The sequence below is a fragment of the Pteronotus mesoamericanus genome, unplaced genomic scaffold (assembly GCF_021234165.1).
Source record: "Pteronotus mesoamericanus isolate MK-2021 breed Mesoamerican mustached bat unplaced genomic scaffold, CSHL_Meso_final contig_74, whole genome shotgun sequence".
NCBI lineage: Eukaryota > Metazoa > Chordata > Mammalia > Chiroptera > Mormoopidae > Pteronotus > Pteronotus mesoamericanus.
In genome coordinates, this window is record NW_026555247.1 from 27,183,215 (window position 1) to 27,751,407 (window position 568,193).

At 46.7% G+C, this 568,193-nt stretch overlaps 6 protein-coding genes, 1 long non-coding RNA gene, 2 other non-coding genes and 3 pseudogenes across 37 annotated transcripts; 7 read left to right on the forward strand and 5 right to left on the reverse strand.

Annotated features, from left to right (window-relative positions):
* Positions 1-55,732: 55,732 nt before the first annotated feature.
* Positions 55,733-76,647, reverse strand: ACAA2 (acetyl-CoA acyltransferase 2). Its single transcript, XM_054583629.1, has 10 exons — positions 76,543-76,647; positions 71,599-71,765; positions 69,312-69,440; positions 67,748-67,864; positions 66,322-66,469; positions 64,177-64,352; positions 63,507-63,636; positions 59,193-59,263; positions 58,232-58,386; positions 55,733-56,140 (listed from the first exon to the last, which is right to left on the reverse strand). The coding sequence occupies exons 1-10, from the start codon at positions 76,556-76,558 to the stop codon at positions 56,056-56,058; spliced, it is 1,194 nt and encodes a 397-aa protein (XP_054439604.1). The 5' UTR covers positions 76,559-76,647; the 3' UTR covers positions 55,733-56,055.
* On the forward strand, positions 56,387-57,253 carry LOC129078714 (60S ribosomal protein L5-like; annotated as a pseudogene).
* A 646-nt stretch (positions 76,648-77,293) lies between the features above and the next one.
* LOC129078716 (uncharacterized) lies at positions 77,294-95,648 on the forward strand. Its single transcript, XR_008529996.1, has 3 exons — positions 77,294-77,357; positions 94,139-94,350; positions 94,761-95,648. It is a non-coding gene; the product is annotated as an uncharacterized LOC129078716 (long non-coding RNA).
* LOC129078965 (small Cajal body-specific RNA 17) lies at positions 77,422-77,563 on the forward strand. The gene has a single exon (XR_008530031.1). It is a non-coding gene; the product is annotated as a small Cajal body-specific RNA 17 (non-coding RNA).
* LOC129078960 (small Cajal body-specific RNA 18) lies at positions 77,671-77,753 on the forward strand. The gene has a single exon (XR_008530028.1). It is a non-coding gene; the product is annotated as a small Cajal body-specific RNA 18 (non-coding RNA).
* On the reverse strand, positions 93,359-378,007 carry MYO5B (myosin VB). 2 transcript variants are annotated; one of them, XM_054583630.1, is made up of 40 exons: positions 377,747-378,007; positions 258,483-258,593; positions 249,706-249,877; positions 245,731-245,875; positions 211,417-211,573; positions 208,330-208,473; positions 206,732-206,813; positions 201,797-201,904; positions 200,570-200,679; positions 194,640-194,905; positions 185,922-186,003; positions 185,238-185,378; positions 177,427-177,549; positions 176,387-176,470; positions 166,943-167,098; positions 165,911-166,008; positions 162,496-162,582; positions 155,718-155,829; positions 153,010-153,221; positions 150,930-151,086; positions 148,839-149,078; positions 142,679-142,912; positions 131,091-131,175; positions 129,678-129,826; positions 128,655-128,774; positions 126,716-126,856; positions 123,321-123,386; positions 120,792-121,031; positions 118,974-119,074; positions 112,745-112,822; positions 109,486-109,684; positions 106,673-106,766; positions 105,712-105,855; positions 102,767-102,918; positions 100,894-100,983; positions 99,611-99,761; positions 97,958-98,243; positions 97,092-97,266; positions 95,686-95,766; positions 93,359-93,750 (listed from the first exon to the last, which is right to left on the reverse strand). In XM_054583630.1, the coding sequence occupies exons 1-40, from the start codon at positions 377,771-377,773 to the stop codon at positions 93,598-93,600; spliced, it is 5,553 nt and encodes a 1,850-aa protein (XP_054439605.1). In that variant the 5' UTR covers positions 377,774-378,007; the 3' UTR covers positions 93,359-93,597. The 2 variants fall into 2 exon arrangements, with proteins under 2 accessions (XP_054439605.1, XP_054439606.1); XM_054583631.1 differs by lacking the exon at positions 112,745-112,822.
* Positions 378,008-400,614: 22,607 nt separating this feature from the next.
* Positions 400,615-426,240, reverse strand: CFAP53 (cilia and flagella associated protein 53). The gene is made up of 5 exons (XM_054583821.1): positions 426,185-426,240; positions 412,418-412,636; positions 407,427-407,643; positions 403,353-403,455; positions 400,615-400,843 (listed from the first exon to the last, which is right to left on the reverse strand). The coding sequence occupies exons 2-5, from the start codon at positions 412,526-412,528 to the stop codon at positions 400,615-400,617; spliced, it is 660 nt and encodes a 219-aa protein (XP_054439796.1). The 5' UTR covers positions 412,529-412,636; positions 426,185-426,240.
* A 655-nt stretch (positions 426,241-426,895) lies between these two features.
* MBD1 (methyl-CpG binding domain protein 1) lies at positions 426,896-447,219 on the reverse strand. 27 transcript variants are annotated; one of them, XM_054583634.1, is made up of 17 exons: positions 447,062-447,169; positions 445,554-445,688; positions 442,426-442,540; positions 442,161-442,327; positions 441,991-442,073; positions 441,796-441,836; positions 441,271-441,417; positions 441,049-441,177; positions 440,795-440,869; positions 440,537-440,656; positions 440,385-440,453; positions 439,618-439,782; positions 438,965-439,264; positions 438,737-438,871; positions 438,295-438,423; positions 438,148-438,209; positions 426,896-427,234 (listed from the first exon to the last, which is right to left on the reverse strand). In XM_054583634.1, the coding sequence occupies exons 2-17, from the start codon at positions 445,661-445,663 to the stop codon at positions 427,117-427,119; spliced, it is 1,965 nt and encodes a 654-aa protein (XP_054439609.1). In that variant the 5' UTR covers positions 445,664-445,688; positions 447,062-447,169; the 3' UTR covers positions 426,896-427,116. The 27 variants fall into 27 exon arrangements, with proteins under 27 accessions (XP_054439609.1, XP_054439610.1, XP_054439608.1 ...); XM_054583635.1 differs by having other exon boundaries at positions 438,965-439,261; positions 439,618-439,785; XM_054583633.1 differs by having other exon boundaries at positions 439,618-439,785.
* Positions 447,220-448,271: 1,052 nt separating this feature from the next.
* Positions 448,272-455,004, reverse strand: CXXC1 (CXXC finger protein 1). Of its 2 annotated transcripts, none has more exons than XM_054583662.1 (15): positions 454,804-455,004; positions 453,872-453,990; positions 453,671-453,771; positions 452,118-452,353; positions 451,850-452,026; positions 451,436-451,462; positions 451,114-451,359; positions 450,839-450,946; positions 450,506-450,687; positions 450,012-450,219; positions 449,822-449,932; positions 449,632-449,681; positions 449,387-449,483; positions 448,716-448,868; positions 448,272-448,633 (listed from the first exon to the last, which is right to left on the reverse strand). In XM_054583662.1, the coding sequence occupies exons 1-15, from the start codon at positions 454,804-454,806 to the stop codon at positions 448,487-448,489; spliced, it is 1,965 nt and encodes a 654-aa protein (XP_054439637.1). In that variant the 5' UTR covers positions 454,807-455,004; the 3' UTR covers positions 448,272-448,486. The 2 variants fall into 2 exon arrangements, with proteins under 2 accessions (XP_054439637.1, XP_054439636.1); XM_054583661.1 differs by having other exon boundaries at positions 450,506-450,690.
* A 12,444-nt stretch (positions 455,005-467,448) lies between these two features.
* On the forward strand, positions 467,449-467,593 carry LOC129078930 (uncharacterized; annotated as a pseudogene).
* A 3,260-nt stretch (positions 467,594-470,853) lies between these two features.
* LOC129078839 (protein FAM118B-like) lies at positions 470,854-473,161 on the forward strand (annotated as a pseudogene).
* Positions 473,162-486,993: 13,832 nt separating this feature from the next.
* On the forward strand, positions 486,994-501,254 carry SKA1 (spindle and kinetochore associated complex subunit 1). Its single transcript, XM_054583865.1, has 6 exons — positions 486,994-487,081; positions 490,341-490,465; positions 492,092-492,189; positions 495,450-495,626; positions 499,852-500,024; positions 501,067-501,254. The coding sequence occupies exons 1-6, from the start codon at positions 486,994-486,996 to the stop codon at positions 501,213-501,215; spliced, it is 810 nt and encodes a 269-aa protein (XP_054439840.1). The 3' UTR covers positions 501,216-501,254.
* Positions 501,255-568,193: the final 66,939 nt, after the last annotated feature.

Genomic DNA, 568,193 nt, shown 5'->3' on the forward strand with positions numbered 1-568,193 from the left:
TTGCTGCTATAGTCAATCCCCAAGGACCTGATGGCTTAAAACAACACACATTTATCGCTTTACAGTTCTGTAGGTTAGAAATCAGACACAGCATTCACTGAGCTAAGATAAGGCTGTCGGCGGGGTTGCGGTCCTTCTTGGAGGCTCTCGGGGACAACGCAACCTGGTTACTTGCCTTCTTCATCTTCTCAAGGCACACCTTTCCTTGGCTCATGACCCGTTCCTCCAGCCAACAACTTGAGCCAAGTTCTCCTGCTTCCATCTTTCAGGTTCTTTGCCTCTGACTCTCCTGCTTCCCTCTTCCACTTGAAAGCATCCTGTGATTATATTGGGCCACCAGGATAATCCAGGGGAATCTCTCCATTTCTAGGTCTATAACTTTAATCACATCAGCAAAGCATATTATTTTATGTGACCCTTTATGTGATTAGGGCATGGGCATCTTTGGAAGCCATTAGCTGCCTACCAAATTAGGTAAGACATTAATAAAAACAAAAACAAACAAAAAGCTCTTCATGTCTGTTGACTCTCTTTCCCTCAGCTTATGTTCGCCCATCAATAAAATAAAATAAAATAAAATAAAATATCATTCTAGTCTATTCCTCCCTTTTAGTTATTTCTGTAAGACAGCCTGTTTCCATTTCACAGCCAGATTTCTACAAATCAATGCCTGCGTGCTGTTGTCTCTGCTTCCTCAACATGCTGCAACCCAGTTTTTTTAAAAAAAGATTTTATTTATTTATTTTTAGAGAGAAGGGAAGGGAGGGAGAAAGAAAGGGAGAGAGACATCAACATGAGAGAGAAACATCGATTGATTGCCTCTTGTACATGCCGACTGGGGGCTGAACCCACAACCCAGATGTGTGTCCTGACTGGGAAATGAACCCCCGACATTTTGCTTTGCAGAACGATGCCCAATCCACTAAGCCATACCAGCCACGGTGCGACCCAGCTTTTACTTCCACTGCTGTGCAGAGACACCTGTGTTTCCGAATGCAGTGGACAGCCTTAGATCCTCATTTTTACTTTGCTCTTTGTAGCATTTGACATTGTGGGCCATGTCTTTCAAAAATGAGGTTTAGACCTAAAACTACTCGAAAAATAAAGTATATTAATTTTAAAAAGACCCAATAAGACAGACAAAAATAATTATTTTTGACTATATATTTACATGTTTCAAAAATCAAAACAATACTGGCTTTTACCTTACCACCCCATTTCCTCTTCCCTCCTATAGGTGACCAGTTTTTATCAGTTTCTTGTCTACCCTTTAATCAAATACAAGCAAATATGACTATAAAATCATATTCCATTCTATCTTAAAAAAAGGTAGTATGTGATTTACTATTTTGCCTTTAACGATATATCCTGGAAATTTTTTCATACTTATGCGTATCATGCTTTCTCATTCTTATTATAGCTACATGCGTGTAATTAATTTAACTAGTTCCCTGACAGTAGAAATCTGGATTATTTCTAGCCTCTTAAAATATTTAGTTATGCATTGATTCAACCACTAAGCTCTAGTTCTGGGAATATATCTTTTGTTATCATGCAACTTATAGTATAGTGGTGGGGTGTATTTGCGACCCATTGCTGTGTAACAAATTACCTGAAAATGCAGTGGCTTGAAAAAACAGTATGTGCTATTTCACAGTGTCCTTAGGTCGGGAATCAGGCATGGCTCCGCTGGGTCCCCTGGCTCTGCGTCTCTCACATCCTGGCCTGTAGTCACCCGAAGACTCAGCCGGCAAGGATCTGCTTCCAAGCTCACTTCCACCGTTATTGCCAGGGTTCAGTTGCTCACAGGTTGTTCAAGTGAGGCTGTCTGTTGGCTGGATACCTGCTTCAGTTCCTTGTCACATTGGCCTTTCCTGGCTTCATCGGAGCAAGCGAGCAGGTGGGCAAGGGAAAGCATGCCAGCAACAGAGAGAATGCTAGCAGAATGAAAGTCTTTTGTAACCTAATTGTGAAAGTGACTCTCCATCACTTTTGCTGTGTTCTCTTTGTTAAAGTGAGTCACTAGGTCTAGCCTATATCCAAGAGGAGACGCTTACAAAGGGGCATTGGTACCAGGAGGGGGATCCGGTGGCCCATCTTCTAAGTGTGCCTACCACAGGGACACTGAGATGCAAACAGTTAACCTGAGCAGGGACATGAGACATGATGGCAAGGCATCGTGCAGCGTGGGGACTTGGGGGACAAGCAAGGGAACATGGAAGTCTCCTTGGATGAAGAACCATCTACTCAGAGTCCTAAACAGTGAGATGACAATTGGGCGACAAGGTGGAGAAGGTTATGTTAAGGAAGGGATAGCCTATGCAAAGGCCTGGAGCCAAGAGAGCCCGGGTTGTGTGTGGCTGGGCGCGAAGGTCCGAGAGGGGAGTGCCCTGAGGGGCCTGAAGGGAAGCAGGTGTCAAAACAGAACAGGCTCTTTACACCAGAGGATGAAGTGCAGAGTTTTCCTAAGGAAATGAGAGGCCAGTGGAATTATGAATAGCAGAGTGACACCATCAGTCTTGTGTGTCACCTGAAAGATCCTTCTGGCTGCAGAGTGGAGCCTGGCTGATGCAATGATGGGCGGAGTGGAGTTTGGTGACAGAGCCCAGTTAGCTTATAGCCCAGCCAAGAGATGACTGGGGCCTAAACAAGGGGGTGGGAGGGGTGAGGTGGGGGAGGCCTGAGATTTAATTAAGGGGATAGAACTTACGTATATGGAGGGTGAGTGGGCTCAGAGAGTAGTGGAAAATAATTGATTCCTGACCTGGGTGTCCCACTGAGGATGGCATTCATCGCAAAGGGGGACACAAGAGAAGAAAGTCCATCTGGTATCAAAGGCCAAGACTTAGCTGTCCAGATTCATTCATATTGGACTAGGTGACATGGATGCACAGAGGGGTGTCCAGACTGGACCACAGGGTTCTGTTAGCCCCACTGGATGGGGGTTTGCATCAGTTTATTAGTGAGGAGGAAAGAACCTTCTTCATAAATAACTGTGATCATTCACTGAGACTAGTTCTCATTGCAGAACGTGGGTTAGGTCATTCTCCACAAACCAGCAGAGACTAGTACTTGTTATTGTTGCCAGTGGTCAGAGCGCTGTCCCAAACACTGCAGGCCAGATTTTGGCACACAGACAAGGCAACATCAGGTGAGAGCACCACTTACGGAATTCTGTCTTAAGGAGGCAGGCTGATGGGGAGAGCTGAGATGATTTTATCACTCACTGCAATCTCTATTTCTTATAGGCCCGTCACCCTGCTAGTCTGTGGCCTCGTGGAGCTGCACCTGTACTTTGTCAGCCTGGGCCCCACTTCACCTGCGCTCCAACAAGGTTTGCTGAGTAGACTTGGTGTGGAAAAACCCCTGGAGTGAGAACCTCAGCAAGGGAGAATAGCTTGCCTTTAAGATTCTGGTGTGAGTCATAATCATCCAGTAAGACCTCATATCTGATCTGGGCTTCTGCCATGAATTGTAAATGATGTCAAAATTAAACATATCTATGGAAATAAAAATATTTTACCCACAGTGACAGGATCCAATGCCTATAAAAGGTATAAAATCTTAATTCATATAATATAAAGAATGGAGTTGATTCTAAGGTAAAATATGGTCCTAATACATAAGTTTGGTAACTACTTGCCTTGCTATAGCCCTGCCTGACCAATTCTCCACCATGTGATGCTCCTTTTCTACCTTAGCAATTCTGCCAGCTTCAGGAAGAGGTCAAAGCAGGGCAGTTATGCCAGAAGCAAAAAGTGTGAGGTGTTGGTGAGAAAGAAGGAGAATGTAAGGAGGGTGTATTTTCTGCAGGAGATTTTCACCTTCAGGAGTTACTACATGGGCCACTCCTCTTCCTCCACTGAAGGGATGGAAGGGCAGATGCTGGGCCAGGCTCCATGGAGTCTGAGAGATGGCACCTTGGCCCCTGAGAGATCTGCATTAAAGACAAGGAGCGGGGGTGGGGTGGGGGGAAGCCCCTTGGTGTGTGGCCTCATGGTGCCCAGGTGCACAGGCACTCTCATTTGGAGACTCATTAGCTTAGGTGGGGTTGGGGAAGAATGCAGACAAGGCTCCCTTCCTTCCTGAGGAATGTGTTTGCTCTGGTCTGATAGGCCTCCCCAAGAATGAAAGGCAAAGAGTCAATTACATAGCACTTGTTAAGAACGTAAACAATTCCCCTTTTAAACAAGCACTCAAGCAAACCAAAGCTGGGGCTTCTAATTGTTCCCCTGGCCCAGACCCAAGGCTGCAGTTAGATTTACTTCCTCCTAGGATTAATCCGGAATAACTCCCCCTCTCTCCCCCTCTATCCCCCTCTCTCTCCCCTCGCTTCCCAGCATACTCTAGAATGGAGAGCCTCAGCACTACTGACAGGAAGGCTTGGATAGTTCCCTGTTGTGGCGGGGGGGGGGGGGCCACCTGTGCATTGTGGGATGTTGAACAGCATCCCTGGCCACTACCCATTAGATGCCAGTGGCACCTCCTGAGCTGTGAGAACTACAAATGTCTCCAGATATTGCCAGGTGTCCTCTGGGGGAACAAAACTGGCCCCAGCTGAGAACCCTTAATTCATGGTAGAGATACTTAAAGCCTTGAACGTCAAATTTTCAAAGTTGAAACCAGTGGCCTGGTTTTGATTAAAGATCAAAATCAGAATGAGGAAATGGAAACGGGCGAGCAAACGGTGTGTTGCCTGGAGCACAGTGAGAGAAGCCCTGCAGTGGACCGTGTGCTAGTCCGGCTTCCTCCCCACGAGGGGCAGGTCAGCAGCGAGACAGCCGTGCCGAGGAACCCCTGGCCACGGACTGTGCATGGGCAAGAGGTACAACCGTGTGTTCTCCAAAGGCCTGGAGCAGGCTCCGCTCCTTGTAGACATTCCGTTCAGGGCAGATATTCTTGTATTTAATGAATCATGAGTCAGGAACTTGGGATTCTGGTGCCGATGTTGCCTTTTCTCCTCTCCGCACCCAGCTTTTCTTATGTATATGTGAGAAAGCTGGACTCGATGACTCCTAAGTTTATTTCAGCTTTGACATTCTCTAGTTCCTGAAGACGTCCACTGTTTTTTTTTTTTTTTTAAATTGAGGTATAATGAGGTTATATTAGTTTTAGATGTATGACATAATGATTTGATATCTGTATACAAATTGCAAAATCATCACCTCATTAAGTCTAGTTAACTTTTGTCACCATATGTAGTTACAGAAATGTTTTTCTTGTGATGAGAACTTTTAAGACCTACTCTCAGCAACTGTCAAATATGCAGTACAGTATTATTAACTATAGTCATGCAGCAGATTATATACCCACAACATTTAATTCACACCTTCTGTCTTCCCTTGCCCCTTTTGCTCCCTACCCTCCCACACCCCTGCCTCTGACAACCACCAATCTCTCCTCTGTATCTATGAGCCTGTTTTTTCTTTCCTTTTTCAGCTCTACGTACAAGTGAGATCATATGGTACTTGTCTTTTGCTGTCTGACTTATTTCACTTAGCACAATGCCCTCAAAGTCCATCCATGCTATTGCAAATGGCAAGATTTTACTTTCCTTTTTTTTTTTTTTTTTTTTTTTTTTTGCTGAGAAACATTCAGCTGGGACAGGAGGAGTGACTGCAGGTGTTGTGGTTCCTGCGTCTATACTCATGATCATTATATTCTTCTGCTCTTTGGGTGACGTGCTCCGGACTGCCCTGGTTCTGGCATTTAAAGTCCCACATCCTGATCCTGAGGAGCCCCTCCGTCCCAGGCAAACTCAGATGGTTGGTCACGCTCACTGCTCACCATCCTCTCCTCCAGCCTGTCTTATCACCGTTCAAAGCCTCCTTCTGGTCTTGCTCCTTCTCTGAAGGTCTTCCTCCCCGCCTCCCCCCACCCCGCCGGGCTTCCTTCGCGAGCTCCTGTGGCTCTTGCAGTTCTCTTCCTGAGTGCTCGGTGGTTCGTGTGTTCTTCACACGCGGGTGCCTTCACTGCTCACTGGCTGCCATTTGACGCTGAGTATTTTCCGTAGCGCCTAAGGCAACACTGGGCACACAGTTCATATCAAAGGAAAAAATCCTAGTGGAATAATGAGTGAATGAATTATTAACATTACCTAGAGCAAATACTTGAATATTTATATGAATCAGGCACTGTTAGGTGCTGTGGGAAATGAGTTTTCACTAAGTAAATGAGTAATAAGAATAAGTGAATTGCATTCTGGGTAGAGGTCTGCGATGTCAGGGGATATCAACCAAAATTATTTGACAGATGCTATATCCGAGGTTTAATAGCTGGAATAACGTCTGCAGTATCCACAGGAGCAATGCTGTTCTGCTTCAGCAGGTTCTATAATTTATAAACCTTCTCTCACATGATCTCCTTCCTCTGCCTCCCAGAAGGCATCTGAGGTAGGCAGAGAAGGCATGCAAAGCCCCATTTTATAGGAGAAGAAAGGGAGTCAGAGAGGCCCCGCAAGCTTTTGAGCTAAACCCCTGGTTGTATAGTAGGGGTCCTAGGCCACATCCGGCTCTCTATTGTATTTTGTGGTCTGCATAACTTTCTAAAAAATTGAATTATATAACAACATGTAAAGACTGGGAGATTTCACATAAAAATCTGGATTTCTGGTTCCTTTTGACAGAATGGGAGATGGGATATCTCTGAGTTCTCAGTATAGTCCTCACTTCACATGAGGCATTGGCTCTCTAGTTCCTACCTTTCCAGGCCCTTCCTGGCCTATGTTTCCTGAGGCATCGAAAGGAAGAGGCCACACAGTAAAGGAACTGTCTCCAGGGCAAGACTGCAAGTGTTGTCTTACGTTCCAGAGGATCCAGATCCCAAGAGGAATGGCCACGTCCGTCAAGGCTTCCGGCACGCCCTTTTCTCCTTCAGGAATCTAGGTCTTGTTCTTGACTTCCTCTTCTCTTTCCATAAATGGCAACGCCATTCTTACAGCCTTTTTAGGCCAAAAACATTGGAGTCATTTTTTTTCCTTTTAAATTTGTTATTCTTTTTAAAAACATTCATTTTCCAACCACAGTTTACTTTCAATACCATTCTGCACCAGTTCCAGATGTACAGCAAAGTGGCCAGAAAACTACCTATAGAGTGCCCCCGGCCCCAGGTACCCACCTGGCCCCCGGCCCCAGTTATCTAAGCATTCTTGACTCTTTCCTACCCCGCCTGAAGAAACCTTGGTTCAGCCTTAGGGATATATCCTGAAGCTGCCTGATTCTACTGCCTAGAGCAGACCACACTCAGCTCTTGCTTGAAATGCTATAGTTAGCTGCCTCCTAGTTGTTCTTCCTGCTTCCAACATTGCCCTGCTGCCAGCTACTCCCAAGTGCTGTCACAGAGGGATCCTGTTAAATACAAGGGAGACCATGTTCCTCTGCTCACAGCTCTCTGCAGTTTGCATGATTAGCGCAAGTGCCAACATGTCTGGCCCCTGGGGATCCTTCCTTCAAGGCTTGTGTGGGGGGCAGGTCTGCCCTCTGCATCAATGGGCAGTGCTACATGCACGTGGATTTTCATGTTCTTTTCAATATACCTTCCCCTTACTCCACAGCAGCATGGCGACTTTGCAGGGGTTAGGGAGTATCTGTCCCACGCAAGGAACCCTGACATCCTGGGTCAGGTGTCAAGAAAGCTGGGACTTCAGAGAGCAAAGGGCTCGGTGAAGAGGAGGATGGCAGTGCTGTTGGACTATGGTGGCCTTCACAGCACCAGTTCTACACTGGGCTAATAGAGCCCTAAGTAGTTTCAGTGAACCATACGCCCAGGGAAAGGAAGACCAGGGCTCCAGATGCAGGCGTTTTGCCACATGTGTTGTTTATTCCATCCTACCACAAAACCAGCCAGAATCTACCAAGAACCTCTTTTTTAAAGCTCAGCCTTGCACACGTGGAAACACATTCTAGCACCTCCAGCCCTAACCACTTGCCTCCAAAGTCTGCATCAAAGACCTAAATACCGTCCCCTCTTCCTGGGTATTACTATGACCTGGCTGAAGAGAAGGTGAGCTCTGCAGGTGAACGCCCAAGTGTGAGCCTTAAAACAGAGGCGTGTCATCTAGTTCTGATAAGTCCTTTCCAGCACGGGATGCAGCTGAGGACCTGCAGATCTGCAGACACAGGTCTCTGCCCTCAGGCTTTCTTCACGGGAGAATTTCCTCAACTCTGTAATTTGCTTAGGCTGGAAAAGGCCTGTTTTGTCCTGCTTCTCAGAGGTCATAGGGAGCTTCAGAGGGTCTTTGGGGTGAGCTTTTCCCTATGATGGCATTTGTATTAGAGTCAGAGAGTGACATTAACAGAGGAGAAGGGACATGTCTGAGGTGACAGCAAGTCATGGGCTGGACTTCAGGGCTTGTTCCTGTGTTCGGACATACCGCAGGGTGCTGGCTGACAGTGCAACTGCTGATTGGATTGTAGAACCATAAAACATCTGGGCCAGAAGGAGATTCCAGGTTATCGACCCCAGTTTTATGACTTCATTGCTGAGGGCACTGAAGCCCAGAGAGAGGAAGGACTTTCCCCTCTCAGTAGGCAGGCTGTGGTTCTCTGAATCACATTAACTTGCTGTGAGACGGGAAATGGACTCCCTCCCTAGCCCTGAAGCAGCAGGCTCAGTGGATACAAGGCCAGGGGCAGGATCTGAGCACTCCGTCCCAGGCTGAGCGTCACAGTTACCCACGGAGTTGGAAAAGCTGCACATCATGAAGTCCCGCTTCAGACCCACTGTCTCCAGGCACCTTCATTTTTGAAAGGCATCCCAGAAGATTGTAACACAAATGATTCATGATCTACACCTTGAGAAATACTGCGTGTGGGCTTTCATCCTCCAAATACTCACTGCTAATGTAAGGGATGATTTATGGACATTGAAAATAATCACCCATACATATTCACTCACCCGTTCCTTCATTGGTCCATCTGTCAGTCCATTGTCAATATACCTATCCATCTATCTGCCATCCAGAGAATCTTTGTTAAGCACCCACCATGGTGGCAGCAGCCAAGGGCAAGTTCGAAATTGGCTGTTCCCGAGTGACCGAGGGGCATGCCTAGGTACCCGTTAACCAGCAGGTGCTGGACTCTGGTTCCTATAAATGTGATAACCTCCTAGGCTGACTCTGGGTAAAATTTAGAAACTAGAGAGGCTCAGAATATTTAGATTCCAGCCATCAGTTCAACTCCAGGAAGAGATGCGTGCTTTCTAAAAAGATACACCCCCTCTCAAAAGAGTAAAGCTCTTTTATAAGGTTCCCTAAATTCTGCTTTGACTGTTCTACTCAACATCCTAGTGACCAGTATTCCACATTTTCCTTCAGCACCAAAGGAGATCACACCATTTCCGTGGGCACTGATTCCTTAATGTACGGGCCAGAAATGAAGCCTTTGGACACTTTGGGGATGAGGGTCAAAAGGGAGAGAGGAACTAGGAATAAGGAATCAAGTTTAATGGTAAGAGTTCAGTGAAACTGCCAGATGTGCGCTGTTTTCAATCTTGAAATAAATGTGTTTTCCTTCAAAGTGACAGCTTTTGCTAATAGCAACAACATGCTGCAGACAGATTCTTGGTGCAAATTAACTTATTTATTTCTGGGAATGCCCAGGGTCCCAGGCAGGAGGCAGAAGGTTTTGGAAGGGAAGGTAAGAGGGTGGAGAACAGCAGACTTGTGAAAAGTCTCTGTTAGGGCTGGACTGTGTAATAGTCTTTAAAAAGATTTAGGCTTCCAGACATTACAAGCTTTTTCTAAATTTAGACCTGGAGTCTTTGATTGACAAAGGCGAATTATTCCAGCCCTATGATAGGCATCAGGGACTTATAATAACAAATAACCAGTCTTTACAATTTTTTACAAAGCCAATGACATATAAGATACATGCCCCAGACCTTGGTCCTACATTGGACCCTTATAAAAGCCGATCACACAGCTAGATGTTAAGTAGGATGCCAAAAGGTTTAAGACTCCACTTTCCCCCTCAAGGGACATGAAAGCGAGCTAGGAAAAGTGATGTGTGTGCATAAAAAGATAGCATGCGCGTATGTAATTGAGATTAGATTCAGCTGTAACTAAAACCTCCAGGCAAGACAGGAAGTCCACAGGCATGCGCCCTAGGGTTGCGGGGCAGCCCTGGTCCATAGAGCTCTTTGCCCTCCGCCATCTCTAGGGGATGGCCTTCACTGTCCTGACTCAAGACACAGCTACGTTCTAAACAGCAAGAAAGAGGAAGAAACTAGGAAGGGAGGTTATCAGAAAGACAAGAAATAGCAAGTGTTGGTGAGGATGTGGCGAAACGAGAACACTTGTGCAACTGTGGGTGGGAATGTAAATTAGTGCAGTCACTGCAGAAAACAGTAAGGAGGTTCCTCAGAAAAACGGAAAATAGGACTTCCATATGTTCCAGCAATTTCACTTCAGAAGAAAATAAAATGCTGACTCGAAAAGATATCTGCGCCCCTCTGTTCACTGCAGCACTATTTTTAATAGCTAAGACATGGAAACAACCTACGTGTCCATTGCTGGCTGAATGGATAAAGAGGAATACATACATATATATATGTATGTATATATATGTATTTATTTATGTGTGTGTATATATATATGAATATATGCGTATTATTCAGCTTTGAAAATAAAGGAAATCCTGCCATTTGCAGCCACACGGACAGACCAGGAGGGATTACCCTAAGTGAAATAAGTGAGAGAGAAAGACAAATACCATAAGCTCTCACTTATATGTGGAATTTAAACAACAGACAACTCATAGACACAGAGGACAGATTGGTGGCTGCTCCTGGCGGAAGGGTTTGCGGGGTGGGGGTGGGAGTCGGGGATAAGCTAAGTGATTGCAGGTGGCCTGAAGGTACAAACTTTCAGTTATAAGGGACATGAGTCCTGGGGATGCAATGTGCAGCACGGTGACTACTGCTAACAATAATATATTGTATACTTGAAAGTTGCTAAGAGGCTGGATCTTAAGGTTCTCATCACCAGAAAAAAATTGTAACTGTGTGGTGATGGTGCTAATAGACTTGTTGTGGTGACCATTTTGCAGCGTATGCATATATTGAATCACTGTGTCAATTATATCCCAATAAAAAAGTAATATTGCCTTTAAAAAGTCCTGAAACTAATATATTATATATCAATTATATCTCAATAAAAATCATGTTGTGCCATAATATTTAATTGCATTGAAATTTGCCTATAACATAATGTTTGTGAAAAATATCATACTTTGCAGTGTACAGTGTGCTCCCATGTATGATGAGCACCCATGTTTTTGGCCCAAACTTTTAGGGAAAAAAAAATCTTTCATTTTAATTGTTTAATTCAATTATTTATTTATATTTAGAAACAAAACCAATGATCGTATTTCAGGGTATTATTTTGCATATGGATACAATCATTGCTTTTCAGAATTACACTTCTAATGCATAAGCATAAATAAAAGAATTAAGAACATTTATATAGATACAGAATTAGTACTCTCCATGTATAATGTGCACCCTTATTTTTCTCTAAAAAGTATGGGCAAAACTGTGCATTATACATGGCAAAATAGGTAAAACAGAGTATATGACCTCCCAAAAAAGAGTCTGAAATAATTTCCATTGAATATTTTTTTAAAAACTTGTATTTAGTCTATAAATTATTTCATACCATTTATAGTCTTCTTTGTTGGTCCTCAATCATAATATTATGAGATGTGTTGTATAAGTTACTTATAACTGAAAGTAAGAAACTAATCAATTTTAATGCTTTCCTTTACAAAGTTAGAGGAGTTCAGGTTATTCTTTTATTAATGTCACTCCTGCTCACTTTGTTCAACGTCCTCTTTTCAGGGGACGATGAAAGTGAAAGGCGCGCACACAGCTTGCACGCCGGTAATTATGCATTATGGGCTGCCTACCTTTTTCTGTGACAGAGCTTTCTGGGTACATTATAACAACAATTACAAGTTAGTTTATTTCTTCATTTTCTGTCATTGCTATGGTTATATGTTGAATTTGCAAACAGTATTCATTTCTACATTCAAGAAATATTTATCAAGCTTCTACTATGCCAGGTGATGATGGTTTAATGATGAACAAAATAGACACAAATGTGGCCTCACAAAATTTAAATTCCAGCAAGGATGATGGACATTTATAAAAAGTTAGTATCTGTGAGACATAAATTGCACCTGCTTCTGCAGCGTCATCACAGAACTGGACAGTTTTCTGGGCCAGTGCTCTGTGAGCAACAGAAGAATGATCTCTAACTTAAATGTGACACAGATTCCCTTTTCCAGAAGCCAGCTATACAATATTTAATTGACAAGTAGCTATTGCTGGTGTGTTCTTTGCTTTGAACATGAAGCAGAGAATTTCCCAGAATGAGAAAAATTCTGATTAGAAGAGCCTTTCTTGCAGGCATAACTTTTTTCAGAGTGACCATAATACCATAACTCTCCTAATTTGGTGAATGTCCTGGTTCAGCTCAGATGTTCAACAAGGCTTTGTAGAATAGAAGAATGCATGAATATTCACACTAGACCTTTTCTTTTTCTGCCTTCACCTCCTTCTCTTTCTTCCCCTATTCCTCTTCTCAATCTTTTACTTCCTTCCCCATTCATGCCCTGTTGCCTCTCCCAGACACAGGGGCATTTTATGATCCTGCTGGGCTTGAAGGATTGATTACTCAACCTCCAAAGTCCAATGAGTTGGTATCAGACAATCTAAGTTTTCTCCTTTTCTTTATCTTTTAAGTGTGTTGTAATTTTCCCTGCAGAAGTGAAAGTGATCAGGAGGCCCCATATTTGTACAGGCACAAGAATGAGAGGAAGGGCAGCAAGAGAAAAGGAAAAAGGGAAGTTTTGAAGGACTGAGAGCAAACTCTCACTTAAGTTCTGACCCATCCATTGCAAGGAAATGAAACCTTGCATTCAGGGGCACTTTTGTCATCGATTTTAATTCTCTGTCATCGAGCAGTGTGCCAGGAAAAGAATTTTCATACATTTATTTTAACAACTGGGGCTTCCTCATTTGCCTGAGGAAGAGCTAACCAAAGATATACAATTTGTAATTAATCAAATAAACTATTAACGATGAATAAAATATTAACATACCTTTTGTTTTCCTAAGACAAAATAACTAAGTTAGCACAGTGCCCTGATTACCATCCTGGACATGCATTTAGATTGTAAACGAGCTAAATTTTAAGCATATTGGTAACAGTTGAGCAAGTAAGAGATGGATTATGTGGCCATATTGATATTAATAATGGTGACTTCCAGAACTTAGACCACTCCTGCCTGCACGAGAGGCTGGGCGATAGTCTATTTTGTGTGGCCCCATGTCTTGCTAAAAATATTAATTACTATGGAAAAAGTAGCATGCTTCTTCTTTATAATGAAAGGACATCTTTTTTATGACTATTGCTGTAAATTCCATTCTGTTTTGATAATAACTAACTGTCTTTTGCTCAGCATTTTCATGGTATACTTTTTCCATTCCTTTCTTTTCAGTTCTTCTGAATGGATTTGTTTTAGCCAAGTGGCTTGGATATAGCATGTAGCTGGATTTTGTTTTCTTTTATATTCAATCTAATAATTTTGTCTTTAAATAGGTAACTTGAATTCATTACATTTCTTATGAACCATTATTATTTTTGTTTTCTGATTACTATACATTTTTCCCCTCCCCTCCCCCACATCTATGCTTTATGTTGAGTTGAATAGAGTTTAGAGGTCTTTGCATTCATTCCCTTTTATCACTTTACTATTGGGAAGCTGTAAGTTCTGCTTTTCCTCTAGGCCTATCTTCATCTTCACCAATTCTATCCTCAGTTGTGTCAAGTCTACTAATGAGCCCATCGAAAACATTCTTTACTTCTGTTTCTGTTTTCATTTCTGGCATTTCCATTGGATTCTTATGGTTTCCATATTTCAGCTGACAGGATCTTGTGTATTGTCCATCTTTTCCAGCACTGCCTTTAATATATTAATTGTAGTTGCTTTAAATTCCCTGCGAGATAATTCCAACATCTCTGTTGTACCTGAGTCTGGTTCATTTGATTGCTATGGCCTGGCTTCAGCATGTCGTCCCGGACCTGGGATGTATTCCTGCCTCTCCCCAAAGAGTAGGGGGTTCTTTCTCTCATCCCAGGTCCAGAGGGTTATTTAATCAGTGCTCTAATGGCTATGATGTTGTTGCACTTTCCCCCTGCAGATGAAGGCTTTTGTCCCCTGGGGAGACAGGGAATAAACATCTGGGAGATGGGGGGTTTTGTGCCCTTCATGGAGGACGATGCTCACTACCTCGCTGCCTGTATCATGGGGAAAGCATGCAGCTGAGTGGCCCTTAGTCTCCTGCTCCCTGCAGACGTGACTCCAAGTACAGACCTGCATGTGAGAAGTTAAAGAGGCTCAGTTTTCTGGAATCCCCACAGAGAAGTAATGCCCTGGTACCAGGTTCTTGCCATTTTTATTGATATGTGCAATGAGATGAATGAATCTCAAAATAATGATGCTAAAGTGAAAAAAGCCAGGCAAAAAAAAATGGTATATCCTACACAACTCCATTTACATGAAACTCTAGAAAATGCAAGCTAATCTATAGTGATAAAACGCAGACCAATGGTTGCTTGAGGACGGGGGTGTGGAGGGAGGGAAGGGTTCCAAAGGGCATTAGGGGAGCTTTAGGTGATGGAAATGTTCCTTATCTTGATTAAGTAATGGTTTATAGGTATATATGTATACCAATACATCACAGTGTCCATCTTAAATATGAGCAGTTTATTGTATGTTAATTATGCCTCAATAAAGTTGTAAAAGAAAAAAATAAGGCCATTAGATTGCTCTATCTTGGAGAGCTAGATTAGACAGCACAAATATTCTCACCAAAGCTGGTCCCAGGATCCTGTTCTCTCCAGAGCCCTGTGACCAATGCGGAGCCCAACCCCTGTGCTGCTAGTGTTCGAAGAGCTATCTGGTAAGAGGCTTGAGAAGTTCCCAGGAGGGTACATAACAAATCCTCTTTGCTCTTCTACTGGTAAATAACATCAGAATCTGCACTTTTCTATTTTAGAGAGAATGCAAGCGAGAATCCCATAGTCTGACTTGCTGCGTCCTTACCCACAGGCCTGGTCGCACTCCTATTAAAGAGCCTTTGAAAAAAACCACAACCCCTACCTCAGCCATATCAAGTTTTATTTTTGATTAATCTTTAAATTGTCTTCTTGGAGGGTGTGTTCCCATCTGGGACTCGCTGAGGACAAGAATCAACATTGTAAGGACCTGTCCCATGGAGCTGCTTTTCCAGGGAGAGGGTCACCACGCGGTCAGTAGACGGAGCTGGGTGCTGGTTTGCAGATTTTCCAACCATTGAAATAAAATGGAAAAAAAAGGAAAAGCCAACCACACTTATGCTACCAGGTATACAACACAGAAGCAAGACAGGCACTTATTGACTCTCTTCTCTACCAAGAGCCTCTACTTGCCTGGCAGGACTCAGAAATTCACCAGAGAAGTACTAATCAAGTGGCAAGTTTTTTTATTAGATTGTTTTATTTATTTATTTTTTTGCTTTTGAATTCTTTCCAGGTCCTTGTTAGTGCCCAGTGCTGGGCTGAGTGCTGGGAAATGCACAGGAAGCTCATAACTGGGCATCGATGATGCCATCAGAGGTAAACATGAGGTGAAATGGAGGGGAGAGGCAGGTCATGTGCTACTCCCTGCCATCCCTAGGAGTTTCTAAGTTCTGTTATAACTCTAAACTGTTAGGAATTAAAGACAGGAGATTTTGGGCCCATAATCATCAGGTAAGGAGGAAAATGCAGCTTAAGTCAAGTCTTAGAAAGCCAGAGGGAGAGGAAGAAATGACAGGAAAGTCCAATGATAAAGCCAGAAATAAATGTAGTAAGAAATAGAGTGACCTTTAATTTGATCGGACACAACACTGAAAATGACAATAGTTTTTTATTTAAAGAAGTGAATAAAAACAGAACAATGCTAATTCTATATGTATGTGTATATACGCGCAGCTCTGCAAGTGCCCGGGCCTGTCTGCAGGGCCCGCCTCGCACTGAGAACAACGCAGTGCCTAACGAGAGCAGGGAGTGATCACGTGAGGATTTCGCTTTTATCTGCATTGTTTAAATATCTTATGATTAACTATTCCCCAAGGGTCTATGAATTTTCTTTTATTATTTGTCAACTTTTCTTATTGTAACAAAATATTCACAACATAAAGCTCACTATCTTAACCATTTATAGGTGTACAGTTCAGTGGCAATACATCCACATGGTGGTGCAACCATCACCACCATCTGTCTCCAAAAATTTCTCATCACCCCAGACAGAAAGTCTATTCCCATTAAACAGTAACATCTCCAGCCCCTGGTAACCACCATTCCATTTTTAGCTTCTATGAATTTGACTACCCTAGGTACCTCATATAAGTGGAACCATACAACATTTGTCCTTTTATGTCTGGCTTACTTCACTTAGCATAATGTCTTCAAGGTTCATCCATGGTGTAGCATGTGTCAGAATTTCATTCCTTTTTAAGATGGAATAATAGTCCATTTTGCATATATGCTACATTTTGCTTATCCATTCATCCATCCATGGGCATTTGAGTTGTTTCTACCTTTTGGCTATTGTGAATAATGTTGCTATGAACATGGGTATGTGAGTACCTCTTCAAGATCCTGCTCTCAATCCCTTTGGGCATATACACAGAAGTGCAATCGCTGGATCATGTGTAACGCATGTGTGACTTCGGAGGCCTGCCATACCATTTTCCACAGCTGCAAACAGGTGGCTGCCGCATTTTACTTCCTGGCCGGCAGTGTTTCATTATGGTTTCAATTGATATTTTTTCAGTGATCAGGGATGGTGAGCATCGTTTCATGTGGGTCTGAGAATTTTTAAGTAACAAAATATTTAAAAGATTTCACCAATAAAAAAGTAAACACATAATGGGATCCGTGGAAAACTTGATATGTGTGTCTTATCTCTTTCAATGCTTCCAATTTTTAACAAATATGATACTTGCATTTTTACCTTTCACCACGTGGAGTGGTTCTGGATGGTGGCAAAATCAACACTGCCTCATTCATTTCTGAGATGTGACCTTTCTGCACAGGCTATGGCCCCTGGAGCACCTTTGAGATTACACTGCTTTCCTGGACAGGTGGCTAGATAGGTTTCCTAGACGGCTAGATAGGAGGTGTAGGGATCAGGGACTCGAGAAGGTAGAGGAGAAATGCGAGAGAAGGCAAGTCATATCAATTAGCATATTAGGTAGGGGGGTTACAAGCCCTCAAACAGTTCACAGCTATTTTGCTTCTAGTTAGGCTGTGAACTGACCTGTGGGTAGTTTGCAGGTGGGGACCTGCTTGTTTCCAAGTGGTGGTAAAGACACCGTTCTGTCTGGGTTCAGACTTGCTTGACCTTGGAAAGTCTCTGGAGACACCCTAAAGGGCTATTGCTAAGTTTAAAGGGTATGGCAGTCTGGTAGTCTTCACTTTATTGAGCTTCCCATTTGCGGAATGAGCTCAGTAGTTTTTTTTCCTTCTGCCTCCCCATCCCCATCTCCAGCCCACTCAGGTAAGGAAGTTTCTGATCCAGGGAAGAGCTGTATGTAGGATGTAGCCAAATTCAAGGTCAGCATTGAAACTTCTTGGCTCAGATTTGCTACTTTAGAGATCAAAAGTTCAGGCCACTTCAGTAACATGACTTGCTCGTGATATAACATACTCTAACAAACATTGCTCAACCTGGAAGTCCAAATGGATATCTTTTACCTGCACCCTTTCCTGTCTGACTGTTTTCAAGCCTAATTCAGCCTGGTAGGGTAATGCAGTGTTTATTAGTTTAAAAATAAAATAAATCCCTTTTAAGTTCCCCGAAAGAGCATGTCATGGTACTAGGAGATTTCCAGTTGGGGAAGTGACCTCAGAAAGCGACTTACTCAAAATCTTGATATCATTGCAATTCCATTAAAGAAGCCGGGAAAGCCCACATTTGAGGGCCTTTGTCTTCCTGTGATAGGCAGTTAGATTGACAGGAGCAGAACGAGCACGATGGGTGAGGTATGGAAGGTCAGCAGGGCAGAAAGCCCCAGGGGCCAACCAACAGGCAAAACCTCACCCCCAGGGTGACCTTTCCTCCCTGACCGCGTCGCTGGTCATGTGGTTTGGACCCCCTGACTTTTTCTCCCTAAAGATAACATCTAGGTCTCAGTTGTATTTCAGCTTCAGGCCCAGAAAAGCAGCAAAACCAGACCAGGGTTGCCATGGCTGCCTCAGAACCAGCTGCATTGACTAATGACTCCTGTGCTGTAACCAACCAATCAGTGGAGACCATAAGCCCGAAAGGACATGCCTGGAAAGCTGATGAAAATTCTATTGAGACCCTCCCCTGAGACTTCCCCTAAGACTCCTGCCTACAAGAGAGAAATAAAACCCTCTGGGGAACACTCCCTTCCCCCTCATCCCCTACAGGCACAGATCGCCAAATTCTAAGGAACCCTAGAAGACTTGCAACCAGAGGAACAGCAGGCAGTGGCAGCTTGTCCTGGGCTAACCCCCTGAACCTGTCTCCATGATTCCCTTTTCTCTGACTTCCCAGTGAACCAAAGCAGCCCAGCCTAGGTCTGTTCTGTTGTTTCTTCTGTGCCAAGCCCTTCCTTGTTTCATCATCCCGAGTGTGCCTTTGTTGCAGCTAATAAATTCTTGCTTTACTGTACTTGTCTCTTTGACCGAAATCTTTCCTTCAAGGAGACGAGAACCGAGGTCTCGACATTTCTCCAGTAAGTCTACCATTCCTTCTGTGGGGACTGTCATCTTTTCTACCTGGCAAACCTGCCCTTCAAGACAGGGTCAGCCATCATCTCCTCTGTAAAAGAGAGCAGTTTAGAACCTGCCCCCTGGGCTTGCTCCGCACCTTGAGGCACTGAGGGCATCCAAGTGGGGCCAGTGTAAACATTTCCTCTCTCCCATTAGCTTAGAATCTTGCAAAGTGCCTGGCACATCATAGGCCCTCAGGAAACTATGAGGTGTTTTTACTTCATACTGTGGATTGTGGACCAGGCTGGACCAGGTGCCACCGTTTTTCATCTTCATCTCTTTTGAGCACAGGGGGCTGGAAAAGGGTAGCACCACAGAAGAGATCTGAGCCATTTCTGTCCCTGGGCCTGATGAGGATGCTGCTCCTCAGCTCTTTTGCTTTCCGTGGTCAGAGGGGAAGTGTGGCTTTTATGCTGAGAAAAGCCACAGGCCTGAAATTCTAGGCACTTTCCCAGAAACTTGAACCTGCCTGCAGGATAGCATCCTGCCAAGTCAGCCTTTGCACTTTTGGGGGGCTTCCCGACTCTGGGAAAACATGCACTCCCTGGTGCCAGGGCCGGGCATGGGCTGCAGATGGCTAAGGGGCTGACAAAGAGCTGAAGGCCAGACCTCGTCTCTGTTTAGGGTATGAGAGTGGAGGTGAGGGGAGTCAACAACCATATGAACGCCTGCTGGGTGCCTGCCGTCCCCCCAGCCTCCCCCATCTTCCCAGTCACTATGCCTTTGAATACCAGGATGCAGCAGCTTTGGGCCTGTTTGGTTGTGTTCTAATGAGTTTGCTTGAGTTTAAAGACTAAATTTCTCTCTCCCATTCTCTTTTTCTCCCTGCATTTGGATCAGAGATTCAGCAAAAACTTAACAAAATCCAGTAGTAGCTTTAAGTAGTTTGGATTCAACAATGGCTATTCTTTAGATCTTTCGTCTAACTTCTTCGTATGTCTTTTAAAAAAATTATCAAAACAGTGAAGCCATATGGCAAAAAGTTGGAGAGCAGAGAAAAGAGGAAAAAATTGTTCACTCATAATCCCATCATTGTAACACAACTATTTGGATGTATCCTCTCCTTGGTTAGTGTCTCTTTTTAGCTAAAGTCAGAGAGAACGTAAAATCCTGTGTGACCCATTGTGGGTTTTTTTTTTCTCCTTTAACATTGTGCCATAAGCAGTTTTCCTTTGGAATTGTTTGGTCACCATAAAACATTTTAGCATCTGAAGAATATTAAAGAATGGAATTTCATTAAAACTGCCCCTTAGCCCCTACTTGCTTTGTTTTAAATTTTTTACTTCTAGCATGGCTATTCTTAAAAAAAAAAAAGAAAAAAAGCATCGGCTTTCCCCATGCCCAGCTGTGAATGTCCTGTTTCACTGTCTTCATCCTGGATTTTGGCAACTGGGTCCCTGGAGAGCCTCTGCCACTGCAGGACTCTTCCTTGGCACAGACTCATTCCTCTGTGCACGTAACTTAGGGGAGCACAAGCCTGACTTCCAGGCATTGCTCCCCTTGTATCTCCATGGCAGAGCGACAGAGGCAGGGAAGCCTGGGACAGGGCCGGCAAGCCTGTGGAATCCACATGGGTCATGTGAAGTGGTTCCTGAGCAGTGGCAGAGAAAGAGAGTGGCAGAGAAAGAGTGTAGCACATCTGTAAGAGTCCTGGCATGTGGGTGATGGTTTTGCAAGGTCCTTGAAGAAAAAAAAAAAGAATAGTTAAGGGTCCTAGAAAAATCTTGCCTAACAATGATGGGAACTGATAAAGGGCTTGTGTACACATAACCATAGGGGGTATAAGTTCTGGGAAATTTAAGGGATTTTCAAAGGTAATTTTCATTTAGTTTTCTACTTTCACTCTGACTTTAGGACAAGAGGTGGCTTCATGATTGTGGGGAAAGCTAATATGACTGGTCTTCTAGCATGTGTCATGCTCTCTCAGTAATCTCTAGGAACAGGAAGTAGAGGCAGTTGGTTCCCTTCCCCCAATTTCTTCTGGGATGGCATGTTGCAACAAAAGCAAGTCATAGGCCAGATTCTGCCAAGAGTAAACGTGAAGAAAAGCAATCATGTGATCTGTTCTCGTAAAGTCAGGGATGTCCCCACACACATGTGTGTATCTTGCACCTTGTATGAGATGCTCACTAAGATGTGGGTGAACGGTAGGATCGGCCAAAGTGCAGTGAGTCAGGCGACAGAGCCCTTCATGAAGTGGGCGAACCCAGAACCAAGTGGAACTCAGAACTTAGGCTATATGTGATCGAGAGGGGTTAGGCCTGCTCTTTTTTTTTTTTTTTTTTTTAAAGATTTTATTTATTTTTTAGAGAGAGGGAAAGGGAGGGAGAAAGAGAGGGAGAGAAGCATTGATATGAGAGAGAAACATTAACCGGTTGCCTTTCCTATGCACCCTGACCTGGACTGAACTCGCAATCCAGGCAGGCCCTGCCCAACCCTGGGGATTGAACTGGAGACCTTTTGCTTCACAAAACAACCCCCAACCAACTGAGCCATACCAGTAAAGGCACTCACAAGGGTGGTGGGCACTGTAAAATCTTTCTAGTTAACCACATTACATAACATCCATTTCCCCAATAAAAAATAAAAATTATTTCCAACATTTCATATGGTAATTACGAAATCCTTTAGATTGCCAAAAATTATTTGAACTTGGCTTTCACCACCTGTGGAATGTGGATTACTAATTAAACTGCTTTAAATGCTAACTCGCCATGCCTAGGATGTGGATCGACATTAGCTTCACTGGAAACAACCAAAATGTCCACCAAATAAAATCAACTATGTGTTTCTTAAATAAAATTCAGTACAATTGTAGAAGACACTATGTTGATCAAATGAAAGAATAAGGAAGCCCTCTGGGAACTGGTGAGAAAAGTCCTCCAGGACTTAGGATTCAGGGAAAACATCAAGGTACAGATGTGTCAGTGAATAATACACTACCTTTTGTTTACATGGCGGTGGAGGGAATGAGAGTTTATATTTGATTATAATTGCAAGAGTCTCTGGAAGGATACGCAAGACACTAATAAGTTACCCCTGGGGGTAGGGGTGGGAAAGGGGATTGGAAATAGGGCTAACTGGAGTGAGAGGCGGATGCAAGACTTTCCCCTATAATACAGTTTATACTGTTTGGAGTTTTTAACTGTGTGACTGTATTACCTATTATAAGCAAATAAATATATGTTGATTTTCACATACATACACCATCCTATTTTTACCAAAGTACTTGAGAAGAGGGTCTAACACAGGCAACATGACCGTGGCCCTCAGTCCTGGCACCTGCTTTGAAGAGGTGCTGCTTGAACCAGAGGCCAGACACACAAAACCATGGGACAAGCATCGTGGTGGAAGACCTGGAAGGAGAACAGACACTGACATATTCTGAAGTAGAGTGACATTTGACTGAGAGCCCTTCTGGCCTTCAGTTCTGGGGGGCGGGGCTTGGAATGAGCACTAATTAGGGAGCTCTCTGTGCCCAATAGGACAGTAAGGTGGGGTCCTTGCGAATTTCATCAGTATGGGGTTTGGGGACTTTCTAAGAAAGCAAATGTCATTTGATCTCCACAATACCTCTGAGAGGTAGTACAGATTAGCCTGTTTTGACACGAGAAGACACTAGAGCTCAAAGGCCACATGATTGAAGTGATTTGACTAGATCAGTGGTTTTATCCTGACACACAGTGGCTATGTTCTGTTAGGAATTTATGCATTTGTGCAGTTAGTTATTCAAGACAAGAGCAATCATTGTCTTGCTCTTGACCTTTGTCTTTTGTTGTAATTTATGTAGTGAATTTTCCTGAGGGTTTCAAGGAAAGGTCACATACACAGAAGAAATTTTGCATACACAAAATGAAAGGAGGAAGATAAATTGAAGCCAAGATGCCTCAGTCCCTGCAACCTGGGAGCCAAAACGTGATTCTACCTGTTCTCACTGCCATCGCTGAAAGGGAGTGCAGGTAAGCTGGGCCTGCTCTGTGGCCCACACCAGATACCAGAGCCTGCTGGTACAATAGCAGGCTGGGCAGAACTGTGGCAGCTGACAGTGCCTCCATCTCTATTTACAGGGTGGGGCAAACGTAGGGTTCGTATGTTTGTATAGAAAAGAATAGAATAAGTAATAAACAATAATGCAAGAATAAACTCTGTGTTTTATGCAACCTACTCTTGCCCCACCCTGTTTAAGTAGAGAGTGCGGAAAAAAGTCCGCAAGTTGAGAGGCTCTTACTTTCTCGTTGTGCCTTGCGAAGGAGAAACTGGACCCTTTCCAACAATGAGGCGTGGCTGATGTGTTGATCCATTGGTCCCACGGATCATTGCCCCTTACAAGCATTTCCGCCTCTGACTCACCCACCTCCACACTCTCAGTCCAGGTAGTTGTCACCCTGTAAAGAGTGGGGGTGAGCGCACAGGAGCCAACTCCCTATGCCATTTCACTTCCATCTCATTGGCTCCTTTTTGTATCACCTGATTCTCATTAAATCATGACAAATCATTTACTCATTTGATTCTTGCATTAACAGAGCAGAAGGTAAGACAGGTGAAAGATGTTACTTACTGATTTTAGAGGAAGAGGGAGAGAGACATTGATGTGAGGGAGAAACATCAATCGGTTGCCTCCCATACATGCTCTGACTAGAACCCACAACCTAGGTATGTGCCCTGACCGGGAATCGAACCCACAACCTTTTGGTGTATGCAGGATGATGCTCCAATCAACTGAGCCACCTGGCCAGGGTGATACTACTTTCATTGGAGGAAAAACAAGATCTAGAGCAAGACTTGGAATCAGGCCTAGAATCCAAGTCAGGAAGCCCCTGTCAGGACCTCTTCCCATCACTGCAAATGTCCGGGTGAAGGCTCGGGGCCCTGGGGCTGCCCGCCCCCCGCCCCGGCCAGCAGAGCACGGGTCTCAGCTGCTGCGTCTTCGGTGCTGGCACAGGCATGTTTGCTCCTGGGCGTTTGACTCCATGCTCAGAAAGGCCCATGTTTGGTTTAATACTCTGCTGTCACCACCTTCAAATCCCTAATTTTCAACTTTTACCTGAAAAACAATTATTATGGTAAAATATACATAGCATAAAGTTTACCATTTTAGCCATTTTTTATGTACGAAGTTCAGTAGCATTAAGCACATTCAAAATGGTGTACCATCTTCACTGTTATTCTTTGCCAGGACGCTTTCATTCCCCAAAGAGAAACTCCGCACCCCGTCACTCCCCATTCTCCCCTGCCCTGAGCGCCTGGTAATTTCCATTTCACCTCCTGTCTGTGGGTTTGACTCTGCTGGGAATGTCCTGTAAGTAGGATTATACAGCATCTGTCCATTTGTGTCTGGCTTATTTTGCGTAGCATGATGTCCTCAAGGTTCACCCACGTTGTAGCATGTGTCAGTTTCCTTCCTCTCGGAGGCTGAGTAACCTTCCATTGCATGGCCGCACGTTTCATTTATCCATTCATTCATCAGGGGACATTCCGGTTGCTTCTACCTTTTGACTATCGTGAAAAACGCTGCTGTAAATATTGGCATACAGTTGCTCTTTGTTTTTAATTATTTAAAAAAATTGAGGAGCAGCCTTGGCTGGTGTGGCTCAGTGGATTGAACGCTGGATTGCGAAGCAAAGGGTCGCCAGTTTGATTCCATCAGGGCACATGCTTGGGTTGCCGGCCAGGTCCCCAACAGGGGGCACGTGAGAGGCAACCACACGTTGATGTTTCTCTCCCTCTTTGTCCCCTCCCCTTCCCCTCTCTCTAAAAAAAAAAGTAAATAAAATATTTTTTAAAGATTGAGTAACATTAAGAATAATGGAATTTGGTAGATAAAAACTTTAAAAACTCAAGGCTAAGGAGGATAAAAAAGCAAAAAGGATCTTGGGTGATAAAAATGAGACCTCTGCTCAAGGACGAGACTGTTTCCTGGTTAACTTTCTTCCTTGTTGTTCATTTGCATCATCCTGCTTGTCCTTAACTCATTGTCAGACACCTCACGGGTTTGGTGGGGGAAAGAAAGACTACATTAAATGCATCCACTGACTATGAATGTATCCCAGTGTCAGACATACTCAAGGTGGATAATTATCAAAGCTGGGTGATAGGTATGTGGAGAGATTCACCATACTATTTTCTCTTCTTTTAATGTTTGAAATTTTAATTAGAAAATTAAAAATAATTTGAAAAATGTAACAAGTGTACCTTGCAGTGGAGGAAAGCAGGTACATTCTACCTCCTGATGTAACCCACCTTTCCTGGCTCAGTCTCCATCCCAGTGGGTGGAAGTGTGAGACGTGGTTCACACCCCCGGGTCCTGCCACGATGTTCCCTGCGGGCCTCTCTACCCCTGGCCACATACGCTGGGCTGAAGTGGGTTCTAGTAAAATTAACATCTAGGTGGAGAAGCAGGGAGAAGAGATGGGGGGACCCCCAGACTGGCTCCTGGGAAGTGCTTGTGTCCCCTGCCACCCTTGGAGGGCCAGCAAGAGCTGATGCTGCCAGAGAGAGGGGGCTGAGCTGTAAACAGATGCTCCCTTCAATCCCCGCCCCCACTTCCTTATATTAGGAATTTTAACAAAAGAAGGAACAGTAAACCAGATAGTAATACTCTGCCAGCCTTTCATAGTCTGGGAACATCTGCTTGAGAAACCACACACTGTGGGGTGAGTCACCGGGGTCCTGCCTCGCATTGGCTGGGAGGATCTCCTGATGTGGTGGGAAACTGGTTTTTCTCCTATTGGAAGGCAGCAGACCGAGGGCCTCAGCAATCGCTTGGCTCGGGTGATGCTGGAGCACACGGCTGACACCGTGGTCTCCCTACATCTCCTCCGCCCCTGGCAGTGTGTATGGCTTCTGGAAACTGCAAAGTTTGGAAGAAGTTAGGAAAATGAGAGACAGTCATAGGATAGCCAACAAAATCTGCACGTGAGCGCCTGCCCCTTGAAGAGGTGGCCACGAGGCCTGCGCCTGGTTTAAATGAGCTCACGAGTCCATTCCTGGAACGTCAGCCCGGATGTGATTGAAACTGTGTGATGGCTTTCTAATCCTGCAGTAAAAATCTCACTTTCCATAGGAGCAGCTCATTCCTGGCTCGGATCTTAAGCCATGAGCCTAGCAGGCAGGTCCCAAAGATGTTTAAAGAGGGCAGGGTCCTGTGTGAAAACTGTGGAGTCAACCCCTGTGACCTCAGTGTCTGAAAACCTAGTAGGTTGGATTTGCTGGTTCTCCATGACAACCGTCTAGAAAGGGGCCAGATGCAGGCTCACATCTTCTGGACCAGCCCTGAGCCAACTCTTCTCCCCTCCATCTCTGCTGGTCACCGCCCTCTGGTTACCATGGACACGCCTTTTCCATTTTCTGGAAACAAATTTGAGAAAAAGTAAAGAAGCCATCTCTAATATCTTTGCACACAGTGTATTGTTTGGGGCAATATAGAACTTCCATAGGCTCAGTGAAAGGACAGGGAGGAACCACACAAAGTCTTACAATGTTAGAGCCAAAACGATAATAGACGGTGGTTCCTTCCTACCTTCCTTTCTTCCTTCCTTCCTTTCCTTCTTTCCTTCCTTCCTTCTTTCCTTTCTTTCTCTTAATATAGACCAGTCTTCCTGCTGAACTTACATGGACTACATGTCATTTACTCCTTACCACAAATGACCTGAAGTAGTGTTCTGCTTTGACAGGTGCAGGCAGGTCAAGTAGCTTGTCCAAGGTCAAATGTATTGTAAATGACAGAGTTGACATTCCCACTCATCTCTTTCTGAGCCCAGGGCCCGTGATGTGACACTAAGCCAGAACCTTGAAAGGACTGGAGAACACCTCAGTCCTCTCATGCCTCAGCGAGGCTGAGGCTCTGGGTTCTCGAGGGCTTGCTCAAGGTCATGCAGTTAGTTAATGAAAGAGTTGGGATGAGAAGCCAGGTGTCCTGTCTCCCTGGCCAGGGTGGTATGGGTGAATGAGCTTGTGCTGGCCGGGGAAGCTTAGGCAAGCTGACTAACATCCCTGCACTGTCTAATCCCCCTCTGGAGAATCAGTGTGAACCCTACTTCATAGTTTGTAGTGAAGAGCAGATACAACAGGGTATGCAAAGCGCCCAGTGTTGAATTTGGCATTCCTGAGGGGCTTTATAATGCTGTCCACTACTATTATTATTTTCTCTGGCAATAGTACCATCCTATTTTACTAACAGAGTTTTTCCCTTTTGTAAAATAATAAGTAACCCTGCTTCCTTGGCTGGAGAGGGACAGAGCTGGGCACAGGGCAGAACCTGGTGGATCCTTATTCTTACCTGTTCCATTGTTAGAACCCAAGGTTAGGTTCTGAGAAGTGGGCTGAGACCTGACCCAGAGCCGACCACTGTGAGCGAGGGGCCAGCAGTAACGTGGCCAGTGTACCAACGTGCTCAGGTAGGGTGTTTCCTGGGATGTGGAACTTAATCCCACGAGGCCCAGAAACGGTTGCCCACCCGAGATGGCAGCAATTCTGAGCCAGGTTGGACATCCTCAGGGAGTTCCGGGCATTTTGGGGGGAACTTGACCTGTTGAAACTCCCCAGGGTGCCCAGAGTGGAAGTGGTTGGAAATTTGCCCAGCCTGCTTGGCAAAAGTCTTCCCATCTTGCGCAAGAGTGAAGCAAAATTCTCCTTACCCTTTTGAATGAGGCTTCAAACAGGTGACTTAACTAGGAACAATGGCGGGGCTGCTGGGAGGCTCGGAGGGCGGGGCTGCTGGCGTGCCCCAGGTGGCTCTGCCCAGCCAGCCACACCGGAACCAGGCAGCCGCGGGGGAGCCCCCACCTGCCGCGCCAGGGGTGCAAGCTCCTCAGGGTTAGGGCCCCTCCTAGAGGCTTGGGAAGGCCGTTTTTTTGTGTAACTCTGTATTAATTTTCTTTAAAAAGGTCCCTCAAACTGCATACGCTGCAGGATCCCTCAAAACCTGGATCCACCTCTGGCTGAAGACTGTGGCTTTCCAAGCCGACCTTGGGCCTCCGAGGAGAAGGGAGTGACCCTGAAGAGAATTTCGGTTATCTCCAGCCTCAGAGCCTGGGGACACCCTTGCGGAGTTACTTCCTGGTGGAGGTGAATGAGCCTGGACCAATGAAGACATTTTTGAGGAAAGTAGCTGTGACCCCAAAGTCCTGTGGGGCAGGGGAGTCAGGCCCCTTGTAGGCCGTGAGGGCACCATGTTTGGAGTTCTGTGGGCCAGGATGGAGGTGACACAGAGAGCTGGGAGAACAATGTCTTGAAACGAGGAAGGCAGACTGACCTCTTAGTGCCAATGGACTTTTGGTGGATAATATCCTCCTTGAGACTGTTCTCTGCACTAAATCCTGGGGAATGGGAGCTCGCTGGTGCCCCCTGGGGCTCAAAGGTCAAAGTGCGGCCCGTTGTGGAAAAGGCATTGCTGGGCCCTGAGCTGAGTAGCCTTGGGCAAGACGTTTCTTTTTCTTGGTCCGGAGTTCCTCCATCTGTGAAATGCCTAACTGACTCTTAGGAACTCGTTCAGCCAAAAAATGTAATGAGACAAAACAAAGACCGAGTTACTACCTTCTCTGCAACCTCTACAAGAATTGCCCCATTCCATTAAAAAAAAAAAAAGAAAGAAAAGAAAGCAAAGATCGAAATGCTCCAAGGTCCTGAGTGAATCTTTGTCAGTCCATGCCAGGCAGGAGCCCCAGGCAGAAAGGAACAGACTCTTAAGTTCCCCTCTTTCATGCTCAAGGAACAGGACTTCCGACCACTCCCCTAGCAGTCTGTCAAAATAGAAAGGCCGGAGTTTAGAAGACCTGATCTCAGTGCTGGTTGTTACTGTCCTCGGTCCCCAAGTCTGTCTGAGCCTGTACCCTCACTTGCTAACTGTTGGGGTTGGGGTGGCTAGTGGTAGAGGGGAGCGTTCCTATTCTAGTTCTTCCCAAGGATGTTTAAGAATCAAATATGAAAGGCCTTTAAAATGGATAAAGTTTCACTCATACTGAAGGGATTTTTATTTACTTAATTCCTTGAAAGAAAATCACAGTGAGAACTTCCTCGTTCCCGGAGTTTCCTGGGGATAATTCCAACACCATGCAGCGGGACTATTACACGTGGCCTGGCTGGCTGGCAAACACTTGTCCCGGAAACATTTTCAGCTGGATCACTCTGTTATGTAAATAATCCAAATATGGCCTTGTGTACTGGCCTACAAGTTAGCATGTTGTATATTTATTAGCATCAGGCTAGGACTGTTAGCCCAAAGCCTGCCAGTGCCAAACTCAAATTGCTACACATCAATGGCTTTAAATATAATCTACATAAACTTAAAAACATATTTAGAGCTCACCTACCATGCAAGCCCCATATGACTGCACCCAATATTTGCTAACCATCAATAAGACAAACCCAGCAGCTAGGAACGACCCCACCTCTCCGCTGCCTTTTGGAGCTGTCTGACCCAGAGACTCCCCACCTCACAGTTGAGTAGTGTTGCCCGGATGTGGAAGCGACCTCTTGGCCCTCAAGGGTCCTCCTGCCCTCTTCCCCTTCAAGGCAGTGGCTTCATGCCTCTGTCCCTGGGCTGGCCTTCCCCTCTCACTCGGCACTGCCTAAGTGCCACCCAGCGAATATGGCTGTGTGTTACTGCCTCTTGTGGCCTGTCTCTTCCTGGTTCAACTCCCAAATCCTCAAGCTTACCGCACTCACTCTGCCTGCTCCTGAGGCAGAGGACCTCATACAGTTTTCCAGGGGCTCAGCTGAGGTGCTCAGACAAACATCAGCAAACCTCCTTAGCCTGGATGTTCTCCACTGGAAATTTGTCCCCCCTCTCCCCCGCCCCAATGCTCAGGGCCTTCGGGACTTGCAGAAGCTCCTGGGATACCAGAGGGGCAAAAATCCAAACCCAACCCTCATGCTTCAGGTTCATAACGACACCTGTGTCAGCCCCATGAACCTAGAGGTGGGAACGGCCCGAACGCCTCCCGGGGCTGTGGCTGGGGTGGGCATCGGGGCATGCAGGTCTCCAGGGCACTGGCGCCATCGAGTTGGAACTTGGCAGGTAATTTACACAAAAGAGATCATTGAAGAGTGAGTTTTGGAGCTGGAGGGGCCCATGGAAATCAAGTGCAGCTTCATTTTACAGGGAAGGAAATTTAAGTTTGTGAAGTTGTACAAAGTGACTTGCCTCGTCTACATACAAATTACTGGCAGAGCAGGGGTGCCTGATGCATTCCTTTTCAATCACAATACTCGGTTTAAACTTGCACAGGGCCGGTTTGTACCGGAAAGCTAGTTACTTGATTTGCCCTGAGAATAGGACCTGCCATCCTCTCTCTTACACCTGTAAAATCGGAACATTGCCTTTCCGCAGCCACAGTGACTGTTCAGGCTGAGAACCATGTCGGCAGAGCTGGTGGCATTCAACACCGCTTTTGCTGGAATAGTTGGAAGAGAGGTGTGTGTTCCTTCTAACTATACACAAACCCGGACTGTGTGGGCCTCGGCCTGCCATGGATCCCTTGGCTCTCATAGAGACTGAGAATGAGGACAGCCCAGCAAACAAAGCCAGGAGATAGAGGTTGAATACTATATTATATTTGAGCTCCTGGATCAAACCTCGCCTGAAGTTCGACTGGGGCTTTTCAGTCCCCAAAGAACCGGATTCTTTTGTGCATAAATCTGAGTCAGTTTTCCATCATTTGCAGCATACACTGGGGTGCCCGATCTGCCATCTCCCTATTGTCACTTTCTGCCGTTATTCCTCGGCGTTGTTTTTTTGATCATCGGGTTCCTGTTGATGCACGCCCTGCTGGTGACCTCCTGTGAGGCTCCCAAATGTTGGGAAACGCCCTGTCTGGTTTCAGGAACTGTAACCCCACTGACAGGCGGGAGGGCCCAAAGGATGGAAATAATCAGGGAGGTCTTGGAGAAACAGGCCCCTGAGAAGACATAACCTGTCCCCCCTGGCAGGGGCATAGCCCCTGCCTCTCTGCTTTGCCCTGTGATGGTTGGTAATCCATGATGGGTAAGCGATCTCATGCAGAGATAACAACCTAAGACAGATATCAATCGGGTATGGGCAGCAGACAAGAAATTGGGGGACGTGGAGAAAGGGAAAGAAGGCCCATACCTCTGGCTCGGCTTGGACATGGCCGGAGTCCTCATTCTATCTGAAAGCAAGTCTCCTTGTCTCTTGGCGGCTCTCTCCCCTTGCCTGGCTCAGGTTCAAAACAATGCCGGAGTCAGTCCTAAACCAGATATGACAGTTCCCAGGGAAATTAGGCCTAAAAGTAAATTCTTTCAAGTGCACTTTGTTCTTCCCTCAGAAGCTATAGCCAGCTCATGCTGGGAAGGAAATGTACATTATTCACAGACCCTAACCCTATACCCTTAGGTACTTTTGTGTTTACCACGCTTTCATGTTTCATCGTCTCTCTTGCTTACTAGTCTCCTCTGGGACCCATGTAAATCGGTGTGTTCCTGCTGTTTGTTTTCTTCAAAACATCACCTGTTTTCTGTGAACATTAACACACTAATGTAATGAGATAACCTGTGCATTCCTGTTACCTGACCCCACTGATAACCTTTTCAATAAAAGCCTTTGAACAAAGGGACTTGGGGCCTTCCCCACTAGAGAGATGTGCCACGTCCTCTCTCCTGGCAAACAGAGAAGTGTTTGTGACGACTCGTGTTTATTCCCCCATCCGTGACACCCTTGGGACGGGCTCTGCGGGGTCCAGAGTCTCCGCTCCCATCTCAGCTGGCCCCAGACGGTAACCCTCAGATCCCGGAGCGCCGTGCTCCCCGCAACACGCTCTGTCTCCCCACGGCAGTTGTTGCCTGGGCTGGGGATGAGCAGCAACCCTCGGCAGCGCTTCCCGATGCATCACGCCACCATGTTACATCCAAAGTTCAACTTAGTATGACAAATACTTATGGGACTTCCACTGTATTCCAGGGCTTGTGTTGTGTTTTGGGAGAGAAATAGAGATTATTAGGACACAGTTGCTGCTTTCAAGGAATTTATAGACTCAGAACCTGTTATTAAATAAACCAGCATGCACAGTGATAGATGCACTTAACTCAAGCCCCTGCAAGGCTCAGAAATGGCATCTAGGAAGAAGGCGTTCAGTGTGGGGAGGAGAGGGGAGCTCCCAAGAGCAGATGACGCTATGACAGGATTCTGAATGCTAAAATGAGAATGAGGTTGGAGGCAAGGTCCTCTTGGGTGACGACAGGTTTTCCCCAGTCTTAGCTGGCCTTGCTTTAAGTGATTGCGGGCTGTCAGCCTCCTGCATAGGTAGTTCTTCCCAATGCTTGATGCCTCCTGTAGGGTGGTTTGGATCTCATTCCAAGGGGCTGAGCTAAAGGCCATTTGGCCGTATGGACCACACTGGGTTTTTCAGGTTGGAGAAGAGATGATTATTTTTAAATGTATAGTTTGGGGGCTTTGCTATGCATGTCCATATACTTGAGAATTCATATAGAGAAAATAGGAAAGCATTGCATTTATTTCGGGAGGTCTCAGAAAACTGAGGTAGGACCAAATATGGGTAGACTTTGCCACATTTTTTATAAGCCTCTGGCTGAGCAGCCTTGACCCTGGTTGAACTACTTCTTGTCTCCAGGATACAATGGCCCTCTTACCTCCACGTCTCTCTGTTCCAGGAATGCCTCCTCCTTGTTCACCCACGTGGTGACTTCTCATCCCTTCTGCCTCACCAAGAGCCCTCCCACCTCTTCCTGGGAGACCTGAGTATTCCTCCTTTTCTGCTCCCACAATCCTTTATGCACACTCTGTAGTGGGAGGAGAGGAGGGGGTGAGACCTAAAGACAGGAAAGTGTCAAATTGAAAAAATGGTAGGGTCTGTAGGGCCGAGGCCAGCGAAACCGTCAGACAGAATTGTCCTTTTCTCCGCCACCATTGAGGGTCGCCGGCAACGACAGTCAGCTCTATTGCCCACTGAGGATTTTTTTTAGAATGAGATCATCCATGCCCTGAGGTGCCATCAGGGCTCTTCTGGAAGGACCTGGCCCAGCTGTACAAGCCCTGCCTAACTACTGAAACCGCCTGCTACCCTGACATGGTGGTTGTCATTAGATCGTGTTGTTATTGGCGGTAGGGTGTCTCCCCTCTGGATTGTTAGTTCCTTGGAACAGGATGTATTTTCTCTTCCTGTCCTTGAAGTCTAGCACAGTACTTACCTTATAGTAGGCATTCGATGAATGTACGTGGTGTAAGTCAGTGAGGTGGTAGATGCATGGATGGACACTAGAGATGAAAAAAAGAGCACTGGGTTCTAATCAGTCTAACTACAGGCTTATAGGACTTACCTTTCTCATCTGAAATAACAGTACAGTGGGCACCCATGTCCGGGCTTGAAAATGTGGGTTTTAAGAGCACTGAGCTTTCTGGCAATGACAAGTTTCCCCAAGTGGAACCTGCTCCTTCTTGAAATGCTCTTTCAGTCTGGTGATTCCCATGGGAATCTGCACAGGCTGGAGGACCAGGTGTTCCCCTTCCCCAGCCCCCTTCTTAAGAATCTGTGTGATCTGTGTGATGACTCCCCCAGGGTCCCATGCTAGTTAGGGCAGAGCTGGACCCCCGTCACTTGTCTTTCTACAAGGCCACATTTCCCATCCCCCAGTCAATACCTGGAGGGCAGCAGGCACTGAATACATGCTAAGTGTACTCCCCAGAAGTTGGCGCAGGTGCTCGCCAAAATGCGGGGCCGTAACTGGAGGGGATTAAGGGAAGCTGATCCTGCTGGCCCTCTACAACCGAAAAAGAGACTGGTGAAACCTTCTGGCTTCCATTTTGGTTTGGAAAAGGTGAGAGAAACTGGAAAGTGGAAACGAAGGAAAGGAGACTTTCGAAAAGAGGTGATTGTAAGAAACAGGCCAGCTGAACTTGGGGCCGGTTTCCTGCTCAGTCTCTTTGCGTCATTCCTAGCCCCCGGGTATGGCTCTTGACTGTAACACGAGAGGAAGAGAGAGTGGGCTTGTACGGTTTGGGGGTCATTGTGTTTCAAAGGTAAGAGGGCAGACGCTATCCTTCTTAGGATGTAAACTCCTAATTTCGCCTGTTCCTATTGAAGAACTTGTGGGAAAGGAGGTTGGCTGCCTTGGAAAGAAAAGATTTTAAAATACAATAATGGGTAGCTGATGCATGATATGCTTCAGCATCCAGGAAGCCTGCTCTTTATCCCATGGTTGAGACCAGGAGCTATTCTCAGGAATGGGGAGAACCAGAGAAGACTATAGTGTCAGATATCTATGCCAATGATTAGATGTTTTTGCTCGTTCTGCTACCCCAGCACATTTTGATTACAGCAGTTTTGTTTTTTTTTAGCAGCAGTATTTTTGAAGGTGTGTTTCTGTGGTTAGATGTTAGAACTCCAAGTGGAAAAGTTAAGCACATTTCTTTAAGGCTACATGTGGCAGACAATGTTAATTGGACACCCCCAAAGATTCTCCTAATCCCCTTCTATCTTGCCATTTTTCATTATTGATGATAGACTTGTTAAACATTCACTTCCACAGTCTTTCTCACAGCTAGAGGTGAGCACATGACCCTGCTCTAACCCATGAGACGTAGAGGGAAACCTAAGAGGGTAGAAGTTGGGGAGCTCTGAGAAAGTTCATGCCTTTGTGACAAATGAAACAGAGGGCCAGCCGGGGATCCCCTTCTATCTGCTGTGACTATAAATGTGATGGCGCGAACTGCAGCAACCGTAATGTGAGCGTGAAAGAAGACCAAGGACATTGCAGTGACATCTGCTGCGGCATGATTAAGCCATTGAGCCAAGGACATGACCGCCTCTCCCTGGGTTTCTTATCCTAAATAAAAAAATAAAAAAATAAAAAAAGCCCTATAGTTGAGTGTTCTGCTTTTTCAGCTGAGTGTAATTGTAAGTGATACCCAGGGCTTCTCAGTCCACTTAATATATTTATATATATTTTGAATCTCCATGAGGAGAGGAGACTATATAGCAATTCCAAACTTGTATAAATTTGTATAATGGAGTAAATAAACTTGTAATTTAAAAAATGGTTTATTTTTAAAACCGCTTTTGTGAGACTAGTGTTTCGGGCATACTTTTTGGCATTATCTGGGCTAGGGCTTAGTGTCTGCTATGACAGACACTTACGTGGCTCCCACATTCGCGCCCCGTTTAACCCTCTCCCTTCAAGTATAGGCAGGACCTGTGACTTGCTTCTAACCAGTACACTGTGGCAGGGGTGATGGGGTGTCACTCCCAGATTATAATATGATTAGATAGATTACATAGATAGACAGATAGACGGACTCTCCGGCTGCCCTTGAAGAAGTGAGCTTCCATGTGGTAAACCCCCTATGGAGACAGTCACATGGTAAGAACTATGTTTGGCCACTAGGAGCTAAGGGCCTCAGTTCTACAACCACAAGGAACTGAATTCTGCCAACAACCACAGGGGCCTGGAAGAAGACCCCCGGGCTCAGGGGAGAGTGCAGCAGCCCCACCCGACCACTTTAAGCAGCCGTGTGAGACCTTGAGTGGAAGAGCTAAGCTGCACTGACTTCTGGCTCAGGGGAACTGTGAGAAAATAACTGTGTCACATTATGTTTACGGTGATGGTTACACAGCAATAGAAAACTAATGCCCCGTAGGGGGTCTGGTGTATGGGATCTGTGACGAATGGGGTTAAGGCTTTCCTGTGTGGTGCACCTACTTTTCTTCTAGGACATTTTATTCAGTGAAGATGTCCTAACCTAGTAAGGTCTTTCACAGGGAGCTGCTCCAAGTACATGCTGTTCTGGCCATGAGTCATCACCTCTTGCTGGTCTTTGAGGCTTTAGAAATACTAGATTATTTCATGTGGAGAATTCATTCCATGTTCCATCTACTGGGAGAGAAATTGGCTGTCCTCACTACGGGGTACAGACCCTATTTTTAGGGACTATATTGCCCTCCAGAGTGGAGAAGCTGGTTTCCTGGTATTTGGGTAATTCTTTATCCTTCATTATTCTCATCTAGACATTCAAAACATATGTCTTCCTATGAAATTTCCAGAAGAATAAATAGACAAGAGGAGCAAATTAGACTTTGTTGGGCCATTTATCCCAGTGGTATTCCCAACTTTTTTTTTTTTTTAATAAAATGAGCTATTTATAATTTTTGTCTTTACTCCACATTAGCAAGCAATTCTCTGACAGCAGCTGGGTGTTCTACAATTTAGCCCAATTCTGACACTGTCTCCCTGGAGACAGCATCAGGTCCCACCAGCTAAGGGCTCCGTCCTGCACGGCCCCGCCACCTCACGTCAGAGGCCAGGCACAAGTCCAGGTTGTCACCTGTGTCCTGATCGACTGGCTCCACATCGGAGGCTCCACAGACCCCTTCCTTGGGCTCGATTAATTTGCTAGAGCAGCTCACAGAGCTCAGAAAAACCTCTTACTAACTAGATCACCGGTTTATTATAAAAGGCAATATTTAACTCTGGAATGGCCAGCTGGAAGAGATGCGTAGGGCAAGGTGTGAGGAAGGGGCACGGAGCTCCCAGGCTCTCTAAGGCACGTGATGTTACTATAAATCCCATCATGGTGCCCCGTTCAAAAAATTGATGGAGGACAGGACTGTGTAGTTCATGGGAGGAGAGATACAACTGACCAATAACCATGAAAGGATTAATTGTAGTTATCTATGAACGTTAATCAGAGAAAAGCAAGTCTTATTTTAATTTTAAAATCTATTTTGTCAACTTTAGATTGGCAAAGAATAAACCGAACAATAAAACCTAATGCAGTGAAGGGCTAGAAAAGCCAGGCAGTTTCACCCTATTAGGATTGTCCATCAATACGACTAATTAGGAAGCCAATGATTTAAATCGCGCCTGTGCTCAGTGACACCATTTACACAGATCTTTATTTCTTTATACTGAGACATCTTCAGTGTGTATTGCTGAGTGGCAAACAGCATGATCTCACCCTATATACTGTATACACGAGATTGCGCAGTGGACAGGTGTGTGCAACGTAAGAACCGAGAGGGCGGTTTAGGAAGGTGGTCACAGTCGTTCTTTCTGGATCCTGCTCTCACTTATCAAGTCTGAGAGGCCATGCTGTCCCGGTCCTCCTCTCCCCTTCTGCACCCGGCTGAACGGGATTCTCCGGGCACGGCCACAGTGGGACAGGGGGCCAAAGTAGCTAAGTCATTTAAAGGGATGCAAAGGAAATTTTGGCTTATTGGGAGAAGAAAAGAAAAGTCATTTCTTTTACTACTGAAGAGCAACCAGCTTAGAAACTAGGAGAAGCTTCCTGGAATAGGCTGCCTGAAGAAGACTAAAGATAGTCATTTACGTGGATTTTCAAAATCTTTTTTAAAAAAAGTCTTTCTGGATATTTATCAATACTTCCCTCCTGCTCCCTTACATTGAGAAACAATTTCTTTTTTAGAATGGAAGTTTTATGTATGCAACTCAGCCAAACCACACACAGTAAGCACCCGGCCAGATGGTGCTTTCCAGCGCAGGCCCCCCGAGCAGCTGGGGACCTGGGCCGGTGAGGAGATGGTTGGTGCCTCTACCGAGCCCTTGTGGGACTGGAGGCAGGGGGTTTCCTCCAGCTTTTTATCCTGTTTTCTTGGAAACAGCTGGGCTTACGTCAACAGTGTCTAGATAGAAATTTTTATGAAGAACAAAAATGAGATGCTATTTTAGAAAATCAAATTTGGGTTCTATTCTCCCTGATTCCAATATTCACTATAAGGAGAAGACTTAAAAAATGAAAAAATGTGAGTCTTGGGTTTTCCCTGGAGAGAGTGACAACTGATATGCTACAGCCCTTTCTTCTGCTCAGGTGCTGGAAACCCCAGAGGCATGGGGCCAGGCAGGCAATGGTGAGGCTGGAGGATGGGGACTCTGGTAACTGGAGGGTGTACCCCCTTCTAAGCGGTGGCCATGACACAGTTTTGGGAATGTCACCTAATCCTCTGGTTTTTAAAAGAAAGCAGAAATTGGATTTTCATGTCAAATCTCCCAATATGTAAATATGGGTAACTGATTGGAACATTTAAAAGATGTTGTATGAACCAGATGAAGCAGAGCGACAGAGGCCCTGGAGATCATCTCGATGGATGTATCACATTGGAGACAGAAGTCTGAGGTCCAGAGGAAGGAATGACTTGCTAGGGTGGTACCAAACGTGGGCCCAGAGTCTGGGAACCTGCTGACTCATGGCATGGTTTTACTAACCGGCATCCAATCGATGGCTCTTTCAAATATCCAGCACATACTTAGTTAGGGTAATTCTTCTTCCCTCCCCACCTCTCAGTTTCTCCCTCCTCCATCCTTCCTTTTAATTATTTATCCATTCACGCATATCTTCTTTTCATTGTTTTCTAGAAATTTTTGAATTTGAATTTCTCTGATGTAGAAAGTATTTAGGGGAGTGCTTCTTAATTTGAAGTCCTTAAGAATTTTTGCAGTATGCTCTTATCATGTATTTTAAACTTTGTTTCCTTATGCTCAGGAAATTTGACTTACAAGCCTCCACATTTCATTTTTTAATGAAGTTTTCTCCTGAGCCAAATGTATGATAATAATTTTTATTAAATTATTTTATATAATTTTATAAAGATTCCAAAGGCAAAATAAAATAATGTTTATTTTCCATTAACAAGACACTGAATTCTATGTATGTACTAAATCAAGCTCGTTGGTTGTCATATTCAGATTTCTATGTCATTTATTTTTGTTTTACTAGATTTGTCAAATTTAGAAGTAGGTATATTTAAGTATTTCATTATATTGTGTGTGTGTTCATGCTTTAAATTAAGTCCTTTTTGTACTTTTAGTTATTTTTGTATTATGTATTTATAATTATATTGTTTTTGGAATACCAAAATTTATAGCTGTTGTATTTTCTTTAAACTGTAACATTTACCATACTATTATGTCTCTCATGACTCTCATTAATACCTTTTACTTTAAATTCCACTTCATCACTTTGTCCGGTGTTAGTATCTCTATCTATCTGCCTTTAAAAATTTTTCTTTTAGTGTATCTATTTGGTATCTTTTTGTCTATCCCTTTATTTTCTTTAGTCATTATACTAATATAAACTACACACATTTATTATAATAAATTTAGGAAATACAGACAAGTATAAAAAAGAAAGCAACAAATTACCAAAAATTCTACTACCTAAAAATAACATTTGGTTGATACCCTTGAAAGAATACAATGCATCAGAATGGTTAATATGATGAGAATAGCCAAGGATTGAAAAATCTCCATGCACGTATAGAAAGAAGGCAGAGACAGAAAGGCAGAGAGACAAAGCTTGAGATGCTGAAACAAGTGCAAACAATTATATAAGGATAGTATCATTCTATATGTGACATTTAAAAAAAAATACTACATTAAATTTTAAGTCAATTTAACAGAAATAAATACTTAGATCAAACTATTTCAGGTAATGGTTTCTTCTCTAAAAGGGAAATGTGTTCCTAGAAGATGCCAGTAAATTTAAAGGAATTTAAGATGTTGGAATCCTTGTGGGTTTTTTAAAAATGTGAGTTTCCTTGTAGACAGAATTGATTGATGGCCTGCTAGGAAAGATGAGGGATTGGCACTTAGATATATCCTCCATCCTGCCCTCTCCTTCCTCCCAATTTTGACACTTGTATTATTCAACTTTATCAGAGTTTTCACTTGTGTTCTCCAACCATAATTCTCTAGGATGGTTCATAACATTTGTATATCGAAGTGGATTTTGTGCTCTCCACCAAGCCTATTTCTATGGCTTTAGCACAACAAGGCTCTTTATTTTGATTCATCCTTTACTGAGTGAGATTTCAGCATCAAGCAGATGTTTCAAAAGGACTTGCAAACGCTGTGTTTTCTGAGTCCTTTCATGTCTGAAAATGTGAGCTCTTGCTTTTATACTTAAGGTCCAAATTAGCTGGGTAGAATCCACTTGGATCGTACACTATTTTCCTTATAAACGTTTCTCCTTTGTCCTGGCACTTTACAGATTGCTGCTGGAAAGACATCTGAAAGCTGCTTACTTTCCTCTTTGTCAGTGAATTTCTTTTTGTCCTGAAAGTGAAAAATAAATAAATATATATGTTTTATTTTCTGAGTTTAATAGTTTAGCCAAAATGTGTCTGAAGGTTTACTGTTATAGATTATACCTACTAAATGGTATGTATTTTCAATCTTGCATATTCAGCCTTTATTCAGATACTTCCATGACTTCACTCCTTAAATACAGACCTTTCATCCATTTGGAATTTATTCTGGTGTTTAGTATGAGGGATGGGTCCAGTATTATCTTCCTCCTGATGACTACCCAGGTATTGTCTGGGGCATTTTGAATTTGAAGGGCTTACGGAGCGCGCAGGTGGAGCTGTCTGCAGAGCGGCTGTGAATTTAGGGCTGGAGAGGGGTCAGGGACAGAGGTACCGACTGAGGGTCATCGTGGGAATGCCCACGTAAGGAGACGACGGGGATTAATGTGTTAAAAATCCAGAAATAGCTCAATTAAACCCACCAAATCAATAAAGAGTACTTAGTAAGAACTAATTGTGTATATAAGAACAGTTCACTAACAAAGAGATTTTAAATTCAAAGATTGATATGGAGCTCGAGGGCATGGCATCTTAGGATGGCTAATAAACTGAAAGTGAGGAAGTTGCTTAACCTTCACGTGCTCGCTTATTATGAGGGTGTCCAATGGCAGGATATTGGTTAAAAGTGGTCATCCCATACCATTTTGGGGAAGATGCCTTAATTTTTTCTTGTAATTATTAGGCAAGTACAGGAAGTAGTCCAAGTTAAGTTTCACTTATCTTGCAAAATAAGCTAATTTAAGTTTCACTTAGATGTATTTAGTGGTTTTGTCTGCTCAGGGCATTATGAAGTCTGGTCTCCATTTTCTACTTAATTTTACTACTTCCCCCTTTTGGTCATTCTCTCCATAGGCTGAGATTATGACCAACTAGCATAGCATCACTCTTGGTTACCACTGTTGGTGTAGTCGGGCCAAACAATCACATATTCTCTGTTTCTGGTAGCTGAGTGGTCAGGAGCGGGGTGGCCGCGTAGCAGCTGTTACCAACAGTTGCATTGCCATCGTAGACATGGGAGGTCAGATCACTGAGTTCCTCAAGTTGTCTAATCCTGATGGATTTCTTTTGATGTGTGAGTGCCTGCTGAAAGGCATTTAAACCCTTGAGAGAATACAATGCATCGGAATGGTTAATATGATGAGAATAGCCAAGGACCGAAAAATTCCCCAGAGCAGAGATTCCCAGAAGCCAAGATTTAATCAACTAAATAAATCAAATGAGCCATAATCAGATGCAGACTTTACTTTTCTGAGTCAGTCTACATTTCTTTGGGTAATGTGTAATTAATTGGTTTTCATTTTTTTATGAGTTGTTTACATAGGCACAACATGATGTAATAGCAAGCACACAGCCTCATGATTACTTAGGCAGGATGAACATGAGGATGTTTTATTTCAGGAGGCGTGGTTGCAGGTGAGCTCCCACCTAATTTAGGTCTCTGTATGGTGTGAACAATCAGGTAATTAAATAAGAGGCATTTCTATGGAAACAAAAGAAAAACAAATGTTAATTATCGGAGCAAATCAAAAATACAGTTTCTGAATTTGGAGTGCAGCCAGTTGGGAAAATTTCTAGATTTGAATCAAAAGCATATTTAAATGGTGAAATGAAGGTGGTAGTTTCAGTCTAATGGGCTTTCCTGGCTTGCAGTTTGACTGTGTCTGATGACATCATTAGGTATTCTGATGAGCTCTCTTGAGTGGCCCATACAGTAATAGGCATGAAGAGTCTTCATCCACAGTCCATTGTGGTGGTTTCTCTGAAGTGTCTGAGCAGGTCACAAAAGCTCAGAGACAGTGAACAGGACTACACTCTGATAAAGTTTTCCACTGAAACACAAGTTTTTATAGTCATTCCTAATTGGTTTGTAATATGATCTAATCTTACTCAGTTTGGCTTGATTATTTATACAGTTGTAGCAAGGATAGTCATTCTATGCATAATCTCAAATATGATATTCCAGTCAAAGTTTTGGTAATATCCATGTAGCTTCATTAGTTCTATAAAATCAGCCTTAGTTCTTTAAAATTGTCTGGTAACAAGGAATCTAAGGTTAGACTTTTAAAAGTCTCTTTAGGCTACAAAGCCAAGCTAAGGACTTGTCCAATTGTGTCCTGTCACAAGGAGAAGAGATTCTTATTGAACTTATGTAAATACAGATATTGTCATAAAAAATAAGAATATTTAAAGAATTTTCTGAAATCTGGAGAAAAATTAATGTATTGACTTTTGTTTAGGGGAAAACATACTTGGGTTAGTAAATTCTGGGAGGCTTGTTTCAAAATTTAACATGATAATTTATTCTGAGATTTGTGAAAATATAATTACATAGTAATAGCCAAGTCAGTTTAAAGAAAGAACAGTGAGCTACAAACACATGGAAATATATAAGAAACAAATTATTTTATTGGTATAGGAATAGACGGTTGGTTCAATGGAACAGAATAGAGAGCCCAGAAACAATGTTGTGTACATATGGGAATTTAATATTTGATTTAAAAATATCATTTCAGGAAATCTGATTTGATGTTGGCATAGTACGTTGTTCATTAGGGAAAAAAGTTGTAACCCTGCCTCATAGCAAGCACAAAAATAAATGAGAGATGGACAAGAATGCAATCATTTGAGTGCTATAAATACATCAGAAAAAATATAAACTATATTGATGATCTTGGGGCAGGGAAATCTTTCTACAAAAAGTCACACACATATGGACACACAAATAAAAATACAAAAAGCGTGAAGTCTCCTAATTTGATTACATTATAGTCAAACACTTCTAAGTCACAAGTGCATGCATGTGCACATGTGTGAATATGAGAGAAAGCAAATAAATTAAACAACACGTTACTGCGAAGAGAACAGGACAATGACGGGGTCCAGGAAAACGGACGATAAGAAGGAAGCTAACATTATCTGGCTGTGCCCAGCCCTGCTAAATAATTGCCCACCAGCGATGGCAACACTGAGTTTCAGCCCCAAGCCGTCAGGTTCTGATGGGTGGATCCCTCTGGTGTAATTCCAAGAGGTCCTCGCAGAGGCTCCTCTTCACTTGGCTCCCAAAGAACTCTCCTGCCTAATAGCAGATGCCCAAATCCTTCTTCAAAAGCTACATTCTTAAGTCAGGTTTTGATTCTTGGAAACGCTCTCCCATTGCCGAAGGGCACTGTGCACTTCGGAAGGTGCTTTTCCTCCCACTGGCACGTTAATCCCCTGGTCACTCTCTGGTGCAGAGAGATACAGCTGGAGGGAGAGATTAAGTGACCTACCCCGGGCCAGTCAAAGGGGCTCTGGGGGAGCTGGGTGTCTCACTGGATGCCTGGCCTCTGTACAACTGGCCCCCCTCAGGGAGCCAAACTACAGGGAGAGAAGCTGGAGACTCCAAAGCTCACGTCGCTGACATTGGACCGTTTCCCGTCATCAGCTGCCTTAGAAGAACCAATGTCAGTTGGTCTGGAGTGCTGGCCTGCTCAGAGATGTTCAGTGCGGTTGGGTGTGCAGGGAGGAACAGCCGTTCAGAGCCCAGAGACAGGCCACCCCGCCCCCTGCCCCCGTGCCTGAGAACGGCGCGGACAGCTCAGCCAGAGAGGACTCTCTCGTCTCCAATCCAAGAGACTACCGCCTGCACCAGCCCCGGGCCATCGGACGGTTTGCCCGGCGAAGTGCCTGCCCTCATTATTTGCCTGGAGAAGTCCTTTCTCCTGTAAATACAGGAAGGTATTCTTCTATATTTTATTTTAAAGTTTCTGTTTGACATTCAGGTCTCCAGTCCACCTGGGGTTGGTTTTGTGACTGGTATGAGGTGGCAACATCATTTCTCCCCCCATCATGATAAATGACTTTGCTAAATGACGTAGCCGCATCCCCTCCCTCCTGATCTGCAAAGCCACATGTCACACATGTCAGGCTTCCTTACTGTGCTGTTCATTTCCTAATGACTGACACAAAGTTAATGCCACACTGTCCCAGTCTCCATAGCTTGTCTGTCTTGGGCTACAACGGTGCAAGTCTCTCCTATTTTGTTATTCAAAATTGTCTTGACTTATCTTGGCTCTTTGCTTTATATATAAATGTTAATGGTGGTGCATGAAGTCAGGATGTTGATTAGCATTATAATAAATTCATAAATTAATTTAGGCAAAATTGATGACTTTTTAATATTGGATCATCCTATCCGTGAGCTTGGCATATCTTTTTAAATTCTTCCATCTCTCTTAATATTGGTTTATACTTTTCTCCATTAAAATGTCACACATGTTCAGTTACATTCAGCCTTTATATTTTTGTTGCTATTGTAAAAAGTATCCTTTGTTTCAATACTCTTCTTTTATTGAGGTACGATTACATATAATAACAAACAAATTTTAAGTGTACAGTTTGATGAGTTTTGACAATTGTACGTATCTGTTGTAATAACCGCCACTCCCAACAAAATGTAAAACACACCCATTCACTCCAGTTGGTTCCCTCCTGTTCCCTTCTAGTCAGCTTCCCCCTGACAACCGCTATTCTGATTTCTAACAAAAGTTATCTTTTTAAATTAGTTTCAACTGTGGTTGTTCAATACTATTTTTATAGAGCCCTTCATTCTGCTCTTTCCTTTCTGAGAAAGTACACGGTTGCCCCAGTGCACCTGTTGGTATATACTAGAGGTATTTCATCCGAGAGCCAGGGCCTTTCCTGAGAGCACCCTCCAAAGGTGTGTGGGCAGGCAAGGCTTCACAGGTCCTGGATCTCTGGGGGAGAACTGAACTCCCTATCTTGGCAAGGGCCCTTGGAGGCTTTCTCTACCTTTCTGATACTTAGAGAATCAGTGACTTGTATCTATTGGTAAACTCAGTCCACTGCCTCTCCATCAAATTATCTAAGAAGAAGATAATAGAAGTCTGGTATTTTCATCCCAATGTCAGGCTTGTTTAACTTAGCCACTGACTCAGACGTTTGGATCAAGGGTGTTGAAGGGCAAATGAACCTTCTTGTGGGTAGATATATCCAGTCACAAAATACATTTGATTTAGTAGCCCCATGCCTATTCTTTGGGTTGCAGGAAAGGGGAGCAACCTGTGGACACTTGAACACAAGCCTCATTTTTATTGTCTGTAAAATGGAGATAATTTCAATTTCGATTTGGTTAGTGTTTACCTATGCCTTTCTTTCCCATTTTATCTAAGTCCGTCCTTCAAAGCACTTCTGCAGGAGTAGGTATTCTCCCATTTTACAGATGATGAAACTGAAGCAACTAGCGAGGAGTGGATCCTGCTGATACCCTGCTCACTTAGCTCATAGCGTTGCTCTGAAGAGCAGGTGAGATCAGGCATGGGAAAGTGCCCTGAGCACAAAGCTGAGTGTGCACTGCAATTGAAAAGTGCTATCCTGGTAAGTTGAATCATATCTGCCAACCCTGCCACCTGCCAGCAAACTGTGCAACTAAGAAGAGAGCAAAACATTTACTGAACAGATGTGCTCATCGTCATCATTGTCATCATCGCCATCCTTGCCACCTCTCTGATTGTTTTTTGTGTGCCAGCCTTGTGCAAGGCCTTAGTCATGGGTTCGTTTAGCCGGCAGCCTGCAGCCCTTTGACCATGGCCTGCAATCTGACCGCTGGTCACATCCCCGTGGGAAGTTTTGGAATCTGCATACTACCTCGTCCCCTTACGCAATAGATGACCAGTGAGCATTTAGACTTTTAAGGAAAAACCCCACAGTTAAGATATCTATCACTTTAACTCTCAAACTGAGTTTGCCAGGAAACCCCAGCCCTTGTTTCAGCCCATGAGCTGCTGCAGGGATGGGGGGAGCATCTGCAGAGACTGTGTGGGCCACCCATTTGCACAGGATTTAGCACCAGCCCAGCTTCTTTGGGATCAGGCTTGTCTGGGAAAGCCAGACCTTCAGGTCTCATTGAGCACGGGATGGCCTCTAGATGTCAGGAATTTACAATCTGACCAGAGATAGAACTGACCTTTCTGTCAACTGTGTGGCGCCGTGTCTCAGGGCGGGGAGGCTCCTGGGGGTGGAGGGTTTGGAGCGCTACAGAAGACAGGCTGTCTGGGACGGAGGCCGGGGCTGAATGGTGAGGGCAGGTCACGGTGCTGGGTGCAAGATCTGGTGGCAATGGTAGCTTGGTGGCCAGTCTGGCTGCATGTTCAAATCCTGCCTCTACCACCAATGAGCTCTGTGATGTCTGGCAAGTCCCCGCCACTCTCTGTATCTCTTGTTCCTTATCTGTAAAATGGAGATAATTTTGATTTAGATTGGGTTAGTGTTTACCTGACCTGACAGGATGATAATAGTAATGCTTGTCCCACATTGTCCCACATGGTGAAAACTTTGAAAGTCTGCTAGAGCAAGGCTTCAATAAATGTCAGCTATTGTTTTTATGCAAGTACTATTTTTTCCTTTTTCTCTCACCTTTCAAGCTGTTTCCTCTCCAGGTGCCTCACTGGGATGTTGGAGTCAACCCATTAGGGGCCGCTGGGGGAGGCTCCACTTCAGAAATCAGGGCGTGATGCGCTCAGGAAGCAGGCTGGGGGGCTCTCTTCAGCCTGCCCCAGCTGCCTCCTCATGAGGGCTCCAGTTGGTCTGTGTTGCTGCCTAAGAAAGTGCTTTGTTGCTGAAAGAACTTCTTACAGGCTTTATGGTCCAAGGTGGGGGTGGGGCAAGTAGAGCAGCCTTCCATGAACAGGAGAGCAGAGCTCTTAGCCATGGCCAGATGGGCTCCCTAAACACGCGTGCACACGCGCGAGCGCGCGCGCACACACACACACACATGCTCATACCATGGGGTCCTGCACTATCTTTTTGACCAGTGGCCCAAGTCCAGGAAAGAGATCAGAGGCTCCTCCTGTGGCGTCAGGCTGTGGGGCAGCCCTGAGCTCAGGCAGGAGAATCTGAAGGAGCCCAGATGTTCTGTTGACGAAAATGCTTTCATGTGAGCGCCCAGAATTCTACTGTTAGAAAGAATCTTTGGACTAAGGCCACTGGGCCTCAAGCAGGTCCTTGATGTGCAAATATACACCTGGGGCAGAGTAGCAGTGGCAGCCCATTGTCATCACAGCTTCTGGGACCCTGACCAGTAGGACACTGGATGCAGAAGTGCTGACAGAGGGCACACAAAGTCAGAGCTGGTGGAGGCCCAAGAGGACAGAGCTGGGTGGGACAGCCCTAGCAGGGGACAGGTGGTGCCCAGCGGCCAGGGAAGGGGCCAGGAGGCCAGCATTCCAGTTCCAGCTGAGCCATTATTTTGAGGGTGAAAACTTGACCCTATGGGTCCAAGATGGGTAAACAGAGGCAGCAGTTCAGATCATTGCCGAGGTTCACTGGTGATGTTAGGCCTGAGGGAGGACTCACTTGGTTAACTCCCAGATTTTCTGGGTCTTTGCTGGCGGAAGCACCCAGACACTGAAGTACCAGTGTGCCAGGTGGGGACTGAGGGTGCGGTGGGAAGAGCCTGCCACTGGAGGTGATGGAGGGGACCGTAGCAGTGAGTGCAACGCAAATGCTGGCCAAGCAGCCCAGGCCGCGGGGAGGCAGGTGCTGGTTGCGCACCCTGCACATTCCCCTGCGCACCTGCTGCTGGCGGTCGTGGGGCTCAGGTTTCCCTCCGTTGGGCTCTGGGGCCCTTCTGCCCCGCTGGCCTGGACCCTCCTTCCCTTTCTCTGCTCCCTGCCCTGTCCGGCCCCCTCTTCATCCCCTTCTCCTTCCTCCCACCCCCAGCAAGGAAACCTAAGGCCCAACGTTCCCTTTCCTCATTCCGTCTTCGCCGAGGACAGATTTTCCACGTCCCTCCGGAACTCTGCCCAAGCCCTCAAAGGGATGGCCTTGCGATAATGGTGAATACCCTCTTCTGTCCAGAGCCCTGGAGCAGGCCAGGGTGGGGCTGCTTCCAAGTGGCTCTTAACACGGCTGTTCAGGACACCCCCCCTTCAGACTGGAACACCCCGGGAGTTAGTGGCCACGAAGAGAAACCCACAGAGCTGAGGTCTTCCTAGGCGTGATGGAAATCAGGTTGCCTTTCCTGGGACGAGCAGGATCAGGCTCCGGTGGAAGTAGGCCTTGCTGAATGTCATGCCAGAAGTCTGGGGCCGTGCTGGGGGAGGCGGGCCCTCGGCTGGAATTGTTTGGGAGGAGAGTCTTGGGAAGTTTTAAGGCTGAGGTCTCCGTGGATTCCTTTTAGGAACCTCTGGAGCTGTATTTCAGCACACTCTGCTCAGTTGTAAAAGGCATCCAGGGAGGTCAGGGATGAGCTATGAGAACTTGCAAGACAACGAGAGTGAAAAATAAAGCACCACTCCGCCTGAGGCTTGATGTCGGTCACAGCATTCAGCGCTGTGGGGGCCTCCCGGCCTCCAGCTGGCAAGTCAGGTACCTGCTCTCCCGCCACCTCAGCCGCTGTGTGCGTAGGGCCTTCGGTTAAGGAGGAGGGGCAAGGGGGTGGTTAGGCCTTCCTGGCTTCAACTGCTGGGATTGCTTGTGGACAGCAAAGGCGTCTCTAGCACGCTCCTCCCGGCCAGGCGCAGACTCTGCGTCTCTGTGCAGTTATTTCCTTTCTTTAGGAGTAACTAAACTCTTAGGAACGTTACTGATAATTACCCTCATCCCTGTTTTTATTGTTACTTGAAGACACTCACTAAGTTTGGGGAGTAAGGCCTGACAGATGTTCAGGAGGCCAGATTCAGTGTTGGAGGAAGAGCCCTGGGCTGAGCAGAGAGCTGGCCCCTGGCGGGGCCTGGGTGCCGCGGTGGGCCCTGGGCCTTCCCTCGCTGGGCCTGGGGGTTTGGGAGTGTTCCTTCCCCTCCCGGGGCCTTCCTAGGGCCGGCAGTCAAGGCATGGGCGTTTCCCCAGCCCGGAGCTGGGAGGGAATGGCTGCTGAGGCCTGCGCCCGCCCTCTGGAGATGGGGCAGCTGGGGGGCGCCAGCCTGAGGCTGCGCGGGGCAGTGGGGGGTGGGCAGAGGCGGGCTGAGGAGCCTGCAGGCGCAGCATAGGGCACCATGTCGCCAGCAGGAGATAATTTAGTTACCACGGGCACCGGCAACGCTCTAATCCTGCAAGGCCCATCTCAGAGCCCACCTTTTCCATGAAAACTTCTTCGAAGGCAAAATAAAGCAAGACAAGCAAACAAACAAACCAACCTTTCCTCAGGTGTCAGCTTGACCGGACTTCTCTTTTCCTGGACTCCACGTAGTCCAGACCAGACAGCGTGTGGCTGTCCACCGTCTTGCATTTAAATCATTTCAGGCCTTTTTCCGTGGGTTTCCAGATAGGATGTGATCCCTCTAGGGAACTGCGTGTCGCCCACCTGTCGGAGAAGCACAGGAGCGCCTTTCGGAAGCACTGGCAGGTGTGCGCACTCCCCACAGCCCTGCGCCGGGCCCTCAGCCACGGGCGGGCAGCGGCGTCTGTGTCCCTTCCTGTTCCGTAGTTCTCTGCTCTCGTCTTTCCTTGCTCTGTGTGCTCAACCTTTTCTCAACTCCGCTGGTCTCTTGATGGAAATGAAACATACAGAGAACTTTCTTGCATTTATTCAAGGAATAAACTACTCTCTCGGCCTCCTGCCCGCACGGCTGTCCCCTACTTGTCATAAGGACACTGATGGCCCTGGAAGACCTGAGGGGCTTCTCAGGGGTCGGTCATATTCAGAGACACTCAAGCAATTTAAATGTTCAGTACTTTTTTTTTTTTCTTTTCACTTTCTGATGCTGTATAAAATGAGCCACCAGAGTTCACTGATTCTCTGAGAGACTCATTCTGTTAGCATCTCTGAAGGTGGATTGTGCTTCACCTTCCAAAGGGAACTGCAGTCACTTCTGTTGGGCCCTTGGGAACCACTTGCAGTTCTTGGCTTGAGTGCTTTTAGGGGTTTCTTGGGGACCGCATTAGTAATGTGAATTCAGGTTGCAAACTTGTGTGAGGAGGACCTTATTATTCCAACATGCACTGTGGAGTCTCCACGCTGTCCCTCGCTGCTTCATTTCTTGTCACCAGCACACTTGGCCCTTTGGTGTCCTGGTGTTATGTACAAGTCTCTGAAAAGACCCTCCAATGGGGGCTTATTTTCTTTCTCAGGGATACACAAAATTGTACCTTAGAGCTCCTGATGGCTTGTGGTTCTCTGCTGACCAGAACCCCTGTACGCTGGCCGTTCCCGGGAGCACAGAACCGTTACTCTAGTAGTAACTCCTGTGTGGCTGTGGCCACCGAGCACTCTTCTGTGGACCCAGGACACAAGTCCACCAACTCCAGAGGGCAGTGCCAGGGCACCCAGCTGTTCTGGTCTTCCCAGCACACGTGGCCGGGTTGTTAAGAGAGAGCCCACCAGACGAGACAACTGGGGATGGCTGCAGAGCGAGGCTGGGGACGTGAGCCCGGGAATCCATGTAGCCTCAGCTCCACCAGGTGGTGGCTCAGGATGAGGTGAACATGCTGGCGGGATGGGGAAGCTCCCGGGTGCTGGCCGCGTTCTTTCCGCGTCCCGGCAACAGAGATGTGTGGCGCGCCTCGGGTGATGGGGATTAACCAGGGTGGTGACATAGCTCCGGCAGTGGCTTCCGTAGCAGTTCAGTCAGTGTCCCTGCGGTGACCCGGCTCCCCCGCTTTCACTTCTCCCTCTTAGCTTCTACAGCCATGACCTGCTGCTAGGGACGGACGGCTCACAGCCCAGCTCCCCAGGAGCAGGGGGCTACCTTTCATGTCACTTAGCGACTATAAGGCAGGCTGTCCCCACTGGGTAGGGTTCTCATGCCCTGCCACCCCAAGGGTCACTGGCTAGCCTGTAAGTGGCTGATGTAGCTTTGGCACCAATTTCTGGTCAATGGGATGTGGCCTAGGTCACATGACACAGCGCAGAACCCCCTGCGACCACATGTTCGCAGGAAGGGGCAGTATTGCTGCTCAGGCAATGTATACGCCCGAAGGTATAAATAAGAGTCCCCAGGCTCCATGGTCACCCTCCCTAGGCACTGTGAATTTCGACGAGGGGTTTACCCTCTGACTATTCCTTTTTTTTCTTTTTCTTTTTCTTTTTCTTTTTCTTTCTTTTTTTCTGAGATATAAGCGACATGTAATAGTACGTTAATTTCAGGTATGCAACGTAACAATTCGGCATTTGTATATATGTTTTGCAAACCTGCTAACAGTTCTTGTTTGCCTTTCCTTTTCTTAGATTTCCTAAGGCCCCCAGGTGTGACCAGACACTGCTGGGACGTCCATGGTGCCCACTTCCAGGGGTATTCTCTCCCTCATTATGAAGAATGGCCTAAAGGGCACTGTCCTGGATCTACTGCGTCAGGCCCACGACCCGCCCAGCAGCAGTTCTACTCCCACGCGGGGCCCTGACGTGCGTGCCGTGGGAAGGCCTGGTGAGCCGTGGGGGTTAAGTGCCGCAGTCTCATCAAGAATTATTTCACACACCCTAACTTTACATTGAGAGCCCATCGTGATCCTGTCAGCTGTACTTATGTGTGTGTGTGTGTGTGTGTGTATGCATTTCTTGAACATAGTTCTTTTAAAAATTATGAAAAAACTTTAATAATATATGTTATAAACATTTGGAAAATAGGAGAAAGACAGAAAAATCTCCTACCTTACCACTTTAATATAACCATTGACAGTATTTTTTTTAAATGCAGGTATGACAAGTACAATGTACACGAACGGTGAGTGCTGAGCTCTGAGGATTTTTATGTCCTGCACATCTACAATGTTGCCACCACCCAGATAAAAATGTAGGAACATTCCCAGCACCCCGGTGCGCTCCCTGGTGTCCCTCTCAGGAGACCCTCCCTCCAAAGGCAACTACGATTCTGACCTCCCTCATCATGGGTTAATTTTGCTTATTTTTGAACTTCCTATAAATGGAACCACATAACATGCACAGTTTGATGTCTTTTCTCAAAAACATGATACATCTATGTGTCTCCCAGCAGTTTGTTTTCATGGATGCATAGGAGGACCCCATCTTCTTCCTTCCCTTCACTCTGATGGGGTGGAACGTGGTGGAATAGTGGGGACAATGGATGCTGCAGAGCCTGGCAGAAGGGGCCTCACTGTCACACCCTGGCTCGGCTCCTGAAATGCTTTCCACCCGTCTGTGCTATTTCTTTACTGAGGCTCATACCCGAGGCAATGGGTGGGGGGGGCAGCGGGTGGAGTCCACACAGGGCTCCTTCCCAGGCAGTGAGGCTAGGGCACAGGACATAGGACCCCCTCTTGTCTTTGTTCCACCCGTGTGTGCTAGCTGCTCCCCACAGCCCTGCACCCCACTGGTGATAGACCCAGGCAGCAAATGCCCATGAGAAGGAGGGGGGGTACACGTAGCTCCTCCTACAGCCCTCGCTCTGTTGGCAGGGGGACAATTCGGGCAGCTGGGGACACTGCGGAGGGAAGGCGAGGAGCCCTCGGGCTCCAAGTGTCCACAAGGGTGAAGTGTGGGGAGGACCATGATTGTTGTCCCATCTGCTCTGTTGCTCCAGACTGTGTCCCCGCCGTCTCTCCCTGTGTCCTCCGCTGACAGGGGCCGGGAGATGGGGGGCTGCTGGCTATGGTCTGTTGCTAGCAGCTCAGAGGCTCCCTTGCTCTGGGGCTTTGCATCTGGTGAGTTTTCACTGAGGAGACGCAAAGGGGACCTTCCTTGGCCGGAGGGACTGGAGCACAGGCCAGCGGTAGGACAGATTTTTGCCCTGTCCTGTGCCCTAGGTTTCTCTACTGTGGACTCCTTCTCTCTCTTCCTCAGTTCCTCAGGGAAGAGGGAAGGACCAAGCGTTTGGCTACCTCGGCTAAAGAGAAGCGTCTTCGGGGGCTGCTGAGAAAGGGACCGAGACAGCACAGGCCTGTGGTGCTACTTAGCGGAGAAAGTGTCCCAGGGCTCGCTGCTGGGGCAACGGGGCTCCTAACGGCAAGTCAATCCAGTTTATGAAAATCCAGGATTCACTTTCAACATAAAAAAATGTGACAGAGAGAAAGGGAGAGTCACAGGTTACTTCATAACATTGATTTCAATTTATTTCATTAACGAAGGCATTTCTTTTACGGGCCTTTAAACACGTGTGCTCTCAGCCTACATTTTAAGTCATCTGATTTAGTTAGGGATTTACAAACATCCCTCCCCCCCCGCCACCCATGAAGGTGAAAAAGATGGAACTTATTATAAGGAAACCTATAAAAGAACTGGATCACTTTCCAAAAGAGCAATACAGATATACTTGGTTTTATATATTATTCTTATTGTCATTTAATTTTTTAAGGCAATGATATTGTGTTTATATGACTAGAACTGGATACAGGGGTTCAGCAAGCTGGCTAGATACATAATATCCAAAAGCTATTCATTAGAAATAACTAAATAGAAAATAAAGTAGAAAAAAGATCTCATTGAAGAAAAACCTCATAAGACCTTTATGGGGAAAAGCGAAAAACTTTTACCAAGGACTGTGCCAGGAGATCCCCTGGGAGGGGACTCTTCTGAGCTAGGGGCTCAGAGGCAATCCCTGCCGTGTGACCAAGGGGGCGGGCATTGGTACAGAATGACGAACAAGTCACTGTTGTTTTGGCATGCAACTGAGAGGTCCCTGACCAATGGGACACTCAAATTTCTGAGAATTAAGACATGATCTAATGATTAAAAAAGAAAAAGGTGCTGGAGAAGGCGGTGATAGAGTCACCCGGGGACAGGACCCAGACTGGACACCAGTAGGTGGACAGCAGATGGAAATACAGATAGCGTCAGGCTGACGTCACTGGTTAGCAGGACCTCAGAATAGCCCAGGGCTCTGCCAAACGGCAGGGACAGCTGGCTTGGAAGCAGCACTGCGGGGCAGCACAGCCAATGACCCACCCGGACCTGAGGTCATGGGACAAGACGGGGACAAGGCTTATCCGTGAGACATACTGATGACATCCTCGTGTATAAGGAGCTTATACCCTAAAGAATTTGTAATGGTTTCCCTTGTATCACTTGTTCCCATTCGCCTCGCCTTCCAGACCTGCCCCCACGAGCCTCCTTATTGGTTTGTGTGAATTCACAGAATTTGGGAAGCTGGGTATTTTTATAATAAAGTGTGTGTGTGTGTGTGTGTGTGTGTGTACACATACACCTATGTAGGTGTATGAACGAACACACACAGAGCGGGGAGGCGGCAGGACGAGGGCTGGGTGGGTGCAGGGTTGAAGCGGTGTTTGTCAGCAGCAGCGCTCTCAGCTCTTGGGGCCAGATGAGCCTTCGCCACGTGCACTGTCCTGTGCGCTGGAGGGTGCTAGAAGCATCTTTACCTTTGCCCACTAGACGCCGGTGGCACCCCCTCCCCGGCCATGACAACTAATCAGGTCTCCAGATATTGCCAATGTCCCCTGGGGATGAAACTGTCCCCTGTTGAGAACCAATAGGTTAGGGGTGTGTGAGTGGGAAAAGACGGAGAACAGGGCGTCATTCAGAGAAACTGGCACAACTTTGGTCTCTCAGGCTGTCTCCGATGGCATTCCCTTAGGCTCCTCTGAACTTTCGCACACGCTCAGCGGTTTGTAATAGCTACTTTCCACTGGCTCATTTCCCCGAGCCGGCCACGGAGGGGACGTTAATGGCAACGCTGCTCTTTGACTGGGGAGGGGCTGGTGGTGGGAGAGGAGAGGAGTCGCCTGCCCCCTTCTGAGACTGGACTGCTCGCTCTTCCTCAGCCCCATATTCTCCACTTAAACACACGGTCCTTCAAAGGAGCATGAACCTTCCTGAGGGTTCCACTCCAGTGTATCCGAAGGTTTAAAATACATCATCAGCACTCTCTTTATTCAAGGGAAGGACTATCTGGTATATCATTTATTAATATCAAGACTAAGTTCAGCAGTTTTGCTCCTTGGACATTTATCTCAGGGTGAGTTATGAACATCACTCATCACACAAATTAAACTGGTTTTCAAAATATTAAAAAAAATACAAGACAACAAAAAATAACTCAACTTAAAAAATGGGAAAAGGACTTACACATACATATGTATATACATACATATGTACATACGTACATATTTGTCAAAAAAAAAAAGATATACAAGTGGCCAATAAGCACAGAAAGAGATGCTCAAATCACTGTGATTAGGGAACAACAACTCAAAACTGCAATGACATCAGCACACAGCCGTTAGGATGGCTGCTATAAAAATAGAAAGTAGCAAGAACTGGCGAGGATGTGGAAAAACTGAAACCCTTGTGCACTGCTGATGGGAGTGTAACACGGTACAGCTACTGTGGAAAACAGTATGGCAATTCCTAGAAATATTAAAAATAGAATCACTGTATTTATCCAGCCATTCCACTTGTGGAAATAAACCTCAAAGAGCTGAAAGCAAGCCATGGACAGGTACCTGCACACCACGTTTGCAGCAGCATTATTCACAGTAGCCAAGGTGGCAGCGACCTAGATGTCCACTGACAATGAATAAATAAAATGTGGCAGACACATATAACGGAATATTATTCAGCCTCAAAAAAAGGAAATTCTGATACCTGCTACAACATAGATGAACCTTGAGGACATTACGCTAAGTGAAATAAGCCGGTCACAAGAAGACAAATACTGTTGATTCCACACATGAGGAGTCTGGAGTACTCAGACTGACGGAGAGAAAGTAGGCTGGTGGTTGCCATGGGCCGCAGGGAAGGGGGAATGGGGAGTTACTGTTTTGTAGCTGCACAATTTCAGTTTTGTGATGATGGTCGCACAACAACGTGAGAGCACTTAATGCCACTAAACTGTACACCTAAAAATGGTGAAGATAATAAATTTTATGTGTATTTTACCACAATGAAATTTTTTAAAAATACAAGAAATGACAGGAAAGGATCAGCTGAGTTTAAGGCAATATTTATTCAATTTCCCTGTGATCACGTCTCCTAAGGCGTAAGGGGTGCTTCTTTGGAAAGGATACAGTTCCTCTGAAGGCCTTCTGTAGTTGGATTTTCGTTCAGAAATGCATCACAGTTGATGTGAATCTGTGGGCACTTATTCTGACACAAGCTCTTAATCACGAGGCGAACTCCTCTGCCTTACTGTCCTTGGTGAAACTCACGTCACTTCCAGTGGCAGCCTCTCCTGCAGCTGCTCTCAAGGTCCCTGGGTCACCCTGGCCTGGCCAAGCACAGTCAGAGTGGCCGTGGCGGGCTCCGCGCTCTCAGGCTGTCCTCTCAATGATGACTGCGATGCCTTGGCCTCCTCCAATGCAAGCCGATCCAACGGCGTATTTCCCGCCCCGGCGCCTAGGGAAGAACGCAGTGGCTGAAATCTACTCAATCTACTGAATTAAACAGATAATTAATTAAGTAGAATTACGAATGGTTACACTTGTATTATTTGTTTGCATTCAGCTCCTGGTCTCAGTATTTTCCTCAATCCTCATTATTAGTTTACAGTCATAACAGGGGAAAGAATTAGGAAAGCTGAATATTTCTATTAAAAAAAAAGTAGTGATGGAGAGCTGAGGACATGGGTGTCCCATCCACAGGATGGGGCTGGTTACAATTGTGAAATATAAGGCCTACTTCACGGGATACCAAGTGAAATTTAGAAGTTGGAGAGAGAGTAAAACCGGTCACTAAGCTCATAGACACTGGTAATCCAGGTTAAAAATAAGCACAACACGCCCAAATACAGGATGACAGCGGTGTCACCTGCCTGACTGCTTCTGTCCGCACAGGAGGAGATAACGATAGTCCGGGGCCTCCCGCAGTGCGGTGTGAAGGCCGGCCTGGCAAATCAGGCTGCGGCGTGCCGTGCTGGCCCGCAGCTGGCCCGCAGGCTCCTTGGCTGGTCGGGCCTGGACAAGGTCTAAGAAGACCAAGAGGAGGGGACTGGAGGGGAGTACAACGCAGAAAGCATTGATGGTCAGCCTGGTGCCTTCGCAGCCCTGCTGCGACTTGGATGCAGGGCCTGGCTGAACTACTCCTGGGAATAAACTTTTTGGGCCCTGTTTGAAGGGCGCTGTGGATGGAGGCTTGTCTAACCCTCACCATTCCAAGTGATTCCTGGGGCATGATTCGGAAAGCCAGGAATTCAATGCAGAAGTGCATCAGAAGCACGTCATGGGTCAGAACACTGCGGATTATATGCATTACCCAACGAAGATGAAGAGGCTTACAAGAAACAATTCTCTTAATACACAAAGAACAACATAACTCCAGACATGATGGAGGAGACATACAGGAACGCTCATGCTGCATTATGAGAGACTCTATTCTAGAGGACAGGCCGAAGGAAGGAGTTAAGAGGAAGAGGCGGAACGTCCTAAAATGTCTCTTGCCCAGAAGAAAAATCAGGTCACTTAGAAGAAGGAAAGCATCCTCAGAGCTCAGGAATGGGCTGCTGAGAGCTAGTAAACCAAACCATAGTTTTCTGTGGGGAGTTTTCAGATAAAGATAATAGTAAACTCACTGACCAAGCCAAACAAACAAACAAACAAACAAAGCAAAGCCTCGCTATGCTGTACAAAAGGAGTAGGGATAGGTGGTAACTGAGATAAACGGGAAGTTGAGAAGGGGGAGTAAACTTTCAGCCCTTTTGATTTATGCGTTTTATATTTTTATGGCACCTCAGAAGTTTTTCCTCAGGAAAGGCAGATAATTTAGAAACATTTCATGTCCCTTTCATAAAAGTTAGACTCCTTTAAAGTGCCATCTGTTTCCATTCCTCAGTCTCGACAGAATGACCTTGAGAGAACCGTCAGGAATTATTTTTGTGCACGTCACTCACTCATTTCAACTCCGTGAATCACCAAGTGAAATAAGAGTCCTATTTACCTTAACCTAACAGGGAGCCAGCGTGAGTCTCCAGCCTGACATATTTGGTTTCATTTGCAATTTTTCTACTAACAGGGCAAAATGGTCCAAAAGATGCAGGAGCAGAGGGAGAAGCTCTACTATCAAAATGGAAAAGTATCAGACACCCAGAAGGCTCCTCCTGGGACCCTGGAAACAGGGAAGGGAAAACTCAGCTCAGATACAAATCATCAGTTTGCTTAGGTTTCTTAGAAGACAGCATCCAGGTAAGAAGCCTCTCAGTATTTTCTCTGTTTTCTTAAATAATCTTATCTTAGGCACGCTGGTCCCCCAGGGAACACACAGCCAACACAGGACCAGCGCGCACCCCCAGGGCAGGGCCGCGAACAGGCCGGCGGACTCATCCACAGGAAGTCAGCTGCCAAGGGGAGCCCCAGGGGCTGGTTCCTGGTGAGAAGCAGCGCAAGGGTGATCCGAGGAAGAAGGAAAAAAATGTTGCATTGTTCAGGAGAAACCTAAATCCATGCATGTCTACAAAAGAGGCAAATCTGAACTGCAACAATTTCTAGCAAGTACCTTAATTCATGAACCAGGTGTGCGGTGATTCTTGATCCAGATGCTCCCAGTGGGTGACCCAAAGCAATGGCTCCTCCATTCACATTGGTTTTACTTGGATCAAGATCCAAACCCTTCTGAACAGCCAAGTACTGGGGAGCAAAAGCTTCATTCACCTTCAAAACAATGGAAACACTGATAAAAATCTTTATTCACAAACTGATTTTTAACTGAGAATTGTTCGGTGTCATTGATAGCTAGTTTTGCTGCTTTTCCCCCCCTATTTAAATTACCTCACAAGGTTATTTTATCTTTAGTGGTTCTCTGTAAAAAAGGTCAGGTGTGAAAATGGCATGCTAGGTCAAAGGCATCCTTTAGAGAAAAGAAGTCCTCAGTACTACTGTGCACGAACACTAGATGCCGTGGGAGACTGCAGAGCCCACGGGTTCTGGGGCTGGATGGGCGGTTCAAATCTTGGCTGCACCCATCTTCTTTTGCCCTCTCGTCGACTTCTAAATTTCAGGGGCTGGGGGGAGGACAAGACAGTTCTAGATTTGGCACCAGATATTGTTTTTCTATTAGGCCAAGTCTTTATTTGTGTTTTTTCACTTTAATTCATAAAAGAGGGTTAAAGTTACTTATTTCTCCCCCACTTTATATAGAAATCATTTCAGTTCAGCAAGCACATTTATAGTCTAAAATGTAATAGAGTGTTATCAGGTCCTAAGATTTTTCTAGGAATTTATACTTTAGTAGGAGAAATCAGCCTGTTTTAATTATTCAAATATAAAGAAAACATTTTAATCAAGTACAGAAAAGTGCCAACGTAAGTCATGTAATGAAAGTAGTAATTTTTTAGATGTGCATCATTTGGAAAGGCTAACAGTATTAAAATGAAAAGAGCTATAGAATACCAGCCTGAAGCCACTTATGCTGTAGGAGCTGGGGGTTTACTCATGTTGTAAAAACGTAGAACACTTACCTCTACCAAATCCATGTCCTTAAGGCTCAGTCCTGTTTTCTTCAGTGCCCCATTGATAGCGGGGACAGGACCTATATTAGAACAAAAATCGGTGCCATCTCATATTTATATATGTATCAAACTTTTCCATCTTTACTAAACAGGTAAAAAATGGGACAGTTGTTAGTAGCTACAAATCTTTCTACCTTGACAGCACACTGTTAGATGATGTGACAATAAAGAAACAAAAAATGAGACTGTGGGGAACAGCCGTTTCTGCAGTCAAACTGTAGATGACAAACTCACATGAGAAGTTCTTCCATGAATGGCTTTAATTAAGAGCTCCAACAACCAAAGGAGTCATGTATGGGATTCTGCAGTCATTTTTAGATCATACTTAATATCTAAAGCAGACTGAGTGCTCTCCTGGGATACAGACCACATTCATTCTTAGTATAGAAGTGATCATGCTCACACTCTGAATTTTCAGGCCCATTTGGGCAATGAGAAGAAATAGCAGCAGCCTCTCCATACAGGCCTAGCAGGGGAGGAAGCTGCGAGGTGCTGCAGGAAACACGGGTCTGAAGCATGGAGACATTTACAACTCCAACAGGAGGCAGAGAGTTTAAATAAAACATAAGCACCACTGAAGAACTATAAATCCACACAATAAAACTTTAGCTCCCAGATTTCTGATGATTACCAATGACAGTTTAACTTCAAAATAAATTCATTTTCCCCCCAAAAGGCAAAGAATATGACCAGGGATGAGTATCTACTTCTCTATCTATTCCAAAAGAATAAAATTGCCATATATGTCTAAAAAGAAAAATATGTAGTATGTTCTGTGGGATTCCAGTGGTCAAATATTCTGCAACAAGCTTCACAAATACAGCCAAGGTAAAATGGGAAATTAGTCTTTTATAAGAAAAGCATAATGCAATCTAAATGTAATTGATTTTGTCACCTAATTAAAATGCTTTTTAGACAACAGTCTGCAAATTGGTAGGGCCATGCTTTTCAATGTAAAGCACCAGTTCTGCACTGGCTACTGATTTAATACGGAATCTAATTCCAGATTCTCTTTGTATCTCTAAGGGATGAAAATGGGATGGGTAGTCAACTGTAGAGCATCAGCTACCCAGCATGGTCAGGGGAGGAAGTATCCTACTGACCAGGGGAAAGATACATAGAACGAGAGGGAGTAAAATCATTGTACACACCTCCCCTTAACCATTGTATCCACTTTCTGAGAGAGGTGCATAACCACAGTAAGTATGACTTTGTGTGTTCATGTGAACTCAGAATTGTTCCGGGCAATTGTAACAATATATTAGGCCACACTTGATTTCTAAAGGACTGTTCTCATACCTCTCTGCTCTTTACTGGGACTCCAGAAGGTGTAACATTCTTGTGGTGAAGAGAAGGCTTTATCTCTAGTCTTGGCTTCAACCTGGAACAGCCGTGTGACCTTGGTCACCTTTTCAGGCTATAAGCTTCCCATTAGAAGTGCTTTGAATTGGTTTTTAACCTTTTTCTTTATAAGCATCCTAAATCCTTTCTACCAATAAAGTCCAATAACAGATAGTTACAGCCACTCTGGCTGAAGGGGCCCAGAGTTCTGCCCAGCAACTGCCACCACTGCCGTCCCAGGGGTGGGGTGAGGGGAGTTCCAGGGCACGCCCTTCGCTAACAGTGTCCTTCGTCGGAGCTGTTCCTGTCCCTTTGAGTGCTGGCTTTCCTCCTTTTTCTGGGTCTGCGGCTACACTGCAGGGCTAAGGGCCACTATGTGTTGAATAACCGTGTAACTGAGGAACAGCTATTCTTAGAAATTAGATTGACGAATCCATCCCATCAGCTACTCAGTTATCTATTCTCCCTGCTACTCATCCCGTGTTCTTCATGCTGGTACCTTGTCTATTCCTGCATAACTGAGAGATGTGCTGTCTAGACGAAGGACACATTTGACACTGTGACAGTTGGCATACACATACAGCTTTAGCCAAGCCCAGAGGCAAAAAACAATCCCTCCGCAATGCATGCATTGTACTAGGGGGAAGCATCCAGGCCCTGGAGTGGAAGAAAGGCAACCTACGTTTCCTTGCTTACTCACTATTTTAATCAGAACCTATTAAATGAGGTTAAATGAAAAAGAACTCTAGAATAACTCCTTACCAATATCAGATAAATTTGACTGATCATCATCAAAACCATCTAGGTACACTGAAAAAACCCCATCTTCCTAGGCTCCGCCTTGCAGCCACTAAAGCAAACCCATGTGGGGAGTGGGCCGCAGGTGAATTTGGATGATCATGTGGGGCTTGGGACCGCGGCTCTAGACACAGAAGTGGTGAATGCCGTACCCGTATACAGACACAGCCAAACATCGGTTCTTGGACATCTTAATTATCAACCAAGTTGTTCATGGAAAAAATGTCTCAGTTGTCTGACAAATCTTTGGGTCCCAAGGACCCTTCCATGCTGATACCTGTATAATCAGCCACGCATCTCTCAGGCAAAAAACAAAGGAGAGTGGGTTTTCAAACCAATTACTTTTTTGGAACAAATCACTTTTTGAACCATTTTCTGGAACAAATTAAGGTCAAGAACCAAGGTTCCACTGTATTTAATTTTTCAAGCTACTTTCCATCTCTATGACAAAAGCTATGTTTTGCTGATAGAGGGTAGCTGAAAGCTAGTAAGTTTTAAGACTATAACAGAAAAAAGTTGACTTTTAACAGATGTTTGCATATTTACATAGTGTGCAGTTTTTGGTGACGTAATTTCCAACACAGTGATAGATGACAAGGTACAGGCATGCCAGCTTTCTTTCTTAGAAATTCTGTGCAGGACATGGCAGCCAATGTGTTGGGTATTAACTGAGTGCCCCATCAGCAAAAGGTAGGACCTGGAGGCTTACAGGGAAGGATCTTTGAGAAGGCAGGTCAGGCACAAGTCATCCCCTTTCTATCTTGGGATCTATTTCAAAAACCAATTTAGGCTCTGGCTGGTGTGGCTCAGTGCTTGGCCGCTAGACTGTGAACCAAAAGGTGACCAGTTCCACTCCTGGCCAGGGCACATGCCTGGGTTGCGGGCCAGGTCTCCACTTGGGGGAGTGCGAGAGGCAGCTGGTCGATGTTTTACACATTGATGTCTCTCTCCCTCTCCCCCCTTCTAAAAAAATGAAATCGTAAAAAAATTGTGTTAAAGAAGAAAAAACAATTTAGTAAAAAATGGCCTCATCTCACAGAAAAATCTCTGGACCTACCAAGAATCTGAATCTCCACCCTAGGGAAGGCTCTTCCTTGGGGTGTGAGGGGATAGATCAGAAACTCTGGGCACCACTTTTATTTTTGTGAGGTACCTGATTGTTTCCCTGTTCCCCCAGAGAATGACGACGGGAACTATTAAAATGCAGCATCCCCTGAGCTTTATAGGAGTACATTCAGCAGGATGTTTTTGTTCTAATTCGTACTCGTCCAGCTAGGACTATACATGCTTGTAGGAAGTTACAAATTGCCTGCTAGTACTTTGCAGTGGGGATCCATTGTTTATAATTCATTTTCCTATTAAGCCTTGGCTGAGACAGGTGAGTATTACTCTCACTTTCTGAGACAACAGAGTGAAAAGAGCACTTGACTCGAAGAGACCTGGAGCCACATCCTGGCTCCGTCACTCACTGGTTTGGAACTGTGTAAGGCAACCTCCCTAAGCCTCAGTTTCCTCATTCACTATGAAGTCTCACTTACTAAAGCTGGAAAGGTTAAATGAGATACATTAATGACCACACATAAAATACCTGACAGGGTGTTAATCTGCTCTACACACAGCCTTCTCTATTCTGCCCCATGACTTCTCCCATATCATTTTCTTTTATCTTGTCAGTATCTTGTAATTCTTCTCTGTTATTTTCTGTTAATTTTATTTTTTAAAAATTTTATTTATTTTTAGAGAGAGAGGAATGGAGGGAGAAAGAGAGGGAGAGAAATATCGATTGGTTGCCTCTTGTTTGCATCCCGTCTGGGACCAGACCCACCACCCACGCATGTGCCCTGACCAGGAATTGAACTGGTGACCTTTCGCTTTGTGGACAACGACCAACCAACTGAGCCACACTGGTCAGGGCTCTGTCTGTTAACTTCAAATATCTCGTATGTACAACAAGACATAATTACTACCCAGAGCAGTTTACATGGTCTTGGTTTTCCTACTGAGACTAACAGTTTTCCTTCAAGACTGGTAACCTTGATTTGGCTACTGTTTCTGGATCAGAATGCCCAAGAAGACCTATCTCCAGAAATATAATAGAACCAGGTTGTTTCACTACAAACTTACCAATACCCATGATAGAGGGATCACATCCGGACACAAAATAGCCCACGATTCTTGCCAGTGGTGTGAAGTTATGCTTTTTAACAGCATCTTCGCTAGCAATGATAACAACTCCAGCACCATCAGACACACCCTTGGGAACAAAAGCAGAAGGTTGTCTAGGGGGTAAAGAATCCAGTGGATCCCAATCTGAACTAATGGAGCAGTGCGATCAGGATGACGGCAGTACCTGGGAAGGAAGGCCATGCCCTGTGCCACCCGTACTCTGGTGGGTTAAAGAGATTGCTAAATCTAGGCGCAGAACACCACCTCACTATGGGAAAACCGGAAGGAATGTCAAGGAAAAGTTTGTTTCCACATATGGGTAGACATAAGGAGAAATCTGATGAACTGTGTACATGAGGAAGAAGAAAAGTATGAGAACGGAGATAGTAAGCCAGGTAGATTTCCTTCTAACATTCTGAAAAGACTAAGAAATTGAAAGTATTATATAAGGGCCCTACCTAAAATATTCATATTTTGAACTACAAAAACTGAAATTAATAAAATATGAACTCTATTAGTTTAAGCTAAATGACTAAAGACTATCATGAAAGTATCTAAAAGATACTGCACGATTATTTTGCATTGAGCACATCAGTAAGAGCTCAAGACAGTTGGCAACGCTACCTACCGATGCGTTCCCGGCAGTAACGGTTCCTTCTTTCTTGAACACCGGAGGAAGCTTGGTTAACTGCTCCAGGGTCGTTTGGGGCCGAGCATGCTCATCTACCTGCATTGTCTGTTTTCCTTTCTTTGTCTTCACCTCAATTGGTGCCATCTCATTGTTAAAGTAGCCAGCATCATTAGCTGAAATAATTGAAAGGCTATCATAAGAATAGGGGGAAAAAAAGAAAACAGGGAAAAAAACTAAAACATATCTTTTAATTTAATTTCTGGTCTACCCTTTCCTCACAGTGTGCTTTAATATAGGCCTTTATTACTTACATAATGTACCTTGCCTGTTGGGGGATTTACTATATTGTCGTGCTTCTAGGCAGATGCAGTCTGCACCTTTTTATCTATTTATTACCTTTTTAAAAATTATTATTTTGATTTTATTTTCTTAACTATTCTTTTTTTTTTTTTTTTAAGAAGGCACTGCTGGAATCTTAGCAGTATTTGTCTATTATCTACACATGCAATGACATAAAGTGGATTTAACTGCCCTTTTTTAAACTTCTGTGGGTGCAATAAGAAGTAATCAAAAAGTTACCAAGTCGTACAACAATAATGTATTGCAACATACACTTAAAAGTTTAAGAGGGCAGCTCTCATGTTAAGTTTTCTTAGCACACTAAGAAAGTTACCAAGTTGCCCTTGTCACCAAGTGATCTATGCCTGAAATTTAGTGACAAGCAACATGAAGAAATCATATGAGTGATTACTGATATAGTTCTAAGTAAAACATCTTACCTACTTCCACCGCTAATGCCTACAGAGGACTACAGTAATCCAAAGCTTCAAAAATAGGATGTGTCAGGAGTAGTACCATCTTAACTTTGCTGGTGATTTACAGCAGGGTACACATTTCCCTTAGCTGGTTTTCACAGCAACTCTATTAGAAAAATTGGGATGGCAAATACTTTTTATCTCTAGCATATTTATCTCTATTTTACAGATGCTCAGTAAATAAATGACTTCACTGAGGTAAGATAACATGTATGTGGCAAAACTAGAAATAGAACTGATAACTTTTTACCTCTAGGCAACACTCTTCCGTTTTATGTAAATATGTAACTAAAAACACAGAAGATAAGATGGACGGCATCAGCTCCATTCCACTTATCCCTCCTATGTGCCAAGATGGACTTTATCCTCACTATTCTAAGTAAATAGTTAATACCCTAAATGAGAGTATCCATTTGTTTATGAGTTTAATTTTAAAAATCTTTTTCGGAAGACTAACAAATTTCAACCGACCATCCTGAGAGGAGAACTACTGTCCCGCTGCTCCTCTGAACCGGCGGGAGGGCAGTGCGCGGCCTCCGCCAGGGCGCGGGGCGGGCCTGGGCCTCGCGCTGGGCCTGCGCGTCCAGCGCAGTGATTCTCATTAGGATTGGGAGGGGGCGGCACAGAAGGACACCCAGTGGGCCTTCCAGACGCACCTTCCCCTCCTGTGAATACAGCAAGCCTTGTGGAGGAGGACACCCTTTCTGGCCCAGGAGCCATCGCCTCCAGCAGGGCGCGTCAGAGCCCTCAGAGCGCCTTACTGACAGCAGCGCCACGATGGGCAGGACCAACAAACAATGCCACTTTTTAAGGAGCACTGACATATTTATTTAAAAAGAAAAGTCCCCAGTTAATGTTGCAATCATTCATCGGATATCTAAAAAAGAAATGGCGCTTTCAAAAGGTTTAATTTTAAACTAATGTTATTATATGATCATTATCTGAAAAGAATCTTTCCTACAGTGTTTTAAATTGAGGTAAAATTGACACATAACATTACACTAGTTTCAGGTATAACAACATAAATCGATATTTGTCTCTACTGCAAAATGATCACAACAATAAGTCTAGTTAACATCCATCACCAGGAGAAAGTTACAAAAAACCGTTTTTTCTGTAATGAGAACTTTTAAGATCTATCTTAGCAACTGTCAAATATGCAGTACAGTATTAACTATAGTTACCATGAGGTACATTCTATACCCAGAACTGATTTATTTTATAACTAAACATTTGGACCTTTCGACTCTCTTCCCCCATTTCACTTATTCCCCCCACAACATAGTTCTTTTTGTTCCAAATATGTGTAATATCCACTTTCACTGACCAGCTTTCCACCTCTGCTGTGACTGCAGGGCGTATTTGTCACAGTCTTCTCTGCTTATGTTATGTTTTGAAGCAAGATTCTCTGCAGTAATTCCCATGGGGAGCTGGACATGCTGATCTGTTAATCCTGCCCACAAAGAATCTTCCAGCTATTAAAAGACATTAATAATAAAGTGATTTCTTAAAGCACATCCTTTGAGTGTAATATGCTATAATTTATTTAAATAATTAACAGTAAACAATAAACAAAAGTAAAATTAGGTTTTCTCATAGCATTATTACTACTACCATTAATATTTGGTTCTGGCACATTTAAAAAACATCCAGTGACATAATAAAATGACACATTCTCCTCTCTCTCTAAATGTGGGGTTCTAAAGAGTGCTGACAGTGTTGAATGTGCAGGGCGAGAACACAGGAAGTTATTCTACAATCAGAACCCCTCAAGGTTACATTTTGTAAGAGACCCCACACTGAGTCCTCACGCAACAGGTCCCTGCAGCCACCTCTGCAACCCACAGTCAGGAGCTCCGTAGGAAATGGCCCGTCTGCGCTCCTTTTTCATCCTGTGCCCTCAAGAGATAGGAACAGCGGATCCTATCCGTCCCTGCGCAGTGGGAAAGAACCTCGGACAGGCTTCCTGAGTAACAGAACGCTAAGGTCGTCATTTATTCTCCCGTTAGCCTCTGGTAAGTGTGCCTCATCCGTTTCTTCCACACTGCCTCACCTTTTGGGCCACTGACCTATCTTTCCAAAGGTTTCCTTAACTATATTGGGCATCTAAAACTATCTCATCTTTTCTAAGTCTTACTCCTTTCAACTTTCAAAAAGGCCAGGTGAGCAACTGGATGAACAGTGTAAATCAACAGAAAAATGCTAAGAATATAAAACACCATTAGCTCTTTAATATGGGAAGGAGAGCATACTATTTATCACTCTTTATCAGGACTATCATTCTTCTGTTGTAGCTTTCAAAGGTGAAAGGATCAGCTTTTATCTGACTGATATGGGACAATATACTCCATATTCAAAGAGAATGTTTTCTGTGATTAAGAAATCTATTCAATGGAGATTGCTCCAGAAATAAAACTTTCATAAATCATGGTAAAGATTTAATTACTTGGTTTACTAATTATTCAACCTTTGCCTATCTTTTGATCTGCTTTTCCCTTACTCCATTTCCCCAAAGTTTAATTCCACGACCAGAGGCGTGCTAAGATGCCTTAATTTTATGTGGCTTAAAATGTCAAAACTGACAACCAAAAGAGTTTTAAAATGCTTTACAAAATTCAAACCATTTATATCTTGCTAATCCTCTACTAACAGAATTGGTTTCAAAATTAGTTTTCTCTCCCTCAAAATGGTGATATTAAAATTATTAGTGTAATAGCTTGAGAAATAATTTTTAAAATTTTAATGGTTCCAACCTTGAGATCTGATCCAAACTTGGTTCCAAAACGCACATTCCGGACACAGTAGGGAGCCTGGCTCATGTTTTCAGTTCCTCCACACAATACAACTTCAGCATCTTTAACACAAATTTCCTATTTAAAAATAAATGAACAACAAAAAACCCTTTTATTGTGACAAAAGTTCATATTAAAAAGTATGTGTTAAGCAGTGAATTAACATTAAGTCTAATAACTATCCTTGCTTACAGTATTTTAAAAGGAAATACTTTAAAGTAATCTTAAAGCAAATGCTAAAGTATCCATCCTCAAAACACAAGGGGGAAAAAAAATTAACAGTCTTCAATCATTTGTGCACAGGTAACAAATCCTACCTGCTTTTGGCTAAGGAATGGTAATTCTTAACTCAATACAAATCTTAAAAATCTGCAGATATCGTCTGGCATAAATGTATAGACTGCCAGCAAATAATAAAGAACAAACCCTTTAAAAAGGCAAAAGGAAAATTTATTCTATTAATGGATGAATATGAAGGACACCACAGATTTAAAAGAACTGTTAAGCTAGGGGGCTCATAAAAAAAGAACCCATTTCATTCTTTCAACTCTTTCCAATATTTGGATTTCTCAGAAAAGAGGCAAATCACAAGCCTCCAAGAGCCTGATGTTTGAAATGATTGCTGGGAAAATCAGGATCACTATTCAAGATATATTGTTATAGAAGTAATTTATGCTTTATAAACTATCTGTATTTTTTAATTTTATAATGCTCAAAGGGACAAATCTATTTGCCCAATTATCCCTTAAAAAGGCCATAGTAGTTTGTACTTCTACTAACAGTATCACTTAGTTCCTTTTTATAAAATACATTTCTGGTCATCTAAATTCTCCAAGTCTCTTTCTGGTCTTACAGTCTTTACTCCGTGTTTCAAATTGCCTCACAGACATGGGTTTAAATTCTGCCTCTAAGACTGAGTATCTTTAATGCCTTTAATAATCAGTTTCCTTGCTTATAAAATGGGAGTAAAAACAGGCCTTGCCTCATAGAATAGTTGTGAAAATTAAGTGATATATAGAATGTAATGATTAGTCTCACATAAGCAATGTAATGAGTGTGAAGATTAGCTTCTTTAAAAATTGTGATTAAAAATACATACGATAATATTCACCACTTTAACCAATTTTAAGCACACAGTTCATTAAGTATATTCACATCACTGTGCAACTACCATCCCTCTCCAGAAGCCTTCACCTCCCCAAACTGAAACTCTGTCCCCATTAAACACTATCTCCCCCTCGTTGGCAACTACCACTCTACATTCTGCCTCTGTGGATTTGACTGCTCTTCATACAGTGTTTATCCTTTCGTGACTGGTTTGTTCCATTTAGCATAATATCTTCAATATTGGTTATTAGTTTTTAAGAAATGATTTCCTTTCTGTGAATATTTTCCCAAATATCAAATACTGACCTCTCTTAATAAACATAAATAAAAATGTACAGTGTTATATTAAGTGGGTCATTTTCTCTAATAGCTTTTAACACATTTCTGAGAATTAAATATAATTAATATTCGCCCATACCTGACATCCACTCACAACGGACTGGAAACCAGAGCCGCAGAGCCTATTAAGAGTGAGGGCCGGGATCTCTTTTGGGATACCCACACGCAGGCCGACATGCCTGGCCAGGTACGCAGCATCTGCAGAGCTCTGGGACAGAGGGAAAAGAGAAAGAACTTCCCCTAGAAATCCAGGAATTAAGGACAAAATATATGGAAATGTCAGCAATCTATCAAAAATTATAAACTATATGGCTGTAAGGTGGACCACAATGCATACAGGCACAGCATATTTCCTATAATAAATGTGTTTATGATTTAACTAAAAAACTATAATTTGGTCTATAGGTTTTTAAACCTACTAAGTAGGAGAATCCTTATATTATGTCATCAATAGAAGACAGAAATTTCTAACAGTACAACTGTGTAAAATGGAATCGGCCCCCTCAAAGTGGTACGTTCCGTAACAGACCAGCATCTGAGCCTGCACACGGGATGACCTGGAAAGCTTTGTTTACGAAACGATGCTCAAGCTCCTCACAAAACCAATTAAACCAGAAATGCTGAAGGCGGTGCACGGGCATCCGTGATTACAGTAGTCCCTGTTAATGGCAGTTTCGCTTTCTGCAGTTTCAGTTAACCATGATCAGCCGCAGCCTGAAAATATTAAATGAAAATTCCAGAAATAAACATAGTTTTAAATTGCACGCGACATCTCTCGCCTGTGACCTGAACTATGACTCTGTCCGGCGTCTCCACGCTGCGTTCGCTCCCCGCCCGTTGGTCACCCAGCGGCTGCCTGGACCGGCGGGCGGCGGGGTTGCAGGGCTTGCGTGCAAGCCCTGCTCAGGTGCTCAGTTTACTCATTAATGGCCTTCACGTGCGAGAGTAGTGATGCTGGCAACTCAGATATGCAAAGAAGCCATACAGTGCTTCCTTTAGGTAAAAAGGTAAAGTTTTTTACTCAATAAGGCAAGAAAAAATCGTATGCTGAAGTTACTGGGACCTACAGTAAGAACGAATCTTCATTCCATGAAACTGCGTAATTTATAACTTAAACTTGATCATAGGTATGTATGTATAGAAAAACACGTAGTATATGTAGGGTTCAGTACACTCTGCGGTTTCAGGCATCCACTGAGCATCTTGGAACATATCCCTTGAAAACAGCAGGGGACCCCTGTCCTTTAACAAAAAGATTTTATTGAATTTATTGGGGTAACATCGGTTAATAAAATTATATAGGTTGTAGGTGTACAAGTCTATAACACATGATCTGTACATTGTATTGTGCGCTCACCACTCCCCGTGAAGTCTCCTTCCATCACCATTTATCCCCCTTTACCCCCTCCTGCCTCCCCCCTTCCCTCTTGTAATCACATGCTGCTGTATCTGTGAGGTGTCTTTTCCCCCTTGCTCGCCTTTTTCATCCAGCCCCCAACCCTGGTCCCCTATGTCAGTCTGCTCTCTATCTTTTCAGTCTGTTTCTATTTTGTTTGTTAGTTTACTTTGTTCATTAGATTCCACGCATAAGCAAACCGAGGCTGAGGCCTGCTCACCTAGGGAGGGGACAGATGAACAACGAGTCAGGAGACTAAGAGGTGCCTCCTAAACTTAAAAATGCATACTGGAGCCTTCTGTTAAAACGGGGTTCTCCATCAATAGCTCTAGGACTGCATCAAATTCTGAATTTCTAGATATTTCCCTAATGAAGCAATGTTGCTGTTCCAAGGACCACACTTGGAATAAGAAGGAAAAGAAGTCACTTAAAAATAAAATAGCAACATTTAGTGTAGAGAGAGCTAAAGTAAATTTGATAAAATGTGAAGAATTGGCTCTCTAAGGTAAAAAGACCTTAGGGTGTTCACTGTCCTGTTATCTTTCTTTCTTTCTTTCTTTCTTTTTTTTTTTACTTTTTTGCTTGAGTTTGCTACACTCCTTAGGTGGGTAGAGAGAACTAATTACCTTCAAATAAGTCAAGGAAATTAATCTATTTAGAAGAAAAACATCGAATTATTTTGTTCGACTCCTAAAACCAATATAATGCTATATGTCAATTATACTTCAATACTTCTGGGAAAAAAAAAACAGCCAAAAATGAAATTTATCCCAAATTAGATAGATATATACTTTCCAGAATATATGCTCCTTTGAAGTATGCATGTCTTGCTTTTAGAATCAGAGGGTTACTCCAAGTATAAGTACCTTTAACTATTAACCGATCCACCATTAGGACAGATAAAGGAGTTCTTTTTTAAAAGTGGTAAAATAAAGCAACAGGAACGAACCCCACCCTCTGATCTACTAACCTGCATGACATTGCCTACAATGACGCTGTCGACAGTCTCAGGTGATACTTTGCCAGCAGACAAGGCCGCCCTGGCAGCGAATTCGGTCAAGTCGGTAGCTGTGAAGTCTTTCAGAAGACCCCCATACGCTCCAAACGGTGTCCGCTTAGCAGCGACGACAAATACACCTGTTGCAAGGAGGAGAGATTTGTAAGCAGTCATAGCTTAGTCGGTATCCCTTAACATGCTTTCAATAATCTCACTGTGAAACATTATTATAAAGTACAGTTTTCAATTAGATAATTGAAAATCTTTGCATATACCAGGTCTCCCCAAACTGAGCACTCACTTCCACATGGGTCTTATCAAGAAACCACGGAACTTTTAACAATGGATTTGTGCCCAGATATTGACCTGTAATTGAGACCATTCAAACTTATATCACTATTGGTATTTAAGTGTAATCCCCCTATTTATTTTGGTGATCTCTTTTTCATAGAACAAACTAACCCTACCCTAAAATTAAATCTCAGCTTCTCCTTTTCTTACGGTTGAGAAATTTACAGTCTAAAAGAATGTTAAGCACAACATACAGAAATATAATTTGGAAGAGATCTAGTTCTTTACAGCTACAATACTCAAATATTTATAAAAGACCATAAATATTAGTTTGGTGCATTATGGAGAGAGTAAAAAGATTAGTGGTTGCACGACGGTGGGAGGGGGGAGGAGGGATGAATAGGTGGAACACAAGGGAATTTCAGGGCAATAAAGCTACTTTTTATCCTACTGTAATGGTAGATACATGGCATTATATACATTTGTCAAAACCTATAAAATTGTACAACACACAAAGTGACCCTTAACATAAACTATTGACTTCAGTTAATAATAAAGTATCAGCATTAGCTCATCAATTGTAACAAATGTACCACACTAATTGTTAGGTGAAATGATTCTGGTACTTAAAGTGACTGAGGTGGGCTCCTATCACCTGAAGGCAATATTCTTGCATAGATAAGTGGGTCCATTAAGTTAATTACTGTTTTGGAGTGTACAGGTCTTACTAAGCCCATGCCATGAAACTCCAAGACACCTGTGTAAGCCCATGGCTTTGGCTACAAGCCACCTGTGTAAGCGCTCCTGCCACTTGGCTAAATATAACAAAGCCCCACCCCTTTCTTGGGTGTGGAGTTCCACCATCTCACTGCTAAGGTGCTGCTTCTGTCGGTAAGTTCCCTTAAACTCTCCACCTAATTTTGGAGTTGCTGCCTCCTTCCACAGTCTCTTAGCCTTGGATAACTTTCTCAAAACTAATGTAAAATGTTAATAATAGGAGATACTGGTGTGGGATAAGATATGACTATTGACTTAACAGAAACAATGAAGGTTAATTTCATGTGTTTCTCCATAAATGTCCTTTCATGAGTTTCTCCCTGTGCTTCAAATCTAAGAGGGCATTTTTGTGTGGGAAGGTACTAACGGTGAAATATGAGCTATCTACAAAAGAGCATGAGTGGGAAAATAACAATGAAAGTGAGATCTGCCCCTTATATCACTTCTGCTTACTTGTGCTTCCAGACTGTAAAGGTTAGCCTGAGTAAGACTAATATTGAAATATGATTATTTTGAATGGGAAAATGCTATCAAATATAGTTTTAAAATAATCTGGAATGTGTAGGTATAAAGACTAAACAATTTAAAGGATTGTTTTTCTTGTAATTTCATAATCTGGATATCATATCAATGATTATTTGATTTGATGCCAATTTTACGTGGTTGATAAAAGGTCTAAAATGTAACCACCTTTAACACCAAACTAAAATCTTCTTTATTTTAAAAGGCCTTTGCTCCGGCCTGGTGGCTCAGTTGGTTGGAGCTTAAGGGGACTGGAGGTTCGATTCCCTCTGGGCGTACATTTCTCTTTCACATCAATGTTTCTCTTTCACATCAATGTTTCTCTTTCTCTCTCCACCCCCCTCTAAAATCAATAAAACATCCTGGGATGAAGATTTTTTAAAAAAAGCTTGAAAATTCATAAAGATTTCCAAAAACTGAAAGACAGCACAAAGACATTAGAGTACAGTGGGTCTAAAACATCAGGAAAGGGCCTGACAAGGGGGCTAGTGTGGCCGCAGAGAAAAAAACAACACTAGAAGAGAAACAGAATTCTGCCTGCCTTTTTATAAAATTGTTAGATAAATATTGATTTGTAATTAGAGCAACTGCAGACAGCAACTAAGACAAATGAAGGAAAACCGCTACTTATTGCATCCATTTCAGTTTCAGGATTAAAGTACTGGGTTGGCCAAAGAGTTCTTTGGTTTTTTCCAAGAGGGTTCTAGTGGTGCTTAGTTGTCTTTAACTTCATTCCAAACGGTTTTGTTAGATTGTATTGTGACAGCTGTCATAACAGCGTGCATTTAAAAAGAGACCTTATCAAAGCTGGTGAATTTTTGTGTAGCCATTTTAATATTAAAGATGGAAGAAAATGTACATTTCAGTGTATTATGCTTTATTATTTCAAAGAAGGAAAAAATGCCGCTGAAAGGCAAAAAAAAAAAAAAAAAGATTTGCGCAGTGTATGGAGAAGATGTTGTGACTGACTGAACATGTCAAAAGGGGTTTGAGAAGTTTCTTGTTACTGCTGACATTTTGGCCAAATAATTCTTTGCTGTGGGGCTGTCTTACGCATTGGAAGGTGTTTAGCAGCACCCCTGGCCTCCACCCAGTAGAAGCCAACAGTGGGAGACAGCTGATATACTCAAAACACCCAAATCAATAAAGTTATTGGTAAAAATGAAGAGTGTGTCTTTTATTTTATGGAAAAAACTAAATGGACTTTTTGGCCAACCCAATAATTTGGCAGCCCTGCCTAACTGCCTGGAGGCGCCACGCAGGCATTCCTAACAAAGCTAATGAGCAGTAAGAGAACAAACAGTTGTTAGGTGCAACCCCCTACCAAACTCGGGGATGGGCATTAGTAAAAAACGGGGATTGGTCCTTGTGGAGCATAACCTGGTAAGTTCAGTCATGCTCCCATTCAGATGTGTCCTTTTCCCTACAATAATCAGTCACATGTTCTCTCTTACCCACTAGTACCGCAAGCAGCTGGCCTGCTACTAGAGAGAAGTGCGCATCTGTGATGGATTCTATCTAGCCAATAACAATTGCTAGTTAAAGCTTAAGGCTTGGGTTGTAGTCACAGCCACTAATTTCCTGCATCCTTATAGACAAGATATTTTAACTTTCTGGATATCAGCATCCTCATCTGTTAAACAGGAAAATGGGCAAAAATATGATCACTAGTTCTAACACCATAGTAAACTGTATCACAAATTTATATACTTATATTTCCTTAATACAGGTATTTCCCTTACTGGGCTTTTCAGAGGGGTCTGTATTATAAGAAAAGAGTAAGAAACTACTAATTGCTACACAGATAAGTCATAAAAAAGATTTTTGTTTTAAAGATGCTCATTACAATGCAGTTTTAAGTGAATTGGGTTTTTTTGAACACCTTGTCCAAAAAAAAAAGTTAATGTGCTGTTTTACCAATTAAATATAGTAAATTCAGAGTTGGAAAGACAGTCATTGGACAAGTTACACCCAATTGTAGGAAATAGGATACATTACATTGCATCTCAATACCAGTTTTTCACTTGAACTGTGCACATGCCATTTTGGCTCTTCTGCGCTAGAATCCCCTGTCCCACGGCCTACCTAACGTCTCCACCTGAGTGCCTAAATCTTCCCTTCCAAATCTATTCTTTCCCTAGCTTTACTCACTCTGTAAGAGGTACCATTATGAACATAATTCTTCAAACCACAACCTAAAGTCACTCTTGATACTCCCTTCTCTTCACCTGCCACCTATCCCTATCACCAAGTTGTATCAAATCCATCTCCAAATCTATCTCCTCACCCCTCCCTCTTTTCCCCTAACTCCTTTGCAACCTCCCCTTCCCCCAGTCGGATTGAAACTATCATCTGTTGTGGCTTGTTCCTCTGCAACGGATTCTTAAATGGTCTTAAATTCTTCTGGCAGTTTCCACTCTGCCCTGCTCAGGAAATCCGGGCAGAGTGGAAATCAGGTTCTGTTATTTCCCTACTTGGAAGTTTTCTTTTGCTTCCCCCTGAATTTAGAATAAAACCCACTTCCAGGCTTCACAGGTCCTACCGGGCTCTGACCGCCGCAATGCTGGTTCTCAGATCCTGTTTAGCGTTTCCCTGCCTCGGGGCCTTGGTCTATCAAGTGGGCTACATGAATGTTCTTTGAAGGACACAGAAAATAAGGATAACCTTTCATATCCTTAAAACTAAAATTCCGTTGAGTGCGACCATTTGTTATGTAAAGGTGGGTTTATATAATTTTTTTAAAAGTTAATAACCCTAGAATTTATGTACTTAAGTGACTGCACTTTCTGGGAGTCACTCAAAGAAATGGAAGGGAAAGGTAGTTAAGGCAGGTCTTGCAACAGAACGCCACCAAGCATTTTAGGGGAACAGGTCGCTCAGGCGACTGAAAGCGAATGCCCCGCAAACCCGACCCACGCCGGGACCGAGGCCGCGGCCACCTTACTCCTCTGCGACGCACCCCGCCCCGCCATCCCAGGCTGCCTCGGGTCCAGGGCCCCGCTCATTTTCCAAGGGATGACCTCGAACTGGGTGGGTCACAACCGCACCAAGCAGGGGAATGACCTCCAATCAGAAGCGAGCAAACCGTGGTCTCAAGTCCCAAATGCAAACTGCACTGAAGTCACTGTCGGTAGTGCCTTACAAGTATGTAAAAGTATGTTTTCACCTTAAACAATTTTGGGTTGGGTGTTTTTAAGTCCCCTTTATTGCTGATGAGACTTAACTGTAAACCCAGGACCCCCAACGCCCCGCTGAGACCGGACGCGAAATCGCGCTTCAGGAGGGCAAGACAGACAGGGGCGAGGAGAGGCGGGATGAGAGGCTCACCTCGGAGAAGAGCCATGACGGCGGTGAGAGCCGGCAGCACAGAGTATCGCCTCGGTGAAGCCGAATGGCGGTGGCCGTCTCCCGGACTTTAAGAGCAGGGGGCGGCGCCTGCGAGGTCACATCCCCTGCCCTTTCACCTACTTCCGCTCCGTGAGGCTCCAGCCTGCCTGGTCCCCCAGGGTGGGGAACCCTCCACCCCCACCCTCGCTCCCGCCATCTCAAGCGCGTTCCTGTCGAGTTGGTTTTTCTCCTCACATCATCGTTTTTGAAGACTTCATCAGTTTACAAATCGAGAGAATGATTTGACTCTACCCTATCCATCCTATCCCTGGCCTCTATAAAGAACCCCACCCCGGCCCCTCAACAGGTCATTAATGTTTCCTTTCGTTCCACCTGCGAATTTTTTTTTAAGCATTTATTTTTTTTATCTTTAGAGAGGGGAAGGGAGGGGAAAGGAGAGGGAGAGAAACATCCATATGTGGTTGCCTCTCCCGCGTCCCCTTCTGGGGACCTGGCCCGCAACCCAGGCACATGCTCTCACTGGGAATCGAACTGGGAGGGTTCGCAAGTGGGCACTCAATCCACCGACCCACACCAGCCAGGGCTGCCTGCCAATTTGCTTAAACGTTGGACTAGACAGACAGATGGACACTACCGTGGAAAATGTGGGTTTGAGGGAGATGGGGGCCCCCCCGGCGTGCGGGCCGGAAGTGCGTGGGCGGGGCCGGAGGACGGCAGTGGGGGTGGGGTTAGTTGAACAGTTGAACGCTCCGGGCTGGGGTGGTCCTGTGAGCAGACAACGGGTAGAGGCCCAGGTAGCTCGGGCAGGGCAGTCGGTGGGTCGCAGAGTGGGCGCGGGGAGGGTCGTAGAGCAGGGGTGCCCCTGGTCCCGGTTGCAGCCCCCGGATGAGCCCACAGTATTTTCCTTATATGATTGGGCCCTGCGGCTGGCAGCGCGCTAGCCCAGAGCCTAAAAGGATTATGAAACCGCGTCAGGCTAAGCGGGGCGCGGAACCGGGGCGGGGAGATGAGGTGAGGAGCAACGGGTTAGGCTAGAGATGGGGACAAGCGGGGGCGCGGGGTGGGGGGCGCGTTTAGGGAGGCCTCTTCCGCCGTAACTGTGAGCCCTGGTCGATGATGACGAGACCACTGCGCAATCTGAGTTCTGGAAACCAGGTGATGGAGTGTGTTCTGAAAGCAGACTGAGACCGGGCAAGCGGGAGGCGACTCGAGCAGAGATGCGGTAGATGCGCATCGCGGGGGCTGGAGTCTGAGGGAGGCCGCTCAGGCTCTGGTTCGCGGGGGGTGGGGGGCCTTGAGATTTTCTGTGGGCCTCAGAGAATGCCTGCCCCGGAACCCCGCTTTTCAAACGACTTGGTGGCCCGCTCGCATTGTGTTTGTTTTCTGATTCCATTATGTTTTACTATGAAAACTTTTGAAAGTATAGAAAGTGAAAAGACTTTTACGAAGAACACCCATATACCCAGCACCTATATTCTACAATTGTTAACATTTTGCCATATTTGCTGTATCACATCCCTCCATCTGTTCTATCAAACCATCTTATTTTTTTTATGCAGATCTTAGTACACTTCACCCACATTTTAGAGGTCAATATTTACTTAGAGCTCTTTTTTAAGGAAAAATTCTCATGCAATCAAATGTACAAATCTTTAATTGGGTGAGTTTCACAAATGTATACACTTTTAAAATACATTTTATTGATTATTTTAGAGTTGTTCTGATTTTTTCCCCCTTTAACCCCCTCCACCCAGCACCCCCCACTCCCTAAGGTAATCCCTCCACTATTGTTCATGTCCATGGGTCATGTGTATAAATTCTTTGGCTGCTCCATTTCGTATACTGTACTTTACATCCCCATGGCTATTCTGTAACTACCTATTTGTACTTAATCCCCACACACTGTTCCCACCTGGCAACCACTAGAACGGGCTCTCTCTCTCCATGATCCTGTCCTTTTTTGCTTAGTTTGTCTTTTTAGATTCAATTGTTTATAGATATCAATTTACCGCCATTTTACTGTTCATAGGTTTGAGCTTCTTTTTCTTAAGTCCTCTTAACATTTCACATAATAAAGGTTTGGTGATGATGAACTCCTTTAGCTTTTTTTTGGTCTGGGAAGCTCTTTCTCTGCCCTCCAGTTGTAAATGATAGCTTTGCTGGATAGAGAAATCTTGGCCGTAGGTCCCTGCTTTTCATGACTTTGAATGTTTCTTGCCATCCCTTCCAGCCTACGGAAGTTTCTTTTTGAGAACTCAGCTGACAGCCTATGGGAACTCCCCTGGAGGTAACGAACTGCTTTTCTCTTGCAGCTTTGAAGATTATTTTTAACCTTTGTCATTTTAATTATGATTTGTCTTGGAGGGGGCCTCTTTTTATCTCTCTTTCTTAGGACTCTGTGCTTCCTGGATTTGCATGTCTATTGCCTTTGCCAAATTAGGGAAGTTTTCTTTCATTATTTTTTCAAATGGATTTCCAATTTCTTGCTCTTTTCCTTCTGGCACCTCTATGATGTGAATGTTGGACCTTTTGAAGTTATCCCAGAGGCTGCTTATGCTATTGTCATTTTTTTTTTGGATTCTTTTTTTTCTTGTTCTGATTGGTTGTTTTTTGCTTCCTTATGTTCCAAGTCATTGATTTGATTCTCTCCTTCATCCACTCAACTGTTGTTTCCCTGTAAATTGTTCTTTATATCAATTAGTATATCCTTCATTTCTGGCTGGGTCTTTTTTTATGCTGCACAAGTCCTCATTAAGTTCCTCGAGTATACTTATAACCAGTGTTTTGAACCCTGCATCTGAGAGATTGCTTATCTCCATTTCATTTAATTCTTTTTCTGGAGTTCTGATCTGTTGTTTCATTTGGGCCATGTTTCTTTGTCTCCTCATTTTGACAGCCTCCCTGTGCCCCTGTGTTTGTTTCTATGTATTAGGGAGAGCTTCTTTGACTCTCTGTCTTGGTAGTGTGGTCTAATGTAGGTGTCCTGTAGGATCCAGTGGCACAGCCTCACCTATCACCCAAGCTGGGTACTTGAGGTGTACCCTTTGTGTGGGCTGAGTACACTTTCCTCTTGTAGTTGAGCCTGGGTTGCTGTTGGCAGGTCAATGGGAGGGATTTACCTAGCTAGTCAGCTGCAAAGACTGGCTGTGACCACTGACCACCAACCTCTACTGCTCGTGGAGGATCAGCTGTACAGGGGCAGGATGGTGGTGTTCCGATGAGGTCTGTAGCTGCCCACTGGGTGCACTGGCCCTGGGGTTTCCCAGGTGGTGCCGGCCAAAGTCAGCCCCCACCTGTGTCTTGCCCAGGGCCACCCTACCTGAGCTGTAAAGCAATCTGAGATGGCTGCTACTTGTGCTGGGCTTACAGATTCCCAGGTTGAAGCCAAGCTGTGAATCTACGCTGGCTGCTGCTAGTGCCGGGCCTGGGGCTCACTGAGGCCAGCTGTCGCTTACTTAAGAGGATTTAGGAAGTTATGCAGTATGAGCCAAGATCAGTCATTCATATGGAAAAACAGCTTGGGTGGACCCCTAAGTTGGGTGGGGCAGAGTGTCTGGGGATCTCCACGGCAGGTCAAACAGTGTTAGCCGGGTTGTGGAGTCTCACGTATGGCACAAGCTTGCTGGCTCTGTGGCTCTGTCGGGGGAGGCTTCAGAAAACGGACAATGGCCTCTGGTGGCATTGATGTCAGACACTTTAGTTTCTCCCAGTGTGCTGCTGGTGACTTTCAAGTTGCTATCCTGGTGCTGGAGAGCAAAGGAAGTGAGTTTGAGTAGGTGAGTCCATATGCGGGTTCTTTAGAAGAACTGCTTGGGACTCCAGAAGTTTCTTCCACTGACTAAATCCCCACTGGTTTTTGTAGCCAAAAGTTGTGGGGATTTATCTGTCACTGGAACCCTGGCTGGGGGGTCTGATGTGGGGCTGGGACCCCTCACTCCTCCTGAATTTTTTTCACCACACATGGGTGTGGCACCAGCCCCTTCTACATCTGCACCCCTCCTACCAGTATAGATGGATGTGGTTTCTTTAATTCTGCAGTTGTCAGACTTCTATTCCACTCTATTTCTGACAGTTCTGTGTGATGGTTGTTCTATGTTTTAGTTGTATTTTTGATGTTGTGCGAAGAGGCAAGCCATGTCTGCCTGCGCTGCCATCTTGACCAGAAGTCAAATGTCTATACTCTTGTAGCCAAAACCGCTATCGGTTATCAAAATACAATTAGAGCATTTCCATCATACAGAATATTCTTTCATATCCGTCCCACCTTCCACCTCCCAGTCAATCATTGTTTGTTTTTCTCATCATCTCTTATAATTTGACCCTCTGATTTACATTTTTTTCTCTTTCTGTTGCTTTGATTGAACCCTGAACTTTGGCAGTCAATTCAGTACATAAGTTCTGAGGGGTATTAAACTTTAAAAAATAGGTGTGCTCCCTTTTCCATAAGTGTATATAATCAACGCAATTTGGACTTTGAGTGGATCAAAGCTTACCACAAACTTGATGGTGATCTTTTTTCACCTGCATCTTCTGGATGATGAACAGGGAATAATAATAAAATAAAAGTTATCATTTTTGGACACTGTGTACTCAGCATTGTGTCACACACTTAACATGCACAGTGTATAATTTTTAAATCCAAATTGAAGAACATTCTGCAGCCCAATGAATAGGTTTTCCTTTTTCATTTTATAAGTGAGGAAGGTTAGGCCCAGAGAAACCAAAGAATTCCCAAGGCTTCAAGTCTAGAAAATGGTTCTATTAGAATTTGAGACTTTGATTCTCAGATTTTCAGAAGTTATGTGGGCCGGGCATGCAGTAAGTATTAGGGGTTAATGAATGGTTTTGTTTGTAACAGTAGCCCAGAACTACAGTTGGGTTTGTCAACGTAAAAAACATTCGAACGTATAGAGAATTTTTGGTGAGTTTATTTGAGCCAAACTGACAATTGCAGGGAAGAAAATCTCAACAAATTGAGAAATGCTCCCAAGAACGGCAGTTTAGCACCTTATTTTATACATTACAATCAAAAGTGGAGGTGGAAGGGGGTTACATGAAACCCATTGATAATAAATTAGGGAGGTGAGCGAAAGCAAGGGTGAGGGAACCTCCGTGACTGGATAAAGGGGAAAATGATAGACTCACACTTCACACAGGTGGGTATAGGGTAGTTAACAATGAGCATGAGAGCAATAACAGTGAGGGGGTTCGTGGTCTCCCCCTGGTACATGCAGTGCCTGTGCTTCGAGGGGTCTGGGAAAAAAATTTGACATCCCAAAGATATGTTACCATAGATGCAAAACGACAACAGACGGGCTAAGTTAGTAGCTGCTGACCTTTGTTAGGGGACAGTCCCAGACTAGGACATGATGAGCAACCATAAACTGCTTTTAGTTAATAAGTTTTAATTTCAGGCCGTCCTGCATGTTTACTATTAGTGTCTGAGTTTGTAAGGTCAGTTGTGTCTTGTGACACCCTGCTAACTCAACTTGCTCCCTTTGCTTGGGCCAAAATGGGCTGCAGACAGTTTGGCTGGGAAAACGCTGCTGCAATCTTGCTGGTAGGCCAGAGCCTCTGGATCCAGCCCACCCCCACCCCATTGAGGTAGAAGGTAAATAAGAGTGCTCGCGGGCACCTCCAGTCCTGGAGAGCGCTCAGGATTTCCCAGCCTTGTCCATTCAGTCTCCTTCCTTTGTCGCCCAGAGGCTGTTCAGTCAGCCTTTAGTGTCTCTCAGGAGGAAAGGCCCCCAGTATAGTTGTATATTTCAGTGTGCTCGCGAGGGGAGCAGGTTTAGCGTCCTCCTACACTGTCATCTGGAACCTCCTCATTACATCCCCCTTCATCAAGAAGGACAGTCTGTTCCGCCTGCTTCATTGGTCAGAATTGAGTTGCGTGCGCGTGCCACAGCTGCAGACGTGCCTGGGAGATCAGGCGTCTGGCTTTCCAGCGTCTGTCTTAAAAGTGGGCTCTGCTGGGAAGGGTAGAAGCTGGAAAAGACTATTTTTTAGGTGACCATCAATGCTGGCCGCAAAGGCCTTTATGAGTAATTACACGGCTGGGGTTCATACAACCTGCTTCCTGTCATAGTGCATATTGCCATCTCTAAATTGCTAGGATGTATTTGGGCTTCATATTTAGCTCATGATTGAGAATTTGGCGCTCTGGCCTTTTGGCAATACCTGTCAATCAAGTTCAGCTTTAGGAGTGTCTTTTTATTGGATACACAGTGCTCTTTGTACTTTTGCTTAGATTTGTTACTGAATTCAGTGTTAATATTTATTGACGTCAAACAGAGAAATTAAAAAGCTGCTAGGTGGGTGTAGTGCCCGGCCCACAGGAGGAGATCAGTAGGTATTTGTGGCATTGAAAAACAGCTACTTGTAATAGAATTGAAACCATGGTGGAAGTCATTAGGTGAGTCATAATGAACACATTTTTCCTCAAGGTGACACTCAGTGAACTTCAGCTAGTCAACTGTGTGTCTGTAATGAAGAAAATGAAAATTAGAGAACGTACAGTGGGGGGCAAAAGTAGGTTTACAGTTTTTTTTAAAATTTTAATTACAGCATACATGAAATGGTTTATTTTTTGTCTTAACTATTTATTAATTATTGTTTTCCATATGAACAACTATAAACCTACTTTTGCCCCATACCTGTATATGAAGTGAATTATGCCTAAATATGAGATACAATGATGGAGGGAATAACATCTTTTTTTCCCGCCCCCTACATTGGATATCACTCTTTAAAATTGCAGTTGTTTAAAATGTTAACAACTTGGGCAGCAGTTACAGTCAAGACAATGTGGTCTGTTCCTACTGCTATGAACAGTCCAAGCATAGTTACAAACAAAAATAGAATAAGCTGGAAATTTCTATAACTACATAAAGATGGGGCTACGATGGTAAGCTGTTATTGTTAATGTTTTTACTTTTTCTCAATTTTTTAAAGATTTTATTTATTTTTAGAGGGGAAGGGAGGGAGAAAGGAAGAGAAACATTGATGTGAGAAAGAAACATCCATCGGTTGCTTCTGGTATATGCCCTGTCCAGGGACCGAACCTGCAAACCAGGCATGTGCCCTGAACTGGAATGAACCAGTGGCCTTTTGCTTTGCAGAATGACGCTCAACTAACCGAGCCATACCAATCAGGGCTTATTTTACTTTTTTATTTGAAATTCTTATTTAAAAAAAAAATTTCAATTACAGTTTACATTCAGTATTATTTATTATTAGATTCAAGTATACAGCATACTGGTTAGACAACCATATATACTTTACAAAGTGGCCTTCCCCCATATTTCAAGTACCTACCTGGTATACCATACATAGTCATTACAATATCATTGACTATATTCTCTATATTCCTGTACATTATATCCCTATGAGTATTTTGTGGCTACCAATTTGTACTTCTAATAAACATCTTTAAAAGCTCTGGTCATTTCTTTAATAGAAAATTTCTATTAAAATTTTCTAATCAAATTCAGAAAAAATTCTTGTTCTATAGAACTATTGATATGCGGTATAGCTTCCTGTAATAAGAGAAGAAAGCATGTTCTATCCAATTTTTCATCTATATATTTATTAAGAAAAGTTACCATCATTAAGTATCACAATTTCCCACTCACTACTTTGCAAATTACCAGCAGCAGGTCCTTCCAAATTTACTGTTTTCTGTGACTAAAAATGTCGCAAAAATGGGTGCTTCCTAAAACCATTGGGTAAAAAGGGTTACATGTACAAAAACATGTAAGGATATTTATATATTCTCAACATATCATGGGGAGGAAAATGTCCCTTTACAATGAGAAATCTTATGGGTATTACCTTAACCAAATGATCAAGCTTAATGTCACCAATTATGGGACAAACTGACATGCACTGAGAGGGACACAACCTGACCTATTTAGGATTTCTCCCCACAATACCTGTCTTGAATCAAATCATAAGGAAACAATTAGCCATATACAAATTAAGGGACACTTTACAAAGCAACTGATCTGAATTTTTACAAAAATGTCAGTGTTGAGAAAAAAACAAAATGGGCTGGGAGTGGTACCAGATTAAAGGAGACTAGAGACAAGACAATTAAATGTAATGTAGGATCTTGAACTGGAACCTGGATTTAAAACAACTCTAAAGAACAGAATTGGGACAATTGGGAGAACTTTAATGTAAATTACGTGAGATAGTAGTATTGATGTTATCTTCCTGATTATGTTAATTACATTGTAGTTCTATGGGAGACTGTCCCTTGTCCTTAGGAGATACACACCGAAATGTTTAGAAGTGAAGAGTCATAACATCTGCAACTAATTCTCAAATGACTCAGGAAATAAATGCATGCAAATACACTGGCAGAGAAAGGGAGAAACAAATATGGCAAAATATGACCAATTAGGGAATCTAAATGAAGAGGATATGGTTGTTCATAGTTCTATGTTTACGACTTTTCTGTAGACGTTTAACTCTTAAAAGTCAGGAGGAAAAGTACGGTATCTTTCAAGGCGCCAACAAAATGACCTGAAATAAGTTATTTTCTAAAATATGTAGTCCTTTTCATGTTAAACCATATATAACCAGGTATATCCTGTACAACACTACATATATATCAAAATTTGTTATTTTATAATATTTTTAGTCCAGACATGGACCCTCTCATGAGATCTAAAGTTGATGTTCTCTACTCTTAGAAATTTAGCTTTCAGCATTTTTAGAAATGCCTTTTTATCATTTCCTTCTGTACTTACTTTTTGGGGAAAAAAAAGAGAGGGGTAGCATTAGCATAAGACTGGAAATCAATGACTCTAAGTCTGCAAATTATAGTGTTAAGATTTCATTTGGAGCCTCGGCCAGTGTGGCTCAGTTGGTTGGAGCGTCGTTCTGTAAACAAGAAGGTCACATGTTGAATCCCTGGTCAGGGCGCAAGCTTGGGCTGCAGGTTTGGTCCCTAGACGGGGTTTGTATAAGGGGCCCCAATCGGAGTTTTTCTCTCTCTGCTTCCCTCCCTTCCCCTCTCTCTAAAATTGATAAGCATGTCCTTGGGTGAGGATTAAAAAACAAAACAAAACAAAAACCAAAAACAAAAAACCTGCTAAAATAAAAAGCACTAAAGAAAATTTCATTAGAATTTCAGAAATGGCTCAGCCTTATCTCCCACTTTTTCTGGATAATTTTCCTGTGCTTAAACTTCCCATACCATTCAAAACTGACGGTAGCTTAACCAGCTATGTCTTTAAACATTTCAGTAATGGAAACGGGAAAGCTGGTGAAGTCGGTGGGAGCTGGGACAATTTTTTTAAATGAATATTTAAACCTCAAATACTTGAGTATTCAAGTCTTTGGTTGGGTACTTTAATATGATTCTATCCAGAGAGAGGGCCAATTAGAGCTACACTAAAGCTGCAACTGGTGAAGAATCTGCAGTCACTCATACATGCTGAGAGAGGGGTGTTTGGTACCATATGGTTTGTGCAGTGATCTTGTCTTTGTGCTTAGACAAAACTAGAAAGTGGTCTTGTGTTGTCTCACTTCATCAGAGCCACAGAGCGGCCTGGTGTGATGTTTTGTAAGACGGTGTCCAAAACGACACCACACCCCAGCTGGGCGCACCAAACCAGCTTCTGCCACCGCCCAGGCCTAACTGTGTGTCAGGTCCCAGGTGTCGGGCTGCCGTGTTCTTTCTCAGCTCTTACTGGTTAGTGTATTTGGTATGGAATTTGGCTTTTTGCAGATACAGTTTTACTGTTGAGGTCTTTTAAAAAATTTTTATTTTACTATTACAATTGATGTACAATATTATATTAGTTTTAGGTGTACAACTCAGTGATTAGACATTTGTATAACTTATGAAGTGATCACCCCAATAAATCTAGTAACGTTACATCTTACACCATATATTATTATTGACTATGTTCCCTGTGCTGTACTTTACATCCTCATGGCTATTCTGAAACTCCAATTTGTACTACTTTCTTTTTTAACGATTTTATTGATTTATTTCAGAGAGAGAGAGGAAGGGAGAGGGGAAAGGGAAACATCTGTCGGTTGCCTCTCTCATGCGCCTGTCTGGGGACCTGGCCTGCAGTCCTCTCAGCTCACTGAGCCACAACAGCCAGGGCCGATTTGTACTTCTTAATCTCTTCACCTTTTTTACCCATCCTCCCAACTCCCTTTTCTCATTTGGCAACTATCAAAATGTTGTCTGTATTTTTGACTCTGTTTCTGATCTGCTTGTTTGCTTATTTTGTTTTCTAGGTTCAACACGTAAGTGGAATCATGTTATTTGCCTTTGTGTGAATTATTTCATTCAGCACAATGCTCTCTCTAGGTCCATCCATGTTGTTGTAGATGACAATATTTTATTCTTTTTTTTATGGCTGACTCATATTCCATTGTGTATATGCATCAATTCCTATTTATCCATTCAATTGTTGATGGGTACTTAGGTTGCTTCCATATCTTGACTACTGTAAATAATGCTACAGTGAACATATGGATGTGTCTTTTTGATTTAGTGATTTCTATCTCCATTTTTATGTTTCCTGTCTCTTTGCTGAAATTCTTACTAAGTTTACCTACTCTTCCCCTAAGCTTACTGAGCATCCTTATAACCATTGCTTTGAGCTGTGCATCTGGAAGATTGCTTGTCTTCGTTTTATTTAGTTCTTTTTTTGGAGTTCTGTTCCATTCTTTTATTTGGGACATGTTTCTTTGTCTTTCATTTTGGTTACCTCCCTGTGTTGATTTCTATGTATTAGGTAGTGCTGTCTCCCAGTCTGGATAGAATGGCCTTATGTAGTAGGTGTCCTGTAGGGCCCAGTAGTGCAGCCTCCCCCGTCACCAGAACCCCTGGCTGTGTATACTCTCCTGTTGTAGTTGAGCCTTGATTGCTGTTAGCACCTAAGGCCGATGGGCTTCAGGGACGGGCGGTAACTACAGAGGAAGAGCAGTGGTGCAGGGGCTGAGCCCACAGAGGAGGATTTGCTTCAGTAGGGCTCTGGTGCCCAGTAAGTTCATCCCTTGAGGTGTTTGGGTGGTGCTTCAGCAGTGTCTGAGGCCGACCACCAGGTGCACTGGCTCTGGGGCTTCCTGAGAGGGACAGGTCAAGGTGAGCTGCTGCCTGTGCCCTGCCCAGGGCCACCAAGCCTGAGCTACAGAGTGATCTTCAGATGGCTGCTACTTGTGAACCGAGGCTGGCCGCTGCTTGTACTGGCCAAATGCTCCTTTTTTTTTTTTTTTTTGCACTGAGGCCAAATGCTGCTTGTTTGGGGTTTGTGAGCCCTTGAGAGATTTAGGAGAATCTGAAGCATGAGCTAAGACAGGCCATTTGTTTGGAAAAGGCACTGGAAATGGCTTGTGTGGGCCTGCAAGTTGGGTGGGACAGGGTCTCAGGGAATCACCAGAGCAGAGTGAATGGCGTTAGCTAGGTTGATGCAGACTCAGCTATGGCGCCTACCTGCCAGCTCTGTGGACGGCTCAGAAAAGGAACAATGGCCTCTGCCAGCACTTCCGTCTGGCATAAAGCTGCCCCTCTGGCTCTCTCCTTGAAACCAGACAATTCAGTTCCTCCCCATATGTCCCTGGCACCTTTCTGGAGCTCAGAGGGAGTGAGTCTGAAAAAATCCATGCTGGCTCTTTAAGAGGAATGCCCAGGACTCCAAAAGCCCTGTCTCACTCAGCCACAGTCCCTGCTGTTTTTCACAGCCAGTAGTTATGTGGACTTCTCTTCCCAACACTGAAACTCTGGGCTGGGGGCCCTGGTGTGGGGCTACAACCCCTTACTCTTGAGGGGGCACCTCCACAGACTAAATATCTCTACCAATGTTTAACCAACACATACAGATGTAGAATCAGCTTTTTCAGTGCCTCTGCCCCTCCAACCAGTTTCAAGGTGCCATCTTCTTTGTTTTTTAAATTCTCACCCAAGGAAACGTTTTTATTGTTTTGGGGGAGGGAGGGAGAAAGAGAGAGAGAGAGAGAGAGAGAGAAAGGAAAAACAAAGCATCAATGTGAGAGAGAAACATCAATCAATCGCCTCCCTTCCACGCCCCAACCAGGGACCAAATCTGCAACGTGGGTATGTGCCTTGACAAGGAATCCAACTTACCACCTTTTATCGTATGGGATGAAGCTCCACCCAAATGAGCCACCTGGAGAGAGCAGAGGTGGCTGCTGCTTAGCCCTAGTTACAGGACTTCTGTTCAGCTAGATGTCAGGTGGTTCTGAACAATGGTGGTTCTGTAGTTCTGTTGTGATTTTGATGCGGCCGTGAGAGGATGTGCATACCGCACTTACCTGCGCTGTCATCTCGACCAGGCACTTCTGTGCAGGTCTTGAAGATAAGCCTCGACTTCCCTTGGTATGAGGTAAAGGCTTTCCTGAAGAGAGGTGGTCTTCCATCAGCCACTCAGAAAAGAGATGAGTCCATCCTTAGGTTGGGAGTTAGAGTGCAGAGGAATCTTCTCACTGACCACCACATCGTGAACATTTTCTCTGCATCAGGAAATATTCCCCTACTGGCTCTTAATGATGGATTTTAAAGACACCATCTCTAGAGGTGTCTTATTCTTTACGTATGGCTGGCTATATAAATTTTGAATAAGATTTCCAGGTGATTTTGGTGCGTGCTCCTTTAGAGAATAAACAGTCTACACCCATGTTCCCATATTGGTGTTCAGATTCTAGGTGCTCTGTTCTGTTTTACTGGTCAATTTTTCTCTCTGTGCTAATTCCATCCATCTTAATTACTAAAGTTTTAGATACTTGTTAGGGAAGGTTTTCCCTCCTCTTCTAAAGGAGGCTCTTCCTTATCCTTGGGCTGTTGCTCTTTCATATAAATTTTAGAATGAGCTTATCAATTTTCACCAAAAAACTACGGTGAGATTTTTAACTTATAGGTTAACTTTGGGACAATGGACATTTTTGTGGCATGGAGTCGTCTTATCCATGAAATATTTTTCCAATATTTTTATGTCATCATTGTTTTTTATTTATATTTTATAAATTCTTCCATACAAATCTAATAAATATTTTACCACTGATTTTTAATGCCATCTTTACCATATGTGAAGTTATACATAATACTCTATGCCTACACCAAAACTGCCTTGTTTGAATTCTTCAAAGTAATTTCTCAGTAAGTCCTGTTATTTTATAGGAAACATGTCCTCCACCGCAACTTTTGCAGGCTGTTTGCCAACCTCTGGTTTAAGTGATCATGATGCATGTTTGAGTATAGATCCCAGAATATTTTTTAAAAAACCATTTTTTCATTTAAATGAAAAGATAACCATTTCAGCCAATGTGTAGCTACAGGGTTTTAAAATTCATTTAGATTTATCACAGCCCTTTACTTATTCAAAAGTATTTATTTCCACAAATTTTCACCTGTAGGCGAATATTACAGTGACCAGTACAAGCATTTTTCTATAAACAAATGGTGTAAATCACAGATTTGTTCAACATGGAAAACTATTGCTAGTGTTCCTTCTGCGATGTCAGCTTCAGCCCTGAATGCGCGAGCCCTGCAGAGAGGCAGCCCTTCCTGGACCGTCACTTGGAGGGACAGTACTGCCGCCCGGCCTGGGCCGCTGTGCTCTGGGATCGCTCCAGAAAGAGGCTCCGACGCACTTCTCATTGGTGCCCTTTACTAGGGTTAGAATTGTTTTAAGGAAAACATTCTTTAGTATCTAAAGACCTTTATAATAAGATTAAAAAAAAAAGTCTTACATTTTATTGTCCTTTGACATCAGCCTCTATTTTTCTAATTACCATCCTAATTCTCTAATCACGGCACCAATGTGCATAAAAGGTTAATTGATGGCTATTTGGCTCATGCAGCAAATTAGGGAAACTGACTGCAGAGAAATATTCTATGAGGAAAAACTACAGGGTCGTGCCCCGTGCTACCACGTTTTAATAACTGTTTAGTAGTCATACAGGCATCATACAAGGGTTTCAATTCAGGACACCCTTGCTGCCTTAGAATTAGGTTGATTGTATGAAAACAATTAAATTTTCCATATGCCAAAGAAATTGGTCGCTATCATGTTAATGCATTATTTGAGGCTCTAAGTAAATATTTGAGGAGAAACTCCTATTGACATGTTCCATGGAAAGGGGAAAAAAGTCTTCTGCGGGTGTAATAGGCTTGCCAGGTACCATCCCCGCACCCGCAGGCGCGCTGGCATGGACAGAATGTGTGTCGGGTCACCGACTTGGGTGCCTCTCCGCCTCAACAGCAATTATTAATACAACGCTTAAAACAAAATTGTTCAATCTGTAAATACGTAATCTTTAAAATACTTCTGATGTTTCAAAAGACAAAATTCCACCATGATATTATGTCAGCAACAGTTCAGAGAAATAAGTGATAAGTCAGTTATCTTAGTAACTGCTAAAGGCACATACTGAGAAAGTGTCAACTGAATAATAAGTGTTAAAAAATAAAAAATAAACATAGATCTTTAGGGCAGAGTTTAAGCCTTTATGTTGAATTAAGTTATTTAAATTAAAAATCATTGATTTCATGAAGTTGGAAAAAGTTTGAGTTGAACTGACTTAAAAATGCAAAAAATATAAATGCTAACAAAGGATTTTTAAAGTTTCCCTATAGATGCTTCTTAGTAGCCAATTAGTGGCCTATAAAAGACTTTTTAAGTGTATATAAATTAAGTAGCTTCAGTGAAATACCTTTATCTTTTGGAAGAGAACCAAATCGGCCGTCTCTTGGGCTAAGTAAAGGACTATTCATAAGTTTTCTCCCATTTGTTCTAGTTGCCAGGCTTTTATTCAGCAAGTCCTTGGGACCTAGTGATGAACCAGTGCCAGGAGAGGTAGTGACCCTAAGAGATGGAGGGGAGGGTGTAAGACAGTCTGTAGGACACTAAGCTGCTGCGCACTTGGAATCCCTGCTTTCAAACCCTTCAGCACCCCACCAGGCCATTTTTGGTTATCCTGAAGATAAAGGACGGTCCTTACATGAGAGACTGAGCTTTACAGTGTAGGAAAAAGTAAGTTATACTTTATAAACAACTTTAAAAAGAGGGAGCCACAGACCCCCCTTGGTCTTAGACTGGCCTTCCAAACACAGTGAGTGTGTGGGCCGAAGGAGCGTGTCCTGCATGTCAGATCATGTAGCTGTAACCGGGAGAGGAAGCACCGCTCTGCGCAGACCCCCAAGAGAAGTCCGGTGCTTAGTGCGGAGGTTGAGGGGGTAGTGCTGATGGCAGATGTGGCCATGCTGGGCTGCCGTCTTTGCTCAGGTGCTGTGCTTTTTTCCGCCCAGTGGGCAAGGAGAACGGCCAAGGAAGCTGCGCTGTAAGGGCAGAGTTCACACGATTGTTTAGTGCCGGGAGTGCGTTGTTTCCAGGAGACTTTTAAGGTGGGTGGCTGTGTCAGAGAAGGCGGTGTGCATCTGGCGGGGTGTTGTGTAATTCACGGAGAGATCTTATCTTAATATATAGGGGCTCTATGATTTACAAACACCATCTGTTCATGTCGTGGAAACAGCATGCTGTTATCTACCAGAATTACGGAATAGTAGTAAAAAAGTGTGTGTAAAGAATGTGTAGGGTTTTCTAATTGAATGTCTGCTTTTGAAGAGATGAAGAAAAATTTGTAAAAGCAGCAAACATATAGCCTGGTTGGGTGGCTCAGTTGGTTGGAGCATTGTCCCATACACCAAAAGGTTGCAGGTTCGATTCCTGGTCAGGGCATATGTCTAGGTTCTGGGTTTGATCCCTGGTTGGGGCATGTATGGGAGGCAACTGATCAATGTTTCTTTCTCCCCATTCCTTTCTCTCTAAATTCAATAAACATATCCTTGGGTGAGGATTAAAAAAAATAAAGTAGAAAACATAAAATCTGTTGTAATATTGTCACCAAATACTCTTAATTTTTATTTCAAAGCAGAGATATTTGATTTTTATGTGGTAAATCTGAAAATATTGAAAATAACAAGAAAAGGGAGAAAGTTGACATACGTCATTCTTTCTTTAAAAAGAACACACACACACACAACCACCAAAATCTTTTGGATAGTAACTTAATCCCTGAATTGTTATTTAGAAAGGTTTTTCAAATAATCCCATTCTCAAGATGGTTTGTTTTCCTGTATTATTTTGGTTTTCTGGACTTACCAGTGCATTATGTGATGTTCTTATTGGAGGTTTAATGGCATTAAAGGATTCAAGGCTTTTATGCTGACTTGTTTGGTTTTTAATCTGTATATAAAGCAAGTCATTACTCCTTTCTGACTTTTATAAAGATTTGTGTTGACTCAGTTAAATACGTGGACTAGCACTGGAAACATTTTCTTCCTGCTCACATTTTTAGTTTGGGACAGCCGCCTTTTCAGCATAACTTCAGTAAACTCAAGACTACACAGAAGGGTCTAGCACATTAGGAATTGTGTCATCTAGTTTAGCTTCAGAAACCAGTACTCAGAACGTCTGGGCTGGAGGTCAGCTGGAGCATTGTCTCTGCATCACCAGGCATTAAAAAATACCTCTGGGAAATTTCTCAAAAGGCCCAGGCCGGTATTCTTGCTCTGAAAACATTTCCCCACAAACCGCTCCACACCTGTAATTTGCACACACTGTGTGAAAGTGTCATGGTTTTTACTACCATTATTTGTTAAAGGTCCTTTGAAGGCAACTTACGTGACTTACAATATTTTTCATATTTCATTTTGTATACTCTTCAGATTGAAACTAGGCAGTTTCCGTTTTATAGACTGGCACCTTTGATATGGTCATGGAGGGAGCCTGGTGGTATAGGTTATAATGTGTGTTTGTTTATACCGAAATCACACTTTAAAAAAGTCACATTTCAAGTGTTTTTATTCTGAGCAGTAGGTACAAAAAATAATGACAGATGTCTTATTCTGCATAGTTCCGCGCTCTGCACATCCCCTCAGGCTGACTTAATCCACGCTTACAGATCGAACAGATCCTTAAATCACTTCACTGTGTACTTCCTTCTTGCTCTCGTTGGCAGTCGCGCCGGAGTTGGAAATGTGCATTGTCAGACTTCATTGAGAAACTCCAGGTTGAGACACGCCGGGATGTGGATTGAGTCCATAGTCAGTGAAGATGGATTAAATGGGAACAAAACGGGAAACATGTGCTTATAGTCTAACAGCAGCTGCTGAGCATCATTCCGCTCTTGCAGTTGTGCCTGTGGGGAAGGACAAGACAGTGTAAGAAACTTACTACCCCTACAGCTTGCCCGCTTAGGGGAACTCAGGAGGGTGACTTGGCGCGAATCATGGAAGCAGTGCCGGTAACCGGGTAGGACTGCAGGAGAAAGTGGTCTTCCCTCTCCCTGAGGTATTTAGCAGTGAGCGAAGCCCTGGTTTAGGCTTGTTGGAGGTCAGATGACTAACCTTGCTCCTAATTTTAGCATTCTTTAAAAAATTTTCCATCTAAGGGAGAAGAGAAGAATACATGTCAGGTGCAAAGCATGTGGCAAGTCAGCGTGCTAAGGTGGTTAGGGCCACGACACTGACACCCTGGGCGGGTCCTGAACCTTCCTGTGTCTCACTTTTCTTCTCTGTCAAATGCAGTGGGAAGAGTGAGGCCACATCAAGTGACAGGGCGGCAGAATGAAATAAAGAAAATGCGACCCATCTGTAAAGTGATCCATGAGAGACTCACTTTAGAGACAAAGAGATTGAAAGGGAAAGGGTGAAAAAGATCCTCAAGGTCGACACATTCTGCCCATACCACCCAAGCAAATGGTTTGCTCTGACGCCAACTTGTATTTACCCTCCATCAGGTATGCACAATCTAGAGGGACAGCATGGGTTGTCCCACCATGTCCAATGAAACAAACTATAGTTGGAAAAACAAACAAAAAAATTTGGCAGGATTGCAAGTGTGCAGTTGACTGCTGAGGAAGACTGAGGGGCTAACTGTGGAATATCTTCAGAGACTATCTGACCTGCTTCAGCTACCTTTCCCCTCTGCCGCTAATTCAAACTTGAACTCCGACTTGGCACGTATCCTTTCACCTTTGGTCAAAATTCCACTTCTGTAAACAGCACGCTTGCCAATTTATAAGCAGTCACATTAAAAACAACCCAGACTTTCTAAACTCGTACTTTGGTTTGTGTAAATCATAAAAATCAGTAGTGGGTCAGGTTCCATTGGCTTCTTTTCTGTCATCCAACTCTGCCTCCCTTTCAGCAGTTGACTGTGTGTCCTGATCCCTGGACCCTTCCCATCGGTGCCCCTGGCGGTTGAGGCGGCCACGTGGGTGAGTCTCTGCCTGCTTCTCCCCGTGGCCAGGATCGTGACTGCTCCACTGCACCTAAGAGAACAACCTTGGACCTGACTTGACATCTCTCCCTTGACCTTCAGCCTCTATTCTCTGCTTACACATGCTGCTAGAATTAATTTATTCTTTTCCTTTTTCATGCCCTGATCACTTTCCCCCATTTCTTTTTATCCTTGTTTTGTGCTGTCATCCATTCACTGGCTATAGAGGCTGTTTAAAAGCCTGAGAAAGCATTGTGTCTCAAGGGGTTTCCCATGTATAGTGGAGAAATGTTCATGGTTGAAGTAATCCCGGCATGACTGAGCATTCCGACGCTGTCAGCTGTAGGCACACTAAAGGTTAGGCACCAGCCAAAATCACCTCCGGCCCAGTGCGAGGAGGCTCATCTTTAAGTTAAAAATTCCCATCATCTTAGGACAGATTTAAATAATCATTTCCCCGATGTTTTCTTTTGAGCATATTCCTAACGGCAAATATAATTCTTACAGATAAGATATAAGAGCTCAAATGTTTTCTTAAAAGAATATTTCTAGTTCCATTCTTGAGTAGGGTTGATACTCTGCTTGCTTTGTTAATTTCACTTGGTGCTATATAGTTCAGTTATTTGCTAGTGGCAAATGAAATAGACTATGTCTAATATCTGAGAGGCAGAGATCATGAAAGTTCAGTCTTCTGTGTGTATATACGTTATCATGGGTGATATGATTCATTCTTACCTAAAATTGTAAGGCCTCTTGTCATGTAATTAACCAGTATTTTATTAATAAACACAAGGTTAAAAAACTAAACTTTCAATTTCCATTCTTAGTTTTAGACTAGGACTTTAAAACTCACCTGGATTGTTCGTATAAAGCCCACTGTTACGCGCTCTTCAAATTCATTCAAGGGAGTATAAAGGTTTAAAATTTTTACAATCTGTTGGAATAAAAGAGGTTGAGCACAGAGCTAAAATGAACATGGGAACACTTTTTGATTTTAAAGACTAAATGATACACAGGAGTCCAGCCCTCTTTAGGCAGGACCCCCGCCTCAGAGGTGGCCTGGCCTGCCGGAGGCCACGGCCGGTCCCCTGGAGTTTGCGCCTTGTCTGGGCGGCCTGGGCCACCTTCTTGCCACATGCCTATCTCTTGCCGCACCCCTCCCGCCCCCCACTCCATGGCTTAGAAAACAAGGATCTTAGGAAACCTGAGATCCTCAACCTCTTACCTACTACTGGTAACTTACAGGTTTCTTCAAAAAGAGTACTGGGGATCCCACCTTAGAAAACAAAGGTCTTGCTTAACTGCACCTTCCTACCTCCTACGACTCCCCCGAATCACTTATAAAGGAACAGATGTTTTTCTTATTTGGAGGATAATCTTACTCCTAATCTTATTTGGTGGAAGGAGCGGGCCGAATGCAAATCAATGCCATGTGCATTCTGGATAAACTTAATATATTTCGGGGGCGGGGGGGGGGCGGTTGGAAACTTTGAAAAATTTCGGCACATTTATAGAAGGGAAGTAGTTTTCTTATGAGCTGAGTTTGAATTTTTGTTCTTTAGGTGCTGGAGAGGAAGAAGCTGTGATTTAATTTAGGAAATTAAATCTGATTTCCTGTGCTGGTCTCATTTCGTGAGACCACCTCGTGGTAGCCCATTTCTAAACAGGCACAGCCCCCGGATGGAGGGCAAGGTCAGCCTGCACGTGGACAGGACTCATCTTTTCATATACAAGTAATATCTCTGCAGCCCAGTCCTATGAGAAATACAGTTTGGGGAGAAAGGAAAGGAGCACTTAAATGCCCCTGGGTGCTTAATGATTTTATTTAAAACGATATAAATAAATTATAGGTTAAAACTGAAATTATAAAGAAAGCAATTTATTTAATGCTAAATGCCTGATGCTGCCAATGTCTGAAAAAATTTAAATTTCTAGGTGAGAAACATTCCAGAGTTCATTGTAAGCGTTTAAAAAATATTTATACTTCAGGCTGATGTTTTGTGGGTTTATTACCTTCTCTAAGTGAGCAAGGGGAAGCAGAAAGTGGGAAACAGTGGCATCTCATTTCACCGACCAAAGTGGTCTTTGATTCACTTAGGAACATTCCCTTGGCTGCAACTTCAGAATTGTACCGTTAGGTGTACCAAAGCCTGGGAGTGCAACTCGAAAAAAAACCCAACCCACTGGCAAGAACAGACTTGGGATGAAGCTGGTCTTGCTCCGGGCCCCGCATGGTGGGGTGGGGACGCGGGGACCGACCTGCTGAGTGCTGAGGGAGGTGCAGAGGGAGCAGATGGCCTCGGCGTCCTCGGGGGTTTTCTTCTTCAACTGCAGGAGCTGGGCTGCTTGGATCAGAGGTTCCATGGTTTGAACTGCTCCACTCTGGTGAAGGTTTCTTCCCCGAAGCCACTCCTCAAGCTGACTTATATTGTACCTTAAACGGAGGTAAAAGCAGGCTGTGTCAGACCGGTCCTCCCGACTGCCTGCGATTGCACGCCTGTTGCGTATATTTTGTAGCCTACTACTGTTCGCCTTCTCGCCTTGCGCCCCACAGGGGCCAGCGTTTGAACACTGCCAGGCACTCAGTAACTTTCTACTGAATGAATGGGTGCCTGAAATCAAAAGATGAAGTACTGAAGGTGTCTGTGTAAGCTAATGGGAAGAAGAGCCATTAAATACGTTGAATTAAAACAACTAATATTTAATATTCACCAAATACAGCGTGAGGGCAAAAGCAGTTTACAGTTGTGAGTGTGTGAAACAGTTTATTGTTGTATTATTATTTCCTAATTAATGCATTTTCCATATGAACAACTGTGAACCTACTTTTGCCCCATCCTAGGTTTCTACTTCTACATGAGCCTTCCTGGCACTTAACACATCGATTTTTCTTTTTGAGCACTCTATCCACATTGTGTTTGCAATCTTTAAATTAGAACATGTCAATGTATTTAACCTTTGAACTACTTTGTTTACCAGGTCACCATCTCAGTCTTTGATGAATTCCACCAACACATTGAAAGGTGATGGGTTTGAGCTGCACACTGACTGGGACAAGGACTACCCAGTCAGACTTGCATTTCACTTTCAGAGGCCGTGTCTCATGTGCGCAGGCGCCCCCCTACCTGAGCTGCATGCCTGTGCTCCACGAGCAGACGTCCTTCCGCAGGAGCAGGTTGTTGAGCGTCACGGCAGTGATCATGTAGAAGAGCTGTTTGAACACCTGCAGGACGATCTCGGGGTCCAGGCCCTGGTCGCACATGATTGTGTGAAAGGAATTCATCTGGCGGACGATGGCCTCCAGGCAGTAGGAGTTGTCCCCGTCCACCATGCTGGAGGAGCGCTTCCGGTAGCCCGTCGGCTTCATGCCAGACAGGCCCTGGATGCTCTCATTTTCCAACATGGCTGAAACTGGAAGGGCGACATCATTACAGAAGCTCGTGTGCTCCCCAGAGGTCTGTTTCTGGACCGCTGAGGTCCTCTAGTGCTCAGGGCTCTGGCGATGATACCATCCGGAGGTGTACAGTGTCGACATGCTCACGACTTACAGCACTCAGCAGAGAATTTCTAATGTGCCGGCCTCCATATGGACTACAGAAGCTGTTGGCCAAACTTTCACTTCAATGTACCAACTCGATTCTGTGCTGGATTCTGTGCTAAGGCTCCAGTTTGAAAATTGAGAAACTGGGACGTCCTGGCCCTGCCGCTGGGTCCTGGACCCAGAGATCATCCTGCACCTGTCCAAAAAGCTCTTCTCCATGAGCCACTGACCATGCATCTGGTCAGTCACAATTACTGCACAGCACTTGCTATGTGCCAGGTGCTTTGTGGTCAGTGTTTCTTTTAATTTTCCAACAACCTACTTGCTGATGAGGCCATTGATGAGGCATATGGAGGTTAAATAACTTGTCCAAAGTCATAGTGCTAGGAACTGGCAGGGCCAGGATTTGAACCCAGGTCTGTCTGGCCCCAGAGCTGGTGCTGTTATTACCTGTCATATCATTCTGGTTCATAAAATATCCTAGTTCGCCCTGTGTCAGGTAAGAGTAATCTGGTGCCTCCCAAGAGTTTCAGACAGGAGGAAGGATTTAGAATGAACCTTATCCCAAGGATATATTTCTGCATGGCATGAATGGCTCTCTGTCCTACTTGGAATTCATTTCTAACCTACTTGTGTGGTCAGAAGCTGGGGAAAGCACCTCCGCCCCAGCCTGCCTGGGACAGTGAGTGTAATTTTTCTTTTACCTTGGGAAAGAACTGCTCTTATCCTTCAATTCTGGTTTCACGTTCAGTGCCCAAGCGCACTGCCCTGGACAGAGTGAGTGTGCAGCTGCGCTGGCCGTGCAGCAGCATTTACTGCGCGGGCGCTCACTGCTGCCTTCCTGCGCGTGAGCGCGCTCAGTGCTTTCCTTTTACCATGAATTAAGTATCTATGTGAGCAAGAGGATTATATATTTTTTAGTGTCTATTATTTATACTTTTTGAATTTATTACCTATGGAAATTCGTTTGTTTTGGGAAAAAAATATACTACAGAAAAAGAAAGGAAAATGATCTATATTCTCACCACCCAAGCACTATGTATTTTGATGGGATGGTGTTGAAAATTTCATAGCTGCTTTTGAGCACACAGCCCGCGCCGCCTCATTGGCTTTCCCTGAGGAGGCCCTGGCTTTCTGGAGGCTGCACCCGACATGCCCTGTTCCCTGAAAGTGAGCAGGGCTGCCCCTCACTTCAGACCCCTTAGTGAGTGCTGGAGAGCTCCTGCTGCCCGCTTACCTATCATAGGTTGCAACACACCCTCAGCGATTTTAATGAGCTGCTGGTAGATCTGAATGGAAAGGTCACTCAGCACCTGGCGGTATTCAGTGAGGTCAAAGTTCTTAAGACAGTGCTCGTTCTGCTTGGCGGTGTTCTGAGTCATGAAGCCCTGCGGAGGAGAGGCTGGCTTTACTGATGCTCTGTGGTCTGCCCAGCTAGGCAGGAGTTCGGGGTCTCCAGGCACTTTAGCAACATCCTACTTCTCTATGTATATGACATTCGGTAGGACCCTATCATGTCACATTCCAAAGAAGGTGAGACTCACTGGGATGGAATGTCCTTTTAGTATCCCAAGCAGAAGAGTCTGTCAAACTTGCTCTGGCGCAAGAGATGGAATAAAGAAAAGCTTTAAAACTTGTGGTACTATGTTGGTTTACACCTGGCCTTGACGTTCAGGCGGGTGGAGAGTGAGCTGTGTGAAAGGAGCGGGGGAAAGGCCAGTCGAGGAGGCACATGGGGGAGGAGGGGGCGGTGTCTGGCACCAGCGGGGCTCTTACAGGCGAAGCGAGAGTGGAAGCCAAGTGTTACTGGGTGGCTGGGCTGAACGCAGAGCGTGGGAGAAGGGCTTTCAGGGACTGGAGCTGGGAATGGTGAAGTCTAGGTAGAGCTGGGTCCAGAGCAGACCATGACATAACGGGGTTCGTTGGGCCTCAAGCCAAGGAGTCAGACTGGGTCAGAAGCATGACGCTGGGCCTCAAGGTCAGTGTGTGCAAGTGTAGCTGATTTATGTTGTACCTCTTTTCTTGTGGCCACCCCCTGTGCTTTAAAATGGACAAGCTAATTGGCTGGCTTTGGAGATGGTCCGACACACTGGACGAGTGGGCTCTCCCCCAGCAGGCACTGAAATGGGCCTCTTCTAGGGCTGCCTCCGACGCTCACAGGCACAAGGGCTTCCCCGGAGAGTCCCAGGTGCTCGCCGACTGTAGGCAGGTTGTGCCAGCTCCTTTCCTGACTCTACTTACTTGATTCAGGGTGCTTTCCGGGGCCCTCAGGATGCTCAGGGCCTGCCTCACTCCTGTTTCTGGGTATAAGACAGCACACCCGCGGCCTGAGGTCCCAGAGGGGCCCCACAGGCCTTGCTCCCCCCCCTCCTGAGGGGAGAAGCACGTGTGGACCGAGCAGGCTGTGGCAGGTCTGCGCTGGACACAGACCGCCATCCCCCAGGAAATGCTGCAGGGCCTGGGGCGCCTGACTCGTTTTAGGCTGACCTGAGGGGGCAGGGCTTCTTACTGAGCACTCACCTCATCCCCACTGTACTGCTTCAAACAATGAAGCAGGCGGCAGGTATTGGAGAGCCAGAATGAGGTCATCTCGAAGTCGTCATTGTGCTTCTGTGAACCGAAAAAGACATTCCTGCTTATGTGTAGCAGTTCCCATTTGGTTAAATGCTGACCTGGTACCTCTTCTCCATGTCTCCCACTCTTACCCAGCACACCCCAAGCAGGCTGATGCCAGGCAGGCACTTGCCAGTCACAGAGACGAGACCCACTGCCAAGAGGGTGTGTTACCACCCCTCCGCTACCGGGGCTGGCACACCAGCCCCTCCCCCAGGCCCCCTGACCTGTGGCAGGCGCACCAAGGACAGGCTGCTTCTGCAGCTTAAGGAAACAAGACTTGGCCCTTGTGGCTCCAGGCTAGAGGTCATGGCCGGTCTGAACCCTCAGTGAGCCAACATTAGAGATGAAAGAGCGTGCCGGTGGAATATTCTGGTATCCATTGATCCAGAGGTCAAATGTCCAGTGACTTAACTCTCTGAAAAATGGCTACAAACTGTAACTAAATGAGAAAGGCCATTGAACAACTCAAATAGCTACGATGCGGTTTCCGCATAAAACCAGTGACTTTGTGGAACTCATTCTGTCAGTAACCTTTACCACTGTTTAAATACCAGATGAAACAAGGCATTGAACAGAAAGTGACGGGTAGGACGGGGCGTGCTGACCAAGCCGGTGAGGAGGAGGGCTTCCCTGAGGGACGTCTGAAGTCAGTCATGGACTCACCTAGACTGGCCCAGGCCCCCAGCCGGAGCTCATGAAAGAGGCCAAGGCAGGAGGCACACATTTGAGCGCCGCCCACATGCAGATGTCTAAGTAGGGGTGTCCCACCTGTGGCCCACGGGCTGCATGTGGCTCAGGATGGCTTTGAATGCGGCCCAATACAAAACCGTGTATTTCCTTAAAACACTGACTTTTTTTGTGATTACATGATGCCATGTATTTAATGTGTTGCCCAAGACAACTCTTCTTCTTCCAGTGTAGCCCAGAGATGCCGAAAGGTCGGACACCCCAGGTTAGAGCCGGGAGCAGGTGAAAGCGCCGCCAGAGCCTACGACAGGAAGGAGGCGCAGCTACTGACACGCCACTGGCCTGAAGGCAGGGGTTACAGGCCAGCTGCGGCTTGCTCAGAGAGCCGGGCGAGGCGGCCCTGCCTGGCGGGCGGCGGGAGTGGGCTGGGCTCAGAGCCCTCACGGACGGTTTACACCCCAACGTGGCAGCACGTGTAAGAGCTGAAGACGAGAGCTGCTCAGGGCGATGCCATTTGGGGTCTGGGCCTGCTGGGAGGCATAAAAAAAATGCCACCTCCCACCCTGTGGCCCCTGTGGGCTGGGCCTCCCCTCCCCGCAGGCCAGCCTGGCCCTGCAGTTGGCTGCCAGTCCCTTTGCAAGGAGCCTTCTGCCTTCAGGTGGCATCCCTGAACCAAGTCAGTGTCCTGTGCGCGCCCGGCCTGTGCCGCTGCCCCTGGCAGCAGGCCCCCGACCCCCGTGGAAAGGGCTCGGAGAGGGTCTGTGTTCAGGTTGGTTCCCTGAGCATCACTTTAGTCGGCTGAGGACGGGCGCCTCCCTAACAGCTCTGCACTGGAGTCCCGGGGGCTCAGCAGGGAGCAGCTGGAGGGCTGCCCTGGGTTTCTGGGCGTCCTGCCGTTTCTGAGCCGAAGTGCCCTTCTCCGGGCTGGGAACCACCGAGTTACGCGGGTGAGCTGCCGTTGTGCTTGTCATTTACCATCAGAGACTTTGGAGAACTCGCTACTGCAAAGCCTAGACAGGGAGAAGCAGGCACGTGGTGCGGGCCCCACTTAGTCCCCTGCATACTGCCCCCTTTGGTGTGCGACACTCACCTTGAGGACTTTCTTGATGCCGTTGATGGTGGAGGTCAGCAAGGAGTGCACCTTGAGGTCGTCGTTGACGTAGTCTGCGTGCCTGATGCACATGTAGAGGATGTAAGCAGGAAGACAGGGCACCGTGCCCGCCAGCGCCTGGGGCTTCAGCTCTGGCGGCAGCAAACAGCGAGGGTTAGATCCACAGTGATGCTCGGGGCCAGGAGAGCCTGGCCTGAAGCGCAGCCCTTTTCAGTGTCTTCCTTGCTCGTCAGAGCGGCCACTCACGGAGGCTTGGCGGGGAGTAGGGAGAAGCTGTGTTCCCCCAGGGGGCCACATACTCCTCTGGCCCTGACTACAGTAGTTCCAGAAACTAGTTAAAAGCCCCCAACAAGCCAAAACGCATTCCTGGTTGCTTGGCCTACAACATTAAGCAGGCTCCCAATGCCCTGTCCTTACAACAGGGAGGGAAAGAGCCCCCGGGCAGCCCCTTGCCTGAACTGACACATCGAGGCCATGGTGTTCACTGCGGGGCCTGTGGCCAGGGGCGCGCTGAAGACAGGAGCTGGGCGAGAAGTCCCAATAGCACTTGCTGTTGGGGGCACAAGAGGCTCTTCAGCAGCAGAATGCAAGGGCGGTTCCCGGAGACCTTGGCAAATCGCACCTACCCAACAACCGGGCTACTGCGTGGGCAGTGGGGAGCCTGCAGCGACCCCCCGCCTGCTTGGCCGGCTGCCCAGGACCGGCGCCCCTGGCAGCACCAGCCCAGACGTTCTCAGAACTGATGGTTCAAGGGGCTGCTGCTCGGCCACTGTCTCCCCTGCCAGGGCCACCCCCTTACGCGGGCCTCACCAGCACCTCTCTCGGTCAGTGCTACCTTGGCTCCAGTCCGGGACAGCTACTGCTCCCACCCCGTCGGTCCCCCAGCTGCTCTCTTCCGCCTCCCACGCCCCCACCGGGTGTGCTTTGGAAGGGCCGGAGGAGGCTTGGACTCTCCCCAGCGGCAGGCTCCGACTCAGCCTCTGGGCCCTTTCCTGCCAAAACCCCTGGGGGGCCAGGGAGGAGCTGTCCAGATTGCTTTCCATTCCAAAGTAAACAGGGAGGCAACCAGCAGGTTTAGCCTGGGTGGAGGAGGAGGAGGAGGGTGAGGGCAAGGGGGCGGGGGAGAGGCCCAGCGCTGAGGAAACTGGCAAGGTGAGAACGGCGTCAGGCACAGGTGAGCTCTCTGTGGCCCGGCATGGTATGCCCAGCCCTCACTCTTCAACTCATGACCCGCACCCTCTCCTCCGCCCAGCTGAGGCCTCACGAGCTACCTCCAGGCAGGACACTGGGGAAGTCCCTTCCCCTCTACCTGCAGGCAGGCCAGAGGGAGGGGAAGGGGCAATTTCTCAAGTTTTCTGCCAGCGTGACCCTGGGACAGGGCTGGGGAGGTGCTTCCAGCATCTCCAGTTGGTACTTGGGTTTCACTGTCCCCTCAAATACAAGCCTTCAGGTTAAATGCTAAGTATAGGCCTTAACACGCTGGGTACGTGGTTAACGTGTGGGGAGCTTACAGGCTTAACAGATGGCCATGGCTTGGCCCTTGGCTCTCATGATAATGCCAGTGACATTTATTCAGAAAGATGTATTCGAGAGCCCATTCTGCAACCTATAACTTCTTGCATGAAGCCTGACCCATGTGGCGACTGCAAGCAGTGTGTCCTGTCTAGGACGTTCTATTTGAGAGAGTGGGTGTGAGTCCCATTTCCCGTAGTTTGCTGGGTCTGCATCTTGGGAGCAGGAACCGTGGCTGTACTGCTCTCGATCCTGCGCAGCAGCTGCCAGTGCTGGGGACCTAAGAGGCGGTCAGTACAGCCTTGACATTCACTTGGAGGGGGCTTTTGGAGGGAAGGTACTGCGTGCTGTGCCCGGGCGGCTCAGCAGGAGACGGCTTTGCCTTGGGCCCCCATCTACTGGCACAAGCAGTCTCCATTACGATGATTATTTTTTTACCCTCATGCTGTGAACTTTGAGTTTCATTCAAGAGAGATGAAAGGTTCATCACCAGCAGCATTTGATCAAGATGCAGTCTGTTTAAGGGAAGCCTGAGGTGAACTTGTGTCACACTGAATTTTTGGACAACTGCAGGGGAATTTATCCTTTATAAAAAGAGCAAACTATTCCACCACTAACAATACCCAAGGCAAAGAGCTGACACACACCTGCTCCAGGCCAAGGCCAAGCTCATCCTTCCTGTGGCCCCGGCCCTGAGCCCAGGGCTCAGCAGAGCGGGGCCTCCATAAACTGGTATTCTCTGACACAATGTGTATGTCTTATCCGAGCGTCAAATGCCCCTGCCGAAGCTACCACGTCATGTTCCCGCATTTGCGAAGGGTTCTGTTGCTTTGCCACAGCACTGCCCTGTTACATGTCGTGCGCTGGGGTGGGCGGGGCCAGTATCCCCCAGCGCCCCCAGCCCCCGCCACGCCTGCTTAGCTGGGGAACTAAGGCACCACAAAACGGCGCTAATGGCTGGGCCCAGAGGACCAGCCCACCCTGAGGCCTCCTACTTCCACCCGACTCTCCTCGCAGGCTCGCCCTCCGGCTCTGCAGGTGGCTGCTGCCCTGGGCTGGGCACCCAGTTCCCCGGGGGGAAGATGGGAGTGTTGGAGCCAGACAGGGAATGAGGCCCGGGGTGGGGGTGGGGGTGCGGAACCTGTACAAGAACAGACCGGGCCCAGGGCGGCAAGGAAAGCCGCTCCCCAAACCCCTGCACGTCGGCCCCCAGAGGGCAGCTGCCACACACACCCTAGTGTCGGCATCACCTGGGAGCGCGCAGGAAATGCAGCAGCTTGAGGTGGTGGGTGAGGGCAGCGCGGGAGCGGGTGGGGGCTGTGCAGGGGGTGGAGGGGAGTGGGGAGCGGAGGGCAGGGTGTCTAGTGGTGGGTGGGCAGAGGGTGGGGGTGGGGGCCACTAAGGGTCCTGACCTGTCACCAGGTTCCGAATGAGGAGCGCTTCGTCCTCCTTGTGGTACTCCAGCATGCCCTGGAAGTCCTTCTCCTTCCGCTGGACTGTGACCTGCCTGTTGAGCTCATGGCGCCTCTTCTCATTCTGGGCTAATGTCTGGATGGCTGAGCAGGAGGAGACAGCCAGTCACGGGGGGCCGGGGTGCTGCGGTTGGGGGGAGGCCGCGAGGGGTACACACAGGTGCATTCAAGGACAGGGAGTCACAGGTCTTCAAGACTGAGCAAGTTCGATATGGCATACATGGATTTATTTTTAAAAAAGCAGAAGCAGCAGCTGCCGCCACCACCTGAGTGACCAGGACAATGAAAACTCAGGACTAGAAAACAGAAATACAGAAATGAAGAGACAGGTTGAAAGGGAGAGGGGGCTTGAGGCTGAACAGGACAGAGAGCCCTGCCCTCTTGGAGCCTCCTCTGGGGCAGGGGGTGGTTAAACAAAGGGCACCGGGATGGGAGCTGCGCCCTGCGGGCACAGGGGGTCAGGACCTGCCAGTCCGGACTCAGCCCTGGGGACGCGGCTGCTGAGCTGAGGAAGGAAGGAGGGGGACGCATGCAGGTGGTATCCGAGTGGGGAGGTGGCAGAGAGGGTTCCAGGCACAAGTGCATGTGCAGAGAGGGGGTGGGGAGCCACACGACCAGTTTTGCAGTAGAGAGTCAGAGGATGAGAACATTCTGGATGTTTCTAAAAGAGCACTTTAAATCTCTGACCTCTGGGCCAGGCTCCGGTTTGGAACCTGCTGTATCCGTGAATCTTTAGTCCAGATTCTGGCAAACGGAGCGAGGCTGAGCTCGTGCAGTTGGAGGGGTCCGGCCCCGTGACTGCTGGCACAGGCGCCGGGGTGGGGAAGAGCCCACAGAGGGAGGCGGGCGTGGCTGAGCACGCCGGTGCCTCTCAGGACACATATGCTCACAGGTGCCTTACCTTCTAGGTCCTGGACTTTCTTCATGTGAATCTTCAGTTGTTTTTTGAGTTTCTTCTCATTCTTCTCCAGCTTTTCTACCAGTTCTTTAAGGTCCTAAAAGCAGGAGGGTGTGGTGTGAGAACATTCCTGACCGCGCCCTGGAGGGCAAAGTGTAGGATCCTGCAGTGCAGCGTCCAAGGCGGCCACCTGAGGAGGCGGAGGCCCTGTGTCTCCTGGCCAAGAGGCCCGCCCCGTGCAGCTCACTTCTCCCTGGTCTGCACCCAGGAAGCAGGGGGTGGGTCAGAGTTCATCCTCACAATCCAGATGGGCCAACTCCTGGCTCTGGCGGCCTGGTGCCCTGCTGAACCTCATGGACTCTTAGGCCAAGAGTCCTCAGGTTGCTATGCCAACCCCCAGAAATACTCAGCCTGGGGCATCCCAGATGTGTGGGCTGTGCCCTGGGAAGGAATGGACAGCATGACAGTTGAGTTGGGGTGGGGGTGGGGGTGGGGGTGGGGTGGGGAAGGCACTCGGCTGGAAGAGCCAGCAGGCCGCTGAGGTGTCGTGGAGCCCAGAAGCACAATGGGCCCCTGGCCCAGGCCCCGCCCTCTGTGGCTGCCCGTCCCTAGCAACCATGGTCACTGGAAGCGATGACCCACTGAGACCTGGAAACTACATGAATGCCACTCTATTCCACCTGGGCATGGATCTCCGGCGGGGACACAAAGCGCCCCATCACCATTACAGTCTCTGTGACAAACTGTGAAGGCTGACCTACAGACGAGAGTCAGCCAGCTTCTCAGCCCCGGTGCTGCGGCCTGGCGAGCGGCAAACCTAGCTACCAACCTAGCTATAGACGTCGTCGAGGACTTCAACCGCTTACCTTGATAAAAGAAGAAATTTAACTAAGCTTCTACTCAGCAAATTTAGGACAAATGAAAGGCAACACAGTGCTGTCCACAGTGGGTGTTGAACTTGGGGAGCTACTGAGGCCCAAAGTCCTAGAGGCTAAAATTACAGATGGCTTAAGAAAGAAAAGAATGAGTTCAACCCATGAGGAATTCTGGGAACAGATGAGCATGCCGGGGACATCTCTAAACTCTTCAAGCTGCTACCGGGAGACAGCCACCCCCTTCCTTCCACACAGCCCTGTGAGCGAGCCCTGGGCATCACTACGGCCGGAAGGCGTTCGCCTGAACTCCCGGAGCCTGGACTCCCAGGCGTCCGGCACCGTGCACAGGCCGCACCCTCCCTGCGGCGGCCCAGAGAAGCGCTGATGCTTGCTCAGTGGAGGAACCGAGATGCTAGGAACCCCTGCCCTGATGGCTCTGCTTAGGCCGCAGTCTCGCTTGGGCAAACAGTGTGGACTGCGCTGCAGAAGAAGTCTGCCGCCGGGCTGCCGGCCGAAGCTCTCCTCGCCGCCCTCCTCCTCGCCTGCCCGCGCCTCAGGCTGCTCCTGCTCAGGCCCCGGACCGCAGCCGGGCCCAGAGGGGCCCCTGGGGCTGACTCCTAAGCTGTCCCATGACCGAGCACGGTTCCTCCACAGAGCACAGCCCTCCTTGTAAGGGGCTGCCCACCACGCCACGTGGCCAGTCGCCCCTCCAGAAGCATGTGCCAGCGAAGGCCTCTCCCACACTGCCTCCTTCACCTGGCAGAAGCTAGTCCAACAATTTAACATGTATATTCTTTTCCATAAAGCCACCTACTTACACACCTGTGTACGAAACTGGGACATGCCGATGGAGAGAGGGACAAACAGAGGGGACGGGGAGAAGGAAGGTCATTTGTATACAAGGCTACTCAGGGGCCCCACTGTCCCCCTTAGGATGAGTGAACTGACTGCTCACACGGGGCGACCTGGCTCTGAAGGGGCAGGCTCCTGGGGCCGCCGCCCTGCGGTGGGTGAGCCTGCACGGCGGGGGGCGGGGGGGGGGCGGGCAACCCCTGCGGCTCCCCGCAGGCCCGCTCAGCTGCAGGAGGCTGTTGCCCCCCTGTGCCCCCCGCCGCCGTGCCAGTGTCCCCGCGCCTCCCTCTCCTCCCTGCCTGTCGTCACGCCTCCTGCCTCAGCGCCACCCTCCTCTCTGCACCATTGTCTTCTGCAACACCTGTCAGTCCCATGTAGAATCCTGTTTTCAGAAACATGATCTCCTTTCTCTTCTTTTTTACATGTCATTTCCCTTCTTCACCTGTAAGCTAAGGACAGACTGCCTTCCCTTTCTCTGGAGACTGGGAGCAATGAGGGCCACCCACAGCCCCTCCCATGACCCCCAGCACACACTGTATCTGGCCTTGCTGAGCGGTCTGTTTCGGTCAGTAGAAAGAGGCAAAAGAGGCAGAAGCGACCCTGAGCCAGTTCCGGGGCTGGGCCTGCAAGGCCTCCCTGCCGCTGCTCTCACTGTCCTGGGAGCCAGCGGCCCTGCAGAGTGGCTCCAGGTAGAGCAGCGGGTGAGGAAGAGCACCTGGAGACAGGCAGGCAGACACCACGGCGAGCAGCAGCCAGCGCCGAGGCCCCAGACATGGGACTGCGGCTGCCTCGGAGCCCCCGCCCCAGCCCCCGCCAGCGAGTGCCACGGTGACCAGCCACCCGCCGCCCGGCCAGAATCCCCGACCGCACCGTGTCCTTGCTGTTTTAAGCCACCAAGTTTTGGGGAGGCTGGTGTGTGGTACCACAATAGATGGCTGAGATATCTCCGCCTGCCCTTGCTGGCTGGCTGGTGTCTAGATTCTCTGTCCCTGCTACTGGGCCAAGGACATGGACTTTGTCCACTTGGCTAAAGGCCATCCTGGAATGTGACTTCCCGGAGATGGGGTCCGCCGGGCAATGGCCACTCACCAGGTTCTCGTTGGTCAGCCGGGACATCTCCTGCTGGACGGCGAACTCCACCTGGGCCTCTGGGGAGAGCAGCAGCGTCTGGGAGAAGGTCTGCTGCTGCCTGTCCAGCTCCTCCTTCAAGGCCTCCACCTGGGCCCTGAGACCCTCCGCCTCCTCCTCGTGCGCACGGCTCTGCGCCTGCAGCTGGGCCTCCAGCAGCCTGTACCAGGGAGGGGGACAGGTGACCGTGGGGCTGGAGTCAGGGCCCCGGAATGAGGGGCCCCCCGACGGACATGCAGCAGGGGGTGGCCAGGCAGGTAGCAGCGGCAGCAGCAAGTGCACAAACCCAAAGGGACGGATGCTGAGGGGCACAGATCTGACAGATCTGTGTCCCGCGTCCCCCCATCCCCCAGCAAGCAGGCCAGCCTGTCCCCTCAGAGGATGGGACACGGGGGTCACACACACAGCCTTGGTCGTGGGCCTTTTTCTCGATCCCCCTCATTCCCTTGTTCTTCATTCTGGAGCACAGTCTATTTCATCAGCAGGAGTAAATTTCTTGAAGCATCTTCTAAATAAAAGCTTCCACCTTTGCCCCAAAGCTCGCAAGAGTCTCCTTAAGACAAGACTCTGGCAGACTGAAATAATTACTTGTGTATTCTCGCTAGAGCAGATTCTCTGCAGGTTTTAGAAAGGCAAATTAGTAGCCCCTTTTTATTTTCACCACCCTTACCCCTGCTTTATCTCTAGCTTTATATAAACAACCCCCTACCCCCCTTCACAAGCAGCAGAGAGACCTAGGGAAGACTGAGTCTAAAAGGCCCAAGATCAGGGGGCGCAGGCTACCTGGGCAAAGGCAAGAACTTAATGAAGGTTCCTAAGCAGCCTCCCCCCTACCCCCCGGAAGTTACATACTAATATGACGACGGTGCTACCTTCATGGACGCGATCACCTGAACGGAAATCCTGATCTAGTAAACTTCACGTGCAAGAAAGGCAGGAGGCTCTGGATGGAAGGCACCACCAAAGCTTCCTGACACAATGGTCCACCCGGGGAACCTTGGCCCGTCTCTCCCTGGGACACAGATGAAGACAGGGACCAGAGCTGGGCACAGGGTGGGGACCCCGGAAGTGCCTTGGAGACAGCTCTTGGCTGCTCTGCGGGCAGGGAGGCAAAGAGGCACCACATTTTTGCAGTTGTGCTATTGTCCTGGGACGTGATAACTGCCACTAGAGAGAATGGAGCAAGGGACGGGAAAGCCTCCACCTTCCACCCTGGGTGGAAGCAGCCACGTTTTCCATCACACAGTCGGCTCCAAAGCAGCACCAGGAGCCACACCGGACCCCCAAGGGGCTTCTCCACAGAGCAATGCGGGTGAACAAAGAAAAGGTGGGGGGATGACTGGATCCCCATGGCCCCCCCCCGCCCCCCGCCCCCGCAGGCAGCATTGCCACAGGACAGGGATAATGCGGGGATCGTGGGGCAAAACTGGGGAATTACACCAGCACTTTGGAGGACAAACGATATTCGTCTAACACCCAGCCTTGGCTACCATCCACTAAGGTGCCCACAGGTAGGTTCAGTTTAACCAGCTGGTAGGTCCCAGCTGGTTAAACTGGTAGGTCCCAGTTTAACCAGGATAGAAACAGCTGGGGTCTAGGGACTCTGTCCCAAGGGTCAGTTCCTGATTTGTGAGTTTACGCTCACGTTTTTCTTCCTCTCCGCGTAAACTGTAGTTGGGTGACTTAGCTTGGAGCTCTGTGCAAGGTCAGAGGATCCCTGCCCAAGTGTCAGGCTTGACACCTCACCCTGCAGGTGAGAGCGAGGGGGGCCACCGCCAGGGACAGCTGGCCCTGGGAGCCGGCTCTGCTGCCGCAGGGCCTGTGCTTGTTCTGCTTTATTAACGCCTTGTTACCTGGGCGTCCAGCCGCTGCTAACCTGCTGACAGAGCGCCATGAGGAGTCACCCAGCTCCACCTGTGGGTCCCACCTTTTGAAAAAGCAAACTTCTGGATGGGACGGGATTCCAATCTTATTGAATTACAGGCATTGTAATAGAAACAGAAGCTAATATTTATTCTGTGCTTGTGACATGCCAGCCACATCAAAGAGCTTTACCTGTGCTTACCCTACAACTTGGAGTGACCCAGTGAGGCGGGTTCTATTCTGATCCACATTCTCCCATCAAGGAAATGGGGACAGATGCCACCTTGCTCATAGGTGGCTCCATTTGAACCCAGAGCCAGAAGACACACTCTCTCATGAACCAGCTGACCTGGGCTTTCTTTTCCCAAGAAGAGATGCTCTTGTTGCTCTAAGGGGACCCTCACTATGTCACCAGCAGGTGGTACACTGAAGAAGGTGCACGAGGGCACCCGGCTCCAGCTGTGGCTCTTCCTCACCTCCTGGAGCCTCAGTTTCCTCTTCTGGGAGATGGGCCTGAAGACCACTGCCCCATCTATTGTTGGGAGTCTCAAATGCACAAAGCTATGCCATGGCCCCAAAAAGCCACACACTGGCAACAAATGTGTGACGTGACCATTGCGTTGTATTACGTCTGTGCATGTCTAACCTCCCTTACTAAACTGCTCACCCACGGCTGAAGGCCCAAGGGCTCTAGATTCAGACTCTGTTGTCAAATGGAACCAGGTTCAAATTCTGGCTCTTCTGCGTATGCAGCGAGGTCCCTAAACACTGCAAGCTCCAGCGCTCTCGCCCCGTGCATGTGCCGTGAGGGGCAGATTTGGTACACACAGCACACCGAACATGGGGTTTGTCAGCGGTTGTCAGCGCGAGGCGGTCACAGGCGCAGGGAGCAGCAGGCAGGCTGCGCGGAGGGCAGGCCCCTGGGAGCCCTTACGTGGAACACAACCAACAGCAAGATCCAGCCGATGCTTTCAGCTGCTCCTGCAGAGTTAGGAGGGTCAGCATGTAGCATAGAAGCTGCACAGACTCAGGAGGCCCCAGAGTTAAATTTCCTTCTCAGCTTGGTTCTAAAAATAGCTGTGTGCCTGCTGTCATGTGAAATCCCCATATCTGTTCCTTCAGACATGGAGCCAGTGAGTTGGAGTAGGTGGTTTCTAGGGCACGTTCCACCGAGCCACCGAGTGCTAGCACCTTGACCCACACAAGCAGCCTCCCCACCGCACCCACACGGGAGGGCCACCCTGCACACGCCCCGTGGATTGCGCCCCATGCCCTTGCAGCCTCTCCAGCTGAAAAACACAGACACAGGCAGGTGGAACAGACAAAGCGGACACAGAAGAAAAGGCATGTATTTGACCTGGCAACTTGCTTTAGGCCTTGGTAGGCCAAGCCGAGTTCTCCGTCTTCATTCAAATAGCCCCAGTCCTCAGTCTTGCTAGAAATAAAGGACACACACACACAAACACAGGGCGTCCAGTGTAGAGGAAAGAGACAGGCAGGCAGAGAGCCCAGGAAAGCGAGGCGATTCCAGCCAAGGTTCGGAAACCAGAGCAGGGGTCGGGGTGCAGGGGCTCAAGAAATCTGGGCTCCCTCCTTCCTCTCTTGTCTCGGCATGTGGGTGACTGCAAACAAAACCCCTACCCCGTCTGCCAGGTGCCAGCCACTGCCCTGAGCCCTCCTGCGGGACTCACTCACCCCCACAGGACAGGAAAGCATGGCCGCAGCCAAGGGTGGCATCAGTGGGGGGAGCCTGAGCAGCCAGGGCTTGGCTGTGTGGGCCTTCACAAGTCCTCACTCCGTGTCCTCTCCTCTTAGTGGAGCGACTCTTTGGAATTAGGAGGGGAGACCCAGCAGAAACACAAGCAGGGCAGGGAGGAGCCCCATGGACACTGAGCAGGGCAGCGGGCAGCGCCGTGGGACGCTGGCTCAGGGAGGGTAAGGAAGGAGACTACATGTTGTATTCTGTCTGCTTTGCAATGGGCATCTCTTTTTCTGTCACCACCTAAGGGCAAAAAAATGCTGTCTCAACTCCAGCGCCCGCTGCGGCCTTGCACAGAGAAACAGTTACTAGAGAGTCTGTGCCCAGCAGGATGAGAACGGAGCTTTCGACCTCGATCTCAGGATGGCGGTGTGTTAGTCCTGTTTATTCCACCTGCAAATTCTGTCACCCTCCCCAGTTGCCCAGTGTTGGCCTGTCGCCAGCAAGGCAGCTCAGGAGATCAGGTGCACGTCACACGTACCTCCACCTGCCACCAGAACAGCCCTGGGCTCATGAGACATTCAGAGTCCAGTGGGTCTGAGTGGTGAGTGGCAGGCAAACCCCGTCAGGATCCTGCCCCTCCGCCCTGGGGAAGCGCCTGCCCGTGGGATCCCAGCTCTCTGGGCAGGAGCTGAAGCCCACAGCCTGCTCTAAAGACCAGTAGCCCCTTCCTAACTCCGGGGAAGACAACCACCCCCAGGAGAGTTTTGGCCGTGGTCAGCCACTGTACTGCCTGCCAGCCTGTGTGGGAGATCCAGGGCATGTGGCTACCGTGACAGCTTCCCCAGCTCAGCCTCACTGAGCAGGGCCTCACCCCTGCGGGCCACACCTGGGCTGCTCACATCAACCCCAGGTCCTACTCCGTCTGCCAGAAAGAAAGGGCAGGAGAGGTGGCGGTGAGCGCACTTCCAGGCGTTCCTCCTTGGCTTCTGTTCCCCGGATCTGCTTTCTGTCACAGTTTGTTCTCTCTCCGGCTGGGTGGGAGCGCGGAGGGAGGAATTACTGCCAGCAGGTCTATGCTGGGCACCCCTGCTCTGCAGGCTCAGGCCCTGCAGATGTCCGAGCCCTCCCCTAACCCTTTGCTTGTAGACTCGAGGCTGCCCCGTGCAGAGCTCAGCTGCCCTGTGTGTTCCCTTTACCCCGCCCCGCCCCCCTGCCAATGGCTGTGTTAATTAAGAGGGGCTGAGAGCTTAGAACCTTCCCCCTCTCAGGCATCACCACTTACATTCAGCTAGGTAGGGCCCTCAAGAAGCTAGTGCTTTAACCAAAGGGGTGGCCCACTGGGAGGGATCCAGGCTCAGCTGCAGTCCTTCTTGGGTGGAGCCCAGAAGGTGACTGTGTGGTTGCTGAAGGGCTCACAGGCAGCCCTCTCTTTAACCCTCCTGTTTTCTACACTGGGGCAGGGAGGGGGCGCAGTGGTGGGGGGCCGGGGAGACAGCAAGATGGCAACTACTTGCCTGACACTGACACCCAGACACTAGGACCCAGGTGAAAGGTGTCCTGACCCTGGTCTAGAGCTCTTCCCCTGCCTCCCACTGGCCTCCAGTCTCCAGACCCTGGGGCTCCTGGCCTCTCTTCCAGAGGCACCGCAACCCTGCGGTTCCCATGACAGCAGATGCTCCAGTCCTAACCCTCTCCAGGGAGGTGCACACATGTTGCTGGGCTCTCCGGAGATGGGGCTGGCATTCATCCCACCCCGCCAGCCTCGGGAGGAGACACACAGTTTTTAATTCTGTGACATGCCAGGTGTCACGCACAAAGATTAAAGTAGGGAACCGTGCAGCCCAGTCACCCCACCATGCTCAAGAAGTCAGGCACGCGAGTAAATTAAAAACTAGTCAACCAACTTCAGGTCCACTCTTTGTTCCCAGATGAAAGAGAACCCGATCTCGCCAGAAGCTTCTCCCCCCAAGTCCTCAAGCACCACTAGGGGCAGAGGATGGGGAGGGCGCGCCACCTGGTGGTTGGAGAAGGAAAACCCCAAAGAACTCAGCTCACAGGAATTTGTTAAATGGGATGTCACTCAATCAACAAATACTCACGGAGAGCCTCCTGTGCTTAGCCCCATTCCCAAAGAGGCCACAGACACACATGAAGCAGTACCAGGCCCAGTCTCTAAGGGCAGGAGGCAGCGCAAAACTGGCCAGCAAGCCCACTGTCTGGAGGGCAGCTCCTGGCTCTGCTGCCAACAAGCTTGTGGGGAGGCTGGGGAGGCTGGGGAGGCTGGGGAGGCTGGGGAGGCTGGGGAGGCTGGGGAGGCTGGTGGGGAGGCCGGCGGGGAGGCCAGGGCTAATTGTTCTCTTCACATCTCAAGTGGAAGTGCTCCACTGAATTATCGGAGAGGTTTCTTCTAGATCTTTAATTATATGACCAATTATACAAGCTTGATAATTGTAAGGGTCACGCACCAGATAAGGCCTGGGACAGCACGTGATTCCCTCTGTCAAAACTGAAAATTAGGGCCCAGCCCCCAACCCCCTGACTGGTTTAAGGACGTGCCTCCCTGTGGACAGAAATGAGCAAGGTCCCCGTCAGCTGGGAGCTGGTCAGTTTTCCATTTCTAAAATGGCCACTTTGTGCTCCACGGATGCTCTTATTTAAGTCACACCAATACTTTCTACCCAGCTGCCAGGGAGATTTCTTGGGCTCTCTAGGAAATGGCAAGTGGCCACCCCCACACCATGAACAAGAGAGAAACACGGCAAACAACAGGCCTGGCCACACGAAGGTGAACTGTCATGGATGGTGATGATCAGCCACTGAAGCACAGCAGCCAGAACTGTGCTGACGGCTTGGGAACAGCAGAACTTGGGGAGACAGAAGGGGATGTCCTGCCATTCCCAGCAAGACACCCTGCAGCACCTGGGCGTCTGCCCATCAACTCGACCTCCTCTAAGGCCGCTGCACACACCCCTTCCTGGTTAAGCAAGGTCTCCCCCGTCCTGGGCAGGTCCGTTACGGGGTGAGAGGTCGCCAAGGGTTCTCCTGCCCAAGCCCAGGTGGCAACAGCAAAGCCACTCTTTGGGCCGAGGGCCTCCTATTGTTTCATGGGACCTGTGGGGTGAAGAGGGCCTGGAGGGAGGTTTCTGGGGACCCAAGAGATGCACCCTAAATTTCGTTTTGGAGCTCTACAGGTGTGGAGAGGCTTGGATGGAAATGGCCTGGGGCCAATGGGACGCACTCCGTTCCTGGAGCCAGACCTGTGCCCTGGCCACACATCTGCTCCTCCCCAGCTCTGACCCGGAGTGCAGGCCTAGAGGTGAGGCCAGCCCAGAGCAGCAGGGACCCCTGCTCTGCTCGCCCCTCCCCCCGTCCCTCTCCCAGGTGCGCCCTGACAGACGGGCTCAAACAGCAGTGGGAAGGTGCTCCCCAAACACCCACCTCTGCCTGCAGCCGTCAATCGAGGGGGCGAAGCCCAGCCCTTGCCTCAGGTCTGCCCCATGTAAAATGGTAGCAATGCGCCGGTTTCTTTTAGTTCCCAAGACGTGAAATGAGGGAGTTTTCGGAACCAGAAATGCTATACATATCCCTGTGGCTATTTCCAGAGCAGGCCCTCAAGACTGGCTTCTCTCCCCCAATTTGGAGACAATAGGAAAGACACACATGTAAAAATCAAAACAGCTCTGTAACTATGGAAGTTACCAAGTGAAAAAAGTTTTGAACTTGGGGACCACAGATTCTTTATAGAGAGGCTGTGATGGGGTATGGGGGCATCTCAGATCCTTCTAGAAATCTAGCAAAATTCAGTGTATGTAAGTTCTTGCCACCTCTGCCCCCCATCACCGATGCACAAGACAATTTCCATTTAAGCCAGGACACTCTCCATTACAGGAACACGGGAAAGGGGAAGTAATGGAGCGTGTTCAAAGCTCCCCTGTGGCCAGGGCAGCTCTTCCTGTAACAAGACATCCTCGCCAGGCAGGCTCTGGGAATCACAGTCCAGATGCTCCTGCCCTGCCAGCCCGCCTGGCTGTCCTCCCTCCCTGCTGGAACTCAGCACAGAGGAGGAGAGGCCAACCCACAGATGTCACCTCCAGTGGGCGGGTACTGGTTGGGGAACCAGTTCTTCCGGGGCAGTGGCTTCCTTCTGGGCTTAACTTGGTCCATAGGCTATTAGTTCCCTTTTGTACCCTGGGCTTGCTGGAAACAGAATCATTTTAAGGTATCAGAAAAGCTGTTTTTATTTTATCACGAGCATTATTGCTTACAAAGGAAGACAAATCCAGGGTATTAAGCGGCTCCTGGGAAACCTATACTTGAGACTGGATCCCTGACAGCTATTTGAATGAAGAGAAAGGGAGCTGATAACAGTGCTGGTTCAGAAGATCAGAGAGATACGCAGGCTGGCTGGCCAGGACCAGGTGTGCCTGCTTCTTTCTTTCCTTGGAGTTTTAAATATCACCTGGGCTCTTTTTTCTTACTCGTCTCATTTCTTATCTTCACTCAAGATAATTTAAAATGACTAATCCTTGAGTAGTTTTAGTGCTGTGAGTTTCACCTTCATTTTCTTCTCTCCCTTCTTATGGAAAAAGAATTATATACATCTCTGTCGAAATAAATTTAGCTTCCTCCTGGGGGCCTTCTGATTACCAACACAGAGGGCCGGAGGCAGCTCAGCCTGGAAGTCAGGCCTCCTGGATTCTACCTTAACTCAGTTACAGACCAGGTCAACCCTTCTGGGCCTCAGTTTCCCCATGTGCAGAAAGCGGCTAGATGAAAAGATCCGGAAATCTTTCACTGAGACCACTAAGGAGTGCATGACTCCAGGACATTCCCACACACTTCATGCTGCACCCCCAGAGCCACCTACTGACGGTTTCTGGAAGTGCGTGCTGTTTTCAGCAGTTGGAACAAATGCACCGTGATTGCTCCACATTCAGTAAGTTGAGGTTAAGGAAGAAAGGCAGGCAGGGAAAAGGCCGGCTCCTTTCTTACCAGCGCCCCAAGGGGCACAAAGGGGCACAAGAGAAGCGACAGTGGAGACCACAGCGCTAACGCTGTGCAAACTGAACACGCACAGCACTGTCCTAAGCGCTTCACGCAGACTAACTCACCCCATCTTCTCAATCGCCATGTGAAGTGTGCGGCTGCGAGTGGCCCCCATTTGCAGGTGAGGACACTGAGCGGTTCTGAGGTAATTACTAAACAGGAAGCAACTGGACTCTGGAGTGCACGTTCCCAAGCCCTCTGCCACAGGACCCTGGGGTCTCGGCTCTGTCCCGCATCCCGGGCCCTCCTGCCTCCCTTCGACAGCCACTCTTTGCCTTAACCCTGGGTAGCTCATTCCCGAGGAGGGACCAGAGCGGGTGGGTTAACTAAAATCCAGGGCAACCTCGTTGCAGCCAAGGCGGCAGTGGTCACCTCCTCCCACCCAGCCTTCGTTGGACCGAGCTTGGGTTGTCTCTCTTGAGTGACAGGCGACGGGGCCTCCACTGTGGAACGCCCCGCAGCGAGGCTGAGTGAAGATGCTACGGCAGCACACGGCTGGGGCAGGCCCTGCCTCCTGCTCTGGCGGCCACTGGTGCCAACTCCCCGCTCGATGGGAAGAGCCATATTTTCCCTTTCTCGGCCCCTGTCTGCCCTCCCAGGGAAGCTCCCCACCAAGCGCTTTCATAGGGCCCAGCTGTCCCTGGAGTTGGCAGAGCTGACACCCGGCCCCCTGAGGTCACGGGGCTCGCTGCATCTGCTTCCCCCACTCATCTCCTAGGACCGGTGCGGCCCTGATGCCTACGTGGTCGGTGTCCCCGAGCAGCCCTCACTGGTGAGGCTGGGCAGGACCCTCTGCTGGCGCCTCCTCCACGTACAGCGACCGCGAGGTGGGGCTTACCTGTTTGTCTGGCAGACCCCGTGATAGGCCTCGATGGCGTCTTCCTGATCCACGTGCTTTTCGCTGTTGGGCCAGCTTGTTCTGGCATCGATGTTCGGCTCCTAGGGCCCCCGGTTAAACAAAAGAAAAACCCTGGTTTTACAAACAATTGTCACAAACGGACTTTACATCTCTGAAGAAATTCAAAACGCCGATTCAAAAAGATATGTGCGCCCCTACGTTCACTGCAGCATTATTTACAGTTGTCAAGCTATGGAAACAACCCAAGTGCCCATCAGGAGACGACTGGCTAAAAACGCTGTGGAACGCGTACACACTGGACTGTTACTCGGCCATAAAAAGAATGAAATCTTACCATTTGCAACAACATGGACGAACCTAGAGGGTATTATGCTAAAGGAAATAAGTCAGTCAGAGAAACACAAACACCGTATGATTTCACTTACATGTGGACTCTAAAGAACAAGATGAACAAACAAAACAGAAACAGACCCATGATGAGAGGAGTGTTGGGGGCCTGGGTGAAAAAGGTGAAGAGATTAAGACGCACAGTTTGGTGGTTACAAAACAGTCATGGGGATGTGAAGTACCGCTTGGGGAATGTAGTCCATGATATTATAGTAACTATATACAATGCCAGGTGGGCACTGGCAATAGAAGGGCAGGGGGAACATTTTATAAATTACATCAATGTCTAACCACTATGCTATATACCTGAAACTAAAATAATATTGAGTGTCAACTAAAATTGAGAAAAATTTTAAAAATGACTATATATCCAGACAGAAGTATAAAAATGAACCTTTGGAAAAAGACAAAGGCCCGGTACCATTTCAGATAATAGCAGTTAAACCCAGGAAGGGATGTGACTTTAAGATTACATTGGGCCCTGGCTGGTGTGGCTCAGTTGGTTGGAGCATTGTCCCACGGGCCAAAAGGTCGCAGGTTCAATTCCTGGTCAGAGCACATACATAGGTTCTAAGTTTAGTCCCTGGTGAGGGTGCGTACAAGAGGCAACTGGTTGATGTCTCTCTCTCACATTAATGTTTATATTCCACCCCCCTGCCCTCAAATCAATAAGCACGCCTTTGGGTGAGGATTAAAACAACAGGTCATGATGGAAGCAGCACAGAGCGACCAGGCCTGGCTGTGAAAGGCACAGAGTGTGAATGGCGGGGGTAAGACGGCAAGGACGGTGTTCCAGGAGGAGAGCGCCCCACATCCAGCGGGCGTCACCCCGATCTCTCAGCTTTGAATCCTTTACATTCATTACTGTCTGCCTACCCACGCCCATGCCGCCCCAGGGTCGGTGCTCAGAAGTGACCCAGCCTCTTAGAGTCCAGAGTGACCCAGGCCACCTCAGTCCCCGCCCTCCCACTCCACAGCCTGTCCCAGCAGGTGAAGACATTAGGAACAAATACGAAGCTGGGCCTGCCACCCTGGGAGGACTGAGAGAGAGGAAAAACTTCCTTCACCTCAAATACAAAGTAAATAGCGAGGGACAAGGCATGAGGTGAAAAACCAGGCCAGGAGGACTACTCAGGCTGTGGCCCCTGTCTCTAATTCTGTGTCTTGTTCCTTTTGAATGTGTTCATGTTAATAAATTTTAGAAGATTTTAGAAACTTCCAGCCAAGTCTCTCAAAGGGTCTCGCTGGGAGGGCAGCAAGTACCTGGCTCTGCCTTTAGAGGAGCCCCTTGCGCAAAGACTCTGCTCTTGTAGGTTTTAACACCCTCAAGGGTCAAGATAATGAGAAACACACCAAAACTGTCACCTAGTGTCACCCCAACAAGCCCACCTGCGGCCGCCATCTTGTTACCGTGTTCTTGCCGGCAAGTCGGCGCTGGTCAGCGCTGACGATCTGGGTCCTCAGGATGAGCACCTCTTCCTTGCGGACCTCGAGCTCCTCGTGGGCCAGCTTGAGCTGGTTCAGCAGGAGGCTGTAGCCGTCTGGGGAGCTGTGTGGGGAGTGGTTTTGGGTGTCCTGGTCGGCCACGGCTTTCCTCAGCTCGTTCAGGTCGTTCTTCAGCTTCTTATTTTCTGACTCCAGCTCCTGCCTCTGGAAGACAGTCCGAGAGACACGCCATCACCCTGTGAATCCAGGGCTCCCTCCCCACGTGGGGCTCCTCCTCCACCTTCTTCAACCAACCTAGCCTGCCCGTCCTCCTGAGACCAGGAACGCTCCTTTGTTGTTTTGGTCACACAGGAAGCCACCACCTATCCACGCCGGGTTGTGGGGGGGTGGGAAACTACCTGTATTCAGAGCCAGAAGTACCACTGAAACTCAACTTTGGAACGTATTTACATCTTTCTGGATAAAAGACCTTTGTGTCTGAGATGAATTCAGATCACTTAAAGCCTGATGATCACACAAACATTGCTGGTAGGGCCCTGGGATAGATGAGATTCAAAATTTCCCAAAGAAAACAAAAAAAGTGAGGACAAGTGGGCTTTGCTCGCACGCTCATTACAGAGCTGCAGGGCCCAGGGCCAGGAGACCACGGGGCATGGCCTCCGTGTTTTCTGAAGGAGCGTGGAGGCTGAGGGCGGGCGGCAAGGCTCGTGGTGAGCTCTGCAGAGGGTGAGCCACGGCTCGAGCCCAGGGCGTCCATCTGCCACCCCCGCCACGCCTCCGCAGGCCTCCTGGGACAGTGCTCTGTCACGTGTGCCTGGCCCGAGGACCCCTCTACCCGATCTCAACCCCACAGACAGCACGCCTGAGCCTTGAGCCTGGTCCCCACGTGGTGTGCGTCTGCCCCAGAGCTGGGTTCCTTTGCTCATTATAGAAGGATCAGGGGAATCCAGAGTTTAAGCCAAATCACCACTCGTCACAGGTCCTCCCAGTGTAGCCTCATCTCGCTCATGTCCTTGTGGGCAGGATTTTTCAAATCCAATTTGATCAGGACCAGGGTGTGATTCACAGCTATTCCCGGAGGCATGTGTGGTCCTATACATGGGACCAGACTGACCAACCCTGGCAGATTGGGTAAAGTCCCAATTCCCGAGTCTCAGGGAATGGGACCAGGGGCGTGGGGCTGCTGCGATGTCCCTTTTCTCACACTCCTCCCTCGGGGGCCCGCCCCCCATCACTGCAGGACCGCAGCAGGCCCGTGTCCCCTCGGGTCAGAGGCCGTCCACCCTCCGTCACCACCCTCCACAGGGCAGCCCCGGACACACGGCGGGATCCCTGCCTTGCATCTATCTCCGTGTGAGTCTTGGTTGCTTTTGCAAAATGGTCTTACTCCACTGGCCACATTTTATTTTAACTGAAACCGAATCAGGCAGGTAAGACGTACGTGACGTTGTAAAAAATCTGCATTTGGTCTCTGGCCCCAGTTCCAGGTATAGAGCTTCTAAAATTCTTTTGTAACATCTTGAGCAACAGGGTGGGGGGCGGCGGGGGGAGGCATCTCTGTTACTGATAGTAAGCTTCTTGCCACCGCACCTGAGTTTATGCCAGTGAGGCGACCCTTGGCGATGGGGACTGGCTGCCAGGGGAACCGATCTTGTGATTAGAGGGTTCGCCCACTGACCTCCAGAAAAGGGCAGGGGAGGGCCTGGGGACTGAGTTACATGCCAGCACATTAGTCTGTCATGCCTGCACAGCGGAACCACCATGGAACCTGAGGTGATGGGGCTCCGAGACCTTCAACCCGTCGAGGTGCTGGCAGCGACAGGCAGGCTCTCTGTCTTTTCCTTCATCCCTTGTCCTCCGTGTCCCTTCCACTTGGCCGTTCCTGAGTTGTAGCCTTCATAATTAGCCAGAAATAGGAAGTAAAGGGCTTTCTTGAGTTCTGTGAGCGGTCCTCACATTGTTGGTGTCTCCAGCAGTGTTTGTGTGATCATCAGGCTTTAAGTGATCTGAATTCATCACAGACACAAAGGTATTTAATCCAGAAAGATGTAAATCGTTTCAAAATTGAGTCCGAACCTGAGGAGGGTGTGGTGGGAACCCCTGACTTGCTGCCAAGCTAGACAGACGCGTGGATCACCTGGGGGCCCACGCATGTGACTGGCGTCTGAAGCGGCAGCAGTCTTGTGGCTCTGTGCTAACTCCAGGTAGACAGTGCCAGAAACAAGTTGTAGGACACCTGGCTGGTGTCTACAGAGAACCAGAGCATTGCTTAGTGTTGGAAAACCCCACATTGTGTGTGAGAAGTATGGCGAACGCAGGGAACAGTTTCCTATGAACATACATTGTAGTTCCCTGTAGTAAATATGAAACGTCCTTAACTTCCAAGTGCGGGAAGGTGAAGTGGTGTGCTTGTGGCGTTCCTCAAGAGCAGCCCGGAGCTGATGCCCAGCTTTGCCATCCGTGCCCCGTGGGGTGGGAGTCCGAGAGCCTTACCTTCAGTGTATTGTAGGCTAGATCTGCATCCTGGTCCAGGTCTACATCATTCTTCGGCTGTTCCACCTGCACGTATAGAGAGACAGAAAGGTGAGCACACACCACAAAGCAGATACTCCACAGCAGTGCTTCCAGGGATGGTCAAATGTGCCTGCGTTGCCCTCACCACGGGTCCTCCCTTCCCACCTTCAAAACACAGCTCACTGCTCAGGCCACCAGAAGCGCTCCATAAACAACACCCCCAACCCCCGCCCACCCCGCCCCCTCCTGAACTTTATGCATGTGATCCTTACAGGTACCTACAGGTTGAATATGTGTAACATTGTGTTAGGGGTTAGGCTGCCCCCAAAGAGATGATGAAGTCCTAACTCTTGGTACCTTGACGATAGCCTAGTTTGGACAGACACATGGGGAAGACGGCCACGTGACATTGGAGGCGGAGATGAAAGCGATGCAGCCAGGAACGCCAACGTGGCAGCAACACGAGAGCTCAGACCCGCATGGAACAGATTCTCCCTGAAAGCTTTTAGGGAACTAATGATAAAACCGTAATTCTTGACCTCTGGCCTCCGGGACTATGAGACAATAAGTTCCTGTTGTTTTAAGCCACCTGCTTGTAGTACTTGGTTTCAACAGCTTTAGGAAACATCACAGCTAAGACTCATGCACTTATTAAAGAGGTTAATTAATATATAATAATTCCATACTTATTAATGAGATTAAAGAGCTACTCTTAGGTTTTCTGGAATGTGTGTGCGCACAGTGTATTATTCTGTTTTCCCAATAAAATCACCGAGCACCATGTGGGAAGCCTGCTTCTTCATGTCACCCTACGACAGGCAGTGTATGACCGTCAACCTCTCTGATGCCCAGCTAATGCCACCTGGCATCAGAACTCGCACGCTAATAGATGGGGACAGCAGCCACTGGAACACTAACTAGTCCATTAAGATGCAGCTGGGCCAGTGATTCCTATAATTATTCGGAGCTACTCGTCTGTCCAGTGAGAAGGCTCTGAAACTCCTTCGTAAATGGTTAGCCGCTTGGGGTGACTTCAAGTGATGGGTGATCGTCTCTGAATAAGATGGGTTTTTGGGCTAAAGCCTGACAGTGTATAATTTGATTATCTACAGTGCTAGCAACCTTGAGTTCAAGGCAAGGCCACCCACCCGCTGCTGTGGCAGGACTGGGTGCACTGGGCTTGGAGCCGGGACTGGACCTGAACACCTTCTGCAGCTCCGCCCACAGCGAGGATGGTGGCAGTGACTGCACCCTGTCCAGCCAGCAACCTGGGAGCATGCGCTCCAAGGCAGCAGCCTCTGCTTCACCAGCATCAGCAGGGCTGTGTCTGATCAGGGTCAGGTGGGAGCCTGCCGCTGCAGCGGGAGAGGCCTGTGCTTGCGTCCTCTGCAGCACGGATTTGTTGGATGGCCGTGAACAATTGCTGAGTGTGTTAGGCTCTTGGAAAGGAGACCATTGACTCAAATTCAAATAGCTATGAACACTAGTATGTGCTGGTTGTCATGTATCCACACGGGCAGTCCATTGAAATCACCCTGGTGGCCAGGGTGGTGTCACCAGGCCTGGGGAAGCGAGATGGATAGATGGAAGGTCATGTACACAGACAGCCTGGCTGGCGGTCATGGAGGCCCCGTCCTCGCGGCCGGCTCGGTCACTCCCCCTCTGACGGTACCTCCTACAGAGTCCCCACCATTCCTTATGCAAAGGCTGGCTTCTCTCTGTAACTGAGGCCCCGGGCCTCAACTCCGGAATAAAGACCCGGGTGCCTCAGGGTTCTCCTCGGGACCTAGGGCAGGCCCAAGAACACCACCTCTGACAGCGGTTTCAGGGAGCTAGACAGGGACTTCCTCCCCCTCCCTGCCCCCACCCGCGCCCCCGTGGCCTTCGTACTAAGCCCTGCTGGGAACCAGGCCACTCTCCTTGGAGAGCGACCCTCGGCGCAGTGACAGGGCCATGCGCCCAGCCCACAGTGCCACCTCTTGCTCAGTGATTATTTTTTAAGCAAAGAAATACTCCCTTTTATTTGGTATCCAGACAAACAAAAGACCTAAAGCCAGGATTTCAAAGTGATTAGGCATCTCTGAGGTGAGGAACCAAGAGAGTGAATCTTCAGGGGCAGTGCGTGCGCCAGACACTGGGTGCATCAAGCACTGTCTGAAGTCATCTATGCAGTTTTGCAAATATTTGATTTTGCGCTCACCTGTCAGGACAGCTTACCTTCCAACTGAATGAAGTCACTTATAAAACTAATCTTCCCATTCTGAATCCAATCCTCCTGAGAGATTGAATTCCATCAGCAAGATTGACCTCCCCAACTTACTAATCAGGAGGGAAGAAAAAAAAACCCTCAAGAATTTATCAGCATCCGTAACACATCTGATTGGAAAGGGAAGTCAGGTGTTACACAAAGACACTGTGTGGAGGAGGCAGCAGGGTAGGCAGGGCTGAGGGTGCGGGGAGTGGGTTGAACCCCACAACGGGCAATTCAGGCCCGAGAACAGACCTAAGGCTTTTGGTGAACCCACTATGAGGTCAGCTTACGATATGACTCATGTCCCACTCGGCCCTGTAACCCATTAGAAGTGGTCCTTACCCCTCCTGAGAAATGTGGCTCTCCTCTCCTTGCCATTGCTGACAAGCACCAGTCTGTTTGCACCCAGCCCTACCTTTACTTCTGCGCTGCCAATGTTGTCTTCTATTTTTCCCCTGTTCTATCTGGCCCTCCCCAACTACTTTACAAATTCCTCGATGGCCGGGGACGTCTCTTACATTTTTATCTCCTCTCATTTAACGAACATTTTGAACACAAGCCTGGCACCAGCACAGCGCGGAGGGTCTTTGTGACGGAGAGTGGGAGACGTGTCTGGGGACACTAAGGCCTCCCACAGTATTTTTCAATGCTCAGGGCTGACGATGACCTGGACGGGGGCGAGGGCGCAGGCATGGGGATGAGGGTGGGGGCCTGTGACCTTGGGCTGCCCCTGGCCCCAGGGGGCTGACCTCGGGCCCACGCCAGATTCCAGCTAGAAGGCAACACATTCTCTGCTCTCATGTGACTCTGCTTGTGTTCATCTTTCATCACACGGCCCTGGTCCTCTTGGCCAGTGGGTGACGGTGCTGCTCGCTCCCCCACTGGCTTAAACAGTGGCCGCCCGTTGCCCTGCAGGCATGGGAAAGCCGACTCCCTTCCCACCGGGCGATCTGGGGCACGTGCGGAGAAGACTCCATCATGACTCAAGGCGCAAGACAAAGTTACTCTCGGAAACCCGACGGCAGAATAACCCCACAGGGAGACATCCTGCCATGTGGCCTGGGCCCCGCGCCGACGCCAGCACTGCAGGGAGCCGCTGCGGGCTCGCAGCCCCTTCCCGCACCTGGACGTTCTTGCTGTCCTGCTGCTCTCTCTTCTCCAGCTGCACCTGCAGCTTCTTCCTCTCCTGCTCAAGCTCCCGCACTCTCTTCTGCAGCTTCAGGAAGACTGTCATGTCCATGGCCGCCTTCTCCAGGCCAATTTCCTTCAGGGAAAGACAGGGAGCCGGGGAGAGGAGGCTTTAATAGAATAAATGCCTTAGGAGACATACAGCATCTCTCTGCCTACTGCGCTATCAGCTGTCTGTCTTCTCTCTCCTTCCAAACATCAATCCATGTCTCCAATACAAAGCCAATGCCAACCAACCATCATTTCTCACATTGAAGTTGGTGCTCCAGGCTCATTTTCTGTCTAGATAATATCTCAGTCTCAAACATTTATATTCCTCCTGGGTGGGCCGTGTAAGATGACCGATCATATATTCCAAGAACAAATGGATAAAGAGACAGCCGTTTTATTTGAAAGTTAAAAGAGCTTACTTCTGGAAAATAGTCTCATCTCAGAGAGACTGTAAAATTCAGGACATAACGCTTCCTGATGAAGAACCAGTGTGGTCACCAACCAATGTAAACGTGCTGCCAAGCGCCACCTGATTGCACCTTGAAGCAGACCCAACACATGCCCCATCGTGGAACCCATTACTCCGTCAGACCTCACAGCTTCCACTGCCCCATTTTCTCTTTAGTGTCATGCCTGGGTTTGCTCTCCTGAGTTCTGTCATATGTGGTCTGTGTCTGGATGAGCATACCCATGTGGATTGTTTAAGCACACATATAGACGTATGCAACAATACAGTTTGCTTTGACCAGCCTTTAAGGGGTGCTGTGTGCTTAACCAGGACTGCGCCTGGGTTTTGGCTTCCTTGTAAAATGCCCATCCACTGAGGGAAGTGTGTAGGTCCACCCGTTAATGGCCACAGACACAAACACCTGGTTGTGCCTCTGGGGTTCAAGCTGACTGAGGCCTCCAGGCTTGAGGGTGGGGCTGCAAAACCAAGGACCTCATGCCAGCGTGTATTAAATGTTTACTAAGTGCCCATGACACGCAGCAAACCACCTGGACTGCATCTCAGACAGACAGACAGACAGACCTTTTACCCCGGGCCCCACCTTGTCCCTCCTTCCATTCTTTACTCCATCACTCACAGACTCTTATTATCCTTTATTTTCCTTATAGCCCACAACAGTGCCCGCAATTACATTACAAACGTCTTCCATCAGCTCACTGTTGTCTAACCCCCCATCAGACGAGCCACACAAGGGCAGGGACCTTCTCTGGCTCGGTCACTGCTGTTTCTCCAGCCCCTCCCCAGCAGCGCCCAGCACAGATGGGCTCAAAACACACATGCTTTCCTAACAGTCTCTCCTCCACATCTATCTTCATGTGCATCATAAGGTTTTACATACTTGCGATTTTCTTCTTTTCAAATGCCAGAGGAATAATTGTGTATCTGTGTACCTTTGACAAAATTGGGCACAGAATACAAAGTATCCCGTGTAATACATTATGTGGGGCTTCTAAGAGGCTATTACCAACAAGAATACAGTCACTCAGTAAATATTTGTTGTCCTCTGAGTCTCATCCAGCTTCTAAGTCATGGAGGAAAATGTTCTTATGTATTTATTGATATTACTGTATGTACTGGGATACCGAATGGGGACGATACATTGTATCTCTTTTAATGCCTTAGCTGTTCCCTCTGAGGTCACCATTTCCCATCTCTGCAACTGGTTCTTAGCTTTGGAAGAGGCATCAGGGACCTGCCTGCCTCCTTATCTTTTGGAGACTGGGTAAGGTGAACAATACCGATTGCTCTGTGCGGTGAACGTAACGCCAGAGCCACCACAGTCCCAGTGGCCCTGGTGTCAGGACGGAGCCCTGGGCCCTGCGGGCCCCAGGCACCCCCAGGCCAAAGGGTGGCTCTCAGGGCCCGCCTCGCTCACCTCCACCTGCTGGAGGGTGTCCTCCGTGTCTCCGACCTCAGATGTGGAGATAGAGGGGTAGTTGGAGTCAGATTCGAGGCTGCTTTGGTTTGATGGGTTCCGCCTGTGGCCTGGGGTTTGCTGTTTAAGGAGAAAAACGTGAAGAGGCATAATGAACGAATGTAACAAGAACTACGGCTCTTCAAAGACCAGTAGGCCCTCGAGTTGGACTTCACCCTCGTTTTTAAGGATCGGGTTCCCTTGCCTCTTAGTGGAACACAAATCCCTGACACCGAGGCCACTGGCTTGGAAGGGTCCCCAGGAAACCACCTCTGTCTCTCAGTCTTGCCCTGGAAGCGCAGACAGTCCTGTTAAGGGGGCTCCCTCTTCAAAACCTGTCCCTAGAGGTCCCCACTTCACACCTGCGCCCCACCCATTGGTTAGGAAAACAGTAAGCCTATTGGAAATAGAGGTTACCATTTATAACTTCCATTTAAAAATACCTTCTTTCTTTCCTTGTATCTAATTTGGCTTCGATAATAAAAACTGATCTTGGTGGAAAATTTTCGATCTCTACGTTCCTATTCAGCTTCTCTTCCTGATTTCTATGCAATTCTATACAATTAACATATTCGATCTTGTTTGAATATGCATTTCTGGAGGGAATGTTTGCATGTGGTGAAAAGGCATGACAGACCCTGACATGTGACAGTGTTTCTATGTCTGTTGCATTTTGCCCAGATCAGAGGTCCCCAGGCCATTGCTGTGGCAACTGGGACGCACCCAGAACAGGACACAACACAGGGACACATCTGCGTGGGCGGGATTTTCCTTAAACTCCTCACTGAGATCTTCATAAGATCCCCGAGTTGGAAACGGAGCCATCCTTGGGCATGGCTACCGGGCCCAGGTGCTCCCCATGTGGTGACTCCCTGCAGGACAGGCAGGGACCCCCTGAAGGGGGCGGGGCGGGGCAGGGCGAGAGCCAGCGGGGAAAGCCCCGCGTGGGGCCAGTGCCGCAGGGCCGCGGGCCGCCCTCCTTGCCTTTAGGATGGTCATCTCGTCCCGAAGGTTGTCGTATCTCTGCTCCAACCGTGAATATTCCTTCACGAGGTTCTGGTACCGGGAACGCTCCTCCTCCAGCTCTTTCTCCATCAGGAGACTCTCCTTGACAGAGTTCTGGGCGAATTCATCTGGGAGGCAAGAAACCAAAGCCGCATTTTTTCCTTCTGAGAGGACTCCCCTCCCATGCCCTGACTCATGCTTTCTGATTAATCTCTTGTTAAAAGGCTGCCCCAACGGCTCCTAGCCCAGACACTGCTGAGTTTATCCAGCGTCCCCCTCACTGCCCAGCAAGGGAAGCTTGTTACTGCAACGCGAAGCTTCGCAGCAGAGAAAGCTGCCGCTGCCCTTGGGGAGAAGGGATAGAGACGCAGGCAGCGCATGTGACAGCTCCCTCCGTGAACGCACGGGCCTCTCTCCTGTGACAACTGTCACAGCAACTGCTGGTGGCATTCCTGAAAGAACCCAGGTTTTGTTCCAAGTTTCTTCCCTATTCCTGATCTTTCCAGTTCTTGGAGTTCAGGGAAAGTCAAGGAGATTTGAGGAAATAGTGCCAAAGGTTACGAGGAGGGTAGGCAGAAAGGTAACATGGGTGGGCTTTCCTCCCCCGAGAATATATTATTCATACCAGTGGAGAGAAACAATTTTTAAAGGGGAGTTAAAACGAGTTTGTGCCCTCAGGTGGTTCAGTTCTCTCGTGGTCCCAGGGAGGAACCTGAGGATGGGGCGAGGGGAGCCATCTGCTGAAGGCCACCCTGAGGGACGCTGGAGCTGGGGTGTGGGGACCCCGCTGCTCCTCTGTGGTCAAGCAGAACATGGGGGCTGACAACCCAGGGGTCGGGGGGTGCTGGACACAGGTGACTGGATGTGACCCATGACCCCCTCTTCAGCAAACATAAATACATGACCCACTGGGTAGAAGAAACCATGACAGGAATTACGGAGGCTAAAGCTACATTTACAAATAGCGATAACGCAGCTCCCGAGGGCTCACTGAGAGTCAAGCACCAGCGTGAGCCATTCCTGAGCAGCATCTAATCCTCGCATGAGTCCCCCGAGCGCTGCACCTCGATGTCTGTTTGCAGAGGAAGCGATGAAGGCCTGCTGTTGTTGTTAAGAGACTCGCTCAAGGCCGCACAGCAGCACGTGGCAGAGCCGTTCTTTGAGGGCACATCTCCCTGACTCCGAATCCCATGCCTTCGGTTGTCTGTTAACTGCATGTCTCACCCGGTTAAACCGAAGGTCGTCACAGCAGGAACGCCAAGATCCCTCTCCTTCCCTTTCATCATTTTCCCCATGGCAGCAGCTGACTAAAGGCGCACTTGCTGGGAATCTTTATGGGGTAATCACCGTGGCAAAGAAATGAAAACTCAGAATGAAAACTCAAATGCGTACCTTGCGACTGGCACAGGATTTGGCGGTTCAGCTCTTCTTTCTCATCTTTCAGGAGAGCGTTTTCTTGCTCCAGGTCTTCAACCCGCTGAAAGAGAATAACAGAGAAAATGTTCCCCCGGGACACTGGGTGCAGGGAAGGCTCCTTTCGTGCGGTCGCAATTTCAGCTGGTTACGTTTAAATGCTCTTTTTATTTAAGAAAATTGAATCAGTCAAAGCTGCTTTCATTTCAAGGGGAAAATGCACGCTGAGAGACAAACTCCATTAAAACTGTAAGACACACGAGCTCACCACTGGTTACGGCTTTTCAGTGCCCCCAAGAGCCTCATGCGAAGCCTCTCGAAGCTCCCATGCCTTGTTCAGGAACTTATAACAGGCTTTCTTGCATTTGGTTGCTTGCCTTGGTAAATTCTGGGCTTTCAAATCTCAAATCTCAGTCTCAGGAAAGCCTGGAGCTCACAGTGAAGAACCAGCCCTGGCTCCATCCCCCTGACCTCGCCTGTCTTACTGGCCCAGCTCAGTCCGGGGCTGGGAAAGGAAACGAGACTTGCTGCTGACATTCAAGTGTCCAATCTAGTGTCTGGCTTCCAACAACAGCACCAGAGGAAGCATGAGGTGACTATTACTGCAAAAATGGCAAAGAAGAGATTTAAATGAAAGAAATACTAATTAAAAAACATCCTGGTCTGTTCAGGGGAAAAGGAATTAAAACAGTATGAGGCAAGCTTTTAAAAAATAACAACTTTTTTTTTTGTTATTCAATATTGGAGCAAATATTTGTATGGGTTTAAAAATATGACAGTTCAGGCGTGCTCTAAGAGACTTAGAAACTATTCATTGTTATAAAGGAGGATGGTAAAAGGGTCTGTTTTTTCATAACATGGGGGCCGACGTGCCATGGGTCACCTTCGCACTTTCTCTCCGGAAGCCCCAGAGGCTCCTTTTACAGGAGGCCGCCAAGGGATCATCCCCCCCGCTGACGTCCCATCCCGCCTCCGTGACACAGGCGAGGAAGCCAGCGTGCGCTGTGGGACCCAGGCAGGGAAAGCATGAGGAACACGTGCCTAGGGCCCCTCGATTTGGAATTCCAGACTTGAGCCCTGCTTTCCTGGCAGTTGCCTGGACATCACGAGTCACCATAGAAAGGGCTCGTGTCGTGACCGAGCCCCACTGCTGATCCGGCTCCGCTCGGCCCCCCTCCCAAGGCTGTTTCTGGCGTTAAATGGGATGATGGGTGGGTGTGGGTGCCCAGATGCAGGTGCTGCACGGAGCAGCTGGTGAATGTAAGCACATGGGTCTGCGCGCCCCTCACCAGTCACCAAATGGGAACATACACTTTAAGGTTATTCCTCCATGTAGCAAAAACTGAAAGAAAATTAATTTCTCTTCTTCAAAAGTTCTTCCCAAAAACAGAAGAGGAGGGAACACGTCCCAGTTTCTTCTGTGAGGCCAGTAAAGTCCTGTTACCAAAGCCAGACAAAGATATCCCAGGAAAACTACAGACCATACTCTCATGGGTATAGATGAAAAAATCCTAAACAAAATGCTAGCAAATGTTGGTGATAAAAACACTCAGCAAACTAGGAATAGAAAAGACCTTCCTCATCCTGATAAAGGGCATGTACAAAACCCTACAGCTAAAATCATACTTTAGGATAAAAGACTAAAAGCCTTCCTCCCAAGATCAGGATGAAGCCAAGAATGTCTGCTCTCACCAAACTATTCAACATTGTACCAGGGATTCTAGTCAGGACAATTGGAGAAGAAAAAGAGAAAAAAGTATCCAGGCTGGTAAGAAAGAATTAAAACTATACCTACAGCTGACATGATCTGATATGTAGGAAATGCTAGGAAATCCACTTAAAAACTATTAGAAGTAATAAATGAGTTCAAGTTGCAGGGCACAAGATCAATACATAAAACAACCTGGAGAATTCACGCTTCTCATTTTAAAGCTTACTACAAACCTACAGTAATAAGACAGTGAGATACTAGATAAGGATAGACACGTGGATCAATAGCAAGAATTAGAATCTAGAAAAAGAGGTCACGTTATAATTCAGTAAGAAAAGAATAATCTTTTTGACAAATGTGGGTGGGACAACTGGATTTCCACATACAAAATAATGAAATGGGGCTCCTATCTCATATCATATACAAAAATGAACTTGAAATGTTTCTAAGACCTTAAGGTAAGAGTTAAAACTATAAAACTCTTGGGAGGAAACATAGAAGCAAATCTTTGTAACCTTGGATGAGGCAATGGTTTCTTAGCTACAACACTGAAACACAAGCAATCATAGAAAAAAATAGTTAAAAGGAACTTTTTCAAAATGAAAAACCCCTGTACTTCAAGGGACATTATGAAGAAAGTGAAAAAGTAACATACAAAGTAGGATTAATTATTTTCAAATCATATGTCTGCTACAGGACTTGTACCCCGAATATATAAAGAATACTTACAACTCATGATAAAAAAGGCAAATAACCCAAACAAAAAGTGGAAAGGATTTGAATAGACATTTCTCCCGAGGGCTAATAACCACATGCCAAGATGCTCAACACCATTAGACATTAGGAAAAAGCAAATCAAACCGGAGTGAGATACCACTTCACACACACCAGGATGGCGATACTAAAAAAGACAGACAGTAAATGTTGGTGGGGGTGTGGGGAAATCGGAACCCGCATTCACGGCTGGTAGGAATGTGAACTGGTGCGGCTGCTGTGGAAACCAGTCTGGCAGGTCTCCCAAAGGTTAAACATAGTTACCACATGACACGGCAAGGTCATTCCTAGGTCGATACCCAAGAGAAATGAAAATCTATGTCCACGACAATGTGGTGATTGCTGGGGGTAGGGGGTTTAAGGGGAATAATTGGTAATGGAAAAAATATACTAAAGATTATATATTTTTAAAAAATCTATGTCCACACAAAAACTTGTACATAAATGTTTGTATCATTGTTCAAAATGCCCCCAAAGTGGAAACAACTCAAATGTCCACCAACTAATGAACTGGGAAATAAAATATATCCATATAACACTGTTTAGCAATAAAGAAATGAAGTACTGATACATGCTCTAACATGGATGAATCTTGCCATGTGAAAGAGGTCAGCCACCAAAGATGCATATAATTACAATTTTATGAAGTATCTTAGGTAGAATTATAGGCAAAAGGTAGATTAGTGGTTGCCTAGGGCAGGGGTGGGGAACGGGGTATGACTGCCAATGGGTATAGAGTTCTTCTGGGGAGGGGTGATAAAAATATTCTAAAATTTGATTCTGGTGATGATTGCAAAACTCTGTGAAAATATGTGTACCTTAAAAACCTTTAATTGTACACTTTAAATGGGTGACTGGTAAGGTATGTGAATTACAGTCAGTGAAGCTGTTAAAAAAATCACTCCTTGAATAAACCAGGCTACAAAGCGCAGCTCTCCGTGCAGGGCATGGCAGAAGGTAGAAAGGTGAGCAGTGGACCAGCTCCCAGTGTCTGGTCTAGGCAACAAGCTTCCCCCCCGGACTGTGCTGAAGGACACAGTAAATGACATCTCTTTGGTTCAAGGTGTCCGGTCTGGCCATCGTTGGTACATTTTATGATCTATTCGGGGGAGGGGGAGGGGGAGGACTCTTTTCAGCCTGTGTCAAAAGACCCTCGGTACAATAACACAGCACATACTAATGAGCATGTGCATGGGGCTGAGCGCCGACGGTGACTAGTTGGGATGGCTGCCGAGACCGCTGCTGAAGAGGAGGAGAGGGGGCCACCCTGATCCCCGGGGACCCACCCACGTTGGAGAAACGCCTTCCAAACTCTGCTAGACCTTCTGGCAGTAAGAGCAGGAAGGGCAGAAGCCTTCGGGAGGTTGAATTTCCACAGGTTACGTTTAAACGCCATCTTCTTTCCTTCCTCCTGGCTTTCAAGTTCTCACCTTTATAGAGATTTTTGTCTCTATAATTGTGAGTTGAGAGACCAGTTCCCCTCCCCCTCAACACCATGTAGAAAGGGTTAGGAGAGAATTTCAACAGGCTGGAGTCCAGGAGCGGGGCCCCCTCCGCCCGGACTCAGAAGGCAGAGGCGCCCACTCGCAGAGCCCCCACTCTGGCGCCGTCTGCAGGGGGCCTGCTCTCCCGGCTCCAACGGATGGAGCGCAGCCACTCACTCACCGCGGAGGAGGCCGGCGGAGAGCCCCAGGCACTTGCCCACTGCTCCAGATTTCCAGGAGTCTTCAATCTCCAAAACATGGCGCAAAACTATCTCCCAGGAAACTGTCCCTTCTCTGCTACAAGGCACTGCAGCTCCTTTCGACCCTTCTCTGGTCAGATGGATGTGGTTTCTCCCCTAAGCCTACCTCTGGCTGGGATGCCAAGAGTTACAGAAATGGCGCTTGGATAGGTGTGTGTAATTCTGAGGCTACTCTAGGTTGGGACCCACTGGCTTTATGCCTCTCTATTCAGAGGACAGACCTCCTGCCAAGTAGATCATAAGCCCTTTCATGGTCAGAGACTCTTTATGGAGAGTCTGACAAGGGTGTACGATCTGCCCCCGCCCCAGGATATCAAATGAAATGAGGCGGGTAACAACTTATTGTCCATATTATAATTAGTGCAACAGACGTTTCATGTCTGGAGAGACTAAAACCTGGTTAGAGGTGAGGGGGAGGGATAGGAGAACACACCAGGCCTAGAATGATGCCATTTCATCATCGGAGCTGCCACTCACCAAGCCTCCTTCCGGCCCCAGGGATGACACGTGCACCCACCAGACACTTCCTGGCCTGCGTCTCTGGGCCAGGAACCTTGCCAGGGGCTGGGGGCAGCTACCCCTGGAGAGTGTCCAGTCGAGCAGGGCTCAGGGGCAGGTGCATTAACAAAAAGGACACCGGTGAGGGCCCCCCGCAGCAGATTTCTATAAAGCAAGGTTTCTCAACCAGTGACACTGCAGCCTGAACAATTCTTTGTTGGGGGAGGGGCTGTCTCATTTACTGTCGGAGGTTCAGCAACACCCCCGCCCCCTACCCACTAGATACCCGTAACCCTGTTCCAAAGCCCTTGATGTGGACCAGGGACCAGCCTGCCAGGCTGTCGTATCGTCAGGTCCAGTGAAGGAGGCTGTGCTCTCCCCAGACAAAAATAAGGGCTGCGTTACTGTTTATAGTCAACTAAAACATTGAGGCTACATGACCTTGTTCACTCAAATAATTCAGTTCGAGAGGCACACTCAATATAGGAGCATCGTTCTGTAAGTGCACGTAATTTGCTATCATTAGTGGCAGCTCGCCACCCAATGTCTTCATGAGAGCCTTCAAATTAGTTTGGCAAATCATCAAAAGAGCTTGCGTTTTTCTTTCCTAGATGTACAAGTCATGTCAGACTGGAATCCACGCTGCGTGTGCCTCTGCAAATAAAGATGAGAGTGGGGCCTGAGGTGACCCTAAAGGTCAGGGGGACAGGACTCCAGTCACCCTGGCCAGGGGCAAGGCGGTTGCCCCTGACTTCACTGACCACAGGAGTTAAGGGTGCAATTTCTTAGCAGGCTGGGAAGCACCATGCTACCATGGAACTAGGACTTTGCCACCCCTAACTGCCCTCTGAGCATGTGGACGGCTCACAAAGCAGGCGGTTCCCTGAGGAGGCTTCCAAGGTCCCTCACTGTCCTCGTCCCCTTCCTCTGAGCTCCGGTAGACAGTCATGTCCCTTGGAAATGAAACGTGTCCTCTGACCAATATGGAGCAAATGCCATGGGCTGGACCTGAAACCTCTACTCCTATAAACGTAGCCCGACGTTATCTGGTTCCATGGCAACCACTTGGGACCTCACATTTCAGCTGAGACCACCGTCTGGGAGAACCATGGCCAGCATCATGACCCCAGTTGGGTCTTCTATTGTGCTGGACCCCCTTTCTTCCCTCCACCTCCTTCCAAGGCTTTGATCCATGGAGGCTGGCCAAGAAGGAACTTAGCTTTGCTGTTCTAAGCCACATATTCAAGTGGCACCAGGAGCTTTCTTTGCCTTCCTTTCCTGAACAACTCTGGAGGGGGGCCCAGTTCCTGCTCCCCAGTGGACAGCGGGGCGGGCCCCACTCCATACCCCCCACCCTCAGCCCCCCACCCTGGGAAGGTAGAGACAGCTTCCCCATCCCCTCTCCCCGGACACTGCCACCTCCCAGCCTTCCAGCTAGCTAGCATGTGGCAGACATGGTGGGCGACAAACTTCTGCAGTCAAGTGGCCTCCTTTTTTCGAGTTCTCAGGGAAGCAGGTGGCAGGGAGGGACACTTGAGAAGAACCAGGCGTATTCCCCTCGGCATGAGAAGTTAACACCTTTGCTGGGCTTGGGGACTCTTTAACCATCACTCAGCAGCTGCACTATTTTTTTGGGGGGGGGGTGGTCTTTTCACTCCTGTAGGCAGTATTACTGGGAATATTTCCTCCTTCTAAAAGAGCATTTGGGACAGATCATCAGAGCCCACACTGGGGTAAATCCTGTCACCATCAGGTTGACATGGTCCCTGTAAGTTAAATGAAACAAATGTCCCAGCTCTGTGCTCAAGAACGGCTTCTGCCAGTTCATCTTTAGGGACACAAATGTATTCAATACCTCTGGGCTTTTGTTTTGTCTTGACTTATATATTTTTTCAAGTTCAGCATCTGCACTGTAAAGGGAGCCAGATGCAAGGTTTCTGGCAAACGCCATGGAACAAATGATTGGGTCATGACTATCAGAAAAGGCTCAGCGGCCCACTGTTGTGTCCGGTGTTCTTGGTCCTTGATGTTGCACACCTACCATTGGGTGGAAAGTTACAGACGTGGCCCTTGCCAGGGACAACACTTCTAATTCTGCACAGTCCTGTGATGGGTTGCTTGCCTGTTCTCTGAGAGTAAGGGAAATAAGTATGGATACTCTATACATGGGGAAGTTATTTAGTCCAGGAGGAATGGGCCTAAGAAGCAGAGAGGAAAGAGGAGACAGGAAGTGGGAAGGGGACGGTGCAGAAAGAAACCTGACCTCACCTGAGACCCAGGGCTGCGTTAGGTCTGCACACAGAGAAGCAAACCCAGGGCGGGGTGCTCTCCAGCTCTAAGGAAGCGTCTGTCCCACCAGGGAAGAGCCCTGGAGGGCAGGCTGGCCGAGCCTGGGCCCCAGCCCAGCACCATGGGCGCTGCTGCTGTTACTCAGCGTCCACAGAGCCGCTGGGGACAGGGACGGGGTCCCCGAAGGGCAAGGTACAGCCCCCGCCCTGCAAAGCTGCAGGCTAGTTGAGGGACAAGTAAGCCAGCATTTACCAAGCTCTCGATATGCCCCAGGCACTGCTACAAATTTATTTAATGCCTTTGAGGTAGGTGCTGTTATTATTTGCTTTTAGGGAAATTAAAGTACAAAAAAGTTAGAGAACTGGCCAAAGGTCACACAGCCGGGCAGGGGAAGAGCTGGGCTATTCCCAGACGGCTCTTAACCACTAAGTCGCCCTGTCTCCCGACCGTTCTGAAGGCCCGCCCTAGGGAGAACCTTGATGTCAATAGCCTACAGCCTCCAACAGCCGGTTCCAGCAGCAAGAGCCCCGGAAGGAGTCCAGGGCAGAGGGAGCCTGTGTGGGCCGCAGGGGCCCAAGACAGTTCATCTCTGCAGGTTCCATGGCCAATGCTGCCCTCAAGGTCGGAAGAGCCTTCCTGGTTGCCCCTCATCACCACCCCGCCCCCTCACTCCACCCTAACCCAATGGTCTCCCTGTTGGTTCTCCAACACCCTGCCCCCCTGCCCCGCCACCTCTGCCCACCTACTCCCGCCTCAGGGCCTTGCACCTGCTGCTACATTTGTCACCTGTTCCCTAGAAACCAACAAGGCCCACCCCTCACCTCACTCAGGTATCTTCTCAGAGAGACAGCCTCTGGCCACTGTAAATGAAACCACACCTTCCTCTGCCCCCAAACATCCTTCTCTATCCCCTTTGCTCAGCTTTGTTTTTCTTTATAGCACCTGATAGATGATTTGTTCTTAATTCCTTTCTGTACATTCTCTCATAGCGCCCAACTACTTAAGCTCCATACCAATGAGAACTTTCTGCAACAGTGTTCCTTGGCCCCGGTGTGCAGAACAGCGGCTAACAAACACAGACACCCATACGTATCTGAGGAACGGGTGAAGGGCTATGACCTTCCACGATTTCCGCAATGACACACTGTCCTTCCATAGAAATGCAGGGGGTGGGGTTCTCTTTCTAACAATCCTCGGCCTTCTCAGGCACCACGTTCCTGGAGCTGCTGAGAGCGCGGCTCAGAGTCTTCATTGGCCCAAGTCACCCTGCTCTGCGCCTCCTGGGGGAGACTCAGGCCTCTCCACTGTGAGGACCCCGCTCCCCCACAGCCAGACCTCTCTACTTGTGCTGGGAAAGCCCCAAACCTCTGCACTGCACCACCCAAGGCAACTGACAAGTGTGGCTGGTGGTTCGGTAACTGATGACACGATACACCGCACAATCCCAACGCCACCAGGTGGGCCACTCAGGGCCCCGGGGCAGCTCTTGGTCCCCCGACACGGTCAAGGAACCTCACTCAGAGCCAGACGCCTGGCTGCGGGCCACCCTTCCTCCCCCGCCTGCAACCCCGCCCCAGGCCAGGCCTCGCTGGCCCTGCTAAGCCACGTGGAGAACAGCTTCTGGATAATGAGCCGTTGCCTCTGTATCAAATGCAGCCCTGGGAGCCACGTCTCTTTCATTAGGGACACAAAACAGCTCAGCTGCACAAGTTGGTCGGCACAGGGATCACTGATGGCTTTAAAAGAGAACAAACGCCCACAGCACACACAGAGGCCAGGAGGGACAGAGGCTGAAGGCCTGGGTGCGGCCTGCTCTGGGGAGGGGCCACAACAATGGACCCCTTGAGCAGAAAGGGTGTCAGCTAAGGCTTCGCAAACGCGGGTGAGTTCCTGCCCCCTGGGGACACGGTCTCCCACAGCCCAAGGCAGTGCAGCCACGTGGCCTGACAATGAATGCCGTCCCGGGTGGGGAGCCCAGTTTCTAGGAGGCTCGTTCCAACACAGCGCGAGCTGACAGAAATATCAAACCCACTAACTGAACATCTACCAGCCGTCTGCTCCCTCTGTCGCTTCAATCTGGCTCGACGCAGAGCGGGCCCTGGACAAGCCTGAGAGGAAGCCGACTGACTATTCAGCATTTGTTAATAAGAATGGACATGGTGCCTTTGAGAAACGTTAAACCCTGACTAGGCACCAGAGATGAAAGGAGAAAAGAAAGCCAGCCTCCCCTGTTCCCCGCTCACCCCAGGCCACCAGGATCAGAAGGTTCTGGAGACCCTGGAAAAGGAATAAATTTTGCTTCCACTTTTTTCTCTTCTTGGAAAGAGGCAGACATTGCACTTAATGAGTCATTTTATGCCTGTTTGCTCTCAGGTTACCAGCTTGGGATTTGCTGATGTTTGGGGTCAGAGAAGATGCTTTTCTGGTTCTGCCTCTGCATCTATTGTTCTATTGTTCCCATTCTTGCAGTGTCCTTGAATTTCTTCTTCTTGCCAGTTCCAAACTCTCCCTGTATTTAAGACCTAGCTCAACACACTGCTAGGAAATACTAATGATTTTTTTAAAGGAGAAGAAGAGGGTGTCCATTTCTCTGTTTTGCTCTGCCAAGGAAGACTTTTATATAATAAACCTTAGGCCCGCTTTGAGGGAGGCTTGGCTATTTTAAAAGTGCTCTGAACCCTGGAAGAGCTCAGTTGGTTGGAGCATCGTCCTGATATACCAAAGTTGTAGGTTCAATCCCCAGTCAGGGCACATGCAAGAAGCAACCAGTAAATGCACAAATAAGTGGAGCAACAACTTGATGTTTCCCTCTCTCTCTCTCTCAAATCAATTTAAAAAAACTAAAAGTGCTCGAGGCCCCCAGTCCGAGTATCCCAGGAGTAGCAGGCGAGGAGGCTGGGGAGCTGGGGAGTCAAATGCTCTTTGTGGGGTAGGGACAAGAGACCCTGTTTTGGGGATCTGCTGGGTCAGCAGGCGGCCACATGTCTCACCTGACTGGCCCCACCTGTAGGGAACTCCCTCTTCTATTTCGCACGGGGCCACCAATGGCAAGTCTCTTCAGTTCTAACCTTGGCTGCTTCTCTCTGCCTTAGATTCCGCTTTCCTATTTTTATTCATCGGGAAGGGTCGCGGCCCATCTGTTCCCAAGGGTCAACAGACAGCGGAGAGCCGAGCTCTGTGGTTTGCAGGCTACAGGCTGTGGCTCCATTTTCCTAGCACAACAAGCTCCATCCCAAAGAATGAAATACTGCCGGCCTCATGGTGGCTGAACTGGTGGGTACATTTGGGCAACACCCTGGGGGTACAAGGACTTTTCTGTGCCAGGCTGCCTGCACCAGGAAGTCTCGTGTCTCACTTTTTTTGGTCACCTTACCCCCCTGTGGACCCTACCTCTGACTCCCGGGAAACCCCCAAGATCTGAGGAAGTGAGTGGCTGATGGAGCTGAAGTTCTGCCTGGGACAGAAACACACAGTACGAAGCCCGGCGTGAGCTGGCTCCACAGGCTCTCATCTCACACGGCAGCCTGCGTGTTTCCCGCCCATGTCGGAAGGCTCAGCGCCCGAGAAGGTAACGGGGAGGGGGGTGAGAGGTGCCGCAGAGCGCGCTGAGGCCCTCTGTCCTTCCAGGAGCCATCAAACACAAGCCCGTGGAGATGGCCAGCTGTAAGTCCAGAGGGGGCCTTAGAGAGGATCTAGACCAGCTTTAAAAAAAACAACCCAAAAAACAGATGAGGGAACTAAGGCCAGTGAGGTTTTCCACACACACTTGATGGTGGCAGAGCAGGAATGAGAACCTGAAAACGTTGCCACCTACCTTGGAGCCCTGGCTGAGGGAGCTTCAGCCTGCCCCGACTTTACAAAAGGAAAGCTGTTATTCTACATGAGGAACACTGAATTCCTTCCTCTTAGATTCCCAACCTATTGCGACCGGCTGGGTGCACAATAAGCAGGCAAGGTGCCATGTGGGTCATTGCAGCAGTGTCCCAAGTCCGTGGGACGCTCTCCAGTGGCCCACGGAACATCCCTGGTTTGAACAGCTATCTTGGGAGTGGAGAAGGGAATGTCTGTTTTCTAGCTTTCGAGATGGGGGCGTGGGGGCCGAACCCAGGAAGATCTCTTTCATGGGTAGAGAGTAAACCTACCGAGCACACAAACTGGAGTGGGAGAGGCAGGCTGAACCTATCAGCACTTCAGACAAATCCCCCAAGTTACGTGGGCTTATTATGAATAGGGGCATCTAGAGGCTGCCTGTAACCCTGCAGGTGATGTGGAGCAGAAAAGCCACTGCCCTGGACCACCTCTCTTGCCAACAAGGACTCAGGCCATAAAGTTGACATGGTAGAAAATTCTAGGCCGTAAGACACCCAATGCCTGCCACGTGTGCCCCGCCTCAGGCGATGCCAAGTGCTTAGCTCATGGCAAGAACTTGGTCAACACTTTTCCGGGAGCTTCACATCTATGTGTGGAGGGACGCCAGTCCCAGGGAAGCCCTGGCGAGGATGCTCTGCCGGCTGGTCCACGGCCCAGCTGCCCCCTCCGGCCCCGCCGTACCTTCCTCAGCTCATCCTTCTCCCTGCTGTGGGCATCCTCCAGGATCTTGCGCTCTGAGTGGGCCCTCTGGAGCTCGGTCCGCAGGCTCTCAACCTCCTCCTGCAGCCTCAGGCTGCTGTCCCCGCCTTGGCTCTGCTGGTAGTGGGCCAGCTCCTTCTTCAGCTTCTCCACCTCCATGGCGTGGGTGGAGGTGACCGCGGACAGCTGCTCCGACAGTGTCTTGAACTCTTTGTTCTGCGGAGAGCAAACGGGGGTGGGGTGGTTGGGGGGAGGGGAAAAGGTGGAGAGCAATGTTATCTGGCCAGGAAGAAACACGAAGGCAATTTTTTAAAAAGGAATGCTGAAGGTGGAATTAAATCCCACACTCACTGCATGCCGTGTGCTTTCCCAGCATCTCCCTAACAAAACTCTGTTGTGGGCCAGGAGAAACAGAGGAAAACAAAACCACCCATGCTGATGCTCACGGTGCGTCTATGAGGCGAGGCAGAGCCGGCCGCCGGCAGCTTTCTGTGACGGGCTGCACAGACCTCGCGCCTGGTTTTCCAGTGTGGGAACAGCGTAGCTGGCTTCCTGGGTCCACAGCCTTTGCTTCTGGAGTTCCCAGCTCTGTCACACTGAGCCCTCCTACCCTTGGCCTCGCTGGCACAAAGAGCTGCAACCTAATCTCTGGCTCTGAAACAAAGGACCCCTTCAGCATCCCTCTTCCAAGGAGGCCCTCACAGGGTCTTGGGATCCCTCTCACCACCTGTCAGCTTGCCCTGTAGGGCTCTGACTCCAGAAACGAGGCCCCGGCAGAACCGTCCATGCTGTGCCCTGCAGACGGGGCACCCACTCACGTGCCCGCTTAGGCAATCCCCCACGGGCCTAGTGCAGGTGCGGGGGGCACCTGGGAAGTGGACAGCAGATAGAGCTCATGTGGATGAAGCACTGAGGACCCAGGGCCAGTGTCGAGTGCCAGTGTACACATGGACGGGACTGGTCCTGCCATCGCTCAGAGCATCAGCTGCAACTGGTTAGCGGAGAAATGGCAGGGGACGAAGGGCTCTCCAAATAATCAAGCCACAACAGTCACTGATGGCTGTTCACTGCCGGTCTCTGCAGGAGCTCCGACAGGGACAGAGCTACTGGCTAAAATACCAATGAGCTGGGCACCAGGAATCAATCATGAATTTATAACAGAAACTAAGCTCCAGGGAAAGCAGTGAGGAGTGAAAGAACAGCTGTTGGACCCATAAAATGCCCCACAAGGCTGAGACCCCCGTCCTCAGGGCGGCACCGCACATGGGCTCCTCATTAGGTGATCAGCATGTGGGCTGGACGTCAGCCCCACCTGTCCCCACAGCCAGTCACCCTATGCAGAGCACAACCTGAAGAGCAGTACACAAGCGCCTCTGAGCGGTTCCCAAGGCCATGGTCTACAGACCCCTTGGGGGGAGGGCGCGGTGGGGAATCATCGCAAGACAGTCTGCAATGTGAAAAGCGACATGTCCCACACACAGTACCAGCACTTAATGGGTGTTTGCTATGGGGCAGGCACATGATCCCATATATTAATGCATTTGCTCCTCAGAAAAACCCTCTGTAGTAAGGCTGATTCACAGCCCCATTTCACAGTTGGGAAAACTGAGGTACAAAAGGCCAAAAGCTGTGACTTGTAACATATTTTTCAAATGTATATGGATACATTCGTGAATCATAAACATGAACTAATTTAACATATTTACTGAACGTCTGCTAAGTGCACTGAATCAAATTGATTTACAAGGTTACTGGCTGCCCTGGCCGGTGTGCCTCAGTTTGCTGGAGCGTCATCCCATAAATTGGGAGATTGAGGGTTTGATCCCTGCTCAGAGCATGTACCTAAGTTGTGGGTTCAGCACCCGGCCAGGGCATGTACAAAGCAATCGACTGATTTTTATCTCTTGCATTGATGTTTCCCTCCCTCTTCATCCCTCCCTTCTTCTCTCTCTAAAATCAAGAAGCACGTCCTTGGGTGAAGTTTAGAAAAAGGCTACTGACCGAATCCATATGTCTGTGTCAATATTTTTCAGGTAAAACATATTTAAATATAGCCTTATATTCATAAAGGTCTAAAAAACTTGACCTTCACTATAAAAAAAGTATAGGTGCAACTGAACTAATCATTCTACACATTGTGCTTAAACAAAGTCACAGTGGCAGAGCTGAGTTCCCAGGTTACAACATTTTGGCTGAAAAATGTCACACTATGGCCTCAACCAAGGACACTGTAAAACTTGGTCCCAGGAACTGTCACTGTACTTACTGCTGAAGGATGTTGTGAAGGATGGGCTTATGACATCACACGTTATAAAAACACACAGGAAAATGTCAGCACCAAGGACAGCTCCAATCCTTCTATTTCTCCTTCAACAACTCTCAAGTGACTCTATTTCCTCCTTTCTGTCATTTCCTTGGAACTAGGTGCCAATTTTGTGTTTTTCTAGTTGGGTGCACAAAACCTTAAGACATGAACTTTGGGTGCTAGCCTCATGCTGGTTTTATTTTTCAGTTCCCTCCCTTGCTGCCTTCTTGACGTTTTAAAAAACCCCCAACCCCGCCCCACCCTAGGAGTTGGGATCCTCTCCTTTTTAGCCCCATCATGGTCAGTGCATTGTAAGAGTTACCTTGGCGATCTCAGGCCAGCCCCCACTCCCCCCACCCCTGGAAGACCTCAGGGTTCAACGGGAGGTTGGGCCACGATCCCAAGCTGTCAGCTCTGGTTGCAAGTATCACTGAGACAGAATCAGGCCTCCATCCAGCTAGGGGCTTGTCCACTGCCCTGTACTGTCCCACAAATGCTTGGAGATGCCTTCATCCGTGTCCTCCCTGGCACGCGTGTCTCCTTTCCTTCTGTGAAGAACCTCGTGTGTCAGGGGGGCAGCCTGAGTTGTTCCAGGCATCACAAAAAGAATAGAAACCGGCTCACTTGCAAATGGCTGGCCCCACTGCTAAGAGGCTGCCATGGTCCAAGAATCCCTGAAGAGCTGGTGACACAGATTACACTGACACCTCCTATCACAGCAGAGTGCCAAGCGTGTTCCAGGACACCAGGCCACACACCCACTGTCAAAAGCCAGCCAGTCTGAGGACGACACTGTCTATATTGGTCGGAGGTGGCAGAACATGCTCTGGAACTAGATGGCCAAACTTGGCCCCAGCCGTGCTACTTCCCAGCTGTGCACCCTCGGGCAGGCTACTTAACCTCTCTGTGCCTCTGTTTAAAATGTGAGTACTATCAGTATTATTTCATGGGATTGTGGTGAGGATTAAATAAGGTCATATGTGAATATGAGAACAGTGACTGGCACACAGTCAGGCAACGTCGGGAGCGATGCAAGAAAGCAAGATCAAACACACCCCCGACTCTGCCTCTGACCCCCGCCCCCCTGCACACAGGCCCCGGCCCCGGGGGGGGGGCGGGGGAGGGTAATGCCTGATGCTACTCACAGCTGCTTGCCAAGCAGGAAGCTCAAGGCAAAAAAGCTCTTTTAAAAATAGTCTTTTAAGTCTGCTCCTCTTTGATGTTCAAGCACGTGAACTGCAAAATACCAGATCTATTTTTAACCTCTGAAGTCAACTTCGGAAATCAGCAAAGCCAATGCCAGGCCCGATGGGCTCAGGTGACCAGGAGGAGCCCAGGGCATTGGGCAGGGAGCAGTCGTGCCAACAAAGCCTTCTTGTCCTTCTGACTATACTTAGCTCAGAAGGTAACTGGCAGAATTTGACTACCCAAATAACTTTTCTGGTCAGACAGCAATAGCCACAATAGCAATAGTGAAAAATCTGGACATCTTTGTGCTGGTGTTTTTCAAATGTCCAGTCTCAGAGACCTGACCTCTTCGCTTCCACCCCTGTCCCTCCTAGTGGGTGGACCGTCTCCCCTGACTTGCATGTCGCTGCAGGCAGGCACCATGTGTCCTTACCCGCAGTTGGCTTTCTGCCTTACTTCCCCACTAAGGAGCCAAGCCCACCTGGACACTGTAACCCTCACGCAGAGAACAGAAGGCTCCAGGGTGATGGTCTCTTGTCAGGAACATTTTACTGCTGTCCCTGCACTGCTTCGGGGCTGTTGTTCTGGGCAGGTGGCTATGGTATGAAATGGCTCGTTTATTTTCTTGCTCTGTTGGGGTCATGAGAAACTTACAAAATGCTTAGCGTAGAATATGTGCAATAAAACCAAGTGCTCTCCCAGGCAATGCCTGGCAGCCCCAACTCTAACTCGCCCTCTCTCTCCACAAGCCCTTACCATGCCTGCTCGTTGGTTCTCTCCTGCCTGCTCCTCCTAAAACCCTCCAGGAGCTCAGGAGCCTGGTCCCGTGGTCATCCTGATGCCCTGCATAAGCAAAGCAGTGCTGAGCTTCCTTCCAGCTCCAGGAACCCAGCTAAGCCACGACATGGGAAAGGACTGAAACTTAGTAATGCTTGGGGTTAAAACATTAGCATCGCCCTTGTTGTGGCTGTGGGATCAGACAGACCTGGGCTGGAATGCTGGTTCTAGAACTTTCTAGTTCTGTGACCTTGGCAAGGTACTTGATGTCCCTGATCCACAGTTTCCTCATCTGTAAAATGACCTCGCAAAGTTGTGTAAAGGTCAAATGAGAGGGAACCGAGAACACCGATCACAGGGCCAGGCAATCAGAGAATCGTCAGGGTTGTAGGGGCCACTGGCCTCATCAGCGGAAGACCGCTCCCTCACACCGCAGCGTCCAGCGCACGCTGAAGTCATCCTCCGTTCACCGAGCCTAACAAAGCACCAGACGTGGTCAGGGAAGTTGTTCTGCTGAGAAGAAGACTCGCCACTGGGCCACCGGAAAGAGGGTGCACGGGGGTGCATGGGTGTGCATGTGCGCGCACACTCGCCTCGCCTTCCAACCTGACGGAGGCTGCCGGGTGTCCTAGGTCTGTCTCGGGTCCCTCCCAGGACACTGCGCAGCACCCGACACTCGCAGGGACTTGATCAATGACTTGTCACTTGTGTGATTCACTGGCATGGGAAGGGAGCCAGAGAAGAAAGACAAAGGAAAGTTCTTACACATAACAACAGTGACAACCCCTTCCCGAGTTTCCTGCTGCGTACTAAGCTCTTCATCCACGTCCGACCACTTATGCTCCTGACAACCCTGATTTCACAGATCAAGAAACTGAGGCTCAGAGTGGTTGGATCAGTCGCTCAACTTTTGAGCGCCACAGCTGAAATCGAACTGGACTCTCTTTAATTGCAAAGCACATGCTCTTCCCGCCACACCACACAACACAGAGTAAGAGAGAAGAGCAAAGTGGTGACCCAAATAGGCTCTCGAGCTAGACAGCTGGGTTCAAATGGTGGCCCTGCCACTGTCACCTGCATGACTTGAGGAAGTCACTGGCCCTCTCAGTTTTCTCACTGTTAAAAAGAAGGACAATTCTATTTATCTTAATGGTTGTGAGAATTAAAAGAGTTAGACAGACAGAGCCCTAGGACAGAGTGTGGCTCGCAGTGAACCTGCCATAAACACCCGCTACAGTTGTCACATCATGCTGCCTCTACAAGGGAAGGAAAACATGACTTTGGGCAAATGGATTAACTTCCTCTTGCTGCTGCAACAAATTACCGCCCAGGCAGTGGCTTGAAACAGTACAGATCTACTACCCTACACTTCTGGAGGTCAGACGTCTAAAAGGTGTCAGCAAGGCTATGTCCCTCCCAGGAGAACCCGTTATATTGCCTTTTCCAGTTTCTGGAGGCTGTGTGAGTTCCTTGCTCATAACCCCACATTGCTCCCAGGCCTGGTCCTGTCATTACATTTCCTCCTCGGAGTCTGGCCTTCCCGCCTCTGTTAGGAGCACACACTTGTGAATACACTGGGTCCAATTCAGCATAACCTCCCCTCAAGTCAATTACATCCACCAAGTCCCTTTTGCTCTGTAAGGCAGCACATTCAGAGGCTCTGGGGGTTAGGACGTGGACATCTTTGGGGCTGTTACTCTGCCTGCCATAGTCAGTTGCCCTTCCTGCTGAACAGGGGACACCCTGAGGACATGTGCTCTCTCTTGGGTTTCTGGCCTGTGAAGTTCCCGAAGGAAGCAGTGGGTCTCTCTCAAGCATACCCTCAGCAGCCCAGCTCCCCCGGGGGTGGGGGCGGTGGATCCCAACGCCCACCTGGTCGTCGATCTTCCGCTGCAGCTGGACCACCTTGTTCTCCATGCCCACGTTGAGGCGCTTCAGGTGCTCAGCGGAGCGAGCCTCGATCTTGAGGGCCTTCAGCTCCTGCTTGGCCTTGAGCCTCCGGAAAGCGCACTGGATGACGATGGCCGCACCCCGCAGCCGCAGGAAGCGCCGGCGTGCCATCCAGCCCCGTGCATGCTTCTGGATAATGGTGGCCTTGTGCTCCCGAAGGACCTGGTGGGGGACAAGCACATGCTAATGGGTTTGCACTGCAGGACAGGAGCGAGAGGGGCTCCCACACTGCCCAAGGGAGGTGAGAGCCGTGGCCAGCCTGAGTTTTAGGGGAGACAGAGAGAATTTGCCTCCCTGAGATATAAAGCTTTGACGGCCATTTGTTTTGTGAATAAGTCTTCACTAGGTTCTGCAGCCTGCATCCCTGCAGGGAATCAATCAGCTGCCAATCCCTTCTTCTAAGGTTGGTTTGTCTGTTTCACTTTTTCTTTTATTGGTTAGGAAACTACAGTCTAAAACCTCAAAGTTGAAGGGGCCTGAAGATTTCCCAGCCGACACCTCCCCATTCACGAGCTTTGGATTCCTCCGCACTGGGGACGGGGAGCTGGGGTGGGAGCCCTGAGTACAACTACAGGCTGAGCTTGTAGGTCACCAGTTCTTTTTCTCCTACCGTATTACAACCACTTGGAAAACTGAAGCATTATCAATGTTCCTGCCCTAACACCCTATGAAATAAGTGTTTGTGGAATAAAGGGATAAACAAGCCAGCACCCTGAGAGACTGACTCTCTCGTCCCAGTCACACAGCTCTGAGACGGAGCTGGTTTGAACCTAGTGCCTCCCAAATATGATCTGCTCCCACGGTGATGCCCCACAGCTGTCGCCAACCCCCCAGACAGTCACAGAACCTTCGTCCCGGGTCCGAGTGTCTCCCCTAGCACATCAGGGTGTGCTCCATCCTGGAGCCTGACTGACCATGTTTGTTTTTTCACAATCTATGTAATGCTTTAGTTTTGGTATTTGGGAGGGGAAGTGGAAATCACACCTTTCTGATCATAGATGAGAGAGGTGTTCATTTTAGAAAAATAAGAGACCACTTGAGATGTTTCCTTTCAACCCATCTTTTGCCTTAGCCTTGAGTGTCAGTTTTGTGGGGCGATTTGGTGGAAGGAAGTGTTCTGACTTGAGGCTGCCTAACTGGGCAGTTCAGCTTCACGGGGTAAAGGCCTGGCAGGGAGGAGGCCAGGGTCCCTCTCCTGACCTCACCTTGCTGAGCCTAAGGTTGCCAATCTGTTAAATAAAGGCTCCGGACCTGATGATGTCTAATATTATCCCTGCTCGCAAAGTCTGAGCGAGCCCAAGAAGGGCCACCGGGCTCTGCCACAGGCTGACGGAGTGTGCTTGGGAAGGTGACTCAGCTTCTCCAAGGATCTCAGCTGTCAAAGCGGGGACAAAGCTAGACACCCTTGCTAGCTGTGATGGTTGATCTTACATGTCAACTGGCCACGAGGTGTGCAAGTTAAGCATTGTTTCTGGGTGTGTCTGTGAGGGTGTTTCCTCTGCAGTGAGCATTTGACTCAGTGGACTCAGTGTGGATGGGCGTCATCCAATCCACTGGTGGCATGAATAGAACAAAAGGTGGGGGAAGGAGGAATTTGCCCCCTTTTCATGGTTGAGTTGGGATGTCTCATCTCTTCTTCTCCTGCTCTCAGGTAGAATTCACACCATAGCCTCCCTTGGTTCTGAGACCTTCAGACTTGAATACCCCCACTGGCTTTCCTGGGTCTCTGGCTGCAGACAAGGAGACTTGTCAGCCTCCAGAGTCACTGAGCCAATTCCTCCTAATAAATTTCCATGTGTTCAGGCACATATACAGGTACATATCTCCTATTGGCTTTATATCTCTGACTAATACATCTCATAGGACTTTGGATAGAATTCAGTGAGAACAGAGCTGCAAAATGACCTAGGAAAAATTTAGGAGCCGCCAACAAACATTCACGTTGGTGAGAACGCATTTGCTGCTACCGACGTCTGGGTTTTCAGCACGTGAGTCCTTGGCATGGCTACACACCTGGTGGTAGATCCTCCGCACAAACATGCCCCGCGCGAAGGCCTGGATGACGATGGCAGCCCCGCGGACCCTCCTGTAGGCCCGGCGGGCCCTCTGCATGCGGTACTGCCTCTGCAGCACCACGGCCGCCCGGGTCCTCCGCAGATGCTCGGCCAGCCTGGGGAGGGAGAGAGGGGCGGGCCATGCTGACGTGGCCCCGAGCTGGTCCAGAATGAAGCCCCTCCCCACTGGGCCCTGTCTGACACCCCAGGTCAAGCCAAGTCTCATCGCCCTGACTGACTGTAGCAATGCACTGGGCACTTGAAATGCAGGCTCAGAACAGAACTTGCTTTTTCCTTGTCATCCAAGTCTTTCCACAAAACTCAGTGTCAGTCTGACCAGCTCTGTAATCTTCATGGGCCCACTCCCCCACCTGCAAGCCCCTCACTGCAGCCTGGGCACACCGTGCGTTCACACTTGCATCTGGCCCCTGGACTCACTGGGCTTGGAGGTATCAGGGGACATGTCGCAATCATCCTTGCACCCCCTATATCTAGTACAGGGCCTGACCTAGTAGGTGCTAAGAAAACATTTGCTGAACGGACAGCACCTTCTCAGGCCTGCCTGGATCTCGCCATTATCTTGTCTCCCAGCCTTTCTGCCTGGGTCGGACTGCGTGTGGACAGTGACGTTCCCGTTTCACTTCCGCATTCCCCATCACAGCCCTCAAGACAGACAGAATGTCAGTCTCATGCTTCTAACCCTCCTTGAGGGCTCTGTTTGGTATCAGACTCATAGCAAGTGTTCAATTGCAGACTCGGAACACTAAAAGCTAGGAGGACTTAGAGCTCAGCGAGTGCAGCCCTGGAAGGGGAGGTAACCCACCCAGGCCCGCTGGCCTGCCGAAACGCGCCTCATTTCCAGCTCCCCCAGGACCTCTCCACTGGTGAGCCCTGCGTGTCCACTAGAACACAAACTCCCGCCGGGGGGACACAGGCCAGCTAGATTTTATGTCCTCACCATGGGGCCTAAGGCAGAGTCCCAGGAACAGGACAGTTGGTAATGACTTAGCTGGCACCGACTGTTGTTGATTACTTAGTGTTGATTTTCATTTCTACAGCTTTGCTCCGGAGGTCACCTCTCAGCCATTTGGAAGTAATTACAGGCGCTCATCACCTCCGGATGTGCTCGAATGGGCCGCTTACGTCCAGGATGGGAGCGAGCAGGGGCAAGCTTCTAAGCTCATGGTACAAAGGATTCCTGCTCTGGGCTTGTACCTCTGGGGCTGGCTTATTTTCTCATATTCAGGCAGAGGTGACTGAATTGCACTGGCTTCCAAATGCAAGACCTTATGGCAATTACTGTCACTTTTCCAACGACATCTCTTTTGGCAGAGGTCACTGATTTTGGACCAGGGCCGGATCTTACGGGAGGCCGTGTCCTCCGAGCCCATCTTGGGGGAGACGCCCAGACCACTTTCACGCTTCATCAACGCAACAGCCTCAGTCAGGGGCATGGCAGTTAAAATCAGGAGGTTCCTTTGGCTTGCTGTTAAGCTGGGCAGACAGCCTGACTTGCATCCGGGCTCGGGCCCTAGATGGCCGCTTGTGGTTGGGTAAGTCATACGCTACCTGTGCGGGCTCAGTGCAGCAATTCAAAAAGGGCCCCCCCAGGACCTTTCCAGACCTAGTTTTAAACTCTCAAGAGATTCTTAAATGGGTGTAAATCATGAACCTAAGTTCACATTGACAGAAGGCTGAATTTATCACTTTTTATAAAAGAAGATTGTTTTACTTTGGCGTTTAATTAAACAAAAGGAAAGTGGTGGTTTTGTGCCCAAACCAGCCAGTCTGAGGGTAGCACTGCTGTGGTGGGAACAAACTGAGGGAACCGGACACCTGGGAACCGGACCTATTCCCTCAGGTGAAGGGGCATGGGGGAGATGGGCCCAGCTGCTCGGTGGGAGTCGCGGTGCAGACAGTGCCCAACAAGAACCATTCTGGGTACAGAGGCTGAGAGAGACCAACCAGCTAGGACAGCCCGGCCCTGCCCCTGCCGCCCGCCCCCATCCGCAGCCTGGACGTGCCCCAGCTCGGCTCACCTGCGGGCCAGATGTCCCCGGCAGTACCTCTGCAGAGTTAAGGTAGCCCCCTTCAGCCTGCGGTACTTCACCTTCTGCAGCCAGCCCCGGACGGTCTTCTGGATCATGATGGTGGCTGCCCGGAACTTGTCAGCCCGGAGCTTCTCCAGGTAGGCCACCTGGCCTGCCCTGAAGAAGATCTTGGTTCGGCCAAACTGGAACTTGTCAGGGTCCTTTACAAGGCAGGGAGGACACCTGGCTCACCATCGGTGAGAAGTGAGGCGACAGGCCCCCCACGCAGCCCCTCCAGTGCAGAATTCCCCCGTCAGAGCTCAGGTGATCCTGAGCCTTAGATACACAATAACTCTCAGCATTCATGTGACAGTCACTGAGTCCACCTCTACCTATGGTCCAGGCACTAGGCTTGGTGCCCAGGACGCAGCAGTGAATGAGATGCCTGGTCCTTGAGCAACTGACATGGCAAAGACAGAAAGACACAAAAAAGTAAGGTTTTTCTTTCTTTCTTTTTTTTTTTAGTAAACCAAGACACAATCTGTTTTCAGGTGAGAACTGGAAAGACAAAACTGGGGGCTGGAGCGTGGGATGGGGCGATGGGGCTGCTTCAACAGGACCATCGAGGAAGCCGTCCCTGTCGAGGTAAGAGCTGAGCCGAGACCCCAATGAAATGAAGGCGGCGGCCAGGAGGAAGTCCTGGCGGGGAGAGCTTAGTAGAACTGAGCAGAGCAGATGCAAATATCCTGTGGTATTTTTGCAACAAGCTGTGCCTGTTTGAGGGACAGGAGAGCTGGGACAGCTGAGTGGGGACGTGAAGCTGGGGGTGGGAGGGACTAACCATCATAGGTCAAAAAATCAGAGGGGGGAGCCCCTGGGAGGCTCTGAGCAAGGGAGTGGCCTGATCTGGTTGACATCTTGAAAAGATTATCCTCAATTGGCCACACAGTCGATTGAATAATTTCAGATTGCAAATAACTCCCCAAGTAAATTTTATTTGGTTTCAAACTATGTTATGAGATTGGGGGGGGGCATATAATTACTGTCTTAATCACATCTATTTACATTGCAATTAGTTGACCTTCCCTACACTCGTCCAGGTGGACAAGGAAAGATGACCCAGCAGTGCACTTACGGACAAGCCTGGGCTGGAACACTTGGTAGTTAACCCACAATAGTTGAGCGCGCTTTGTAAGCAAACATCCATCTGGGTTTGCTCATGGGCAAGATGACCGCAAGGACTGGGCCAAGGTCTTCGGAAAACACGCACACACAAGAATGGTTCATGGCGACACGTGGGTGTGAGATGAGGCAGAATCACCACTCTTCGTGGCTAAAGCCCTACACAGCTAACGGGAACCCGCTTCCACACACAGAGGAGATGGTGCCGCCTTAGCTGTGCTGAGCTGGGATGGAGCGCCCAGCTAGACTGTCGCAGGGAGGGGCAGGGTGGGGGTCTGGTCCTTGACTTGCACGGGCAGGAAGCATGGGAAGGGGGTTCAGCCCTCACAGTGGAGGACCAAGCCCAGGTGCTCAGGCTTTAGAGGGGCCAGGACGGGGTGAGGGGTGGGGGGGGTGCCTGTTGCATCTCGGGGACACGTTTCATTTCCTAGTCTGGGGGAACAAAAACAAACCACCACACTCCCAGGGAATAAATAAAGAGAAAGACTCCTGATGCTCCATGTCAGTCAGAATCAGTTGACCCTGAACACAGACTTTTCTCATCCATGAAAACTGAGACGTTGAAATGCAAATGCAGTTAGATGCACCATGGCAAGACCCTCCATTAACCAGAGTCCAGTAACTAACCACAACCTTCAATTAATGTGACTGTCACTCTCTCTACTGACAATGCAGCATGAGATTCCGTACTGTCTACAGTTACGGACTTGAGCAGCTAAGACAAAGCTCGAAGAGCGACTGCACCACTTGTACACAATAACGACTTTAATCCTTCTGGCAATGAGCTACTCCAGATGGATAGATTTTTCTAGCAAAAGAAAATTACTTTTTTGATGTAATTCTATTACCTCCTTAAAGGGCAGATTTTTGATATGTTTAACTTTTTATTGAGACCATTAAGTAACATACTCTGCTGTAATCACGGAACACTCTGGAAATAATGAAATGTTTATCATAAAAGGCCCCCCATAGTTCTGTTCTTACAGTTCTCCAGTCTCAGGAGTCTAGAGTGAGTTCAGGTTATTTCCATTAAAATGAAATGTTGCCTAACTTAAGACAGCACCTGGCATTGGGCCTGAGGCAGGCTGGCTACACGAGGAGGAAGGTACGAGAAGCACTGCTATTTTCCCCTCTGCTGGAGCCAGGCTCCAGGGCAGGGCCCCCAGGCATGTGCACAGGTGCCAGGCACCAGCAGGTGGGTTGAGCCACGGAGCCCGAGCTTTGCAGAAGCCAGAGATCCAGGGCCAACAGTTCTTGGCCAGGAGTGGCCTCATCACAAACCCTTGCGGGCTGTACGAATAATTTCACTTTGTGTGTGTTGAGATGTGAAAAAAAAGCTAGGACGCACTCTAGGTAGGTGGTAGGGCTTTCCCTTTCTAGTCACTAATGTATAGAAATGGGATTAACAGCCTGGAAACAGTTGCAATTAGAAGGATAAAGACCCCCAAGGGCAGCTAACCCCTCCAGCCCCACAACTCTCACAGCCGTCCAGTCAAGCCCTTCCTGGGGCCCGGGGCCGGGGCGGACCCGCTCACCTTGATGAGGTTCTCCAGGACAGACCTGCAGATGGCCTTTTTGTCTGTGTTGGCGAGCTCTCTCTTCGCGATCAGCACCCGATACCGGTTGAAGAAATCATGGTAGGCCCACCTGGGGGGAAAACAGGTGTACCAGGTGACATGTCCTGCCTCTGGGTCACAGGAGGGCCACGGGCGGCCTCAGACAGTGTCCCAAGGGATTGCTATTCCTCACATAAAGCCCTTCTCAGAGGAGCAAAGACACTCTGGGGCAGGCCGTCCTCCCTCGAAGGCCTGAGAATTTCAGTGCTCAGTGAATTATAGAACCACGGCTGGAAGGCCGAGGGTAGAGGCGGGCTGGAGGCCCCTCTGGGAGTGCAGACCAGAGGCAGGCCCGCTCACAGGGCGCCCACCTACCCAAGCGCACGCAGCTCCAGGCGCTGCTGCCGAGTGGGGCCATGCCCCGAACGCAGTTTGGTCTGTAAATGTTGAGTTTCTTCTTATAAAACTAATACAGCTCACAGAAAACTTTATTTTAATGCAGAAAAGTATACGTCAGTACATTAAAGACGACATATCCTAGACCCTAGAGATAACAGTGCTCACACACTTTGGTACAGTTTAGAAGGAACCACTTTTCTCCCCCAAGAAGATTTGGACTTTGGCTGTCCCGCTCTGATCACTAGTGATGCAGATCCACCTAATCCCTTCCAGGTGACTGTGCTGTGCCCGGGTGACAACCCTGTGCCAGACTCGAGTCCAAGAACATGAGCACAGCTCTCAGGCAAAGGAGCCAGAACTAAAGGCTGAAAGATCCTGAGATAAAGAATTATTGAACTCCTCCGGCCTTGGCTGGGTAGCTCAGGCGTTAAAGCGTCGTCCAGATACTCCAGGGTTGTGGGTTCAATTCTCGGTCAGGGCACATACAAGAGTCAACCAATAAATGCATAAATAAGTGGGACAACAAATCGATGTTTCTCCCCCCCAATAAATAAAAAGAATCACTGCATCTCCCAAGTAAGTTTAAAATCATTCTTTCACTGGGGTTTTTAATAACAAAGCTAGGGACTGCGCGTGTGTTAGTTTAATTGTGATTCAATAGGAAAGTTAATAAGGCAATTTCTCAAGCCTCTGTCTAGCTCTACAGTCCTACACTATTTCTTCCACACGGCGCTGGCAGATGGAAGTTGGGGAAGGAGTGGAGCTCTTTTCAGAAAGCACGGCTGATTTTTCTGATGTAAACAAGATGAGATAAATGAAGTGAAGGAGAACTGAAGATTTAGGAAAAAGGTGCTTTTTTAAAAAATATAAACAATGCACATCCAAGGAGTCCCACGCAAACACTGTTTTTGTTTAAGTGGTATTTGCTTCACAATTCGTCCGGGACACAGAGTTGCTCCGAACCCCAGGGAGCAGACAGATGACTGCGCGGCAAGAGGCTCATGGGGCGCGGGAGCCAGTGACAGGCGGATGAGCGTCTCTTCCCGGACAGGGCATTTATCACAGTGCTTTATGTACATGATAATGAACATATTTCTTAGCCACTGCTGCACATTTCAAATTGAATGATTCATTCTCATTTTAAATTAGACTCCTGGAGAGCCGTATTTCCTAGGGAGGATAAAAATAGACAGGTATGCTGAGGGGCGAGGGTGGGGCGGGGGCACCAGAGGGGGACCGGCCCGCAGTGCTGGGCGCCGCTCGGGCTTGCTGGGTTCCTGGCGGCGCTGAGCAGGCGCCAGTTTTAGAGCAAGGCTGAGAGTTCTGTGCCCACGCATCAGCAGGCTGAGTGCAGGGACGCGGCCTGAAGTCACAGCTGGAAAGGGCTGCCCTCTGCTCAGGCTCCTGGGCAAGAGCCCGGGGTGCCACTTCATCGCCATCCTGTGATCCATGACTATGCATCTTTCTCCTTTGCCATTTTCCTCTCTGGAGAGTGGTATTTGCCCTTTGGCCACTTAAGTAGGAGAAATGTAGAAAAAGGGTGTAAGTTATAATTCCCTCAATCGAAGAAGCCATTGACGTTTCCTTTGGGAACAGCTGTGCAAAACTGTGTAGTTACTTGACAAGCCAATGCAAGTGAAGTCCCTCTGCTGTGTTAGGTCTCAGCCGCTACAGAGATGGGTTCTTTTTGCAATGACCCCATTCTATTCAGTCCCCTCCTGTCCCAAGAAGTTCCCTCCAAATCAGATCAACACAACCTCAGCGCAATACTCCAAGGCCAGCCCACGAGACATGCATGTTGCCTTCGATAGCTAACACGTTGATGGACACACAGTTTCTACAACACTTCATTGGCTTTATTGCCGTATATAGCAGACACACCCCAGCTTCCTGGATGGAGCAGTTAGGTAGCATTAAAAAACAAATGAACAAAAACCAGGGCGGTTCCCAGGGTGGGCAGGTGCAGAAAGCCAGGCAATGCGCGGAGCCAGGCAATTACGGGCACGGGCAGCTGCCCCAGCCTGTCCCCTCGCCTCTCATCTTCAAAAACAGATGCAACCCGAGGTGCGGTGGCTTGTCCGTGAGGAGGGGGTGAGAGGGAGTTAGGACATAAATGAAATAATAATGAATGATTCAACTCCGTCACAGAACAAACCAAAGTGCCACAAAACTACGGTGCCTCTTTCCAAAAGTTAACATTTCAAATGGCAGTCTGGGAAGGAAATCCTCTCTTTGACCTTTTCCTAAAACCTGCTGAGAAAGTGAAGGTGAGGAGGAGGTGCAAGCCAGTGTTCTGGATCCAAGCCGAACCAAACACTGCAACCACAGCATTAAGTAACGTTTTCTGTGCTATCAGAAATAGTCTTTCCTTCCTTCCCTCTAGTTTCCACACGGCCTGCAATTACAAAAACAAAAGGTAGAGAAGCCCTTGTAATTATCTGCCAGAAAGAAGGCAGAAACAATCGGGAAGGCAGGAAGAGACAGCCATCAGCATCCCTGCACGGGGCCTCCAAGTTTGTGGGCATCGCAACTTTGCTGGCAACTGTGACGGGAGCCAGACGGAACGAACAGTCGGAGAAGCCGTTATCTCCACGGGTCTAAAGACTTGGAGGAAACGCCCCCTCTTTGCTGCCGAGGAAGAGGCGGTCTGACGAGGCGAAAAGCACACCTGGCCTCTCCGGACGCTGCGGCTGGAGGGCCGGACAGCAGGCGTGGGGCCTGCACTGGCAGGGAAGGCCTCTTCCCGAATCACTGGATGGGAAAGACACGTTACCGCTCCTTCCACCCTGGGCCTCCCGCCGTCTCCCTGCCAATCCAAGTGCCCCTCACCCTTCAAGCCCAGCTCTAATCCCACCTCCTCCACGAAGCCTGGATCCTTCCAAACTTGCACCTGATTACGTGTTGTTTTCTAAGTGGCTTAGACTCGTATCACTTCTCCCAGACTGTGAACTCCTGGCAGGTGGGGCCGGCACTTACACCCTAAATTCCTCACAGCCCCCAGCACAGGGCTAACGCTGGATACAGGATGAGACCCGGAGTAGGACACACAGACACCATGAAGGCAAGAAAATCTTCTCATTCTACATAAAGCCCATGTGAGACCACGGGACTAAAACCCTCGCCCCCTTCCTCTTCCATCCCCCAAACAGATGATTCTGTACCACGGCAGAAAAGCCTGCAGGAGCGTGGCTGACACACTGTCCCTCGGCTTTCACAGTGAGGCTGTGAGCAAGCTCGATGACTCACAGGTGGCCTCTGCCTGCAGCATGGTCTGCTGTTGACCACACCACCCCAGGACAGTCAGCCTTTTACTGACGTTCACAAGAACAGAGCTCCATCCCCTCTGCAAGTCACTTGTCCCACTATGGAACAATCCATTCCATTACAAAGTGCTGGGTGAAACGGGTGGATTCTTCACATATTGACATGGGTCCCCAAGGTTCCACCGGCCTTAGAATGGCATGGGCCACGTGCTTCCCTTGCCTCTTCTCCCCTGGCTTGATACAGTGCCAATGTTCATGCCTCCCATGTGGCAAGCCCACTGTTAGCACCAAATATAGGTTTTGTACAAAAATTAGCTACGTTTCTCCGTTCGCCTCCAGGCCTCTGTACTGGGCAGCATAGGTGTGGCTGGAAGGACCTGTGATCCTGAAGTTTCTTACGGAAGGACCTCAACAGTTTAAGACACATCAGGATTTCACAAAAACAAAGTCAGACATTTCTGGTATAGACATGTTCTACCCACATAATTATACCTATAGGGATGTGGCTCCTTGCTTATATCTGAATGAATAATAAACACGTTATTAAAAGCTTGAACACATGGCACTGTGCTGAGAACTGTAAATGCATCATCTCATTCATCACAACCACCTGTGAAGTAAATATGATCATTCTATTTAATGATAAGAGAACCCAGGCTCAGACAGATTAATGTGCTCATCTGAGGTCACCCAGCGGAAAGGCATGAAGTTGACACTGGAACCCAGGCCTGACACCAAGGCCCTGGGGTTGAATCACCAGTGTCCTTTAGCTGGAGCCCAGACTATGGTCTACAGCCTGAACTGGGTTTTTTTTTTTGTTTATTTATTTTTCACAAGTTGGAGTGAGCAGGGAGAAGTTTTATGCAAGGCCTCAGGGCTGGGCCCTGCCCTGTGGGGCAGACCAGAGGACTCTGCCCTACGCCTCACTCCTCTGCTTAGATGTCAACACCTCACTGGCGTGGGCAGTAAGGTGCTTGGCAACCACCACCCAGCAGGCCGACGAAGGGCGGTTCTAGCCCTAACTCAACCACCAACCAGCTGGTGACCTTGAGCAGCTCACTTTCTTCTCTGGGTCTCATTTGTGAAAGTACACTTAAATCGTGACGTCCCCATACCTATATATAAAACTGATATAAGGTCATGTCACAGCATCCTCTCTACCACCCATTTCCATCTTATATTTTCATCCCAAGTCATGTCATTAAAAAACAAGACGTCGGTCACAACCCATTAAATCGATTTCCTGACTCACTAATGGGTTGTGATGAAGCTTTGAGAAAGCCTGGACTGAAGAAACCTTTCTGAGAGACCAGCAAACAGGACAGCCCAGGAGCAGGAGTGGAGTCCGACTGCCTGTAGCGCATAGTTTGAAAACCAGGGGCTCAGCAGCTCCCTAAGGTCCTTGTCTCATTCTTAGGCTGAATGAACTACGTAGGCCCCATCTGAACGCTGTGCTTGGAGCAGTCGCTGAAAGGTAGTCTAACTGGCCAGACTACAGTACTTTCACCTCAAAAGTCAACTGTTAGGCCCGTGGCCTGAGCCCCATTCCCTCAGTCAAAGGCTGATGCCAGGCACTGCAGGGCAGCCAGGGAAGGAAGGCAGAGCCTTCATCTAGGGACACGCTTGGCTCCCTCCATTAATCCTGCTGTTGTCAGTGACTTGTGTTCAGACCTGAAGTTCAAAAATGAGGTGAGGCCCCAGGACACTGCCTGTCTTTTCTCTAAGCAGCAAGGGATGTGGTTGAAGAGAAAAGAATAATAGTCTCCAACCCTGGCTAGAGCAGATCATTCTGAACAATGCCTGAACCTGCTGAGGTTTGAAAAGCTGCCTGGTTATGCAAATTAGTGACAATTCCGGGCTTTCCAGGTCAAATGCAAATTCCTAAGTCCATCAGCAGCTTCCTTCCCAGGCCTCACTATTGATGGTTAGGTTGTTTCTGGGTAATTAGCCACTGCTTAGGAAATGGTCCCTCCAGTGCTGTGGGAAAGCACCAGGTGGGGAGAGCAGGGAGGAGGGGGCTGGGCCCCGTCTCCCCCCCCCCCGTTTCTGACTCTCTCCCTGCCCCCCCCGTCCCCACCTCCCCACACGTAGGGGGTTCTTAGGACACAGGGAACACCACAGGCTCTGGCCTGCAACATGGCTCTGCTCAGCCAATTCTCAGCTGATGTTTGGCCCGTGACACTGGTGAACAGTATGATTTCACGAGAGCTAGGTGGTCGCCACCACCCCCGCCCCAGGCGCGCGTCCAGAGGGCACCCACAGTCTGGCGGCGCTTCAGCAGGCGCTGGTGGCTGACGGGCTCATCCCAGTGCATGGGGACCGCAATGGCGGCGCTTTAACTCAAACTGCGTTTTCCACCATAGATTTGATTCTATATTAAAAGGCAAAGGAGTCCACTGACAGATAGACAAAAAGTGGCATATACCTACAATGGACTATTATTCAGCCTTAAAAAGGAACATTCTGACACATGCTGCAACACAGGCTAACCTTGAGGAGACGTTATGCTGAGTGGAATAAGCCAGTCACAAGAAGACAAACAGTGTATGACTCCACTCACAGGAAATGGTCAGAATCATCAAAATCGCACAGATGCAGTGCCACGGGGGTTGTCAGGGCCGGGCGGGGGGAGGGATGGGGAGTTACTTTAGTGGGTGTGGAGGTTCAATTCTGCGAGATGAAAAGAGCTCTGCGAAGGGATGGCGGTGATGGCGGCGTGACAGCATGGATGTGCCTATGCCGCTGACCTGCACACTAAAAGTGGTTAAGATGGTAAATATTATGGTTGTGGGTTTTTTTTTTTTACCACAATAAAAAAGGGAGGGGGTGGTAAAAGGGACGACGAGGGCGCTGAGAACAGGAGAAACCCTCTTTGCAGCTCTGGCTAGCTCATCGCCCAGATCAATGCCGACCAGAAATCGGAAAAGCCGCCCCAGAGGATGCCACTGCACTCTTCAGACCAAACCGAAGTACTTATTCTGTCCGCATCCTGCCTGGGCCCTCCATGTTCGGGAACATTCTGAGGATCTCTTTCTGGCTAATAGCCCACGAGGGGGTCCTGGGCTGAGCCTAGGGCGTGGCCGGTGGGCACCTACCTGGACGGGTAGCCGGCCGCGCTGATCCGGATGGTCTCTAACACCCCACATGCTCGGAGCTGCTGCACTGCTCTCTTGGGGTCAAAGCTGCAAAACAACAAGATAAGCAATAAGAGGCCATCCTGCAAAGATGAACCAGAACAGGAGAGAAGGAAGACAACCTCCTCTCGCCCCGAGTTACCGGTCATCCTGCACCACTGAACACAAGGGCAGGTGAAAGCACAGAGTAAAGGACACCGATCGGCAGGGGCGTGAGCCGTTTCAGCACCTCAGCGCTGTGCACATTCTCAGCCTCAGCTGGGATACCCCTCCTCCTTGCTTACTTGAATTCTGTTGACCCTTCAAGGCTCCTGCTTGCCTCCTCTCCAGAGCCTTCTTGTATTATTTCCATCCACATGGGGACCTGTCTTAACTCAACGGCCAAAACACATACCCTTGGTACTACAAGCCTCATGTGGCTCAGGAGATACAAGAGTGAGCTCCAGGCATCTCTGGGCTTGAATGGTGACACGGCCCCTGCTCAGCTGCTCATGTAATTTGGGGCAAGTAACTTAACCCCTTGGACCCCAGTTTCCTCATCTATAAAATGGGGGTAATAACAGTACCCCTTTTATAGGGTTAGTGTAAAGATGAAATGTACTGGCCCAAGAAAGCAGTTAGAACAGCACCTGGCACCACATAAGGGCACACATTGTTCGTTATTACCATGGTAGCTGCTCAGTTCAGAATCCCACAGGTGAAGAACTTTATCTTCCTGTGTCTAGAGATAAAAGAAACGTCTTCAACAACTTGCATGCTCTGCAATGCTAAGCCTAGCTCTGAAAACCCAGTATTTACTCTAGCACATGTATTTAGGAAAGCGGAGAATAAAGTAAGATGTGGTCAGGCGTCCTAAGAGTATCCCCACGTGCAGAGGAGGTGGGGGTACAGAAGGCGTACCCCACAGGGCGGCAAGCAATAGGTATGGTTAAATTGCTACAAGAAACCAGAGGAAGACTGTTGGGGTTGGCTGGGATTGTGTCCTACAAGCAACATTTGGCCATGTCTTGAAGCGCCGTCAGCTGTCCCAATGGCGGGGAGGCTACCAGCACGTGTCGGGTAGCGGCCAGGGCGCTGAGCTTGCTGCCATGCCCAGGGCAGCGGCAAGACGGAGGGCCACCCGGCCCCCGGTGTGAATCGCGCCGAGGCTGAGGAAGCCCGGTTGCACGGAATCGGGGGAGGGACGCAGCGCTTGCCTTCTAGGATAATGTAGATCATGTTGTATATTTTAATCATATAAATTATCTTCTTGAATCCATTCATAGTTTTTTTTAACCACAATTAACAGATGGAGAAATGAGGCATAAAGGACTAGCTTGTGATTAGCCAAACCCCGGGTGGCGGAGCTTAGGCTAGAACTCAGTTTTTCTGAGTCAGTTCAGTTTTTGCTGCTCTTTCTTTACTGGGAGGAAGAGTTTCGGTCCTAAAGACAAAGGAAGGTCTTAGAAAAATGGGATATTAAGACCAGAAAGTCCCTTTCAAAGTCCCCCAGCATCTTCTCTCGCTTGGAAGGGGACGGCCAACATGAAAAAAAGCACACGGCCGGTCCCAGGGTCTGATGAATAAACTGCCCAAGGTCATAGCTGTCGGGGCCCGAGCCAGAACCCAGCCCTCCCCTCTTCTCTCCTGCTCTTGCCCTTCACACACAATCTATGTCTTTCACACATGCTGCTCCTCTAACCGCCTCTTTTCTTCCGCAGTCAGCCGGTAAACAGATGCCACCAGGGGCGGGAGGAATTCCTGAGCGTGTCTCAGAAATTCGGAGGAAGGGAAAAGAGTGAGCGATGTGCACGCTTCATGGAAGGCTGGTGCAATATTGTCTTCCTAACCTTTTCCGGCACAGGGCCCGTGTGAGTGCAAGTCAAGCTTTATCAAATGAAAGGAACGGCCGAGGCAGTTCAGTTATTCACTCTGACAGTCGGAGTGGCCAAAATAAATTATTTCACAGAAAGTTATTATGCTAGGACCGAAAAGGAAATCAGAAAGATGGGAAGCACTTTAACATTTTTTAAGTATAGTTCTTTCTGGCCGGAGGATATAGCCTGTGCAGAGACTCGGGGTGATAGAAAAACAGGCAGAGGGGAGGCCATTCCGAAGGCCCAGGGCAGCATCCCATTCAGGAAATGGGGACAGTCGGAAACAAGGTGACAATGGAGACAGGCAGAAGGGAGACCAACGTGAGAGGCTTTTGCCTCAATGGGGTTTTGACAATGCTCGGGCTCAGGGGAGGAAGGGAGGAGAAAGAATCGAGGGCTATGCTGTCCCCTATGGTAGCCATGAGCCGCCTGTGAGTATCTGAATGTAATTGAAATGAAACCAGGAATTCAGTTTCTCAATCCCACTAGCCACGTTCCAAGCACGCAATAGCCCCTTATGACTGGCAGGTACCATGTTGGACAACGCAGATTACAGGACAGTTCTGTCATCACAGAAAGTCCTACTGGAGGACAGTGACCCAGAGTGACTCAGGTTTCTAGTCTGGGAGTCATTTTTTGGGCCGGAGTGATGTCAGGAGACGGTTGTGCCATTTACTCCAACAGAGAGCAAATAAAGAGGAACCTGCCAGGGAAGGGATGAGTCTGATTTCCAACAGGCCAAAGGGCAGCTGGCGAATGAAGCTGCAGCAGGGCCTGCAGACACCAAGGCCTGGAACTGGGCAGGGACCAGAGATAGCAAAAATATTTAAGCATCATGGCTCTACAGATTTGGGTAGAATCAACTATGTAAGAATGGATAGACTTGGAAGAAAATTTTCAAGGCAGGGCTAGAGGCGGAATTTGGATCAGAGTTGGCTGAGGAGCGAGGGAAGGCAGGCAAAGGTGCACGGCTCTGGAAACTCCGTGGCAGAGAGGACGGGAGAAGCAGGGCCACCTGAGTGTGTTATCACCCGTCACGGCACTGGCGATCAAGTTGCTTCAAGGCAAGCAGCCTTTCCTGACCACGCCAGTGAGCCTCCCATGCCTGAATCCAGTATTTGCTGTGAGACACACACATCAGCGTTTAGCGGCACACGTTTACATGCTTCTCTATCAGATTCGAGTGTGCATTGTCCTCAACACCACCGCAAGTGACAGAGGATGGGGGGACCCTCAACACCACTGTAAGCGACATGAGAAGGGGGAGCTCTATCCTCTCGTCCCCTTGAAGCTTCCTGGGCAGCAGACAGGTGACCTTGGTAAATGTCTGTGGGCCTGTATTCAGCATGTAGACCATCTGGGGAGTGTAAGATCAGCCATTCATCCCGCTGAAGACTGCAAACCACTGTGAAGCTGGGCCTGCCTGTTCCCTGTCCCTCCTGAAACCCTGAGGAAGCACAAAGGGGCTGTGCTGGATGGGCTTGGCCGCAAGCAGCGGGCCAATGCCTGTGCACACTTACTGGAAGGGGAGTTTCTCATCGTTGGGCTTGATACAGCGGACATAGTGTGGCGTGGTGGCGTTCAGGGTCTCCATGAGCAGGTGCAGGGAGGTGCGGAACTGGGGAGGCAAAAGCCAGTGCCTGATTATTTATTCACCTTTAACATTTTGTGGATGCATAATAAACATAAAGGAATGCCTACAGACTGGTGGTAGTGGTTGTTAACTATTACTGTTTGATTATTATTGTTAATCCAGGCCAGGAAGAAATTCAGAGTCCTGGGGTCCGATTCTAGTGCTGACACTCCTACCTCCTGGACAACTAAAATCAAGTCCTCCCTGTACTCTGGCCTCAGGGCTCCTGAAACCAAATGGGGAGCGACCACCCCCTGATGTGCCTAACTCAGTGTTGTGCAGCAAAGGACATGAGAGGCGAGCAAGTGCCACGAGAGATGATCGCTGTGCCTGGGGCCTCGCACTCCTACAGCGGAGCCCTGGAGTCTGCATGTCCGCTGCCTGGGGGTTCCGGAAGTTACTGCATTTATATGAAATGTCCGGAATGGGCAAATCCAGTGACAGAGTGAGGTTAGTGTTGCCAGGGGCTTGGCAGGCGCTCTGCTTTCTTCTCCTGGGAGACACACAGGACAGACCATCCCATGAAGACCCCAAAGCAGTGGAGGCTGTTTCTCAGTTTTCTGAGTCCCAGGCTCTCTTAACTCTCCTGCATGCCTGACGGCTTCTAGACCCTCTCGCTTCTCCCGCTGGGCACCTGTGGTGCTGGAACATTCCAGCCAGAGGGATTAAATGCACTGAGACTGCAGCTGCCCCCTTTCCCTCTCGTGGTTGTTCCCTCTAGATGAGGTTTCGCAGTTTCCTTCCCCACACAGCAAAGAAGGACGGAGCCGGGGCGCCGGGGCTGGGGAAACAGGGGCTGGGGGCAGGGGGCCAAGGCCACTTGGCCTCCCTCTGGCTCCATAGCCACCCTTCGCTTACAGTGGCCAGCCCTGCGCATGCGCCACGGCCCAGGCTTCCTGCCACAAGCGCCAGGGCTGACCTGGTGGCCTACGGTTTTCTTGTGCTCCTTGTTGGAGGCTTTGAGCTGGGGTCTGGCGGAGCGAACGTTGATCTTTGAGGACGAGCCCTTGGCAGACGCGGTGGAGGAGGGAACAGAGTCCTTGTCATCATGGAACAAGTCGGCCACTAGTGGGAACTGGAAACAAACACAGGGAGGACATTGAAAACAAGATCTTTTGGACTTTCACTTGAACTTTGCTGAAATTCTTTCAAAGTAGCTTTCCAATATATACCCAAGAGGAGTGAAAACGTGTGTTAAAACTTGTACACCAATGTTCACAGCAGCCACAAAGCAGGAACAACTCAAACGCCCATCAACTGAGGATACACAGGATGTGGTACGTCCATATAATGGACTACCACTCAACAATATAAGGGAATGATGTTTTGATACATGCTGCACTATGGATGAACCTTGGAAACTGCCAAGTGAAAGAAACCAGTAATAAAAAATCATACCCTGGGATTCCATGTACATGAACCACCCAGGGAACGGGAAGCGGTGTTGTGGCTGCTGTGGTGGGGGGTGGGGCAGGGGGGCGGGGGAGAAAGCAGAGGGACGGGCTCGTGGGTACAGACTCTCCTTTTGGAGTGAAGACAACATTCTAGAACGCAGAGTGGTGACAGACAACTTGGTGAATACACTAAAAACTACTACCGAATTGTACACTTTAAAAGCGTAAAATTTTGGTCTAAGAATTCTACTTCAATTTAAAGAAGGGAAAAAGAAGAGTCACTTTCCCAGACAATCTTTTTAACCTTCAAAGACAGGCAAAAAAATCCTTCCGATGGGGTAGTAGCAGTTGGCTATACTTTAATAGAACTACGTTTTATTAACAGTTTCCACACTTATTATTAGTGGATCTCATAAAGTTACGTAACTTCCCTGAGCTTTTATTTAGTTGTCAGTGTGATGGAGGTAAGAATGACACATGGAATTGTTATGAGATTAACTAAATAAGATGGCCTTTGTGTTGCGCAGGGCCTTGGTTGAGGATTTTGGTCTTTATCCTAAGAGCAATGCAAAGGGCCTTTTTAAAAAAAAAAAAAAAAAATAACAGGCCCTAACATTTATTGAACACTTAGAGTGTGCCAGGCATATAGGAACTCACTCAGTTCTCCCAATAACCACGTGGTATAAGCACCACTACAGCCCACCTTACAGATGGCGAAATGGAGGCTGAGGGCCCAAGATCACAGGCTTAGTTAAGTGGCAAAGCCAGGATTTGCACGCAGACAGCCTGGCTCCAGAGCCCCTAGCAGCAGCACAGCACAGAGAGATGATCGGCGATCTTTCGGAGAAGACCACTCTAGCTCCAGCGCGTGGAGCAGCTGAGGTCCCCCGCACGACAGGCACTGTGTCCAGGGCCCGGAGGAATTAGGAGACTGGCTGAGATTATAACCGAGCAGATTTGTGGAAGGAAAAGTGAAATAGCAGGAAGGGCACAGAGCAAGGGTCCGAAGAGCTGACTTTTAAATGAGACTCTGCCCCTTAATTAAGCTGCCTGACCCATGGCCCACCTCTTCACCTGACGAGATTTTCCTTTTCTCATCTGCAAAGCAGAGAGGATGGAGTCAGCTAATCCCTTTAACTCACTTCCTGAACTCCTGCATTTTCTCCTACCTGTAATCTCTCCCTGGTCACTGGCTCCTTCCCCTAAACAAAGAATTATGCTCAAGAGACTTTTATGCTTAAAAAAAAAAAAATCTCCCCGTTCAGCTGCTGCTCCTGTCTCTCGTCTTACCCGGGGCAACCTGGAGCAAGGTGTCCAGCACCTTCCACGCCACCCCTTCTCACACCTGCCTCCATCAAACACCCCCTGGCCTCCGCCCCGCACTGCAGGAGCTGATCTTGGGAGCAACTCTGGGGGACCCTGCTGGCCAAATCCAGTGGTTGGGGTGCTGCAGTGTCATTCTTCGGCCTGCCTGATGTCTTTGAAGGCCTCCAGGCCGCGGACCCTGACTCCTCTCTGAAGGCCTCGTCCCTGGCATGCCTCCCCTCCCCACGCTCCAGCTCTCTGCCCACCTTCCTCGCTGGTCCGCTCCAGCACCTTTCCCTGACTGGACTTCTGGCTTGTCTTTCCTTCACAGTGCGGTTTCCCAGGACCACGTCCTCACCCTTCGTCTTTTCTAACACTCATTCCCTGGTCTCTGTTATGCCCGCCTCCCGTCTGGATCATCTTCCCTTCCGTGGCCCACAGTCCCCGCTATCTGCTCAGGGTCGCCTTCGCCCTGGGCGTTCCCTGGGCAACTCCAAATTCAGCCCGGCCCGGACTCCCTCACCTACTGTCTTCCTAAATTTAAGTTAGGGATCCTGCCATCACTGCGCTTCTTACCCGAATCAACCATCAAGTTCTGTCCATGGTTAAGTCTCCACAGACCTTCCTTAATCAACCAGAACAGTGCTACCCTAGTGCAGGGCTACCTGAGATCTCTCCGGGATCAATATTCTCAGTCACCTAAAACCTGAGTGCCTAGCTCCAGGTGCACCTTCATCCAAACATGTTCTACCCAACAGCCAGAGTTTTCTCCAAATACAGACCTTGTCCACTAATCTTTGTGTAAACATTCGCTGGGCTTCACTGTCCGAAAGCCCCCATTGCACAGGTGAACCGAGAACATGGGGAGCGACAGAAAGAGAAGAAAATGAGGGGCCCCGGGAGAGGACAGCCAGGCACAGGGGTTCTGTGGACTGGTCCCAGGCAGCCAGTGCCCCTGTGAGAAGGGGCCACATGCCCCATCAGAAATTTCCCTCTGGCGTCAGGAAAATTCCAGAGGGAAGTCGTGAGAGGCTGAAGGCAGGTTCTCTTTCTAAAGACATCCCTGGGATTCAGTCTGTCATGTCAAAACACAACACTGATTAAAGTATTCCAAGTCACAAACTTTCTGAAAGGGACTTCCAAATGTTTGCGTCACGGGCAGGCACTACCAACTTTGTGATTACACTGTTTGTGAGGTCTAATGTACAGAACTCATTAATAGTGGCTTTTTTTTTTTTTCTGTGAGAAATCTATTAAGTTCTAAGGTCAGGAGCACATACCAAAACCATAGGACACCCTTCGACTTTTGAGGATCGACAACTACAATCATGGTCCTCATAAACCACGTGCAGGGTGTTCCCTAGCAACAAAATAGTCCCCAAGAGCTGCAATCGAAACGAAGCCGTCAATAGGCGGCTTTGATACCAGCAAGGCGAAGCCACTTAACCTTCGCAATGTGATGAGACAAAAAGCAGAATTTAAGGACAATCGCTCATGTGATATTTAAATATATGCCATCCATATGTTTAACTTAATTAAATTGGTATTCTGATTTTCTTAACCATCTGATTAATTATATCAATAAAACCAAAATCTAGATGCCAAAAAGAGTGGGTAGGAGGAGAAAGAAGTTAACTTTGAGGTTCTTTTCCCCTCAGAGTACAGAAAGAGGGGCATCTGCAGTTGTGTGCATGAGATCGATGGACAGAATTTATCTGTGCTTAGGGTCATACAGCTTCTTAGAGAATCCAGTATTCCAAATCCTTTGGACACAGGTATTTTTAAAACAAATAATTAAAAATAAATAAATGCTGATCATTAAAAAAAAAATATGACAAACTTTGAAATCAGATTTAACAATGAGAGTATTTTACAATGTAAGCCCCTTTTTTCTTGCTTCAGAGAAGCTCTGCCATCTATTTATCTACCCATCTCCCACAGAAAGGATTCACAGCTTAAGAGCAGAAACTGAAAACTTCTCCAGGCACATTTTAACCTACGCTGGCACTGTGCTATTCTGGAGAATTTGTATTTTGGCCTAAAAGCTATGATTCGTTGCAGGCCTGCTACTGAGATGCATTTGGAAGTGGTAGGATCTCTGGGATAGGGATGGAGAGGAGTCTGTTGGGACATTAACGTTGGGCAGGAGGGGTAGGATCACACTCTGCTCAGAATTTGTTTTATCAGCTCAGCGATCCCACAAAGACATCTAGTTTGACCACAAGACTGAAAAACCATGTTTGCCCTTGGGCTGCGGGCAATAGTAAAAGACCAGGCACGAAGTTGTGATAACTGCACCACCCAGCCCACTCGCCCGCCTGGATGGGGGGCTGGGCCAGACAGACACCCGAGGGTCCCAGCTATAAAGAAACCCCCAGTCTCAATGAAAAGTAGTTACCAAGCTCTTGTTTGAGTAAGGATTCATGCAAAAGAATGCACTCCTGAGTGAGGGAGAGAAGTTGTTTTTCATTTAATTGACTAATGACATTTAGGCTTTTAGAGAGCGACTGCAAAGTCTGTTGATAAGCTAACCTGAACTATTATAACTCATCTTAGGCCATAAGAAAGAGCATCCACCTGGGCCTTTTAAAAAATTTCCTCCTTTCATTCTCAGAAGCACTCAGATAATACCTGCGAACAGACGCAGTGCTTCCCTTATACTGTGTGCCACTTATTGGAGTGTTCACAGGAACTGGCTTTGGTATTTTCTGCTATTCAAGTTTATATAGAGATTTTAAAAGCCTGAGGCAAATCTATTTGAAATGGATTAAAAGTATTAAAACACTTTCTAACGACCATTTGGCAGCTTAAGAAAATTGTCAATTACAGCTATATACATGGCTGTTACCTTGGAAGTCACGCCTGTTCACTTCTGTTTATAAGAACATAAAATACATTCCCTTTAAAACAGCCATATGAAACTAAAATAAGACATCATAATAGCCATTTGATTGGAATCTTATCTTTTTTTTTATTCCCCACCCAATGATATATTTATTGATTTTAGAGAGAGGAAGCGGAGAGGGGGGGCGAGAAACACCAATCTGTCGCCTCCCATACACACCCCCAACCAGGGATCAAACCCGTAGCCTAGGTATGTGCCCTGACTGGGAACTGAAACTGCAACATTTTTGGTGCACAGCACAACACTTCAACCAACTGAGCCATCAGCCAGGGCTAGAACCTTACCTTCAAAAAGTAAACGTAATAAAAAATAAATTTTCTTTTCATTCAATTCTTTTATATGGTTACTATTACCCCTTTGGGGGGAAAAAAGCTACAACTTTTAAGAAGGCACTATTTTTGCTTAGAAAGGTTTTAAATGACTTTGGAGAAAAAGTATTGGCATTTCATTTTCTTGCATTGGAAAGGGGATGACATTGTTTTATGTACTAAAAAGTTTTCTCTATACAGTGACCTATTCATTCTAAATATTGGTAGAAGCTTTTCAAAGACCAGCACCAACTGCTTTTAAATAGGATGCAATTAAATCAAATATCATTAAAAAGCAAGTGTTTTACAGTATATCAATTATATTTCAATAAAGCTGCTACATAAAATTAAAAACAGAAAATAAGGGAAAAGCATACATTTTTTTAAAAAGCAAACACAGTTGCTCAAAATGGAACGTGTGCATCACCTGCAAGGAACATCTCATATAGGAAGCGACATGTCCATGCACATCGTCACTCCTGGGTGAGCTGGAGTCAGGCTGAAGACGCACCAAGGGGGTGGAAGAGAGCACACCTGAGCCTTGGCTGCGCTACACCACTGTGACCCTCGGACCCCACAGGGGCTGCGCCGGCCGGCGCGGTTTATGTGGCCGCTGGACCATGCTGGTCCCGAGATCCCCTCTGCGGCGATGGAGCGGAGAGAGAGGGCCTCAGGCTGGCGTGCCCGGGGCCCCTGCCCAGGGCGGCCCTTGTGACCTGGCACGGGCCGGCACACACCTGGCCCCTGCTTGCCCCTCGGGCTACACTCCCTGCTGCCCTGGAGTCGGAAATCTTCAGGGGAAAAACAGTCTCCTCTTGAGATTGTATTTTTCAGGCTGATAAAACATTGCTTTTTAACAATGAACAAAACATGGAAGGGCAAAACCTCCATCCTACCATCTCTGAAATAAATCAGTCTCTTAATAACGAGTCATGTTTTAAAGAGCCACTTCTTAAGTCTCCATTTACAGCTCGCTGACAGCTGAGAAAGCAATGAGCTACATTTTAACGTCTTAGGCAGGGTAGCCAGGCTTTACTAATTACATTCTCATTAACACTGTTTTATTTCACTGTGGTAGTGGGAGTTCTTCCCACATCCCTTTGGCTGGTAGGGTACATGGGAGTCTTCCACCCCTACTGCTTAATTGTGGACAATGATGTGTTCATTTCGTATCAGGAGTGCCGCACAAAGAAAAATGCTACTAGGTCTGCCATAAAATAAATATAAGTAAAACTATGAATGCACATACAGGATTTGTGATTTACCACTCCTTAGTGAGATGAAAACCAGTAAAAAAAAATTGGGCATTTATCCCATGCTATGGGGCCTTGTATCTTTCTAGGTCTTCACTTTTTCTCTCCCTAACATGGAGTAGAAATATAAACCTCAGAGGACGACTGCAAAAACAAGAACTTTTAAAGAGAATTGAGGCTCAGTAATCAACGAAGCTTAAAAGCGCTACAATGACAGAAGCGGCCAGCCACGTCCATGTGCCCAAAGGATCAAAAACACACGTCACATCACATCACTCTCTGCTTGGCAGCCGCGGTCTGTGCAGAGGCCCGCGCTCGGGTCACAGTGACCCAGTGCGTGTCGGTCTTTGCCTCCTGTCTTCCGGGGTGTCTGCGATGGGCCGGGATGGTTCAGGGGTGTGGTAGCCCGCCCCTGCTAGGGTGTAGTGGGCCCCCAGGGCCGCCCTGGGCAGGGGCCCTGGGCACGCCAGCCTGAGGCCCTCTCTCCGCTCCATCGCCACGGTCAGTCCCTGAGTGCTGCTGGCCACCGTGACGGCACGTCCGAGGGATCCTGGCAGCGAGGTCACTGGTTCTGAGGAACACGAGCTGGCGACGGGGAAAGCCAGGGCTGCGGCCGGCGGGTGTGGGGAGGAGGGAGCCGGCTGCCTTTGAAGAGAGCGGGTCACAGACCTGGTTTTCACTTCCATGCAGTGATATCTATACACTTTGGAAGTTGCATACTCTTTCAAGTGTCAACTCCACTTTTAAAAGTTTACCTGACAGACATAACTACAAGGAAGCAAAAATACACGCAAAGGGCATTCATCGCAGCATTACTTGAAATTGCACAATACCAGAAGCTGTTTAAAGAACGAAGTAGATGGATATGTGCTCATGTGGGAAGACGGCCAAGATGACTGGTCAGTGAAAAACCAGAGAGGGCCATGGGTAATGTAACTCAGTTCACTCTTTAAAAGAGGTACCAATACTCTTGTCCGTGCAGAAAGGGAATTCGTGAAAAGGTAGGTCAAGGAGAAAAATACTTTCCATTTTATGTGTTTCTATACTGTTTTGAATTTTTATGAGCCTTTATTTCAGGTCTAATAAAAATCCAGTACCCTCAACCTAAAATGACACCCCCGTACATAGGTGTTGACAGAGCAGGCTGGAGGCCATCCTTAGAAAGGCCTGCTTATGGGCTGGACTTGGCTGGCATCTGGGAGTGTGGATTCCAGGGGGATTTCACCAACGTCCTGAGAGCGGCTCACTGGGCCTACACTGTTCATGCAAACCATGTCGTTTACGCTGAACACCTGCTCTCCTTGGGGAGTGTGGAATTTTGGCATGTGCCAGGCACATGGCGCCTATATAACCCTCTCCCTACACACGCCCTGAGTGCCTGGGTTCAGGGCTGCCCGGGCATACAGTTCACAGAGGTTGTCACAACTTGCTGTCGTGGGAATCACACACATTCTACGTGACTGCGGTGGGAGAGGACTCTCAGGAGCCCCACTGCGCTTTCCCCGGCTGCATCATGCGTGGTTCCCTTCACTGATTTGCTTTGTAGCCTCTCACTGTAATAAATCAAGACCATGAGTACAACCATCTGCTGAGTTCTGCGAGTCCTCCTCGCAAACAGCTGAACCTGGGGTGGACTTCGGGACTCCCAAGAAACCCCCATTATTCTTTTCCATAGCAACTTCTTCTTGACCTATGGCCCTCCCAAAATTAGTAAGTAAATTGTATATCTTTTTCACTAGACTATAAGCTCCACGAGGTTAACTACCTGTATTTGTTATCACCACACACCACACACATATAAAAGAAGGGGAAAATCTCTGTTACTAATAAAAGATGATCTGTTGATCCCTTTTTCGATTCCGGGATCCCTCAGACACACTCAAGACAAAAATCCTTACAATGGCAGGACGGACCCCTCCATACTTCACGGAAAGTACCCAACTCCCCCCACTACTCATTGTGTTCCTACCTGAAAGGAGACACTTGGAATGAGACAGCAAAGTTTGTCAGCCCCCTGAGGCCTCGGTCGGACTAATAGAAGGACACAGGCCTCAAAGCTTCTAAGAAACTCATGACAAGGAAAAGTACTGCTAGTACGTGAACAGACTACTTCCACGCTCTCCCTGTGGCTTGTGGCTCCTCTCCTCCCTGCCCCCGTCCCCCCACACACTACCACCACCTTGTGGAGAATGAAGTCACAATAACCACCATGGATTAGAGGGCTCAGCAGGCTGAGAGGTTAATCTTGTGTTGAACTCCAAAATGATATTCACATTTCCCCAAAGCAAATTTGTCTTGGTGACAACCAATCCCCTGATCTTCCAGATATCCAGAGATGACGCTGGGCAGGGGTCTGTCTTGGGCCACCCACACCCTGATGTTAACATAAATTCTGCCTAAACCCCTTGCCGCAGGGCCACATGGTTTAATGGGGTTTACGTGCCTTTCTGTTCTTGGGTCCATTTTGCTGGGTGCGTTTTCACTATCCCATTATCTCACCCAATTGCATTCATCTAAGGCTTATCACAGAGAGAAATTAATCTGATGCTTCTATGTTATCAGGCCCCTGCAGCGAGTTCAGTATCAGGCGGTCTGAGAGAAAGCCTCCTAAATCCTGGGGAGTCCTCTTCCGAGCGCCCTCTGAAGGGCTCAAGCCAGAATAGCACCTGCCTCAGGACCTTGGCCTGCAGGGACTGGGACGGGGCGCCCACCTCTTCCCCGGCAGTGGGGCCATCTCCCTCGCCTCCCCCCTTTCCACGGTTACTGTGCATGTGTTTATCTGCCCACTCCCGACACCCTGGAATGTCAGCAACTGGAGGGAAGAATCTGTCTTACTCATCTTTGTACTACACAGGGTGTTTTTAGGGCTGAGTCTCACAAGGGAGGTGCTTAATAAATATCTATTTACATGAATTGGTGCCTAGTTTCCTCAACCTGCAGAGAGGATACAATATTTGCTACCTTTTTGTTATAGTCATGAGAAGAAAAGAAATTCTGGAAATACTAGAAAGTAACATCCCAAGATAGTCTAGTAGACATAAGTATCCCTTAAATCCTACCTTCTATCCCATTTAAGTTTTTGCTTACAGGGAGGTTCAGCGAATGGAAATTAAATGCACTGGGAAGAAATGCACTAGAAATGGAACGCTCTGGCTGTGGACAACCTTGCGCTCATTCCCCGTTTCTCCTGCACTTTACCTTGCTGGCCTTCAGGATGTTGATCTGCTCCTCGTACACCGTGTCTCTGTTTTTCTCCAGGAAACCATCTGAAAGGTACTCCACCTGGGCCACCGCGGGAAACAGAAAGAGCAGTGAGTGCTTCGGCGTGGCCAGCTTCCTTCAATAGTTTTACCTCATCCGCACAGTGTTTTCTAAGAAGCTCTATAATGGGAACCCCACTGATGCTCCTATTAAAAATGCAAACCCAACCCTGCCCAGGTAGCTCAGTTGCTTGGTGGGTTGTCCTGATACGCCAAGGCTGCAGGTTCGATCCCCAGTCAGGGCGCACAAAGAATCAACCAATGAATGCATGAATAAGTGGGACAGCAAATCTCTGTTTCTCTTTCTCTCTTTAAAACCAATAAATAATTTGTTTAAAAAAGATAAAATGCAAACCCAAGATGTGGTTGGGATTTACACAGAGGGAATTGTGTATTCATTTTGTGGAAAAAAACATTTTGAAAAAACTGTTTTCAAAGAGTTCCCTTTCCTAGAAGACTTCTTTGGGGGATACAAACGCAGCTTGCTGGCCATACTCCAGACCTACTGAATTAGAACCTGCATTTTAACAAACTCGCAGGTGAATTAAGTGTACAGGAAATTTGAGAAGCACTGGGTTAGTGCATATAGAACAGAAATCCATGTAGAAAAAGTCTAAGTAGCCACCAGTTCCTGGGAGAGGAACCCCCAGAGAAGAGCACCCCTCTGTTTCACTCCTTCCTTTTGTCTCTCAGACTCCAGGGTAGACTCGCAACTCTGTCACAGCTGCTATGGTCCTAGGAAGGAGACCCTCACCAAGAATTGGTGAAGCACACAGCTGGGTGACTACGGCCACCCACTCAGGCTCTGCCAGGCAGTCACTGCTTGGCGCACCAGAGATGGCGTTGGGAGGGAACAAAGGGTGGGAGGGCTTCCTACCTAAGAGACTTTAGGCTGCGACAGCCCCCTCAGAGCCCAGTAGCCCCAAGTCTACCGAGAGCAGGGCTAACAGAGCCCAGAGCCCACGGGGAGAGACTAACCTTATCGGCGAAGTGCACCACAATGAAGGCCGTGTTGGACATGCGGGGTTTCTGGAAGTGCTGGCTGCCAGAGTGCCGGTCATACAGCTTCTGAGCCCAGTTCTGGTCAGTTCCTTTAGGGACCTGTGGAACCACAAAACCAGGTGCTTCGTGACGAGGAAAAAGGAAACCAGGAGCTGAAGCAGGGGGATGGAGTCTGCTACTGAGCTGACCTCATGACCCCGTGTGGACATGGAAAACAAGATTCAACAGTGGGCAGGTGGGACCCTGCCACACACAGTATGTTCTCAGCACGTCATGGGGCTGGCTGCCCAGCTCCCCGCAGGAGCATGCTGAGCCTGGAAGAACCTGCTGCCTGGCAGGTGCTGGAAGGGTCAGAAAAGGATGAAGGTGGAGGCCACGGTCACAGGAGCAGTCACAACTCACTGGACAAATCTGAAGAGGTTTCCTCCACTGGGTCAGGCCAGGAATCTCAGTGCCACAAACACGCCGCGACCACTGCCGGCACTCGCCCCGCTCGCTCCGGCCCGCTCCGGCCCACTCCGGCGGCGGGAAAGGCCTGTCTCCCTCTCCAGGCCCATCTCAGCACCGCCGTCTGGCTCGGCTCCGTCTGCCCTTTTCCCTGAAGGCTTCCTGGACCACCTGTCATCTCACCTCGGACTTCCTCCCTGCTCAGCTCTCACACATATGCTACCTAACGTTGCTCATCGTGGGTTTGTGGACCGTCTTGTCACTACAAACTGGAAGCTTGTTGGGTTCACGGACTAGGCCTATTTTTTTTTCCTACCCCTCAAAGAACCTAAATTGGGTGGCAGCCCCACATTGGCTGTCAAGTCCCTAGTGATGAGGCTATGTGGTACTCTGCCTCCCCCGACTTAAATTTAGATTTACAGGCTCCACTACATTAAGAATTCTGCCCCTTTCAATATCTTTACAGATGGCTTCGAAAGTGAAAAAGCATCTTGCTTTGTTGAAAATACAACAGAGTCACTGTAACTGCCACTCAAATTGTCAAGGATGATGGACACTCTTCCAATGGGAAGGTGCCCCTCCCCCGTCACCCTTGAACGCCCCCGCACACACCCGCCCCTCAGGTAAGGGTCACCTACTGACCTGCGGGTCAGTAGTTTAGACGGTACATTGGGATCGGGCAGAGCTGAAGGTGACCCTTGCACTAGCCATTTAAAAAGAGCTTTGTTCAGTAAATTAGTAAAATCTGTGCCATAAGGAAAATGCTTACATAGTTGAGAACAAATTTCTCAAATACTTTGTAAGCAAGCAGATTTTTCTCAATACTGAAGTTGGTATGACTAGCATTGACTACCCAGTGCTAAGTGCCGTAGGATATTCAAGAGGAGAAAACTTTTTCTTTAAGGAGGCTATTAATTGTGTTAGGCGGACAAAATAAAATATATCCAATTCAGCATTTTTTATACATACTATTTTAGATTTGTCTCCAAGGACCCTGTATTTAGAAACGCCAGGTTTAGGGCAAGAAATCCCAGGTATCGGCAGGGCTGTCGGGAGACAAGGACGGAGGGCAGCCACACAGGGACTCGGGGGCAGGCAGAGCCGGGGGGGGGGGGCAGCACTGCGGCAGGGAGCCCCACCCAGCCGAGCACTTACCTTTGCTGCGACCAAATCTCTCGTCTTGACAATGAAATTGGACTTCTGTCCAAAGACTCCATAAACCTACAGACTCACCAGTTCAGGCTGGCATGAATCAACGAGCAAGGTCATGTGTACACAGATTTCCTGCTGAGGGTCAGTCCCTCTTCTCACTCCCCTCCCTCAACTCAAAATTAGAGCCAGCAAGAATTCACAATTAGGATAGTCAGACAATACCAACAGGGAGTACGCACAGTGCCTATTATTTGCCAGGCAATGTCCTATGTATTTTAGATGTAGCAACTCATTTAGTCCTCACAGTGATCCTATGAGCCAGACACTAGGTTTACACACATTTCATAGACAAGGGGGCTGAGCCAGAGAGGGCAGGTAACTTGCCCAAGGACACAGCTGAGAAGTAGCAGAGTTGGGGTTCAAACCAGGATGGGCCGGCTCAGGAGTACGTTCTCTTTCCTCTTGTGCTCTCCTGTCCGACTACAGAGTTTTAAAGGCAGCCACGAGAGCGGGGAGTGGTGGGAGGCACTGATCTGCAAAAATCTCTCCATAGAGGGAGATTTAAAACAGGCAATGGAGAAGGAAAGCCAGTCTTGTATTCTGATGAAACCTAGATGGTGGCTATCAGTAGCTCTGAGATAAGCAGCGGATTGAATCCTTTAAAAAAGAACATAAAACCGACCATTTTCTTGCCACTGAAATTTAAATTGTAAGATAGGTTTTTAATGTTTAGAATGCAATGGATACACTTTTTTGAATTGTTAGGCATTTTTTTTGAAGTAGGGTTTTTTCATCTTTAATTTGTATTTGTAACCTCCAACCCCGCCACCGCCCCCGCCGCCCAATAATCCAAGTAGCAAAACTGTTGTGCTTTCTATTTATCTTTGATTCCAGTCTTGGCAAATTGTTTAAAGAAAATTAATTTCTAAAAGTCTAGGAAATAATGTCCAAGTGGCTCCATACGAGCGTCTGTACTCTCCTCCTGAGCCGTGCGAGGAGGGCACTGGGTCGGGAGCCTAGGCTCTGCTCTGCCCCATTCTAGACAGGAACTGCCCCTCAGGGGCCTCGTCCCTGTGACCTGCCAGTGGTCACATCAAAAAGCACAGGTCCCATCTACAGGAGACGTCCAGAATAAGCAAATCTATAGAGACAGAAAGTAGATTAAGAAGATTACTGGCTGCCTAGGGCTGTGGGGAAATGGGGAGTGACTGCTAATGGGTTTCTTATGGAGGATGAAATGTTCTCAAATTGATTATTGTGTTGTTGGCTACCCAACTCAATACACTAAAAACCACTAACTTGTCTATTTAAATGGCTGAACTATATGTTTATATGTCAGTAAATCTGTTAAAATACATTAAGCCTGATTTTACCCTTTGCTCTTGAACTAAAATAGTAAAGATAGAGGGGAAAAGTAAGGGCCCTCAGGCTTCCTAAGCGCCTCTTCCCGGACAGCCTGGGGCCGGGGACAGGTTTCACCAGGTGCTGCGTGTAACCCTGGGCGGAAGTGACATTCTCACGACAGGCCTCCCCGTCCCCGGCCTGGGACACCGCCTGGGGCCAAACCTGCCCCCTGCACAACAGATGACAAACATGACTGGCGTTCTACCTGTGCTTCTTGTCCCCGTCTTCCTGGGGCACTGCCACCAACAGCTGCCTCCCGGTCGCTCATTCACTGTCTCCCTCTGTCCCCTGCCCCTGCGGGCGCCCTAACCCCTCCTCTCACCACTGACCTCTCTGATGACCGCGCCACTGCCAGCACCCCGGGGCCCCTCCTGCCATCGCGGACTGGTGGCCGGGCCCCAGGACTCGGCTAGCCTAACAGCTCCCTGGGTGGCCAGGGCTCCCTCCTGCCCCCCGGCACATCCCCATCCCCAAGGACAGACCCAGGCCTTTACTTTTCCACCTTCACAAAACACCCCTTGCCCTCTACGTGCACAGCAAAACAAATCCAGGCCGATCCAAGAGCCCACCCTGCCCTTTCCCAGATGGGTGGCTGGTGAGGATCACGCATCAACTCCTCTTCTGGTAACGAGGAAATGCTAAATTATCAGTATTGCTGCCCCCCAAAATAATCAGATCCCACTGTGAAAATCGCTGCTATGGATTAGGTCACTGGGCCGAGATCTAAGCTGCAAGTTGGCCCCGACAATGTCAATATCTCAATTTATGGTCCTCGGCCTCGGCAAACCATCTGTGCACCCTGCTATTTCGCATCCCTGTTTATGGCACTGCCGTGCCCCTCTTCCTCCATCCTTAAGCTTCCAGCCCCACCTGCCACCTCCAAGCAGGTGCCTCATGTCCCCCCCCTCGCAGGGGGACAGAGTCAAGCAGAAAACCTCAAATTCCTGCTCTACGTCTAGAGATTCATCTGCATCTACAGCAGCTGCCCCTCTACCCTTCTCACAGAAAGAAGCATGTCTCCTCGTAGCTGACGGGCTACCCACCCACCCCCTGCTTCCCGGGGACCAGATCCCCCACCTCCCCTGTTTCCCTAACCCTCAGCTGCTCCCTCCCCTGCCTTTCCTCTGTCTCCCTCCCCCTTCTCCCCACGGCCCGGCAGATGGCCTTCCTGAACCCCTGCCCTCCTCTCTTCAAGTCTTCGCCTTCTCTCACCCCGTCTCTCTCCAACTTTGCTTTCACACAGTCGCCAGAGAGATCTGTTGGAAAATGAGTCCCATCTGATGGCATCTGTCCCCTGTGGCACACCCTTCGATCCCCAGAGCCTTCAGAATCAAGTCCAAGTGTCTTCTCCCCCTTGTATACGTCCATGACTAGAAAGCAGCTTTCCACCTGCAGGGATCTTGAGCAGTTTAATTCCAGTCCCTGTGCCTCACCTGCCGCTTCCAGCACCAATCACAGGCTCAATGAACAGCTACCCTGTGCCCCCCCCCCCCTTTAAACTCATGGCCACCCCATCTCCACGTTTCCAATCTAAATCCCAGCTCACCAGTCCCACTTGCACTAGGTGTCAACTCCAGGAAAAGTGGTTTTCCCAATGGCTGCTTTTATACCGCAAGTTTAATCCTTCATTTGGCTGTGTGTCCTGACACCTGGGGGACATAGAACTCAATTCTTCATAGTGCCATCTCATTATTCTTGTCACCCTGCAGGGGTATCTGAGTGGCAGAGGAAAGGAACGCACCTGAGGCAGCTCCACGGTCCCACAGGAGGCCGAGTCGCCTGGCTGTGACCAAGTCCACGCGGATTCCTACCTGCTCGGTTCAGAGCCATGGCATGGCCAGGAGGGGGCAGCCGGCTGCCCTAATTTTTTAAAGTCAGATTTACTGCTGTATGAAGTCCATACAGTCAAGCGCACCATTTCTAGGGGTGCAGTTCCATGAGTTTTGGCACATGTAATAAAACCTGTTGGTTTAAAATCCACCCGTTACTAAAAGGTGTATCAGCACATACTGAGTCACTCCGAATTCTCGGAGCAATGAAGTTCAGTATAAAAAGATTTCCACTTTGGGATTTTGTATTATTCCTGGCTTTGGCGTTCCTCTTGCCTCCCTCGTTCCACCCGTGACCTTGGCCACCAGTGAGTTTAAACGTGTCACATTTACAGCCCTACCCCACATCTCAACGCTCCGAGCCCCCACCAGCTTAATGAGAAGGAAATTCCGGCTTCCGCAGACAGGCCTCCAAAAGAGCCTTTGGGAAGGGGACACAGAAGAGCTAACAGGGACCTGCAGCAGCGGCATGCAACTCAACAACCTGGGAGTTGGCATCACCGGTCCCCCATTCTGTTTAGCTGTCACCCTGCTGTCCTTGGACCGTGGCCCATGCCTCGTCCAGCCTGCTGCTCTGGGACCCTGGGCCCTGCCTGCAGCCCTCCCCGGGCCCCGCCCTTGCTCACTCAGGCTGAGCAACTTGGGAGCACCATCCTGTCCTTTCTCCCTTACTGGCCAGCAGGGAGATCCCTTCCTCCTCTCCTGAGGGTTTTCCCTCCAGACCAGGCATACAGTAAGTGCATAATACATGCATTCCAGGTGTTTGATGAATTGCAGAGGCAGGAGTTTGAATTGGATACAGTCCTAAGTGGAAATCACTTAATTTTACAAATCTAACCCAAACAGAAGGCTCTACGGAGCATAAGGCAGAGATCATCCATACGGTGGTTGTTTTACTTTCCCTCAGCTTTTTGAAAGTAAAATAGATTCTGATGGGTGCACAGGTGGCGCGCATTCAGTAGGAAGACTGAGAACAGTAGGGTCTGGGGATTCCACCTGCACTGGGAATACCCAAGGCTGCAAAGTCAAGGGGCTGCAGAGGTTACTTTCATAATTGCTGGCTGTGGTTTGCATCTCGGGCCTCCCTGTGACCGCTGCCTGCTAAGAGCTCCCTGCCACTCCCGTGGCCACCTGGCTCCCAGGCCCCCACTGCTCTGGGCTTCCCCGTGGTGGCTGTGTCCCACCCTCTGAAGAACAGCCTGAGGTCTCTGCACTTGCGCGCTGGGACCACCGCTCCCACAGCTCTGACCTGACAATCCTGTGACGTGTTCCCCTGGGTAGGGGGGCCTCTCAGATCCTCAAACCACAGGCCAAAGCAACCACACAGTGGTCCTCCTTTGCTACTAAAGGCAAGATGACTCACTGAGTGTCAGTCAGGCAGGTGCTCGGCTTGCAGGATCAATTGGCCTGGAGCACTTCAGCGTCTTATGAGAGGTGTGTGTACACGGGAAAGGAGAGGCCGGGCCCCTGAGGGTCGTGGCTTACAGCAGAGTCAGCTCCTTGTCACAGAACCAGGTAGACCAGCGCAAGACAAACTGCCTGCCTCATTTGCTCCTCGGAACTGTGTAGACCTTGACCTTTTACCCCTGGGAAGGGGAGCGAAGAGCTGCAGTCCCCCTCCATCCGGGGCCTGGGGGCAGCTGCTATGCAGAGCACACAGGACGTGGTGCCCCCTTTGGGCTGGGGGTGTGGAGCCAGAGGACATGGTCACAGAGAGAATCACGAAAGGGACTCGGGGAAGGGAAGCGTGATCCCGGAAGCATGGGAAGGGAGCTGTTGGTCATGGCCACTGAACCAAGAAGGTGAGTGAGCAATGAATCCCAGGAGGGCACACAGGAGGGCCTGTGCTCTGCCCTCAGTCACTTAGTCAGTGCCCCTCGATGCAGGGACAGCTGTCCTGCCAGTTTTCTGCAGCCTCGCAGGTGGAGGACACCCAGGCATACTCCTTCCACACTGAAGAATTGCCTGGCCTGCATCTCAGGACAAAGCCCCTAGCTCTGCAGAAACTTCAAGAACTATTAGGATATAAAAATGTGCCATCTGCAGACTTTAGTATATTTTCACTTTGCCTCCTGTTCTACTAACCCTTCCTTTTCTTTTTCATAGGCAAAAAAACTAGAAGAGTCCCCTGGGAGGGGAGCACCTCCTCCTCCCAACCCATCCAGCCACACACTCCATTCCTTACAGGCAAGGCGTGGGGGCCAGGCAGCAAAAGCACCAGCGTTCTTCCCTTTCAATATAAGAATCGTGTGGTTTCTACATCTTTCAATTAGTGTTTCCATCACTGGGGGAACTGGTATATATTCACCTCCTTATCACCAACCACCAAACCAGGAGAGCTCATCAGATCCAACCCCCACCAAGTCACCGAGCAGGAAACGAAAGGCCAAAGAAGTCATGTGACTGACAGCAGGCAGCTGTCCTGCCCCATGTTCCCAAGGCTGCCGCGTCCTCTCCGGGCTGCTGATTCAGGGCCCGTCCTGTCCCACTGTGCAGAGTCCACAGAAAGCAAGAAGGCAGAAATCATGGGTCGCACCTGCCACCAACTACCACAAAGCTGTTGCTCACAAGCTGTCTGGCACGTCAAAGGCGATCCTGGGCTTTTGACCCTCTCTCTCTGGGATGCCTGCCTAGATGCTGAGGCCCTTTCCTCAGGACCTAGGACACCTTGGGTATCGAACCCATGCCACCATCGTATCATGCCAATCATAGTGCCCAGTCTTTGCCAGAAGAGGCAGCACAGTAACAACAATATTTGCCAGTCACATTACCTTCTAGTAGCTTCTGGCATGCAGGACAGACACCAAAGCTGCTCTCAGCCCACTAAAGGCCAGCCAATTACAGACGAAATTCTAGCTTTGAGGTCTCACAGGTTGCCCTGCCCCACACAGCTGTCCTCTGCCCCACCCCAAGCCTAGGACTGACCTAATTCCATGACAGCATTGTCACTTTTACCTTACATTCTTCATCCAACAGGTCTAGGATGCCCAGCTTAGCTTCTATGAGGTCGATACAAGGTTGGTTATCGTAAAAATCAATCAAGGTCCAAGGAATCTGCTCCTTCATGTATTCTTCTTGCTCCAGTTTGAAGACATGCTAGGGCAAAAAGTGAAAGGTCAAGGTTAGGGAGTTGCAGGCACACCTCAACATTCATCTCTGCTGAGCTGCAACCGCATGAGTCCTGGAGGCTGACGTGCACCCACGACAAAAGGTTTGGACACCAAGTCACAGCCAGGATTGTAGAAAACAAAAGCTCAGCAGGTGATCTTCACCCCCACGTGAGCCCTTCTCTAGGGCATTCTGACCATTGCCTGCGAGGCCGCACCCCAACCACCCACAGGAAGCCTCGTGTCTGCCTCCACTGCTTCAATGCCCCCAAAGCCCAGGCTTGGGGGGAGCGGGAGCCAAAGCCCAGAGGAGGACCCTGCACCCCCGTGACCCAGCCGCCCCATTCGGGACTCCTCTTGAGCAGCGGGGAGCGCCTTCCTAAAGCTGGGGCACCACCAGGAAGCCAACGGAAGGTTGGGACAGAGCCAGAGTCCACTGACCCAGGACGGAAGAGAAGTGGCCCAGGCGGTCACTCTCAGGAACACAGAGGTCCCCCCAGCCTGACTCCCCAGATCAAGAGGCAGAGCCTACCGAGTTGAACTGCTGCTGGAGCTTCTCATTCGCGTAGTTGATACAAAACTGCTCGAAGCTGTTGACCTCAAATGTCTCAAACCTGCAGGATGGAAGGAGGAGAGGACAAAGTCAGCGACACTTCCAGTTCCTGAAGGAATCTCAGGGGCTCCCACGAGGCCTCCCTCATCCCATCTTCACTCCCACCCAGCTCTGCCTCAACTCCAGCATGAAGCCCCATGTCCTGCTCTTGTGCCTCAAGAGACTGCCATTGCAGGCGTCAGCACGACAGAGTCCTGTGAAGTTAGGAGAATAAGAATGCATGTTTAGTTTCATAACCAGAAAAAGCACCAACAACAGGAATACTTAGAAAAATCATCTACAAAAGAGAGAAAGCCGCCCATGATTCCATCACTGGATTTGACTACCAGTTATGTTTTGGTAGGTTTCTTTTCATTGATTTTATGTTTTTGAACAAAATTAGCATTATATGTAAAATTAGACCATTTTTGTCATTTAACTCTCCATGACAAACATTTCTTCATGCCATTGTTCCCCAAAAGCATCTGTTTTAACATCAGTCTCATCAACCACTGTATGGACTGAGCCGAGGGTTGCACAAGGCGCCCAGGCGAGGGGACAAGTGGGGTTGAAATTTAGCTGGTCCCCTCCTCCCTGCAAGCCTGGGAGTGGCCGTTCCACCCAGAGGGGGTGCCTTTTTCCAGTTCACACCAAGGCTCATCATAGGCTGGCCGTGCCCCTCCACACACATGTTAAAATTTAACCAGCCACTACTGCAGAACATTTTGGGTTTTTTCCCAGTTTTCAGCTGCTGTTGATGCTATGACAAATACTGTATGCACACCTTTGACTGCACAACTCTTCCCATAGGATACTATCCCAGAAGGAGAAACATGACTCCCACCCCAGCCTTCCAATGTATGAAAGTGTCTTGTTCTCCTCCTATGGGTCAAGGATGTCCTTATTGTTTAAACTCATGTGCTTATTGTTTAAACTCAGCAAACTTAAGGATATACTTTAATGAGTTTTTGGTGAATGTTATACAGTATGTGACTACCACCACTACTCAGGTACAGAACACGTCATTGCTCTAAAGCGCCCCCTTGCGCGCCACTCCTGCCCCTCACTGGGAGTTCTCACACATCGCGGCTCTCTGGTCCCTACTGGAGGTTAACTTCTAAAAGGCTTTGATAACTCAGTGCACGAATAATGTTTTTGTCTGAATTTTAATCTATGATCATTAATGGAGTTCAACATTTTTCTGTATGTGGGTACCAGTCATCTGTACTTTGTGAATTGCCTGTGATCTTTGCTGAAGTCTTTGCTGGGTTTTAACTTTAAAAAATGCATGTGTTTGAATTATTTCTATTTTATCAACTCTGTCATTTGCTGATCAACTCAAATGTCTGCAAATGGCGGGGTCACTGTTGGGGCGGGGGGAGGCGGAAGCCACAGAGAGGAGGCTGGGTACAGAGGTGAGACATGGCCTTGTAGGGCCAGGCGGGGGTCCTGGCACAGGCCTTGTTTGCTACACCAAGGGATTTGGATTTTACCAGGGGCAATGGGAGAATGTAAAGGATTTTTTATTTATTTTTTATTTTTTGAAGAAGTTTTCAAGTTGAGAAATGACCATCACATTGGCATCTTAGAAACCAGCAGGAGGGTGGAAAAAACTGTGCTGTGGGGGAAGGTGTGCAAAGCTGAAGGCAGTTGCCACTGGAGCAATAATCCGGGCAAGGCCCAATCAGGGCTTAACTAAAGCAGGTGGTGGCCAAGTGACGGAAGGGTCCTATGGACACTGAGGAAGGTGGAAAGGAGAGGACTGCGAATGAGCAACGGGGCAGGCAGGCAAGAGTCTCTAAATAAATGAGTGTGGCACAGCCGGCCAAGCTGTGACCCATGCAACAGCGTCAGCAGCTTCAGCTACAGAGGAGTGGGGCGGTCTTACACGCTGAGCGATGTCGTCAGGCCGGGGCAGTGGAAAAGGGAAGGCACCTAGGAGGAAGAGGTGCCTCCTTCTCACGCACACCACAGCTGAGAGAACTGGCAGCGCCAGGCCCAAGTGCTTCTTCACGAGCCCTCACTCACTGAGCGCCCACAGCACCCGAGAGCCAGGGTGTGTTATCACGCCCGTCCCACAGTGGAAGGAGTGAGGTACAGGGAGACTGAATAACCTGTCCCAAATCAGGGAGCCAGCGGGCAGACGAGCCAGTATTTGAACCCAGAGAACCTGATTTCTGAGGCCTCGTTCTTCATGTAGAGCAGAGGGAAGGCTTCATTAAGAAAAGAAGGAAGCGACGACTCGGAAGGGTGGTGAGCAAGGGTCCTTCCCGAGGAGAGGGGGCGTTTGAGGACATGCGGAGTGGGGACACTGATGAGCGGCCTGGGCTGGGGCACAGGCTTCGCCTGCTTCACCTTAATCTTCACCCCTCTCAGTCTTTGGCATGGACACTGGCATTTTCTCAGTCTCACAGAAGGTGAAGTCAGCCCTTCCAAACAGACTGGACTAATGACCTCTCCCAAACAAAAATGCTGGTGCTGCCCGGGCAGGGGTGGGCATGGTGGAGAGAGAGCGCCCTGTGCCGAGGCACCGGCAGAAATCAGCGCCTCGGACGCCCAAGGGGCCAGTCAGTGCCCGAGCACATCAGGCCTCCCTTCCTCCCCTGCCAAAGAATAAACCATGGAGGTGAGGGAAGTCATTTGGGGATCGAAGGAGTCAACTGCTGGCTGAAAGTCACATTAATAAACAGCCCCCTTGGTCACGCCCACGAAGGAGAAGCAAATCTAAATTAGTACAACAAGATCAAAGACGCAAAGTTGGAGCTGGGGCTGTGCTCCAGAGCAAGCGGGAGGGAGGCGCTGGGTCTGCCAGGGGTCGCCCTACTGTGGGCCCTCTCAGCCCAGATGCTGGTCCCACAGAGCTAGCTATGTCACTTAGAATCCCGTTTCCTCCCCACCCCACCCCACCGCACCCCACCAGAAGTGGCTAATGCCAGCCGAGCCCCAGAGGAAATTTAATTAATAAAACCTAAAGGGGAGAGAAAAGAGCCACCTAGCAATTGGCCAGACAACAGCGACTGCGTGAGCTTGCCGGGTTTCTACTGAGCTCCGCAGATAAAGGATTTAAATATCTCCCACTTATCATTTTTTAAAGGTTTACATTGATAGCACTCCACAAAGAATGGTCTCATTAAATTGAGATGCCCTGAAATTAGCTCATAATTTCCTGATTTCTAAGGTATTATCTGGAAACAATTCCTCTGCCATCTAGGGTAATTACTGTAATGCTGAAGGGCTAGAGATGAATGAGGGGCTTGGGCAGCTTGGAGAATGTCTAAGACGACCGACCTCAGGAAACCGCAGTCGGGGAGACAGGGCGGCTGCTCCTCCGCCATGGAATTATATTTGTAGTTGTTCTTCCCATCAACAGCGATGACTTTTTAAAATAAACACAATGAATCAATTTATAATTCACATTAACCATCACAAAGAAATTTATCTACTAGGGACAATCAGGTTTCTCCTGTAAAATCAACGTTGGCGCTACCGTAGACCAAATCCTTGGGTAGGGGGAGGGTCAAAACACAGGCTAAGACCTGATGCGGGGCCCTGAGATTTGTGCTGTGGCGGCTCAGGTCTCACCCCCACTTAAGCTTCCTCCTGCCTTCAAAAAGCAGTAGGAAAAACAATTTCCTTCTCATTCCGGCCCAATTTCTGGGTATGCTACGGGTCACAAGGGCCTCTACAAATAAGGTAGAGTTTGTTGGAAAGTGAAACTGCAATAAAAAAAATAAGCAGACCAGCCCCTGTGAGCTAATTATTAACCTCAGAGAACATTCTCACTCCAGAGGGGAAACGAGATGCTTTGAAGGTTGGGAAACAGTCCTTCCCCTGGAGCACAGGTCAAAGGAACAGGAGTCTCTTAGCTCTGCCTCATCCTTCTATTTTACCAAGATCACCCTCCACGGTTCTGCCAAAGGTCGCGTGAGAAGACAAATACAGTAGGATTCCGTGCACGTGAGGTATTGAGTCTGTTTATATGAAGTATCTACAGTTGCACACTCAGAGAAACAGCAAGTGGAGTGGCAGTTTCCAGGGGTCGGCAGGAGGGAAACGGGGAGTGGTTCAAACCTCCTGGGATCTGGGCACAACAACGTGGGGATACTTGAAGACAGCTAAGATGGTACCTTTTATGTTATAGTTTTTTTAGCCAAATTTAAAAAAAATTCTCTTAAAAACACATCATTAGACAGCACTCAGGAGAGCTGGAGACTAATCTGAAAGTTAGAAAATACCCCAAGAGACGTAGACAGTAACCTGAGGGCTGAGAGGAATACAAACCCCCAGCAAATCCTATTTCCTGTTCCCTGGGGCCCAAACACCCCCACCCTCCCACCCCCTACCCCCGTTCCTCAGCATTAGGTCTGAATCTGTAGCCCTGCCTCGCTCTGTGTCTCCCGGGCCAACTGCCATCACCGAGAGCAGACTGTTTATAGCCAAAGTTCCCTGCCACCTTGGCATGTTGAAGGCTCAAGTCAAAGACAAGTAAATGTGTATTTCCCCCCCAAATTGAAGCCATTTATTTCTTGTTGCCTCAAGGAGCGGAGAGCAATAAAGGATTATGACTGCAATTAATCAAGCCTGTACAGGCAAGCGCCGGTTAATGCAACATGAAAAGGAAACCCCGGCCAAAGCTCCCTGGCTCCCTCCTATTGATTTTCATCCCCTGCCCAGTAAGAAATACCCTGTGGACAGCTTCACAGATCCTTAGTTAAGGAAGGGGCCTTGGACTGGGTTGGCTAACGTGCTCTGGGCGTTGCTTGCTTTGCACTTCTTTGGAGCTGGGGCAGTGGAGCAAGGTGTAGGGAAACTGCCCTTCTACTGGGGCGTTGGGTACCTGGAAATAAATGTTCAGAGAGCCGCAGGGACAGGCCTGTAGCAAAGGACTCATCAGGGGTGTGGTGGAGGCAGCTGTGGCCCATGCAATTTATTTAGGTGTTCAGAGCCTTTCTACTGTCTGAACTACCAGTTAGAACAGCATAAAGGGAGCTGTGTGAGTTACGATGCTGGCTTGTGCACTGTTTGCTTAGGTATATATAGAAGTGAGTGTTTATTCACTTTGGCTGCTGATTGTATAGTAACATTTTAAGCATTTATAGAAAAGTTTGGAGGGGTTCATCTACACTATAAAACTCTTTCGCTTGCCTCTAGAATTTGCTTCACTGGAGAGCCAATAATGCCATGGATGGGGCTGCAGTTTATCTAAACAGCTATCCCAGTGGAAACAATTAGTGCCTGCCGGTCGGGAAGGGGCAGCAATTCCACTCTTCCTTTGCTAGCTATGCACATCTGCAACTTAATGAGAGAGAGAGACAACTCCTTATTCCTTCCCTCTTAATGAGTGGGGTTTAATGTATTCAGAAACACATCCCCGCCATCCTTCCCCACCTCTCCAGCTTCCACATGCCATTCTTCTGCTCACAGGTGAGAGAGGGGAGTGAAGATCAAAGGTAGGAGGTCATCCCAAGGGCATGTCTATATGCACCGAGTATCCCCATTGTGGGGCTAAGAAACGAGTGAGACAATGGATAGATGGCCTTCTCCCCCTCCAGGTTTGGGGGGCAGTGATTTGGGTAGAAAAATAAAAAATAAAAACTAATGCTGGAGTTTTCTGATGCTATGGAGGATGACAGTCTCCTTAGATTCACCTCCCATCGTTATATCACAAATCAAACCTAAAAACAGGGATTAGTGTGAAATGGAAGAAGTTTGGTTAGAGAGGGCAAAAGGAGAGTGTCATGTGTGATGCCCACTTCCAGATAACTAATGGATGACCACATTTAAAAAAAAAGATTCTACGGGTTTCTGGAAGGTGTCTGAAGTCCAAAGGAAATGGGGGAGAGCGCCACCATGATTGGGAAAGGGGAACGACAAGAAATAGCTCAGCACCAGTCATCTCAGATACCCCCCATCTTCTCCCAGATTCAGAAATGATGTCCCTGCCCTGGTGGGTCAGAAATGGTACCTTCCTGATTCAAGTCACCTGCTAGTTCATTGCATACCCTCTGACCAGAAGAGAAAGCCTAGGCCAGTGCAAGCTGATACGATTTCTCGGCAGACAGAACCCTGGGGAGCGCGCGTACACACCTCCAGGGAGTGTCTGTGAGTGCTTTTCTGGCAACAGATGGCCCAGGGAGGCAGCCAGCCTGTTAATGCTGAACCCACCTTCACCGAACTTGCTGTCTCGAACTCTGCCCGTAGGGTGTGAACTTGGCACCGCACTGAGCATATCAGAGTGACCTTGCAGGCATTTCTCTCTCCAGGAGAGCAAATCACTTTTTAAATATGGCTTCTTTATGACACGGTTTGAAAAAGTAAGTTAGCATCTGAGAAAGAACAAGGATTTAAAGGAGAGCTTGTCATGCCTGGAAGGAGGCCCAAAGGGCAGGAGAGGTCCCAGGAGGACTTGTAGGTGGCCCGTGCTGCCTGGCCTGGCGCTGGGCCCCTGCTGTCACGGGAAGGCTGTCAGATGCTCTCAAAGGAGCCGAGGGCCACTCTGAGATGAGGGAGGTGCACCAGTCAGGAGCCGGCACCAGAAACAGCAGACGGGACCCTCAGGCTCCCCGCCCACGCGTGGGCAAGTCCGCCTGTCAATCCCCGGACAAGCAAGCCTTCCCTGCATCCGTTTCCCCGCTTTGGGCAGTCTCAGTCCTTGGAGACAATTAACTCAATTATAAAAGTTAAGTGGCAAATAAGCAGCACAGAATCCCAGCTTGCGTGAGATGAGCCAGACTCAGCAGCACTAGGAGCTGAGGCCTGTGAGCAAAGCCTTTTCCTGGGGAGCCCCAGGGAGGCAGGAAGCTGCCTCCTCAGACCCCAGGCCCTGCTGAGGCAGCATGTAACTAGACTAGAACTGACGTGTGAAATTTTACGTATCAGTAGCACCGGAGTCAAAATATTCTTTCATGCTATAAACAAGTCTGCATGTTAACCTCCCCAAATGGAAAGCTCAGTGGAATTAGGTTCTTGCCCAGGTAGATGAAGGTAATCGGGTCAGATGCTGAGCTCCTCTGGGTCTTCCTTCAGAAGGTAACACTAAAGGTCTGTTTTCTGGGAAACCCAGTGACCTGCAAATGCTCATGGCAGCGGGAACAATGCCAAATTAATCCCTGACAGTTGCCAGGTGCACAGGCTGTTCTCTGCTGTCCCAGAGTGGCTGGAAGCACTGAGCACCAACCAGGCACTCGGGTGACCAGAAGGATCAGGGTTGCCAAGGCCACTCAGCTAACAGCCTGAAGCTCCCGGGGAGGGCGCGCTCTCCTGCTTCCTGCGCTGGGCTGACTCCCCGCCCAGCGAGTTTTCTTTCACACGTTGCTTTTTCCTACTGTATTAACTGTGTTCCTACTGCTAAAGGCAACTGCCCCGTCCCCTATAGGGTACCCCCTGCTTTTAAAAGATCCAGTTCAAAGCTCACCTTCCACATAAAGCTTCCCCTGACTGTGCCAATAAACATGCTCTCTCCTGCCTTAAAAATCGTTCAGCACAAAGTGTTCGACCCCTCCTACTGCCCCTGCTACAATTTCTCCTTTTGCCTCATGTGACTTAACTCTTTAGCACATTCTGGAGGCCTCTGTGATGCCAGAAATCAAGTTCCCTTCTTCTGCCGTTACCTCCACAGCAGCCGGTGTGGTTCGGTTTGAAAGCCAATGATGAAAGAGAGCAGTGGGGATGTCACGAGAGCCAGCGGCATGGGGAAGCGCCACTTTCAGGGGCGAGTCTTCCCAACTGCAGCCTGAACCTAAGGCACGTCCCGGCTCCTTAGCCCCCTGAGCATCACTGTTCTTACCACTCTACCCTTCGAGGGGTCCAAATTGCTACTTTAAAACAGAAACCACGATTTCTACAATATAAAGGTCCAGGAGGACTTAATCTATGACTGGCTTAAAGGGGGCAGAGCACTGCTCATAAAAGAAGGGAGAGGGAGGTTGCAACCAGAAGATAACAATTCTACAAGGATCTGGAAAGAACCTCGGAGAAACTGTAGCTCAAAACTGCTATGAAACAGGAAACCCAGAAAGGGGCTGTGATCTGCAGAGAGATGCAGCGAGTGGTGACAGCAAGGACTCAAAACGCCCGTCTGCTGATGCCTAGTCAGTACGGTGCGCCTGCGCCATGTTGCCTCTCCTGCAGAACAGGCTGGGATGAGGAACAGCAGCCCTTTCCATCAGGTGGGAATTCCGAAAAGACGAGAAACCTCAAGAACGAAAACACAGCGCAGATCTGTACAGAGCTGGGCAAGACTGCAGTGTTAAAACAACGGCCTTGGTTGGTGACCCAGTGAAGGAAGTCAAGTGGCAGGTTTACAGAAAACATGACAGATACAAAACCCGAAATCAAGTTCACAGTAACTTCCAGGCCGATGCTGGGAAAGACAGTTCCCTCTCTGGGCCCGTGTCCCAGCTGTAAACACAGACGCCTACGGAATTTCTCAAGGGGGAGTTACTGGCGTCTGGACAGTGCCCGTTCTTCCTTGGAACTGGCCTCCATATTGTGGGACACCTAGCAGCCCGGGCCTCTGGCCACCAGGCGCCAATAGTGACCCGTCACTGTGACAACCAAAAATGCCACCCCACATCCTACACTCCCCTGAGAACTGCCCAGGAGGCCTCCCAGGCCCTCACTGGCTCTCGACTGCCAGAGGGAGGCAGGTCTACGCACCCGTAGATGTCCAGGACCCCAATGAAGGAGTGCTGCTTGAGGGAGGTGTGCAGGGCCTTGTTGACGTGCTCCACGATCCAGCTGAACAGCTGCGCGTAGATGTGCTTGGCCAGGGCGTTGCGAGCATTGACCACCTGCTGCAGGGACATGGTCTTGACGTAGGTCTCCGAGGTGGTAACCAGCTTGCGATGGCACAGCCAGTGTTCCATCTGGCTGTGCTCCACCCCCAGCAGTCGGCAGAAGTTGCTGAGGTGCTCATCCTGGGGCTGGAAGGGAAAGGGGGAGGCGGCTCAGGGGGCACGTGGGGGATGAGCCCACCAGCATGCCCCCTGCCCTCTGCCGGGGGACAGAGCAGGCCCCAGCGCCGCAGAGCCCCGCTTCACCACCCGCCGCTGCACCGGAAGTTTCATGGACACACACACCGCTAAGTGCAGGTGACTATCGGGGCCCCAAGAGTGTTGTTCAAGTGGATCACGGTGCCTGCTACTGACCAAACTATCTGGGCTTTTAACAAACAAAAACTTGTTCCACTTTTTCCGTCCCCTCCTCCATTGCCAGGTGGTGGCAGAGTCACTGGTAGGAGAGGGTACCCTGACTCGAGGGAGCAGCGTGAGAATTCATAGCTTAGGAACGGATAAACCATTAAGAGTAAGGAGCCAGAGGGAAGGCACAGAATCACAGCGAATGCAGTTCCCATCTGCAGAGTTTCACGTGCAGTGCTTAACCCTCAGCCCAGAAAGAAGTCCTCACCGTCCAACGCCTTTGATGAGCACCCGGCCTAACGGCCATAGGTGCACAGAGGTGCGCCCTGAGCTGCCCCGTCACAGACACGTCCCCTCCTGCATGCACACGCACGATCCAGGCTTCCAAGCAGACTTTCACCTTAGCCTCAGTGACACTACACAGCATGTCAGCTTTATATTCTAAAGCACTTGATGCTTAGGGGGAAAAGTGAATCCAGGCAGAAGGCTGGGACAAATGGCAAAAATACGGAACAGATTTTGACCTGAGGAGATCCCTTGGAACACTAACTGATAACACTGCAGGCGGAATACTGAAAAGTAAACCAAGCCAGGGACTCCTCCAGCGTGAGGCCCTTCTCTATCCGGGCGAGAAGCCCAGTCCTGGAGCAGGGCAGCGCCTCGCCCAGGCGCCCAGGGCCTGCCGCCCAGTGAGCCCAGCCGCCCTGCCAGCTGCTTTTCATCCTGTCCCTCCTTTGCCCTGAGTGCCAAGCACACTGCCTAGCCTGTGAGCCGCCGACAACCAGATCACCCACAGGGGCTTGTCTGATTTCACCCAAACGGGTACATCTCTTGGGCACCCAGCGGACTTCACGGAAAACCCGCTTTTCCTCTGAGGTTCCTCTCGCCCATTGTCCACCCCCTCATCTAAATCCACCCAGGAAAGCTGATAGCCAGCCGTGAGCCGCCGGCGAGCTTGTTAACTCTGAGCTGAAAGGGAGTCCTTTGGGATGGGACTGCTGCCTCCTAATAGCCCCCAATTGCTGGTGGGACTCATTGTCTGATGAGGCTGCCTAAGATTTAAAAAGGGCCTGTTCAATGAAAATGAGCAGATATCTGTACCACTTCCCTTTTAACACCATACCCCCAGGCCACCCCCCGCCCCACCGCCCCAAACACATTTCTCTTATAGATATTTGAAAGTTCCCCCAGGCAAACACAGTTACAAAATAACAGAATTTCTGAGAAGGAAAGAATCTCCAGAAATCATTAAGGCCAGTGTTTTTTTGAAGCATGGTTTGTGGAATATGGTTAAGTAAAGCCAGTTACTGTGGCTTTACTTAACCAAAGGGGCAGGGAGGGGGCCTCAAGTTAAACATGACAGCACCGGTTTGTAAAGGGACCCGGTCAGCATCAGGACGCAGACATTTTACCGAGCATTTCCTGAACTTAAAAGACCAAGGAACGCTTCTCCTGAGAACTGGCCTCGGGTTTAGGTTCCCAGGAAAGTACCTTGGGAGCTGTCATTCTAGCCCAGCCCCACTAACTGCCCAAAGGAGCAAAAGGTGGGAAGTGAGCCCCCCGACTGTGGCCCAGAGCCCCTCACCCAGCCCACGAGAATCAGCGTGGGCTGGGTGGGTGCGGAGATGTGGGGTGGCCTGGGCCACGTCTCTGGCCAGCAAGCCTTTCACTCTGCAGTGACCCCCACCCCCAGCTGCTTGCCCCTCCCCCAAACAGGGCCGCAGGTGGTAAAGTGAAATGCCTGGGGACTGCCTGTCAGGCAACAGGTTTAGAGGTGGCAAGTGTCTGACTTGTTCACCTGACCTATTTCCAAGAAATTCTCGATTGCTGGCGTAGCACTGCAGCTGGACTTCCTGACGCGTCAACGGCCTGCTCGCAGCAATCGCGACCGCCCGAGCCTGCCCACAGGCTCCCTGGCGCTGCCCGGGTGAACGCAGTGGAGACAGGGTCCGAGCGTCACCCTGGGAAGGGTGCCCCTCCACCGCCGGGGGCTGTGGCGTGCCCCTCTATTACCCCCTTCTGACTGTTGATTAAAGGCGCTAATTGAAACTGACTGAATATCATGCAATTTACATTTAGGCTTAATTAAATGATGCTAAATCCATTATAAATAGCCAGCATCAGAGGTAGCAGATTAGGTCTGCAGGCCCATGGGGCCAAATTCAAGAAACAAATTGCCTCTGGTGTCCAAGTAATTGCACGCTGTTGCATCTCCAAGGCAACTCGGGCAGTCACGGAACACATTTTCATGCCTTAATTAAAAATAAACGCGATCGAGCAGAAGGCACACTGCGTATGGATAGACAGCAGTTCCAGGACGGGGCCCAGCCTGTGCCCCGAGGCATAAACCAAAATGCAACCGAGAGAGGGAGGAGTTTCACTAGCAACCCTTTCACGAAGCATTCCTCGGGCGCACTGTGCGCCCCCCCCGCCGCAGTGGGCACCAATAGGGGGTGTGGCCCGAGGAGGACAGCCCCAGTCCAGGGCCTGGCAGGGCGGTGGGGGAAGCAAGGCTGGCCGCGGTGGCGGGGGGCGAACACTGGCTGGGTCTGGACTGGGCTTCGCCGTCAGCTGCCAGTGTGGCCTTGGAGAAGGCATCTCCTCTCTCTGGGCCTTCGTCGATCCGGCCTGTGAGGTGAGGAGGTGCTCATAAGGTCCACTCCGGCTCTAACCACAGTGTTAATAGTTACAAGCTGAATCACGGGAACCCTGTGCTAAGGAACCTCACCCCCTCCACAGATGAGGAAACAGGCCTAGAAATGTTAGGTAACAACTATCAGGAAGTGGCAGAACCAGGATTTGAACCCCGGCAGTCATGGACTCACAGCTCTATACACGGCCTCTAAGTGGAGAACCATCCAAGACTAGCCTAGCCACCGCCTGTGCTCAAAACCTTTGACTTGCTCTTCGCTCCCAGGGAAAGGGCCTGGTGTGCCATGTGGTACCCAAACCTGCCCTACCTCCTTCTGCCCTCACTTCACCGCCGCCTGTGTTCTCGGTCCACCCTTCCCCAAGCGTGCCCAGGTATTCCCGCCTTCGTACAGTCTCCACACAAATGCCGACCGGTGCCAATGTGTGTACCGGCTGGAACAGTGAGCTCAGCAGACAGGGTCCTAGAGGCGCTGATGCAATGACACCCATAGACACTTTCCTCCTCATTGGAAGGTCCCCTCAGAGGCTGGGCGAGGGAAGATCAGCTACAGGGTTGGACAGACACTTTACTTACAAGCCCAAGGCTGGCTTTTCCAAAGGACCCTGGCCCGGCCCCAAGCGACCTTGCAGGTGCCCAGGCACTCACTGGCCCTGCGTCTCAGGCCTCGCTGTCACGCCCCCACCCCACGCTCTCAGATATGCTCAGCCGCTCTGCTCTCACTAGCTCGCCCCTGGGCCTAGAGAGCCTCCATTGTACCTCCACTTACTGGGCTTCTACCAAGTGCTGGGTTCTGGTGACATGGTAATGAGCAAACCAGTCCCTGTCCTGACTCCGGAGGCTCATGAGGGAGAGACACATGCAGCAACAATGCACAACTACAACCACGTGAAGATAAAGGGCAAGGGAGCAGAGGTACAGGTGCCGTAAGACCTGTGATGGGGCATGTGACCAGAACGTGCTCCCTGAGGAGAGGGGGACTAAGGGCGGGGTGGGGTGGAGGCCACGAGAACGTTTGTCATTTTTCTGGCAACTTCCCAGGCTTCACCAGGCGCTGTCCAAGGCAAATGCTCCTCATCTCACCTGTGCCTGACACCAGGCAGACAGCATGGTCGCCCTAAGGAACCAGGCGACGTTCACCGGGGCGCGGTGGGAGGGCAGGGACCCTCTATGCCTTTCTCATGAGGGGAAGGCCATCCGAGGAAATACTAGGCTGGCCCTGAAGACTCGGCCTAGGGGACTGCTTGGTCTGCCCTGCAGGCCGCACACCCCACCCCACCAGCACACAGGCCTTTCTCCGGACGCTGGAGTCTCAAAGCACCGTCACCGCCAGCCTCACCACCCGCCACACGCGCGCGCGCACAGGCTCATCGATGTCCCGGGTGCCGAACCCACCCAGCTCCGACACACCCGCCTTTCACAGTGGCCCCCGTGGGCGACACTCAAAGCTCTCGTGAGGCTGCAGGCTCCGTGCCGAAGGTGGCGGCAGCCCTGAATGACCCGGGGGACCTCCCAAGCCCAACCTTTCAGGGAAAATGCTTGCAGTGGAGGAGAGAGGAGTGGGGTGAGCTCTCCCAGATCCCAGCTACGTACAGTTCGGGTCTTCCTCTCCCTAAAGTCAGGGCCAGTTTTAACTTCTGATAACCCTCACCCTAGTTAGACAAACAGTAGGAGGCTAATAAATGTTCACTCAATTGAAAAAGCATCAACTTGTGAATACCATGAATTCTGGCCCATGCCCATATTCCGAAGTATTGTTTTTTGTCTTTTCCCAGCATCTAGTTATTTAAATTCTAAGTCCTCTGGAGCAAGAATCATACTTTGCACCTCCCAGGACTTAGCGATAAGTGGGCGTAAAAGAAGTTTGTAATAATGAACTGTTGCAGATCCACTCATTCATTCACAGTCAGAATATCAGCTTTGCCTCGCACCACACAAGACGAACCAGCAAGCACCTACAGTTGTTGTCTATTCTGCCTTGGCATCTACTCTACCACCCACTCTCTCAGACATTTTATTATTACCATGTGTCCAGTACTACTCTGGGCACCAGGGAAAAAAACAGTCATCGTGAGCATTTATCAAGCACTTCACAGTTTGCAACACTTTCACATGGCTGTGTCAATAGTCTGCCTCATGCCGTCACAGCCTTGGCAAGTGTTGTCAGCTGTCTAATCTACCCAGCTGGACAGTAAGGTCCTTGGAGATGGTCACCAAGTACAGCGTCCAGCACTCCTTCATAGCCTTCCAGTATGGGCCTCAGTCGGGAGCTCAAAGTCATGGGTTAATGACACTTGGTACAATTCCATGGGCCTCAGGGTGCTCAGAAAATCAAACCATCAAAAATAGTTGATTGCCCTGGCCAGGTAGCTCAGCTGGTTAGAGCGTTGCCCTGATACACTGAAGTTATGGGTTCGATCTCCAATCAGGGCATATAGAAGAATCAATGAATAAATGCATAAGTAAGTGGAACCACAAATCTATGTCTCTGTCTCTCTGTCTGTCTCTCTCTCCCCCCTCTTCCCCTCTCTCTCTAAAATTAATAAGTAAAAATAAAAATAAATTTATTTAATAGTCACTAAATTCCCTGCCCTCCATGAAAGAAATTTGATGGCAGTTGATTTGAAAAGGATTTGGGCTTTTAAAAAATTATCAGCAAGAGAGCAGCGACCATTACAGAGGTGGTAAGAATAAACCACCTACGAGCGCCCTCTAAGTGTACGGACGCATCTCGGTTGTATAAAACCGGGATAACAGAAGACGTGTACATTTGTCCCCAGTGCTGGTGTGTGACTTACTGATACGCTACAGGAATCGCCATCACGCTCCGCCTGGATCTCCACGTTTCCAAGGTGCAGGATGGAAGCAATTATCTTAAAAATGCTTATCTGATGGGACTCTCTCACTCCTGGGGGAAAAAAATTGCGAACCAATGACACTCAATATCCACAGTGGGATAGAAAGGACTTAAAAATAAGGACTTAAAAAATAAGGTTTGCTTTTTCCTTTCTGGGCCAGTGGCTCCTAAAATGATCCCAGCTCCTCAGCAAGTGATTACCACTCACAGCGATAGCTCCGCGGGCAGAGGGGCTCCCAGGCTAACGGGGAAGTATCTTCACTCTGATTGTCCTGATCAAACCAGAAGGGTCACGGTACCACTTTAATTTCTCCAGGAGCAAAGGAGAGGCGACAATCATGCGGACTCATTTTGGACTTAGATTTCAACCAAATGCTTTATGGATGTTTTACCAGTTTGATGAGAATGGTCATTTATCTGCAGTGATTTTCCTCCCAATATAATTCCCTGCAAACACCTGCGACACACATCCAAAGTGTCAACGGGGGAAGAGGAGGGGAGCCTTCTGGCAGTGCTGTGATGGGGCCGGGTGCCCAGGGGGCTGCTGTGCACCGCACTGTACACTCCTTCAGAGTGACAGACAGGCCCACCTGCCTCAGACCCACTGCGACAGCAAACATCTACTGTCCAATTTACTTCCACAACTACGTTACCAAATACATGGGTGATCTCTTATCACTACTTCTCTTTAAGGCATTACCATTTCTTTTTCAATTGCAAAGTATTTCAGGCATAAAAACAGTTACAGAATAATATAATGAATACCAGTCAACCTACCACTCAGTGTAGGAAATAATGCAACTGTTCCCCCCATTCCTCCCCCCCACCCCATAGTTACTTAATTTTACAGCAATAATTTATCAGACTACAAAAATGTCAGCGACACCTATATTAATGGGCATAAAAGTATGTCATGCTAGCATTAAGAACTTTACTCAGGTGACTCATGAACTACAGCAATTCTCAAACCCTTGCTTGTAGGAAAGGTCCAAAAGCCCCAAGCCTTCCGCATGGGAGCCCGAGAGCTGGGATGGGGGAAGGGAGCAAGGAGTGATTCACCAGGGACGAGAGGGCCCCTGCAGCAGCCGGTGAAGACGGGCAAGCCCAGCAGCGCCTGCTCTGCCTTTCTCCTCTCCCGGCCCCCTACCCCCGGTCCCATGCTCCTTACCAAGGAGTGTGAAGGCTTGTCGCGTCTTCTCAAAGTCCTCAGCATCATCCACACCCTCAATGGACGTGTCTCCGCCCTGTGACGTATAGAAAAAGTCCTCTGTGCACGCTGTGGAAGGAAGGAGGTGAGGCATCAGGCATCGGACGGAAGCTTTGACCCCAGTTTACCTGCAGACGGCGACTCGTGAGGAGCTCCGCTCCCTCCGTAAGCCACCCCAGGACAGACTGTATTCCCAGCTGACATGGAACCCTTTCAAAAATGACCTTCGCTGGCAAATAGGAGAGAAAACTAAGTAACGAAAGCCAGAAAATGACACCCCACTGTCAGAGTGAATTTGCTGTACTTGTGTAAAACTGTTATGTGACAATCATGTGCACATAAAAGATAAGTAAGTCACGGACAGTTCATTGTGAAATAGGATTCAACACAGATGTGCTGTTAGAAAGGATGTAATACACACAAGGAAGACCCCTCCTGCCCTCTGCCCGGAATCAGAGACTTCTGTGACCTTCAGTCTGTTTCCTAGGCTCATCTGACAAATGAGGGCACTGATGAGCCCCAGGTCCCATGGCTCTGGGTTCACTGGTATGTTTCACTGAGCCGGGGCACTCCTGTGCTATTCAGGCACATGAACAAGGCTGAGACCCTCATGTTTGTTCTCACCTCCCCCCTGCCCCGGTCTCACTCCTCCTCCGCCAGGCCCCTGGGGACACCCTGCGGACAGCTGGCGAGCAGGGGCCGGGGCTCTGTGCTAGGATTCAGGGCCACTCTATTAGAGGGAGAAAACGCAACCACCCCGGGTAGTATTCGCACCGCACGCTTGGAAGTTAGCATTTAAGGCAACAAATGCACGTAATGAAAATTACCCGAGAAAAAAGTCACTTAAACTTTCCACAAAACATGTAGTAGCTTTTTGTGGTACAACCCTGCCCAGCATTGAGTGTCTCTAAGTGTATAATGTCTGATTTTGACAAGATCAGACACTGGCTGGTTTTCCTCCTCCTCAGAAAACACGGCATCTTCCCTAGACCTGAGCACGTCCGGCTGAACACACATCAGTCAAACGTGCGTAGATGCAGCTTCACAGCAAGTCCCAGGCCTCCTTCAACGCCTTGATTTTCCAAGTGGATCCCCGAGGAATTTCCTGAGTCTCTTTCCTTCCTTCCTTCCTTCTGACGGTCACTGTTCTGGGTCTCGCCTTCAGCATTTGGTGTCTGGGCCTCTTGCAAAAGGTGAAACCAGTCTTCCTGCTTCTACTCCCATCCCTTCCAACAGCCGGCACGTCCGATCACACGGCTCTCCTATTTATAGCCCTGAGTGACCCTCTCCTGCCCCATGGCCCTCAGGATAAAGGTCAAACGCCCTAAAAGAGCCTCCCGGACCTTTCTTCATAAAGAGGCTTCCTCCTGCAACTCCACACACATGGCTTGTCCTTCCCCATCTCTCTGCCCCAGATATACCAGCTTCCTTATTGTCATTCCTCAGCGCTACCCCTGTTCATGCCTTTAAGGGCTCTGCTCACCTGACTCCCTGGTCTCTCCCCATCTCTCACCTTGCATCCTACGCTCCCAGCCACGCTGAACTTCATCAGCTCCTTGGCTGGTCAAGTGCACATTGCCGGGCCCAGGTAGGAAGTGCACGACTCAGTCTCAAACCCCAGTCTCCCCCAACCTGAGCTTTAAACATTAGGCAACACCTCTGCCCACAGGAACTGAGAGCTGAATGCCAGCCGTAGTTTCCGAAGGAAGGAAGGCTTCCTGGAGGAGCCCCCCAGGCTGATGACTGGAGGCACTTGAGCTGTGACGGGAAGGACTTCAGCCCTGACCTCGCGCCAGGCACAGTAGCAGTGGGTTTGGGAGAAGGCAGCCACTTCAGGTCTTTGTGAAGCTGACATATTTAGCTCTTTCATCTCTATCACCCTGGGAGCTCTGGCATAGACTAACAGTCTCAAAGGCTTAATAAAAGCACCACTTCGCATTCCCCTTTATACTCACTTTTCACAACACCTCATTTGATGATTTTTTACAGGGCCTATGTGGGAAAAACTGAAGGTACTATTTACTCCCAGTTTCTGACTGGCAAACCAAGGAACCTATAGAGGGCTGTAAGAGGTTGCCCAGGCCTGGGAGCCTGTTACTTGGTCACCTTCTGCGGAAATGGTTCTTCACCTGTGACATCCCATGACTCAGCCACAAACATGACCTAACTCATTATCAAAAGTAGCACCTGAACCCACCAGGAAGATACTCCAGAGGAGGACATCGACTTCCACAATGCGGGGGAGGAGGCACTGACAGCATCTGTCGAAGTCCCTGTGTTGTCAACAGCCAGGGCCCTCCTGTTTGATGTTCCGGGTAAGACAGACCACCCCACCGTCTCTGCTTCCAGTCCCAAGCGCAGGCCCTGCGGGGCCACTTCCCCCGGCTGAGGCTCCTCGCCGCGGGGGCCGCGGGGTCAGTCGCAGCATTCTCTACCAAATGACCTGAGTCTCAGCACAACCATCCTTTCCATTCTGTCTGCTTTAAGGCCTGCAGTCCCTCTGGTTAGCATCGCCCTCCAGAACCTCCTCATAAGACAGACGTCCCCAGAGACAGTCCCCCGCCTGCCCAGCCTGCCTGGGATCTCCCCTCTCCTTTCAGGCCCAGGATGTTGTCACTGACCATCCCATCCCAGAACCACTTCTTGTGTCCTATGGTTTGGGCCTCTCCGTAGTTAGAATTTCCAAGGAGAAAAATACCGCAAAACTCCCTATGAACTGGCTCAACAGGCAGATTGAGCAGTGCACAGACCGCGCAGGCGGCGAGAACCCAGTGATTAGAGCAGTGGCCACGGCCAAGGGCTCGCACTTCATCTGGGGAGGCTACGCTCCGACCTGTGCAAGAGAGACTGTTCGTAAACTGCATCAATGTACCAATGGAATAAAAAAGAAGAAAGTATTTATTCCTTATTACCTAGAGGCTGTATCCAAGGGAATATGAGCCCGGTACACCTCTCTGGACCATTTATTCACACTGTAACAAATTATTCATTGGATTGCTTTCTAAAAAGAAAAAATAAAAACCCATCGTGTGGCCATTGTAATGCAGCAGACCACCGCCAACAGGGTGGAGGCGAGCCAGTCCGCTTCTCAGACAAAAGCACAGAACTCCTGCTGGGCCAGGAGTCCTGCGAGACTTTTCTCTCTGCATTTGAACAGCACGTTTTAGGTGAAGACAAGGGGCTGAAGCAGTCTAACCAGTTGCTAGGAGCCGCTGACTGGTCCTTCCTTTGTTTGACATTTCCAGCTACTCACCCAGTGTTATAAGTGAAACTAAATGTCAGGCTTCAGGGCTCACAGCCTAACCCCCACCCCAAATGACCAACACAAAGCTTAGCAAAGGTCTTCACCCCAAGATGCTCTTGGAGGGCACAGGCAGGTAAAAGAGTGCAAGAAACTGATGGAATCGGGTAGTTTCCAACCGATGCAGCCAGGAGCCCAAGGAGCCTGCATCTTGCAGAGATACGGAATAAGGGAGAGTCACTGCCACCTCAATACTCTCCTGTGAATGCAAAAAAATTAGGGGGATTTCTTCCCTATTATTTTAAAGTCATGTTTGGGACAAAAGGGTCCAAATACAGCCCAATGGATCTTGCCAATATTTGTTCATTTTTCTATAACAACTGACCTTACAAAAATTTTCTTCTCCCGCAGATTAGCCCTGAAAAGCCCCACTGGGTCTGTGTCCCCTCTCTGGGAAGGAGAGAGGAAGGAGGCAGTGGCCGCTAATGGGACCCGTTTCCCCAGTCACTTGTAACCATAAGCCAACACGAGAGTCTCAAGGTGCCTGTCCGGGGCTGTGCGCCCCAAACAAGTGACTAGTAACAGTGACTCCTGCACCCAAGGGGTTTAAGACTATACTTGCAAACACAGAAACACCAGCACACAACCAGCATAATATATGTCCTCCAGGGCTTCTTCCTTGGCTCCCAAGTTAAATATTACTTCCCCCCGAAACCCTGCCAGCATCAGCTAATGCCTCGCTCTGCATCTGCACACTGCTCTGCATGGGAACTGACTGTAAGCTAAGTGAGGACAGGACCCACTGCTGGCTCAGCGCTGCACCCCAGGGCCTCACACCGCCCACCCGCGTATGGGGCTGATGGATGGAGAAACCAGGGCTACATTGTAATAGTGCAGGCACCAGATGCCAGTGAGGCCAAGAGTGAAGAGGGCGGACCCAGGTTTGAATCAGTGAGCAGGCCCCACTGAAAGATTGTTTATCTGACGGCATCAGCAAGGTGCCAGCCACGGGTTCCAGCCTGGCCCCCGCCCCCATCCAGTGCCCCAGGGCGGGTGTGCAGTGAAAGCCAGAGGACAGCTGCCCACTAGCGCTCAGCAGCGGCCCCTCCCTTACCTTCCCGCAGGCGAGGCCCAGCTTCCTTAATAAGCCTCCCCAGACACCCTCCCTCACCCGGGCTTTACCCTCTCCCTCCCTTCCCTTCCTTTGTCTCAGTCCCTAATTATGACTTAAAATGGAAGTGATGGCATTAATTAAACCTTCTAGATCTCCATGGTTGGGACACATCTCTTTTGATGACAAAAGTGGAAACATTTTTTAAAAATGGTGATTAGCAAAAAATTAAATTAAATTTTAAAAAAGTGGAAACATTCTTCAAAAGAATAATACTTGGAAATTTTTCTTTGCTTGCAAACGCTGTTCCGCCCCTTGCTTCTTACCCTCTCCATTTTCTGTGGCAGGCAGCCTGGGTACCATTAATGCTCTTTTACTGACAAGGTAACAAAGCTCAAAGGGGTCTAGGGGATGCGCCCCCAGCACAGGCAGAACCCACAACAGTGGGCTTTGAGCAGAGCCCCCTCCCCATCCCAGAGCCCCAGGTGTACCCGCCACCAGCTGCGGCCGCGGGCTACCCAGAGGACGGGCACCCATTGCTTACTTAGTGCGAGCTCTTTAAATTCCGGAAGACTGGCTGCAGCGCAGAGCTGGTAGAAGATGTGGTAGTTCCTCTCATCATCTGCCTGCAGGAGAACAGAGTTAAGCAGTTTAGCGTAGTCACCCCCAGGATTGTCCCCTTATCCATTCTAATCCCAGGGTGCTCCGGGTGACAGAGGTCAAGACTTTCCTGCCACACCTACGCCCCTTTCAATTCCCACCTGTGGATCTTCCATTCGCTATTAGGGGGCCTCCTTCCAACCTGAGGATTTTTACTTCTCCAATGAACACATGTATTTTCTTTTCCCTCTTCTGAAGGACATCATTGCTATTTCACAGGTGGCGGGTCCCTCCGTCAGCACACGCCACCAGGTAGCCGTGCAGTCAGTCGGCTCCTGTTGCACAGACCACAATTCCCCTGCCGTGGGCTCCTGTCTCCTCTGGGAGGCTTGGAACCAAGGAAACGCTACGCCCTGGCCCACCATTGGGCTGGGCAGTCAGGAAAGGTCCACGACTGAAATAGGACTTAGAGTGGACGCTGGGCCAGACCTGGCAGTGGTGGGGAGAGGGGCTTCAGGAGTCCTGCCCAAGGGAGCCAGCAAGAGGAAGGCTCCAGGGATGTTCAGAGCCATGTCTGGCACCCCTACCCACACCCAGTACAACAGGCTGTTTATTTGCTGCAGTGAAATAAAGGATGTGGTGTTGTCAAGTCAAACCTGGGAGGTGGAGGAAAAGCCTAGGCAATAACAGGAAAATAAAAACAATAAAGCTGGTTAAGAAATGCATTAAATCCATTGTTAAGAATCAGCATGGAGTCAGGGATCACTGAGGAGCAAACAGCTGAGGCTGTTTTTTGATGTTCCTTCCGAATGCGGCTGAAGCGTCAGGGCCTGGGCACCATCTGACCCGGAGAAGAGCGTGCAGCTGGCTTACAACAGGGCACATGCCACGCCTCAGTTCAGTGATGGGGCGTCAGAAGGGAGCTGGAGAAGGACGGTTCTCCTGTGGTGAGTCGCACTGACCACCACGGAAGGCCCAGGTGGAGGAGGAAGAGGCCACCGAGAGGCCAAAGCGCAGTCGGGAGAAAGCGAATGGAAGGTGAATGCAGAGAAGTGAAGAACTGAGGCTGGTGAGCAGGAAATCCATTAATTTGGAAAGGAAACCAAGTAGGCTTTTCCCCCTTCGGTACAATATGCCAAGTAAGAAGGTCGCTGGGGTACACTGAAACCCATAGACACCGTAAGCCACTGCCCTGCTCGTGACTCTGAAAACCACAAGGAGCGGGGCTGACTTGTTCCTCACTGTATCTTCGGTGTCTGGCACAGGACAGCACACAATATATGCTTGTTGACTGAATCTATAAGCAATAGTCACTGAAAAATAACAGTGCTGGTAAAAGATTTTTCAGGCATGATGCTTATAACATTTGAATGAACACTTATTAATGTAAGAAGAGAAAGAAGACCAAAAGGACAATATACCCAATCCCAGGCTCAAAAGATGAGTTGCTCTTTGGACACAGGGAGTGGAATCAGGGGGCAAGTATCAGCATCCACGGTGAAAAAAGTACAAGAATGCCCAAGCCCAAGTCACAGCACTCACCTGAAAGACCACTCTGGACTTCTCCAACAGGTAGGTCCTCATGTTGGCACCAATGATGTGGTACCTTTTGTCAAAGCCAATCTGAATATACTTTCCAAAACGGCTGCTGTTGTCATTGCGAGTGGTTTTAGCATTTCCAATGGCCTGTTCAGAACAAACAAACAAAAGATGTGCAAAATAAGGAGGGCTTTCTGATTTTCAGAACTGTAGGTTTGTGGCAGCATCTCCAAGCTCTCCCTCTTCCTTCCTTACCAAACCTCCGTGCCATCGGGATGACAATGGCCCACACTAAAACAAACAGAACTTTGCTTTCCTGCCTCTTTTATCCTGAAGGATGGCCAACGACAGCAATAAGCTGACTGGTGGTCTCTATAAAGGAGCCTAACTAGCTGAAGGTGTACCCCATTGTTCTTCCTCTCTCCTCTCTTTTTCCTGCCTGGAGTGTGTGCGTGATCGCTACAGCTATTGCAGCCATCTTGAGACCACGAGGGAAAGGTCTATAGACTCAGAGAGCCCACTGCTCTGACACCCTTCAGCCACGAAACCAATATAAGGACCCAAAAGCTCTGAACTTCCTGTGAGAAGAATGAAACCTCCTGGGCTTAATCCACTCAGTTCAGGTCTCATGACTAAGCAATCAAATGTCATTTCTAACTGAAAAATGGTACTTCTTAGAAAGAGATCAAAGATCAACACCCATCCCTCCACACTCACTATGGGGACAAATCAGGAGGCCAGTGCCCTCTTGGTAGCATTTCAGCACACTTCATGGTAACTTTTAAAATGAGTGGCTAAAATGGTTGGTCTCCTTGGGCAAATACTCACTTTCTATAAGACTTCACATTGTTAATGGATTGGTAACAAATTTATTAATTTTTCATCCCTTTCACATGGTTTACTTTTTAGGTGGCTGAAACACTGAAAAAACAGCCATTATAAAAAGTTTTCAGTTGTCTAGGAAATCGTAGCTGGTCTTAATTTCTATCCATTTCCCTAACTGAAACCCTAGCCTCCTTTCTTTCTCCCAGGATTGGCGGCGGGGGGGGGGGGGGCTCTGTGGCTCCGACAGTTGTATGCCAGCAGGCTCCAGTCACCCCAAGAAGCCATGGAACCCCTTTGGCCTGAAGTTGGGCTCTGTCCCTACTCGGACAGTCTCTTGATTACCAATGTCCTTTTAATCAGTGAGCAAGCCACTCACGAGATGCCGACAAGCTCTTACACGGAATGGGGCCGGAGCGCGCTGGCACTGACAATAAATCAGCCCAATCCATCCTCAAGTCACCTTTAATTCGACCGCCTGCCACTTAGCGCAGCCCACTGGGAAGCCCGCCTCCCAGATCGTCCTCCACCCCTGGTCTCCCCAGGAGGCACCTGCAGCGACGGGGCTGCGAAAACCATGAGATGATGGTGCGCCCCTAACGGACGGCTTCCTCCGGAGGCACCATCCTACCCCGGGACAGGCGCAGGGCGACCCGCCGTCAGCCGTCTCCTGACGTAGGCCGGCCTGTGCTGGCTAGGACCCCCCGAGGGGCCGCAGGCTGACGGGGCTTCCTGGGCCCAGGGGCCCAGCGGGACTCTGAACGTGTGGGAAGGCGGGTGCTGGAGGTGTGTCAGGCTCTCTTGCTCCACGCGGCACCACTGTCGCCCGCCCCGGGCTCCTCCTGGCCGCTGTTCTCCCTGCCCACCCTCATGCCCAGGACTTCTCTCTGATGTAACACTTCCCAACAGCTCAAGGGGCAGCCTCGAGGATGACAAAATTCTCCCTCTGACAGAATGAGCCCTCAGGACTTACTCACAAAGTTGCCAAAGTACCAACTGTACAGGGCAGACGTTTAATGTTCTGAGCCCAAACTACTATAGCATATATTTGCACATCATGCAAGATTAGGCTGTTTCAAGTATACACGCCTTCTTTATTTTTTGTTTTTTCATTTTTATTTTTTAGAGAAAGGGGAAGGGAGGGAGATACTCAACTGTGTGAGTATTAACCATTTTCCAGTTCATACGGAGAACAGATATTTAAACTGGCCGCGGTCACATTCTTAATGAACGCACTGTGTCTTATTGCTCAGTTGAGAATCTGAAAGACCAACCACCTTAGTGACTTGCGAACCAATTAACGGGGGCTCAGGGCACTGCAGAGAAACCTGCTGTTACCTTGGCTGATTTTAGCCTCAACAGATTTTCTCCTTACTAAGAGAAAGGGGCTGCCCGGGGCTGGCAGGGGTGGGCTCCCACCAGACTGCAACCCAGACATTAGTGAAGCACCCCAGATGCAAAGGCAGGAAATCAAACTGGCCCAGGACCTGTGTGGCCATGTGGTGCTACGCCACCAGGATGAAGCTTTTACAGAGCAAGGGAAGGAAAAGGAGAGTTCTGACCCTAAATCACGCTTAGTTACACATAGCAGGGCCCAAGCTGTAGGAACTCCCTGGCTCTGCATCTGTGCCCAGTGCACCAGCCTGCGAGCCCAGGGGCTGATGGGGAGGGCGTGACGGCTCCGACCGACGTGCCCTGGCCAGTTCATTCCCTCCCAGGGGGCTGCTTTCCGAGGATCCTCCACAGACTCTGTTATTACATCGCTTTTGGCTCTACCTTCCCCTCAAAGGATAAAATGTCCAAATATTGTTTAGAAAAACGGAATCTTCTACCTAGACTTTCCCACGCCCCTGAGAATTGTCTTCCTGGTCCGATGGGCCTTTAAGCACTAAATGGGTTTGGTGGAAAACAGACTTGCTGACATGCAACAGCAGCAGAGGCGGCGGCGGCTGACCGGGAACGACGGTCCCTGCAGCATTCAGAGTCAAGGGACGAGGACGACATCAAGAGGACACTCCACCCAATACCAGGTACCTGAAGGATGCTTCCAGGTTGGACTGTCCCTGAACCTGTGGCCCCGGGGGGAATCTTCGTAATTTTTGCCCCAACAGTGGACAATGGGCTCTCAGGGAAAGATGTGAACGCTGACCACATGAGGCACTTACAAGGGATCTCGGGAGCAGCCACACAAGGCTGGACACCCCGCAGTCCTGCCGCCCACAGCAGGGACTCCACCCAGGACAGCCAAGGGCACTCGGAAGGCCTTACCTCCATGATGGGACTGGACGCCAGAACCTTCTCTTCAATGTTGGTGTCACTGGCAGAGCCACCAACTGTGGCGAAATAGCGCATGGCGTACTTGGCTGACACGGTCTTGCCGGCTCCGGACTCCCCGCTGACGATGATGGACTGGTTCTTCTCGTCTCTGGAAGGGAAAGAGCTCTGGTCAGTCGCTGGCTGTGGGAAGGCTCTGGTGTGTGCCACACACTCTGGGGACAAGGGCTTGCGCCCGATCAGCAGTACCTCTCTTTCTTTTAGGGATAAATGCAAGGGACAGGGTCTAAGTATTCCCTACTCCCTCACATTCCTGCACAAGACCTGAAAAATGGGAGAAAGAAAGGAGTTCGGAAAAGGGCTTACAACTGGCGCGTACCTTTTATGACCCCAGGATGGGGATGCGGCCAGGTGGTCCCTCTGCCAAGTTCCCTCTGGACGCAGCACTCCTTAGACCATTACCATGTGTGTGGGTGTGTGTGTGTATATATTTAAATCTCTCCTGAAAATTTACAGATAGATATTCTCACTGTTGGTCCTATAACATGCCCACCTTGTACCACTATGTAAGCTATAGTTTTTTCAAGAACAGGGATTTTTTTTCTTCTCCTCTTGTAGTTGAGCCTAGCATTCCAGCAGACAATTTTGAACATTTCTGTGCATTTTTATGTATCACAAAGGGCAGCCATGAATCACCAGGCTGATCTTGCTTCCAGTTTCCCAGAAACTAGATTAAAAAAACAGCTATCAATTACAGTAAGAGAGATTTCAGTCAGACTAAATGGAAGAGAGAAAGAAGATACTCTACATCAGATAAAAACGTGCCTATAGTTATCCCTTTAAAACAGATAGTAAGGAGACAGCCGAGTAATGGAAAGAGCAGCGTATGACGTCTCCAAGGAACATGGCTGTCCCAGCAGGGAGCTGAGAACAAATGTATGGGCCGCGGATCTGGGCGATGAATTGCTTATAAGGGCTATATGCACCCATCTACCTCCAGTTCACAAATGCCCTGCCAGGAAGCAGGCACTTTGTTTTTAATCACCAGTGCCTGGCACAAAATATATACTCAATATATATAGTGAGACTAGAAGCAACTTGGGGATGAACCCACCCCCTCCTTTCCAGATGAGGAAACAGAAGTGTGAAGGCAGGTTAGACGCAGGTGGGCTGGAGCCAGCCCAACGCGCTGCAACACCAGCTCCGGCGGCTTCCGGGGCAGAGCGGGTTACAGGAGGAGGAGCAGGGGAGCCGCCACGGCTGCCTGCCTGGCCGTGCTCATTATACACAGGGCTGTCGTTTGTTGGCTCAGGGAAAGGAATGTTCGCCCTGCTTCTGATGCGGGCCAATAGCCAAGAAGCTGAAAACGTGGTATGATCTTGATGTTAAAACTAGAGATGAACGAGAAAGAAAAGAACTGGGCCGGGGCTGGGAGCACCAGGGAGACACAGGGGTGGCAGCTGGGCTGAAGAAGCCAAGCCTTCAACCACTGTTCAAGGTCAGCAAGGAGCTGCACGGTCGTCACTCACACAAACCATCAGCACTTGGGGAGTGGCCCGAGGAACACAGGTGACTGCTAGGCACTGCCGGCCAGAGGAAAATGGAAAAAAAAAAAAAAAAAAAAGAAAAAAGACCTTTGAAATTAGCTATACAACCGATTACTTGAAAACATATATAGAACCTGAGACCTCTTAATTGGAGAATGGACTAAGAAGCAGTTTTCTGAGACCTCTAGGATATCATTGTTGTTATTAGGGTGTCTGTTTCGTCTCTTCCTGTGTCTGTGAAATCTCTACATTGAAAGGTGGCCACTACAGAAGGCTTGCGGATGCTTATATTTCCGTGCTCATTTATTCTGTTATTTTAATTTTATATGACATCTGCTGGGCCCTGGGGACCATGACAGGTGTCACCTCTTCTCTCAATACCTTCATGCTCAATTCCTTAGAGAAACGCACAGAAGCACAAGCATCCCAGAGACCAGGAGTCTAACAAGCTGAGCTCCAGGCCTCTGAAGGAGACCCCACTTTGACTTCAAGACTCCCCGTATCTGCAATAAGGAGAGCTGGACCGCAGGAGGCACACCCAAAAGTTTGGAGTTTTCCCTCCAGTCTGTACGTTCAGCCTGAAATAAATGGATGCGCCCAGGGTGGGTCTGAGCCTGAGTCCTCAGCAGAGAACCACGTGGAGGGAGAGGTAGACACTGCACAGAAACTTAGGAGGAATCCTCGGGAGCAGCATGCGATGCCAGGAGGTGGGGGTGAGTGCGGCCAGCCTCCCAGGGGAAGGAGCACACACAGGAAACTGGACTTTGTGGCGACCCAGAGAAAGCAGCAGGCAGAAAGAGTTTGAGGAGCACACAGGCTGCTCTAAGGCAAAGTAGCCAGGAACTCAAAAAGGGGGCTGGTTTGTGGACAACAAAGTGTCAGGAACTCAAAAGGAGAAGGAATCACAGCAGGGAAACACCAGACAAAAGACTGGCAGAATGCAGAGGCCAATTCTGTTGTCCTCATAAAAACACATGAACACGGTATTACCAGGACTTACAAAGATCCCCAAATTTTACCGATCTCTACATTTGAGGTTTCGGGCCTGAGGGAGTCTGGGCAAAGGCCATCAGTGCTAATTCCTGCCCAATGCCATGAGCATGTGCGCTGATGCTACAGGTAGGCTGGAGTCAGGTAAATTCACCTCTTCTTAGGCCAACAAGCACCTTTCCACAGCTTCTCTAACTCAGACCAATTCAGAGCATTTCCAAAAATTGGTGATTTCTATACTTAGTTCCATCGTACTTCTACACCTATTGCTCACTCCCATTGCTAGTCCAGCCCAGGGCTGGGGGCACATTAGGGATGTAGACACTACTTCCCAACAGCCCATAAACTGGCCTTCAGAGGGGATGTGCCACCGCACTGTTACTTTGTTCTGCACATACTAGCTTTGCCTTCATCTCAATTAGAAGACTGAACCCCAAAATACGGGCATTAAAAACAAACTTGAACTGGAACCTCGGTTGCACTGCTGATTAGCTGCGCACAAAGTCATTACCTTTTTTGACCCTCAGGTTCCCTCAGCCCCGTCTCTTATGCCTTTGATCCCCACCTGCGCTCATGTTCTCATAAGTGCTCTCTTGCCTCAGGTACCCGGGTCCCTAACTCACCCTAACACTCCTGCCAGGGTCAATGTCTGAGTGGCAGCCCTAGTTATGTTTTCCCTACTCAAAACAAGCTAAGGACTCACTACTTATCAAAACAAGTGCCAGCGCCTTAGGTGGGCATTTGAAACCCTCCACGATGCCTACCCCTGACACTAAAGCCCTCAGCAGGTGGGGGCAAACCGGTGCCAGGAGGAGAGCATTGGGTTTCAGTCTAAGGACCTGGCCTCCACCCTGGTTCGGTCAGCGCAGGCTCTTTGTCAGCCTTGACCACATGGCAGAGCACCCCTCCCACCTCAGAGATTTCGCTGCCAGATTATATGAGATGATCTCTACACTTCTTATTAGACAATGACATTGCAGTTCAGCCAAACTGGACTGCTGGTCAGCCCGTGAAACTGCATGCCTTCCCACCACGACCGTGCATGCTCTGCCTGAAATCACTGCCAGCGCACGCCTTTCTGCTGGCAGCCTGCCTGCGCCCCAAGTCCGCTCTGACCCAGGCACCCAGCAGGCAATTATTTCACCATCTTCTCAAGTCCCAGACCATTTTCTTTGTACCGCTTTTCAGACATCATCACATTTCTTCTTATACTGATGTCAGTTTCACAAAGTTTGGTTATTTAGGGCTCGTTGTGGGGAAGACATTTATAAGGAAGGAATTCTACCCAGCGTTCTTCAAAACTGTAACCCAGCCCTAGCCAGGAAGCGCGCTCTCTCAAAAATTAATTTAAAAATCAAGAAAAAACATAACCCATGTGTGGCTCCATCCATTTAGCCCAATTATAGACATGACTTAGTTGGCAACTTTGGTTAATGTGCTTTTCAATAAGTCCTTTTCTTCTGGTCCCAGTGAAATTCCCTTTATTCAGCAAAAGCGCCCCATGGCCCGGGGATTCCGCGCCCTGCCATTGCTCCAGTCCAGGTCGTTGTCAGGAAGGTACGCTCTACCCCAAACAGGGACAGGCCGCGGAAGGCCTGTGCCGCAGCCAAGAGGCAAAATTGTGAGCTCAGGGACCCAGCCATCCACCATCCTCCAGCCTCCAGCCAGAACACAGCCAGCCAACACCTGCACACACAGGTACGCCGCAGTTCATACAGCGCCCCATCTCTGACACCTGCGAGGCAGGATCTAATGGCTCTAAACAACCTACTCCCACCAAAATTTCCCACCAAACCACAGACGCCTTTTAAGCTCCCTGAACAAGGGCAACCCATCCCCGGCCCCCCCACTGCTGGGTGGGGCCACCTGGGGAAGGGATTGGAGCAGGTGGCTGGCCAGGCACCTGAGGTCACACGACCCAGGGAGAGCCCAGCTCAGCAGCCAGGGAGACGCTGCTGGAGCTTTGTTTTGAGAAATTCCGCTTAAGTGTTATCTTGTCTGGGTTTCCCGCGGAAAGTAACTTGTCACCCCCGGCCTCCCAATCAGCAATACGCACCCAGAAGCCGCAGGGAGGCACCGCTCCGGCCATCTGGGGCTGAGAGAGGCCTGGGAGGAGCTTCAGGACAACCACCTTGGCTGTGACATCGCTGGCACCTTTGTCCTCCCACCTGGCACCAAGTCCTAACAGCCACGGTCTGTCCACACACTGGTCCCTGAACTACAAGCTCACGGAGGGCAGGCACTCACTTTAGTGTTGACTCCCCAGGGCTCCTGACACCAAAGCCTCTCCACCCCTTCCCATTCTCCCACCCACCTTCTCCATGTAAGTGGCCCCAGCCTCCACTCACCGACTCCAGCCAGAAACCTCGGAGGGTCTGCGGATTCCTGCCCTTCCCTCCCCCTCAGCACGTGCTGCTGAGGTCGTCTCCCACGGCAGCGTGCCCTCCCCCTGTGCCTCTCAGCCCCGCCATCATCGCCTCCGACACACGTTACAACAGCAGCTTCCTGCCCCTGCCCTCACTCTCCTGTAGCACATCCTCCTTACGCGCCCTTGGGTCCGCGAGTACCGGAGCACAGCTCTCCTCGGCCCCCACCGCCCTCTAACATCCAAGCTCAACTGTGTTCGAGGCCCTATGGGAGCCAGCACCTCTCTTTCCAGTTTCATCTCGCGTCTGTCTTCTTCGCTCACGACGTTTGAGCCACACAAGGCTTCGTTATTTTGACCTTCCCACCTTCAGGTGCCTGAAACCAGTCCAGCTAACACTGGTTTCTCTAATCTCACAACTCTAAATTCCTGGCACTCAGTCACCTTCCACCTTATGGCGGCCCAGGTATTACTGCTTTTCAATGTAATTCATCACCTACTTACCTCACGCTCACGTGGTGTACAGAGTTCTCAGCCACGCATCCCTTGCTTAGGAGTCATGAGACCGTTCGGCGCTAGTCTTCCTATTTTAGAAAAGCTGAAACTGAAGGCTGGAGAGGCCAAGGGCCATGCCCAGCGACACGCTCAGCGAGTGTGGCACCGAGCCCAAACCCGAGCGCGGGCTTCCACCGGCCTGCACCGCTTCCCTCTGGGCGGGGCCGGAAAGTCTCCGTTGTCATTACGGCCTCTCTAGTACAATAAAGCCCCCTCACTGAATTCCCCAACCAACCTCGCCTCGGCATAAGAGAGGGAGATGAGTCGGGTGTCCTCGGCGCTGGCTGGCCACGCGTCGCCTCCAGGCTGAAACAGCACTTCAGAGGCCCTTACCTGACACCCACCTCCGGGCATTCGCCGTGTAACTCACTAACGCTGCGCTGGTCTCCTTCCCGGTGTGCCTTACGCCTTGTCTCCCCCACCAGGACCCAAGTCCCGTGACAGTCGATCTCAGGGGCAGGGGCTTGGGTGGGCAGGCCAGCACCTGAGGGTGTCAAGAGGACAGCCCCAGCGAGGGCTACCACATGCAGTGGCCCGTACAGGCTGAGCCCAGGACCCGGTGCCCCCTCGAGGTGTGCAATTCACTGTCCACAAAATCACCCTTGGTGGTCTCCGCCCTGTGCCAGCCTCCCACACCCACCCACGAGAAGGGGACTGAGCGCAGAGGTCCCACGTCTCAGGCGGGCACAACTCCGTTCCCCTCAACCGGGCACGCCTGAGAGAGGGCAGCGCGGGGAACAACACATGCGAAAGCCCCCGACACACAGCACAGTCTCCAAACGAGAGGGAGGGGAGGTCTGTCTAAGACACCACAGGAAGGACGTCCCAACTCGGAACACACCATTAAGTCCCTCCATTGCTTCCTAAAGTGACAAATCATCTGAAAAGTTGGGTGTGTCAGTAGAATACATTCTGTTCACTAATGGGATCATCAATCTACTCTTTCTTGCCTGTCTGTGTCTGTCTAGTCTGTAATTATATTTTCAACACCATCATCACAACACAGATCATCTACTACGGTTTTTTAAAAAAGAAAACTACGCTAGGGAATGAGGTACAAAGGATTTTTAATTAAGAATTTGTTCAACCGAAACATTTCTGGCAGTACCACGGACAGAGTTAATAACTGGGAGATAGGCCGGGCAAATATAATTAAAACGGAGTTTTGATGCGACGCTAAAAAGAAAAAAGAAAATACTCTGTGGTATGATCATCTTGAAAACCTCAAATAAGAAAAAAAGAAAGCAACAGGGTGCTGAGGGCTGCAAAGACAGAACTACATTAATGCCAAATGACATCAAAACTTGATGAGAGTTGGGGAAGTTAGGTGAAGTCAGGGGGTGGGCAGAGAAGAGTGGGGGCACCAAAGTTGGGTGCTGTGGGAAGAGGAAGGCCAGGGGTCAGAGGCAGGTGACGGTGGAGGGTGAGTTATGGAGCAGGGACCCAAAAAATCACAGCGCGGCACCCTGGGGCTGGACACGGAGCCCAGCCACCGTGAGTCTAAAGTTCGTGGTTTCCTCCCAGGGTGGGGGCGGGGTTGCTAAGAACATTCCTGCTGTGAGAAGGGCCTGGGCTACAAAGCTCCAAGCAGGAGAGTCTACGAACCCTGCCATCCAGAAAGCCAGGCCTCGGGGGCGGGGCGGGGGGGGGAAGAGGAAGGGAAACAGCCTGGGCACCTGGAAGGAGGGCGCCGGCGTGGGGGCCCTGTGGGCCTCGGTTCTGGGCCAGGGGGCAGGGGGCAGGCAAACCTGAGCACCTCTGCCGTCAGACTTGGATGTCCCGCACTGCCTGCCACCCCCCACTCCTGCCTCGGTCGGGAAGGGCTGTGTGCTCAGGCGCAGCCCAGATCTCAAGCCATCGGGAGGCCGTCCTAGCCATTGGGTGCAACTTAATTGATACTTGGCGGTCAGAGTCCTAAGGGTCTACTCAGAAAAAAGAAAATGAAGCAGCCCAGGAGCTAAGTGCTTAGGACATTTAATATCCAAGTGTCCTTTTCCCACTTCAGTTTCACGGCGGTCCTTGGAGTGCTAAGTTCTATTTATAAACCGCCGAGGTATATCGTGTGATACAGGTAGCCACAAAGTGGATTCAGCTCTCCCACTTAACCCGCGTTCCCAGGACAGGCTTCTCCTCTCAGACCTAATAGCGTCCCAGGAGAACCTCAGGGGACTGCAGCAAGCCCACCCTCACGGGCCGCGAAGTGCGGGTAAAGCGAGGCTGAAGACTGGTGAGGGGCTCTTCACCAGGACCGGGAATACACCAGCTGCTTCGCTCTGAAAACACGGGGCCAAACAGTGCTCCCTGAGGCCCCTGGTCCATTGGAATCCTGCGATTCCGGATCCAGGTTATCGCTGAGCTGTGTGGTAGCATCCACCTCCACTGCACTTCCCTGCTCGTATCAAAAATACATTCTGGAACCCAGAGACCTGTAAGTTTAGGCGAGGGGAAGCAAAAAATGGTTTCTGCAATTTTATGCTCTATAAGGGATGACCCCACAAAAACTGAAATTTATTTATACAATATTGTGTATTTATTCTTACCCATTTAAACCTCAGTCACCTTCAAAGCACTCTCCATCTGATGCAATACACCTTTGGAGATATTTTTTTTCCACTGCTCAAAACAGTTTTGGAACCAATTTTGATGACTTTTAATGCTTCTGCCATTTTTTTGTTTCATCTCTTCCACATCAGCAAAATGTTTCCCTTTGAGGACTTTTTTCATCCAGGGAAACAAAAAAAAGTCACTCCGGGTGAGATCGAGTGACTAGGAAAAGGGGGGTATGGGGGTCAAAAACTGCGGAACACTCAGCATGGTGTGGTCAGGGGCACTTGTAAATCATGAAATGGGCAAACACACTGAAAGTCTTCAAAAAAGAAATTCACTGAAGTCGAACTCAGCCTCTCACAACAACGCCAGCTGGTACACTGATACAGATGGGTTCCTAGAACACTCACCTAGTATGGGAAGCCTGGACTACAAGAAACCCACCCTCCAGAAGATGTCAGTGTTTTAGGGGTCTCCCTCATATAAATATGTTTTGATGTTAACAGCTGGGAGTAAACTATAACATACACCCATAATATTGGACACCCCTCTCCCAAATAAACATTGCTTTCAAACTCTGTTTCATTTGGTCCTGGAAACTATTTTTCAGTGAAGGAACACATGTGAGTAAAATCAGGAAAAGTGATTTTTCGGTGGTCAGTAGTCCAGCTGGTGTGTGAAGCCAGGTGAAGTTTCCAGTTGTCGAGCCGTGGTCTCTGGCAACACTGACTGCAAAGAACCGTCATTGGTTCACTAAGCCTGAATGTGCATTAGAAACGCGTGTGGAGCTTATGAAGCTTCTCCTGCAGGACTGCACACCAGCCCAGTCCGATCAGGGCCCAGATGCTTTTTAAAACTGCTACTCCAGGCTCAACGACTTAATTAAAAAGGTCACTATATAAACATGTTCCAATACTTAGAGCAATTCAGATACCTTGTAACTTATGCATGGTCCACATTAACCTAACACAATGTAACAGTGAACTTAAAAGGAAGATTAGCTTTAAGAGGCTAAACAGAATCTTGAATTTGTCCATTTATGAACTGTTCCTCCCGACTGCAGCAAATAACAGCCTTTACACTTAATTCCAAGCTCCTGCTAATGGCTTATGATAAATCACCTAGAAATCAAAGCAGAGTTTTCTCATGAACCAGATTTACCTTGTTGACACACGCTCAGCTGCAATAACAGAGCAGACGGGTCAGCGTTGGATGCTGGCAGCACACCGATGCACATGTTCTCATGCCCAGAGTTGGGGAAAATAAACCCTCGCCTATTATTTCCTACTTCAAAGGTTCTTCATTTGGGACCAAAAATTGCCCACATGTCTGTGGACGGACTTCAGAGGGGTCCGTAAACTCAGATGAAATAAACTGTGCACCTGTAGTTTTAACTACGGCAGTGGCCCCGCTATCTGTAGCTTTGCTTTCCACCGTCTGAAAATATTAAATGAAAAGTTCTAGCAATAAAAAAATTCGTAAGTTTTAAATTGCACGTCACTCGGAGGAGTGCGGTGCCATCTCACGTGACCCCGCGCCGCCCACCCAGGATGGGAATCATCCTCTGTCCAGGAATACATGCTACTGCCCGCCTGCCACTTAGCAGGCGTCTGTGTTAACAGATCCACGGCCGCGGTATGACTGGCTCTGTCAGCGGCTGGCGCTCACGTAGCCCTTATTTTACTTAATGTCACATCCACCTCACGTCATCTCCTCACACAGACATTGATCGTCTCACATCAGAAGGGTGAGCACAGCACCCTAAGGTACCGTATTTTGCTGTGTATAATGCACACCTTTTTGCCCAAATTTTTGAGGGAAAAATAAGGATGCATATTATACATGGGTAGTACTAATTCTGTATCTATATAAATGTTTTTAATTCTTTTATTTATGCTTTTGCGTTAAAAGTGTAATAACCCTAAAAAGTAATAATGATATCCGTATGCAAAATAATACCCTAGAATACGATAACTGGTTTTGTTTCTAAATATAATAAAAAATTGAATAAAAAATTGAATTAAAAAATTAAAACAAAAGGTTATTTTCCTGAAAGTTTGGGCCAAAAGCATGGGCGTGCATGATACATGGGAGCGCATTATACACAGCAAAATACGGTATTGTGGGAGCGAGCACATTCACATAACTTATTAGAGCATATTGTTATAAATGTCCTACTTTATTACTAGTTACTGTTGTTAATCTCTTACTGTGCCTAATTTATAAATTAAATTTTAGAGGTCTGTATATCTAGGAAAAAGCATAGTACATGTATGGTTCAGCACTACCCTCAGTGTCAGGCATCCTCTGGGGGTCTCGGAACATATCCCCCATGGAGAAGGGGGGACCGCTGTACTAACGTCTAACAACTTTCACATTCCTTCAGTTAAAAGTATCGCAAAAAAACCCAGCAGAATTAGTAGAGCTGTTACACTGACACCATGTATTGCAGTCGCTGCAAATATCAATGTTTACACTAGTCACTACTTCAAACCTGCCACCGATACGTTAATAAGTAATCTCTTCTATTTAATCCTTATATCATAAATTCTCAAAATATTTTGATAACTTTCAATATAATCAGTTTCTTTCGTAATTTTATTTTATTTGATACCTTTACATGTGTTAAATGCAACAGAAAAGGTTAAGAACACCTGATCCTCTTTTCAAAGATTTTTTTTCTTCGCCCAATTGCAAAATTATGCCTCTTAACACAGCATTAATAACAATTTTTATGGAAGCCAGGCTTACATTTCCTCTGTCCTGTGTTTTCCAAGGGCCAATCAGAAGATACCATTAACGATGTTGGTGGAGGCCGGGGGCAGACTGCAGAGGGGCCTACGGTACAGGGCAGGGTTCTCTCCTCTGGAAAATGTATCTCCAACCATAAAGATGGCATATAAACTTTCAGGCCTTGAGATTGAGGCCTATCAGAAATCTAAGTGATACTCTCATATGATTTGCATCCTATTGCTCATAGCAGTCCAATACTGTCCCTTGGGAAAGCAAAGACTTTGATTTCCTAGAGGAGTTCCCAGGTGATGTTGATGCTGTGGGTTCGGGCACTCTAAGAATCACCATCCCTTTGCCGGTTGGAGGTTTAATGATTCCCTTCCATGGCTGTGACCTCAGATACTACCTGGGCCTGGGGCAGAATCTGCCTCCGTCATTTTGGGGTGCCTAATCTGGAAGGTAAGGGGTTGGCTCAAGAAACAGTGTTCGCAGACCATCCCCTCTCCTCTCGTGGCCACAAGGCTCCCGCATGCCTTTCAGAGAGACTCTCAGCTTTCTCCGTACCCTGCTGGCCCTAAAAGCAAGCAGCCCCAACCTCCTGGTCGACAAACTGTCCCTTCCTTCAGGTCTGAGGCATTGAGGACGGATGCTCAGCTCTGGCTGAGGTGTATCTGGAAAGGCCTGGGGCAGACCATGGACAGACCACCAGGGTCTGGTCCCAGAGGGCACTCAACAAACAATTCGCGATGAATGAATAAACACTGTAGGTGAAAAAGAGAACTCCGAAGATAGTGTGGCTACGTAACATTTATGCCTAAATTATTATGTAGCATAATGATTATGAATATCATTAAACATGGTTGCCTAATTCTGCTGTAAGCTTTATTCTATTACAAAAATAAATGTTGAACCTTCATAGCATTTTGTCTACACAGCTTAAAAAAAAAAAAAACAAAAAACGAGACTACTATTTCCACACACAACTTCACAGACCTAAACTCAAGGAAGCTAACTGCCTTAGAAATCTCACTTATGACCAATATTCTAGCCAGTAAACTCAAGTCCCAGAGACAGGTAAGGCCGGGGAATGAGGCAGGTATGAATCTGACTACCGTGTGCAGGAGGAGCCCACGCAACAGTAAGAAGAGGTATAAAGCTCTCAAGAAAAAAACGTGATAAGGGGACCAGGGAAGCTGTCAAAGAAAGTATTTGCAACTTGTTTTCTCAATCCTCACATAAGAAGAGCAAAGCTGGCTGCCTCAGAGGCTTCCCCTGATGACAGAGCGGGAACTCACGTTCCACGAGAGGCTGAATGGGGGATTTGATGTGGGATATAGGGGGTGTGCCTTTCCTGAGGGCAAACGTCAGCAGCGGAGCCTGCGCACAACCGGGAAGCTACCAGGAGAGGTTCTGGCGTCAATATCCACATTGTGCTAACAGATCTGGAGGGTGAGAGCTTTTCCATTTTTCTCTCTTCAGTAGGGACTCTGGGTGGGGGAGGCGAGTCTGTTTAGGACCCTTAAAGAATACAAAACTGGGGTAAACAACAGCATTTGCTTTTCTATGCAGTTTTCTTTGACATCATGCAGCACGGAGTGTGGTCTCGTAGGACAAAGTGACCAAGATCTTAAGCAAGGAACACGTCAGTTACTTGTTTCCATATGAACTCTGGGTGTCAAAAGAGGTGAGTCTTCTTGAGTTTCCTGTCCATCTCGCCTCACCATCCTCTTTCAACATCCCCGCTACACACACATACACGCGCGCATGCGCACACACAACACACGCACACACACACGTCCAGCTTCGGGTCACTTGGCCAGCATCACTTAGAGAGAGGGTCCAGAAGAAGCTGAGAGGATGTCATAGGGCGGGCCTTGCTTGACCAGACCACAGGCCTGCCCCGCAGCCTCAGTCCAGGTGGCACAGCGATCTGCCGCTCAGCCCCGTGCAAGGTGGAATATCAAGCCTCGCCAGGGCATGCTGAGGAGCAGGAGATTAGAAAACCAGGGATCTCAATGTGAAGCTGCAAAGATCTATGACATGTGGGCGGGGGCGAGAGACATCAGCCTGACCCTGAGAGCTTCTCCGCCCACACCCCAGTAGAGCGGGCCCCGGTGCCAAGTCACAAAGAAGCTGCTGTCGGCAACAAAAACTTAGTAGTTCCAGGCAAATGGAACTGTTCATGCTCTCCCACATTCAGACACGCTTTCTTCCTGCACCTTCCTTCCGGTGCTTTTCCTCATGGGGACTTCTCTCTCCATCTCTTTTCCCCAGTTCCATGCCCTGAAAATTCAGCTGGAAGTAGGCGCTGCTCCTTTCTTCCCCATGGAGGAAGCTGCGTCCAGGTAGCTGAATGACTTTGGGGAGCCACGCTGGAAACGGCAGAGCCCCCCTGGACACCCAGTCCAGCCTCCTTCCCTTCTTCTACCAGGCGAGGGCCTGTCAAACACCTCATGCTCCCAACCACAGGGGAGGCTGCTGTGGAGAACAGTCGTTTCAGACTGAAGGGGTTCAAGCAAAGACGTAACTGACCCTCATAGCTTAGTGGGTAATTCACGCAACTGTTGGACTCAGAACAAATACAGTTGTTTTATCAACAGTCCTCTTATGCATGGTCTCCTCGGTACACTGCCCCTCATCTGCAGATCCTGAGATACAAATAAGTTATACCCACTGGGTCTCTAAACACATCTGAGTCCTCACAAGAAAGACTTGTTTTAATGGGCTGGAAAAGACCTAATAATAGAAAGCAAATCGATCATTCGTTAGGCTGTCAGGAAAGCTTGCCAACTCTCTGTAGCATCTTACACTGAGGAATGCCATTCCCTTCTCTCAGCCCACACGGGCTCCTTGGTAGTCACCGTGGGAAATGCATCACACGGGAAGCCCCACCCACAGGGCTACCTGCGTTGGCCCCGCTCCTTGCAACACTGCTCCTGCAGGCCGCTGAGGTCAGCGAGGGCATCCTCCCTACCTGCACCCATGCCCTGAAATTTTAGGATGGCCAATGAAACCATTTCGACAGAGGAAAAGACTACGCTTGCATGAAGCCCTCGACTCCTGCGAGAGCAGCCGTAGGCCAAAAACATCGACACACACAGCACCCTTCGATTGCTGGGGCTCAGCCAGACAGCGACCAAGCTCTCGGTTCTAACAGGCCGCTCCTATCGATCCCTCACCTCCCTGCTCTCTCCCAAGGGCCTTTTTATACGGTGCACACATAAGTCACCAAGAGCTGGCAATAAAATAGGACACCCAGGTAACACTGGGTAATCAAAATTCATAATAATCAATATCAATTCTATCCCACCGCGTGTTCACATCTAACAGTTTGGTTTACGCTTCTGCTGACAATGTGAGTCAGATCAGATGACAATTATTCGCCCAGTTCACAGGCGCAATACCCAGTGCAAAGCGTTAGGGGTTACCCGAAGCCAGCGTTTCCTTGCTCCTGCCCGCTCCAGCGCCAACCCCAGCAGAGGGCGTGGCACTGAGTACTTTCCACAGGTGACAGCCTCAGGTGCCCCTGGGCCTGGGTGGTGGATCAAGATGGGCGGGACCCAACCAGTGGAGTCACACCCTACTCCAAAACCCCCAGCATCGAGAAGGGGCTCAGATGACACAGGGTGCGGGCGCAGGGCGGGGGACCCAGCTACCTACAGTCACAACTGCTCTTCACTGCGCACCTACATGGGGTAACAACCGATCTTCCAAAGCACGTGAGCATTGCCCCCTCGAGGGGCTGACACTGAAGAAAGGGACACCTAGAGCAAAGAGCAGTGCGTGTGCTGAGGTGTGCACAAGAGACCAGGAACAGACTGCAGAGGAGAGGGAGATCTGGGATGGCTGAGACCCTGGAGAAAGGCCCCCAGCGGGTCTTGTTAGGTGTCAACCTTGCCAGCTCTACAGTTGATCTGGACCAAGAGCTAAGAGTTTCCAGGGACAGAGAGAAGGTCAGAGGCAGGAACTGGCTCTGTGGTGGGGTTAGAGGACAAGGGGCAGCGAGCGGAACCAAAGAACTAGAGAAGTTCTTCCTTGTCTTCCCTTGAAGGGCAATTGTGGAGGTACAAGCATATTTATGTAAGTAGCTTGCCCACTGGGGTAAAAGAACCCTTCGGTCATAATAAGCTCCTTTTTGCCAAGTATTCAACGATGGCTCCCTGTGAGCAGAGGGATGGTTTTAGTCAGATAATTGGCCACTTCTTTAGAAAGGTGTTGGATCTGAATAGTATCTGCACAGTTTGCTGGGGGCTGGGTAAAGTAATTAAAGAAACCCTCAAGTATTCCCAGTACCAGAATTTGTTGCTGTTTAATTTTTAACTATTCTGCATTTTCCTTTTATAATCTTAAATGCTGAAATCTGGACTATTTTTAGTACCAGTTGGGAGGAGTCCCTCATCCCAAGAGGGGTGTGCAAAATTCCAAACGGTTAAGTCTTTTTCTAGTGTTATTTTAGTGTCATTTATCAAAATCCACAGGAATTTTAAACTTTAAGAACTATTTGCCTGGAGCAGCAGACGTGCGCAGGGCGAGGGTTTACCCATTTTGTTCTTTGAGGCTGCACCCAGTCACAGCGGGCCACCCTGTCCACTAGAGCCCTGGACAGAGCTCACACACACCCCCTTTCTGGGCTGCTGCCGGGAGCCAGCGCCTGCTCTGGGGGCACCGCCCACACTGAACGCCACCGAAGGAAAAGGCTCCTGCTATGAAAGCAGCCTGTTTCCCTGCCGGGTGCTCTCTGGAACGTGCTCCATTTTAGGTTTGTCAAGTGCTGATCGGGAACAGAGTAGGATTCTTGCTCGTACCACCACCATCACCCCGGTCCTGGGAAGACAGGGAAGCCACCCTCCTCAGCCTGCCCGGCAACCGCATCTGAGCGGCGGGCTTTGCTGAGCTGCGTTCTGGCTTCCTGACTCGTGGACAACAGACACTGGGACAGAGACGATGATGACCGCAGTGTCAGGCAGTGGGCCAGGCCTTCAGAACCTAGGGGGGCAAGATCAGAGGGGCTGTGCCGCCTTGAACTTGAGATGGGCCCCCATACCCAGCCTCTCAAATGGTTCTTTAATCCTGCTCCCTTTTTCCTTCATTTCCCTGCTATGCCAGACTCTCAACCCCACCAGGATACATATTAGCCCCGGATCTAGCCCTCAATGAACCCAAGGCCAAAATGTTTTCTTTTTAAGTCCTCATTTTATATTTAATGAAGCTTGAATTTAGAAGACTGGCTTATGATTTAAAGAGACTTTCTCCTTTAAATAATAAGGTAGACTTATATGCCTAAGGGTTAGTGCACATGGTACTGAATTCTTCTCCAGGTCACGTGTAACCTACTGAAACACAAATGAGCCGTTTTTGGACAGACTGCTTTACAACATATTACCCACACCTGCCTCCCTGCCCTCATCCTACCTGTCTCAACATTATTTTATCAAGTCTAAGCTCAAATAATTCTAAGAAATGCAGTTCCTATCCACCTTTTCTGAAATATCTAAATCTGCTGCTCTCTATGTCTTTCATTATTTTCTTAGGGATAAAGCTTCCTTGAGATGTAATTCACGTGCCATACAATCCACCCATTCAAAGTGTACAATTCAATGGTCTTTACTGTGTTTACAGAGTGTGTAACGGTTGCCAAAATCAGTTTCAGGACCCTGGGCATTGTGGCTTGGTTGGGTGTCATCCCACAAAGCGAACGGTTGCTGGTTCGGTTCCCAGTGAGGGCACACACCTGATTTGCAGGTCTGTCCCCGATCGGGGTGCAAATGAGAGAAAATCAATGGATGTTTCTCTCCCCCCCTTTTCTTCCTCCCTTCCTCTCTAAAATTAAATAAAATCTTTTTAAAAATCATTTTTAGAATATTTTATCATCCCAAAAAGAAACCTCATGCCCCTTGTCAGCCACTTCTCATTGCCCGTCAGCCCCCCAACCCTAGGCTTTCACTCATCTGCTCTGTGTCTCTAGGTTTCCCTGTTCTAGACTTTTGTGTAATGAATGAATATGCTATATATGAGTATAATGATACTTGACTGGCTTCCTTCACTTAGCATCATGTTTTTAAAGTTTATCCACATTGTAGCATGTGTCAGTACTTCATTCTTTTTATGGCCAAATGATACATACAATATTCCATTGTGTGGATATACCACATTTTGTTTATCCATTCTTTTTTTAATAGGATTATAAAGATTTTTTTAAAAGATTTATTTTTAGAGAGGAAGGGAGGGAGAAAGAGGGAAACATCAATGTGTGGTTGCTTCTCACACGCCCCCTGCTGGAGACATGGCCCACAACCCACACATATGTCCTGACTGGGAACCGAACCAGCAACCCTTTGGTTCACAGGCTGGCACTTAATCCACTGAGCCACACCAGCCAGGACTGTTTATCCATTCTTTAGCTGATGAACATTTGCAATGTTTTCCACTTTTTAGCCATTATGAATAATACTGCTATAAATATTCATATACAGGGTTTGGTGTGGATGTTTTCATTTTTCTTAGGTTATAACAGTAGCTTTGTGAATTTTCTTGAGAATCCCTTTTACTTTGCGCCTATCAAATTCTAACCTGTGTCAAAGAAGAAGACATAGCATATTATTCAGGAACAATTCCAACCACTTTATTCCCCAATAAGCTATGTATGGTGATTTTTTTCCCCAGGAGCCAAGATGCAATAGAAATCCCTTAAGTCAGGCGTTTTGTCTGACAAATTGAACAGCACTCATTTTACTTCAGAAGTTTATCAAATAAAACATGTCAAAAGCTGTGCTACCTCTGGCTACTAGATGGATATGACTTTCCTGACTCCTAGAAATGCCAGTTAACATTAAATTTTAATTAACTGCCTATAGAAAATCTGGGAAATTCAAGCATCCCTTACCACTGGAATTGGTTTGGGGATTTCAGCATAACCATTCAGGCAGCTTTTTGTTTGCTTCTTGCGTGTGAGCTCACCTAGAAGTTCAAATGGGCTGCTTTAAGGGAGGGCTTTTTCTTAACCTCTCATACACTTACGCTTGGAGATACACACCCCCTCTGGAGTCTACCCTCCTCGCGCTGCAAAGAACTTTGCATTTACATGTGGTGTGTCTCTGCTTCATTTTAAAGCTATGTTGATTGAAAAGGTATGTCCACACAATCTGCACATGGGTGTTTATCAAGGGTTGGCCAAAAAGTCCGAGTGTTTTTTTTCCATAAAATAAAAAACACATTTTTCATTTTCACCAATAACTTTACTGATTTGGATATTTTGAGTATTTCCACTATCCCATGTGGTAAAATGTTGACTGTTCTCAATTAATGTCTCAATTTAATCAGTATCAACTTCAACTGGTCTACCCAACCATGGAGCAACGTCCAGCAAGAAATCTCCAGCATGAAACTTCACAAACCACTTTTGACATATTTGATCAGTCATAGCACCTTCGCCATATACTGCACAATCTTTTTTGTGTGTTTCAGTTGCATTTTTACCTTTCTTGAAATAATAAAGCATAATATGCCACAAATATTGCTTTTCTTCCACCTTCAACATTAAAATGGTTACACAAAAATTCACCAATTTGATAAGTTTTTTAAAAAATGCACACCGATAAGACAAGTGTCACAATACAGTCTAACAAAGTTGCTTTGAATGAAGTTAAAGACAACTAAGTGCTACTAGAAACCATCTTATGAGGAAAAAAACAAACTTACTTTTTGGCCAACCCAGTAGTAGCTTTATTCACAATTGCCAAAACTTGGAAGCAATCAAGACGATGTCCCTGAGCAGGTGAACGGACAAACTGTGGTCCATCCAGACAATGGACTATTATTCAGCACTAAAAAGAAGTAGCCTAGCAAGGTACGGAAAGACATGGAGGAAACGTAAATGTATTTTACTAAATGAAAGAAGCCAGTCTGAAAAGGTTACATACTGTATGATTCCAACTATATGGCATTCTGGAAATGGCAAAAGATCAGCAGCTGCCAGGGGTTGAAGAGGTGGGGAGGGATGAATAGATGGAGCACAGGGGGCTTTTAGGGTGGTGAAAATCCTTTGTATGACACCAGAATGATAGACACATGTCAGTGTGTGTTACACAAATGTATAATGACATGTATCCAAACCCACAGGATGTACTACACTAAGCATAAACCATAACATAAACGATGGACGTTAGGTGATTATGAAGTCCTAACACACATTCGTCAGTTGTAACAAATGTGAAAATATAACAAATGCTCTGGCAGGGGAACACGGGTAATGAGAGAGGCTATATATGTGGTAGGAATATGTGGGAACTCCGTACCTTTCCCTCAGTCTTGCTGTAAACCTAAAACTACTCAAAATATTGTCTTAATTTAAAAACAAAGATATGTCAAGAAAGATCTTAACTACTTATCTTGTTCATTCTTTATATACTACAAAACTTGTAAAAATCTATCTGAAGAAACATTTGAAATATTTAAAATATTACGTGAGGATACTGTTTGAACTGGAAGCAATCATGGAATGCTTTGCAAAAATTACAACAGCTAACGCATACAGCACCTTCCACGTGCCAGGCATTTTCCATGTATCCAACAACTGGCCTCCTAGGAATAAGGTTTTATTCTTATCATTCCCAAGTTAGAGAAGAGGAAACAGACACAGGGAGCTTATGTGACTCGTCCAAGGTCACACAGCCAGTCAGCAGCAGCATGAGACTCAGGCTGCAGTGCCCATGCTGTGGATCGGTGCCCCACACGGCTCCTTCCGAGATGAGGCAGCTGTCACTATAACACGGCGCCACTCCACAGTGGTGTTAGAGTGTAACCGCTTCGGCCACCACTCTCAGCTAATAAATGATGGATTTAGTGAGCAGTTTTAAAGAATTGCAAGGAAAGGAGGGAGGGAGGGAGGGAGGCAGGGAAGAAGATAGACAGGTAACCCAACCTAATGAAAGAGGGAGCACACTTTTCTCCAACCGGCTCAAATGAAGATCTATCCCCCAAGTCTCCGTGATCACCCAGCTGCACTGTTGCACTTTACTTGTCTAAAGGAAGAAGAATGTGAAACCATGTTACACTCCAGAGCCATTTAGTCTTTATTTAGGAGAGAAGGCAGTAAATCAAACCTAGCTGGTATTTAAAAAATGAAAAGTTCCTAAACACACTTTTACAATTTACTATTGTCACGTAGTTAGTGGAGGAACTCTAACCTACTAACACAAAATAAAGTGGTAGAAGCTGCAGTTTTTTCCTTAGTATTTTCCTTTGTAACAAAAGATAGGCTAAAGGGTTGTTACTAAACTACACCTGCCAGGGCACAAACTAGTCAGGACTCGAGCCTGCCTCCGCCGCCCTCCTGTTTGCTTTCGGAGCGTTACAGACCCCAAGCACGGCTGCCCTCCTCGGGTGGGCCACTCGGTGCTGCTCCAGGGGACACTATGCTCCCTTCTGGGCCTAGCGCCCTCTCTCCAACTCGTGTATTCCAAGGTCCAGTCTCTTAGAGGCCAGCGTCCAAGCTTGCCGTTTCTTTGAAAACCGGTCTCACAAACTAGCCGTACACCACTTAACAACGAGGATACGTTCTGAGAAACCTGTTGTTAGGCGATTTCGTCCCTGTGTGAGCATTATAGGGTGCGCTCACACAGACCTGGATGGCACGCCCACTGCACACCCAGGCTTCCTAGCGTAGCCCATGGCTCCTGGGACGCAAGCCTGTACAGCATGATGCGGCCCCAAACACCGAGAGACTAAATCAGCACAAGGAGAAAGGGCGCCGTCAAGAGACGCGGTAAACGCGGGATGTACGAGGCTGCCGTCACCATGACGTGGCAGGCTGTTGTATGAGAGACTTTTAAAAAATAATTAGAAAGCGTACATTCTAAAATAATGATAAAAAGTACACAGTAAATATGTAAACAAGTAACACAGTCGTCTGTTATCATTCTCGAGTATTATGTGCTGTAATAGTATGTGCTATTCGATTACATGCCAGGCCGCGCGGGAGGCTAGTCCACACCAGCCCCGCCACGAGCACGTGAGTAGTGTGCTGTGCCACCTCAGTAGGTGACAGGGACTGTCAGCTCCACTGCAATCCTGGGGGGCCACCGTTGCATATGTGGCCCCTCAGTGACCGACATGTGTACAATGTCTTGTGAAAAAGGCACTTCGATGATTTAGTAGCATGACAGTAAAGACATCCTCGACTAGTTCGAAGAAATTGGATCATCAGCCCAGTTCAGTGAGAGAGGAAACATACTGGAGACTAGGAAAACCTGGATGTTCAAATGGATGCTCACATTAGCTGAGTGACCTGGACAGGGTTCACGACCGCCCTCACAACCGTATTACACCAAACTGTGATCACCATCTATTACCACAGTTCAGACGAGAAGTGTTGGAGTATTTTGGTTGACACATTATCAATCATTACAGCAGGGAACTATTAGTAAATTTCTGTTAATGCAGGCCCCAAAGATTGAAAGCATCCCAGGAGAGCCAGAGAGGGCCCCAATCTCCTCCTCCTGGCAGTCTAGATCTAGACTCCTGGGTCGATTATGGATGCCACATTTTATAGGATGTTTTGAAAACCTGGAACATATTCAGAGGTAGTCAGCTGAATGGTGACCTGTCAGAGCAAGAATGCTCCCCAGACCTGGAAGCGTTTAGCTTGGAGAAGAAAAGACTAAATGAGCACCCCCAAAGCAGACTGTTCTGGCAGCTGCTCCAGAAGAGGCAGGAATATCTGCTCACCTCTGAGTTTCAAACATTAGAATGACTGCCTCCTGAGGGAACCAGAAGTTTCCACAAGGACTTGGCACCACAACATTGAAAATACGGAAAAAGGAATCCCTATTGAAAAGATTTGACCTCAAAAGCCTTCCAATTTCATGTAAGGAAATCTTAGTCATTCTATACATTTCATAAACACATACTCCGTGAAATAAAATAAGGGGTTCTACAAATATAAGTAAAGTGAAAAGAACTGTAAAAATAACATTCTCACACAAATGAAGAGAAAGCTCTGCTCTGGATCGCTGAGCTGGAGTGCATACACATGAGCTCTAATTATGATAGGCCAATAAGAACCACGACACACGGAATAAAACTTTAGGGACGCGATGAGCCAGTGGGGGAAGCAACAACAAACTGGAGCAAGAATACAGGGTGAGGCAAAAGGTGGCTTTCAGCTGTGGGTACATGAAACAGAATTTACGCTTGTACTATGGTTTATTAATTATTGGATTATTTTCCATATGAACAACTGTAAACCTACTTTTGCCCCACCCTGTGTATGGATCCTCAATATCCTAAGTGAAGATTGGTGCTACATATTTAAACTAAATTTAGTTAGACTTAAGTAGTTCATACACCCATATTCATTGTTCTCAATAACCTCTCAGCAAGCATGAAGTTAGGGGGGCAGCTATTCTTAGCTAGTAAGGGTGACTAACCAGAGAAGTTGCTGGGTGCTTGGAATTCCCCCTGCTCTTTCTCTCTCTGCTACTAGGTGTAAGGCATTTTCTAAAAAGACATCTCATAATTCTAAGTACTCTTGGTATTGCTTTTCTAAAGGTTAATCCCCTTTTTAACCAAAAAGGAGATCTTTTTTAAGCAGGTCATCGATCCTGACACATTTTGTTCACTAGTTCTGGGAATACGGAGAACTGAATTAATTTCTGGCATCTTTTGGCTGCAAGAGCCCCTCCTCTGTCTTCCAACATCATTGATCTCTAATGGGGACAGAAGCCAGGCAGACAAAAGGCATTTGCTTTTAAATGCGCCCACTATGAGCCCTGGCAGGGGAGCTCAGACGGTTAGAGCATTGTCCCCATACGCCAAGGTTGCAGGTTTGATGCCCAGTCAGGGCACATAAAAGAATCAACCAATGAATGCATAAATAAGTGGAACAACAAATCAATATTTTTTTCTCTCTCTCTCTCTCATTTCCCCCCCTCTAAAAAATCAATTAAAAAATTTTTAAAAATGTGTCCACTGTGGTTCTAAAGGACATAAACATGATGTTTCTCCAGAACAGGCTGCTTGACTGGCAGACTTTCTGGAACATTCCTCACTCACAGAAGAGTCCTCTCACTTCCCGACACCCTGCTATTGGCAAAGATCAGGGGGATCACCTGCGTTACACAGGTGGCTTCAGCAGAGTTCCTTCTGCCTCACAGAGAGAGAGCCTGTGGGTGTATAGTAAATGTCAATACCTGAGCCCCATGTGATCAACTCACCCTCCGGGGGTTGGGGCCTGAACCTGGGTGGTCTGAAACCTTCCCAAGGATTCTCCTGGGTGGCCAGGGTTGAGAGTCATGGCAGAAGAGGCCAGGCATCTATCTACTAACCCTGAAGGATCCTCCACCTTCTAAACACGCCTTCCAATTCTGTGACTTCTTGCATTGACCAAAACCACTCTGACTCTCAATGCGCGCTGAGATGCCGAAAGCAACCAAGCAGAGCTTAAAGACCGGAGAGACCACTGCAACTCGTGACTCGGACTCTTTAAGGGAGCACCAGTCCTGGATCCCAGATCACAGACACCCATCCATTCCAAAAGCTGCCCAAACGCTGGTCCAAGATGTCATCCTTTTTGAATCACTTACAGGGTTTTTAAAAATACCGATGATTTGGTCTTAGCCTTGAGATTCTGACTCAGTCAAGTCGGGGGGCGGGATTGGGTGGGACTGGGAGGCACCCCTGGGGGATTTCTGCGCAGAGCCGTTTGGGGGAGCCTCTGCTTACTCCAACCATGCGCGAGGCCAGGGCCAGTCATGTCCTGGATGCAATTCTAACTCTTTATCTCCACCATCGCCAGCCTTCACAAGGCTGTCTTCTTTTCCTTTAAGCCAGCATGCCGTCCACTGCTGTACACCTACGTCCTCATGTAATCAAAGAGCTACTTTAAAAAGGAGTGCTCTTTAACCCAGCCTAGAAAGATGACACTGACACAGGGACAACGGCCACGCACTCCTCGTTACGTCTCCTGTCGTGGGGACGGGCCACCCTGAGCCCGCGCCTTCGCTCCCCTTCTCCCCACTGCAGCACACCGACAAGGCCACAGCCCTTCCTCTGTGGAACAGAGACTAGTCCACAAAGACTACTTCCTCTGTGGCTTCACACCCTGCCCTGGACACTACGCTCACCGCCCCTTCTGAACGTGCACCCCTATCAACGAGGGAAACAGCACGCTCCTCCGCAATATATACTGAATATTTAAAATAATGTTCATGTATCTTTTATAATGTGCACAGTGCATTATTGGTAGAGTGGTAGACAAAGTGACTTATAAATATAGATTTCAGAGGAGCAATATTGAAAGGCGATGAAAAAATAAAGTTCTACTATTTTTTTCCCCACTCCAATGACTCATCTTCCAAAAACTGATGGGCTCCAACTCTGATTCGCTGCCGCACGTGCCAGCTGTCACCGAGTCTCGCTTCTGCCCGTTTGGGATAAGATGCTTCCTGGCCTCCAGCACACGCTCAGCTAGTGGTATCTGGCAGGCTGTCTTTGGAGCAACTGGCTATAAAACAAATGAGTAATTGCTTGGTCCCTGCACTGCACTGCACTGCCTCTCCTTCGCTCGAGCTCACAGGCAGCCCCACCCACAGGGCACTGGTGTCCGGTTCTAACACCATTCAGGGGGCCGAGGAGTCAGCAACAGCGCAATGTCACTTGCAGTGTGAAATGGAAAGTTGTTGGTTTTCTATGACAGTAAGTAATTTTAAATATAATACAGTTGATGCTATATTTCCCCTAGATATATTGGCAACCATCTATAAACTTCCATAATTCTAATTTTAAACACAGACCTATAGAAAAGTCCAAAGGAACTTTGCTGATCACATGGAATTGCCTCCCTTTTACAATTCACTTGGCCTGGAAGGTCCATCTGTTTTCAGAGGTCAACCTTATAAAGGGAATCCCATTCAGTTTTGGATTCTTCCAGCACAGTTTTCTTCTGGACACTATGAAGTCAGTGATAGATGTCACATATTATTTATTGTCAGTATTATCCCTACCACCATCCCTGTATCAGAACCTTAACAGAACAGTCACTCTGTGCCAGTTAAGCCCTTTTCACTTATCAACTCATTGACTTCCAACAATGACTCAGATGCAGCATTTATCCCCATTTTATAGATGCAGACACTGGGGCACAGTGAGGTTAACTTCAGTAACACGCCAAGATCGCACAGCTACGTTCTGAGAACCCCAGAGTCTTATCCCTGGACACCAAGCGGCATCTGCCTTTCGTACTAACCTTAGGCACAATGTCAGACCATTTACAGTCACCCTGTCTTCCAGGACCTAAATATAAAAATAGGCAGTTAAAGAAAGAGCGGTTAACATGGCGTGAAAGGTATTACTGCGATATAAATAGAAATGTCATTTCATCCTGCTAGGCTTCACATTTTATTAGTTTTTCCCACTGAAAATTATTTCAGACACTTTGAAAAACTAAATCTTACTCACATGTCACTGTCACTGTGAACTTCAAAAGAAACCCACGTGGGATGACAAGTTCGACTCTGACAGCATAATGAGGCTGTGTAACAAGAGTGGTGTGTGGTCACCACAAGAGCTCAAGTCCGCTGGGCACTGCGCAGCATGGGGCTCTCTGCTTGCACCTTGCGCACTTGAACCTGAAGTGCACACACGCATCTTGTTTCATTTGGGGGATGGAGGTGCCTTGGGCAACAGAAGTTGACCAGAGCAGAACATGGGGAAGAGGTGAGGCTGGAGATCTGTGTAGGTCACCCTCTCAGACATGAGCACCCCCAAAACCATGTCTGACCAACCAGTGTGAACAGGTTTTAACAAGGTTTAACAGTGTAGGCAAGTACCTAAATTTATAATTCTATCTGGTTAAATTACAAATTAGTACCTAGAGAAAGAACTGCTGCCCGCATGTTACCGAAATCCATCAGGACTAACACTGATAATTCAATGGATAAGAACAGAGGCAACAGATTGGTTAAATCTGGACATACTTCAAGCCGGGGAGACCTAATATACCGGGAGGAAAAAATAGGATTCAAGAAGATGCACTTGCTGAACTAATGGAATGCAGGGACAAAAGGTGAAATTTAATACCTATAACTGTTAATCCTGCTCAGCACATAAAAATCAATTGTGCAAGTGCAGAATGAGGGCAACATATCTTAAAGAAGCTTGAATTTATAGTGACAGAAAGTATATCGGTGGTTACCTGGCATGGAGGGATGGATTTCAAAGGAACACGTAGAAATGTTGGGGAGTTAATGAAACGTTCATTATCTGGATTTTGCTGGTGGTTTCACAGGTGCACACATATATCAAAATGTGTCAAACTGTATGTGCAATCTAATGTGTGTAAGTGCAGTTTAAACATGACAGTTTATTGCTGGTCAATTAAATCTCATTAAAGTTGTAATAAATAGTTCTTGTGCATATGTGGGTAGGAGGTAGGGGAATAGAAATTTAACAGCTTGCAAACTTATTAAAAGTCCACAATGTGAAATTCCTGCCAGAAATCAATGCAATTACAGGCTCCTCTAACAGAAGTTCTGCACAGGAAAGTAACTCTTCCCCTCACCTGGCAGACCTACATTCAGAGACCACTGAAATCACAGAGAAAGACCAGACGGTGTCCAAGGGTCAGCATAATGGGAAAGAGTCTGAAAACCACACTCAGAAGGAACGGCTGTGGCAGCCAGGATGTGCAGGCCAGAGTTGGGGAGAAAAGGACACATGACAGCGAGCGCTGCTGTGTGTAAGAAACGCCCGCGTCCTGGACAGCTGCACAGGATGGAGCTCAGACTCATGGGGAAAAGCAAACGGAGACCAAGTAGAGTGCCATGTAATAGAGAAATTCCCAACAACGGAAGCTTTAAAAAGGAAACACATTGGCAAGACAGAGGGACCTGTACTGGGGATGGCCAGGCAGCACCCAAAGGACCAGCTGCCGGGACACGGTTACCCTGCATTCTTACAGCACAGTCAATTTCCACCCGATGGCTGCAGGCTGTCTCCTTTCTAGCAGGCTATGACCCCCAAGTAAAAGAGGGTCAATGTGAATAAACTGAAGCATCTTTCATCTCTAGGATTTTTGATTTGGGACTTCGCAAAGCGTGTTGTGCACACTATGGATACACAGTTCGTAGTAACATTCATGGCCTCTGCGGGGTCACAGAACTTAGGCCAAGGAAGTGGCCCAGCCCCATTCCAGCCTGACTTCACGATTTTAAAAGATGACAATATATACTTATTTACTTTAATAGAGGAGTGCCATTAGCTACAACCACTGCACAGTAACTTTCCCCTACATTCAGAAACTTAAACAATAAAACTAGAACTTTAAACCTGAGACGTATAACTAAAGAGGACACGGTCTAAAAGAGTATCCAGGATGGAAACGATGCCACAGACCCCAGCTGTAGGGTGCCCCTCGGCGCGGGTGAGGGCGAGTGCCTGCACTGCTGGGCAGGAGCGCATGGAGGAGGAGACCGAGGCGAGCGGGACCAGCCGGTGCAGGGACCAGCAGACTGAGGCCAGCAGCCCTGCGGACAAGCGGGAACTACTCAGGACGTGCTCTAGAAATAAGAGATAACACCAGAGAGGAATTAAAAGCCATCTCTGTGTGCAGATGTCTCAAACATCTCTTATACTTTGTCCTGACTTGAAATCATGGTTTCTTAATTGACTGTAAAAATTCAACAAGTCATGGCTCCCTAATTACTGCCCTCCCTAGTGATTCTATCATTGACTATATTCAACAACGTCCAACGAGGCAATCAGCTTTAATTCTCACACCTCAAATTTTTACAGGGCTCAAGGGCTGAGTTATGTTGATGTAAAAATGCTGAGTCATTATTTAGATAAAGTCTAGTCATGGCACCATAAAAACATCGAATCTTCCATAAAAATGCTGAGTCATGGCTTGGAAAAACACTGAGTCATGGTGTTGCAAAGCACTGAGTTACGGTATCAAACAATGCCAAGTCATGGTTATGTAAAAGTACTGAGTTGTGGCTACGTTAAAATGTCACTGTCGTTATGCTGACAAGGCTTAAAGAAATGCTGGGTCATGTTTACATTTTAAAAGCCAGTCATGTTTGCATGGAAGTGCTGAGTCATGATTTGGAAAAATGCTGGGCCATGGCATAGTAAAATTCTGAGTCATGGTTACCAGAACATGCTGAATAATGGTTTGGAGACTTGCTGAGTGACACTTACTTAGAATTCTGAGTCATGGTTATGTAGAAAAGCTGGCTCATGCTTACACAAAAATGCCGAGTGTCAGCATCATAAAAACGCTGGGTCATCATCACATGGTTTTGAGAATTGCTGAGTCATGGTTACCTAAAGAGCTGAGTTACATTTGCATGAAAGTGCTGAGTAATGGTTTGGAGAAGGGCCAAATCATGGTTATTTAAATGTCAGGTCTTGATGTCATAAAAATACTTCATTGTGTTGTCATAAAATGCCAAGTCACGGTGTTGTGCAAATGCCATGTCATTGTATGTAAAATGCTGACTCATGGCTAGGTGAAATGCTGGTTTATGGGGTACCTGAAATCCTGAGCCATTGTTAACGTGAAACACTGAGTCATGGTGTTGTGAAAGCTGATTCATGGTGTCCTGAAGACCACAGTCCCCTCAGTTCTTGGGAAGATAATCTGGAACAGTCAGCAGGTGCCGTTGAGTGAAGTGCCATGTCTTCTCAGCCAGTGCAGTGGCTTCTCAGCAAACAGACAGGGTCTGAATTCCAGCTTCACCCATTTACTGCCTTCACAACCTTGGAAAATTGTTCTACATCCTTTAGCGTCTATCTTCGTCTGGATAGTGGGGATAACTAATCTCACTTGGTGGTTTTTGGTTTTTGTGTTTTTTTAAGCTATAAAAGAAAGTTAATTTTGAAAGTCATAGAGGTAGAAGAATGGAATGGTAGAAGAAATGGGCTCAGAAAACAAGTTACAGAGACAAAAAAGAAGGGGTCCTTGGAGCTTAGGAGAGAAAGGTAACACATCTGAGGGGAAGGGGCAGGAGAGGGGAAAGGTACAGGGGACAGGGAAGGTGCAGGCTTGCTCCCAGGAGGGAGAGAGCACCTCACTTGGAGGTTTTCAGAACTAAACGCATTAATGTGTTGAATCTTTCTATTCTTCCTTAAATGCCCATAATATGCCCTAGGGTATAGTGCTGATGACACAGGAAACAAAACAGCACACTGTGCCACATGGTCTCACACTTGATCATTCCCTTTCATTCATTACACAGAGCTTGTTTACAACAGACAAGGTATTTCCACAAGAATCTAAGCTTCTCTTGGGAAGATGTTCTCATCCTTATAAATGGTATAGGAATATGGAGAAAGAAATGTTCATTACGAAACAGGGCTCCTCAGAGAAAAACTGTTCTTCAAACATCCCTTGTGTGTCTATCTAACAAGCTCCAAAATGTTTCCATTTCTCTAGGCCCGCATTTCCCAGAGACTGTCGTACGGAACATTAGTCCCCTGAGATAATCCTTGAACACAGTTTTGTGTCTGAATATGATTTGCAAACCCAGCCTAATTCATCCCCATCTCGGAGGCTCAGAACACATGCCAACATAACTGCTCGGAGAGGCCCTGCCTTCACAGAAGGCATTTCGTTTATTTATCCAGGCCCCCCAGACTTGTCTGACCATCATACTTTTCTCCCAAAGTTCACACCAACCTGGACAGGCCTCCCCACTCTGGCCCATCCTGTCTCCGACTCTCCTGCAGACCCACACACACGTAGGTGAAACTTGCCTGGGTGCTGTTCTCTGACCTTGGTTTATAATAGCTTTTTGGAGATATAATTCACAGAACACACAATTCGCCCATTTTAAAGTATACAACTCAAAGAGTGTTAGTGCATTTGCAGGGTTGTGAAGCCATCACGATTAATTTTAGAACATTTTCCTCATCCCCTCCCGCCCCCCCAAAAAAACATACCCAGAAGCAGTCACTCCCCATTTCTCCCTCAAACCACCAGCCCCAGGCAACCACTAATCTGCTTCCCGTCTGTACAGATTTGCTTGTTCTGGACATTTCATGTCAATGGAATCATACAACACAGGGAGTGGGCAAACGTAGGTTTACAGTTGTAATACAAATAAATAATACAAGGATGAATAAATAATACAAGAAAATAAACTGTTTCGCTGCTCACAACTATAAACCTACGTTTGCCTACACCTGTATGTGGTCTTTGTGCCTGGCTTTTTCACTTAGCATGTTCTCAAGGTTCGTCTCTGTGGTAGCATGTATCTGCACTTTGTTCCTTTTTATAGCCAACTAATATTCCATTGTATGAATATATTACATGTTGTTTATCCATTCAACAATTAATGAATATGTAGATTGTTTTCACCTTCTGGCTGCTGTGAAAAATGCTGTTATGAACATTTGTGTGTAAGTTTTTGCCTGAACACATGTTTTCATTTCTCTTGGGTATATATTTAAGAGTGGGGTTGCTGGGTCATGTGGTAACCCTATGTTTAATTTTTTGAAGAACTGCCAGACTATTTTACAAAGCAGCTGCACCATTTTATATTTCCACTAGTGTATGAGGATTCTAATTGCTCCATATCCTTGCCAACAATTGTTTTTATCTCTTCTCAATTACGGATATCTTAGTGAACATAGAACAGTATGTCACTGTGGTTTTGTGACCATGCCTTTTGATCCCACTGCTAAGGTTATGACCACTCTATTCCACCCACCTAGATGCCTTCTTTTCACTCTATGCATCCTACCATTTCACCAAGATCCAGCTTAACTCCTGCAGTTTTCTTGAACTATCTATGACAGATACATCTCCAAACTCAAATCAAATGACCCCATGCCTGGCTTCTATTTACTTTCTGCAGTCACTGGCTTGTTGGCCTCTTTATGGTTTCTCTCTCCAACCAGACTGTGAGCTCCTTAAGAAGTGGAGAGAGGTCTTACATTTCTTGGTGTTCATTAAAGAGCCTATCAAATAACAGATACTTTACAAGTATTCACAGATAGGATTTAATGTAGGAGCTGAGGCTGGGGTTAGGCCAGGTAAAAATGAGGGAGAGGGCCCTGGCTGGGTGGCTCAGTTGGTTGGAGCGTTGTCCCATACACCGAAAGCCTGGGAGTTCAATTCCTGGTCAGGGCACATACCTAGGTTGTAGGTTCAATCCCTGATTGTCATGTGTATGGGAGGTAATGGATCAATGTCTCTCTCTCTGACGCTCTTCCCCCTCTCTTCTTCTTCCTCCCTCCCTTCTCTAAAATCAACACACATATCCTTGGGCAAGGATTTTTTTAAAAATCAAGGAGAGGGCATTTTGGATCTCAAACTGGGAGTGAGGAGCAGAAGTAAAGAAGTAAGCGGGGAAGTCGTCCCCTTTCTCAGGGGAAGCTACAGGTTTTTCACGCAAAGGACAGAATTCATGAATTTGATGTGTCATACTACTTTAGCATTCTTCTTCACTGTGACTCTCAATTTACTCTCGTCTAGATTTGGTGCGTTCAATAGGGATATGAAGAGTGAAAAAATCCTCTTGTATCTTTTCTTCCTGTCCTCCAGCACTGCAGGCCTCTGCGTGAACTCTCGGGATGGGGATGAAGGTCCGCATTTATCCCCTTGTGACTCCACAGAGTTGTCCCCCGCGCCCCCCAATGCAGTATTGGGAGATGGAGAGGCCCCCTGAGAGCCACATCAAAAGTGAAAATCTAGTCCCCAGTGAGCCAAGATAAAAAACTGCTGAGTCCAAGGCCAACTGAGTCCCAGCCTCCAAAGACTGGAAGTCACCAACCTGCGTTTCTCATACCCTTTATTTTGCCCCGCAGTTCCAGAGGCTCAGATTCAAGCACACTGTCCTAGGCCATGGCTACCTGAGGCACATAATTTCCACAACTACTGATGAGTCAGGAAGAGCACAAGCCACAGTCAGCAGGTGCTGTTCAATGAATGTGTTCGAGTCTTCGAAGTTGACAGAGAAGGCCCACGGAAATACAGCCAAAACTCTCCCTACCTCTAACCAGTGGGTGTCTTCTTTGCACAGCAGAGATCCTTCTAATGCGCCTCTCAGATCGATAACAGAAACCCTGAGCTGCTGACAATAGAACATTAAAAAATAGCTCTCTCCTGGGGCCTCACATGCTGGTCTTGTACTTCTAACGTGCATTCATGAGCGAAAACTGCTTAAGAATTTTAGCAAAATTATTTGGCTAACCCCTGGCACTCAGCAGGTAAAATTAGTATAAACTTTAAAACCTTAAAGAAAACCCATAAGGAACAAATCCTGGTGCAACTTTAACATTTAAACTCCTTAACCACCCAATGCGATGCCCTAAACAAGACCAGATCACTACTACCCTGCATGCCCACACCCCCTTCCTTCTGATGAGTGTGAACGGGGACCCCAACAAGTGAAACAACCCAAGTATAGAATAATCACGGGCACAGCCTCAGGCATGGAAGGGAAGAACGTAGCCATCTAGTCAAGAGGACCTATAATATGAATAAAACGGGAGGCTAGCAGATCCTCAAAGCTACAAGGGGAAGTCAGAAGTCCTGGATAACAAACAGCAACTACTGATACATCTAAGTACAACTGGCCAAGAAAGGAGAATGGGATGAAAAACAATCAAATGTCAAGGACATCCATGAAAGGACAAGCCTTACAGAGCTGCTGGGCGTTTAGCGCAGTAGGAAGTCAGTAGAACCAAGCCACACTCACCTTCTCGTTTAGAACTATAAAATTCCATCCCATAAAGAAGGAAAGATAGTTGTCTTCACAGGAGGCAAACAAAGACTCAGCCTAAGGGATTCTCCCAAGGCACAGAAGTCTGTCCCAACCCCAGGGCACCCCCCTCCTGCCCCCGCCATACACTTGACCTCCAACAGTAACACAGGAGCCGGGCCGTGGGCTACCACATGCTGAAACTAATTTTTCTCTCCACAGGATCTGACCTCAAGCCAGCCTTTCAGTTATGAGGTGTGCGTCGGCAGGTTACACCAAGCTAGGCAACTCTTGGCCCTATCAGGCCCTTGATAGCACATTAACATAGTGTGTGGACCTTCTTATGGTATTCAAGAGGTCAAAAGTTGCAACCATTCCAGCTCCACAGTCTCTTACCATATTCTGGAGACATAAAATGCTTATAGATGATTGTGTTTATTAAATTGCTTAGTTCTCTAATCACTGCTTACTTGGAATTTGGTCACTGCATAACTATAATGAAGCAGATTTTTTACATACTGATCTCTACAGCCAGCAATAAAACATAATCAGTAGAGAAGCCTATGAAACAATCTTCTCTCATGGGAACTTTCACTGGACTGAAAACTATACTTGAAAATACACTGAATAAACAGACCACCCCAAATGGGATTCTCCTGTAACAGAAATCAATCACTCCTCTCCCCAAATGAGCCTCAGCAGTCTCCCCGGTGCCCACCCAAGAGCTGTCCTGTGTATGCTGCTAGTTCCACACATGCTCTCTGGAGGGTGAAAGAAAGATTTGGCTGAAAGGATACAGCATTTTAGTGTTACCTAGAATACACATGTCCGTGGACACTTCAGTAAAACTGTCCTCCCTACATCATGCCTGAAGAGTCCCAAGACCAACACTGCAGTGGGAAATTTTATGTGTCAACCTGGCTAAGCCACACCACTCAGATGTTTAGGCAAACACTAGCATAGATACTGCCGTAAAGGTATTTTTTAGATGAGATTAACATTTACATCAGCAGACTTTGGGAAATGCAGATGACCCTCTATAGCACAGTGGGCCTCATCCAATCAGTTAAAGGTCATATGAGGGAAAAAAACCTGACCTCTCCCTAAGACAGAGTTCTGCCAGTAGACTGCCTTCAGACTCTACATGCAACATCAACTCTTTTCTGGGTCTCCCACCTACAAGCCTTGAGCCAATTCCTTAAAATAAAAATACCCCCCGGCAAACATTCGCGCACACACACACTTCATATTGGCTCTGTTTTCCTAGAGAACCTAACACAATCACCTAGCCCATCTTCTTAGGAAATAACCTGTACCTATCCTTCAAAGACGGAGTGAGGTAGGGGACAAACAGGAAAAAAATCTACTTCAGGGGCTAAACAGCACTCCACTTCCAGGTGAAAAACCCACAACCACTATGCATGACTATCTATTTGAAGTTTTTATTTTAGCCCCATATGCTTGGCATCTCAAGGCGCTGCCAAAGAATCCTGGTTCCTTCAAAAGTGAGCCTTCAGTGGAATCTGTAAAATGAATAGTGGTGCTATAAAATGGATTCATTACACCAGGAGGGGAGGAGAGGGGGCCCAAAGGAAGTCAAAGAGATGAAATACTGGGCATTTATTGAATCACTCAAATGATAAAATGCATCTAAGGAGCCACTGCTTTCCAAGCCTAGGTTCGGGTCCACAGGAATAAAATGAAGACATGAGGACAGGTGGTAAGAAATAGAACCTGGGCTGCTTTTGTCTTGAAGATGTTTCCGCCATTCTAGAACTGCCCTTCCCACCATTGAGCAAAAGCAGCAAAGTCTACCCCCTACCCAGACCACCCAGAAAGACTTCTGAAGGCCTGAGGTGGTTCTTACCTGGCCATCTGCTTGTAGGCTTCTTCTGCCACAGCAAAGATGTGGGGGTCCATATCCCCCATGTTTTGGCCACTGTAGGCATAGATGACATCTTGTCCATAGATTGGCAACTGCTCATAAGGATTAATGGCAACAAGCACAATACCTGCAAACAGACAATGCAGTCAGATTCTGGCAGCACAGTGGCCTCCAACATCAGCTAATAAAGACCCCGGTTCATATACACCAATCTAAAGAATGAGTGGGTGCCCTGGCTGGTGGGGCTCTGTGGACTGAGCACCGACCTGCAAACCAGAGGGGCGCCAGTTTGATTCCCAGTCTAGGGCACATGCCTGGGTTGCAGGCTAGGTCCCCAGCAGGGGGCACAGGAGAGGCAACCACACATTGATGTTTTTCTTCCTTCCCCTTTCTAAAAATAAATAAAATACTAAAAAATAAAAATAAAAAAGAATGAGCAGGTAACAGAATGAGTCTTAACCAACCATTCAACTAAATCAAGATGGACCTATGTATTTACCAGGCACTGGATGAGGCTCCGGTAAAGAATGACGGCAGGCTTCCAAACACTCTAGGGTATGAAACAAGCATGTACACACCTGCAGATGCAGACAGAACTGCTCAAGAAACTGAGTTCCCAAAACAGACACGTGCAAAGGACTGTGGGATCAGGGAGAGGAGGATGCTGAACTCTGCCAACAGGTGCTGGCCCTGAAGAGCCATCTCAGAATTAAAGTCCAGTAAAAGGACTATTAACTTTTCATTCGTGTATGGGTTATCTTGAGTAAAATACAAATAACTTGTGGGCACGGAGTATGACTGACATACTGAAGGTTAAGTCTTGGCTCAGCCAAGTACTATTACCTAACCTGAGTGCCTCAGTTTTAACTGGCCTGTAAAATGGGGATAAGGATCGCATTTACTTGGGTTATCCCGAAGATAAAATAATTACGAGAGAGAGAGAACACTTCAACCACCACCTTACACAGTAAGCACTGAGCATTGGCTAGTTTTGATGATCTCACATCACAGTATAACATGTATTATCTTTCATTTCACCATTTTTTCACCTTGTGTCCCTAAAAGGATGCACTGCAACAGTGGACTCAAGAAATACGGATTGATGGAAGAATCAGTAAATCCTCAGATCCTTTATGGAGGGTAAAGAAAATCGATATTTGAGAATATAAAAAGAGAAAAAAATACAAAGTCCATCTCCAAGACAAGGCAGAAATCCATGCCTTTTCCTTTCACATGAGAACACACGCTGGACGGCAGGAGAGCTGCTGTCAGGGCTTCAGGAAATGTGAGCTTTTCCAGTCGTGAGTGGAAGGGTCACTGCCACCAGGAAATCCCTTCCACTGTGTTACCTTACAGCGTTTGAAGAAAGACAGAGTCAGGAGAATGAGAAGACAAACCACAGACTGGAAGAAATGTTTGCACAAACACCACATCTGATCAAGGGCTATATTATCCAAGATATACAAAGAACTCAAAACTCAACACTAAAGATATGAATCATCCAATTAAAAAATGGGCAAAAGAGGGACATGTCACCAAAGATATATAGATGGAAAATACGTATCTGAAAAGATGTTCCACATCATGTCTAATCAGGGAAATGCAAATTAAAAACTAATAGATGTCATTACACTCCTGCTAGAATGGCCAAGATCCAGAAAACTGACAGCACTGAAAAGCTGATGAGGATGTGGAGCAACAGCAACTCTCATTCATTGCTGGTGTGAATGCAAAAAGGTACAGCCACTTTGACAGTTTCTTACAAAACTAAACATATTATGAGTCAGGCCGTATTGTACAGCATTCACAATCCTTGGTGTTTATCCAAAGGAGTTGAAAATGTATGTCCACACAAAAAACCTGCACATGGCTGTTTCCAGCAGCTTTATTCATGATTGCCAAAACTTGGGAGCATCCAAGATGTCCTTCAATAGATAAATAAAGTGCAATATATCCAGATAATGGAATATTATTCAGCACTAAAAAGAAATGAGCTATTGAGATACGAAAAAACATGGAGGAACCCAAGACTCACATTACTAGTGAAAGAAGCCAACCTGAAAAGGCTACCTACTGTGATTCCAACCACATGACATTCTGTAAGTCAAAATTAGGAAGACAGTGTAAAAGATCAGTGGTTGCCAAGAGTTAATGGAGAGAGAAGGATGAACAGGCGGAACACAAATAACTTTTAAGGCAGTGAAGCTGCTGTTATGATACCAAAATGGTAGGTGTATGTCATTACACATTTTCCAAACCCGTGGAATATACATCACCAAGAGTGAACCCGAATACAAACTGTGGACTCTGGGTGATAAGGATGTGTCATTGAGGGCTCATCGATCATAGCAAATGTAGCACTTATGAATGGAATGGAGCGGGGGAGGCTGTGCATTTTGGGGGGGGGAATATAGGAAACCTCTGTAATGTTGCTGTGAACCTAAAATTGCTTTAAAGGTAAAATTTATTAAAAAGAGGGGGGGAATGAGAGAGAAAGAAAGGAAGAAAGAGGGAGGAGAAATAAAGCAAACCAGATTACTCCAAGTAAAGGGCAAAGGGAGGAAAAAGGTACCCAGAGTAAGTCCTCTTCAAATAAAAGTTTTCCTGAAAAGACAACCTGGATTGAAAAAGAAGGCCCAGAACTCTGATAAACTCCATTTAATATGGTTAACGACTTGGAGAGTTCTCTTAAAAACAGCCTCACAACTCCAACAACTCTAATAACCAGTATTCTACTAGTTATTAGAGTTGTATAAAGCCCTAATTCATGTAGTATTCAACTCAAATTTTGATATTATACTGTGAGGTCACACATTTTCCTAGAATGTCTCAACTCCCACCCAGGTAGAAATGAGTGCTTCTTAATGAGTTAAATTCTATGTAACATCAACCACTTTGAATAGCTGAAGCATTTGGATAAATGTGTACAAGACACCAGGACCTCTCAGAAGGGATACTTTTAAAAAAGTGAAGCTAATCGTCATTTGTCCCGCTCTCCTAAAAGGGGAGATTTTTAAAAATCTTGTTGACATGAAAAAAAACTTGTTGAAGATTGTGGTATTTGATGGCTTCTTTCAAATAAAACTCCCACTACCAGTTGGAGCAAAGGAGCTTTTGCAAAACTACCTGCAAGTGCTGAAATCAACATGCTATTATTCACTCCTGGAATCTGGAAGGAAAGCTCACTCTGTCTTAGTGGGCAACTGGCCAATTTCAATGCAAAGTGGAACATCACAGGGAAAAGATCCCTCAGCCCGAGACCTCACTTGGGATCACAGGCAACGCTCGGGCTCTGAAGTACAACCAGCACCACCCCCAGAAGAAGCTCTGAGCCTGACTCCTCAGCCAGATCCTGAAACATCTCTCCCTCCAACAGTTTATAGGGTTCTGGTTTTTACCATACCACTTAACAATACTCTAAAAAGAGGAACCAAAATTTGGAATGTGGGAAATTGAGAAATTTCAAGAGAAAAATGTGTGAGAATTCCAGGACTTTTTGTTGAAAGCATTTGTTGTGGCTTCTCATGGACATGTCAAATACTCATCACGCACCATGTCTGAGCATGAACAAGTGAGGAAGTCAGAGAAAAAGGGCCCTTCAGCAAGCAGAGAACAAAAACCGAGACAGATATAGACAGAAGAGTGCGCTTGGTGGGGAGAGCAGAAAATGCCAGGGCAAGGACACCGGTGTCCCAAGACTCCAGGACCATGTCTCAGCCAGTCGAGTGACATAGTGTGGCCACTCTTCCCTGTTTGAGCTGTGATGAACACAGAGATGCAGGGCAGCCTAATAAAGCCACATTCACCACCAGCAGACCTTTCAAGGGCCTCAGATGAGAGGTACTCATATCAATGCCAGTGAAAGCAGGATTCTTAACCATTGGAGTTTAACACAGAAAATCTAAAGACTGGAAGCGCTTTCAAACACATGCAGCCAAGAGACACCCCCGCACTTACCACAGTAAGTGTAGATATGGTTGGATTCCAGGAAACGGACCTTCAAGTTATGCAAAACTGCAGGCTCGTGTAGATAGCTGAGGGCAGTTAGGTCATTTTCTCCCACCAAGATATCTGGATTCCGTAAGAAGGGCAGCTGGTTGCTTTGGACATCAATGGGGTATTCCCGAATCTAAATGCGAGTAACAGACACAAAGAGGCAGTTTTGAAGCATTTAGCCTGTATTCAATTCCTGTCTTGTTGGCTAGTACTGCTATCCTAACATGATCATAAGTGATGAAGATATAAGATGTTTTTTTAATAAAAAAGCAAACTGAACAAAACACCTGTGTTGTCATGAGATACCAGTGCAGCTAGAAAATTTGCTGTCAAATTTTCCAAGTCACAAAATAAGAATTACAAATGAAAAACATATGAAAAATTATTCAACTTGGTCATTAACCAAAATGATGTAAATAAAAGGATATTAGCACTAATATCATCCATCTGATAAACAAAGGTATAAAAACTGACAAGACCCTAACTAGGATGGGTATGACCAACGAGTCCACTGCTTGTGGGTTCAGACTGCTTTGCCCTTTCTGGAGGGCAACTGGTAGCACTGGTCAGAATTTTTCATGAATATTGCCATTCTTGGCCTCAGGAGACAAGCCTTACAAACTAGCAAAGATACCGACTCACCAAAGCTATAAATATGAAAGGAAAACAGGACAGAGACCTATGTTCATGGTCAGGCAGCTACACGCAGCATTGTGCTGAATCTAAGAAAAGGCATGTTACAGAATGAAACATATAATATGATTGCATTTATTTAGAACTGCATGTTAAAGTCTGCCTGGATTAACAGCCCTACAAAACATCAATGGTTTTCTATGTTAGTGAGGTTTTTATCTTTGCAGTTTCCTGATGTTAGAGTGTGTGGGGGGGAAGGGGCGATGTGTGTGTGTGTGGCGTGTGGGGGGGGTGTATAAAAGACACCCAATAAGTCTTCTTCCAGTAAAGGTTTTCCTGAAAAAACTAAAGGTATGTATGTATGTATGTATGTATGTGTGTGTGTGTGTGTGTGTGTGTATATATATATACACACACACACACACATATATAAATAAATGAAGGCTCTTTTCTTTCTGTGAAAAACTCATTTATACCAAACTTACTCCATACAGGAAACCAGGAAGCAACTATCATGAACATCATGCATACAAAATTTTCAAAGGGTGGGGAACAAGGGGAAATGGAGTGTTGAGAGTTGATTTTTATTTCATTAAAATCTAGAGTGGAAGGCCCCCTTCACGCCCAACTGAGTGAGGGGTATCACTGGGACTACTCTAACCCGACCTCCCTGCCGGCCCTCCTGAAGACTTCCCCATGGAGAAGTCCCTCCCCCTTCCAAGCACCTGCTCTGCATCTCCGGCGTGGCTCTCCGCCCCCTGGGTGAGGGGCACAGGGAACAGCCAATAGCAGAACTGTAGAGGTCACCTAGCCAACCCCAGTGTTCGGATTAGAAAGCCAGGACCTGGGCCCAGTGTCCTTAAACCCTGCAGAAAAAATGCTGGCGTTCTATCTTTTTGTCAGATGAATCGCCCCTCAAAATACTCTCCAGCAAGCATGCCGAGGGAAACGCATATGCAATTTTGCAAAAACACAGTCCACAAATAACCTAGTGGTATTGGTTACAGTAAAACTGATAAGGAACAGAAACGCCCAGAGCAGCAGCAAAGAGGCAGAACTGCCAGCTCAGCGTTCAGAGCTGCAGACTTTGTGGTGCACATATACGGCGTACAGCCAGAGGGAAGGAGGGAGCAAGGGACTTCAGGACAGGGTCCCCCCCAACCTTAACAGGAATTTGATCCTAATGCTGCTGCAAGTGCCTAACACAGCTAGTATGGTTTTATTTCAAATCTAAGTGTTTATGATGTGATCAGGGACCATGAACTTTCTGGCACAAAAGATTTCACTACATAATAACTGGAACTTTAGAGGTGAAAACCAGATTAAATGTTAACACATTACACACTTAACTCCCAGTCACCCACCTGGAATGGACCTCAGCCTCCCCCTTGAGACCAGGAGCAGATGGAGGTGTCCCACTGGTGCCATCTAGCATACAGGACCAGACAACACTTGAGACTACAGAGGGAGGAACAGGGTAGGGGATTGATGGGTCTATACTTCCACTCTCCAATAGGGTAGCAAACGTGGCTATTTAAATTAAATTCATTAAAGTTAAATACAATTAAAACTTCAGTTTCTCAATTACACTAGCCACATTTCAAGGGCCCAGTAGCTACATCTGACTAGTGGCTGCCATGCTGAACAATCCAGAAAGAGGACATTGCATTGTACCGTGACGCTCTGTTGGACAGCACTGGTCTAGATTGCTCTAAACTGTGAGTCTGTGAGTCTATGATATGTAGTAGGTGCTCAAAAAATATTCGTTGAGCCTGGCCAGGTGGCTCAGTTGCTTGAAGCATCGTCCCATGCACCAAAAGGTTGTGGGTTCCATTCCAAGTCAGGGCACATGCCTAGGTGGCGTCTTTGATCCTACGTTGGGCTACATACAGGAGGCAACCAATTGATGTTTCTCTCTCATACCGCTCTCTTGCCACCCCACTAAAATCAATAAATATATCCTAGGGTGAGGATTAAAAAATGTATTGAAAAATCAGTTGACAAGATGTCTAATTTATTCATGACCCTCCCTTACCCCAATCTGTGTCCCTGTTACATGGTGTTATAGCAAGAAAACACAGCAAGATCTTTGAATGACAACTCCCAACACAAAGACTTGAAGCTAGTAATAAGCATATATGGGAGATTAAAAAAAAAACAAAGCCAACTTCTCTCCCCTACTTTATCCACCTACAGAACCAGGAGATCTAGAGAAAAAGAAAGCTAGTAAAAAACACGGTTACCAGCTGGCAAGGGGGCCCCGAGGAACTATATATATTATGCGTGGATGGGAATGGCACCCAACTAGGAACTAAACCCACAGCAGCTCAAGCAGTGGCTCCCGCCTCCTCCTGTCATTGGACTCCCATGGGGAGCTTAGTAAATAGATACTCTGTGTCCTATCCCCAAATTCTGGTTAAGTAGTCTGGCTGCTACATAGGCTTTGTGATTTTTACAAAGCTTGCCCAAAGATTCTAATGTGCAGCCAAAGGTGAGAACCACAGACCTCAACTGTGTGCGGCCCTCAGCCCACCCCTTGACCTCCTCAGACCCCAATTTCCCTGACAGCAGGATGAGAGGACGGGGCCCAGCAGTCTTTAAGGGCCCTTCCAACTGTATTGGCCTAAAGTATTTAACTTAGGTCAGTGGATGTAGCGGTTCTCTTTTTTGTGTAGTTAGAAAAGGTGTCCTGTGGAGAAAGCAAAGTGAAGGAAACTATATTCCCAGATAATAGGGGACCTAAACTGGAAACCACGCATACTCACTGGCTCTAAGTGATACCAAGTGCATGGCTCTAGGTTCACTTACCACATATTAAAGGACTGTTTTATATTATGTCCTAAACAAGTACAAAATGCCTAAATCTTTATTGAATCAGTGTTCTGCTGTGTTATTCTAAGACAGTTCTGTGTTTAAGTCTTCTCACCATCTTCTCCAGTTCCCCAAAAGATTATGCTTCTTAAAGAGAACCTTCTTAGTAGTTCCCTCCTACTACTCAACACAGGCCGAAGCTCCCAAGCAGGTAGGCAATGACTTAAAAAATAAAATACTGTGACTCGTGTAAAGTTCGTTGTTAGGACGAGTCAGGTTATGAGGAAACAACACACAAACGCTGAAATCTCAGGGGCTCCATACCACGGAGGTTTCTCTCTCTCTCTCAGGCTGGGTGCCCACGGCCAGTTCGCGGCGCAGTTCTGACCCACAGGTCACTGACGTCGGCACGCTGCCTCCACGTCCGCCAGGCAGTCGGAGAGAAGGGGAACTCTATCGGTGCTCCTGCACCTTCTGCCTGGATGCGATCTCCATCGAGTCCATCTACAGCTCTCTGGACAACAGTCTCCATGGGGTCCCACCTAACTGCAAGGGGGCTGAGGACCACAGTGGAGTATTTTGATACCATATCTGCCATCCTAAGTGCTCCTGCTTTGTGAAGTCAATGAGGCACTCAGAGGGAGACCCTAGAAGGAGTTTCAAACAAACACGGGAGGGTGGGGAGTAAAGAGAAAAGGTGTAGTGGGCAAGAATCAAGTATCTCACCCTGTTTCTTAACAGACTTTGAAAGATTCTTGGCCTTGAATTTTCATATTCTAAACCCTGTGTTTGTAAATATCATACATCCATCGTAAATTAGACTGAAAGCTGCACAAAGGTTCAGATGTGCCATTTTCACTGCTGTATAACCAGACCCTGGCAAATAATAATTGCTCAATAATAGCTGTTTTAATGAATGAATGGTGATGTAAGTAATTAGAGGAAGAAAAAGGCCATGGAAACACAATTTAAAATTTCAAATTATGAACAACATTACAGCAGCATAAAAGAAATGTAGTCGAAGATAATCTTTTAATTTCCATTTCTTGCGGGGAGCACAGCTTCCACCTTCTGTTGGAATCTCAGAGTCGCAGCTTAGCTTTTAACTCGGTGGTTATCAGCAATAAACAGTCCAGACCATATCCTCTATGGCTTAAACCAGGGCTCTGCAACCCTGGCACCGTTTTTAGTACTGGATCACTCTTTCCCTGAGGAAGGGGGTGGGGCGGAGGCTGCCCTGTGCATCAGAGGGTGTTCACCAGCATCCCTGCCTTCTGCCCTCTCGATCCCAGCAGCAAACCTCTCTCCTCAGCCATGACAACCAGAAATGTATCCAGACGTTGCCCAATGTCCCCAAGGGGTGGGGTGGGGGTGGGGGGGATCACTACTCTGCCTGTCTGGAAACAGAAGTAGCCAGGGAGACATGCTAACTGACAAAGAGATGGTGAATGCCGCGGGGGAATAGGCTGATGGTAACGAGTCCACAGCCAGCCAGCCGTCTGGAGAGGGAGGGTGGCGGCGGCTGCACAACAGCAGCAATGTGCTTTGTGCCACTGACCTGCACACTAAAAAATGGTGACGAGGGTAAACATTAGAGCCCGTGGATATGCCAAGACATGGGCAGAGCACATTGCTCTTGCTACAGCTCAAGTGTTCCCGTCTTGATCACCCTGAGCCCCCATCCACAGGGGGCGCTTACCATCAGGGTGGCTGCGGGACACTGGGTACACAACTAAAATGCAAAACCATGGAAACGGGGGTGCAGGCGTGGGGGCGTTTCCCTGCCACTAGAGGGCAGGAGTCGAGTGGTTTGTAAGGGGTAAGGGTCAGGAGAGCAAAAGCCTGCCAGGCAGAGTTCCATGCCCGGCAAGGAAGGAGGAAGCCACATCTTTCACCATGGATGGTGCACACACACCGAGGCATTTGATCCAGTTTGAAAACACAGTCCTGCGCTAAGAGTCGGCTCACCTGGACACCCTGCACCCATCACAGCTGCGGGGAGAAAAAGAGAAGACATTATCTTTCTCCCCCAAGGAGAAATGTTTCTCCTTGTTTCTTCCCACTGGCTTAAATATAAGACATGTTACGTTGTGCTAAGTAAAACAAGGCAGGCACAAAAGGACAAATATTGTATGATTTGATTTCTATGAGGTGCCTAGAATTACCAAACTCCGAGACAGAAAGTGGGATAGAGATTACCAGGGAAAGGAGAACGGGGCGGGGGGGGGGGGTTGGGTTGCTGTTCGCTAGGTACAGAGTTTCAGTCTTGCAAGATGAAGAGTCCTGAAGACAGAGGGCGGCTGGTGATGGCCGCACAACGTGGAAGCACGGTCGTCACCCCTCAGACGCAGGAGATGTGTTCCAAGACCACCAGTGGACGCCTGAAACCCAGGACAGTACTGAACCCTATATATGCTATGTTTTTTTCCTATACACACATATCAAAGTTTAATTTATAAATCAGACACCATGAGATTAAAATAACTAATGAAACAGAACAGTTATTACAATATAGTGTGATAAAAGTTGTATGAATGCACCCTCTATGATAACCAATCTGATAACTGAGACGGCTGCTAAGTGACCACAGGGCAGGGAGAGTATGCCGTGTGGCTACATCGGACAAAGGGTGATTCACATCCCAGGCGGGATGGAATGGGATGGTGCAAGATTTCATCACGGCACTTAGGACGGCATGCAATTTAACACTTAGGAACTATTTATTTCTGGAATTTTCCATTTAATATTTTTGGATCATGGTTGACCACAGGTAGTTGAAACTGTGGAATATGAAACCATGGTTAAGGGGGGGCAACTATATTTTATGACAATGAACTGTGCCCTTAAAAATTGTTAACATAGTTAATTTTATGTTTTCTATGTTTTACCACCATAAAAATAAATACGCAAACAAGCAACCAGGAAAGAGAAACATCTTAGAGGGACCAAGAGCTTGACCCCCTTGAACAGAGCGCATAGGCTTGCGGGAAGGCGGAAGCCAAGGGTTAGGAATGTTACTGCTGTTCTAGAAGAGGACTAATTCATTTTTTCATCCTTTGCTGCTGCCGTTATGCCACACCCTGGACTGCAGAGGGGGAAGCAGGGGAGTGGGGAAAGGGACCCGGGGTAGATGGTTCCAGCCGGCCTGGGTCACCAAGGATCATTTCAGCTGGAGGAGTCTTCGAGCATTGAGCCCATCCTGCTTCTGGTGCACAGCTCAACTGAGCCGCTCCTAATGACAGCTCAGAGCCGGCAGTGGGCAAACTACAGACCGGGAGCAGCCTGGACAGAGCTGGAAGTTCAGAGAACACTATTTCTCCAGAGCTGCTAATATCCAGCCCCCAGCATCCCTTCTGATTACATGCTGACCATCCATGAAGCAGGGGAGGGAGGGAGAGAGGGAGAAATGGGTCCGGGGCAGCTGCCAGGATTAGTCATGCAGGACTGAAGCCACTTTCAGCTAGGGAGGCACGCATCTGCTCTGTTTTGGCAACACAGATCATTCTTCACAACCTCCATAAAACTCTTTAAAAAACACCCACCCACTTAAAAGATCAACTGAAGTGAAATCTGTTGGAGAAGATAAACCATTCCAGTGGGTGAACTAATTTTATTTTGTTTCAAGCGTAGGGTGGGAATCATTCAACACGGTAAACATGAATCCATCTGTTGGAAATTTTATTTCTCACTTTGAAACCAAGAGGAAGCTAGCAAAGCCAGCCTCTGCCAGAAGGGGAAGGTGAGGGTGCACACCTTGGGGTAAACATCTCCTAACAAATTCACTGTGCCAGTCTTACCAAGCGACATGCTCAAGTTGATAGAAAGCAGAAGTGAGTAGGGGAAGGATGGTCACTCTTCCTGCTAATCAATGAGTTAACCACCAACCACAGTACTGTGTCAGCAAAGCATACGACACGATCCATTCCCCAAGCCAGCCATTAACTATCCAGAAAGACAAGATCAAAATGCTTGAAAGAAGGAAAACCAAAGGGCAGTAAATGATCAAAGGCTAAAGATGTGGGACAAAGGTTCAGTGCTCCAGCAGTTCAGAGGTGACAGTCACTGCGGCCTGCCCCCTCGGCCATGCCTGCTCTGCAGCCCCTCAAACGCGACCCACCCCGAAGCCAATTCTTGATTTCTTGCTGCCACTTCCTCCAAAACCTGTTTTCTTCAGGGCTCCCCGATTATAGACCTTGCATGAATGGCCTCTCCCCGCATCCTGCCCACCTTCTGTCTGTCCCTGTCCCCAGTGGTTCGCACCAGGTGCACAGGCCTCCTTTCCTTCCCTTCTACTCACTGAAGGACACATGGAGGCCTCAGGGCCTGAGCGTGCACACGCCTGCCACGCCCACCCAGGCGCACCGCGCCCCGAATCTTCAGTGGCTGGCTCCTTTCTACCTGCCCCCCGTCCCTCAGCGCCTTCACCTCGGCAGATTCCCTCCCACCCCTGGTCCGCTGGCTTCTGTGGCTGCTGTCACTTTGCCACACTTCTGCGTTCGTGCTCATCGCTGCCTCCAGCACTGAGCTGCTCTCCCAAGGGGCAGGGCCACAGCCATTCACCCGTTCACCCCCGATCCCAGCACAGAGCAAGCACTCACATATCTGTGAAATACACAAGTTACAGAGAAGGCTGGTCACAAAGGCTCGTGAAAGGAGAATCTGAATCAGACCTAGGAAGCACAGGACTTCGGTTACTGCCTTGTCTTCCTTTCCAGCAAAATCACCTGTAAGGCAACTAATAAAGACCTCTCACTGCAGCACTAACACACGCTGAGTGCCAGTGTGCCAGGCTCTACTCTAAGTCACACAGCAACTCATTCTGTTCTCCAAAGTGCCCCAGGCAGACTATCACAGGCGAAGTAACAGGCACAGAGAGATTGCTATATTGCACAAGGGCACAAAGCTAGCACTGGCCGAGCCTGGGTCCCATGCCCGACAGGCGGGGTCTCAGGCCGGTGCCCTCGCCACGGTGCCATGTACCGTTTCCCATAGCAGCCACCCCATCACCTCCCACGGACTTCTCCACCGGGAAGACTCTGGTCTCAGCTACCGGTGATCTCCCGGCGGGCGACACCAATGGGCACTCAGGTGCCATCCAGGGAGCAGTCCATAGTTTAGCACTGTCACGTATTTTACCAGCAGCAACAAAAAAGGTGCTAGGTGTTCAGAAGCTCCCACCTGCAGGAGAAACTCAAGCCCACCGCGTGCCCCCCAGCCCTGTCCGGCAGACCCCGGCAGACCCCGGCAGACCCCGGCAGACCCCGGCAGACCCCGTCCCCACAACCCACACTTACAGTTTCATCTTCCAGCCGGAGCTGGAGGCTCTTGTCGCCCTCCTTGTAGTCCTTGGTTAATTCGGCCGAGCGCCACACTTCATCAGGGTCGGGGATCCAGACCCTTGTGTACTGAAAGATTAAAACAGAAGAAGAAACTTAGACACAAAGTGAAGCCTTCAGGTTCTCAATTATGTGTTGCTCTCTGTGGGGGCTGGCTCATTCCAAGACAAAGGATGATCCCAAACCATGAGAACAGGTCAGTAACTCACAGGTAACACAGGGCACCCTCTGGCTCCTAAGAGAATATCACAGGTCAATGAAATTACAATTCTGCCAGAGCGACTGCCAAGTCTGCATTTGGTTTTACCCAGAGTTTTCCATCACCTCCAAGAGTGGTACAAAACAGCAATGTGTGGGGAGCGCGGGGTGGGGGGCTCAGCATCCTCCAAACCAATCTACGCATGCAAAACCCAACAAGATGGCACAGCGAATCTTCCAAGCTTGGAAATCTCTGCTCTGATACTCTGCATTCAGGGACAAAACCATTTTCCTGCACAAGTCAAAGACAGTGGCCAGCAAATAGAATGTGTATTTATCTCTTCCTAAGTTGTCAGCAACCTCAGTTTACCGGTGCATTCTTTAAGTCACAGACATACCCCAAAATCCCGTTCAACTCCGCCAGCAGCTCTCCGGATTCAGCAGGTCATTAAGCTGGCCAAATCCTGGCAGGGAGAACCCAGCCCCGGGTATGATGCCCCTCAATTTACCTCGGGGATCCTCAGGCCTGAGAGCACATTAGGACCACCTGGGGGATTTGACAACCCAAGACTGGGTTCGGTCAGAACCTGACATACAAGATCCCCAGGTGACTGTCGGGTGCAGCCAGGGAGAACCACAGGTCCTCTGCGCTAGCCCACAGGTCAGCGGCTGGATCTGCTGGCATAGCACTGCTCGTGTCTGTCGAACAAACTTCTGACCTTCTGTTGCCTCGCTATGTGATGTCCGCAGGACCGGCTTGCGTTAGAAGCCGTCCATGTGCACATGCATCACGCACGGATGGTTTCATGGGCACAGACTATTCTTGGCAAACCTGAAACTAATGGCTCTTTTGACCAAAAGGCCAGCCAGAATGTGTGCTAGGGACAGCATAATCCACCTCTCTTGCAGGGTGACAGCTCTAGGCACAGACCCTGTGGCCCATCAGCAGCTGGGACAGGAGCAGCCTGCAGGCTTTATTTTGGTTCTTTGCTTTTTCTGTGTTTTCCTCCAGGTGGTCACTGGCCTTCCCAAAAGTGGGCCCATGGGCTCTGCTACGGTTGCCTCTGATGCAGTTTTGAGTAGTGAAAGTCGTGAGGCAAAAGGCGGAATGCTGATCCACGGGAAAGCAAACAGCCGCCAACTCCCTCCTGCAGCCTCTACTCAGGATGCAGAGCCCAAGTTGTTTGACATCACAAAGAATCTCCTTCACACGATCTTCTCTCTGCCTGCCTTCCTGCAAGGCATGACTGTATCTTTACAGGGAGATACTAGAGACCTTTACAGTATCTGTGAGCTTTAGGGTAAGACATTAAGAATGTTCTGAGGTATGTCCAGAGAAAGCCTGGAGTGCTTGCTGTCCCTAACCGTCCACATTTCTTCTCCGCTCAGGTGTTCGAACTTCCTTCCTCCACTGCCTTTCAGCCCACTGTCCATCCAGCTGCGATGCCTTGTAAGACCCTGTCCCCTAGTTTCGGGCAAGGGTCCGTCCCTCAGCCTTGCTACCATGTCCACCCCTCTGAGCTACGCTCCTGTGACTTCGCATGCAGCCGAGGGAGTACAGCATGCCCAAGAAATTTAACTCGAATCAACGCCTCCACTCGGTGTGGACTGTTTCAGGAGTGGCTCAAGATAACAGAGTGACAACGTAGAAAGAACGGGGGCGGGGGGGGTCCCAATAGAAACTGAGCGGAGGTGAGGATGTGTGGTCAAGCTGTGTGGCACCCTGGAACCACGGAGCCCAGTCCCTGCTCACGCAGGGACCCCTCTGGCCTTACCCCTGCCCCCCATGTGCCGCTCACTGGCCAGCTGATTGCACCCAGCACAGGGGAATCTCACGGCCTGGCACTACCTCTGGGAGAGTCCACTCACCCTCCTGGTTATAGAAATCCCTAATCGTCTCCCGTATTTTTCCATACCCACAGAACCCATCACAGCACTGGGGGCATAAGGGGACCCCAATGATACTTCAGCTCTTTGCTACATCAAGTAAGGACCTCGGCCTTGCCATTTCCAGGGCCTGTTGGAAATGTGGCAGCCCAGCCTCCACCCACAGCCGCTGAACGGGAAGGAGTGCACCTACGGACCTGCTGCCCTGCTCCTGCCACATGACCTTGCACTTCCCAGCCTTCGTACACAGGTCAGCAAACCACAGCCCTGGGCCAAGTGCAGTGAGTCACGGGCTTCTGTGGAGCCCATGGTTTCAGGAATCGCCTTTAGGTGTTTAAGTGGCAAAAAATTTTCAAACGAATGACATTCCCTTAACACATGAAAAGTATATGATATGAAAGTCCAGTTTCGGTGTCCATAAATACTTTTATTGGAACACAACTACACATTCCATTCCTACACTGTCTATGGCAGCCTCCAAACTTCAGTCACCAAGCTGTATAGCCATGACGTCAGTGCGGTGGCCCCAAATCCAAGAAAATTCTGGCCTTTTACAGAAAAGGTCTGCTGCCCACTACCTTTGCCCATGCTGCTTCCCCCGCCCAGGAGGCGCATCCCTCACCTGTCCTCATGGGCAGAGTCCAAGTTCCTGTGCCATACCCTCACCGAACCCTTCCCTCCCCATGCCCTGGAGGGAGCCTTTCCCAACCTAAGCTGCTTCAATCAGTTCTTCTGTGATTTGTCATTTTACAGTCATCTCTTTCACATTGGTTTCACCTCACTACTTCAAGATCTTTCAGGTACGCTGTTGGGCATCTTCGCATCCCTGGTGCATAGAAGATACGCCATAGATGTTCGCTGACACAGGAATCAGTAAAGAGGATGTACATTTGTAGGGCACTTGGTTTATACATAAAACATATTGTGATAAGCACCATGTAATCAAATACAAATATGAAGATCTATCCCTGACCTTCAGGGTAATGTAATCTAGTTGGGTGGATAATTCACATTAAAATATACTCTAAGGAGGGACAGGACTGTTTCCTAGAGAGAGCAGGAGCTATTAGCAGGGGAGGGCAACAATGGTTCATGCCAACTTGGAAAGGGAGGGACTAGGTGGCCAAATTCTCCTTAACCTATTAAAGGATGGTGTACATTACAGATCTGATCAAGCAAGCTTTAGACTCAAACCCTATAAATGCCTGAGCGTCTCACATGTGCCACCTCTGTGCCAGATGCTGCCATGTCTTCTCCATGACCACAACAAAGACACATGTGGCTACGTACTGAAATTACAGCCATTGGCTGTCACTCCAGAGTAAAGTAAACCCTGTGCTGTGACGGTACCAATGAAGGCCATCTGCAGACAGGTCCACTCAGCTGCCTGCCGCCCTGCCTTCATCCTGCTTCATGGATTCTCAGCTTGATGTGCCCATGAGTTACTGAGCAGAACTGTTTACCCAATGTCACGCATACCACGTTTGATGAGCGAGTTATAGTACTTCCAAGAGCAATTGTAACCATAATCAAATTTTGCTTTGCACGCTGCCTTTGCAAACAACCCCCACCATCCCCTTTCCTCCACAGACCCACCCCCCCAATCCTACCCCAACCCTCCATCCCACCCCACCTGCGAGGAAGACGCATTGCCTCTGTAACCCGGTACAAGGCAGAACATGATCAGTGTAAAGTAAACAGCCAAGAGAACAGATGAAGAGAAGGGAGAGGTAGCACAGCAGTAGCCAGCAGAGACTGGAGGGAGAAAGATACGATCTGAGTGGTAGAAATGGAAAGAATTCGCAGGGGAAGGGGTTCCTTCAGGGTAATGAAAACGTTTTTAACTAGATACAAGGGGTAGATGCACACCACCATTTTAAATGCCAATGAATTGTTCACTTTACATAGTTAATTTCATGTTACGGGAATTTCACTTCATTTTATAATTGTTTTGGTTGCAGATGAAGCACACGCATCCTGGACACTGTCTCCCAGCCTGGGCTCTCCCTGCTAGTGCCTGGGAAAGCAGTAAGATAAAGTGTATGCTTTTAACAGGAAGCCATCACTTCTGTGAGCCAAACAGATATGCTCTGTATCTCAGGTTCTTTGTTGCCTCTTCATTTTCTCACCTTCATGGAATTCCTGATACCTGTTGGCTCCCCTGGAGGTAGCAGATTGTAGGAAAGACAAGCTCGCTCACATAACTCAATTACAGTGCTACGCCATTTGGCACTATCCTGTTTTCCCAATGCCTCACGCCATCCCATCAAAGCAAACAATGCGAGTGCACTGGTGCAGAGTCTTTTCCCGCTCCCGGTTCCACTCCTGCGACTCTGCAGGGCCGGCCCAGGGGCAGTTCTTAGACCCTCTGCTGGACAGTGTGGCCGCCTCTGGCGACAGTGCTTGGCCCGGGCAGCACGTCGGAATCCGCTGGGGAGCTCTTGCAGCGTCCCCGGCCAGACAAGCTCTCAGGCCCAGCGCATCAGTTTCCGAGGGCAGGAACCAGGCAGTGTTTTTCCAAGCTCCCCAGATGCATTCAATGTGCCAGCACGTCTGAGAACCGCCAGTCCATGTGGTTTGATTTGGTGACTGTGAGTCCCAGGGCACCATGGACCCCTGTGTGCTTAGGGGCTTCTCCCCACCAGCCTATCATGGGCCATGAAATCCCAGCCAAGGTCTCTTTCTCCTGAGCTAAAGCTCTATCTCCAGAAAGCCCCTGCTGAAATACAAATACAGTGTCGAGAAGAGTAGAGCATTTACCCGTTTATACTAATTATCACTCCGTATAGTGCTGTGGTTCAGTGTGTGGACCCTAGAGCCAGGCAGCCCGGGTAAGGATTCCAGCCACTGGCAACTGCTGGGGTAGGTTGATGAATGGGTCTGAGCCTGTTTCCTCAGTTGTACAATGGGGTAAAGTTTAGACATTAAAGAGGCATTCCAAAAATGAAATGGGATCCCACTTACTGTAAGCATTAGCAATAGTGATAATGATGATACTGTATACTATTTAGTTTAGAAGGCAGGATCCTCACGGGATCTTGCATAGGATTAAGGGATGGGAATGGGAAAATAGCAAGCCTCAGGCCTTCCACACGATGGGGATCCTTCGGATGGCCTAAGAGTGGGAGAACACAGGGAACCATGCCGCGCCTCAACAGCTGCTCCTCAACGGGGCCTTCAGCTCCAAAACCCTGCGAGAGGTGATTCTCAGTGCTGACTGGCATTTGAGAATTATCTGCAGTTCTAAAAAAACAAACAGCCTTCATGTCCCACACTTAAGAAATTAAGATTAACTCTTTGGGAGTAGGGCCCAAGCACTGTGGTTTTTGCTTCGTTTTGTCTTATTTTAAGCTTGCCGAGTGATGAGTGTGCCACCCACGTTACAACCGCTGTTTCAGAGTGAGCCTCGGAACAAGGGCCGACCTCAGGGTGAAGGGACTAGGACACTGGGCACCGCCCCCTCCCCCATAGCCTTACACCAATATAAGTGATTTCAAGTACTTTAATCACTTCATATTAATTTTAACCCTAAGGTAAGATAACTAGGGTTGGGTTATTACTAATACGTCATGGAGGAAGAACTGCGGGTAAAAAGCATGGATCTGTCCAAGTTCAAAGTGATTAGTTGAGTTGGGAGCAGAAGCAAAGATCTGACTGACTCTGAAGTTTCTCACCGTCTCCCTCTCATGGGGAAATATTGACTTTCTCACAGCACCCCAGGCCCCACTGAGAATATATTTTAGCCAAGTGTCTTGGAATTACATATTTAAAAAAATACGTGCAAATGCCCATTTACAACAACACTCCAAGTTAAGCCGCCAGGTGCTTTCAGAGTTAATAACTGGGCAGACTGAAGTTTTGGCTGCCGGGTTCCTTGACGGAAGCAAGGCAGTCTGGGCCGACTCCGGGAATGGACACGAGGCGACCTCCCAGCCTCGTCTGGCGGCTGAGCGATCGACTGCCTGTCCATTCCTGCCTGCGTTAGGGGACGCAGAGCAGGATCACTGCCCTGCCATGGCTGTGTCCCTCCCGTGACCAAGAGGCCCTCCATCGCTGCTCTGCAGTGAAGGTCAGGGCTCCAGGTGGGGAAGGGAGGCAACTCTTTTCGATAAAACAGAGAAAACAGCCCACAGCATGTGCTCAGGATGTGAATTTTGTTCTCGAACTCACTGGGGAAGGCTCAAGGCTGAGCTGATCATCTTCCATCGCCCAAGGGGCACAGAAGCCAACCGTGTCTCCATTTGGGACCCGCCTGAGACCCATCACGGAGAGCAGCACCAGTGAACAAAAGTCACCAGCTCCGGACTGAGTAGACGGGCCAAGGAACTTGGGAAAACACAAGTTTCTCAGGGGAAAACACACTGTTAACAAGGCAGGGAGGTGAGATCCAGAGCTCAGATGCCGCCTGAGGCGGGAAGGATCACACTCCGCAAAACGACAGCAGGCGGCTCCCCACCTTTGCCCAGAGCCCCTGGTCCAGGGACAAAGTCATAGGAGGGTGACCTGAGACACAGTCTGAGAGATGGAAAAACAAAACAAAAACATGTAACACTTATTATAAATGGAGACACAGTTCCGTTCAGCAGTGAGGTTAGAAAACCACACAAACACTTCTCAAAAATGTCATAAACGATGTTCTCTGTTTGGTGTAAGTGTATCCATTTTGAAGCTTCTCTATGATAGCACAATTCTATGGAGGGGGGGAGACAAAGAGGGGAAAAAAGCACTTCCAAGCCAACAGTTTCTTTTTAGCAGCACTGCAACAGCAGTTGCCCGTGGTTCAGTGCCCATGGCCCGGCCCTGCCCTGCCCTGTGGCAGTGACCGGGAACACACCATGCCCCGCCCTTGCAGCAGGAAGTAGGTCACATTTCACCCTTTTGCAAATTAGGAGTCAGAGGAGACAGCCTGGGCTCTTTACCCCCTCTGAGCAGAACCTCCCACAATCCGCTCCACATCTAAGGTCTGAAGGTTGTGTTTCATGGGCCCAGACACCCAACTACATGCTGAACCCCATGGTGGTGATTAGTGCCCCAAACGTGGGGGGCCAACATCAAGAACATCCCCACCTGCATGTTGCTAGGCATGCGCCTTCTCATCTGCTGGGCTCCCACTCTGAGACAGGAGAGCAAGGAGGTCGGGCACCAGCCTCAACCCCCATCACCGGCTCAGCTTCCTCATCGGTAAAACAGGGAAACATCGCCTCTATTAGGGTTGCTGTTAGGATTCAGTGAAATGATGTACATAAAACACTTAGCCCAGCATCTGGCACAAAGTGAGTGCTCAGTTGTAACTGCCACCGTGGCAGGAACTCAGGTCCAGGAGAGCTCAGACACAAAAAACCCCAGTAGGGCCCTGTGCACGCTAAGCGTCGAGGGAACAGAAAAGCTCCTCCCCTCCGATCTCCGTCTGGAGTTAGTCAACGCCCCCTCCCCAGCAGCAAGTCCAGCTCCTGTTCCATGTTTACTCGTCCACTAAAGGCTTCTGGACCAAAGCCCCCTCTCTTTTCCCTAACACTGGGGAGTGGCCTGTAACTTAGAGCCAGAGGGAATTATGTGTTACCTTACGTTAAATATATCTAACTATACTGTTTACCCAGAACGAAGTTAATGAAAATCCACATGAAATTTCTGGGCCAATCAGGTGGGTTCCTGAGGCCCAACCCAGATTCCTTCATAACTTGCTCTTTTTCTTTTCCTGATGAGAAGAGAGATTAGGAGAGCAAAAAGCTATTCAGCATGATGGGGGAAAGGAAGATAACAACAACAACAGCAACAAAAAGCAGAGAAGCAAGCTTCATTCAGTAAAGTTATAATAAAACCCAACACTTCTCAACATTTCAATGAAACAAAAGTCAAACACGCCCAAGGCAGCTCCGCCTCCGTACTTCTGGCCCTGCCATCACATCGTACTGTTGACAGTTGCTATCTTACACGCCTATAGCTGTGTGTCATCTCTAGCCAGTTTTTTGAGAAAAGACTCAACTCTTTCCAATATCTGATGACATCATCAGTCACCATGAGGTCTTGATCCACGTCCTTCTACATCTGTGTTTGAAGCTCACGAAGGACCAAGTCTCCACGTGGCTCTTGAAGGCAAAATTTACCTGTTTCCTGCCTTGCCAATGTCGTTGGTAGAGTGAGCAGTATGTCCTCAAGTGACAGAGTGACCAGATGGGAAGTCCGCGGGGTTCGGGGCGCACTGCTGAGCCATTCTGCCCAGCCAGGGGGATACCTGCAGTCTGCTTGTCATGGCGGCAGCTGCAGTGATGTCCGAGGCTCAGAAACAGCTAAAAAGCAGTTTGTGGGTGTTGGAGTTTAGGAAAGGGCACTGAAAGTCTCCATTTAAAAAGGGGTATGTAAATGGCAAGTCAGTTTTGTACAGCTACAGTACAAAATCCGTTAACATGCTTGCCAAAGAAGCTAAAAGAGAAGATGTAAAGAGAAGATGTGCTCCAAGCTAGTCCACTTCATGCAGCTAAATATATGTCTGGATCCTATCGAGAAGCGAAAGCTGTGTTGCAATCCTACTTCCAGCAGCATGGCTACAGCTCCTGGACTATGAATTCTCTCTGTACAGAGCAGTGTAGTACATGAGTTAAGCAATCCACACGCACGTTACAAATCCTTAAATCATTTAATACAGTTTTCTAGAACATAAGATCTTCATGTCCACCTAAGTTTTTTGAAATAGCCTGACTTTTAAAATCCAAATACGATGGCATCACTGGGGGAGTTGTTTTCTCTCGTCCTCTTAGGTATACACTCCTGATCCCGACAATCAAAGGTTAGTATGTTGCTTTACCCCAAAGAAACAGTCTTCACAGTTCACAATCACCACAGCACTCATTAGAAAGTACCAAGCCCAAGAAATATTCACCAAGCCAGAGTTTGTTTGCTTCTGTTTTGAAATTTTAGAACCCGTTCCATTATGTGACCTCTCCAAGCAACCAAAGCCAGCACTGTCTGCAGTGAGTTCAGGCTCAGTCGCTTCTGCAAACAGTTCTTCCCTGATCAAAATTAAGTAATTAAGAGAATGCATAGGGACACCATTCTTAGGAAAAATTCTGGAGAAACTGCCCGTTGCATCTGGACACATGGGTACAGCTTGGTTTTCTCTTGCTTTAAGAGATCACCTATTTTACAACTTAAAACACCTGACACACTTGCATTTGAGACTCAAGCCAGCTCTCAACCTTCCTTTTTACAGGATAAAGGCCATCAGCCTCCCCCACTTCATTTTTGAGGCCAACTCAATAAACATTTTTTTAACTGTTGGACGTGCTGCATAGGTTCTAAGGGCCACTGATTGGAATATGGCCTCTAGTTTGTTCATTCATTCATTCGTTCATGGGTATTTGCTGCACACCTCCCATATGAGAGGCACTGTGCAAGGTGCTGTAACACAGTGGAACAAAAACATGTCCCAGTCTTCAAGAGTGTCAGGCCACATTATGTGATTAATCTACTGAGAAGGTCATAACTGCTGCACAGAACTCCACAGTCTGTGGCAAAGACCTAACCTAGCCCAGGTCATCAGGAATGGCTTTGCTAAACAAGCAAGATTCAAGCTGAACCCTAGGTAGACAAGAGGTTGGTGAGGCACGGTAGGGAGAGAAGAACATTCTAGGCTGAGAGGTTACCTGCGTGACAAGCCTGGGGCAGGAAGGCATAGGACTTGCTGAGGAGCTGGAAGGTGGCCAGTGTGAGTGGGACTGAGTGCAGAGGAAAGGGCTCAGAATGACACTGGGGAGACATGCTTCTCAGGAGCCACGGGACACATTCCTTCTATGATCCCACGGCCAGTGGGACCATATGCATGGGTTTTAAACATGGGAGGAGACGCGGTCAAAACTACATAACTAAAAGGTCGGTTCTTACAGATGAATGGATGAGGAAAGAGAGTCCTCATCCTGAGAGTTTAGTTAATCTTTCAAAGTGCATGCTGCCAGCCCTTAACCTCTGTCCTCATGCAAACACTCACCTTACCCTGAACAACCTGTCTTTCAAACTCTGTCCCTGCATATCCCTTGGACTTCGTTTACTAGGTACTTCCTCATCCCAGACAGCTCAGCTGCCGTTCGCACAATACTTTCTCTGGGCCCTGCTCACACAGCTTTTGAATCCTCCTTATTCATGCATTATTTTATTTTATCCTCAACCAGGTATCCCTATTTTTTTCCCCACTGTGTTTTGCCACATGGGGCTTATCTGGAGTTTCAGGGAATTGAGCAGAGACATTTAACAGGAAGAACAAAGACAGAATGTTCCGTCCCGGTACACTGGCAAACAGGCATGGGAACAGCATCTGAAACTCAGGGACCTCAGGGAAAAGGGAAAAAACGTTCCAGAACCAACACACACTCTGAGTAGCCGCCATGAAGCTGACTGTGACTTCTGAGCTAAGAAATTCAGTACCCACCTGCTGTGTAAACCATCAATTAACCAAAAGCCTTCCAGTGAGGCCTCTGATTTTTGTCCTGGTGCCAAGAACTACTGAGCAGCCATTATCAATAAAGCATCCTGCCCTTGGGGAACTGAATCGTCCTTTGGAGAGTCCTACCCAGTGTTAATATCAAACAAACCTGTTGTCAGAGAGCCATGGATTTTCTAGGCTGGTCATGGCTAACTCATCTCCTACCTGCCAAAGGAAGATGTTTGAGCGACGGATTCAGGTGTAGCTTTATACTGAAATGTCACTTCAGGGTCTGCTGAAAGTGGGTCTGCAGTTTGAAAGAATTGCTGACCCAGCCCTCTATGTTACCAACTTGAAAAGACTTCGGAGAGTTTTAGAAAAAGAGGGAAGGACCTGTGGCTGGTGTCACATGCACCCTTTATAGGCTCTTTTCTGAAGGATGGGGCGGGGAGGGGAAGGATTCAGCTCAATCAGAAAAGTTAAAATGAGAGAATGTAGGTTCATGTTCTCAGCCTCAAACTCCGCACCCTTCCCCCCAGCAGTTATCATGGAAAACCACAGGAAAAATGGGCATGAAAAGAGCGGGGGGGGGATCACTTCCTGTTGAACTTGTACATGGGTCATCCATTGCTGGAGCTCATTGGAGAGGTGGAAACGGAAGCCTATGTGTGCTTGCCACCTCTTCCACTCACCTGAGCAGCAGGTGCGCAGTGCTGCCCTGAAAGGCTGAGAGCTATCACTGTTGCTATCACCAGTGAGCCATGAATCAAGGTGACAAAGGAGCACTCAGTTGTGCTGGCGCTCTCTCCTTTACCAAGTTTATCACATGCACGTTCTCGGAAAGTTATATATACAACACTTTTAAACTGGACACATTTTAAATCCAGGTGCATTCGAAAACTCTGAGGCAACCTGAGTAAGACTCATTCTCCAACAAGATTCTCACTTTCACACAAATGCCTGATGTGCTAGATCACCAATACGCTTTTGGCAAATGCGCTAGTGGATTAAGAGTGGGTATGGAAACATTACTAGACGTGCATCCTGGGTCCTAAAACAGGCACACAGGCAAGGCGTTCAATCGTCCAGGTTTCTGGACAAAGCCTGAGGAACACTGTATCCTTTCCAGTACCACTTAGGTGTTACAATAGGGGCGCATCCAGGTCTACAGCTCTGTCCTTCCCCAGCAGCCCCTTGTGCCGAGACCCAGCACAGCACAGAGGACGGCCCAGGGAACCATCGCAAAGCAACACCCTAACACCCCCAGCAAAAGGTAAGCAGTGATCCAGGCAGCGCCCACCTTAAACTACAAGTGCACCGTAAGAGACAAAAGGAAAGAAAAGCGTCGCCCCACTTGTGAACCCAGGCTGAGCGACATTTCCCGCCTCCACAATGACTGAGAACCTGGAGCTAGAAAAGTCCAGCAAAAGGCAACTGCCTCCTGGCATGCCAGGGTTGCTGGTCTGGTAAGCAGGTTACTGGGGGGCATGGACCTCCCTGGGCATCGAAATCACAGAACTGCCATGTCAAATCATTTGAGTTCTCCGGGCCTTGGTTTTCCCCGCGAAAACCAAGAAGCTCTAAATCTAACTGCTATGCCTGCATTTATCATCCACTCACTTCCCTGCTTCCCAGGAAGAGGGCTACCTCTAGTCAAAATCTTTAAGGCTGACCCCCCCAATATGTCCGTGGAACAGTCATGGGCTACGGCTCAAGAGAAGGGCCTCTCTCCAATCACAGAGACCGTGGGAGACCATCCGTTCAAGTGCTTTGTTTTTAGGTGAGCAAGGGTCGGGTCTGCCCTTTTTTAGCAGGTGAGGGATACAGTGCCAGCCCAAGAACTCACTGCTCTCTAAGTGACAAAGTGCCCCAAGAACCAGCAGGCGACGGGTGAGAGGAGCAAAGTTGCCGAGTAATAAATCATCCTTAGATCCCGCTGTACCCACCATCTGCCTGTGTTTCACAAGCACCTGCATATTTTGGTTAACACTTAGCTCTCGAGCCTACTTTCACTGCCGAGAGCAGGACGAAGAACAGCATCACGTTCCGACGGTGCGGCCCCCACCCCGCCCCAGCTGAGACACTAATCCTCAAAATGCCAGCAAAGTTTCCCCTGCCGAGTCCCGACATCCGGTCCCCATATTCAAGGGCTTCGCGGGAGCTCAGCGCCGTCCGGCCTTGGCGCCCACTAGCCCACAGCTGGACAAGACACCCTGTCCATGCTCATCCGCGTCCCCACTCGCTCCTGTGCTGTACAGCTAGAAAAGCGCCGCTTGTTTAGAAAGCGTATTGCAGATTCCAAAGCACTTTCACCAACGTGCAGTCTTAGAATTCCATGAGGCAGGAAGCACGGGCGTTCTTGGAAGCATTTGACACATGAAGGACACAGAGATCCACAGAGGGGAAGGGACTCAGCCAACTCACACCCCACAGCCTTAAAAAGCAAAGACCCAGAAACAGAGCTGACTCCCCGGTGATGCTCCTTCCATCCCCCCAAGCACCAAACCCAAAAGTCAAAGTTGAATGAGGAATTCCAGTCAGCCACGAAGACCTGCTGATTCACCCACAATCCTTCAGGCACAAAGAACAGGCCAGACACTGCGAGCCCCTCCCTGGAATTCACCTTCTCCTCCCAGTCCTGCTCTGCTGCCTTAGGTCATGTTTCGCCTGAAATGCTACAGTCTGCATGGATTCTCAACTGGTCTTCCTGCCTCTGATCTCTCCCTACTGCAACGGATTTTCTAGACTGCCTGCTTCTGGAATAGCGCTTTTCAAACCGGAGGGAGGATAGGGGGACAAAAATGTCCCCAGGGGAGACGTTTTTGGTTGTCAAACTGGGGTGGGAGGGAAATGGGTGCTGATGGCTTCTAGCAGGCAGAGGCCAGGGATGCTGCTGAACACTGCAACACACAGGACCATCCCCACGACAAAAGTTATCCAGCCCCAAATACCAACAGTGTCAAGGTTGAGAAACATTGTTCCACGGTTATCGTCTGAAAACAACAAAATAACAAAAACAAAAAAGATCTCATCCATCACAGAGTCGTTCGCCAGCTTCTAAATGTCTGTGTTGTTTACAACATTGATACAAGGTGGTTCACAGTCAGGCCCAGGTGACCTTTCGCCCACATTCCTGACCCTCTCCGCCCCCACCCAGCACTGCTACGCTCCAGCCCCACAAAGCCTGTGTCTCCAAATACCTCCGAGCCTTTCCGCCTCTGCGCACGCTCTTTCCTCTGCCCCGATCGTCTCCCTCTCTTCCTCCTTCCACCTGCCCCATTATCCACCTTTAAGGTCCAGATTACATACTACTCCCTTCATTGAGCCTTTTTGTTCCTGTTGGCCGGAGGGGTCTCTGTCCTCTGTGTTTTCCCTGTAACAGCCTTTGGTTGTACTACAGCCACTTGGATAATGTTTCCCTTCCTTCTAGGGTCAGAATGAAAGCCCTTTTATCTGTGTGTCCTGAGCATACAGCACAGGACCTGGACAGTGTTTCAGAATGTGTTGGCTGAATGGATGAACTCGAGCCCTGGAGATTGCTGCTTCTCACAGCAAGAGACACTCTCTCTTGCCAGGAATGCTAAATAGAGCACTATCTAAGTACCCCAGCAGCGCAGCGCTGTCACCAGCCTGAGGCCACCTGGGCAGAGGCAGAGTGGCTTGGCCCCCGAACCGCAGCAGCACAGAGGTCTGATGCGGTGGCACTTCTCCCTGCAGAGATACCTTAGTCCGAGCTCCTGTAACTTCGTAGGTCTTCTCTGTTAGCATCCCTGGTTCTGTGGGGATTTCTGGTTCCTGCAGACTTCGAAACTTTTGGTGCAAATGGGTATGTTAAGTAAATGCAATGTTTTGTGCTAAACAGAAGAAAGCTGAGAGCAGGATTCTTAGCACGGATCTACCAGTTATAGGGGAGCGGCCAAGAGACATTCCACAAGGTCCCAGGCTCTGGCTCTGTCTGTTAACAAGGGACAAATCAACAGCTGACTTCCAGAATGCACTGTGTCCCACAGGCTGTCGTACTTCCATCATGGGGAACAAGCGACGCCCACAAAGCCTGGCCTAAAGGAAGGAGAAGGGAGTAGAAGCCATCAAGGGCTCCTCGGCACCACCAGGCCCTGTCAATTCTGCAGGGACTCCCCTCAAATCCTCCCCGTGGGCTCCAGAACACACTGACCTCAGCCCTGTGGAAACTGATGCTCTGAAGGCGAGCCACTCTGCTCGCCCAGCCAAAAGGTGGCTACCGTAGATCTGCAGCTTGTATAACAGAGACCATTAAAAAAAGAACAAAGGTTGAAGAGTACTGAGCTTTTGCCTCTGACCTGCGAGGGCCAAGGAAAGCGGCTACAGTCCAGCTGAGCGTCTAACAGGCTTCAGGGACCCAGTCCAAAGTCTGGGCGCGTCGTAAGCTGACGGAAAAGCAGCATGGTTTATGGAGGTGACAACAGCAAACGAGGAACGGTTTTGTGTTCAAGAAGTACAAGCTGAGCAAAAGTTAGAAATGGGAGTTGCTGGTCTGATTCCTGGTCCCAGTCCTGTCACTAGTTGCTATGTGACCTGGGACAAACCTTGGACTCACTGAGGAAGGCCCACTTCCTTCCTCAGTTTCCTCATTTGTAGGAACTACTTGTCGTTCCTCACAAGAGCATCAGAGGAAAAAAATGCCAATCAGATATTAAGCCCCTTATGGGGGCAGAGGATGCCACTGCCCGGCACTGAGGTAGGAGGAAGTCTTCCAAGGCGTGGTCTTGCCCTTGGGGAGCTGGCAACACAGTTAGGCAAAGCATAAAGAAGCAAACATGAACCATCAATTAAAGGGAAGGGGCAGACAGGACACAGAGCTACTGGAAATGAGCACAGAATTAAATCTAGTGAGGGGAACCAGCCCTCAGAGATGCCAAAATGGGAGCTCACTCTGGCGGGAAGTCCAGGAGGAGTCCGCAAAGAGAACTTGACCCGCGTGACCTGAAGCGCATGTAGGACAAGGGTTAGCATTCCAGGCAGGGAAGGGCAAGGTCATCAGCTGGCTTGAAGCCAAGGACTTGCAAGCAGGTGGGCCGGGACTAAGTTCAAAAGGCAGGTCAAAGTCACGTCGTGGCAGAGGACTTACTTCCCAGCTAAGGGATTCTCACCTGATCCTTTACCCAGAAGCAGCCAGAGAAAATGTATGAGCGGTCAGGTGATGAGTAGAAAAGTACGTTTACAGCTACCAAACGTTACACAAATGCTAACTGTCATCACTGCTATTCTTGGCACCTCCCCTGAAGCCCAGCGCCATGTAAAGGGTATCCAGATGGTAGAATAAAAACATTGAAAGACAAGATAGACCAGTGAATAATTTATATCAGCTTAATCACTTAACAATCCTCTCACCCAGATGGAGCAGGCAAGATAAGAAAAGCCAAGAACCTCTGGAAGCTAATCAACTGAAATCAAACCAACTTAGAGCTTAGAATGCAAGACTTTTTTTTTTTTTTTTTTTTTTTTTTTTTTACACAAATGTGCCCTTAGAAATCAGGTTTTCCAAAACAACTTAGCTTTTTCAACCATGCTCTTGGTCTTCCTCCTTCCCGGGCCACTTTTCACTGTTTAGATCACTGTTTCCTCTCCTCCGTCCACTTGTAAATGACGGAGGCCCCCGCCTCTTAACTCTCTTCTTTGCCCCCCTCACCCCCTCACACACATCACACACGGTGCCCACAGCACACACAGCACACATCTCACACAATCCCTGGCCTGATCTTGTGGCTGCTAATTCTCATCTATGTAATAGTCCTGGCCTTTCCACTGAGATCTAGACCCAAAAATCCAACTTATTTGGGTATCTAATACAGTATGTACAGTAAACGATTAAAGGCCAAACCAAACTCTTGCATCCTATTCCACTCCACACCTGTTTCTTTCCTAATGTTTCCCATCTCAGAAAATCGTATCTCAATCCCCTTGGTTGCTCCAGCCAAAAGCCTGGAAGTTGTCCTGTCTTCCTTTCACACCCACATCCGGTCCATGAGCAAGCCTGCTTGGCTCTGCCTCCAAAAGATGCCCTGGATCCAACCTGTCCCCAATCCATTCACTCTGCCTCTTCCCTTCTCTCCGGGGCTCTGCCTACGGCCTCGTACCAGGTCTCTGCTCTACTCTCAGCTTCCAAACAGCAGCCAGGATTTCTTTTCAAATACATCAGATCATATCACTGCACTGCATTAAGAACAAAATGTGAACTCCTCATGGAAGCTGGCAGACCTTGCATGCCCTCTCCCCCAACCCCAGCCCTTTCTGTACCCAGCACTCCAGCCACTGGTCTCCTCTTACTTCCTTGGGGCCTTTGAAATGGCAGCCTTCCTGCTCTCCAATGGCTCTGCTTTGTCATATGAATCTCAGCTTAAATATCAACAGTCTAAGGTTCCTGACCAACAAATCTAAAAACAGTCCCTGTTAGCCACTTTCTATCATACCCCCTATTGTAGTTTCTTCATGAAATGATATTACTCATCTCTTGCCTGTGTCAGGTACATAAATGTAAGCTCCAGGAGGTTAGAGAGCTACCAGTTTTGTTCACTGTTCCATCTCCAAGAATAGGGCCTTATATGTAACAGGTGCTCAAATATTTGCAGAGGATCCCAATCCGAGCTAAAATAAACCACCTGTATTACAGGGGCTTCATCTCTGGAGGAAACAGGTGCATTCCAGTTGCCCTTGCCCTGGGGCTAAGGTTCAGATGGGAGAGAGGTCTCTGGATTCCATGGGTCTGGGAGAGTTCACAGAAAAGACACAGACTAGAGAATGAAGGACTAAAAGGAGGGTATTTCAGGTGCAAGCCGTGACACGAAGGAAACCAAGTTTTAAGCATCTACTGGATAGTTGGGGGCGGGGGGCAGTGGGCAGGGCAGGTGTAAGGCTGACACCCAGGAGCAATATTACTAATCCCATAGTGTGAATTGGTTTATCATTTCCTTCCTTCACAACAAGTTAGAGACAGGGACTGACTTTTCTGAGCATCACCGTGAGTCTGTCATCACACCAGGTGTTTTCTGTTGCTCTCATTTAATCCTCAGGACTCTTCAGTGAAGCACTACCTCCCTCATTTCTGTAAATGCTGGGGCTGCCGCCCACAGCAGGCGCATCTCTCTGTTCGGGGCCATGTATCAATGGCAGAGCAAGCCTGGATTCCAGAGGGTTCGCGGTCCTTCCCTCTCTATTCATGCTACACTGCATTCCCCAAGAAAGACCAAGGGCTCTCAGCTTTTGGATTCAAGAAAGCAGGCACCAAAGCGGGGAAGGGGAACCCAGGACAGGAAGCCCAAGTCCCCCATAAATAGTTAGGATCGAGGAGAATAAGCTCTCTGTCCCTAACATGAGCATGGAGCCAGAAACCTAGGCCAACGACTTCTGGCCCCGGGACTCTCTCCTGCCACTATAGCTCATTTCAAAAGATAAGTATCAGTGGCAATTTGAAGCACTACCAGTAAATGTGCCTCGCACCAGGGCATGCTGGGCTGCGGAGCGATCAGAAGGCTGGACTTTGGTTCAGCAAGCCAAACTGCAAACTGCAATCCAAATCCAAGAATGCTGCAAGGATAACCCCTGTTAACCTCTCCTGACATCGCCTGGATGAGCTCATTGCTTGAAAAATAGTCTCAAATGAAGCCACAGCTGTGAGAGCAAGAAGGAAGGATTGGCAGGATGTTTTCTTAAATTGCAAAAGATGTGCCAAGAAGCAGTCTTTAGCCAGAGGCAGGGCTCATTCCCTGTGAAGGGAGAACGCTCGGGATGAAGGCAAGACCCATCCCCGGGCTGTGGGAACTGAGCGGAAAGTGTGCCCCGTTGGGATTGCGCCCTTGTGGCGGCAGCACCGGCCCTTCCTGCCGTGCTTCCCCCCCAGCACCCGAAGGGTGAGGGGCACTAGGTAATGGAGGGGAATGGCTGCCTCAGTAGGATGGAGGCAAGAAGAAGCAGGGGAAGAAGTCACAGGAGGGGACAAAAGGGAAGAAAAGGAATTTAAAAAGTTGGGGGAGGGAGCATATTAAATCCAAACCACAGTATACTAGCTAATGGTCTCCTCCTCCCTTCCACTCAGAATTGATAAATACGGGTCAAAGTTACAGTGAGCTAGTTCAGGGGTCCATTTCCTTGGCTGTTAACAGCCTTCTGCACTAAAGAAACAAGCACAAAGGAGATAAAGGAAAAACAAGGGTGCCAGTGACCTGCCTGAGCACAGACTGTGGTGCTCCGCGTGGCCAACTCTGTCCACATTCCAGAGGCCAAGGAAGGCGTCGGTGCACACGCCCCCACAGCAGCGCCGCCCAGGTTCTTCAGAACTCGGACCTGTCAGGACACACCGGACTCTCACCCCTGCCCTTCCTGTCCCCGTGGCCACACAACCACGGGCTCGTCACAGTCCCGGAAATGAGCACAGGGGTTCAGTGGCTGGTCCAGGTTAGACATTTCTAAAAGTTGGTCCTGAGCGGACTCTCACTGGGCCAGGGCATCCTCCTGATGCAAACTGGCCCCGAGCAGGGGGACTGCTTCGCTCTACTCACCCCTGCGACGGCCGGACGCCTGAGCCACTGCCCCACCGCCCTCCGGCTCCCTCAGGCCATGTCAGGCGAGCACTCCCACACGACTCCTGTTTGGTTCTCAAGGTTCTCCCAGAATATCCCCAACTGAGTGAAGGGCCATTAGGCAAGCCGTTGACAAGGACTGTGACCGAACCAATTGGGACATTCATGCTTCACTTTGTGTTGCACTGAGAAATAAAGGAGCCTAAACTAAGAATCTTGTATTAAAAAAAAAAAAAAAAAAAAAACCCTCAAGATAATGCAATAAAATAAAATTTTGGTCATTTTTGTTCATTAGTAGTTTTTCAATACATTCCCTTTTTATGTTTATAAGGATGCCAACTGTCCTTATATGTGAAGGGCTACTCTATGCTGAGATATGTCCTTGTTGACTTTGCAATATATAAACCATGTATCACAGAAATGTACACTTGAAACCTATATAATTTTATTAACCAATGTCACCCCAGTAAATTTAATTTTTTTTTTTAAATAGGCAATGGAAATAGTGTCTTCTAAGGAAAAAATGGGGAAATGGCAGTTGAGGTTATCTGTTTAGCCTTAATTTATCTCGGCCAATTTTAAGAACCTGACAACCCTACTTCAGTGACTAGGAGTCTTATTGTCATTCTGCTTTTTTTTGTTTGTTTGTTTTTGCTACTTCCTGAAATCCAAAGTCTGGGGATCACTGGTCTGTGTCCAGGTTTGGAGGACACACTTCAGCTTGGGGCACAGAGAAAGTTCTAGAAACCAGAGATCCTCCTGCTTTGCTTGGTGCTTGAATACACTAAAGAAACCCTTCTGTAAAAGAAATGAGCCTGTAAACCCATTCAATGGCCCTAGATCCAACCCCTTGCCCCGCCTACAACGAGGTGCTGATAGGTGGTCAAGGTAAGAAAATCAAGTAAAAGGGTCGGTGGTCAAACACACCCGGGGAGCACTGTGTGGCCCACTTGCTCCTTCAGATGCATGACCGTTATCTGTACATTACCTGTTCTGGAAAGTCCTGCAGTTAAAAATCTGTTCACTCTGAACATCTCAGTTATATCTGGTTAAGGAGCCTTATCTATTTTAAAGCCACACAAGTTATGGAGAGATTCCTGTCCCATGAGCTATACACTCTGGGAAACAAAGGCAGAGGGGGAAGAGCAGCTCAGCATGAACCCGGGAGCCCTCTCTGCTTCTCACGTGCTCTGTGACCCAGGAACAAGGCCTCACCTTTGCCCTAAGGTTCACTGTTCCCACGTATCAGTTTCTTCTTATAGCTACTTGCTGGTCGCTGCGTGCAACAATGACACACCTGCTGGTTTCCAGTCCGCATATCCTGTGGACCAGAAGGACGGCCACAACCCCGGAGTGGGGAAGGGCAGGCAGACGCATTTACATGCGCCCACAGGCAGCAGGACCTGGACTCACAGGGAGGGGGACAGTCGAGGAACCCGGAGTGGCTCAGGAAGCCCTTGGGAGCAGCCTGACCCCTACGGTGGTTTCGTATCAGTGACCAGGTTAACTAGGTTAACCAGCTGACCACCTACTATAGACTGAATGTTTGTAACTCCTACAAATTCATGTTAAGTCCTAACACTCAGTGTGACAGTATCTAGAGGTGGGGCCTTAGGAGGGTGCCTAGGTCCTGAGAGCAGCGCCCTCATGAATGGGATCAGTGCCCTTATTAAAGGGACACGGCCCTTCTACCATGTGAGGCCAGAGCAGAACCACCCACCGGAAAGCAGGCCCCCACTAGACGTCTCACCTGCCCACGCCTTGATCTTGGACTTCCCAGCCTCCAGAACTGCAAGAGATAAATGTTTGTGGTTGAAGCTACCCTGCCTAAGATATTCCATTCTAGAAGCCCCAAAGGCCTAAGACACATTTCCTCAAAGGCTCTGCATCTAGACTCAGGGAGGAAAATGTGTGATGGGGGTGAGGAGGTGACAGCGCCCTCACCTCCAAGGCAGCCCAGCAAGGCACCTACCGCCTTCACCCCAGCAGGCCTGCCCGAGAGCCTCTCCTAACTCCTACCCCGTGCTCCCCCGTCCTTTCAACCCTCTCGATGCACATGTTACTCCAAAGTGGATGTTTTATAAAATGTGGGGGGAAGCAAATGGTGTCTTATTTCCAGCTGCCCCCAGAGTCATGGTTTGGCAAGAGGCCAGCAGACTTTCACATGCCACTTACAGGTCATCTGCCCTCAGTGGGAATCTCCCGAAGCATTTTGTGTTAGAAGGCAATGGAAAGAGGGACAAACTGAAAAAATGCTACGTCATCAAAACCCTCCCTGGAATGGGGCTAAGCGATACCTCCTATGGACCATTTGCTATATACAAAGCACTGGGCCACACACTAGGATGAACCAGGTTCCCCTGTGCATGGCACTTCACAACAGGCAGGGGGCAAGAGGCGGGAGCCCCCCATCCAATGTCCTGCAGCGCCCCTGCAGCGGGGAGGAGGGCATCTGAGGGGTCTTCAGCCGTTTGAGTCTCTTGTCTGCCCATCCCGCTCTATCCAAGGGAAGGGCATTTCCAGTTGGCTGTTTCTTTAAAACACAGCATTTGATCATTAAACCTAAAAATGACCAGGAGGTGGGAGCTAAGAAAAATATTTTCATGCGATTAGCAGCAAGCTAAACCGGGAAGAAAGTTATGAGTCACCTGAGACTTGAACGTGCCTTCCAAGAAAGCATCCGCTCTGTGTTCCCAAGAGGCTTTGCCAGCATCCCTCCCCCTCTCCCGCCTCTCAAGAGGCCCACAAAGCCTGCATGTAGGTCAGCCTCTTCGGTGGCTCCCTCCGAGGAGGCCTCGAGGTAGATCACCCTAATCTAAACGCACCAGGGCGTTGGCTGGCGGCCCATTCCCAGAGCCTAAGGGACCCCACAGCCCACTGGCCCAAATAGGATGAGCCTCAACTCTCAGAAAAACACCTGCTATTTTTAAATAACTCGCCAACAGCCAACAAAAGCTAACCGGTGGCTCAGGACGCCGCCAGCTGATTCGCGTACCGCACACACAGGTGATCCATCCACCAGTCATTGTGAAGGTGACGGGAAAGGGGGGGGGACCACCAAAGAAAAACATCCTCATTGTGAAGGTGCACAATCGCAGCACTGTGATACCATGAAAACACTCTCTCCAAAGCCAAGAGTTGTCATACCCGGGCACTGGCTTAGGAGCTTTGTTTTTGATCCAATTACACAAATCAAGTATCCTGGGACATAAAGACTCACATGAGAAAAAAAAGTTATTTCTGGGCAAACTTTTCAGTGCAAGTAACCTTTATGTAATATGATTCATACATGCAACATTCTCTCTCTTCCCCTCTGCTGTGTGAGCTTTGTCGGAAAATAAAACCAGGAATCCAGAAACACACAGTTCATACAAGGAAGCACAGGGAAGGGAAGGGAAGGGAAGGGGCAGGCGTAAAGCTAGCCCAGAGGCCCTTACTGCCCCAGGAACTCTTAGCTCACTTTTCCCAAATTCTTGATTATACCAAAGAATTTTACCAAAAAGTGATTCATTTGGTTTAACAATACCCTTTTCTAAAAATGCAACTATACCTCTAAGTGGAAACATGATCCACTGGTGACTCACACCCTTCTAACAAGTCAGTTCAGTGCCACCTGCAGAAAGAGTTGGGAGCAGCGGCTCGGAGGACATGTCCTCTTACCACGGTCAAGGCAGCCTCCTCGTTGAGTGTGACAGGCTAGGGCCCATCACAATGTCAAGGGCTAGAGGAGGTCTGGAAGGGCGTTCTGACACGACAGGGCAGAGACAGAATGCCACCCACCACAGTCACCCCCAACCACGCACCGTGCCCCATACCCACCTTAGGGCACTGCAGGCTGCAGGTCCCGCTCAGCCCCACGCTGGGATTATTACAGCTCAAGTATATTATGGACCAAATAGGTTGACCTAGAAACCATTTCCAGCAAAAAAGACACATATTTCTAATGAGAAGCTGAATCCAAAACTCCAAATACATAATATCAAAGAAATTTTTGTAACAATCTATTGAAATTATTAGGGGCTACCTATATTTTAAAATGCATTCTTAAAAACAAATCAACTCAGGTCCAGAGTCTTACTCTTTACTATGCTTAAAGCAAGAACTGAGCCCTGGCTGGTGTGGCTCAGTGGACTGAGTGCCGGCCTACAAACCGAGTGGTCACCGGTTCAATTCCCAGTCAGTGCACGTGCCTGGGTTGCAGGCTGGGTCCCTGGTTGGGGTGCGTGCAAGAGGCAACCTGTTGCTGTATCTCTCACACACTGATGTTTCTCTACCTCTCTTCCTCCTTCCCTTCCCCTCTCTCTAGAAACTAAATAAATAAAATCTTTAAAAAAAAAAGAACTGAGAAGATAGGTGAAAAATGCTAGTATCACATGGAACTTATTCTGAGTCCTAATCTTTTCTACCTTCAGGGATATCCTGCCTAAAAGTAACTGTAAAATTAGGGCCTAAATTTCACTCACAGATATCCTCCCCAATTTCCGTGCCCCTAAGAGCTGAGACCCGCAGGCACTGAGGGTCATTTTACTTCAGCAAAGAACTTGAGGCTGTCGCCCCAATGCAACTGAGGAGGCAGCTGCTGGCGCGCAAAAACATGTTGCACGTGACCTGTGAGCATCTGAGCACTGGGAATGCAAAAACAAGGCAGAGAATTTCATCTTGGGGGCATTAACTTCATTTTAATCCATAGGCTCTGAGGGCTTCCCTATATCTGGCCGACCATTCTGCAAATACACAGGCTCAGTTACAAGGCTGGTCTGCAAGGCCGTACACCACCAGGATGGAGGGAGGCACATCTCCTACCAGAGTCAACATCCTGATCTCCAAGACCATCAGGGATCTGAGACCCATTCATCCTCAGGCACGCCACTGCAGTCCCTGCTGACGGGGATTTACGGTGAAAAGTGAATTGCGGAATACGACTTTGTCGTTTCCCTGAACGACGGCCATGGAGGTGTCACAGTGAAACTGACTCTGGAGCCAGGCTGCCTGCCACTTAGTGCTGTGTGACTTGGACCAATTATATAACCTCCCTGCGCCTCAGTTTGTCATCGGATCCCTCCTGCAGGGTAGATGGGAGGATTCCGTAACCTAAGATGTAGCGTTTTTAGAACCGTGCTTGGCACCTGTTAGCAAGCACTTAGCAACATCTATCACCCGCTTGAGTTCAATTTTCTCACCTGTAACATGGGGGGAGGGGAGGTGGCTAGAATCAGAATCCATGTGCTTTCAGCCCTTTATCCAGGACGAATCAAGAGTCAATTCCAACAGAGTGGGGGGTGGGGGGATTTGTCCCCTTAGTTTTCTCTTTCTGGGATATATTCATTTTTTTTAAACGGTGCTCTAACCATTTTGCATTATTCTCTCTGGATCATTATGTTTTCTGTTCCTCATGGTGAGCTGGTAGATAGAAAAACATGTTCACAGGGAACGTAAGCTACCTCACCTGAGAGTGAAGAGGACCCTGGAAAGGAACTGCCTACTGAACGTTCAAGTCCCTTCTCCCGCAGCTTCGGAACAAGGGTGGTTATCCAGCTGGGGCTTAAATCCCCTCAGAGCTGGGGAGTTCGTCACTCACACAGCAGTTCTTGGCCTCGCCGGAGACCCCCCTCAATCCCTTAGGCTCCTGCCTCCTCAGACCGTGTGACCAAACCTATGCTGCCACAAAATCTGGATGCCGCCCTGCTGGCAATGACAACAGATGGGTTTACAGTTTGAAGGACTTTAAAATGCTACCTAGTTTGAAGCTCCCAACTTCTCGGGGAAGCAAGCAGGGCAGGTATTATTCCATCTCTAGCAGGACAAAGGGGTGGGCGAGGGCTCAGCAAATCTGAGTGACTTTGCCCACTTTTCACATGAAACTACAGTCAGGACCGGAACCCATGTGTCCTATCTCCCAGTTGGTGCTTTCGGTCCATTTTTGCACACCTGGCTGTTCACGACCATGAAGGGCTCAGGTTACTCCTGCCCGTAATGAAGAACATCAACACTTCTCCAAGCCCTTCCTGCTCATTCTGTCTAGATGATTCCTTATAAGAGGTCAGTTGTTGTTGTTCCAACGTACGACAGCTTAGAATATTAATTAGGAAACCAAAAGCAAAACAAGAAAAATATTGACACGTCATATTCATAAGATTTTATGAACTTCATAAAATCTAATCTAAGCCTTTAATACATAGAGCAATGATTAGCTAATAACCAACCCCATCTTCACTCCCAGGCTAAACAAAGAATATTTTATCCAGTTACTTTCCCCCAAATGACACCAGCCATTCACCTAGAACCACCTTCTAGAAATTACACATAATATAAAATTGAGATAATTCAAGTGGTTAAAATGCTACATTATACAGAGATGTAACCTGCCACAAAAGCGCAAACATCATTAAGCACGTGTAGGCTGTTTATGACAATGCTCTCGCCCAGAGGGAAGGATAACCACTCCCAACAGAGTATAAATGTCTCGTTTGTCTTTCTGAGAAGCCGTATTTCCTATTTCGGCTTAGACCACTGTAACAGTTAACACAGCAGGCACGAGAGGGGTTAGAGAGAGGACGCAATTAACTTATCTACCAGCCCGCTGCCCCCCATAAACTGCAATGACTCCAGGATGGCTTTGGCCACGCCTTGCTGTGGGCATGCGGTCCTCTTTCCTGCTAGAAGACCCTGGGTGCTGCAGTCTGAGCTGACAGCGAAGTGCTCTACGTCACAGTCACAGCCGGGGGCCGGGGGGCGGGGGCGGGAGCCCTGAGTCGAGTCTGGTTGTCTAATGGTGCAAGGAAAGGCGCTGAGGCCCCTGCGCTGCAGAAGCTGAAGAAAGCAGCCAGGCACTTACTGCCAGCACCTGGGGCTCAGCCTGGAGCTCAAGATGTCCCGCAAAGGAGCCTCCCGCAGCTGCTCCCAGGAAGCCCTTTCAAGCGGAAGGGGTCTTCCCAGGCTCTTTGTTATTATTTTTCTAAACTTAACAGACCATATTTGATGCTCAGCACAAAGGAGGAGGGCATCATCCCCATCTTGAATAATGCCACGTTAATGAAACACACTTAGATTCGTTCATTCAAATAAATACTTAAGCTCCAGTATGGCAGGTGCCAGGACAGATGCATACACAGTCCAGCTGGGGCTCCCGGTCCTCACAGGCCCCTCTGAGTCTGCACCTGACGCCCGGCTACCTGTCCTCAGTCCATGGGATCACACATAACACCTTTGTCATGGGTCTCACTGAATGACCTTGTGAGGCCCTCTGGGTTCTAGGGGTGCGAGGGGAGATCCTCCTTAAAGAAATGTCAAAACACTGGCATGAGAAACCAGGCCTACATACTGTCTGGTCACAGCTTCACAAACACGTGTAATCGGCAGCCTATATTAATGTGGCTGGGAAAGGATGTTTACTTTACAAAACATTCTGGGTCTGAGTATGACAGGACGACGTGAAGCAGTGGGAAGCCGTGTCATCGCGGGTCTAATGTGACATGGAACTAACCCTCATCAAGTCTCCACTTTCCTTCTCGGTGAGGCTCACTAAATTTGTGCTGATCTATGGTATATCACTATCCTTTTTTTCAAAAAAAATTATAAAATACTGCAGACTGTGTTTTAAACACAGAGGCTTTAGAGGAAACACCCCTATTCCCAACGCACATTTTTAGATATTTTAATAGCCCATCCCATTCCCCTCCCTCTACCTCAAAGGACACCCATTATCTTGACAGCGGAATGATTCCCTCACATCCATGCTTGTGTGCCAAGACCAGACACCTGTAAATACACAACATGGTTTGACTGTATACATTAGATGAACGGTAGCATATACCACACATTCCATCATTTTGTTTTTCCCCACCCACCATTAATACTTATCCCCGTTGACACACACAGATCTAGTTCACGCATTTCAGTATTCCAGTGTGTGAATGTGCATGAGTGTGTGCACACCTGTACCACTGTCTGTCCACTCCCCCATCAGTGGCCTGGACAAGCGTTCCCTGACTCACTAATTCACTCAGCGCTGCTCAGAACCTACTATGTGCGCCATACGCTGTGCAGGCACTGACGACCTAAAAGAAACGATGTAATTCCTGCACTCGGGTCAAAGGTAAAGGGCTCCCTTATGGAAGCGCCATGGCCGGGGTAGGACAGTGGACTGGGCTGTTTCCGTCTCGGGCTCTGGAAGGGAGCCCAGGCTCCAGGAACGTGCCCAGGGGTCCTGTGCTTCCAGGTGGAGGTCGAGGCCGTGAGAGCAGACATGGCTAGTCAACCCGCGGCAACATACAAGATAAAAATAGGTGGTTGTTTTTGCCATTGTGTGTTGGGGTAGTTCACTTGCAGCAACAGGTAACCAAAAGAGGAGGTCACTCTACCTAAATGCCCAAATCAGATTGACTGGGAGCTGTAGCCCCCTACAGCGAATGCTGTAAGAGACCCTCCATGACAGCACATCTGGCCCTTCCAGTGTGTCTGACAGCTGTGAACAGGATAACAGGCGTGCACCATAACATCATGTGGCCGGGGACACATCCTAGTTTTTCAGCTTCCTCCTGGCATCCTGAGAACACCTTTCTTAAGCTACAGCCAGGTAGGATTTCGATGTTTGCAAACGATGGCCTGTTTACCCTCCTTCCCCCGGCTGCTCTGGGAAACTCCCCTGAGTAAAACAGCATCTTGGAGTCTGTTACAAAGCAGAAGGCTGAAAGAATTATGTTGTGCTTATCTGCATGTGTCCATCAATGATGCAGACATTGGCAAAATCTACCAAAGGAGCATGGAAGAGCAGCAACAAAGAGGCCCAAGTGTTCACTAGGTAGGCTGAAGGACCGAGTCATGGAACACAGAGCAAGAACTGGAGGCCACCAGCTCTGGTTTGTGCGACGCCCTGATCAGACAGGTAAGGCTACTTGTGCAGGAAGCAGAGGCGATCTTAGGTGCAGGACAGCCAGGATGCGGCGGGCGTGGGCCCTCCGTCCTCACTCCCGCAGGGAGAGGGAAATCTTCCACATAAGTCGACAATACAAGGGAGAAAGTAGCACAGGCCACAAGAGCAGGGGGTTGGCTGCCACGGAAACGCAGAGGTTGCTGGGATGCTATGAGCTGGAAAGATAAAAGTGAACGCTTTGTGGAAGCAGTAACATTTGAGCAAAGCTCTGAAGGATACGCGGAGACAGAAGAGGGCACCTGGGAGAGACCGAAACACAGGATACACAGCAGCTTGTGTGGGTGACAGGGGCTTGCTGTCAGCCGGCTGGGGCATGGTGTGCAAAGGAAGGGAGACGGAAATAAAGCTGGAAAGCCAGGATCACAGTGGACCTTGGAGGACCCTGAACACCAGGCTAAGGACAGAAGCCTTCATACTATAGATAACTACTGTAAGTACCTGAACCCGATACAACGAAATCAGAATGAGCCTCGGGAAACCTCGTGCAGCAGGTACCTGTGGGAATAGCTATCATACACATCAGGAAATTAAGTGATGTGGTATCCTAGACACAGTTTAAATAACAGAGGGCAAACACTGGAGAATCAGAGAGGCAAACTGTTTAGGTGACTAAAATCTTTAAAACAGACATTGTGGTCCTTTCTGTTTAACCCCAGGTTAGCTCCTTAAGAATAGAACAGAGAGCCCTGGCCGGTGTGGCTCGGTTGGTTGGAGCATCGTCCAATAGAGCAAAGCGTCGTTGAGTTCAATTCCTGATCTGGGCACATGCCTAGGTCAGAACGCTGCCATTTAAAATGTATGCATTCATGTATGCATAATTTTTATCTCCCATCTTCAAATAAAAATATATCTTCCATCTTCCAAAAAAGATTTTTAGCAAAGCAATTCCATCCTTTTGCACCGTCCTTTTCAGTTGTTGTTTTGGCTATCTATCTTATCGACCTATCTACATTATAAAATCCTTTTGAAGAAGGGTTGTATATTATATTTGGTTTTTCCAAAATACTCAGACCAGTAGAAGGCGTATACCAGTGCCTGACAGATTCTTGTTGATTGATTTCCATCACTCTCAGCCTTGGTAATTTCATTTGGGGGGAAATGTCTCTCTAAATTGTCCATAATTCCTGGCCAGACACCTGGCAAAGGGAACCTTCCAGAAGGAAAGTCAGTTTCCTTTTTGAGTATCACTTTTTAAAGTTTATCTAAAGCTGAAGTTAGAGGAACCCTTCCTACAAGAACTGGAAATATGAAACGTAAACGAAGCTTCCCCTCTGCAGGAAGCTCACAGAGGGTGTCCCCGGAGGAGACGTCGGGTCTGCCGTGAGAGGGAGGCCTGTGCCTGCTACCGGGGTGCTACGCACTGAGTGTCTGTGTCCCCCCAAAACACACACGTTGAAAGCAAATCCCCAGGGCGATGGTGTCTGGTGGCAGGGCCTTTGGGAGCTGATTAGGTCACGAGGGTGGATACATGAATATCATGAATAGGATGAGTGCCCTTCTAGAGGCTGCAGAGACCAGAGCCCCCTGCTCCTACCATGTGAGGATACAGTGAGAAGCAGCTGTTTATGAACCGGCAGCAGGGCCTCACTGGAGACTGGATCTGCCACAGCCTTGATCGCGGACGTCCCCACCTCCACAACGAGGACATATAAACTGTTGCTTATAAACCACTCAGTCTATGGTAGTACCACCAGCAAATGGATTAAGATGCAGGGATTCCAGGAAATGACAGCGACAGGATGTTCATGCATATCCCTCATTGGGTTTGTCTCCACATCCCTCTGGAATTCAGCCACCAACATGCACACGCTCTGTACTCGGTGTTTATACTAAACTGGGAAATTACCACCATCTCACTGTGGGTGGGTGTTCTGCCACTGCTCTTGCTAATGCTATTGTCCGCCTCCCTTTTATAGCCTTGGTTTAAACAAAAAAAAAAATTCACCAAGATTTCAAAATGAAATTTTTAAAAAATCAAAGCAGTGGAGCTCCCTAGCACGTTGTGTCTCCAGTCTCCCTACACTGACCTGGCACGCGTCACCATGCGAGACAGGGGAGCCACTGCCTCTTGGGTCCATTCGGAAAGAACCTCATTGCGTCACCACTACCCCCTGGCGCGGTAGGTGAGGGATTCCCGCATCAATATTCAAGTGAGCTGTGTTCTAAGTTCTGATTCTGGGACTCAGAACTCACCTTTTCCCATAGAAACAACCCTAGAAGTGAGGTTCCCTGGTCAGACCCAAAACACAGTAAACATTTGTTTCTCTGAGGACGTGCCTTTCAAATCACGTATCAGCAGGTGTGCAGGTGGGTGTCCCTGTGTCACAGGCATAAGGGAATCCCTTCGATGGGGTGGGGGTGGGGGCCACTTGTGCATAAAGATGGGGTGCGTCGCTGCCACTCGCCACCCGATCAAAGGGACCCGGACAAATCCGTTATAAAGGTCCACAGAGCGCTTGTTAAATCTCCGGCAGCCCATCTCACAGCGGTTCCGGTTCTGGTTCACCAATGCGCGTTTAGGGATACACAGGGTGCCTGTTCCCCGCCTATACCCAGGCTGATTTAAGTTCCCCTCTCAGGCTCTGCAGCGTTCCCTCTGAAAAGCCTCCGATGGCACTACAAACAGTACTCACATTCAATTCATTTGCATACCTGTCCTTGTATCCTTAGAAACTCAGTCACCAGGGCCGCCACCACCCGTTCTAAAGCTATCATTGTCACTTACAGGTGACACTTCCTGATTCTCAAAGAACCCAAATCTCACCCCTGAATCTTCACAACATCCCATGGAGCAGGTATTCTCAGAGAAGGGAAGGGATGTATCTAAAACAAAAAGCAACGGGCAGCCCCCGGACATCAGCCCAAAGCTGGCTACTGCTCTGCCTTCTTCGCATGGTTCCAGGCGGCTTCTCTCCTCATGCCGGAGGCTCTCGGGGACACAGCCAGCCATCTGCTCATCAAGTGAACCACATGCCCCAGAGCCACCTGACTTACTGCCGCACCCGGTTACATGCAGCTCAGTACGCCCAACTTCTGTTTGGTGTCTGCTTGCTTCTCCTGTAGATTTGAACTGCCATGGACCTAGAGGTTTGTACTGAAAATTTCCCAAAACTTTTAATACTAACACACTAGAAGGAAAGGGCGGGGGAGGGGATGAGACTAGAATGGCAAAGGTCTGGTCAGGGGGACGATGGTGCTCTGAGGCCACCCTTAAAAGTCTAGGAGAAATGGGGGACCGATGAGATGTCCTAGTCAGGGCAGCCCTATCTGGGCTGTCGCTGGAAGGACAGCCACATAGAGTTGGGCTATTTCGGGCCTGCCGCTTCATGAGCGTCTAGCATCTGCTTTGCTTCTGCAGGTTTCTAATTTCGGCGGCAGAGACAGAGTCCAGGAAATGAGGCAGGCGCGTCTAAGGGCCTGCAGAAACAAAGAGAAGAATCCGAATAAATCACTGTCTGCCTGGAAGGGATTTCAAATAAGAGCTTCAAAAGGTGGAAAGAAAAGATTACAAGAGGAAAATGACAGACAAGGGGGCAGAGACAGCCGTAAGCTGAAACCCGGAAGAATCATGAAACCCGGAAGAATCACGAAACCCAGAAACAGGGCTGGAGATGCACGAAAGGGGATGGCTGGGTCTTGTATTTAAAATTTGAATGGAGGGGAGCACACAGGGTAAGTGACAAGCCCAAGGTCACACAGCTTCACGGGGAAGGGAGATCAACATGGGGAGCCCCTGGTCTGGGCGCCGTTCTAACACCCCTCAGTAAAGCAGGATGTGTTCGGAGCTCATGACTTTGGCTAAGAGTCAGTTTTTAATGAAAAAGCACAGAGTCTACACTCAAGGCTATAAAAGAAGAACAAAGGTGCCCAGGTAACCATGAGGTTCCTGGAAGAGGCTGGTCAAGTGCTTAGCTGAACCACAACTTTCTGGCTTTCCACCAGGATATTTGACTTCCTAAAGCCAATCTCATGAATGAATGCCAGGGACATACTAAAGCTGAAAATGAAATTAAAGGGGCAAGGGAACAACAGTGTAATAAGTAGAAAGAGAACACAGTAAGTAAATACTCTAATGTTAGTTAACTTATTGAGTCACTGAATAAATGTCAAGAATGTTGGGTTTCAAAACTAATTTTAAGAACCTGAAAGCCTGAGCAAGACATAAAATTCAGAATCCATAAAAAAAAACAAACGACTGACAGATTGGACAACACTCATTTTTTAAAAACCCTCCATAAACAAATTTAAAAATGAATGACAGAAGATGAGACGAAACATTCACAAGTGTACAGAGAAAGGTTTAAATCTTTTATTCTTGAAGCACCTATAAATCAGGAACAAAAAAATGAACAGTCACCAAAGTTCATTTGTTCACCAAAGAAATACAAAGAGTCAAACAACATTTAAAAGGTGCTTGACCTCACTCATGAGTCTAGAAATGACCAGGAAACAATGAGATACCATTTTTAAACCTCTCCATTTTTCAAAATACCAAAAGACTGGTAATACCAAGAAATGAGGTAATATATACACCCATTCTGTTGACAGAAATGAAAAATGGATTAAACCTGGAGGACGACTTGACTTAGGCCAAATCTAGGAGTCTCCCTCCAAAGTACTAGGCCTGATGAAGAAGTAAATGCATAGAGACATGAACTGTGTCATGGTTTATAATTGTAAAAACAGAGAACGAGGCCAAAGTTTCCATCAAGAGTGGTGTGGTAACATATTGTACAGCCATCCGTGCAAATCTCAGTCACTAACAGGTAGCAGACGACCAGTTAGAAAGATGAGGTGTGTTAAATGGAAAACATAAGTTCCAAAACATTATATATAGGATAATCCTTGTTTTGTTTTTTAAAAAACACAGCCCTATGGATACAAAGGGCTGGTCTGGAAAGTTTACACCAAAACTTACAGTTTATCCCTGAGCAGAGCAAGAGGGCTTGGAAGGAAAAGGGGAATGTGTTCAGAGGAAAGGAGTAAGATGATGGATGATACTTTATTATTTCCTGTGTCTTCTCAATTTTCTAAAATGCTCCCAAGTTCTTTTGTAGTCAGAAAAAAAAAAAAACCCAGTTAAAATTCTAAAGATTTCAGAATGAAATATATAAAAAATGGTAGTTCATTCCATCAAGGAGAAATGGGCAGAGGCAACCCTCACGCTACACTGTTGTTCCATGAGAACATTTATCAAAAAAAGAAAAAAGTATAAGTGTTGAGGTTATCAAAGATTAAACACAGACTGAGTACTCCGGTGTCCTTAGACTTCGTCACCCACACACCTGACTCGCAGCACATGACGCCATCTGACGGGGCACTGACTTTCTGTAACCATGAGGCTACTGAAGACTGGAGCCAGGACCCACTGTCTGTGGACCTGCCCAGCGATGGAAACCTGCATGTTTAAACATCTCCTGCACCGTAATTCCTACACCAGGATGGTCTCGAGTGCACCCATTGCGACAAAATGTCTCCTGATAAACTGTCCTCTGCTGTCACAGTCTGCCTGGCAAAGCCATTAATGCTTTGGGGACTGACACCTTGGCATGGCCGGAAACTCCGCCCATGAAACAGAAGCAGGAGGGATTGCCTGCATCTCCCTCCTCGGCACACCACAGCCTGCCGTTAACCCGTGAAATCAAGGGGCTGAAGCCAGATCTTGTGAGTAAAAAGACTAAAACCAGCTTCACCACAGTGCATTTCTGCTCCACCACTAGACACTGGAACCTCCTTGCCCACTGAAGCAGGCGCACACACCAGGCTCCGGCGGGGACAGTGGGTCTGCCCTGAGCCCTGCCGCTGCCGTGGATGGGGACCCGCATCTGTGGGGCTGGTGGCTGTGGGGTAATAATCTGCATCATTTAACAGACACGGTCAAGTGAATGAACCCCATGGCCTAGGCTGACCAGCACTTACTCGAGCCACATGTACAAGGCAGGCCCACAGCACACTGGGCCTCATGTGTAAATGACCCACCAGAACTTACACACCCAGATGCAAGTCACGCCATTCAAAGCAATCCTCCCACAACCCAAATGACAGCTGTTGTGGCTCCTACAGGAACCACCTTCAGAGGCTTTATGCTTTCAAATGTCCCCAGGGATGAAAATGTTCCACCTTTAAAGAGGGAATGGAATTACTTGAAGGTCAAGTGTGAGTCCACCCCATGTTGAGTGAACTAGGTTGATCAGTATCTCCCACCTCCCAATCCTAAATCCCTTATGGTACTAATCCATTGTCCTGGCCACCAAGCTCAGGACTCTGGGAAGGAGTTTATTCAGCCTCAGGTCCCAACATCTAACTTATATGACCCGGTAATTTACTCCTGCTTCCTGTCTTGTTCCCAAGCCCCCTCCTCAGTCTGTAACATCCCACTAGCCCCCATCCCTGGACTCTACGCTGGCTCCTCAGTGTGGCTACAGTGTGCTCCTGCCTCTGGGCACATCTGCTCTCCACCCCACAGGGAGACCCTGCTGGGCCCGAACAGACTCCGCAGCCTCCCCGGCTCCTGCCCGCATGGCCAGTGTGGAGGGGGACTGTCACTGCTGTGTCACTGTGAGCCAATCAAGTGGAATTACTCTATTTTCTGAGCCAGCCCCCGATTTTCAAAATATTGCTGCTGCTACGGTGCCTCTTCCTGGAATGTCCACTCCCTCCCCTGTCTCAGTCTCTTAAAACCCTCCCCATCCTTCATGACGGAGACTTGGTCTGCCTTTCCTCCCACCCCCATTCCCCAGAGGAGAACATCTCAAATCCAGCCTCTCTCGCGGCGCGCCCACACATCCTGGCTTGCCCGCAACCAGACTGTAGGCTCCATGAAAGCAGACGCCATGTCTTGACCATTCCTTTGACTCCCAGGCCTACTATACTACCTAGCCCATTGAAAGTCCTCAATACAGCCCCGATTGGTATGGCTCACTTGGTTGGGTGTCTTTTCATAAAGCAAAGGGTTGTCGGTTTGATTCCCGATCAGGGCACATGCCTGGGTTGCGGGCTCAGTCCCTGGTCAGGGCACATACGAGATGCAACTGATCAATGTTTCTCTCTCACATTGATGTTTCTCTCCCTGTCTTTCGCCCTCCTTTCCCATCTGTCTAAAAATAAATAAATAAATAAGTTAAAAAAAATTTTAAAAGACGTCCTCAATAGGGACTTAATTCATTGTACTGATGAGACATATTTGGTCCAAGTATAATATATTGAATGGCTTGAAACAATTGTAAAAGAAGTTCCGAAACTTCTTGAGCAACAGCAGTGTGGATAGAGTTGTCCTCAAGTGGCTTCGCTCACCAGTAAAACTTATTTAGATGTGTCAGTTCTGGTATGTCTGTAGAAAATCATTCATCACTTTGTAGCAGCAGAATGCAGGGCTTATTTTCCAGGCAGTGAGCATGATGAACATAATAGATAAAAAGAGCTTCAGGTTCTGAATAAGGTGCCACCAAACGAGACAAACCAGTGGTCAGGGAAGAAGAGCAACCCCTTACACAAGTCCCAAGCCAGCAAGGTCCAGAGGCAAAGCCTCGACAGCTTGTGAAGCAGCTGCAGGTGCCAAAGGCCCTGATGCCAACAGGGAAACGAGGGCAGTAGACCACAGACGCCCGGCTGAAACCAACATTCACATGAAACCAAGACAGCAGAGAAACTGGAGATGGCATGACTGGGGACTGACAAAGAAAAGTCATCGGCCAGGAAACTGATACTCAATCCTAAACAAAGGTGAAACTACACACAGTTTTGCCAAAGAAGCTGGTAGCGTGAGCCAGGAAAGGACAAGGCTGACCAGTCTCACCAAAGGCCGGGCAACAGACCTCCTCTCAAGATGAGAGTAAATGATTCCCTGCATAATATTTACTTTAATTGTGCCTCCACAATGCGCTTTGCTTATATCTAATACTGTCCATCACGTAAGTCAATGTGTGTATTTACTCAGTGGTATACTTTAATAACAGTTGATACAGATCGTTGCTGAAAGGCAGTTGTTCATCTCATCGATGTATGGCTCAAATTGCTTAAGGGCTGAAGTGTCAACCGGCAGAGTGCAACTATAATGTTCATGTTAGGCGTCCCCAAGAGCCCCATCAAAATCAAAACTAAAAGATCCATCAACTGTGCCAAGCTAGTTGTTGTCATGAAGAAAGTAGAGAAAGAAGAAGAAAAACAAGACAGCCCTTACTTCAAGTAGCTTGTAAGCTACAACTTGGTATGTAGCTTACAAGCTGCCGGAGTGAGCACTGGAAACCACATCTTGGCCAGGAAAACAGCCGGGTGTTCAAGTGCGTGGTAGAGATTGGAAGCGCAGTAGCGTGGGGGCTGGGCTGCCTGGGAAAGGCTGCCAGAGACAGTGGGGTTTAGACAGAAGGGAAAGAAAAGCCAAAGGCTGTGGAACAGGAATGCACTACTGTAGATAATGGTAATGAAAGGCACACAACGGACGTCGTGAGCTCTCCTATACAATCAAAGCTACCTGCTCTGAAAGCACAGTAACGCGGGTGCCAGCAGCAACTGAGGGGTGACTCAGGGAAGAGACTTTCACCAGCAGGGAGCAGGTCAGACCTGGGAGCCTTAGCCCCTTGTGCCCAACTGCTGAATTCAAGAAGAAAACCCTGAGGATGCCAAGGCCATCGGCTCCTTGAGGGTCTCCCTCAGTGCCCCGCCAACTGTCAACATGGCACACCTTTGTGCTCCCTGAAGGAAGCTGAAGGACAGAGAGCAGCGGCCTCCACGTGAACTATCCAAGCACAACCACATGAGCAGAGTGACCCTCAGCACCTGCTGTTAGGCTTCAAGTACAGGTTCCCATTTTGTTCCCATTCACTCCATCTTCTCTGACCGCAGACACAACCCACACCCCAGTGTGCCACTCTGGGGTGTCTCAATGAAGTCTGCGGTTGCCCATTTCCAACCTAAGACCCATCCGTGTCCTTGCCTTTCGTACCTGTTGCTCAGAACTAAAACAAAACATGACAAGCGGTAAAAAACTACCTCGAACAGAAAATGCACGTCAGGCGACAATGGGAAATGGTTGGGGCAGGTAGAGTAGGGCAGATGATGAAGGCGTCTCAGCACGGGGCGCTGCTAGGGGTTCCAGGGCAGGTCGGTGACAGGGGAAGGCTGTGTTTCAGGACAGGCCATCCGGTAACAGGGATACACACTGTAGCAGCCATGGGGGATGGAAGTTTGACAAGGTGCCTGAGGTTCCTTCCACTCCCAAGGGTCCAACTTAGATGCAGAGCCACCAGCTTTGCCTTGTAGATAAGTAACATGCAATTCATGCCTAAGATTCTCACCTTCAAGGGTCTGCCCCAGAACACAACAATCTTACTCTAAATAAGAGGTTCTTGGCCAGGGGTAATCTTGACTCCTATGGGATATTTGTTGAGGTCTGGAGACATTTTTGGTTGAGCTGCAAGCTATATTTTTAAGGGGCGTGGATGGACTTGCACATCCTTTCAGCAACTGTCTGGTGTGCATCTGCGGAATGGTTAGCTGAGGGATGAATACAAGATACCTTGCAGTTATTTTTTTCTCCTGCAAAGCCAAGTGGCTTCAGTGATGGGCATCAACATTACAACATATTACCTTTATCCACTACCAAAAAGGCTAACTAAATGCAGACAAGTACTTAAAGTATTTAACCAGCCCACTGAGCTCATGCCTGTCATGAGCTCAGTGGGCTGGTTAAAGACCCTAGAAAGAGGACCAAGGTTCCCTAGTCCCCACACACCCTCAGTGTCCTCAGGCCACCGTCAGCAATATACTTCCCACAACCCAGTGGGCATCTTCCAAGCTCAGAGCCAAGATGCAGAGCCCAGGCGCCGTCACAAAGCCCTGGCTGGAAAATGGAGGAAGAGCAGAAAACCACACACAGGCACGGTCCAGTGACAGCAAGGAAGGGGCCTGTTTTTCTTCTACATTCACACATCTGTTTGCATATTCACTAGAGTAAATTCTCAAATGACTAATTCACAGTTTCACTTTGTCATGGTTAAAGCAAGCATTTTGTGTGACATCTGCTTCTGCTAAATCAGCAGCTCGTTTCCTCCTGCGCTGTCAGGCTGAGGACAGTGACGCACAATGCTGGGTCTGCTGCACAGGTGGGGCTTGAGAGAATACCTTTCCGAAGGGGGAATCCCGGCTTCACCGAGCATCTAGGAAACATCTACTACTATTGTGTGACACCTGGCCCATCGACAGCAAGCAGACCTCAGCTCCCACGCCCAGAGCTAGCCTTCCATGATATTCAAGTAGTAAACAACCAGCATGGTATGAAGGGTGCCAGGCTGCCTACCACCCTCTCCACCTAGTCCTTTACTCTCCCCCCAAAGCACAGGACATGGATTGGTTAGGTTCCAGGACTGACTCAGTCACAGTCACTGGGGCCCAGAGGTCGCACACCGTGCTTCTCCCCGCTCTTCGCCCTCCCTCCTCCAGCTCGAAGGATCAGCAACTGACCCAGAGCTCAAGGCTTCTCCATGTCCAGCCCCCTCTCTGCTCTCTCCTTCCCGTCTTTGCTTTGCAGGGGACAACCGGAGGGCTGTAAGATCCAGCTATGGATGTGGCTCAGGAGAGCCGGAGCCAAGGCCACCGCCCGAAACTGCAACGCTCCAACCCAGGGCTCGGCACAGGGCTGGCGGCCAATCCAAACCTAGAGGAACTTTGTTCACTCTTTGGCAATTGTCCCTCAAGACGACCATGGGAAAGGGGGGCACTGAATGAGGCTGTGGCCAGGCACCCTTGGGTCCCTGATCGGATAACCAGCCTGCCAACCTTACCAAGACCCCGTCCCTGGAGGGTGACTTTTTCAAAGGTGGCAGTGCTTCATGGACAAGAGTATGGGCTCCATCTTCATCCAGCTGGTAGGCAAATGTAAGGATGAATAAAATAGTGGTTACTCTCATTTTACATAAAAGTGGGGTACTTAACTGGCAAGATTAAGGACCTTGTCAAGCAACCTTTCCAGGTTACTGGAAAGTACCAGAGCCAGGATCTGACCTGAGATCTGTGGGGCTCCAAAGCAATGCTCTGCATCCACCCTGCCTCTCACTTGAGTCAGCAGAATGTGCTCTTTTTCTTATTCCTAAACATGTGTCACTCAAACCAGCGAGTCACAGTCCATGAATGCAAAACCCTTCAGTACAGGATACCAAATAACGGCAGATATGAGGGCTAATTTAAAATGGTCATAATAGTGCAATGTTTCTACAATGTTGAGATGTCCTTTCAGGATTCTATCACAGGTTTTCATTCTTCAGTGGAGACTGTGAGTGAAAAAGGGGCTCTGTAATAAATCTGACGAGCTGCCGGGGGAGCACCCGGCAGGCCCGACCAGCTCAGTGACCAAAGGTAACCACATAGGATGGTCTGATCATAAATTCCTAACCGGGCAGGTCATAGCAGGTAGTCACATCCCAGATCTATAGCTTCCTTAGCAAAAGTCAGTCTTTACCTTAAGTGATCTCTGTCCATTATTCTTACACATCTAGAACAACATGCCTTTGAAATGTCTGAGCCATTTTCTTCCCTAGGCCCCCTCAAAGGCACAACTGGACACACGAGAGCACGAGACCACAGAAACTCTCCTTGTTCTCCTGTTTGTTCCCTGTGAACCACCTCTCCGCACTATCAATGTTAATTATTAACTAGCCTGTATGGACCAATGTAAAAGAAGTACATGTTTCTCCATTTTTGCTTTTTATCCCATCCTAGAGATTTCCCCACTTTGCTTTCTCCCCCTTCCCCCACTTAACCTACCACCAATGGAGTTCCTGTAACCCCCTTACGTCTCCTCCTTTGATCCTAATGTATGAAATAAGCTGCAAAACCACCCTTCCCCTGAGCATCTTTTCCATCCATTGAAATTTTGATTCAAGTGTGTCCTCAAGACTTTGGCTCAGATAAACTCTTACAAAACTCTTCTACAGGCTGGACTTTCTTTCCTTGACAAGATCATATTAAATAAGGAAATGGCAAAAATAAAAATAAAAAATAAAAAAAGGAAGGCGACATAATACTCAAATTAGCTCAAAGATTACTAGATTGGGAACTGATGCTGTGCCTTTCACTCTCAATATTATTGACACCTTGGTTTAATGGCTACCAATTCAAAGGTATATAATGAGGCCAGCACTGAAGGTATCCCTACCATCATTTCAGTAACATTTCAGCAGAAGTATAATACAATCAGTAGAGAAGTCAAATAAAAGACTTTAAACTGATATCTTACAGAAGCAAATTCTATTCATAAAACCACCAAATCCCCACCCTGCAAAGGGCATGGAGCAGTGAATTATTTTGTTAGATCAGTCTCAGGTCAAACCACCCAACCTCAAGATTAGATTTTAATTAGTAGGCAGAATAATAGACCCTTCTGGTTTTGTCCTCTTTGCAAGCTCTGGAGCTCTCCAGACAGATTGCATCTGCCACTCAAATACATGTTCACTGTGTTAAACTAGTCAAGAGAAAATTCAAAAGAACCAGGAATCTGCTAAAACCCTATCTTCTTTAAGGAGTGAGTTATAACTAAGATCTATAATGATCATTACAGTTACTTCCATTGCTGTATGTTTGCAGAATGCTTTGCAATTACCACCAGTAGATATCAAGATCCTTAAATTCTCTGTAGTTTATGCTGGTAAGTTATCTCATTAAGGTAAAGCTGTAAACTTACTAACTGAACATTATGACTGGAGTTTCTAAGTCTTAGCTGTTTCAGTCACTTCTCGAACCTACTGAAGGACCTGAGCATGCACAAGATCGCCTAGAGATCTTTATATGATGCGTTCATCGGGCACCTACTATGTGCCAGGCAGGCTCTATGCACTGGGGTAGTAGAGAAGAGAAGACAAGGGCGCTGTACTCATGGAGCAAACATTCTAGTAGCAAAGACAGACAAAATCAGAGGCACAGATACCCCTAGGCTCAGAAACTCCATGGTGCCTTAACCAACCACGCACCACCAGCCGTGTCTTCCTTTGAACACCCACTGTGTGTGATGTTTGGCATAGTCATTCACTATAAAGAAGCTCCTTCTGTCTGCCCCAAGTAAACTCAGACCCTTCTGGTCCCAACTACCCCATGCACATAATTCCATCGTAGCAATTAACTCCCACTGAAGGCTTCTAAACTGGCAAGCAGCAGGAGCTAATAACTGTGTGGTCCATGATAAATAACAATGACTAACGGCAATGCTAAAATCCCTACTGTCAAGACACAAATGAAAATGACCAGTTTCTAACAGCTCAGCACCCAGTGTATAAGTGGCTTCCTGATTTCACTGCAACAACATTGTATGGAAACAAACTGGGTCATTTACTTGAATAAGACATTTGTTAATGCAACACAACCATCAAATCCCAAACACCCAAGCCCATCACCAACATTAAACTTTCAAATCGTTTCATTTAATTAAGGTTATATGGAAGCTGAGTGACTGCTTATGAATAATGGACCATTAGAGCCCTTTCCCATCACCAGGATTCAATGGCTGTTTCCCGAAGAGGCGGTTTGCACTGTGCCTCTCGCTCCTGCCCCCCCCCCCCCCCCCCCCCCCCGCCATCAGGTTGCTGGATGCAAGGGCACCTTCCCTACAGTGCCCAACCACGCTCTCCAAAAAGTACCTGCTCAGCACCACTGTAGTTGGCACTACTTTGAGTGCTCGGCACAGAACAGTGAACAAACAGACAAACCCCCTGCCCTCAGGAAGCTTACACCATTCTCTAGCAATCTCCAGTGGCACTTGAACGTAAAGCCAGAAGCCCGACCTGCTCTCCCAAGAGTCACCGATGCCTCCCTACTGCTGTCACAGATTTTGCCCACTTTACTGCAGGCAGATAACTACATTTTACATTTGTGCTATTAATTAGGGACAAGCGAACGTGAGAGGAAAAACTCATCGCTGGGCCACGGCACGCAGCTCTGATGCAGTTTAATTACTCAAGTCAGAGCTGCTATTTCCTTTTCTTTATGTCTGAACATCAAGTGTGGCCTTGTAATTATCAGGTTCTGCTGAGGAATTGGAATTCGTTTCTGTACATTAAAGAATGTCCAAAAAAGCATCAACTACCCAGAAAGAGACACTGCGGAGCCCGTGAGGGCTGACGTCAGAGCAGGCATTACATCGCAGCAGCCTCCGTCGGGGGCGCCTCCTGAGTGTCTCCCTGTCCCGCTCCCCGTCCTGGCTTTCTCTGTGATCCCCCGTGGGAGCAACTCAGGCTACCGTTCTTATCCCGCAGGCATCTCAAATGCTGTTTTAGCTTAAAGAACATGGGAGTTTAGCTTTTGTCCAAAGCCTAAAGAGCTGCTATACCAGTTGAAAAGAAGCACACACAATTAATTTATTTCATTGATTTCCCAAGTTAAGTCCTGAGACTGAACAAATGGGATCAGATTGCAGAAGATTAAACTTCCATCTCCCAGCCCCATTTATAGAATTAAAATCTATCCACCACCTGAGCCTGATTCTGTGGTTCTTTGCCTCCTCTCTTTAAAGCACCCAGCACGCCGGGCTCCCGCTTCATTTGGCCTGAGCCTGGCTCTATGAAACACGCAGCGGCAATGGGCAGCTGCTATTATCACTATTTTGCAGCAGAGGAAAATGAGGCACAGGTATAAGGACAAAGAGGTGGTAGGATTTGGTTTTCTTTCTTAAAAACATCATGTTGTTATTATAATACTGTTGCTACGTAACATCTGGAATGCACAAAAAGTGAAGTCACAGCTGGCCAAAGAGAAAGGACACCCAAGTCTCAACTCTAGCCCTAGGCTTCAGTTAATTGGGCGCCTAGAAGGCCCTTCACCCATTGACCTCGTTCTCACCGGGTCAGGCAAGCTGTCCCACAGTAGCAGAGGGGAAGAAGCTGTTTAGGCATCACAAGGGAGGAAGGGAGAAGTGCCAGCCGCCATCTTCTCTATTTTACAGATGGGCACTTGCAACTACAGAATCCATGTTCACAGGGGACATTTCCCCAAAACCTTAGCGCTCAGCAAAAGACACAACATGGTGCCCGAAAACATGTGTTCAGTAAAAATGAGTGCCAGCCGCCATCATGTAGACTAAGAAATAGCCTTCTGCTTGCAGCACAAACCAGAGAGGCGGGTGATGGGGTGCGGGGGTGGAACAGGTGGGAGGAAGACAGAAGAAGAGTGTGAGCGTTAGAGAGGTAGAAACTCCTCCACCAGGAAGGGCGGTGCAGGGTGGCGCCGCATCTCAGCACTGGGACCGACCTGCTCACCAGCCCGCCGCTGCCTCCCCGACCCCAGGACTGTGCAGCGCAGCCCAGAGCAGGCCCCGCCGCAAGGGCCCCGACCTCGCCGTTCCCTTCCCATCCGACTCCGGGTGGGTTAGGGCCCTGAGGCCCGGATCCCTCATTTGTAAACAGGGGCCCTCGCCACTGGAGTCACCGCTTCATAGGGGGATCATGAGGATTCATTAGTGTGTTTAAAGCAATTAGCATGAAGCCTAACACAGAGCGCGTGCTTTATACGCATTAGCTATTGTTATTAAGTGCAGGCTGAGGCTTTGGATGACAGACCTCAGACTATCTATGGTAAAGTAACATTTATGAAATTTCCAAACTATCATCGACTGATGCTTTTGGAAAGTACAATAAAATGAATCACTAGAAAAATCTGACGTGCTTGAATGTTACAGCAACGTCAAATTGCCTAACTTCTGGGCGCTTTTCAAAACTGCACTGCCACATCAGGACGCTGCCTAAGAAGGTTTGTCACGTCAAAGGTACCCAAACAATCCTCAAAGGGCCCAGGGGGCAGCCCTGCTTCCGAGGGCAGCTGGCTTCTAATTAAGGGGTAACTGAGGCCTTGGGGACAACCAGGTTTATGTAATAAAGTTACATAACCCGTTCCCAATTCAGACATTTGTCTGAGCTCGGCAAGCGTGTTCAAATGTCAGCTGACTCCTTCAGAAGCCTCAGCTCACACGGCCTCAGAGGGAGCCTGGCAAAGAGCCGAAGGACAAGAGCAGAAATGAAAGCTCATCCCTCTACCTGAGCGGTCAGAGCCACTGCCCCGGGAGCAAAGATGCAATGGTCACAGGAGGTTGGGGGTGCTGGGGAGACTGGAGACGCCGGCGTTCAGTCAACAGGCGGAGCCTGGGGTGGGGCCGCTGACTCCTCGGTGAAGCGTTGCCTTCAGAGAAGATACACAGGGTGTCTGCCTGCCCCCTTTCCTCACCCGGGAGGCTCCTGGTCAATCCACAGAGCATTTTGCAAATCACAGATGGAACAGAGAGAAAAACTGGAATGGCAGAAGACCTGGGTTCTACTCTGGGGCTCTACCACTAATGGGGAGGAGGGGGGGGGGCTTGATCCCACTAATGGGGTTTGATCTTGGACAAGCTACTTTCCTGCTCTGAGCCTCAGATTTCTCACCAGTACAGAAGAGAAACAAAGCTGAAACGGCCGTCAGGACCCCGATCAGGGCTGCCCCCGCCCCAGTTTGCACTGGCCCATCACTTACACCTGACTCCATACCTGCGCCTCTGTCCTTTGCTTCATCCTATTAGCGACGATAGCTCTCCACGTGGGCTAACAGCCTGAACTGCCTGCTCTCATGGCCTCTCTGCTCCCCACATATACTACAAGGTCCTCTCTCCCCCCCACGCTCCTCAAAATAGACAGGAACGGGTCCTTGGCTAGACTCAATTAGCCCCACATAAGAGAGATTGATCATTATGTAACCACTTCCGCTCAAAGAGAACCTCCACTCCCCATTCATCAATAGGTATTGAGTACCTACCGTGGCCAAGCCCTGAGCCCGACTCTAGAAAGACAGTGGTAAGAAAGCACTGTCCCTGTCCTCACAGAGCTGAGGGTGGGCTGCCGAAGCTCATCAAGTCCACTTAGCACGGGAGTCTAATCATTAACATGGCTTCCAAATCTTACATAACAACATTCTTGAACCGCTTAAAGTAGACTACTCCAATATTTAAATACCTCTTATCAGATTATCTGCTTGTAATGTGTTGAGGGATTTTTAGGAGAAGTATATAGATTTTTCTGGTGAGGCTTCTGTGAGTGGGTATAAAGGGGTGGTATTGTGTAAGATTTGGGAGGCTTTATTTCTTAAAGGTAGTGGTTAGCTCCTCCTCTTCCATTTTTGAATAAACAGGCTTCGAATGCTTCCAGCAACAACTAATAACAGAAGACAAGAAAAACTAATGCAACATCATCGCTCCTTCTATCTCCTACCCAAGTCCCCACCCAGCTTCCTCATCTCTCCAGGACTTGAGACACTGAACTAAAATGCAGTGGTTTTCCTAACAAGGGGACTAATGTTTTCCTAGAAGAAGATTCAAAATAGATCAAACAGATTTAGGAAAAATTGAAAGTCGAGGGCAGAATCCCGAGAATCAGCGCGCCACACACCCCTGGGGTCCTAAGAGCTCCAAGTTCTCAGCTAGTGCACACACAGCAACTGCTCTCACTCCTTGAAAGACGTGGCTACTTTTCTTTCACACTCAGTACCCGGCGACTCATGGAGAGACTCATCGCCCTAACAACCTTCTCTCCCGCTGCACGGAAGGAGTACTTCAGTAGCAGAGTGGCCCTCGTCATTTGTTTCCTAGCGCACAGCCATCGCCTGAGTGCTCTACGATCACTCTTTAGAAGTTCGCTGTTACCCGATGACTCAGTGGGGGACAGGGCGCTTGCTTCCCAAACCCAAAAGAGAAAAGCTCAGACATGAGTTAAGAAACAGCTTTTCCAATGACGGACACAGGCTTGATTTCACTGACCCCCAACTGTAATCTGTCACTTCTGTAGCAGGAGACAGCTTCAGCTCTAACTCCAAAAAACAGGCCTACAGCACTTACTGAGCTCCCTAGTGTATAAAATGCTCAGTGAATATGGTGGGGACCGAAAGGCAGGCAGGACAGTCCCTGACCTCAGGGGACTTCACCCTTGCTCTGGGTGGAACGGCAGTTCTCCAAGTGCGGTCCCTGGGTCCGCAACATCAACTTCACCTGGGAGCTTGTTAGAAATGGCACATTCTCAGGCCCCGTCCTAGACCAGCTGAATCAGAAGCTCCAGGGTGGGACTTGGGAACCTCTTTAACAAGCCTTCTGGGTGATCCTGATACACAGCAAAATCTGAGGACCGCTGAGATACAAAACACTGAGTGCACAAGTCAACGACAGAGCGTCGGCATCGACGCCGTCCTTTAGATATGAGCACATTTCATACACACCTAAGTCACACTTACCCAACCTTTTTGGCAACAAAACGTCTGACGGCTATAAGCATTTATTAAGTGCTATTAAGGACGCCCAGCAATTGACATTTTGCTATGAGGTAAACTAACATCAGTCCTGTCCTCTTTAACAACAAGCAATCTCTGAGGATCCACTTGTCTATCTGGTAACATTTCAAAAATGTCCTTTGTCAATGTATGAATGAATATGTTCTTTGGCCCCAATCTGGGAGTTTAAAAAAAAGTAACTTAGGTGAGAATGATTATGACTAAGTTCCTATAAAAAGCAAGAGACAGCAGTAAATTTCTACGCATAAGACTAGAGAGGAAATCTCAAACACCCATAAAAAAATGGCCTGCCCATGAATCATAAGCTGTCCGGGCTTTTTCTTCAAGACTCTTCTAGGGAGATCCAACAACCCACACCTTTACATAGACCCAGTCTCCAAAGGCCTGGGACAGTGCTGCTAGCCCCCTTCCCAGATCAGGGACGGCCTCCCACGACCCCTAAGCACAGCGCCAGACACAGCTCCGGACACAGCAGTTGTGCCATCTGAAACGTAGCTGTGGACTCCACAGCTCCACCACCATACCATTGCCCCTTTCTCCCTGGGAGTCTGGTTTTCTTCCCTTCTAGAACCACACCGATACTCTATAAGATGGGAGAATTAGCAATACCTATTCACTCTTTAAATGCTCTGAAAAGCCCAGAAAAGACAAAGAACATGAAGAAAACAGGGCCATTATTCTGTCTGTAGGCCCCACAGCAGCCAGCAGAGCAGGAGGGAAAGAAAATCTTCCCAGCTTCAGCTCATAAATGGAAATGATTTTGTTACTAAAAACATCCTTTCCTCTTTTGGACCCCTCCCTGCCTCAGGCGTGAGCCCACAGAACAGGTCTCTCTGGCTTATATAATATCCCCACCACATGGCACGCCACGCCTCCATCCAAGGGGCTCCCAATCCAGCATTGTACAGTAGCCACATACTGTACAAAAGGAGCAAAAATTAGTGTGGGGCCGCCCCGGTGCCCCCCGCCACTGTGCTCCTGCACTGGCAGGTCTCACACGCAATGAAGGAAGAAAAGGATAATGGACCCAGATGACAGCCACACGTCACCCCAGGATTAAGGAAGACGGCCTTTTCATTACCGCCGCAGTCTCCCACGCTCAGTGCAGTCAAGAAATGTTTACCAAATGATTCCAACTCGGGGGGATATGACCAACTTTTTTTTTTTTTTTTTTACCCTGAGGCCAGCTAAGGTGACCACCTATGCTATTTTGCCTAGGACAACAGATGCATCTGTCAGTTGCTGCAGAAAAACAAATCTACAGGCAAGACCACATGTTTCCCATCCGAATCCAATGAAACAGTCTCAGGAAAGGGTCATCACAGCCATCAGTAAGTCGAGTATCTGTCCGTGTGACGGGCCCTCGATGCAGAGCTGGGAGGCGAGGCTAGCGGTCCCCAGGAACGCCAGGGTTTGCGAATCTCCTGGGCGACCTGCTGACTCCCCGAGACTCTGATCCGTAGGTCTGACTGAGGAACCATGAATCTGCATTTCCAAAAAGCACAGGTGCCACTGAGGTTGCTGGTCACAGACCACACTAGGGACAGTAATGCAAGGGCCTAGGCTACCGCTCATCTGTGAGCTCGCAGACAGAGCCGGGGTCACCGGTGGACCTCCCTGGGCTTGCTTCTTCACCTGTGCAATGTAAATGGTCCCTAAGTTCTCCTCACATGCCAAGTTTCCAGAAAAGTGTTTTTCTCACTTTAGCATGTAGAAGAACCTTTTGTTAGCAGAGTTTCCTGGGCTCCTCCAACTTATTCTGACTCAATAGGTGTGAGGTGGACTCAGGAAGCTGGACTCTCACAGGCTCCCATCCCAGGCGACCTGATTCTGCAGCTGCACGGGGACCACGCTAAGAAGCACTGGTGCCCAGCCCACGGGGGGCCCTCGGACAGCGTCTACGTCAATCATGAACACAGAGCCAAGCGGCACTTATGCTACAGGATTTTCACATCTCTGAGCTTAATATTTTCTTAATCTTCAACAAATTGAGAGAAATCTTTTCCCTCTTCATTATATCAACAGCTGCATTCCATCTCCCTTTTGTCTGTGGATTCAGAGATTGCTGTCGCTGCAGACGGCGTAATCCTAAAGGCTGCGGAAGTTCTCTGCTCAATGGTCTGCCCGTTCGCATGACAGGGTTGGGGGAAAACTCAGGTGGAAAGGACACTCTCTTCACTCTGAGGCAAGAGAGATTCAGAGACATGGTGGCTTCAACAAGGTTCCAGTCAGTGAGTGGAAAGAATGCGTCCTCTTGATCCTCAGCTAAAATGTTTCTACATGTCTCCTTTCCCCTCCAAAGGAGGATGGATTAAACGGGAAAAAACACCAAGAGAAATCAACCCAAGATGCTCAAGTCAGGCACCCATCATGGAGTTCCACTCCCGATCTTTGTTCCCCAGAGCTTCTTAGAATATTCTGGAAGAAAATAGGATTAGGTAGAAGGGACCGTGCCAACAAAGGACAAATGTAATCTGCTTTGGATACCTTCTAATAGGTACAAAAATTTTCAATGCACTAACTGGACCCTGGCCCATAAGGGCCTATAAGAAGGAGAGTAGGAGGGGCAGGCCTCTCCTCATAGCTCTGAAATTGAACGTTCGGTTTGCCAAAGACATACTTTTTAAAATACAGGTTGCAGCACAAATAACGCCCCTTTTATTACAAAATCTTTTTTACAAAATCATAAGCATGTAATTCTGTAACATAACAATATTACACTAAAGTATACCATATGATATTTTAGGTAAAATGTTCAAATTAAAACTATAGATTATAACACCTGTATTATTACCCTACCAGCCACACTCAAGCAAGCCTTGCTTCTGCTGGACCCTGTAAGTAGCTTCTACCTCGTGGGGCAATTCAAAAAAGTATTTAGCAGGAAACACCACTGCAGACCCCACAACCAGAATATTGGGTATGTGTATACATTTGCTAAATTTCTTAAATACTGCAGCAATCTGCTTCAATTTTCATGATCCAGAGACAAGGTCATGGAGCAAGGCTTTTCGTTTTAACTTCTTTGAAGGACACAGCACAGTGTCCAAAATGGGGCAGCTCCCGGACCTCCACAGTCGGCCTTCCTCCTCTGAGTCTAAGTGTGGGCGAGGCTCGAGGGAGGTCGGCAGGCTGGGTCCGCTTGAGACAGGCCTCTACAGAGCCCACGCCCCCCAGGCTGCACGGCCTGCGCCCCAAAAACATTCTCCCCTCCACCAGGAAGCAAGGCCATGTCTCGGCTTCTAGAGTGTTTCCTGAAGCCCTCCCCTGACTCACTAAAGGTGTGGAGTGGAAGAGGCTGGGGTGGCAGGCGGGAGACACCTCGCTCCTCAGGGCAGCCCTGGTCTGTTGCGGGGACCCACAGAGCCCCGGGTGAGGTCCCAACAGGCTGTGTCCCAAGGAGGCACTCATGGAGAGTAGAGGCATCCACGCCGCCAGGAGCACTGTCCTGTCCGCCCATGTGGCCTGGCAGCACCTGGCCTCAAACTCAAAGGACGCTGCCTCCCCTTGAGCGGGTCGCTCCACATCCGGGCCCTCATTTCTTCGCCTGTGAAAAACAGGCAGTGAACCTGCTTGGCCTGAGTTTGGAAGAGGAGCCGAGCCAGGTAAGGGGCTGCCTCGGCTTCGGGGTTCCTCTGCTCGTTTATAACGCAGGACCCCAAACAAGCCCATGGAACCAGTGCTTTTTCCTCGCAATCTGCTTTTGACTAAACTATCTCAGACAGACATCATCTGTTGTTTCGTTTTCCCTACTTCCAGGATTCAAGCTCCCCGCAAAAGAACAGGAGCTCTCTGGGGCTTCCAAAGGCAGATGAGTCGCCCTGACTTGAACCCCAGAGTAGCAGCTATGCAACCTGAAGCATGTAATGTAGTCTCTCTAGGTCTCGGTTTCCTCATGTAAAAAGCAGGGTGAGTTGAGAACTAGACATAATGTGTGCAGAAAGCACTAGAACACTGGGCACAGAGGAGGCGTTTGCTCAATGACAGTTTCATCACCAAACCACCTTTCTCCTGATCACACAAAATTCACGTTAAAAGTAACAACTCTCCAGGAACTCTGCCCGAGGAGAAGTAAAAACGTGGTTCTTTCTTTGTGTTGCTTAGTTTAAAAACAGTTCTAAGCTGCAAATCAAATCTGCAATAACATACTACTTGCCTCCACTAGGATGGCTGGAATCAAAAATACTGAAAATGGCAAGTGTTGGCAAGAATGTGGAGAAATCAGAACCCTCACATGCTGCTGACTCAAGTGTAAAATGGTACGGCTGCTGTGGAAATCGGCTTGGTGCTGCCTGAGAATGAACACAGAAATACCATGTGATCCAGCAATTCCACTCCTGGGTACACCCCCAAAAGAACTGAAAACAGGTACCCAAACATCTTAGCACAAATGTTCACAGCAGCCAGAAAGGCAGAAGCAACCCAAATGTCTACCAGCTGAGGAATGACAAAATGTGGCAGATCTCAGCAATGGACGACTTCTTATTCAGCTACAAAGAGAAAGTTAGTTCTGATACGGGTGACAATGCAGATGAACCTGGAAAAAATTGAGCTTTGAGAAAGAAACTCAACACAAAAGATCACACATCATATGCTTCCACTGACATAGACTACCCAGAATAGGCCGGTCGGCAGAGACAGAGAGCAGACCAGTGGGTGCCAGGGCCTGCGGGAGGGAGAAACGGGCGCAGGCCTCCTTGCTGGCGACGGCAGCGCTTTGGAAGTGGCAGAGGTGGCGGCGGCACAGCGCTGCAAGCGCGCTGAAGCCACTGAATGGCGCACATTAAAACGGTCACTGGCATGTTATGAGAATTTCATGTAATAATTATTTTTTTAAAGAAATTTTAAGAAGCCCTTAATTTACAAGAGGACAGAATTTTCCATTTTCAAAAAGTAGGATACGAATGTCTGTTAGTTCTGTCATCCTCCAAGTCCCTATGGGAAGCCCACTGAGCACCAGGCGCTGGGCTTGATTCCTGCCCTCCTGTAGCTCATTGCCTGGTGGATTACTGGTATCATCAAGTAGGGTTTGTTTGTGCACATATACACACACACACGCACGCCACCCACAGAATGTAATGCTTTCTTCCATTCAAAGCTCTTTTGCTTCAGCGACTCCTCATAAACCCATAAATGGCAAATACACAAATAAGACCATTCCCCATGAGGGTTACTGGTGATTTTCCCCTACTTAGTAAATTTGATTAAACTGTCATCTAGAAATTCAGCAAAATGACTCTCTAACCCATGATTAGCACAGAATTTCCATGTATTCTTTGTGCAAATACCAGACACACCCTCTGATACCACTACATATTTAAACTGGGTTTTGATAGTAGAGAGAGGTTCTAGCAACTGACAGTTTTATTCTCAAAGTCTCTCTATAAAACTGTGAGGCTCCTTTGTAAGAGCTTTCTGACACACAATGCTAAAACATTTTCATCAAAATGTGGCTTCTTTAGCCCTGGCTGGCATGGCTCAGTGGACTGAATGCTGGCCTGAGAACTCAAGGTCGCTGGTTCGATTCCCAGTCAGGGCACATGCCTGGGTAGCGGGCCAGGTCCCCAGCCAGTGCTGTGAGAGAGGAAACTGATCGATGTTTCTCTCATGCTTCGGTGTTTCTCTCCCTTTCTTTCCCTCCCCCTCTCTCTACAAATAAATACAATCTTTTTAAAAAGGTAGCTTCTTTAGTTGAAGGCACTCGTCCCCAAAGCGGGGACTGGCACACCTTGTCCCAAGCCCCATGGCCCCACCGTTTGCCCTGAAGCCATGGGAGAGTGGCATTTCTGCTACGGAAGCCATCATAGTGCTTTCTGTTTTATTAAAAGGCTTAGAAAAAGCGACTGCTCTCCCTCACAACTGTTTCCAAGTGAATAAATAGGAAAAGGAAACTCTTTCAAAAATAGGAGTGCCACAGAACCAGAAAATGCTTCGGAACCAGAAAGAAAGCTACTGGGTGTATGAACTGCGGAGAATCCCTGTGCAGATCTCCAATCTACAAGGTGCACAGACCTACGAGCAAAATGTCAAACCTTTGCCATCGGGTCCTTGAACCATTAACTCCATGTCACTGTTTGCTTTTGGCACACCTCTCTTGCTGCTGCTTCATAATTTTGGATACGCAGTATTTTTTAAGGTAAACGCCAACTGAAAAATATATCGAGGATGTTGTACTGTCTTTCTTGATAAACTGCAGACATCCACATAAGAAAGGGGAAGGCGTACTTCAATTTCCCCAAGCTGACAGAGGAAACACTACAAAGATTAATAAAGAGACTGCAGCCCTGGAAACCAGGCTCAAATCAAGGACCGGATATGAGGGGCTAGAACAGAAGTCTTCAGAAACCAAGCCCCACGCTCCCAGGCCTTCCGCCGCGCTGCTGGAAGTTGCGCGTGGAAGTTGCATGCCTGGTCTGAGGTTGGCGGGGCCTGCCAAAGACCTGTCCCTTCTGAGCTCGTCCCCATAAGGACAGTTACTGGGGATGCTCAGCCCTGTGGGAGAAGCTGGATGGGGGTACAAACCATCTTTGCAGCTCTCCTATCTCGAAGGGCCCTGTGCCGTATACCTTCATAAACATCAAGCTGAAAAGGAACACTGAATCAATGCATCCATTGAGATAAGCAAAGACAACTAAAGTTTCACTTTTATGTCGCAAATTTTATATGTACTGCTATCTGCCAGGAACTGTTTTAAGCTCTTTATAATTACTAGGCCATTTAATCTCCTAAACAGCCCTATGATTTTTCAGCATCTAGGTATACACTCCAAGAATCAAAAGCAGGACTTTGCACAGGTACTTGCACACCGATGTTCATAGCAACATTATTCCCAAGAGCCAAAAGGTGGACACGATCCAAATGCTCACTGGCAGATGAATGGATAAACAGCAAGTGGCCTATATATACACTGGAAAATTATTCAGACTTAAAAAGGAAAGAAATTCTGACACGCATCACAACATGGATGAAGCCATTATGCTAAGACAAATGAACCGGACACAAAAGGACGAACATCACATATTCCACTTACATGAGAGAACTAGAGTAGGCAAATTCACAGGGGAAAGGCAGAACGCTGGTTGCCAGGTGTGGGGGGAAGGGCAATAGGGAGTTACTGTTTGGTGGGTGCAGGTTTCAGCTGCGAAGGTGAAAAAGGTCGGGAGGCAGATGGTGGTGGTTGCATCGCAATGTGAATGTGCTTAATGCCATTGAACCGTATACTTAAAGGTGGTTAAGATGGTGAATTTTGTATCTGCTTTACCACAATCATGCTCGTCTTCCAAGGTGAGTCCCCTAACCAGATGCCACACTGGTACGAGGGACATGGCGGCAAACACAGCAGCCCCTGCCCCTGCTCCACTGGGAAGACAGGCTACACGGCCTCCGCAGTCACACAAGCCAGTTAGTTCCGCGTCTGCATGTGCACACACGCCATACTGGCGCTGCCCTGCTGGAGAACCCAACGAACACACTACCGTTGGCCTGGCAAAGAAGAAGGGGGAAGGAAGTTCTCAGACGCCTGAGAAACAAAATGAGAAGAAGCAAGAAGGCAGAAGTAAATGATGAATGAGGCAGGCGTTGAGGGGGAAAGAGGACAAACTGAGGAGTGGGGACTGTGAGAGGCAGACCAGGTGACCTGAGCCCAGGCGGTGGATTCTGAATGTGGCCTTCCATGCAGACACAATGCCTGTCATCTTGCGAATCACAGGGAAAGGAGAATTTTAGGAAAGGGAATCTCACATGGATAAGAATACGAAAGGACAGAGCAAGGTGGCCACTGTATTTGTGCAGCTAGGGGACAAGTGACGTGTGTGCACGCGCGTGTGTGTGAGGGAGTGGGAGAGGGACAGGCGGGATGGGCTGGTCACTCCGTAGGGGCGCATCAGTGGGAAATCTCTTGCCCCGTTGAGAGAAGACTCTCACTCTCCCTTTGACTTAGCTGACAGCTCAGGGAGCAGTTCAACACCCTGCTTAGGTACAAAGGCCAAACAGCCCATGCAGAAGGTCACCTGCTGGTGCCTAATAATCTGAGATCATTTAACACTTTCTGAGCCCCTCTGGCCTCAGTTTCCATGAAATGGAGAACCACCCTGCTGTTTACCTCAGAGAAGGAAGGCGAGGATAAAACGGGAAAGCATTAGTGGCCCAGGGAGGAGGCAGGGCCCACCGGACACCGCCTTGGCGTGGCGTCTCAAAGTCCTGAGTCAGCCTACAGCCCGCTGGAAAAGCAGGCTTCTTACTGACAAGGCCTGCAGAGGATCACCTCCATAAAACACCCGTGGGGACTAATTAAAGGCACAGAAAACAACTTGCTAAACCTCCTTGATGAATCACTACCACACACCCTTGTCTCCACACTAACTGCAGGGACATTGGAGCCAGCTCAGCCATGTTAGGTGGCAGGGAGCACTCAGGGAGGCTTAGAGAAACACCTAGGTCCTGCCCTAGGGTGGAGGGGGCCCAGGCTGACGGGATGGGTGGATGGGAGGTGCAGCCAGAGCAAGACTCTGGAGAAGACAAGGACCCGCAAGTAAAAGTTCCTGAAACTGGTGCTTCGAACCCCTTGGTTACAAACCCACGGGCTGGGGCAAACACTGCCTGCAACGGCACACTCGCTGCAAACCCAGGGAAGCCTCTCCGCTCCAGGGAACGACGTGGGAGAGCCTCTGCCCTGTGTGACTTCTGCCACGTACAACCACTGCCATGGAGACACCATAAACGCTCCACACCTTACGATGGGAGGAAAAGGGGAATGTCGAACTCCAATGAAGCAGAAAACTCAAATGACTGGAGCTATTATTCTGTCTTCAACTTCAGGGAAAGCAGACAAATGACCCATGAGCACGTTAGCATTGGAGATGTTATCGGAACCACCACCCTTGGAGCTCACCGTGTGTGAGGCCACATTTTCTGGCGCCTCTCCCGTGTTAACTCCTTTAATTCTCACCTGTGAGATGGCATCTCCGTTGCACTGAGGCATGGAGAGGTGACTTAAGTTGCCAGGGTCACTAGTAAGTAGCGGAGCTGGGATTTGAACCCAGGAGGAGCATGGCTCCCACCTCTATGCCCTTTAGTGAGTGTGGAAGTGCAGCCCAAGTTCTCTACCTTCCGTCTTTAAAAGGCAAAAAAAACAGGGCTACATGTACAGGAGCTTCTGCCCAACAAGAAAGATCAAAACAGTGGCTTTGTTTTGTCTGACTCTTCTGAGTTTTCTAAGAATAAACATGATATGCTTCCTTCAGCACAAAAACCAAACCTAAGTGTTTTTTCCCCCAATGGTCCCCTGCCCCATGTCAAACCCCTCCCAGGTGGTCCCCAGCAGCCAGAGCAGCGACCTGAACACTCAGCATGTCCAGAGCCGCCTGTGTGGAACTAGCTCAGAGCTGGCAGACCAAGAACAGAAAGGCCCGGTCAGCCCCAGCAGGGCGGGAAGCCAGGCAGGCCGCGGAGGGCCTGGGCCAGAATCGCTGTCAGCCATCTAGAGATCTGATTAAGAGATGCTGGTTAATGCCAGGAGTACAATTAAAAATACATCAGCCTCATCTTAATAAAAAAAGAAAGAAAGAAAGAAAAGGAAAAGAAAAACAAACTCTCCTGTGACTTTTTCCAAGGACTTACTCAACAATGCAAAAAGCTTTGCTGGTTAACCACTAAGGAGCAGAAGGAACTTGGGCTTGTAATTAAGTCTCTTTGGCTGAAGGAAAACCTCCCCTGCTGCCCTGCAGAATGTGACGGATGAGAGTCAGCAGCAATGGCTCGCACCTGAGGACATCCTTAGCGTTTCCAGAGGAGAGTCGGGGCAACCTCCAGCTTCCCCTGGTAAGTGCACGTGCATAGCTCATTTTTGCGGGACTACAAGAGGTCTTGCTGGCCTCGGGGAAAGCACCTGCAGAAGGCGGCAAGAATGAGGACCAGCTAGCAGACGCTGACACAGAAGACAGCAAGTACTGGGTTGGCCAAAACGCTCATCCAGTTGTTCCCCCCCCTCCCCCACCCCGTATGATGGCTTTACTAGTGCTTAGTTGTCTTTAACTCCATTCGAAAGAAGTTTGTTAGATCGTGTTGTAACAGCTGTCACATCAGTATGCATTTTAAAAAACGTATCAAAATTGGTGACCTTTTGTGCAGCCATTTTAATATTGAAGATGGAAGAAAGTAAGCAACATTTTTGGCATGTTACACTGTATTATTTCAAGAAAGGTAAAAGCAGAACTGAAATGCAAAAGAAGATTTATGCAGTGTATGGAGAAGGTGCTGTGACTGATCAAGGGTGTTGATAGTGGGTTTGTGAAGTTTCTTGGTACTATTGACATTTTGGCCAAATAATTCTTTGCTGTGGGGCTGTCTTATGCACTGGAAAACGTTTAGCAGCACCCCTGGCCTCTACCCACTAAGAGCTAGTCATGGGAGATAGCTGATGTGCTCAAAATATCCAAATCAATAAAGTTACTGGTGAAAATGATATATGTGTGTTTTATTCTACAGGAAAAAAAACAAAAAACTAAACACTTTTTAGCCAAACCAATAAAAGGCACCCTCAGTGGGTTGCTTTGTTAATCATGAACACCTGGGAGGACTTCGCTGTCCTAGGGAAACACACAGGCTGTGTCTCTGCGCGCTCCCGCCCCACTGGACAAAGTCCTCTGTGAGCCAGCTAGCTGGCAGAGTGGTGCAGGTGAGCCGACAAAAGCACCTATACAGGAGCCGCCAATCCCTCCCTGGGCATCTTTTCATCTGTCCTCCCCCTAGGGCTTCAGCACCCCAACGGGGCCTCCCAGCCCCAGTCCATCTACCTCCGGAGCACTCCACAGCCCTCTGTCTGGCGCCTTTGAACTCTAGGCACCATTTACCCCACGCTGAGCAGTTGCAGCCACAGGGAGAGCTCTGGCCTGGCTTTCAGAGCACTGGGCCCCGCCCCCGCCTCACGTTCCACCTGCAGAGCAGGGGCACACCTTTTCCTCCAACCTGAAATCCCTACCACTATTGGGCAAGAACCGCATTCTTCTGCTCAGGTCCCAGGGCTTTGTGTGAGAATCACAGGAGAGGAGCCCTGGCTGGTGTGACTCAGTGGACTGAGTGCTGGTCTGCAAACCAAAAGGTCCGCGGTTCAATTCCCGGTCAGGGCACATGCCAGGGTTGCAGGCCAGGTCCCCAGTAGCGGGTGTGTGAAAGTCAACCACACACTGATGTTTCTCTCCCTCTCATTCTCCTTCCCTTCCCCTCTCTAATAATAAATAAATAAAATCCTAAAAAAAGAGAAAAGAATCAAATGAGAGGATACAGGCCATGGCACTTTAAAAATATCGGAAGCCCTATTGATGACCAACGTTGGTCATTACCCACATTGAGGCCTGGAATAGAATACATCAAAACTTAGGCCTGAAAGGGAGCCCCAATGTTAAAACCGTTTAATAAGTAAAACTCAGGAGGACTTAACAGACGGTCACACTGAACAGAATCCAGTTCTCATGTTAACTAGCAGAGGAAGGGCTAAGATGACCCTGTGAACCTGTTCAGAGCCACCCTTCCTGGGGTGGGGGGGATAAGGAGCTGTAGGCACCATCCCTGTAAGATGACACCCCACCTGGGCGCTGCCTTCACCAGCAGAGTGAGTGAGGTCTGAAAATGCTACGGCCACGCTCTATCGGCCATGCTCTCACGTTCTGGGTCGAGAACGGACCCCGTCCCCTCTCAGTAACAGGCGTGCGAGGACTGTTTCATCACCAACGCCAAGGATTGAAGGCAAAAATCAGGCCCTCTGCACTTGCCTGTGACACAGAATAAGGAGACAGAACAAGCATACAATGTTGTCTTTCTATAAAAACCTCACTTAAAATCATAAGAAATAACACATTAATTTTAATGACCCCCAATAAGATGCAAATACTCTCTTAATCATTACAACCAATTTATACATCGATATTAACTGTAGGTCCTCTTCTAAAAGATGCCCAGCTATCAGCCTGGGAAACTGTGTCCTGCTCCCACACTGCCCGACGGGAAATCTCCAGGCCATGATTAAGCAGCAGTCAGAACGAACAGAATTGTTTCCAGGTTCACCCCCTCGCAGCCTTCCCCGGCCCCGCCCACCGCCAGCCATGCTGCCAGGATTGGCCTGCTCCTCCAGCCTGCGAAGGGCTGACAGCCTCCTGCCTTCAGTGTCTCCAGAGGGCCCTGAGCGTTCCCTTGAGCCCTCGTTGCTCCCCGACTCCCAGGGACCAGAGAACAAGAATTCGGGACAGGAGTGCAGGACCCGCAATGAAGATGGAAGACGGCTCTGGCCCACAAGTCAGCCTGGATTCCAGTCTCAGGAACCCGGCTTGATGAGCTTAGGCAAGTCCCTTCTCCAGCGGCAGTGCCCCTATTTGTGTCTGTGTGGTGGGGGCAGGGAGGGGGGTGGGTGGGTATAACTGTTACGGTCTTTCATAGCTCCAGCTTACAGAATTCTAAGTCACAGTTTAAAATTTCACTCTCATCTTTTAAGTTTCTTTCTAGATTACTCTCAACATGCCCAATTACAAGTAATTTTCCAGAGTCAATATGTGTATTCCACATACTGTTTTTCATGAATTCTCACAAGAAGAAGGTGCTTCCAAGAATCAGCAGCAGGTCGGTCCTCGGGGAGGGTGGCTGCCGGGCTGCTGCCAGCTCAGGAAACCTCAGTGACTCCCTCTGGGGCCGGATCCTCTGCGATCCCTACACCCCAGGGCCCTGGGGTGGGGCTCACGGTGCACAAAGATACCATCGATGCACAGCGCTCCATGAGAGCCCCCCCAGAACAGTACTTCTAGGTCCTCATTTCTGCCTCCCACCTGCCTTTCCCCCACAGATCCCTACTTCCCTCTCGGCCGAGAAACCCTGAATTGCTAAGGGGAGCTCTGCTCTGGAAACTCCAGTAGGACAATGGATAGCCTCAGTCCCTCGGCTACTGGACTTTCGGGCGAAGGCACTCCACGGACATGTCCAGGAGGCACTTCCCCCTTCGAGGCGGCAGGGGAAGCCACTCTCATCCCAAACCCCATGTTCAGTTCGCCACACGCCCAAACCCCCTGAACTGCGCCCAGCCTGACAGGGACAGGGCCCTCACCCTGTGCCTGCAGGTCAGCTTCGAGTCGCTGCTCAGTAACAACAGCGTTTATTTACGGCGAGCTGCCTGACGTTCGCCTGACCTACCCCTCCAAATGTAAGCTTGAGAGCCAAGGCCGTTTCCTTCCAAACCTCCCTGCAGTGCCGGGCAGGGCCTGGCACGCCAGCCAGGGGGCCTAACCGGGCCTCAGCCCCAGATTGCTCCCACCACTCCTCTGCCGCTCTGTGCTCCCCACTGCAGCCCCACAGGACCCTTCCCCCTAACGGAGAAAGGAAAAGACGCTTGGCTTCCCTCCCTGGTATTGGCTTAAGGTAGGGCCTGAGCGTCCTTTAACCCTCACATCCTACTTCCCACTGCTGTCTACTGACAAAAATAAAGTTTCATAAGTGACTATTCACTATGACCACCACGCCCAGCATCAGAGAGAAGGGATTGAATGCAGCTCCTTTGGAGCAGTGCCTGGGACTGGTTTCCTCCAGGGACACGTCAACGCCTGGTGAGGTTCACCCTCCAGGGGCAGAGATGGGGCAGCTCCCAGCTGTGGTTCTCACACTATCCCATCCACTCCCCCCCCAAGAGAGTGCACAGAAATGCACATGAGGATAATTTTACAGGGGTGACACTAAACCTGAGGTACACCTATCCACATGCAGAATAAAAACTTCTTTGGCTCTGTTAACTATAACTGGAAAGAAATGACCTAAGAGATTCCTCATAACGGATCACAAAATATTAACATTGAAAATCAGTAGTTTCAAGCTCCAGTCCTCCAACTTCCTGCCTATTATTCCCAGGTTTTAGCCACCAGAAAGAGACATTTCACTCCCTGCAAGCACACTTTGTACCATGAACATTTGAACATATCAGGACTCTAAGATAGGCCGCCAAATCCCTATCGGAAAGGATTTCCAACCACATCCAAAATCAGAGTCAATAGAAAAGTAATCAGCATAAGCCCCCTCCTATAAACGCCCACCAAACAAGCCTCCTCTCTGACACGGGCCCCACACGTTTAAATACTGCCGCCACACTTAGCACAGTGCTCCGCACTCCCTGGAGCTAAAATATCATAATTATTACTAGTCTTTGATAGCAAGGTAAGCTGAGTGGTGTTTTAAATGCATTTGTAGCTCAAAAACCTATGGTGCAACAGGCAATTTGGAAGCATTTAGCTGGATACTGAGATCCGTGCAAAAGCCTATTTGTCACCGTGACAGGAGGTGATAATGTGACATTTTACAAGTTCCAAAACAGCAGGGGGAAACCACCTCCCCTCCATTATTTGCAGCAATGCTGGACTTCCAACTCCCTGTGTGAACTATGAATCACTAATTATTCAGCGGGCTGAAGACCAAACCAACCACAGTCTGCAATCAGATCTGCGCCTGAGTGACTGGTGACAAGAACGTGCCCAGGCCCCACGCCTGCAGTTTCCCCCCGAGCACCATTTTCCCCAAGAAGTAACAATTTGCAGAATTCTTTTCTTCCAGAGGCTCCTGCTTCGACAGTGGGCACCGGCAACACATACCACATTCCCTGCTTTCTCCCTCCGCAACATGCCCAAACTCCCCTCTCCACTTTAAGAACAATATCAAGAACTGAATATTTTTCCACAAAATCAAGGACAGAAGACTATCCTCCAAACCGCCACGTTCTCTCTGCTTTGAAACAGTGTCTGCTGTGGTGCTTTGAGGCGCCTCCAGAACCCGGAGGACAGTGAACCTCAGAACACGCCTGGGGGAGCAGAGTGAGTGGTTGTGCATCAGAGGCTCAAATCCTGGCTCTGCTGCTTCCCGGCTGTGCGACCTTATCAAAGTGTCTAAACCTCTCTGGCCACAGTTTTCTCTGATGCAGAATAGAGGTAATAGAAACGTCCCTCCTTCCACAGCTGTCAGGATCAAAGATGAGATTAATTTATGTCAGGTACTGTGATATGATTCACATCGTAACAGTTCAATGTCAACTAATAATGCTAGTTACTAACAGTAACTCTTCCTAGGACTAACAGGCCTGACCGATAGCAGTCTGCCAAAGGCTGGGGAAGAAAATGGGCATGAAATGCTCGTTCCACTATGGCGGTAAGGTGCTCATCTCTGCTGAGTACCCTCTTCTTCTCCGCCATCTCTCGCCTTGAAACTGGGGCTGCCTGCTCAATGTGTGTCCAGTAACAGATGACGGTGGTTGACACTGAGCAAACGGCAAGGGGAATGAGCACTGGTTTAAGCTCCAAGGTTTAAAAACAGTTAAGTAGGGATGTGAAATTCAGGAACTCTAAGTACCTTGGCTGAAACAAGAAAGGCAAGTCAATTTTAACCATAAAAAAACCTTCTGATCCCTTCAAACCATTCACATTGCTTTCCTCCACCTTTCTCATAGCGCCCTGGTTACCTACGCATCCACTTGGAGGACATTCCCGCAACTCCAAATGATTTAGGTTAAGATTTCAAATACATCTGAAGTTTCATTTCTTAATAAAGGACTCTGCTCTCTAATATCTGATAAGCAGGTATTTAAATTTCTAAACAGGCAAATGATAAAATTTAAAAGTCTTAACCCAAATTATTTGGGGAGGGGATGTTTTCTACTAATTTATAGAGACCCGTTGTTTAATTATTTTCTGCTAAGCCTCAAAGATGTCTCTCCAAGACCAGCCTATGGTACCAAATCCAAGACCCTATAAAAGCAAAAATATCAGCGAGGAAGAGTGAGTCTCAAGTCATTCTTTTCTACATGTCCCCTTAAAAGCACTTCAGCATGAACCACCATATCCCAGGCAAAAAGATTAATCAAACACGCCAAAAGCCTTGTCTTCGCCTTTATTCTCTACTTGGGTCTCTCAATTGGAAAAGGTAAAAATAGCACAAAGAAGACACTAGAGGCCAAGATCAGAGAGTTCATAAGAATGCTTGTTCCTTAAGTGAGACTAATGCTGTAGTCCAAAATATTGGAAGAATCTGCAATAGAACCATAGTCGTCACCACCAGGTATCTTTGAGGAGCCACTGAAAAGAGCGGGTCAGTGAAATGCCGCAGGGAGGGCCCTGTCCATGGTCTGTGATTTTCATCATTCGCCTTTTTAGGACTTTCAGTGCTTGCCTGTCAGATATTAGAGAGGAGATTCTTTTAGTGAAAAAATGAAACTTCAAAGAGTGAGATGCCTTCTGAGATCCTTCCAAGTCTAACATTCAGTGATGGCTGGAGAGCACCATCCCCCGCCACACCCCCCGCCAGGCCTGCCCTGTTCCTCACAGAGGTGCCCCAGTGGGCTCACAGGAGGCCAGGAGCCCTCGGGGCCGAAGGAACAGTGCGAGGACCACCCACCTGCTGCAGCCTGTAAACACGGAGCAGGGACGCAAAAGGATGGCCAGAATGCTCAGCCTCAGTAAATCCCCTGATGCCACTGCATTCTGGCACATTTCCCAAGTTTCACGTACTTTTTAAATAATTTCTTCCTTTTTCTAAGTTCTACTTCCTGCAGCCACACAAAAGAATCTGTTTGGGGGATGACGACCTTTCCCTCTCACGCTGTCCTGGAACACCGGTCAGGGGTGTCTGGCTGGCAGAGGGGGAGGAGAAGGGCATCCCTTAGGCACTGCTGAGAAGGGCTGACAGACAGACAGGCAAACAAGAACGAGAGATGGAAAGAGACCAGGAGAGACTCGAAGTCCAAGCGCTGTGGACCTCAGAAACATGGCCCAGGGGGCGGAGGCAAGTACGAACTGTAGAAACCACGAAGGAATGGACGGCAGCCGGCTCTGCTCCTCAGAACCAGGAGCCAAGAGAAGCGGCCCGAGGAACACGTAAGTCACTCGGCCCCTCTCCGGCTCTTCCTGGTGCGCCACGCTGCAGCTTCAGGAACCTGAAAGGGTTTCCCGGACATTGGGGCCAGACTGGTTTTTCATCAGGCGGGACGGGGTAAATATATACTGCATACCCATGAGAGTACACCACGGAGCTGTGGTTCTCACCTCCGGTCCTTCCCAGAATCACCTGGAGAATGTGGTCAAAATGCGAAGGCCCAGGTCCTGGCCCGACCCGAGCAGCCTGGTTCCTGTGTAAGCTCTCCACGTGATTCTGCAGACATCACGGTTTGAGAACCTCCGCCACACGGCCATCAAAAAGAAATTCTTTACATAACTAAAGGGAACTATGTTCTATTGTTAAGGAGAAGAAGCAATGTGATATACCACATTGATAGAATGACAGGTAAAAATCATCTCTATAGGTGCAGAAAAGTATTTGACAAATTGCAACAATATTGCATGATAAAAATTCTAAAACTGGGAATACAGGGAACATACCCCTCAACATAATAAAGTCCATACAGACAAACCTACAGCTAACATCATACTCAATGGTAAGAAGCTGAAGGCTTTCCCTGTAAGATCAGGAACAAGACAAGGATGCTCACTCTCACCACTTCTATTCAACATAGTACTGGAAACCCTAGCCAGGGCCACCAGACAAGAAAAAGAAAAGGCATCCAAACAGGGAAGAAAGAAGTAAAACTGTCATTGTTTGCCAATGGTATGATCTTACATATAGAAACTCCTAAAGATGCCACTAAAAAAACTGTTAGAACTAATCAACAATTTCAGTAAAGTTATAAGATACAAAATCAACACAGAGAAATCAATTGTGTTTACATACACTAACAATGAAATAATGTGGAAGAGAATTTTATTTTTTCTTTTTTTTTAAGATTTTATTTATTTATTTATTTTTAGAGAGAGGGGGAAAGAGAATGAGAGAAACATCAATGTGAGAGACACAATGAGCAGTTGCCTCTCACATGCAGCCCAACCACGGACAAAAACCACAACCCAGGCATGAGCCCTAAATGGGAATCAAACCTGTGGCCTTTTGTTTTGCAGGATAACACCCAACCGAGCCACACCAGTTAGGGCAAAAGAGAATCTTTTTTAAAGATTTACTTATTTATCTTTTAGACAGAGGGTAAGGGAGGGAGAAAGAAAAGGAGAGAAACACCAATGTGTGGTTGCCTCTCATGTGCCCCCTCCTGGGGACCTGGCCCACAACCCAGTCATATGCCCTGGTTGGGAATCAAACCAGTGACTCTTTGGTTTGCAGGCCAGAGCTCAATCCACTGAGCCACACCAGCAGGGCAGGGCAAAAGAGAATTGTTTTAAAATTCCATTTGCAATAGCATAAGAAAACAATACAATACATAGGAACAAATTTAACCAAGGTGGTGAAAGCTCTATACACTGAAAACTATATGACACTAATGAAAGAGATTGAAGATGACAAATAAATGAAAAGATATCCTGTATCCTAGGATTGGAAGAATTAAAAATGTTAAAATGTCCATATTATCCAAAACAATCTACAGATTGAATGCAATCCCCATCAAAAGTCCAAAGGTATATTTCACAGAAACAGAAAAAACAATCCTAAAATTCATATGAAACCTTGCAAAACCCCAAATCACCAAGCAATCTTGAAAAAAGAACAAAGCTGGAGGCATCACACACTTGATTTCTTATGATATTACAAAACTATGGTAATGAAACCAGTATGGTACTGGCATAAAACACACACACACAGATCAATGAAACAGAATTGAGAACCCAGAAATAAACCCTTGCATATACAGTCAACTAATATTTGGCACAGGAACCAAGAACAGTCTATTAGGAAAGGATGGTCTGTTTAATAAATTGTTGAGAAAACAGGATAACCATGTAAACAATGAAACTGGACCCCTATCTTCTATCACTCACAAAAATAAACTTAGGTTAAAGACTAACCATAGCCCTGGCTGGTGTGGCTCAGTGGATTGAGCTCCGGTCTGTGAACCAAAGGGTCACCAGTTCGATTCCCAGTCTACGGCACATGCCAAGGTCGCAGGCCAGGACCCCAACAAGGGGTGCACGAGAGGCAACCACACATTGATGTTTCTCTTCCTCTCTTTCTCTCTCCCTTCCTCTCTCTAAAAAATAAATAAAATAAATACAATCTTAAAAAATTAAATTTTAAAAAAAGGCTAATTGTAGACCTGGAACTATAAAGCTCCTAGAAGGAAACATAAGAGGAAATTTCCTTGACATTTGTCTTTGCAATGATTTTTTTAAATTATAAATTAAAGTGTATGTTTGTCATATATGTAAGACAATGCAATAAGTTATTTTTTAAATTATGGAGCACTTTCTAGATACAAAGAATACATGTGTTAAAGACAATTTGGAGAGTAATCAAACAATCTTTCATGCAGCTGCTACCGAAGAACATTATTAGTCACACTCAAAAGAGCCACTGTTTTAATTATTCCTCGTCCTTTTTTATACTTTCACCACATGTGTATGTAACCATCAAGTATGTTTAGTTTTGCTTGTTTTTTAACTTTTATACAAGTAGAATAATCCCAGTTATAGTCTTGGGTAATCCGTGTGTAGCTATCACTTATTCTTGTATTTCTGTCCACTGTTGTGTTGTATCCCATTATATGAGTATACTGCAATTTATCCATTCTATAAATAATAGACATTTATTATTGTTTCCAGGATTTTTTGTTGTTACAGGTAATGTTTCTCTGAATATCCTTTTATTTTTTTAATTGTTATTTATTATTATTTTAATAGCTAATCTTTACTGTATTTTCCCCATTACCATTACCCCCTTCCACCCTCTCCCACCTCCACCCACACCCTCCCCCCTCAATCACCACACTGCTGTCCGTGTCCATGGGCCCTGGAAATGATTTTTTTAGTATGACACTGAAAATACAAGCAACAAAAGCAAAAATAAACTACAAACTACAAAGTTTCTGACAGCACAAGAAACAATCAACAAAATAAAAAGACAACCTACAGAATGGAAGAAAATACTTACAAAACCATCTATCAGGCAAGGGGTTACTATCCAAAATATATAAGGAACTCACATAGCTCAGTAGCAAAAACAATCCAATTTTTAAATGGACAGAGGACCCAAATAGAAATTTTTCAAGAAACGACATACAAATGGCCAACAGGTACATGAGAAGGTACTCAGCATCACTAATCATAAGATACGCAAATCGAAACCACAATGAGATATCACCTCACACTTGTTAGGATGGCTATTATCAAAAAGATAAGATACAAGTGTTGGCAAAGATATAGGAAAAAGGAAGCCTTGCGCATTGGTGGGGGCAAAGTAAAATGTGCAGCCACTATGAAAGACAGTGTGAACCTTCCTCAAAAAATTAAATATTAAACTACCATATGATCCAGCAACCCCACTTCTGGGTATATATCCAAAGGGAATGAAATCAGGATCTCAAAGAGATACCTGCACTTCCATGTTCATTGCAGCGTTATTCATTACAGCCAAGATATGGAAACCACCTCGGTGTCCATCAAGAGATGAAGATGTAGTGTACGCACATGCACACAGTGAAATATTATTCAGCCAAAAGAAAGAAATCCTGCCATTTGTGACAATGCGGATGGGCCCTGATGGCATTACGCTAAGTGAAATAGGTCAGACAGAGGAAGACAAATAGCATGTCATTTATATGTGGAATCTAAAAATGCCAAGCTCTTAGAAAGAGAGTAGAGTGGGTGGTTGCCAGGGGCTGGGGTCAATGGGGAGATGTTGGTCAAAGGGTACAAGCTTCCAGTTGTAAGATGAGTAAATTCTGGGGGTCCAATGTACAGTATGGTGACTATACTGTGTATACTATGTATAGTCATTTGAAAGTTGCTAAGAGAGTAGATCTTAAATGTTCTCGCCACAGATGAGAAGGGGTAATTATGAAGGTGATTATCGGTAACTCTACTGTGATAACTATTTCACAATATCTAAGTGTATCAAATCATCACTTTGTAGACCTTAAACTGAAAATGTTATATGTCAATTATATCTCAAAGCTGGGGGAACACACACAAGAAAAAAGGAGAAAAAAATTTTAAAGGGCAGGGGAAGGGGGAAAAATACACATGCAACTGTATACATATAAACACCTAGATACACATATGTATAATACACGTATATATAAAATAGACATTATATGTAAAATATATTTACTATATATATTATCTATATATACAATCCCCAGAACAAGAGCCACAGGAGATGGGAAACTCTGGTTGCCTCCAGAGGAAGAAAATGTGCCTGATTAGAGACAAAGGTAAAAAGGGAAGCATATCACGGCATTCCTTTTAATTGCTTTTGAATTTTGAACTATGTCAATACCTACCTGATACATTTTTGCTAGTTAAACTTCAAAGAAGATTTGGGCTGAAGAGACCAGAATATCAGCAAAAATAAGTGACTGGGGGCACACGTAAGCGGCAGTCCCAAGGGCTGGTGTTCCACGGCGCCCGGGCTCGGCAGCTCACAGCACCAGTGGCTTTGGCCCAGCGGCCTCCTCTCTCATGCCGGGGGCCACCACCTGGCCCCAGCTGCCCGGTGGGGGCCGGCCAACTTCCGGCTAAGGGGAAGGGGGCCCTGGAAGCTGCTCGAGAGGCCCCTCCGGCAAGCGGGGACCCAAAAATGGAATTTATTTATAAAACATTGTGTATGTGTTCTTACATGTTTAAACTTCAGACACCTCCAAAGCACTCTCCATTCGAGTCAGGACACCTCTCCAGACATGTTTCCGCTGCCCAATAAACAGTTTTGAACTCATCGATTTTGATGCCTTTTATTGCTTCTGCCAGTATTTTTTGTTTCACTTCTTCCACATCAGCAAAACATTTCCCTTTGAGGAATTTTTTCATCTGGGGTGATATCAGGGGCACAGGGGTCCTGCCATTTTGGGTCAAAAACTGATGGCCACTCAGTGTAGGGTGGGCAGGTGTGCTCATGAATCACCCATCAAGAAATGGGCAAACATGTTAAAAGAATCTTTTAAAAAAATTCATTGCCCTGGCTGGTGTGGCTCAGTGGACTGAGCACTGGCCTGCAAACCAAAGGGTCGCTGGCTCGATTCCGAGTCAGGGCACATGCCTGGGTTGTGGGCCAGGTCCCCAGTAGGGGGTGTGCAAGAGGCAACCACACATTGATGTTTCTCTCCCTCCTTCTCCCTCCTTTCTCCTCTCTCTGGAAATAAATAAATAAAATCTTTTTTAAAAATTTCACTGAGGCTGAACGCAGCCTCTCACAACAATGCCAACTGGTACACTGATACGGATGGGTTCCTAGAACACTCACCTAGCAGGGGAAGCCTGTCCTATGAGGGTCCCACCCTCCAGAAGATAATTCTAGGTTTTGGGGGGATCCCCCCTCGTATGTCCTCATCTTGAATTTCGTCTCCAAAGTTGGCCATAAACTCTTTACAAGAAAAGACTATTCCTCAACCACAGCAACATCTCCCCTGATGTCTCGCGTCAGTTTATGCGTCTGACAGCCAATGGTGTGGAGATCACACTTTGGTGAGATGCAGCAGTCACTGATAGACAGACAGACCTTGAGCTTTGGAATTAAGTTCCCAGCAGCTGTTATAAAGGCTGCTTTCAATTCCTCTGAGTATAAAACATACTTTCCTCTAAGGTGACAATATCTCCCCTTTTATCTCTTTAAATTCGCACGTCAACCTGGAAAATGCAAACAGTAGTCTTTATTCCTCATGAGCAAGTTCCCAGCCAAAGCCTGCCCTCACATGTTTGCATTATGCTTGCGAGTCCTGAAGCCAGCTCCTGATTCTCAAATCCCTCTAACTCTATGGAGACTGCAAGGTGACCACATTTCTTTCCAGTTTCTCTCCTCTGTTCAGGGAAGTCTGCTGGGATTAGAAGTGATGCTAGTTGATAGGCGGATCCAGAGGACAACTCACAAAATATAGAAGCCACTCAAAGATATCCATTGTGTAATGATGAAAGAGGAGAAATCCAACAAACCAAGAGTTGACCACATCTGTCTTTGCCAGATTCAAAAAAAACCCATTAAAGTTTACTTCACTCCCACTGGCACATACATACACTCCTTTCTCTGGACAGGCTGGAACCCAGTAGGGTAAAGGGATTCCAGGCTACCCCAAGGCCACCTCCCTGCATTTGACAGGGTTAAAAACTCAATTTGGAGTGACCATTCCCACAGAGAGTGTATGCATTTGAATTGCTGAGGTGGGTAATTTTCTGTTTATTCCTTTAACATAGTGGGTACATTAAAAATAATTGAGATTCCTTGCACACAGTCAGTCTCACTATTGCCAAAGCAGGCTTAAAATGTCTAGATCCTGTCCGACTGTTAGAAACTACCCCAAACTCATTTGGATTCCTTCGTCTCTGGACTGGGGAGAGAATCCTGCACAGTGCTAGGAACATATGCTTGTGTTTGTGGGCGGCCTAACAGTTCTGTAGCATGCTAGAATTTACAGAGTGCTCTCCACGTTCTTCTCTTCACTCGTACAAAAATCCCATGAGATGGGCAATGTCCATCATTGCCCCATTTGACAGGTGAGGAGCAAGAGGTGAAGAACCTTGCCCAGGGTCACACAGCGTGAATGCAGTGGAAGTTAAATGTTCCACGGCACCCCAACACAGCCTCTCGTGGACAGAGCTTTGGAGCTGTGACCTTACAAAATCAGCCACGTCAGGGGCTTCACAGAGGATGAAACTGACAACTCAGGTGATGTCCCCAAGGTCACACAGCACATTCTATGTTTTTGCCATTTAACTTGAGTAACCGTTTCAACTGGAATACCCCCATTTAGGAGCTAAGAAAGCTTTCCACCCACATTCCTATTTCCCTGACTTCAGACTCCAAAAGGACTAGTCAACTAGCTTATATTTGCCCCAGGGGTGGAGGGGAGTATCTCTGCAAATTGGTAAGAAAGAATCAGATGAGGCTGTGAATGTCATATTACCAAGCGAGACACAGACACTACCAGACAACCAGAAGGCCCTGTGCTGACACCCCGTATGCCGAAGGCCCTGACCCACTCTTCTCAACCTATTCAACTCTAAGTCGGACTCCAAAGCTGAGCTCAAACCTGACTCCCAAAGGTCAGTGGGTGTACATGCATGTGCACATGTGCAGTGCAGCTCAGAGTGCAACCCAAGCAGGCAGGGTACGGGATGGAAAGAACATGGGCCTTAGAGTCTCAAACATCTTGGCTCAAATCCCCACCCTGCCACTTTGTTGCCACTTGGTTGCTCTTAGTTACTCTTGTTTCGGTTCTCTTAGAGGTAAATAAGGAAACAACTTCTTACCTTGCAAGATTATAGCAAAACTCAAAGGAGGTAACAAGGCCCCAGTCACTAAATTAAAATTAGCTTCATGAAGTCTCCCCTGACTACCCAACTCTGCTGTAATCTCTCCATCTTCAAGTGCCAAAACATTCATAGGCCCTGGTATAGGCGTTTGGGAATTATAGCAACTGGTGTCAACAGTTTATCTGCCCAAATAGATACAAAAGACCTTGGGACCTTGGGGTGGGGAGCTGGGAGGAAAGCTAATTCTCAGCTTTCTATTCCCATAGCCTCTGGTAAAATGCTGTTTACCATACGGGCTCCGATATGTTGGCATGAGCTAATTCAGGGAAAAGGAGCTTCAGCTAATTGCAAGAACAGTGGCCCCATGGAAGTTTATTTAACAATCACAGGGGTTCGCGGGTGTGCTTACCCCAATGCACCCCTGATTCCTGCAGGGCATTCTCAGTCCTGTCTACCAAAAGTGAAATCCACACTCCACTTCTGTTTTCAACAAACATTCTCTCACGGTCTGCTGTGCGCCCACGCTGTGCAAGGCCCCGGAGATCCAAAGATGGCTCAGACATAGAACCCACCACCCGAGAGGCCCGGGCCTAGCAGAATAACAGCCTCTAAAAATTACCCAAATGTACGGGACCAGAAATACGAGTTGTTCTGCCAAGCTCCACCTGGGCCTCAGCTTTCTCAGCTGGAAATGCAAATTATCTCCAAGGCCTGTTGCTGCTGTCAATTAGTCTATTAATAAATAGCCTCTGGAGATAGGCATTAAAAATATAAACGTATTAAATATATTTCTAAACATCATTTAGTGACACTTAAGTGTTAAAAGGAATGTTTCCCATAGTGAAGCTGAATGACTGTCACTTCAATCCCCAGAACAAAGAAATGCCAGTATTCAGCAGTCCTTTCTGCCATCTTTCCCACCCAGGAAACGAATTACTTATGGCAAAAAGATCTGAAAAAAAGGGAACACAGGAAGTACGCCCAGTGGGGGCGGGGAGGCAGCGAAAGGGCAGGCGGTGCCCGCTGCAGAGCAGGAACAGGCACTGCGGTAGGGAGTGGGCAGCAAGGGGAAGGCGGGATCCGGAGGTTGCCCAAGACAGAGGGTGCGATTTCTCTGGTTCCGCTCAGAAGAGAGATAAAAGGCCCAGGCCTCCTCAGCAGGCCTGACGAAGGAATATCCTAGCTAACCACACTGAAATACTGGTGATCTTTTTCTGGCGACTCCTAAGTGATCAAGAAAATAAAGTCAAATGATGCTCAGCAGCTCCCACTTGATTTACCCTCCACAGATCGAGTTCACGGAGCACTTGGGTGCCAAAGGAGTCAAACCCCTGGCGGTCCACAAAAGGAAGTCCCTGTTACCTTACTCCCTGGTGGCTCCAAGGATGAGTTGTCCTGTATTTGTTTTAATTCGCTTATTGACTGCATGCTAGAGCCCAGCCGCTGGCCCTCAGGAAGAGGAACGTTCAAAGGCCTGGATGTCAATTCTGAGGAGTGAGGTCCCGGGTGTCACGGGCAGGGGTCCCTGGGCCACCACTCCGTATCAGTGGGCCGGCCCCGGATGGATGCACGATTCTCCCATCCTCAGCGAGTACCTCTTCATTCCATCTTCCAAGGACCCTGTCCTCAACCAGTAAACAAGCTAAGTTAACGCACACTAATAAACCCAAGCGTGACCTTACCCGAATAACTCACCTACAATACTGAAATGTTTCGCTACTTGGAGGAATTCTCAGCAGCCCTTTGGGCAGGCCTGAGTACAGGAAACACCGAGGTCCATGGCCCTTGGGAAAGTCCGTTCTCACAATCCCTGTGTCCTGCCTGTCCTGAGTACTTTCGGGGGCTAGGCTCGTTGCAAAGCCGTGCAAAGTGCACAGGGATCCACAGAGCTCAGCCAGGGCTCTCTCCCAGCTTTGCATGGTGCGTTAACGGATCCAACCACACTAGAAAGGGACACTCGTTTGGGGTCAAAAAATTCCCTTGGTCTGGACCCTAGCAGATCACAGGCTCTTTCCCCAGGTTGCCCAAAAGTGACCTGGGAACATCAAACTGTAAAACTTCCAACTTCACTTTTGTTCCAACAACTAAATTCTAAATAAATCCTTACACAAACGTCCTGGCTTTTGACATACTGGTATTCCCAGAACTGGCTTCCTTAATGGCCATCATCTAGGTGCGATCAGCTCATAAGCTGCCTATGGGAGAGTTGCAGGTGAGTGAAGGAAGCTCCTTAAAGAACAGCGGTGCCAGCATTTCCTGAAACCACACTGCTGGCAAGTCACCCACAGGTACACTAGTACCGAGGGCCCAGGATTTCTGTGAGCACCCACGCCAGTCCCATCGGGCACAGTCCTCGCTGTTTCCTGAAGAGACGCCGCCCAGCCGCTCCAAGGCAGGCGGCAGGGGACTCCAGCGCCACCACCACTGCTGCCTCGCCCCCGCCTCTCCCCCCACCCCCGCCTCTCGCCCCGACTTCTCGCCTCTCCACCTCTCACCCAGCACCCGCAACTCAACCCAGTCTCGCCATAGCTCCTTACACGACTTACATTTTAAAACTGATATAAATTATACAAGTTTAATAAAAATCAGTCTAATAAATTTATGAAACAAACACCATAGTTGATGAAAGTGAATTCTTCAGTTTCTCATCAGGAAAGCATAATCGACAAAGGTCCATTTTTTAAAGCTGTTAACCACTCGAGGGAGAAAAAAAGCTTAAAATACTAATCAGCTGAACTATTAAAAAAAAGCAGCATCAACACAGATTATTGGATGTATAATTTTACCCTTCTTTTACTTTCTATATGACATTTAGGTGACTGTTTAAAACTTACTGTAATTGGAAGATAGCCCCAAAATTTCACATTTGGTTCTAGACATAACATTTAAAAAGACTTTATGCTGCTTGCTCTAGGCTATCTTGATCGGTTACCATTTTGGGAAAATGAGTGACTTTTTCGCTTGCTATTTGCAAAATGCACAAGAAAAGCAATATGTTACCTTATTTTTAAAGCTAAAAAGTAGCAACTCTTCCCAATCACACGCTAACTGGGTGAACAGAGGAAAAACTGAAGTGCGGCCCAGCACACCCAAGATGAACAAAGGGGAGGTCTCCGGTTGTCTGGCACTACCGAGACAGACTGTTTCCCGTATGCGGCTGGTCGTTCCAGTCAGAAGAACCGGAGCAGTGTGCCTATTCTCACACATACTGTAGCACAGAACTCCTCCACACCCCCAGGAAAATACTGTCCTTCCTTTTTTTTTTTTGTAATTTACAATCAGAGCAGCAGACAAGCTCCAACAGAATAAAAGCCAATTCTTTCCATTGAGCAGCAGAGAAGTAAAAAAAACAAAAAAAAAAGGATCTAATGAAGAGCCAGGAGGCAGAGGGCGTGGAGCAGCTAGAGAGCACAGTCCACACGATGACCCTCACTTCTGAAGCCAACTGCAAATTCCAGAAGTCCTCAGGTTCAATAATTCACTAGAAGGACTTACTGAAAGCTGTTACCCTCACTGCTACAGTTTATTACACAGCACAGATACAGGTACAATCAGCAAAGGAAGAGACGTGTGAGCAGAGTTCAGAGATGTACCAACTGCATCGCGCTCCTGGCATCAACATCTGATAACGCGCACAGAACACTGTCAGCCGGAAGAGTCCACCCAAGCCTCAGTGCTCAGCGTTTTTAGCGGGGCTCATTACGTAGGCATGATGGACTGCTGCGAAATAAAGATTGTATCAATACACTGGTTTCTGCCACCAGTTCCTAACGTTTGGTCCTGGACCTTGATTCCTGACACAGAGCCTCTACATCTCGTGGAATTTGCTGGGTGATAGAAACATGTTTGTCCTACTGAGGTAACTCTTGGTGAGCTCCTGGACGGGTGGGGGCTGGTGAACAGAAAGACCAAGCCATGATGAGGAGCTTGGAACTTTCCGCCCCATTCCCCATTCTCGGGAGAAGGAAGAAGGGCTGGAAGTTGAGTTATGCATACGTACGACTCAGGACCCTTCTGGATCTCTCGCTCTATGTATCTCTTCACCTGGCTGTTCACTGGTATCCTTTATACTAAACCAGTCAACATCATTCTTTCCCCGAGTTCTGTGAGTCCTCCTAGAAAATTATCAAACCCAAGGAGAGGGGTCACGGGAACCCCAGTTTCTAGCCAGCTGGTCAGAAGTACAGGTCATACATAACCTTGCCCTTGTGATTGGTATATGGTGGTGGCAGTCTCGAGAGACTGAGCCCCTAACTTGTGGCATCTACTGCTATATCCGCTGCTATATCCAAGTAGATAGGGCCAGAATTGCATTCTCAGACACCTAGCTGGTGTCTGGGAATTGGTCAGTGTGGGGCGGGGGCAGCGCAGGGATGCACCTACACATTGGCTGTCAAAAGTGTGAATGCGGGGGCAGGTAGACAGTGCAGGAAAGCTGTTCCCCAGACGACCACCCACATGGTTGATCTGAGTCCCCAGCCCCTCTGGGCCTGGCCCAAAGTCCCCATCCCAAATCACGTCGTCAACCTTTCTGGAATGGCCACACCCCAGCCTAAGGTGTGGCCGGCTCCCACCCAGAATCATACTGTCAATGGTCTTTCTGGAATGGCCAGTCCCCACCCTCAATCACATTGTTAGCTCATGACAAAGGCCAGGCCTTTTTGCGGGCAAGGTTATATTTTTATAACACACAGGAGGTAAATGTGCCAGGCATAAAGGCAGATGCAGCAGCAACCTGCTAACACACAGTTCATAAATCAGGTCAGCCTCCCGCAGCTGTGCCAGCCCACCCACTTCTTCTGGCCGGCCGCCCCTCTTTAGAAGGGGGTCAAGAACGAGGCAGTGATCATGAGTTGGAAGCTTAGGAAAAAGGTAAAGAAGTCCACAGACTATTTCCACTTTAAAAGGATATCGTTTCTCCACGGGAAACCTGTGTTGCTTCCAGGGCCAACGGGGCTCCGTTTGCTCTGACTGCACCAGGTACTTCTCCAGCTGCCCCCTGGACGCTACCCTAGCAGGCTCCTCATCCTGTGCACCCGCCAGGGTGCACTGGGTTCTGCTGCGGGCACAAAGGCACCCAAACCTCACACAGGCACACAGCGAACATTTGTGTCTCGCGCCCGCCGTGTTCACCGTGGGCTGGCCGGGGATTCCGCCCCGCATCAGCCTCATTCTGGAACCCAGGTTGATGGAGCAGCACCTGCCTCCTGGGACCAGGGCTGGTGCTCACAGCCAGAGGGGAAAAACGTGCCATCTGAAGTGTCACAAGTTACTTCCACTCACATTTTCTTGGTCCAACTCAGCCCTCTGGTCAGGCCCAAGTTCGAGCAGGTGAGGACATGCAGTCCTATGGGGCGGGGGCGGGGGCGTGCAGAGGAGGCGGCGCAGCGAAGCCCCAGCACATCCATTTCCCAAGCAAAGGAGTGATCTCTCGCTCTCCGTCCCTGACAGCGGCCGAGAGCCTCCAATTAAGAGTTCAGGGTTTGCGCTCGGTCCCCAGATACAGCGAATGCTTTCTCCCGAGGTCAGAGTCGGGCGGAGCAGGTGCAGAACTAAGCATTTCAAGGTCACTGTCCTCCTTGCTTTGCAGTGCCAGTGTCCAAAGTCCCTGTCACAGGAGGTTAGTAGCCCCTCGGCCCCAAGAGACCAGTCCAACCTGAGACCACACAAGCTAGAGCGGTACCAAGAGCTTCAGGGAAACCTAGTCTAACAGTCAGCAACGACGTACGCTCTGCTCTGCCTTAATCTGCAAACCGAAGTGCAGAGATGTACCAGGTGAGCTCAACACACACCGTTCCAGTTGTAAGAAATGACAGTGAAGGCAAGTGCGAGGAGACATAGGAGAGGAAAACGGCTTTTCAAGGGAAAAACGATGAAGTCCAGAACCCCCTGATAACCACTGACTCGGTTCAGTACGAGGTAACTAAAACCCTAGCGCTTCTTCACACGCACCCTGTCCAGCTGAGGGGAATTCGGTACTTACATTATTAACTTATTTTAACCTGAACGAAGCATTTAACATTTTAAGTTGACTTCGCGTGTTCCAGTCCATCAAGGGGGCAGTGGCCAGTCCTGCGCTCTACAGATTACGAACCACACACGCAGAAGGTCACTGTCAAATGCACGAGGGAGAGGACAGTGAAGGGCCTGGACATGTTTGTTCAGCCTGGAGGGGCCTTGGGAAGGCTGTGTCCTCCGTCCGAGACATCTGGCGAGCTGTCGGGTAGAATACAAGAAGCACTCTCCTGAGCTCGGGGAGCCCGGCAGAGTCAACGGGTGGGAGCCCTCAGAGGGGAGCGGGACCATCTTCTCCCAAGGCAGCCATGGCAGAAGCACAGCCTCTGCCATCGGGAGGTGTCGAGCAACACCTGGCCGACACCAGTCCCGGACTGGCGGACCTGTGTGGAGCTAAGGATTCTAGCCGACTTAAATTAACGTCAATATTTGTCTGGATATGTGAAGGCTGGGAACAAGGAAGAATGACAAAGTTGTATAACATTAGCGCCAGATCCAGAAAACCCCTACAAGTCCTCTGTAAGAACAGCGGGAAATACCCGTTTCTGACTGGAACCTTAGGAAGGCACAGGGCGAAGTGAGAACTTAGTGTGCAACCCAGCGTCTGTGCCCAGACCTGCCTCACTGTCTCCTGCGCACCTGCCCAGTCCCTCCAGTGACACGCACGGGACACTCTGCCCTTTCTCGCTCCCACGGGAATCTGGATTAGGGCTGAGCACACAGCAGATGCTCAACGGCCCTCCAGCCAGACAGTACTATTGCCTTCTCGTCCCAGGGCTTTGGTTTACCACGAGGAAGCTGTCGGTAGGGACAGCTGCAATGAGAACCCAGGCCTTTGTGACATTCACGTCCACTCTCCCATCCGGAAACAGGACCTAAGTGGAATATAGAAGAGAAGCTTCTAGCAAATGCTCTCCATGAGCTATGTAAGTGCAGGAGAGTTGCAAATGAATCTGGAAACCACCCTCAAAAGACCTTCAAAGAGGGAAATTTATTCTTCGGTGACACAGAGCCCTGCTTGGGACGAAGGGAGGTGCCGGTATTCTAACCAAGTGAAACATTAAGGGACTAACCAACAAGAGCCTGCAGGAAGAAGTACAGGCATTATACACTCTTAAGGCCCTTTGTCGCAACCAAGATAGCATCTAATAGACGCACACAGTCCATCTAAACAGCCCCACCCACCCCACCAGGCCCTCAGAGGACGAAGGCCACCTCCTTGCCCCCACACGCACCCAGGCTGGAGGGGTCTGAGCTCCAGGCAGTTTCAGGCAGGACTCTTTCTCCCTCTTCAAATCCCGTAAGTGTCCGGGACACATCCAGGCTCGATACAGACTTTGAATGGATCCGTGAGTTACGCTACACTCAGGGAGCTCCAGGAGAGGCAGCAGTTAAGCACCTCCCTTGGGCAGAAGGCTCCTGCCTGGAATCTTCGTGGCAGGGGCAGGTCACCGGGCGCCTGCTGTGCGCTCAGCCCTGGACAAGACCCTCGTGGGAGCAGGGAAGGGCAGAGTGTCCCGTGCACATCGCGGGAGAAAGTGGAGCTCCTGCCAGCTGTCGAAATTAGGGTGACGACACAGCGACCTACTTTCAGTGCCTTGAAAAGCGTCCAGAGCAGCGATCCCCTCGGGATCGCCCCCCAAAGTGAGGTGTTTAAATAAAACATGCTGATGGGAAGAACTTTAAAAATGGATTTCATTCATCACGAAGAGTGTATTTTTCCATTCGTTTAAAAAAATGCATTTTAACAATAACGAAGTCTCTAAAAAAGACGACCCAACCAGCTTTACCCAGAATCATAAGAGGCTGGGATTCAGCATAGCACTAGCAGTGTCAGAAAACCCTTCTGCAAACAAGGGGAAAGTGTCATCTGAAGGACACTGAGGCGTATCAGTAAAAAAAAAAAAAAAAAAAAGGATGGTTTTCCACTAGGGTGGTGTTTTAGAAACTGAAAAGCCATTCTACTGAAGTCTGCAAACTTGTTACAACATCGGCCTCCACTGGGGCCTGTGACATTGAGGGAAGAAACCCTTTACCAAAAACTGATACACTTCGCAACACCCTCTGCCTGGTTCTCTCCATTTAAGAAAAAATTTTTTTTTTGTTTTGTAAATTAAAGGAACAGCCCTTCCCAATTCACAAATTACTGTACCACATCCCCAGAAGGTAGAAAAGATGTAATAAGGTGGTAGTTCAGTTTAATTATGATTTATTAAGGGCAAACTATATAGCATGTAGTTTTTTCTCAATGTAGTTTTTTCTCAATATATTTTTTAAGATTATTTATTTATTTGTTATTACAGAGAGGAGAAGGGAGCAAGAAAGAGAGGGAGAGAAACATCGATGTGTGAGAGATACATCAATTCGTTGCCTCTCACACACCCCCAAATGGGACCTGGCCCGCAACCCAGGCATGTGCCCTGACAGGGAATCGAACCAGTGACCTTTCCGTTCACAGGCCAGCATTCAATCCACTGAGCCACACCAGCCAGGGCTCAATACACTTTCAGTCTACCGTCACTCAGTCTAGCTCGTAGCATGCAGATGAGCGGGGTATCACGAAGTATTTGCCCCAGACACAATCCTGGAGATCTTAGTCCAAGCCCCTCATTTCAGAGATGGGAAAAATGAAGCCCAGAGAGGCAAAGTCACCAGTGCAAGGTCACACAGCCAGTGAATGGCAGAGTCTTATCCACCCAGTGAAGAAATGTGGGTCACAGCACGAACGGCAGGTAAGGAGGAGCCAGGGAGCAGGGCACAGGGCTGTGCTCCCCACCCTGCATCCACGTATTCAGTGAAGAAGCCCAAACACCAGTAAATCATCCAGCCCTGGCTGTTTTGGGAAAATACAACTTAAATTCTATGTTTTCATCAAGGGCTGTTAAATCTAAATTAGCTCGGCCCTAAGACTCAACCTGTATTTTTATGGGATCTCCTTCAATGTTTTTCTGTGTGAGTCATAGACTCTCAGAACTGAAGGGGATGTTATAAAAGTCAAATCCATCTGGGTAAAAATAAAGAGCATAGATATTTAGGCTTGTTTAGGTGCAGAAAACAGCGGGAAGGATATAGGATGAAATTTTTGCTGCAGCTACTTCTGGAGAGGGGACGAGGGGGGAACGGGAAGGGGCGGGCTGCCTGCTTCATTCAGGTCCCACAGGGTTCCTCTGGGGGCCACGGTCTTGTCTGCGAGGAGGGGAGCGAAAGCCTGGGGACGTTTCCATTTCTACCTCACCCTAACGAGTCCCAATGTCCCTAGTGCCGGCCAGGAATGCCTCCTCAGGCTCTAGAACTGCACGTCCCAAGGGTCACAGGGCGATACCACCACTGTCCCAGACCTCTCAACCCAGCATGCCCCTCACAGGATTCCCCCCACTTCCCCCACGGCGCCCCCCCGCGACGTGTCCCAGCCGGAATCCTGGGAGTCGCTCTCAGTCCCTTCCCTTTACCTTCCACACCCAGAACTTGCCACACTTTTCCCAGAACCTCTTTCAAAGCAGGTTTCTCTTCTAGTCACCACTATTGCCCTCTTCTGAGTCACTTGAATTACCATGGTGACTTGCTGATGAGCAGCCCTGCATCTCGTACCTCGACCTCCCTCCATCTGCCCCACGGCACAGGCGCAGATGCAGTTCCTTCCCCTGTTCACTCGGTCATCTGAGAAACTGCTACGTGTCAGGTGCTGTTCTAGGTGCTGAGGATGCGGCTGCCAACCAGACGCTGTTCCCATGTTCATGGGGATTAAATTCTATGATGAAATTAAAAATTCAGATTCATTCGTGGCGCCCCATTGCTTCAGGTAAAGCCCAGACATTGGCGAGGGCACACGAGGCCTTCCTGATCCCGGTCCCACCAGCCTCCCACTCCCCCGTGGCCACTTGCTGCGCCCCCAGCCCTGCCCTGCCCCCCGAGACGTTCTGGGCCGTTGCCAGTTCCCTGAAGTCACACTCTGTGCTCGCTGCGCAGAACACCCTTCCCTGTTCTGCCTACTTGCCTTGCCCTCCAAGTCTCTGTTTAAGCGTCCCCTCCTCCAGGAAGCCCTCGCTCCCCTGACTCGCTGCGACGCCTTTGGTTGGTGTCCCAGGGCAGGCCTCTGCCGCAGCGCTTTACACAGGCCTGTGTCCGTGGACTTCATTTCCCCACAGCATCGGAAACTTCCTTGTAAAAAGGCCCTACTCTACCCCTCACAGTCACTGATCCATGGCGACTTATTAGCCCTCACCTGTTTTCATTGCCTAGGTCAGCCCTGTCCCACACAAACACAACACAGGCCGGGTGTGGTCTGTAACAGTCAATGGTAATGAGAGATTTTATCATAGCTGCCTTAGGTTTCTGGAGTCTTCCAGATGTCCTTTGCCTTGCTGATCCTTCTAGGTTGCTAGTGACCAAACGGTCTGTGATCACATGACCATCTCTATTCCTGTTACGCAGGGCGACTGTCCTAGCAACTGGACTGAGCTAAAGGCGATTAAGACTCAAACTCAGGAGGGGCTAAGGCAGTGGAGGGACTCAGGGCGTGTGAAATTCCTTAAATAAAAGTTTGTTAACTTTACATAATTGTGCCTATATTACAGATAATAAAAAAAAAAAAAAACCTTTACACTTTGAAAAAAAAAAAGAAAAGAAATGTTACTAAGGAATCTGCTGCCTAAGGGGCCGCAGAGCTAGGCTGCCAAGTCCCAGGACCCAGGGAGTGGACGAGAGGCAGAAGCGGTGACCGGCCTTGGCAGATGCGAGAACCGGGGCAGGCGCCGCAGCACAGAACCAAAGGTATAGACCAACAACCCTACACCCAACGGTCCCCCGCACACCTCTCCTCCGGGTGCTTCCCGTAGACCGAACACATGAGGCCCAGCCCGCGCCCGTGAAAAAGCTCACCGTCATTACCAAGCAGGTGCTTCAGATCTTAGCGTTAAATTTCCAGGTCCCACTTTCGCCATTCCTGCCTCTGTCTCCCTGGACGCCTGTCCTGGATGCCGTCTCTGAAACAAGCATCTGCTCTTTCCTTGGATGTGGTTCAGGGAGGCCCGGGCTTCCTCTGTACCCCAGGGTTCGGGGCTGGTTTTGCCGTACTGTTCTTCCTAATCCTCTCACCTCCCAACCACCACGCACAGTACTAACGACTCAGAAATAAGCGTGCCGAGGCGTCCTAGTTCAGGGCATCATAATGTCGGTCTGTGAGTCTGATATTCCGAGGATAAAGAATTTTAATCACACCATGAAGCACTACGATTTCTTCTTGGGACCAGTGGGTTCTTTCCAAACTTTGTGACCAGTTAGGAGAAGACACCACGTGGAAGCAACCACTGAGTTGTTCTGGATCACAGCCCTCACGTGGAAGGGTCTAACGTCCAAGGATCACGATTCAAAAAACATGATCCTCAAATTCTCTTATCAAGTCTCCCTGGATATTGCTCGGTTTTGACAGCAGATCAATCTGGTTTTAAACACAAACTCCACGCTTGAGTGGCCTTAACACTGTCATTTCAGGCGCAAATCACACTCTGAACCTGCAACACATTGTCATGCCAATTAAGGAGGACTATGCAGGAAAAATGCTTGGTTCTAGTAAAAAAAGAAAAAAATTCAATATATGTTGGAACAGGGGAAGGCCTTTGTTTTGAGCACCTGGAGCACATACTTTTCAAGGGACAGGAGGGAAATCAGCTCTCTGACCTGCTCACTTGAAACCCCAGTGATCTGCCCAGTTTCTGCCCAGTTTCTTTATGGGAGGGTCCACCCTAAATCCTGCCGATGCCGGGGTACTAGCTTCTCCAGCCTACCTCCCAGCCCCGGGGATGCAACCCTGAGGGCCCTGTGTCCCAGGGGACCACCCACCCAGCTCTGAGCCTCCCTTGCCTGGGATCTGGGGGGAGGAGGGGCGGGGCAAAGGGAGAGCGGTCCTTGGAGTGAAAGGTGAGGTGAGCAGGAGCGCTGAGTCATCACTAGGAGGAAACCCCCTCCACACAAGTCCCCAGCCGAACGCTAGCACCTTTCACAGCAGCTGGATTTTCAGGCCTTCCTGGAAAGCACAGCCTGCCAATCCCCTGTCCCTGGTGGAGCGCCGCAGGCCTCCTGCCGAGGGGGCAGGCAGTTCATTAAAGCCACCAGCCGGTCAGACAGCAAAGCTGCTTCACAGAATGTCCGGGGCGTCCCTGGGTGTTCAGACCTTGACCCACAGAGCAGGTACGGCACTCCCTGATGGAATCAGAGCAGACTATTCTGGGACAAGTTTGGATTAAGAAACTAAAACCATCCCTCCTATGTTACGACAGATGAAAGAGAGGACAGATAGTCTTGTAAGTGAGGCAGGTGCCCCTGCTTTCTACATGATTCCAGAGGACTGCCTTTTGGTGATTTTTATTTCAGAATTCACTAAAGCCACTGAGCACTGAGACCATAGGGAGCTTAAAAAGCACGCTCTACAAGACTGGTAGCCCACAGGCCTAACAGCACAAGCTTCCCCAGGTAAGAGCTACAACAGAGAGCGGGAATTTTGTTCGCAAAACCACCCACAGGCCCAAATGACCAGGGGAACCCACCGAAGATGTTTTATTGAGATTGACTTGTATTTTGACTTTAAAACTCAAAAAAACTAAACTATTTCCTAAGTTCTAAATACTGGGGTTCTTAAGACCTATCTATAGTGAGTTATAAAACTACTATTGTGTACTAGCTGGTGCTCATCAAAAGAAGTATTCTGCAAAAGTGAAAGAAGGAATCCAATAATATCACACTGGAAAGTAACTCATGCCCCTTGTTCATACATTGGTGAACTCCGAACCCCATCCCCAGACAATAGCACCTAGAGTTTATTTTCCTTGTGAAAAATGCAGGAAACCACACTAAAGTTACTACTGGTGGCACAGTAATGCTGATTTGAAGTGGTTCTCTCATTGTCATTGCTGTGAGGCAAGGCATTTGAGTTCCTGATTAGGCTTTCACAAGAGTATCCATTTCCTGTGGCACAAATTAATCACCTGGGTTAAATTCCAGCCTACCCAACAAGGGTAACAGGGCACGCTTGTATTTTATACACTCTCATTTTATAAGAGTTTTGCATTTCCACAATGTCATATGGCTACAATCACACAATACATGGCCTTTTTAGATTGGCTTCTTTCACTCAGTAATGCGCACTTAAGTTCCCCCATGTCTTCCCAGGGCTTGATAGCTCTTTACTTTTTAGTGCTCAATAGTATTCCATTGTCTGGGTGGACCCCCGTTTATCCATTCACCTCCTCAAGGACATCTTGGCTGCTCCCAACTTTGGGCAATTATGAATAAAGCTGCTGTAAACATCCACGTGCAGGTTTTTGTGGACACAAGTTTTCAACTCATCGGGGCAGATACCAAGAAGTGTAACTGCTGGACAGAATGTAAGAGTATGTTTAGTTTTGTTTGGAAAAAAAAAAAAAATGCTGAACACTTAACATTGTTTTCAACTACAGAACTAGTAAGATTTCCTGTTTCATGATGTTAAGACCCACATTCTAAGAAGTTGTCTTTAGCTCTACTTACTTAGGTACAGAAAAGCATAAACACTTCTAACTGATCTATCCAAATTCCTGTCCTCCAATCCGTTCTCCACAATGTAGACAGAACGATTAATTAAATCTACATTGACTATGTCACTCCCTTCTTTAAAATCCAACTACTGATTTCCATTGACTAGAGGATAAAATCCAAAGTTTCTCACCAGAAGTCCCCTGGGACCCCAGCCTATTGCCCTAACTGCATCTCAAACCCCCCCGCCCCCCCCCCGCCGTAATTTATGACACTCCTGCCCCTCGGACCTGTCTCCCAGCCCTTCCCACCCTGCAGCCTCTTTCCTGGCTCTGGGCCTTGGCACTGGCTTTTCCCTCTGCTTGAAACAGACTTTTCTCCCCAACTCCAACTAAACCCTTTTCCCTCCCTGGCTTCTTACCAACTCCTACTTTCTCAAAGATGTCACCCCACCCAACCACAAATCTAAAACAGGCGCCCCTGTTATTCCTGTGCCTGTCTGTTCTAGGTCACCTGCCCCATCGGTGCTACGTTTACCTGTGCAGTGACTTTGTGTTTGTCCCTCCCACTAGACTGGAAGCTCTCTGAGGGCACAAACCATGTCTGTTTTGTTTACAAATGTATAGCCGGCACCTGGTATAAACACTGAAGTGATGGTGGAATTAAAGAAGTGATTAAACAAATATGGAACTTGTTGGTTTTTCCCCAACTCTCAATCCGAATTCACTAGAACTTTACAGTGAAACTTTGGAGGCTGTACTACATATAACAACAGTTTCCCACAACTAAATGCTCGTGTTTTCACAGGTGGAGAAAGGATAGCGGGAACATGCCTGATGTGGGAAGAGCCACACAGAGCCATTTCCCTGGGACCCCAAGTTGCTAACAGGGACCAGCAAGAAGTGAGGTCAAGTCATCAATAAGCAAGTTGTATAAGTTTTGATATAAGGTCTTGCTGGGACCGCGAGCCTAAAGCGGAAACCGTGCCTGGCATACCAGGAATACACAAATATGTATGGCACCAAACAGGGATGGGGGGAAGATCCCTGGCTCTCCCGGCATGAGTATTGTTGTCAAGAACTTCCGGACCCTGAACAAGTTCTGCCCTTTCCCACACCCGACACCTCAAGTGGGCAGGTGACCCTCTGCTCCCTATTTTTACGCAGATATCTAGTCTTTCACCTCCCCTTCTATCTCCTGGCTCAGATTCTGATGCTCAGAATGCACAATTACACCTTCTTTTGTGTGAATTCCTAACTCTTACTATCTGTGCTGTTGTTCATGTATTAACAACATAATCACGTAATGCCTTTGTATGTGGATGATCACAGAATCCTGTAAGACAGAAAGTGCCTGAGAAGACCCCTCAGGACCATCTGATCTGAAATCCTAATTTTCGACAAAGTTCCCAGGTCCCAAGAGGTGACGTGACTTGTCCAAGGTCAGAGTCCATCGCTGACACCACTAAAACGGGAGTGCCGGCTGCCCGGCTCGCACGCGGAAGCCTGCCTGGGCCATTGTCTCCCCAGGGAGTGAGTGTCCCGAGCAAAGAGCCGTGCTTATCAACCTTGTGGCACATGTAGAAGCTCGTTTATATGTGAGGCTTGGGCAACAACGATAATGTGTAAGAAACGCCGTGACGTCTGCAGATTAAACATAAACCTGCCCCTGCGCTACCACTGCTCCATGATGTTTGCTGAATTACTGTGGACATTTCCAAAGAAGAGCTGGCTGCACAACGCCCTGCAAATTCTACAGCTCCTCTCATGCATGAAGACTGACTGCTGCAGTTCATCACCCTGAGTAGGTTCCCAAAGAGGTCAAACAGGTTTGTCCGCAGCTGGCAGGCACTTGTGAATAAAATAAGCAGACCCTACTTGAGCAGGTGCACATCAGCCTCAAAGTCAGGTTCACCGAGCCCACGCAGCCACGGCTACCCCCCAGGCAGAGCCCCCCGGCCTCCAGAAGGAAATCGGGCACTGGTACTGGTGCAACACGCGTTTCCCTTCCCCACGCAGTCAAAGGAGAGGTGCTTCCCTCTGCTTTCTGACTCTGGCACTTCATCATCTCCATCCCTGCCAACGCTTATAACCCAGGAAACCCAAGCTGAAGGAGCTTAAGTGACATCCAAAGCTGCCCCCCTGGACAGCGCAGGGCCCGGGCTCGCCGCTCCTGGCTGCTCTCTCGCCAGCACACCCCAACTCACCCGGCCTCCTGCACCTCCCCTACACAGTCACCTCCAGCTGTCCCAGTGGGAACCTTCCGCCCCTAGGAGGACGGCCCTTCCCTGTCCTCCCCTGCGCACCTTTTGTTACTCTCCACCTCCTAAACCACGTCCCTTCTCCCACTGTCCACGTTTCTAGGCCTTCCAAGCCCGCTGCTTAACACCCCAGGCCATCGCGGTCACAACGCCCTGCACTCCTTTGGCACGTTCTCACCTTCCGCTGCATTTCCTACGGGGCGTTGCCCTACTCAAGGCAGAGCTTCAGAGGGCAGGACCCATCTGCTCAAGCCTCACCCACCCCTGCAGAACTAAGACAATCACTCGGACACTCATGCGTGAATACAAGGAAGCTAGATTTTGGAGAGCCACAACGGGAAGAGGATTTATTCGGCCACAGACGGCATGGACAGGGGTGAGAAGGGATCCCCTCATGTTTGTGGGACCACATGCTGATCAGCACAACACGCCCAGGTCAACACTTCCTAGTTAAGGATGAAATGTCACGCAGGAATATCCAGTGTATGCGTGGAAGTAGAAGCAGTAATGGGATATACAAGAGTAAAGCTGCATCCCTCACTTAGGCCCAGGCCAGGGTGACTGCTACCCTGATAATTCTACACTATATGAGTGGCTTTTATTTATTTATTTATTTTTAAATTTTTAGCAGCCTTCTGAACAGAGTAAGAGTCACCTGCTCAGAGGCCATATCGACAGGCTCCCAGTGTTGAAAGGGGCCTCCCGGCCTGTGAGTTCAGCCCTGTTCTCCAGGACAGGCTGACGGGAAACAGGTTCTCTGACCTGCGGATTCCGTGGCCCAGTCCGTATTTACTTAATTTCAGAGAGCGTCACCACCCTTCTCCAAAAGAACGGACATTTCAATCCGCCAAAGGCAGGCCTGCCTTTAACCGAATACAGCCCTGCGGACAGCCGTGGGGCGGGCACGCGGCCCCCGGGAGGTCAGCCAGCCCCTGTCTGAGTTCCGCCAGTGGCAGGAGCTCACGGGGCCGCGTGGCGGGCCATGCCAGTCACCGAAAAGCTGTGCCCTCAGATTGGGCTATAATCGCTCTTCCTGAGACTTCCACCCGCTGATCATAGCTGTAACTCAGAGAGAGGAAATAAATCTTAAGGACCTGGAACAAAGTGTAAATCCTCAGGAACAGGACCTCCCCCTGCCCCGCCCCTCCCCACTCGCGATTCCACATTAAGCTGAGAACTCTGTGGAGACAGCGTTTGCATCCAGTGTCCCTGCCCAGCGACCAGCACCGACCGCCCCATTCTGCACTCACTCTCTTCCCCAGAGGAGCCCTGAGACACTTCAGCGGCACCCCCTCACCACCCCGCCTTTCTCCTCGAGCACCCTTCAGTTTGCCTGCGTTTCCCTCAGGGCACGGGACTCACCGCCCGGGGCGGGGGCCGGGGGGGGGGCGGCGCACAGAGCGCCCTCGGGGAGCTCACAGCCCAGCTGAGAAAAAAAGGTTAATACGTTAAATGAAGAAGAACCCCCTCTTCCATTCCCCCCAAAAGCATATACCTAAACACTAAGCTGTGGGACTAGGCCAGAGATACAGAAAGGACTGAGAAGAAGGGATGTCAACAAGGACCGGGGTTTCCAGGAGCACAAGAGTCACCGTTCCTACCATATCCCACCTCCCCCTCAAAAAAGCCTTACGGCAGAACAAACGGCCCTGATGCCTCAGTTTCCCCCAGCGCTTGAAGTAAAAAGTGCACTTAGAGAGACTCGGAGGCCAAGGCCAACTGCTCCAGGGTCCTGAACGCTGTCACACACAGCGGCAGAAGCCCCTGACCACTGCCAGCCACAGGCAGAGGGAGAAAGTTTCTAGAGGAAGGTGTTTGTTTGCTTTTAGAATTCAAAGATGCACCGATTCAGGAAGCTGGGAGGCTGCGGGGAACCCAGCCAAGGGTGGAGCCACCAGCTTTCTGCTAAACTGGTTTAGCATCTTTTCCTTTTTTATTTTTTTTATTTTATTTTATTTTATTTTTTTTGGTTTATGGAAATGACTGTGTGCCCTGTAGCCAGCAGGCAATAGGATGGCTGACGGCCCTTCTTCTAGAGGTGGGGATTCCCAGCCGAGGGCAGAGAAGTCAACCTGCTTGCAGAGGCTTCACTACATTCTCAGCTGCCTCCGTGCTTCAGTCTTGCAGGAACAGGGCCATTTCTAGCTCTATTCTGCTTGGCCCACATTCTTTCTTTGAAATCAGGTTCTAAAATGTATTTCTGCGTGTTAACATTCTCTAACAGCAATAGCGTGAGGAAAGCAATCTTCAGAATACTCTCCTCCCCTCCTCATCCCCAAGCAAGCTCCTGCCAAAAGTGGGCATATGGCTGAAAAATCTACCGCACAAAATAGGGATCCCTCTGCCCAGTTTCTGACACTGCACGGTCAGGATAGCAGAGGAGTGTCTACTGTGCGGTCAAACAGTCTGGGGAGGCTGTGCCCACCCACGACACTGGGGAGGCCAGCCATCCACACGGGACACTTTGCCGTGGAAGAGCATGTCTTCTATGCGACTTGCCAACACTGCTCAGCCACAGCCTCATGGACCCGACAGGAGAGGAAGGCAGACGCCGGAATGTCAGATGGCCAGGACACCTGTGCCACAGCCCAGAAGCCAGCTTGGGACCCCTGAGCCCTGCACCACATCACATCAGCTCCTTACGCACATTCTCCTCGTGGGCCAACACTCTCGGACTTCAGGTCAGATTGTGAAGTGCCCACAGTCTCCTAAGTCCCGCACTGTGCCAACCTCTCCAAGGCTTCACCTGCAACCCAACCCAGAGGTCGGACTAGCAGGGCCCAGATAACTGGGAGACGCCTTTTGGCTGCGCAGCATCTCACAGCTGACCTCACTCATCCACTGAAGCCTTGTTGGGGCAGTGGCTCCGTCTCACCTGCCCAGGAACTAAGAGTAACATCCTCCGGCCAAACAAAGTGCCCTTGGTGGAGACCTCCTCTCACAAACCAGTTGAGGCAAACGCGTTTTACATTTGAATGATTTTTTTTTGTTTGGTGTTCATGCGACTGTAGCTAATCACAAAAATGACTTCATGGAACACAGTGCAATCAGCAGATCTTCTGAAATGAATTGCTACCGAAGTTGTCAGCTTTCCAAGACACAAGATGATTAAAGACCTCATGTACACAGACCTCCAGTGAATGAGAAGTCCAACCCAACCTGCTTAGACTTACACCCTCTCTCCCCTATACCACCTCATGGCTCTCCCCAAGAGGAAAAGTCCCGGACAGGGACTGATCCACCCGGAGGTAGAACTCGGGGTGGGCAGAGAGCCGGCCCCACGCCTTTCAAGCTGGTGGTTTCCTCTGGGTGCCTTCCACTCCCCCAGGAGGCTGGCACACAGGGACCCCATTCACGTTCTGGCTTTCCCCTGAAAGCCAGACTGGGGCTTTTCCCCAGTCCTGCAGTGGCAGCCTGGCCCTGGGGACTTCCTTTGCAAGGCCATTTTACTCTTTCAAGCTGTCGCGAACGCTGAGGGAGAAGGGGAACCCCTGGCAGTGGTTGTGGGCAGCAACAGAGCGCGGCTCTCCTGGGGACACAATCTTCGCCTCTCCTCCTATCGCATTTCATGACCTCCAGGCACCACCAGCAGCCCCGGCGCCTGATACTGTGGGAAACTCTCTACACGGCATTTCTGATAGGGCTGTGGGCACCTTTCCTAACAAAAAACAGAGTCACCGATCTGCTCGGCCCCTCCTTCTAAAAGTAAGTTGGGCAAAAACAGCTTCATTCAGCAAAGACTGGGTGCCTCTCGCCAACCAGGAACATTCAAGCTGCCACCAGACCAAGAGAACCTTGAAGCTGGCCCTCCCGCACCAGCCTTGCTGTTTGTTCAGTGATTACTTTGCTTGCGTTGGTAACAAATCCTGATGCAAATTCTAATTTGCTCTGAGATCCCAAAAGACAGGTGAGATGACCTCTAACATCCCTTCCATGTCTAAATTCTACAGATGTCAGCCCTGGCTGGGGTGGCTCAGTGGACTGTGCGCTGGCCTGCGAGCCAAAGGGTTGCTGGTTCAATTCCCAGTCAGGGCACGTGCCTGGGTTGCGGGCCAGGTCCCCAGTAGGGGGCACATGAAAGGCAACCACACATTGATGTTTCTCTCCCTTTCTCCCTCCCTGTCCCTCCCTAAAAAAAAATAAAATAAAATAAAAATAAATAAATTCTACAGCTGTCATATCATAGCCATGTAGGCAGGAACAGATTCTTACTATTTTTTTTTTTTTAAACAAAAATAGCATTGCAAAAACAGTTCAAGCTATTGGAGAAGTAACGTCCCAAGGAAAAATGAAGCATGTCCCTTCTCCCGGAAACCTGGAGAAGGTTTCTCGGTGAGGGCGGCAGGAGTCAGATAAGGCGAGCAGCAGACCCTGCTGCAGGGCCTGACCCTGGCCGTGTGGCCACACCAGTCCTTGAGTTTGCATGGTCAGGGGACTCACCACGCCGAACCCTGGGCAGCTTTTGCACTGTCATTTGTACTTCAATGATCTTTACGTAGTAGCTACTTAGGTCTCATTTCCACTATTTCTCTTTTTCAGGCCTCAAACATGCCTCCCAAAGTTACGTGTAACTATGGGTGGGAGTCTCTTCAAATAAAGCAAAACTCCCCAGCCTGAGCAATGACACGGCTGTCACAGCTACGAACACATCCCGCCTGCTGCCAGTGAGCATCTACCGAGAAAAGCAGGACCTTCGCTGACAATGGTGAGCCCCCTCCCCAACGCCGCTTAACAGTTCTTCCATTTAAGGAAAACGTCCCCTTGAGAAGATACCCACAAATATTACACACTACACCTGAGACTCATTGCCTCCTCCTACGAAATGAGATCTGTTTAATAAGAATCAATCAGGTTTTCAAATTGAGGTGATTTTTTTTAAAATTTGAGTTTCTATCAAGAAAGGCAAGCAGAAAATGTTCCTTCTTGATGGAGCCAAAGCTGGGTTAGGAAATGCTAAGACTGGGAGTCAACTCAGCGTTGACACGTCATCATGAGCTACACACTGCCATCAGGAGGGTGGTGGCTCATCGGGTGTCCGGCAGGCTTTTCCACTGTCTCTGGTAGGACAGGGGATCACCGAGAATGGGGGTTGGTTGTGAGCTTGCAAATCTGGAAAGCCAACTGGTGACCAGCTCAGAAGAGAGATACATTTACGGGCTGATGTTTAGAATAAACTGGCTGGGAAATCAGGGCCCACCAGATTCTCTTTCCCAGCGGTCTGTTCACTCAGAGTCACAAGACTCCTTGATGGAAGGTGTTCGATGGTGCTCTCAAGCTGTAAGGCTAGTGCATGGTTCTCCTATACTCAAGGTTTCATGGCTCATCAACAATCAAGCATTCTCTTCCAAAGTGACAGTTAAACTCAGACAACTTGTCCCTGTCCTGTTCTTTTTATCCGTTCCAAAGAAATTATTATAGCTGATGTCAGGTGTCATGTAGCATGTAATTGCACTGCTATCTTCCTGAGATTATACACTGACCTTAGGACTTACTGACCGCACATTTTGAGTGATCTCTGAGGTGGGTTCGCAGACCAATGAGTGATTATACCCGTCACACATGCAGTGAGGGCTCTTCATCCTGCCTGGCCCTGTCCTCAAGTTCCATCTAAAACTGTAAGCATTCTAGACCCAGAATATTGGAGCAGCAGCCCAAGTTATAAACACACTAATCTGGTACATCTTGATTACAGGCTATTATAGTAGCCCTTAAATCATTCTAATTTATGAGTACTTTAAAAGTTACAAGCTTGTTGCAAAAAATAATTTTATAGCTTGTACACAAAATAAACAGTAAAATTTCCCTCCCTACTCCCACTTCCCACTCTACCTACCAGGAGAAACCACTTATAAGTTCAAGAGTTTTGATTTCATAAGATTCTTCATCAGGAGATTAGGCTGAGTCAAAGGTCGCATAAAAAAACACCTCTGATAGGGACTCAATGCATGGCTTTGTGGGGAGAAAGGGAGAAACAAGAGCTACCCCCCAGCTATGACCTGCTATATCTGCATCTTTAGTGAAACCAAGTACAAGTACACAACATTTTCCTTTGTGAAGGTCACAATCTTGGGTAGCAATTTTCACTTCTTTTGGAAAGAACTGTAGTCTTGAATGCATATATGGAATCAATGGTTTCAATCTTTTAAATGACTGTAAAAGATGCCAAGAAAATTTTAAAGGAAGAACTCCCTTTAATAGCCTTTAAAGGAAAGGCTATTAAAAACCTACAAAGTTAACTGACTTCCCTAAGCGCATTCTCAGTGAGTGCAACCCTGGCAAGCACATTCTGGCGGGGACCTTGAACAAAGACCAAAGAACCTCCGATATTTCCCTAGGAAAATCCTAACGGTATTGCCCAAGGTTCCCTCTCCTTTTGCCTCCTTGTATGAATTCACAATTTGAAATGTCAAAGACCACTTGCCCAGCCCCTCTTGTGTATGAGGCGACGCGCTGGGTGCTTTCACTGGCATTGCCACATGTCTCCTGGCGCTGAGGGTGGTTTGCGTGTGGGGGACGAGACTTTGTTACTGACCCCTGAGAGAAGGCGGCTTCCGTGACCCAGCGATGGGTGTAAAGGCCCCCTGGCATCTGCTTCGTTCACCCTCCCTCAGTTCTACATTCTGATCCAAACCATTCTACCACACTCTTCCTTCTAGACATTATTTATCAACTGTCCCAACCTCTAGAGACTCAGTTAACAGAAGATGAGAAAAAGCCACAGTAGGCAAATAGCTGTAAAAGTCAGAATTGGATCACGCCATGGTGGGTCATAAAAATGCTGTCCTTCTTTGCTGTCCTCTCGGCCAAGTCCTATTGGCTCCTTAAAATCTGGTACAAGACCCATCGCCCTCAACAGAGCCCTCTCCCCACCTGCTTCCCCTTTCCCCAACTGCGACAGACAATGACCCACAGTCAAGAGATTAGGTCTGCTGCCTAGGGCTCCTTTCCATTTTTTTAAAGCAATATACAGGAATACCTTGTTTTGCTGTGCTTCCTTATATGATACTTCGAAGATTAGTCTTTATTAGTTTGTGTGTGTGTGTGTTTACCAGTTGAAAGTTTATAGCAACCCTGCATTGAGCAAGTCTATCAACACCATTTTTCCAACCAGCTCAGGTGATTGTTAGCCTATTTTAGCAATAAAGTATTTATAAATTAAAGTACATACATTGTTTTTTCAGACATAATACTACTGCACACTTAACAACTACAGTATAATGTAAACTAACTTTTATATGCATTAGAAAACCAGAAAACTCACATGACTTGCTTTATTGCGGTCGTCTGGAACTAAACTCGCAACGTCCCCAAGGTCTGTATACAGCTTGATGTTCAAGTCTCCAAAATAAATAAAGCAGAGCCTACCTGCCATCTGGCCCCATGTATGAGGCAAAAACCCTATTATCGCTGGTAGAAACCTGTGTATTCAGCGTAAAGACCACTGCTGCCCTGAGGGCTTAGAGCCTAGGTTAAACCAACAGCTCAGAAATAAAACAGACCATTAGAGAAAGCTGTAAAATTTCACAATAGGGCAAGGTTCTGTGGTATTTATATTGCACTTAAATTAAGTACCACATGGGGCCCTGGCTGGCCTTTTGGTAATTCTAAATTATTCAGCACTACATGGATATATTGCTAATTAAGATACTAACCCTAAGGCACAGACCCAGCTGAGAAGGATCTTCCTGGCTCCATTACAGCCTCTAACAGCACCTGAGGCAGACCTCTCTCGCCCCACACCACCAAAGCACGCGGCGGGGCCTCCGTCCTCACAAGTCAAGCGTCAAAAACAGCGAAAGAAATAAAGTGAGAAAATCTGGTGACAGGGGGGCTTTACTGAGGTCCTTTCAGAGGCCTGCTGTTCCGGAAGAGTCGGGAAAGGACAGTTCTAACCCCTGGCATTTTAGAACGTGGTCTCTCTCTTCCTTGACGACCCCTGAACTCCCCTTGTCGCTCACGCTGGAAGGGAGCAGCTGCCCACATTGGAGGCCCTGTGTGATTGTCCTTTCCCCGCAGTCCCCGGGGAACGTGGGGCTACCCCCGCTCCCTGCTCCTCAGCCACACCAGGACCACCTGGGACAGGAGGCAAACACCAAAGACATAGGAATCAAGCACAGACCTCAGTAATAACATACTGATAGGAGCTTATGAATCGCAATAAACGCAGCATCCTGACGTGAGAGGTTAACGGGGAAACTGGGCGTGGGGTCCACAGCAACTCTCTCTACATTTGCAGTTTGTAAATCTAAGGCTTCTAAAATTAAAAGTTTATTTTAAAAAATAATGACAACACAAAATGCTGACAAGGATGTGGAAAAACTGGATCACTCAGACATTTGGCAGTTTCCTTAAAAAAACTAAACATGAACCACCATAAAACCCAGCATCTGCACTTCTAGGATTTATCTCAGAAATTAAAACTTAACATTCACACAAAGACCTGCACACAAGTGTTTCTTGCAGCTTTATTCATAACAGCCATAAACTGGAAACAACCCAAATGTCCTTCAGTGAGTGAACAAACTGTGGTACATCTATACCATATAATCATTAGTCATAAAGAAGAATGAGTAATCAACATGCACAACCCCCTAAATAAATCTCCAGAGAATTCTGTTGAGTAAAAAAGCCAATTCCAAAAATTTACCTACTATACGATTTCATGTATATACTCTTCTGACAAAATTACAGAAATGGGAAACTGATTCATGGTCGTCCGAGGTCAAAGGGGAGATGGAGCAGGAAGGGGTGGGTGTGGCCATAAAACAAATGGGGCAGGGGGGTCCTCGTGGTGATGGAAATGTTCTGTGCCTTGACTATATCCACGTCCATATCCTAGTTATGACACTACACTATAGTTTTGTAAGATATTCCATTGGGGAGAATTAAGTAAAGGTGAGAATTTGCAAAGGAGAATTTGCATAGAATTGTTGTTACTTGGTCTATTGCATGTGAATCTAGAATTATCTCAAAATAAAGAACTAAATTTTTTTCAGCTACTAGACGGGAACATGTAGGTAGCCTGGGGGAAGGTGCAGTGAGGCCCAGGCAGAGCCCTGGACTTGGGGCCCAGACACAAGCAGGGGGTGGGGGAAGGGGTCCACCCAGCCGGGTGGCGGCTGGCCCCGAACAGGGGGCTCAGACGATGGGAGCCAGGCCCTCAGGGAAGGGGGCACAAACACGGGAAAGTGAGGTCGGCCTGGAAGTGAAGGCGTGGGTGTGAACCTGTATTTGTTTATATTAAAAACAGCAGGTGCACATGTGCATATACAATAATATGTGTGCAACCATCTCCTGGCTCTGTCTACTCAAATGGCCTGGTGGCAGCCACACTCCAGCTGTAACTACTAACTCAATGCCCTGAAACTGGCCTCTGAGCACCACTCTCCCGAGGAGAACCAGGGCTCCTCAGAGAGACCGTTAATTCTGGGATGAGGCAGAGAAACGCAAGGTGCGTCTAGAACATGGTGTCCTGGTGAGATTATGCGATCACGTCAGGAGGGCATGGAAGTCAGTTTAAAGGGGCGCCCACTGACCTGATCTGGGACACTCTGGACATCCAAATAAGTAACAGTCACATATCATAACCCATTCAACAAAACACAAACTCAGAGGCCCGCCCGTTTAAGTGAATAAAAGGTTATGCCTGGGAAAGAGAGAAAAACATCACTGTACAATAGAGCGCAACAAACAGAGAAGGAGTGATGATAACAAACCACCATTTGGCAATCAGCACATTAAAAATAAATTCAGGTTTAAAAAAAAAAACCCATCAAGCATGCTAAAATTAGATGAAAATCAGGTAGAAAAGAAATTTACATGGTCTCAAAGTATCTCGCCACCCAACATGTACTACAAAGGGGAGAGAAAAGCAGCTTCAGGGAGGAGAAACCTGACAGACACGGCCTGCGACAAGCGCTCGAAGTTAACACCGTTGGCAACAGACAAGCGGACAGCGCGTGCCCCCCCAGAGGCTGCCGTGACCATGGTAGGGCCTGGCCAAGAACCGTCACCCAAAGGGACAGCCTTTCTAGCAGGGCCTTAGCTGTAATCATGAAAGATGCCCAAGTCGGGCAAGCCGCAGGGAAAGAGCCCAGCTTGGAGGAAACCAGAGAGACGTGACAAGCGGGTGGAATGGGACATCCTGGATCGGACCCTTTACCATAAAGGATATTACTGGGGCGACCAGTAATATCAGTCAAAGGTCAAACCTGAAATCCAGTTTAAAGTATATGGGAACCCCCTGAATTATTCTTCCAATTTTTCTGTAAGTTTGAAACAAAATTCCACGATGAAATTTATAATAAAATAAAATAAAGAAACCGCTTTTGCGCTTCACCTTCCACCTCCTTCCCACCTGGAGCACAGGTGCGCTGGCGTGCGGATGAAGCTCCGAGGTAAAGGGAGGGGAGCTGAACAGGGCAACAGGGGCTGTGGAACTGCCCCATCAGCCTGGGTGGTCCACCCCAGCGCCTGTGATGTGGAGGAAGATAAACCCCTCGAGGGTTCAAGTCACCGCAGCAGGGCGTCCTGTCGCAACCAAAGCAACCGCAACGAACATTTAATAGGTAGAAGACTACTACTCCCCCACCGCCGCCCTGTTCTCCCACTGTTGCTAATAGGAAAGGCTACTAGAAAGTACCAGAAGAGCTCTGACTTGCTCCAGAGACAAGGCAGAGGAGATGTGTGTTTGGGGCAGTGACGTGAAGTCAAGAAAATACTGCCTGGCTGGGAACACCAATAGCAGGTCCCTCTCCATGGGAAATCCAGCGAGCTGCCACATACCATGGGGGGTGGGGGGGCGCTGGTGGGGAGGGGAGACACCAGGGAACAGGAACGGGGCTAGAGGCAGGACTCCGACGGCCCAGTTATAAAAGAAGGACAGAGGACACCCTCAGAGGCACTTCCCGGAGAAACTGCTCTGCGTGCACTCCGTTAACACGGCAGCACCTGCTTCAGACGCAGGAGTTACGCAGCTTTCAGATGCTTGCTTTTCAGTTGGATCACCACTTACAACAGTGTCTCTGTGCAAGATCCACACGGGCCGAATGTGTCCCCTCCAAATTCCTATGCTGAGATGGTATCAGGAGGTAAGGCCTTTGGGAGGTAGTTACAACTTGAGGGTGAAGCCCTTGTGAAAGGGATTGGTGTCTTATTAAGAGACCCCCACATCCTCTCACCCTCTTTCTGCTGGGTGAGGATACAAGGGGGAGAGAGCCCTGCCCCTGGACCCGGCCTTGCCGCCACCCTGACCCCGGGTTTCTGGCCTTGCGAACAGTGCGAAATCTCTGTGGCTGATAAATCGCCCAGTTGCTGGTAGTGTGTCATAGCAGCCCACGTGGACGAATACTAAAAGTTACTTTTAGAATACAACGTGTCCCCAGTCAGTGAACTGAGGACTTCTGTCAACAGTTATTTCATTCACAATACAACTTTCTTCCTTAAACATCAATTTATATTTTATTTTCCTAATCATGAGTTACTTTTATTATCATAATATCTCACGTTGGGTAAAATGGCACCATAGCGAGGAAGCTCTGACCTAGGACTCAACTCCTGGCTTCCTACCCGATCAGCCTCCTGCCACTCTCCCGAGCTTAGGATGTTCCCAGACAAGCCTCTAGGTGAATTCCATCCTGGCTCAAAGGGGACCTGGGACTCTGCCTCTAGGATGCCATGTGCAGAGTACCTACCTTGTAGCGCACTCCACCCTCATAAGCCAAACTCACAGAGCAGCTACAAGAAAGCTCATGCGTTGAAAGCAGGCTTAACAGAAACAGTATCTGGAACAAGGTGAATTATATGACCTTCTGACTCTAAACCTCTATTTCTATGACTCATGAACATTTTTATGACTCAGGTTTATATAACACATAAATCTCAACTTTATATTCTAATTGCTTGTCTAAGTATCGACGGTGAATAAAATGCATACCAAAAAAAAAACAAAAAACCACCACCAAAACATCATGTTGGGCCAGTATCCCTCCCTTAACCTTCCAAGTTTCCTTCATACCATCATTTTCATTTAATTCTCACTCTCAACAATACTTAGGTAAATCCAATTGCTTCCATTTAACACATAAGAAAACAAAGTTGAGCCTTAGCTGAACAGGTCAGTTGGTTAGAGTGTCGTCCATACACCAAAAGGTTGAGGGTTCAGTCCCGGGTCAGGGCACATGCCTGAGCTGCGTGTTTGGTCACCAGTTGAAGCGTGTACAGGAGGCAACCAATCAATGTTTCTCCCATCGACGTCTGTCTCTCTCCCTGTTCTCCCCCTTCCTCTCTCTCTCTCTAAAGTCAATCAACATATCCTCAGGTGATGATTTAAAAAAAATAAAAATAAAAATAAAAATAAAGAAAGTAAAGTCAAGAGAGATCAAGCCACTTGCCCACGTGTTCACAGTAAGGAAATGGCATAACCGGGCGAATTCCGAGCCATGACTCCCCCGCCAGCGTTCCTCTGCCTAAATCACATGGCATACCATTAATAGCCCTGTCAGCTTATAACATTGTCTTCCATGCTTTCTTAAGATTGGAAGATTATATTATAAATGGCTAGAGCACAAGGTCAGAAAATAGCAAGTGGGCGGAAACGCAGGCTTTTTACCTATCCTTAGGGAAAATAGCACGCAGGAAAGTCAGCACCCCTCCATCCTTCTCTACCAGTCCACTTTGTTTCAGAAGCAAAGAGCTGCAACACTGCTCACCACTGTTCCACACAGAGAGCCCGCACCTGCCTCTGAGGCTGTCCTTCAGCTAGCATCCCCTCACTGGGATTTTTCAGGCCCTTGGGGAGGTTAAAAAAAAAAAAAAAAAACCCTCACAGAAATACCGGATCTCAAATGCTTGGTGACAGTCCCCACGCAGCTCTGCTCTGAAATCAGCAAGGACCGAGTGCCTGCTACGTAAGACTCAGTGCTCAGCTCTTGGCTCCGTCTCTGCCACTGTGGATCCGTGGAGGAGATAAGGCAAATATGCAAAAGGTTAAGCAACCACCCAAGAAATAAATAACAGTGCAGACCAACGACAGAGCAGAGGCCTTAGGGGATGTGAGCAATGCCAAGATCAAGTAATGAATGGACATTATTTACAGTAACTGCTTCAGAGGACAGAGAATAGACTTCCTTAGGCTTAATGAGGAAGGGTCTATGGGAAAAGCTCATTTGACCTTGGTCTTGAGAGACAAAACGAACATAGAAACCAAGGGGAAAGAATATTCCAGGTAGATACAGCATGGAAACAGAAGAGCTCAAAATACATTTAGAAGAAGATGAGTGGACTGATTCTGCCAGTGGGAAAGGCAATAATCAACTGATAGTCTATCAGTCATGAGGCTCTGGCTACAAGACAGGCTCAAGCTGGCCCAATCAGAAGGATACTTCAGTCGTGTGACACAAAGTCCAGAGCCCTGGTGCATCTTGACGTTACGTCAGCCTGAGACAAGTGGCCGCACAGGGAAGAGGTCTTGTCAAGATCAAACTTCGGTCACTAAGTCAAAATGGGAGAGTGAGTGACCCTGGATGGGGCACGCACCACTGCCGATGATTCCCCTCGATGAGCACTCTGAGACGTCCCAACAGCTCGCCCTGAGAACCAGCCTGGGGGGGAAGGTGACAGGGGACGCCAGGCAAGGCTCCTCGTCTGACAGCCAGATCCTGAACCAGGTTTGGAAATACAGCCGAGATCTCCTCCGTGCCTATTGAAAATGCAAATGGTTCTTAAAGGGAATCGAACCAGTACTTCGAATCAGCAAAGACCTTCATTTTAATGACCACGGGTGGCCTGTGTTCATTAAAGCAAAATTGCGCTAGGGTATTTCCTTAACAGGACAGGGTGTGCGTGAATGAATGCAAAGAGACTGGCCAGGCCACTTCATGGCTTGTAGGATGGCCCAGAAGAGACAACAAACTCACGTCCAGGTCCAGGGATCTGTAATTCCTATTCTGTTCCTGACACAACGAGGCCCTGACACCGCCCTGGTGCAATATGACTGATGCTCTACAACAGTGGTCCCAAACTTATTGGCATCAGGGGCCAGTTTTGTGGAAGACAATTTTTCCACAAACCAGTGGGGAGCGGGGGTTGTTTCAGGATGATTCAAGTGCATTACGTTCAAGCTCACCTCCTGCTGTGTGGCCGGTTCCTAACAGGCCTGGACGGATACCCACGTGCGGCCCGGAGTATGGGGACCCCTGCTCTACAAGACTCATCTGACTACTGTGTAGAGAACAGGCTGGCAGGGACAAGGGAAGAAACACTTAAGCCAAATGGGAGACTGCGGCGGGTCGGATGGGTCAGAGTGGCAAGCGGGCGAGAGTGGGGCCCCGGGCCCTGGCCGGCAGGCGGGCAGATGGACTGGGTGTTGGGAGGAGATGCCTGGACCCGTGGCGTGAGGGTCGACTGGGTCATGCCACTTACTGAAATGGGGAGACCGGGGGCGGGGGGCGGAATAGCAATAAACAAATTTGCTTCTAAGCGCCTTTCATCGTGAGGCAGCACCATGGGGGAACATACCCCCTTTCAGATCGAACCATCTCACTCTCCACGGTGAGTCAGGAAAAAATGTAAAAGAGGCAGCACTGTTGTGTTTTAAATGGACTAATTCCGACTCAGATTAAGTGGCACTCTCACAGAATCTTAGCAATGGAAAGGACCCAGGAGACCTGGTCCCACTTCCTCCATTTAGCAAGGGAGGAAACTAAGGCCCAGAGCAATACAATGACTGGCCAGAGTTAACGTCACACAAGCTTCACTGTGTTAGTGTCACATAAGGAAATTGCAATCCAAATCTCCAAGCAGAGAGCTCGGGGCTCTCCACTGCATCATCCTGTCTCTATGCTACTTAACAATACATGTGGCAAATCCGCGCTCATTTCTGGTGCACAGCCTGAATAGACTGGAATCTGGAAAAGTAAACACTAATGCAACTCGTGGCATGGGACTTAAACCCTTTAGATACAGCTAGCTAGCTACTAAGTATCCAGGAAAACACATAAACACACACACACATAATGCGCACGCAAGGACTCAGGAGATGGTCCTCCCACTCCCAGCAGCGCTTGTTCCTAATCCACTCCACCACCAGGATGCCACAGAGTAAGTCCGAGTATGTCCCTTAGCTGTTCAGTGTCAGCTCCTGTGTTTTCCCTGCCCCAGAGGGCTCTCGTGAACAAGAACAATGACAACTAAACAGGAGCACCACTTGTAAAGCATAGAGTACATATAAAAAACATAAGATATTGCTTTAAGAATAAAGAGCTGATACTTTCTGAAGGGGATTAAGCAGAAGCTAACCCATTGTGGGTTCCTTCAAAGCTGCTTCTCCCTTCTCAGATGGCCAAAATTAGGGGTTTGGGGCAGGCAGTAATACATTCATAGACACTGAGGCGCATGCATGATGAGGAAAGTGCCTTGTTTCTTTCATTTGACTATGCCGATGTTTCACAGGGTGCCAATGATTTTCCAATGCAGACAAGCTACCACTTCAGAAGGGATCTGGCCTCAGTCACCAGGCCCTACACCTAGAAGGACACAACCCATGCCAGGGCTCCTATCAAGTGACAAGCACCGTGATGGCCTGGCAGGGGACTCAGAAGCCAGCCAGCCATGAGAGGACAGGAGTATCTCCTGGATCTATCACTGATTAATGCTTAATCGGAAGCTCAGTCATCAGCTCCCTCCAGGGAACTGGCGTCTCAAGAAAGGCAAAGCAAGTCCAGGCAGCTGCTCGGGGACTCTGATCCCACTCCACTGCAGCAGCCTTTCTTCTCAGGCTGGGCAGAGCAACCGCACGCGCGCAGTGCTAGGGAGAGTTAGTGGGGCAAGGGGGATCACCAGAGCACCAGCCCGACCAGGTGGCAGAGCCCGCCCGCCTCCTCTCTTTCATGCTCCTGCTCCACCTACGCTCCCTTCCTCTAATCTCCTTCATTCTCATTCCTTTCCTGCCTGCACCCAAGCTAGCAACCTACACCTGGCTCATCCTATGAGAAAGGTAACAGATGGTCCATTTACATTGCCTTTTGAGCTCTGACCACAAAATAACCATGCCAAACTTGGGACTCGAGCATTTTAAACTGTTTCATGCTGAATCAATAAAGCTTTATAATTCCCATTCCTGGAATAAAGTCAAGTGAGTTGGAAGCCTGTTTCTCTGAGAATGACAAAAACTATGAATCAATTTCTTTTAGGTTTACTTTTATAGATGAGTAGAAGCTCAAAAACAAAATGGTTTACTCCTTCCCGCTTTTACTGTTCATTTGAAATCTTTCCTTTTTACCTCAATTTTATTTTTTTCTTTCCCAACACCTTTCAGTGGGCAAGAAGTTTCAAGGTCATAGGGGTCACATTCCCATTCTAAGCCCCTTCCCTACAGCATCCTTGCTGGACCGTGCCCAGCCCGCCCGGACACCTGCGGAGACGAAGCCCTCGCTTCTGCAGGAGGCGGTCCAGCCCACCACTCCAGGGCGGACCGGCCAAGCGCTCCGGCACACCGCGCCAGGTCCACCTCCTGCAATGCAGGCCCACTGCTGATCACGCCGCGCGTCAGAAGAACTCAGAAAGGAGACAGGAATTCCACATTCCAATCCCGCAGTGTTTCAGGATCATGTCTCCATTACTCTGGGCTGTACATCCTGGGCCCCCACCTGTTCCTCAGATGCTCCAGTTTCCAGGCCTTTCCTGCTCTAGACCCACCCCCGGGCAAGCTCCATTTACTGCAATCCCCTTCAGTGAGTCAGCAACATCAGAACACAGTTGAGTGGAGTCATATCTTGGGGGTTTGATCCTACAGTCAGTAATAAAGCGGAAGTCATGCTGCACCATAATTCTCTGTGTTGTTCATCGTCACAGTGAGGCACTCTCATGTCAAGAGGCTCTGAACTGCCCAAGGTGACAGGGTCCCTCCCCCCTCTCACCCTCACCCCAGGGCACAGCCTCTGAGCAGTGGAAATGATTTTGGTTTTTGCTTGGTTGGTTTCTAGCGGACTGTTTGATTTTGCCCACTATACACAACTGCATTCCTGACATTTAAATGCATCCACGAGCCGGCAGAAAGTGCTGCTGTTACTTAGGTCTCTTCAAATGACATCTGGACTCTGGGTCAAGCTCAACATCTCCACGGCTGGTCCTAAATCTAGACCAACACTTCATTACGGCCAAACAGAGAGCCCTCACGGGGCCGAGGTCACCCAAAAAAACTCTGCAAAACTTACATTTTGAAGTCTCACTTTTGCAAATCATTGCCTTGATTAAAAATGAGGTCAAAACGAGTTAATGTGATAGCAATCTTACTATAATACATAAAATCAATATCATTATCCTTTCATAATATCTGAAATAATTTAAGCAACATTTTTTTTTTTTTTTTGCCTAACAGACAATAGTGCACTTGTATAATCATCATTTATCATCCCAGGCAAAAAAATTATTGGCACAGGTTCCTCGTCTGTGTGTTTCTGGTTTTATCTGAAGTCACCTTAAGTCATGTTAGTGCCTCAGCACCAGACAAGCCATTAACATATTCATTTCAGATACACAATGCTATTTTATAAGGGAAGTTATGAACATCACGCTTTGAAAGATCTCCCTATGATAGCCCTGTTTAAAACCATGTCAGAACAGTATCACGAAAACAATTACATGAGTCAAGATCATCCTGATTTTATGGAAATGAGTCCATTTTGGAAAAAAAAAAAAAACATCGATGCTAAATGGACTTGGTTCTCAAGAAGCTGCTGCTGCAGCAAGGACCACACGGCGGATGATGGGCACTGCTCTGCGTGCAGGCGGCGGCCGAGAAGGGCTCGTGCACATGCTAGTCCAGGTCTGGGGTATTGCTATAGGACGTTTATGCTCTAGAGGAACTTTTTTTTTTTTTTTTTTAACAAGAGGGTTGAGTATATAAACTCTCACCACCACGTGTAAACATTCTCTCATCTTCGCCTTCCTCTCAAATGACACGGTGTTTTCTGGGAATCATCCTTTGATGCCACTGTTTGATGTTCTCTCCATCTTGAAGGGCCATGCACACAATGCGATGGCCCTGCCCTGCCATCCGATAGGATGGTTGCTCCCATGCCCCCTCCCCCACAGAAGCCTGCACCCCGGGGGCTGGAGGACCATGAGCAGTTCTCCGAAGGAAACACGGGGCTCCCGTCCTAGGAGGCCCCGGTGCAAAGCTCAGAGGAGGGAATGGCTCTGGAGGACGGGAGCCACCGGTGACATGACTGTGAACTTCATCACCCCCACTGAAGTGTGGTGCTAGACAGGGGACTTGCCCTCCTCCACACTCAGAGGCAGGGGACAGAAGGACATGTTGAAGGACTCACAGGAGCAAAAGGTGAGATTTCCTCCCAGACTAGTGTCTTGAGAGGTGCTGTGACAGACAAGGAACCTCACTAACTGTCCGCTTCATGGGGCCCATGTCGCGCCACGCTTCTCATCTGGGTGAAATGCCTCAACCCTCTGGATGCACTTATCGCAGTGAAGATAACGGAGTCCCTCAGCGAGAATGATGTCTTGTGTTCCTTTTATGCCCAGCGCTAAGCCTGACACGGAGAAGATTCCCACCCATTTGTGTCTGTTACATGACACTGCCCACCCCACGGAAGCCAAAGCTGGCAGACACTTCGGCAGTGCGTGGGGGCGGCCCTGGCACGCACCGTCAGCGGGAGGCGGAGTTCTCAGCAACAGAGAGCGCTTCGGGCTCGCCGCGGAGGTCACGGCCCCACCCAGCATGAAGCAGAATCCGTGCCCCTTGCGCAACACTGTTAAATCACCAAGTGTATCCGTCCCTGAAAACTACCGATTGGCGTGGTGAATTAGCTCCGATGAACCACTGTGAACCACTGTTGACCGCCATATGTGAAAAATTATGATTTCTTAAGGTGTCCGTCTTGCACAGTAACTTAACATTAAAAACTTGAGATGCATAAACATAACTCTGCAGGAAGTGCAGCCACTGACCCCCCTGGCAAAGCACAAGTAGCATAAGATGAGATTTTAAATTCCAGCATTAAGCCAGGAGTTGACCTATTGAATAGGATCAAGGGCAAAGTGGTTGCAGCCTAACTGATTACTTGGCTGCACTTCGCCACGTTGTTTCACTTGTTTCAGGCATAGGCTATTCCTGGGGGCTGCTGGTGTTACTGACAACCAAGAGGCATCATTGCTCTTTAGCCAGCACTTAGGCAGTTTCTGATTTCTGAGACAGTTCATGTTGCAACGTGAGCACAGTTCAGACTAACACCCTGAGCATCTGTCCCATTCAGTAAGAAACTCTCTACATGGCTGAGCGTTGTGTAACCCCAGCGGCTCGCTGAGTGGAGTTGGGTTTCACACTGCCAGCCCTACCGGAGGGATGTTACCAGTGGGCGATCCCTAGAACCTTTATTAAGGATGGATTACAGAAGGTTAAGGAATGTGGGGGGAGGGAGGAAGTAGAGGAAGCAACTGGGGAAAAAGGAGAGGACCTAGAATACTTTCAGCAGCAGAAGGAAAAGTTTATTATTGGACTATCTGTAGTAGCAGACATTAAGCCCCATATCCCAATGTTGTCTTCAGAGTGTGAGAGCAAGGTAGACATGGAAACCATCATCAGAATCCAAAGCAGGACTTGATTGTGGTCAAAAACCAAATGAGAAACTCGGTAGAAGGATGCAAGGACCAAAGCCAAGCAGGATCTAGTACGAAATGAAAGCTGGTCCAGCACAAGCCTCCCAAACCCTACTTGGCAGGGGTGAATGCAGCATCAATATTCTCCCCTGCTCTGAGGTACCCCGACGTGGGAAAACCATGGCTCTGGTGCCTACAACACCCCACCCGCCCCAGTCTCTGCTGAGGAAAACACATGGTTCCCAGTGACTGAGCCAAACTGGGAAGTTCCTTGGGGTGCACCAGGTATACCCGCCCAGGAGCAGCCAATCAAGAGGCTGCCCTTTGCAAAAGCTTTAGAGCTATTCTCCTTGGTGACAGGGAGCAGTGATGGAGAGGGAGCCAATTCAAACTGGAACTGGAGAATCAGACTTGGCGAGAGGACTGGGAAAGAGCAGAGCCACCAGGAACAGCATCACATCGATGTCATCGGCGTGGAAGGAAATGCATCCCTACTGTTGACCGGATCACCTGGTCCCTAAAGTCTTGGAGGTCGTATGCATCCTTCTGGTCCCCTAACACTGTACTGGCCCGTTAAGCCAGGATGTTCGGAAAGACCAGCCAAGCCTGGTTCCTAAGAGGGCATCCTTAGGATAGAGCCCACATCCTGAAACACCCTTGCAATCAAAATAGCCAAGTACACCAAGTGCCAGGAAGGGCTAATGGACCAGACATCCTCATCCGTCTGTGCTGTCAAGATGGGAGACGCCCTTCTTCTCAGTGCAGAGTGGGGGTAGCCCGCAGCTGGAAGCTCCAGGTCAGTTGGGTCTGAAGCTCTGGGAATGAAGATTTGAGATGAGAGGTGGTCCTCAAAGCCAGGACCTTAATATGCCTTTTGTTCCTTTCTTCCCCACACCTCAGAAAGGAAGAGCACGTGCATAGCCCTAGAGCGCCTCCATCCAGGCTGGGGCTTCGCTGGGCAGGAGGAGCCAGTCCAAGGCGGGCCGCCCGCACGGAGGAAAAGCTGCAGCCAGGGAGCCGGCGAACTGGGGCACCTGGAGCCTCTCCCCAGCCAGCCCCTCAGGCTCTCTCCCCTCAGTGTCCTGCGCTGGGCTGTGGCTTCCCCAAGGACGAGCCCTTCTCCTCGCCACAGGATGAGCAGCAACCGTTCGTTCACTTCACAAGGCCTCCTCTTACCTCATCAGCAAGCCCAGGGTTGTACTGACCTCCCCCCACCCTTCCAGAGATAAGCAAAGCCTAGAGGTTAAGCAGTCACCTAAGGTCACACAGCTGGCTGAAGGGGAAACAGGTACTCAGTCTGCCCCACCTGAAGGTTATGCGTTTAACCACTGCCTTTGCCCTGCCCTCTCCCCTCGGAGTTTAACTTCTAATTGCAGTATAACATACAATAGAACATTTACCATCTCAACTGTTTTTGTCTGCACAGTTCAGTGGCATTAAACACAGGCACAGCGTTGTCGCCACCATCCGTCTCCAGAGCTTCTCTTCTTGCGAAAACGAAATTCTGCATCCATTACATGGCAACGCCCTACTCGCCCCTCCTCCCACAACCGCCATTCTACTCTCTCTCTGACCTTGCTCCCCTAGAGACCTCGCCTAAGTGGAACCACACAGTATTTGTGCTTTGCTGGCTGGTTTATTTCACTTAGCACAATGTCCTCAAGGTTCATCCATGTTGTAGTATTTGCCAGAACTCCCTGCTTTTTAAAGCTGAGTAACATCTCATTGCAAGGACAGACCACATCTCGCTTACCCATTCATCCGCGATGGATACTGACTGGGTGGCTTCCACAACTTCTGGCTACTGTGAATGATGCCGCTTCACCCTCCTGTCTCATCTTCTATTCAGTCACTAACAGTTACAGGGGGAAGAACAAACAAAGAGCATCCTTCCCTCTGCTTTCAAAAGAGCATTTTAGGAAGTTCAGTGGAATAAACTCTCCGTTTAACTGTTCGATCGATAGATATTTATTAATGCTATTAAACTTGTCATAACATTTAGGGAATTATATACCCATATACTAAGATAATTATATTAACATACACATATATTTCAGTGGGACTATAACTCAGTATAACTATAAAATTCTGTGAGCCTTTACGTGTTTAAGCAAACAGGCCAGAACTGCTACATTCAAACAAGTATTTCCCTCACGGCCTGAGAGTTCTACTGATGGATCGCTGAGAGTGTTCTATGCCTGGCTATGACCACCCCCAGCCCCTCAAGGATGACAGCCAGTAAGAGGACACACAAAACTGGAGTCTGTACCTGGAATTCACACTTAGCCTATAACAGAAATGTGTCTGTGAGTCCCTACCATACTCAACCAGCTTAGTTCCTTGAATCACTTTTGGCTACTTCCAGGACAGAAAGCCTACCTTCCAGGCATAAATTATTGCCACCATGCAGAGGAAACAAGGACACACCATCAGATTTGAAGCCAATGTCAGAAGGGGTAGTAACGGGCTCCAGGACCCACACCCTTCTGCCATGGAGGCCACCCTGAAGGAAGAAGCGTTCATTCAGATGCTCAGGGTCTAGCACGGTCATTATATAGTCACACCTTGATTCTCCAACAGTTCGGTTCTCAACCAAGCTGTTCGTGGAAAAAAAATGTCTCAGTTCTCTACCTGCTAATACCCGTAGGATCAGTCACGCTCTTCTCAGGTGACAAACTAAGGAGAGACAGTTTTTTATCAAATCGCTTCTTGAACAGTTTTCCAGAATGAATTAAGTCCAAGTACTGAGGTCCCACTGTATAACTCTAATCACATTTTAAGGGCATTCTCATCATTTCAGTGCACACAGTTGTTACATAGTTATACACACACATACGCCCAGTAAAATGACAATTAAAAAGGGCAAGCAGCTTGATAGCAAAGAAACACTAGTTTCTGGCTGAGGAGACATTCATTTTCCTTATTTTACAAATTAACATTAGCCCTCATTAGTGAGCACAGGCATATTGAGAATGTGATTAAATCTAATGAGATGCGATAAAGCAATTTTCCTCCTTTTAATGTACTAATACCTCCTTAATGGTTATTTATACAACAAATGAACCACCGGGCCAGAAGAACTCAAGGTCAAAGGACTCCCCTGAGGAGACAGGCTCCCCTCCCGGCCTCGTGTGTGGCCTGCGACATGCGCCCCATCAAGCAGACGGTGCCTGGTTGGCCAAAAGGTGAATATAGAAGGTCTGCACCTTCAGGTGAAAATTATGAGGACTGTTGTTATCGTCCCTGTGGGAGAGAAGACAACTGAACCAGACTGGATCTGCTTTTCCTTCCCGGTTCATTGTTCTCTCTCCTGAAAGCCCTCCTGCTCTGTTTGATCTCACGGGAATTGTGAGGATCCCTACTTGCCCCCACCTGGTCACGCAAATACCCAGGAGTCCTGACGAGATTGTTGACAAAACCTTGTTGAGTTAATTGGGGGAAGAAATAAGAGGAGATTATGCTTTTAACGTAAATGACAACCTTAGGAAGGTAAGTGCAAAAACTTTTGTGTGTGTATTCCAAATTATTTGTAAAATTAGGCTACTCATAAAGAAGGCAGTTAGGGCAGCTTTCAGGTCCACAAATGCTACCTTGCTGTTACTCCGCATTCAAACCCTGTGCTAAGCCTTTGGGCGCAGAAATGAAAAAGGGAAACCACATTTAATTATCTCCTGACAGGGAGTCCTCATTCCATAGCCTTCGGCCAGTGCCCCAGGGAGCAGATGGGCCTTCCACTGGGCGCTCTGAGCCAAAAGCCAAGCCACCGTGACAGGGGAGACCATGTAAAGGCGGCTCCTTGATAGGGGTCGGGGGAGGACTGTCCTCGAAGTGCCAATGGCCCAGAAACGGGAGGAGAGCAGAGGTGGGCTTTAAATCAGTTCAGCAGCATTTGTTGCGTTTCCACTCTATGCAAAACTGTATCCTGGGAACCAGGAGGGATATAAGCATAAGGTTCAACCTACATCCTCCATGAGAGCAGTTTTGCTAATCTACACACTCAACCATCAACCCCATGCACACAGTAAGACGGAGAATCAGAAAATCTCAAAGCTTTTAAAAATTCGGCCTTGTAACCCACCCTATTTTCAGCAGCGTCCCCTTTTTTGGATACGTAAGGGAATGATGAAGTACAGTAATAAAATGAATGCCTGTGACCCCGCCGTGCGATGGAGCAGACCAGCGGCAGCACCCGCACCCTCTCCGGGGACTGCAGTCCCAGCTTCCTTTTCCCTGGTCCCTGGTTTTCCCCTCATAGGTTTGTCACATACATATCTTTATACAATACTGTTTCTGTTGCTGATTTCGGAAACTCATAAGTTGTTTTATTCTGTAGGTAGTCTCCTGCAGAGCACCTTAAGTGAGACTGGCATCACATAAAGTGAGGTAATATATTCAGGTAATATATTCTCCCACATCCTATCTTCGGTGGGACTGCACTGGGGTGTTGATGGGCCGTCAGCAGAAAGAAGTTGAACCAGCCCTGGCCAGGTAGGAGCATCATCCCATACACCAAAATGCTGCAGGTTCAATTCCTGGTCTAGCACATACCTAGGTTATGGGTTCAATCCCCAGTCAGGGCTCGTGTGGAAAGCACCCAATCACTGTTTCTCTCTCTGTCTCTCCCCTTTCCTCTCTCTAAAAATTAATAAAAACATATTCTCAAGTAAGAATTAAAAAAAAAAAATCAGTTGAACCAGAGTCTAAAGCAAATGGCCAGAGCACATGAAGTCAATAGTTGAATATAGTACAATTTGCAGTTCAAATATTCCACCTTTTCATCCTTTCCCAAAGATGCACAGTATCCAGGTCACAGTACAAATGGACCTGGCACGCTATTGCCTAGTATCTTTTTCTTGTAAAGGCTGGTTTCTAAGCCAGGGGCTCTGAACTTCTCAGTGCCAAAGAGATTGTAAACCAGGTCTTTGAATTCCCGACAGAGGTATCCGGATTTTCTCATTACTTTTAGGATTTCATGTCACAATGCATTTGAATTTTATAATGGCAAAAGCTCCCTGGGGGACAAAAACATCAGTAACTTCTCACGATGGGCCTCTTCTGCAAAGGAGAGAAAAGCCTAGTGGGCCTGTATCACTACTAGAATTAAGAAAGGACAATAATTTAAAAGTCAGTGAATACATGTTAAGAGGAACACTAAGAGCCATTAACTTGGCGCTCAGATATACAGGGTCCAGCACATATAACGCCCTTTCTGTTATTACAAAATATAAACATGTAATTCTGTAACATAATAATATCACACTGAATGAAGTACACCATATAACATGTTAGGTGAAATGTTCAAATTAAAACTAGAAATAACTACATCCATGTTATTACCCCACCAACCACACTCAGGCAGGTGTTCCTTCTGCTGGGCCCCATATAAGCCTGGTCTCTGCCACAGCCAATTAGCAAGGTATCACCAGTGTTCATCTACGCCAGGGACCAGGCAACCTGAGGAGCTCCTCACATCCAACCTAAGATGCCCCTGCTTGGGAGATGGCCAAGCTGACAACCTGAGCAAGGAGGGTGAGCTCATTTTCCGGCAGACACGTGCCCAGCCAATAGGCGGTGAGCAGGGCGCACCTGTAAAGGTGAAGACCTCTAATTAAATGGGTGGTTGGGCGAGGGCTTCTGGGAGTGTCACACCTGGCTCTCTGCTCATAGCTCAGAACGGGACAAATGCCCCGTGGACATCGAGCATGGCAGGAAGGAGAAGGCTCTCACTGGGGGGTTTTCAGGGGGAGATGGCATCAGACAAAACGCCGTGTCCGATGGCCCTAGCATAAAAGCATGGTTAAATTTACAATCAGAATTTTACACTGCTCAAGTTTCATGTACATCTCTTTGGTTACATATAGCCCCTTTGGAAGATGTGAACTATCTGGGGGCCTATGTGGTCTCAGGAAAGCCAACAACAAGGGTTTTGTGGGTATTTGGGGCACATTTTAGGAAGCACTGGAACACCATGGGGCTGAGTGTGGAGGTGGATATCTTTTATGCACAAATGATGTTCTGTACCCACCACCAAGGGGACAGGACCTCACGGGAGGCCGTAGAGCAGAGAGGTCGGTCAGGCGCTCAGTCAGGCACCTGGGGCTAAGGTCCCGCCCACCACCTGTGAGGACTGCGGCTTTGGGCAAGTGACACAAGTCTGAGGCCCCTCATTGGTAAATGGCAACGACAGCAGTGCCTGCATCTTAGTGACCAGTGTCTTCCCAAGTGTAGAGCTCAGAGAGGTGGACGCTCCAAACGAAGGCAGGGAAATACATGCCAAGATGAGTTATTTAACGTATATTTGTGGTTTTCTCCAGAATATTCTGGTTTCCATGATGGTCTACCTCTAAAAATATAATCATTTAATGAAAAGAAAACTTAGCTACCATGTCTTTTCATACAGAAAATACAAAAAAATAAAAATAAAAATCTATGAATGAAAACACCAAGCACAGGAAAAGATGTTCAATCATCCAATGAAAATCAACTTTAAATCAAAAATGAAATGTTTAGTGTAGGATGAAAGGCAGGAACAATGCCCCGCACGAGGGAGGGTGAGGCGCAGGCCAGTCCTTTCCTGGAGGCTGCTGGTCGTGGTGACAAAGGCTGTTAATGTGCATGCCAGCAAGTACCCCTGCAGCAACTTTTCCTAAGGAAATAATTGAAAGAGGTTCCAAGAATGCTTGCAACATTTTTCACAATATCAAAAAACTGGAACCAATTAAGTGTTCATCAAAATGGGAAGTCAAAAACATAAAGCCATATTATGCAGCCCTTAAAATGGTAAAATTACCTTTATGTGCCATAAAAAAACGGGGGGAAAAGCCATAATAGATTAAGATCTAGAGTAATATTACTGCATGATCCCATTTATTTTTTTAAGTACATATTGTATCGTGCATAAGTCTAAAGCAGTAGTGTCCAATAGAAATAAGGCAAGCCACATATGAAATTTTAAATTTTCCAGTAGCCAGGTTAGGTGAATTGAATAAAATATTTTAGCCCAATACATCCAAAATATTATTTCAACAGTTAATATGTTTAAAGTATGAATGAGACACTTTACATTCATGTCTGTACCACGTCTTGGAAATCCGCTATGACACACTTCCAGCCCATCCCTGCTGGGACAGCCACGTGTGACCCCCTACCAGACAGCCCCGGTCTAAGACCACACACACATGGTTAACAGTGGCTGTTTCTGCAAGGAGGATTGCAGAGCCTTCGCCTTTCCTGCACTGTATGAGTTGTTTCAATAATCATTCCTATTAGCAGAAAAAAAGGGGCACATTGTGAAAAATGCTTTTTAATTTTCCTTTAAAGCTATAAAAGAAGACAGAAAGCACAGCTTAAATTTAAACCTTCTTTCAAACTACTCTTGCTCCTTCCCCAGGGAGTGGGGGGCGGGGCAGGGAGGAGAGCGGGAACCATTTTTCGCCATGCCTTGGTCCTCTCCTGCTTGGGCAGTTATGAATTTGTAGCAATTCTTCCCTCTCCCGCCAAGTCCCCTATGACAAATACCCCTGCAGGATGGCAGGGGAGGGTTAGCAGGAGAGGCCAGCCCCCAGCACAGGGACTGAGGAGGAAACAAGCTGATGAACAATTGCTAAGCTCACGCGCACAGTGTGCCAGACATGGCGCGAGGCAGGCACTTTTCTGTGAACCAGATCACAGCCCTCCAATGACCCAATGACACAAGTACCCTCCCATCCCAATTCTTCAGATAAACAAGCCAAGGCTTGGAAAGTATCTGCCCCAGGGAGGGGGCGCTGAGAGCGTTCAACCACAACACCCAGGACGGTCCACACAAGACCATGATCACAGAGGCCAGGGCTGCCCACACCAGGGCTGGTTTATTTGTAAGAAACCCAGATCCTGACATTTCTCCTTTAAGCTCATTCTTATAGCCTCAAATCTAACTAAGGTATTTTCCCTTGGACAAACCATTCTCACCCCAAACTCAACATATGAAAATCAAGCATTATTCTTGCCCCATCCTGACTTCTTTTCCTGTCCACGCTCAAGCTGGAAAAGTCAAGGTCCTATTTAACTCGTCCCCTCCTCCTTGCGTGCATAAATCAAACATGTGTTGAGTTTTAGGCTCAATAACACCTAGGTGACTATAAAAAGAACAAGCATGGTCTTGAAAGACAAGATAGAGCTGAGGAACTGTCACTCACTAGAGGAGACCAGGGCGCGGTGATGCTAAACACCATGTGGAGGTCTAGAGGGGATCCTGGCCCAGGAAAAGGTCATGGGTGGAAAAAACTGGTGAAATTCCAGTTAGATCTGTACATAAGCTAATAGTATTGCATGAGTGTGAATTTCATAGTTTCAATAATTGCACTGTGCTTGTAGGAGTTACTAACGTTAGAGGAATGGGGGGGGGAACACAGGAACTCTGTTGTGTTTTTGCGACTTTTCTGTTAAGTCTAAAATTATTTCATAATAAAAGTTTTAAACTAGTACTATGGTTACTGCCACCCAATTTGTTTAGCCCATCCCTGTCGCTGTGCCTAGACTCACTCCCCTATTGTCTCCTGAGAGTGACTTCTTCCCAGTGTGCACGGGCATTCGAATCCTACTCATTCAGCAAGGCCCAGTCACGTGCCACGGCTGCTGAAGAAAGCCTTCCCCTGCTCCCGCAGCCCACCTGGCCGATGCTTCTGCAAAATGCCTGTAACTGAAAGTATGTGCCCTCCTCTCATGACACATGGGTGATGCCGTAAATTAGTTAAGTTTGTGTATTTAGGTTCTGTTGCCCAATGACAATGTAAAACGTGTTTGTCCAGACAAGTGCATCAGAGCACACATTCCACTCACTTTAAAGTCGGCTGCTTTTTTAATGTGGTTTCTGGGAACCTAGTGAATTACAAAGCGGAGATCAACGGCTCATTCAAACCCTTATAGGTTCACCTTGACAATCCTGTATGGATTGTGACAAATACACTATCATTGGGGAAAGTAGTACTTGGAATTCTATATTCTAAGCAATAGAGTTTATAGCTCAACCTTACAGCAGAAAATGATAGTATTTTTTAATCTCGCCAGAATTGAGGAAGTCTCATTAGTTCCACACCAAGGTGCCTTGTCCCTCTGACAGAGAGGACGCCATCTTTGCGAACGAAAGTGCCATGATATACTTAGACTCCAACCAGACCTGGAGCTGCCAGAAAGCCTTCTGATGGGGCCAGCCTGTAGCTAATGAAACACTACAGTGTTAGGAGCACATTAACCAAAAGAAAATGGGGAGAAACTAACAGCTAAATGGCAAGCTTCTCTAAGAGGCCCAAGTGGGGAGACCGGGTTGTCAGCCAATGGCTACGAGGAAGCTCCAGCAGGGCTTGTGGGGAGGGGGGCTTCAGGGGACCTAGGGGACAGTCTCCCAAATAAGCACCTACTAAGGCAGCACACTACACACACTGGAGGCCCCCGAAAGTGTTCGATGCAGCTCTGCTCTCCAGATCTCAGCCAGCTGGGGAGATGTGACATGACAAAAACTGTCAATGAGGGGGAAGAGGACACACTTGTTCAGTGTGTCCAGGTAACAGGCAGGCAGAACAGGCCCTGGGAACTGGGTAACAACGGGCACGCAGACTTTGATATTCTGGTGGTTACCAGCAGGGTTTATACGCCCAGCTGAGAGAGGGAGGCCACGAATGGGAGAGGATGGATAATCGGGAGAAACCTGCATCATCCGATCGATGCACAGGTCAGGGACAGTTAGAGGACAGTGGCCCAAAGGCACACGAGTTGTATTTTCCAAAGGACTAGCCCCAGATTACAAGCCCTTACAGTAAAGGCTCTTGTGCTCAAAGCCACCCTGACTTATACAGGGTGTGTCCATCAGTAAAGTAACCTCCTAGCAGCCCCCAAATCCCCACTGGCTCAGGCAGCACCTGCCAACTCGAAACCAGGCAGGAAAGCGCTAAAAGTAGTGACCTCAGTCTGGTGGTTTCCCGGTCACTCTTCGGGCTAGAATTATACTGAAAATCCTATTACTTAAAGGAGCAATATTTAAAATTTCACCCAGAATAGGCCTTCTATACGGAAGATTTATATTACTCAGCCTGAGGGAGAGGTTATATATTTTACACTTTAGAAATCAGGCTATATTCTGCACTTAGTATAATTAAGTCATACTCACCATGCTCACTCATGTTTGGGCATCTTACTGGGACCTGCACAAATCAAATTAGCCCATATTGTCCTTTCCTGTGGGTTGGAAACAAAGTGCTAACACTTGCCACATATGTGCCTCTTGTGACGAGAGCCCGTGGCCCGCTCCGCCTTCCTGTGAGCATGGCTGCGGCTGGCTGACTTTGACCTCGCCCTCCTAGTGTGTGGCAGGCACTCCGATTTTCTTTTCCCATCCCAAAAAAAAACCCTCAATACAAAGAAAGCAGTTTCTCAAAGGTTAAGTGTTGGGTCTTCCAAAAACAGGAGTACCTTTGTTAATGGGAAGTGCCCTTTGCCAATGACCAAGATCAGCTCCCCCAAAATATTCCCATAGCTCCTAAGCTGCCAGCTAAACAGAGGTAGCAGGCAAAGAACAAGAAGACAGTGACTTGGAGGGAGGGACAAGGAAGAAGTCTTTTCTTGGATAACTAGGGATAGACGAACACACTAGGTTCTTATCTGAAACTATACTCAGAGCTAATTTATATACTGAAATAAGTGTCTCATTCTAAGAATAACATCTTCCAACCATGTCACTGAAGCAAGAGGTATAACCAATAAAGGGCCTCAAAATGTCCATCCACCGTATAAGTGCTATTGGTATAATGGATAATTATTTCCATCACGGATAATACATTGAAGTGCATGCCTGGGTACAGCGTTCATCATGTTAGAAAAACCCACCAGCAGGTTAAAAATAAAAGGAACATTGGTTGCTTTGATAATACACTAAAAAGAACAAGTCATCTCCCCAGAAACAGAGTGAATCTGAATAGCCAGCACAGTTTGTCTGTATACTTTATGATTCATGTGCACACTGAGAATCCAGCCTAGCCAGTGAGATAATGGTTAGAAAACAATGCAACTGCCTCTCACAGCAAAGCCTAAGTGTTTAACTGCCAGAAAGAAAAACAACTGCCCAAACACAATCTGGAAGCTACTGCATTGGCCAGAGAAAAACCTCAAGTTTAGACTCGTAAATCTAAAAATGATTAAGAACAAGAACCCCATAAGCAGAGCAAGGCACAGTGCCCCACAGCCCTAGGGAGAAATTTTAATAACTCTTTTTGGATTATGCCAAACCCTCACACAAATGAAGCCATGTTTTTTTCATTTTGTGTGTCCTTGCAAGACCTTTCCCTGGGGAAAGCGTTGCCCACCTCCTGAAGCCCAGAAAAGTACGCTGGCACTGAGGCTCAGACTCGCGCTAGTTCATCATTCCTAAATTCGCAGGCAACGCACTCAGTTCTACGTAAAACTTAAAGGGAGTGTTTTCCTCTGAAAGTGGTCTTTAAAAGCAATCCAGTATTCTTATTTTTCAAAATCAGGGCTCCAAAAATTAAGGGCGTATTCAGTTGTCCATTAGCTTCATATAATGCAGTGGTTAATTACTGTCTAATAAAGGACTTTATGTTATGTTTCAGGTATGTTCACTTGAGTCACTACTTCACTTGGGAGTAGAAGCATTTCCGTGCACTTTGGTGTGACAAAGCTCAGTGCTTTACACTCCGGTTCAGATTTTTCCCTGCACCCCTGGTTTCCAGCCTCCGGTGATAATCGGCTTCAAGGAAAAGAACTGAAAGCATAGCTTGAGAGCTCCTCCCACGGGTAACCCGAGTGGGGTGCTTTTCCAAAGCCATGAGCGCCAGAGATTTCACGCCCTGGCTCGAACCTCACACCCTCTCCTCTCCCAGCAGCGACTACTGTCGGGGCTCCTGGTGGGGGTGCAATGAGCGCCCGAGCCTGCTGTGACCCCACCACCCCCACCCAGCCAGGTTACATCCTCTGTGGCCACCTCGTGTCATCCTAGTTCGTCCCTGTCCCCCTCCGAAAGGAAGGAGGAATTGGAAAATTCGCCCACCCTGCAGGAGATCTCGCCCACGTTTGGGGAGGGAAGGTGGGCAATGGCAGGGGCCTGACCCGTGAAGATGCGGAAGTAGCTCTTCCTCCTCCACCCAGGCCTGTTGGCCCCGGCCAGGACCCTGGGAACCGCACTCCCAACCCCTGACTAACCCCCCCCCGCCCCTCCCCACACACGCACGCACCTCCCCTCTCTGCAACGAGAGGTGCACACAAGGCACTGCCAAACGGTTTCCGGCCACAGAGAAGACGAACAGGCAGGCGAGGGAGGTGCATCGGGACATCCAAAACTTAAAAGTGGAGGCAGGAGGTGCACACTTAAAGGCCCCTGCACTCCCTCACCCTCAGCGCCAAGTTGAAACCCAAGGGGGTCGCCAGGGGGCTCGGGCTGCGCCGCTCCAGGCGCTCGGAGAAGTGGTGGATGGTCCCTAACTTTAGCCATAGCGAGCGCCGTGGAAGCGGGCATGTGCGCCCCATTGCACCTGTTCCCGACTCCAAGGAAGGAGCCTACACATCCATCCCAACCTTGCAGGCGACCTGGAAGCCACCCGCCACCCCTAGCTCAGCGTTACTCCCATCTCCTCCCCACATCTCTGAAGCCCCCCAGGTCCTCACCCACACTGGCCGCCTCAGAGAGCCCCCCACCCTGGCGAACTGTGAACCCGCTGCCTCGTCTCCAGAGACCCCTAGAGCGCCTCGCGCCTTCCCCAAAGCTTACCCCCCTCCACCCGCCACACCCCTGACACCAGGTTGGGACCCTTTCTCTCCCCCCGCTCAAGCGGAGGGAACGCCCCCCAAGTTCAGGGGTCCTCCTCGATGGTATGCGGCAGGAAAGGAAGCCTTAGAAACATTAGAAGGTCGCCCTTGGGAGTTCGTGCTGCAGAGCACCTGGGGTGCGGTCCTGATCGAGATGGGCGCCACCGCGAGGGGCTGTCCCCACTCACCGGCTTGGAGCTGAGTCGGGGACTCAGCCAGAGCAGAGCCCGAGCTAAGCAAGCAATGCCCGGGCGTCGGGGAGGGGGCGACAGCCCTGACCAGTGGGCAGAGCCGCGGCCGGTCAGTGCGGGGCGCTCCCCGAACAGCAAACTTTCTCCGCCACCCGAAGTTAGTGGCGCCGAGGAGACTGCGAGGAGCACGTTGAAAGGTGTCTCCCGTCGTCCCCCGACTCCCAGAGCCGCAAGAGAGGGCACCCCCACGGGCCGCGCTGGCCGGGAGCACGCCGCCCCGCCCCGCGCTCACCTTTGCCGCCCGGCCCCGGCGTGCGGCCCGCACTCACCTGGCTGTAGAGCTCGCTGACCGACATGACCCCGCGTGCCGGGCCGAGCCCGCGGCGCAGTGCCCGGCGGACGGCCCTCGCTCCTGCCCCAGCCGGCGGCGGGTCCGGGCTCCTCGCTGCCCCGGAGGCTCTCAGTCCGCGGCCAGCCCGCCTGGCGCCATCTTCCTGGGCTGACCGAGAGTTTGTCTGTTTTTCGTCCCTTTCCCCCACCTGCCCGCCGGCTTCCTGGAGGCGCGGCGGCCGGCTCGCTCCCAGCCGGTGCGACCTTTACTCCTGCGGCGACGGCGTCGCAGCGGCCGGGCCGGAGTTGCAGGCGGGCGGGGGAGGAGGCCGCGCCGCTCCCCACTCAGGTATTGGAGGAGGTGCGAGCGCAGGGCGAGGCAGGGAGGCAGGGAGGCAGGGAGGCAGGGCGGGCGTCCGAGCCGGCGGCCGGCGAGCTGCCGCCGCCGCCGCCCCCGCCCCCTTTGCACCCCGCGGGGCCGGGCTGGACGCGCCCTCCCGCGCCCCCGCGCCGCGGGTCCTCCCGGCCGGGGGCGGGGCGGTCGAGCGGAGGGTGCCGGCCGCCCCCTGCTGGACACGCGGCGCACGCGGAACAGGTGCGCGGCGGTGCCGCACCTGCCTCCCCACGCTCCGAGTCCATGCGGGCTGTGCCTGCGAGGCTGGGCGGGGACGCAGTGCAGACAAGAAAAAAAGAGGAAAGTAACGAAAGAAGAGCAAAGAGGAATAAAAGGAGAGATGCCTACTCCTGAAAGGCTCCATACATTCCCCTCTGGTATTTATGTGGCTATAGCCAGTGTTTTCATTATTAAAATTCAGTTATGTCGTAGATTGTTATTCAGTTAGGTTGGCTATACCAAAGATTGTCTCCGCCACGCTGAACTCCCTGCTCTGACATCCTGAACAGAAAGGTGGGAACTGTATCACACTTCATCCGTTTCCTCCGCAGCTTCCAGCTAGGCTCCGCGCCACCCCGCTCAGAGCATTATTTGCTTTTCTGGGGAGTCTCACATTTTTCTGCCCCCCCCCCAACTCAGTCCCTCTACTACTCCCTATCTCATTTAGTTTTGTCCCTTCTGCCAGTGGCACTTGGCTGCCTACAGCAGCTTCACTCCCTCTTCTACTTCCAGCAAAAAGTAGGTATTTCAGCCAAAAAGGAAAATAATTGGCAGGAGTTGGTGGAGGGAGAGCAGGAGCTGTACCCTGGTTTTCCGAAGCTGGCGTTTGTACCTGAATGAGGAACAGCCTCTGTAGGTGGCGCTCAACCAGAGTGTCCATCTGCAACGCTAGAGCAGCTGTCTTGGAGTCTCGTGCCCTGGAAGGGTTTTTAAACTCATCCCACGTAAAACCTTCCCACCTGGAGTGCAAGATTCCCATTTAACTCACGTGGCCAGCCCTTCTCAATTGCACCTGCCCCCTGAGGATCATCACCTGGGGGTGGGGGGCTTTTAGACCCACCTTTCCCCGCCCCGCCCGGCAAGCCGTGTTAGCAATCCCATGGGGACCTGGGGCAAACCTGAAACTCATTTGCTTCCACCCTTTCTCTCCACCCCCAACTCGGTTCCAACTTTCTGGCTGCCACCGTACCCGGCACAGATTGAACTGAAACTCCTTCCGAAGGAGAATACTGCTCTTCGCCAGGGCTTTGTGAATTTCTAAACCCACAATCAAATATGCCTTTTTCCTCCTTTGAATAATAATAAAAGCATTTTAAAACTTACTTTGTGCCAAAGGAACTTGCCAAGTGTTTCCCTTCTGTGATCTTGCCTGAGCCTCAGAGCAGCTCTATAAAGAAGGTTCGGACTGAGGAATGGCCAAGGCTGGGGCACCCAGCAAGGGCGCCGGGAATGTCCTGACTGTCCTCGGGTATTTGAAAATCGGTCACGTGAAAGAGAGTTTAGGCTGGTCCTGCTGATTGGAGGCCAGACTCAGACCACAGGGAGGAAGTTTCAGGGTGATAGATACTGAACAACCATGAGAGAGAAGCACAAATTTTAACAAGAAAAACCGGTCAAGAGAGGAGCGGGCATCTCATGAGGGGAGAGCTTGCCGTCCCTGGAGGAGTCAAGCAGAGGTTGGGTTGTCACTGTCAAGGATGGTGTAGATTCCACCACTGGGTGGGAGGCTGGGCTGTACCCCCGGGGCCTCAGGGGTTGTGCCCTGGAGGCTGTCCTCCATATTCCTGGCTCAGGACGCTACGGCAGGCTTAGCGCTGTTGTCACCAATGTGGCACCACTAACCTCAGGGAAGAAAACCTATCTCAGGGCGTGCTTCCTGCAAACGTCTGCCGTGCGTCCTTCACAGCTCAGGGAGGGAGCAGGTCCTGTGTCCCCTTTAGAAGGGTTTCATCAAAAGCTTGACTTTAATCCTAAGTGGAATGAAAGGCTTTGGTTCCTACTACACTTTCTGACTCTCCTGCAAAAGAATTGGGTTCTATTGTATAATATAAGTACTGCCATGGCCCCTCCCCCAGAATGGAAGACAAGTCTATTGGGGAGGAGAGAAGGGAGGAGAAAAAATGAGGTGGCATGGGTCAGAGGAAATGCAGCTGTACCAGCCTGCATGCCCCCACGAAATTAATTCTGGGCCTCTCGCTCCCCAGTAACCGGGCCCCTCATTCTCATTTGCTCAGGCAATCAGCTACTGGGTCCCTTCCCAGAGGATGGCCAGAGTCGCAGTATAGTTTATCCGGAGCATCTTGCACCCTCTTCTGGACACTTTTCCCAACAGCTAGTTTTCTTTTTGCTTTTCTATCATTTTCAATATTTCACAATTCCCTGATCTTTCAAAGAGGTCAATGTCCAACTGTCTTATTTTACAAATGTGACAACTGAGGCTCTCAGAGACGGGGTGAGCCGTGCCCAAAGCCACACAGCTGGTTGGTGGCCAAGTATCCCTTGGCCTGAACATCTCTAGGAAGAACTAGGAAGTTGACAGCGGGTCACAGGCCCTGCCTGAGTAGCAAAGAATTTCACTCACAATCTCTCCCAACTCGGCTTACTCAGAAAGCACCCCTTCACCCCTATCACCCATTAATAAACCAACAGTGAGCCGCTTAATCAAGTTTCTACTTGATTCCAGGTGAGACCTCCTTGTGTGCTGAGATAAAGTGGGAAGGAGTCAGAGCCAGAGGTCGGCCTAAGGATGGATCTGAGAGCTTATGTTAATGAATAATCCCGTAAATTAATAACACTTGCCTGGAACATGCTGTCTATTCCCAGATCCAACCCATCTTTAAGGACATGATTCTCAGTATTGGCTACACATTGGGATCACCTGGGAGTCACTTCAAAAAGACTGATTCCTGCGTCTCATCCTAGAAGCTTCAACTTAATTGTTCTGAGGCGTGGTCTTTACACTCCCAGGTAATTTTAAATCAGAGACAAGGTTGAGAGCCTCGCTTTCGGCCAGCCCCATGGTTCTCCTTCTCTAGGAAGCCTCCCCTCGCCACATGGATCTATGACAACGTGGCAGCACGGTTGGTCCTGGGCAAGTCCACACCTTGAGGTGGCTCCTCTCCAGGGTCATCCATTAGAAACCACCTGCTCGCACCTCCAGTAATATTTGCACCTCCAGCCTCAACAGCTTGGGAGTGTGGGCAGGCATAGCATTTAGAATTTAATGTTTATGCCCTAATGAAAAGTTTATGGTCTCCTTCTATTTCAACATGTGTTACTCCATAAATTAGGCTGTGAAACCCTCACGTACATAAGCCATCTTTTGTCTCAAGCATCTTGTCGTGTCTGCCCAAGCTGGTCTTAAAGCTTAGTCCACAAGCAGTCGGACAAGTCGCTGTCCAGCTCCTGGCGCCCCACTCCCCACCCCCTGCTCCGCCCACGGGCAGGTTCGGCCTTGGAGCTGCAACCAGCGGCAAGCCCACGTCTCACAACTTCGTCCCAATATCTGCAGCATCCCTCTAGATGCTTGGACCTGCCTCTACCTTGCTTCCAGATTCCAGATGCTATGATTACCCACCTGTCAGGAATCCTGTGACCCACTTTTGGGACCCTCCCAGACTGCCTGCTCCCGGCTGGGGGATCTGCTTGGCTTTTGGCACACTGAGGCAGCACTGTGAACTGTCCCTATTGGGCCACCAAATTCTGATTACACTGAAGAGACATGTCCTAGGAACAGCATGCTGTTTGGCTTTGATTGAGAGGTAAGAAATGAGGCAACGTGTGGGCTGGCACATACATTCCAGGCTGAGAGTGTGGACAGTGCCGTGAAGCCCCGCGCCAGGTGCAGGAGATCGAGTGCAGAGTGCAGGCCTGGGTGCTTTTACCGACACTGGGAGATGCTGTGCTGCTGCAGTAACGACCGTGTTGTGACCACCGCCAACTTGCTTACTTTTATGTGTTTTGATCCTTTCAGATGTGCCAGCAAATACTTTGGTATTTCTGGTGTGACTTGAAACACGCACTCTTATTGTGTACAAACAAGTTGAGGAAGCCTATCGGGGTCAGGTTCACCCTCCCATAACCGGCCCGGAGCCATCGCCCAGCCGCTTCTAATCGGTAGCACGGACAGGGGTGTGGCTGGCCGCTTGGCAATTATGATCCGAAATCGAAATGCACGCTCCCTTTGATGCCGAAACCCCACTGTAGGAATTGGCTTTCCTGATGGACTCACGAGTTAATTCATCGTGGCACAATCTAAAATAACGGAAGTCTGGATTCCATCCAGCGTCCAGCTACAGGAGTCTCCTGGTGGCACGAAGTCCTAAGGAGGTTTGTCTATGGCGCTATCAGTCCGAACCTGAGTCACGGCGATCTCCAAGATTAGTTAGCCAGGACATTTTCAGGTGAGGGTAGGGCATTGCTCACATGGGACTGAGAGCAGGTCACTTTGGGGTCAGAAAAGAGAGAACTGACTTGTCAGTGGTGGGTGGTGGGTAGGGGGTGGGTAGGCAGCCTGTGTCCTTGTGGAAGAAAAAGACTTGAGCAATGTGTCCAGGGGGTGGGGTTATAAAGTGGGGAGCCTGCCCCAGTGGGTGCTGAGTGGGACAAGAGATGGACATCATTCGGTGGGGACTTGGAAGGCGGTTCTGGAAGCAGATGTGGGAACTGCCAGGGAGTTCTATTTTTCCTATTTTTCACTGTGTAACCTGGGTGGCTCGGGTGACTCCTCCTGCAGGAAACGTAATTTCTCGGCCAAGTAATGGAAGAGTGTCCCCAGTGTGTGACAGTGTGGATGCCTGCTTTTTGCACAGTGTTGGGAAAGCACATTCAACCTGAGTGATTTCCTCCCTGGTGTTGTTGCTACACATCCATTTCTCCAGTTCTGGGCCCAGCCTTGCAATTTGATTTGCAGCATTTACAATGAAATGATTTGTTGTCTGGTGTAATTACCCTAAACCCTGATCTAGCTCTCTTTTTCCAGCCCCAGTTTTTTACAAACCATTGAGCTATCTCCTGCTTCCCCACAAGCCCCCACTCCCAACCCCCACCATCAGGTGCCAGACCTGGGCCACAGGGCGACTCTGCAGGGAGCCCTTTGGAGAAAGAGCGTGTTCCTGAAAGCCAGGCCTGCAGGGGTCGGACAATGGGCCTCAGTTTCCAGTGCAGGGGAAAGGCGTCTGCCCATACGCACAGCAGGCCTTGGGAGCTTCACCTTGATCAGTGGCATGCTAAGTTCATACATGTACACACACACAGAGCAGGCCAGCCAACCACACACAGACCCCTCCGCAGGGACACAATGATACTTCTCCCCCAGAATTGCTCACACTGCAGCTATAAACAGAGCTGAAGGACCAAGACCAGGACCCCGGGATTTCTTTCATGTGAATAGGACTATTCAGCATTTACTCAAAGACTACCATGGGCATGGTATTCATTGTGAGTACATACCTACATTTTCCCATGAGCATGCCCGACAAAATAGGGTTTTATTTTTGCTTTTGCTTTTTGATTGAACTGCTTGTTCTCTTCAAGTGATTTAAGATACTATAAGCCATGTAGTTCAAAGTTCTGCAATTCAAAAGAAAACATTTCAGAAAGCACTGCTTCAAAGTTAGAAAAAAAAGCGGATTCAGAGCCAGATAACTCATTCAAATCCTGACTTTTTCAGCTGCCTGACCTAAGATTCTAAGGGACTAAGTCACTCTGGACCTGAATTTCTTCATTTGTAAATGTTGTTTAATAATACCTGCCTAAAGGAGAATAGATTAGTAAGTTCCACTGTATTCATACAATGAAATAAAGCCCAGCAATAACAAAGAACGAACATCAACATCGATAATCATATAGACATGTCAAGTGAAAGAAACCAGATACGGAAGACTATGTACCTAATCAACAAAACAAACAAGCAAGGAAAATATAACCAGCAACACTGAAAGAAAAAAAGAAACCAGCAGTAACAAGAGGGAAGGAGGGAGCGAGGTAACGGGGAAAAGAAGGGAAAGGGTCAAATCAAGGAACATGTATAAAGGACCCACGGATACAGCCAAAGTGGGGCAGCATTGAGGGGGGAGGTGGAGGGGGTAGGGCAGGGGAAAGTGGTGGCGGGAAAATGGAGACAAATGTATTTGGAAAAAAAAAAAAACTTAAAAAAAGAAGACTATGTTCTGTATCGTGCCATTTATGTGAATTTTAAGGTCAGGAAGGACTAATGGATAGTGGTAGAAGTCAGAAGGGTGGTTATTTCTGTGTGGGCATTGACTGGGAAGGGCCAAGGGAGAAGCTACAGGCTGCTGCAAATGATCTGCATCTTAATCTGGTGAACTACACAGGAGCAAACATAAAATCTCACCATGCTGTGCACTTGACACATTTTCCTGTATGAATGTTATACCTGTTACAAAAAGAAAAAATATCCCTGTCAAGTGCCCAAGGCTATAGCAAGGACCATGTACAAAGAGACATGCTTGTAAGACACCAAACACATCTCAAATGGTTATTGTTAAGTAACAATAATATGTTATAAAGATGTCAGAGCCTTGAGAAAGCCACACTATTCTTCTAGACCTGAACTGACTTGACTAGGAGTAGAATCTGAGCGTTTCTGAGAAGTTACATGATTTCACTGGAAGGACAGGATACGTACTGTGATTGATGTTCCTGATGTTGAGTTACAGCACTTAGCACTTGTTGAGTGCTTACCCTGTGCTTGTATCATCTCATTCAGTTTCCTAACAGTCAAGGCAGGGTTGTTGCTGCTGCTCTCAGTTCTTTGACCTCTCACCTGGCCAGGCCCCGGCTCTCAAAGCTGCTAAGGCTCTGTGGGCGCCCAGTCGCCTGTCACCTAATGGTGCAGCTTCTTCCTCCTGGTGTTAATAGTCCAAATGATTGCACCCAGTAGGGTTAACCATACAATCGAGACTGTGTCCTTAGTGAGAAAGCAGGTAAGGTGGTCTGGTCACACGGCATGCCTGAGACGGAGTGTGCAGTTACTGAAATTCCATAGGCAATTACTTTCTATTGAAATCTGGTGGGGTTTAGGAAATTTTCCTTTTTCTCACTTGGAATATGGGACTTCTTGGTCTGCCCCAGAATGGTCTGACCTCATGCCCCCAAAAAGATTCTCCAACTGAGTCCACTTCTCACTAGGGACCAGCCACCCTCCCCCTACCTCCACTGCCTGTCAGACTGACCTCCAAATATCCTCTTCCTTGTCTAGGCCATTTACAGTCCACATGATCTATACAGTTCAGTTCAAGTGCCACCTTTGCCTAGAAGCCTTCCTTGATAGTCCCGCCTATAATAAATGTCTCCCTTTTCCAAAGCTCCACAGCAGCAGTGGCATGGCCCCACAGTGTGACTTGGATAGCACCACCAAAGTCACCAAAATTTCCTCTGCAAAGCTAATCCAAACAAACAAAATCTAAACAAACTCCCATGCAGTGCTATTCAAATGCAGTTTCCGGACACGCTCTCTGTACTTGTGTTCCAGTCTGGTGTCTCTCTTCAGCCCGAGCTACGTAGACATTCTGGAGCCTTTAAACGAAGGCACAACAGTACCTGTTTTACGCACTTGATTATATTTAAGACAGCACTTGATCATACATTGCCTAGTACTGTTCTCAATTATTTCTTGTTTCTAGGTCTTGATCTTCAGCAAGGCTGTAAACTCCTCAGTCTTACTCTGTGTGCTCCATGGGATCTAGCAGAGGGCTTGTCATAGCCAAGAGAGCACTAGTTACAAAAGACTTTGAGATGCTCTGCTAAAAACATGCCATGCTTTGTAAATTCAGCAAATTATTCTTATTCATATTAGTTATTTACAGTATTAATGTTGACAGTCATAATGAATAATTGTTGGTGTTATAATTACATTTTTTATTTATTTCTCATTGTTAAGTATAATTTATAAAAAGCCAACTGGACTTTACACTGCACTGCTGCTGTTTTCCAAGGTAATATTGCACTTTTTCATTACATCCTGAAAAAGTGTACTCAGCACATTTCATAGGCTGATGCAATGAACCTCTCAAGAACAACACCGACATCTATAACGTGCATATCAATAAACATGTTTCAATTCCAATCACGTGTCTCCCCAGTTTAGGATTAAGCTATTGCTCATTCTGTTCAAAGAGCAACTGTGGTTTCTGCAGGCACTGGATAATAAGTGTGTCCCATCGTCTCCCTCAAGTTGACAGCTGTGAGGTTGGTATTAAGCCCTGTGTACCGCAGGTCCACAAGCCTTTCTCCCAAACCCCTGGGGCCAGAATTCTGAACCTTTTGGATTTCAGAAAGGGAGTAAGGCATTGGTTTTGAAACACACTAAGCCAGAGTTAGGGCAGTGCCCAGTACTAAAAACATTAACAATTGTATAGTAGAACGTAATGTGGTCATTTGAAGTAGTTTCACCCTTGTTCAGGTCAGGTTTTTGCTGACAAATAAGGTTTAACATCAAACGTTCTGGTTTCAGAGCTTCTGGGGGGTTCTGGTTCTAGACTTGGGCTGGTGCTCCGTGTCTGTCTGCAAAGGTGAACTGCGGAGAGCTGGCCTCCGTGTCTGTCAGTGATCCCAGATCCTGAGCAGCACCAGCACCTCTCATTTATTTGGGGAATACATTGCAGTTCACCAAACGTTTGCCGAGGGGTGTCTGTGTGCCAAGCACTGTGAGAGCTGTTCGGGGTAGTAAGATAGGGGTCTATATTAGTGGGCTCAGGCAGGCATTGCCAACCACAGGCTCGGGGGGCGGGGAGCAGAAACGACAGACATTTATCTTCTCACAGCTCTGGAGGCTGGAAGCCTCAGATCAAGGTGCAACAGGCAGGTTTCTGGTGAGGAGGACTCCTCCCTTTCTGTCTTGAAGATGGCCACCTCCTCGGTGGCCCCTCAGCTGTCCTCTCTGGGCGTGCAGAGAGAAAGCCGTCTCCAGGGTCTCTTCCTCTTCTTATACGGGCACCAGCCCTGTTGAATCAGGGCCCCACCCTTAAGACCTCATTAAACCTAATCTCCCTAAAGACCCTCTGTCCACATATAGTGACCTTGGGGTTAAGGCTCCCACATGTGAAGGTGGGGGACACAACTCAGTCCATAGCAGGCTCTTTCCCTCTGACAGCTCACAGGCTGGTAGTGGACAGAGCCAGATCGCAGCCAGCTGCCAGCTGCAGCAGGAAAGGGAGGCAGAGAGGTGGAGTGAGCAGGAGGCAGGCCGCCACCAGGGAGTCTGGGAGACAACGGAACAGAGTTGGTTCTCAGTGAAGGAAAGGCTGGAGTTTCTCAGGCAGTATGTGAGGGAGGGCCAACGCCCGAAAGCCACGCTATGAATAAAGGCACAGTGGTGAGTAAATGTGGATGTGTGGAGGGCAGAGGGTGTCTGTCTGGGGAACGGTGACTACCAGTCCTGTGTAGTTGGATTCTTTTTTTTATTATTAATTTTTACTTACTGATTTGAGAGAAAGAGAGAAACACTGATTTATTCTTCCACTTATTCATGCATTCATTGGTTGTTTCTTGCATGCACCCCAACTGGGGATCAAACCCACAACCTTGGTGTATTGGGAAAATACTCTAACCAACTAAGCTCCCCAGCCAGGGCTGTGTAGCTGGATTCTTGGTACTCAGAAAGTGTTATATGAAAGAGACAAAGATGGCCTCTGTATATGGCCCCTAGATTGTTTATTCCATTGCTGTAAGCTGATGTCTATTAACTCAAAAACCTGCCAAACTCAAAATTTTACACACCCAGTTATTTTAAAAATAGCCCAAACACACAAATATTTAGCTATTTAAAGACTGCCCACCTAACAGCTGTAATCGATTGATAAGATAGGGTCTTGCAGCCCTGGCTGGTGTGGCTCAATGGGCTGAGAGCTGGCCTGTGAACTGAAAGGTCACAGGTTCGATTCCCAGTCAAGGTACACGCCTAGGTTATGGGCCAGGTCCCCAGTTGGGGACGTCCAAGAGGTAACCAATTGATGTTTCTCTCCTTTTCTGTCTCCCTTCCCCTCTCTCTAGAAAATAAATAAACAAACAAACTTAAAAAAAAAGATAGGACCTTGCAGTAATAAGGTGCCAAACTGTCAGAGCCCCTTTGGAGTTCTCGACCCTGAGACTTCCCACCATGCTATTGAGCAATGTCACCTAGACATGTAAACCCTCTCCCTCCTTGACCTCCCTCTCCGTGGGGAGTTCCCTGTCCCCCTTCCTCTCTGGATAGTGGCCCTTCTCTGCAAGCCGTGCACAGCCCCATGCTGTGAGGGACTAACCTGTCCCAGCATTGCTCAAGTGAAGCTTGTGTGTACTACTGCCACCTCGTGGTCATAACTTTTTCCCTTGATCAGCCCCAAATCCCCAGAACCCCTGCAGAAAGGCAGAGGGAAATCTGCCATCAAAAGAGAGACCTTAAAAAAGTACAGAAAGAGGGATGTTTACTTAGTGATGAGAACACATAAAGGGACAAAATGCCTTTCACTTCAACCCCTCACTCTAACTCTCTACATCAACCTGGCTAAACTGCTCCCAGCCTGGGTAGTCAATCACACACCCAAAAGCTCTAGAATTGACCTCTGCATCTAGAGGCACCACAAAAGTGGACATGTACAGTCAAGATATGAGTCTCTGAAAATTCTAGTCATCCCAGAAGGGAGGGAGAGTGTGGACGCATCACACCATCTTTGGAGCCCTGTGCCTGCTGCGTGCCAATGCCTGTGGCTGCTGGGAGCTAAAAGATGTTTCTTGTCTTGCTGCCTCTGATGACATCTCCTGGCCCAGCTGCCCGCCTCCTTCAGGGTGATGGCCTCTTTCTGGCCAGAGTTCCCAGCCTTCAGATCCCAGCCTCCTGCTGCTGGCCTTTTGGGCGTTCCCTGGGGCCTGTAGCGCTCCGCCCAAGGCCTCTGGCCTTGTCCCATTTCAGCCATCTTTGGCCCTCTTACATCTGGGCAATAAAGAGCTAGGAAGAAAGGCTCCATCGTCACCTTTCACTCTGGCCACTGATCCTTCTTTTTTCCCCTAGAACAAATGAAGTATTTCCTGAGGACTTGCTCTGGGCAAAGCCTTGTGCTAAAAGCCTGGGAGCATTAGAGCGGCCTAAGGCTTGTTTTCTGCTATAAGCAACTCAGCACCTAATCGGAGAGGAACACACAGAGAAATATGCAAAAATAAATAAATAAATAAATCTCATAGTTTTAGCTGTGTGCAAGCAAAATCATAAGTCCTTATAACTTCTCTGGCCTTCAAGTGTCCTATGTCACAGTTCCCTCTGGGGCTTTCTCACAGCTGCCTTTGCCTCCTACCTGGTGGGGGAGGGGGAGCCCATGCCCCCGGGGGCAGGAGTGGGGTGATAAATACCCCAGCCTCCACCCAAAGCAATGCATACCTGAGGGTAACCAAACCAAAGACACTCTCATCTAGATAAGAAAAGTGAATCTCAGAAAGTCCTGCCCAAGTTCACACAGCTGATTAATGGCCATGGGCAAGAGCCTTCTGTCAGTTTTCCCAGCACTGTATCTACAAAGTCATTTCAAATAACAGTTCCATATCACAATACTTGGAAGCACTAAGCTAATCACCCTCGGCCCCTGTCCAAAACACGTGCCTCGGAGCTTTATAAGAAAGAACACTTGCAGGCAATTTAGGCTCCCAGAGCTCCTGTCCAGACAACCCTTCCCAAGGAGACACAAGCGGAATCACAATTGCGACCCACATTAGGTGTGATAAAATACCCTTTTCCTCTTACCTCAGGGGCTTCCCTATATAGGAAGATATTCTTTTTATTAGCTGAAACACTCATTTATATTCTGAAAGGCTGTTTGCCCAGTTTATAGAAAGTAATTAAAGTAATCAAAGTATCAAAAGGATGGTTTATGGGAGGAAAAATATTCATGCCTATGTAGTTTATGGAATGTGTATGCATAAGTGTGCTTGATGGATTTGCACCAAAATGCTATGTTAGCATACATAAAGGTTTGAGTAGAGACTACAAAGTGATGGAAATGGAGTGAAAAATAGCCTCTTGCTAAATGTTGCCTGAACAACACACCTTAAACAGTATGGTGGTTGATTAAGAGTATTTTAGTAACAAGTTGAATTTGGTGAAAATCACATTATGTGACAGATAAAGTGCTGAACAAAGACATAAATTTCTCTGGGCTTTTGTTTCTTCATTTGCAAAATAAAGGAAACTAAGAAAAATATTTTTGATGGGTTTTTGAGTTCTAAAAGTCTGTAATTCATTGATGTTACCTTTTCTACATGTTGTAGGACATTGCTCATAGCAATTTTTTATCGGATATATCTCTCCAGGCAAAAGAAACCAAAGGAAAAATAAACAACTGGGACTACACCAAACTAAAAGTTGTTGCACAGCAAAGGAAATCATCAACAAAATAGAAAGTCAACCCACAGGATAGAACATATTCACCAATACATCTGGTAAGGGGTTAATATTAAAAATTTGTAAAGTACTTACAAAACTCAACACCACCCTGACTGGTGCGGCCCAGTGGATTGAGCACCAGCCTGCGAACCAAAAGGTGGCCAGTTCGATTCCCAGTCAGGGCACATGCCTGGGTTGCAGGCCGAGTCCCCAATAGGGGGTACATGAGAGGCAACCACACATTGATGTTTCTCTCCCTCTCTTCCTCCCCTCCATTCCCATATCTCTAAAAATAGATAAATAAAATCTTAGGGGAAAAAAAAAAGCCTCAACACCAAAAAAAAAATCAACCCAATTAAAAAATGGGCAAAGGACCTGAATAGAAGCTTCTTCAAAGAGTATATACAGATGGCCAATAGACATATGAAAAGATGTTCAACATCACTAATCATCAAAGAAATGCAAATTAAAACTACAATGAGATATCATCTCACACCTGTCAGAATGACCATGATCAATAAATCAACAAACAAGTGACGGCCAGGATGTGGAGAAAGGGGAGCCCTTCTGCACTGTTGGGGGGAATGCAGACTGGTGCAGCCACTGTGGACAGCAGTATGGAGATACCGCAAAAAATTAAAAATGGATCTGCCTTTTGACCCAGAGATCCCACTTGCAGGAATATATCTGAAGGAACCCAAAACAGTAATTCAAAAGAACATAAGCATCCCTATGTTCATTGCAGCATTATTTACAATTGCTGAGATATGGAAGCAGCTCATCAATAGATGAGTGGATAGAACAACTATTGGACATTTACAAAAGGGAATGCTACTTGGCCATAAAAAAAGAACATTTTACCCTTTGTGACAGCATGGATGGACCTGGAGAACATTATGCTGAGTGAAATAAGCCCATCAGAGAAAGACAAATACCATGTGATTTCACTCATACGTGGAATGTAATGAACAAAATGAACTAACAAGGAAAATGAGGACAGATTCATAGGTGGAGAGCAGATGACTGCTAGTTGAGGGGTAGGTTAGAAAGTGGAGGGATTGAGTAAAAAGGAAAAAGAACTCATGGACATAGACAATAGTGTGGTGATTGCTGGGGGGAGAGGGTAAAATGGGACTAAATGGTAATGGAAAAAAACACAAGATTAAATTAAAAACTCGAAAAGATTTCACAAATAAAACACATCTCAAAGATTTAGAGATGAACTAACAAACTAAATAAATAAATAAAAGTCTGTAATTCATTGATGGTATCTCTTGTACTTGTTGTAGGAGGCAGTAAAGCGGAGACTAAAAATATAGCCTCTATAGTCACACTGGATTCAAGTGCCAACACTACCACTTACTAACTGGGGTGTCTTCTGACCCCAAGAACCCATTCTCTGATTCTCCAGACACCACATTCAACAATCATTTCAGTTCTGAGACTGACTACCTGGATTTAGCACAGACCCCCCCCCCACCCCCATGAAAGGCTGAATCCTGCAAGACTGCCTCCACGTCAGAGGCCAGCCACAGGTCCTGGGCCACCTGCTCTTCTGACCAGCTGGCTGTAAATCACGAGTTCCTACGACCCACCTCAGGTTCAATGATTTGCTAGAACGGCTCTCAGAACTCGGGAAACCTTTTCATGTCCATTTACTGGTTTATCGTAATGGATAAACTCAGGAACAGCCCAATAGAAGAGATGAGAAGGTCAGGGCTGGGGGAGGCAGAGCTTCCGTGCAACTCTGGGGGCGGCACCCTGCCAGCTCCTCCACCTGTTCACCAGCTCAGCTCTCCAAACATCAAACAGCGTTATTCAAGCCTTGCTCTACAGCGCCATCTCTAGCCTCTCCCCTTTCTGGAGCCTCTCCCTTTTCTGGGTGGGGCTGAAAGTTGCAATTCTCTAATCATTTGTTCTTTGGCGTGACGAGCTTCATCCTGCTGCTAAGTAAGGGCCCTGTCCTACGTCACTTCATTAGCATAAGATCTGGTGTGGTCAAAGGGGGGTTCTTATGAAGAACAAAAGGCACTCCTGTCACTTGGGGAATTCCATGGATTTTAGGCCAGGAACTGGAAACAAAGACCAAATATTTATTGTACCACCCTAACTGGGTGGTCTGGGAAAGGTTCTCAACCTGTCGTGCCTCAGTGTCCTCAGCTGTGAAATGGGTATGAGAATAATAGCACTTCCCACAAAGACAAGATTAAGTCATGAGGCTTAAATGAGTAAACATATGTAAAAAGCAGTAGGGTGGTAGTTAGTACCTAATAAGCTCTATACCAAATTTAGTTTTCATTACTGATCTTTTTCATTAGAACTGAAAGATGGAGGGAAAGGTCAATTGGAAATAGAGAAAAGTCACAGTAATTCAGGATATAGTGCTGTTTATGAGAGTATAAAGTAATTCAAATTTCTTGTTAACAAAGTGTTGTTGCATAGAGACCTTGCAATGAGAGGTTCTCATTAATAACTAGGTAGGGTCACCAGTAGTTAGCATACTGGTAACTTATAAGCAAATAGAAAGTAATAAAATTAGTAAAAATACTTTGTCCTGTTGAGTATATTAAACATAGCTTCTTGTCTTGTTTATAACGGGGGAGGGGGGCGGCGGAGGAGGGGGGCCTGCCAAGGAGAAGACAATCATACCTCCATTTTTTCAGTTGTGACTGGAAGGTGGGTCCCCAACTGCGGGTTGCATTACATGAAGTGTAATGCACTGATTATGGAGGCGATGGTCATGCTGGATTCTGCTCCGCGGACCTCTCCTGGACTGTGTGTATACAGTTCTGATCATCCTGTTTTACTACTGACCTGGAAAAATGAGGCGTGACCACTAGAGGGCAAGCTTAAGGAAGAGCCGTCTGGGGCAGATGGACGCATGGGAGGTGCCCCTGAAAAATAAATGAAGAGAGACATGACAGTAGCCTCTTGATATAGGATTTAGTCTGTAAAGTGCCAGACACCAGCGCCATGACCAATGGTAGCTATTTCAGAAAGGCTGATTTTTAAAAAAACCTCTCAGTGGAAGTGCAACACACATACAGAAAAGTGCACACATCTTAAATACATAGCTTAAAGACTTTTCTCAAGGTGAACACACCAAGTAACCACCACCCAAATCAAGAAACAGAACATAAATACCCAGAAGTCCCCCTCCAGTCACAAAAGGGTACTCAACTGACCTCTAGCACCAGAGATTTCTTTTGTTGCTTTCGAGTGTTTCATAAGTAGGACCTCATAATGCATGTTGTTCTATGTCTGACTTATTCTGCTCATCATCATGTCTATGAGGCTTATCCATGCTGTTGTACACAGTAAAGTTCATTTATTCTCGTTGTGTATACTATTTTCTGTCCTATTCTGGATGGGCATTTGGACTATTTCTAATTTGGAGCTATTATGAATAACACTACTATAAACATGCAGTAAATGACATAAAATATATATTTAATGTCATATATGATACTGTGTATGTCGTATATCACATACATGATTTATCTCATATATGTGCAATAAATGACATAAATATATATACACATATATATGGAGAGAGAGAGAGAATGCAGAAAGAGAATGAAGGAAGAACAAAGGGATTGGAGAGAAAGCAAAGAGAACAGAAAGAATGCAGAAAATGGAAAGAACCAGGAGAGAATAAAGGAAACGCAAAAAAGCAGAGAGAACAAGAAGAGAGAACATGGAAAAGGAGAGAATGAGAAGCGAGCATAAAGAACGCTCAAAGCAGAGAGCTACTGCTCCATGCAGCTCAGGGAGATATGGAACAAATGCCACTGACACCCGCCATTCTTACCAAGGCTTTAGTAGATTTTCTTGAACAAATGCTTCTCAGTTTGTTGCAGGCCTTTGGTCAATTGCCAGAGTCCTGAAATGGCTGTTTTTAACAATGTTTCCCATTTTATTATTGCCTTTGAGGAGCGGTTTTGCAGAGTTCCTACTCAGACATTCCAAAAGTTTCCTCCCCACCCTCTGTTGGGGACTTCCTGGAAGTCCCAGATAACATTTTTACCTCCATGTCTTTGGCCAGAATTTAGGCACCTGGACAAGCACTTGTCTGCAAGGGAATATAAAAAATGTAGTCTTCATTGCAGTGTTATTTACAATCATCAAGATACAGAAGCAACTCAAGTGCTCATCAATAGACAAGTGGATAAAAAGTTGTGGTACAATACATACATATAATGGAATATTACCTGGCCATGAAAAAGAAAGAAGTCTTACATTTGCGACAGTATAGAAGGACCTAGAAGGTATTACTCTAAGTGAAATAAGTCAGACAGAGAAAGGCATACATATGATTTCACTTATATGTGGAATCTACAGAACAAAATAAGTGAACAAACAAAATTGAAACAGACTCATAGATACAGAGAACAGACTGATGGTTGCCAGAAGGGAGAGAGTTTGGAGGACTGAATGAAAAAGATGAAAGAATTAAGAACTACAAATTGATAGTCAAAAATAATCCCAGGGATGTAAAGTACAGCATAAGGAATATAGTCAATAATATTATAATAACTATACATGGCGCTAGGTGGATAGATCAGGGGCAGGGGAAACACTTTGTAAACTATGTAATTGTCGAATCACTATGCTATACACCTGAAACTAATACAAAATAATACTGACTCAAACCGTAATTGAAAAATAAAATTTTAAAAAACTGCTAACACTAGGCAAGCTTGTGAGTAGGAATCGCAGTCCACCACCATCCCAAAAGGACTCAGATGCACGAAATAGAATTGAATTTTTCTAGGGTTCAATTTATTTTCTCTTTCAAGCACCAGCATACACAAAATGCAGTCAACCTGGGGTTCCCTCCCCTTCTCCTAAAGTTGTGCCTCAGTTTGGGGGCTTAAGCTAATTCTGAGGTATTGGGAAGGAACACTCAATTTTTTTACAAATGTAGTCTTTATTTGCATAGTGGCATATGCCCAGTCAAACTCACACACATTCATAGATCCACACATGCATATGTGCACGCACACATTAAGCAAAACAAAAACAAAGTGCTATTAATTTGAGAGAGAAGAAGAAGTGGAGAATTGGTAGGCAATGAATAGGGCCACACTGTGATTTATAGACAGGAAAAATAACTACTGTAAAGATGACAGCATCCATGAACTAATCTATAAACCTAATGCAATCTGAAGCAAAATACTAGTGAGGTAACCAACAATAATAGTATTGATCTGAAAAAAATTATATGATAGCTATGCAACAATTTTAAAATGAAGAACAAAGAAGTGATATCAGCCCTACTAGACCCTTCACAGCTTTCTGTTCTGCCACCAATAAGGTGGAAAAATAAGGGAAAATGTTTGCATCCATGTGATGAAAGGCTAGTTTCCTTTATACGAAAATAAGAAAAAGCATAATTTGACAATATTGTAACTGTTACTTTTTGTTTTTTTAAAATGGCTTCACTCATCCAAGTACCACACTCTTTGGTAGAGAGATATACTAAACTGGGGGCAGGGAATGACACTCATGGACAGGCATCCTTTCCAGTTATTTCTAGTCAACAAAATAACCCAAGTTTCCAAAAGAGAATACAAGAGGTACATTACTATATACCCTTAAAAAGTTAAAATAATTATAAGGAAATTTTTAAGAACTACTTTCTGTGTTTAAATTAGAACACTTAGATGAAGTGAACAAATTCCTAGAAAAACACACATTATCAAAACTGACTCCAGAAGAACTATAACATCAGAATAGATCTGTATTGGTAAAAATAATAAATTAGGAATAAAAAATAATCTTCATACAAAGAAAGTCGAGGCAGCAACCTGATGAATTTTATGAAACATTTAAATGAGAAATAATATCAATCCTTCCCAAACTCTTTCATAAAATAAAAGGGGAAGGAAATACCTTACATGGCTGATAACATACTGATACCAAACCCAAAGACATCACAACAGACCTAGATCCAAGATACATAACAAACCAAGATCAACATAGTAAAGATTACATATATATGTGTGTATATACACACATACATACACATATATATATACATATATGCAACACATAAGATATATAATACATGACCAAATGGTATTTATCCTACAAATGCAAAGTTAGTTTAGGACCTACACATAAATTAATGCAATACATCATATTAACAGAATAAAAACCAAAAACTACATGCTCAACTCAAGAGGCACACATCCACACACACAAAGCATTTGATAAAATCCAAAACTCCTTTATAAGCAAACTCTCTATAAAAACTGGAAACAAGTCAAGAATGTTTTCTCACTTCTATTCAATATCAAACAGCATATTGCACTAACCGGTGCAGTAAGGAAAAAAAAGAAAGATATCCAGATTGGAAAAAAAATAAATTTGTCTTTATTTGCAAATGACATAATCCTGAAATAGAAAATCCTACAGAATCTCAAAAACAAACAAACAAACAAAAAACCTAGTCGAATAAGCAAATTTAAGCAAGATTATAGGATAAAAGCTCACTATAAAAAAACAACTATGTTGCTAACATTAATAATGAATATTCCAAAAAGAAATTAAGAGAATAATTCCATTCATAATAGTATCAAAAAGAAGTATTTAGGAATAAATTTAACAAAAGAAGCAAAATCCTGCACATGGAAAAAAGATTGCTAAGAAAAAGTAGAGACACCTAAGTAAATGGAAAGATGGGCCTTCTCAGGGGTTAGAAGGCTCATTCTTGTTAAGATGGCAGTTCTCCCCAAAATGATCCACAGATTCAATGTGATATCTGTCAAAATCTCAGCAGTTTTTGTAGAAATTGACAAGAGGATCCTAATAATGACATGGACATTTTATTTAGAACAGACAAAACAAATTTTGAAAAAAAAATCACTATTGAATGATTGACACTACCAATTGCAAAGCGTACTAATGGCTACTTAAGCACTACAGTGTGGTGACGGTGTAAGGGTAAACAAATAAACCAATGGAACAGAATGGAGTGCCCAGAGATAGAACCGTGCCTTAATTTCCCACATAGCTTAAAGGGCAGTCTTTTTCTTTTTTGCCAGGATGCCCATACTTTGGGATACAGATTAACTTCGGCCACAGGAGACTTGAAAGAATCCATAGGAGGAAATGGATTTACACAGCTGGGGTAAAAGATGAATGGGTAGGAAGGTGTTTTTAAAAACCGAAGCCGTGGCTAGTGTGGCTCAGTGGATTGAGTACTGGCCTGCAAACCAAAGGGCCGCTGGTTTGATTCCCAGATTAGGGCACATGCCTGGTTGCGGGCCAGGTTCCCAGTAGGCAGCGTGTGAGAGGCAACCACACATTGATGTCTCCTCTCTCTTTCTCCCTCCCTTCCCCTCTGTTTAAAAATTAAAAAAATAAATAAATTAAATCTTTAAAAAAAACAAAACTGAATTTCAGAGTCTAGCAGACAATTTGCTTAAACAAATTTTAAATCTTTAGCAAGAATACCAATTGGCCCTGAAAACATTCCTCTAGAAAGTCTGCATCTCTCAAAACTGCTTTTGCAAATGTGGCACTTGAAAGTGAAGCATAAAAATGTTCCTCCCCTTTGTCCAAGAAATCCTACTCCAAGGTATTAATGGGATCTAAGGAAATAATTCAAATGAAAATTGTTGTTACAGTAAATTTAAAATAGGGACAAATTTGAAACAAAGTTCAATGTTTAACAAATTACAGCACTAACTCAGTAGACTACTATGCAGCCATTATACTTTGTAAATATGATATATAAAGCAACATAGCAGTGTTTGCTATGTAAAAATGAGTTTCCATATGAACATTCCTGAGAGAGTTCCCTGGGAGGAAACTCAAAGAAGTGAAACGAATTATAATGTTGTAAGTCAGGAATATGAGCGTGTTCATTTCTACCTTTTAAAAAATATGTACAGTAAGTGTACATATTTTACAGAGTGCCCAAGATTTCCAGGCCTAAATCCCCCCAAAAAACAGGACTAGCATTTTAGGCAATAAGTGGAATTAAAGACAGCCAGGTGAAAATGGTAATGTCATCCCGGCAGGGGAGTGGAAGCAAAACCATTGACCCCTGAATGAATGAACCACATTGAGCAAATAGATGAGGGTGCCCACAAGACAGCTTTTGAATAAACTATGCTGATATGGATATCTACCAGCTATCCATATACAAAAAGAAAGAAAAAAATAACTTAGACTATTATTTCATACTAGCCCTCGCCCTGCCAAAAAACGAGCTCAAAATAGAACATAGGATTCAGTGTTAAAGATAAAGCTCTGAAACCTCTACAAGAAAATAAGAAAATAGCTGTGACCTTGGGTTAGGCAAAGATTTCTTTGATATGTCAGCAAATACATGATCCATAAAGAAAAAAAAGATAGACTTTATCAAAATTTAAAACTTTTACTCTTCAAAAGACACCATTAAGAAAATGAAAAGAGGTGTGTCAACCGTTTCCCACCACAAGTGCAGTTTACTTTGTTGCTCAGACCAAAAGTATAGAGGCCATATTTAACTTTCCCCACTCTACCTTCAACACATCCATCCATCAACAAACCTCACTGGCCCTACCTTTAAAATATAGCCAGAATCTGACCTCTCTCACAGTGCCCCAGATACTACCCTGATCCAAAATATATGGGTGTATTAATTATCTATTATAGCATCTAACAAAATACCCCAAACCTTAGTGGCTTAAAACCCCAATAAACATTCATTATTTCTCTCCATTTCTGGGGTCAGAAATTTGGGAAAAGCTTGCTTGAGCATTCAAGATGTCAACCAAGGCAACAGTCATCTTAAAACTCAGCTGGTGTGGAGGCTAAAGATCTTTTCCCAGGTGGCTCACTCCATGGCTGGCCAGCGATGTAGCCTTTTGGTGAGACTTCATTGCCACCCCCAAGGGCCTCTCAGGAGGCCTTCCTGAGCATCCTATCCTTACACGTGACGGCTGGCTGGCTTCCCTCAGAGTGAGCAATCCAAGAGACTAAAACAGAAGCTGCAGTATTTTTTATGATCTAGCCTTGAAGTTACACTTGTCACTTCTGCAGCATGCTATTGGTCACACAGGGAAGGCATGATTCAGGGTGGCTGGGGACTACGCAAGGCAGCAATACAGAAGGAAAGGATCATTAGGGGCCACCTTGAGGCTGGCTACGACACTACCATCCCCCTCATCTGGGTTACTGTGATTGCTTCTTACCCATTTCTGTCTCCCTAAAGTCTATTCTCAACACAGCCGCCAGTAAGCCTCTCACATCACACCATGTTGCTCTTCTGCTCCAAACCCTATAACAGCTTTCTATTGTCAAGTAAAAGCCTTCACCGTGGCCCCAAGGCTTTATATCGCCCAGTCTCAGTACCTTTCTGATTAACCTAATACTCTCTCCTCACTACCGCTACTCTAGCACAAACACTAGCCTTCAAATGCACTAAGCAGACTTCTGACCCAGTGCCCTTGCACTGGCTCTTTCCTCGGTCTGGGATGTTTTCCCCACAGATAACCACATGACTGACAGTTTAATTCAGTTATCAGCTGCTCAAAGAGACCTATTCTGGCCATCCATATAAAATAAAATAGCACTCCTGCCATTTCCTGCTCTACAGCCCTTATCTCTCGGTTCCCTCCACTAGGATGTAAGCTCCATGAGAGCAAGGGTTTTGTTTTGTTCTTTCTGAAGTCTCAGATCCAGAATAGCACCTGGCACATGGGAGGCACTCAGTAAATGTTTAATGACTGAAAAAGAGGGGTAGTGTGAGTAGCTGATTATCTCAGCTCTGCCGGCAAAAATGCCCTGTTAATATTGTGAATTGTGTCTGTGAGAGAGAAGAGAAAGGAGGCAAGAGGAAAGGGGAATATGGAAAGACAGATAATAGAAAGTGTAGCTCTTAATAAATGACCAAGAATGGAGTTATGAGGGTAAGTTAGGAAAATAACTGTGATATGAAATAGACTATTCAGATTTGTCAGTCTGTGAAATCTAAAGAAGAAACAAAATTATGTATCATGCAAACTCAGAGGAAAAAAATTTATCCATGAGTTCAAAGGAACATATACTAAGCATACAGTAATTAAAAATATTGAAAGACTTGAAAAAAGTTGGCATTTACAAAACTATGGTGGAAGCTGCATAGGGCAGGCCCTCCGCATGGGGTGGACGTTTCGCAGCAGCACAGGATGGGTACGCAGGAGCTCCTGGATCTTCTCCTGGCAGATCTTGTCTGCTGCCATCCCGGCCTCTACCTCTCTGCGCTCCTCCTCCTTCTCTGCCTCCCGGGACTGCTGCTGGTGGGAGATTTGCATCTGAAGTTGCTGCTGGTACTCCCGGGCTAAGTCGGAGCGCCTAAGGTATTAGAAATGTCATAGCAATAAAATGGTAAAAGCAAGCATTTGGATGTAGGGCATTGCCATGAAAATAAAATGGGTGTAGTCAAATTAAAATTCTCATTAAAATCAGTGTGAATGGGAAAGAAACAGATGACAAACTCAATGTGTTCATTGCACAATAATTAAGATAATCTTAGATAACATATCAATTTTAGGGAAGGAAAATTTCAAAATATTTACTGTGATGTGGAGAGTCTGGGCCTCTTTCCATCCCCTCTCTCACTCCTCTCCAAGGGCTGGTAACCTGGGAACAGGCTGGTCTGCCAGTTTTCCACTCTGCTCCCTAGCAAGGGGCTGGGCTCCCACGTCTGGCGACTATGTGGGTCAGTTTGCCTCATTCTGTTCGGGATTAACTAGACAACTTTCTCCATACATATGCAACATTTTAATTATATAAGCTATATCTTAAAATTTATAGTGTGATTTTTTTATTGTTGTAAAAAAACATGTAATGTAAAATTTACCATCTTAACCATTTTTAAGGGTAGTGTTCAATAGTGTTAAGAATGAGTATATTCACCTTGTTGTGAAATAGATCCCTAGGACTTTTTCATCTTGAAAATCTGAAACTCTATACCCACCAAGCAATTAAAACTCACCTTCTCCCCTTCCCCCAGCTCCTAGTAACCACCATTCTGTTTGCTGCCTCTGTGAATTTGACTATTCTAGGTATCTCATATAAGTAGAATCATACAGTGTTTATAATTTGGTGACTGGCTTATTCCATTTGGCATAATTTCCTTGAGGTTCATCCATGTTAAAGTCCTTCGTTTTTAAGGCATAATAATATCCCATATGCTACATATTATATATACACATATACATAATAATATACATATGCTACAATTTATCTATTCACCTGCTAATGGACATTTAGACTATTTCCACCTCTTGGCTATTGTGGATAGCGCTGCTATGAACATAGCCATGCAAATATCTCTTCAGGTTCTAGCTTTTAATTATTTTGGATATATACCATAAGTGAGATTGCTGGATCATACAGTGGACAAAAAAGAAGTTCTATAGAAAGTAACTTCACTGGGTGATCTGATCAAGAATTCCTAAATGAGTAGTCATGCCCAGGCATAGAAGTTAACACACCTTTGAAATAAGCATAACCACCCTGAAGAACACACATAATCTTTGTTAACTATCCTGTAATCCTTGCTTTCTCCCACCTTCAGGTAATCTGTACCTTCCCCTTTTTATTCCAAATGCATAAAAGAAACTGTGAAACTGTCATTCTATAGCATTTGAGATCTTGCTTCCTGGCATCTGCCATCAGTTTTGGCTCAATTAAAGTCTTATACAAATTCTCTACAGGTTTGAATTTTCTTACATCAACAATATGATAGTTCTATTATTACTTTTTTAAGAAAATTTCATACTGTTATCCACAGCAGTTGTACCATTTTACAATTTATAAGCCACATTTTAAATATCAGCTTTTATTAGAAATAAAGATTATAGAATGTATGTGTCTCTGTGGCAGATGCTATTTTCAGGGGTTTTGTCATGAGATTGGGGGGTGGGGAGGGTGGAATCCTCTTGTTATTTCACTAGGATTTAGGATTGGTGCCTGTTTTAAAAAGTTTGTCTCCACCCTGACCGGTGTGGCTCAATTGACTGGGCATCATCCTGCAAACCAAAATGCCACCAGTTGATTCCCAGTCAGGGCCTGCACCCGCCCTGCTCCATCGGGGCACAGGCAGAAGCCCAAAAGCAATCAATTGACATTTCTCTCCCTCTCTTTCTCCCTCCCTTCTCTTCTCTCTAAAATAAAATAAATTTTTTTAAAAGGTTGTTTCTAATTTATATTATCTTTTAAGATGTTCATCCAGTTCAATACCCAGTGTATATAATCAGAATGTACACAATAATAATAGAATTTAAACTTACCAGGATGGTTGGTACTTATTTTAATATGAAATTCTGTAAAGTGATTTGAGTTTTTAGGACAAATGTGATATAGCCATGTGTCACTTAACAGTGGGAAGATATGAAAAATGTATCATTAGCTGATTTCATTGTTGTGAAAATATCACAGAGTGCATTTATACAAACCTAGATGGTATAGCCTACTATATAGGCCTGGTGTTTGTGTATCAGACATACCTAAATATAGAAAAGGAACAGTAGAAACAAAGTATACAGTGTTTTTATCCACCTGGCAACATGGTAGTTTTGTGTACGCCAGCCTCACCACAAATGTGAGTAATGAGTTGTGCTACAAAGTTACCACAACTAGGACATCCCTAGATGATGGGACTTTTTCAGCTGTTATAATCTCACGGGACCACCGTCACACATGCAGTCTGTTGTCGCCAGAAAGGCTACATAGCACATAACTGTACTGAGGTAAAATAATGTCAGTAATGCAAGAATTAGAGCACATTGTCCTCGATGTCAAAAATCTCCCTTTTCTCTTTAGGTAGTAAATAATAATAAAGAAAACAAAACTATACCTTGCAAAATTCTCCTTCTCTTCACGGTTAAGCTCTTTAAGACCTTTGCTTATGTGTTCCTGTTCCAGAGCACGTTCTTCTTGTTCTTTTGCTTTTCGTTGCACTACAAAAGACAAAAGCAATTTTTGTCAATTACTATTTCAGACAAGGCTTGCTAATATCTTTCTGGGTATTGGTGTCATATTTGTTTTAGAAAGGCAAAGCTCACAAGCACTGGGCTGGATCTTAGATCAATAAGCTTCAGTGGGCATCTCCACTGAGGAAAGAACAGGGTTTAGGCTCCTATGTGCTGCAATCTACACAGAGTTCCTTTTAATCATTTTCTGTTGAGACTCTGTGATCAGCCTTTTCCAAACCAGATTACCACTGTTACTACAGTGCTCACCTTTCTCTTCTTGAGGACAGTAGTTCTAGTGCCACTTATGTTAATGTGAGATTTTATTAATTACAAAATAAATGTTGAAAAAAGTCTTAGTATAAAAGACTTTTATAAATTAAATTTAAAAAAACTGAAGCATTCCAGTAGAAAAAAAATGACAAAGAAAACAAGCTGAGTTCATAACAGAATAAATACAACTGGGCTATATACATTTGAAATGTATATATCTTCCCCAAATCCACTTATAGAAATTTGTCTTAAACAATCATTTAGAAGCAAAAAAAACCCCCCACCCATTTACAGAGCTTTTAGGACAAATGTAATACAGTCATCGGTTGCCAAATGATGGAAACCTGAAATGCTGAAGTAGTAGTGTAAAGACTCAACACAATCTCAAGATCTAATAGTTGTGTTTTCCTAAAATAAATTATAGTCCACTTGTATAATAGATTTCTAGGCAGCATTACAAATCTTATAATTGAAGAAAACTGACCTGGAAAATATTAATGATAAATAGAAAATACAGACTATAAAACAATATATAAAACATGATCCTCATTTGTGAGGGGAAATTATATACATAGTAAAAGTACTGAAAGGAAATACATGAAGTTGTGACTAGTAGCTATTCCTGGGTTGTTGGAATTATGGTTGATTTTGTTTCCTTGTTTATAAATGGTCTCAAATACTTAAATTTTATGTTTTCTCAATAATTTCTGAAATATTATCATGGGTGAAAACAAAAATCTTTTTAGCTTATTAGCTTTCTTCTCATTTCCTAAAACTCCATCTAATACTAACTTAACAATTTTCAACTGCTGTTGTAATGTCTGGAGAGGAGTATTAATCAACAGAACCAAGATGAGCTTTCTCTTGCAAGGACAACTAGTGTGAAGTCTATGGCACCCTAACAGTAATATATCCATCTACTGCCTATGGTTCATTGGGCTGGACATGGAATGGTGGAAACCTGAAGTAGCAGGTCATCCTCGCTACAAATATTTCCTTTTGTAACCGAGCACTGTTTGAGGCTCAAGGAATACAATGGTGTACTAAGACATGAGCAAGACACCGTGAGAGGCCCAGAAAGAGGACTTATTATGAATTGGGTGACACACAGGACCTCTCCAGGAATGACATTTGCGCTTTCTTGAAGGACGCCCAGAATTTCTCAAGATCAAAAGCATCAAAGGCAGAGAAAACTACCTAAGCAAAGGTATGCAGGGAGGAAGGTATGGAGACTTCTGCAGAAAGAAAAGGGGGATAGGTAAAAGGGAGGAGGGGGAAGGTGGGTGTCTTTTCTCTGCCTTCTAACTCTTCTTCATAATCACTAAGGTACACAGACCATTCAGAGGACACACTGTTCCTTCTACCTTGAGAACATCTCCCCTATGACTGCTCAGAGTGTGCTGGGATATAAAACTTTCCATACAGTAAATTCAAACAGTATATTCATACTGTATATAGTCACAATTAGATAACATCTACAAGGGAGGGATCTTGCCTTTCCTTTTTACATCCCTTCTAGTATTTTATACATAATACCTACTTAAAGAATATTTTGGTTATTACTTAAATTGAATTATAATTTGATTCAATTAAAACATAATTATAGGAGACTTCTGATAAAAATGGAGGCATAAGTAGTTACACTTCACTTTCTTGAACAACCAAAAGAAAGACAACAAATTTAAAAACAAAAGATAACCAGAACTGCCAGCAAATTGAACTGCATGGAAGTCAGACAACCAAGGATCTAAAGAAGAAACATTCATCCAAACAGGTAGGAAGGGTGGAGATGGGCAGCTGGGGCGGAGAGGACATGGGGCAAGGCAGCGGCTGGAGGACCGGGCGGTCCCACATTTGTGTGTGGATAAACTGGGAGGAACAGCTGGGGAGCAAGACAGACTGTGCAATACAGGGTTCCGGTGCAGGAAAAGAAAGCCTCAGAACCTCTGGCTATAAAAACCTGTGGGGGATACGGCAGCGGGAGAAACTCCCAGCGTCACAGGCGAGTTCACTGGAGAGGCCCACAGGGTTCCAGAACATTCACAAACCCACCCACCTGGACAACAGCACTAGGAGGGCCCTACTTGCTCACGGGTAGCCGGGGAAGTGAGTGAAAGCCGGCCGAGAGCCGAGCAAGCAGCATTGTTCCCTCCCTGACCCCTCCCCCACATGCAGCTCCACAATGCAGCAAAGTGGGTTGCCCCGCCCTGGTGAACGCCTAAGGCTCTGCCCCCTCCGACACAACGGGTGCACTGAGACAAAGAAACATGGCCCAAATGAAAGAACAGGTCAAAGCTCCAAAAATAGAACTAAGCGAGGAGGAGAGAGCCAACCTGTCCTATGCACCGTTCAAAACACTGGTAATCAGGATGCTCACAGAAATAGTTGAGTATGCTTTCAGAATGGAGGAAAAAGTGAAGGCTATGCAAAGTGAAGTGAAGAAAATATGCAGGGAACCAACAGCGAAGGGAAGGAGACCGGGGCTCAAATCAACTCTCTGGAGCAGAAGGAAGAGATGCATATTCAACCAGAACAGAATAAAGAAACAAGAATTCAAAGAAAATGAAGAGAGGCTTAGGAACCTCTGGGACAACTTTAAACATTCCAACGACTGAATCACAGGGGTGCCAGAAGGAGAAGAGGAAGAGCAAGAAATTGAAAACTTATTTGAAAAAATAATGAAGGAGAACTCCCTCAATCTGGCCAAGGAAATAGACTTCCCAGAGATCCAGGAAGCTCGGAGAGTCCCAAAGAGGTTGGATTGAAGGAAGCACACACCGAGGCACATCATAATTACACTACCCAAGATTAAAGATAAGGAGAGAATCTTAAAAGCAGTAAGAGGAAAGGAGACAGGTACCTCCAAAGGAGTTCCCATGAGACTATCAGCTGATTTCTCCAAAGAAACCTTGCAGGCAACAAGAGGCTGGAAAGAAGTATTCCAAGTCATGAAAGCCAAGGACCTACAGCCAAGATTACTCTATCCAGCAAAGCTATCATTTAGAGTGGAAGGGAAGCTAAAGTGCTTCCCAGATAAGGTCAAGTTACAGGAGTTCATCGTCACCAAGCCCTTATTATATGAAATGGTAAAGGGACTTATCTAAGAAAAAGAAGGTCACAACTATGACTGGTAAAATGACAACAAACTCACAACTATCAACGACTGAACCTAAAACAAAAACAAAAACAAAACAAACTAAGGAAACAACTAGAAGAGGAACAGAGTCACAGAAATGGAGATCGGGGCGGGGAGAGAATGGGGGAAAACGTACAGGGAATAAGAAGCGTACATAGTAGGTACAAAATAGCAGGGGGAGGTTAAGAATAGTATAGGAAATGGAGAAGCAAAAAAACTTACATGTATGACCTATGAACATGAATTAAGGGGTTATAGGGAAATGCTGGTGGGAGAAGGGTTTAGGGCAGAGGGGGATAAACAGGATGAAAGAAATGGAACAACTAATAGCATAGTCAATAAAATATACCTAAAAAACAAAATTATAAATTTATGTTTCAATATAAATATACTGAATATTTATTGATATTTATTTATTATTCATTTAAAAATATTTATTTTTCAACACAAATATATGAATATTGAAAAATAAATATAAATAATAAAGTCATTACTTTAACTTGAATTTACTAAGGCTCACTTAAAACATAACTATAATTTATTTCCTTACACTTTTCTTGAACTTGAAGTTTTCTTGTACACATGACCTCATTCAAAAGTTGTTTCCTTGCCTCTTTTTCAAGTTTTAGCTGCTTGTCCTTCTCAGCCAACTTCTTTGCCTTCTCTTCCTCTAACAATCTGTCCAATTCTTTCTCCTGAGCATTTTCTTCCTCACGTCGCTGTGTCAAATATTGATGATATATCTTCTGTTCTCTTCTTATATCTTCCTACACAACATAAAAATTACCACATGTTGTTAAAACTTTTAGGAATGATAATGATATTGAGGGCATTTAAAACAATCTTTCACAGCTACAACCTCAATGTTAAAACTACTACTGAAATATTTATAGATGAAATATTATGTCGGGGGCTTATTCCAAAATATCTAGGAGTGGTGGGGTGGGTGTGTAGAGGTAAAAATGAAACAAGAATGACCATTAGCTGATGCTTGTTGAAACAAGTAAGAAACACATGGGGTTCTTTGCACTATTCTTTGTATCTATTTGAAATGTTTTAAAATATATTGCTAAATAAGTTGATCCAAATACTATCCCAAAATGTTTTTCAAAGCAGTTCCAAAGTACTTTGCAATTATACAGGTTTATTTTCATTTATTTTAATTTAGGTAGATGAAATCTTAACCTAATAAACCAAATAAGTCACTACTACTGTTATAGCACTGTCTCTGACAAGAAGATGAGTCAGTCACCTGATACTTTATAATAACAATTCTCAATCTCAGCTACACTTTGAAATCACCTGAGGAGCTTTAAAAAGTGCTAAGGGCTGAGTCTCACCTCCAAAGTTTCCTATCTAATGGATAGTGTTTAAGTTCTCCAGGTGATTTTAATGTGCAGCTAAAGTTGTCAACTAGGCTTTATAGCAAATACATTTCAGTTGACTTCTCTGTCTTTCAGGGTTTTATATTTGTGCTGTTCCATTCAATCTCTGATCTGATCTCTTTTGAAAATATAGATCTGAGGTAGGACTAGCAAGGCCTGAGGGTATAGCTGGACTATCACAATGGCTTGTATATATAGTCTCATTCTACTTAGGAACGAATTTAACACAAGAAAAGCAAAACTTACACTCTTAAAACTAAAAAACATTGCAATAAATCAAAGAGGACCTAAATAAATGAAAAGACATCCTATGTTCATGAATCAGTAGACAATATTGTTAATATGTTAATTGTCCCCAAAATGGTCTAGAGATTCAAAACAATTTCTATCAAAATCCCAATTGTCTTCTTTACAGAAATTGATAAATGGATCCTAAATTCATATGAAAATGAGAGGGAGTCAGAACAGTCAAAACAATTTGAAAGATAAAAACAAAGATGAAGGATTTGCATTTCCTGATTTCAAACTTACTACAGTGATAAAGACATAAACATGTGTTACAGCATAAGGATGGACATATAAATAATGGAATAGAAGTGAAAGTCCAGAAATAAACCCTCACATTTACTGTTAATTGAGTTTTGACAAGAGTGCCAAGACAATTGCAAAGGGAAAAAGGAGTGTCATCAAGAAATGGTGCTGGGACAACAGGATATCCACATGCAAAAGAATGAAGTTGGGCCTCTACCTCACACCACATACAAACTTAAACTCAAAATGGACCAAAGTCTTGAGGGGAAAAGCTAAAACTATATAACTAATGAGAAAACATAGGACCACATCTTTGTGACCTGGGTTAGAAACAGTTTTTTAGAGATGACAGCTAAAGCAACAAAAGAAAATATAAATTGGATTTTATCAAAATTAAAAACTTTGGTACAATTGTTCACCATCAAGAAAGTGCAATGAGGAAAAATATTTACAAACCACTTATGTAAGGGAATTTGTAGGACCTATAAAGAATCCTTACAACTCAATAATGAAAAGACAAATAATCCAATTAAATATTGGACAAATGACTTGAATAAACTTCTTTAAGAAGTCTATACAATAGACTTCAAATAGATTTTTCCAAGAAAGATACACAAATGACCAATAAGCATAGAAAAAGGGACTCAACATTATTAATCTTTAGGGAAATGCAAATCAAAATCACATATCATAAAATGACATACCACTTCAGACAGCCTAGGATGGTTTTTTAAAAAAGGCAAACAATAAGTATTAATGAGCATGTAAAGAAATCAGAACCCTCGTAAACTGAGGGTTTAAACTAGCAAGTGAGAGTGCAAAATGGTGAAGCCACTTTGGAAAATAATGCGGCAATTACTCAAAAGCTTAAACATAAGAGTTACCCTAGGGCTCAGTAATTCTACTCCTAGTTATGTGCCCAAAAGAAACAAAAACATATGTATGTCCAAACAAAGACTAACACATGAATGTTAACAGTAACACTATTCATAATAGCCAAAAAGTAGAGACAACTCAAATATCAATCAACTGACAAATGAATAAACAAAATGTGGTATATCCATACAACGGAATATTCTTCAGCCATATAAAGGAATGAAGTACTCATACATGGTACGACACGGATAAACCTTGAAAACATTATGCTAAGTGAAAGAAGACAGTCAAGCCCCAGCTGGTGTGGCTTAGTGGACTGAGTGCCAGCCTACAAACCAAAAGGTAACCAGTTTGATTCCCATTCAGGGCACAAGCCTGGGTTGCAGCAGCCAATGAAGGTATCTCTTGAACATTGATATTTCTCTCCTTCTTTCTCCCTTCCTTCCCTTCTCTCTAAAAATACATAAATAATATCTTTTTAAAAATGATTGAAAGAAGCCAAATGGTCACATCACATATGATTTCATGATGCTTGCAATATTGTGAATAATTTGTAGTAAGAAATATATATTTGGTGTTTGTTCCCATTTCTGACATAGAGCTCCTAAAACCCTTATGATCTCCTAAGAGTGAAAAAGGTGTCGTATGTTAGTGACGTGACTTTTGGACAGCACCTAAGGTTGGGGGCTGGTTCAGGGGAAGCAACCATGTGATTAGAAGGTTAGAACTCTAGTCCCAACCCCCTGATATCCAGAGAGGGGAGAGGGGCTGAAAGTTGAATCAATCACCACCAGCCGATGATTTAATCAACTGTGCCTATGTAATGAAGCCTCCATAAAAATCCAAAAAGAGAGGGTTTGGAGGGCTTCCAGGTCGGGGAACCAGACCACTTTCATGTTCCACCATGCCAGGTCCCAAACAATGGGAGGATGAAAACTCCTTTGTCTAGAACCTGTAATACCTCTTCCTTTGGGTTGATCTATATCCTTTAATATCCTTTGTAACAAACCGATAATTTAGTGAGTAAATGGGTTTCCTGTGTTCTGCACACTACTTGAGAAAACTAATCAAGCCCAAGGAGGGGGTTGTGGAAACCTCTGATTTATAGCCAGTTGGTCAGGTAACAACCTGAACTCGCAATTGGCATCTTGAGTTGTTGGAAGCGCCAATTTGCAGCTCATAGTCAGAAACACAGTTAACAACCTGGGCTTGCAACTGGTGCCTGAAATAGAGGCCGGTCTTGTAGAACTGAGCCCTTTACCTGTGCAATCTGATGCCTGATGCTATCTCTGAGTAAATAGTGTCAGAAGTGAGTTGAAATTGTAGGACACCCAGCTGATGTCCCGAGCGTTGCTTGGAAAACCCCCAACCTCCTCATAGGAAATTAGGTTCAGAACCCTTAATGCTCCACATCATGTGTCATCAGGGAAGCACAAATCAAAACAACGAGATAGATTTACACGTCTGTTAGACTGGCCAAAATCTAGAACACTGGCAACACCAAATGCTGATAAAAATGTGGAACAATAGGAGCTCTCATTCACTGCTGGAGCAATAGGAGCCTGCAAAATGGTACAGACACTTTGGAAGACTGTTTGGCAGTTTCCTACAAAACTGAACACATTTTTACTATATGATCCAGCAATAGCTCACTTTGTATTTACCCAAGTTAAAAATTTATGTCCACACAAAAACCTATGCATGAATGTGTACAGCAGCTTTGATCACAATCACCAAAACTCAAAAGCAGCCGAGGACGTCCTTCCATAGGTGAATAATGGATGAATAACTGTAGTCCATATGTACAATGGATTATTATTCAGTGCTAAAAAGATATGCGCTACCAAGCCATGAAAAAACATGGAGGAAATTTAAATGCATACTACTTACTGATATAAGCCAATCTAAAAAGGCTACCTACTGTATGAATCCAACTATATGAGATTCTGGAAAAGGTAAAACTATGGAGATAGTATTAGGCCAGTGGAACAACTCTGTGTGACAGTGTCATGGTAGACACATGTCATTATGCATTTGTCCAAATCCATAGAATATACTGCAGCAAAAGTGAACCTCAATGTAAACTATGGACTTTGGGTGATAATGATACCATGTAGGTTAATCAATTGTAATGAATGCACCACTCTGGTGGGGGATATTGATAACTGGGGAGGCTTTGCATTTGTGGGGGTAGGAAGCTCTAGGAAATTTCTGTATCTTCTGCTCAATTTTTCTGTGAGTTTAAAACCACTCTATAAAATAGTCTATAAAAAAATAGTACTATAGGGAAAGCATGACACCCTTAAGAGTTTAATATAAATTTCAAAGGAACAGAAAACTAAATAAATACTGGAGTGCTTTTCTTTACTCTCCTTGCCTGACAAAACTGGACATACCCTCCAAGGTCCAACTCAGATCACTTTCTCAGGGACGTCCTCCCCAACCTCAAGTCGTGCTTAGTCATTCCTCCTCCTGTGATCCCATCCAGCTATCCCAAAATTCAGTCGGCATCTGAATAACGTGATGGATCTTGTTAAAACACAGATTTCTTACCCCTGCCAGGATCTGGAGTTATAGATTCTGATTCTGGTACCTACAAATTTTTATTTCTCACATTCTCCAAGGAAGCTGATGCCACACTTAGAGCAGCACTGTTATGTTCATTCTACAGGTGGCTAGCTCCTGTAAGATTGAGAGGTCAACAAGGAACCTCATCCAACACATATTAGACACTGAATAAATGTCTTACTCTTTTTTGCTTCTTTGTATCAGCCTCTTCCTGTAAGTCTTGCAAGGCCCTTTGCACAAGCCTCATGTCCAAGTCCTGCTCTTCTTTATATTCCTGTTGAATATGTTCCATCTTCTCTTGGAGGGCTTTTTGCAAAGTGATCCTGATTTCCTGTTTTGTCTTCTGTTTCTTTAGCTTCTCCTGCTCATCTTCAAGTTTCACCTGAGCTTTGTCATTTTCCTAAGGTAAAACAATAATGAAAATAATGCCTCAGTACAGTTGGACAAAACAAATTAATGCATTGCATTTAGGAAATGAGAAAGAAAGGTTTCTTGGAAATATACACACCTGGAGTTAGAGGGACTATAAGAAATAAAGCTCACCTTTTCATTGCTCAGTCAGCAGTAAGGCTTTGCAAAATTGATGTGTGTGTAATTATAAAGTAATAAGTAGTTATCAAGTTCAAAATTCAGAAAAGCATGAAGAGAAACCACCATTAAACCTAGTACCCATCACTCAGGACCACTCTCAACATTTCAGTGTATGGCCTTCTAGACTGTACTCGTCTATGCACATCTGCAATTCTAGATTTGGGTACATTATTAAACAGCAGTAAGAATCCAAAAAACAAAAATGTGCACATTGGCTAAATACACAAAACTACATTTTAAACATTTTGTTCTTTGAAAGTATTACTCCATTCCTCTCCCCTCCGCCCCCATCCCCCAGCTTTCTGACCCTCCTCTCTAACTTGACTGCATGGCCAATCAAGCCGTTTTAACTGGGGCACCAATGCTGTTGGGCATTATGGGTTCGGTAGAAAATTTAGGTGCAGTGTCATGGAGGCACTAGTCTTCCTGCCAGAGGCAGTGGAACTCTGCTGGGGGGACAAGTACTTGCCCAGCTGGGACAGGAGATGATGCAGCAATAGTGAGAATGGGATATAAACACCAGTTTGACATGATTTAACCAAGATTCACAGCAGCCATGATTAGTGTTTTGGGAGAGGAGAGTTATATATACTACACTTTTCCTTTAACGCCATGAGCAGTAAATCCAACTGAATTGTAAGGGTCAAATTTGATAATCTAAGTGAAAATACTCTGCAGTATCTAAGGAAAAGCAATGGATATCAAACATGAAATACAGGGGAATAGCAGGCCACACTTTTTAAAAATAAGCTTGACCACAACAGGAGGAAGCAGTCAGCCAAATCCAGACTGTAAGATAGGAAGGGATGGGATGGGGAAACTGCCCGAGCTTAAGAGGCCTCAAAGTAGTTTGCCATGTTTTGGTTTCACCAGGATAGTTCTAGTCTTACACCTGTTGTGCCAGTTTAATGAATGTATTGTACCCCTTTTGATCTGAAATGAATAATACACAGTCACTCTTTCTAAAACAGACTTATAACAACCATATTTGGATTCTGATTTAAATATCAAATAAATTAGACAATGATGGAAACTTGATGCTGACTTTAGATGATAAAAATGAATCATTATTAATATTTTTAGGTCTGACATTGGCATTGTATAAGAAAATGTCCTGAATTATGTTGTTGAGATGTACAAGGGGGGAATGAGATGTCTGCGATTTGTTTTAAAACAAAAAAAAAAGAGGGGATGGGAAGGACAGAGGAAACCAATATGGCAAAATGTAAGAGCCACTGAAACTGGGGGACAGGTACATAGAGGTTCATTATACTCTCCACTTCCAAGCATTTAAAAATGCTCATAATAAAACATTTTAGCCCTGGCTTGTGTGGTTCAGTGGACTGAGTGCTGGCCTGTGAACCAAAGGTTGCTGGTTAGATTCCCAGTCAGGACACATGCCTGGGTTGCAGGCCAGGTCCCTGGTTCGTGGTGTGCAAAAGACAACAACCAATTTGATGTATCTCTCACACATCAATATTTCTCTCACTTTCTCCCTCCCTTCCCCTCTCTAAAAATAAATAAAACCTTTAACATACATTTTAAAAGGTCAAATTTACATAACATTCTCAAAATCACAACAAAATAGTGATAAAGAACATATCAGTGGCTGCCAAGAGTTAGGCTTACAAGAGGTTATAACTATAAAGGAGAAGCTGGAAGGAGTTTCTTTGGGTAATGGAACAGTTCTGTGTCCCAATTTTGAGAGTGGTTACATAAATCTATCTACAGGATAAAATTTCATAGAGCTATTCCCCTTCCCCAGAAGAAAGCATGTAAAAACTGGTGAAATACAAAGGTCATAACTCAGTTAAATAAGGAATAACTTTAGCTGTGCATACACACATGTATATACATATATATAAATATATACATGCACACACATAAAGGGGTAGGCAAAAGGAGGTTTACAGTTGTGAGTACTAAAAACAGAGTGTATGCTTGTATTATTATTTATTAATTATTGTATTATTTATTGTATTATTACATAATATTATATTATGTAAACCTACATACACGCATACAGGAATGTTTGGTTATATTAGGATACACAGGAATGCTCTACAATTTTTTGTAAATTCTTGTGAGCCTAAGATTATTCCCTAAAAATTTTTTTAAATGTTTTGTTTTTTAAATTTTTACTTATTGACTTTTTGAGAGAGAGATTTGTCGTTTCACTTATTTATGCATTCATTGGTTGATTCTTGTATGTGCCCGAAGCAGGGGTCAAACCTACAACTTTGGTGCATTGGGTCAACTCTCTAACCAACTGAGCTACTCAACCAGGGTTCAAGAAAAAGTTTTTAAAGAAATTTAGAAATATATAGCTAGGTGTGGTATAATGAAAATAAATATTTGGTTTTCGTCCCTGGTTCCTGGCTCACAGCTCCTACAACCTTTGGAATCCCTAAAGTGGTAAGACTACCTTTTGCATCCTGAGATGACTGGTGGCTTGAGCTTCATGATGGGGGCTGATAACCAGAAAGACCAAACCATGCAATTAGAGGTTTGAAACTTGAGCTCTACCCTTTGACCTCCAGGATGCAGAGAGGGGCCAGAGATGAAGGTCAATCAACAGTGGCCAATGATCTAATAAGTTATGCCAAAAATAATGAGATCTCCATAAAAAAAGAAAAACAACCCAAATGATGGGATTCGGAGAGCTTCTGGATTGGTGAACACATCAAGGTGTTAGGAACATGTTGTGTCCAGAGGGCATGGAAGCTCTGTGTACCAACCCCATACCTGGCTCTCTGCATCTCTTCCATTCAGCTGTTCCTGAGTTATATCCTTTACAATAAACCAGTAATGGTAAATAGATCATTTTCCTGAGTTCTCTGAATTATTTTAGTGAATTATCAAGGCTGAGAGGAAGTCATGAGAACCTCTGACTTTGTACCCAAGTTGGACAGAAGTATAAGTAACCTGGGGACCTTCTCCTTGTGACTGGCAGTTTTGTGGGAATGCGCCCTTAAACCTGTTGAGTCTGACACTAACACTCGATAGTGTCAGAATTGCATCAAATTGTAGGATACCTAGTTGATGCCCACATGGAATCAGGGAATTGTTTGATGTGAGGAAAAAAATCACATATTTGGTGTCAAAAGTGTTGAGTAAAAATGGCTCACTAGGTATCTTATACCAGAGGATGGGTCTATGAGGCAGTTTGGGGGCCACCATTTTTATCTTCTTAGAGAAACGAAGTTAGTTAGACATCAACTAAACACTTAGAAGAAGAAGAAGAAGAAGAAGAAGAAGACAGAGAAGAAGAGGAAGAGGAAGAGGGAGGAGGAGGAGGAGGAGGGGGAGGAGAGGAGGAGAAGGAGACGGAGACGGAGACAGATGAAGACGAAGATGAAGAAGAAGGAGAAGGAGAAGAAGGAGAAAACCATCTGAAACCCAGAGAAAGCTTCTAGCTTACTGACTTTTTTTAATGGTTCCAAATTTCAAAACTTGGGATTTCCCAGGAAAATAATACTTTTTCCCTAAATTTATTGGTAATAAAGTATCAGTTGTTGAAATCTTTATATACATATAAAATCACTACTTTTTCAAGTGCTTTCACACATTTTCAGTGGAAGCTCTAATTTCTATACCGTACAGCAGTGATTTTCAACGTATTTCATCTCATGGTACACATAAACTAAAATTCTACAGCACACCAAATATATATTTTTTACTGATCTGACAAAAAATATATATAATTCTGATTCATTCACACCAGATGGCTATTGTTGTGTTGACTGTTGTTTGTTTGTTTGTTTTGACAGTCTAAGGGAAAAGAGGTCAGTGCTTCTGACTATATAGTCAGGTGTTGTAGGTTTTAAAAATTCTTGCAGCACACGGGTTGAAAATCATTGCAGTAGGGGCAGCAGTCTTGCTGGAATAAAATTATTGATGTTGGCAGCAAGAGGGTTACAGTAGCTGTCTTACAGCACCTCTTCAGAAGATTTGGAAACTGTCAATTTACATATCAAAGAACAGGGGATGTTGCCAAATTGTCCCCAGTCCTCCAAAGCACTGCCAATGATTATCCCATTTCATCCTCCCCCCAAGAAAACAAATGCCTCTTGCCTGATTTTTCAGATAAAGAAACTGAGACACAGTAATTCAGTAACTTGCCCTATGCAATAGGATAGCTGGGTCTTGAAACCCAAGGCTCCTACCATGTTGCCCTGTGAACCAGCCCAGGCCATTAGGCAAACTGTACAGTAACGGGACTGCAAACTGCATCCTATACCCACTGAGTTATCATCCCATGAGAGGCATTTTAAAAGGCCCACCACAAGGCGCGCCTCCTCTTCCTTCCGTTGCTGCGCTGCCTGCCTCTGCGCCTGGATGGCGGTGATCTGAGCATTCAGCCCCAAGCGTGTGTTCTCCACTAGCTCTTTCTGTCTCCTCGCCTCTTCAGCGTCTCGCTTCTCCTTGGCTAATCGGTCTTCCTCCCAGAGCTTTGAGAACATCTGCTCTTCCACCAGTTTTTGTCTTTTCAGCTCCTTATTAAATTCAACCTGTGCTTTCCGCTCCTCGCACACCTTCTTCTGATGGATACAAAACAATTCAGCACGGAGCTCTTCGCAGCGTTCCCTGAAAGGAGAATTTTAAAAAGACAAAACCAAGTCTTCCATGAGACACTACTTTACTCGGGCACTTGTCTGCACAGATACTGAAGAAAAAGTAAAAGATGTCGATGTAGGCCATCCGAGCAGAGAAAATATGTGAGGGAACAGCAGGGGTATAGGTACCATGATGTCACAGCCAAAATACTGGCACTAGGTCAGACAGTGCAGGCTTTGAAACCTAGTTTTGACATTTCCTCTGTGACCTTGAATCAAACACTTGACCTATCTGAGCCTGTTTTTTTTGAATCTGCAAAAGAGCTGTCTTTTAAGGTTCTGGTAAGGGTAAGATAAGGGATGCAAATGTAAAAGCCTGGTGAATGAATAATAAGAGTTCGATAAATGGTAACTATGATTACTACTGGGGAGGAATTAGAAGAGAGGTGGGTCCCTGCAATGTTAGGAGTGGATGAGGCTTTGGTAGGAAGAGACCCCACATGCACATCCAAGGAAAGATGCAAGGGGAGAGTCAGCATATCACGGCAGAGCTTCCCCATCGCCCTGGGACTCCTGGCAGGGCACACATCCACAGAGGGGGTTCCTGCCAGAGTGGCCTTTCCACACCCAGGCTTACCATTCAAGATGGTAATACGTCACCATTCAAGAAGAAACGCTCTCTCCATAAGTGTTTTAACCTCATCCTTTCTTTCAGCCTTGGTCATTCAAATTTCTTCAAAAGTTCTTCATTGAGCCCTCTGATATTCAACAATGTCTACATTTTAGAATTACTGAGGGATACTTTAAAAATCCCACTCCCCACTTCTTCCCACCCCTATTCCCAGACCAGACTAGTTAAATCAGAATATCCAGGGGTAGGACACCGGTCTGCACTGTTTCAGAGCATGCAGGAAGTTCTGGCATGCAGCCAAGTCATAAGACCCTCCACTTAAAGGCAATGTTTATAAATATCAAATCTTCCTGGTTTCTAAATCAAATTCAGCACCAAGAAGCTGAAGTTGGAGAATGGGCTCAATAAAGAATTTTTGATGAAATTTTAATCTCTAAGGCCAAAAGAAAGAATGAGGCCTAAACTCTCATTGCAAGAGTGGTCAATACCTCACAAATGGACATTTATCAAATATTGTTGAATACTGGTCACCATTTGATGAGGATTTGTCTCATTTCCCTAACTAAACTGGATTCACTTTGAGTGCTGGAACTTAGGACTATATTTAATGAATATACCCCATACTACATACCCAATGACCAATAATTAATTGTTGGTTCAACTGATATATAGTCATGCTTGTTAGCAACGTTAATGATTACCAGCAGTTACCTAAGGCTTGAAAAGATAACAGAAGCTGAAATTACTAGGTTATCAAGCAAAACAAAACACTTTAACATTGAAAAATGAATTCATTTGTCAGAAATCATCAGTGAAGTTCTATCAGAATTGACCATGATAATTTATTAAACTCTTTCCCAATCCTATGATTCATGCCATAAGAAAGTTATTCAATTAAAACATATCTAAAACAACAACGAGCTACCTACCACCTCACCCCAGTCAGAATGGCTATCATCAATAAATCAACAAACAACAAGTGCTGGCGAGGTTGTGGAGAAAAGAGCCCTTGCACACTGTGCGTAGGAATGTGGATTGGTACATCCACTACGGAAAACAGTGCAAAGATTTCTCAAAAAAAATAAAAATGGAACTGCGTTATGACCAAGCAATTCCACTTTTGGGTATATATCCAAAGAAATCCAAAACACTGATTTGAAAGAATATATGCACCTCTATGTTCATTGCAACATTATTTACAACAGCCTGGCTATGGAAGCAACCCAAGTGTCCATGAACAGATAAGTGGATAAAAAAGAGGGTACAAATATATACAATGGAATATCACTTGACCATAACAAAAAATGAAATCTTAACATTTGTGACAGAATAGATGGTCTCAAAGGTATTATGCTCAGTGAAATAAGTCAGACAGAGGAAGACAAATAACCATATGATTTCACTTATATGTGGAATCTAAACAACAAAATTAAAAAACAAACAAAACTGAAAGAGACTTACAGACACAGGGAACAGACTGATGGTTGCCAGAGAGGATGGGCCTTGGGAGACTGGGTAAAAAAGGTGAATAGATTAAGAAGTAAAAATTGGAAGTTACAAAATAGTCATGGGGATGTAAAGTATAGCATAGGGAATAAATCAGTAATATTGCAATAACTATGTATGGTGCCAGGTGGGTACTTGAAATATTGGGGGGATCATTTTGTAAAGTATATGGTTGTCTAACCACTGTGTTATACATCTGAAACTAACACAAAATAATATTAAATATAAACTCTGACTGAAAAATAAAATTTTTTATTTTTTAAAATAATAAAGAATAAAAATCTGAAACTTAAGAATAAGTATGCCTTATGATATTTTTGCTTTTAAGGAAAATAAGTTCCTTCTACCTAAATACAAAACTAATATATGTTCACTGCAGAAAGATATGAAGACACTAAAAATACTCCCACTACCAAGAAATAACTGCTATTAGCATATTAGTATTTCTTTCCAATCTTATGTACATGCACTTTTATGAGAATTGGTGTCATTTAGTATAACTATACATCTATATCAATATCTCCTTGTACCTTAATTTTTCTACCTAGTATTATATTAGAAATATTTCCTCCCTGACCAGTGCTGCTCAGTTGGTTGTGCATCATCCCACGAAGCAAAAGGTTCCTGGTTCCATTCCCAGTCAGGGCACATGCCTGGGTTGCAGGTTCAGTCCCCGGTTGAGACACGTATGAGAAGCAACTGATTGATGTTTCTCTCTCACATCGATGTTTCTCTCCCTCTCTTTCTCCTTTTCTTCCCCCTCTTTAAAAATAAATAAATAAAATTTCAAAAAAAGAACTGTTTTCTTCAGAGGATGGTGGTTGGGTAGAGGTGGGCAAAGGGGAAAACAGTGGGGACAACGGTAATAGGATAAACAATAAAAAATAAATTAAAAAAAGAAGAAACTAAAAAAATTTTCTCATGAAACAGTCTTTGTTTTTCTTTTTTTAAATGTATTTTATTGATTATTCTATTACAGTTGTTCCATTTCTTTCTCCCCTTTATTCTCCTCCATCCTGTACCTATCCTCCTACCAGCACTCCCCCCACCCCTAGTTCATGTCCATGGGTCATACATGTAAGTTTTTTTGCTTCTCCATTTCCTATACTATTCTTAACCTCCCCCTGCTATTTTGTATCTACTATGTACGCTTCTTATCCCTGTACGTTTTCCCCCATTCTCTCCCCACCCCCTCCCCTCTGATCTCCATTTCTGTGACTCTGTTCCTCTTCTAGTTGTTTCCTTAGTTTGTTTTGTTTTTGTTTTTGTTTTAGGTTCAGTCGTTGATAGTTGTGAGTTTGTTGTCATTTTACCAGTCATAGTTGTGACCTTCTTTTTCTTAGATAAGTCCCTTTACCATTTCATATAATAAGGGCTTGGTGACGATGAACTCCTGTAACTTGACCTTATCTGGGAAGCACTTTAGCTTCCCTTCCACTCTAAATGATAGCTTTGCTGGATAGAGTAATCTTGGCTGTAGGTCCTTGGCTTTCATGACTTGGAATACTTCTTTCCAGCCTCTTGTTGCTTGCAAGGTTTCTTTGGAGAAATCAGCTGATAGTCTCATGGGAACTCCTTTGGAGGTACCTGTCTCCTTTCCTCTTACTGCTTTTAAGATTCTCTCCTTATCTTTAATCTTGGGTAGTGTAATTATGATGTGCCTCGGTGTGTGCTTCCTTCGGTCCACCTCTTTGGGACTCTCTGAGCTTCCTGGATCTCCGGGAAGTCTATTTCCTTGGCCAGATCGAGGGAGTTCTCCTTCATTATTTTTTCAAATAAGTTTTCAATTTCTTGCTCTTCCTCTTCTCCTTCTGGCACCCCTGTGATTCAGTCGTTGGAATGTTTAAAGTTGTCCCAGAGGTTCCTAAGCCTCTCTTCATTTTCTTTGAATTCTTGTTTCTTTATTCTGTTCTGGTTGAATATGCATCTCTTCCTTCTGCTCCAGAGAGTTGATTTGAGCCCCGGTCTCCTTCCCTTCGCTGTTGGTTCCCTGCATATTTTCTTCACTTCACTTTGCATAGCCTTCACTTTTTCCTCCATTCTGAAAGCATACTCAACTATTTCTGTGAGCATCCTGATTACCAGTGTTTTGAACTGTGCGTACAACAGGTTGGCTCTCTCCTCCTCGCTTAGTTCTATTTTTGGAGCTTTGATCTGTTCTTTCATTTGGGCCATGTTTCTTTGTCTCAGTGCACCCGTTGTGTCGGAGGGGGCAGAGCCTTAGGCATTCACCAGGGCGGGGCAACCCACTTTGCTGCATTGTGGAGCTGCATGTGGGGGAGGGGTCAGGGAGGGAACAATGCTGCTTGCTCGGCTCTCGGCCGGCTTTCACTCACTTCCCCGGCTACCCGTGAGCAAATAGGGCCCTCCTAGTGCTGTTGTCCAGGTGGGTGGGTTTGTGAATGTTCTGGAACCCTGTGGGCCTCTCCAGTGAACTCGCCTGTGACGCTGGGAGTTTCTCCCGCTGCCGTATCCCCCACAGGTTTTTATAGCCAGAGGTTCTGAGGCTTTCTTTTCCTGCACCGGAACCCTGTATTGCACAGTCTGTCTTGCTCCCCAGCTGTTCCTCCCAGTTTATCTGCACACAAATGTGGGACCGCCCGGTCCTCCAGCCGCTGCCTTGCCCCATGTCCTCTCCGCCCCAGCTGCCCATCTCCACCCTTCCTACTGGTTTGAATGAATGTTTCTTCTTTAGATCCTTGGTTGTCTGACTTCCATGCAGTTCAATTTGCTGGCAGTTCTGGTTATCTTTTGTTTTTAAATTTGTTTTCTTTCTTTTGGTTGTAGTAGGAGGCGAAGTGTATCTAACCTACACCTCTGTCTTGGCTGGAAGTCCTCATGAAATATTCTTAAAAATAATTCCTAATTTCAAAAACTTATTAGTTTACTAAGCTGTGTAATATAGGCTGGAACCTAGGAACATATCACAATTTATTGATACATTTCCTTATTTGATGAATATATAGGTTACTTCTTTAAAAAAAGTTATTTATTGATTTTAGAGAGAGAGAACAGAAGGGAGAGAGAGACAATGATTTGTTGTTTCACTTATTTATGTATTCATTGGTTAATTCTTTTATATGCCTTGTCCAGGGATTGAACCTGCAACATTGGTATATTGGGATGACTTCAACCAACTGAACTAGCCAGCCAGAGCCATATCGGTTACTTCTGACTTCTATTATAATATTGCAATGAATATTCTTAAATGTACCACTTTCTGCTTATCTCTGATGATTTCCTTAAGGTAATTTCCTTCCTTAATGTAAAATCAGAGCACAAAAATGTTAAGACAGTTGATGATGCATGCTGCTAAAAAAGCCTGAAATAAGACTGTATGAAGGTGCCCATATCAAGTATTTCTTTAGATCAGTAGGTCTTCACACCTTTTTCATTATGTATCTCTTTCAGTAAAAAAATTCTAAGTACCCACAAATACGATTATTATTTATAAACTGTATGCAGTTGTTGTTTTAACATAAATTATTAAATATATGCAAAAAATTAAAATTAAAAAGAGATGAGATAAAAAATAAACATCAAATATTTTCTCCCTACATTCTAATGATTCACCTTTTCACTTGACCTTAGGGACCCTTGAGGGATATTCTCTCATCTACAGATAGGTAAAATATAGCTATCTATTTTAATGATAATAATCATTGACAAAAAAAGAAAACTTTTTGTTTGTGAGTGCTTTACATGGTACTCTCACACAAAAAATCTTACTTCATCCTCATGAGTATCTTATAACTTAGACGAAACAGCAAGTATTATCCCCATTTTTGAGTCCCAAGCCACACAACCTGCAGCAGTAATATTAGCAACAGTTATTGAGTTTTTATTTGCCAGGCATTCTTTTAAGCACTTTATATATACATGGATTCTTATAATCTTTATAACAACCAATGTTGCAGTGAACATTACTGTAAGTTCATTTGCATCATTATCATCATCCCCAGTTTACAGATAAGTAAAAGGAGGCACAAAGCAGTTGAGCACCTTAGGTAGGTTCATATATCCCATAAGTGGTAAGCATGGGAGTGAAAACCTGTCAGGCTGGCCCTGGAGTTTGGGTTCTTCGGTACTTCATGATATCACCTCCGCCAGTAATTAAAAGGGACAAGGCTACCCTCAAGAGTTCTGACCATGCATCTTAGGGTATTTGTTTAACAAAAAACACCCCAAAGCAAAACAAAGCCAAAAACTGTGTACAATTACATGTCTGGGGTCCAATCAGTAATTGTGTATAAGAATAGGACATTAAAAAGAAAATCACAATGTGCCAAAAGCATGGCCCATAAAAGACATATTGATAAATTAGATTTCATCAAATTTAAAATCTCTCTGTGAAACACCCGATTGAGAGAATAAAAAACAAGCTACATATTAGGTAAAAATATTTCCAAACCACATATCCAACACAAAGGACTCATATCCTGAAGGCATAAAGAACTCTCAAAACTTAATAGCTAATCCAATTAGAAAATGGGCAAAAGACATAAAGAGACATTTCACCAAAGAGGATGATATACAGATGGCAAATAAGCTCATGAACAGTTGTTCAACATCACCATCCCATGGGGAACTATATGAATAGTCCACTGAAATTCACTTGCCAGTGTCCCCTTTGTCCCTCACAGCATCTTCTCCTCCAGCAGCCAGTAGGGAGTGTCTGAGTCCTACCAAGGACAGGAGACGAGGTTAAACTTCAGAAAGTCCAGAAAATCCAAGTCTACTCCTGTTTTGCTTAGTAGAAGCTTGAAGACCTGGTAAAATTTATATCTGTGGAGCTCAAATTAATCATCTGCAAGATGTGGAGCAGCAAGTCCCTTCTGATCATATGCACTATTGCTCTGGTTTTCTTCACTGGCCTTCTTGAGCAGCTCCCCAAGCCCAGGAACTTCCCATTACCTCTAGTTTTGGCAGTCTAATTTACTTTGTTAACAGCCGTATCTGCAATTTGTATGCACTACTCACTGCAATAGCTTACTTCTCCTTTGGGCCTCTGCCAGGAGGATTTAGGGCAGTCTATGTAATTCAAAACAACTTCATGGCAGAGAAGGAGAGGAGATGGGAAAAGCTTTATCTCTGAACCATATGTTGTGGTCCCTCCACATGCTTGGTTTTGCTTCTTTCTCACCTTCAGAGACCTTCAGAGATTTCTCACCTATTCAAATTTTGTGTATTATGAAAAATGAACTCTTGTATTCCTCCTGTATTCCACCATATTTTAAACTCAGAGTTTACATTGTACTTTATCTTGGACCATTCTCTTCCTGATCTAGAGTAAAACTATATACAAACTGTCCCACTCATACTCAGTGACCTGATAGCCTAAGTGACATTTGTTTTTTGTTAAGCCACTCAATAATAATACCAATTCTTCTCATATACTTCCCAAAAAATGGAATAAAAGAGAACACTTCCAAAGTCATTTACAAGAGGAGCATTACCCTGGCACCAAAGCCAGACATGGACGCTACAAGAAAAGAAAATTACAGGCCAATATCCCTGATGAACACAGATGTAAAAATTCTCAATAAAATACTAGCAAGCTGAACTTAAGAGCACATTAAAAGGATTATACACCTGATCAAGAGGGATTTATCCCTGGGAAGCAAGAATGATTCAACAAAGGCAAATCAATAAATGTGATAGCCGCTTTAACAGGATAAAGGATAAAAATTATATGATAATCTCAACAGATGTAGAAAAAGCATTTGACAAATTCATGATAAAAAACTTTCAACTTATTAGGTATAGACAGAATGTAGCTCAACACAATAAGGCCATATATGACAGTTCTTCAGTGATCATCATATTCAACAGTGGAAAGCTGAAGTCTTGTCTTCTAAAATCAGGAAGAAAACAAGGGTGCCCACTCTTCCCACTTTTTTTCAGCATAGTAACTGCATGAATGAACCTGGAGGATATTACACTAAGTGAAACAAACCAGACAGAGAAAGACAAATAGTATATAACCTCACAGGTGGAATCTAAAAAAATAAGGAAGTTGAACATATAGAAATGGAGAGCAGCATGCTGGTTCCCAGGGAATAGGGGTAAGGGAAAAGGGAAGATGTTGATGAAAGAATACAACCTTTCATATATAAGATGAATAAGTTCTGGGGAAGTTCTACTGTACCATATGGTGACTATAGACAATAATACTGTGTTGTATACTGGAAATTTGTTGAGTAAATCTTAAGTGTTACTAACACAAAACAAAACAAAAACCCTCAGTGCCTGCATTATGCAATGATGTGTATATAATTACCAAGACTTAAAAATACAACTACTGGCTATACCCTCTTAAGGCTATGCTTTACTATTAATTAGCATTCCTAAATCTTTTTAAGTTTTATTTATTTTTTTATCTTCACCTGAAGACATTTTTTCATTGTGTTAGAGAGAGTGGAAGGGCGGGGGTTGGGGGGTGAGGGGAGAGAGAGACATCAATGTGAGACAGAAACATTGATTGGCTCATATGTGCCCCAACAAGGGACTGAATCCAAAACCTGGGCATGTGCTCTGACTGGGAATCGAACCGGCAATCTTTTGGTCTATGGGATGATGCTCCAACCAACTGAGCCACCCTGACCAGGGCGCCTAAATCCTTTTTAATGCACAGATTCTGTGTGTGTTTTTCTGACATCATTACCTGAATTGCTGGTCTAGTTTTTCAGCCACAAAATCTTGTCTCTCTTTTTCTTTCTTCTCCTTTAATAATCTTATTTTCTCTTTCATTCTATCTTTTCTCTCCTCAATTGTTTCTTCTTTCAACTGCATTTCAGTGAAATACTTATTTTCTTCTGATGCTAGAAGTTCACGGAGCCTGAAACAAAATGACAAAAAACAAAACAAAACGAAAACTGTGATGCTACATGATTTTTATTTTGTTAAATTTGATTTCAGAAGTTAATGTTTAATCATAAATTGTGTAAGAATAAAGAGATAAAGGGAATGGTCAAGTCAAGGAACATGTATAAAGGATCCATGGACAAAGATAACGGGTGGGGAGGGGTGGATTGAATGTGGAAAGTGAGGGGTGGGTAGGGCAGGGGAGAGTAATGGGGAGAAAGTGGGGACAACTGTAATTGAACAATAAAAAAATTTACAAAAAAGATCAATGCGGTCTTCCATAAAACTAGTTGCCATTTAGAGCAATAAAGAGACTGATCTGTGCCATACTTTATTTGATCACATACAGATAAGATATGTAATGTATATCTTCAACAAAAGAAATAATGAGATTTTCATTAAAGTAACAAAATATAAAGCAGTTATTCTTTTGCTATCATGATAATATAGGTTATTATAAGTGAAAAATAAATAAGCAATAACTATTGACTTGGTAGGAATATGAATATCTTGGCCATGATTCTTACTATAGAATTCACTTGATTTTTTTGATTGGTCAATCTCAAGTTGTGGTTCTAGGGCTATTTCATAGTCTGGGTTATCAGGTTTGTGAGCCTTACTTATTTCGTCTTTCTTCAGTGTTGATGATAAACCCTTGCATGGCATCCTTGATTCTTGCTTTCACAAGACTATCCACAAATTTGCGGTCATTGTGCTGGTACCAGTCAACTTTCAAGCGATCCCGCTCCATTGACTTAATGGAATCCAAAATAGCATGATGTTTCTCATGGTTGCTTCGGATTCTTTCCAGATGCTGCTCAGTCCTTTGGCCTTTGGGAGGCTTGGCTCTCTGAACACAAATAACAACTATCATTTTTGATAGATCCAAAATCAATAGCATATTTCTTTCTTATTTTTTCCAAAGATTTTACTTATTGACTTTTAGAGAGGGGAGAGAGGAGGAGAAAGAGAGGCAGAGAAACATCAGTACATGAGATATACATCAATTGGTTGCCTCTTGCATGTACCCAACTGGGGACCTGGCTTGCAACCCAGGCATGTGCCCTGACTGGGAATTGAACCAGTAACCTTTTGCTGCACAGGTCGTCACTCAATCCACTGAGACACCCTAGTCAGGGCCAATAGCATATCTTCAATTAATCTTGACCTCCACCAATATTCATACTAAATAAAACTTAGTATATAAAACTAACACAGGGGGAGAGAGGATATAAGGGGGCTAAATGATAACGTAAAACAATACAAGAAAAAAAGAAAACGATAATGAAACTAATACATCCTGCTACAACTGCAAACAGTTTAAGTGGCTAAGGTGTAACTTGTTTGATTCTTTGAGTCTTATATCTAAGATGTCATGAAATCAATCTAAAATATTTCTCATGTTCCATTTGAGTAAAAGTTCATGGAATTATAAAGTAAAAAATTTGAATAGGACTCTAGAGATTATCTAGTCAAACCATAGAAATCAAATTATTTGCCCAAGGTGCTTCAAATAACTGGAGCATACCTGAATAGAACAAGAATTAGAGGTCTTCCAATTCCTGACCTTGATCTTGCCATTCAGTACCCCACTGATTTTCAGGGGCAGACAACATAGTTATCACCATCAAAACATTTTCAATTAAAAAGGGCTACTATCTAAGTACAGTTGATGCTTGAATAAAATAGGGGTTGGGGCACACATAGTCAAAAATCCACATATAACTTCTGACTCCCCCCCAAATTTAAGTTTTTACAGTATCCACAGGGGATTGATTCCAGGACTGCTCCCCATACCAAAATCTGCCAATGCTAGTCCCCTATATAAAATGACATAGATCAATGCATACAGTAGGCTCTCTACATCCCCAGACTCCCAACTGCAAATAAAAAAAATAGTACAGGTATTTATTGAAAAAAATCTTTGTGTGAGTGGACCTGCACAATTCAAACCTGTGTTGTTCAAGGATCAACTGTACATAGGACATATATTAAATGACTTGTGAGAAGGAAGAAAGGGAGGGAGGTAAGAGGGAAAGAAGGCAAAGTAAAAAAGGAAAACAAAACAAGTGGTAGAACTTCATTTCTATTTCTATGGTGCCCAGAAGTTTAATACAAGGGCTGTGTTCCTGACATTTTAGGTAACTTGAATTTCCGTAAATATGTTCATTTTTTACCAACATCTACTCAAAAGTTGGAAATGCATATACTATTTTGAATATATAGTGATACATTTAATAAAATCACATGGACTCTATCTTTTTCATTTCTGTATTCCTCGCATTGAACAAAATACCTACCGCTATCAGGTACTCAATATGAATGACAGAGAGAAAAGACAATGTTTCTGTGTGGGCTCTGCTCCTCCTCGAGCCACCATTAAATCCATTGTCTTGAGCTTTGTATTTCCAGCCAGTTTTATCAAGTCAACCTTATGTCAGCAGTGAGGCTCTGGGGAGCTGATTCACAGTTACAAAACTCTTAACTCATATGGCAGAAAGTCAAGCTGCTCATTTACACTTAGAATATCACTGTCAGAATTACCAAAATATAAGGTTGGGTCTTGGTGAGGGATTCTCCTGGGGAAAGAAAATCAACATCTGGAGACAGCTTGATGAAAAGATTCAGGATCTGGGTACACATGTGGCTACCTAGATTTAGTTGAACAAGATAAGGAAGGGTAAAGGTGTGTTAGAGACAGATGATGTTTGGGGTTCTATCATGGGAAGTAGCTAATACATAATAGAATTATTTAAAGTCTGGAGCCAGTTAACAAATTACTGTTCTCTAACATGTATAGCTTTAAATTTTTTTATTTTTACTTATTTAAGAGAGTGGGGAGGGAGGGAGGAAGAGAGGGTGAGAAATGTTGGCATGAGAGAAACATCAGTCAGCTGCCTCTCATATGCACCCCAGCCAGGGATCAAATCTGCAACTCAGGCACATGCCCTGATCAGGAATCGATCTGGCAACTTCTCGTTTTTTGGGGGATGATGCCCAACCACTGAGGCACACCAGTCAGGGCAGTATAAAGTTTTATGAATGCAGACTCAGTGACAACAAATGAGAGCAGGGTGGAGGCTGCACCTTGGGAGGGATGTTTGTAGGTACTCAGGCTCCCAGTAGACATACAGACTGAGAACAGGAACCAAGCACCAATGTCATTAAAAATCAATGGTTTTGAGTCATCAGCTCAAGAACCAGGCTCTGCCCTGACTGGCACTGAGTGCCAGCCTGCGAACTGAGAGGTTGCCAGTTTGATTCCCAGTCAGGGCACATGCCTGGGTTGTGGGCCAGGTTCCTGGTTTGGGGCATGCGAGAGGCAACTGTTTGATGTTTCTCTCACACATCGATGTTTCTCTCCCACTCCTTCTCCCTCCCTTCCCCCCTCTCCAGAAATACATACATAAAATCTTAAAAAAACAAAACAAAACTGAGGTTCATTTTGACTGAAGAGGGGAATGGAGTTAGATGGCAGTGTTGAGAAACAGCCTGAGCAATAGCCAGGGGGTCAGGAAGCCCTTTAAGGCTTGGGGCATGCAGGACTGTGTGGTCAGGAGGGACCCAGTGTCTGGATGAATAAGGTATGACCTGGAGTTCTCTAACAAGAAGATGTCAGTCCATGCACAATCTTGTCATAAGTCAAAACTGGCACTGTTTAATAGAAATATAATGCAAAAACAGATCTGTAATTTCACATTTTCTAGTAGCTGCATTTAAAAAAGTAAAAAGACACCTGAAACTAATACAAAATAATATTGAATGTAAACTGTAATTAACAAATAAAATTAAAATAAAAAGCAAAAAGAAACAGGGGAAATTAATTTTAATAATATATTTTATTTAACCAATATATCCAAAATATGATAATCTCAACGTGTGACTCTAAGCATATTTCAAGTGCTCAAAAGCCACGTGTGGACATTGGACTCTAGACCATGCTAAAGGCAGGAGAACAAAGAACTCTATAACTACCTTGTATTTACAAGGTCACTGAAGGCTTTTGTTACTATAACAGCTCATGTTATAGTTTCTAGTATTACAATTTATAATTTAATGTCTTAAAGAGCAGTGTTTTATATCCTAGGTTTGATTCTGGGCTCTACCTCTCTACCCATGATCAAAATAAATGTCCTTCTAAAAAACTATTTTGAGAAGTGAATAACTGGGTTCCCAAGAAGCACTCACCAAATTGTGGCTCATTTCACTTCTCCATTACTTCAGACATTCCATCTTTTATTGCTTTTTCTTGGAGGAGTTGTTTAGCATCCAAGTCTCAGCTCTGGTTGCTTTTATTCTTCTCCTACCACAACTCTTCAACCTCTAACATCTATACTTCTTATCCCCTCTGAAATCTGAGGTGCACTGACTCTGACCTTTTCATTTTTCTGTAAGCTCAAAGTATTAAATAGGCCTGCTTCTCTGGTTTGGTGGTAATTTGGCAGAACAGAAATCCTCACTGGTTTCTAATACAAGTAATGAATGGCACCAGCCTTGAACTCTGTGTTCAGACACTGAACCCAAAGTAGGTAAGTTTCTGTCGCTCATGTAGTCTACCTGTGACTATTACCTTGAATGCTACAGTCTGTAGAAAATTCCAGTATACTGATTTCCAGACCTAATCCTATAGTCCTTGGACCTAAAAGAGAGGGAGCAGGCCTATAAACTGACTGAAAATTGCCCTGACCAGCGTGGCTCAGTTGGTGTCATTCTGCAAAACAAAGGTTGTTGGTTCAATTCCTGGTCAGGGCACATGCCTGGGTTGTGGGTTCAGTCCCCACTGGGGGCGTGTACAAGAGGCAACTGATTGACGTTTCTCTCCCTTTTTCTCTCTCTAAAAATAAATAAAATCTTTTAAAAATTAAATTAATTGACTGAGAATTGCTATGTGCACCATGGAACATAAAACTATCCTTTATGATCCCTGATCTTTCTTCCATAAAGTGACATCACAGAATATAGCATATCAATCATTACCTACTGTTAACCACTGATGGTTTTATTCATGAGCAAGTTGTTTCTGCAATTAGATAATGGACACCTTGAAGGCAGGTTAGAGACTTCTATTGAAGGGTAAACGTCCCAAGGTCATTGTATTCACCTGTATCTCTCACCTGTGCTGCCCGCAGCTGGTGCTCAAGTAATACCCCTGTAATTGTCTAATTACACACGGGTTTTTCCAGCCTGTTGAAATACAGGTGCATGGACCAAGTGCCTGGGGTTCTGAGCAGGATCCATCAAATCCTGCAGCAGGCAGCATTCCCCCAGCCACCTATGATTATCCCAGCTTTCCAGGCAACAAACCATCCTATTGCCATTCAGGCCTGCTGCGACACTTCTGTTACAGGTGAGTTCACACAGGAAGGACTCCATAACCACTCACAACCCCTCACAGCCCAACACCCCTTCCACAGACAATTTTCCTAGGGATGCAGGACCAACCCAAGGTCATACGGCTGAATCACCGCCAGCCCTGACCTGATTTCCTGCCGCCTGGCCCAGAGCCCCTTCCAGTGACACACACTTCACCTTGCAAAGGATGAACTCCCTCGGGTGTCTTGGAGACTGAAAACCCTCAAAATTCCTAGTGATGCTCCAAAAACAGAATCTAAATATTATGAACGACGCGAGGGCTGGGGGAAAGGAGGCTGTGAGGTGGGGAAGGACGGAGTACGGAAGAGACTTTATTCTTCCTTTCATAAATTCAACTCCAATGCAGCAGGCACCTTCTCCCCTTGAGAGAGCCCCTACTGGAGGCCAGGTTCGGTTCCGTTAGGCCTGGAGTGCGGAAGGATGGAGGAAGTGGTAGGGTCCCGCTCACGTCCCGTGCTTACCACAATCACCACTTTGGGAGTGGGGCCCTTAACCTCCCGCTGTACAATGCCAAACCGCTGGCTGTACATTTTCGAGTCCCCTCGGGATAGGGGTGGTGTCCGCTGCGGTTCCCTAACGGTAGTGATCAGGACAACCAGCTTCCGCAACGCAGGAGTCTGGTTGTCATGGTACGCCTCGCGGGAGAGGGGCAGGTGAGTTAGGCGGAAGTTGGTCCTGTCACCATGGTGACCGCAAACGCCGCACTCGCAACTTCCTCTGGGGCTCAGGGGAGCTGAGTCTGCTGGTTTTCAGCCAGCCCTTGCTCAGGCCTGCTGCCAACCTCGCCCTCTTCCTCTAGACTTCATCAGAATAGAAAGGGAAAAAAAAGGCCTCCTTTACACGAAGTGAAGATCTAGTATCATTCCAACTGACTTTGCTATTTATATCCCTGTAAACCGTCTAAAAGCATGAGAAAGTTTAGTGGACATTGTGTGGAAAGGTTATTAAATTTTGTGACCATGTCTAGGTTAATCTTGAGAACGTAAATCATCACAAAACCACCTTATACACTTTTGTAAATCTTTACAGTAATTTGCAAGGGATTTTCACACAAAATGTTTGAGCCTCACAAATACCTTTTAGGTTAATGGAATTGCAGGTACAGTCCTCACTTTACAGCTAAGACAAAGCCGAGAGCGCGAAACTGCCTTGTTAGCCTACCCAACCAGTAATGATAAATCTGTTAATAAAAATTTTACTGCACTGGACAGAAACCAGGGCTTTGACTCAGAACACTTCAAGGTGGCGAGGGCAGACCAGATGGGATAGCTGGTAGTGCAGTGATACCAATGGCTGGGCACAGTAAAAACCAAGAGCCTGAGTCAAGGATCACCGTGGACAGGGTCAGGACATGGGGTTCAGAAGTGCAGATAATCAGGCCCTGAGAACCCAGGTCCCAGACAGGGAACCTAGAAGGGGCCCTCAGCACAGGTGGAGACCACTGCTGTACTTCCTGTCAACAGCAAAGTGGTAGTTAATACCTTAAAGCCAATAAAGAATGACATTTTGCTACTTTTTCTAAAGCGGGGGTGAGTATAGAGCACTGAAAAAAATCAGTACCTAGTCAGTCACTGTCATGTAATAACAACTGAAGTACAACTGTTGTGTATACCATCTTAAGGTCGCCATTTACCGTATTATTAGCGTTCCTTAATCATTTGTAATCCACCCACTTTGGATTTTGGGTATGTTACGTTTCTAGATTTGGACTCCATTTCCTGAAATGCTGGTTCGGCTTTTCAGCCACAAAATAATGTTTCTTCTCTTCTAAAAACCTTTTCAATAATTTTTTCTCCTATAATGCTTCTTCTTTCAATTGCAGTTCAGTAAAAATACTCATTTTCATTTACTGCTAAGTTTATGTAGCCTGAAACAAATACATAAAGTAATTGTCTCAGTTCCCTGGACGGAATCCGGAGGGCCAGCCAGTTTCTTGATCTTCGAGTCGCATAGGTACCTGGCCCACCAGCTGGTCTGAGTGGAACCACCCACCACCACACCCTTGGGAAAGGGAGGTAATGAAAACACCCTCAGCCAGGCATTGGCATTTGGGAAAAGCCGCTGAGATTCAGGGACACCTGTAGGACACCCCTGAGGTTGTACAACCTGGAGGGTCCCGTTGAGTTTCAGCAACAGTGGAAGCTGCCCCTGGAGAATACCCGACTGCCCTCGATCGTCCCCAGTGTTGGTCCAGAGCTTGTTGTGCTGTGCCCTCACCCTGGGCAAGCCCCGTAATTTTACTCCGGTTTGGTTTTGCCTGTTTTAATCACTATCTAAAGCAAGGGTGTCGATTTCCCTTAGGCTCAGTGGAGGCCATGGCCCTGGACTGCCCAGACCAGGAATGGGGGGCAGGGTTTTCTGAGCCCAGGTGAGATGACCATGGCCCCCATGTCCCCTGGCGGGCCTCTTCGGAGGGCAGAGGGGGTAGGCTTGTCACTTGGCAAGTGATTTGCCCGAAGTCCTTGGACAGAACCTGATCTTTATCTTGCCACCCACTACTCCACTTTCTCCGAGGCAGTCAACACTGTTAACGTCATCAAGACATTCCCAAGAAACACTGAATGTATGAATCAGTAAATGGGACAATAAAAATCATTTAAAAATAATTTTAAAATTAAACAGCTTAGAGACAGAGGCTATATTATGTCCAGTTCCTATTACGCCCCAACAAGGTTCACACAAGGGCTGTCCTCCTGCTGGTTTCCTGAATATTCTATTTTCACCATTAAATTCCATTGAAGTTGGAAATCCGTTCACCATTTCTAATACATATTGATGTATTTAATAAAATTGCATGGCCTGTATCTTTTTCATTCCTGTACCCCCGTATTAAGTTTAGAGCCTACGATGGGCCAGTTCTCAATACTTGCATGACAGAGCTGAGACCTGTGTTTTTACTTGGTGGGCTTGACATTTCGGTATTTGCTGGGGTCACCATGAAATCCATGGTCTTCCACTTTCCATTGTAGCTTTATCAAGTTATCCTCAGGTGAGTAGTGAGACCCTTTGGGAGCTGATTCATGCAGGGTTGTTTTGTGATGTGTCACCTTGACTAGTCTTATGTTTCCCAGAACTCCCTTCCCTGTATGCTTCCAGTTAGGATGAGCCACAAGAAACATTTTATGTGCTAACTGGAGGGCAGAAGTGAAGCAGTAGTATGTTGTTTTTACACTTAGAAGGGTGGTACAGGGTCACCAGGCACTTTTGCAGTTCACACGTTGTCATTTATCTGCTGGCTCACCTTCTAGGTGTTGGTCAGCAGCCTGGTCTGCAGCTGCCCCACCTTCCCCAGGATCTTCCTTCAGCTTCTCAAATTCTTAGGCCAGATGCATATTTAGCTCTGGTGAAAGGCACCAGCTTCTTCTGCAGGACACCCACATCATCGAAGTTGGAAGTGATGAGACAGTGACATGGGTTCCAGGACATCTGAGGGGGGTCCAGCTTCTGCTTGTGGGCGCCAATGTGTCCTCGGTCTCCCACATTTTATATCCATGTTCCCTTCCCAACTGCCTGCCCTACAGACTTCAAGCTCCAGCATTAGGTAGATGCAAAGACGACAGCCTTACAGAGACTGTTTAACCAGCTCCCACAATTGCATATAGTGAAATCCCTATAATAAATCCCGTAAAACAATATACATATATACATATATATAAATATACATACATACATATATATAAAATCTTTATATTAGTGGTGCTGCTTTTCTAATTGTACCCTGATACACATGGTAACCAGACTCTTATCTCATCAGTCAGAATACCAATCAAATAATTTCACTTAGGACATCGTTGCCAAAATTATCAGAATACTAGGGTTCGGTGGTTGGATCCTGGGGGGAGCAAAATAGCAGAAAATTATCCAGTGGACTCTGGCTGAAGTAGGTAGGAACAGGCAAAGGAAGGGACAGAGGACTGTGTCATGAGTTAAGGTAGGGGAATGATTAATCTATTTCTGAATTATCTAAAGCTGCAGGGCTGGAACTGGAATAAGGCAAGGGAGGGACATAAACTACAAAATTTAAGGGGGCATACACTCAGTCCCAGCCTATAAAGCTGGAAAGTAATGAACCACATGTCTGATCACTTTAGTACTATGCAAAGTATTGGAAAGTGATGCAGGGCTGAGCCAAAACTTGCCCTTTGACAGGACCTAAAGCTCCTCGGAGACAGAGGCTGAGAGCAGAAACCAAGCACAAATGTCAAGGGGCAGGGGACGCAAGTTGTCAAGAAAGACGAGCCAGGCTGGCAGCTTTACTTCAAAAGAATACTTTGGCTGAGGAGGAGGAGTAAGGGAAACAAACCAAATGGACAGCAACCAATGGGGAAGGATGCCCTTTAGGGTTTGAACAATCCTATGCAACACCAGAGTCCTGGAAAGAACCCAGTTTCTGGATGCACAGGTGCTCTGAGAAGGTGACCCCATTCACACAGCCATGGTACTCCCTAAACCACGCTAGAGACAGCAGTGTAAGGGATTTGCTATAATGCTTAAATTAATCCACCTTGTTTTCAGAGTCGCTGGAAACTTCTGTTACTATATTATTACATCATTGAACTTGGGATTACAGTTTACAGGTTAATGACTTAAAGAACAAGGACTTTACAACCTGGTTTGATTCTAGGCTCAATACTAACTGTCTGAAATCGGACAAGTTATTTAATTTCTGAGTCTGTTTTTCCATCTGCAAAAATGGGCAAAATCGATGTCTTCCTAAAAAGACCATTCTGAGAAATAAACTGGGTCCATAAGGAAGAACTCACCAAATTGCAGTTCCTTTCCTTATTTATTCACATTACATTTTCAATTGCTGTTTCCCTGAGGAAATGTTTAGAGACACTGCCAGGTCTCACCCAGAAGCCACTTAATATTTATGAAGATGGCTTGTTTAGGTTGTTTTATGGTGGTTCTAATTCTATCCCCCAACCCCAACCCCAGCTCCTCCACCCCTAATATCCAAACTTATTTCTCAGGCTTCTGGGATTTGCACCAGCTGGAGCAGATGCACCAACTTTCTACTCTCTCTTCCTTTCTTGCTTACTTCCTCTATAAGCTCAAAGGACTGAACAGCCCTGCTCCTCTGGTTTGGTGGTAGGTTTTTCCGGTTCCTACTGACTTCTACACAAGCCCTGGCAATCGCTCTATGGTCCAGCCTCTGAGTAGATGGATCAGTGTTGTCTCTCATAAAGCCGGTCTGTAAATTTCACCTTGAATCCTACAGTCTGCAGAAGCCTCCAGTCTACTGCTTTCTAGTTCCAGGTTTTTTAAGGCCCTTGGACCTAGAGAAGAGGGAGCAGGTCTGTATGTTGAATGAGGTTTGCTACGTACAAAATGGAGCATCACAAAACCATTTCCTACTATTGTGTTGGCCATCCGCTTCCCCTTAATTATTCCTCCTCTCTCTTCTCTCTTCTAATATCTTCCATTACCAACAATACAGCACATCATTACCTTCTCCATTATATGTAATGATTTCATGCACAAGGAAAGTTTTCCCCAGTTAGATTATAAACTCCCTGAAGGCAGGAATCCTGTGTCTCCTGAAGGATAAGCCTCCCATGATCACTGTATTCACTGCTGTATCTCCCACGCTGCAATGTATCCAGCAGAAACTAAATCAGTAGCTCTGTAATTGCCCAAGTGCAGATAGAGGGATTTCTGGTCTGTAGAAACTAGTTTGTAGGAACAAAGGAACCCAGGTGCTGTGGTCAACTGTTTAGGTTGCCTGTGTCTAGGGCTCTGTGCAGGGCCTGTTAACATTCTGCAGGAAGCAGCACTCCCTGTCCTCACCCACTATCCCAGTCCTTACAGGCACCTATCCTTTGTCCTCTTGCCAGGCCTGCAGGGACAGTTCTGCACAGCAGCTGAAACTGTTAATAACCACAACAGGCCCAGGAAAGGCTCAAGAAAAATGGCCTAACCCCCTCCATAGAGGATGCTCTAGGAGGTGCAGAACTAGTTCAAGATCACACAGTAGCATGTGGAGCCAGATCTCCTGCCCATTTGCCACTGCTGGGCCCACATGGTCATCTCTAGGAGACACTAAATGCATTGAAGACCCCAAATGATGAATCTCTGAGTAAAAATTTTAAGTCTGACCCCTGTCGGTTTTTCTTAGGAACCAGGCTTTCCTGCATTTTTTCTTTCTAATCTCATCACAGGGCACCAAGTCCTCTCTGCTTACTGCCACTCCCCTCCCCCAGGCTGGCCCTGACCTGGACCTCAGGAAATCTCTAGGGGTCTGCCTCCTCAAAGATCATGATCAGTGCAGTGGTGTCGGGCCTTTACCTCCCACTGCACATGGCAAAATATTGGCTGTACTTTCAAAACTCCAGGCCCACATCTGACCGGCACCCACCCCATCCCCACCCCTCACTATACGGGGCACACCTTGGCAACCAGACTGCTGTATCCCGGAGGCGGTTTCCACCCAGGCTGAAAATCTCCGTGATCTGGGGAAGAATTAACATCATGGGTCAACATGGCTGGTGAGGTTAAGCTGGGTCAGGGCAGGGTACGGTGTCCCCCAGCACTGACCACTGGCGTGCCAGCCCCTCCTTCCTCCTCTGGGGCCGAATCAGAGGCTGAATCATCCTTGCTCTTCTCCTTGTCCTCCTCAGGGTCAGGTGGCTCTTGCTTCACAAGTGGCAGGCCTTGGTCTACTGCCTGGGAGAGGTGGGAAATGAGCAACAGTCAGAAAGGCAGGGCTGGCCTGAGGAAAGAGTCTCTATAGGCCAACCTGCCACTGTGCTGATAAATCCCACTTCCATCACACTTCAGCACAGAAAAACCATCCCATTCCTCACAGATTTCCATTTTTCTGTTAGCTGGGCAGCAAAGCAGGCAAAGCTAGTTGCCTGGGGAAGGCAGGGTAATTTTGCAAAGAAGCTGCAATCAGCACACCTATTGCTCTGTGCAAAGAACCATCATCATGGCTCACCATCACTCTGCTCACAGATCACCCATCACTGACCCCCACCTTGCTGGGGCAGCCAGGCAGCAATACAGGAGTCAGGATGGCTGTGCCCGGTGTCCAGTCTTCCTGGGCATCCGCCTTCTCTTGCTTCACCTGGGGTAAGGCCACAACCCAACTCAGGCCAGGGCGTTGGGCCTCCTGTGTGAAGGAGGATGGCGGCAGACTTGGTCCCAGCTTCCTGGAACAAGGCTGGGCAGGGTTGGGACGGGCAGGATAAGGTGGAGCCCTCACCTGCAAGAGGGGTTCGGTGGAAGTTGGGGTAGGGCGAGGCACCTGCACAGGACTGGTTGCACCCTCCCGTAAGAACACAAGGTCAGTGCCAGGTGGGGGCAACACAAAGCCGCTGCCTGCTTCCTGCTTCATTGGAGTCTGGGCAAGGTCTCGTCGGGCTGTGGGAGTGCCCAAGGGATGCTTCAGGGTGTGGCCCAGATGGGGCCGTCGAGTAGATCCAGGCCTCTTTCGACGAGGGTAAGGTGGGGGCGACCCTGCCCCATCCTCGGGCCCTGCCCAGACACTTGGCAGCAGGCGCTTCTGTGAGGAAAGGGGGGTGTTATGGCCACCTGATGCAATGACCTGATCATACCACCCGGACCTGACCAACATGCCTGCTGATCCCATCAGTAACGTCACAGAATCTGCTTACCTATGAACCCCTCATCGCTGAGCTTGCGAGTCTCCTGTTACCAATGCCACCCAGATTCCTCATTTATCCTGGCATAAAGTCTGCTAATCCTTAACCAAACCCTCTGCCCCATGCTCCCCTCTGAAGCTGCAGGACCCATCTGGCCTGACACACCTACATACCAGGTCTGTCCATCACTCCCAGGTACCAAGGAACCTGGCCCAACCTATCTTGCCCATCTGACCCTTCCTGCCCCACCTACCATGGCAAACTGCAGGCACTGGCGCCAACGACACTTCTGGCGTTTCTGGTTGCTGCCACCGAATTTGGGTTTGTCGCAGCAGAAGTCACAGTGGCCACAGTCCATCCGCCGCAGGCAGGCTGCACAGGCCCCACACTTTCGGTTCTGCCGGCGGTTTGTGTAAGGCTGCTGGGGGACAGGGAAGGGAGTGTAGAGGTACTGTCACTAGGACAATTACAGTACTGTTCCTGTTGCTTCTCCACTAGCCCCGTGGGAAGGAACTGGTTGCACAGTAGCCTTAGCCTGACTCCCATTAGTCACACCTCAGTGTGTGCTAGTCCTACATCAGGCACTACCTGTACCAGGTAGCTCTCAATTCCATTAGTATTGTGGCTGCTCCAACACAGTACCCATCTCTCTATCTGCTAGCCCCCACTAGCTACCAAGACAATATCTTTGATCTTCCCACCTCCAGCAGGATTTTGGTAACTCTCTCAGTTCCTATCACCATATATGCTATGTCTAGTCTTCCTATGTCAACTCTGCTAACTGTGTCTGCTTTTCCTCGTTTAGCCCCACCAGAAGATTGCTTCCTCTGACATTAGGTACTATCAGTGCACCTGTTGATCCCATATTAGTCCCTCCCCAACTGTCTGCTCATCCCATACTAGTACCCATACTGTCCCTTCCTGTTCCCCTATTAGGCCCAGTGCAGCATGTGCTTCTTTGGGCTTAACCAAGTGCCCTGGGAGAGTCTAGACTTGTCCAGGTAAGATGGGGCCACTCACTAGCTCGTCCTCGTCTACACAGTAATAGATGAACTCGGCAGGTGGCGAGGGGCCCAGGGCTCTGGGGTGCTGCAGAGGCAAATGGGGTGGGGTCAGGGTAGGTACTGGGTAAGATTAGGGTTGTGCCTTCCCCCTGCCCTCCAGGGCCTCACCAGCTCTGGGGACTCTGGAGGCTGCGATGGGGGAAGCGGAGGCAGTGGCTGGGTTCGGGGGCGCCGCCGGGCAGTCATCTTTGAGTCGCAGCCTCCCCTGCGGCGGCTACGTTTCTTACCCTAGGAGAAAGCCAACAAGATGGTTTAGTTTATGCTTGGTGGCACCAGGCAGACACAGGACCCCCCCGCCACCCCCCGCCCAGGAATGCAGAAAGCATGCACGGGACAGACAGGCAGAGTGTGGGATGGGGCACTCACAGCAGGGGGAGCCACAGCTAGGGGAGGGCGTCGTTGACATCGCTGATGGTGGCGACGCAGGCGGTGGGCAAGATGCTGGCAGACAGGAGCAGGTAGGTGGGGCCAGGGAGGTGAGAGTGGAGTGAAGGAGAAAAGAAGACATGAGGTGGGCAAGGCCAGTTGAAAGGAAGCAGCAGCAGCAGCAAGTTTAACAGAAGAATGAGCTCTGCCCCAGCCCTGGCCCCACCAGCACCGGCCCCTCCAGCCTGACTCACTCGTAGGCAGCGCCGCTGGACGCACCTCCACTGGCGCCTGAGACCAGGGCGGGGAGGGCGAAGGCAGACTCGGCAATGGCCACAGTCCTCTCGGGTCTGACAGCCCCGGCATACTCCACACCCTCGGCTCTGTGGGGGGGCCAGAGGCATGATGCACAGGGCCAGGGCTCTAAGGGCCAGGGGGTAGGGATAACTTGGGCCCACCCCACCTGCCCAACTCACCTTTTCCACAATCCTCAGGCACCGTCTCTGCTCACACTTGCAGAACAGCCCCGAGGCCACATCATGGGGCAGCTGCAGAAGGCAGGTGGAGCAAGCCCCGCAGTCCTCGGTTACCCGGCAGGCTGAACACTCTCCGCAGCCCACACGCTGCCAGGAATGGGTGGGGCAAGGTCACATGCCCAAGCAGAGTGACTCCAGGGGCACTGCCCCTCAAGTGTCTGCTGACCCTACCTTAGCTCCCACCACCATGTCTGCTAGTCCCCATTTGCCTCATCACTGTATCTGATAATTATTGATTAGCCACCATCACTGAGGCCACCACGTCGTCTACTGTTCCTGTTAACCTCATCACTGTGTCTACTAACACCTCATTACCTCCCATTACAGTCTGCTGACTGTGGCTAGCTCCCTACAAAATGACTGACACCCTGTGGATCCATCACCATCCCTTCAGACACTCCACTAGCTCCCATCACATCTTGCTCCCACCAAACACTTGTGAAGAGGATGGCAGGTCATGCTTACCTTAAACATCCTCTGTTCCCGGTTGAAAGCAATTCTCTGCGCTGGGGGGAAAGAGAGGTAAGAAGAAAAGTGGAAAGGGAGCATCAGATCTCTGACCTTATCCAATGCCTCTGCCCTGACATCCATCATTCAACCTCCAGTCCAATAACGGACCTGTTCCAGCTCCTATTTCCCAGTGTCCTAGGGGCCACTCACCTCGGCAGTCCTTGCACAATGTCTTGAGCCGCTGCCTTCGAGTGCCATCCCCTGAGAAGCTGATTCCACAATTCTCACAGTACCTGGCGTAGGAGAAATAAGTGGGGGTCCCTGAGTGCACCCCCAACTACAACCATCACCCACTTGACTCACTTTAGGCCAAAACTCACCCAGGCGCAGGGAGCGAAGCTGGGGCTGTGTCAGCATCAGCCTTGGTCTCTTCCCTTGGGGCCTCCTTTCTGACCTCAACTTTCTGGGGTCCAACCTGACATTTCCCAGCTTTAACTGGCTTTGAAGCCTTCTTGCGCTTCCTGCTGGGGAGAGCCTCAGAATGGGCCTGGAGATGAGAGCAAGGCAAGGAAGAATGTAGGTCAGTGGGCGGGCGTTAGGTGGCTCAGCCACCCCTGCATCTGAGTACCCCATACTGCATAGTACCTTTGGAGTTGGGTGGCACAGGATGCCTTGTTTGAAGTCGAAGAGGGAGAGGTCGCACGCAGGGCCCAGGTATCGGGTCAGCTCAACTTTGCTTCGGATCCTGTCTCCTGTGGGGCTGGGGGTGGGCCAGGAAGGGTTGGTAGGCAGGTGGAACCACTGCCGCTCCACCCATACAACCCTCCCACTGGGAGGTCAACAGGCCTGCAGGGCTGGTGGAATACAAAAAGTAGCCTGGGACCTGCCTGACCAGGCCCTACCCCAACTAACCCTGAATGACAAAAATATTAAAGATGTATAAATACCAACAGTTATACAAACATTGATAAGTAATATAAATGCAGATGAATGTGTGTATTCATAATATACATTACTAGTGGTATTCTATATAAGTGAAGTAAACAAATAGAAACAAACACATTAAATAACACATAAATGTATTAGCTTACATACTAAACGTCCAAGAAAACTTACGTAAAAAAACATATTTAAAAAGATACATGTAGAAATGTATGTAGAGGTACACATACAAATAGATGTGTAAACAAATAAACACTACATGAAAAATAAGTGTTAAGCAACTGATGTTAGAACACAATACTCAACAGGTCTCTTGCATTTCTCCATGTCCTACAAGAAGGCATGAACTGTCCTTTGCAATTAACTATCTTTTCAAGGATGTTTGTACAGCAAAAAACCTTGGAAGATAAGACAAAGGGTCTCTTTCTAGAGCAAAGGGAAGGCATCCTTACTGTCCTAAACATTTTAAAGACTGGATTCCAAATATACTGTGACAGATGATTTGACTTTGGGTGGTAGGCATACAAATGTACACCTGAAACCTATATGGCCATATTAATTAATGTCATCCTAATAAATTTAATTTTAAAAAGGGGGGGGGGGCGGGACTCAGGGTTCCCTTCCTACAACATAACCCAGAGCATGTGCAGGTGCTAGTTAGCCCTCTTCATGTCACCCCTGTGGGAACTGCTAATCAGGGAACCAGCATGAAAATCATGTCATTCTGGATACTGCTATTGGTATGAATAATAAACTCTTTCGAAAATCTTTGATCCAGGAATCTCGTATCTCCTACCAACATCCAAAATACTGTGACATACCCACTTGTTATCCTGACCTAATTAGGGTAAAATCTCTAATCCTCTACAGTTCTTGATGATTACACTTACATTTATAAATGTTGAAAGGTGTTTTTTTTTTTTATTCTCACGTGAGGATTTTTTTTTTCATTGCTTTTAGACAAGAGAGGAAGGGAAGCGGGGAGAGAGAAAAAGAAACATTGATGTGAGGAACATCGATTGGCTGCTTCCTGTATGCACCCCAACCCGACTGGGGATTGAACCCATAATGGAGGTATGCACCCTGACCTGAGACTGAACCCACAGTCTTTCAGTTTACAGGAAGACTCTCCAACCAACTGAGCAACACCAGTAAGTCTTTTTTATTTTTTAAAAGATTTTATTTATTTTTTAGAGAGGGAGAGGGAGGGAGAAAGAGAGGGAGAGAAACATCAATGTGAGGTTGCCTCTCACATGCCCCCTGCTAGGAACCTGGCCCACAACTCAGGCATGTGCCCTGACTGGGAATTGACCCAGCGACCCTTTGGTTTGCAGGCTGGCACTCAATCCACTGAGCCACACCAGCTAAGGCGGTTTTATATATTATGAATACGTGAATAAAAGTACAACTACATATGAATAATGTAATTATATTTGTAATTTTATTATATTCTTCCAGGAAAATAGCAACTTAGACAAAGTTCAGGAAGAGTATAGAAAATTTAATAACTAGTACATCACTAATATATCTCGAAATACCTTAAATTCTTAAGTGTAAATTATTTATAAACATATATTTATGTACTATAGTCAAATTTCATTATTTATGATAGTTATAAATTCATCTTTAACACTGAATCAGTGAATACAGAACCAATGCTCCTAGTGGAACTACAGGTTGGGTTCCTACGAGCCTCAGATCACAACATTTTTGTAAATTGACCCTATGTAACCTTGTTTTATGTGTGTTTCTGTTTAAAGAGACCCCACTTAACATAATCCTCTTACAAATAATTAACTGCATGGTCTTTGAATGACGTAAAGCCAGAAGCTTTGGAGTCTCTCTGCATTATATAGATTTCTTTGCCAATGTCACTGTAGAACAAGTCAGTCTCATCAGCATTGAAAATCTATTCTTCTACATACCTGTTTTCCCATATAACACTTAGCAGGTATTTTTTAAAATCTTCCACAGACTCCTAATCTGCAGAACCTGCCTTGCATGCAAATTTAACATTTTTCACAACATATCACCTTTGGAAAAGTGTGGGACAGGTTTGACATTTTCCTAAACCTGGGTAACGCAACTGTCAATGTCCTTAGCTTTCAGCCTCATAATGCTGTACACTACACTTTTATTAGTCACCATCTCATTGATACACAAATTTAGCCAGTTTCCCACCTTTTCCCACCTTAGGTTCATCACATACTATACATGTTACTTTGGCACTTTCTAGAGCAGCCTCGTGTGCAAATTGGCAGATTTCCTTCTTTTTCTAGATGTACCACATTTTCTATTCACGGATATTGAATGCACAGCCAACAGCACTGCAACCCACACCTGAACAAAATTTATTTAACATGTATCTTCTCCTATGGCACACCACAGACTTCTTACACTTACAACTGTAAATAGCACTTTAGCACTATGCTTGGGGGCCATTGCAAGCAGCACAAGAATTCAAAAAACACAACGCTAAGTAGACCGTGAAAAGGACTTGTTTACAGTACAAGTGCTGAAATAAGGAGGCCTTGTTCTACCTGGAGACACGTGCATCAGTCGTCTTAAATTTTTTTGCTGCTCTGTGCATGTCCACAAATGATCATGAAAGCACAGCTGAGTAATGACTTTGGGGATACAAACACATTTTAGGGAGTAGGCAAATTTGCAAATATGGAATATGCAAATAATGAGGATCAAATGTATATACCTAATTTTACTTTATCCCCACTCATAAATTTACACACACACACACACACACACACCTCGATTTCACTCTTCCTAAGCGGGCTCAGCCCAACCCCTGACTCTGTCCACAACCCACCCAGTACCTCTGGTAATAGGTGTCTGAGCGTCCACAGGTAGCACCTGACTTGCGAAAAACCTCACGGCGTTTCCAGCCGGGGCCCAGGGCTGGGCAGTCCAGCCACTCCTCAGCCATGGGGGACACGGGAAGGAGCAGCAGCCTGCAACATAGAGGGAAAATAGGAGAAACTGAGGCTATAGGTGACATGTGTGCCCCTGGCCACACAAACTGCTATCTATTAATACTTGTCCAAGACCTGGGACCTGCTATAGGCAACTGGCCAATATAAGAGAAAGCCCCCACTCTCACTAGTTCTTCCCTGTTTTGGGCCCAGGAGCTTGACATTCCCCATCCTCTTGACCTGAAAGGAGGTAGCCCCATTCTCAACCCAAGGATTCTCCTTCCTCACTCTCAGTGTCCTGATCCCCTGTTCCTCCCCATCCGCAGCCTGAAAGCCCATCCTTTCTCCCCACTACCAACCTAGGAACCTTTCATTCTTCCTCTTCCTTTCTCTCTGCCCTTGGCCCAGAAGACATTCTGCCTTTGACTTACTGGCTCCCTATTCCTCCCCTTTGCCACCCTGAGACCTCCACACTCCCCACACTCAGCTCAAGAGGCCTCCATTCCTCTCATCCTCAGGCTAAGGTCCCAGCACTGCATGTCAGTGCTCTGACGCCCATTTGCTCCCTTCCTTTACCCAGGAGTTCCCAATTTCTCTCTTTCAGTCTTCTAACCCTCCCGTTCCTTCCCTGTACGATGCCTTCTTACCGTGCTACCACAGTGTTGCCTCGATTTACTGTGTGTTCTCTACCAGAGTCCACGCCTCCCGTCCGTCCCCGGCCTGAACAGCTCCTTATTCCGTCTGTTCCTCAGCCTGATATCCTCCCGCCTTATTTTCTGTCAGTGTTCTGAGCCACAATTCCTCCCCAATTTCAGGCCCAGGACCTCCCTACTGTTCTCCTCTGCAGCTAAAAGTTCTCTCGCTCTTTCCCCTCAGAGTCCTCATCCTCCACTGCCCTCATCAGCCCGAAGACCGATTTCTTCCCTCAGTATTCTAAACCCCCCATTCCTCTCTGTCCTTATCCCGGGACCATGCCATCCCCTGTCGGTGTTGTGACACCCTATTTCTCCTCGTCCTCCATAAGAGACCCCGTCCCTCCCTTTCGGCATCCCAACGCCCCCATTTTTTCTCCGTCATCTGCCTGAGAGGCCCTCATTTATCCCCCTCAGGTTCTGAACATCCATTTGTCTCTCCTTAACCGAAGAGGTCCCGATGTCTCCCCTCAGCATTCAGATCCTCCCTCATTCCTCTAAGTCCTCGCCCACGATTCCGACACTTCCACTGTCAGCGTTCTGAGCCCCATTCCTTTCCGTCCTCCGCCTAAATCTCCCCATTCGTCCCGTTCAATATTCCGACGCCGCCATTCCTCCCACTCGTCGGCCTGAGGGCCCTCTCCGTCACCGCTCTGAGCCTCACTTCTTCCCCATCCTCCGCCTAAGCGCTCTCCACTTCCACCCCCACGACTGTCTCACCAGCTCGGCACCGGGCCGGTAGCTTTCGTAGCTCTAGGTCCGCGGCCCCATGACGAGGGTCCCGCCTGTGACTCCCGCCTTGCCCCGCTCCTCTTCTTCCTCCTCTGCAGCCGCTCAAGCGGTAGCTGTCGCCGCCGCGGCCGTTCGTTGCACCCGTAACCGGAAATCCGGGGCCCGCCCCCAGGGTTCCGCTCCTAAAGAGACGCCTGCGCACTAATGCCCGGTTTGTGCTTGCCCTTAATAGGGAGGACCCCGCGCCTGCGTACTGCGTACCGCAGCGGCGCGCGCCCCTTGCCGGGACCTGCTGCGCTTGCGCGCTGAAGCCCAAATATCCTCGCGTCCCTTTGGGAGACCCGCAGCCCCTGCGCTTCTCACTTCACCCGCAGCGCGTTCCCGCCGCTCCGCCCACCTCGTTTGCGCCTGCGCTCTCCCGTCCCAACCGAAGTGGGCGTGGAGGGTTGGGGTTGGCCCTGCGTTCACCGTTGCCTAGGCGGTTTCCACGAGGAGTAATCGGGAGTCGGGGCGACGAAGACTGGGGCTGTGCCGGAGCCCGCCTTTCCCACCTCTCGCCTCGGTCGCGCCTGTGCTCGCTAGCCGCTGCGGCGACTCTTCCCCGGGACTATTGTGTCCCGCTCTCTGCACCCCGCTGCACAGTTGCAGAGCGCGCGGAGACAGTTGGCGGCGCGCGCTGGCCCCCGCTCCTTCCGCGGGAACTGGGGAAGGGGGCGGTGCCGCGCTGGAAGTAAACAGGCCAGGTCGGCGCAACCAACCCCTGAGGGCGCGCCCGTCTCTGGACTAGACAACCACAGAAGGCCCAGTGAAGTCCCGGCACGAAGTCAGTGGGGCCCCGCTGCATACGCGACCCAAAAGAGGGGTTTGTGAGGAAAGAGGGGGCCTTGTGCCCATCGTTGAACACACCTCTGGTCTGGAGAACATCAGCGCTCACACAGGGGTGGTAAATTAGCCACACTCCGTGAGCGCTGACTCAAAATGAGGCTGTGAATGTACATCCTTGGGCGCTCCCGCAGCACGTCATATCCCCACAGCCCACGGCGGGAACCGGCTGTGTATGCGGGTGCCAGCTGTGTATGCTCACAGCCTACGCATGCACTGGCCCTTCTGCCCCAGGGGTTGGAGAGTTCAGATGCAACTGGATAAAATTTGGAGACCAAAGTTTGGTTCTTCAAAATTTTATTAACAAAACCAGGAAGAAAGGAAGCAAGGGTGAGCAGACCGCACCATTCCACCCGGGCACAGAGGATGGAGAAACAGAAGGCTAGACAGAGACAGGAGGACATTTTGAGACCATCTGGTAAAGGCAGATGGGCAGTCAAATGGTGGATGGGCACAATGAGAAACTGAGGGACCATTGGAGAAAGACAAATGGGGGAACGCAGGGCATGAGGATGTCTGAGCCAGCGATGCTCAGCGGTCAGCACTGGAGCGCAGGTCGGTGGTGAGTGGGTCATGCTGGATGGTTTGGTGCAGCATCAGGGCTAGTAATCCTGCCCGGTTTGTCATGGCTGTGCGTACATTGCGCTCCTGCTCAAACAGCTCATCCAGCTTGTACCACTGCCAGGGGAGCAGAAGGAGCCATGAGATGGAGCGCTGGACGACCTGCCTCACCCTGGCCTCATCGAGCGTCGAAACCTACCACGCGCACACGCTCCAAGTCCACTTCGGCCCGCCGCAACTTCTCCCAACAGTAATGGCGGTTGCACTGGCGCTTGGGCAGGCGGCAGAATTCACCTGTGAGCTCAAAAACATCACGCACAAGGGGGCATCCGCATACCTCATCAGCTGGCACCTGCAGGGAGAGGGCACTGGGGATTAATGGGGTGTGGTAAGGCAGGAAGGAAGATAAGAGTGGGGAGGGGGCCCTGGCCAGTGTGGATCAGTTGGCTGGAGCATCATCCGATAAACCCAAGGGTTGTGGGTTGGATTCTTCATCAAGGGATGTGCCTAGATTGCAGGTTCAGTCCCCAGTTAGGGTGCACACAAGAGTCAACTGATAGATGTCTCATAATGTCTCCCTCTCCCTCCCACTCTCCAAGGGAAAAAGGAATTATGAAGGGAGAAAGGAGGGAAGGAATGGAGAGTTCAGGGGTCAGTGGAAAAGGGGAGGAATAGAGGATAAAGAGGCAGGGAAAGGAGGAATAGGTGAGGAGAAAGGAAAAAGGGTGATAAGGCAGGGAATGTGGGAGATAGGAAAGTGGTCAGGTAGGAAAAGGAAAGGAAGGAGGAAAGGGGGAAAGAAAGGAGTAAATGTGGGGCAGTGAGGAAGGGAGGAGTGACAGAATGTGGGCAATCGAGGAAAAACCTTACTTTGGGGTCCCGTGAGTGCTCTGGACACAACACCTGGAGCCGCTTACAGTATGTCTTGCTCTGAGGGTTGTAGACATCACAGAAGAGTCGTGTGGCCCTAGGGGTTTGAAGTAAAGAGGGGGTAGTGGAGGGAGAGATGGATGGGGGCCCACCTATCCTTGCCCAGCACGATACCGTGCCCCAACATTCTACTTCTGACCCTAGCCTTAACCTCCCTGCTCTAACTCTGCATTGCCCACACTCACCCTTCAATGCGTGTGGGGTACATGGACCCAAAGGACGTCTGGCTCTCATACTGGAAGAATGAGCACAAATGGAGGGAACTGTGGATGTGTGCTGCATGCCCTCCCAAGACAGCACCCAGACAACACATCTGTTCCCCACGGAACCAAGGATGTTCCCACACCATCTGCCCTCTCAGGTTGACACCCTGACCTTGGCATAGCAGCGCTCCATGTGGCGCAAGGCAACACGTGGGTTGATGGGGTGCCCACAGGAGACGCAGAAGATCTGCAGGTCTGTGTCGTCACTGTCACCCTCATTGCTCTGTATGGGATGGAAGGAATGATGCGGCCAGGCAGAACCGGGTACTGGGTCCCGCACCGCCATGCCCATGCTTGCTTACCTCCTCGTCCTCTCGCACAGCCTGCTGCTTGGCGCGTGCAATAATGGCCTCAAGCTCATGGAATCGGCGCTCCATTTCCTGAAGGCGGGTGCGGGCGCTCTGCTGCTCACGGCGGATGCGTTCAAGGAGCTTCTTGCCATGCTCCTCAGCAATGCAGGGGCTCTGCTGCCACTGCTGGATGCGTTGGGGGAGGATCTCGTAGATGCGGCTGTAGGAAGCAGTGGGTTGAGTGCAGGTAGAAAGGTGGCACGCAACAAGATGATTAAGTGGGGTGAGCCAAAAATGGCAGAATGGATGGATGACTGGTGAAAGATAAGAAAACGGGTGACTAAATGGTAGGTGGATTGGCAGGTGAGTAACTCAATGGCGAATGGACGGGTAGACAGGTAGGCAGGTGTGTGTTTGACTGAACGGTGGACAGTTAACTGACATACAGAGGGATCTTGTCAAGCCCTTACTCGCTGACTCCCTTGAACCCTTGAAAAATGACTCACTTGGCTGCCAGCTTCATGCCACAGTCATCTGAGCAATACTTGGAGCTGGGCTGTGCAGGGCGCACACAGCCAGGTCCCAGGCACTGTGGTAGCGATGCAGGATCCTTGACATCAGCTCGCTCTGGATGTTTCCATTTGTCCTTGTGCTTCTGCTTCTGTCGATGCCGTTTGTATCTCTCCTCCTTCTATGGGACACGGCAGGTCAGGACAGGGTGGAGATGAAGTCAACTCAGACCCCTGTCTTCCCCTGGATCCCACCCCTTTCTGGCTCTAGCCCCATTCAGCCCCTGCCTGCCCTCAGCCTTCCCACAACCATTTCACCCTCTCCATCACCTTCTTCTCAGACTTCTTCTCCCGACGCTTCACGTGCTTCACTTTAACTGCCCTCTTTCGCAGTGCAGGATCCAGGAATGGGGACTCCTCTGTGTCACTCATCCAGGGCTGCAAGTGAGGCACACACTGACCCACTTGCCCCACTCGAGACCTACCCCACCACCTGCTCAGTTCCCAAATTAGCCTTCCATACCCTCTGCCTCCTCTCTTTTCATTATGGATATTCTGCTTCTGTAACCTCCACCCTTCCACCATAGGATGCTCTGCCTGCTCACCAGGCCGTGGTCATCAAAGGCCGCTGCACAGAAGTCCTGATACAGGTCAGGGTCCAGTGGTAGGTCCTCATCTGAGAGTGGCTCAGGTGTGGCTGTAGCCTCAGGCGGCTCCTTGACTACTGATGATGCCACTGCCCCCTCATCCTCACGAATGCGTCCCAGCTTCTGTGATGGCTGTGGCTGCTGCTGGGTGGGCAGTGGCCGGCGAGGCCTTGGCAGGGACTCTGAGGGTGTCACTGGCGAGAGCTGCGGGGCAGAACCTCAGGACTGGCCCTGAACAACCTGCCCACATGCCCTGCCCCACCTGGAAGGCTGGACTCACCGAGGAAGGGAAGTACTTGTACGATTCCTGTGCCAGCAGGAGGAAGGCCCAAGTCAGCCCCAGGTAGATGGAGGGTGCCCAGCCCCACCAACTAGCCCTACCTTGCCTCCCCGGGCACATCTGCACCCCCCATCCCTGATAGCCAGATGTGCTCAGCCCTGCCCTACCTGCCCTGACACACCTGACTCCCTAGAAACACCTAGCCCTACACTGTCAGTCTGAGGTTGGGGGGCTCCCCTGCTAGCCTGGCACATCTGGTCATGCGCCATTCATCCGGACAGGCCAGGTGCCTTTCCACCTACCTGTATGCAATCAGGCCCCATCCCACCTGGCCCACCAATCCTAGCCTCAATCAGCTCTCCCGGAACACAATGGCCCCCTAATTTGACCCTGCCCTGCTCTGCCCATGCTCACCCGGGCCCGTAGCTGGCACTGACGCAGCCGGCACTTCTGCCGGATCTTGTTGGGGCCCCCAAACTTCTTCATGTCCCGGCAAAAGTCGCAGTGGCCACAGTCCTCTGTGCGCCGGCAGGCCTCACACTCGCCGCACATGCGGGCTGACCGTTTGATCTGCTGCTGCTGCTGGTGATGCTGAGGGAAGGTGCCCGGAACACAAATCAAGAACCCAAGTAGGGCCCGAGATGGGATCACCTTGCCTATCCCAGCCACCGCAGCCACTCACCTGGCTGGGTGTGGCCACCAAGGGCTGTGGAGAGGATTTGTGGGGCGAAGCAGAGCCCCGAGCAAGCATGGCCCCAACCCCTGTCCCTGACCCCGCCCGGCGCTGCAGGTCTGGATCCGGGGCAGGCCTCTTGCGCCCTCCACCCTCATCCCGGGGCTCACTGCCGTCTCGCTCATTGCTGTCCCGTTCCCGTGATTTCTTGTGCCGATAGCGGATCTCCAGCTTGGGGTCTTTCTCTGTGGGGCAGAGAGTAGGCCAGAGTGGGTTGGCACTGGGGGACTTCGATGGTCCGAGAACTCTTCCTCTTCTCTCCTTTTCTGTCCCACCCAACTGCTCTAGCCCCCACCCCCCACTCTAGGGCAGAGCCTGCCCCCTCCAGTGGGACCCTTTATTATGGCTTACCACAGAACAGTCACTCTGCCCACAGACATATAGGATTGGCCAAAAAGTCTGAGTTTTTGGTAAAATAAAAGACATTTTTCATTTTCACCAATAACTTCATTGATTTGGATATTTTGAGTACGTTGGCCATCTCCCAAATGGTATAACATTGATTGTTCTCAATGGTTTGATCACTATCAACTTCAACTGGTTTACCTGATTAGAGCATCATCCATTGAGAAACCTTCAGCACGAAACTTCACAAACCACTTTTGACATATTGAATCAATCACAGTACCTTCTCCATACACAGTACAAATCTTTTTCTTTTTTCTTTTTTTTTGCATTTCACTTGCATTTTCTTACCTTTCTTGAAATAATAAAGTGCCCTGGCTTGTGTGGCTCAAGGGATTGAGCATCATCCTATGAATCAAAAGGTAACCAGTTCAATTCCCAGTCAGGGTACACACCTAGGTTGCAAGCCAGGTACCCAGCTGGGGGCGTGTGAGAGGCAACTGATCAATGTTTCTCTCCCTCTCTCTTCCTCCCTTCCCCTCTGCCTGAATATAAATAAATAAAATCTAAAAACACAAGAAGAAAAAAAAATAATAAAGCATAATATACCAAAAATGTTGCGTATTTTCTCCCATCTTCAATATTAAAATGGCTACACAAAATTTACCAATTTTGATAAGTTTTAAAAAATTTATTTTTAGAGAGGGGAAGGGAGGGAAGAAGAGAGGGAGAGAAACATCAATGTGCAAGAGATACACTGATTGGTTGTCTCTCGAGCGCCCCCAACTGGGGCCTGGCCTGCAACCCAGGAATGTGCCCTGACTGGAATCAAACCACCGACCTTTAGGTTTGCAGGCCGGCACTCAATCCACTGAGCCACACCAGCCAATGTGGTTTTTTTTGTTTGTTGTTTTTTTTTTTAAAAAAAATGCACGCTGATTTGACAGCTGTCACAATACAATCTAGCAAAATTGTTTCAAATGAAGTTAAAGACAACTAAGCCCTACTAGAGCCACGTTAAGAGGGGGGTGGAGGGAAACAAACGAACTTTTTGGCCAACCCAATATATCGCTACTCCCCATGGCCCAGTCTCCCATCATGGCTCCTCCTCCTCCCTCTAAGCCCCACCTGCCTGCCCTGTCCATTCCACCCCTCACCTCGGCACTCCCGACAGTACCACTCCCGGATGGCCTTGGCCATCTTCTCAGTGATCCGGATGCAGTCCCCATGGAACCACTCATTGCAGTTGTCACATCCGCTGCAGAGGATGGGGCGAGTGGTGGAGATGTGAGGGGCCGGACCCAGCGGCCGCACCCAACCTTGACAGATGTCAGCCCCGCCCACCTTTCCCCGCTCACATCATGAAGCAATTGATGTCTGGCTTGCGGCAGATGCAGTAGATGGGCGCATTCTCCCCATTCTCCGACTTGCTGTCCTCCCCAGCATCTGGAGGCTCTGGGTCTGAACCATCCCCTTCCTGTGGGATCCCCCACATTATGGCTCCTTAGAGAATTCCCATCATGGCTCACCACAGACCCCAACACTCTGCCAATAGACTTCCCATCATGGCTCCTCACACTATCTTTCCATTATGTTCCCCACAGACGCCGTCTAACCACTCACCCCTGACACCCCATTACTCTGCTCATAAACCCCCATCGCTCTGCCCCAGACCTCCCATGCTTACCCCACTGACACCCCATCACTTTATCCACACACTCCTAAAGGCTCATTACAAACATCTACTCCTCATCCCATATTGCCCATATCGTGGTTCCTCACAAATGCCCATCACAGCTTCTCACAAACACGACGTAATTTACCCACAGACTTCCTATCACGGTTCCCCACAGATCCTCCGTTATTAACCCCACACACCCCGCCCCCATCATGGTTTCCCCACGAATCCCTTGATACAAAGTCACCACGGCACACTACAGATTACCCCATACGGCTCATCGCACACCCTTTCTCTCTCTGCCAAAAGAATCCCTCATCCGGACGCCCAAGGAACTACCATTAGTGATCCCACTAAACTTCTATTACGGACTCCCACAATGGCTCATCACGGACCTCCCAGGTGATTCACACATCAGGAAAAAAATCGGACCATCAGACCCCCAATTATTCTGCCTACAGAACCCAATTAAGCCTCCCCACGGGACCTCACAATATTGCCCACGGTCTCTCCTTAGGGTTTAACACAGATCCCCGCGTCTGCCGATGAACCCCACCATAACCAACCCCCCTAACCTCCACCGCCGACGCTGTCCTTGGACCCGGTACTCACCATCTCTCAACTCCTGGTGTACCCCTTCGCGACCCCTTCGCGACCCGCGAATCTGCACTGACCACTCCACAGCGTCCGCGGCGGTTGCAAAAGTACCCACTACTACTTCCGCTTCTTGTCGCGCCTCCCGGGCACCGTACCCCTATTACGCAGGTTCAGTGCGTCAACTCCGCGACGACCTAGTGGTCGCCCCGCTAAAGCACCGACTGTCTCTCAGGCGCCGCCATCTTGGTTACCGGGGCCGTACGGCATCCGAGTCCGTACGTTCGCAGGAAACATGGCCGCGCCTACTCTGCTTTTCTGAGGGAGCCGCCACCTTGTCGGTTGAGTCCGTACGGTGACCGTTTGTACGGACACGAAGTTAGAGGCAACATGGCCGCGCCTACTGCACGACTTCGATACAGACGCCATCATATTGGAATCTGATTCCGTAAGATGGCCGAGTTCCCTCAGCTCACAGGTAGCACTTCGCAGGGTCCTGTTTGCGGCTTCCACGAGGGCGACGCTATTTTGGGGGTCGATTCAAGACGCCAGTAACTTGTGCTGCAGAGTTCACAGGGAAAGCGGCCGCTCCTGAAACACTACCAAGATCAAGTCGCACTCATTTCTCCAATAACTTTTCCTTTTCGCATGTATTAACGGTGTTCTGGCAGTTCTTGCTCTGTGAGGCAAACCAGCCGCACTGTTGTGCCTCCGATATCGCTTCCCGCCAAGCATTCCCGTTCTCCTTCCTTGCAGATCCTCAGCCAGGCCTGGCTCGGGTCAGCCACTAGGCCTTTTCAAGAGCACTCTCATCCCGCAGAGTTAGTCCAGAGCACTCTCATCCCCCAGAGTTAGTCCATGGGAGCCCACAAACAATGGTGGTCTGATCATTGCTGCTGGGAAGTGGCTGGACCAAAGTAGACTTGAAATCTGTTTTGGCAGCCGGCCTCACCAACTCCTCCCCTGGCTGCGACGGCACCGGCACCGCCACCGCCACCACCAGCACCCCCGGAATGTAGATTTATTTGCCTGGTTCCTGGTGATGCCCACTTTGGTTCCCATTTCATACATATCCAACCATCTCTCCAATATAAAAGGTAATTTATTATTATTTTTTAATTTATGTACGATAAAGAAAATCTGTACAGGTCAGGGTTCCTATGTCCCCTCAGGATAATGCTCTAACGTGAGCGACCATGGAAGCGAAATGAGATACATCATCTCAGCGTTATTTCATATGCAGCGCTTGTTACTTACTCCCCCCATTCTCACCGCCCCCCCCCCCTAAAAAAAAGTAGCTGTGGGAGTCGTGGTCGTAGTAAATGTCCACATTCAGAGTCAGGACTTTATTTCAGGTGGAGGAGACGAGTCTGGGGAAAATGAGATTTTTCACTTTAGGCTGACAGTTTTTCTGGACTTCTTGGCTCTGGTCACAGTAGCAACGTATTTACCGCGGAGGATTCTGCTGCCCCACTTTTCCTCAACGTTTTTTCTCATGGTCCCCTCCACCATTACAGACACCGAGACACAAGGTTACAACATAGGTTCTTTTTTTTAAGACTTTCTCCTCTTAAAAAAAGGGGGTTTTAGCCCTGGTTGGTGTGGCTCTGTGGATTGAGCATAGACAGGCCTGAAAAACGAAGTTGGCTGGTTCGATTCCCGGTCAGGGCACATGCCTGGGTTGTGGGGCAGGTTCCCAGCTGGGGGTGTGGGAGAGGCAACCAATCAATGTTTCCCACATCAATGTTCTTGGCCTCTCTTTCTCTTTCCCTCTCCTCTCTCGAAAAAGAAATTAAATCTTCAAAAAAAATTTTTTTAAGAATTTTAAAATCTTTTCAAAGCATGAATTCTTTCTTTCATTGCTTTTTTCATCTCTATTTCATTAATTCCCTCTTTAATCTTTGTTATGACTTCCTTCTGCTTTGGGTTTAATTTTCTTTTCTTTATTTATTTTTTTAAGGATTTTATTTATTTTTTTAGAGAGGAAGAGAAACAGTGATGTATGAGAGAACCATTGATCTTTGCTTTAAGCAAACCCTGTCCATTGTTGCAGTGCATCTGGGTTAACAAACCTCTGAAGGAAGCTTAACCACTCTGGAGAGAGTACATAGTCCTGTTAACTATTCTGTAATTCAGTCCTTGCCTTGCTTTCTCCCACCTTCATGTAATCTTACATTATCTTCTTAACTTCAAATGCATAAAAGAAACTTCAAAATTGTCATTCACCAAGGCATTTGAGATCTTGCTTCCTGGCAATTGTCATCAGTTTGGTCCAAATAAACTCATAAAAATTCCCTGCAGGTTTGGATGTTCCTTATATTGACATTTACTAGGTATCATCAGCAGGATTCTGAGGAAGCCCACCCAGGACCACCCGGTGGCCCTGGGCCTGGTGCTAGGTATAAGCAAAAGGCCCACGGAGTCCCCCCAACCCCCTACTTTTGCATCAGGTGAATTTGGGAGAGTTTTCACTAGAATCCTGAGCCTCCTTGCTTTCGGTAGTGGATCCTGACTTTATTTACCTGACTTTATTCTTAGAAAATCCTCAAAGTGGATAAGGGTTGAGATAATGCCAAAAAGGAAGAAGAAAAAATGAGTGGCTGCTTTTAATTTCAGCATTTTAATCGGATCACACTGACTGAAGAGTCTGAACAAAATCTTTGCCAGTTAAATATGAGATGCCACGTTGGAATCTGCTTCCTTTTACAGCAAGTTCCCAAGAGACTGAACTCTTTTTAGCTCCAAAATAGCCAATGGGGTGATAATAGTTGTTTCAGATCCCTGAATCCAGAGCGGCAGAGAGAGGAGCCATAGGGACCCAGAGTGGTAAAGCAGTGGTCCCAGAGGAGCTGGCGGAGGCACCGAGAAGGGTGGCATGCGCTAGCACGGGCGCACCCTGAGAGAGCGACCCTGGAGAAGGGCCGGTGCTTTGGAAAGCCGCCGCGGCCCCTGCAATGTCTGGCAAGCTCTCCGTGGCCCTTGCTCTGGTATTCTTTGGTGACTAAGAATCTTTACTTGTCTGTTAATGTTATTAGTCATAATAATAGTTATACTTGTTCTTTGGGGTTTCTATATAGTGCAACTGAATATGATTGCTGAAAATACATGAGAATTGTTAATACTCTTTTTATATAAATGTTATACTTGATGCAACATACAGAAAAGTGAGACAGAAAAACTCGGATCGTGATAGTTCCCGCTCACTTCCTCACGAAGGCCTGCTCCTCTGGTTTGTGGTGGACTTCTCCTCTTACTGCTGGTTGCCACACAAGCCCTAGAAACCAACCTGGGTCCAGCCCCTGAACTGGGCGGTTTCTCTCCTTCATAAAGCTGGTCTGTAAATTGAATCCTATAGTTTGCTGATATAGAGGAAATGACATCTATACCACCTCCAGGGGAGCAGTCCCACCACATGGAGGGCAGCAAATAGCATAACAGTGCCTGTCACCAGGAGTAGCAGTCTCAGGGTGTCGATCCACTCTGCAGTTTGTAAGTGCTGGAGTCACCGGGACAGACATGACTCATAGAGACTCTGGATGGAACAGTGCTTTACCTCCATAGAGAAGGGACGAAGCAAGATCAGCTTCAGTAATGGACATTGGTCCCCCGTGTTTGTGTGGGAATATAGTTCTTGTTTCAGACTCAACACATACTTCTTTGTTCTGCTTAAAGCATGTGCATCATACGGCACTTGACCAGCTCTACTACTATATCCCACCAAGAATAAAGTCCTTCACCTGCCGCACAAGAGGGGTGCATAATAGCCCATCATGCACATAAGGATAGACGTGTATTTCATTTCTGTTGAGTATATAAGTAAGAGTGGAATTGTTGGGTCATATGGTAACCCTGTGTGTAACTATTTTCCAAAGTGACTGCCATTTTACATTCCCACCAGCATGTATAAGGGTTCTAATTTTTCCACAGCCTCATCAACATTTATTATCTCTCTTTTGTATTATAGCCATGCTAGAGGGTATAAAGTGGTATCTCATTGTGGTTTTGATTTGCATTTCCTTGATTGGTAATGATGTCGCACATCTTCCCCTGTTGTTATTGGTCATTTTTGTATTTTCTTTCCAATCAGATCCTTTGCCCTTTTTTCTTGTGTGTTATTTGTTCTTATTATTTATTTGTAATATTTTTTTAAAGGTTTTTTGTTTTGTTTTGTTTCTAAGATTTAGAGAGAGGGGAAGGGAGGGAGAAAGAGAAGGAGAAAAACATCAATGTGTGAGAGATACATCTATTGGTTGCCTCTTGCACGCCCCCAACTGGGGCCTGGCCCGCAACCCAGGCCTGTGCCCTGACCAGGAATCGACCCAGGGACCTTTAGGTTCACAAGCCAGCGCTCAAACTGTTGCGCCACACCAGCCAGGCTGTACTATTTCTAAAAATATTCTAGATATATGTCCCTTATCAAATATATGATTTGCAAATATTTTTCCCGTTGTGTCGATCATCTCTTCACTTTCTTGATGGTGTTCTTTGGCACACAAGAGTGTTTAATTTTGATGGTGTCTAGTTTATCTATTTTTTTCCTTTTGTCACTTGTCCTTTTAGTGCCATATCTAAGAAACCATTGCCAAATCCAAGGTCACAAAGATTCACATCTATGTTTTCTTCTAAGAGTTTCATAGCTTAAGCTCTTACCTTTAGGTCTTTGGTTAATTCTGAATTAAAAGAGCTATTCTGAGTTGTCTATATGGTGTGAAGTAGGGGGTCCAACTTCATTTTTATGCATATAAGTATCCAGTTGTCCCAGCACTAATTGTTGAGTATGCATAGTTATACCACCCTTGTCAAAAATCAATGGTCAACAAATATGAGGGTTCATTTTTGGATTTTCAATTCCATTCCATTGATTTACATGTCTGTCCCATGCCAGTACTACATATCTATATGTTGATCACTGTTGCTTTGCAGTAAATTTTGAAATCAGGAAGTGTGACTCCTCCAACTTTGTTACTCTTTTTTTTTTTTTTTAAAGATTTTATTTATTTATTTATTTTCATAGAGAGGGTAAGGGAGGGAGAAAGGAGAGAAACATCAGTGTGTGGCCGCCTCTTACACACCTCCCCACTGAGGACCTGGCCCGCAACCCAGGCATGTGCCCTGACTGGGAATCAAACTGACGACCCTTTGGATCACAGGCCGGCGCTCAATCCACTGAGCCATGCCTGCCAGGGCTGTTATTCTTTTTGGAAATTGTATTGGCTACTCTCAGTACCTTAAATTTCCATGAATATTTCATGAGGAGCTTGTTTAATTTTGCAAGAAAGCCAGCGGAGACTGTGATAGGTGTTGTGTTGAGTCTGTGGAGCAATTGAGGGGAGCACTGCCATGGTGACAATATGGAGCCTTCCAGTCCACAAACACGGGTGTCTCCCTTTCCTCTGAACATGAGCAGTGACTGCAGGGCTTAGGCTGGGCCTACAAAGGGGGCAGCTGGCCAAATTTCCGGAGTCTAGGGCCCAGGTCAATAACGCCCTTCTTTCCCCTTTCTCCTCCCACTTTCCTCCAACCCCTCGCCTGTTGCCATCACTAAGATAAACTCTGGGGCCTTTCACCAATTCCTGCCCCACAAAGCCAGGAAGGTGTCTTTACATTTTCGGGGCCTCTGGTACCCACAGCTGCCGTTGCGTGGGCCGTATCCCCCCACAAACCGCAGCGACCAGGGAGGCCTGCTTCCAGGCGCGGCGTCTGGTTGCCGCGGGCTACCCTCTCCCGGGGAAGCTGGTTGGCAGCGTGTCTGTGTCCGGCTGGAAGCTGGCGTCATCATCGTGGGGGCCGATTATGCCAAGGCGAGCTGGTGAATTCGTCCTTTTGGCGCTGCGGAGCTACGTCTGTGAGATCCTCTCCTCCGTCCATTCCACCGTCGCTGGATATTTTCCAGGTTCTGCCCGGGAGGCAAACCCAGTCCAGTACATTTTTCCTTTTTGAAATGGCAAGGTCTAAACACAGCTACAATGAGACAGCTGATTGAATCTTATAATAGCTATAAAGGTCTGGTTAGAACCCATCTGGCCCCAAGGGTGCATTGTGGAGCTTGTTAAGCACGTCTGAAGGTTTATCTTATTTTGCTATTTATTGCAACAGCCTCAGTAAGGGCGGGCAGGCAGGAGGGCCCCTCTCGGGCCAGGCGGGCGGTGGCAGGAGTCACGGTGGCGGCCACGGTGCCCCCCAATTGGACCCCACCCACCGCAGATGACCCCTGCTTCCCACTGAGTGCCCTTCAGCTGCGGTTCCCGCTACCACTATGGCATCGGTAGAAGGAGCCCCAACAGGAAACCATGGGCACTCCAAGAGCTCGGCATCCCACAAGGGAGTACCCCAAAAGTCGGATCCGGAGGGGATCCCTCGGCCCCATGGAGATGTGTCCAACCTCGGAACCTGCTTCTCGGAGTGTGGGTTTCCCCTCACAGAAACCCCGCAGCCCTGGGCGGTGGGCGTACACCGGAGCGGGAGGTGCCTGCACTCAGCGACAGGAGACCGGCTGTCTACGAGCCAGGCCCTATCCTAGGGAGGGCCCTGCAGGCGCTGCCCACAGCCAGGGTGGCTCTCGGGGAAGGCCCGGAGTGGGGGTGGGGGAGGATGCCCACCCTCGGGCCGGGACCCGCAGCGAGCCACCAGCTGCCCTTCACCCTCACCGCAAAGCCCGCGTCAGCGCATGGAGAGCTGAACAAAGCTGCTCCAATGGTCTTGCTGCCTCCGCGTGCATTTTGCTTGGCCAAGTGGTTTGCAGGGGCCTTAAAACTGATACTTGTACCCCCATGCAAGGGCGGGTGCAAGGTAATAGCCGGAGTCACAAATATAAATCCCCGATAGTTCACCAATAGCCCTTGTAACCAAGTCTCCTTGCCTCTCAGCGCCGGTGTGCCTTAGGCACCTCTCACCTAAGATCCCATTGGGGCGTAGGAAAATCCCAGTCCTTTAGTTTGAATTCCAGCCCCGGTCAGGTAACCCCAAAGCACCCTACCCAGTGTCCCTAACGAGGCAGGTCCCCCCGTCCTGCCTCTGTCGGGGCTCTGCCTTGACCGCCCCGTATGGCAAATGCAGTACGCTTCCCCCAGGCCCTGTAAGTAATCAGCTTCTCTCGTCCCGTGTTTCTTGGGGTGTGTTGTTGAAGGGAGGCCTGGGAGGGTGGCTCACCATGCAGCGCCCTGTGCTCCACTTAACAAATGCTATTTTAACAAAGCCGGGAGACAATGTTAGAAAGAGCCAGGAACTGAACCACCCCCTCCAGGACTCAGGCCTCTGCCCCCAGGTGGGCTGAGGCAATCACCCAGCCGGCCGGCTGGCTCAAGGCCAGGGACAGGTGGCAGGAGAAGTGTCTCCAGATGGAAACAAGGTTGACCTCGCAGAAGCCACGAAGGGCATTGTGGACTTCAGCAGATGGTGACACAACCGGGAGCGGGAGTCAGAACACCTGCCTCGTTAGCAGGCTGGAGTCTGTGGCTCATCAGGGATATGGGTCGCCTGACTCTTACATAGAGCTTTTTTGAGAAACCACTTATAATACTACAAAGAAGCATGGCAAAGAAAAGGGTTACTATTTGCATTTGAATAAATGTTTTTCCTTTGATCTAACAAAATGTGAGAAGAGGGAAATCCCTGATTTCTTTTCCTACCACTAATAGTATTTGAAGATTACCTACAACTCTACCTTAATAAGGTAACTGACTTTAATCTCAGCACTGTACAAGCAGCCGCCTCAATCCCAGGAAGAATCTTTGGGCCAGACCCTTCTTTTTCGGGTGTTTAGAACCCTTTGATTGATCATGTTAATTGTTTTACCATTTATCAGAGTGAGCAGCACACAAAAAATGCCATGTTTAAACTTGCATGGATTGTGTGAAGCAACACAAACAAGAATTCCAGACATGAACAGCAAAACAGCCACTTGCATGGATATTACTGATCATAATCTGAGATCCAGCAGGCACTATGCTGATCAGCTTTAGACATATCCCTCAGTCTGGCAATGGGGACAATGTAGGTAGTTCTTGGTGGGAGGACACTTGGAACTTGATCCTTTCCACTAGTCTTGGGGAGGAATAAAGGGCCCGTTTCTGTTCTGTCCTTCATAAACTGGATTTTAAAAACTTGGCATTTGTCTTTCTTGTGATTATATCCTTTAGGCTCACCCTTCCTTAGTTATTTCTGAAGACATCAGCTTCTCCATCTCTGCAGCGACAGCCCTGCCACTCAAGTTGCTGCACTTGTGCCTGTGCCTCGATCTTGCAAAAGTCCCAGGTCCTCCTTTACTGACCACTTTCTGAGATGGCAGACAACCCTTTCCTAACCTGACCACAATTCACATTTCATTTTACTAGCTCTTCACCAATGCACCCTGCACATCAGCATATGAGCTGAACTCACATTGAAAGTAACACTGAAATCTCAAACATTCTGCCTAAGGTCAGACAGGGTCAACATCTGACATCATCAGAGGCAGCTACAGAAAGAAAAAATCAGCCGTCTCCTACCATAGAATTTCACACCACAAAGTTAGGAAATCAAGACAGATCAATTTAAGAAGGAGAAGCAAAACAAGAAGAGTCTCACAGATGGTGGGAAGGCAAATAAATATCCCCCAGTCAAAGGGAGAGGAGGAATCTCCAGAAAAAAGAACTAAATGAAATAGAGGCAAGTAAACTATCAGATATTGAGTTCAAAACAACAGTTCTAAGGGAGCTCAGTGAGCTCAGTGAGCTCAGAGAGAGTTACAAAAAACTATAGGAAAACTGCGAGGAACGTACTGCAAGTGATGAAAACTATGAAAAAGGACATAGAAACTATCAATAGGAGATGAGAGGAAATGAAGAATTCAATTTATGAATTGAAGAACACAGTAGAAAGAACCAAAAGCAGGCTAGATGAAGCAGAGGATCGAATCAGTGAGTTGGAGGAGAAGGTAGAAAAAAGCTTCCAGAAAGAGCAAGAAAATGAAAAAAGACTCTAAAAGAATGAAGAGGCATTTAGGGAAATGCAGGACAATCTGAAACGTAGTAATATCCATGTAACAGAGATACCAGAAGAAGAAGAGGAGGAAGGGATAGAGAACCTGTTTGAAAAAATAATGATGGAAAACTTCCCTAATTGGAGGAGAGAAAAAGTCACACAAGTCCAGGAAGCACAGAGGGTCCCACTCAAGAGGAACCCGATGAGGCCCACTCCAAGACACATCCTAATTAAAATGGCAGATATCAAAGACAAACAGAGAATCCTAAAGGAAGCAAGGGAGAAACAGGTAGTAACATATAACGGAGCCCCACTATGGCTAACAGCTGACTTCTCAACAGAAACACTGCAAGCCAGAAGGGAATGGCAAGAAGTATTCCAAGTAATGAAAAGCAAAGGCCTGCTCTACCCAGCAAGGCTCTCAATTAAAATGGAAGGTGAAATAAGGAGTTTCCCAGACAAAAGAAGGCTAAAAGAATACACCTCCACTAAACCAGCACTGCAAGATATGCTAAAGGGACTGCTTTAAGAAAATGAAGAAAAAGAGTCTATTAATACCCAGTTCCTTTCACAGTCACCAATACTTGATAGTACCAGTATTTTTAATACTTATTAATCTGATTGTGACAATGATGTGTTATTTTAAGTGTTTACTAGTTGTTGAAACTAAACTTGTTTTTGTATATTTCTTGCCTTTTTCTATCATTTTTAAAAAGCCTTAAATGCCTTTTTGGTATTCTGTATCCATTTGTTTTATTAAATGTCTGCAGAATTTTTTTCCTAAAAGAAACCCCCAAAATATTAACTCATTTTTAGATGTGTTGCAAATACTTTCCTATTCTATTACTTGTCCTTTAACTTTTTTATGTATGTTACTGTATGGTCTTAAATGTTTTTGTTTTTGTTTTTTTATTTTATTTTTTTATTGTTCAAATACATTTGTCTCCACCTTCCCGCCACTACTTTCCCCTTCCCCCCTCCCCCACCTCCTTCCCTCCATCCTTTCCCACTTTGGCTTTCCATGGGTCCTTTATACACATATTTTACTTGACCCTTTCCTTCCCTTCCCTTTCTCTGCCCCCACAAATGTTTATTATAGTCATATTAGCAATATTTTACTTTATAGCTTCTGGGTTTGAATATTTTACTTCAGGGTAATAAAAATATTATTTTCTCTGAAAACTCATCAGATTTTACATATTGATTTTTAACTCACCTGAATATTTTTTGTATAATGTGTGTAATAGAACTCTATATTTGTTTGATTTCAAGTAATAGTGGTCCATGCACCTTATTTGTTGAATAAGTCTTCATTTCCCCATTGATTTGAAATATCAATTTAATCATATTACATTGTTATATACATTTGTTTCTAGAATGCTCATTTTATTTCATTGATCTACTTGATTATTTCTATGGTGGTGTCATGTTTTAATTGCTGAGACTTTATAATGGATTGAAATTTTTAAATATTTTATAATGGATCTTGACATTTAAAAAAATAAAATGAATCTGCTTTTAAAAAGAAAGAAAGAAGGAACTCCAACCTTTTGCGACAACATGGATGGAACTGGGGAATATTATGCACAGTGAAATAAGCCAGTCGGTGAAAGACAAATACCATATGATCTCACCTATATGTGGAATCTATTCAACAAAATAAACTAACAAACAAAATAAACCACAGGCATAGAACCATGGAGCAGACTGAAAGTGACCAGAGGGGATGGGGAAGAAGGACAATGGTGGAAAGTAGGAGAAGGGACCAAACAAAGAACATGTATGAATGACCCATGGACATGGACAACAGGGTGGGAATTGACTATGGGAGCGGGGGGCGGGGTGGGATGGGTGAAGGCCGGTAAAGGGGGAAAATTGAGACAACTGTAATAGAAGAAACATGAAAAAAAGGAAAGTAACACTGGAAATCCTTGTTGTACTTCTAAACGGCTGCTCTTCATTTACAAAAATGGGAGTTCTTTCCTATAGTTAGAACTAAATGGATTTTTAGTTCATTTATTACAATTTTTACACAATAAAATTTACCCCCTTTTACGGTACAGTTGCATAAATTTTCACAAACACTTACAGTTATGTAACAACCATCATAATCAAGATATCCCCCCAAATTCCCTTAATGTGTGCAACCTCCTAGGGTTTAAAAATATTTGTTCCTATAATTTTGCCTTTTCTAAAACGAACACTTTACCTAGGCCTCTTTTACTTGGATTGGTGCTTTTGAAATTTACCCAAGTTATTGCCTGTATCAAGTTTCTTCTTTTAATTGTGGTGGTGGTCTTTGTATGGATGTGCCATATTTTATATATATATCTCATCTACCTATCTATCTTAATTTTTAAAATCCTCACCCAAGGATATGTTTATTGATTTTTTATGAAGAGGGACAGGGAGGGAGGAAGGGGGGGAGGGAGGGAGAAAAACATCGATCAGTTGCCTTGGTTGCCTCCTGTAGGCCCCCTGCCCAGAGGTCGAACCTGCAACCTTTTGGTGTACAGGACTGTGCTCCAACCAACTGAGCCACTGGTTAAAGGCTCTATCTATCTGTTTAAGGGCATTTAGGTTGTTTTTGGTTTTGGATGGTTATGAATAAAACTACTATAAATAATTGCTTAAAATTATTTCCTTTTTCTTGAGTAAATACCTAAGTGGGATTGCAGGGTGATGTGGTAAGAGTATGTTGAACTTTTTTAAGCTCCCAAACTTCTCCAAAATGTCTGTTTTTATCAGCAATGTATTTTATCTCATTGTGTTTTTTAAAAAGATTTTATTTATTTATTTTTAGAGAGAGGGGAAAGAAGAGAGAAAGGGAGAGAAACATTGATGTGAGAGAGAAACATCGATCGGCCGAGGCCCAACCAGCACTGAACCCACAACCCAGGCATGTGCCCTCTCCATCCATAATGGAACTGGTGACTTCTTGGTTTGTGGGACAATGTCCAACCAACTAAGCCATACCAGTCATGGCTATCTCATTGTGGGTTTTTTTTTTTTTTAAGAAACAACTTTACTGAAAGATAATTCATGTTGTAACTTTCACTCACTTAAAGTGCACAGTTCAATGAGTTTTAGTATATTCACAGACTTGTGCAAAGACTACCACAATCAATTTCAGAATATTTTCATCACCTCAAGAAACCCTATACCCACTAGCAATCATTCCTCATTTCCCCTCAACCTCTCCTGCCATGGGTAATCACAAATCTTTTTATTTCTATGGATTTGCTATCTACTGGACATTCATATTAATGTAATCATACATCTTTTGTGGGTTTTTAGCATAATTTCAAGGTTTATTCATGTAGTAGCATATATTAACGCTCCATTTCTTTATATGGCCAAACATTGCTTGGATATACCCCATTTTACTCATCGATTCATTCATTCATTGTCATTTTGGGTTGTCTCTACTTTTTTGGCAATTATGGATAATGCTGATAAACATTTGTATACAAGTTTTTGCATGAACATATATTTCCATCATGCTCGGTTACATACCTAGGAATGGGATTGTTGAATCAAATGGTAACTATTTTTAATCATTTGATGAACTGGAAGACTGTTTTCCAAAGTGGCTGCATCATTTTATATTCATATGAGTAATGCATAGGATAATCGCGATCATGTGAGTGTTTCATTGTGCTGTGTACATTGTAGGCACTAAATCAATATCTCTATAATTGTATACGTAGGCGGTGGGGAGACACCGTGATCATTAAGGTGGTTTTCCAGGGCGAGGCTCACCCACTGTACTCTGTGATTTCCCCAAATGTGGGAAACATGACCGCATAATTGTGGTAGTGGGGCACCGCGTTCGCACTTTCCCCTGTGGGGGGGAAATATCTCTGTAATCACATAAGGCCAGATTGAGAGGTTTCTGGAATGCTGAATTGGCCAGGCAGAAACAAAGGAATTCAGGTGCTTACACCAACAGCCTGTAGTGCTATGCAGAACTGTCAGCATTGCATGGCACTCGGCATTCCCTTGGTCTCCTTCATAACAACAGTCTTTCCAGTCAACCATCTTTCTCCCGGTTTCCAAGTCTTCAAGGTCCGTTCAGCCAAGTAGCTCTCAGGTTTGACTTGATCACATAAAGCAGTCATAAAAGCCTGGGAGAAGGCTGAGAGAAGAGGCATGACACCCACAGCTTCATCACAGTCCACAGACTACGCTCCAAGAGATGCAGTACTAGTTCCATGTCTCAAGCTGGTTACTGGCTAGCTCAACCCAGGTCTCCTGCTTCCCAGGCCTGTGTTTCTCCTGGGATATACCACACTTTGTTGCAAGGGGACAGCCATGTTGGTTATCTTGAATACTGAAGGGCCTTCAAGACCCCAGTTCTGATTTCCCAGAGACATAATTTATACACTAAAGCTGACTCATGGATGACATTTCTTGGAGTAAGGTAGGTGGTGAAGTCATCTGTCAAACCTCCTTACTATATACCAGAGCACACTCCACTTTCAACTGGAGCTCTGACTGCAGTTCAGTTGGGAGGGATGGGGCCTGGGGCCAGGGATAGACAAAGAAATCTCAACTTCTCACACACTCGCAGTTCCTGCATTTTACCATGATCCCCTCGCTGGGAGCAGGGCCTTTCACCTCCTGCTGCACGATCTTATATTTTTTTCTGCCCCACTCACTTCAGGTAAAAGAACAGAAGTGGGTCACAATAGGAATGCAGGCCACCAGTACTCATGACTTTCTGTTGGGGTTGGATTGCTGAATCTGAGCAGTCCTCGCCTTACCTTCGGTCCCGTCCCCAGTCTCTGTTGCTCATTACTCAGGTTCGGATAGAAAGATGGAGACACAGGAGATCAGTTTTGGGGAGTACCACATCCTTTCCCATTAGAAACTCACGATGTAGTCAGAGACATGACATAAAATCCAACAATTTCAGTAATTTTAAGAAGTACTGTTGAATAACAGAGGAATGCAAATTTCATGCAAAGCTTACCTGGTCTGAAGGGATTGAGGAAAGATACCTGCAGAGAAAATTACCAACCTAAATTTTGAAAGATGATTTGGAATTATTCAGATAAAAAGGGCTGGTGAGCTGAAGGATATTCTAGACAGAAGGACATCATGAATAAAGCAATAGAGGTGTCAAACAGCATGCGTGCACTGGCAGAGTGGGGCACACAGAAGCAGCAGCCATCACAAAGAGTTGTGTCACTGTGGGACTGACTGCCAGGTAAGAAGGGCTGGGTGCTGAGGCTGTGGGGTAGGCAGGAGCCAGGACAACAGTGGACTAGGACGTCATGCCAAGGAACCTGGGCTTTCCTTGGAAGGGGCTGGGGAGCCATGAGGCACTTTTGTCAGGGAAGCCTTCTGTCCTGTCACAATCACCCAGCTCACCCCAGGTGGGAACGCAGGGCCAAAGGCTGGGCAAAGCCAGAAGAGCACGACAGATAGTGGGCAAGACAATCCAGACATTTCACTATGGAGGATAGCTTGTCGATGGGAGGTGCAGATGTAGTGGATGCTGTATTGTACCACCCTGATCCCATTGAGGGACAACTCCCAGGTGCAGGTAGCGTAGCTAGGAAATTCACTAAGAGGCTTTACTGAGAACCCAAAGCAGACACCACAACAAATGTTCGATGAAAATGATGCTAAAAGGAAATGGATTGAAATCAGGGGTGTTTTGAATGACATCAATTGGCTAATCAGAGCTGGAAAGTTTATTTTTTAAAATACAAGTGAGGGCAGGAGAGAGAAGTTTATTACACAGTCAGGGGGAAAAAAAGCAGAAGTTAATGGCTAAAGTCCTGGACAAAGTGGGGAGATTGGTCTTTAAGGGGAGCATAACTGCCTATTCTCTAAGAGTAGGTGGGGGTGGGTGGGTAAGAGGTGGTACAGCACTTCGAGACTTGCCCCATTTCAAACGCGTCATTCATCTATATCATCTTCGAATTCAAAGTCCAAAACAACTTCTTGCTGGAAGGGGTTAGGTTTAAGTCAGAGTCGGGACTGGGAGAATAACGCAGTCCATATGCAGCTTGTCCTTCTTTATCTGATTATATTTTGGGGCCCATTTGGTTTTAGGCATATCTCAAACTGTATATAGCTGAATTGTAGTTTGTCTTAAAATCTAAGAATCTGTCTCTCGTATTAAGGAGTAAATGCATTCACTTACATTGTTATAGTCTGCAAACAAACGCCAGAATCTGGAATGAGAATCAGGGCTCAGAAGCACTTACACGTGCCTAGATTTGGGTTGAATGAGGTAGGGCGATGCTGGGCCGGGAAGGAGGTGGCAGGCATGTACCAGAGGGCTGGGTCACGTGAATGTTAGAACTGGGAAGTGAGAATTGCATAAATTTTAGACACTATGGGCCCCTAGGAGAAGAAGGGATTGAACATCTGTCGTGTGTTTTCAAGGTGACTGAAAAATTCTATCTCCAGTATCTAAACTTATAGTGTCTACGATGCAAGTGTACAACCTATGGTTTAAAGAGTGGGGGTTCTGCTAGAGCAGTGGCACTTGGAGCTGAGCTGACACGAATATACCTTCTTAGAAGCTTCACAGGAGGAAGAGCAGTGACAAGAAAGTTCTCTTTCTTTGCACAAAACTGGATGGCTTCAACAGGGAGCCAGGCGTCCAGTCCCTTATCCGACTAGTTTAGCGTGTGTTTCCAGCTGTGCTTTGGTATCCAGACTCCCTCCTAGAGGCCACGTGGCCGTGGGGAGAACAGGTGCCTGCACCATGTGAGCGCAGGTCACAGGCAAGAGAGAGAGAGCTTCTTTGTTCCCCTGGGGTTATAACCAGGAGCTTGGGTTTGTGACGCACCAGGTGCTTTGTCAAAAGAACCAATCAATTTCTCACATTTTCAAGGGCATTTGATAGGTTTACATTCCTTAGTTAGACAGACAGGTCTCTATGGTTCAGGACCTCCCCTGTGCCTCCCAATAAGCTAGTGCCTGAGGAGTTGGGGAGGGAGGAGTGTTAATCTCCTTGGCAGAGCAATGCTGTAATACCCTGGCGTGTGAAGCAATGGCTTCCTGGATGGCAAGCAAGCTTATGTTCCCCAGTTTCTTAAGCTCAATGCCTAGTTCCCTTTGGTCACCTTTTCTAGCTAAATACCAATGGTAACACTTCAGAGATTAAAAATTAAGACGACTCAGGAACTTGTGCTGATGATTGGAACAGGCATTAGTGCTATGATTGCACCTCAGATTCCAGCCCTGAAATCCTAGAAAAGATTAAGTGATGCCGTACAGGATGCTGCCACTGATATTGATCTTCGAGATGATGAAGCGAGGAAAATATTTCAGAAATGTCTCCATGAAGACAAGAATCTTGTTCATGTTGCCCGTGACCTTGTTCAGAAACTCTCTCCTTGTACTAGTAATGTTAGATCCATGTTTTTCCAGAACTGTTTATATGAAGTATTGGATGAGTTAAAGTCAAAGACAGAAGATTCTGGAAAACAATTACTTCAGTCAGTTCTCCACCTGATGAAAAACGAAGCCTGCCAGTGACTACAAATTTTGACAGCCTCCTGGAACTGTGTTCAGCAAATCAGAAAAAACAGCTTGAATCCCTTGAACTTAATAATAAAAAAGGTCTTAGAGTGGGCTCAAGAGCAGCAGAAGCTGAGCGTGTCAAACATTGATCAGGTCTACATCAACGCTAGTGGCACCCTCCTTCATCCAGCTGAGTATCAGAATGTGCTCAGGAATGCTGAAGTTACGAGAGATATTCCGAAACTATGAAAAGAAGTCATTTCTTTCCCTTGATTGTGGCTGGACTGGGGATGATATCACTCTCCAAGCCTTTTTTCTGGAGGCCATCTAGCATAAATCTGACTTAGAACATTTCATGCTGGTTCTAAGAGGAGATGTGAATGAGTTCAATGGAAAACCTGCTGGACGAAAAGCTTAAGGTCATCTCCTGTGGAAATAAATATGATAATCTCCCAGACTATTTCAAGCAACTGACTTGTGAGCCCTCCACAAGGGAGCAGATCAGCAGGAATGGTGAGAGAAGGTCAGCTAAATTGTTCGTGTGCAGCACATGGTGAACGAGAGACACAGTACATGAGAGGGCTACAGAAGTCACCACCATTAGATCAAGCTGAAAACTTCTATCGTGGGCAGTGTTTAACAGTAAGCTTACAAGAAACCAACACAACTCCTAGGAACAACCAAAACCCAGAAGTTGGAGGTTGAGGGTAGGAAGAGGGGAAAAACCATGTTACAACTTAATCCTTCATGCCAGGTGGTTCTTGGTCTTCTGTGGCCTGTTCCCCTTCGAGAACACCCAAATGACAGTGGACCTAGATGCAGCTCCCTGCCCCACCCCTCGGCTGGACATGCCCGTGTCCACGCAGCATGTCAGTGTGAGACCACTAACTCAGGCTGCTGCTCTGCATGAAAAACTTGGGATCTAGATGCCATGGACTCAACAGGACCCTTGTTGCAGTTTTGTACTCTATACTGGGTTTTTCAATTAAGTTAGTGGCTTTTCTTTAAAAAAAAAATTGTATTTACTTAGTTTTAGAGAGAGGGGGAGAGAGGGGGAAAGGGAGGGAGAGGAACATCAATTGGTTGCCTCTCACATGCTGCAAACTGAGGACCTGGCCCACAGCCCAGGCATGTGTCCTGATCAGGAATCGAGGTCGGTGCTCACTCCACTGAACCACCCCCACCAGGGGCAAGTTGATAGCTTTTTAAAAACATAACTTGAAGCTCTAGTTTTCTAGATCATTTTTAGTGTACAGTATTTTACATAACTGAGCTGTACTAAAAACTTGTTGGTTTACTTCCCCACTACCTGCCCCCTACAAAAAAAAAAAAAAGAAGGTTTATAACCTGGATTTGATTCTAGATTCTACCAACAGTAGACGCTTGACAGTGGGAAAGTTCATGTCTTTTGAACCCCAGTTTTCTCATTCATAAAAATTGGCTAAATCAATGTCTTTCTTAAAAAAACTGTTCTGAGAAGTGGAAGCTGAGCATGTTCAACATCCACGATCTACACCAAACCTAGTGGCATTGTGCTTCATCCAGCTGGGTATCAGAATGTGCTCAGGAACACTGAAATTATGGGATTGTTTCAGAAATTCTATGAAAAGAAGTCATTTTTCCCCCTGGGCTATGGCTGGACTGTGGGTGGCGTCACTTTCTCAGCCCTTTTCCTGGAGGCCGTCTACCTTAAATCTGACTTAGAATGTTTCACACTGTTTCAGAGAGGAGATGTAGATGAGTTCAACACCTACACGTGCTGGACAAAGCAATTAAGCTCACCGCCTGTGGAAGTGAATATGCTGATCTCCCAGAATATTTCAAGCGACTGACCTATGAACCCTCCACGAGGGGCAGGTCAGCACAGATGGTGAGAGAAGTTCAGCGAAATGGCTCACCTGCAGCACACAGTGAAATAGTAAAATAGTAAAATAAATGAACTGGGTCCATAAGAAAGAACTCAGCAAACCGCCGTTCCTTTCCTCATGTATTCATTATATTTTCAATTGCTGTTTCCCTGAGGAAATGTTTAGTGACACTGTTGGGTCTTACCCAGAAGTCACTTAATATTATTTAAGAAGATGGCTTGTTTAGGCTGTTTTGTGGTGGCTTTAATTACATACTGTCCCTTACCCCAGCTGCTCCGTCCCTAATATTCAATCTTCTTATCACCAGCTGGAGCAGATACACCCACTTTCTACTCTCTCTTCCTTTCTTGCTTACTTCCTCTATAAGCTCAAAGGACTGAACAGCCCTGCTCCTCTGGTTTGGTGGTAGGTTTTTCCGGTTCCTACTGACTTCTACACAAGCCCTGGCAATCGCTCTATGGTCCAGCCTCTGAGTAGATGGATCAGTGTTGTCTCTCATAAAGCCGGTCTGTAAATTTCACCTTGAATCCTACAGTCTGCAGAAGCCTCCAGTCTACTGCTTTCTAGTTCCAGGTTTTTTAAGGCCCTTGGACCTAGAGAAGAGGGAGCAGGTCTGTATGTTGAATGAGGTTTGCTACGTACAAAATGGAGCATCACGAAACCATTTCCTACTATTGTGTTGGCCATCCGCTTCCCCTTAATTATTCCTTCTCTATTCTAAAATCTTCCATTACCAACAATATAGCACATCACTACCTTTTCCATTTTATGTAATGATTTCATGCACAAGGGAAGTTTTCCAGTTAGATTATAAGCTTGCTGAAGGCAGGAATCCTGGGTCTCCTGAAGAGGAAACCTCCCAGAGCTTACTGGATTCACTGCTGTGTCTCCCAAAGAGCTGTGTGCACAGCTGCATAATGACCAGCTCAGGACCCAGATCTCTGAACACCCACCACAGTGCCTTTTGGTGACACCTGCTCCCCATCTTAAGGTGCATTTCCAGGAGTTGTTCATCATAAAGACCTTTAAGATGCCCAGGTTATCATTCTTTAAATATATATCCTCATAAATATAGATTAAGTAATGCAGGGAGATTTTGTGGTGAGTGGTGGTGGCGGGGAGAGGCAATGATTATACTTCTTGTATTTTCTCATCTTCCAAATCTCAACACAACACTCCAGGCCATACTCTTTTCTTAGGTATATTCTTTTGTTATTTTTTTTTAAATTAGATTTTATTTATTTTTAGAGAGAGGGAAAGAGAGGGAGAAGGAGAGGGAGAGAAGCATCAATGCATTCATTGTTGCCTCTCGAGTCCTCCACTGGGAATCGAACCAGCAACCCTTTGCTTCACAGGCCAGCACTCCATCCACTGAGCCACAGCTGCCAGGGCTTTTCTTAGGTATATTCTAACTGCAGATCCAGGTCGGCTGGACACAGCTGGTGGTGGAGGCAAATTAGGGCCCCGGACGGCATGGCCGGCCTGCACTTCCCACGATCATCATGTCAGGTGCGCTCACATTGCCTCCTGCGGTCTGCTGCCCATGTCCCCTTTGAAGGGGAGGAATCTCACGACTGAAGTGACCTTTGGAGCCTAGGGAATCCACTTCCAGCACAGGACGGTCCAGTTGCCATGTTGTGTGTATCCTGCAAGACGGAGAGGGAGAGGGACAGGGCAGGGTCACCATGGGAACCAAGGAGGAGGAACTCAGGACTTTTTACTGGAGAGGAGGAGCTGACTGCTGGTGTTCACCTCTCTTTGTTCCTCCCTCCGCTTCAGCCTGAGAGGCAGGGTAGAGTCTTCTTAGCCGGGAAAAGAAAAGTGGAGGGTCTTATTACAATCCCTTTATAACCTGTAGTTTATACACAATAGTAACCCTTGTATCCTAGGAAGATTGCATCTGGTTTAAAAGCAATGCAGTCAGGGCTTTCATAGCATCCGAGGATGCTTTTGTTATTTTGCTATTTATTGTACCAGCTTCCATAGGGCTGGGCAGGCATGAGGGCCCCTCTACGAGCAGCTGGGAGAGAGTGGGGGTCAGGGTGCCTCCACTAGGGCACAGGTGGGAAGGGCTCCAATCAGAGACCATGGGCAATCCAAGAAATTGGCATCCTGCAAAGGAGCCCCCCAAAAGTCAGGTCCCGTGTGGGTCTGAGAGACCCATGGAAAAGTGTCCCACCTCTGAAATGCTACTGGGAGGATGGGCTTCCATAACAGAAATCCCAAATCCTCCCAGTGTGCCCCTGGAGCCGGAGGGGCCTTGGGTCAGCGACGTGAGGCCCAGCTTCCCTGAGCCCAGCACTGCCCCAGGGAGCCCCCTGCAGGTACTACCCACGGCTGGGGTGGCTCTCCACAGAGACCAGGGTTCTTGTGGGGGGACGCGTGCCTCTCTCCGCGGCAATCTGCAGCTGACCATGGGCTGCCCTTTGCCCTCACAGAAAAACCAGTGTGGCAGGGGGAGCCCTTGACCAAACTGCTCCCATCCCTCCACCCAGGACTGGACTTCCATCTCCATTAGGGAGAGGCCAATGGCAGAGCAGGGCCCAGTCAGCTCATATCTGGGGATAGGCAGAATGAGAAGTGTCCCCAAGTGGGAAGGGGATGACCTCAGGGAAGCCAGAAAGGTCATCATGGTGACACAAAGGGGCACACAGGCTGAAAAAACCCAGCTCCTGGGCAGCCGCAGGCTGGAGCAAGGGGTCTACATCACCAGCCCCCTCAGGCAGGCAACCTGAGGCCATAGTAGAAAAAAACATTGCAAGAAAAGAGAACTACACAGCAATATCCCTTCTAAATATAGATGCAAAATATCCTCAACAAAATACTAGCAAACTGAATCAAACAGCATATTAAAAAAATTATATACCATGACCAAGTGAAAAGGAATGTAATAAATAGACAAAAGAAAATTAACCAATGTAATATACCGCATTAATAGAGAGACAACGATTTGTTGCCCCGCCTATTTCTTCATTCATGGGTTGCTTCTTGTATGGGCTCTGACTGGAGATTGAACCCTCAGCCTTGGCTTATGAGGTGGGGTGGCGATGCTCTAACCAACTAAGCTATCCAGCCAGGGCCAAGATCACCCTTTTAACCTGATAAAATCATCTATAAAAAAATCTATAGCTAACATCACACTTATATAGTGAAAGACTGAATGCTTTCTCCTTAAGTCTGGGAATAAGACAAGGATGTCTGCTGTGAGAAAAAAAAAAAAAAAGATAGCTTCTTGTTGCCCCTTGCACAGTTGCATAAGAGTGGCCATGGACCTGGAACATTTCCTTGCAAAGAGATAAAGAGCCCTCACAGCTTGTGCTGGGCATATCTCTTTGGGAATATCTTTCCCTGCCTCAGACTTAATGTGCACTTCTTACTTTCTTCTATGGGTGTAAGAGGGTACCTGGCCAATGCCAGTGCTAAATTTGTTCCTGGAGGGCAGGCAATGAGCCCTTTTGCTTGCAGCCAAGAAAGGTGTGTGTAGACTCTCTCCTGGTGTTGGCTGTGGGGCAAGCCCTACTGGGCAGGGGGACAGGCTCACTACTAAAGCTGATCTTGCTCTCTTTCTTCTCCAAGTGAGCAAAGCACTGTTCCATCCAGGGCCTCTATGAGTCACGCCTTTCTTGGCTACCCCAGCTTCTGAAAACAATATATTGCTTTGACATCCTAGGAATGTTGCTCCCAGGCAACAGGTGGTGTCATTTGATTGACATCTGCTCTCACCATTCCTGTTCAACATAATACTTATGTCCTATCCAGTAAAATGAGACCGCCTCAAAAAAAGTAAAGTTGTACCTATTGGAAAGAATGAAATAAAACTTGCCCTATTCTCAAACAAGATTTTCTATATAGGACTCTTAAAATACAGCTCCTAGAACTTAATAAGCAGTTTGATAATGTCACAGGATAAAAGGCTAACACAAAATTAATTATATGTCTATATGGACATCATGTCAATTTGAAATGAAAACTTTTAAATAATACCACTTATAGTAACTCTAAAATGATGAAATATCTAGTTATAAATCTAACAAAATATGTGCTGAATCTGTATGCATAAATATACAACATACTAATGAGAAAAATGAAGGAAGATCTAATTAAATGAAGAGACATGTCAGGTACATAGATTGGATGATGCACTACATCTAAGATGTCAATCATCCACAAGCTGAGCTGTAGCTTTAACACAATTCCAGTCAAAATATAAGCAGAATTTTTGGTGTATGTTTACTCAAGTTGATTTTTAAATTTTGATGGAAACAGAGGAACTAGGAGGGCCAAAACAAATTTTAAAAGAAGACATTTGGTGGATTCACATGCGTTCCTTTCTTTCTTTCTTTTTTTATTTAATCTTTATTGTATTTTTTTCCATTATCATTTAGCTCCCTTATTCCTCCTGCTTCCAGCAATCACCACTCTGTTGTCCATGTCCATGAATCCTTTTTCCTCAATCGTTGCACCGTCTAACTTCCCCCCCACCCTAGCTGTCATCCTGCCCTCAATTTATGGGTCTGTCCTCATTTTCTTTGTTAAGTTTGTACATGAGATTCCACATATGAGTGAAATCATATGGTATTTGTCATTCTGACTGGCTTATTTCACTTAGCATCACATGCCTTTCTTTTAAGTCATAAAACTACAGTAAGCAAGACAGTATGGTATTAGTGAAGGGATAAACATACCCATCAATGCAGAATAGAAAGATACTTGAAGAACTCATTGTGTGGTGATCAGGATACTCAAAGAACTCACTGAGTATGCCAACAACATAAAAAAAGACCCAGGAAGAAATGAAGGTTAGAGTAAATGAAATAAAGAAAAATCTACAGGGAACCAACAGTGGAGGGGATGAAGCTGAGAATCAAATCAACGATTTGGAATATAAGGAAGAAATAAGCATTTGACAAGAGCAGTAAGAATAAAAAAGAACTAAAAAAAAAAAAACCAACACAACAAGGATAGTATAAGTAGTCTCTGGGACATCTCCAAACATACCAATATCTGAATCATAAGGATGCCAGAAGGAAAAGAAGAAGAGCAAGAACTTGAAAACTTATTTGAAAAAATAATGGAAAAAAAACTTCCCTAATTTGGTGAAGGAAATAGACATACAAGTCCAGGAAGCAGAGAGTCCCAAACAATTTTGACTCAAAGAGGACCACACCAAGGCACAGCATAATTAAAATGCCAAAGGTTAAAATTAAGAGGAAATCTTAAAAGCAGCAAGAGAAAAGCAGAGAGTTACCTACAAAGGAGTTCCCATAAGACTGTCAGCTGATTTTCAAAGAAACTTTGCAGGCAAGAAGGGACTGGTAAGAAGTATTCAAAGTAATAAAAAGCAAAGACCTACAACCTAGATTATTCTATCCAGCAAAGCTATCATTTAGAATTGAAGGGCAGATAAAATACTTCCCAGACAAGGTAAAGCTGAAGAAATTCTTGATCACCAAGCCATTATTACATGAAATATTACAGGGGCTTATTTAAGAAGAATATTAAAACTATGAACATTAAAAGGGCAACAAATTCATAACTATCAACAACTGAATCTAAAAAACAAACAAACAAACAAACAAACAAACAAACCTAAGTGCACAACCAGAACAGGAAAAGAATCATAGATATGGAGATCCTTTGGAAGGTTATCAGCTGGGAGGGGTAAGGGAGAGAATGAGGGAAAAGGTGGAGGGATTAAGAAGCATAATTGGTAGATACAAAATAGACAGGGGGATGTCAAGAACAGTATAGGAAATGGAGAAACCAAAGAATTTATATGCGCAGTCCATGGATGTGAACTAACGGGGCAGGGGAGGGAGATTGCTGGAGGGAAGGGGGTACCAGGTGGAGGGGAGCAAAGGGGTAAAAATTAGCACAATTGTAATAGCATAATCAATAAAATATATATTTAAAGACTCTCAAAACTCAACAGTAAGAAAACTAAACCCAATGTTAAAAATAGGCTATAGATTTGAACAGGCATTTCATCAGTAAGCTCATGAAAAGACACCCATCATCACTATCCATACAGGGATAAAGGAGTTGTTTTGAGATGACTGAACTCTTCTGGTTCCCAACTTGTGATGGTATTTACATAATCAATACATTTGTTAAACCTGCAAAAAGTCAGTATTTTAATTGAAAAAAGTATAAATTTGCAATTTAACCCAAAATAAGTAAACCTTCTATGTCTGACCACCAAAAGTGACATGCTTTGTTTCTTTAACCAAATTCTAACTTCTCTGTGATGTCTTTTCAGGTGTCAGTGTTTTATCCATATTTTATTTTATTTATTTAATTAAATTTATTTCCTTATTTATTTATTTATTTTCAGAGAGTGGGAAGGGAGGGAGCTAAAGAGGGAGAGGAACATCAATGTGCAAGAGAAACAATTGGTTGCCTCTCACATTCCTCAAACTGGGGACCTGGCCCACAACCTGACTGGGAATCGAACTGGCGACCGTTCAGTTCACAGGCTGGCACTCAATCCACTGAGCCACACCAGCCAGGGCATTATCTATATTTTAAAATGACAGTGCTTATAAATTTTTACCTAGATTGGTAGCTACTGCTGCACTTGTCAGATCTGGTATTCATGGTGAGCACTGTGAATGGTAAATTTATCATTTCACCCTCAGTATTATCAAGTCAATATAATAGCCATTATACATTTTAAAGAGGCAGGTGTTGTTGGTTGGGGTTAGGATTGGAGTAGGGATTAAGGTTAGGTTTAGGTGAAACTCAGTGAGAAAGGAGGAAACACTTAACAAAGGGTGTTTACAAAGAAAGGGTGTTCACACTTAGCCATTTTTATCCTCAGAAGCAAGACCTGGCCCCCGTGTTTGTTTTTGTCAGGAGGAATAATGAGAGTTTCCATTTTATTCTTTATGCTTTCCCATTTGTTAAAATTTTCAATTTAAAATATGTTATTCATTAACAATGAAAAAAACAAGTCCTAAAAAAGAAGATAATGAAATTTTACTTCATAAACTTTTAGAGCAGGTGGATTTCCTACCTGTGGCCACATATCCCTGAGTTTGCCATTTGTTTTGCTGGTTCTCTCCAGAAGAATGGTGCTGCCCTGCCATCTAGTGGCCAGATGGCAAGGGCGCCTTCCAACTAGCATTTCAATAAAGTAAAAACCTTTTTTTTTTTCCCACGTTTGAAGACAATAAATACAGTGTTCTACGTACGTCTTTGACTGGTTGTATTCTCAAACTATAATATTGGATTTGTCTACTTTTCTTTCATTTCTTCCAGTTTTTTCCTCCCATATTTTTCTGAGTTTATTGGGGTGACATTATTGTTAGTTGTATACATGTTCAGGATTGCATGTCTTCTGGGAAAATGACCCCTCTGTTATTATGTCGTGTCTCTGTTTATGTCTGATAATTTTCCTTGTTCTGAAGTCTACTTTGTCAAAAATAAATAGGCTATTTCAGCTTCTTTTGATTAGTATTATTGTATATCTTTCTCCATTCCTTTACTTTTAATCTACTGGATTCTTTATATTTAAAGTGGTTTTCTTGTAGACAACAGATACTTGGGATGTTAGGTTTTAAAAATCTGACAATCTCTCCATTTTCTATATATATATTTTGAAAGTATGTTGATTAAAGTTGGGTACGGTGAAAAAAAGGAGGGCTTTGGATAGAAGAAGCAACAGGAGAGAGCTTAGGCAGGGCTGCTTCGGCTCTCTAGGAACATGATGGGAAAGACGTGCGCCAAGGCAGGGCTGCTGTCTGCTTACTGGAGAGACAGAGACAAGGGGACCTTGGGGGTAAGTTCAGGAGGTTAGCCTGGGACCAGGTGCTGCGGCCCATTGCTCCCCCAGTTGCAAGTCTTGTGGGGTCTCTTAGAGTTTAAGAGAGGCACACCTAAGAGGGAAGAAGACAGGGAAGGGAAAGGTGGGTGTGCTCCAGAATTGGTTTAATTCAACCCATTTACATTCAAAGTGATTATTGATACAGTAGCCCCCCTTTATCTCCAGGGGATATGTTCCAAGACCCCCAGTGGATGTCTGAAACAGTAGACAGTACCAAACCCTATATTTACTATGTTTTTACCCTATACACACACACACATACATACATACATACCTATAAGTTTTATAAATTAGGCACAGTAAGAGATGAACAACATAACTAAAATAGAGCAATTACAAAAATGTACTCTAATAAAAGTTATGGCAATTGGAACATGTTTTCTGTTTATGTCTTCCATCCACAAATTTAATGCTTTTTCCATCTTAACTAAGCACTTATCATGCACGGTGGCTGTAACTTTTCCAGTTTGAGGATATGATAGCAAAACTAGCCCAATGTTTTTTTCCTTCTTCACAACTTCATGGATAGAGTTGTTCTTACCATAGATCTTAGCAACATCAGCACCCAATTTTTTTCTTTCCTTATTAAGTCAAGAACTTTTACCTTTTCACTTAAAGCATTTTACAGCTTCTCTTGGACCTATCCAAACTGCCAGTATCACTACTTTTGCAAATTAGGTAAAATAAGGTGTCTTGAACACAAGCACGGTGATACTACAACAGTCGATCTGAGAACCAAGGCGGCTACTAAGTGACTAATGGGTGGAAAGTGTCTGCAGCGTGGAGACACTGGACAAAGAGATGACTCATGTCCAGGGTGAGGCAGGGCCAAGAAGACTCAAGATTTCATAAAGGCTACTCGCCACAGCAGCTCTCCGTTACGATTTCAGGGGTGCGGTGGGGCTGGGGGCCAGGTCCCGCTCTGCCTCTCCTCTCTGCTTCAGGTCCTGCTTATCTCTTTGACATCAGTTTTTAAAGGTTATTCCCTTACATTAATTCCCTTTCCTTGCTGGTAATTGTTAGTGATTTTTTTGGAGTATTTTTAAAGCTTATTTTTGGTGCATTTTGTTAAGAAGTAGAGGAAGGGAAACCTGTAAGGCAGTCTTAGTTCTCCTTGCTGACTTAAAAGTCTATTATCGTCTACATAATCATATTTTCATTTTAAAAGCAGGCTACCGTTAGGAGTAAATATGTTTCACAAGAAAAAGAGCCTAATTGGTTTAATTCAACCTAATTGGTTTAATGTTTTGACCTGGAAGTGATCTCAGAAGTCGTCCAACTCCCAAGCTCACAGACTTGGTGCTACAAAAGGATGTCCTGATGCTTTTTCCTTATTCCTTTGTCTCACTAATGGATGGAGGTATAGACATCAGAGGGAGAGGAAGGGAGTGGGAAAAGATTGATTGATTGGTTGATTGATTGATTGAGAGAGGCTGGAGAGGAGAGAGAGGTGGGGGAAAGATAGTTTTCATGATGGGGACCTTCCCTTCCTGCCTAAATCATACTACATACCCCTGAGCCCTTGTTAAGGGCAGCCTGGTGGCACAGAAACTGGGGATGTAACTAAAACGCTAAAAAATTATACACCAAATAAAGACTCAATAAAATAAAGGAAGAAAACTAACAAGGAGTCTGATTTTTCTGGAATGATTCACCTTGGCTGCTGTGACAGCTAATGAAAATTGAGAAATAATCCCTGTGAGAACTGTATTCAAATAAATGCCTTCAATTTTAATTTTGTTATTTGGAAAACAGCTTTTAAAAACAAGCCAGAGGGGTGTAGTTTAGTAGGAAATGAAAAACCATAATTTGCTCATAATTCCCCAAAGGGCAAGAACTTTCCCAGGTGACCAGTGAGGCACCCAGACTGTGCCCTATCTCTTGGAATAGGCTTCTGTCTTCTGAAAGGAAGACCTGTCCGGACTAGAGAGATATGGACCACCCCTAACCTTATTGGACCAATTGGTTGCTAGGCGCTGGTCAAAACCAGAGAAAGAAGTTTTTCCCAAGCTGCCCAGAAATGCAAAGTCCAGTTGTCTGAAGAGATCCTTGTATTATTCTACAACGAGACTCTAGCTAATTCTGACTTGGGTACATTCAGCAGTTAAACTTGAGACCTAGCTGCAAGAAAAAGACAAAGCAAAGTACTAAAAGTGCAGATAAAGTCTTTTCTGTCAAAGTCAGCTGGGTATCAAAAACTTGGAGTTTTGGAGTTTGTGAATAATTTAGAATTGTTCATGTGGTGATATAAGTTACACAAGGAAATTAAACAATGATGGAAATTTTCAGGTTCAGAAACACAAAATATGGAACCAAGTGACACCCTGCTCCCAAGGGGCAGAAGATGGGCTCTGAGGTCAGGAATTCAATTTTCATTTATTGATTCGGGCAAGTTGCTTAATTATAAGTCTCAGTTTCCTCATCTGTAAAGTGCAGATCATGATTCTAAGTATTCATAAGTTTATTACAAAGATTAAACAGAGTAATATTAATATGTATAAAATAACAGGATTAGAGTAAGTGCTTAATAAATGTTAACTGATGTTATTATTTTCCCTAAAGACCAGGGTTTATATTACTTTTACCCTTGCTCATATTTTTGCAAGAAACAGTTCAGCAATATCTCACCTTTTGATCTTTTCATTTTTCCCCCTTATGTATATATGTGGTTATAACCCTGAAGAAGACAGGGGTTTTTTGAGTTTTTTGTTGTTGTTTCATTTTTACCTGCCTCCAACACATCTCCCTGTCCCTCTTATCTCATAAAAGCAGCTAGATTTTCTTTTGAGAAACCACCTGTATTTCATTCTGAGTCCTCCTGTTTTCGGTAGTGCTGACCTGGCCTCCAGCTCCAGGACCCTTCCATCCCTCTAAATAGAGTGATTGACTTGGGAGTCGCCCAAGTTGAGCCAATGAGATGCAATCCTGGGGCTTCTGCTAGATCTCCCAGAAAAGCAAGAACTGCTAACCTCAGAGGGTCTAAGTCTGGAGGTACCAGAGGTCACCATGGGGAAATGAGTGCCCAAGAATGGAACCAACGTACAGGAACGCAGAACTGAGAGAGGGAGGTGGCTTCCACATTAGTGCCTTTGGGTACCTGAGTCCAGCTCTAACTAACCCTCCTCCCCCCCACACACTTAATCGCTTTATAAGCCAATAGACTTTTTCTTTTCTTTCTTTTTTTTGCTTAAGTCAGTTTGGATAGAGTTTCTGTCATCCCAATGAATGGAAGCGGTCCTGACAAATAAGCCAGTCCCAGAAAGAAATACGAAGTGGGTAGTGCCATCCAATTGCTCATTTCTACTCCCCCGCCACTTCCCCCTGTCCTCTTGTATTTAGTGCCTTTATGCTTTCTTCTTCCTGTTTATTTTCTCATGGGAAGTAATCTTATAATGTTTGTCCTTGATACTGCACAGTGAACTTATGTCACTGTATTATTTTTCCTAGAATATTGACATTTTAAGCCTTACATTTCGTCCTATGAGGAAAGGCTTTGTTCCAGCTAAAGGGATTTAGCTTTAAATAAATACCTGTGAAAAGATGAAGAGATTTAAAAAAATGTATCAACCAAATAACAAAGTTTAAATCTTGTTCTCATTCTAATTTAAACAACCAATGGTTTTTAAAAGAAACACTGTTATGACAAAATCAGGGAAATTGAACATTGACTGGGTATTTGTTATTCAGGAATAATTGTTAAAATATTAACCTGTAATAATACTAAAATGGTAATTTTAAAGAGCTTCTATGCCTAGGAGATAAGTATGGAAATATTTTTGGATGCAAAGATACAATGCTTTAGATTTCCTTCAAAATAGGCTAGGGGTGGGAGGAGAGGATGTACAGATGAAGCAAAATTTGCACTAGTTAATAATGGTTGAAATTGAGTGATGGGTTGGGTGTGGGAGGTTCCTTATTCTCTTCTTTCTACTTTATGTTCGATTTCCGTAGTAAAAGATTTTTTTTTTTAAGTAGTAAGTGGAAATGGTCAAGGCTGCTATTGCCTACCCAGAATCAACGCTCTCATTTCCCCCTTACAAACAGAACCCCCCTATTGTTGAGGAAGCAGTGTCCAGATTAATTTTTTAATGATTTTTTTAAACTCTTTTTTTAAAAAGAATTTTTAAAAATTTATTTTTAGAGAGAGGGAGGGACAGAGAAACATCTATGTGATGGGTTGCCCCCCCCCCCCCCCTGCACTCCCCCAAGGGAGGACCCGGCCCGCAACCCAGGCATGGACTGTGACTGGGAATCTAAACTAAGATCCTTCAGTTCGCAGGCAGGTGCTCAATTCACTGTGTCACACCAGCCAGGGCAAAAAAAAAATTTTTTTTTTTCAGTCTTCTCGTAGGTGCGACCAGTGAGAAGCAGGTAGAAGCCATTGGGCGTGGCTTCCAGGAAAACTCGCTCAGCTGATGGATGAGCTTGTTACCCTTGCCTCTTCCCTTTTTCTGATGCCTGGGACAACAGACACCTGAGGAAGGAACAGAGTCATCTGCACCACAGGACACCTGAAAGCTAGAGCGCATTAACGCTTTGCACGGTGGCGCCAGAAGATGAGAGGAACCTGGATACTTCACGACTGTGGAGGTGCCACACCCGCTCGGGGATGCTTTCCCTTTTGTCAACAGGGAGAATTAAAGTTTATTTCTTATTCCTCACCCAAGGACATGCCTCTTGATTTTAGAGAGAGGAGAAGGGCGGGGGAGAGAAACGTCGACCTGCCGCCCCTCGCAGCGCCCCTACTGGGACGCAACCGGCAACCGAGGCATGTGCCCCGACGGGGAACCGGCGACCTTTCCACCTGCAGTTCTGCGCCAGACAATTGAGCCACAACCGGCCAAGGCTAAAAATTTTTTATTATAAATTTGCATTTGCCATTACAGAGGCGGTAAACTCCACAAAGACAGGTCTTTTAGCTCACAAACGTGGCTTTTTGGAATCATCTGGTATGTTTTAAAAAATATTAGGGCTTGGGCCCCACTTCCAGAGTCCCTGATTTCATTGACTTGGGGTATACGGCCTAGGCATTGGAACTTGTAAAAGCTGCCCCTGGTGACTCTCATTTGGAGAACTACCGTTTCAGCTCGCCATTTTATCCTCGGAGTTCTAGGCTCTCCGATGGGAGGGGACCAGGATTAGTTGACTGTGAGTACTAGTGACGGCATGGCGTAGGAGGAGCGACAGTCCGCGCAGCCTTTTGCGACGAAGCAAACCAAGTTCCGCCTTTTCCCCCGCCTCAACGTAGCCCGGGCCCAAAGCTGAGCTGTGGCCCACGGTGGAAACAGAAACGCTCGCCGGCGCAGAACTGGCGGTCCGCAGCGCCGACACGCGCCTGCGCGTTGCCAGGTCCCGGCGGGCAATTTGAATTTCTCGCGCGGTCCCTGGCTTCCGGCCGAGACCGAAGAGTAAAGGGCTTGGCCCCTTCGGCGCGGAATGGGTACTTTTCTCCTAGACCCCCGAGAAGTTGGGGATCTTGGCATCGAAAGCAGGCAAAAGGCATTGCTTGGGCGGGGTGCGGGATACGGGATCGCGCTGGGCGGGGACGGAGGAGCAGGGCTCGACGTGCTCCGCTCTCTGGGTTAGGTGGAGTGGGCGCTGGAGACGGGCTCACCTATCCTCGGAGTGCACCGTAACTGATTGCTTTCCTTCGCCTCCTTACCGCCCGCGATCAGTCCCCCACAGCGTGGGAGAAATACTTACCTGTACCCATTTCTTTGCATTTGCTGTTTTTCTTTTCTTAAATTCGAGTGTATTTGGCGTTTTTATATATAGTGTATTTGCGCCCCCTAAGTCCTTAAAGAGATGATGCAGGCTTATTCCCTGTATTATGGTTGGGGATGCTTTGACTACAGAAGGCTCTAATAAGACGTGCAACTACTGGATTTTGGTTAGAAACTGAATTTTGTACATTTGAAGTAAATCGCTCTTGACTTTTTGTACTTTATTTTCAGAGGAATGTGATCTACTGGATATTAACCATTCTTGGATTTTGGAAGTGAACAGAAATTTCCCTGGTTTTTGTTTTTGGAAACTTTATAATTTTTTTCTTCAGAGGCTTAAAAGATGGCCTCTTCAGATCTGGAACAAGCATGTGCTTATATTAATGAAAAGATTAGCAATATTAAAAAATGTCTGTCATTAAGGAACTGTGGTAAGTAGAATAGATTCCACTGACTTTGTACAAACACAATGCATTTTGATTATTGTTCCGCTTTGAATGATATCTTATGTCTAGTTAAGTGAAAGTATCTTGCAGAGGTAATTTTAAGTTTCAAATGGTGACTTAAAAGCACTCTGGCATCAATATTTTGAATATCTTAGAGGACACTGGATAGTAATTAGCTTTATTATGTTTTTCTGAGATAAACAAAGCACAATAGTAAGATTTGAAGGTTATGTGGCATTTGTGATTCTAGAGCTAAATGAAAATACTTAAAGGTAAGGGATAAAAGGAAAGTGGAGCCCTAGCTGGTGTGGCTCAGTGGATTGAGCGTCGGTCTGCAAACCAAAGGGTCCCAGGTTTGATTCCCAGTGTAGGGCACATACCTGGGTTGCAGGCCAGGTCCCCAGCACGGGGCGCGCGAGAGGCAACCACACACTTTCTCCCTTTCTCCTTTCCTTCTCCTCTGTCTAAAAATAAATAGGTAAAATCTTTCACAAAGAAAAAAGTGGAAAAGACCCAGGGCAACAGTAGCCCATAACTCATCTGATAGCCTGCTTTAGAGGACGCTTATCACTATATATCACCAGGAAACAACTAATTGAAAATTAAATCAATTTTTTTAAACATCCAGAAACTTGTAGGTTGTAACCATCTCCCAAAACATTTTGGTGGGCTGAAAGGTGATGACACAATGAAGGTGCAAAGAAATAGGTGATCCTTATCAAGTCTGGGAAAATGATGTTTACAAAAATGATGTGCTCCCAAGTCCACCTAGGAGAGCTAAAGAGTTATCGATAACCAGCATCCTATCTGCTGAGAAGACTGTTGAGCTTTACTGTAGTTTGTATTATGAATTGATAATTTTTAAAGAATTAAAAAATGAAATTATAATGTTGGAACGCCCTTTCGAATTATACATGTCTTCCTAGGCACATTGATATCTTCCATCTCTTGTTGAGAACCTCTAATAAGGGAGCCTCATCTATTTTATAGTTTGTGGTTAACATACTCTATAGAAAGTTGAAGCTGAAGAGACTGAGTTCATTTCCAGCTCCACATCTCATACATGAGGAACCGAGACTCAGAAGTCAGGTGACTTACCAGGTTCCCCAGCTCATGAATAACCATTGAGGACTATAGTTTTGGTGTCCTGATTCCCAGTCTAGTTTTCTTTTTACTTCTATGGCACTTTTAATGAGAAATCTTAAAAGGATATTTAGATTTTTAATAGTCTTGTTTAGAGTAATTCTAAACAGCGTTCTCTTTCAGAGGGCATGATTACTATTGGGTAAGCAGATATAATTTGGAGACCTATAAAACTGTCAAACTTTAAATTCAACTGACCCCACCCAAGCATGAGGTGTGGCCAAAGCAGTCTAACCTATTAGATTACACAGCACACTGGGTAACCATCATTTGTATGTGGGGAGAATAATTTGCTCGGTTCTAAAGCCTATTTAATAAAACCCAGTTATTTGTTTGCTACTTTGGCTGCTGTAATTTATTAGACCACTACAACCAAAAAGTACTGAATTTGCTCAGCTGTTAACATTACTGCAAATCAGTAAACGAGCCCCTAAAATTTAAGTGACTAAAAGTTATTTAAAATATGACTGTATCCAACTAGTTATTTAACCCCCTGAAATTAATCTCAGTAAAGACATCAATACTCTCATGTACTTACTAATTTGATTTTGTTGTTATGAACCTGCCGTCAAAAATAATTAGCACTGCTCTAGTATAGTGCTTCTCATGATGATGAGTAGTCGTCCGCTTTTGCTGAGAGCTTTACTAGGTTCCAGACACAACAGTAAGCCCATGTTATATGTACTTTTCCGCTTACTTTTGCAGGAATCTTGAAGTAGGTACTGATGTTTCTGACGTTAGGCTTGGAGCTTCTAACCATTTTATTCTACTGCCTCCATAATTTATAGATACAGAAATTGTGCTTTTACTTATGCATATTTGTTTGGTTGCTGGAAGTGAAGGTGGAAAGATTTGATTATGAAACTAGTTTTTCTTTTGTGCTTTAGATCTGCCCTTAAAAAGTTTTTTGTTTGTTTGTTTGTTTTTTTGTTACTTCTTTTATTTTTAGAGAGGAGGAAACTCCAGTTTTCCCATCCTCAAATCTGTGAAGCTAAAGAGGTGGGATGGGAATAAGCGAGCATGCTACTTTATAAACTCGGGTGTTTGTTTCTGTCTGGCACCCCAGTGCTACCACCAGCATATGACTTTTTATGTTACTTTCTTCACTTAGGGATCATTAATCATGTGGACAGTGTAAATATGAAACCTAAACCTCTGCTACAAATCCTGAAGAGGAACTCTCCCTAACCTTCCACACATACCTGAGGGCCAGGCCAGAACATAAACTTATATCTCCCTGGACAGTGATTAGAATTTTTTTAACTTTACGCTTTCACTGAAGATAGGCCCATGAAGAGGGGTCCTGACTTCATTTGGGATTCTTGCTTGCAACACACTGTGCTTTCCATTTCAAACAGTGGCTTGATACCCATTAAAACCAAATATGTAATTTGCCCTGACTGGTGTAGCTCAGTGGGGTGGGCGTCATCCTGCAAACCAAAAGGTTGTGTTTACTTCCCTGTCAGGGCACCTGCCTAGGTTGTGGGCCAGATCCCCAGCTGGGGGTGTGCAAGAGGCAACTGATTAATGTTTCTCTTGCACATTGATGTTTTTCTCCCTTTCTTTCTCCCTCCTTTCTCCTCTCTAAAATAAACAAATGAAGTCTTAAAAAAAAAACAACACCCAAGTATATTAGCTGAGACCGTCAAACTCTCTCACTTCCCTCTGCACCCCCCAGATTAGGGCTGCAGCCACGCACCTCACATGCACTGCCTGGTTTGCGGTTCTCCCTTCCTCTTGGGGCCCTTGGACATTTACTTCATTCTCATGAAAGCTTGGTTATGCATGTAGACGGTGTTTATTTTATTTAGCATTTATAGGTTGGTTGGTTTGTTTTATAGTGGAATAATTTGCCAGAAACAAAAGACTCAAGAGACACTTTGTACTTACCTCTCCCTTCCTTCTCTTCCATACTAATGCTTAGGAGTGAGGTCTTATGATTACCCATGGAGACAGGTCCTAGGGCCTGAAACAATAGCTCTTTCTCTACCTCCAAATGTCTCTCTAAGGGAAAGCTGTGTTCCAGAAGTTTGGTTGGGCACATGTACGTTATTGGTTTTCTATACATTTGATTTTCCTTTTTATCTTTGTTTATTAACAGGTCAAGAACCCACCTTGAAGACTATATTAAATAAAATAGGAGATGAAATCATGGTAGTAAATGAACTTTTAAATAAACTGGAATTAGAAATTCAGTATCAAGAACAAACTACTAATACTCTTAAGGTAATGTTTTCTCAGCAAAGGAACAAAATAAAAAGGCAATAAATACAAACTGCCTAATCAGCAGGAATTCTTAAGGGTTCTATAAGTTTATAATGTTTTTCACTTTATAAATTATTTTTAATGGTATAGTGTGTTATTTGCACTTTATTTTCCCAGTATAAAGGACTCCAGAGCCCACAGGTATTCCTTTTTTCATGGTGGTAGCCAATGGAATTTAACTTGACTGAAAAGGAAGATTTCATAAATCTTGGTGGGTTTCATTTAAACACATGATGTCCTGGCTGGCTGGTGCGGAAGGAATAGCTGCCCTGGGGTGAGATCCAGATGCTCACCCTGGCTGCCCTTAGTCCCCTCTGCCACCCTGAGAAAGCCGTTTTACCTCCTGGAACCTCTGGGTCCTCATTTGGAAAATAATGGAAGTATGTGTGTACTTCCTGATGGTAAAATACTTCTTCTGGATCATAATTACCTCATGCTCGTAGAGCCATTGACATGTTCAATGGGACTGAACAAAGTGCTTCTACAGTCCCTTTCAACTTCATAATCCTTGAGGTCTGTAAAGATTTTTCAGCTGTAGGAGTGGACATGATTATGCCTATCGTACTATTAGCTGAAATAAAATTAGTATCTGTGAACATCATTTAGCTCTTTAAAACAAAGATGCCCTATAAATTTAAAGCAGAAACCCATATTGCTTTCAATTCTAACCAGCCCCAAAATGCTCAGGGTTAGGTGCAGGCCCAGAAAATGTTCAACTCAGAATTGAAGGCTATTTGGAATTTTTGCTAACATTATGATTGAGAATCCCAAGGCAGGAATCCAAAGTTGCAGAGTATTTTTCCTATTAAACTTGCATGAGTTCATTGCCTCAAGTCCTGGAGACAGTTAAACAGAAACAACTGAAAACAAGAACAAGCCATTATGTAGCCGTTATAATCAAATAGAGGTTTTCATTATGCTGGAATGCACACATGTCCACAGTGGAAGTCATTCTAGGCGGCCTCATCCTTGCATTCCAGGCTTGCATTATTACTCTGGTGCTCTCAGAGTAATTCTGGGGGATGTTTACTAAGTCAACAAAAGCAATTTACCAGACTGGCAAGCATACTACACCTTTCATACTTTTTCTAGTTGCTTCTCAAGGTTAAAGTATTTTAAAAATCTCAACCTGCCTGTTGTAATGTGATTATAATGATTACTCTGAAAAAAAATCTGGAGCCTTGACCGGTGTGGCTCGGTTGGGTGTTGTCCCACAAAGCGAAAGGTTGCCGGTTTGATTCCCAGTCAGGGCACACACTTGGGTTGCAGGTTTGGTCCCTGGTTGGGGCGCATGCAAGAGACAACCAGTCGATGTTTCTCACCCTCTCTTCCTTCCCCTTTCTAAGAATAAATAAATAAAATCCTTTAAAAAAACCTCTAGAGAGAAATATTATATCACCATCCAATAACAGCTCTAGAAACCAAGGGGCCCTTTTTAAAATATTGCTTCATTCAGTGCCTTTTCACCGCTTCTGCGTTCTGAACACTTGCATGATTGTGTGTCACGGAATTTCATGTTCTCTATAACATCTTGATGCACACACAGGCAGAACAGATGCTTATTTGTGAGCATTTTTTTAATTTTAGGAACTCTGTCAGTCTCTTGAAGAAGATTATAAAGACGTGAAACATCTCAAAGAGAACATTCCTCCCCATTTGCCTCAAGTAACAGTAACCCAGGACTTGTAAGTGTATTTTTAATTATTCTTGCCATTTGGGTTTATAAAACTATTAAACACCTCACTTCGCTTTTTTGAGTACTTGCAATTTTGTTAGTGATTATCTGGAGGTTTTTTGTCTTGTTTTGTTACTTACACCACAAGTGATGTTTCCCGTGTCTTTGCCAGTGTTCTTATCCTGCTGTCTCTGAGAGAAGTGTCGCCCCTCTTTCCCAAGGGCGAGTCTCTCCTCTGGGATCTCTTTTTCTGCTTTTTCACATTTTCTTCCCTTAGAGCAGAGTTTGTCATTCTAGGCCAGATAATTCTTTGTTGTGAGAATAGGGGTTTAGTTACATCTCTCACTCTACCAACAAGCTATCAATAGCACCCCGAATCCCCTCCACACCCCCAGCCCCTCCCAGTGGTGACCATGAAAAATGTCTCCAGGCGTTACCATGTCCTCTTGGGGGACAAAGCTCCCCTGACCTTGAGAACCACTACCTTGGGGTAAAAATAACCTTAATGAGCTTCCCGTCTTAAAAACAGCCAAAGTGCCCTGGCTGGTGTGGCTCAGTGGATTGAGTGCTGCCAGCCTGCGAACTGAAGGGCTGCCGGTTTGATTCCCGGTCAAGGCACATGCCTGGGTTGGTGCCAGGTCCCCATTTCTTGACATGCGAGAGGCAGCTGATTCATGTTTCTCTCCGTCTCTTTCTCCCTCCCTTCCCCGCTCTCTGGAAAAAAATAAAGTCTTTTAAAAAATCCTTAAAAAAAAAAATAAAAAGTAACTACAAATAGCCAAAGGAACCAAAGAAACAAAAGAAAACCCTTAGCTCTGCTTCCCCCTCAAATTACTGTGCTACCTCTGCCTGTTCAGCCAACGTACGTTTGTACCTCCCCCAGAGCATCTAGAACCTGGCCTCTGGCTGTTCTAACTCCCACACTTAGGAAACTGTTCGCGGAAGGTTATAAAGAGGTCAGAAATGCCTCCTCAGCCCTGAATCTTCCTTTCAGGTTTTACTTTGTTGTCCATCTTCTTGGCTTTTGAAGTTCTGTTACCTGCACAACTGCTGTGGTTTCTCCTTTGTCATCTCTCATCTCTGACTTGGCTGCCTCCTTCGGCTCAGAGCTCCTTTAAGTTACAAGTGTCTCCGAAAGCTCTGTTTTACTCACTCTTACCCAGCACCACCGTTAATGCTCTCGCGCATCCAACTGCAGCCTTGACAGGACATCTAGTTCTGCTGTTCTGCTGGCGTCCCGATGGATGAGCTGTTCTCTCCAGCTTTGCGTGTCTGAGACTGAACCCACTGGTTCCTTGCTGCCCGCCCACCTGTGCCTGTGGCTCTTGTCCTCCTGTCACCTAGACAGGAAGTTGGCGTCTTCAAACTGAATTGCTCTCTCATCACCCTCAGTTGTCCATTCTGCCTCTGCGGGGTTTTGTCTGTCCCTTCCCTCACTTCTGTTCTCATCACCTGGCTCTGAAGGAGATCTTTTATCATCTTTTGTCTTTATGATTTGGGAGTGCCTGTGATTTGTCTTTCTCTTATTTCTCTACTCTCATCTCTCAGTCCTTTGCCACCAAAATTATATTTCTAAAAAGTAAGAAATTACATGCTACAAGCATGTAAAAATAGTCCGTGGCCTAACTTAAAATTTCTTAACTTTTAAAGTACAGGGTCTGGTGCAAATAACACCTCTTTTTTTATTACAAAAGCATAAACATGTAATTCTGTAACAACAATATCACACTCAAGCACACCATATGATGTTTTAGGTGAAATGTTCAAATTAAAACTATAAATTACTAGACCCATATTATTTCCCCACCAACCACACTCAAGCAGGCGTTAACTTCTGCTGGACCATTTATATCATATATACAGAAAAGGATTAAAGTATTATTTGTGCAAATCAAAGAATAATAAACATCAGTGTATCTGCCAGTCGGATTAAGAAATAGGACACCACCTGTACTTGAAACACTTCTATTGCAGACCTTCCCTCTGTCAGAGGTAATCATGCTGGCATTTATGGTAATCACACTTTTGCATATGTTTCCATAAATACTGCTTAAATTTTAAAAACTGAGAGGAAGGCATGGACCTTACTGCATAGGAAAAGAGCCCTATTCTTGCTGATAGTTGAAGGCATCCAGAAGTTAGCTCAACAGAGTCCCTGGCATGTTAGGGTACCTCAGACTTCCCTGCAAGAAGAGAAAATTAGCGGGCAAGGTCATGAGCGAATGCTAGAAACCAAGATCATAATACGATATCTGCCAAGGTTAGTGTGGGCTGGACATTGGATGTGTGGCAGGAACATGGCCTAGGGAGTAGGAATTTTCCCCTAAACTCACAATGGCCTGGTTCTAGTTTTTGGGCTAGGTCAAAGCAGAACTTTCTGTAGCCAGAAGTGATTATTTCCAGCACTTCTGATCATTTTCAACACAGTAGGGCATGAAGGAGAAATCAAGAGTGTCCTTAGCACCTGGTCAAAGCAGGCAAGTACCAATCAGGCTCACCGTGGAGTCTCATGTTAGGAGGCAGGCCAGGATCATGGTACCGTAGCATTAGGCATCTTCATCCTGACAACCTCCAGCCTGGCCACCCCCTCAGTCAGGCCCCATTGCCCGCAGCTGTCCTCTCAGGATCTTGCCTCCCTGTCTTCCTTGCAGCCCACTTCTCCTGGGTTGGATCTGCTCTTCCTGTATCCCCTTTCTTTTTTGGAACAGTAAAGCCAGTGTGGCTTGACTTGCTACTGGCAACAGGGGGATTTCCTTCCTAGGCCGTTAACCCAGAAGCTACCGTCTATTTCTAGACTTCCAGCTAGTGGGGTAGGAGCTAAATTAGGTTTCTCACTGACTCCAAAAACTGGGTAGGACTGAATTAAGGGTGACCCATGTTTATTGCTGGCAACTCCAATGACTCTAGCAGAAAGAGCCTGATGCTAGCAACCAACGGGATGAATTAGAAAGATGGAAGTATAAGATGACTGACTTCACACATATGGACTTCGAGGGACCGGTGGGATAACTGGTGAAGATGTGTAGCCTATGTGCTTCGTGTTTCATTTGGGGGTATGTAAATACAATTATACTACTGAAGTTTTGGAGGCCTAAATTTTCCTTGTTCTTACTATTCAGCTCTTCATGAAAATAGGGGTAGAGATTAAAAAGATGTTGGCTTAATGAGGCAAAGCATGTGTTTGACAGTGAGTATTTTCAGTTGGGAAAACTTTCTAGTGTGCTGCACAGTTCTGATGATTTTACCTGTATGTGCATCTCTATTCTGTAGTGATAATGTATCAGATCTTGACCTTGAAGAACCTGTCAAAGGTGAAGAACCTGTCAAAGGTGAGGAACCTGTCAAAGTTGAGGGACCTGGAGCCACAAAGAAGAAGCCCCCTAAAGAGCAAAGAAATATTAAAGAAATGCCATTTATAACTTCTGAGGAGTTTAATGGCATTCCTGCGTAAGTATTTTAAGTTTTAACGTTCAACTCATTAGTAATCAACATAGACGACTGTTTAAATCACAAAGCTTGATTATATTCATAATATGTTGTGTTCAAACATTAATCTCTTCTAAAATAGTTTTACATTGTACCATGAAAACACAGGAAATCTTCTGTTGAAGATGCTTAAAATCCTGTTTTTTTGTTCAGTACCGAAGCCCCTTTTCATAGAGAGATCTGGAGCCGGGTCAGTTTACTGCCGCGTCCTTTCCAGGGCCGCTTTGTGACAGGTTCCTCTGTTACCTTTTAGAGTGGCCTCTGTGTTGCTGTAATTTTACAGAAAGAGTGGGGTATCAATTTGAGATCAGAATGGAGGATGTTGTGTTTGTTCTTGCCTCTGTCCCTTCACTTAGGCCACACGTGTGTTCACGTCTGTGCTCTGTCCTGGGCCTGGGTCACCAAGGAGAACAAAGGGGGCGGAAGCAGCCCAAGACACCTCCCCCGGAGGCAGGTCTCCTTTGCTCTTTACAGGGGATGAACCAATTATGGAAATCGACGTTTTTAAACTCTCCTAATTCCAGGGCTTTGCTTCACTTCTTGGTTTTGTATTGTTACCATTTTCATTACTTCTTTATAATCCATGTTGTTAGAAAACATTTGTTGTCAGAAAATAACTCATCTGTAATTCTGCCACTCAGATAAGATAGAATATTTCCTTCTAGATTTTACGGAATTTCACATGTATAATTGGTTGTTGCTGATTGTTGCAACAATTTAATTATACTATAAATACAATTTTCTTTTTTTAATCATGAGCATTTTCCCATCCTCAACTATTATTGTAAATCTGGATTTTAATAGTTGTATAATATTTTCTTTTTTAAATTCTATCTTTTTTTTAAATTTTTTTAAGATTTTATTTATTTTTAGAGAGGAGAAGGGAGGGAGAAAGAGAGGGAGAGAAACATCAATGTGTGATTGCATCTTGCATGCCCCCTGCTGGAGACCTGGCCTGCAACCCAGGCATGTGCCCTACACTGGGATCAAACCTGGGGCCCTTTGCTTTGCAGGCTGGCACTCAATCCACTGAGCCATACCAGCCAGGGCTAATAATTGTATACTATTTTCTCATGTGGCTACCTGTAAGTAATTATTTCAGCATTCCCTTATTAAATATTTGGGTTGATTTCATTCTTAGGAATAATGGTACTGTGAAATTTCTTTTAGGCAAGGCTACCTTGTAATTCCTCATCTTCTTGCAATAGAGGCCCAATCCCTGGGACAAGGAAAATCCCTGGGACAAGGGATGTGATCATTTTACATTCCTCAGAGCTGTCTCTACCAGTTTTTGTTGTTTGTTTTTTAATTAATGAACTTTGTTAGAGCAGTTTTAGGTTTACCGAAAAATCCAGCAGACAACACAGGGTGTTCTTAGACCTGAAAACAGTTTCATCTATTACTAGCGTCTTGCGTTACTGGGGTGCATTTGTTAGAATTGGTAAACCAGTGTAGGTACATCATTAACTAGAGAACATAGTTTACAGTAGAGTTCGTTTTTGCTGTTGTACATTCTGTGGGTTTCGACAAATGCATGATGGCATGTGTCCACCACTACAGTCTCACACCGAGCGGTTTCACTGACCTAGCAGTGCCCTGTGTTTCTCCCGTTCATCTCTTCCCCTGAGCTCCAGGAAACCGCTAATCTTTTTTCTGTCTCTATAGCTTTGCTTTTTCCAGATGGCATATAGGTGGAATCATACACTCTGTAGCCTTTTCAGATTGGCTTCTTTTCCTTTTACTTGGTAATATGAATCTAAGACTCGCCCTTTGTCTTTTTTTTTTTTTTCTAACTCTTTGATTTTAGTTTAATCTCCCAGTGGCCATTACAACTAAGAAAAAAATAAATGGGCTAATTTTCAATTTCCATGGGTAGCAACACAATTTGAGAACTCATTTTACTTAAGGATATGAAATCATTTTACTACTCTGAAAACCTCCTCCCCAACCTTAAGACTTTTTTAAAATTAAATTTATTGGGGTGACATTGGTTAATAAGATTATATAGGTTTCAAGCATACAGTTCTATGCTATGTCATTTGCATACTGCACTGTGTGCCTGCCACCCAAAGTCAAATCTTCTGTCACCAAATATTTGACCCCCTTGTCTTTTTGTGGGTTGATAGTTCATTTCTTTTTATTGTTTGTGTTTACCACAGTTTGTTTATCCATTCACCTGCTGAAGGACATCTTGATTATTCCAGTTTGGGGCAATTATGAACAAAGCATCTATAAACATCCATGTGCAGGTTTTTGTGTGGACATACATTTTCAAATCATTTGGGTAAATACCTAACAGTGAGGTTGCTAGATCCTGCGGTAAGGGTCTGTTTAGCTTTGTAAGAAGATGCCAAACTGTCTTCCAACATTATTGTGCCGTTTTGTACTCCCGCCAGCAATGAATGAGAGTTCGCATTGTTTAACATCCTCACTGGCATTTAATTTTGTCATTTTTTTCTATTTTAGCCATTCTAATAGGTTTGTAGTGGTATCTCGTTTTAATTTTCAGTTTTGGAATGACATATGATGTTGAACAGCTTTTCATGTGCTTGTTAGCCACTTGAAAAAATACCTGGGTGTTTGGTAATTCTGGAACTAGTAAGGAGGCTGACATTTCTTTTTAACCTTTTTTTTAGGGGGTCAGTCAGTCTTTTCCTTCATTGACAGCAGTGTTTTCATGAAAGTTCTGTTTGATTCTATTTTTTTTTAAATTGTTATTATTATTGTTCATTGGCTGAACTACAGGGAAGAGCAAATGTCTGTGAGGAACTGTGGCGTAGAAAGGTTTTTAGAAAATGTTTTCATGAAGAGCTAAAGAAGGAAATTAAATAGTCATGGTAGAGTATTAATTTTTTTTTTCTAAGTCCTCACTGGAGGATACATTCATTGACTTGAGAAAGAGAAACACTCATGAGAGAGACATTGATCCATTGCCTCCCACATGCACCTGAATGGGGTTCGAACCTCAGCCTTTTGGTGTGTGGGACAATGCGCCGAATAACGGGGCCCTCCAGCCAGGGCTAGAGTATTGATTTTTAAACTAAGGCATTATTTAGGGAATAAGAGAAATTAGAAGACTAGGATAAGAAAGAATGTAGCCCAAACATGGGACATTCATTTATTTAAGAAATTACTATTGAGAATGGACATACAGTGGAAAATATTGGCAGAGGTGGGGGATGGGCATTGGGGAAGCTCAGGTGACATAGTTCAGAAGATTGAAAGGAACTGCGACGGGGAGAGCTGTGGTAGCCACGGTTTGTGGAAATTATGGTTAGAAAAAATAGCCACAAAAATGAATTTAGAAAAGAAGGGAATAATGAAAATGAATGGTTTCTGGTCAGTGTGAACATTTTTCTTTAAACATATTTCTATGTTCTGTTACATGAAGGAAGTTTTGTTTAGAAAACTTCCCCTTGGAATAGAGGTGAAGGGCAGGGTTTAACATTGAACTCCTAGTTTGTTGACGGGGACTGTTGAGGCGGGTCACTAGGATCTGTTTTTGCGATGTGCAAAGCATTGAAAGTTGCGAGCGTCCTGTTTGCACAGGCTGAGACTCTGGGGCAACTGGGAGTCCGGGCTGGAAAGCGGGATGTAGCCTGAAGACGCGGCGCTCCTCGGGAACTGGAGCCGGGGCGTGGACCGGGTGCGGCTCCGCGCCGGTCCTCTGCCTTCGCGGGCTCCCCTCGGAGCTCTCCGCGCACTCTCGTTTCGCCTGTGTCTGCGTTGGCATTGCCGTCTTTGTGATGGTCTTCTGTTACCCTTGACTTTCTCCTCCTCCTCCTTTTGTCTTTCTCTGAACACATAAGTTTTTGCAGAAAACTAGAGTAGTATAAGCTATATAATTCATTAACATTTAAATCTGTCAGTCCCTTGCTCACAAACATATAAAAATGTTTAAATAAACATCTGGCTTGCAGTTAATCAGTTCATTAATTCTGTAAGTGGAGAATAGAGATTAGTGCATCCAGATATAACTCGGGAAGATAAGCACTAATATGTTGTGGTCTCTCTGTAAGTTTTTAACTATTGAGACATGTCTGGTTTATTTGAAAGTCGATTTAACATTTTTTTAATAAGGAATACTAATAGCTTTGTAACTATATGAAGTCATTATAAATATTTTTCAATGAAAATCTTTTGTATCATGAGTCTTCAAAAACATTAATCATATACTTACTTATAGGTACATGAAATCCCGCTTAACCTATTGTCAAATTAATGATGTTATTAAAGAAATCAACAAGGCAGTAATTAGTAAATATAAGATTCTACATCAACCAAAAAAGTCCACTATGAGTTCTGTGGCCAGAAATCTCTATCACAGATTCCTTGATGAAGAAACAAAGGATACCAAAGGTAAAATGATAGCATATGTATATGTGTATGTCAACTGTTTGGAGTGTAAATAAATCATGAGAAACAAAACTAATTCTAGAAAATTGTAAATTTAGAATGGCAGCTCTCAACCAAGAGCGATTTTCCCACCAGGGAACATTTGGCCATCTCTGGAGACATTTTTGGTTGTTACGGCTGGGGTTGGGTTGGCGTCTTGTGGCCAGAGACCAAAGATGCTGCTGAAGTACCCTACGATGTACAAGACAGCCCCCACACAAAAGAATGATCTAACCCAAAATGTCTAGTGCTGAGCCTGAGAGTTATGGAAGTATAAGCAATGTTTCCAGGATTAGAATAGTAATGATAACAGCTGGTCACTCTTACCTCGTACTTACTGTGTGCCAGGTGGTGTACTAAGAGCTTTAGTCCTCCTAACATCCTTGGGAGGTACGACCTATCCCTAACCCCATTTTGTAGACTATACAAAGAGAGCTTAAGTTACTCGACCAACGTCAGCCAGGTAAGCCAGGTAAGCGATAGAGCTGCTGAGGGTTACATTCTATTGTCCCCTATCCCGTATTAACTCTTGAAAAGGCAATTCTTCAGAAGATACCAGTGGTAGCTAGTGATATAATAAGTAAGGCTACATTACTGAAATGCTACAGTGAACATTATGCAACTTCAAAGAAAAATTACTGTTGATATTTTAGTAAGAATACCATTTGTCAATTTGGTTGGATAATGGTAGTAAAAATGACTAATGCCATTCATAGTCACTATGTAATGCATTAAAGACTCACCTGGAAAGTTGTCCTTATAAAAATTAGCATTACCAATAAAAATTTTTAAAAAAAGGATCATGCATTGAAGATAATACTAGCAAAGAAGATATAAGAGAACAACAAGAAAATGGTAGCGTGAACAGTTCTGCAATTCCTAGTGTGCACGCCACCCCAGCCACATGAGATGAAAGCATCAATGATCTAATGAGATCAGGTCAGAAATCAATAAATTTGAAATCATCAGAAAAAATTTGCACTAATATCTTTCTCTTTATTTTCAGGTCATTATTTTATAGTGGAAGCTGACATTAAGGAGTTCACGGCTCTGAAAGTTGACAAGAGGTTTCACGTGATACTGAATATCTTACGACACTGCCGCAGGCTGTCAGAGGTTCGAGGGGGAGGACTCACCCGATACGTTATAACCTGAGGCCCTCGTGACCTTTTCAACCAGCCAGCAGTAGTGCATAGAGGCTATTCCTATAGTTTCCTTATATGTAATTTTTTATGTATATCTTTTCTTGTCTGTTATAAAAATAAAACTTTTAAAATAAAGCATGCATATTCTAAAATAAACTTCCTTTCAGCAATATTTAACCACCTACCCTGTGAGTCTCTGTTAGGCAGATAATGGAAGTGGAAAAAAAATGTTTATGTCTGTTTTTTGTGTTGTGACAATGCTACAGACCCCAGTACAATGAATGCAGATGTGCTCGTGGAAGAAAAAGGTCTAGGAGATGAGGTCAAGGATACTCAGGTTCTCTGGAATTGAAAGTCATTAAACGTCTGAATTCCATCAATGGCTTTTCAGTCCAAAGGCAAAGTTGGGTCTGGAGGCAGCCGACCCATGTGATTATCTTGCTTTCCCTTACGTTGTTTTTGAAATTGTAATAAAAGTACATTGAGATGAAAAAGATGATAAAATAACGTGTCAGCAGGTCTTGAAAAATGGGTGGTTGGATTGTAAAATTTAGCTGTGTTTCTCTCCTGCACTTGGGTGACTGTCTTGTGTATGTTTTAGTCAATGTCCAGAGAAACGGAGCTAACAGGAAAAGCGGTGGTATAATTCCACCTGAGTTTGAAGGACTGAGGACCAGCGGAGGCAGGCCAGAGAAGACGAGATGCAATGTTGCAGCTCGAACAGTGAGGCAGGAAAAAAAGGCAAATCCCTCCTTTCTCCACCTTCTGTTCAGGTCCTGGATGGCTTGGGTGGTGCCCGCTGGACCGGGGAGGGCAATCGCTTTACTGAGGCCACTGATTCAAATACCAGTCTCACCTGGAAACACCTTCACAGACATGCCCAGCAATGATGTTTAGGGGGAGGGAGGCAGGGGAAAGTGGTGGTGGGAAAATGGAGACAAATGTATTTGAACAATAATAAATAAATGTTTAATTTGGGCACTGCATGGCCTGTCAAGTTGACACATAAAGTTAATTGTCACCATCTATGTCTGCATCTGCTGGGCAGGCTGATCCTTTGTAGCAGAGAAAAACTGTCATCAGATACTGTGAGCTGTGCTTAGCTGCATGCTAAAAACTAGTCCCTAATTGCAACTCAGAAATCAAATTATTTCTTGGGAATACTGTCTTGAACTTTAAAAAGTAACTCAGCAACATAGTGTATGAAAAAATCTTACGCCTCTGAAACCTAGACCTACCTCTGCCATTTACTCCCTCTTGGTTCTTCAAAATGTAATTCCTTCTCACAAGCTCCATGTCTACCACCCTGGTCCCTAACCCTATCATCTCTCCCTGGATTAATTCATAGCTTCTTAACTGGTCTGTTTGTTTTTGCCCCAGCTCCTCCCCACCCCCAATCTTTACATGGACCAGTTATGTAAACATGGTAGGGCACTCCACCCCCATTTCTCACCGAGTAAAAGCTGAGGGCCGCAAGGCCCTTCAGGTGTCTTTTCAACTTGGTGATAACATCTTCTGTTTCCCAGCTCTGCTCCAGCCACTCCAGCCTCCATGCTGTTTCTGGAACAGGCCAAGTGGGAGTCTCCCTCAGACGCTGTGCTGGCTGTTGTTTCTGCCCAGGAAGCTCATCCTTTATTCACATGACCCCCTCTCCCCCACGCACATCCTGTAGAGCTGCTCAAATGCCATTTGATGGAGGCCTTCTCAGACCTCCTTATGTTTAAAATGACAGTTTCCTTCTGCAACACCTCCTCCCTCCTGCTTCATTTGCCTTCAGAGCACATTTGAGTCTGATGGTTTATATATTTTACCTATTTATTTGTCTTTTTTCCCCCTTCTAGAGTGTAAACTCCCAAGGTAAGCAGTTTTTTTCCCCTTTTCACTACCTGCTGTGTCCCCAGCCAGTCTAAGAGAGTTTTCCAGTAGAGGGCGCTAAATAAATATTTATTGATTGCACGCTAACTGAAACAGGTTGTGCCCTGGGGTGACTGCTTCACCTTTCCATGCCTCGGTTTCTTTCTGTTTATATTGATGAGATAGTTGAACAGAAATTTTCCTCAAGACCCTCTAGTTTTAATAATCTATGATTCTAATATGCCCAATTTCTTCTGGGAAACCTACTCATATTGAAATTAAAGGATATTCTGCCTGGCGGGGTTATAAAAAATTGCAAAGAGATACTCTGATAATCACAAAAAGATATTCTGGAAATCACATTTTTTTCATAAAGTTTATTTGAGCCAAACTGATAACATATGCCGAGGCAAGATTTCACATGCTTTGGAAATCTAAACTTTTAAGCAAAGAATGTGTATTCAATTTTGGGAATGCTGAATAAGTTATTAGCTAAGTAATTACATGAAACTTTCATTGAGTAAGAACCATTTACAAAATTCTTTCAGCCAACATCTTTTTTTAAAATGTACAATTCTTTTTTTAAAATATTTTATTTATTTATTTTCAGAGAGAGGAGAAAGGAGGGAGAAAGAGAGGGAGAGAAACATCAATAAGTTGCCTCTTATACACCCCCAACTGGGGACCTGGCCCAAAACCCAGGCGTGTGCCCTGATGGGGAATGAACTGGAAACCTTTCGGTTTGCAGGCTGGTGCTCAATCCACTGAGCCACATCAGCCAGGGCTCAGCCAACATCTTTAGTTTTCTAATTCATTTTGCTTAGGTATAGTGTCAAGTCGCACAATGTGTAAGTGCTATAATCAAGCAAATGGAATTACTGTGGTGCATTGAATAGAACTTTGTGTGGTAGGATGCAGTTTTGCTTCATAATATTAAGTGATCGCTTTATGAAACATTCCATCTCCTAATAACCCATTACCATTGTTCCATAATTGTATCTAATTATACAAGTGGCAAAAAAAGAAGGGTTACTCCATATATTATTAAGGAATCTACCTGGGTATATTTCAAACAATGTTACTCAAATTGGAGCCAAGAGTATATATGATTAAAAAGCAGTAATAATTTAATACAAATTGAACTCTATTAAAGTTAGGTTGACTCTAGATAGTCTCTAACAAGCATACAAAAGAAGTATTTATGAGAAATTATGGTATAACATGCAAAATTTTACCTCAAATTCTTATGATTACTCTTCCCCTGGTTTATTGAAAAGCAGTAAATTAGTGGGTAAAAGGCTACATCTTTTTTTAAAAAAATTGAGATTAAATTTACACCCATGTAATTCACACCCCTATCATTTTTTTTTCTTAAACTTTCAATTTTGAAATAACTATCGGTTCACATGTAGTTGTAATAAATAATGCAGATCCCTGACCAGTGTGGCACAGTTGGTTGGGTGCCCCTCCACAAAGCGAAAGGTCGTGTGGTTCTATTTCCTGGTCAGGGCATGTGCCTGGGTGGCAGGCTGGTCACCGGTTCGGGCGTGTGTGAGAAGCAACCAATCGATGTTTCTCTCCCTCTCTTTCTCCCTCCCTTCCCCCTCTTTCTAAAAATAAATACAATAAAATCTTTTTAAAAAAGAAATAATGCAGAAAGAGCCCTTGTACCCTTTATTCTTTGCCTCAGTATCACACCCAGAATGTTGACATCGACGCAGTTAAGATACAGAACATTCCCATCACCACAAAGAACCCTCAGGTCACCCCCTCGCACTCACACCCACTTCCCTCCCACCTCCACGCCCTCCTGAGCCCCTGACAGCCGCTCATCTGTTCTCCAGTTCTGTGATTTTGTCATTTCAAGAATGTTATGTAAATGGAATGGTACAGTATGAAACTTTCTGAGATTAGCTTTTTTTCTCTCAGCATAATTCTCTGGAGATTTATCCCGGTCATTGCACATGTCAGCAGCTTCATTGTTGAGTAGTATTCCGTCGTGTGTGGATGGTATGGCTGTACAATAGGTAGTTTAATCATTCCACCCGTTGAAGTGCATCTGTGTGGTTTCCAGTTTGTGACTGTCAGAAATTAAGCTGCTCTAAACATCTGAGTACAGGCTTTCACGTGGATGTGACTCTTCATGTTTTGGGGAATGCAGTTCTCAGAAGCGCAATTGCTGGAGTAGTTGCATGTTTGGTTCTTTGTTTTAAACTGCCAAACCATTTTACATTCCCCTCCAAGCACTGCTTTCCCTGAGTCCCACAAATTTGGACAAGTTGGATTTTCATTTTTCTTCCTTAAAAATAGTTTAATATCTCTCTTGAGACTCCTATTTTACCCATGTAATGCTTACAAGTATGTTGTTTAACCTCCACATATTTTGGGATTTCCCAGCTATCTTTCTTTTATTAATTTTTAGTTTAAGTTCATGTTGTTAGAAAGCATACTTTGTATGATTTCGATTTTATATTTGCTACGGTGTGATTTTCAACCTAGGACGTGGTCTATCGTGGTGAATATTCCACGTGAACTTGAGAAGAATGTATTCTGTTGTTGCTAGATGAGATATCCTACAAATAACAATTAAATCCAATCGACTGATGGTGCTGTTTGGCTCAACTACGTCCGTACTGATTTTATACCTGCTGCGTCTGTCAATTGTTGATAGAGGGGTTACACTGTCCAACTACGCAGTCTCTTTGTCTGTTTCTCCTTGCAGTTCCATCAGTTTCTGCCTCGTGTATTTTGATGCTCTGTTGTTAGGCACATGCACATTAAGGATTGTTACGTCTTCTTGGAGAATGGACCTTTTAATCATTAGTATCCTACTTTATTCTTGATATTCTTCCTTGTTCTGAAGTTAGCTTTGTCTGAAATTAATGTAGCTAGTCCAGATTTGTTTTGGTTAGTATTAGCAAGGTATACCTTTCTCTTTACTTTACTTTTAATTTACCTGTGCCTTTATATTTAAAATGGTTTTCTTGTAGACATGATATAGTTGGGTCTTTTTTTTTTAAATCTACTCTCTCGGTCTCTGCCTTTTAATTGGTATATTTAGATAATTCACATTTGAAGTAATTATTGATATTTTTGGATTAATATCTGCTGTATTTGTTACTGTTTTCTATTTGCTGCATTTGTTTTTCATTTCTTGTTTTCTTTAAATCTCTCCTTTTCTGATTTCTCTAGTTTTAATCATGAACAAAGCAATCTTAACTTACCTGCACACAGCTGGGAAATGCCGCAGGGAAAAGCCTGTCTAAATGTGCATCTTGCCCAGTGCAATTCCCTTCATTCCCAGGCACATTCCCTCCAGTCCTGCCTGCTCTGGCCATTTTTCTGAGCATTCAAACAGTTGGTTATTAAAATATTTTTCATATTGTTTATAATTGTTACTTGTGGGAGAGTCAGTCCATTTTAATTTACTCCTCCGTTACAGGCACATGAACCCAGGAAGTTATCTCTTGACCTTTTTGATGAGAGTAACAAAGTATCCTTTTCGAATATAGATATTACTCCTTATCTCCCTGGATCACGGCTAATCAAAAATGTCACTCGCCTGCTATTTGTTCTGTAAGGCATAGTAATGTTTTGACATTTGTATTTTGAATTTAGGATTTTCTTCATGCAGTGTGTGTGTGTGTGTGTGTGTGTGTGTGTGTGTGTTTAGAAACAGACAGACAGGCAGTCAGACACACAGACTTAATTCTGGCCTGTTTCTGCACGTTGGAAGAATCCTGAGAGAACTGTGCTTCTGTCTATACTTCTCTCATCAACGCTAATAAGTGAGGAAAATACCTCTGCCGGCTTTTTCGGCTCTTCTCCTTGGTGTCATCAGAAGCAGCTTGTGGTGCTAATAAGCTAGAATCTGCCTTTCCAAGTTAGAGACCGTGGGAAGTCACACAATCATTTGTTTCCTACAGCCTCTACTGTCCTGTATGGGCAGGGCGAGGCGTGGGCGGTTCTCTTCATTCTGAATTTCTCCTCAGAGGTGGGGTTGGATTCAGAGACCCACTCACAAACACCTTTGCCATTTATGCACGTGGGCTGACTTCAGTCTTGGGGGAGGAGTGAGAAGGGCATTTGCTTTTCCTGCCTCCTTGACCTGCTCTGAGTCAGAAGAGACTACATGCCATGTTAATTGCCTGCTTCTGGAGCCCAGAGCACAATTCTGAGATCAGCGAACAGCAATATTCTAACCCCACAGGCTGAGAATTCATGTCAGGTGTGACCTTGTGCCTGTGTGTACCCTGGGGGCAGGGACACGATGCCCAAAACAAGCCTCTTGTTTTTTGGTTTTTTAAAGAGTTTTTAAAAACAGAAGTAGAAGTGAGGCATCGGAGCTCCTTGGGCTCAGAAAACAAGTTATAGAGGCAAAAGAAGGGCCCTCGGAGCTCAGAAGAAATCAAGCAAAGATAAGCACCACAGGGGAAGAAAGGGGGAAGGAAAGGTTCAGGCGTACTCTCGATAGAGAAACAGAGCGTGCCTAAGGGAAAAGTGGTGGGGGAAAGCGTGTATGTGTGTGTGTGTGTGTGTGTGTGTGTGTGTGTGTGTGTGAGAGAGAGAGAGAGAGACAGAGAGAGAGAGCATGCGCCCCCAATCCTCTTGTTTTTAAAGTATTTGCAACATTAAGAGATTAGGCCCAAGATCTTTGGTGGGGTATAATGTTTACTATTACAAAGGGTGAAATCTCACATTATGTTGACAGAACCTCCTCTAGGTGGCTACAACCTCAGATGGTGAAATGGCTGTCCCCAGCCATAAAGAATCATTTGGGATATAAGGATGGAAAGTGACTGTCCCAGTTTTCTTACCTACTAACTTTTCTCCTAGTTTGGCCATCTCTGAGTCATTTATTCTCTCTTCCTTTGTCTCATCCTGTATCTATTCCCAGTCCAATTTTCAGCCTCTCCTGGCTGCATGTGGTCTGAACCTTTAGCCTCCTGAGAGACGCTCCCTTGTGTCCCTTTCAACCAGTATAGCTTCTGTGGAAGATCCTGGGAGAAACTAACATGGTGGTCCTACATCTTTCCCCCACTCTGATGGACAAGATAGATCTGTTTGTCCACTTGACAAATATTTATCGAACATCTACTTTGATGAACACATGTGTAAGGGGCTAGGGACAAGTGATATCAAAAAAGATATGAGTTTTTGCTTCCTTGAAGTTTATATTCTAGGAGGGATTACAGCTAAGTAAATAAAGAAAGTACTTGTGCAATGAATGCTTTGATGCACGTCTAGGGACACACAGAAGCACCTAGCATAAATGTATAGGGATCAAGGAAGGTTTCTTGGGGGAAGGGATATCTCTGCCAAGGCCCGGGTAATTAGAGGTAGATGGGAATCAAACAGAAGGGACGGTCTCTAGTATCCCCATGCAGGACACATGCCAAGGAAGAATCCATCCAGGGTTATATCCAACCTTCAACTGTGCCCTATACCCATCATTTTCGCCCCTGCCTAAGTATACAGAATGCAAAATGAACAGTAAAGTCATTGTAGGGATAAATATGAACCTGCTCTAACTTTTTAAAAGGATAAAATCACAAATTCTTTGGAAGCTGTCAGTTAGCTAAGAGTCCAGGTATGATCCATAGTTGAGAAATGCACTTCTAAAATGGTTTGATGTACCAGACATAGAGTCATACATACAGCAAGTAATGAAAAATAATCAGCAAGAAAAGTCATTAGAAAATGCATCCCCTCCCCAAAGGTAACCATCTTTAAGAGTGGGGATTCATTCTTCCAGTCTTTTTTCTTCCCAGCTATGCAGTGTTAAACTTATAACAATAGTTTTGCACAACATACGTATAACTGGTTCTTTTTATTCAATAAATCACAAACATTTTCTTATACCATTAAGTACTATTCCACATCATTTTAATAACTACATACTTTCTTATATGATCATTTATTTAATTAGGTATTTATTTGGAAGTATTTGAGGTGCTTCCAAAGTTTATAACCATTATATGTTGAAAAAAAGTGTGTAAAATATGTAGTTAAATATTTCTAGCTTTGGAATTTCTATACAGTGGTTCTTCTTTTCCTTACTTGAATTTGATATTCACTCCTCATATATTGGTTAGGTGATACAGAAAAAGGGAGTTTTTAATAATTGAGAAACTTGGCAGCAAGAGAAAGAAGAAACATTATGAAATTTTTATAAGACTTTGTTATTTATTTTTAGAGAGAGAGGAGGGAGGGAGAAAGAGAGGGAGAGAAACATTGATGTGCAAGAGAGATATTGATAGCTTGCCTCTTGCACACCCCCAACAGGGGACCGGGCCCACAACCTACGCATGTGCCCTGACTGGGAATTGAACCGGCAACATCTCAGTTTGGAGGCTAGCACTCAGTCTGCTGAGCCACACCACACAGGATGAATGTTCTTGTAATTATAGGTAAGGTTTTCAATTTGTTTCCATGATAACTTTATCATTTGTTGATATTTACCAACATTCTATAGAACACTGGGAAATAAAATGAAAAGCCATGTATATTAGATTTAGCTATACAACTAAAATCATGTTTTCTTAAAATGTTTACCATCACAAAACATAAAAGGAAAATTTTAAAAATTGCTCTCATCATTTATAACTGAATTTGGTGGAAAACTAATACTTCATGTAAATTCAGGGGAAGGTGAATTCCTTCCCAGTTCAGGTTAATTATTTAAGACATTTTAAGCTGTATAAACTTATTACTGCTTTCTTTCTTTATTTTTTAAATATTTTATTTATTTTTAAAGAGGGGAAGGGAGGGAGAAAAAGAGGGAGAGAAGCATCGATGTGCTTGAGATATATTGATAGCTTGCCCCTTGCATGCCTCCAACTGGGGACCTGGCCCACAACCCAGGCATGTGCCCTACTAGCAATTGAACTAGTGACCTTTTGGTTTGCAGGCCAGCATTCAGTACACTGAGCCACACCAGCCACACTGCTTTCTTCGTTATACTGCTATCAAAAATAACTTGAGTTTCTAGGCATCGGAAAATTCTCAGTTGAGTCATAGGAATTTACGAATCCTTTGAAATGTTAATGAAAAAAAGCTAAACATTTATCTTGTTAATGTCCCTCTGATTTTGAATTTCTCTTAAATCTCTGTTTCCCCAAGAGCTCATATGGTTCAAGCTAACTTGAGACAGTGAGTAGTTAGATCAAAGGGAATTTCTTACAGCACAGATACTCGATCACCTGGAAGCATCCACCAAGAAGCCATGTACTACAAACATGCTTAATCTTGACGGGTATGTTGAACCTTTCGCAGTTCCACAGTTGTTTTTGCCAGAGTTAGCAGTGCTGTCCAGGCAGCTGCAGCCGGCATAGATGGGCACCAGGTTGGCCTCGCTCTCTAGTCTCCAGGCGTGTTTACCTCCCTCTGTGCTGTTCAGAACTCAGCATGAAGATTATCAGTGGTGAGTGTCCCCGGGGGACACTTTCCCACTTATCTCTCTGTTCTTATGCCCTCAGGAAACAGGGGCCTGGGAGCAGGTGGCGGAAGAGCCATTCTGGGGCGCAGTGGGAGGCAGGCCCTTGTGTGTGCTGAGGATCCAAGGCCCCTGCACAGCCATCAGATTTCCCTCACAAAACACAGACTCAAAGTTAAAATCATTAAGAATTTTAAGCTTGAGATGAGGGGGCATTAGACCCTGAGCACGAGGGCTTTCTGAGGAAGGGAAAAAGGGTCCGTGGGACTGCACTGGTCACACACCCATGAAGCTGGCCCTGCGCCTATTAATTCACTTAATCCTCCTTTTACAGACGTGGGAAGCACCACACTGAAAGGTGACACAGCCAGCCAACCATCACAGAGCTGGATTTGAACTTGGGTAGAATATGAACCCCACATTTCTGCTCTTAACCCTTATGCTGACCTTATACATCCCCTGTGGTATGAGAGTAAATGCCAGAATCCACATCCTAGGAGGTCGGAAGCACAGGGAAGGAAGCCATTTCTTTGTGTTTTTCCTCCAAATGCAGGTGGGGACTCATCTATTCTATGAGTTTGATGACATTAACGATAGAAGGGGCTTGTCATATATCGGCATTGCCCTCATTTTAAAAAATCTCTCCGTATATGTGTGCACATATATATATAATAGGTAGTTATGGAAACTGTTCACATATTTTAAAACATGTCATGTTTTTAAAAATAACTGCTGGTTTTTTTTTTAATTGAGTCTGTATTGCCCTCTAGTGGCCAGCAAAATTTAATAAGAGCTACCCAAAAAGGAACTGCAGCTGTTTATTAAGTGCCAATCAAAAACACATGAATCACAGTACTACCATCATTGTTGGTTGCAAACACACATGTCCACAGCAACCATGTGGGTGATGTCACAGAGAAGCGGGCTGGGACAACGTGAAAACTGGGCAGCACTTGTCCCTCCTGAAGGGTGAGTCCCCGCTCATGGTTGCCCTGGCAGAAGGCGGGCCCTGGTGTTAAAGAGAAGCTCCAGATCCAGATATTTATGTAAAAGCTCTCAATTTTGAAGCGTGGGCAATTTAAGTACTTAAAAAAAAGATCGTTGTGGGGGCCGTCCCCATTTCCATGAGTTACATTCGGGCTGTGATAACTGCTCATTTGTGGCGTTTGGTTCATTGGCGCTCACTGCCTGCACATCCAGGTTCCAGGTTCACACTTCGGTCCACAAGTCCACCCAGGATGTGTTAGCCTTAGAGAAGTTACATATATGGCCTTAGGTCACATGGCTAGGAGTCGAACCCGCCTCTTGCTAACTCCAAAACCCATGATGTTTAACCCCTGAACTTATGCCCACCACATGCTATAGAAGATTCATTCCATTAGGAAATACATGGAGTTGCTCACATATGCCAGAGATTATTGTGGGTGATAAAGATACGGCAGTGAATTAAGCAGATCCTGCCCTCACTCTCATGTGTGTTTGTGTGAATCTAACGTACTGGAGAATTCACAGGGAGGGATTTGTTAAGAGTGATGGGTCGCCTGGCTTCCATGCCTTTAGAGCACAGTCACGTGTCCAGCCTCTAGCTTGTTTCCCGGTTCACTATGCGTCTGCTGCTTTCCCAGCTTGGCATCAGACTTCTCTGTGCATCTGTCCAGCCCGGCCCACTACTTTGTTCCCCACTGCTCAGCTCAGAATTTATTCCCACATCGCTGTCCTGCACATTCGGCCTGACCACAGAGCACTATGGCCTTGGGGACATGTCCTTCATTCCAAGACCCCACTCCTTCTCAGACACTACTGCCCTGGCAGGGAGTGTCACATAAGATGTCTTGCTTATTAAACTTAGGGACACTTGTGCCAATCAAAAAGAAAGGATGAGTTCATCACAGCCAGCCACCGTTCTATGTAGAATGTCATGAAATAGTCTTACAGCCTAAATTTTGGAGTTTTATTTAACTTTTAATTGTATTTTATTGTAAGCCAGGCTTTTTTTGAGGTACAAATCAAATATGGTAAAATTCTTGCTTTTACGGTGTACACTTCATGGGATTTTGACAAACACACACAGTTATGTAACCTTCATCATAATTAAGATAGAAAACACTTCTAATCACCCCAAAGTCTCCTCCTGCCCCTCTTCAGTCAATCTCTTTCCTTCATGCCCAGTCCCTAGACCACCCTGCTCTGTTTTTGGTCCCTATGGTTTTATCTTTCCCATAATGTCATATAAATGGAATTATACCATTTGTGTCCTTTTAATTGCACAGGTTGATTGGATTCACCTCATCTGAGTGAGTCAGTGGGCAACAGTTGATGAAGAGGGGAGAGAAGCCCTTCCAGGCAGGGTGGGCAGCATATGCAAAGGCCCTGTGGCGTTATATTATATAAAGATCAGCATACACTTAGGACTGAACTTCAGCTGTTTGCACTGGTCAGACCATCAAGATGGTCAGTATTCATTCTGATTGATGAAATCATGGACCTTACCAATTGTTAATATTTTTAAAAATCCCCACTGAATGTGCCCAAGGCCAGCTTGCCTTAGGCAGCCAGACTGATGTACACTTGAGCCCAGCTAGAAGCAAGAGCCAGAGGAAAGACACTGGAGCCCCAAGATGCCTGGTCATAAGCACACACTGGATGTAGAGTCACTCTGTAGTAAGACTTCCCAGAGAGACCAGGCCTGTAGAGCTTAACAGTAGTAAGTGCCATGGGCGATGTTTGGGTGTTCAGAGTCCTTTCCCTGGGGCCACCAAGAAAACAAGCTGAACCCAAACCACTTATGAAAGTGCCTAGCACAAAGCAGGTCTTCACCTAAAATTTCTGACCTGTCATTTGACAAAGGACATTTAGTCATCTCTGTTACTTCCTTTTTTTCTGAAGTCATGTCTCTGATTAGTGCCCATTTTACTAAAATAGGCTGTTTATTAGGTTTGGCCTAACAGAATTCCATTCTGATTTCCAATATTTAGAGACTACTTAATCCAACTCTAATTTTGCAAATGAGAAAGGAAGTAATTTGGCTCAAGTACCCAGCTGGACAGTGGATGCAATTGACTAGAACTCAAGTATACCAGTTCAAAGTCAATTCACTCTTCATTTTAATGGAAATAAATTATTATTATTATTATTATTTTGCAAAAATAAAAGTGTGTTTGTATTTCTGGCAGCAAGACTGATTAAATTGCTGTTTTTAGGTCTCAGTTCAGGAAGGTCCTGGTTTGACCTACAGCAGAGAATACATATCACAGATGAAGTGGCTATAAAAAGAAAACCCACACACATAAAATCTCAGTAGAGCATCTCAGAGAGGCTGATATCCCACTATTTTATGATGCTATCACGGGGACAGACCCTCCACTTTTTGCCTGGATCTGTGAGGGGGTGGGGTGGGTCCACATGTCCTCACTGATTTTCTGGGATAAAGGAACTGAATTAAGATTAGTCTAGACGATTGTTACCTCAGTGTTGCTAGATTGTTCTTTACTGCACAAATTACCTCCTTTTATTATATTTTCCTCCCACACTGGTAGGAAGAATAATTTGTAGAATGTTACATGTCTGGTTTTTGTGACAGAAAAATGGGTGACAGCTCTCATGTCAGCAGGCAAGGGAGAGAAGACTTCCGCGCTGCCCCAGCCAAGCAGCCAGAATCCTTGCTGAGCGCTTTTGCAATCTAATTTGGCTGAGTTACATAAAATGCAATTTGGAGCGAGCTGCTGTCTTGCAGAGGTAACTTAGACTTTATGCTTAACCTTAGCCTTTCAAAATGAAACTGAATGGAGAATTAGAAATCAGCATATTAAAAAAAAAAAGTTCTGCCATTTTTGAATTAACAAAGGGGATTGAGTGAATGAATAAAATTTAGCCATTAAAATTCCTGAATGGAAAGTATCTCCCCCTGAAACCTTTGATGAGTCCCTGCTCTTAACTGGTGGCGCTGTGTTCCGTTAGGACAAATATTAAGGGGTCTGACATTTAAACAGACCTTGCAGGTGCTGGAGAAGAACAATAGCATTCAGGCAGGAAGCCCTTCTCATTGTGGAAGAAATGCCATGGCAACATCTCTGAAGCTGCGTGTGGGCGGATGGGACTATGCCAACACGCGAGTTCACCCTATGTGTGCTTATCCATTCCGCGTGGATCACCCTTCCTTGTAAATCCTCATGTAACTATATATATTTAGTCACAGATGCTTCTATCAGCCACTGCAAGGCAACTTCTAATTGGTACTTCAAGCTAAGAACGAGGAATGAAACCGAATAAATGCATCAGTGAGGGGGACGGAAAAAGTGCAAGCCTACGCTGTATGAATGAACCTAAGAACAAAAAGGCACTTTTTAGCTTAGGGAGCTCTTACAGGCATGTGATTTATGTGGAGGTACCCAGAACAGTAACAGCTATAACCAGCTGGAATTTTCAGAGTGGTTTGGATTCTTCCCACAGGTAGAACAAAATCAAGAAGTCTTTGTGAATTTGGTGATTTAGGTTTTGATCACAGAAGACAGAGAGCAACTCAAGTTCTCACAATTTCATTGCTTCAGTATGCACCATCAACTATGTTTTGAGCATTTATAAAATATCTTGTTTAGATAATAGAGGTGAAGACCCAGAAGGAATTGGAGGTGAGTTGGGGAAACGGAGGAAGAAAAGCTGGGGGGATGGAATGATTTACTGCTCATCTGCCCCTCCGTGCCAGAAATTCTAATGTCCTCTTTATATACATGCTCATTTTATTCATGTTGTCCCTTGAATAGTTAGAGAAAAGAGTTCAGGGTTTTTTTCTTTAATTTATTCACTCAACAAATGCTTATTGTGTGTTTCTTATATTCCAGCCAAAGGACTAGTCCCTGGCAATAGAATGGCCCAAACAGATGTGGTCCTTGCTCTCAGGGAGTTTATATACTAGAGGGATATGCATATTAATCAAATAGCCATGCAAAGGAAATAAATAATGGGAAGGAGAGGTAAATGGTACTGTGAGAATATTTAAAGGTGGATCAGAGAAGGCTTCCTGAAGAAATACAATTTACTGTAGCCGAGAACCTAAGAATAAATAGGAAATAACTGTATGAAGTGAGAAGAGAGCAGATGGAAGAAAACATGTGCAAAAGTCCTGTGGCAGAAAGAAGTGTAGTGATATGAAGGAAAAAAATGATAGCTAATCTATCACTCCAGGTTCTTAATTGAAAATAATAAAGATCAATTCTGGCCAGTTTTTGCTGAAAAGCAGTTTATTAAAAGATTGGGTAGCTTACAGAATATCCTAGAGTGCTATAGAAGCAAGTCCAGTAACAGTATCCAAAATAGTTCCATGGCATTTATGCCACGAAGATACCAGTTACACTGGTATCAGTGGTACCATCGGCATTGGACTTTTGGAAACTGGACACAGCGACTCTGACTGCAGCCACGCTAAAAAGAATGGATTCCTAATCTTTGTCCTTAGTGGCTGAGTAATACCCACTCTGGCTGTGTCTAATTGGCAGAGCGTAATTGACATGTCCATACCCTGATCATAAGTCAGGCTTAGAGAGCAAAGCAGACAATGAGATGCCCCGCTTCAAGTTCTGTCTTTTTTAGGAGAAATTCCCTTCTGCATTGTTCTATGGCCTGTTATGTCATTCCCCTGGTACCTAACATGCAGAATGTTCTGGAAATGCTAACTCTTTAGGAAACTCCCCATTGGGTGAGGGAGGGGTGTCATTGTGACAGATTAGACTTATGGGAGCTTGAGCTTCCTTGTGACACACCTGCAGAGAGCCAGAAAGTACCCAGGAGCTCCAAATCCAGGACTGATTGGAGGATTTGTGTGGAAGCTCAGCTTCCTTGTCTGGAGTTAAGACAAACTCAGATAGAATATAAGTTCCAGACATCCCTGTGGGACCAGGCAGAGGCTGAGACGTCACCTGCAATTATACCCTGCTTGGTATCTTTCCCTTCCCTATCATGCTTCCTCTTTCCTTACCAGTTTCTCCGGGAAGCACTCCCTTAGCAAATCACTTGCATAGGAATCCTCATTTCAGGATCTGCTTCCAAAGAGCTTGACCTAAGACAGCAGTCATTGTTTTTGTGGTGGCTCAGGTCTCTGTTCCTCAGATTAGATTTTGTTATATTGATCAAGGAGCAACTAAGGGCATTGTCACCTATTTCAGTTGTTCTAAGACTCTCATGGTGAATGACCATTGCCAAAGATCCCTGGGGGTCAGACAATCCTCCTCCTACTTTGGTCCCACGTCCTAGCCAGTCATTACCTCATCTTGCCTCTGGCAGTTAAGGGCTGCTTCTTGGCTTTAAATACCTCAGGGATCTTTGGCATTGCCATTGAAACCAGGACCCCCATTTCCATTTCAGGTTCTTCTACCAGCGTCCTCAGGCTCTGGGGACGAGGCCCTGCCATTACTTTCAGAGATGATGGCACGGCCGTCACCAGTGTAATTCTCAAGAGCCTGGTGCAGAGAGTGCCTTCTAGGTTCTCTTGGGGAGCAAGAGGATGGACGATTGGGATGCCCATTATGAATCCAGTTTATGGTTCCTATACCCCCAAGGCATTGGGTCCCATCTCTACATCCTTATCATTCAAAGTGCGATAGGACCAAGAGCGTTGGCATCACCTGGGAGCTTGTTAAAAATTCAGAATCTTGGACCCTGCCCCAGACCTTACTGGATGTTAACAAGACCTCCACGCTATTCATCTGCACATTAAAGTTTGAGCAGCACTAACCTACAGCTATGCCAGCAAATTTCTGGCATCTTAACATCTTGCAGTTAGGCCACCCCTGAGCCCAGGTATCAGTCAGCTAATTGAAAACACAGCTAAAATCACTTCCAGCTGCTCAACCTGGCGTATTGAATTCAGAGTTTCTGGGACACATGGATAGCAGTCAGTTCAGCCTGATCTAAAATTTTTGTTGCTCTCTCTCTCTCCCCTTAGTCGAAACCCATATTCTGCAAGTTGTTGAAAATAAAAATTAGCAATGTCTTGCATATTTTTTGGTGCGTACGTCTCCTCCTGAGTTTGTCTTCATAATCACATTCCAAGCCGTGCTGGTTCTGGAAACCAGCTGGTTCCGGAATCTAGTCAAAAGCCTCAACACAACTCAGAGAGCTGGAGGGGAATGGGCTCCCTTGGCAAGATACTTGCATCCGCTCTGACCTTTGGGGCCCTCAGGCAAGGCAGGGATAACTGCATCAGAGGGGGAAAGGAAAGGCTCCTTCCCCCTGGATGCAGATGCTTCTGAGGCATTCAAATCCCCCTATTTTATTCCCTTCCATCCCAATCCACTGTTTCCTGATGGATATTAACTTTTACATAAGAATGGATGAGGTGTGAATTAAGCTAAGGTTGGAATTCAGCAACCCATAGGATCAAATTTAGAGTTTAGTTTGGGGATATCTCAACCTTGTAGTCTCAAAAGAAGACAAATTATTTCAATAGCCATTATTTCTGTTCACCCCTTGAGCTGACAATTTAGGACTTAGAGCTTGTAATTCTTATTTTTTTAAATCCTCCAGTATTAAGAAGCAACCACCTCATCACCAGTTCCTTGAATTACTTGTACTTTTCATAACTGTTCTGTGGCAAGTGCCATTTAGTCCTTTAAAGCCCTACCTTTAGCCAACACTGTGTTCCAGCTGATTTGGGTAATAATTTAACTACTTGCGTAACCACGGGACCCCATAACGTGCGAATTCGCTGGGTTTTACTGACTTCATTCTAGGCTAGATAATCTTACTAGATAATCAAGTTTGGATTTCCCCTATTATTGTTAGGGCCTATTCCTTGCAACCATTCCTGGAACCAGTTTTGTTTTTTTTTTAATAACTCAGGATTTTTTTTATCTCAGGCAAAGAGGTATACTCTGGCTAACTTAAGTGTAAAAACTATGTATTACAACTATTGAGCAGTTCCCAGACTCTCCTGGAAGACAGAAGAAACACAGCCAAGAGGAGCATTTAAATCCTGCTATAGCCCCGGCCTCGGGCAGGCCCTGCTGCCTCACAGGCTGCAGCCTCTTCTACTGGCCCCATAGACGGTCCTACTTTTGAAACCGTGGCCACTGCTCCCCCTCCTCTCTCTAAAGACTGATTGTGACCCAGCCATGACTTTCATTCTCATCTCAACAGAGTCCACCATCTGGTATTCCTTCGTGACCTAAGCGCCAGGGTCTGGTGTGGGGGCAGAGGTCTGGCTTCTCTGAAAGGAGAGGAAGAGGCACAGGGATGTGGATACACACAGGGACGGCTATGTGAGGACAGACCAAGAGGGTGGCCATCTGCAAGGCAAGGAGAGAGGCCCCCTGAGAAATCAAAGCTGCCTACCTTGATCTTGGACTCCCAGCCTCCAGAGATATGAGAAAATAAGTTTCTGTGACTGAAGCCACAGTCTGTGGCATTGTATCCTGGTAGCCCAGCTCACTAAGAGAGTGGGTATGACTGAGATGGTTGGGTGGGCATGTCTGGGGCAGAACGAAGTGGTTCTGAGAATGAGCCTGGAGGGATGATTTTCATGGCCAGTTCGTTTTCTCAGTATGTGTCCCTCTTTTCCTAACAAAGCTCCAGTCTGGTCCCATAGTCACCTTTCCCCTACGCAGCTATGTGGCTCAGGGCAGCCTGACCCCACCTTTAATTCTAATGGGGCCTGGTTAGAATAAGGGTAATTCCGCTCCTCTTTCCAATGGATGGTTCAGGAATGGCCATGTACCCAATGTCTGCCAGTGAGGGATGAGAGAAGACCAGCTGGTGGGCTTTGGCAAGTTTGCGCTTGCACCCCAGAGAGAACCAAAGGGAGAGATGGTTTCTCTCATTCTTCTGGAAGTCTCTGAGTCCAGATGTGTTGCCGGGCGCTGTTGCAGCTCTCCTGCCATCAGCTCGAGCATGTGGACATCACTGAGTGACAGAGAGATTGATTCCAGGAACCTGGGTACCTCGAGACATTGCTGAGTCCCCCTGGAAGACTGTTTTACTTCTGTGCTCTCTGTTATGTGAGATGACATCATTTATGACCTTTTTAGACTGAATTTGGATGTATGTTGCTTGTGGCTGGAATCTGGGCAGAGAAGGACAAGGCTGCGCATTTATACCAGATCCCACATCTGGTGAGTGGCAGACCCAGGATTTAAGATGGTCTGAAGGCAAAGCCCATGTTCCAAAACACTTGCCCTGCACATAGAAGGAACATTCAAGTTTTTATTAGCCGTCTCTTGGTAGCTCTCGAGAATAGGGGATGACAAGGGCCAGATTGAAACTGTTTTGTCTTTGTGAAACATATGGTCTCTGTCCAAGTTACTCAACTCTGCTGTGGTAGCAAAAGTAGCCAATAGTAGACAATATGTAAATGGTGTGTGCGGCTGTTGTCCAATCAAAGTTTATTTACCAAAACAAGTGGTGGGGGCCTATTGGGTTGTAGTTTGCGTACCCCTTTCTATAGCAAAGATTTAAAAAAGAAATTCTGGAATTAGATCCTGTGTTTTAATTAAAAGTGTCCTTATATAAATTATTGACTGAGTCTGATTTTAGTATTTACAGCAAAATGTGAAATTTCAGCACATAGCCAAGTCCCATGTTGCCGTTTTGTAAAGTTTTTATCCATGTCCTTCAGTAGCAGGATTTGAATCAGCATAATGGGAGTTGATTTCTAAGTACTGAGTAAGAATACTTTACAAATACCATGCACCCTAGGGCCTTTGCAAAGGCACCACCATGGGAGGCCTACTGGATGAGGTGCCTGCCCCGAGGGTGTCTTTCCCTCTGATTCCATCTGCTGCTTCCTGCCTGTCCCCTTAAGGCAGAAATACTCTTCAGCTGGGGCCCTGAGGGTGGGGTGTAGGAATGGGGGTGTGGAAGAGAATTAGGGATCCCTCCTCTGTCTTTTCCGTAGAGACTCTTCAACTGTTTATAAACAACCGGAGCTTTTGACTTCTACAGCAGTGATCAGTGAATTAAATGCTCTTTGTTGCAGACTTGTAAGGGGAACACTTACTATCCCTCTTTGTTTTGTTTTGACCCCAGAGTTTACAAACAGTAATCACACTGTGTGTTAATGGGGGTCTGGATCAGGCTGTTGCCCAGCATTGGGGGAAAGAAAGTGAGTCTGGAAACGTTCTGAAGAAATAAAGAACGAAACTTGGTGACATTGCAACAGCTGAAGAGAGTGAAAACGAAAAATGCTTCCATTTTCTGCACATTTTCAGGGGAGACCCGGTTTTAAGACCAGTTCTCCACAGGGGAGTATTTAATATTGCAACTTAGTGGTAACACTCTCAAGAGCAGCCAGTAACAACTATGACTTTCCCACTTGCCCCGTAGCTCAGTCAGTGCGTTGGTGCCTGGCCGGTGCTTCTCAGCCTGGGGCGCGTTTGAGGTCCTGGATCCTGCTCCAGCTGGCTTCCTGTCACTCACCTCAGCGGAGGCTCATCTTGTCAATCACTGCTGGAGTGAAACCCCCTAGGGCTGCAGGCAGGAGCAGAGGAGGCCCAAGACACAGTGGAGCCAATTTAAACTCCCTTCTCCCTTGCATGCTGGATTTAGCTGCCCATTGCTGTGGGTTAATTCCAGCCACCAGGTCCCACACAGGTGGCTCAAGAGGAAGGGCCATAAGGCTAGATGTGACAAGCATTTCATTTTATAGGACACTTTCTGAACCCTGCACTTGAAGGAGGAGTTTTGAAAAACAAAATCTTCACCTGACCTCCCAGGTGTTGACAAAGGCACAGCCATAGACCAGGGGCATGCACGAAGCTGAGGACCAGGCCAGAGAGCAGCTGTTTGCCAAACAGATTCTTAGACAGAGAGTCATAACTTATTCATGCTTCATAAACACACACAGCCATTCCAGTCCCTTCAACACAGCCTGCCACTTCATTCAATTAACAGCACGGGGGTGCCTTTCGCAGCCCAGATTCTGGCAGCTGCTGGGGGCTGGGCGAGCTCCTGCAAGGAGGCTGTCGGCTGTCAAGGCGAATGCCAGAGCGACCAATTTGGATACAGGAAATGCTGTATCCTCCTCGGCCACAGGGAAGACAGTTTGGCCATTTGTGAAGTTTTCTTAATTTGTAGTCATCTATGGTGATAAACCCAAATGTCTTGGTATCCGAACTTTACTTGATAGCTAAGAGGAGATACAAATTAGATATAGCAAGTCTGCTAGAGAAGGTGAAGAAGCAGCGAACTCATTATCTCCTGAATGGGTGTTCTGCCAGCTGGAAAGACAGAGCTGACTGTCACCAAGAACCTTTTTTCTGGGACCTAAGTGGCTTCAATTCAATGCTCCATACCACTACAGGCATAAGAATGGGACAAAAGACAAACATTAAAACACAGAATAAGCCAGCACACCTGACCACCAAGTAGGTATTTCTGGATAAAGCTCTTGCAAACCCTTGTTGACACAGCGCACCCCAAATACTTGGCGTGGGGTGGGGAATAGCCTAGAGACAACTTTTTATCCTAACATTTGTCAACTACAATCTATGGCTGGAAGGCCCTCTTAGAGGTCTCTCAGTTCAGTAACTCTTCCCCACTCTGCCCTCTCCCCAGCCATGGGCAGCTGGAAGTGTTTGAAGGTGATTTTGGTTTTAATGATGGCTGAGGGTGGAGGGGCTGTAGAACTGCAGTTAGAGCCCAGGGGTTCAGGGGCATTAGACATCCCATTATACATGAGCAATTCTTCCACGAAAGAATCATGTGGGCTAAAGAGTCAGTAGTGCTCAATTTAGCCCCATTGCCATGTCTTACATGTAAGAAAGCCGGGGCTCCGAGGCTATAAACAAAGTCTTTTACCCAAGATCATCTAGGTTAGCACCAGAGCTGGTTCCAGGACCCCAGATTCCTGACTCCTGCTTCAGCATATCCTTCGTTAAGTTCCCAGCGACCACATTTCATAAAATTACGATGAGGACTGAGTCCGACAAGCAAGAGGGTGCCCAGGACGACAGGATACTATGCTAACCGGGAGTTCCCTGGAAAGAGGTTCACAGCCCTGCGTTAAAACGACATGGTGCCTGCACTCAGGATCACCTGCTGTGATTTCCTGTAAGAGGACAGCCTGGTGAGCGGACCAGTGGTGGAGGACCCCCTTTGTCACCGGGAGGGGAAGATGCTGGAACTTCACGTTGTCTGGTCTAGGTGCTGGGGTCACAGCAGATCCTGCCCTGGGGGTAGAACTTGTTGGGCTCCACCTGAACTGAGAATGCATTCCCCATATTTGAGTGAAGTAGCTGATTCACTCAAATAGACAATGGGATTTGACTTTCCCATGTGCATTTTTATTAAAACACACACAGACAAAAACAAAGAAATGACACACTGAGGTAGGGTGGTGTCAGTTTTTCAGGTGAAGCCGGGAAGGAAAAGCGTTTGCAAAGCCTACAATGTTTTGTTGATCACTCCAGCTTTAAATGCTTGGCGCGCCTGAACTCCCTTCCGAGGCCCGTGTCACGCTCTGTTCCTTCTTGGTAATAATTTATGCACATTCAGTTGCGCCTGCTCTTAGACTGCAAGCTCTCTGAGTACAGGGACTCTGTCTTAATCACTGCAGGCTCTCACAATGCCTCACACTATTAGGCACATGTAGATTTTTCATAAATGCTTGTTGTGTAAATAGGCACAGGCCGACTGATTCAACACCTGAGGCTTTTTTCTTTCTTTCTGCTGTTGAGATACCAGGCTCTTACAGGTATGGAAACCATTCCAATCTCCTTTCACTCTTTAAGGTATCAAATTGGTGTACAGTCAGATAGCTAAAGTTTGAGTCCTGCTGATGCCACCTATGGTGTGACCTTGAGGAAGTCACTGAACCTCTTTGAGCTTCTGAGTCCACATCTGTAGAAAGAGCATAACAATAGTACTTAGTTAAGTAATAAGGTCGTTGTGGAAAGTCAATATGGAAAAATGTATGTATCATTCTGCGGTGTTTATCACATCAATGACCGATTCTCTAGGCTACCAAATGGGCGTTTAACAATTCAGTTCTGACCCTAACTACCACAGATCTAATAGTTCAGTCCCACAAGAGGGTCTTCACCTCAGATACCAGTTGCAAGTCTCAGGCCACTGTACTTCTGACCATCCAGCTATAAATCAAGGGTTCCCACAAACGTGGCTCATGGAACTCATGAAAAATACTTTATTTATATTTACTGGTTTATTATACAAGATACAACTAAGTGACAGCCAAGTGGAAGAGACCCATAGGGCCGGTTATGGGGGCAGGGAAATGGAGCTTCCTCTCTGGATACGTCACCCTTCCAGCATCACGACGTGTTCACCACCCTGAAAGCTCTCCGATTCTTGTTGTCATAGAGTTCAATGTCCTGCCCCCTCCCCCTTCCCAGGGGTTGGTGAGTGGGGCTGAAGTGTCCTGGTCTCGAATCATTGAGTCTTTATGGTGACCAGCCCCATTCTGAGGCTATCTGGGGCCCCGCCCTAAGTCACCTCATGAACATAAACTCAGATGTGATGAAAAGGGCTTCTCATGAAGAACAGAAGACACTCATCACTCAGGAAGTTCCAAGGGTTTAGAAGCTCTGCCAGGAACTGGTGACAAAGACCAAATGTATTTCCTATATACTTAGCATACTGCCTGGGCTGGGGAAGTGTCATAAATCCTCAGTAAATATTATCTGTCACCACTACATTCCAGATAGTGAGGAAGGTTCCTAGGATGTAAGTTGAACATCTGAATTATAGTTTCTAATTAAAACAGGAAGGCAGGCAGAAAAATACAAGGGTCACTACACCAGGACTTGACTTTCAGAATCTTTTAACTCCAAACAGATTCTGAAAGGCCACAGTCAGGGCAAAAGACCATCTGGTGGTGTGGTTGGTGGCATCTTGCAGAATGCTGGAAGAATTATTCTTTGGCCCAAATGCTTTTCACTTAATGATCTGGAAAAAAGTATAAGCCACACATTATGTTCACCAAGAGGTGTGTCAAACATTAAAAACAACTCAGAAATGAGAAGTTGAAAAATATTTGTCTCCAAGATGGAAAACAAAATATGGTTTGATGGAGAATGTTGACAATGTCAATCCACAGAATTCGCATGGGCTTCTGGGTCTCTGGCTTGATAGATACGATTTTCAGGCAGGCTAGGATTTTAATTAAAATGGGAAAAGGCTCGCTGCACTCTCTCCAGAATTATTATCAACAAGGTACTCATAAGGTTGGAAGAAGCTGATGGTTGCAATAACTTGGCATGGAACTTCCTATGGTTATAGGAACCCCTAGAAATTATTTCATTCAAAACTGCTATTTACAAGAAAAGAAACTGAAGTCTAAGGAGGTGGTGGGACTTGCCCACATCCTCCACAGGAAGGCAGTGACGTAACTGAGCTCTCCCTGCCTCTTCCCGGAGCTCCCCGCACTGCTCCGTTTTAAGAAACCTTGTATAAGTCCCTGTCAGTTCCTCCCATCTCTCAGCTTTTTCCTATTTCCAGTCTTAAACAGGGAGATTTCTCAAATTCAGAAAACCTTTGATATGCTTATTATATTTCCTGAGCTTTTTTTTTTTATGCTTTGAACATTTCTGTGTAATAGAATCATCTTCCATCTTGAGAAATAATGTCTTTTTTTTTTCCTCCCAGAGTCTCTATACAGCATTCTTGATAGATGTTTACCTATAGAGGTAGATGTTGTCACCACTTAAGGACACGTCAGATTTCCATGACCTGTCAGACCCTGGGGGGCCTCCCAACCAGGACCTCTGGTGCCTGGGTGCCCTCTGAAGGGTCACACTGCGTTGGATATTACCTTCGCTTTGCAGGTGAGGAACTTGAAACTCAGAGAGGTAAAATAACTTGACCAAGGTCATGCAATATGTGAGTGGCAAAGCTAGTACAGAAATCAGATTGTCTGACTCTGAAGATACTTGGCCACTACTTTCTGCTGCTCCCGTGTTCAATTTGGAGATTCAAACCATCCATGGAAGTCACTGGGAAAGACCCACAGGCACAAACTCTTGCCCCTTCACCTGACCAATGAGCTGAGACCAAGCTCCTCAGGTAGGCCTGCTGTGAACATTTATGGGGCAGAACAGGTTACTAATGGTGTCCCACCGGACCAAATGTCTAATTATTTTAAAGTTCTAAATCCAGCTAACAAATTGTTAAATGAAATATGTCTTGTGTCTGTCTTGACAAATGCACCTCCACAACCCTGCCGCTGAATAATATGTGTGTGGCATCATAAAAATATTTGATCTTTGTCCCAGTTCCTGGCACAGGGCTCCTAGAAGCCTTGGAATCTGCTGTCCTTTGTATACTCGTGAGATGGCTCCTGCGATGGAGCGTGAATGGGGTGCTAGACACTTCAGGGCCGGGGCGGGTTGCCAGGAAGATTAGGCCTTGGTGAGAGCACTGAAACTTTCGGCTCCATCCCCCAACTTCCAGGGGCCAGAAGGGAGCTGGAGATCGAGTTCCCGGTCTCAATTGCCAATAGCCAGGGATTTAATCAGTCATGCCTATGTCATGAAACCTCCATAAAAACCCCTAAACGATGGGGTTCAAGAAGCTTCCGCGTTGGCGAACACATTGCGATGGTGGGTGACTTGCCTGGAGAGGGCGTGGAAGCTTTGTGCCCTCCTTCCCATACCTGGCCCTACGCATCTCTTCCATTTGGCTGTTCCTCAGTTGTATCTTTAATACACCTGTATTAAACCTGTAGTCGTGAGGAAAGCACTTTTCTGAATTCTACGAGTTGCTCTAGCAAATTAGAACCTGAGGAGGGCATTGTGGGAACCCCTGAATTAGCAGCCTGTCCGCCAGAAGTACAGGTGGCCCTTGCGACTTGTGATGAAGTGGGGGCAGTCTCGTGGGACTGAGCCCCGAACTTGTGAGAACTTGTGAGGTCTGCACTAACTCAGGAGAGTTGGTGTCAGAATGGAATCGAATTGTTGGACGTCTCTTTGGTCTCGGAGAGTTGGTTGTTGGTGTTTCCAAAAACCCACATGTGGTGCCAGAATCCCCCACTACCACTCCTCAATGTGTAAAGCTATGTCTTTTAAGTGACCGAGGCACACAAGTTAGACTGAGTGTGTGATCTCGGGGCCCTCAAATGCACAGGCCCAGGGTGGCCTGCTCCCGGACACCCCCAGGTCTGAGGGTGGCACTGGCCTCAAGAGACAGTGGGGATGGGCTAGCAGAATGGGGATGAGGGGATGGGTTACCCTAAGGCCGGAAAACATGCCTTGAAAAGTATCCTCTTTATAAAAGACCACGTACTGTGAGTTTGGCGTAATGAAGTTAGATGAAGCCACAGTAAAGCTTTAAATTGGGCTTTGTGGTTTGACCTCATTTTTGCTGCAGCAATTCAGCTGTTAAATTACCATTTGGCTTAAAATTATCCCTCAACTCAGGCAGAATGACTGACTTCTCTTGTCAGTTTATTTAAACCATAGGAGGCATCACAAGTCTGTGCTTTACGACCTAACATAAATACAGTTTTACCTTTGGGGGAATGTGTTGTAACTTTTCATCCTGCAGAAACACCCCTTTGCCATTTGAAAAGAGCAGTGCTCCAAAGGCAACTATGATTTCTGATTTTAAACATTTTAGGTCAAAGACAAAAGGTTCAGATCCCTGATATACACAGAGCTTTTACCAATGAGTAAGATGCAAATGGAATTGCAGTAGAAAAACAGGAAAAGAACAAGAATCAAAAATTCTCCAAAGACATGAAAATGGTCAAACAACAATATGAAAAAATTCTCAACCTCACTAATGATTTTAAAAACTCAAATCAGTACAATAGATGTTATCTACGGATTACCTTTTTAGGGGGAAAAAAAGCCCTATTAGATTGAAGAGAAAAAGATTGGTAACATGATAAAAAGATTTTCTCAGCCTGCAGAAGGAAGTGCCAATTGGATAGGCTATTGTAGGGCACAGGGGAAGTGCAGTATTACCTTTCATAATTGAAAATGTTAAGAAACATTGACTCAGTGACTAACTTCTGGGTATTTATCCTGAAGAAACCACTTCTAGGTATTTGTCCCGAAGAAACACACGTATGAATAAAGGTCTTCGTTGCCAGGGTGTTTATTAGTGTGCAAAATTGCAGAATCAAGACTCCCCCATTCTACCTTCTGTTCTGATACCACCTGCATATTCGGGGGCCTCACGACCACCTTCAGTTTTAATAATTTGCTGGAAAGACTCACAGGACTCAGCAAAACCGTTACAGTCATCGTTGCATTTACTCCAGCAGAAGGACACAGCTTAAAATCAGCCCGTGGGAGAGGCACACAGAGCAGAGCCCAAGAGACACCAGGCACAGATGCCTGCTGTTCTCTCCTGATGGCTCATCAGTGGACAGCAAGCAGCACCTATTTCTCCCCACGACGATGGGACAATATGCATAGGATATTGCCAGCCAGTGGAGTGGACCTGAACTTTGGTGCCCAGAGTTTTTATTGGTGCTCCGTCACATAGGCATGGCTGACCAACTTCACGGCTGACTTTAGTCTCCAGCCTCTCTAGAAGGTGAGCTGACACTGTGTGACCCAGAGCCCCCCCAGCCGTAAACCACACTGTCAGCAAAGACTGCCCAGCATGGCCCAAATGCCCCAGGTAAACAAGGGCGCTCTTATCAGGCTAGAGAGGTGGACAGAAGGCATATTACGGAGGCTCCCTCATGCCACACTAGGGATCTTAGATTTTATTCTGTAGATGGAGAATATTCACTGAACAGTCTTAACAAGAGCCTAGCAGGAATTAATGTGTGCTTTAGACAGAACATTCTGGCAGCATTAGTGATAATGAACTGGAGTGGAAGAAACCTGGCAGCTGGGAGGCCATTGTACTTATTTAGGTTAAAGACACAAACAGGATGTCATTGCTTATTAATTCCTATCTTTGGCAGTCCTTCTTCCCACGGAGGCCCAGAAGGCACTTGCAAATATGAACAGGCTGCCATGATATTAGAATGGTTGGCTCCACTACTGAGCGGGGTCTGGACTGGTGTGGTTGCTGAGAGCTTAGTATCTGGGGTATGTGAGGTGAACCCAGAGATCTGAGCCTTCGCCAGACACATCTCCCTTTACCTCCTCTCCATGACTGGGCATGCCACTGTCCCTGTTTCTTCATATGTGCCCCATGACTCCCAAAAGAGAGCTCCCCTGAGCTGTCCACTCTGTGACCACCTTCCTGCTCTCTCTGGCATGAAGTCCTGGCCATTCTTCTTCACCTTCACCTCTAGACATGGCTCTGCTCCTCACAGAAAGAGCTTCTGGAACCACAGGTTTTGCCATCCACTTAACTCTCAACTGCCAGGACTGTCCATAGGAGAATGGCCAACGTGTGCTCTCTCCCCTCTCCTGGGCCCGTGCAATCAGCACCAATGAGCCCGGCAACCTTTCCCGCTGTCCTGGCTGCAGCCTTGGGATCTTCTTCTACACACTACTCCAGGTAGTCACTCTTAAGGATTAGCATTGGCCATCAAGGTGAAAGGCATCTGTCATTCTTGGCTAGCGACCCCTGCCCCCTTGGATGTCAGTGCTACCCGTGATGACCTCCACTTGACCACAATCCTCTAGTTTGGATTGCTGGCATGCCTGGGACCCCATGTGGCCATGGGCCTACTTATTCCTGGCTTCTCCCTTCTCGCTTCCATGTGGGTATCTTGAGGCCAAGTCCACCTGAGCCACAACAACTCCATGACATGAGCTATAGAAAGTTTGTGATTCTGGGAATTCTGAAATTTTTGGAGACCCCATCAAGCCTTTGGCCAGCTACTATGGAGTGAGGGCCCGCTGTCCTCCCAGCGCTGGGTGCAGATCTCCGCAGGAGAAAAATGACCCAGGTGACATCAGCTTGCTTCTCCAGGAGTTTATGTCTCGTTGGAGAGAGATGATATGATGCTGTGAAATGAACCTAAAGCTTCAGAAACTTCAGGCCTCATAAGCTAAATGAGCAGAGAGAATGACAAGTACCAGAGGAATTCAAAACACAGGAGCAGATATTTTTAGAGACAGCTAACAGGGCTCCACACCCGATTCATCACCCTGTCACTGCGCTAGTCCCACCAGTGTCCGATGACGGGGAGGCAACGCCAGGTGCTGCGGAATGAGCAAGCAGGAGGGGGTGGTCCCTGGCGGCCCGGCTGGGCCCACGGGGCTTTGGACTTGCCTCCTGGTACTGGCTGAGGCTGCAGGAGGCAGGCAGGGTGGGCGAGCAGCAGGAGCACCCATCACCAGGAACATTCACGCCGTTCCCTGTCATCATCTGAACTTAAATTCATCTACACCCACAGAACCCTGAAATTCCTGGGGAGGCAGCTGGCAGGGGAGCCATTTCCGGGTGGGGGAGGTGCTCTGTGAGGTTTCTCAGTGGCTTCACAGCAGCGGCCTGGTGTCTGTGGGCTTCGAAGAACGGGAGGCTGAGGGCTGAGGCGCAGGAGCGGGGAGCTCCAGCTTCCTCTAATGGAAAGAGCCTTGGCCCTGAAAGTGAGAGAATTGACTCTACCTGGCTCTCTCCACACCCAGGGGCGGGTGACCGTGAATCGGCCATTGGGCTTCCCTCGTCTTCAGTTCCTCATCTATAAAATGAGAGGGTTGAACCTGGAAATGGCCCAAGGCCTCTTCCAGCTCTTAGTAACACACATGAGTAGTAAAGAAATGTTTTCCAATTGTTTAGGTCCCATAGAGAAAGCATCTTTTCCCCATGAATATGAGAGGGATCCTCGCATACTTGCTGCCCTTTAGGCACATTATCACATTGCTTGATTTCGTCAAATCCAGAGGAATGAGACCGGAAAAAGCGCAGGTGGCAGAGAAGACTACCTCTGTGCTGGGTCTGCAGTTACATCAATAATAGATGAGGAATGTTCAGGCTTGCAGACAGGGACACACTGTGAGAAGCTGCGAGAGTGCAGGGCTTCTGCAGAAGGGAGCTCCTAAGCGCCCCGAGGTGAGACCCCCTGTGGTTTCAAAAGCGTTTAATGATTATTTTCTGTAGCATCTCAGGCTTTGCTGATAACGAAAACCACGCGTGAGAGCTGGAATTCAAGGTCAGCAGGAGTCAGTGCGTGAGTCTAGAGCAGGGTGCACTGACTTTTTTTTAAATAAAAGGCTGAGTAGAAAATATTTCTGGCAGAGTTGAGTAAAACTACTCAACTTTCATGCATTGTGGTATGAAAGAATATGTAAATGGTGGGGATGGCTGGGGACCAATTACATTTATTTACAAAAACAGGGGGTGGGCCGGATTTGGCACATGGGTTGTATGTAGTTTGCCAGTGTCTGGTCAAGGAGGCCACACTCAGAGATCCTCCAGGATTACATAGTGACTTATTGGGTCACTCCTTGGATCACCCAGTAGCAAACATGCATGGTGACTTACCCAAGGTCACAGCTGGTAAATGAGGCTGAAATTCCAATCTAGGTCACCTGATCCTTGTTTAGTGCAATTTCACAGCAGGAGGCCACGCTGCCTCCTACTGCTCTCATAACGTGGCTACTGGTCTCAGAAGGTACCTGCTATATTCATTGACAGTCCCCAACAGTGGGAAAAGGTGTGCTCTTATGTTCAGAGACAAGAAAAAAGATTTGAAAAATAAGCCCCCTTCACCTTATTTAATAAGAACTTTTAAAGATTTTTTAAAAAAGATTTAATTAATTTATTTTTAGAGAGGGGATGAGAGGGAGAAAGAGAGGGAAACATCAATGTGTGGTTGCATTTTGCATACCCCCTAATGGGGACCTGGCCTGCAACCCAGGCACATGCCCTGACTGGGAATCGAACTGGTGACCCTTTGGTTCACAGGCTGGTGCTCAATCCACTGAGCCACACCAGCTAGGGCTTATTTAATAAGAACTTTTAGAAAAGCAAGATTTATCAGGCCCTCTGAGTTGGCCTGTTGTACAAGGCAAACACATAGTGACTCTGAGCAGGGCTGACAATGGCTTTGCCCTTGTCTCCTGACTCCCCTGGACTGCGGCAAATCAGCGTTCAATGGGAACAGTCGCTGCAGTTCATTTCTAAGCCCAGCTTTCCTGGCAAGAAAACCTTTTGCTCTAATCAAACTGTTGCTCTAGTTAGAACAGAGCAGGCAAAACAGACTTGTTTTGGAGAATTAACTTTATTTTGCCATTTGTTATTTATTTCTGTCCACTCGGCCGTAGAGGTGTAGAGGTTTAACCTCCCTCCTCTCTGTTCAGGGTTGCTAAAGTCTAGCTGGGGAGACACGGCACCAACATGTCAGCAGTTAAATAAAATGGAAAACCTGAAAAACGGTTCAGCACAATAAGGAAAATGCATATGCGTGCACACACACTCTTCCACTGAGCAAACAATTCTTAGAGGCTGTGTAGTATTAAGCCACTTTAGAATAGAAAATTTTAGAAAAATTTTTTTGTGAATAAAGCATAATCTGTCCCAATCCCTTCTTCCCACAAATGCTCTTTCTGTCACTGTGTGGAAGAGTGTCTGTATGTTCTTTCCTGCTTATAGATGATGTCCAGAGAGGGCCAGCGGTATCTAAGGAATAAGGACCAAACAGAGCCATCTATCCCTACGAGATGCCTTTCCCTACCTAAAATATATAAAATTATTTGAAATGTATCTTCTTCTTTTTTTTTTTGGACAAAGAAGTTCTGGGTTTTAGTCAAGGACAGTTTTGTTGGGCAGTGTATCCTCCTTGCAGAAGAGGGGTGGTCTAAGAATTTAGAATTTTTCTGGCCACACTAGGGAGAAGGGGCCATTTTGGACGGTGTGCACCGGCTGTTTCAGCTGTCAGCCCACAGAAGGCGGAAGGCGCTGTGCTTTCCTGGGTCAGCTTTTGTACGAGATGAGCTTCTCCTCTAAAGAGGACATTTGTCAAAGAACAAATAGTGAAAATAAATGTATACATAGCGCTCTCCTGATAAAAACAAAAAACCGAAGACCAGGAAGACAAAAAATCAGGACTTCTTTGATTTTCAAGGGACATTTTGCATCTTTCAGTTAACTATGAAAACAAAATGACTAGCTTTCCCCACGAAGGAGAAGAGCAGGAAGGGTGGTAGAGTCACCAGCTCCTGTTACTTCCCTGGCGGAGCGGGTCTGTCAGGTGCACTCTGGTCGGGGAGTAGCAGCTGCCAAGGGACTGCCCTGCTCCACAGCGCCCCCGCCTGGGGATGCTCCTGGGGACTGCTTGTGGAGAGAGCCTTGGTGACAAAATGACTGATGGATGGATGTAAGAGCTTTTGCACAAGGCCAGGAGCTCGGGGAGTCAGTGCTGCCAGGCCTGGGGCTACTGGAAGAACCAGCAGGCGAGGCCAGAGCTCATGGCGGGCGCAGTCCCTGTGGGAGGGCGCTGCCCCTCTGCCTGGCGGACCGCGCTTTGTACTTGCACCTGTGCCTCGGCTCCTGGAGCCTGCGCTCATTTCCGACCCTCCTCCTGGTTCCTTGGCTCCCTTCCTCTGGCTCCCATCTGCGAGATTACTTTCCAGCGCTCCACAAACAACCCTCCTGACAACTCCAACTCCAGTTGCTTCTTTTCAAAATCTGGTAGCTTGGAAACATGGAGGGCAGACTCCAGCACCAGCTGCCTAATCGCACCAGTGGTTCCTTTTGTGCCCCAGATTGGAGTTAGTAGCAATCACTATTCTAGGACAAGGCCAAGACGGAGCCTTCTGGAAAGTTTATATTGACAATTGCCACACTCAGGGACAACCAGGGAAACAGCTTTGATCCCCTAAAAGCCAGGACTCCCATAAGAGAATGCCACTAACTTAATACGTCATTTGCAAAGCAGGTGAACTTACTCTAGCAATTCAAATGACTACAATTCAGATTTTCTTTCTTTGCTTGTAGACCTGATACCATTTTAAAGGCATCAGATATTATAATAGTGAAACTCCTGCATTTGCCTGGAATCATAGTGCTCTTTGCCATTATATCTCTATGGCTCACATTTTAACTCATGCATATCCTAACAAGCTGCATTGTAACAGGGTGGTACTATATTTGAAAAGTGACTACTTTTAGCCCAGAGATATAGAAAGACAGTGACTTAATGAGGAAATCCCTATTTTATCCTTTGGTCTCTGCTTGATTTGGACTTGTTGTTTCGAAGGGACAGAACGCTAAAATGATGTCAGAGCCCTGATCCCCATGGACCTGGTTATTCCTGGATTTCCACTGTGGAGTCAGGCGCCCCAAATGTCACAATGAATTTGATCATGGCTGTGACTGTTCTCTTGTCTTTTGCATAATAACCAGCAAATGCGTGTCAGCTCCCAGCTGCCTGCTCGCCTCTGTGTCCCCACGTTCTGATGGATGTCCAGTCTCTTTGCTCTGGTTTGCGTCTGCATTTTATCCATCCCAGTTCCTGAGTGTGAATTCATCTTGCAATTCACTTTGACCTGTGATCCCACCCAGTTTTTAAAAATAACTGTATGGTGTTTTATAAATACGTATATTCCCATTGAAAAAGATACTAAGAGAAAAGATTATAAAAAGGTACCAAGAGAAAAATCTAAAAATCACCTGACTTTCTACAACCCCTCAAGATTACCACTGTTAACTTCTTGGTAAACATCCTTTCAGACGTTTGCATATATACAGGGTCTGGCACAAATAATGCCCCCTTTTTATTACCAAATCATAAGCATGGAGTTCTGTAACATAATATCACACTCAAGCACACCATATGACATTTTAGGTGAAATATTCAAATTAAAACTATAAATTATTACACCCATATTATCATCCTTCCAACCAACAATAATGTCTTCCAACCAGACATTATTTCTGCTGGACCCTATATATTCTCCAATTTTATAAAAATGGGATTTACTATACATGTAACTCTATGGTCTACTTTCTTTACTCAACCATATGTCATTGTTGGAAGAGACAGTTTTCCATGGGCCTCTTGTGCTCCTACGTGTTTTTCTGGGTATGCCAAAAACGCCAGGGCGTTTCTCAGGGTTGTGTTTCTGTCGAACCACCCTGAGGATCTATCCCTCGCAGACAATGGGCAGTCCTGCTCGCTGCTTGCAATCAAATGGTGGGTTCCACTGAACGGCAGTTGAACTTCTGACAGGACTGAATTTACATGTCTATAGGCAAAAAATTATTTTGCTTTGTTATTAGTTATCCCCTAGAGCACTCAGCCAAAACTTAACAAACTCCAGTTGCCTCTCCCAGAGGGTAGCTGCAATTGGACAAAAAATAGGAGAACATCAAAAGGAAGGGTTGACTCTATGGTCAACCAGAAGACAGCTGCCTTCAATTCTTCCTAAGAGCAGGGTTGGTTTCAGCCCCGCCGGGTAGGGGTTGCAGGGGGGACGCTGAGGAGGGGAGGGGAGGGGGGGTTGAGGGGAGAGGAGAACCCGAGGTTGTTATGAACACTGCCGTTGTCCGTGGTGGTAGCAGACTTCTCGTCAAACCTATGTGAATGTCAGGACGCAAACCTGATGTCCTGTCAAGTTTGTCAAAATTGGCTTTTAATCAATAATTGAAAACCAAAAGCAGGCAAGACCTAAAAATGATAAAGAATTTTGGAAATTAGTTTTCCTTTTACTGTGTCTCAAGTTTTATTTCCAGACACAAATTTTCTCAATGGAAGTGCTCACAGGTCAAAGGTCTGAGATCTGCCATGAATCTTTTTTTTAGCACCCTGTTCATGGTTAAAAAAAAAAAAAAAAAGTCAAAAATCAAATCTAAGTTGCTTTCTTCAGACTGTCCTGGAGGGCCCTTCTCCTTCCTCTTTCTCTAGAGCTGCATTTTAATGAGACCCCAAGGGATGGCTCTGGGGGTTCAGAGAGCCAGCATAGCACTTTGGTTTAAGATCCTAGATCTTTTGATGATTATTTTTTTCCTGCTGGGCCTTAGGCAGCACCCAGAGCCTCAACTGAGGAGTTTAGTTCATTTAACACTCCAGACTCTGCCCCCCGCCCCACCCCCCACCCTCCATTCTGAAGCATCAGCTTTTTGTCTTGTTGAAAAGTCCCAAGCTGACTCAGGAGCTTATCAATGACATGCTGCCCAGCAACCCTAAGACTCTTTCAAAGAAGAACAGCTTACCAGTGAGGAAAATTCCACCTCTGCCACTTGCCTTGAATCTACTTCAAGGACCAGTTCAAGCATTTCCTCAGCATTCATTCAGCAACATTTTGGCACCTATTATAGTTTCCTAGATGTCAAAGATGAGCAAGCACAGCATTCATGTCTAATGAGGCTTGTGGTCTAGTACATGATAAACTCTGAAACAGATCACTGGAAGCAGCCTGGAGGTGGCCAGAGACTCACTATTAAGAGAAAAAAGCAAGACATGTAGCAGCCTAAGTAATAACCTATCCCACGAGTAACAAGAGTTATTTATACATATAGAGAAATGTAAGACATATGATTACATATGCAGAGAACATTTCTGGAAGCACACAAGGTAACTGGTTATTTCTGGAGGCTTTGCTTTGGGGAAACAAGCAAGGAGGGAGATTTTTACTTTCTACTTTATACCCTCCATATGTTCAAAAATTATTCTTTTTATAATGTGCATAGATTACATACATTATAAAACAACAACACAGGCTGACACTGCCATCAAAGAGATACATACTGAAAGTTATGCAAGTAATAAAACAAGACACTACATCCAAATTCAAGAATTTTCCAGATTACTTTAGCTGGGGTCAATTTTTCTGTCTTCTGGACTCTCACAGGGTTTTGTGTACATGTTTATCATATCATTCTCAACTTGTCATTCTCTACTGGTGCTTGCCTGCCTTCCTTCCTTCCTCCCTTCCTTCCTTCCTTCTTTCCTTCTGCAAATGTTTATTGAGATTCTACTATGTATAAGGAGATGATTCAATATTGTATCATAAGCAAGTTTGGCTACATGTAACAGAAAGGAAATAGTGGCTTAAATAAATAGAAGTTTATTTCTCTCATACATTAAGTGTATACAGAGGTTAACACTCCAGAGTTCGTACAGTCACTCCACAGTTATTAGGAATCCAGGCTCCCTCTAGCTTGCTGATCTACCGTCCTTGGCATAGCAGCTCAGGGTCTAAAATGACTGCTCCAGCTCCAGCTCTAACATCTAAATTCCAGCAAGCAGGAAGGAGGAAGAGAGGGGGCTTCGAGCTTTCCCTTTTAAGGACACTTCCCAGAACTACCATACCACACTCTGCTTAAATCTAATTGACCAGAACTTAGTCACATGGTCATTTGTAGCTGCAAGGGAAGCTGGGGCATGTAAGAAAGTTAAGATATGTAGGGAAGCTGGAACATATTTTAGCCTTTTGATGGTTTCAAGCAGGGTATGGGGTGACATTATTACCCTCCCATGGTTATGTTTTGGAAAGCCCTCTCTGACAGCTGAGTGCAGAGTGTGCTAAGGAGAGGAAGAGTAGGTGTGAAGGGGCAGGATACACACCAGCAGTGGGATGACCACAGAAGTCCAGCCCAGTTCAAAATGACTTCCCTTTCTGGTAATTAGTAGTGGTCAGTGGCTGGCTGCTCAGGGTTGTGCTATTTATCTAGTTCTGCCTGACCCAAGCAGAAGGAAGAGCCTATACTCAGGAGACAGAGAGGTCTGCATTGAGTCATGTGGAGCTATATGTTATTCATCAAGATCTCCCCAGGGATAGCATAGCCTGGTGAATGTGGTTGGTTGCTTACCCAACAGCCATTTCATTCACTTTTTTTTTCCTGATGGAAACCTGATTTACTCAATTGCATTGTTTATTTAGAAGTGTGTTGTTTTTCTATACATTTTAGAATTTCCTAAATGTCTTTCATATTCTAATAGATACAATATGGCAAAATTGAAAAAATATCACTACTGGGATTAGAGTTTAAAAAAACTGTGACTTCTTGTTTGCACTTGCTTTTTTCCTCTTGCTTTCTCTAATGAAGCAAACTACAACATTATATACTGCCCTTTAGAGAGGCCCATGTGTCAGGAACTGAGGGACGTCTCCGGCCAACAAGCAAGTAAGGGACTGAGGCTCTCAGTTCTACAGTCCACAGGAATGGAATTGCATTGTGTGAGAGAGCCTGAGCCAGAGGACCCAGTCAAGGTACGCCCAGATTTCTTTTTTTTTCAGTCCTCACCGGAGGACATGCTTAGTGATTCTAGAGAAAGAGGAATGGAGGGAGTGAGAGAGGGAGAGAAGCCTGAGTGTGAGAAACAGCAGTCAGTTGCCTCTCGTATGTGTCTGATCAGGGACCAAACCTGCATCCTCGGTATGTGCCCTAACCAGGAATCAAACCTGTGACCTTTCTGTTTATGGGATGATGCTCCAACTAACTGAGCCACACAAACCAGGGTGGCATGCCTAGAATTCTGACATACAGAAACTGTGTGATAATAAATGCTGCTGTTTTAAGCCACTAGGTTTTGGGGTACTTTGTCACGCAGCAATAGATAACTAATACAATGAGATTGGTTCAGAAGGAAAGCTTTGCATAGGTTAGCCATTTCTTTCTATTTCCCATCTTAATGAGGTACGAGGCCTACCTCATACATTCTCTCTGTGTTCCAGCATCTCAACTGGGAACTGAGTGGTAAATCAGGTTAGGTCTGCTTTGGGGAACTGACCACCTTAAATTCAGGAGAGGAAGAACCAGGAGGCCTCTTTGTAAGTCCAACTTCCTGTTGAGTCCTGTCCTAGGATGCAGGCTGATGTTTATAAAATGTTTCTTTGTTTAGCATTTGGTTATTCTTCCTTGTAAGTTAATTTCCTTGTTTATAACCCTAAGGGAGGAAGGGAGTGGAGGACAGACTAGAATTTCCAAACCTTTCACCAAATCCTCAACAGAAGTAGTGAGAGTAGAACATTTAGTACATAAAAGGTACTTGACAAACATTAGTTTTTCTTCCTGTAATGTTCCTCTGTCTTACATAGTCTTCCAACCCCACTCAAGCTATGACAGAGAGGAAAGACTCAAACTGCTTGTATTACATTCTGGAGCTATACTCTTTTTTTTTTAATTGAATTTATTGAGGTGACATTTGCTAATAAAATTACATAGGTTTCAAGTATACAATCCTATAATACATCATCTGTATATTGAAACTATATTCTAATGGAAGATGGTAAAGCTCCATTTGTCTGCTCTTGATGTGCTTATAGATAACCCTTATTAAAAGAGAAATTCAACAAAATTGAACTCAAAAACACCTAAGTGATGGGTACTAAGTTGAGTTTGCACAAGCAGATGAATAGAATGCAAATTCTGCCCTAGAGCTGTTGTCCAGAACTAGTGCCTGAATGAGGCAAGTTGTCTTTATAGATAGTCTCATAATTTGACAGTCAGTTGCTAAGGATCCACACATTTTTGTCTTCACAGTTTCCCTAAACCATATAGCTAAGTAATCATGTCAGAAAGTCCAACATTTCCCCCCTTTCAGCTCCAATCCTGGGGCAGGGGTTGGTCTTCTCTTCTGTGGCAATCCATCTGGGCATCTGCTGGGCACACACCTGGAGCAGGGGCTTGTCCTGCGGGGAACTCTGGGGAAGCCCTCAGCTGGTCAATATGGCGACTTTGTGCAAATTAAAAAAAAGCTCCTGACCTCAGGTCACTTCACAGTCATTTGTCACCAAATATTTACAATGGAGATACAACTGTATGAGGTCTATAAGGTGAATAGTTCTCTGCAATTGTGTAATATACACTTGCACAACTGTGGGTGGTGTGTGACTTGTACAACGGTAGGGAGCAGGAGGGCTACGGGGAAATGACATTTTTGATCTGCGGAGCTGGAACTGGGGGTGCTGGAGAGAGACAGAACGTGCGTGTAGGAGGAGGAGGGAGAGAATGGCCTTTTCCTGGGCGCCGTCCCGCCCCCCAGGGGAGCACACCGTGCTAACAGGAACGCATGAATGTGCTAGTTCACCGTTGCCACCTATATGACCGAGAATTTTCAATGTCCCCTATTTAATTCCCGCCTCAGAGATGTCCCAGACCAAGTTGGCTGTTGCTTCCTCTTTGGGATCCCCAGCCCACATGCCACTTGAGGGCAGTATCTTACCGCCGTTGCTGCTGGGCCTGCTTTCTAAGAGCAACCCCCCTTTCCCCGCCCCCCACCCCCACCCCGCCCCGTGCGTGGCTGCAGCTTCCTGGGCAAAGGGCAGCAGAGCCCTTTGAATGTCAACGCGGCTGGCCGTGCTCCCTTCCTTCCCCGTCCATGGGCTGTGAGAGCCACGCTGCATCCCAGGTGGAAACCTCCAGCCAGGTCTACCCTGGCTCGGGCTCCTAGGCCCTTTAGTGACAGTGCTTGTGCCCTAAACTGCATGTTTTCCCTTGTGAAGACGGCGCCTCAAAGGTCGTCTCTCTTCTGATCTCCTGCCCCTTGAACTTACGCTTCCAGCTTCTCCACAGACTAACCATTACCTCCAAGCACAACAACTGGTGCAAACGGGTGCCTGGGTGTCACTGCCCCGTAGGTTGTTAGATACAACCGGATCCTGAACACCTGTCATAAGGTGTCAGAGTCACCCAGAACATCCTTCGGAGTCATCCTGGGAAATGGGCCCTAACTTCAGGGCAGGGATCTCCAGCTCCTCCTTAGCTAGAATGGTGCCTGCTCTGCTCCCGCCCTGCAACGTGTCAACTGGCGCAAGAGGTGGGTATGGGTGAAGAGGGCTGAAAGGCAAAAATCCTTGAGCAAGTTGTGTTTTATGTGACTGTGTGTGTGTGTGTGAGAGAGAGAGAGAGAGAGAGAGAGAGAGAGAGAGAGAGAGAGAGAGAGAGAGAGAGAGAGAGAGAGAGAGAGATGTTGATCCAGGCATACCTGAGCACCAGAGGAGAAGACCAGAATGGAAGCCCTGCCTGCTTCACCCTTTTCCCTTCTGGAAACCCCAGCACATCTCGGGGTCTAGGCTGGGGATGGGTCACGGCAGGAAGGCTAAGGACGGCAACCAGCTTCCGAGCAGCTGGCTGGAGCCTTGGGGTCTGCCCTGAAGGAGTTCTGTGCTGGAGATCCATTAGCTATTTCGGGAGAACAACTCCCAACCAGAAGAAAACTCAGTTTAGTTTTCAGGTTGGCAAATAACTATGTTTGGACAAAAAAATGTCAGTCAAATGCTTGACTGAAAATTCTCTGTTTTTTTTTTTTCCCCCTGGTCTTCTAAACACATCCAAACTTTCCCCTGGACTTTTCTAGGAGGCAGTTGCTTCTGTTCTCATGAGTTAACCCAATTATAAAATTAATGAATGTTAAAAAAAAATGAATGCACTTGTTGTGGGGGGCAAGGAAAGAAAACTGAACAAGGGTTGGGAGATGATGGCCACGAACTTTGCTGTTAACTATTTGGGTGACAGGATGCAAGGTCACTTCTCTGCATCTCAATGATCTCACCATTAAAATAAGGGTTAAGTTAGCTGGTCTTTGAGGCAACTTCCAATGCATGCATTCTCTGGGGATACTCTCTCCCCTTCCCCCTCCCCGCTTCCTCCTCCATTTCCCTCTTGTGCCCTCATTCCCCTCGCTATTCCCTTTCACTCTTCTTTTCCCTTTTCTCTTTGCCGTGTTGTTTTTATTCCCAGACCTTTACACAGGCTCTTTATTTTCATTACCAGGCAATGTGTGCCAACAAGTGTGATGCAAATAAAGTCAGACAGGATTTTGGTTCTGACTGAATAAGAATTGCTCCACTTGAATTTTTTAAAAAACAACAACTCAGTGCCTCTAAACTGATTCTATTCAAAGTTTCTTGGCTTCTGAATTTAAAGAACAAGTTGTTCTTGTGGGAGGTTAATTGTACAATGTTTGTCCCACCCCCTTTCCCCACTGGTGACCAACCTGCAAAATGAGTCCCTAGAAGACTGCACCCTCAGAGCAATCCAAAGTGAAGGTCCAAAGTGAAGACCTTCCCTTCGCCTACTAGATCAGTGATGAGATCAAAATTTTAAAATTCTGTGAAACTAAGTCTATCTGATGGAAAAACTTGAGGATTCTCAGGAACTTTTAGTATTTTCTGGCATACGTGCACACAAGGCTTTGACCATTGCTGCAAAAATAGACTGGAATTAGCAACTTGAACTTCCCAAATGGTCTCTCTTGCTTATGGAAACAAGTGGCAGTGATGGGGTGGAAATTGGGAGGAATAAGAAAAGCCTCAAAAATATAAGGCATTTCGAACTCCCTCGTATAAGTTAGTGGGAGGATAGGATCCAGTTGCTTGAGGTGGATGACAGCATATGAACAAATGATGGAAATAAGACATAACCCTTCCCCCTTTTCACCATTCTTATCAAGGAGATGGGAAAACCTAATCAGAACAAATGGAATAAACAGTATCCTGGTGCCTCAAGGGTAGGTGAGGAGAAGTTAGAGCTTCTAGTTGTCCAGCTGGATCACCCCCAGGCAGCCAAGGTTGTCGTGCCTTCATGGGATGTCGTTGCTACCCCACCCCCACCCAGGGACCCACCTGAGTTTGCAGACAAGGTGGCCAGTGCCAGTGTGCTGCTGGCCTCCCTGCTCCAGCACCCTGTGTGATGGCTTTCTCCTTCACTGCTGGGCATCACTGGGCTGCTCTCAGGTACAACTCAGAAAGTAGGGGTTGCGGGGAGGTAATGCCTCCAGAGGCAAGTCTCAGACAATGCAGAAGGGGAGTCAGCGACAGGTGCTGCAGCCTTCCCTCCTCCAGGGAGGTGCTGTCAGCCGTGTTCACGCGATGGCCCAGGAGCCCGCCGGCGGCCACTGCGGGAGCCTGCTCCTTACTCCCCCCGCCCTGGCAGTCTGCTCCCCCTGCTTCCCTTTCCCCGTGCCCACGCTTGAGCTTCCTGGATTCACCTCCCAAATAAATGACCTAAACCTTAGTCCTTGTCTCAAAAATCTGCTTTTCTAAGAACCCAAACTAATGCTCCACTATGTATTAATACGTGATTAAAAATACATAACACTTATTATTTTAACCATTTAAGTGTATAGTTCAGTGGTATTAAGTACATTTAAATTGTGCAACCATCAGCACCATCCATCTCCAGAACTTTTATAAAGATTTTTTATTTATTTACTTATAGAGAGAGGGGAAGGGAGGGAGAAAGAGAGGGAAAGAAACATCAGCGTGTGAGAGATTCAGTTGCCTCTCAGACACCCCCAACTGGGGACCTGGCCTGTAACCCAGGCATGTGCCCTGTCTGGGAATTGAACCAGCAACCTTTTGGTTCGCAGGCCAGTGCTTGATCCACTGAGTCACAGCAGCCAGGGCTCCAGAACTTTTTTACATCCTCAAACTGAAACTATGTACCCATTAAACAACTCCTCTTTCCTCCTCTCCTTCTAGCCCCTGGAAATCACCTTTCTACTCTCCATCTCTATGAATTTGACTCCTCCAGATACCCCAAATAAATGGAATCTTACAATATTTGTCTTTTTGTGACTGGTTCATTTCATTTACCACAATGTCTTTAAGGTTCATCCATGTTGTAGCATGTATCATAATTGCATTCCTTTTGGACACAGTTGTGGAACTGCCACCACAAATCAAAGTATAGAACATTTTCATCACCTCAAAAAAATCTCACTATGTTCAAATGACCAAGAAGTATATAAAAGGATGTTTAACATCAGTAATAGGTACATGCAAATCAAAACCACAATGAGATACCACCTGAACACCCATTAAGATGGCTACTATCAAAAAGAATTTCATTCCTTTTTAAGGTTGAATAACATTCTGTTGTATGTTTATACTATTTGTAGTCTTCAAGAATTCACGAAGAACACTGGAAATGCTGAAAGGCTGTAGATAGACTAGTTTTATCCAGTTTTCAAAAAGAAGTGTATATTCCTTTTTGTTGTAAACAACCTCAAAAACTTCAGTGGCTCACAAAAACAAGTATTTCTTTTTCTCACTCCCAGATGTGCAGGTCACTAGGGCCGCGCTGCCTTACACGGTGCCGGTCCGGTTCAGGTCACCTCCATGTGTCTTTCATTCTGTTGGGCCAGCAATCCCTGGGATGACTGATTTTCATGGTGAGCGGCAGTACTCGAGGGGTGAGTGGACAAAGAATGCCTTTCAAGCCCGGGCTCGCACCGCCTACAGTCTCCTCTGCCTGCCGTCGTCTGGTGGGGCAGAGCAGCCACAGGGCCATTGCCCGGTGTTAATGCTGCCGGGAGGGAGAAACTGCCAGCTTCACCGGGAATCCCGCAATGTCACACAGCGACAGAAAATAATATATTATTCTGATACAATAGAATTAATTAATAGGTAAGTGGAGAATTAGTAACAATAATCCAATATACCAGAGAGTTGATCATGGAAAATACAGGGGAGTTGATCCCCAGTAAATTCCAAAAGAGATTATTTAGTGGCTGGTTCATGGGTACTTAGAAAAGAACATGATGGCTATAAGGAGCCAGCACAACTTCCTGAAGAACAAATGAGGGTAGTCTAACTTCAGATTTTTTTTCTCCCTTCGATTTACTTTAAAACTAAATCAGGGGAACACGGCAGTTATACTTTACTTGGATTTTAGAAGGGCACTTTAATTGTTTCCATGAAATTCTTGAAGACAAAATGGAGAAATACAGATCATAGAACAGGGTGGTTAGGAAAAGCGACAGATGTTTATACAACCATTCTGAAGTACTTTTGATGAATGGGTCATGTGCCGCTCTGGAAGGGACTCTGTGGCAGCAGGCTGGGGGGCTGAAGCTCTGTCCTGGGCACCGGTTTTATGTCAGTGATTTGTGTGAAGATAGAGGTGGATGTGAAGCAAGCACAGGCTGGAATGAAATCAAGAGCTTGAAATTTAACAGCATTAAATGCCAACTATTCCACTTAGACATTTTTTTAAAATGCCAAACAAACAAAAATCAAACACAAGATGAGGAACCCCATGAGAACAACATGGAGAAGGAAGAAAACTTTAGCGTTCCGCTGGAGATCATAAGGAAGACTCGACCAAGGGAAAATATACCTAATTCTTACACAGGAAGACTCAGTGTTATAAAGATGTCAAGCCTCTCTCAAATGATATATGTTTTAATAAATGAGTTTAGCTCATTCATATTTTGGGAAATTGCTAATAAGTTTGGAATTCTTTCTACAGACTCCTTCAATCAGGAAGGAGCATGTGGGGCTCCCAGGGTATTGGCGATGTTCTATTGTGCACCCAGTGGTGCTGTATAGAGAGAAAAACTCCTCTTTGTTTCTCCTTTACCCTCACACTGCTACCACACCTCACTTCTGACACAGGTGTGTGTGGGTTTTCCACACATGAAGCAGCAGGGTGTTCTACAGTTTAACTCAATTCCGGCACCGGCTACCTGGAGGTAGTGTCACCTCCTACCGGGGTTGGGCTCAGTCCCACAAAACTGTTTCCCCCTCCCCCTTATATGCAAGTAGCAAGTCCCAGGTTGTCATCAGTACTTCTGCTGGACCGGTGACAAATCAAGTTCCCACAGCCCCCTTCTTGGGTTCGATAATTTGCTAGAATGGCACACAGAACCCAAGGAAATACTTACTCTGTTTACTGCTTATTATATTGATACAATAAAGGCTGTGAATAGAAGACCCAGATAAACAGACAAGTGAAGAGATGCATAGGGTGAGATCTGGAAGGGTCCCCAGAGCAGGACCTTCTGTCTCCATACAGGTGGGGTACGTCATTTCCCGGCATGTGGATGCATTCACCAACCCAGAAGCTCCCCAAATGCTGTACTTGTGGGATTTTTATACAGGCTTCTTCACATGGGCATGACTAATCATCAGTTCAATCACTAGTCCTCCTCTGCTTTCCCATGACGGGGGCGGGTGGGGGTAGGGGGGACTGAGAGTTCCAAGGGTTTAATCATGGCCACCTTCCTGGTGACCAGCCCCCATCCTGAAGCTATTCAGGATCCCACCAGGAATTGCCTCATTAGAACAAAATATACTCCAATCACCCAGGAAATTCAGAGAGGTGTAGGCGTTCTGTGCCAGGAAGTGAGGGCAGAGACCAGTATGTATTTTTTCTATTATTTCACATGGGGTTACGGCATTTCCTTTGTAATACTGCAGTATGTTTTATGCCTTTCCAATCACCACCTCCTTCTTCTCCCCAAGGCAGCTACCATCCACGCTGTTATGGAAATCAATTCCTAGAACTTGATTTGTATGTCTAAATAAGATAGTTTTGTTTTGCCTATTTTTGAATTTAATATAAATGGAATGAAATAGTATATATTCTCCTATGTCTGGCTTCTTTTGCTCAAAATTGTTTTTAAGATTTGTCTACCCTGTAAGCATGTTGCTGTAGTTCACCTTTATTGTTATTTAGCATTCTATTGTTTCAATATAACATGAGGTATTTTCTGCTTTATTATTGACTATTTTGGTGTGCCTAGCTTTTGAATATTAAGAACATCCCTAGTATGAACCTTCTTACATATGTGTATTGATGCTTATGCAATTTTCGCTGTGAAAATGCTCAGTCACAGGGTATAACAGTCTTCAACTTTATAGATAATACCACAATTGTTTTTCAAAATGACTTGTAATAATGTATACTACCCTTAAATGTGTTTGAGCATTTTCGTTCCTTTACATAATTCTCAGCTCTTGGTATTGTCAGGTTCTTAAATTTTAGCCAATGTGGTGGGCATGATTATGCTTAAAGTTGCCACACCCATATGTAAGTTTATATTATTTTCAAAAACTCTCAACTCAATCACCGTATAGTTTCCCCAGGACATAACAAGTACACTAGTGTACTTTCACTCTGCCCTGCTCCTCTGCCTCCCCCTGCAACCTGACACCTACCCGCCCTTGTTGTAATTATCTAGAATTTTAGACCTAATTACTTTAAAAATAATTTTTATAAGAATACTTAGTATATGTTTCACTTTTTGTGTATCACGTCTTCTTCCATGCCTTTGCTTCCTCCTGGGTTCACTTTCCTTCTTCATAGCGAACATTCTCTGGTAGTTCTTTCGGTGAGCGTCTGTGGGTGGTAAATTTTCTGGGTCTTGAAGTGTCTTTGTTTCATGTAAATAGTACATAATAAGATGTCACTTCATATCACTGGAAAAAAGATGGATTACTTAACCGATGATGGTTTAAAACCAGATCCCTACTTCACTCTTTATAGTTAAATCATTTTCAGATGGATTCAAGATTGAAATGTGGAAAAGGATGAAACCAGGCTGGTTTCGCCTGAATCCCCTCATCAACGTCAGCATTACCAGGGGTGGGACATTCAGTCATTAGGAGTCTCCTAGTTTGGTGTAACAGGAAATATGGAGAACTTCCTGTGAAGTATTCTTGCCCCTGCCAAATTGAGCCTAATTCCAGTCTCATTCTAGGTCTTCAGAGAGATATAGGAGGTAATGGCACATACTCAGCGACACCACAAAGACAATCAATCAAGGACGAAAGTGGGAAATTATAAATTCTACCCCAAATTTCTCACTTTATTAAAAATTAAATGGCAAACCCCAAAAAGAAAGTAAACCAATGTGGATAAAAAGAGATTTAAGATACAATAGTGAAAGATAATGCAGAGACTTAATTTGGGTCCTGCATGGAACAAACTAAATGTTTGAAAGGCGATTTTGCCACAATCAGGAATACTTGCATAGGGACTGAAAATCAGATGATATCGAGGAATTATTGTGAATTTCATTGGCTGTAACATGGTTTTTTGCTTTTTCAAAGTCTTTACCTCTTAGAGATACACGCTGAGGTATTTATAGATAAAATAATATGATGTCTGGTATCTACTTTAAAATAAATTCATTAAAAATGTTAAGGGGAATGCATGAAAAAAGAATAACAGAAATGTGACGTTTTTGTATAAAGGGATCCTACATTACTGTGTGTTTGAAATTTTCCATAATGAAAAGTTAAAAAATAAAAAAATACAGCCTATGTAAAATACTCACCTTTTTTCCTAGGAAGCACTCAAACAAGTCAGCTAGAATCAAAGTAACCACAGGTGTAGAACATTAGAGAAATACTCTACTAATTTTTACTGACAAAGGTAATAAAAGACAGTGATGTTGATAGCACGGACACGATTTATGTAAGCGTATACCCGAACTGGGAGGAATGGAGCGGATTAAGTAAAGGCTTTGCCTCCCAATTTAACATATTTATTTAACGTCTCAAATACAGCATATAAATAAGTTCTTGGATTGTAATTAGGAAACTTAAAAAAAATAAAATTCTCAAGTTAGCAGTTTAAGTTTATTTGGTTTAATATTTCTAGACGACAGCTTATTCCTGGCATTTCCTGCTTAAATAACTTCTTCGTTTCTCTCATTAATATTCTCACCCTTTCAAACTCAGCATGAAGAAAGAAAATGAAATAACAGAACTTTTCTTTTCAAGTACTATTATGAAATTAAACAGCAAAGTGTCTTCTGTGATAAATTGATATGAGATCTAACTTTTTTTACTCTTTTGGGCCCCTTTCACACATACTCTCTCAGTGTACAATTAATTTCTAATTAGTCCCCAATAGGTTGGGAGGGTTCATTACACTTTGGGGACCATTTGCCAAACAGGGCAAAAAACAAACAAACAAACAAACAAAAAACACCACCTTGTATTCTTTCCCTTCCATGTAGGACCTATGACAAGGTTAGGATAAAGCAGCCATGTTGGGATAACCCTGTGGTCCACTGATCCCACAGGCAGCCTCTGGAAATACCTTCAATGGGCCATGTCCTGGGGGCCATGTGTGAACCTGGCAACCCTAGGGATGCTCAATGTAATCAATAACTTCCAACTATTTGAGTCTAAAACCTTTGGTGCTCCTTGATATTTGAGAAGATAATATTGTAAGAAAGGAGGGGAATGCTTTTCGAAATCGCTACAGCCTTCAAGGAATGTGGATACTTAAAAGTCAGACATAGCTGAGCCATTGCCAGTCTCCTGGGCTAATAGGCTAATGAGCTATATTTTTCAACTGACTCTCATGACAACTTTGGACGGAGACCCGGTGCTGGGTTCGGGAATAGGGGCTGAAGAGAGTTGAAGTGCCAGCCTTAATAAATAGCAAGAATTTGTAGTTTCTGGGGACAGTTTGGGGTGGGGAAGGGCTAAGGAAAAAGACTGAAGGGGAAAGAGGGAGCCAGCCAGTTGGCGCAAAGGCTTGGATGCAGTGAGTCTGGCCAGCAAAACATCTGGTGGCACCGTGGCCAAAATGACCGTTAGGGAGAGGGAGCTCTACTATGTGATTTAAAATTATTTGCGTTCCTGCAATGTAAATATTTTTGGTTTCCCCAGAAATTTCCATATGAAGGTATTTATAAGAAGACTGTGTTTATTTCTTGTTGTTTTCTTGGTAGGAGAAGGGTAAAGGAAATCAATGAGGCAGGTGAAGTGTCCTATCAGGGTGGATCCAGTATGGAATAGTGTGAAACTCATAAACTCAAGTAATTCATTAGAAGAAAGAAATTAGAGCCAGAAGTGAACATTAAAACATGAGCCTCTGGGAAAGTTGCAGAAATTTGGAGTAAGAGCTTAGACTTCCTGCACTTTGTGGAGCAAGCATTTGAAAAACCTTCTGTAGGTCTTAAGAGGCAGGGCTACCTGGGCCAATAATGAATCACGTGACCCTGCGGTTTGCGCTTTTCCTAAAGCAACATTGCCCAAATTTCAAGGAGGCCCCTTCTCATTTCTAATGTTAAAATAAAAACTAAGTTCCCTTCATTCGTCTCCTCCAATCTGTTCCCTTTAACCCTAAGTAGTTATAATTATTTCAGTCCATCTTGGTGTGAAAGTGGTTCAGTCTCCACAAGCATTTTAGTTGAGCTTCTCCGATTTACTTCTATTATGACATTTAATGTGTGAGGCCATGTTTAAAATAAATATTATACAAATTCAGTGCTTCTAACCATTACAGGAGCCGAGTGTGTCCTGGATGTGCTCATCTCAGCAATGCAGAGGACTCCAGACCACGAGTGTGACGTTGCACGTTTGGGTCTCAGCTCTGCCACATAACTCGCAGTGTAACCTTGAACCCTCCATTTCCTTGTCTACAACTAGGATGACAAACCTTTATTGCACACCTTATGAGACCTTTGAGAAGATTAAAGAGATAATTTATATCGATCTTATTCAGAGTACAGCATTATGCAAACAAGTGTTAATAATTGGGCTGATGATATTGAGACAATAAAGATAAAGAAATGTATTTCCTTTGTTCAGAACTATTTGATTTAGCAACGTACCTGAGAAAAGAATTACTGAACGCTGAATGGTCTTTATTTCTCAATGGGTGATCTGGCAATGGTCTAAATTAACACAAAATTGGAAACCCCTTTAAACATTTCTAGTCATTACCTTTCCTTCAAACATCCAAATGGGCCAACAACCAACTAACTTCCAGTTTCTGTCCTATGAACAGACTCTGCACAGAGAACTTCAGCCAAACTTACTTCAGCAGTTACTACCCTGAGGCTCTTGACGGAACATCAGACTCCCTCTGTAGGCCAAGAACCAGAGCTGGAGAGGGGGCCCATCTAGCCGCAGTGCTTCCACTGAGTAAGAGAAACACCTCAGCCAAGAGTGTCTTCCAGCCCTTCTCCTGGCTCATAGCCCTTCAGTTACCTTTCTCTGCCGTCATCTCTGTGGTTGAATTCTCATTCAGGGCTCAACCATGCACATGTTTTTCACACGTAGGTAACTGGGGCAGATCTTTTTCTGGTATGGTGGAGAAAGTCACTATGTTGTGACATAGTAAAAATGTAACCTAATTTTAGGGCAGGAAAAATACTCTGTATGATATTATCATGGTGGATACATGTCACTGTACATTTGTCCAAGTCCACAGAATGGGTGAACCCTGAGGTAACTTCTGGGCTTTGGTGATTATGATGTGTCAATGTAGGTTCATCATTTGCAACAAATGTACCACGCTGGTGGAGGACGGTGGTAGTCAGAGAGGCTATATATCTGTGGGAGCACGTAGTATATTGGAAATCTCTGTACCTTCCTCTCAATGTTTCTGTGTACCTAAAACTGTTTTAAAAAAGTCTTTATGAAAAACCCCAACAAAACTATAATAATCTAGGCAAATACACTCTTAATGCTAGTATTTATACATGCTTTCACAACCTAAGCCTGGGATTAAAGTTCTTGGAACAGCAAAAAAGGCAAAGTAATTTCAGAGCAAGCTCCTTACCCACCTTCCTAGGCAGGAACTCGTTCGGGCGGTGGGGGGTGGGGGGAGGGTTGGCTGAGTCGGAGGGCCACTCGGTGACCTTGGCTCCTCCTTGGTTCTCAGTCTCTTGTTCTGGAACAGCCAACAGTCACTGTGTGACAGCGGCGGCCATGCATTCCCTGAGAAGAGAGCCCTACTTTTTGTGCCTCCTTCATTCTTTTCTTAGATGTGTCCTTTCCTCAGGTTTACCTCTTCTTTCCTTTTATTTCCATTCCTAAGAAGTATGACCTATTTCTATCTTTATTTTTTAACTTTATTGTCTAAATATCATCAGTCCAATTATTAATCATGTATTCAATCTGTTCTGCAAACCAAGTCGGTGAAGCAGCAATGGGTGGCATTCTGGTTACCCCAAAAATGTATAGCTGGGAGGAATTATAAGTCTTTTTAAGATAGTGACTTTTTCTGATTATAAAATAATAAATGTTTAATAGCCTTAGAACCCTTTTGTTGGAGATGTCTGACTGTGCATTTGGCTGGGAGGCCCAGATGGGGGCAAATGTTGCCTTAGCCCAAACTCCTTCCTTTTCATATCCCACAGGAGAAAAATGCACAAGGGAAGCAAGGCAAGGAAAAGTGGCTACCTACTATTAGAAGGGACTTTGGATCCATCCAGTATTAGGACTCTCAGACCTGCTCTGGGTCACATGGGGTGCTCCCTTTTTCTGAAATTAATTGGGCTTGAATGGCCTTGAAGCTTTGCCTTCAAGGCTATAGCTGCTCCAGCGGAAGCCTCTAAACCTATCCTGAGCCCAAGGAACATCACTGCTGCCCCCATGAGAGCCAAAGGAAGAGAGACATCAGGAGGGGGGTCACCTGGACATTATTCTAGAGCATTTTTGGTGAGCAGTATCCCTGAGCTCAGTCTGAGGTGTAAAGAGCCATTTGAGAGAGAGAGAGAGAGAGAGAGAGAGAGAGAGAGAGAGCTGGGTCAGCAGCTGGGTGGGCAGCCCACCACAGCGCCGTGTGCCGCTCAGAAAACAAGGTCCCTGGGTGAGCTGGCATCTGATGGATGCAGACCCCCGCTTGACCTGCTTGGGTGTGATGAAGGGAGTGTGGGGGTGGGGTGGGGAGATAAGGAGATAGGTATTCTCCCTCCAGAGACCTTCACGATTGACCCTACAACCATGGAGTCTATCTAAAGAAATAATCAGGACTGTGTGAAAAGCTCTAGCTTTAAGAATGGTCATTACAGCATTACTCATGATATTTAAAGTAATTCAGATGTTCAGTATTAAATAAATTCTGACAACTGAATTATGAGGCTTTTAAAGTAGATACGTTAAAGGCTTTTAACATGTCAAGTTAGGGTCCATCACCCTAGCAAAGCCATAAGTGTTCATCAGGAAGACTTATTTTCCTAAAGTTCACATGATTAATCCATTTTTTCCCACCATTAAAGCATCAGAAATAAGACAGTGAAATGCCTTTCACAAATCCAAGGAAAAAGCCAGAAATAATACTCACAGACATTTGGAGCTAGACAGGGCTTTGGAGATCATTTAATCCAATATCTCTCTTTGTACAGAGAATAAAGCTGAGTCCCAGCAAAGAGAAGTGATTGGGTAAGGACCCAAATCTTGTATCTTCACTCCCTCCAACCCAGGGCTCCTTCTGCTGCTCCTCCTAGAGGTTGCAGAGTCCTTTCCATCCTGGGAAGGATTTGGATTAGATTCTTTCAATTGACGTAATCTCTGATTAAAATTGGCACTCAAATGGTGTTGCTCAATTTAGCAAATATGAACACAGGATTTCCAGTAAAATTTGAATATCAGATAAATAACAAATTTTTTTAGAATAACCATGTTCTATGCATGTGTGTGTGAATATACATATATACTAAAAATATATCTGTTTATAGATTTATAACATATCTATTAGTATATATGTATACACTAAAATTGTTGGACTACTATTCAAATTTTACTGGGCATATATATATTTTAACACTTTTTTTCATATATCTTAAAACACTGGGTGTACTTTGATTTGCAAAATCTGGCAACTCTACATTCAAAAGAGAGAGGGGTAAAAGGGTGTTAGCGTAAGAAAGGATGATCCATTTCAATTTCCTGATAGTCACAGATGAGAAACTGACAAGCAGAGAGACACTGTGATTTGCTCAAAGTCCCATTGCAGTTGGGGGACCGACTTGAGACTACCGCTCAGAGGGAATGACTCCCAGAGCCCCATCTAACACACCACAGTATATGTGCCTTCCTTCAGGACATTAAAACAAAACAAAACAAAACAAAACAAAACAACACCTAACTTGTATCTTTGAAGAAGGAGTCTCTAAGGAGAGGGTCTCCTGTTCAGTCAGTTCCCCTCACATGTCTCCTAGGCTGCAGCATCACAGCCTAGACTTTCTCTGTTGCCAAAACAACTTAGTGTGACAGAGCATCCTTTGAAGATATTTCCAAACAGAGGGTCTCGGAGTCCAGTGTGCACCAGAGTCACTGGGAGTGTTTCTCAGACTGCTGGGTCCCACCTTGGTGTTTCTGGTGCTAGAGGTCTGCAGTGGGGCCCCAGACTTTGCATTTCCACCAGGTTTCCAGGTGATGCTGGTGCTGCTGGTCTGGGAACCACTGGTTAGTGATGCAGTCACGTCTCTTCTGCATGAGTTCCCTGATTAAACAAGAAAAAAATCCTTCTCTTGGGCAATATTATATATCAGTCATATAAAATCTTATTCTCTGTGTTACGAAAGACATTGCTTTTAGGGGCAAAATTGAGCTGAGACCAGTGAGATTGGACTACAGCAGTGAATGACATGGTTATGAGACAAATATAGCTGGGAAGAGAAAGAGGGCATAAGGAACAACAATTAGCTTCAGAAACAGGGAACCATGTGAACAATTTGAAAACGCACTGCAGTCAGGATGTTTTGTGACTATTTCATACCTTTTATTCCCCCCATCCACCCAATTTAGCCATCCCATTACGTGGCTAATTGCTGCTGAATGAGACATTTTGTTGAGATTATTGAGGCCAAGATGCGAAGTTTAGAGGCCTTTGTATGATTACTTTTGTGGGAACTCTGTGCCCTATTTCCGCTTGTGAAAGCTGGAGTCTCCAACACAGCCTCCCACTCCCCATTCCTTTTCCTTGCCTGTCACTGCGGCCTCCTGTACTGTCCCTGAACAAAGACCACATTGTCACACCTCCATTGGCTACTGAAGAAAACCACCAAACTGAAGTTTTCAAATCTCCCCTCTCATCCTTGTCTTCCTTCCATTGCCTCCAGTGGAGCCCCGACTGCCAAGGTGAAGTCAGGTCCACACGGCAGCATCTCACCTTGCGCCCTGCGTGTGGCGGCGCGTGGACGCGATGACTGGTTATTTGACCTTGCACCAAATGGCATGGCTCAATTCTAAAATCACCCGAAAAGGCTTTAAAAATAACAAGTTACATCTTCAAACTGAGGGGTCTGATAGATATGTTCCGAAGAAAGAGCAGTGTTTACTGGGAAACTCAGGAGGCCAGTGTGTAATCCCATGAATGAAGCTTAACTGGAAAATATCCAAGGCAGTAAAGAGCAAAGGAGAAAAAGCTCCGCCATCCAGCTGCTGCGGCAGAGCGTGGCCCTGCTCACAGCTGATGGGCCCCCCGGCGCCCATTCCCAGCTCGCCTGTAGGCAGAGGCAAGTGGCCCCGTGAAGTCAGGAACTCGGAACAAAAGGAAATGGTCCCCTCCCTGCGGCCCGGCACCCCTCCCAGGTAACGAGGACGGCACCTCACCTCCCTGGAAAGTGCAGTAAAAGCAGATTTCAAATTTTAGCTGGATATTAAGGAAATGGAAATTAGAACGAATTCCTTCAGGGATATCAGCATGGTAGGCAATTTAATACGGGGTTCCGGTTTCCTCTCTACCTCTCAAATACCATGCCTGTGACTCCCTGCAGGGAGCCCGATGGAGGTCAGGAATAAAGAATTGCAATGTGCTCCTAATGAACGAGGCCATGGGAGAAGCAGCGTCGGCGGCAGGATTACAGCAGTGAAATGCGAGGCAGGCCGGTCCCCCAGGCTTTCTCACTGCCGCGTCTCAGGCCGCTGACGGAGCTGGGCAGACACATTCGTGGGGAGGGATTGGGGCCAAGGCACGCTATTCAGAAGGCCGCTATTAATTGTTGGTTAAACTGCTGTGCAAGAAGGAAATGCCTTGGAGCTGGGAAGCTGAGCAACCCATCACATGGTCAGGTGGCATTTTAATTTCTTCCTGAGGTAGGAAGCTGAGGAAGTTAAATATCTTACAGCCGCTATACATGGCAGAGCTCAGACCTGAACTGAGAGCTTCTGTTTTCCTATCCCATCAGTGGTCCACACCACTCCGCTGTCATGTGGCAAACAGTATTTTGATACAGAAGAAAACTGGCAAGAGAAAGGACTTGATCCCTGGGTCCACAATTAAGAGGAGGATTAGAATCGAGTCCTTTCAAGAGTAGTTGAGCTGAAGATTCTGTGGATTGAGCAGGTAAATGAGAGAGCACATAAAGAAGGAAATAGAGTGACCTAGAACAGAAGAGACAACACAGAGGTTAGGAAGGCAAGGGGCAGAAATAATGCAAATGATGAATACAAATAATAGCATAGATGTTTATATAACAGGCACTCTTCTAAGTGCTCTAACTATATAAGGTGTTTACATTTCATAATCTAGGGAGATTGGCTGTCAATTATTATCATCATTTTACAAATGAGGAAACCAAGGCACAGAGAAGGCTATTAGCCTGTCCAAGGTCACATTGCTTGGTCACATTGCCAATAAATAGCAGAACTTGGATTTGAATCTATAGAGCTAGGTTTCACTCTGTGCACTTAACATTTATGTTACCCTAACTCTCCCAATGAGTAAGTCAGCTCTGAGAATACTCAGATGTAGAAAGATCACAAGGTTTATGAAGTCCAGGTAAAAATGGTCCTGGTGAGGCTGACTGTCAAAGAGTAGCAGTACAGGATGAACTCAGCTGGTAGAAGAGCAGAATGCAGCCGCCCCTCATCTAAGGCTTGGAGCAAGCGAGTCTGAGTAGAAGGAGCCTAGAATTGGACCTTGCTTTGCCTCACATGAGCTGGGACATCTAGGACAAATCACATAACATCTTTAGCTCTTCATCTAATAGAGTCAGTAATACTTCTTAGGAGTCCAATAGAATCCTTGTAATATTGGGCAAGTAGTAATTAAATAATATTGTCTTATTGCTACACCTCTAAGGATATTCAATGGTGTTTCATAGAAAGTGTCAAAGAATTGATTAATTAGAGGTCCCTCTCCAACCCAGGAAATTATTCTTCTTCCCCAAAAAGATTTAAGACACTTGACCCATTGCTTCCACATGCAGAAAAATTCTGGGCTTGCAGAGAGGATGCAGCCAGCAAAGAACATGGAGACACAAATCATTCATAATAGACAACCAGAAAGGCACTATGCACTTTGTTTATTATGGGAGCAGGCAGCCAGCATCTCCTAGAAGCTACGGGTGGCAGCAGCCTTTGTGGAAATCACTTGATGATGGCTGAGCATAAAGGGAAGTTTATTCACATGTTTTAGTGGGAGACTCACTATTGAGTGTTCAGCCTAATGCATGAAATGGCATCTCAATATGATGATGACGGAGACATACATTGTGTCAGACACAGCCGAGAGTCCCCAGACTGGGCCCAGCAGGACATAGTCTTGGCTATACTGATCAAAGCTTATGAACAGTTTCTTTTGAGAAAGCACTGGGGCGTGGGGTTGGAACCCATGGTTCCCTTCATAGTCACTTTGTATGTGGTCGTATAAAAATCTACATATTACACTCTCTATCCATTAAAATAGCCTCTTCAAAGAGTATGGTGCTTAGTCCCTGATGTTAAGCCTTAAGTTAAAGAAACCAGTCAGGAATGTTTCATGAGCTGTCTGAACTTGGTGAAGCTTACTACATTTACAATACTGTGCCTAGGGTAGATAAAAATAGGCAAGTGGCACCCCTTAAAAATTCTACATGGGTAAGATTTATTTACTGAATATTGTTATATTATGCTATTAAAATATTATATGCAAAGCTCTTATAATAGTGTTTTGTCCAGAATAGACATTTTCTGTATGTTAACCTCTTAGGCAGCATCATTTCCTAGGCACCCTGGGTTTATAGAAGACTGTATTTGACTTGATGGAGATTACAAAGGGAAATTGAACAGACTAACCACAGCTGATTAACACATCTGCACAGTTATCAATGGCTTGCTGGGGTGATTAGAAAGGGTGAGGGACATGAACTGATAGAAGAGGAATGATTCAGGTTGAGAAAATGGAATGTGTATGTGTTCAGGATACATATCTTGAATTTGGCAGAGGCAGGAGATAGAATAAAACATTAACAGAGGGTGAGCTAGCTAAGAAAGGGATGTTATTGGAGAAGTAGCTAGAACACTTGGTTGGGAAATGTGGTACGGGTGGTTAGGTAATACACTGAGACGAAGCTTCCAGCAGAATCAGGAATAATCTGTGCCTTAAACGGAGCAGGAAGACAGGCTGCCTGCCAAGGCTACAATATGCAGGAGAATGACGAACATTTCCTTGGGAGAAAGGAGGACAAGTCAGAGGAGGAGCGAAGTCAAGACTCCCAGGGGACTCTTCAGTAAGACAAGAGCGGTCTTGGAACAGATGGTGTATCTCTGACTGTGAAAAAGCCCAGTGTACCCATAACCTGATGACGTCACAGGAAAAGGGAGGTGGGGGGTGTGTGTGTGTTTGTGTGATGCGCGCTCTTGCTGGATGTGCTGGGAGCAGGCTGGACGTTGGGCTTTTATACTGGAGTGCCAGCGTCTGGCCAGGTAGCTTTGGCCATGAGAACCAAGACAAACACAGAGGTAAAGATGAAAAATCAATACAAAGCAGGCTCGAATCTAGTGAGTGGTATATGGAGGCCAAAAGAAGCAGGCAGGACCAGTGGCAAGCAAAGGCAATGTGTGGCCTGGCTTTTGAAGGATGGGACAGGAAAATGGGCAAAGGAAAGAAAGGTGTTCTGCTTGATGTTCTAACTCTCCAAACCAGTGGGTCTTGAACTTGAACATGTATCAGAATCACCTGGAGGACTTCTTAAAACTGTGTGTGTTGGGGCAGGGGATTTCTCTCCTTTTTCCCCTTTGTACTCATGGCTGGTTTAATAATCAAATTGACATCAGACAGATTAACAGGAGAAAAATAATCAAATTTAATGGCATGTACATCGGGGGTTCTGTAAGATCATCGGTCGGGAGGACAGACACATCAAGCATTTGAGGCTTAACCTGCCAGTCTGAGCTAAGGTGAAGGGGGAGAGAGTAGTGGCTCAGGAATTCAAAGGGCAGGAAGGCAATTTGCATGGAGACGGACAAGCAAATGTTTAGTAAATAAATGTTTGCTGGGCCATCTGTAACAATGGGACACAGAGAGGAGTTTGATCCCGTGGGCCTTACCAGATTCCTCCCTATCACACACTCGCTCACGTTAAACCACAGTTATCTATGACAATATCTCCCTTTCTCGGGGAGGTTCTCTATCTAAATTCTTTTAGGCAATGAGGGGGAAAGTCAAAAGTTATTTTCTGAGGCTTTTGTTTCTTAAAAATAACCAGCTTAATGTAATCAATACCCCAAACTTTGCCTCCCTTCAACAGATTTCTGGGCTCCAACCGCAGACTTTCTGATTTAGTACATCTAGGCTGGGGCCTGGGAATTTGCATTTCCAGCTCATTCCCAGATGACCATAATGTTGCTGGTCTGGGGACCACACTCTGAGAACCACTGATCTAACACCATGGCGAGGAAGAATTTGAAGTTTTATTTTTCAAACTTGGCATATCAGTATCCTCTGAAAGACTGGAATTAGGCTTGGTTGGGGACAGCAATAAGAATAGGTCACAAATCAGGATGGTGCTGGAGAGGAAGGAACCAAGAGACCCAAAACCCAAAGTAACTCAAGGAGCAGAGAGAGAAGGACCAGAGGAAGAGCAGGCAGACACACAAGGTCTGCTTACGTCCCTGCAGACGGGGAAAAGGCCCTGGAATCAGAGATTTCTTCCATTGCCTTGTCACATGTGTCTGAAATGCCAATATTAAGGTTCTATTTAAAATAACAACAGAACCTCGAGGTACTTTCCTCTGAACTTGTAACAAAATCAACCAGTGTAGATAGTTGGAGTCTAAATCTGTCCAACAACAATTGTGCTGTGCACTGGTGGATTTTGTCAGCTTCAGCTCACACCCTCACCGTTACGGGCTGAGCTCCTGACTTCCGCGAGGGCCTTGGGGGCTGGGCTCACTCCTACGCTTACACCTTGCCACCCCCTCCCCATCCCACCACAATGAGAGCAGTTTTTACATATAATAGGTTCTTTTACAAAGTTAAGTTGTTAAATGTTAATAGCTAATGGTTGTTGAATTAAACAAATATACCGGGGATTCTTTTTCATAGGACAATCTGATTTTAAACTATTTATTTTATGCACACACACATGCCCTTTGGTTTCATGTGTAGTGTGAGCTGAACTTGAAATTGCAACTTGGCTTTTGGGCCACCTCTGACAGTGAGAAGCCGAGGAGCCTTGGTTTCTCCTGGGTTATTTGATTATCCATCAGTCAGCTGGAGACACCTGCCTGGCTGATCTCATAGGACTGTGCAGAAGAAGATCAAGTGAGATGGGTGGGAAGTGCTTCTAAACTCCTAGGAATGTTCTGAAGACAAGGGGCTTCTTTAGAGGTGGCTTCTCTCCATTGTTCCCTTTGGTGTGAATTCTTGGCTGTTTAACTTTGATTTAGTCATTGGATGACAAATGCATAAGACACAGCTACTCCGGCCCAGTCTGTGAGAGAGCAAATCAACTCACTTTGAAGCTTTTCAGGGAAACAGTCTGTACCGGAATTGAGATCAGGGCACAGATCCCTTGATACCCAAAGATAAAATTAATAGATTCATATCAAAGGGAGAGCAGAGATTGTGTAACATGGAGATAGCCATCCAACAGCAGCACCTGCTACAAGGATCCTTTCGGAATGAGGGAAATCATTATTAACCGGCCCATTATTAACCCTTAATAGTTTCATAGCTAAACTGTATCTTTCTTGTTATAGGCATGCAGCTGATTTTCAGACCAAAGTACAAGACCTTATATTTATCAGTGTTTAATTTTATTAAGTTTTTCCCTTTGGGAAATATAAACAAATATGAGCTCAATGCAAGGACAACTAAATTTAATGGTGACAGTTTGGGGACAGGGACAGGCTGAAGCGAGAGCCCTGCGGAATGTCTCTGGAACTCTGTCTCCAAGTGGTGCTGGTGCAGATGTGTTTGCATGGGTGCTCTTAGGTGTTCATAGTGTCTGACTTTGCAGAAACCCACGTGCATTGCCTGCTGTATAATCCTGTTTCCCATCCAAGAATCCCAGAAGGAAATGGGGTTTCCATGAAGGTCTTATGATCATTTCTTCCTTTACACTTAATGCTCACAAAGCATGACCTTAATCATCTGACCTGTCATCAAACTCAGCCTGTTTTTCATCTGCAGGCACCTCTGCCCTTCTCCAGGGTCCTCTGAAGTTAGGGCCTGGGTTGATGCATCTTGCCCATGGGTCTTCTCATTCCCTCACAATGCAGCCTAGCTAGGCTGGGAGGCTCAGGCACTTGGACAAACACGTCCGTTTTCAGACGTACTCTTCACTCCTTGCTGCCCACCTGACCTGACCCATGGTCGCTCAGCCCTGTACAGTCCAAGGCTGAGTCTGACGGCGGAAGCTGAAGCACATGAGGGAGGAGTTAGGAGCCTATTTGGCTCAAAGTCATTCCCGGCACATCACTCTTTGTTTCCGACAGCTTATGGAAATGACTTTGCAGTATCCCTCCTGATACCTGTGTTCTGCAGAGATACAGAATTATGTCAGACTCTCGGAAAGTCTGTGAGGTTGATGAAGGCTGTCTTGAGCCTCCCTCCCTCTCCTGTAACAGCTCCCTCTTCTCCCCGCTGCTGCCATTCCTTCTGCTACCCAGGCTCTACAGATTTTCTATCTCACCTTTGAGGAGCCTGCCTTGCACACCCTGAAGCTAAACTAACAGAGGAGGTCTTTGGTAATAGGACTAGAGGCAAAGTAGAAAACAGATGTTTCTTTAGCATTAAAATATCTAGAGAAAAAGTGAGCAGAGGGTTAACATTGGCAGGATGAAAAATCCGATTGTTTACCCATCTCTCTCCCTGAGGTCAGATCACATCCCTCTCCCCTCCCCGCTGCTGGACCGCACTGAGCACTGAACTTGGATGAAGCTAAATGATTGACAACTGACACCTGGCAACCTACTACAAGAAAACACGGGGCCCTGAGGTGGACTGGGATGGGTGGGGGCTATAGAAAGAACAAAGCAATTAAAAATGGCTCAGACTGTGGGAAACGAGGTAAAAGAGAAACAGGGAGGATTCCAGGACTAGAGGTTCCTCTAACTCCCTGCAACCCCCACTTGGGGCACCCGAGAGTCTAGAAAAAAGACCCTGAAATGATTGAACAGTCTGGGAGGTCAAGTTGAACCAGAATGAAAAATGCACTCTTTAAATTCCGCGGTCTTGGGGCAGCTGTGAGTGTTGTAATAGGACGCTGACATGAGGAGCTAAGGACTGCTCACACATAGGTCTCCTGGGATCCTGCATCTACGTGGCTGGCTCAGCACAGGGTTCCTTGGCTTGGCCGCACCATCCCCACGTCCATCGCCCCACCCTGCTCCTGCGATAAGGAGCCCAGAGCTCAAAGCACAACTGGGCTGCATTCTTTCTCTGACAGGCTGTCAACTCACTCTGACTAAGGTGCGAGCTGGTTAGTTAGGGGCTATCTGTGAGACCTGATTGCAGTCCATAGTATTAAGTCCACAAGTGTGTATTAGCCCACCGCCTGCTGTGCCCGTGGCACTGTGATGGATAGCGAGGTTAGAGCACTGAACCAGACAGTACCTGTCCTCATGGGTCTCACATTGCAGTGGGGGAGTCAAACATTGAGCAACTGATCACAGAAATTGGAAGAGGAAGAGAGCCCTGGGCACAGCCCACACAGGGGAACTGACTGACTGGTATGTGAGCCTGGGAGGGCCTGGAAGCCTCCCTTCAGGATGTGATGTTTCGTCTAAGCTCTGAAAATGAGTAGAACTGGGAAAGTTCAGAGAGGAGAGGACATAGAATGTTCTAGAAAGAGATGAGCATATATAGGACTGTCCTGAGGTAGAGAGAAACAGGAAAGCTTCCATGACAGGAGTGTCATGAGTCAGTGGAGAGGCAGGAGAACAGCCAGGTGACACAGGACCTTGCGGAACATTTCAACACTTGAGGATTTTATTCTAAGAGCAATGAGAAGCTAATTGAAGGCTTTACAAGGGGTAGTGAAATAATTAGACTTGCATTTTAAAAATGCAAATGGATTGAGTATGAAAAATAGACTAAAAAGGTTCAAGAGAGCATGTGGTGAGTGAGACCAGTTGGGAGCCTTTTCTAATAGCACAGATAAACAATGGTGGCATAGGGAACGGAGGTGGTGGCAGTGACGATGAGGAGAGGTAAATAGATCTGAAAGCCATTTAGAAGGTTAAATATCTGGACATGGGATTAATTGGATATAGCGTAAGGGAGCTGTCCAAAATGGCAGGGGGAAATGCCCTTGGCTAATGTAGGGCGACGGAGGGGGACAGGGTGGGGAGACATGAGGGCTGTGCTTTGGAAATGTTATGTTTGGGGGATAATGGAAAAAACCATGCGCTTCATGTGACAACCTGAACCTGCCAACAGGACCCGTGGCCAATGCCACCCAGAAATAGGCCTCCAACTACAGCTCATATAATGAACTTAGTGACCTGGAATTACTGAGGTGTGTGTCTGACCAATGGCAAAAGAGAAATTGCTGGGGAAAGTTGCAAAATTACTTTTTTTGCCCTCCTCCTCATCAGAGGACATTTTCTCATTGCTTTTAGAGAGAGGGGGTAGGGGGACTAAGGGAGACAGAAAGAGAGAGAGAGGTGGAGGGGGGGAGAGAGAGAGAGATGGAAGGGAGAAACATTGATTGACCGCTCCCCAGTCTAATCCGGTGTGCGGGGTAACACTCCAACCAGCTGAGCCACACCAGCAGCCAAGGGGCAAAATGACGGTATCACAGCAAAGCCCCAGCATACCGCTTACATATCCATTTTGCAGTGAGTCCCTTTTTTTTTTTAGGTAAAATTCATATAGGATAAAATTCACCATTTTCACCATTTAAATGTGTACAATACAGTACTTTCCACTGTGTCCACAGCGTTGGACAACCATCACCATTATCTAATTCCAGAGCAATTCCTTACCCCTAAAAAAACCGTGTACCCATTAAGCAGTCACTCCCTATCTCCTCTTCCCCCATGTTCATTGGCACGCTTCACAATTTTATTTTTGTTGATCATTGGCTTCTTCCAGACTAGCAAGGTCCATGTGATGTGACTAGAACGCAGAGGAGCAGATCTATTGAGTACAGACACAATGGGTGGGATGAAGGGGACGAAGACAGGAAGATCCAACTTTGATTAAATGGTTCCCTTTACTTCTCCCTTCATAAATAATAGTGATTAAATATTACCCGGCTAACTCTGTGCTAGACATTGTTTAGGAGTCAAAAGAAAGCACAGAGTATATCTTTGCCCATAGGAAATGCTCAAGTTTGCTGATGAAATGGCTCTGTTTGCCTTGAACAGTTCTGGGATTCACGCAGGGGAAGAGGACACGCGCTGCTGTAACGTGATTAACATTAGGATTTTCAGGGACTTCTTTAGGGTTTGTAAGAGTTGGGCCTATGCTGTCCAGTATGGGAACTACCAGCGACATGGGGGCTTTTAAATTTTAAATTTAGACAAGCCAAAGTGAAATAAAATGGACAGTTCAGTTTTTCAGTCACAATAGCCATATTTCAAGTGTTCAACTGCTGCTTGTGGCTAATGGCTCCTGGATTGGACAGTAAGCAGGCCAGGCCTAACCAGGCTAGGTTATAGAAAACCAATTCAGAATGCAATTTATTCCTTTTGAGAAACTTCAAACTTCTTGCAAACAAAATCATATGCTGCAGCCACGAACTAGAAAAGTCTAGAATTAAATGTGTGCTCTGCTAGGTCAAGATTATACCTTTTCTGTGACACGGACTCTGGGCAGGTCATCCTGAAATTTTCAGGAGCCATTGGAGTGAAGGCTATCAAAGGGAAGGGGCAGTTCAGGGTTTCCCAAGAGTCTGACCCTCGGATTTGTCCTCCTAAGTCTCACAGATTCACGACACTCCTCCACGGCCAGGCTGTCACGATGCTGCCACAGATATAACAAGAGCTGTCACCTGGCTACCATTAGTGACAGGGTCTTGCCTCTCTGCTTCCCAATCTGCTATCATACAATGTGGTCTGGGGATGGGGATTAATATGTATGTTGTTTTAAGTCCACATAAATGTCTCTGATCGGAGGGAAATTTGCAGTCTCTTACCTGTGTCTCTTGGCCAAAGGGGCTTTGGGCCACAGGGAGAGGATTTGATACTTCCCACTGGGCTAAATTATTCAACGTGTGTCTTCTTATCTTTGCAGTTGAGGAAACTGGGGCCCAAGAAATGGGATAAACCAAGTATGTAAAGAAAAGAAAATAATATACTTGTGACTAAACATCAAATCTGTGTCCGAGGTTCCTGGCAGCCAGGTCTAAGAGGGAAACATGAGGAGCTGCATAGATATCATTTTTGGAAATTAAAACTACCTACTAGTTCTTCATGTGTCTGCCCTTCTCTTGCCTAGGAAAGCTACTCTACTTTTCCTTCACAGTAAATTTCATTATTTTTAAAAGATAAAGTTTTCTGATTATAAAAATAATAAATGCTAATTTTGAAACATCAACACAAATTTAAGAAAAATTTATGATTTTATGTCTTGCCTTTCTCTTTGCATATAAATAATGTATTGTACATAAATTTATAAATCATGTTTTTACAGCCTGTATTTTTACTTGGTCCTAACATTATTCCATACCATGAAAAAATTCTTTCAAAACATCATGTTTATTGGTTGGAACAATATCCCCTCATGAAGACATACCATCATTTATTTAAGTACCTCTAGTTTGGTACTTAAATTGTTGCCAACATTTCTCTATTATAGATAAAGCTGTAATTATCATCCTTGTGCCTAAATCTTTGTCAGTATCTCTAATTATTATTTCCTTTGGGTAGACCTCCAAAAGTGGAAATTCTAGGTCAAAGCTCAGCAACATTTGAAGGCTTTTGAAAGAACTGCCTATATTTGATGCTTCTATTTCTTACACTCAAGTGGTTTTAATTCAAAATGATCAACACGCTAGTGTAGGATACCTTGGCGCAGCCTGCCCTGGGCTCTGTCAGCAGTCATGGGTGTGAGCTACTCATTAGACCACGGGCCACTTTGGCGATGAGGAGGAAAACTCAAAGTAAGCTCTGAGACTGGGAGAAAAATTCAAATATATTACAATTAACAGTGGGTTGTGTTTGTGTGAGAGGATACGTTAACATGTCTGGAGATGAATACAAATGACTTGGGGAAATTAAACAAGGCAGAAAAGTCAGATCTTAGTAAGTCCAAGTTTCCACACAGAGCAAGATTTGGGAGGAAGTGGAATAGTGGAGCTCAAACATTTTTTGATCGTGATCCATAATTAAGAAAATCATTTCATGGTGCGATCTATGGTGCATGTGCACACACATATCCTAATTCCCACACAAATGCATATGTACCTGCAATAAAAAAGTCATCAGGTGATACTCTTATCACATACAAGGAACTTTTATATTTTCTATTTTATTCTATTCAAGCATTTCAAAAATGCTGGCAAGTTCTGCGAAATTGATTTCACAGCCCATAACAGGTGATGACCTATAGTTTGAAAAACATACGGCTGGGTGAGGTAAGGACAGAGCAAAGAACACGTAGTTCGAATTTCAGTTAGGTCTTATCACAGGTTGAAAGAAGAGAATGCTGGGATGGTCCAAACCAGCCAAGAAACTTCTGGGAAGTTAGCAGGCTGAGAGGTTGGCTCTGTCTGTGGGAATCAAGTGAGAGGCAAGATCTGCCCAACCACTCTCGATACCTAACACCTGGATCAGCTTGCCTTGAAAGTGCTGCAGAATTTTCATGAAGCCACTAAGACAGAAAACACTTAAAGCGTCACTGGGAGAGGGGGTATTAGCCGTCAGTATCACCGAATGATGCTGGGGACAAGCGACTGGGGAAAATGCTGCCTTGCTGCATAGTTACCATTTTTGCAGACCTTTCAGATAAACTAATTTACACAGTAGGGGCTCCACTCTCCCCTGTTTAAAATGCTGAGAGGGCTTCCCATGACACTTTGGATTAAGGCCGAAATTCTTGCCATGGGCCACAAAGCCCTGACGCTCTCTCTGGCTGCTCTCCCTTCCGCCGACCCCGCCCTCCAGCCTGTGACATTTTCAAATGCTCCTGCCTTTTTGCTCTGCTTGAGCCGCTCTTCTGCTGTTCCACATACAACTTAATTTTTGCTTCCCCATGCAGCCTTTCTTGACCACCCCCCTCCCCAATGAGATTAGGTCTGCCAGCTAGATCTTTCATACAAGGAAAAGCAGTTATTTGTGCGAGCATGTACAGACATGCACTGCTTGAACAACAAGGGCACGTTCTGAGAAATGAGTTGTTAGGTGGTTTTGTTGATGTGTGAACACCACAGAGCACACATACAAAAACCTTCATGGTTTAGCCTACTACACACCTAGGCTACATGGTATTATAGACTATTGCTCCCAGGCTGCAAGCCTGGGCATCATGTTACTGCATAAAACAACACAAGACTAAGTCAAACACCAGAGAAAATGATGCCATGAAGAGATACGGTAAATCTGAGACGGATGAAGCTCCTGCCGGTGTAACATGGCATTTTACAGTCAACTTTTAAAAATGTAATTAGAAAGAGTACCCTCTAAAACAATGATGAGAGATACAGTATTGTAAATACATAAATCAGTAATATAATCATTTATTATCAAGTATTATGTACTGTATAATTGTATGTGCTATACTGTTTACAGTTGGCGGCACAGAAGCTTTGTTCAGACCAGCATCACCACAAACATGTAATGGGTTGCTTTGTGACCTTATGACAACTATGACCACGCCTGGTGGTAAGAATTTTTCCAGTCCATTATAATCTATGGGACTACCATTGTGTATGCGGTCTGTCCTTGAACTGGATGTCATTATGTGGCATGTGACTGTATCTAATATATATCTTTCCACTAGACTATGAGCTCCTTATCTGACATAAAACATAAAAACAACAAGTTTAAATGTCTTACTAAAGAATTGCACTCAATTTTCTTTGATAATTTTTAGACTATCTCTTGAACAATGCTTATATTACTCTTTTCATTGATAATATTTATTTTTTCTTTCTTTTTTCCTTAATCAGGCTTCTGAGTTTACATATTTTATTACTTTTTTCAAAGAACCAGCTTTTGATTTTATTTATTCTTTCTACTATTTCTAGCTACCTTACCACATTCTCTTTAATGTTGTAGTTTTTTTAAAAGGAAAAAAACCCCTAGCATCCTAATGTTTTCAGTTGTACAATTATAGCATCTATAAAGACTTTTTTTGTATCTTCCTGTTAAAGATTTGTATCTACTATTTGATTTTCATGCCTTATTGCTTTGTTTTAGCCTCTAGGAGGATGCTAATAATACTGATGATAGCCAGCACCTCTGCTTTGTTTCTGAATTTGGTACAAAATGGCTTTAGTATGATTCCATTTTGTATGCTGTTTGCTGTGCTTTTTTGAGTAGGAACATTTATATTGTTCCCTGAGGAGCCAGTAAGATTGAATAAAAACCAGAAGAGTCCTGGGAGCCAAGTGAAAAAAGTATTTCAAGAAGACAAGAGTAATTAACTATGTCAAATGCTGCGTAGGTCAAGTTAGATAAAGCCTGAAGAACACAGATGTCACTAATGACCTTAATGAGAACAATTTCCATGGAGAAATGATTAGAACGGATTACAGAGAGAATGGAGGAGAGGAATTGGAGACAGTGAGAAGAGGCAAGTTTTGTTTTGCAAGGTTTGTAGTAAAGAGGAGAGGGGAGTTGGGAGAGAAGCTGGAGAGAAATGGAATCCAGAGTTTCTGGGTTTTTTTCTTTTAAATTTATTTTTATTGTATTTTTTACATCACCATATTTCCCTGTTATTGTTTTTTTTAAAGATGAGAGATATTACGCCGCATTCGAAAGTTGCTGCTTATGACCCAGTAATAGGAAAAACTGATGAGCAAAGAGAAAGGAGAGCATTTATAGAGCAGTATTTTGAATAAGTGAGAGGGGATGGGATCTTGTACACAAGTGGAGGGTGACTTCCAATAGAGTAGGGACAATTTATCTACCACAAGAAGAGGAAAGGCAGAATACAGTAAACAGGGACAGACATTGGTAAGCAGGTCATTGTTGTCAACTACTGCTTCTTTTTCTCAGTGTACTTAAAGATTTCCTAGTGTAACGTTGGAAAATTTTAAGGGTGGGGAATTGTAATCCACCCAGTATTCTTCTGACATCGTTTCTGTAAGTGCTGACTCTG

Coding starts and splice junctions, on each gene's coding strand:
- CFAP53 (XM_054583821.1), bottom strand. CDS start 412,528: ATGGAACATATTCAACAGGAATATAAAGAAGAGCAGGACTTGGACATG. Junction 407,644..412,417: donor ATACAAAGAAGCAAAAAAGA/GTAAGACATTTA, acceptor TATGTTGTGTAG/GAAGATATAAGAAGAGAACA. Junction 400,844..403,352: donor GAGAAGGAGAATTTTGCAAG/GTATAGTTTTGT, acceptor CTAATACCTTAG/GCGCTCCGACTTAGCCCGGG.
- MBD1 (XM_054583657.1), bottom strand. CDS start 445,663: ATGGCTGAGGAGTGGCTGGACTGCCCAGCCCTGGGCCCCGGCTGGAAA. Junction 441,837..441,990: donor ATTGTGCAAGGACTGCCGAG/GTGAGTGGCCCC, acceptor CTTTCCCCCCAG/CGCAGAGAATTGCTTTCAAC. Junction 439,265..439,617: donor AGTGCCTGCAGTTTGCCATG/GTAGGTGGGGCA, acceptor CTTTCCTCACAG/AAGCGCCTGCTGCCAAGTGT.
- SKA1 (XM_054583865.1), top strand. CDS start 486,994: ATGGCCTCTTCAGATCTGGAACAAGCATGTGCTTATATTAATGAAAAG. Junction 487,082..490,340: donor TCTGTCATTAAGGAACTGTG/GTAAGTAGAATA, acceptor GTTTATTAACAG/GTCAAGAACCCACCTTGAAG. Junction 495,627..499,851: donor GAGTTTAATGGCATTCCTGC/GTAAGTATTTTA, acceptor ACTTACTTATAG/GTACATGAAATCCCGCTTAA.
- ACAA2 (XM_054583629.1), bottom strand. Junction 69,441..71,598: donor TTGTAGGCAATGTCATGCAG/GTTAGTAGATCA, acceptor CCTCTGTCCCAG/AGCTCTGCAGATGCTGCGTA. Junction 59,264..63,506: donor TCCCTCTATCATGGGTATTG/GTAAGTTTGTAG, acceptor GTTCTAATATAG/GTCCTGTCCCCGCTATCAAT.
- CXXC1 (XM_054583661.1), bottom strand. Junction 452,354..453,670: donor GTACTGTCGGGAGTGCCGAG/GTGAGGGGTGGA, acceptor TCTGCCCCACAG/AGAAAGACCCCAAGCTGGAG. Junction 451,360..451,435: donor ACAAGTACTTCCCTTCCTCG/GTGAGTCCAGCC, acceptor TCTGCCCCGCAG/CTCTCGCCAGTGACACCCTC.
- MYO5B (XM_054583630.1), bottom strand. CDS start 377,773: ATGTCGGTCAGCGAGCTCTACAGCCAG. Junction 208,474..211,416: donor CGTCCAGTCCCATCATGGAG/GTAAGGCCTTCC, acceptor TGTTCTGAACAG/GCCATTGGAAATGCTAAAAC. Junction 194,906..200,569: donor GCGATTCCTGTAGCGTATCA/GTAAGTCACACA, acceptor TTTCCCTTCCAG/CCCCAGGATGAGCACCTCAG.